This window comes from Ictalurus punctatus, chromosome 6, assembly GCF_001660625.3.
Source record: "Ictalurus punctatus breed USDA103 chromosome 6, Coco_2.0, whole genome shotgun sequence".
Taxonomy (NCBI): Eukaryota; Metazoa; Chordata; class Actinopteri; order Siluriformes; family Ictaluridae; genus Ictalurus; species Ictalurus punctatus.
In genome coordinates this window covers 7,098,413-7,675,128 of record NC_030421.2, presented here as the reverse complement: position 1 = coordinate 7,675,128, position 576,716 = coordinate 7,098,413, and the positions used below count along the sequence as shown (strand labels likewise).

At 39.2% G+C, this 576,716-nt stretch overlaps 6 protein-coding genes and 3 long non-coding RNA genes across 35 annotated transcripts in view; 7 read left to right on the top strand and 2 right to left on the bottom strand.

The window, feature by feature from the left end:
* The window catches only part of znf385b (zinc finger protein 385B), a 210,200-nt gene extending 143,131 nt beyond the window's left edge, over positions 1-67,069 (top strand). For 2 of the 3 annotated variants that reach the window (XM_047156209.2, XM_047156207.2), the window contains 6 exons: positions 15,218-15,328; positions 47,622-47,805; positions 56,227-56,490; positions 60,478-60,659; positions 61,819-61,920; positions 63,257-67,034. In XM_047156209.2, coding sequence (XP_047012165.1) covers positions 15,218-15,328; positions 47,622-47,805; positions 56,227-56,490; positions 60,478-60,659; positions 61,819-61,920; positions 63,257-63,469 — 1,056 coding nt within the window. In that variant the 3' untranslated portion in view covers positions 63,470-67,034. Of the gene's footprint in view, positions 1-15,217; positions 15,329-47,621; positions 47,806-56,226; positions 56,491-60,477; positions 60,660-61,818; positions 61,921-63,256 lie in introns of all 3 variants that reach the window. The other variant, XM_017469946.3, reaches the window with a different exon arrangement.
* Positions 67,070-111,581: 44,512 nt separating this feature from the next.
* On the top strand, positions 111,582-156,897 carry sestd1 (SEC14 and spectrin domains 1). Of its 4 annotated transcripts, XM_017470256.3 has the most exons (19): positions 111,582-111,722; positions 115,473-115,535; positions 116,434-116,517; positions 119,427-119,535; positions 122,169-122,259; positions 126,041-126,154; positions 135,160-135,273; positions 137,299-137,393; positions 138,616-138,671; positions 139,486-139,739; positions 143,500-143,622; positions 148,919-149,113; positions 150,951-151,065; positions 151,206-151,365; positions 152,594-152,675; positions 153,083-153,205; positions 153,740-153,931; positions 155,620-155,738; positions 156,548-156,897. In XM_017470256.3, exons 3-19 carry the CDS (start codon positions 116,463-116,465, stop codon positions 156,702-156,704), a joined length of 2,154 nt encoding a protein of 717 aa, XP_017325745.1. In that variant the 5' UTR covers positions 111,582-111,722; positions 115,473-115,535; positions 116,434-116,462; the 3' UTR covers positions 156,705-156,897. The 4 variants fall into 4 exon arrangements, with proteins under 4 accessions (XP_017325745.1, XP_047012167.1, XP_053536777.1 ...); XM_047156211.2 differs by lacking the exon at positions 115,473-115,535 and having other exon boundaries at positions 111,593-111,722; XM_053680802.1 differs by lacking the exons at positions 111,582-111,722; positions 115,473-115,535; positions 122,169-122,259 and having other exon boundaries at positions 116,431-116,517.
* A 5,868-nt stretch (positions 156,898-162,765) lies between these two features.
* ccdc141 (coiled-coil domain containing 141) lies at positions 162,766-210,942 on the top strand. Of its 5 annotated transcripts, none has more exons than XM_047156214.2 (26): positions 162,766-163,161; positions 168,470-168,592; positions 172,283-172,474; positions 174,043-174,151; positions 175,514-175,767; positions 177,174-177,293; positions 178,226-178,420; positions 181,309-181,481; positions 182,458-182,599; positions 184,197-184,316; positions 185,287-185,478; positions 185,741-185,914; positions 186,085-186,264; positions 186,390-186,515; positions 188,205-188,393; positions 189,518-189,736; positions 190,238-190,375; positions 197,923-198,063; positions 198,786-198,977; positions 200,161-200,344; positions 201,458-201,570; positions 202,291-202,350; positions 202,429-202,917; positions 203,982-204,781; positions 206,742-206,914; positions 210,341-210,942. In XM_047156214.2, exons 1-26 carry the CDS (start codon positions 163,060-163,062, stop codon positions 210,397-210,399), a joined length of 4,959 nt encoding a protein of 1,652 aa, XP_047012170.1. In that variant the 5' UTR covers positions 162,766-163,059; the 3' UTR covers positions 210,400-210,942. The 5 variants fall into 5 exon arrangements, with proteins under 5 accessions (XP_047012170.1, XP_047012173.1, XP_047012174.1 ...); XM_047156217.2 differs by lacking the exon at positions 210,341-210,942 and adding an exon at positions 205,284-205,332 and having other exon boundaries at positions 206,742-206,875; XM_047156218.2 differs by lacking the exon at positions 210,341-210,942 and having other exon boundaries at positions 203,982-204,103; positions 206,742-210,334.
* Positions 210,943-214,766: 3,824 nt separating this feature from the next.
* Positions 214,767-396,616, top strand: ttn.2 (titin, tandem duplicate 2). 17 transcript variants are annotated; one of them, XM_053680782.1, is made up of 232 exons: positions 214,767-214,996; positions 216,587-216,690; positions 216,956-217,159; positions 220,893-221,180; positions 221,401-221,489; positions 221,575-221,786; positions 222,254-222,515; positions 224,043-224,261; positions 224,355-224,468; positions 225,020-225,256; positions 225,613-225,678; positions 226,741-226,999; positions 227,152-227,197; positions 227,286-227,504; positions 227,587-227,729; positions 228,434-228,606; positions 228,684-228,914; positions 229,086-229,324; positions 229,916-230,157; positions 232,231-232,395; positions 232,474-232,642; positions 232,768-234,464; positions 234,560-234,841; positions 234,992-235,258; positions 235,374-235,646; positions 236,149-236,412; positions 236,580-236,840; positions 236,949-237,209; positions 237,302-237,565; positions 237,650-237,910; positions 237,987-238,247; positions 238,722-238,982; positions 239,077-239,218; positions 239,325-239,493; positions 239,626-239,857; positions 241,331-241,615; positions 241,834-241,959; positions 242,088-242,276; positions 247,524-247,571; positions 261,683-261,961; positions 262,128-262,691; positions 262,892-263,173; positions 263,272-263,550; positions 263,678-263,959; positions 264,070-264,348; positions 264,435-264,722; positions 264,862-265,140; positions 265,248-265,529; positions 265,614-265,892; positions 266,003-266,281; positions 266,387-266,665; positions 266,775-267,062; positions 267,185-267,463; positions 268,730-269,011; positions 269,124-269,405; positions 269,516-269,794; positions 269,885-270,163; positions 270,259-270,546; positions 270,670-270,948; positions 271,254-271,535; positions 271,741-272,019; positions 272,121-272,402; positions 272,491-272,769; positions 272,977-273,264; positions 273,429-273,707; positions 273,807-274,085; positions 274,198-274,476; positions 274,609-274,896; positions 275,009-275,296; positions 275,550-275,840; positions 276,021-276,308; positions 276,800-276,925; positions 277,081-277,354; positions 277,449-277,635; positions 277,857-277,943; positions 278,536-278,803; positions 279,017-279,277; positions 279,598-279,807; positions 279,925-280,002; positions 280,098-280,124; positions 280,256-280,312; positions 280,404-280,454; positions 280,716-280,766; positions 281,131-281,202; positions 281,426-281,497; positions 281,705-281,785; positions 282,044-282,094; positions 282,509-282,703; positions 282,851-282,967; positions 283,454-284,392; positions 284,584-284,694; positions 286,835-286,915; positions 290,824-290,898; positions 291,036-291,086; positions 291,400-291,465; positions 292,565-292,615; positions 292,914-294,521; positions 295,001-295,045; positions 299,327-299,725; positions 300,291-300,560; positions 300,666-300,941; positions 301,029-301,168; positions 301,254-301,380; positions 301,464-301,730; positions 301,823-302,089; positions 302,624-302,887; positions 303,520-303,659; positions 303,768-303,894; positions 304,002-304,268; positions 304,377-304,643; positions 304,727-304,993; positions 305,092-305,231; positions 305,848-305,974; positions 306,750-306,892; positions 308,049-308,172; positions 308,410-308,676; positions 308,764-308,861; positions 308,982-309,150; positions 309,244-309,510; positions 309,609-309,875; positions 309,966-310,244; positions 310,356-310,764; positions 310,856-310,980; positions 311,075-311,341; positions 311,462-311,731; positions 311,981-312,280; positions 312,410-312,712; positions 312,806-312,993; positions 313,076-313,190; positions 313,275-313,559; positions 313,646-313,797; positions 313,907-314,054; positions 314,136-314,313; positions 314,416-314,537; positions 314,638-314,925; positions 315,126-315,422; positions 315,518-315,704; positions 315,826-315,941; positions 321,836-322,135; positions 322,461-322,760; positions 322,861-322,966; positions 323,060-323,256; positions 323,371-323,682; positions 323,801-324,079; positions 324,177-324,476; positions 324,645-324,947; positions 325,043-325,534; positions 325,661-325,963; positions 326,055-326,354; positions 326,469-326,765; positions 326,870-327,154; positions 327,276-327,569; positions 327,647-327,946; positions 328,043-328,351; positions 328,432-328,631; positions 328,744-329,173; positions 329,298-329,606; positions 329,692-329,873; positions 330,182-330,311; positions 330,433-330,732; positions 330,842-331,159; positions 331,243-331,539; positions 331,687-331,986; positions 332,429-332,743; positions 332,875-333,023; positions 333,139-333,289; positions 334,208-334,489; positions 334,614-334,916; positions 335,034-335,339; positions 335,449-335,730; positions 335,842-336,141; positions 336,242-336,544; positions 336,629-336,937; positions 337,028-337,309; positions 337,642-337,941; positions 338,026-338,319; positions 338,419-341,373; positions 341,530-341,865; positions 341,967-342,251; positions 342,432-342,731; positions 342,824-343,126; positions 343,254-343,529; positions 343,628-343,927; positions 344,297-344,599; positions 344,712-345,011; positions 345,106-345,393; positions 347,220-347,522; positions 347,615-347,917; positions 348,014-348,319; positions 348,413-348,700; positions 348,907-349,197; positions 349,309-349,596; positions 349,712-350,299; positions 350,698-350,802; positions 350,893-351,090; positions 351,231-351,527; positions 351,643-352,230; positions 352,319-352,621; positions 352,717-369,819; positions 369,994-370,290; positions 370,398-370,985; positions 371,074-371,376; positions 371,472-372,056; positions 372,161-372,460; positions 372,559-372,861; positions 373,021-373,326; positions 373,422-375,188; positions 375,287-375,580; positions 376,090-376,368; positions 376,459-376,758; positions 376,846-378,912; positions 378,997-379,299; positions 379,388-379,693; positions 379,774-380,064; positions 380,158-380,457; positions 380,550-380,855; positions 380,978-381,280; positions 381,956-382,237; positions 383,473-384,066; positions 384,173-384,463; positions 384,568-384,867; positions 384,954-385,256; positions 385,347-385,649; positions 385,739-386,323; positions 386,428-386,733; positions 386,825-387,124; positions 387,236-387,811; positions 387,918-388,223; positions 388,318-388,911; positions 389,032-394,737; positions 394,875-395,168; positions 395,290-396,616. In XM_053680782.1, the coding sequence occupies exons 2-232, from the start codon at positions 216,600-216,602 to the stop codon at positions 395,586-395,588; spliced, it is 90,084 nt and encodes a 30,027-aa protein (XP_053536757.1). In that variant the 5' UTR covers positions 214,767-214,996; positions 216,587-216,599; the 3' UTR covers positions 395,589-396,616. The 17 variants fall into 17 exon arrangements, with proteins under 17 accessions (XP_053536757.1, XP_053536758.1, XP_053536767.1 ...); XM_053680783.1 differs by lacking the exon at positions 291,400-291,465; XM_053680792.1 differs by lacking the exon at positions 292,914-294,521.
* A 4,489-nt stretch (positions 396,617-401,105) lies between these two features.
* On the top strand, positions 401,106-408,255 carry LOC128632909 (uncharacterized). Its single transcript, XR_008396536.1, has 3 exons — positions 401,106-402,264; positions 405,015-405,089; positions 405,726-408,255. It is a non-coding gene; the product is annotated as an uncharacterized LOC128632909 (long non-coding RNA).
* Positions 408,256-411,744: 3,489 nt separating this feature from the next.
* Positions 411,745-560,302, top strand: ttn.1 (titin, tandem duplicate 1). Of its 2 annotated transcripts, XM_053680800.1 has the most exons (215): positions 411,745-411,960; positions 414,374-414,477; positions 414,606-414,809; positions 414,892-415,179; positions 415,287-415,366; positions 415,704-415,924; positions 416,062-416,320; positions 420,208-420,273; positions 420,357-420,615; positions 420,742-420,817; positions 422,057-422,275; positions 422,374-422,516; positions 422,635-422,825; positions 422,911-423,141; positions 423,238-423,479; positions 423,716-423,924; positions 424,030-424,194; positions 424,298-424,466; positions 424,595-426,291; positions 426,415-426,696; positions 426,853-427,119; positions 427,235-427,507; positions 427,604-427,867; positions 427,968-428,228; positions 428,376-428,636; positions 428,726-428,989; positions 429,066-429,326; positions 429,417-429,677; positions 429,772-430,032; positions 430,119-430,260; positions 430,374-430,542; positions 430,636-430,867; positions 431,160-431,444; positions 431,558-431,683; positions 432,126-432,314; positions 433,720-434,205; positions 434,459-434,971; positions 435,310-435,351; positions 437,632-441,372; positions 442,119-442,397; positions 444,955-445,221; positions 448,222-448,506; positions 453,978-454,268; positions 454,440-454,727; positions 455,393-455,503; positions 455,584-455,857; positions 456,029-456,212; positions 456,324-456,404; positions 456,496-456,763; positions 457,719-457,928; positions 458,014-458,091; positions 458,197-458,223; positions 458,341-458,397; positions 458,490-458,537; positions 458,897-458,956; positions 459,277-459,348; positions 459,842-459,919; positions 460,190-460,546; positions 460,777-460,878; positions 461,166-461,696; positions 461,919-462,005; positions 462,248-462,490; positions 463,020-463,226; positions 463,682-463,924; positions 464,257-464,754; positions 465,106-465,183; positions 465,404-465,487; positions 465,681-465,764; positions 465,972-466,055; positions 466,227-466,304; positions 466,450-466,536; positions 466,779-466,850; positions 466,948-467,031; positions 467,192-467,275; positions 467,524-467,562; positions 467,930-470,251; positions 470,854-470,904; positions 471,019-471,417; positions 471,532-471,801; positions 471,925-472,200; positions 472,306-472,445; positions 472,638-472,764; positions 472,879-473,145; positions 473,288-473,554; positions 473,781-474,044; positions 474,131-474,270; positions 474,396-474,522; positions 474,641-474,907; positions 475,016-475,282; positions 475,371-475,637; positions 475,735-475,874; positions 475,968-476,094; positions 476,998-477,140; positions 477,746-477,869; positions 478,038-478,304; positions 478,415-478,512; positions 478,615-478,783; positions 478,867-479,133; positions 479,259-479,525; positions 479,610-479,888; positions 480,026-480,434; positions 480,552-480,676; positions 480,801-481,067; positions 481,176-481,445; positions 481,580-481,879; positions 481,983-482,285; positions 482,408-482,595; positions 482,681-482,795; positions 482,900-483,184; positions 483,305-483,456; positions 483,660-483,807; positions 483,925-484,102; positions 484,188-484,309; positions 484,397-484,684; positions 485,950-486,246; positions 486,331-486,517; positions 486,608-486,723; positions 486,806-487,105; positions 487,195-487,494; positions 487,598-487,703; positions 487,878-488,074; positions 488,171-488,476; positions 488,573-488,851; positions 488,938-489,237; positions 489,411-489,713; positions 489,796-490,179; positions 490,279-490,581; positions 490,716-491,015; positions 491,170-491,466; positions 491,551-491,835; positions 491,933-492,226; positions 492,405-492,704; positions 492,820-493,128; positions 493,400-493,590; positions 493,698-494,127; positions 494,210-494,518; positions 494,677-494,858; positions 494,951-495,080; positions 495,178-495,477; positions 495,581-495,898; positions 496,156-496,452; positions 496,564-496,863; positions 496,955-497,269; positions 498,149-498,297; positions 498,419-498,569; positions 498,695-498,976; positions 499,083-499,385; positions 499,518-499,820; positions 499,923-500,204; positions 501,155-501,454; positions 501,542-501,844; positions 502,402-502,710; positions 502,801-503,082; positions 503,195-503,494; positions 503,759-504,052; positions 504,520-507,489; positions 507,595-507,915; positions 508,019-508,303; positions 508,392-508,691; positions 508,762-509,175; positions 509,263-509,538; positions 510,416-510,715; positions 510,809-511,111; positions 511,194-511,493; positions 511,580-511,867; positions 512,032-512,334; positions 512,494-512,796; positions 512,879-513,184; positions 513,319-513,606; positions 513,707-513,994; positions 514,114-514,401; positions 514,496-515,086; positions 515,170-515,274; positions 515,360-515,557; positions 515,646-515,942; positions 516,032-516,619; positions 516,697-516,999; positions 517,487-534,655; positions 534,744-535,040; positions 535,132-535,719; positions 535,809-536,111; positions 536,204-536,500; positions 536,602-536,889; positions 537,000-537,299; positions 537,502-537,804; positions 537,916-538,221; positions 538,315-540,081; positions 540,189-540,482; positions 540,568-540,852; positions 540,938-541,237; positions 541,337-543,403; positions 543,511-543,813; positions 543,903-544,208; positions 544,289-544,579; positions 544,719-545,015; positions 545,100-545,405; positions 545,505-545,807; positions 545,898-546,179; positions 546,318-546,911; positions 546,999-547,286; positions 547,367-547,666; positions 547,780-548,082; positions 548,173-548,475; positions 548,569-549,153; positions 549,241-549,543; positions 549,660-549,959; positions 550,060-550,629; positions 550,729-551,034; positions 551,126-551,719; positions 551,814-556,972; positions 557,087-557,243; positions 557,359-557,861; positions 558,007-558,160; positions 558,546-558,836; positions 558,950-560,302. In XM_053680800.1, the coding sequence occupies exons 2-215, from the start codon at positions 414,387-414,389 to the stop codon at positions 559,243-559,245; spliced, it is 88,338 nt and encodes a 29,445-aa protein (XP_053536775.1). In that variant the 5' UTR covers positions 411,745-411,960; positions 414,374-414,386; the 3' UTR covers positions 559,246-560,302. The 2 variants fall into 2 exon arrangements, with proteins under 2 accessions (XP_053536775.1, XP_053536776.1); XM_053680801.1 differs by lacking the exons at positions 472,879-473,145; positions 473,288-473,554.
* On the bottom strand, positions 485,628-489,965 carry LOC128632908 (uncharacterized). The gene is made up of 3 exons (XR_008396535.1): positions 489,842-489,965; positions 489,575-489,707; positions 485,628-487,081 (listed from the first exon to the last, which is right to left on the bottom strand). It is a non-coding gene; the product is annotated as an uncharacterized LOC128632908 (long non-coding RNA).
* On the bottom strand, positions 560,067-563,170 carry LOC128632910 (uncharacterized). The gene is made up of 2 exons (XR_008396537.1): positions 562,627-563,170; positions 560,067-561,792 (listed from the first exon to the last, which is right to left on the bottom strand). It is a non-coding gene; the product is annotated as an uncharacterized LOC128632910 (long non-coding RNA).
* Positions 563,171-564,940: 1,770 nt separating this feature from the next.
* fkbp7 (FKBP prolyl isomerase 7) lies at positions 564,941-567,615 on the top strand. Its single transcript, XM_017469166.3, has 4 exons — positions 564,941-565,200; positions 566,357-566,508; positions 567,116-567,243; positions 567,328-567,615. Exons 1-4 carry the CDS (start codon positions 564,980-564,982, stop codon positions 567,487-567,489), a joined length of 663 nt encoding a protein of 220 aa, XP_017324655.1. The 5' UTR covers positions 564,941-564,979; the 3' UTR covers positions 567,490-567,615.
* The last annotated feature ends 9,101 nt before the right edge of the window (positions 567,616-576,716 follow it).

Here is a 576,716-nt window from a genome sequence, read left to right as displayed (position 1 = left end):
AGATTGTTCATGTTGTTTACTCTGTCTGGACTGATTAGCGACCTGACAACGGCTTGTTTTAAAAAATAAAATAAATTAATGCAAAGAGAAGTGTGTTTATTCTGCCAGCTTCAAGTACAAAACAAGTGTATCTCATCTGTTCAGAGTCCACGACTCTAGTCAAAAGTTTTAATGTGTAACACCAGATGAAACAAAACCAAAGGAGTTCATATAGTTTAGTCATAAACATAACATTTAATAGTTTAACATTATAAGGTGACTGTTGCAACCATTCCGCTGTGTAGCTGTGACTATGAAAATGCTACAAACCTCCCTCACCATTTTGTCTGAGCAGAAACGATGAAATGTGTGCTTTTGCCTTTGCTGATAGCTAACAACCTCCTAATGTTGTGCAAAGCGTTGGAGTTTGGTTCAGATGGCTCTCGGAACCTCTTAACCTAAATAATATGTTAAAAATCTAAATATTAAATAAAAAATTTTCAAAAACACGGTCGGGTGACATGCCTGGAGATGGCTCCTGAGATTTGTAGGCTAGTGTTTGCCCGTTTAACACTTACCTTTTTTTCCCCCCACAAAGCCGACATATCTCTCATTAGGCATGAATCCTAAATGTTCCCAGATCACCGATGTGACATTTGGTTTCCCAACAAGGTCCGTCGCAGCGGCAGAACCCGAAGTGAAATTCACCCGGCTGGATTTTGCCGGGCTCAAACAAACTAACAGACAACACCATATAAGGCGTTTGTTTATGTAATTTGTGTATTAATATAAAATCTCCCACTATATGGTAGGTTATAAAAACAAATTAATATTGCAACCATTATTGTTGTTGTTATTATTATTATTATTATTATTATTATTATTATTATTATTATTATTATACTTGTATACAAACCTGTACTTGTCATAGTGCCCACTCAAGCAGAAACATTTAACGTAGCGTGTGATGTGACACCACCACGGTGGCAAACTACCACCGTGGTGGTGCGGTTGTCATGGCCACAGTCACAGCCCTATCCCCAACCCATGTGAAAGAAAGATTATCAGATGACTTTTGTTCAAAGACGCCTCACAATCGCGTTTCAGGAGAGATTTAATTGCTGGCGTGATTTCCAGCACATTTTGATAAATCTGCGGCGCTTTGGTGTCTGGCGTATTTTACCGAGCAGCTGATTTATCGCTTGGCTCCGAGTTTTAAGACGCACCGTTTACTCGGCTCGGGAATTTCTGGAACGCTGCGAAAGGGAACAGCGTGTAAAGAATGCCGTCTCTTTTGGAGACGAGTGCGGACGTGCCAGGATGGATTTTGGCATTTTGATGTAGTTGGTAATCGACTCGGCGTGTTAGTTGTTCCGTAACACTGCACAATCTCAGCAAATGAATAAAGGGCTTTTTGAAGCCTCGCTAACTCCCCGTCTTTTTCCGATTCCCTCTGTGTCCATTACTGTCTTTCCATCTCCCGTCTCGGTGCGTCAGTGTGACGATGACCCACTGTGACACTTCTTCGGCAGTTAGTGCTGTCAGCATCTCTTGCACTCTCTGCTGCTGTCCAGCTCCACTTCCCAAGCGCAAAAAAAATCAGAGAAACATCATAATTGCTGCATAACTGTCAGCTCAAATCAAGTGCAGCTCCAAGCTGCAATCACGCCGCTGCGAAACGAACATAATTACACGGCCTCCTGAAGTTAATCACCATCGTCTTTAACAAGGCTCTGAGGAACAGATGGGTTCGGCAGCGACGCGTCTCAATTGCAGGAATTTGCCGAGCGCCTCGACGGTAATCGCCGACGTCGATGTCTTTCGCTTCTAAACATCAGGCCGCAGCAGTGTTATTATGTTATTTTGTTATTTTGTTTTGATCCGGTTAAATCCGTGTTGTTCATTTTCAAATTTGATATTTTTAGTTCCGCTTTAATTTGCGCCTAGCTTTTCGTTTATTTTATTTCTGTCTTATTTTTCATTCCAGGGATGGATCTGAAATTTGTAGGTTTTTTTTTTTTTTTTTTTTTTCCCCCCCTCTGTAATCCTATGAAATGATTGCACTGCAAATTGTGTACTGTGCTTTTGACATGTTCAAGATGTGATTAAAGCACCTCTATCGGTCTGAGTGTAAGAGTGATACGTGGTATGTTTCAGCAACAGGGCGAATATTTCGATGTTTCTGTAACAAATGATCAGCTTGCGGTTGTGCATACAAAAACGCTACAATATAATATGATAATCTTAATAATAATAATAATAATAATCTTTAGCTAAAATATTAAATCTGCATACAGGCGTGAGCCAAGTCACTTTTTCAGATCGTCTATATTTCACACCCTGGTTTATAGCTTTAATGCAAGACTTTGATATCAATTTTAGCTTCATGTATTATTTTTTTATTTTGTCCAAAATACTGGCCAGTATAGTTTATCAAATAAACAAACCAACTAATGAATGAATCTGAGTCTTAGCATTATCAATGCTTTTGTTAATATATGGATGGATAAAACAACACATTTTACTAAACAGTTCTGCAAGTCTTACCATCACAGACAGACAGACAGACAGACAGATAGAATAAGCCAATCTTGATAAACTGTTATGCAATCTTACCATCATTGAATAAATAAATAATAGATGGATGGATGGATGGATAAAATAACATTTTGCCATACAGTTATGCAATCTTACAATCATTATTAAAGTAATACATTAATAAAGAGACAGACAGACAGGTAGGCAGACAGACAGATAGAGAAATAGAGAGAGAGAACATGATAGATAGATAGATAGATAGATGGATGGATAGATAAACTGGTATGCAATCTTACAATCATTATTAAAGTAATACATTAATAAAGAGACAGACAGACAGGTAGGCAGACAGACAGATAGAGAAATAGAGAGAGAGAACATTATAGATAGTTAGATAGATAGATAGATAGATACTGTTATGCAATCTTACAATAATTATTAAAGTAATAAATTAATAAACTGACAGACAAACAGGCAGAAATTTAGGTAGATAGACATATAGGCAGACAGGAAGACAGACAGGTAGACAGACAGACAGCTACATAGAGAGTGAGAAAGAAAGAATAATCCAATTTTGATAATCTATTATGTAATCTTACCATCATCATTGAATAAATAAATAATGGATGGATGGATGGATGGATAAAATAACATTTAGCCATACAGTTCTGCAAGTCTTACAATCAATATTAAAGTTGTACATTAATAAATAGACAGACAGAGAGAGAGACAGACAGACAGACAGGTAGATAATATGTTGATGTATGTATGGGTTTGCTAATGGTTTATTTTATTTTTTTAATGCCAGCACACATTTAGTGATTTTCCTCAACCCTCTTTTCATATTTTATTATATTTTTCAAAGCAGTGCTACAAAATTGAATGCAGCGGTGTACTTTTAGCAGGTTCTGGTTCATTCTTAAGGGAATAAATAAGCGTACTGGGATGTACCGCTTCACGTAGCACATACAAAGAGCCAAGAGACGGTACGAGGGGAAAAAAAGAAAAATATATAGGACTATGTAAATGTTGTGTGTTGATACGCTAGACAGGATTCGATTTCCATTTCGGGAGTCATTCCGTGTAGATAAAAGACAAACGAGACCAAAAAAGTTTGAATCTGCACCGTCTACTCTATGGAACAGTGTTAATGTTATGCATAAAAACACTGTTAGCAGATTGTGTTGCGTTTCAAACACAACTTACTGCAAACAAGTTCAGGACTTTCTCACGTCTACATGTTTGTTTTTTCGGAGCACAAAGTGGAGAGATTGTTATACAGCTATTGTATGTGACAGTCTAGGGAGGGGGAAAGAATATGTAGTGCTAAGATTAAAAACAAACAACAACAACAAAAAAACTCAGAATCATTAAAACAACTTTTATAAGTACAATATGTTCGAACTGGGTAAATTAAATGTAATGGTCCTGTCTCTGGCTTAAAGTTCTCAGGAATGATTAAATGCTAATTTAATCATTTAACACTTTCTATTTCCCTAATTATTTTTGCTTCAGTGTCAGAAGGTTGTAGGTTCAAATCCCAACCCTTTGAGTGTTGATCTGAACTCTGCTGGCCATCTGCTCGGAAATACGCCTAAACCGAGATATTAAGAGCACAGACGAATTTTTTTTTTTTTTTTTTTTAAAAACACCCTAGCTCTTTTTTCTTCTTCTTTTTTTCAATCTTCTAAGAAGCTATCGAGCGTATTTCTCCGAGTCAGGAGCGGGAAGGTGGAGAAGGGGTGCAGTAAGCGGTGACGTTCATCAGGTCGCTGATGATTTTGTGGATGAGCAGAGTGCTGTGAAGGGAGATGAAGTGAAGGTGATTGCAGTGGACTTGCAGTTTCTTTTTTTCTCCTCTCTCTCTGTCTGTCTCTCATTCTCCGTTCTTAGAATCAATACTATCAGGAAAAGAGCAGGCTCGACTTGGAGATCACTCATCACCAAGGTCACGGATCGCTCGCACCAGGTTACGCTGCTATCAAGGTAAAACGCCGAGACGGAGAGACAGCAGGTCTGACAGTCGTGTCGGGTATATAAATCAAATCACGGGTTTATAGTGACTCATACATGCGTAGTATACACGCTTATGCACATCAACGTTGTTGATACGTAATGGCTATTTTTACCAAAATCTAAGATGTAAATCACCTCCAAATCACTTGGGATCATCGCTGTAATTCAGCATCAATCATTATCCTGATTTCTGTAGACTGTTTGATTTTCAGTGCAGCATGGCTGTGGTATTTCTTTATAAACTTTCTTTTTAAACCTCCAAAGCGTTTTTTTTTTTTTTTTTTTCATTGTGCCAGACACAAAAACAAACATTTTTTAAATTGAAGATATTAAAATAATCCAAGTCTGTGTAAATCAAAGAATATTGCTAAGAATATTTTCTTCAAGTATTGTATCTTGGTCATCAACACCTAAGTTTTTCTTTATAAACACATCAGAATTTTTTTTTTCCCCAGTTAAAATGTTTTTTGTTGTTTGTTTACTCATAGCATTCCTACTCGTGGACAATTCATTTACTGTATAATATACTATATAATACTATTTAATACAAGTGATATTTTACAGAATGTCAAAATTTGAATGTATTTTTAAGTAATAGTAATTTTTTATTTTTTTTTTAAATGTAAAGAAAGTAGATATTTTATGCATGAGGGTTAACGCACGCGTTCTACTACATTATTGTTTCTATGGTAACGGCTTGTTCAGAGCGAGTTGTGTGCAGGACGCTGGACGCCATGTAATCTAATCCTAATAACAGACTAAAAACGAAAGAAAGAAAAAAGCGAGGGGAAAAAAAAAAGAAAGACGTCCGACGGTGGAATTGTTGACGCTTTCTGTGAAGAGATGTTTATTTAACGTGTGTGGAAGGAGTCTCCGGTGTCAGTGCTTTGTGAACATCACGGGTACAGCTGGATGTTTACGTTTTCCCCCACAAAAAAAGTCTTCAGGATGGAGAACTTCAAGAGAAAGCGAGTGAGAGAGTGACTGATTATATCTGCGATAACGTTAGTGATGACGGGAACGAACTTGGTTCTCTCTTTTAAATGTAACTGTAAATGGATAGAAAGTGTGACGCATGCATGACCTTATGTTTTTTATTTATTTAAAAAAAAATTTTTTTTTTAATCGTTATTGCCGGTATTGGAAAATAATCTTTGTTATTTTGACAGGGGTGTAATATTGGTATTTCACTGTTATAAGGTTCTATCTGGGTATAGACTGAATAAAGGTAGAACCTGAAAATACTAAGATGACGACATTCTTTCCTTTCAGATGTCTTTATAAATAGTGAACTTCTGCAAAGCATCAAGGCAGCTGCCTTCTGTGGAAAAGTGTGGCACCATGAAATTAATTAAATGAGGAATCTGTTCATTGTTGGCTATACAGCCCTTACTAACTCTGATCTGAAGCAAACATGAATATGAAAGACTGCTTAAATTTAATCATGGATACCTAGACATGGCTGCTGTCTACAGTCACAAAAGTGTGAGATTGGGTTGTGCACAGAGACTGGAAAGAAGTTTTTAATAAAAGAACATAGTAAGAACCGAGAACTAAGGCCCCATCCACACGTATATGGATAGTCTTGAAAATGTAGTTCTTACCCCGGTGGATTAGTGGTAGCACGTTTGCCTCGGACCTCTGGGATCGGGGGCTTGAGTCCCGCCTCCTCCTGTCAGTTGGCTGATTCTGTTTCCAAATTGTCCATAGTGTGTGAATGTGTGTGTGTGACTGTGCCCTGTGATGAGTTGGCACTCCGTCCATGGTGTCCCCCGCCTCATGCCCCGAGTCCCCTGGGAAAGGCTCCAGGCTCCCGCACGACCCTGTGTAGGAAGCGGTACAGAAAATGGATGGATGGGTGGATAGCTCTTACCCATGCGTTTCCAAAACCGTACCTGTCCACACCAAGACCGTTTTTTTGAAAATGTCTCCAAAACACAAGTACGATTTGAAGCCGCTCAGGTGGTGATAGTTTTAGTACAGCTTGTGAATACGTCTTGAGGAAAGACCTGCAAGTAAAAAAAAAAAAATTCATGTACTTCAGTGAACATGACACTAAAGATACAGGACTCATAAATAGCTAATAGCTGTGTATCGAGCAGTAGAAAAGGAGAAATGCAGAGAAGAAAAAAAATCGTCAACAGTGTCACGGTTGGCCAAGAGTACTAAAATGAACACAAGGAAACATCGTTTTTGCCGTTGTCCGGAAATATTTGTGGCCGGAAAGTCCAAGACAGCAAAACTTGTAATGCTGTCTGGGTGGGAGGGGCATACTCTGTCACCCCTGTCAATCACAGCGGCACTAGCCACCCACTATCGTGGGTGTCTGTGACTTCATGTATGTGGAAGAGGGCAGATTCCTCTGAGAGTTCTTACACTGCCCTTTGAGGCAGCATGAGCAGGAATCTGAAAGCATGTGGTACTCATTTTCCACCAGCATAAGGCTGTTCTGTTTCAGTTCTCCAACACCATGCACCACACTGATCATTAAGTTTCTCTAGACATATTTAACAATCTTAACTTATCTTGTTTTCCATCTCAGGGAATGGTGACTTAGTGGTTAGCTTGTTTGCCTCGCACCTCCAGGGTTGGGGGTTTGATTCCCGCCTTCATCCTGTGTGGGTGGTGCCTGCATGTTCTTCTCGTGCTTCGGCGATTTCTACCCCCAGTCCAAAGACATGCATTGTAGGCTGATCAGCATCTCTAAATTGTCCGTAGACTTTGACGAGTGAATATATTTGGCACCCTGTCCAAGGTGTCCCCTGCCTTGTGCTCCGAGTCCTTTCGGATAGGCTCTCGGTCCCCCCGCGACCCTGTGTAGGATAAACAGTACAGAAAACGGATGGATGGGTTTTCCATCTCACCTTTTCCTGAAAGATGTTTTTCCTCCTGACCTGTCTGTCTTCCTCTTGCGCAAGGGTCCTGGAAGTCGTCGATGACGTCAGCTGTGTTTTGTTCACCTGAACACACAGGATGTGGCTCTGTAATTGGAAAATCAGTGGACAATAGCACTCCTCCCCCTCTCTCTATCACTCTGGCTTTGAGTGACAGCTGAGGTCGATCACATATGGATGGGTTGTTTCCATTGAATTTTTGTTAAAAATCAGCCAAGTGAAGCAAAATCAGTCCTAGAGCAGATCTGAACTACTGAACCCATTTTAACACTATTGTGAGAACAAAAAAAAAAAGAAATGTGCCGGAAGGACTGGTTGTGGAGATGAAGGCTGCGAGGTTTGTCTGTTCTGCGAAGAGAATCGGAGGTACAGTGCAAAGAAATGTAGCCGTGTTTGTTTTTATTTTTGCAGTCCCTAACAAACATTTTGGTTTGACATGCCACATCGTTTCTTAGAGAAGCCTATTATCGTGCTTACATATTTGCCCTTGTTCTCCCAGTTGAATAGACGGATACTAAACCGGATTCAGGGATTTGCTGCGCGTGATAGCAGACGAGTTGGATTTCCTCTCAGGATACTCAGGCTGTTTCTGAGGGCTGTGCATGTTTGTAGTGACCTCGGGGACGGGGTTGGGATGTCGCAGATCCCAAAAATTTGTCTGTCGCAAGGAAATCAGAGCTAAAATTATATCTAAAATTGACCTAAACCTCGCCTTAAGTACATATGTTTTGACGTACTGTGGAAAGAATAAATAAAACCGACTTGACTATGCAAAACTGGTACACTAGCCTTATAGCTCCAGTCCAAAACTAAAGAAACCAACCTCATATACCAAATTCTGCTTGGTTGACAGGGAGAACTGTAAACTTTTTGTATTTTGACCTGACTGTTCTTTTAAGCGCTTCCTTTCAGCTGTCACACTCACCATGAAATGGTTTATTCTGGAGATCTGTCACCTTTTATCACACATTTTCTTTTATCCGTATGCCAACTTCAACACCTCAGAAAAGTGTAAAAACATTATAGGATCCTTTGCTGCTGGTTTTTTTTTTTTGTTCTGGTTCCTTTAAGATTTTCATGAGTTCACAGTTTGTATAAAGGCAGGAATGTTGGCTGAAGGCTCTGAGGACATTGCACAAGTGATTATTAAGTGATTAGTGATCACTGACTGAGATTTTGCTCAGTCCCTCAGTGAAGATCGGATTTTCACTTAACGCTAATCGGGTTCGAGCTACCCGTTTTGATAGCAGACTGCATTAGTGACCTCGTCAGGCCGCACAAGTCACTTACTCATGCACCTACACACATACACATGCACGATTCTTTATTGAGCGTCCGTCTCCAGACTAACTGCAGCGCCCAGTGTGCTCTAGTTTTACAACCTCTATTTGTTCAGACTTTATTAAAGCCACAGGGAATGTAGTGTACAATATTAAAGAGGTCTGTGACACCAAACATAAGTGAGTGCTCTATTAAGTATCCAGTAAAGTGAAAACAAAAAAAGAGAAAATAATAGAATGATGAAACACTGTTCAAATACCTGCTGAACCCACTTTTCAGACCAATCTGAGAACTCTCCTAATGGGCGTGGCTTAATAGTCCAATGAGCTTGCGTGATTGACGGCTCTCGTTTTCAGATTCCTAGTCTGGTTCATCATTTAAGTAAAAAAAAAAACATAACAGGACAAGCAGAGAGATTGCTTAACCCGCTGCTCGATTCCGATTGGTTACTAGGTGTTTATTCATTTTCTAAAACAGCAGCTCTTAATTCCGGCTACGCTCGTTCTAATACGTTGTGTTTCTATAGCAACAACTTCGACAGGGATTTGTACAATGGATGGATATTTTTTTGTGTGTGTAATCATTGATACAGTTGAGGTCAACCCCCCAACCCCCTGGCTCTTCATGTATCGTGTCGCCTTCTTGAGCACCAATGAATTTTTTTCAACTTTTGTAACAGTCGCGTACGAATCTCTCGGTCGTCTTCAGTGTGAAAAGATGGATCTCGACATCATATAGATGCTGTTGGAAAGGCGTCAAATATGCAGAAGATGCTGGAAAAGTGAAGAATGTGCAGGACCTGGAGGATTTTTCTGAAGAACAGTGGGCAGTTTAACTGCTCAGGACAAACAAGGGACACGTGAAGAACTCTCACAAAACATAAACACAGTCGTCGATCATCCAGGTAACGACACACAGTGTTACGAATCGAGCGTGTGTAAACTTTTCAACTGGTTCATTTGTGTAAATTCAGTTATTATTGTTTCTTGTGGACTATATGTGAACATCTCTCATGTGAAATAACTGATTCAGGACAGGACTAAATCAATTTTTGGAAGGAGTCTCAAGTGCTTTGTAAATCTCAGAGTGTACATTTTCCGACACTGTAAAGTCTTTAGGGTTGAGGATTTTGCTTTGAATCAAGCCAGACCATGTCACCCAGTTGTAGATTTATTTTCCTACAGTAAAGGGTGTCTCAGAAGTCAGGAGCCAACGAGAACGGTGTCGAGCAAATAACGTCGATCTGAATACGTTGCGTAAAAAATCCGCAAAAATATGTTCGAGAGACAGAGTAAATGCATAGAGTGTAAGGATGAACATGTAGTTCATATGTTGTAAATAATAAATAGAAAATGATGCATATGTATATGTGAACTAGCGCTCACTAGGTGTTTTTTGTTTTTTCTACCGTTCTGTGTAATCTCTAGACAGATTCTGTCGTGTGTGAAAATCCCAGGAGATTTCTGAAACAATCAAACCAGCCCGTCTCACACTTACAGACGTTCCACAGTCAGATTCTGGTGTTTGAGCGGAACATTAGCTCTTGACCTGTATCTGCATGATTAGCTGATTGAATAATTGCATGAATGAGCAGGTGTACAGGTGTTCTTATTAAAGTGATCCGTCAGTGTATTACATAATGATTCCGTTGTCTAATGTTACTTAATAGCTTGCTTAGTTAAATATGTAACAGCATAAAGTTTAAACAGTGCAACTTAATCACCGTATACACACATTAATCATTTAAAATCAGCTCATATTCCACACCCGGTGTATTCTCCAGTAACATCGCTGACGAAATTACAAACTTATTACAATTAGTTAAATCATAATTAATTAGCGTTCTTGCTGTAATAAGTCTCGTGTGCATAATTAATAAACACTGTCATAATGTATAGGACAGTGAATAAAGCCTAATTATTGTTTATTAATTTTGAAACAGTGTTTACGGTCAGTTTTTAATCAAGGTATGTGATGTCCTGTCCAGAGTTACTTTTAGTAACATACAAATGATTCCCATTTCAAAATGTAATCCCACCCCAAAACGCTCATTTTACATTTGCTACATGAACTTGAGGCCAACGAGATAAATAATTCAACACTACACTGCAAAAACATGACGTTAGCAAGGGGAAATATCTTGAACGTAGTTAGATTTCTCTAGTGTTAACTGTTATAAGATTACAGTAAACCAAATATAAGATTATTAGACTTATTTCTCTGCTTGAAATAGAAATTTTATATATATATATGTGTGTGTGTGTGTGTGTGTGTGTGTATGTGTATATATATATATATATATATATATATATATATATATATATATATATATATATATATATATAGATATAGATATATATATAGATATAGATAGATAGATAGATAGATAGATAGAGATAGCATGTATGTATGTTTGTGTATATGTATAAATTTCTACTTTATTTTAATTTTGTACACCTAGGCATGTGCTAGTCTGAATTTTACATCACTCATTTTTATCATTATCATGATTTCACCTCTGCGTACAAGAAAACAGTACAAGTGAATTTCCCTGTTTCTAGCTTTTCCCCCAAACTCTTCATTCCAGTAAAAGGAAACGAGCAAATGGTACATCTCTTTAATTCTTTCAAATTTTTCATTAAAAGCTTAATATTTTTCCTTTTTTTTAAAACAAAAACAAAACAATTTTGCCCAGTAGTGTACTATTCAGGATATAAGGGAAAACGAACGCTAGCTATTGTACACAAATTATTTCGAACTCATTCGGTTTCTAACTTTATTGAATCATTTTAATGAGTGATGTTCTCCAAGCTTCCCTGTTTTCTATGTGCTTATCTATATACTGTAGCTCTGAGCAATGAACGAGTACATTTTCAGCCCTATACACACCCCTCAGCCAACATTTACATGTGTGGAACCAGTCCAGCAGACCAATTAGCAAACAAACCAAAAAGTATCAATTCCACTCTGATTAAAACTTGGGCGATTACAGTCTAAATAGTACTACACGGGCCAGGCAGTAAACGCTGTGTGTTCTTGTGTTTCCTCTCCTTTCCTGTGATGTAGCTGCCAAGGGAACAAAGCTTATAAGATACCGGCGTTGATTAAAAATGAAAAGTAAAAGATGAGTTTAAGGAAGAAGAGCAGCTCTGAATGGATACGGTTCAGAACATCTCCTGTTTGCTGAAAACCTTTCAGCTATTCAGAGCTGATCAAGAGCCAGAGAGATAGAGATCAACTGTGTGTCTGTGTGTGAGTGTGTGTGTATCCACCTCTCTCTCTCTCTCTCTCTTCCTCGCTCCTCCATCACTCGCACCACGGCCATTTCTCCGATCGCTCCAGGTACGTCACTTCGTCATCTTGTGAGACACTTTCTCGCTTGTCTTTCCCTGTCGTTTCCTCGGTTTTTAAACGCTCCCGTGAGGCTCTACACACATTTTGCTCGAACTAACCTCCAGAAGTGATGGCCAGAGGGTGAAACATGATCACGAAGAGGTTTCTTGGAGAAGAGTAGAAAGGATCAGAATCGTGTGCTGTTCGGATTACTGATACTTCACCACTGTCAAGCTGCTTTGCTGAGTGTCGAGAGGATTTGCTAGTTTGCTTTGCTGCGCTTCCCAAGTAACGTTAGAATAAGCCCGAACACGTAGTGCTGAGTGCAAATGCAACCGTTTCTTATGCAAAGAAATGCAAATTGTACCCACAGGGTGTTTAGTATCATTTAGATTTCACCGATTCTCTGTTATTTTTTTGGGGGAAAAAAAAGATTAAATAGTGAATGTTAAGGGACCGTCAGCTCATAACATAAAATCATTAAGTTCAAAAGGTCCATCAGGGATTGTGTGTGTGTGTGTGTGTGTGTGTGTGTCAGATAGACAGTTCCAGGCTTGCATGTACTGTGCTGTCAGAGTGCTGCTCTCTCTCTCTGTTCATGTTCTCTGTCTCTCCATCTTCATATTCTCCCTGTCTCCTCTCTTGCTGTCTCCCTCTGTCTCTCTTTCCTCTCTCTGTGTTTCTCTCTCTCCTTTCTCATGTCTTTCTCTCACACTACTCTCTCTCTTTGACTTCAATTTTCCCTTTCTCTTTTCCTGTCCTTATCCCCTCTGTCTCTCTTTCTCTGTCTCTCCTCACTTTTTTGCATCTCTCTCTCTCTCTCTCTCTCTCTCTCTCTCACTGCTTTTCTCTCTTCTGTCAATTCAATTCAAAGTACTTTATTGGCATGAATGTTTACATACAATATTGCCAAAGCATCAATATAGATAAGAAAGGAGACTTTAAAAAACAATGTAATAATAATAGGAATAATAATAAAATGGAATAAAAAATAGTAAAAATGCGACAATGCAAGGTGCCAGTGTAGGACAAAAGTATAGAGGTTACAATAATGCCATATAATAAAATACAGTGAGGTAAATTAGAAATAGAGTTTTCTGTTAATAAGCAGTATGAGAGTGTACGATTGTCCAGTGAGACGTGATCAGAGAAGTAGCGGGTTTCTGAGCAGGTGCAGCTCAGATATGAATTTTTCTGCAACCTCTGTAATTAATGGGGTCACATCTGTCTCCTCTTTTGTATAATGGGTATATTAAACCCTTATTCCAGGTATCTGGAAAATAGCCACCTTGCAGGACTAGACTGAACAGTTTTAGTAAGGCCATCTGCAATAGGGCTGAGCTCTATATCCATGTGTCACGAACCTCGAAACGGCACGGAAGCAGGAGCGGGCGGCGGGTGTAGAGCGTAGAATCGGGAAGTTCAAGAAACGTAGTCGTAGGACAGGCAAGGGTCAAGCGATCGGGCGAACAACACAAACGGGGTCAGGCAGAGAGCGTAGTCGAAACCAAAAACAAGGGTTGAGGATCACGAGAAAACAAACAAACTAGAACGGCTTGGCAACGCAGAGAAACAAGCTATTGAGCGTATACTTCACGTAGAAACTGAGTGAATGACTTCCCTAAATACTAGCGGTGAGTGTGTGTGATTGGTGCCAGGTGTGTCTGATCAGAACTCCGGGGATGGTGAGCGCATGCGTGCATGAGAAGTGAGTGTTGCATCTTGGGAATTAGAGTTCTGATCGGACTGAGCTGTGACACCATGCTTCATTTTTTGCACAAAGAAGAAAGAAAAACAAATAAAATGTAAGTCATAATATGAAAAGTTTTATCAAATAGTATTTAAAAAAACGAAGCCCTGCAAGAATATCAAAAACGGTGGAAATATATTGAAAATATACAAATGAAGAGATTAGAATAAAGCAGCTACTGAGCCTATTTACAGACATTCCGCTAATGTCGGGCGTCAAACGGCCGTGTTTATGTCGGCAGAAAATTTCGCTTATTATAAGCATTTATTTAGAAAGAGGCAAACTTCTCTGCTCACAGAACTAGACAAATTTCAGTTTGAAATTTTCAAACAAGAAGAGGAACAAGAACAGCAACAATATGACGAGGAAAATTAGAACAGCATGATCATCAAGAAAGAAGAAGAGGAAAAAGCAGAACAAAAAGAACAACAAAAAGAGGAATCACAACAAGAAGAGGTAGAAAAGAACAGCAAGAAGAGGTAAAAAAAAAAAAAAGAAAGAAAGAAAGAACAATAAGAAGAGGTTGAAAAAGAACAACCTGAAGAGGAAAAAGAACGAAGAAGAAGAAGCAACAACAACAAGAAGAGGTAGAAAAAGAAGAGGAACAACAACAAGAAGAAAAAGAGAAAGAAGAAGAAGAAAAATGAAGAACAACAAGAAGAAGAGGAAAAATGAAGAAGAACAAAACGAAGAAAGGAAAAAGAATAATAATAAGAAAACCACAAGAAGAGGTAGAAAAAGAAGAGGAGCAACAACAATAATACGTTTTATTTACACTGTACTTTTCTTTTGAGGCAAGTCTCAGTGTGACAGTAAGAAAAAAGCAGACAGCTACAGATATATAGCAGATAAAAATGACCTAAAAACACAAAACTATACAAAATTATCATCTTATATTTGTTATAATCTCACAGATGAGCAATAAACCATCACAAGGCATGCTGTTACAGGAAAATCATCAACAACAACACATCCCAAAGTGTAGCGGGATTTTCATATTGTACATCCAGAATTTCAGAATGGAGAATTCAGCAGTCTTATGATGAGATATTACACTTTTTATTGATTTATATTCTAATAGTCTTGGCAGTTTAAAAAAAATCTTCTTCTTATTATTATGACTTCATGTAGCACTGTTTATTCTCCTATCAACTGTCTTCCTTTTCCTCTCTTTCATTTTCTCCCTTTCAACTCTGATTCGTTGTTCCGTCTCTCATTCCACTCTTTCCGTCATTCTGTTGTCTCTATCTCTGTTTTCTCCCACTCGTACGCTGTCACCTCCCTCTCCGTGTCTGTTCTCTCTCTCTTCTCTCTCTCTCTCTCTCTCTCTCTCTGTGTGTATGTTTTATCTTTCATTTCACGTGGGTGTATTCTTTCTAAAGAAAAAAATTAATAATCATAATAAAAATCCCCCCTTATCTTCCAGATGGATCCCGTCCAGAAAGCCGTAATCAACCACACGTTTGGGGTCTCCATCCCTCCGAAGAAGAAGCAAGTGATCTCGTGCAACATCTGCCAGCTCCGTTTTAACTCGGACGTGAGTGCTTCGATCAGACTCTAATTATACAGACTGCATGTGAGTGCATGTGGAAACGTGGGAGCTTTACACCATTTGTGTGTGTGTGTGTTGGGTTTGTTCTGCTCTCTTCTGTCAGCGTATAACATTTCATTAATATCACTGGAAGATCCTAGTCCTGATGCTTTAGTGTCATTGTCGTGCAGATTTGAGCGTTTCCTGCTCTGAAACACCTGATTCAACTCCTCAGCTCAGTAGCATATGCTTCATAAAGATAACATGCATGTGTGTCAGAGCTCTTTAGTTATAGGTGTGTTATGTAAGGCATAGAACAGTTGAGAGTGTGCTGTTACAGGAAAATAATCAACGAGCAAAGTAACGTGACGTGGTCTGACATAAAATTAAGTTACTTTTACCAACCTGCAGATTATTTTCCTCATAAACCACAGGAATTTGCTGATTATGCTAATGATAAAGAACCCATTGTAGTTTTTTTTTTCTCAAATCCATTTTTAGTTACTATTAAAGACAAAGAACGTCCTCGAAGCAAGTCCGATCCTGCTCTCACTTACATGATCTCGAATTTAGCACGACGAACCAGATCTCGTGATCAGAATTCCATCCTGAAGACTTTTCCCTGGCTGAAAACTCGCTGTTTAAAAAAAAAAAAAAAAAAAAAAGTGCTGACACTGGAGACTCCTTCCATAAATGTTGAATAAATATCTCGTTACAGAAATCTTTAGTATATCGGTGATGTCAGAACCGGGTGTGTGAATATAAACCTGATTTGAGTTACTGTTCGAAAATGAATCCGCAACTTCTGATCAATCTGAATCGAGAATTTTACGGAGCGATTTTGTAGCGATTGATTATATTCACAAAGTTTGTGAACCCTTTGGAATTTTCTAGATTTCTGCTTCAGTATGACCTAAAACATCAGATTTTCATGCAAGTCCTAAAAGTAGATCAAATTGAAGCCATGGTAAACAAATGAGACAAAAATATTATACTTAGTCATTTATTTATTGAGGAAAATGATCCAATATTACATATCTGTGAGTGGCAAAAGTATTTTCAATCTATGGGATTGAAAATACTATAGGTGTTTTCAATACAATCTATAGGTGTTTTCAATCTATGGGATGACCATAGATTGATCAGGTGTGAGCGAGTGAGCACCCTGATTTATTTAAAGAACAGGGATCTATCAGAGTCTGATCTTGACAGCATTTGTATGTGGAAGTGTATCATGGCATGAACAAAGGAGATTTGTGAGGACCTCAGAAAAAAGTGTTGTTAATGCTCATCAGGCTGGAAAAGGTTTTTTTTTTAAAAAAAAAAAACCATCTCTAAAGAGTTTGGACATCACCAATCCACAGTCAGACAGATTGTGTACACATGGAGGAAATTTAAGACCATTGTTCGCCTCCCCAGGGGTGGAGACCAACGAAGATCACTCCAAGAGCAAGACGTGTAATAGTGCACGAGGTCACAAAGGAACCCAGGGTAACTTCTAAGCAACTAAAGCCTTTCTCACATTGGCTAATGTTCATGAGGCCACCATCAAGAGAACACTGAACACCAATGGTGTGCATGGCAGAGTTGCAAGAAGAAAGTCACTGCTCTTCAAAAAGAACATTGCTGTACATCTGTAGATTGTTAAAGATCATGTAGACAGGCCAGAAGGCTAATGGAAAATGTTTTGCTGCATCTGGACCAGGACGACTTGCCATCATTGATGGAACAATGAATTCTGAATTATGCCAGTGAATTCTAAAGGAAAATGTCAGGACATCTGTCCATGAACTGAATCTCAAAGGAAAGTGGGTCATGCAGCAAGACAATGAGTTATGAGTTATAAGCACATGAGTTATTCTTAAAGGAGAATAAAGTTAATGATTTGGAATGGCCAAGTCAAAGTCCTGACCTTAATCCTATAGAGATGTTGTGGAAGAACCTGAAGCAAGCAGTTCATGTGAGGAAACCCACCAACATTCCAGAGCTGAAGCCGTTCTGTACTGAGGAACGGGATAAAATTCCTCCAAGCCGATGTGCAGGACTGATCAACAATTACCAGAAATGTTTAGCTGCAGTTATTGCTGAACAACAGGGTCACACCACATACTGAAAACAAAAGTTCACATACTTTTGCCCCCACATATGTAATATAGGATCATTTTCCTCAATAAATGAATGATCAAGCATAATATTTTTTGTCTCTTTTGTTTAATTGGGTTCTCTTTATCTCCTTTCAGGACTTGTATGAAAGGCTGATGTTGTTTTAGGACGTATTTATGCAGGAAATATAGAACATTCTAAAGGTTCACAAACTTTCAAACAGCACTGTATATCACATAAGGAAAAAATAATTAATGGGACTTGTATTCAACTACACAAAGTGCTTTACAAATGATTATTCTGATACTTTTGTCAGCTTCATAGACTCAGCAGTGCAGTGGTGTTAACTGTGCAGTGTTCGTAAGAATGGTACAGAGTGCTTGTTTACGGACGTTACTATATGGCACTGTATTAGAAAGCATGTTTGCGTTTATTAGCATTTGTGTGCGTTTATACAGAGCAGTGTTTCTCAATCCTATTTCTTTAGACCACCAGCACTGCACTGTTTGGTGTATCTCCTGTTCGAACATATCAGGTCAACATCATCAGCTCACTACCAAACACTTGTTTTAGAGAAATACTAAAATGTGCAGTGCAGGAAGGTCATGTGTGACATCAAGCTTTTTTTTTTTAAACCTTCTGACCAATCAAGTCGCAAGTTAGCGGAAAGCAGGAAAAACAAGCATATATATATATATATGTATATATATGGAAAAACAAGCATGGACAGAGTGATGGTGAACAATTAGACTTGTTGGAGAGCAAATAAGGAGATTTGGGACATGCAGAATTGAAAGTATTTCACTGCCAATATTCCAACATTGCAATGTAACTGAAAATAACACCCTGGTTCCCACTTCAAATGTGACTATACACACTCAAGTCTCACAGAGAAGAGTTCCTCTACTTTATTCTGCGTAAAGCCTACTGCCTCTTCAGTTCACCCCACAGGTTTTCTATGGGTTTCAGGTCAGGGGACTGGAATGGTCATGGCAGGACCTTGATTTTGTGGTCAGTAAACCATTTTTGTGTTGATTTTGATGTATATTTTGGATCACTGTCCTGCTGGAAGATCCAACCACGGCCCATTTTAAGCTTTCTGTCAGAGGCAGTCAGGTTTTCATTTAAAATCTGTTGATATTTGATAGAGTCCATGATGCCATGTATCCTAACAAAATGTCCAGGTCCTCTGGCAGAAAAACAGCCCCAAAACATTAAAGATCCTCCTCCATATTTAACCGTGGGCATGAGGTACTTTTCCATATGGCTACCTCTTTGTGTGTTCCAAAACCACCTCTGGTGTTTATTGCCAAAAAGCTCTACATTGGTTTCATCTGACCGTAGAACCTGATCCCATGTGAAGTTCCAGTAGTGTCTGGCAACCTGAAGACGCTCGGGTTTGTTTTTGGATGAGAGTAGAGGCGTTTTCTTGAAACCCTTCCAAACAACTTGTGGCGATGTAGGTGACTTCAGATTGTAGTTTTGGAGACTTTCTGACCCCAAGACACAACTAACTTCTGCAATTCTCCAGCTGTGATCCTTGGAGATTTTTTGGCCACATGAACCGTCCTCTTCACAGTGCGTTGAGACAGTATAGACACACGTCCAATTCCAGGTCGATTCATAACATTTCCAGTTGACTGGAATTTCTTAATTATTGCCCTGATGGTGGAAATGGGGATTTTCAATGCTTGTGCTATTTTCATATAGACACTTCCCATTTTGTGAAGCTCAACAACCTTTTGCTGCACATCACGGCTATATTCCTTGGTCTTACCCATTGTTATGACTGACTAAGAGAATTTGGCCCACGTGCTACCTCATACCTTTACACCCCAAGTCATATTGGAAAAATTTCCTAGTCACCGAGGTGTATTAAAAATATATAAACTATCAATGGGAATATACTTCAAATATATTTTTCTCATATGAATTCATAGGGGTGCCAATAATTGTTGCACACACATATGTAACAAAGATTTTTTTTTTTTTAAATAAACATTCATTTTTATTAACTTGATGCAATTTGTGGAATCTCTGGTTCAGGATCTTAATCATGAAAAACGTGTATTATACTTTGTTTTATTATACTTTACTAAAGCAATGTCTCTGGTTCTACCCGTGGCCTTTTCATCCTCTCTCTCTCTCTCTCTCTCTCTCACTCTCTCTCTCTCTCTCTCACTCTCTCTCTCTCTCTCTCTCTCTCTCTCTCTCTCTCTCTCTCTCTCTCTCTCTCTGGAGAGTTATTTTGCCAGTTAAGTCTGTTTTGTTATATTAAATTATTCCACTGTTTGTTTTCTTCCCCGGTTCTCCTACTCGGCTATTTGAGAGTCTGACTATTTTGCAGCATTTTATAGCTCCGTTGGCCTTCATAAATGTCACTCATTCAATAAATAAGACAAGGTAGCAGTGAGATACTGAGCCCCAGCTGAACACATGCTTATCTATCTTTATGATTTTAGTATCCAGGCTTCTGAAAGCTGTAAATAGGGCCGCATTATCTCAGCTCCAGAAACAAATTTGCAGTTGTCAGATCTCTGTAGTTTGCAGAAGCAGTGTGTTTATTGTGTATTAACTCACCAGTTGTGTAATTGGAGGTAATAATAGACTCGCAGATGTGTCTTCATTATTATTTTATTGCCTTCACTTACCCAATCCAATGTGTTTATCTGTGCTGTGAAGGCTAAATAAATCAGAACAGAGACAGATTTGGGACATTGCCGAGCCCAGGTGTGACACCATACTCATATAGCTTTTAAAGTGTGATTAAGAAATCAGGAATAGTTTATGCCATTACGGTTATTCTAGATCAGTTTACAAATGCCATACAGTCTTGGTTGAAATCAATCCAACTAATTACAACAATTAATGAATGAATGATTTATTACTTTAAATGGATATCCATACTTTCTATGGCTGTTCAAAAATGCAACCGGTATACACACTGAGAATATGAATATCCACATGGAGGATTATAATAGCACTATATTAAATGAACTTGAGGCTGGGAATCTAAAACAAAAATAGAAAAAAGAAAACGCAAATCGACTTTTCTGCCTTTTTTTATGGTCTTTTTTTATAGTAATAATCATTTCAGCACAGGATACGCTCGTTGATTTAAATAAATCTAGTGGTCCTTATCAAACCCTCCCGGCAACATAATGCCTCAAAGCGGTCAGATGTTTGTTTTTGAAGACGGCTGGTGATCTACAGAGGCCGGAGCAATTGTTAGTGATGAAAGAAATGTTGAGTGGAGTTATGCAAAGTTATGCATAAAGATAGCGGTGCAGTCGTCGTCGTACCCCCACCCCCAACTGTGAGTCATTATCCATGTTTTGCATTTCCGTATATTGGTTCCTTCTTTGCCGGTCAGGGATACTCAACTCAGTATCCCTCTATGAGCAAAAAGTACTTGATTTACTGAAAGTAGAAAAGCACCAGACTTTTTGCCATTTTATTTGATTTCAAACACTTGTAAGGGCGCACGGTGGCTTAGTGGGTAGTACATTCGCCTCACATCTCCAGGGGGTTCGATTCCTACCGTGGCCCTGTGTGTGTGGAGTTTGCATGTTCTCCCTGTGCTGAGGGGGTTTCCTCCGGGTACTCCGGTTTCCTCCCCCAGTCCAAAGACATGCATGGTAGGCTGATTGGTATGTCCAAAGTGTCCGTACTGTATGAATGGGTGTGTGAATGTGTATGTGATTGGCACCCTGTCCAGGGTGTACCCCGCCTTGTGCCCCATGCTCCCTGGGATAGGCTCCAGGTTCCCCCATGACCCTGAAGAGGATAAGCGGTATAGAAGATGGATTGGATTGGATGGACATACACTTGTAATCTGTTAAATAGGTATTCATTCTGACATTAGTAATCTGATGCACTGTGTGGATGCATTTGTACACAAGCAGTTCTGTCCAGCATTTAATGGAAGTATCATTGATTTGTTCAGAATTAGGAGGACGACATCTGATTTGTGGTCAAATGAGTGGTTTTGTATATGTTTTATAGCTAATATTTGTGTGGTTCCGGTGAAACCATGGCAACAGGCAGTCAATTATAGATCGCAAAGCCTTCTAGTCACCAGTGTGGAGCAAATCTGACCTCCACAATTCAGTTCATTTAAAACTTTCTGTATAGCACTCTTAACAAAATAGACATTGCAACAAAGCAGCTTTGCAGAAATCCCCCTGAAATGCCATAAGGAAGAAACCTTGATTGGAACCAGATTCAAAAAGGAACCCTCGAGTCCTCTTCTAGATGACATCATTAAAGTATACAGGTGTAGAAGAGTGAAGACAAACAGTACTAAGCGTGTTGAAAGGATTCAGTATGTGCACATTGTGAGTAAGAGTCCTGGGATGAGCGCAGATGATTACAGCAGCAGTTCTTAAGTACAAATCTACAGTATTCAGGTGAGATTATCCAGACAAGTGTGAGATTGCTGCTGGCGTGAACACAAGGTTTAAAAAAAACTAACATGGCAGAAGAAATTCGGGGGAAACTGTGTGCCTCGATTGTTTAAATAAACCCATTTAAACTCTAGCAGTTTCACTGAATGAATAATTGAATCCTCATCCTGAAGCAGCAGTGTTAAAAGTTGTTAAACGTTATCCTCATAAACTATGGCAGGTTGAAAACAGATGCCAAAAACCGAGATGCTGGGTTGTGTGATATTAAACTGTACACCCAGGGTTGTGTCTGGTTGAATGTTTGGATCAGATCTGTAGCCACAGAGCTACAGTACATTGTGGTGGTTGTTGTGTGGCTCTCTATGGGGGGAAAAATGAGTAATTACTTACTGTACAGCCATGTTGTTGCCTTTCATTGAGCCATTTATTTTAAGACGAATGGTGTCGGGTGGCATCGTGCCCAGGCTGATGGGGGAATCCTGCAGCGAGCCGTAATAGAGGAGCGGGAAACAGACGGGAAACATGATTGTGGCATCTGTTTTGTCTCATTTTGCATCTTTTTAATCCACATTGTGAAATGCAGCCAGAGATTCGGAACAGCTCTGCACGTGTGAGGAAAGCAGGAACGACTCCATTGTTCCTACTCATTAAACTTAATTAATCGATCATTATCGACGCTGGAACTGGATTTTCCCCAGCACACACTATGAATTGCAACAAGTCTGAGACTTGAAGTGCTGCTTGAGTGTTGGTCAAGGCTTACAACTTCACATGCTCACACATTCACATTTGAAATACACACAAATTTCACTCTTGTTACTAGTTGTGTGTGTATGTGTGAGGTAAACTCGTATTGGAATGTTTTGTGTGTGTATGTGTGAGGTAAACTAGTGTATTGGAGTGTTGTGTGTGTATGTGTGAGGTAAACTAGTGTATTGGAGTGTTGTGTGTGTGTGTGTGAGGTAAACTAGTGTATTGGAGTGTTTTGTATGTGTGAGGTAAACTAGTGCATTGGAGTGTTTTGTATGTGTGAGGTAAACTAGTGTATTGGAGTGTTCTGTATGTGTGAGGTAAACTAGTGCATTGGAGTGTTTTGTATGTGTGAGGTAAACTAGTGTATTGGAGTGTTTTGTATGTGTGAGGTAAACTAGTGTATTGGAGTGTTCTGTATGTGTGAGGTAAACTAGTGCATTGGAGTGTTTTGTATGTGTGAGGTAAACTAGTGCATTGGAGTGTTTTGTATGTGTGAGGTAAACTCGTGTATTGGAGTGTTGTGTGTATGTGTGAGGTAAACTAGTGTATTGGAGTGTTTTATGTGTGTATGTGTGAGGTAAACTCGTGTATTGGAGTGTTGTGTATGTGTGAGGTAAACTCGTGTATTGGAGTGTTGTGTATGTGTGAGGTAACTAGTGCATTGGGGTGTTTTGTATGTGTGAGGTAAACTAGTGTATTGGAGTGTTGTGTGTATGTGTGAGGTAAACTAGTGTATTGGAGTGTTGTGTGTGTATGTGTGAGGTAAGCTAGTGTATTGGGGTGTTGTGTTTGTGTGTGAGGTAAACTAGTGTATTGGAGTGTTTTGTATGTGTGAGGTAAACTAGTGCATTGGAGTGTTTTGTATGTGTGAGGTAAACTAGTGTATTGGAGTGTTCTGTATGTGTGAGGTAAACTAGTGCATTGGAGTGTTTTGTATGTGTGAGGTAAACTAGTGAATTGGAGTGTTTTGTATGTGTGAGGTAAACTAGTGTATTGGATTGTTCTGTACGTGTGAGGTAAACTAGTGTATTGGAGTGTTCTGTATGTGTGAGGTAAACTAGTGCATTGGGGTGTTTTGTATGTGTGAGGTAAACTAGTGTATTGGAGTGTTTTGTATGTGTGAGGTAAACTCGTGTATTGGAGTGTTGTGTGTTTGTCTGTGGTAAATGAGTGTACCAGACAGTGTTTACAATGATTTATAAGGCAATCTAGTGTATTGGACAGTATTTACTATTTATATGTGAGGTAAAGGTGTGAGGTTTGAATAACATCCTGATTAGCAGCTCCTGCATCCTTTTCTTATTTCTCTCGGCTTACTAACAAGAAACAGGACATGGCTTTGCAACTCTGTGTTAATCTAAAACAGATATTTCTCCACACAGCTTCTAAGATGAAATAAAGCAGCATCTGCGGGGTTCACGTAGGTCGAGAGCAAGTATCAAAGGGTGCGGTGCAGAACGAAGAGGTCTTTGATGCTAATTCTGGATGTGCTTGTTCACATGCTGTGATCTTTCTCTCTCTCTCTTTCTCTTTCTCTCGCTCTCTCATTCACTCACTCACTCTCTCCCTCTCTCAGACCTGTGGGATATTATTAACCTCCAGTTCTAAGAGAGAATGCAATGCTCTAGTTAGCATCTCGGAACAGATCATGCCGTTCTCTTAATTTTGAACACTCGATTTCAGTTTGTTAACACTAGCTGTTACGTTCTAATGAGAATATTCTCTAATGTATTGGCTTACGAGTCGAAAAATGGCCAAAAAAAGTAACTTTCTCCTTAGACAGTTACCAAACAATGAGTGGTACTAACAAGGTGTCTTCACCGTGTAAATCGTGATGCACAACTCTCAATCTGTTAATGCGATTTCTGATACGGTTTGCCTCTATGTTTTCTCTATAAAAATGGACGAAACCGTGGAAGCGGCCATCTTGAAGCCGGGTCACTTTCACAATGCAGTTAGCCGAACTTTTAAGACAGAATAGTACGCTAGGTCTGACTTGACCTTTTGATGATTTACAGATGGTATTACTGAGCTGAAACAATTTGTGATGATTTAAACATTCAAATAAACATACATGATGCTCAACGGCTGGCTGGAAGCTTCCTTTGTTTGTTAGCTACAGGGCAAAACTAAGAAGCAAACTCCAGACCCTAAACACGTCTTAGTTGATCGACCGCTTTTGAGAGAGAAAAAAATTGTGTTTAAAGTTTGTTTATTTAAAACCGTTACCGATGGAATGGTATTCGATGTCACTGCTGCTTTTCCTTTCACTTAAACTACATTCGATGTGTGTGACTTGCAGTCTGATTAGCTTGTTGGCCAGTAGCTGGTGAACATAAACAAGCGCTCTGTCTCTCTCTGTCGGTTGTTATTAGCCTCATGTTACAAGAGGAAGCATTACTTTGGTTAGCATGTCAGAATGGATCAGGCATGGGTCTTAACTCTGACACACTCAATTTCAGTTCACCTTTATTCTTCGTACATGCTGTGATGCTGCATTTTTGTTGTGCACGCAGCGTCATTTAACACACTTCGTCGACAGAAAAAGCGTTTTGCTAAACTAGCACTCCTTAGCATGTCATCACAGACGAGGGACTGAGAGACCGTGGAAAGGGAACTATTAGGCCATTTTAAGCTGATTTTAATCATCAAGGTTTTTTTTCCCACCCTCACGTGGCTGTTTTGCGTCAGGATTCTGGCTCAGCTATGAAGATTAGCTCATGCTCTCAGAAACTGACTGCCTCCGTCTCTGGCTTCATTAAAGCTACAACACTTCACTTCACGTTTCTGTGACAGGTGAAAAAGCCTCTATGATGAAATTTAATCCTATTCTTTAGAGCTTGTTGAGCCTACACTGTGTCATCCTATCCTTATAGCCTGAGGTGTGAAGGAAGAAAAAACAGGAGGCAACTGGAGGTCTTTGCTAACAGCGTTCTTGAAAACGACCTGTAATGAAGTAGCACTACGACTTTCTGTCGTAGTCTTTTGCTCTGATAATAGGATAGCAGGCAGCTGGGAAACGAAGACTTAAAAGGTCTTGCATGAAACTGTATTGCAAATGGAAAGAAGATACACAACACACAGTATCTGATACTGTGAATCCTCATATTAGCCTGGAAACATCTGTAAGACGAGTTACCATGGTTTCCTAATTCTCTGCCTAAAGCAAAGTGATAAGCGTTGGTTGTGAAATTGAACCTTATATCTTTAAGTCAGCTTTTATAGTCTTAGCTTTCAGCCTCACAGGTTGCTGTTAGTGATCAGCTAACAAATCCATACTACTTCTCATCCCAGACTTGGCGACCAGAGATCAAGTTTGGTTGCTAAGCAAACAGTTACATAATATAGTATATAATTATACTCTGTAGTTTATTAATGACTAGTAGAAACATTCATTCATCAGTAACCTCTTTATCCTGGTTAGCATTGTGGTGTATCCAGAGCCTTTTCTGTGAACACTGCATGTGAATATACACCCTGAATGGGATGCCAATCCATCACCAGGAACCATACACACTCATGCACATACTCATTCACCCATAAGGTACATTCTCACACACACACACACACACACACACACACACACACACACACACAGTGATTTTATTGCTACAAGTCACCAGTCGCTGTGCTATGAAGTCGCCAGTAGGCGTCATACCTACTACTGGTTGCCTTGGTAGCATTTATCAGTGGATGGCGCGACTAGCCTTCCACTTTTGACAACAAACCAGTTTTCTTGCTGCTAAAATTAACCATTCTGGAAGGAGAGTGTTTGTATATAAAATTTACCAGTGTACTTTATGTATTCTTCATATGCTACAAGATGAAGGAGAAGCAGTGTGTGTGAGCTCTTTGCCATTGTGGCCATCTATCTTGCGAAAGTGCAAACGCCGGACCGTCTGGGTCCAGGAAACAAGTTGGCAGGCGCCACTGCGGATCACGGTTCACGTGCGCTCTATTGACTTCACTCCCATTGGTAGTCGCTGCACCAAGTCGCTCCAAATTTGCGTAAAGTTCACCTTTCTAGTCGCCAACGGTCGCTGTCGCTCATGTCGCTGGAAGTCACCAGCTCTCGTTGAAAATGAATGGTCTCCAGTCGCTTTGTCGCTGCTAGTCACTGTGTGTGTGAACGTACCATTGAAGTCACGAGACAGGCTACTGGCATGTTTTTTGGACATGGGAGGAAACCTACGAACCCAGAGGAAACCCACGTGGACACAGAGAAACTCCATATAGACAGTAACCTGAGCTCAGGATAATACTGATTTTTTATAATATATATATATATATATATATATATATATATATATATATATATATATATATATGTATGTGTGTGTGTGTATATGTATGTGTGTGTGTATGTATGTATGTATGTATGCATGTGTATATATATATATATATAAGTATTATAAGTTTAAAACATTTATTGCCTAAACACAATGTTCTTTTTAGTTTGTCCTTATTTTAATAGTTAGTTTACAGCATCAGTGGTTCCTGGCTACTAAATCTCTAAGGTCATCCTCTTGTAAAGAGATTTTAATCATCCATCATGTTATTGATCAATGTGTTGAGTGAATTTTGATGGCCACATCATGCTACTTTGCTTCTTATCACCCAGTGACTTGCAAAGTTAGGGTTTAGCTTTATTGATTTACTTCATTTTCATTCACATTCACTGAGTCCTCGTGCCTTCATGGATGGGGCGGAGTTATCTCGGTAGAGATCACTCCCATTAGGATAGAAATGTTTCATCATAGGATAAAGGTGAGCACTCAGAAGAACAATTGGAGCAGAGAATTAAACATACTCACTGGACAGGAATTCTTAGGGGTTAACACGTTTGCCTCGTACCTCTAGGGCTGGGGGTTTGAATCCCACTTCTGTCCTGTGTGCCTGGAGTTTGCATGTTGGCTTCGGGGGTTTCCTCTGGGTACGCCGGTTTCCTCTCCCAGCCCAAAGACATGCCTTGTTACATACACTGATTGGCATTTCCAAATTGTCCATAGTGTGTGAATGTGTGTTTTATTGTGCCCTGTGATGGGTTTGCACCCTGTCCAGAGTGTCTTAACCCTTGTACCCTGAGTTCCCTGGGATAGTTCTCCAGGCCTATGTACGATAAGCGGTATGGCTCCAGCCCTGTGTAGGATAAGCGGTATGGAAAATGGATGGATGGATGGATAATATTTTGTGTACCATACCCAGCATTTATTATCTTCTTTGGTCCAGATATCCATCTATCCATTTTCTGTCCATTTTCTCTACCTACACAGGGTCATAAGGAAGCCTGGAGCCTATTCCAGGGAACTCGGGGTTATAAAGCGGGGGACACCCTGTACAGGGTGCCAACCCATCACAGGATTTGGTCCAGATATCTTGAATTGTATTTCTCTAGCACGACCACTTATTTTTATTTTAGTTTTTGCCTCACAAGTCAGTTGAGCAGCTCACACTTTAAAAAAAAAAAATGCCCATAATAAGCTGTATGTACATCGTGTACTTCCTGCAGTTGGGTTGGTTTATGGTTGAACTGCTTTCTCGCTGTAATTGTACCACAATAGACTTTGCTTGGAACTGGACTGAGACCTTAATTGCTCAGATAAAGTTCTCAGATTGTTTAATTTGGTCTGGAGTGAAATCGCTGTGTTCTCACCTTCCAACCCGTGATGTGAATTCCACTGCAGCTCATTTGAGTCATCAATAAGAGTGGCTCCCAAATGACTCATTGTGACTTTTTTTTTTTTTCCTAAACCGGACACAGTTTGGGATATTATGACCAGCGGTTAATTATGGCCATAAGTGTTTATTGAAACCGTACTTTTTCTAACTTCTAATTAAGAAAATAACATTGCATTTTATTAAGCGTATTTCAATAATCCTTAACCTAAATCAGCAAGGCCAGAGTTCTTCCAATTTCTCCGAATAAGTGACATCACTCAAGGACTATAAAGTAAATCTTAACTGTTATGTTCAGTCTGTTCCTGAAACATTCTGTACTTCACTGTTGTGCATTTGTGTTTTGCCCCACAGGGAGAATTTGCTAAGCCGAATATGAGACGTTTGTTTTGTAAAAAAAAAAATTTACGACTGCTGTGTAATGACCCGAAACAAGTTTCCAGCAGCACTCGTTCGGTCCATCATTATAGATTTTCTGCTACTTTTTGATTGATAGGCTCACTGTTCAGATCGATGGATGTAAAAGCTCACTTGCGGTCAGTGGTCTTGTCCATTAAGCAGTCAGGTTGAGTCGATGCCGTGTCGGCTGTGTGGAATAAGTTTTTTCCTGCCCAAACCCGCAACATTGTTTACTTACTGTAATAGGGCTTTTAACAACCTGGATTTAAGATATGACTCATATTAAGATTAATATGTGCAGCAGTGTTTTATGATCTCTCCATAAAACACACACGCTCCCATTTTCTCCTCTTCGTGGTGTTTTTCTGATCTTCCAAACCCAAGCAAAAGGCTCATAAAGTTTTGTGGGGGTTTTTTTGGTTGTTTTTTTTTTTTTTGGCTTTTTGTTTCTTTAAGTTTAATATTGATTTTATTTCATATTTCAGTCTCGCCACCTCTTGGCTCTGTGTGTCTTGCTGTAAATTTTAAATTCCTCCAGATGTAGCTTGAATGAGCTCATTAAATGTGTATTGGGAGAGATAAATAAATAATCTGACTTCAACCCACCCTGGCTAACGGTGTCTATTTGTGAGGCGACAGTGTGTGTGAGGCTGTGGCTTCTTTCCAATGTTAGCTAACTGACCATACAGCACTATGATCTGAAACTGAGCCAGTTTGGCCTGTAACCAGCACATCTCGTTAAAGCTTTAGAGTCTCATACAAACACACCATATTTAAGACGGGATTCCCCATCAAACATCATGGCTGTGTTCCAGTTAATCCTATATACTGCTATGTTAGCATGCTGGCAGTGGTGAAAGGAGAATTTTTTGATTGGCATGGCCCAATTGAGGCTAACAATCGAGCAAGGCAAGCATAACCCTTTCTCTAAATATACCAAAAGTCAACCTCTAACTTGAACTAGAATTCCTAAAACACTGTAAAAACCGACAGTGAATGTAACTTTAATGAGCAAAGATAAGGACAGGTGTCTTCACTGCACAAATCAAATGTTAGCTAGTAAAAAATAAGTGTCGAAAAAAAAAATCAGTAAATATATTTCCAATGAGGCTATTTACATGAAATTTTCACCAGGCTGAAAATTCAGTCTGTACAGGATTTCGCAGAGTTTATTTTTTTTGTAATTTTTTGTAACAGCCATAAGTGTTTGATGTTGCTACGGATTTTTTCTATATTTGCGATGCAATTTGCAGAGTTTTTTGTGCTTTTTTTGCGGAAAACTACTCGAATTGGCGAAATCGCAATCGCACGAAGTTTCACAGTGATGTTTGTTGGTAAATGAGACCTGGTAGCTGTACTCATGTTCGTTGTGATGACGTCACATGACTCGTCTTGACCCAAATCTGCTAAAAATCTGCGGTAATTTAGAAAAATTGCAAGCTCCTCCGAATATTGCGGAGTTTTCTTGAATGTGCGTTCATTTCTGCGATAATAAAATCCTGGAGGGACTGACTTTTTGTACAATGCTCAGGTGGTTTTTATGTGCAATTGGTGAAGTGATCCATGATTGTACTTCTGACCCATCACCGAAATAGTTTTGTGTATGCACTTAAAAGCCTTACACGGGTCTACGTGGCTTATTTTTTTTTTCGTTTAATTATGTAGAGCGAGAAAACAAAACAAATCAAACGGCAAAAGAGCGAAAAGTATCAATTTCACTCTGATTCGAATTCAAGAACCAGACTAATAGGTGTTCAAGCACCCTAAGAAACCATGTACATTTATTTATTTAATTTTTAATCTAAGATTAGCGTAGCTCATTCCGCTTCAACAAATCAGGTAGTTAAAGCATTGAGTCTGTGTACAGATGTATAAAACTTTGTTAGCTAAGTGTGATTTTCTCACACATGCCTCATTCACACCTGATATTAACATGCATCCTGGGCGATCGGATTACGTATGGACAGTCTAGATGCGTTCACACCTGGCACTATGAACGCATCTCCAGTGGCCACTTGTGATCAGATTTCATACATTTTTTCCACTGGAGGAAGGCCATCGTGTGTATTTAGTGCTGTTCACTTGTGATTCATTTACCCAGGACACATGTTAATGCCTGGTGTGAACAGGGCCACCGTGAATGCCATGCTTTGATAAAGTTCTTGGATAGTTAGTTAATTCAGTTCAGATATTGATTGTCAAAATGTTTGCCATGATCCTGTGCTGCAGCTGGAATTTCATTCAATTCAATTTTATTTGTATAGCGCGTTTAACAATGGACGTTGTCTCAAAGCAGCTTTACAGAAACATATAAACACAGCATAAAGATTTTAAGTGTGTGAATTTATCCCTATTGAGCGAGCCGGCGGTGACTGTGGTGAGGAAAAACCCTGAGATGATATGAGGAAGAAACCTTGAGAGGAACCAGACTCAGAAGGGAACCCGTCCTTATCTGGGTAACAACGGATAGTGTGAAAGTAAAAGAAAGTTCATTATGGTGTTTATATGAAGTCTGTTTGTTGAACTAGTCTACTGTTCACTAAAGGAGACCTGAGTGTAAAACGGCATGTGGTAATTGCAGTCCCAAGGCCATCGCAGCAACCGTAGTCCCAGCAACCACAGTGAGAATGTCCATGTGGAATTGAGGTCCAAAACCATTTCATGGTATTTCAAGCGGTACCATCCTAAATAATCTCCAGGCTGCACGGCTTGGGGTCGTCCTCAGTGGCAGAATGTAGCCTCCAGTTGATGAGAGCGCCATCTAGAGGTAGGGCATCAGGATGGATCAGGCAGGTCCGGAGAGCAGAAAGGGTCAGGATCACTGGCATCTCCATAAAATCATGTGTGGCTCGACAGAAGGAGAGAGGGAGGTAATGAGAGGGAGAGATTGTTAGAATGAAATCTTAAAAACCTTTTCACTTGTTGGGGTAACCAGAAAAATAGCACCCCTCAAATAGTACCCTTTTTAAAAAATATATATATTTTCCCATAAGCAAGGTGACTTAAGTACGAAACTAGGTAATTAAAGAAGCCGTATGGTTTGTATTCATGCACTTTACAATTTTCACTTGTCCTAAGCATGTGAAACAAATCATACTGTACTTTTGGTTGCATATTTAAAAACAAAAAAAAATAACACACTATCAAGTGGCCAGGACAGTTAGATGCTCTAGTTTAGAACACTTTGAGTTGTATCTCAATATTGTGCATCTAACTCCTTCATTTTCAACACCAACATTTATTTTCATAATGTTCAGTAACACAGTGCCCAGAGTTCTCTGCTCAACTTCCTCAATTCCACTTGATTAACTTTCACCGCTAAACAAAACCTTTTTGTACGTGCGTGTGCCTGTCTTTCTGATTCTTTCGCCTGGACAAGCATTAGCTAGGGTGCGCATTAGCGAAATCGAAAGGTAACGAGATAAGAGAGGGTCAGGAAGTAGTGCCGTTTCCCCGCATTAAGCTTTCCAGCACTTAATTAGCTATAATGAGCCGTGTTTAAATTAGAGCGCAGGGGCATTTCAGTGTGCGCTTGAAGAGCCCTAATCTTTTTGTCTCTGGAGAAGTTACTAAGGAAAGAGCAGAGAAGCCTGTGGCAGTCTGGATCAAAACAGGGCTTCTGCTGAAACCACAAAGTTATCTGTGGTGGACATGTTCAAAGGGCTTGCTGCGGTAGCTGTGCTTTTTAGTAGGGCATAGAAAAAAATATAAATAAATAAATAAAGTGTTGTTATGGAAAATGCATGTCGCTTGCTGGACATGTGAAAGAATCCAATATTACAGCTTTTTTTTATTTTATTTATTTATTTTTTTAATATAAAGTTGTGCCACTTGGGAACTGCTCTGTGGTTGATGGTGGACTACTGAAAATGGTTCTATACTAAACTGTTGCGCAGAGCATCATTTATTATCAATAATAAATTCATTATTGGTTTAGTTATATGAAAATACAGTAGATTATGTACAAAGAAGGATAATAATTCCATAAGCTTCATTTTTAAGTAGAGAAAATCTCGGATTTGGAGAGATTTTTCTGACAACGGAAATGTTTATACTGGTATTAATTCATAAATTAGCATGTATGAAGGTCATGGTTTGTTCATAGTGACTTATGCATTAATCAGTCCCTCCAGGATTTTCCGATCGTAGAAAAGGAGCTTGCAATTTGTCAATATTACCACGGATTTTCCGCAGCTTTGCAGATATGTGGATATAGATATAGATTTATCCCTAACGAGGAAGCCAGAGGCGATGATGGAAAAACTCCCTGGGACGATATGAGAAAGAAGAAACCTTGAGAGGAACCCGGACTCAAAATGGAAGCCATGTTCAACTTGGTAACAGCAGACAGCGAGATTATAAATCATTACTCTTGTACAACTGTATCCTACAGAGTCCAGCAGTGCTGTGTGTTGGAAAGATCTTCAGTATAAACATCAGGGTCGTTGTTGATTTTAGTAGAGTTTTAGCTTTAAGTCTGTAACATCCAGGTGAAGTACTATACCGTATATTGAATCAGACTTGAGCATACTTAGCCGTCTCAAACCTGAGCAAGGAACGAGCATAACGAAGTCCAAGATGACTGGGGATGAAATTAGCATGAAACTCGCATGAAATTTCCTGAAAAATATTTCTCGGTCGCTCCAGGATTTTGCGATCGCAGAAATGAATGCAAAAAAAAATTAAGCAAAGGAAGCAATATTCGGAGGAGCTTGCAAGTTTTCAAAATCGACACAGATTTTCCGCAGATTCGGGCCGAGACGCATCATGTGACATCGAACACGAGTACAGCTAAAAGGTCTTGTTTACCAACAAACATCACTGTGCAAAACCATTTCGTGCGACTGCAGTTTCGCCAATTCAAGTAGTTTTCCGCAAAAAATGTTAACAACGTCAACCATGTTTATTAAGGTGTTCGAGCATTGTGGGCCTTGTTTTAATCGTGTTTCTTTTGAACGATATGCTTGCTAAATGTGCAGTCGAAAACACAAGTTTCTTGCCTCTTGTTCTAAAATCGAAGGACTAGAGCAAGTCATATCGAGTTATTGAGTACCAGAAATCCGGCTCTGTACAATGGGACAGGATCAATGCTGATCTTATCAAGCAACGTGCATTCACGGTCCTTGGACTCACTGCAGACACAAAGCATTTAACAAGGTTGAGGATAGAGAGCCTAGAGAGCTATTGGAGACGGTACTTATCAAAGACATGCTTGCTCGTTCAGAGATAATCTCTGATGTTGCTTGTCGTGACCTTGTAACAGTTCGGGCAGTGACCAAACTGGATGTAAAAGTGTCCTACTGGCCTTGTGTCCTTATGTATAGTATGATGTCATCGGCTATGCAGGTGACAAATGTGTATGTCGTATAGAGAGAGATGCTTAACTACAGATTGACATAGAATTCTGCTTAATAGAGAGGAAATGAAAGCTGGGATTTCATGACGGAAGGCTAGACGGTTAATACGTACAAAACACATGTAGTATACAGGAGTTGGCGGATTCATTCGAGACCCAAGGTACAAACACAAACACTGTTACTCTTTAGTTCTTTAATGAATCAGTGATGAGGCGCAGAGCTTATGGTTGTAGTAAAACTTTATTGCTGCAAGATGTTACTGATTTCAGCCTTGGCCTCTTACTCTTATACAGGGTACACCATGAAACTCACACACACACACACACACACACACACACACACACTTCTTCTATTTTGTATGATCCTTTGACTGCATTGTACACCACATGGCCATATTAGATAATCATGAGCTAGACTGAGTGGAGTCAAACATAATGAGCAGATTAGGATGTTAATCAAAGAACAGCGCAAAGGAAAAACAGAAGAAAGGAAAAAAACATTTTCCTCCTACAACACACACAGAGGCACACTGTTATACCACACACATCATCATAACTCACAATGCATGCTGGAATTGAGATGCAGAAAGCACAATGAGCCATCTTCTTGAGGGAGCACAGGGAGCCAAGCGATAGGTGTGTACAAGTGAACAGAGGGCAGAGCTAAAGGCGAATTTGATTAGGCAGTCACAAACTTGAACACCCTATGTAACTACTAGCTTTCTTTCTTTCTTTCTTTCTTTCTTTCATTTTTTCAGCTTAACATCAGTTTAGCTAACATTTACATTACCTCCTCCTGTGTGTGCAGAGCTTGCATGTTCTCCCTGTGCTTCGGGGGTTTCCTCTCCCAGTCCAAAGACATGCGTTGTAGGCTGTCCAGGGTGTGCCCTGAGTACGCTGGGATAGACTCCAGGCTCCCCGCAACCCTGTGAAGGATAAGCAGTATGGAAGATGGATGGATGGATGGATGGAAGGGGTGGTGTTATGTGGCCCGAGTTACTGTTGCCACCCCAAAGTTGATTATTTTCCAAGCACAGCATGTCTTTTTAAGTGTGTTCTTCCTCTTTTACCACAACATTGCATGGCAATGTTAGAGTTTATTTTACCCTTAAGGTACCTGTGAGATTATATTATTATTACAAGCAAAGTAAAGGAAAAAAAAAACAAACTTGCAGCTCTTTCATGGTTCTCTTTCGGAGACTGCTGTGCACTCCAGGCATGATCACATTAGCATATCAAACGTACGTGTGTGTGTGTTAAGATGAAGAAGTAAACTGAAGTCTACTAAAGTAGACTTTATTCATCCTCAAGAAGGCAGTTGGTTGCTGACCATCTTGTCCGGCACAGTAGAAAAACAATGGCATACATAAGGATCTTGTTCAACAAATACAGCAGCAAGTCACACAGACATGAAAGTGTGTGGGTAAAACAGCTCAGTTCAGAAAGAGACCAAAGCAGCGGTGGATCTGAGATCTGAAAAACATTGCGGTGGTGTGTTTGTTAACACTGGGAGCCAGAGGCAGCTGAATATGAATGCATCATCTCCTTATTTGGGCTAATTCAATAATCACAGTCAGTGTTCATAGTGGAGGTCTGATTATAGATCACAGCCAGTCTGGGTAAGTAGAGATAAATCTAAAAAAAAAAAAAAAAAAAGGTCAAAACCAGAAGCTAGTAAAACACGATTCAGAAAACTGCAGAACTAGGGGGGAATAAACAACTGAACGAAAAATACAGGAAATCCAATGGACCAGGCAACTGGAAATATGGCTGAAGCCTGGTTTATGCTTCCTTCTGAACAGATTTGTTGCCTGTGGAGTGTTGAAAAGACACTTCAGAGTGCAGGAGATTCAGAAAAGTAGCTCTCCGAACCAAAATGTCCATCCTGCCTACCCACCTTTTCAGCAGCTGGCGGGTAAAGATGACAGGAATAAGGGGTGAAAACTGGCTGAGTGTTGCCAGCATAGTGACTTTGTCCCTAGATTTGGTGACTTTTGTACCATTTTTAGTATGTTTATTTAAAAAAAAGAGACTAGCGAATGAATCCCTGATCACCATTGTCCCAATTGACCAATCACCGTTGTTCCCAACAACCCAACGAGTGATTGAGCCACCAATTATTTATTGTTATTCTAAGTATCCCCAGAAAATAGCAAATCTCTGATCACTATTGTTACCAACAACCAATCACTGCCATCACTTTTCCCAACAACCAATCACTTGATCATAATTTTTTCCCAACAACCGAGTGAATGACTAAATGACCAATCACTGATTATTATTCTGGGGCCCCTGAAAACAACCAATCAATGAGCACCATTGTTCCCAACTACCAATCAAGGATCTCCACTTTTCCCAACAACCAATCAATGATCACCATTGTTCCCAACTACCAATCAAGGATCTCCACTTTTCCCAACAACCAATCAATGATCACCATTGTTCCCAACTAAAAATCAATGATCACCACTTTTCCCAACTACCAATCAACAATCCCCCTTGTTCTCAACTACCAATCAATGACCACCATTGTTCCCAACTATCAATCAATGATCACCATTGTTCCCAATGACCAATCACAGATTACTCTTGTTCCCAACAATTAATCACTGGTAACCATTGTTTCCATTGACTAATCACTGATCAGCATTGTACCCAATAACCTAGCGAGTGATCGAATGACCAATCACTATTCTATAATAAATGTCCCCACATTTTGTCTGTGTTCTTAATAGAAATGATAGGTTATTGTAAATACATAAATAGTTTGTGGTGCCATGTCCAAAGAGTCAAAGATTTTCTTTTCTATTCTAAGTGTGCAGTAAATCTTGTTACATTAGGCAGTTTGATATGCAAGTGATTATGATGATCCAGTGAATATGTACATTATTTGACGACATCATCTGGTGACTTCTAGCCACTTTTTAAGCATGCATGCAACTTTCGCTGAAAAGAGTTTGCAACGGTAGTTGTACACTCTCTCTCCTTTGTCAAATTTATTTCAAACAGTGCTTTGCAGTGAATGAGACTCTTAGTTTAAATTGTGTTTGTTTTAGTGAGGTAGAAGCATCGCTCCTGTTTGAATCAGCTGCACGTGCCTGGCTATTCTTCAAGACACAAGGAAGATACGCATCAAAACTCTTCTGTGTACTGGCACCCCTGTGGTGGGATGAACTTCCACTGACTGTGTGAAGAGCTCACTCACTGGCTGTGTTCAAACAAATATTGAATCCCACCTCTTCACTAAAAAAAAACTTCACTTGAAGCATCCACAAAACCTGAAAGAAAAAGAAAAACGAACTTATGCATGCCAGGGTTTAGCTTAATGGTATTGTGACCCTGGTTTGTACTACTAAGAGTATATATTTTATGTACACTAACTATGGATAATGGTATCTATCAAATCCTGCAAATAATGCATCTAGTAACTATTTTATTGACCAAGAATGAAAGATTTAGCATATTCCAGTTGTTTAAACTTTTATGTAACAGCATTTTATTTGAATAGACAGTAATAAATCCATGCTTTCACCTTTTACACTTTGCTGTTTGCTCTCCCCCCTGTTTAATGGAGACCTTCCTACTGTTCTGAAAAACTATATACAGGCCATATAAGGTTTGTCTTCTCAAAAGAATTTCTGACGAAGCATAAACCAGCTGTTAGTAAAAGACAATGGAGAATAAACACAGAATAAAGACAGAGTTTTCCAGAAGCAAGAATATGAAGAACAGACTTGGTTTCCTGGGAAATTTACCAGGTGAGGACAAACTCACAAGGAGATGAGAATGTGGAACTGTTTAATACAGGCTGCATTGATTGCCTTAATCTTTATTTTAATTTTTATTGATAGATACCTAGTTGTTACGACAGCACGTCTTTGGTAGCTAGTTAAACTTACATGAGATTATTGGTAGCAATCCAAAGTTACCACACAAGTTTATGGCTAGCTGTTTAAATTTACCACAGGAGTTTATAGCAACTGAGCTAAATTTACCACATGATATTATGGCTAGGTGTCTAAAGTTCCCACAGGAGGCTATTACTAGCTGCCTAAAGTTACCACAGGACATTATAGCTACCAAAAGTTACCACATAAGATTAGGGTTACCTGTCTACAGTTACCACAGGAGGATATTACTTTCTTCCAAAATTTACCACAAGAGTTTATAGCTACGTAACTAGTTAATGTTACCACAGGAGATTATGACCAGCTGTTTTAAATTACCACAGAAGTCTATTACTAGCTGCTTAAATTGACCACAGGAGTTTGTAGCTACCAAGCGTAATTTACCACAGGAGGCTATTACTAGCTTTCTAAATTTGCCACAGGAGCTTATACCTACCAAGCTAAATTTACCATATGAGATCATGATTAGCTGAATAATTTTACCACATGTGGCTATTGATAGCTGCCTAAATTTACCACAGAATTTTACAGATAACTAAATCAATTTACCACCGAAGGCGATGACCACAGGTGATTGCTAAATTTACCACAGTTGTGTATAGCTACCAAGCTAACTTTACCACAGGAGGCTATTACTAGCTACCTAAATTTACCACAGGGTTTATAACTACAAAGTTAAAGTTACCAAATGAGATCATGACTAGCTGTATAAATTCTACTACAGGAGGTTATTACTAGCTGCCTAAAGTTACCACAGGACACGATTGCTACCTAAAGTTACCACATAAGATTAGGGTTACCTGTCTAAAGTTACCACAGGAGGCTATTACTTACTGCCAAAATTTACCACAAGAGTTTATAGCTACGTAACTAGTTAAAGTTACCACAGGAGATTATTGCTAGCTGTTTTAAATGACCACAGAAGTCTATTATTAGTTGCTTAAATTGACAACAGGCGTTTGTAGCTACCAAGCGTAATTTAAAACAGGAGGCTATTACTAGCTTCCTAAATTTACCACAGGAGGCTATTACTAGCTGTATAAATTTACCACAGAATTTTACAGCTAAGTATATCAATTTACCAACATGAGATTATGACTAGCTGTATAAAGTTACCACAAGAGGTTGTTACTAGCTAGTTAACACACCTAACCAGAGCTTTCTCCCAAAATATTAGGCATGTGGGGTTGTATCCGATGAGCAAGTTACTAATTTCTTGATGCACATGTTTCTAAATCTGACACAAAAAAACACTACAGTTAGGAGTTACCTTGTTCCCACAATTAATTATGATTCATATCTTAGGTTCGCCTTACAGCCGATGCACCGAAATTTGGATAGGATCAAGAACACTTCTGTGTATTTAACTGTTTTCTGTACAAGCATTGTTTAATACTGCAGTGAAACCTAAAAGATGACGTGAACCTAAAAGACAGTAAAAGATGAAGTCAAAGGAGTACACAGGAATGTAAGAGTGCCAATTGGAAACCATATTGACAATCACCCATTGTTATGCCAGGATGCTGAAGGCTAAATGAAGGAATTTTCAAATGGTTCTAGGGGAAATGAAATGATATTTTTCACTGTTCCCAAATGCAAAAACCAGCAAAATAGGCTTAACTTGCCCTAAGCTGTTTTGTAGCTCTCTCTCTCTCTCTCTCTCTCTCTCTCTCTCTCTCTCTCTCTCTCTCTCTCTCTCTCTCTCTCTCGCTCTCTCTCTGCTTGCAAATCCCTTCTGAAAATGATCCGTTTAATACGGCGCATGTTAGCGCTACCCTGTCGACATATGAATCTCATTACCACTCAGAACTCAGATGAACGGTTCTGCAAAAATATCTTGACACGGGTTCACACACACACGCATACTCGGTTGAGATACAAGGTCAAAATTTACGTAAGTTCACTTGCCAGATTTTAATCTGAAGGGACTTAGAAATGCAGAAGTGTCCAGTCCGAGCAAAGCAGATGACATATTTATGTATGTCATGTTTATGTGCTATGTAAATGAGGTACCGGTGGGCGGGGACTTGTTTCTACACAGCCAAAGCTGATCCATCAGTAGCTCTCAAATTGCCTCTTATTTCAATGTCAAGCAACAGTTTCATAAATCAGGTGTAAACAAGGGCTGCTTTTGCAACGTGAACCGCTGGTGCGACTGATTATATTATGCATATTATTTGCTCCAGCTCACACTCTCCCTCTTTTTCTCTGCCATGCCTTTGTTTTCCACTCAGCTTTTGTCTCATCACATTGCTTATTTTATCATGGACCGCCACTTGTGCAAGTAAAAAGCTGTTGGTGCTTTTTATGAAGCAGACAGTTTATGCTTTATGAGGCTGAGTCAAAAGAAAAACTTTGATTTAAATTAGAGAAACAGTGCATTAAATTAAATTCATTTATTTAAATTAAGTAAAAATGTCCAAATAGGTTCAAGGTTCTTTATTTGTCTTTATTTGGGGGGTGACAATTTGGAAATGCCAATCATCCTACACCATAAGTCTTTGGACTGGAAGAGGAAACCAGAGTACCCGGAGGAAACCCCCGAAGCACGGGGTGAACATGCAAATTCCGCACACACGGAGTGGAGGCGAGATTCGAACCACCAACCCCAGAGGTGTGAGGCAAACGTGCAACTATGAAGTGAAAATTATTATTAATTTTTTTTTAAAAAAAGGAAACAATATTGCGTCAGTATTGGTAAAGGCTGATACTCACGTTTTCAGCAATTAGTATCAGTATCTGAAAAAAAAAAACTTGTATCGTGTCATCTCTACAAAATCAATCTAATCTGTCCTGAATACTTTCCTCCAGTGGCAGAGAACGAACTTACTGTTACAAAGCACTGACACTGGAGACTCCTTCCATAAATGCTAAATAATAAACTTCAGACCATACATGATCATATGAATTTCTTTATTAGATAAGGAAACTTTAGTCAATTTATTATTATATTGAGATTATGTGGCGCATCCAGCATGTCAAAGTTGTTACTATAGCAACGATAACATATTAAAATGAGCGAATTAATATACTTAACAACCTGAGATTTACGTTCCGGTGGTTAATATTTAATATTTGGCCAGGATAATGGGAAATCTTCAATATCTCACAAAACAAGTAGTGAACTACTGTGACCACTAGGATTTGGATGAAGGTATTAACAACACACACAGAGGGGTTTGATTATGATCTTTTTTGTGTTAGCACTGGATGAATTTCTAGCGCATTATGGTCACAATATGGTCCTCTGTTGGAAGCTGCAAGGCATATTCCATAATCCATTTTAATGCTATTACGGGGAAAGTAAAGCCAGTGTGTTATCATTATCTTACACTTCACAGAACATATCCTTCAGGTGGAACCTTTATTTTTAATGCAATGTTTGTCCCAGATTCTTGACTCATGGACCTACCGGTTTATTTCTGGCTGGTTCCGGTTTTCCACAGTGCGGTGAAAGTTTCAGCAAACTGTCGTCACACTAAAGAATAATGTCTCAGTTCATTAATTCAGTTAATTTACTGATGTTTTACTTTCTTTGTCATTAGGCTTCGAATGTCGTCGCTGCGTGAAATGATTGCAGCCAAAAATGTTTGGATTTTTTTTTGTGCTTTTTTTTTTGCTTGAATTGGCGAAACTGCAGTCGCACTAAATGGTTTTGCACATTGATGTTTGTTGGTAAACGAGACCTTTTCGCTGTACTCGTGTTCGACGTCACGTGACGCGTCTCAGCCCGAATCTGCGGAAAATCTGTGTCGATTTTGAAAACTTGCTTCGTTTGCTTGATTTTTTTGGCATTCGTTTCTGCGATCGCAAAATCCTGGAGCGACCGAGAAATATTTTTCAGGAAATTTCATGCGAGTTTCATGCTAATTTCATCCCCAGTCATCTTGGACTTCTTTACGCTCGTTCCTTGCTCAGGTTTGAGACGGCTAAGTATGCTCAAGTCTGATTCAATATACGGTATGTACTTCACCTGGATGTTACAGACTTAAAGCTAAAACTCTACTAAAATCAACAACGACCCTGATGCTTATACTGAAGATCTTTCCAATACACAGCACTGCTGGAGTCTATAGTATACAGCTGTACAAGAGTAATGATTTATAATCTCGCTGTCTGGTGTTACCAAGTTGAACATGGCTTCCATTTTGAGCCCGGGTTCCTCTCAAGGCTTCTTCCTCATGTCGTCTCAGAGAGTTTTTCCACTGTCGCCTCTGGCTTTCTAGTTAGGGATAAATCTATATCTATATCCACATATCTGCAAAGCTGCTTTGTGACAATGTCCATCGCTACAGTGCCCTCCACTAATATTGGCACCCTTGGTAAATATGAGCAAAGAAGGCTGTGAAAATTTGTCTTTATTGTTTAACCTTTTAATCTTTTGTTCAGGATCTGAAGAGATTCCGTATGGAGAAATGGTCTCAGCTCCCTTGCCATGTATTCTCCAATTTCACTGGGCATTATCTTGGCAAAGGGAGGTAGCACAAAGTATTGACTAAAAGGGTGCCAATAATTGTTGCACACCTATACTTAACGAAGATATTTTTGTTTTGATAAACCTGTGTTGTGTTTGCAATTGTTTGATATCCATGACAGCAGAGTATTTTTGTGAACCCTAACCCCTTTGTTCATATTTACCAAAGGTGCCAAAATTACAGTATATAAATAAAATGTAATTCAGTTGAATTATTTCTAGAATCCATCCATCCATTTTCTATACCGCTTATCCTACAGGGTCACGGGGAACACCCTGGACGGGGTGCCAATTCATCGCAGGGCACAATCACACACTCATTCATACACTACGGACACGTTGGCCATGCCAATCAGACTACCATGCATGTCTTTGGACTGGGGGAGGAAACCGGAGTACCCGGAGGAAACCCCCACAGCACGGGGAGAACATGCAAACTCCGCACACACAGGGCCACGGTAGGAATCGAACCCCCGACCCTGGAGGTGTGAGGCGACCGTGCTAACTTTTAAGCCACCTTGTGCCCAATTATTTCTAAAATGATTTATCTATTTAGGATGACATGGAGATGTATTATCAGTCATTTGAGAATAGTTTAAATCTGTTTTTCTTTTGAAACTATATAGGGGGGGAACTGGGTCTGTCACACAGAACCGTTTGCTGACAGCTCATACTTTTCCTCATGATTAAAGTGAAACAATAAAAGACTAAATCCGTATTAGACATTATTCATCAGGGATGATTTGAGCACCAGGAATAACATATCAACTGTTTCCTGTCTAATTCATTCAACTTTCATACAACATCAAAATGAGCTGGGATTTGAGCCTAACTGATGTCTCAGCGTTTTCCTTTGTCAAATCAAGCTACTGCCCAGCTCATTTACATACCATTTGCAAAAGGTACTTCCTGATTTCCTACATATGCCCATCTATATGAAACACACATGGAATATATAGAATTACAACTTGATTATGCTAAATTATACAAGAATAGAATTTTGATATGAGAAAAGGGTCTCGTGGATAAAAGTACAAATTCAAACAGAAAATAACGGGAAGATAGAAGGAAAGTAGAAGGAAATTTAGGCAATTACGGAAATAGAAGGTGCTGAAATGGAGACGAAGTGAACCACTTGTATGTTAATCTTAATCATTAACACGATCTTCATTTTGTGTTAAAAACCTGAGTCGACTTTTTCATTTCAATCTCTTTCATCCACGTGTTGGTCTATTTTCACGTTGGTTAACAGTTTCCTGTATTTCCCACAATGCCATTCAGCTACCTGCTGATCGTGGTGCTTCTGGGAATTAGCTCAGTGATGCAGTGGCACTTTAGTCTGTCAAGCTTTGTCACCTCCTCATCTGTACACTCTGTTCAAACAGATCAGCTTACCATGTTTCACCTTTCATGCTAATAACGCCATCAACACCATTGTGCTCCTGTCTCAGATCTGGTAGATCGCTAATTAGCTGTGAAAAAAAAAGTTTCCTTTACATCCTAAGCACAATACATCCACCAAGGAATGGCTCAAAAAGAAGAAATGGAGGTTTATGGAATGTTCTAGTCAAAGCCCGGATTTGAATCCCAGTGAAATGTTGTGGAGGGATTTGAAATGCGCAGTACATGCAAGAAAACCCTCAAACATCTAACAACTGAAAGAATATTGCATCAAAGAGTGGTCAAAAATTCCAGCAAACCAGGTGGACAACTATGCAAAACGCCTACAAGAAATGATTTCTTCTAATGGGGGAAATACTAGCTTCTGAGACCAAGGGTGTACTTACTTTTTCCACAGAAGCATATCACATCTATTGATATTTCCGTTGAATAAATGATTGAAAAAGCTAATGTTCAGCTAAATATTCAGCATTTGAATTTATTTGTGATGTCACAGTCCATAGTAGTGGTTAATGGGTCATATGAAAGAAGACACTCATGGCTATAAGAATTAGCATTTTTTCATAAGTATTTCATTTTTATCCATCAAAAAAGCTTTAGTTGTGCTGTCAGTTATATCTCTCTACCAGTGTTATTGTGGAGAGGTGTGAATTGTTTGCCCTGTAGGGGGCTCACACACCTCCTCTTTCCCATCGCCTGCTCAGCAGCAGCTAAAAACAGAGTCACGATACTCTACACACAGAAACCCAACAGTGTCCCGACTCATCTTATACCAGACTTAAATAAAATAATTCATTTGGTTGTACTGATTGAAAATGTCTAAGTCGCTTTACATTCAGCAGGCGGAATGGTGAGGGGAAATACCGGAAAGAAGAGGACTAATCCTGCATGCCATAGACCGCAATTCCCAGAACACTCTCACCTTCATTCTAATCACGTACACCTGCATCCAATCACAGCCACAGTATTCAAGGACTTTCCATTCACTCACTCTTTGCGAAGTAATTGCTCAGTTTCACGTTATCACAGTATCATTCTGTCATTTCCAAGCATTTTATCCTGTATTGCTGTTCTGGTTTTTTGAGTTTGTTCATTCCCTGGTTTTTGTACTATGGTTACTCTACTCTACGATATCCTGTTTGCTGATTGTTTGTCCTTTTTGCCTGCCTTGACTTTGAAACTGTCTTAAATGTTGGATTTGTTTGCTGGACTTTATATATTAAAACTGCGTTTGAATCCGTGTCCGCCTCTCTGTTATGACAGAACGTGACCAATTACTTCGCCCTGCACCATGGATGCAGCAGGAAGGCGCAAGTGGCATAGCACCAGGATAGCCATGCCAGCGCTTAATTCAGTCCTTTTTTCCCCAGTGGACTTTTATGTATCCCCTAGATCTGTATGCTGGCTTTTCAGTTTACCCGCAATGTTTTCTGTTACAAAGCCATATTTTGCTATCCTGTTGGACCCCAAACCCGACGAGAAGGGGTTCGCCAGCCCGCCAGTGGGCGGAGCTTCTTATCACCACTGGATATAGTGGACTAAGTACCAGAGGCCGATTGTTGTTCTGGTTTTTTGACTTTGTTCATTCCCTGGTTTTTGTACTTTGGTTATTCTACGATATCCTGTTCACTGATCGCCCGGCCCTTTTGCCCGCCTTGACTTTGAATCTGCCTTACATATTGGATTTGTTGCTGGACTTTATATATTAAAACTGCTTAAGTGCATTTGCATCAGTCTCCACCTCTCCGTTATAACAGAACGGGAAAAACAGAAACCCATTTAATCCTAATAATATGCATTTAATTGTTTTCAGATCCATCCATCCATCTTCTATACCACTTTATCCTTTTCAGGGTCATGGGGAAACCTGGAGTCTATCCCAGGCAGCATTGGGCACAAGGCGGGGTACATGCTGGACAGGGTGCCAATCCATCGCAGGGCACAATCACATACATACACTACGGACATGCCAATCAGCCTACTATGCATGTCTTTGGACTACCGGAGGAAACACGGGACGGGGAGAACATGCAAACTCCACACACACAGGGCCATGGTGGGAACGCGCTAACCACTAAGCCACCGTGTGCCCCTTGTTTTTCGATTTAGTTCTAAAATCAATTCTCAGAGTTCATTAATTAATCAATTGAATCTGTGAGACCAAAGCTACTTTAAATTCTGAATGCAAAAAGAGGAATTCTCTGTCAGTCACTGTGGGGTTTTTTTTTTTTGTTCACGGTTGCATCAGCAGCCCTCTCTGTCATCTTAAATGTTCGTCTTTACTCTTATAGACTCAGTGAGTGTGTGTATTGATTGTGAAAGTTATGCATCTTTCAACAGAAGCACATCCACGTCCTATCTGAAATAAACGCAGTTTTCTTTTTTATTACACTGCAGAATGTTGTAAATGTAGGGGAAAAGCAATGAAAGATAATGCGGGCCGAGTTGCTGCATTATTCTCATAACGGCCCCAATTTATCAGCTCTTGACAGGGGTTTCTCACAGTTTTGCAGCTTTGTAGCCTCTGACAGGTCGTAGAGCGAGAAATATGCTCGTTCCATCTCTTATACAGAAACCTGGGGATAAAATGCTGATTATGGCGGATTATAAAACTGCGGACTTGTATAACGCAGATAAGAATAGTCCGAGAATGACAAATTGTTAGGTAGGACTCTGAGGATGGCGAGGTTAATTACACAGAATCTTCAGATACTCCGTAAAGGAAACGAGAATCTCTCAGGGATTGTCTGAACACCGTGAGAAAGCTCCGAGCCGTGTAGTTAGAATAAGCTTCGGAGAGTGTCTGTATTTGAAGTCTTCAGAGACTTGGCGACTTTGATCTCGTGAAAACGAGAACGTGAGCCGTGTAAGTCCTAGCAGACTGCATCTCAAAAGGTTTCTAATCCTTTATAAATGCTCATTTTCCCTATAAATCCACAGCTGAAAGTGAACCAGACTCTAATATGAGCTCGTAAGACTGGCTTTCGGTGACTGTAGACTGTTCATGTCCGTTTAATCAGTTCTCATCGCTTTGTGACCATGTTCAGACGTCCACCCATATGTCTCCCAATTGTGCCGGATTGTAGAGATAAAAATCTCCATTTGTTTTTTTGACGAATTGAGATAGTTATGAAGGATTAGCATATTATTCAGATCTACACAGCAAAACAGCATATTATCCTCTGCTTATATTTATAGCACGTAAATACAGCCATTAAAACCAACTAATATGGTGGTAACTCTACGGTTAAGGTTCTGGGCTACTGGTTAGAAGGTCGTGAGTTCAAGCACCAGCAAGCTGCCACTGTTGGGCCCTGGAGCAAGACTTTTGACCCACCTGCTCAAGGGGAGCTGTATCATGACTGACCCTGAGCTCAGGCTACTGCTTCCTAACAAGCTGGGATATACAAAGAGAAGAATTTTCACAATCCTGTCCTTGTCAGGGTTGGCTCTATTGCTGTATTCGGTACATCCATCCATCCATTTTCCATACCGCTTATCCTACAGGGTCGCGGGGAACCTGGAGCCTATCCCAGGGAGCATGGGACACGAGGCAGGGTACACCCTGGACGGAGTGTATTCGGTTCACCTGTGTTCGATTATAATACACATACAAACACCTGTAATTTCCCAATTCTGATATTCATCTAGATATAATCACCATCACACTGTGTTTCAGTGGTTTTAGGATGAACCTCTGATCCTGGCATCTCATCCCAGATCGTGTGTGTCTGCGTGTGTGTGTGTGTGTGTGTGAGACATACGTGATGCCAGTTGTTGAAAATGAGCCTCATTTGCACGGTTCATTTGTTCTCCTTTGTAGAACCAAGCCGAGGCGCACTACAAAGGAAGTAAACATGCCAAGAAGCTCAAAGCACAAGAGTCCACCAAAACTAAACAGAAAGGCGGAGCTGGTTCGGACAACGGCGCCAAGCCAATCAGCACTGGTCCTTCCCCCGCCCCCGCCTCCTCTGCTATGGTCACTGACAGCACCTCTGACCAATCAGGTTAATCTCAACCTTTTGATCTCATCACCTGCTCTCTTCCTCTTCCTCTTTCTCACATTGGCCTGCACTGTGTGTGATCCTGCATGCTGAACATGTGTGTTGTTGGGTTGACTTGTTCTTCCCTTACTGTATATTTGTACACTATGTGTGTGTGTGTGTGTGTGTGTGTGTGTGTGTGTGTGTGTGTGTTTGTTTCCAATGTTGAAAATTTAGAGCTATTATTGAGCTTAGCAAATAACTGCTTCTTTGTCTAATGAGCAGCCCTTTAGCATGATTGTCTTTTCCATTGACGTTTCATGACGTTTAACGAAAGCATGAATTGTTGAGAATATTCTAAAGGACAAAAACCATTATGAGAAAAATAAATGATCATACACAATCCAAAATTCGCCAAATAATATAAAAGTCGTATAATTACCCAGCTGTTTTTGCTGGAAAAGTGCCACTTTCGGTAGTAAAGACAAAACTAAATGCATCCTCATCTTCATTCACTCACTCATCATGAAAAGGCGTTTTATCCCAGTCAGGGTGTCGATGGATCGCTGGAACACCAGGTACAAGACGGGAATAGACTCTGGATGGGACGTCAGTTTATCAAACACGTTCACGCACCCATAGGAACAGTAGCCGGTCCACCTACCAGCATGTTTTTTTAGGCGGGAGGTGGGACGAAACTGGAGAACCTGGAGGTCTTGTTTGCGTGTGAGCGTGAAGCATCACAGATGATGAACACACTTTCATCCTCTCTAGATACGGTTGGCTTTGCTTACTCTTCTTGTCCAATCAGAATATGCTGCTTCTTAAATGTGGATTTCTTTTCTCCTTACCTGTCTCGTCATTTAAGTCATTTGCACAGGAGTTCCTACATGAACTTGATTTGATTCACTGGCTTAAAGCAAACCCGGAACGACTATGATTATATAATGATGCTTGTTTCCTCCTATGGATGTCTCGATGCATTTCATCTCACGTTCACTACTTAAATAAACAAAAATAAGATGACTATTAAGAAAACATGTATAGTATAGACTTAAGTGTCGAGTTATAGACTAGCGCAGATATTCATCAGTAAATTGAAGGTGCTGTTGGAAACAAGAACATTTTATAATAGTACAACAGCTTCTGGGAGCAGACATATGGAAGAACGTGAAACATTCACACTTCATTTCCATGGTTGTGGGTGTAGCTAGTGGCTAAATTAAGCTTAAGGAGGTGGGGGGATCTCTCTCTGTGCCAGCAACATACTGTAGGAACAGTACTGTTCAATTTATGTTTTAGGTTCTCAACACTCTCAAATGATATTATAGAAAATGTGATTCCAACTAGATTCTGATCATCGGTTTCTGTCCTAAGGGCTTAATTTAGCTCTCGGGGCTTGTTGTTTTTCCGTTTTAGCACAAAATCATAGCAGAAGATCTTTTCATTCTTTTCTGGCAAAGATACACAATACACGAAAGTCCTTAAATGAACACGATTTCCTCTAACGAGCAAATGTCTATGCACAGCAGTTAGCATGAAATGAAATGAAAGCATTTCTCTGTTCTATAAAACAGCATGAAAGCTATATTAGCTCATTATTATTGTTATCATCTTGATTATACTGTGCTACGCTTAACATTTATCCAGGAAACTATAGTACTGGAGCTTAGCTACACTTGTACAGGTTCACGTGCTCCTCTCCGTTCCGTTGCGCACAACCCCCTGGGTATGACGTTAATGCCAGTGGAAATGTACCAGGTTTTATAGCATACTGTAAGAGCTTGCGCGTACACTCCTAGAATAAAGGAGTAATCCTGGAGTAATATTTCTCAGTGTAAAAAAGACAGCTAATATAATTAACCATGTTTGGAATCTGGGCCACAAATGGCTTAAATGCAACCAACCACATCGAATGTTAGTACAGATTTGGACAGATGTGACACAGCTGCAAGTTCTGTTCCATATGCCGGTTTGAGACCCGCATGAGTCGATTGCTGGCATTTGACGCCGGTATGTGGGCCAGATGAAGCTGTAAAATTTGGGGCATCAACAGTGTGTTTTCTGGGGCATAATAAATCTAACTTATAGTCTCGAATCTGATTGGTCAGATGGTGCGGCTATGTTTTCTAGAACGGCAGCTCTGACAGCCTCAAGCCGCTCATTGTAATACCTTATTGTTTCAATACTAGCAGCTCATTAGCTCTTAGGGAGACTCGGGCAGATTCTCTACATAATCTGAGGGTTTTCTGTAAGGAGATGTTGTAGTTACCATTTTTGGAAGGACTCTACCCAGTGTCAGGGTAACAGTCAGGGGTGTTCCTTTAAGCTTTCGGACACGGGAATATCTTTCGCGTCGGTTCTCCGTAACATCTTGTGTATTTCACCGAAAGGAACAGGGAGGCTGGTGATGGAGCAAGGTTTATAGCTGCTATAATGTAAATGATAACAATGACTAATGTAATATAAATGTAATAATAAATGGTTAGAAAGTAAGATGCATTGTTTAAAAAATAAATAAATAGTGACACAAATTGCTTCAGGACATTCTGGACCATGCTAAAATTAAAATCAACTTTGCAATGTTAATATTAACTCCACTATCACTCCATAGATTAGACATATGCACTATATACAAGGCAGGATGTTGCGGTGTATATATACATCTTCACTAAGAACAGTCACAGTAGGGTGCTCCAGGGATGAGGTATATCTGTAGGCCAACCCCCGGGTTGTCAGCATCACCCTGGTTCCCTCGACAAAAATTCAATAGGATTTTTTTCCATTGGCTTTCAGATTATTGCAGAAAATAAGCTCTGTGACCTACAATGGTTTATGATTCTTACACATTTTGTTCATCAAGATAGTCTTCACAAATGAACACAGCTGCGTTTTGAAGCCTAAATACATTCACCAGAAGTTAAAAAAAAAAGGTAAAGCTAGGCTATCAAGGAATTGAAAAATACTATAAATGGAAGTAAATCTACAATCTGGAACGTTTGAGTCGGAATAGTTTGCAAGAGCGCGAGTATAAATGCAACAACGCTGTCGTAGATGAGGTTTCCTGTTCGGCGTGACGATGTTTAATGTCTCTGAAGTCCCATTTAGCCACTTGTTAGCGATCGTCTTTTTCACGACGCGTAAAAGCTTGACAAAATCATGAGTTTGGTATTACTGATGAATTTTATGCCGTAGAATAAAACATGGAAAAAAATATCTTGAGCTTGTGTTAAACGCAGACCTTATTTCAGGCATTTAACCAAAAACCCGCTCACAAAAAAACCCAATTGACTTTGGGACGATGGAACCGGAAGTGCTCAAACTCATTTGATTTGGTGTTAGGTGTTGATTTGGTGTTAGGAATCATTCCTGCAGCACTTTATTTATTAGTCTCACAAGCTAGCTATAGTCTCATACGTTGCCATTTAACATGGCTAAGAACCACCTACCTCCACAGGACGAGGGTGTTTGGCTATCATTGCAACCAAATTACAATAGAGTTTTGTCAAAGCCTTTATTCATCTCTAGCTGCTTTAAACAGGACCTTCTAAAAATTGGATGCCATGATTTTTTATGAAGTCACTATATATTGGTCCGAATGACTAATTTGCTTCAAAAATTTGGTCTCCAAGTGCAATATTAGTGCACGTAAGTGTGACTAACCAGTCAGATTGTAGACTTCAAGATTCTGAAGCTTGTGGCCAGATAGGTGTACAAAAGGTAATCGACACTTTGTGTTCTGTAAGTGAAGTGTCTGAACTTGACTTCCACTAGTCCATCAGTTGTCATACATTGTATTTAGGAAGCTGTGTTTGCTAGCTAGCTAAGGATGTAGCAGCCAGAACAAAGTTTTCCAAGTTATTATCATCCCAAATCACATACTGCCAACGAAAATGATACCTTTCTATTGATTACCGTAGTTCCCATTGGTAATAAACCATTTTTGACATACCGTTTAAGCATGATGGCATGTGGTTGTCTGGAATTGATTCATAGCCTATTTCAAAGAATGCAAAAACGAGATCTCCGCCCCGTGCAGAGACACGCTCTTCAGAACTCCCACTTATTCATCCGCGGACAGATTGGGATGCTGTATGTTTATTACTCATTATTATGCAGCATCTCGGCACGAATCGAGCCAAATGAACGTCACGCTGGTCCACAGATGGCCCATGGGTCCTCGCTGTCATAGCAGCTTCTTAACACCAAGCTCCAGCTCTCTCCCAGAGGCCTGATGTTGTTGCTGTTCATCATCTCAGACCTTTAGGATACTGCACACAGGAAACCTTAGGGACAGAATCATGAAAATAGCTCCAGTTATTTACATAAGAGCTTTCTCCTTATGTAAGCTCTTAAAGCATGGCGTAGTGCTGTGCTGTCTGTAGACAAAGCTGTCAGAATGGTGCAACTTTTTTTCCCCCATCCTGATTCTGAGATGCACCATGACATTGTTACAGCTTACAGTATGTCTCATATAAACTGTGTATAGCAACAGATGGGATAATTGGATACCATATGACCTTCAGGCTTACGTAATAAACTGGTGACTTCCATAGAAAGGCTTTGGTTATTAAGTTCATTTCAAGTATTGTATCATATTAACACTTAATAGCCTCACTAGCAAGTTACAAAGCAACAGGTAACTCCATTCCTGTAGATATTTTCAATGGAGTTTGTCTCCAAGTAAAGACAAATAGAATAACAAATTACAAATGCAGCTTTGGTCAAAAAAAAAATTAAAAAATGAAGGCTAGCTAGCTTCACTGTCAATATGAAAGGGTATCACTTTATTATATGTTTTGTCCACTTTTGACCCTCTAGTCAACAAATAATCAACAAACCTTCTATCCATTATGAACAACCTGTCAGGTGACTGTCCAAATTGTCCATGGTGTGTGAATGTGGATGTGATTGTGCCCTGCTATAAGCTGGCCCCAATCAAGGGTACCCCCCCCCCCCCTCCTCCCCGTCTCATGTCCCGATTTCCCTGGGATAGGCTCCAGATTTCCCCGCATTCGTGCGTAGGATAAGTGCTACAGGAAATGACTGGATGGATGGAAAATGTTATACAGACAGTGGAGTCCAAAAGTCTAGTGAAAATGCTTCTATTTTGCATTCTTTTTTTGATTTAGAAAATGTAATAATTTGATCATTTAATTTATTACATTGTGTGCAATAACCATATTTACACGAATTCCATAGGTTCTTAGTATTTGGTATTTCCCCCTTTTGCTATAGTGACCGTGAATTTGAGCTGGCATGGAGTAGCTAGTGTAGTATTTACAGTAGTTTGTAAAACCTGATGATTATACACGTTATATCAAATCCATCAGCGTGTCTTCTAAACCTGTGCTTTAGTGGAATGGACTCAATAAGACTTAAGGAAACTTGACCATTAGTGCACAGCAGTTAACATGGTCAGTATCCCAAATTTGCTCAATAGAGACCTGGAAATAGTGCAGAATCTTAAATATTTCATATTCAAGATATTGAACATTTACTTTCTTTGTTTTAAATATTCAAAAAATTCTAAAACTTTGTTTATTTCCCAATTAAAAAAAAAAAACCCAGGTTTTCAGTGTGGTGTTAGACTTTTTTGTGGTGTTAGACAAAATGTATAAATCTGTATAGCCTAAACATTTGATCTAAGACCACTGTAGCCCATTAGTGACCAGAGTAACAGCTCCTATATATACCCCCCCCCCAACCCCGGAAAGCCTTGAAAGTTGCAATATATATATATATATATATATATATATATATATATATATATATATAAAACGAGTGAAAACCCTCTGTGTAGTCTTGGACAAAAATTTATTTATCAAGGTGTCTTTGGATGGTTTTCGCTTCCTAAAGAACTTCTAGTTGGAAGCTTTTGTGAAAAGGGGAAGGCTCCTTTTTTCTTTTTTTTTCTTTTTTTTTAAATTTTCTTCAAAGGCTAAGCGCCTGAATCTGAAGCTCACTTTTTAAAATAAAAAGAAAGAAAGAAAACATCATAGAAGTTCCCTATCAAGGATGGTTTCCATTTAGGAAGGGACGAATCATTAGCTGTCCAAAGGAACCCTTTTCTTTTCGGCAGAAAAGTAATTTTGCAATTTACTCTCTAATAGCACTGAAATAAGGGACAAATAAATAGGTGTTCTATCAAATTCCTAAGGACTGAAAATTAGGGTTTCATTATAGATGATTTCGCTGGTTTAGTGAAGCAGTTCCTGTAAGTTCCTGTAAGCTGAGATTTTCTCCTACAGTTGATATTATACACTGTTAGTATACACTGTAACACAAATACATGCCTTTATGTTTAAATAGAATGATCCGGATCAGCCTTTTCCAGTTTCAAAATAAAAAGTCAAGAACAGTTTCACAGTTCACACAGTATTCCCATTTTGTACGTACATTTTCTAGTTTTACAGCACTGCACTTGAACCCATTTCTCAAACTCCAGGGTGCTTCGACTGCCTGTCTAGGGCAAGCTGGCTTGCCTTATTTATTACAAGACAACGGCTAGAAACAGCTCTTTAGGAGATCTGAGTAATTAAAAGCACTTCGGACTCGGAGGTTCAGGGCCATGTTGCTATCTCGGATCAAGACGTACGCCCTGAACGATAAGAGAAGGTCCTGGCCCTCATGCTGTGCAGAATCTACCGCCATGAGAGTACTTTTTATGGGGTTTGTTATGGGGGCATTGTCACATCACTTTAGATGAATCCAGCCCTGAGAGCCATTTCATCATCAGGAAAGACTCAGAGCGAAAACCTCTAGCACTACTGCAGCGATAACTCTGATATAGAAACTGGAGCAACACCCCCAAGGAGCCTTACACAGCACCGTACAAGGCAATACGACACAGTACAACACAGCACCACACATCCCAGCTGACAAATACATAGTTGAGGAGTTAAGCATGAGTCAGTGCGATGTGCAATGTTCTGGGCACCTCTTGACTGTCTTATCTCTCTCTCTCTCTCTCTCGCTCTCTCACTCATATTCTCTCTCTCACACTTTGTCATTCCAACTAGCCATCGGTTAGACCAGCTGAAAATAAGTTTGATTGTGAGGCAGAGTCTAAAGTCGGTCCTAAAACGTATGTTGAGAGGAATTCAGTCGCACCACAGACCGCTAAGATACGTTGTAGTAAATAAAGTGATTGGAAATCAATTGTCGCACAAAATATCCATATTTCACCATCACCACCCAAATCATAAACACGATCCCACGTAAACAGGAAATATTACATCCATGATCAAGACATGTTGAGGCGCATAATGTTGGGCTTATTTCGGTTTACACCACCTAAGGTATAAATGGGTGAGTTCTCGAATCTGATTGGTCTGAAGGCGTGCATTATTTCTGTATACCAGCACTGCTCGGACTGCAGTTCAAGCTACACAAGTGTCAGGATATAATGGAATAATAATGATAATGAGTCTTTATCGATCACATGTACATTACAGCACAGTGAATTTTTTTTCTTCGCATACCCCGGCATGTCAGGAAGTTGGGGTCAGAGTGCAGGGTCAGCCATGATACAGCGCCCCTGGAGCTGAGAGGGTTAAGGGCCTTGCCCAAGGGCCCAACAGTGGCAGCTCAGCAGTCCTAGGATTTGAACTCAAGACCTTCCGATCAGTAATCCAACATCTTAACCACTGCCCTACCACTACCCTGGCCATGAGATTAGGATCTGCAGTCAGTGTTATAGATTTAACCAGCTTATGTGTCTGATTGATCTAAAGTAAATACTACAAACCTTTTAAAGTAGTGAAGTGATGCTTTATTTACTGTTCATGACTGACATGGCATCACGCGCTGAACTCAGGGATGAGAAGAACGTCCTGACTTTGAGTAGGAATTTCCAGATTTCCATTTTCTTTGTTTTTTCCTAGTCAGAGTTCGGAAAATCGGAGTTACGATCTTTAGTTGAATGAATAAGAATAATAATTAATAATAATGAGGGGAATAAGGGAAAAATACCAAAACAGTGATAATAATAGTATGGCAACAGGATAATAGCAGTAATAACAATAGCAACAGTGGAGATTAGCATGCATGATCGTGGATTGTGTGGGGGTCTAATTAAAATGTGAACATTTCTCTTCTCCTTTTTGTATTTTCCCAGAAAACTGGAATCTCTCGCTCTGTCTCTCTCTCTCTCTCTCTCTCTCTCTCTCTCTCTCTCTCTCTCTCTCTCTCTCTCTCTCTCTCTCTCATATTCTTGTTTTAATGGAATAAACCCCATGGCTTATTTACGTATTTCCAACACTCATAAGACTGTATGTTGGTTTGGTTTAATATAGCCAAATGACTCATGGCTCAGAAATATTTAATTTTTTAAAACTCTCTTGAGGGCGTTGTGTTGATTCTTAATTCTCTCTCTCTCTCTCTCTCTCTCTCTCTCTCTCTCTCTCTCTCTCTCTCTCTCCCTCTCTCTCTCTCCCTCCCCAGCAGAGAAAAGCCCAGAATCACCCAGCGCTCCCAAAGCCCCTGTCTCTCCACGTTTCTTGGTGCCTGCCTCTCCGTTAGCGTCTGGCACCTGTAAGCCGAATCCTGCACCCTCAAGCTCGCCGGCAGAGCACAAAGCCAGTCCCAAACCGAGCCAGGCTGAACCGAGCGCAGAATCCGAGGAGGAGAAAGCCAAGAAACTGCTCTACTGCTCGCTGTGTAAAGTGGCTGTCAACTCCCTGTCGCAGCTGGAGGCTCACAACACAGGTGCGCCAAACATTTGGCAACTTTCCCTCAAGACTGCCTTGTGTTCCTCACTCTCATTAGCACCAACTGCTTAGAACGGTCGGAGGTTTGTGAGTGTTCGGTCTCTCGCTCCCTGTTGTGTTCGTTCTGTCACAAGGACATGTCTCATCGAGCTCAAAAAAACCACCGAGGTGTTAATTGATATGTTTAGAATGTTTGATAAGATACGATTTAAACGTGAGCTAAATATAAACTTCAAGCTTGGAATCATGATCCAGCCTATTTCCATGACGTCGAAGTAACAGCTCAGACTTGCTGAGGAAAATTTTATATATTTGGGTGCCATAGTCGAAGCTGCTAATGAATTTGCATGTGCGATATTCATGGCGTTGAGTGTTAAATATTTCTACGTTTGAGTCAGTGATAGTATAGCTTCTTCTGAGCATCTGGCATTTTAAGCTGATAGATGGTTTTGCAGATCTGAAATGATGAGAGTACGTTGTTGCTTCTCAGTTGAGATTTTTCTTTCTGTTTTTTTGCTTGCGCATGTATGTTGGATGTTGTGGTCACACCTGGTTTCTGTTTTGGTGTTTACTGGTTGTGGAGGAGCTCCAGTCCCAGGCTTGGGCGGCGGATATCCTGGCCTTGGTCTTGCGTGCATGGTGTGTTTCTTCCCACTCGATAGGTTGTGGCATCTGGTCATGTTCGTTGTGACAGTTGTTTGCGTCTGTTGATGTTTGGGGCCATCGTTCTTTCGGGGTCTTGAGGCTGCTACACCTTGTTTAGCAATTTGTGTGTGGTCTCTTTGTGTGGTATTAGTGGTGGTGGTGTACTATGATGCTGCGGTCATGCTGGCTGTGTGGGCCTACAGTGATTCTGATTTCTCAGCTACATCTCTGAAATGAGTTCAAAGCAACTTATGAAGGACAGGAAAATCTGATGATGATAATAACACCAACATTTTACAACAATGCGCTTATCCAGAGCGACATACATATATCTCATTTATACAACTGAGCAGTTGATGGTTAATGGCCTTGCTCAAGGCCCCAACAGTGGCAGCTTGGTGGTGCTGGGATTTGAACTCAAGACCTTCTGACCCTCAGTATCCAATGCCTTAACCATTGAGCTACCACGGCCATAACAACAATAAAAATTATAATTCTTCTTCTGCTTCTGCTTCTTCTTCTTCTTCTTTTGCTTCTTCTTCTTACTTACAAATGGTCCAGTTAAATAACATAAAATGCATAACGGTCTGGATAAGTTACCAACAAGACTGAATAGTGACAACAGTTACCTTCTAAGGTTCATGGCTATTCGCATATACAGTACTTTTCTGTCCATTCAGTTTTAAACATTCTGTTTTCATTGTGAACAGTCCCCTCCCAAACTATTGGAACGGCAAGGCCAGTTCATTTGTTTGTTCTGTACACCAAAGACATTTGGGTTTGAAATCAAAAGATGGATATGAAACAAGTTTAGAATTTCAGCTTTTATTTCCTGGTCATTTTTTAATCTAGATGTGTTAAACACCATAGAACATAGCACATTTTGTACCAGACCATCCAAGTTTAGGTGAGCAAAAGTATAGGAACAGATAAGACTTGAAGTAAATGAAAGTAAGTAACACTTAATATTTGTTTGTGTATCCCTTGCTTGCAATAACAGCATCAAACCTGCGACTCACTGACATCACCAAATTGTTGGTTTCTTCTTTTGTGATGCTTTTTCCAGGTTTTTACCGCAGCCTTTTTCAGTTGCTGTTGTTGTTTATTTCATGTGGGTTTTCCCCTTCAGTGTCTTCTTCAGGAGATGAAATGCTGCTCAGTTGGGTTAAGATCTGGTGATTGACTTGGCCAGTCTAAAACCTTCCACTTTCCCCCCCTGATAAAGTCCTTTGTTGAGTTGGCAGTGTGTTTTGGATCGTTCTCGTGTTGCATGATGAAGTTCCTCTCGATTAATTTGGAGTAATTTCTTTGTAAATTTGCAGACAGAATGTTAATGCAAACTTCTGAATTCATTCTGCTGCTACCATCAAGAGTTACATCATCAATAAAGATTATTGAGAATGTTCCAGACACAGCCAAGCAAGCCCAAGCCAGTACATTACCTCCACCATGTTTCACAGATAAGCTTGTGTGTTTTGAATCATGAGCAGATCCTTTCTTTCTCCATCACGTTTGTGTGTTTTTGGGTTTTTCTAATGGGATATTGTTGTTTTGCTTGCCTGACCTATTCACTGTCCAATGTGTTCTTTCTTTTTCAGGACATTCCAAACTGCTGTATTGAATTTTCCCTCTTTTCTCAGCTTCAAAATGGCATGCTTTTCTCCCATAGACAGCTCCCTGGTCTACATATTGGCTTATCCTTTTTAACAACAAATGCAGTCTTCACAGGTGAAACTGAAGGCCAAAACCAAGAGTGGATGTTCAGAAGTATTTATTGTTTAAACAATCAGTCTAACAGCTCACACGTGGAACACTGGTCAGTCACACGTTCCAATATTTTTGCTCACCTACAAATTGGGTGGTCTGATACTAAATTTGCTATGTCGTGTAACACATCTACATATAAATACCAGGAAATAAAAGCCGAAATTCTCAACTCTCTTCTCATCTTCATTTTTTGAGCTCAAACCCAAATGTCTTCAGTCGACAGCAAAAAGAATTGAATTGGCCTTGCCGTTCCAGTAGTTTCCGAGGGGACTGTTTGTTTATTTGAGAAAACGTTCTCATGTCTGACGTAATGTCTCTAGCCCTATAGCTAGTCTCTTTTCCAATGCTGCCTTCAGCTAAATAATGAACATAAATGCATGTGATTGGATAAACTGCAATAGAGGATCTGCTACAGAAGCTGTAGTGGTTCATGTTTAGGGGAAAAACAAAACAAAACATGTCAAACAACAAAAAAGTCAGGCTTCTGAGTGCTGGAACAGAAGCACGTTAGCTCTGTAGTCCAGAGAGTCATGAGTTTGAATCCTGGTGTTATCAAAGCCAGAGTCCAAGAGAGCAAAATTGGCTGTGGTGTCTGGGTGGGAGGGGCCTACACTCTCTCAACCCTGTCAATCACAGCGGCACTAGCCAGTCTGGGCATCTGAGAGCTTATGCACATGCTAGCCTTCAGAACAGTGCGATAGGAGAGAGTTTGGCTAAGTCTAGATCATTTTATATTCTCATTTACTTGTCACTACAACTGCATTCTGCCAAATTGTGCTGCTTATTGACACTGTTTTTATTTCACAGGTGTTAACGAGGCCCTAAGGTAGCATAAGAAATATAAAAGTAATATCTTAAAAAAATATCTTACTACTGTAATCATAAAGACTGCCCTGTGCTCATCCCAGGACTCTTATTCACAATCTGCTCACACTCTAGATCCTTTCAGCACGCTTAGTACTGTTTGTGTTCACTCTTCTACACCTGTATACTACTTTAATGAGCGATATACTCACTGTCTTGTGTCAGCCAGAAGAGGACGGGTTTGCTGTCGAGTCTGGTCCCTCTCAAGATTCCTTCCTTTCTTGTCATCTTTTTCTTTGCCACAATCTCCACTGGTTTGCTAAATGGGTTTTTGCTAATCTGTGTTTCTGTAAAGCAGCTTCAATTAAATTAATGATTTCGTCTTATGTTGGAATAAATTTACATTAATGCTTATGAGAAAATCCTTATTTAAAATCTTTTACGTTTTAAAATGAGACACACTAGGAGATTTCCAGTTTGGCTTAATGGTGTAAAAAAAAAAAATTATTATATATATTCACAAGAATATGTATGTATATTTCCATAAATATATTTTATACTAATAACTTTAAAAGCCGTGTTTGTTATTGCTAGAATTTTTACAATGTATTTATGTGAAATGACTGAAAAATGGAACAAGAGATGATGTGCTGTCGGAGCACACGCTGCTCAGCAGTTGACCAGAATGTGAAGGTTAAACCTGGTTTAAATAATATTTTCTGACAGGAGTGAGATGTCATGTGATGTCGGCTCTGATCTGTCATGGCAGGTTCGAAGCACAAAACCATGCTGGAGGCGAGGAATGGAGCCGGCCCCATTAAAGCCTACCCTAGGCCTGGCTCCAAACTCAAAATGCAGGCCAATGTTCTGAAGGGTTCGGGATTACAGAACAAGACGTTCCACTGCGAGATCTGCGACGTCCACGTCAATTCAGAAATCCAGCTCAAACAGGTTTGTGTGTGTCTGTGTGTAAGTCTGAAACTGGAAGAAGCATTTCAACCAAAACTGCTAGTAATTCTAATTGTAAAAGAAAAGTTAAAGGATCCTCTTTAACTTTCATGAACTGCTTGACCTAGTACAATTCAGTACCATTCTATTTTTAATTCATTCTTCACTAAAAGAAAATCCTGACCGTGTATAACATAACCTGTTCTGCAGTAGACAGGTGCAAATATTTATTAGCATGTATTATATGATTAACTGCGTAATTAACTGCGTTATGAGACAGCATATCTTATATGAGACGTCCTGCCTTCATTATCAGTGTTGTGTTATTTTATGTAACTGTGGTATAACTACATTTCATTTCAATCCTTTAAAGGTGTAGTTCATACACTTATTATAAATGGAGCCGATCAGCCGAGATGTACGTTTCTGGTGTCTGAAGTTATGGTGTTTCATTTTGTCCTGGCACTACAAGGCTAACGTACTTAAATTGAAGAAGTAGGCAGCAAGTGAACAATGAGTTCTCAAAGTTGTAAGTGTAAAGGAGCTGAGAGACTTTGACGCGACAAGGGCCAAATTGTGACAGTTAGTTAGACGACTGGGTCAGAGCATCTCCCAAATGGCAGGTCTTGTAGGGTGTTCCCTACCATGTATGCGATGGTTACTACCTACCAAAATTGTTCCAAGGAAGGACAACCAGTGGACCAGTGATAGAGTCGTGGGCGCCCATGGCTCTCTGATGTTCCTGCTACTGAGATCGAGACGATTCCGAGTAGAATTTCACCCGAGTTTATCACAAGACTAGTACTGTTGATTCGTGGTCTCGGTAGACCTAGACCAGTCTTGTGTACCACAGTACTATATCTAGCTGTAGATAAAGCAAACATCTAGTGTAGCTGAGGCTTTAAGCATGCAGTTTGGTCAGTTGTTAGCTATAACACTCTCTTATTTGTTAGCCTTGTAGTCCGAGTAAAAACTGAAGAAAGGAACTTTAGACGTTACGCGTGTCTTGGCTGATTGACTACGTTTGCAGGGGAAACCGTGTAAATGCCATTTTTCTGTTAAATATTTTCATATTCAGCACATTAAATGAGTTGAATACAAAATGCTTGATTGTTGTTTTTAATCGTTGTCTTTTATTATTATTTTTTTATTTTTTCCTCAGCACATCTCCAGTAGAAGGCACAAAGACCGTGTGGCAGGAAAACCTCTGAAGCCCAAATACAGTCCTTACAACAAGCAGCAGCGCAGCTCCAACTCCCTTGCAGTAATGCATTATTTATCAACTTTGTAATCAAGCGCTTTCATCAAGAGATGCTCGTGTGTCAGGGATCAGCGGTGTGAGCCATCGCGCGCAGTAGTCTGCTCGCTAACAGATGCTAATCATACGTTCCAGGGTGGTTAATGCATCTAAATGTAAAAATCCGGCCCTGACCTGCATGACCCCTCCCACATTACAGGAGTTTTTATTACATATATAATGTGAAACATATTACCCCAAAGCCAGTTATGCTGCTTGGAAGTAAACTGGATGCAATGACGTCTGTAGAGTCCAGAGCAAATCTTTCTTAATTTTTTTTTATTTTTATTTACTTATTTATTTATTTATTTATTTATTTATTTACTTATTAATAGAAAACACAGGATTTCTAACACGTTATCGTCACAGATATGAACAACTAACTTGTTTATCGGACATCCAACGACATTACAAACTATAAAAAGATCAAATGTTTGACGTGTCATTAAAGGTTCGAGATTAAAAACTGTAGATATTAGGTTGAAAACCATTGGAGTCCTTTAATGCGTCGGAAAATGAACATTTAGGGGGCGTTTTCACACCTGTGGGTGTGTGCTTCGAGACTTTATATTGTTACAGTGTTGTATTTTCTCCACGGCTCGGATCACTTTCTCAAGGCAACATTTCAAAATGTGTTTATGCGAGTGACGTGTGAGTAAACTGTCCTCTCATCGGTCAGGGTGCTCCTGTTTATGTTCCGGGGTTCTGCTCATAGCGGTCATCCATCACGATGTACAGACAGCAGCTCCGTGAACTTATTGTAGTTTTCTTTTTTAGCTGTAGTTATTATAATGTATCTAATTTATTTGTTCCACGGAACGATTAAAGCCCATCTCCTTGAGACGCTCGCTAAACACCTTGTAAACCTCTGTGTTTTTATGCCGTATTGAAAGTTGTTCAGAAGTATGTTCGTCAGACCAGAGGTATTTTACCTCGTCTTCGGTCCAAGTTAAACCACGTTTCATGTTGCAAGCCATGAGCAAAACAAACACGCTTTTTTTACGCAACACGGTTCCTCTCACGCATTGCTATACATGTTGGTATATTGGGTCCGTTGCTTTCTCACCACAAGCGAACCGCTCCAGGCTTTGCAACCGGACCGAGACCACCTGAATGAGAGTGTTTTGGTGCGGATCCGTGCCGTGTCTATATATGTCTAATCAAACCGAACCAAGGGAGAAAATGCACCAGGGTCCGAAACAAACGCTCCAAAGGAGCCAGATGTGAAAATGCCCTGATTGTTCCAGTTTTTTTATTTATGTATCAGAATCCATATTTATTTGGTGTCTCTCTCTCTGTTCAGGCTAAGCTTGCACTCCGGAAAGACGTCGTGAAACCCATCTCTCCAGCCTTCATCTCCTCTCCATTCTCCTCCACCACGATTCCGTCCATCTCGCTCCACCCGCGCCCCAACACCTCCATCTTTCAGAGTCCGGCGCTGCCAGCCTCCTTCCTGCGAGGGGCACCGGGGCCCATCCGGCCCTCCAGCAGTTCCATCCTCTTTGCCCCCTACTGAAAAATGCTGAGGATGAGAGGCTGATGCTCTGACCTCGGACCTCTCAGGCATGGAATACTCAAGAGATGGCACAGCCTGAGAGAGGAAGGTGTGTTTGTTTAGAAACTATTTGATGGTCCAAGTCCTCATGTGCTACTGGAAGGAGGGTTTGGATTTTTGTACAAGGAAAAATAAAAATCCTCTTTCCATGGTCTTTCAATGGTCCAAGTTCTCGTGAGGTGCTCGGGGAGTGTTTGGATTCTCACAGAAGGAATAACTAAAAAAAAACTGCTTCCTGATTGACTTGAATGATCGTGGTCTTCCTCTTCGATGGAACAGACACTTCTGGATACACACATGGAAAGAAAAAAAAAAGTCTAACAATCACGAACCTATAACAATCAGATGCTCCGTGTTGCGTTCAGTGGCTCGATGTGGTCAGGGAATGTGTGCTGTCTCGTATCGTGTAGTCGATGATGCTTCATCGTCAGTGCTGGACTTTGTTCCTTGTTTGTTCTCTTCTTGTTTTTTTTTTGTTTTTGTTTTTTAATCTGATGTTGTTGTGTCGTTTCTTTATTGAGCCTCTGAACAAACTTTCATCACTTATTCGTTGGGTTACTGTCATCTACTTCACACATTTACACTAAATCCCTTTTTCATTTAAATTAAACACCGAGCCTGAGGCTAATTTCTTCATTTGGAATCCTCCTGATCACAGATTACGACATTTATGCTAGCGTTATGACCGATTCCTCATTTTAATTTCCACTTGAAAATGGATTTTTGATTTTTATTAAGAGTCTTTTTTTTAATTATTTAGACTTCTTTTATTAAGAAAAACCATAGGATTCCAATGTCTTATTCACTCACTCCTTGCACTCACAGACAAATGACACTATTACACCAGAGGTGATGCTGATTTCTGGCGTTAATTTTCATTGTGATTTTGAAAACCCAGGAACTCCACCGACCAATCATGTCCGTGTACCGTATTTTCCAGACAATAAAGTCACCTCTCGTTGTAAGACGCGGCCCAGTAAATTCTCTCTGCTTAAGCCTGTTTTACGTTGTACGATTCCTTGCCTGGGGTATTAGCACATTTGCTCTTGCACCTCCAGGTCTGGGGGTTCGAATCCCGCCTACACCCCATGTGTGCAAAGTTTGCATGTTCTCCCCGTGCTTCAGGGGTTTCCTCACGGTACTCCAGATTCCTCTCTCAGTCCAAAGACATGTGTTTTAGGCTAACTGGTATTTCCAGATTGTCCGTAGCGTGTGATTGTGCCTTGCGATGGTTTGGCCCCCTATCCAGGGTGTCCCCCACCTTGACCCCGAGTTCCCTGGGATAGCCTCCCGGCTCCCTGTGACCCTGCATAGTATATACAAATAAACCGATGGATGAATTTCTGGCGTGATCTTGCTGTCACAGACAAAAATCGCACATTGTAAAAGAATTCTTTGGTCGTGTGTTGAACGCATCACTCGACATGCTCATCGGTGGCCGCTGCTACTGTCTAAAAGCCACCAGTAGAAGGATGACATAGGATTACTATTGTATAGCTACAAATACGGTAGACAAAACATAAACATTGTTTGTTTAGTTGTTTATTATACGAACCCATTTCTCACAGGAGCCTGGATCAAACACAGCTCTATCGTTAGAGGACCTTCATTGTATAATCCGACACGAGGAACACTCTCTCACATGGTTTGATATAGGATTCGTAAATCTCGTATAATAGTAAGTAATAATCTTCAGAGTGCTGCAATCACACAGTCTAAATCCAGCGTTAGAGAAAGAATCAATCAATATGTGCATTGTCCTCCAAGTCACACTAATGTTCCAAACATTTTTAGTGTGGTAATGTTTGTACTTGCTTCAAAATGGCGCTTTAGAGCTCTCTATTTAGTTTTTTTGTCCTGGTAGTGTTGCAACAGTTCAGGGCTGTATTGTTTCCTGATCAGAAACCTTTTCTTTCTACTTAGCTCTTATCTGTCTGATCATATCACTGTCCTGCTGGAAAAGAAGAAAAAACAAAACAATAGAAACCCTCATCGAATGTGTAATGGTTTTAATGTTATAATGGGAATTGTATTGGTTTTAATGGAAACTGTAATGGTTCCTGTAATGGAGTCTCTACTGGTAATTTGTTGCCTTCTGCTGGTGGCATGTTAAAGTCTAGTGGATACCGTTAAGGACCAATAATTGTAATGGTTTTAATGGTTAGCTGATGGTTTGTAATGGTATTTGTAGTGGAAACCATTAGGATCTCTATGATGGTTTCTGGGGTTTTTTCAGCAGGGTGCCACTACACCAATGCTAATTTCTATGACAAAACATCTTATGCTAGCACCAAGCTAATGTTAATTTAGCACCAAGCTGTGGCAGTCCACCCTGATGCCATAGATGGTGTTCCATCATCTGAGGTCACATACACGGATTAAAAAAATGTTACAAACATTTTTACTGATTCAGAATCTGAGTAACTGTTTGAGAAATCTAACTAGCTTGCATTATCTAGCTGTGCTAGTCTTACAGCAGAGGGCACCCACTGGAGTATCTTAGCTAAACATAAAAGGTTAGCTAGCTAATAGCACTGTAAAATAATAGCTCTATGTCATATAACTAGCGGGCTACATCAAGACATGCCATTGAAATGAATGTAAATAATTAGCAAGCTAATAACATTATAAAATAATAGCTCTATATGATGTTATAAAACCGTTTACACCATGAGGGTGATCACTGGAGCAGCTAAAAATGAAAAGCTCCACTTACTCTATAAAACTAAGTGCTTTATGAGATAAAACATTATTATTACAGTAGCTAAACATTACCTACATAACCTAAAGAGCTAGCTAGCTCAACACTGTCGTTTGGAATGGGGTTCTCTGGTAAACAGAGTAGCATAATTGATATAGTATCACGCCGACCGTAAAAACTCCAGTAAATAGGATTAATAAAGTCAAATGCTGAACTGTTTTGCTGAACTATTTTGTTGCTTTTGGATGTATGTAATACTAGCACTTGGGCAACAAAAACGTCTCATCATCTGGAAAATGCGGTAATATCCTTATTTTGTACACACACACACACACACACACACACACAGTAAATATACATTTAAGTTTATCCCAGGTTTCCCATTTTTCATTACAAATTCGCCGTAATAAGACTAAACATGTCGTCTTTTCATTTCTGTGTAAAATCCGCTTTTGTAATTAAACTGCACTAACTCTGCAGCTCTTTGGCAATGCAATAATGTACAGAATGTTCGATATCGATATTCTCTGTAGTGTATTTAATGTTTACCTAAAAGGTTGCAATACTTGTTGTACTTTATGGATTGGAGGAGGTGCTAAGAGACATAGAAAAAAAAAAAACATTTTATTTGTATTTTTAAAAATTCTCAGAAAGAGAAAACCCTCGTTCACAGAGAATTCTTTATTTAGATCATGATCTGTATGTATGAGAGGATGTACATAACAATATTTCCTTTTCAATAAAATAATATATTTCAATGATTTTCTTCCCAGATGATACTGTACAGTACTTTTTGTCCATGAACATAAAAGATATTTGAAATTACTTCTTTTTTTTTTTTTTTTTTTTTTTTTTTTTTTTTTTTTTTAAATAGTTTCTAATAGCAAGCAGCTTTTAGAATAAATAGCATGCTTGATGGGGGAAAAAAAAGCAGTAATTAATATGATGTGAAATGTACAGTATTTATTTTCAGAAACTTTTTTTATGATCCCGAAATTTTAGCATTATTTTTTTTTCCTTTCCTTTATTCTGTGGAGTTTGATGTGTGGTGATGGTTTTGTGTGTTACCTTGTGTTTCTTTTATTAAAGCCTCCAGGTTATGTGGAATTATTGGATTGTGTTATAATATCCATGAGGTTAAATTCTCCGAGGCATGAATGATGAAAAATTAGCACCTGGTATCCAAGCACAGCAGCCGGTGGACGTGTAACAGCTGTGTAGGATAAAGAATCAAAAACTTTCACTTTTTAAACTTGAATGTTTCTTTTCTAATTCCCAAACACCTCAGAATGAAACTTTTAGGCTATAAAATATCATATTTTTCACTTACTAATTATAATTGACATTTTATGGCTTAATGATTCCACAAGGAAGACAATGATATAGCGCTACGTGATGGTATGAAACATTTAATAGGGCGTCGGATGTAAACTACAAGTGTGCTCATGAACCAATCCATGTCCCTATCTGCTACCCAAACCTTTCCCTTTCCTCCAACGACCCCGCCCGCTATACTGAAACTCCTGTATGTGTATGTATTTCTCATTAATGAGAGCAGCGATATTCTTGCTGGGGCTGGAGATATTTTTCCAAGAAATGTCACCCAAAAATTTTCCAGGACCACTCCGTGGCAAGATTTCAAATCATAGTTTGTCCAAAGTATCTTTTTGAAATTATGTCATTATTACAGCTGTGGAAAAACTTACCATTAATGTTGTGGCATGTTATTTTATCCTAAACACAAGAGGTATTTGTGCAGTTAAATAAAATTCCTTGTTTTTAAAGATCCAGATATTCAACTAACAGCTTACCTTTTAGTAAATGCATACTTCTTATCCGTTCACCTTTAACCATTCTGTATTCTTCCCAATTTAGTCGCCTGCCAATTTCCCACCCAGCTAACCTTGCCGCTAGCAACCATACGGTGAATACTAACTAACGTGTGGTTCCTCTGAGACACGTGAAACCAGCCAACTGCATCTTTCCGAACTGCTGCTCATGCTGCTTAACACACTCACTGGGGAAAGTGCTATCTGCTATCTTCCACATACATGAGCTCACAGTTGGCCTTAATTGGCTACTGTCGCTGTGATTGGCAGGATCCTTCCCATCCTTCCCACCCAGAGAGCATGGCCAGTTTTGGTCCCTTGGCTCCCGGCATCATCGGGATTCAGACTTCCACTCTCCTGACTCCTGACGGACAAACACTTTTCTGTTTCTCCAGTTGAGATCCTGTACTGTTGTCCCTTCACTAATTGGACCAGAGAAAGTGAGGTAAATCTTGATGAGGTAAGTGATCTCATACCTCTTACCAATGAGGTAAGTGATCTACATAATCTCATGCAACAAGCTGCAACGTAGGATCTGCTACAGAAGCCACAGTGGCTTGTGATAGGAAAAGCTGGAGTCATTAAACTAAAGCCAGATTTTTTTTCCCCAAAAAAATCGGGGGGTTGGGTTGAATCCCACCTCCGCCCTTTGTGCTTGGAATTTGCATGTTCTCCCCATGCTTTGTGGTTCTCTGGTTTCCTCCCCCAGTCCAAAGATGTGTGTTGTAGGCTGATTGGCATTTCCAAATTGTCCGTAGTGTGTGAAAGTGTGCGATTGTGCCCTGTGATGCGTTGGCACCCCGTCCAGGGTGTCCCCCGCCTTGTGTCCCCGAGTTCTCTGGGATAAGCTCCAGGCTCCCCGCAACCCTATGATGGATAAGTGGTATGGATGGGTGGGTGGATGGATGGATGGGTGGGTCGGTGGATGGGTCGGTGGGTGGGAGGATGGATGGGTGGGTGGTTGGTTGAATGGATGGGTCGGTGGATGGGTGGGTGGGTGGTTGAATGGATGGATGGGTGGATGGATGAATGGATGGGTGGGTGGGTGGGTGGGTGGATGGATGGATGGGTGGGTGGGTGGATGGATGGATGGGTGGGTGGGTGGGTGGATGGATGGATGGATGGATGGATGGGTGGGTGGATGGATGGGTGGGTGGGAGATTGATTGGATGGATGGATGGATGGATGGATGGGTCGGTGGGAGATTGATTGGATGGATGGATGGATGGATGGGTGGGTCGGTGGATGGATGGGTGGGTGGGTGGGTGGGTGGTTGAATGGATGGATGGGTGGGTGGGTGGGTGGGTTCTGCTACTATGTTTTTGTGAAATACTTTGCTAGGTCCCCAGATGTATATCTGTATATCCCCAGATGAAAATCTTAACCACTGACCCAGCACTGTCTATGGTGATAATGTTAACATTAGGGGCTGAGGAGAGAGTACATGTGGTATGTGGATGTACTCATTTCAGGCATCAGTTACAGCAGATGCTTTTCTAAGGATTGTTTTCCCTCAGTGTTTCATTTCAAGACACCATACGTTGAGATTTCTGACAACATAATATCTGATCCCGCCCATCGAGGTCTGATTCTGAGGTGAGCTTACTACGAAACGAAGTATCTGAAGTGTTACACCGTTCGCTCTGAAAATACCAGGTTGAATAGTTATAATGCTGTGGACTTTGCACGATTTCACACCCGAACAATAGAAATCTGTATTCTCGAAGGTGACAGATGTAGAAAAGCAAAACATTTTCTGCAGCGCTCCTACTGCAGTGGACCTTTTTATTTCCATCATCACAGTGTGTTTCATATATAGTGGTGTTTTATTCATTTCGTTACATAGGTGTGTGTCTGTAATGTGTGAAATGGAACTACGTGCTAAATTGCCTCCGCTCTAGCAGGAACAGAATGTTGATGAAAGTTAATGAAAGCTACTTTTACAATCTCAGATATGAGTTCTTTGAATTATAGCTATGTATAGTATCTGGTCAGTGAAATAAGGCAGAAGCCTGAAGTCGAGCTTAATAATGCGTGTTCCTAAAGCCCTATTCGGATTGGTAAATCTCTGAGATGTAGGTTCTGTCAGAACTCATCATGTGAGTCATTTTTTTATGGATTGCATGTTCCTACATTTGGACCTGTAATAATAACCCCAGCAAATATACCCTCACTGGACACTTTATGAGGAACACCTGTACACCTGCTCCTTCATGGAAGTATCCAATCAGCCAATTATGTGTCAGCAGCTCAGTGTATGAAATCATGCAGCTACAGGTCAAGAGCTTCAGCTAATGTTCACGTCAAACATCTCAGTGGCTTTGATCATGGCATGGTTGTTGGTTTGAGTAGTTCTCAATCAAGTTTGAGCAGTTCTCCGATCTGCTGGGATTTTCACACACGACAGTAGAGTAGACAGTAGAGTTTTCACAAACTCTCTAGAGTTTACACAGAATGGTGAGAAATGCAAAAAAAACATCCAGTTTTTGTGTTCAGAAATGCCTTGTTGAGGAGAGAGGTCCGAGGAGAACGGTCAGACTGGTTCTAGCAGTCTAACACTCTTTACAACCATGGTGAGAAGAAAAGCATCTCAGAACACACAGCACATCGAATCCCGAGGCAGATGGAGTACAACAGCAGATCATCACATCAGGTTGCACTCCTGCCAACCAAGAAAAAGAATCTGAGACTACAGTGTGCACTGATTCACCCAAACTGGACAGATTGGAAAAACATCAACCGATTCGAGATCATTAAATCACTGAGATCACATTCTCTGCACTCTGACGACCTGACGTTGGTGAAAGGAAAAGAGATTTTCTCGCAGTGTAAAGACACTCCAGGAAGCCGTCTTCTCTGTCGTCTCTCGCCTGAAACCAAACGAACAGCCAGTTTTGTCCAGGTTTAAGCCTTTAAGCTCTAAGTGACTTCTAAACAACTATTTGATATATATTTCTTAATGAATTTTACATGCACCTTTCTTGTATTGCTTTCAATCAGAATAGATGAAATGGGACAATACACCAAAAAAAAAATGGTTCTTCAATGGTTTCTTACAGGTTCTTTGATTGTCCCTCAGCCATTCTCTACTGAAGCCTACAGAGGAGAGTGGTTTCCTCTCCAAAAAGAAACTCTTTTTACAAAGCTTTCCTGGACACCTTAACTCCTCAAGGAACCACTGAAGAACATTAAAAACAGAAAGGTCAAAATGTAGAACAATAAAACATGAACATTAAAAGCATGCTTTTTTGTTTGTTTGTTTGTTTGTTTAAAAAAACGTCCTAGCATGGCTAGAGCTTACATTCATATTATGGTCATGTGATCTACTGATAATAAAGCGCACGTTGAGTGGCCAGACACACTACAAGAGCCTATCAGAAATTTAGGGATATTAGGGATTAGTAGAAAGCAACTTGTTTTTTTTTTCAGGCTGAGTGCAAGGTTTAGAAGCCATAACATGACACCAACACATCTTTAATACAAGGTCATTTCATTCACCTTTATTATGTTGATAGGATGTGGCATTAGTTTTGGTCACATGACCACGTACCTGTGCTAGGAACTCGATAACGTACCTGAAAGCACCAGAAGTGTCGCTTGTCTGACGAGTCTTTTCAACGTTTTGTATATCTTGGACAATACATGGAATACACACTCTTCTTTCTGTCTCTCTCTCGTTCTCACTCTCTTTTCTTTCTGTCTCGTTCTCACTCTCTTTTCTTTCTGTCTCTCTCTCATTCTCACTCACTTTTCTTTCTGTCTCTCTCTCGTTCTCACTCTCTTTTCTTTCTATCTCTCTCGTTCTCACTCACTTTTCTTTCTATCTCTCTCGTTCTCACTCTTTTCTTTCTGTCTCTCATTCTCACACTTTTCTTTCTGTCTCTCATTGTCCCTCTCTCTCTTTTCTGACCCTCTCTCTCTTTTCTGACCCTCTCTCTCTTTTCTGTCTCTCTCTCTCTCTCTCATTCTCACTCTCTTCATATATACTGTACATACTTTAAGATACTGTATATATTTCTTGGAGTTATTTCTACTTTTTACATTTTATAGAAGGTAAAATACAGCATATTTATATATTTTTTCCAGACATGTACATCTGCAGTCTGTAAACAATCATTTTATTATTATTTTTTATATACGGATTCAGATGAGGCAAAAATCGGAGATACTCCAGTAATAATTACATTACACCAATTCCGCCAATGTAAAACTGATCCATTCTTAATCCCGTCTGTGTGATTTCCACCGTCCGCGTTCGGATCACACTCGAGTACAGCTTTAGGATCTTTTTATTACTCCTCACTCGTAATTTCTCCAGCATATCATGCGTTTGCTTTAATCCTTTGTTGTGCAATTCAGACTTTCCCATTTTTCATCAGTTTTTATTCCTGTTTTATGTAGATGTGAGGCTGATTTGCACAGAGAGTGCCTTTTTTTTATGCAGCTCTATAAAATGTGTTATCTCATGTTCCTAAGTGAAATCCCACAGCACTGAGACTGCGTATAGACACGTGCTGGGGTTTAACACCATTTTCATTTTTACATACACACTGAGGAGCAAACCTTTAATTAATAAGAGAATTAAGAGAGTTAATTAATTCCTGCTTTTAAATCCCTGTACTTGTGTGTGTGTGTGTGTGTGTGTGTGTGTGTGTGTGTGTGTGTGTGTGTGTGTGTGTGTGTGTTTTAATAGCTCCGAGAGGAACTGAAGATCTTTTTGGTTTCCTTCTTAATTTGAACACGGTTTTTCACTTCAGTGCTGAAACTAAGGAAACACTTTTTCTGCAGGTTTTTTTTCCTGCTTTATATATAGTAATATTTCATGTAATTGTTTAGTGACAGCATTGGACAGCATCATGCGTGACACTTATGCTTCGAGCTAAATTACATCTGCCATGACTGGAATAAAAAATCTGACAGCTTGTCAAGTTAGCATGGAATTCTGCTTTATTATATCTCTATATAGATTTATAAATAGCAGCAAGTAAACTGTGAGTCACTGGAACTTTTGACTGGTTTGGTTACCGTTAGTGGTTTGATTACCGTTAGTGGTTTGGTTAGTGGTTTGATTACCATTACTGGTTTGGTTAGTGGTTTGATTACCATTAGTGGTTTGGTTAGTGGTTTGGTTACCGTTTGTGGTTTGGTTGCCGTTAGTGGTTTGGTTACCGTTTGTGGTTTGGTTGCAGTTAGTGGTTTGGTTAGTGGTTTGGTTAGTGGTTTGGTTACCATTAGTAGTTTGGTTACTGTTAGTGCTTTGGTTGCAGTTAGTGGTTTGGTTAGTGGTTTGGTTACCGTTAGTGGTTTGGTTAGTGGTTTGGTTGCCGTTAGTGGTTTGGTTACCGTTAGTGGTTTGCTTAGTGGTTTGGTTGCAGTTAGTGGTTTGGTTAGTGGTTTGATTACCGTTAGTGGTTTGGTTAGTGGTTTGGTTACCGTTAGTAGTTTGGTTACCATTAGTGCTTTGGTTGCAGTTAGTGGTTTGGTTAGGGGTTTGGTTGCCGTTAGTGGTTTGGTTCCCGTTATTGGTTTGGTTAGTGGTTTGGTTCCTGTCATTGGTTTGGTTAGTGGTTTGGTTGCCGTTAGTGGTTTGTTTACCATTAGTGGTTTGGTTAGGGGTTTGGTTGCCGTTAGTGGTTTGGTTCCCGTTATTGGTTTGGTTAGTGGTTTGGTTCCTGTCATTGGTTTGGTTAGTGGTTTGGTTGCCTTTAGTGGTTTGGTTAGTGGTTTGTTTACCGTTAGTGGTTTGGTTGCCGTTAGTGGTTTGGTTACCATTAGTGGTTTGGTTAGTGGTTTGGTTGCCTTTAGTGGTTTGGTTAGTGGTTTGGTTGCCGTTAATGGTTTGGTCAGGGGTTTGGTTGCCGTTAGTAGTTTGGTTAGGGGTTTGTTTACCGTTCGTAGTTTGGTTAGTGGTTTGGTTAGTAGTTTGGTTATTGTTAGTGGTTGGGTTAGTGGTTTGTTTACCGTTCGTGGTTTGGTTAGTGGTTTGGTTGCCATTAGTGGTTTGGTTAGTGGTTTGGTTACTGTTAGTGGTTTGGTTACCGTTAATGGTTTGGTTAATGGTTTGGTTATTGTTAGTGGTTTGGTTAAAGTTAATGGTTTGGTTAGTGGTTTGGTTACCATTAGTGGTTGGGTTAGTGGTTTGGTAAGGGTTTGTTTACTGTTAGTGGTTGGGTTAGTGGTTTGGTAAGGGTTTGGTTACTGTTAGTGGTTGGGTTAGTGGTTTGGTTACTGTTAGTGGTTTGGTTACCGTTAATGGTTTGGTTAGTGGTTTGGTTACCATTAGTGGTTGGGTTAGTGGTTTGGTAAGGGTTTGTTTACTGTTAGTGGTTGGGTTAGTGGTTTGGTTATTGTTAGTGGTTGGGTTAGTGGTTTGGTTAGTAGTTACGGTTCTGTGATGGTGAGAAGGAGAAGTTTGCGAGTTCAGATCTTAACACTGACAGAGTTCCACTTTAGAATAATGTACAGATCCTCACACCTCATTTATTCAGCTGAGGATTTCTCTAAAATATTACACACAGTCCATAGATTTATTGATGAACTTTCAACACAAATAGTAAATCTCTCTCTCTCTCTTCTTTCTCTCTCTCTTCTTTCTCTCTCATTCTCACTCTCTTTTCTGTCTCTCTCGTTCTCACTCTCTTTTCTTTCTCTCTGTCTCTCATTCTCACTCTTTTCTTTCTGTCTCTTTCTCATTCTCACCCTCTTTTCTTTGTCTCTCTGTCATTCTCAATCTGTCTTTCTCTCTATCTCTCTTTCTGCATCATTCTCATTCTGTTTTTCTGTCTCTCTGTTTCTCACTCTTTTCTATCTGTCTCACTCTCATTCTCACTCTCATTCTCACTCTTCTTTCTCGCTCTGTCATTCTCAATCTGTCTTTCTGTCTCTCTCTCTCTCTCTCTCTCTAACTCTCTCTCTCTCTCTCTTTTATTTCAATTCAATTTCGATTCAACAAGCTTTATTGGCTTGACCATACACGTATACCACGTATATTGCCAAAGCTTTACAGGAATGAAGAACTGTTATCAATAAACACATTAGTGTTTGAATAAACATATGATCAGAATATGAATTAACATGTTATATTAGCGTTCATATAGAAAAATGGAGATGAGAAAATAGAAACCATTAGAAATATTGTCTATACAACTATCTTAAAGAAGAACATGATGTGATGACAGTTCGGAGATCCGAGACACACCAACTCGCCGAACACTGATTAGCTCAGCCTTCACCTCAGTGTTTCGTTATCATTGCTAATGCTATCCGGCACGTTTTCACATTTCCCAACGAGCACAAGAGCAGATCCTGTTGATGCTTTTGATGCACATTGTTAGATCTAACGGTTGTAGCTTGGGCGAGGTCGTGCGATTTATTTTGAGATGACCTTTCTTTTACATGGAAATGAGACTAAGAGCTGTCTCTCTTCTCCTATCCTCTCCTCTTTAGTGTTTTTCCTGCTCTGAAACGCTTAATCACTTCTACAGCTCATTTATCAGTTTATTCATGAAGTGAAAAAACTTTATTTAAAAAAAAAAGCTTAAGGTAAATACGTTTCTATAGTAACAGCTCATTAACGGAAACTTGTATGATAGACGATGTACATAATCTCAGCCTAATAATAAACAGATTAAAAATGTATTTCCAACAGAAGAAAACGATTCTTGATGTCGTGGGTTGTTCCGTAAGCCATTGTTTATTTATATTTTATAGAAAGAGCCTTTTTTAGTACGTTTTTAGTTCATCAGTTACGTGACAAGTAACGGATTTCTTTTCTTTACTTTTTTTTTTTTGTCTTATTAACTTTGAGAAAGAAATAAATGTGGTGGATCAGGTTCCACTCCTGCCAGCCAAGAAGAGGAATCTGACACTATCATGGGAACAGACTCAAACGGGATAGTTTCCAAGACTGGGAAAAAACCAGGACATACACCTGGTTGTAAAACTGGGCTGGACATAAAATGTGCCTTTAAGTCATACATAGTTTTTTTTTTTCTTCTTCTTCTTCATCTTCAAATCTTCTGTGCCCGGGATAGACTCAGATTCCTGTTCCTGTTGGCTTACAGGAGTGGAACCCGACATGGTCTTCTGCTCTTGTAGCTTGTCCACCTCAAGATTTGATGGACATCTGAACATTTTCCTCTCACCTCTCTTCTCAACAAGGTGTTTCCACCCTCAGAACTGTCGCTCACTCACTGTTGTGCCCCCCCCATGATTCTGTGTAAAACTCTAAAGACTGTTGTGTGTGAAAATCCCAGAACATAGAACAGAAATTGGTAGACATACTAACCCAAAAGCACTTACAGTTATGTCATTTATCCAACTGAAGAGTTGAGGGTTAAGGGCTGTGTTTAAGGGCCCAGTGGTGGTAGCTTGGAGGTGCTGGGATTTGAGCTCATGGCCTTCTGATCAGAAGTCCACTGTCTTAAACACTGAGCTACCACCACCACCCACTCAATTACCAAACACTGCTCCTTTTATTCCCGCTAAACTGCACATTTGTTTCCAACCTTCACCACACCCAGATTAACTCCAGAAGGGCATGCTAATACTCTGATGAGTGCTATGACATTCACATTGACTCATTTTCCAGAGTCACTTATATAAAGTGCTCTGGAGCTAAAGGTACAAACTGCGTTGAAGGGATCTGTATGGTTTCATAACCTGAAAGACTTTTTTAAAGAAAAGAAAAAACTGTGGAAAAATATTGATACCTATAAATAATATGGCTTTTGAATTCTACAATCTGATTGGTCAGAAAGTGTTGATTAATTTTTTATAACAGTAACGCAGCTGCAAGACAAATCGCAGTCACTGAAATACGTTACGGCTTTTGTAATATCAACAACTAATTCCCGATAACAGATTTAATTGTTGATACAGTGAAATTGTCTTTAAGGAAATGTTTATTTAGCTTTTTTGTAAGGAGTCTCCAGTGTCAGCACTTTGTAACGTTACATGTTTTGACATGTCTTCAGGACGGATGGTTTTGTACATTCCAGTTTCTCAGTCACGTGACAAGCTGTGTGTGTGTGTGTGTGTGTGTGTGTGTGTGTGTGTGTGTGTTTAAACTTCTTATTAAATTAAAGAGGGGGGATTTGGGGCTGGTGAGGCAACAACTGTTTATAGCTTTGAACAGATAACTGGTCACAGGAAGTAACAACCCGAAACATAGCAATAAATGGCTAAAAAGTACATTGTGTCATTATTGAATGAATAAAAAATTGTTAGTATTGATCGTATTGAATAAAACACATCAAGACATGCTGTTATGGGAAAAGAAGCAACTCTAGTGTCATAACAGCAACTCTGTATTGTGTAGTGGATTTTTATTTTTCCTGTAACAGTACACCAGACTATATTTTTCCCCCCTTACTTAAAATAAGTGCAAGCACTCACTGTTAATCAATGCAATATATTCCACTGGAAAGTTGTTAAAGGAGAGAATTAGGGCGTTATCAGCGTCAAGAGATTTGCTAAATCAAGAACATTTGACTTGAAATGTCACCAGCATCATGGCCGAGTGGTCACGGGTCAGTTTGTTGCTAGCTAGCGTGAACACAGTAGTGTGTCTTAATTGCTAATGATGCTTTCGTGCTGGATTTGTTTACTGGATTGTTTATGGAAACTGTTTTCCAGCAGTATAATCTCTCTAGAAGCAGCCTTTGATCATGACTCATGAACTGCTGCTTACCTCTGGAGTCCTTCCAGTCTAATCGCCTGAGGGGATCGCTGATTTTTACTACCGAGTATTTTCTTTCTTTCTATTTTTTTCCTCTTTATTGTTATTAACTAGCTGATTATTTTTGAATTTCCTTTGAGTCAGCACACAGGCCATCACGGCTAATCGAGCTGATTGAAACTTCATTGCGCGGCCAATTTCTTAGCAAAACTTTTCATAGCAAAAAAAACAAAACAAACAAAACTGCTGAGTATGCTAGCCAAACTTTTCTGTTGTTTCTACAAAAAGAAGTTGATCATCTCAGCCACTGTTTTCTGTTTAGTTTCCATATGACGTATGAGGAGTGTGCACGTCTATGTACAGCTTCACGGCAGAAATATTTCAGAAGTATTACAGCGAAATGGTAGAGGTTTTCACAGTTATAGAGGTAGGGAGCAGATACATGGATGTGCTGGTGTGATTTACACTTCAGGTATGCGCTTGTGTTTCTCAGCAGGGATTCGAATGCATTCTGCTGCTCTACAGAGGAACAGTGGCTGCTTTGTTCTCTCTTTTTTTAATAGCATCAGCATAGGCTATTTTTACAAGAAAATAGACTGACTGCTAGTCAGTAACCTAAAGAAACACATATTGACATTTTTAATTGCTCTAATCAACTAAAGTGCCACTGATGTACAGCTGCTGCACAAGTATAATGTATATGATGCAGTGCGAAAGTTGCTTTAATGCCTCAGGTGCCAATATATTAGCACACATTTTTTTGTACTTCTTTTCCCACCTTTTTTCAGTGTCAGACTTGCGATAAATGAGGAAAAAAAAGGTAGACCTCTTACCAAAAATGGTGTCGGTCAGCCAACGTATGTCTGGTGTCCAACGTTTACTTCTTCAGTTTCGGAGTAAACACAAACGCTCAGAAAAGACTTTTCTGTAAATATCTGCTTCAAACCACATCCAGTTCTTCAGTGATGTTGTGCAGACTTGCTTAACATCATGTACTGTAATTTATGAACATGCTCACAAGAACATAGCGGCGGCCATCTTGGAAAACCAGGATCACTCTGTTTCCTAGGCCCCTTCTCCTAGAATTTGAAAGGTGATGAGGAGCAGAAAGCTGAAAGTGATCCCGATGTTAATTTGGGAAGTGATCATCAGTTACGTGGGTTAATAATGTTGAAATCAAAACTAAAGAAGTAAACCTCAGAGGACATGAACATATCCTGGCTGATTGATTACATTTGGGGTGAGGGAACAATTTTCCCAATTTCTCTTCAATTTGGTCATTTGACAAATCCCAACCAGCCAGCTCTCCCCTATCATGTGACGAACGAGGTAGGGTGAAGGCTAAAGTGGTGGTCACATGACTTTCAGCATGCGAAGTTTCTTCAAAGACAGCTGCGAATATGGGCGTCAACCCGGATATGACATCACACGCCAATGTTAAAATATACCACCTGTACCTGTATGCAGCGACACTGCAATCCAGGCAACTTCTCTTTTGATGTTTTGATTTTATATTCTTTTAAATATAAATCAAACAGGATGGTGTGACAGTGCTGTAATCGGTGCGGCCTCCATCTTGGTCCAGCTCCATCTCCTTCTGAAGCGTGTCGATCTTCTATTGGTCACATGTCTTCACGTGATATGAATTCACAGGTCACCAAACTTGAACTTGGAACTTTTTACAAAACTTCTTCACATGAAGAAGTCTCCAGACTTTCCATTGAATGGAAGTCAATGGAAATTTTGCATGTTTCCATTTACATTGATGTCGTTTGGCAGACGCCATTATCGTTCATCTCATTTATAGATTTTGAGAGGTTGAGGGCCTGGCTCAAGGGCCCAGCAGTGGCTGCACTGGGATTTGAACTCGTATCCTACTGGTCAGAAGTCCAACGTGAAACGCTCATTAGAAAGCACTATTTGCCCTCTTCAACACACAGTACATGAGCTCACAGAGCCCCACGATTGGCTAGTGTTGCTCTGATTGACAGCACAGAGAGAGTATACCATCTGTCCCTCCCAGAAAGCATTTCCAGTTTTTGCTCTCTTGGATTCCAGGCCATGGACAGCTGTCACATCACATCATCAGTATTCAAACTCTGACCCTCAGCACTTCAGCGCTTTATCCTGGCCAGGGTCATGGTAGATGGTTCTGATCTCCAACCTATCATTTTAAATGTGGACAAATCAGCATAATGTGGGGAAAATGTATGTAAGTTATATACAGTATCTCTCCATAAAAGTCCAAACTGTCTAAAAATCCGCTGCTCATCTCTTCATTGATGCTAAAGCTTAGCATCAAACGTACAAAATCTTTAATAATCTCGCGCTTTCCTTTTTGTCTGATCTCCTTCTTCCCTACCCTTCTCCACTGCTGGCTTGTTCATTATTCCTCTATTTAGACTTCAGAGCTATGAGCAACTACTCGACTCTCTGCAACTCCCTGCAACTTAAAGCGAATCAATCTTCCACACTCAGCTCTTCGACATTCCACTCAGACCTCTCAACTCTTTTAACCTTACCTTCTGACGTTAAACTTTATCTTCTCTGAAATGCTGAATGTCTTGTACGGCATGTTAAAATAACCATAAAGCATCTTATTTTACTGAAAATTCTATATAAGTACGATGTATAATTACTATTATTTTCAGAAGCTTTGGCAGTGACGCATATTCGCCTTTGGATATGTGCTGAGAAATAACGCACAAAATGTATTTCTCTATAAAAAGCCCAAGCAGCAGTTTGTTTAATGCAGTGCACTTACACGTTTCACTGTGTGTTAATTTTCAGACTCCTGGTGTGGAGCTTTGGGGAGTGGGTGGGTGGGTGGGTGTGGGGTAAGGAGGGCCGTTGGGGGTAGGTGGGAGGGGGGTTTGTGGGTGACTGTGCTCCTTGATTGTGAAATAAGCGGTGTCTGGAAGTCTCTCCAGCATTAAAGCTATTCATTTCAGTAAACACACAACTTAACATTAATGGATTCTTTTTTTTGGAGCACAATATTGAGGCCAGTCCTGGACAATAAAGACATTCTCTGTGGTGAATCTCGGCCCACAGTGTGCGCTCGTCCAAGAAAACTTTTCTCCTCTGTTCCTGCTCAGCTTCTGATTCTGATCATTTGCTCTGTACATTAGCAATCAATCTGCCTGAGTTAACATTCAAATATGTAGCATTTGGCGTGTCACATGAGGGTTTGGTTCTAATTCAAATGTGAAGTGCTCGCACCATGTGCCAGTGTTTCCTCAGGCACAATAATTTCTTATGGACACGCAAGTCCTCTGTTTAGCCTCATTTTGTGCCAAAATCCCCCTGGTCCTAAACTCTGTATGTGATCCAAAGCAACAGATGCTGAATAAATATGGCCTTATTAAAAAAAAAAAAAAAAAAAAAAAAAAAAAAAAAAAAAAGATTTTTTTTAAATGGTTATTTTTATGCAGTCTTCATACAAGTATCTCCTTGCAAATTATCCTAAGACTGTTAAATGGAAACTAATATTCGCTTTCCTTTTTGTGCATGGCCCGTTCATCTTACACACACTGAGAACTGGAAGGTTTTTTTTTTTTTTCCTGAATGTTTCACAGTTCTCTGTAATGTTTCCAGAGGGAATCTTTTGGCTGGCCTTGCAGTTCTAAACCAAAATATATGTAGTGAGCTTACCATTAAAGTGGCAAAACATGATACTTCGAGAACTACAATACAAGAAAATGATAAACCTGGGGATGATTGGTTTATTGGTGTAATAGAGTAATTCTTCAACTTATCGCTGCTCTCGAAGGGGTTGAAGTGGTTATGGCTTCATGCTTGAACTGCATTAGTTTTACAATCCAGGCTTCTAATAGCTGCTAGAGTCTGGTAGAGTCTGGTACATTTCATCCATAAATATGCCAAAGCAGCACCTAATTTTGCAGAAAGAAGCCATTTGAAAGACATGGCAGATGACCAATCACAGACATTTTCCCTGTTGCTAACGCCAAATACGCAATGCTATTAAATGTTCTTTAAACAAATCTCTGGAATAAGTTTGAAAGATGGGATTTCATTATTCTCTTTTTATTAAGCCAGTAACTGTATCTTAGTCTAAAAAGCTCACTGTGTGTGTTACGACCCGGTCTAGGTCTGGCCGCAACATACAATGAAATAACGGGCTGGCGAGACCAGGATTGCGTTTGCTTTGTGTTTATTTTTTCAGTGGTTTAAACTTCAGAAGCCGACCAGGCCAAAATAATAAACAAAATTTCCCTCTAACTATACAAAAAAAGAACTAATCAACCTAAAAAGAAAGAAAACAAATATATACTTCCTCCCTTCACTCCCTAGCTAACCCAAAACCAAAAGAAAACGAATGAACATAAATGGAGCTGACTTACTACTAACCATGATTAACAGTGTTCTGTTTACAAATGGTGACTATTAGTGTGTGTAATTTACAAGAAATATATATACGTACACGTACACGTGTGTGTACATATATATGTATATTTCTTGTAAATTATGTAATGTATGTAAATGTGTTTGTATATGTATGTGTGTGTGTATATATATTATATATATTAATATTTTATATGTGTATATATATATATATATATATATATATATATATATATATATATATATATATATATACACACACACACACACCGTGGGTGGTAAGTGCCACACTGGAGGTTTTCCGAGTGCCTGGAGTCGAGTTTTTGTGTGAGTTTTTTTACTTTTTGTGTGACAGCAGCCAGACTGTTGCCACAGTACACTGCCCCTGCACCCCCCAGCTCCAAGCCTACTGCCACTGTACGTCAGGCCCACAGTGCATCCCTTCGTGAGATTCCATCTGCGTTCCTGTGTTGGGCTCCAACCCGGTGCTGGACCTGGAAAGAGAAATCTTGTAATGCAAGGAACCATCTCCTTACTCTGGCGTTAGTGTCCTAGGTTTAACCATCCACTGCAATGGAGCATGGTCTGTCATGAGCGTGAAGTGCTGACCGGCCAGGTAGTAACGGAGCTCCTTGATGGCCCATTTTATCGCTAGTGCCTCTCTTTCCATGGCAGTATATCTCCTCTCAGCGGGTGATAGCTTCCTGCTGATGTAGAGGACCGGGTGTTCTTCTCCATTGAAGGTCTGCGAGAGGACAGCACCCAGCCCGGTCTCGGATGTATCAGTGTGCACGGAGAAGTGGAGGGTGAAGTCTGGGTTCTGCAGCACTGGGGCGCTGGTGAGAGCCTCCTTTAGGGCTTGGAATGCCTGCTCCGCCTCCACAGACCATTTTACCTGGTCCGGCTGGCCCACCTTCGTAAGGTCTGAGAGGGGGGAAGCCACAGAGGAGATGTTAGGCACGATCGTGCGGTAATACCCCGCCAACCCCAAGAAGGCACGTACCTGTTTCTTTCACGTGGGCCGGGGATAGTCCTTCACTGCCTTGACTTTCTTTGCCTGTGGCTTCAGCAAGCCCCGGCCAATACGGTAGCCCAGGTACTGTGCCTTGGTCAGCCCTAGGTGGCATTCCTTGAGGTTGGTTGTCAGCCTGCCCTTCCGGAGTTCCTTCAGAATCTCCCCCAGGTGGTATAGGTGGTCTGACCAAGTGAAGGAGTGGATGACCACATCATCCAGGTAGGCGGCCGCGAACATACGATGGGGTTGCAGGACAATGTCCATCAGCCGCTGGAATGTTGCGGGCGCTCCATGTAGCCCGAAGGGGAGTACCCAGTACTGCCAGCGACCGGTGGCCGTGATGAGGGCAGTCTTCGGTCTCATATCTGGTGCCAGCGCCACTTGCCAGTAGCCTTTCGTTAGGTTCAGAGTAGATATGAACCGGGCCTTCCCCAGTCACTCCACGAGGTTGTCTACTCAGGGGAGGGGATAGCTATCGAACTTGGAGACCTGGTTCAGCTTCCAGAAGTCTTGCAAAGCCACATACTTCCGTCCGGCTTCGGCACGACGACAATGGGGCTGGACCAGGGGCTGTTGGACTCCTCTATGATGTGGTCCCACAGCATTCGGCCAACCTCCTCCTCGGTAGCCTTGCAACAGGCCTTTGGGACATGGAAGGGCTGCAGTGTTACCACTACTCCCGGATGGGTCTTGATCTTGTGGTGGACTAGCTGCGTCATCCCTGGGGAGGTATAAAACACATCAGTGAATTGGTCCACTAACTCTGTTAGCTCCTGTCTTTGTGTGGGGGTAAGATCTTCCCCCAATTCTGTCAAGGTTCCCTTGCCATGATCTGTGCCTAGGGCCGTGAACGCCGACGCTACCGGTGAAGGTTCTATCCACTTCTTCAGCAGATTCACGCGGTAGAGCTTTGCCTCTGCTCGCTTACTGGGCTGCTGCAGGCAGTAGTTAATGGTGCCTTTCCGCTCAAAGACTGTGTACGGGCCCTGCCACTGGGCCAGGAACTTGTGGGAGCTAATAGGCACTAGTAGGAGTACCCGATCGCCAGGTTGGAACTCCCGAGCCTGCGTTGGACTGTTGTACACCCTTTTCTGTTCTTCCTGGGTAGCTCGCATATGCTCCTGAATGATTGGGGTTACCCGGTCAATCTTCTACTGCATCTCCTGCACGTAGTCAATGACCGAGTGGAATGGGAATGGTTGTTCCTCCCACGCTTCACGGGCCATATCCAGCAGTCCTCGAGGTCGCCGTCCGAAGAGGAGCTCGAAGGGGGTGAAGCCCGTGGATGCTTGGGGACACTCCCGAATGGTGAAGAGCACGTAGGGAAGGAGGGGGTCCCAGTTTCTTCCTTCCTCGCCTACCACCCGGTGTAACATCTGCTTTAGCGTCTGGTTGAAACTTTCAACATGTCTTTCAAACATCAGGTTGCGGGTGGTAAACAGATGTCTTGCGGTGTTTCACCTGCAACAGCCGACACAGATCAGACATTTGTTTGGACACAAAAGGTGTACCTTGTCAGTCAGAATGTCCTTTGGGATCCCCACACGACTGAACAGGAGTAGCAGTTCTCTGGTGATGTTGCAGGAGCTGACTTTGCGTAGTGACACCGCCTCGGGGTACCGGGTGGCGTAGTTCAAGATGACGAGTATGTACTCGTGGCCCCGGGCGGACTTGGGGTTGCGGCCCTATGAGGTCCATGCCAATCCTTTCGAAGAGGACGCTTATGATGGGAAGAGGGATCAAAGGCACAGGCGGGGGCTTCCTAGGGGCGGTACGTGGACACTGAGGGCACCGTTTACAGGAGTCCCGGACCTCTGCATCCACCTCCAGCCAGATAAAGCAGTTTTTCCCCAGTGTTTCTGTCCCCCAGGTGGCCCCCGAGCAGATGGGCATGGGCCAGGTGCATCAGCGTTTTGGTTCGGGTCTTGGGGACTACCAGGAGGTCCACATTTTCTCCTCTGTGCTGGGTCCAGTGGTATAGCAGGCCTCCCCTGACTAAAAAGTAGGAGGTGGGGAGCCTGTGTTCTGGGTTTTGGTTGACCCCCTCAATCTGATGCACCTGGGCCCAGCAATGCTTCAGGCGGTCGTCCTCTTTCTGCTCCTGACCGAAGTTCCCCTGCTGGTTCAACTTTTGAAATACAGACGAGAATCGGTTAGGGGGTGTGTGTGGCTCACCTTCGGCCCATGTAGGCCGGCCGGGCTGTGGCCTCCTTCCTTCGCTGGGCTGGTTTTGGATGACCTCTTTTCCTTCGTCAGCGCGCTGGCGGTCGGGCCGATGTGGCGGCCCCCTTCCGGGCGGGCTATTGGGTCACTGTCCATCCCTGCCAAACTTCATGAGGGGCAGGGCGAGTCCTAGGGAAGTTAGCAGCACCTTGGGGGTACTGACCATTTGTATTCCCACGGCTTTGCGTGCTGGGGGTGGCAGAGCTCTCAGGAACCGATCCATGGCTACTTTTTCTGCCACCTGGGTGGCGGTGGACTGGTCAGGGTGGAGCCACCATTTGGTGAGGCACAGGAGGGTGTCCATCTGTCCACAGGGCTTGGCCACTGGCTGGTAGCTCCACCGGTGGAACTCTGCCACTGCCTGGTGGGAAGTTTAGCCACACCATGCCAGGATCTCCTTCTTTACCTCTCCATAGTCTGTAGAGCAAAGGACCAAGGATGTGTGGCCAGGCTTCCATGCCCCAGCCTTCTTGGTGGGTGACCTGTTCGAAGGCCTCGGGGTCAGGCGGGGGAGAAGGTGCCAGGCTTCTCAGTGGGTAGTGACTTGCAGGCTTTGGGTGAGCTGCTGTGTTGTGGTCTGCTGTTGGAGGTTAGTCTCTATGAGATGCTGTAGCATGGGGTCCATGTTAACTATATCCATAAACACACACACACACACACATGTGGGGTTTTTTTTTTCCAGTGTGGGTTTCTTCTGTTGTTTTTTTTTCCAGTGTGGTTTCTTCTGGGGTTTTTAAAATGTATTTATATATTTATATTTTAAGTGGGTGTGTCTGTGCTCAATGCCTGCACCCTCCACCAGTGTACCAGTGTAGCGAGTTTAGCCAGCAGTGGGCAGAGCACAGACAGACACGAGGCCGTTTAAGTGGTAAACAAAGTGAATTTATTTACTGAGTGTGAAAGCCTGTGCATGCTGGAGTGGTCCCTAGGAAGGAAGTGCTCGAGTGCCAGGGTCGTCCGTGAGCGGTAAGTGCCGCGCTGGAGGTTTTCCGAGTGCCTGGAGTCGGGTTCGGTCCTTCAGCCTCATCGCGGAGACAGCCAAGGGGCAGAGCCTTCGGTCATGTTCAAGCTTCTCTGCAAAAACCACAACAAACATGACATTAGTCAGCGCCTCGGGAGAGTCCTCTCTCCCTTTTCTAGTGGAGGATCGCCCTTTTATACTCTCCCTTCGTCTGCTGGCTGGTGGAGAGTGGACGTGCTGCTTATCGGCCGGCGGTCGTGTGTATTTCAGTGGCACTGCCACACGCTCGCTGGCTGTCCAAAACATTGGGAAAGCTGAAGAGACAGCTCTGCTTCAGCACCCCCAGTGGCAGTCGCGGGAGGAGTACTCTTTCCTTTTTGTGCGACAACCGCTGGTCTGTTGCCACAGTACCGCGCCCCCCCCAGCTCCGAGCCTACTGCTGCTGTATGTCGGGCCCACAGTGCATCCCGTCATGAGACACCGTCTGCGTTCCTGTGTTGGGCTCCAGCCCGATGCTGGACCTCGAAAGAGAAATCTTGTAATGCAAGGAACCATCGCGTTACCCTATATATATGTATATATATGTATGTATGTATGTATATGTATGTATATATATATATATATATATATATATATATATATATATATATATATATATATATATATATATATATATAAGGAGCAGAGCAAAAACAAAGTCAAGAAGAAGCTGGAGGTCATACACAAGATGAATCAACACACGTAAAGAAATATCAGCGATACAAAGCAAAGGCTATGATTTGCCCGGGGATGGAGACTGACTAGGCTTAAGTACATGTCTGGAAATGTACAGTCAACCAATCCCAAAGCATGAGGAAGTGGCAGGCATGTACGTGTTGTGATCGTCCAATAGCAAGCCGGAAAAAGGCACCTTGCAGTGGATGGGGCCTAAAGGAGGAGGAGGAGACAAAAGACACCCAGCCCACCCCCGACAAAGACACACGAATGGCACATAGTACAAACAGAAGTACGATTGAGAATGTAACACCCCCTCCCACCCCCACACTTCAGAGTGAACCTCAGGTTCACAACTGTCACTAAAATGGCAACGAGCTAGTGAATCAGCCACTACATTTTCAGATCCTTTCTTATGCAGAATGGTTATGTTAAAAGTTTGCACAATCACGGACCACCGCATGAGCCATTGGTTGCTATTTGACATATGATGTAAAAACACTAGGGGGATTTGGTCTGTAAAAACAATAACAGGGTTAGAGCTAGAGCCAATATAAACTTCAATATGCTGGAGGGCAAGCAAAAGGGCAAAGGCCCCCTCCTCAATAGTGCTGTAGTTCAACTGATGACGGTCAAACTTAAAGAAAAGAAGCTAACAGGATGATCTATGCCATGAGCATCTTTTTGAATCAAGACTGCACTGCCACCAGTACCACTGGTGTCTACTTCAAGTTTGAAGGGCTTCTTAAAATCAGGAGCAGAAAGAACTTATCAGCCTCAAAAGCAGCCTTAAAGCTAGAAGACCACACAAAAGGAACCGAGTTACGGTGGAGATTTGTGAGAGGCAACACAACATTTCTGTAACTCAGTTCTTTTTTTTGTGTGTGTGTGATTTCAATATTCAACTGTTGTTGTTTTTTGAGACAGAAATGCAGAGAGCCAATCAAATTACAACCTTCAAGATCCTGAAGCTTGTGGCCAGAAAAGTGCACCAAAGATTTAAGACTAAATACTGCAAAAGTGAAAAATATCTTAAATAAGGGCAAGTGTATCCAATATGAAATGATTATATAACAAATATAAGGTGATTAAGCCAATTTCTAGACACTTTATGTGGCAGATTTCTGCTTCTTGCTAGAAATAATCACTTATTTCAAGTTCCACCTTGAAATTACTGTAGTAAAATATCTAGAAATAGGTTTATATTTGTTTTATAATAATCTTGTAATGATGAATTTGCCTATATTCAAGACATTTCCCCTTGCAACGATGCACTGTTTTGCAGTGAAAATATGAAGCTATTATCAAAAAATAAGGTCAGGTACTAACAGGCTTGGGGAGTAACGGAATACATGTAACGGCGTTACATAGTCAGGATACAAACAACTGGTAGCTGTAATCCGTTACAGTTGTGTCAAAAAGCAAAGTAATCAGATTACAGGTTAAAAAAAGAGGAATACAATCAGGATTAGAATTTTTTCATTGAAAACCAAAGAAATTAATTTTTTGATGTAACACAACATAGACAGCTGCTTGATTGTAGTTCCGGTTCTCGCTTGCCGATCGTGGCTCACGTGAGCAACCTCCTGGTGCATGTGCAAATAAATTTTGCACAAAGTTAATTTGGTAGAAATTAACACACATTGTTCTCTGAAATGCTTTTATTAGGGTGACCATACTTCCTCTTTTTCCCGGATATGTCCTCTTTTTCAGACCTTAAAAAAGCGTTCGGCCGGGGTTTCTAAATATGAGAAAACGTTTGGGATTCGGCTTTAGTTTCATTATGATGTGCTTATGGTCTTATACTACATCATTTGTGCGCATGTTTGCTTCGCTTTAACCCCTCTCTGTAATTCTTGCCTTCTCGCACACCAATTGGTCAATTCTAAAAGACTTGCAGCAACTATTAGCCAAATTCCTGCCTCTCAACCATTAGTCTCCTCTCAGCGAACGCGTGAAGGTGAAGCGATGTTGTGTATGGCGTCAAGCAGTTACTTGACAATAGCAGCAAATGACAGCTGTCCTGAGTTGAAACAATGCCCATAACCATATAAGGTCATTTTTATTTTCATGTTATCGCATGGCTTCATATTACACGGCCATTCAAATGTATAAATGATGGCAGAAGGTTCACTCATGGCATCTGATATTTTATTTTATTCCATGAACATTAAAAAGAATGTAGGAAAAATGTAAAACCTGGACAGAGTGAAAGCTATTTTATTTATATATATTTGTGTGATGCTAATAGTGTGTCTTTTCATAGTAACACTGTTTTGAACGCTAGTTAGTTTGCTCTGTTTAGTACCCTGGGTACTAAACTGTACCCTCTTGTATCCTGAATGGTACTTTTTTTGGTACATGTAGTATATAACTTAAGTGCCTTTAAAGCTTTATTCTAAAACCACCCATCATTAAGGTTGAATTATGTACTTTAAATACATTTTAAAGATATACCATATTTACTTTTCCACAATATGCATACTAAAGTATTAAAACGTGCGTTTGAGAGTACAAACCTGTTGACGAGGAAAGGTACACTTTGGTACTTTAGTTTTCTAGAAGTGTAACAAGGTGAATTAAATATACAGTATAGAGAGGAAAAAATTTATGTTGGTGGCTTCTTATAACCTCCATCTCATTTCTACTCCCACCAGCTCATACTCCAGCAGTCAAGTGGACTATGTGGGTCTTATTTTCATTTTAAAATAACTCTTACAACTCTTACAAATCAAACGATAAGACCTTCAAAGTTTCCCATACTAAACACCATCGTGAGAATCTTGGAAATATGTTCCACATCTCCAAACTGTGCTAAATCCTCCCACAGCCATCACATATGGATGACCCTTGTTGTTTGCTCTGAGATCAAACAGAAAAATAGAAATCATTGTTAAAGTACAGCAAGTATTAGTCATCCAAGACAGAACGCCTCTCAAGCATCTTTGTTCGTTTCTGTGCCTCTAGGTGCAAGCAACCAGCCTACACAACTTCAAACCACTCAGATCTGTTTCCAGGAGAGCACTCTCACGCACAAATGTGTTATCTAACCACTACATGAATCAGCATGAAGCACTTTTTAAGCACAGCAGGACTCCTAAGCAGCGGTTCAGTGGAATGATCTGGGCAATAAAAAGTATGTGAAAGTATTAAGCACATAAAGTTCACTATTTAAAAAAAAAATCCAATGGGAAAATTTACTCATATTGAAAGTTATAAATAATAAATCGTACAACAGCCTAAAACAAGACATGATACTGATTGTGATTTATTTATGTGTTTATTTATTTATTTATTTATTTATTTTTACATTTCTGGACATTTCCAGATCATTGTCCCTTTGTTATTATTACTACCATCTGACATGATCAATTTGTGCACATATATACATATTTAGAACCTAAACCCTGTCTAAATAAATGTTGTACTTATCACATATTAACTGGAATAATCATGTATGTTGTTACCCATAGTGCGCCTTAAATCCACTGTACAACCAACACACAATATTATACAGTATACTGTACAATAGATCCAACATCATCAATAAATGCAATAAATAAATGAACAAATAAATTAATAAATTCTTAAAATGTAAATGTATTTAACCGGTCTTTGAGGATTCGCAGTCAATGCCAAAGCCAACCTAAACAATTCCTGCAGCTTTGCCTAACACTAATATTCTTCGTATTCATATGCATATGTTGATAAATCAGCCATGACATACTATATCCACTGGAAGAAGGGAGACACAGGGAATGAGTTATGCTACACGTCTTTTATTTACAGGGGGTTGGGTATTTCTGGGAGTACATGCGACACCAGGTCACAGCTCAGTTTCTTTACATTTAGTCACGGATACAAAACTCCATAACAGACAAAGCTCACAGAGAGCTGATAATGACAAAATGATGACTTAACTGTGAAAGAATGCCTCCTAAGCCTGACATGTGTTAAATCATCCAGTAATGCAGCTCAGCCACTGCTGCACACACACACTTCTCTTCTTTATTTTATAGAGTGCCATTACGTTTTTCAGTCATATTTCATTTATATATATATATATATATATATATATATATATATATATATATATATATATATATATATTTATATATATATATATATATATATATATACATTACGTTTGTCAGTCTTGTGATTTAATCCATATGTAAAATTACAGTAACTCACCACCGTTTATACATTTTGAAGCAGATCAATTGAGGGGCGTGCTGACTTAGAGGTTAGCATGTTTGCCTTGCACCTTTGGGGTTGGCAGTTCGAGTCCCCCCTGTGCATGCAGCATTTTCATGTTCTCCCTGTGCTTCACAGGTTTCTTCTGCATACTCTGGTTTTCTCTCCGTCCAAAAACATGCATTGTAGGCTGATTAACATTTCTAAATTATTCATAGCGTGTGACTGTGTGTGTGATTGTGCCCTGCGATGGGTTGGCACCCCGTCCAGGGTGTCCCTCGCCTTGTGCCACGAGTTCCTTGGGATAGGCTCCAGGCTCCCTGTGACCCTGTGTAGGATAAGCGGTACATAATGGACAGATCCTTGAACAACCATACTTATTAGTTTACAAGCATAGATGGCTAATGCTAGCAGTGTTAGATAACTATGAATTAAAAAGTCCTCATTTAAATGAATGAAGAAAGCGTTGCAGTTACAATGTTTTTAAGAATGAATGGGGTTTTGACTTTTTTTTTTATCAACTAAATTGTGCTATTTTTTAGATGAAATTTACATATAAGGGGCTCAGCATATATTATCTATCATAATAATAACTACTAAAGGTAATAACTACCAATGAATATATTTCACCGAAGCAAACCTGAACATGTTTTTTATTTTTAATCTTCCCGTAGAGATTATACAGAGATGTTGTATACAGTACAGAGGCAGTTTAACAAACCCTGTGGTTAAAAACAGTCAGTCTCTCTACAATGTCTAAAAAACACAATTTTTCAAAATTGGAAGGTAGTTTTCTTCCTCTTCACTTTTTTGGGGTTGGCCAGGCTTTAATGCTAGAACTTCACTTCTGATTGAGATACGTACAAAAGAAAACTACGTTTCAGGCTTTTCTGAACTGAAACGTGTTTCTCTTTTGTGTGTTTCTAAAATTGTGTTACATTGTCACCACGTGATGGTTTTTCCAGGCTCCGACATGCATGTGATCAGTCACAGTGTTGATTCGTGTCCTTCATAAGTAAAGCGCACTCACTGGCTCGCTAACATTTGAACAAATTAAAAGTTTTGAGGAGCTGAAACGCAGAGCTGCACAATACTGTAGCTTTCATGTATGTAAGCCATCTGGGGGGGATTTTCCCTGGTCTGGAGACTCAGAGGCACATAGTGAAGAAATCAGTTGTCATAATTGGTTAGATCGAATTGTGGTTTCTGGGATTAACAAAGGGATCTTGATCCAAGAATAAATCCTACTTGAATAAATCACATTTACCAAACCGAGGCAGTTTCCATTATGCCCACAAATTCTGGTGTCCTTTTTTAATGTCATAGATTTCTGCCTTCAATGGAATTATTTGTGTGTAGGCATGTATGCCTGTAGGTGCACATATATATATATGCACATACACACTTTATATACTATTCGGTTTGTGTGATTCATGATTACTGAATTTCTAAACATGTAGATAAGTGTAGATAACTAAAAGGCTTTAAAACTACACCACTGTTTGCCTCTTGAATTATTGCTTCACGAAGTCACAATACGACCCTTGATCCTCTGTAGACCCTGCAGTCTCTCTATTTGCAAATGAGAACATGAATCATGCTGACTTGTTTGTGAAGCCGCTCCCATTAAATTTAGGAAATTAGATTTGCTGAAGAAATGCGTCTCATGAGAGCCTTAACGTCTCGTTGAAAAAGGTTTGGAAAACCGTTTACTTTGGCTCTTATAAAAGCAATGCATTTATGGATCAATCAGAAACATTAATTTACATATTGCTGACAGGTCATTATTAATTCCTTAAACTTACTCTGGGAATTAATTCATAAACTTTCTAACCATTTCATATTTGAATTAATGAATATTGCTTTCATATATACCTATATATATATATATATATATATATATATATATATATATATATATATATACCGCTTATCCTTCAGGGTCACAGGGAGCCTGGAGTCTATCCCAGGGAGCATGGGGCACAAGGCAGGGTACACCCTGGACAGGGTGCCAATCCATCGCAGGGTACAATCTCATACACACACCTATTCATACACAACGGACACTTTGGACATGCGGTGGGAATCAAACCCTCAACCCTGGCGGTGTGAGGTGAACGTGTTAGCTACTAAGCCATCGTGTGCAATACAGTGCCTTATGAGATATTACCATAGCAACAGTGATGCTTCAGACTTGTTAGCCTTGATAGAATTGTTAAAGCCTTGATAGAGTTGTACTTAAACAGTTTCAATGTAGCACCTGTTAATTGGCAATTTAGCATAAAAATCGTAAGCCTGTAGCCATATGGGGAAGTGGGCAGAGTGACGAGAATTTCAGGCTAAAAAAATTCTAATGTAATTCATTTATGAGCAGCGTTACAAGTAGGCTGCTTTCACACTTGCTCTTTATTCCTGAAACCCCAGCACATGTTTTACATGTAATCCTATGGAAAGTAATTTCATGTAAGGTGGGTGGAATATGGATTCTTTTTAAAAACAAACATACAAACAAACAAAAAAAAAAACAGCTGGTGTTGCTGGGTCACAGCAGAGCTTCCAACGTTGGAAAAAGTTCAATATTTTATGGATAATAAATCTAAACTAGAGAGCAAGCTAGGCTAGCTATTTAGCTAATACTAGCTAGAGACAAATATAAATTCCATTCTGTACTGGTTAGCTGGTCATGGCTACTTGACCAGCATAGTGAAGTTGTGATCAGCCATGCTGTTCTAAGTTGGTTTCTAACTACACTATAGGGACAAGTGTTTGTGAACATCTCACCATCACACCCATATGTGTTTCTTCCCTAAACTGTTTCCATAAAGTTGGAAGCACCGAATTGTATTGACTGTCTTTGTACGCTGTAGATTTACAATTTCCTTCACTGTAACTAATAGACACAAACCTGTTCGAGCATGACGATGCCCCTGTGCACAAAGCGAGTGCCATGAAGACATGGTTTTCCAAGGTCAGAGTGGAAGAACTTGTGTGTCCTGCACAGAGCCCTGACCTCAACCCCACTGAACACCTTTGGGATGAACTGGATGAACCCAAACCTCCTCACTTAACATCGCTGCCTGACCTCACTAACACACCTGTAATTGAATAAAAACACAAATCCCACAGCCACGCTCCAAAATCTAGTGGAAAGACTTCCCAGAAGAGTGAAGGTTATTATAACAGCAGAGGGGGAATAAATCTGGAATGCGATGTTCAACAAGCATACAGTATATGGGTGTGATTGTCAGATGTCCACATACTTTTGGCCATATAATGGTATCTATCTACATTATCTTTACATCCATCTATCTATTTATCTATCTTGACAACAGATGCTTGTAATGGGCTGGCATCACTGTAATATGGCAGGGGAGTGAGGATGGCCATACTCGCTTACAGAGCATGACAATTATATTTAACTATGAGGCATCATCCACTTCCCCTTTCGGATTAGCAGCTCTCGAGTCATCTCATTCTAACAAGTCAAGTCTGATTTTTATGTTAAACTACCAATTAGGTGAAAATACTGTCTGTTAGCTCAAGTATACAGAATTAGGAAGGTCTCTCTTTCTCTCTTGAAGTTAATACAACAAGAAAATGAAGCAGCCTGAGAAACCACAACTCGGTAAATGAACGTCACCCATATCAACAATTACGTATGTAAAAAAAAAAAAAAATCTGTTTAAAATCAGCCATACAAGTCCCAGTATAAGTTGTTACTTTAGAAACTATAACATATGAGAATGAGTGCATTGATATAACCATCTCCTGACAGAAACTGTCACCATATCATAAAGTATATATATATATATATATATATATATATATATATATATATATATATATATACACACACACACACACACACACACACACACACACACACACACACACACTGTAATTGGAGTGTCCACCATACAAGTCCCTGTGAATGAGCTGGTGGAAGATCACTACTGTTTTAGACCATTGCAGCTTCTCTGTTCTTTGAGCAAGAGACATGTGTTTTTGTTCTCTTGAAACCAGAAACATGGGCCTAACCAGCGGATGTCAGTCTGTCAGTGTGGACCATTTCTTTGTCAACAAACTACCATGTAATTTTCTTTAAAAAAAAAAACAACAACAACAAAACCACCAGATGGTTTGTCCTACTGTTTAGCGCACTGCTTGCACTGCTGTTTGATGTATAGATTTGTTTTGTCCGCCTTTGAAGGTAATATACAGAAAGATGATTTAGATACATTTCTAAGTCTTTAGACTATTGGAAGTCGCACTACACACAATCAGAGGGTCTGATGTGGAAACTTCCTTAGAAACTTACTCTGTCTGCAACTGTAACACATGGTATGTCAAATCATAATGATAGAACTGTAATTATACGTAGCATGTTTCCACATGGAAAAGAGCAATAAAACTGTCAAATCTGAGGCAAAAATTCAGTCGTCATGACTCCAGGACTCTAAAACTGCAACTGCCTTTCCATCATATCTTACATTTTACATTATTTATATTTTTCAGACATGTACTCTCTTAGACAAAAAAAAGTTGGTTCCTCGAGGGTTCTTTGCATAAATTCCTAAAGTAGCTCTATTTGTATATGTCTCTGAAAGAAAACCTTCTGCTGTAGGGTTTTCCCAGAGGGACAAACCAATTAGAGCACTAAATCACACCTTTTTCTAAGAGTAGAAAACTGTATAAAATACTGCTCATATCATCTCAGCAGATTTCTGATTACTCACCCATTCTGTTTGTTTGTTTGTTTGTTTGTTTTATTGTTTGATTGCCAACCCCCCTACCCCTCCAAAGCTTTAAGTAAGCTTTAAGTGAGCATGATGCCATCTGCAGCGTCTTCATTGGTCATGGTGTTGAAGAGAAGGAGCTGGGTAAGAGGGATGAATATTTCCCAGCAAGTTGTCATGCGTGTTGAATTTTTGTTTCTGCTGCATTCTGGTGCATGGTAGCCAATAAATAATCAAGGACCGGGGCCTCACACCTCCAGGATTGGAGGTGGATCTTGGGGGTTCGACTCCCACCATGGCCCTGTGTGTGTGGAGTTTGCACGTTGTCCCTGTGCTGCGGGGGATTCCTCCGGGTACTCCAGTTTCCTCCCCCAGTCCAAACACATGCATGGTAGGCTGAATGGCATGTCCAAAGTGTTCGTAGTGCAAGAATGGGTGTGTGAATGTGTATGTGATTGTGCCCTGTAATGGATTGGCACCCTGTCCAGGGTGTACCCCGCCTTGTGCCCCATGCTCTCCGGGATAGGCTCCAGGTTCTGTAGGGTAAGCGGTATAGAAAATAGATGGATGGATCAAAGACAAGGTGCTGTGATGAAGCAAAGTTACTCTTGCCACTCTATAATAGTTATTATTTTCCTATAACAGTATGCACAAGTGTTTAATTTCTCTTATACCACAGCAGTTTGCTTATTTATTAAAGTATGGCACTTTTTAAAAAATCAGTTTATAGTTACATTTAATGCTGTGAAACGTCCTGTTATCACTTGTGTTATAGCAGCTGTAAACAGCTGTCGCTTTACTAGCCTCTTTTTCCCCCCACTCCCTTTGAGGTTAATAACACACAATACAACCCTGCAGCTTATTATTTTAAAACAAAAATAATAATAGCATGTTACAAGAACCTAGGAAGTGGTACGTCCTCTGTCCTGAAGACTTTCCTGTGATGGAAAACTTCCTGTCTGTTACTGCTGAAACTCCTTCCGTAATTGCTAAATACATGTCTCCTAACAGAAACTTCAATATGTTAATAATTAAATTATTTATATATATATATATATATATATATATATATATATATATATATATATATATATATATATGTGTGTGTGTGTGTGTGTGTGTGTGTGTGTGTGTGTGTGTGTGTGTGTATAATTTGTATTATTGTTGTTGTTATTATTATACAGTGAGGGAAAAAAGTATTTGATCCCCTGCTGATTTTGTACGTTTGCCCACTGACAAAGAAACGATCAGTCTATAATTTTAATGGTAGATTTATTTGAACAGTGAGAGACAGAATAACAACAAAAAAATCCAGAAAAACGCACGTCAAAAATGTTATAAATTGATTAGCATTTTAATGAGGGAAATAAGTATTTGACCCCTCTGCAAAACATGACTTAGTACTTGGTTTAAAAACCCTTGTTGGCAATCACAGAGGTCAGACGTTTCTTGTAGTTGGCCACCAGGTTTGCACACATCTCAGGAGGGATTTTGTCCCACTCCTCTTTGCAGATCTTCTCCAAATCATTCAGGTTTCGAGGCTGACGTTTGGCAACTCGAACCTTCAGCTCCCTCCACAGATTTTCTATGGGATTTAGGTCTGGAGACTGCCTAGGTCACTCCAGGACCTTAATGTGCTTCTTCTTGAGCCACTCCTTTGTTGCCTTGGCCGTGTGTTTTGGGTCACTGTCATGCTGGAATACCCATCCACGACTCATTTTCAATGCCCTGTCTGAGGGAAGGAGGTTTTCACCCAAGATTTGACGGTACATGGCCCCGTCCATCGTCCCTTTGATGCGGTGAAGTTGTCCTGTCCCCTTAGCAGAAAAAAACCCCCAAAGCATAATGTTTCCACCTCCATGTTTGACGGTGGGGATGGTGTTCCAGGGGTCATAGGCAGCATTCCTCCTCCTCCAAACACGGCGAGTTGAGTTGATGCCAAAGAGCTCCATTTTGGTCTCATCTGACCTCAACACTTTCACCCAGTTGTCCTCTGAATCATTCAGATGTTCATTGGCAAACTTCAGACGGGCATGTATATGTGCTTTCTTGAGCAGCGGACCTTGCGCGCGCTGCAGGATTTCAGTCCTTCACGGCGTAGTGTGTTACCAATTGTTTTCTTGGTGACTATGGTCCCAGCTGCCTTGAGATCATTGACAAGATCCTCCTGTGTAGTTCTGGGCTGATTCCTCACTGTTCTCATGATCAATGCAACTCCACGAGGTGAGATCTTGCATGGAGCCCCAGGCCGAAGGAGATTGACAGTTCTTTTGTGCTACTTCCATTTGCGAATAATCGCACCAACTGTTGTCCCCTTCTCACCAAGCTGCTTGGCACTGGTCTTGTAGCCCATTCCAGACTTGTGTAGGTCTACAGTCTTGTCCCTGACATCCTTGGAGAGCTCTTTGGTCTTGGCCATGGTGGAGAGTTTGGAATCTGATTGATTGATTGCTTCAGTGGACAGGTGTCTTTTATACAGGTAACAAACTGATATTAGGAGCACTCCCTTTAAGAGTGTGCTCCTAATCTCAGCTCGTCACATGTATTAAAGACACCTGGGAGCCAGAAATCTTTCTGATTGAGAGGGGGTCAAATACTTTTTTCCCTCATTAAAATGCAAATCAATTTATAACATTTTTGACGTGCGTTTTTCTGGATTTTTTTGTTGTTATTCTGTCTCTCACTGTTCAAATAAATCTACCATTAAAATTATAGACTGATCATTTCTTTGTCAGTGGGCAAACGTACAAAATCAGCAGGGAATCAAATACTTTTTTCCCTCACTGTAGTTCTGTTTATTATTAGGGTTAGATAAAGTGGATCTTCCATCACACAAGCCCCTGTGAATGAGCTGTTACTATAGAAACAATAATGTATAGTTATACAGTTGATGTTTTAGTAAATTAATATAACACCAGGTTTAAAAAAAAAAAAAAAAAAAAACACTAATCAGATTTGGGAATTTGGAGATGTTATGGTATAAAAAAAAAACCCACATTATTCTAATTTATTTAAGTGCCTAGATTATTTCAATGGTACTTATTATGTGTAATGTTTTCAACATTACATTATTGATAACATCTTGAGTCACGTAATTTCCTTTATCTTTATCGCCATGGATTAGTTATAAACATAGTGAAGAAAATTATTGACAAATCTATTAGCTTGGCTTTTCCAAAAGCAATATAAAATGTATGGAAAGTACACACAGAGTGCACCCTATACCCTTATATAAAGGCCCCTTTGAGATTTTTTCCGCTCTTGTGGTTCACATGAAATGGACTCTGAGCAGTCTCCCTCTCTCTCCCCCGCCTCCCCCCCCCCCCCCTCCCCCCCCCCCCTCTCTCTCCATGCTCAGGAGGCTAGTATAAATCGCCATAAACACTCATATTGGGTGAACAGAGACACCAAGTGGACATCTTCGTATTTTCAGTTACTGCAATGAGCAAACATGATTACCATAGCAACGGAATTTATCTGTCTGCTTTTCTATTTTCTTTCTCAGTAAGAAGAGAGCACTGTTTCCTAATGTGTTTTTTTCTCTTTCCTTGAGATGAAATATAAATTCATACGGCGCATTTTTATATAGATTCATCTGAGGTGTTTATTAACAAAACACCAACAAGACAACTAAATTCCTGCTCAATAAAACCTTCAGTATTACAGTTAGTCAATTCTAATGATTAATGCTCTCTAGAAATGATTAACATTTAGTTCTCTATAAACACCTTTAAGTCATACAGAATTGCTAATCTTCAAATCCAGAGCAAAGAGCACCATGTGTGTTTAATCATCCCAAATGAATTGTAGCAAACTGAATCAAAATGACATCATATTTAGAAATGTTTCCAAGTGTAAATGAAAAACCTTTTACATGCACACCACAACTTATTGTGAAGGAATCCTTCAACCAAACACTGCTAATGATGCTAATGTGTGCACATGATCTCATTTGCATAATGCTAACAAGCCCCTCACATTAGCTTTTTTTGTTCGTTACTAGCAATAGGGGACAGATTAATTGACTTCCAGTAAGTCAGTGCAAATCATTTGGTAACCAAATGACGCTGCCTGATGAATGGGTTCATGTAAAATTAATATTAGCATACAGACTAGCGCTCAGTGATTGAGCATTATAGGGCAAGGATGAGTCTAGTCGTATATGTTAGGAGCTGTGTGTTAGGGGTGTGTGCACTGCGAACATGGACAATGAAGAAGTACGTAAACACACAAAGATTTCAGTCTCTAAAGGAGCAATTTTTTTTTGTGCCAAAAGTGGGTAAACTGAAAGAAAATGCTGGTGTAACTATGTCTATAGGTTTGAACATTTTGAACTGCTGTGGATGGATTGCCTGATTTGGGTCTTTTACATAAATATACATAGAGTAAGTAGTGTGTTTTTGATATCTTGAGTCACTGGAAGCATGTAATCTCTCAGTGGTATTGCTAAAGGGAAAAATATTGAACGCATTAAGCCAGGCGTCTTCAGTTTTATCCACAAAGGGATATTTGACTCCTATCTGGCTGGTATGAAAGCCTGCAGCCACACCGGCCCTTTGTAGATAAGACTGAAGACCTCTGCGTTAAACAATTGGAAAGTATGCAACAAATCAAATTTCTAAACATGACTTTGGCACGCCTATCTGTTGGAGATGTACGGTCCCCTCCAAAACTATTGGAACGGCAAGGCTGATTCCTTTGTTTGTGTTGTACACCAAAGACTTCTGGGTTTGAGATCAAAAGATGGATATGAGATGAGAGTGTAGGATTTCAGCGTTTATTTCCTGGTATTTACATCTAAATGTGTTAAACGACATAGAACATATAACCTTTTGTATCAGACCACCCCATTTTTAGCTGAGCAAAAGTATAGGAACAGACTTAAGACTTAAAGTAAATAACAGTTAATATTTGGTTGCCTAGCCCTTGCTTGCAATAACTGCATCTAGCCTCTGACTCAATGGCATCACCAAAATGTTGGTTTCTTCTTTTAACCCTAACCCTTTTCCAGGCGTTTACCACAGCGTCTTTCAGATGTTCGTTTCTGGGAGTTTCTCCCTTCAGTCTCCTCTTCGGGAGGTGAAATGCACTCGGCGCCTAACCAGGTGATTTTCAGATGATGGAAATAACCTTGCTTGTAGTTGACACCTCAGAGGTTTCCAGAGTTTCTTTGAGTAGAAATGTCGTCTTCAACAAGGTTTTCAAATAGTGTCTAGCTGCCCACATTTAAACACAAGCACTTGCCTTTAAGCCTGAACATATCATGAGTACTAAACTGTAAAATGTAATGTGATCAAATATAAAAGCAACAGACAAATTAATAATAAGAGACTAACTAATACAATGGTTATATGAATGAAAAGATGCCGCTTTCTCCACAGCTCTGCCTTTTAGTTACGGCATTATAGCTAGACCTGCCTATGTACACTCGGTTATCACCCCTACACTCCGATTGTGCTTCCCCCAAACAAACCAAACTCTTCCTCCTGTATGAGCTCACAGATGCCCATGATTTGGCTAGTCTTGCAGTGATTGACAGAGGACGCAGAGAACGCCTCTCCCACCCACAGAGCATAGGCAGTTTTGCTCTCTTGGCTCCCCTGGCATGAATGGCTGTGGCATTGTCAGGATACAAACTTGCAATCTCTAAATGATATGGTGAACATGTTTTATTGAGGCACACGGGAGCCCCCAAAGTGCACCCTTTTAAAGCACTTTACGATACGAGCATACTTAATAATCATTTCTCATTCCGTGTCAAGCTCTATTTTCACTCCTGTTCCCTGATGTGCCTGTTCCTGACACATTTCTACTTCTGTAGCTCCTCTCATACTCTGGATCTGCCTGATCCATTCTGATACGTCTTCTGCACATGTGATTCACCTTCCAATGCTGTGAATAATCTCACCTGAATACTCTCGAGACTTGGACCTCCAAAGTCCTGCCATGAACATATTCCTCGATTATGCGTTGTAAATCTAAATCCGTCTTATGCTCATTTAAGCTTCTTTTTCATAATACGTCGTATGAATACCAAACGTCCTGTAATACATTCACTATTGTTTGCTTGATTGTCTACTGTTCTGTAATGATCAGAATCCTTTCCAAATCCCACTATTTCACCTAGAAGAGGGTGTGTTTTCTTTTAAATCTGGTTGCTCTCGCACTTTTATTTGGCTCACCACTGACTCCTCTGGACTGCCATGAAGGATCAAGGTCTAAAAATAAATTCCATGTTGATTTCTCATTGTGTCTATTTCTATTGCTATTATTTAAAAAAAAAAAAGGTAATAACAACATAGTATTATTATTATTATTATTATTATTATTATTATTAACACATATTAATGTACCCATTATGGCCACATGTAATTGATAACCTTATCAGGTGCCACAAGTATACTTCTCAAACTGATTCACGGTTCCCATAGCAACAAGCACCGTGTGCCTTTGTTTAGGTTTGGTTTCCACACCAATGTTCAATAGTGGGCCTGGGTTACTGTGTGTGTGGAATTTCGCATGTTATTACCATCTATATACAGTATCTCAAAAAAATGAGTACACCCCTCACATTTTTGTAAATATTTGATTATATGTTTTTATGTGACAACACTGAAGAAATGACACTTTTCTACAATGGAAAGTAGTGAGTGTACAGCTTGTGTAACAGTGTGAATTTGCTGTCCCCTCAAAATAACTCAACACACAGCCATTAATGTCTAAACCGCTGGCAACAAAAGTGAGTACACCCCTAAGTGAAAATGTCCAAATTGGGCCCAATTAGTCATTTTCTCTCCCCAGTATCCTGTGACTTGCTAGTGTTACAAGGTCTCAGGCGTGAATGGGCTGCAGTTGTGTTAAATTTGGTGTCATCGCTCTCACACTCCCTCATACTGGTCACTGGAAGTTCAACATGGCACCTCATGGCAAAGAACTCTCTGAGGATCTGAAAAAAAGAATTGTTGCTCTACATAAAGATGGACTAGGCCATAAGAAGATCGCCAAGACCCTGACACTGAGCTGCAGCACGGTGGCCATACAGTGGTTTAACAGGACAGTTTCCACTCAGAACAGGCCTCGCCATGGTCGACCAAAGAAGTTGAGTGCACGTGCTCAGCATCATACCCAGAGGTTGTCTTTGGGAAATAGATATATGAGTGCTGCTAGCATTGCTGCAGAGGTTGAAGGGTGGGGGTGGGGGTTAGCCTGTCAGTGCTTAGACCATACGCCGCACACTGCATCAAATTGGTCTGCATGGCTGTCATCCCAGAAGGAGGCCTCTTCTAAAGATGATGCACAAGAAAGCCCACAAACAGTTTGCTGTAGACAAGCAGACTAATGACATGGATTACCATGTCCTGTGCTCTGATGAGACCAAGATAAACTTATTTGGTTCAGATGGTGTCAAGCGTGTTTGGTGGCAACCAGGTGAGGAGTACAAAGACAAGTGTGTCTTGCTTACAGTCAAGCATGGTGGTGGGAGTGTCATGGTCTGGGGCTGCATGAGTGCTGCCGGCACTGGGGAGCTACAGTTCATTGAGGGAACCATGAATGCCAACATGTACTGTGACATACTGAAGCAGAGCATGATCACCTCCCTTCGGAGACTGGGCTGCAGGGCAGTATTCCAGCATGATAACGATCCCAAACACACCTCCAAGACGACCACTGCCTTGCTAAAGAAGCTGAGGGAGAAGGTGATGGACTGGCCAAGTACGTCTCCAGACCTAAACCCTATTGAGCATCTGTGGGGCATCCTCAAACGGAAGGTGGAGGAGCACAAGGTCTCTAACATCCACCAGCTCCGTGATGTCGTCATGGAGGAGTGGAAGAGGACTCCAGTGGCAATCTGTGAAGCTCTGGTGAACTCCATGTCCAAGAGGGTTAAGGCAGTGCTGGAAAATAATGGTGGCCACACAAAATATTGACACTTTGGGCCCAATTTGGACATTTTCACTTAGGGGTGTACTCACTTTTGTTACCAGCGGTTTAGACATTAATGGCTGTGTGTTGAGTTATTTTGAGGGGACAGCAAATTTACACTGTTACACAAGCTGTACACTCACTACCTTACATTGTAGCAAAGTGTCATTTCTTCAGTGTTGTCACATGAAAATATATAATCAAATATTTACAAAAACGTGACGGGTGTACCCACTTTTGTGAGATACTGTGTGTGGGTGTATATATATATATATATATATATATATATATATATATATATATATATATATATATATATATATATATATATATAAATACAATACATAAATATGACCTAAAACTTCATCAGATTTTCACACAAGTCATAAAGGTAGATCAAGAGAACCTAATTAAATAAATAAGAAAAAATATTATACTTGGTCATTTATTTATTGAGGAAAATGGGACAATATTGCATGTCTGTGAGTAGCAAAAGTATGTGAACCTTTGTTTTCAGTATGTGGTGTGACCCCCTTGTGCAGCAAGAACTGCAACTAAACATTTGCGGTAATTGCTGATCAGTCCTGCACATCGGCTTGGAGGAATTTTATCCCGTTCCTCAGTACAGAACAGCCTCAACTCTGGGGTGTTGGTGGGTTTCTTCACACGAACTGCTTGCTTCAGGTTCTTCCACAACATTTCTATTGGATTAAGGTCAGGACTTTGACTTGGCCATTCCAAAACATTAACTTTATTCTTCTTTAACTATTTTTGGTAGAATACTTGGGGTCGACTATTACCCACTTTCTCTTCAGATTTAGTTCATGGACAGATGCACTAACATTTTCCTTTAGAATTCGCTAAATATAATTCAGAATTCATTCTTCCATCAATGCAAAACAGGCCAAAACATGATACTACCACCAGCATGTTTCACAGATGGGATAAGGTTCTTATGCTGGAATGCAGTGTTTTTCTTTCTCCAAACACAATGCTTCTCCTGTAAACCAAAAATTCTATTTTGGTCTCATCTGTCCAAAAAACATTTTCCATTAGCCTTCTGGCTTGTCTACATGATCTTTAGCAAACTGCAGATGTGCAGCAATGTACTTTTTGAAGAGCAGTGACTTTCTCCTTGCAACTCTCCTTGCAACTCTGCTCTCCTTGAAAACACCAGACTCTAATTTCACCTTTAAAGGAGACCTATTTTGAGCCTTTTTACAAGATATAATATAATTCTCAGGTGTCCCCAGAATGTGTCTGTGAAGTTTCAGTTCAAAGTACCCCACTGATCATTTATTATACCATGCTGTAAATGCCCCTTTTTGGGTGGAATCAAAAACACGCTGTTTTCGTGTGTGTCTCTGTATATGCAAATGAGCTGCTGCTCCCCACCCCCTTTCCAGAAGAGGGCTGTGCCTTTACAACTCGTGCTTCAAATACTACGGTGACAACAAATCAACATACCAAGAACACCCACAAGACCCACCCCACATCTGCTTCCAACACATCAACTTTGAGAACTGACTGTTCACTTGCTGCCTAATATATCCCACCCCTTCACAGGTGCCATTGTAACGAGATAATCAATGGCATTCATGCCTAATTCAGCCAAGGTTGAACCACGCCTACATCGATCAAAAAGTGCAGGGTATTTGTTGGTACCTTGAATAGCGAAGGCTACAGCAGGGGGGAGGTCCTCTATACAAAACCCCACAGTTATGGAACAGCCTCATAAATCAGGGAAACCAATATGACTGACACCGTAAATACGGTGTTCAGCCCTATATGTATGAACCAGAGTCGGACACTCATGAAGGAGAAACTCTGGCAGAAGTAACAACTGTGAGAATACACCAGGACGTTTCTGAATGGTTACTCTGTGAATACAGTCAGAGACAATGGTAACTTTAGCCACATTAGCCATGGAATCTGCTAACAAGCTCATTCACAAAGCAGTCTGGTGTAAAATGATTCGCACAAAATGTACACAGTTTTCAAAAAATCACCTTGACGTATTGTTCATAATAATGGAGCGGTTATGAATTATACAGACAGTAAAGCATTTTCGGGTTAAAAATAAAAAAGGAGGACATAGCTCTGGTCTCAGTGAATGCAATCAGGCACAATGGTAACTTTAACAGCATTAACTTTAGCTAATAGGGCAGAGTCCGTCACCACTCGTGGGCGGGGCCTGTTCCAATGTGACATCACGTTGGAGAGAAAATGTACACGACTCATTTTGACACACTGTTTATGATTTATGGGGAATATAAAAAAAAGGAATGGGTGGATTTTTTTTTTACCATTGTAACGTAGTTGTGTACACACTGCTGACACACATGTATGTTCAAACACCATGTAAAAGTGAATTTTGCATAATAGGTGCCCTTTAAATTAACTGCTAATCCTAGAGGTTCACATAATTTTGCTACTCACATGTATGTAATATTGGATCATCAAGTATAATATTTTGTCTCATTTGTTTAATTGGGCTCTCTACTGTCTACTTTTAAGATTTGTTTGAAAAGGTCATATGTATGCAGCTATATAGAAACTTTTTAAAGGGTTCACAAACTTCCAAGCACCACTGTGTGTGTATATATATACATATATATAATATATATAAAATAAAGACTCTGATCAGAAGATGAATCAATCAATCAATCAGTGACGTGTTATCTATGTCTTGAATCATGCAAGTTATTCTGCACAACAAATTGCTCTAGACAATTTCTTCCACCATTCTTGCTCATCTTCTACAAAGTTTCAACAACAGAAATTGAGAAATGGAGAACCAGAACAGAGATTATGGGAGTAAATCCAGACCTGGCAGGTAACTGGAGCGAAGATTAGCTCCATTGTTCTGCTTTGTTGAGGGGAGTTTTCCATTTTCCAAGCTTGTTCCTAGCTTCAGAACAGGTGTCTGTTCTTCTTACATCTATCTCATGCCTATTTCTGACTGTAAGTGAAGCTCATGAAAGTCATGCAGCACTTGGTCTCTCAGTTACTCTATAACACTTTAACATCACTTTACCTATACTGGATTCAGCTTCTCTCGCAAAGTCACTCAGGATAACAGCGCTGAGTAAACGATAATATAAATGTAAGACAAGTGATGCTCCTGCAGGACTCGAGGTTCCTGAATATAGTTGGAGCTGAAATGAAGCGTGAAGAACAAGAGGACGTGGTACAATAAGTAGAGTTGGCTGTTCTCACTGCACTCATCATGGAGTGTTTGTTTTAAAATACAATGAGTGCAAAGGGGTTGTCAGAGCTATCAAACTGATGCTACGTCACTCCCATGAGGTATTACAAGTAATAATTCTCTGGATTAAATTCTCTCCCACTTGTAAGGTGATTGGGATGAAAAGAAGAAATGAAATTTATACTTAAACGTGCTCCAATAAAGCAGGCTCATATGGTGTTTGATGAGGATCAGTAGCAAAGGAAAGACTTACAAAGCAATATTCATTTTCTCATTCGGTCAGGTTGCTGTGGATCCAGAGTCTGATTTTAAAATGTTAAAAAAACAACAACCATTCAACTGTAAAGCATGTAAAGTTTAAAAGGCTACAAGTTTATAATGTGTAAAGATTAAACGGTTAAAAATGTTGAAACATGTTTAAAAGTTAATGCGTTAAAGCATTAAAATGCTAAAATTCTGCTATGCTAACCCAGCTGCATGTTATTACTTACATTACACTGGAAAGTCCTTCCATAAATGTTAAATAAATGTCTTCTTACGGAAAATTCCGGTTTCACTATATAAACATTTACATATTTTTACATTTATACAATTTGCTTATGTGGAGCATCCTCGTCATATACCAATCAGTCATAAGATTAAAACCACCTGCCTAATGTTGTGTAGGTCCCCCTTGTGACATAAATTAACCGTTGAGGCATGGACTCTACAAGACCTCTGAAGGTGTGCTGTGGTATCTGGCACCAAGACGTTAGCAGCAAGACCTGTAAGTTGCGAGGTGGGGCCTCCATGGATCAGACTTGTTTGTCCAGCACGTCCCACAGATGGAATTGGGATCTGGGGAATTTGGAGGCCAGGTCAACACCTTGAACTCTTTGTCATGTTCCTCAAACCCTTCCTGAACAATTTTTACAGTGAGGCAGGGCGTATTATCCTGCTGAAAGATACCATTGTCATTATCAAAGTAACATCCACATGATTCCCCAGCAAACATTGCCCAGAGCATCACACTGCCTCTGCCAACTTGCCTTCTTCCCATAGTGCATCCTGGTCCCATCTCCAGGTAAACACCGGACATGCACATGACTGTCCACATGATGTAAAAGAAAACATGATTCATCAGATCAGGCCACCTGCTTCCATTGCTCCATGGTCCAGCTGTGATGCTCACATGCCCATTTTAGGCACCACTTTTTTGTAGGTACTAACCACTGCATACCAAGAACAGCCCACAAGCCATACCCCACATCTGCTTCCAACATGTCAACATTGAGAACTGACTGTTCACTTGCTACCTAATATATCCCACCCCTTAACAGGTGCCATTGTAACGAGATAATCAATGTCATTCACGGCTACTTCAGCCAGTGTTGAACAGCCGATGTCATCCACCATGCCTACATCGATCAAAAAGTGCAGGGTATTTGTTGGTACCTTGAAAGGTGAAGGCTACAGCAGGGGGAAGAGCTTTCTCTTACAAAGCCCCACAGTTATGGAACAGCCTTCCAATTAGTGTTTGGGACTCAGACAGTCTCAGTGTATAAGTCCAGGCTGAAAACATATTTGTTTAGTCAAGCTTTTTGTGAATAGTTTTCTTAGTTTCTTAGATTTTTCTTAGGTAAAGGAGCAGATCTAGAGGGCTCACAGGCATTTTGTGTGGTACAGTGAGATGTGTTGATTTGTATTGCGATCATAAATTGTCGGTTATAGGCTTGTATTATCCGAGTTGAAAAGTCCATTAACTCCACGAATCCATTAACTCAAAAGGCCAACATTTCATTACAGTGTCGGCTCTTATCTGGGATCAGCCGGAGAACATCATGGCCAATTTAAATTAAGAGCATTTCATTAGTATTCATTGTATTTGTGCAAATGGAGAGAAATACTATTATTCAAATCTTTTAATTCTCACAGGATTAGTGCAGATTGGTAATAAATACGTTATAGATTTAGATTGGAGGTCGTGCATACATTACTGACTGAAGGGGGGGGGGGGGTCATTATTTCTCAATTAGGAAACATTTCAGAGGCTCACTGTTCAAACACCAACCCGTGTTTGTGACTGTGTTAACCACCTGGAGTAAAAAGAGCCACAATAAGAGCTAAATTGTCAGGGCATCTGTGAATATAGATTAAACTAGACTAAACTAGATGACAGCCCTAAACAGCAAGTTTTAAATAATGTGATCAGAAACCATTCTCATCAGTTAACAAATGCTGAAGTGTAAAATACTGTAGGTTGTGGCTTTCTGTATACCCAGAAATGCATGATATACACTTAATGTCAACAGGTTGTTTGAGAGTCTTGGGGCGGTCACCTTTTATTGTTGTAAAGTGAGATAGAGGCAAAAAAGACCAATAAAATACCTGCTAGTTAAGCAGGTGTTAGTGTGAAGTGAAAATGTCCCAAAAGGAGGCACGTGACTGTGGTCCATGCAGAGTAAATGACAGCAAGCAGAGTGAGATATCACCTCTCAAGAAATGAGAGAGAGAGAAAAAACCATTAGAGAAAAAGAGTAAATATCTGTAAATATTTTAAAAGGCTGTGCAACATAACTGCATAACAAGCGTAAATGCAACCGAACGCTTCCGATAACTGGAGATCAGTCTTTCACTTACTTCTAGGACTAGGATTTACTCCTATGCTTTGGATCATTGTCTTGCTGCATAATCCAGTTGCGGCTGAGTTTCAATTTACGGACTGAAGACCGGACATTCTCCTTTAGGATCTTCTGGTAGAGATCAGAATTCACGTTTCCCTTAATTATTAAAGTTGCCCAGACACTGAAGCAGCAAAACATCCCCACACCATCACACTTCCTCCACCATGCTTGTCCGTAGGTATGATGCTTTTTTTTGTGGAATTCTGTGTTTGGTTTACAGGAGATGTAAGAGGACCCCTGTCTTCTAAATGGTTCCACTTTCGACTCATCAGTCCACAGAACATTCTCCCAAAAGGTTTAAGCATCATCAAGGTGTGTTTTGGCAAAATTCAGACGAGTCTTAATGTTCTTCTGGGTTAGCAGTGGTTTTCACCTTGTCACTCTTCCATGGATGCCATTTTTGCCCAGTGTCTTTCTGATAGTGGAGTCATGAACGGTGACCTTTATTGATGCAAGAGATCCCTGTAGTTGCTCTGATGTTGTCCTTGGCTCTTTTGTGACTTCCTGGATGGGTCGTTGCTGTGCCCTTGGAGGAATTTTGGAAGGTTCACTACTGTGCAGAGTTTATCAATTTCCTAACCCTAGCTTTGTAACCCTTCCCAGACTGATGTATTTCAATCAACTTCTTCCTCATCATTTTTTAAATTTCTTTCAATTTTGGCATAGTGTGTTACTGGATAAGACCTTTAAACCAACTTCATGCTGTTGAAAAAGTTCTATTTAAGAACTGACTTCATTGAACAGGGTTTGCAGTAATCAGATCTGGTTGCGTCTGGTCCAGCTGAACCCCATTATGAATGCAGTTTCATAGATTTTTGGAATTAGTAACTACGGGGGCAAATACATTTTCACACAAGCCCAGTTGGTATTGGATAACTTTTGTTGCTCCAATAAACAACTATAACTTAAAAACTGTATTTTGTGTTTACTCAGGTTGCCTTTGTTTTATCTTTTATTTTGTTTTAATTTCTGAAATAATTTAGTATTAGATGTACACAAAAACAGAAGAAATCAGGATGGGGGAAACTACTTTTCCAGAACACTGTACACCGTACACACAAATCTCAATGACTGTCTTTCCCCCCCTTTAATGATTATTAAGGGTTACATTCTTTTATTAAAGAATTATTATTCACATTAATTTAAATTAAATTTATTATTTCAATTATATTATTATTTCAATTAAATTTATTATTAAAAATAACATTGTGTTACTTTTCATGACTTTTTAAATCTTTTCAGCTGAAAGATTCTATAAAATACTATAGAATGAGCACAGTAGAAAAAAATGTGGAGAAAATATATTTAGAAAGGGAGCTGATCTTTATACAGACATATACAGTAAACAATGCAAACAAGGTGTGCAAGAGTCTAATCTATCTAATCCAAAGGTTCCACAAGGTAATAATAATAATAATAATAATAATAATAATAATAATAATAATAATAATAATAATAAATGTTCAAAAAGGTAAAAAAAAAAAGAATGTATGTAGTAGGTTTTATAACAATATTAATTGTTTTCATTATACATGAATTATATTATGCCCAATAATAGTAATAATAATAATAATAATAATAATAATAATAATAATAAAATGTATTATTATTTTTCATATGTACTTTTCTGTTCATAGTGTACTAGGAATGAGAACAAATGTAAAATAAATATCAAAACCTTACCTCGATGATAATAAAAACCATAAACTCTTTGACATCAAATAAACTATTTGTTTACTATAAAGTTGATTTATTTTCTTTAAATGACGCACCATCAAGTGAACATGCAGGCCGGGTCAGATTAAAACTTAACTCCGCCCATCATCTATAACAAATTCCATTGGTCGACGTGTTTTATGGACGTGGTTTGGTTGATACAACCCGCCCCTCTTCCACAAAACACAGCGGCTAAGCTTTTTAGCAGCTCTGTGTTCATTTAATAATAAACAGTGCTGTGGTTATAACTGCGTATGATATCAGCGCGTGAAGCAGAGAGCAAGGTAATGTGTGACCGAGAGCGTCATTTAAAATGCGAATTTGTCCGTTATGACCGGAGCGTTACAATGCGTCTTTTTAGTTATATATTTATTTATTTTAAAAGCTAAAGGAGGGTCAGCAGCCGTTAGTACTGGAATCATTTAACCCATTTCAGTGGGTGCTAAGCTAACACAGCTAAGGGCTAGTTCAATGAGATTCTCTTTGATGTTAATGATAAATACTGAATGCTAACAAATGTAGCATTTGACTGTATTAATCCTGTTGTATTCAACTATGCAGGTTTTGTCCACACACACACACGCATGCGGACTGAGGGGGGGATAACAATTATAACTAAAACTCAGGGAAAACGCCGTTTGACCGTTATTATTATTATTATTATTATTATTATTATTATTATTATTATTATTAAATGTTGAAATCGCGTGCACACATTCCAAACAGTTTAACGGTCATTCCAGGCTTCGTGCACAATCTGAACTGTGATAATAGAAGTGTATGGGAGAAGTACCCGGATGTAGCCGTGGCGTACTTGTTAAAACGCGAGTGTATAGGAGTCAAGGTGGTAGTTTCAAACCGGGCCGCATACTAATATACTAGTACACTAAACAGTATGTACAAATAGTACGCAATCTATTTCATGCACTGTAATGAGCTTCTTATGTAAATGACCGTTCAGTACTTCTGAGTGCTGTGTAGGCCAGGCAGATGGATTGGTTTTGCTAAAATAATTTTTCAAAATATATTATTTAATTCAGAAATATTTATTAGTTATTTAAAAAGTTTTTAAAAAATGGAAGATAATTGTTTTTGCTTCTGCTGACGAGTTTTTCAGACTCAGATTAACTGAAATATGACCCAGAACTTTAAAAAAAAAAAACTTAGTAAAATATATTTTGTAAGTAGTTTATGTAGTGTTATTATCCGTAAATATTCCTCTTTGAGTTGGTGAGAGTTGAATTACTGATGGTGGTGGTGTTGTTTTGTTTGTTTGTTTGTTTGTTTGTTGTTGTTAAATCTGAGGTCATGTTTTCCTCAGTTGCATAGTCCAAATCGGTGAGAAAATACATTTGTTTTCTGTTTAGTTTTTTTTGGTTGTGCATTATGTCAAATTAAAGGAAATCTCCACTCTGAAACATTAAATATGTTTATATGTAGTGCAGTTTTTTTTGTGGACTTTGAGTTTTCTTAACCCCAAGCCTTGACCACACTACGTTTTAAAAAACAAAAACAAAAAAGTTCCAGATTTATTTTATACGATTACTGTAACATTTGACAGCAAAAACCCCAAAAGGAATATTCCTTGCACTGACTTGCCAGTCTATTGGGAAGTGTCGCGTTGTTTTTGGAAAATAATCCATGTTGTAGGTTTGGAAGAGTTCAAATCGGCGTCCACTAGATGCCACGTCACAGCCAAAACATTACTCTACAACTGTAACACTTTAAATCTTGAACCTTTCCGCCGTCATCTTGATTGTTGTCAGTGACTACATTTACATGGACAGCAGTAATCTAATTATTGACCTTATTCTAAGTAAGACAATATCCTGATTAAGGTGTTTACATGAGCTGCTTTTAGAATATTCCTTTCATGTACACGTTTTATGTGTTATAGAATATAGATCGATTAACGTCACACGTCATTACGTCACCTCGTCACGCCGCCCCCGCCGGGATTTCATGTATCGACATTCTTCATTATGATAGTTTACAGTTTGGGGGTGTTTTTACTTTTAATTTTACGAAAGCTTCAAGTGTGCCTAATTATTTGTCGTGCTATATGTGCTAATAGACAACTGCTTGAAGTTGTGGGCTGCGTCCCAAACCACGTACTTACCGTCTATATAGCAGCTGAGATGCATGTATTTCACCTGCTATATATTGTAGTAGGTAAGTAATAGTGTGATTAAGGTGTGTGCATGTCTGTAACGTACGTTGATAATGCGACTAAAACAGGAACACTCCACACGTCTTAATTCCATTTGTGTTTACTTTGAGTATGACTTTAGTTGGAATAAGGTCATCAATAATCACTGTTTACATGATAGTTTCTTAATCAGAGTATCGTCTCAATCAGGTTAATATCGGATTATTGTTGTCCCTGTAAACGTCCTGATGGTCGTGTCTCGTATCGGAAACTCTGATTGATTCATTGATTGTTCAGCTGGTTTGAAGGTGACGAGAGGTGTTTAAAATCCAAACACTATTGAAAACGTGTACCGTATTCATTTAAACGCGGCTTGCCTAAATGTGTCTCCCAGTAACGTCTTAAAATATTAGCGCACATGATCTGTTTTTGATATTTCTGATTGATACGGAGAGGAGATTGTAAGTTTCTTTGTGGGGGGGTGTGACCCCTTGTTTTGGGAGCCCCTGGCGAACAGACAACACAAAATAACAGCAAAACAATGCGTAAAGGTTTTAGCTACAGATGTTAAAATGTGCTACTGGTCCGTTGTTTTCAGTAGCCCTTTCTCCTGATTACAATTTTGTGACGCCTACAAACTGAAATAACAGATCGTTAACACCGAGGCATTCTGACGCAAGGCAGAGTTGAAACAAAACTTCTCCACTGCAATCTGATTTGATCCGAGGTAGCTAATGATTAAAATCAACTCGCTTGCGTTATGAAGAATGAGCCTAGTAGCGTTCACGTGCTGTTTTATGGCTGCTGTGTGAACCGTGGAAACGTAGACAGACATGAATGAGGTTCCACGATTCCCCTGGTTGATTGATCGATTAATAAATAAGTAGGTTACTCATTCTGATGTTTAAAAATTGTCAATACTCTGCTAGTGAGTTTAGTCTCAATTTGTCAGTTATTGCTGTATTTACACGGCTCCTGTGAGACGCTGACGTCGTTATTGTTCGAACAATTACAACGGAGTTCAAGCGGAGGGGGAAAAAAACGTCATCTCAAACATAAGTCATGTTTTGAGATGTTCAGGACCTAAAGTCCCAGAATGCAATGCAGTTTTCAGCGTGGTCGATTCAGCTAGTTAGCGATCTACGCGAAGACCGGCGTGACTGCGTCGAAATCGACACGTCGGTCCGATTCAGATACGATGTTTGCCATACGTAGCGAATTGACCGCAAGACGTGTGCGCGTCTTCTTAAAGGGAAAATGCAAACGAAAGGGATGCGTCGTAAGACCACCGCTGAGCAGATGTAATTTCAGTGTTGGATCTTGGTACATGTTGTCCCTGACGTTGTAGTGTGTGTGTGTGTGTGTGTGTGTGTGTGTGTGTGTGTGGTGCTAGTACAGAATTTGCGGATCAGCAGTTAAGAGACTAAAAGCTCAGCGTTTTTCACTATTACTTTCTGGCTGCTGGAGATTTTTGTTTAACCCCGAGGTGTTTAAAATCCTAGTGACACTGCTATACCTGATCCACTCCTACCCACAGTCACGAGAAGAAGAAGAAGAAAAAGAATGTTTTCTGCTCAGTGATGCTCCCATGGAGTTCCCATTTTATCGATTCTGTTTATAACCGCTGCTTAATGAGCTGTTTAGATGTTCCATCGGATTTCAGAGAGTTGCAAAAGCTTTGACAGTTTTATGAATCCTGAATCTATTCTCTAAATTAATTATCACCCCCCCCCCCCCCCCCCCCCCCCCCGTGTTCTTGTGCTTCGCCTGCTCTCATCCACTCCTCCAGTGTTGCATGGATTTTTCCCAAAGTGGTGTAGTCCAGCCGGGAAAACCCGTTTCTTTTGTTCTTCTCACCCGTGTTCCGCTTTCCTCTCTGCTACAGGACATGGGCTGTGAAGGAAACGCATGAGGGAATGATCTGAACTGTTCCCGGCCACTTACTGAGGTGAGACACAGACAGATAAGCCAATCACGTTTTATATTAAATCAATGGATCGATATCGTGAGATACAGACGTGGAGGCGGTTTGGTCCGTGATGTCTTTCAGCTGCGCGAGCAAAGCAAAGCGCTTCGTCCCACGACTCTACAGATTTAAAAGCACTTTGCTTGCACAGCTGATGAAGGACTTCCACCTGAAGTCTTGAAACTTTATGCACCGCAGTGCAGTGTCAGCCCCCTCCCCCCCGACTGAAGTTGTTGATTCCTCTAAATCCTGTATAATAGCGTCGCAGTTCGTAGGTGAGTCGGACCCGACGTTGAATTTTTCAGCTGAACGGAATTACTCGGTTTTCACCGTGGCTGTTTTTATTAAGATCACCTTCAGTCAGTGTTTTTACACCATTATTAGTGTTGGAAAGCATCGTTCAGCGTTTCAGTGCACACCGACGTCTTTCCAATTTTCCAAACCCATAAATGTTTATTTTATTGAGTTTCTGTGTGCCAGTAACACGTTTAAACATTTCCACTGCACAGTGTATCGGATACTTTGGCACCAGGAAAAATAAACAATGCTGTTTCCACTGGCTGTACAGTTCAGTCCCAAAAGAACCAGCTGTGTGATTTATTTATTTATTTATTTATTTAGTTAGTTAGTTAGTTAGTTTGGGTACCTGATCACGATGTAGTGGTACGTGAGGATGTGGCCAGGGGTACAGGTCTGACCTAGGGATGGGCGATACAGACTTAAAACTCTCTCGTGATATTTTCTGCAGTAACGATATACATGACGATATGACACTAGTAACGTTCAACACTATCTTTTTGGAAACAAGACAGATTTAGATATGTTCCACTTGTGCTTCTGGATATCAAGGTGAAGATTTTGTGACTTCTGTCTCTTGCAGCTGTCTGATTCGAGGAGAGTCGTTCCGGTATGGAGGCCTCCGCAATTTTGCCTGTGCTGAAGAAGAAATTGGCGTTTTTGTCAGGTAATGAATGAAGACCTATAATACACGTAACACTTTAAAAAATTTATATATATGTACATAAAACAGCACTATTGACTTCTCGATTCTGATTGGTCGAAAGGTGCTGATTTAAAATTTTTCTGGCTGTAGTTCATATCACCGGTTTATATTAACGTGCTCGTTTTAACGCGTTATCGTTTCTATAGTAACAGCATTCACAGGGACTTGTGCGGAGGACACATAGTCTAAGACTACTAATAAAAGGGTTACACACACAGTTGTAATTTAACAATATAATATAATTGTTGATTCCTCTAGGTGTTCGTTTCTTTTATGGAAGGAGTCTCCGGTGTCAGTGCTTCGTAGCAGGCCGAGGTAAAGCTGTGACTTTAGGTTTTCTGAAACAGGAAAGTCTTCAGGACACAGGGAGGAGTTTACTGTACGCTTTCTGCTTCGTTAGTAATGTGACTAAGATTAACTCGATTAAGAGCGTGAAGAAAGAGAGGACGGCGAAGGAACGTCTGTTTATAGCCGCACTAAAGAATTAACAGGGACTTACTTGCGTCATGGACGTTAAATGTAGCTCTACTTGGGTAAAAAGTCTGCGGTACAATTTACCGTGTTTGTAGTTACCTTCAGCTTTGGTGAGTTCTCCTCGGTTTAACCCACTTCTTCTTCTTCTTCTTCATTAACGCTTTATTCATTTCTTTTTTGTCATAGAAGTCATTCACGATGAAGGTATCTGATTCAACTGAAAACAAGGTTCTAAAACGTGACTCAGATCTAATTATCATTCCACGCGGTCCTGGTTACCCGGGCGCACTCGGAGGAAGGGGATAATGACGTTCGCTTCATCCGATTCGTATCGCGTCTCTTTTTGGCTGATCAGTTCGTTTCATCTAAAGTTGCACTACTGGAATGTTTATCCAGAAGAGCAGAGTGATCTCTTGTAGAGGTTTGATTAATAACCGTGAACGTTCCTGTTAGAAGAACAGCTGACGTGCATCTTAGTAGATCCGCGTTCACTGCACTCGTGTTCTCTGGGAGTGAATTTTTATTATTTTTTTTTCTTTTTTTTTTTTCTTGAACGTTGCGTTTTTGGTTTCAGTCGTGCTCTTTTTCCATCTCTGAAATCCCGGGTTTTTCCAGCCATCGATTCTCTCCCACAGAGTGACATCTGGAAACAACTTTTGTCTTGTCTTTGCTTAGGAATCTAATGGAGTATAAGCTGATTGATTATGGGGTGCTGTAATTTGAATGACGGTTTAAACCACTAATGACATGTGCTTGTCGGTTTTAAAGTCACGCCTGTGCACTTCTGTGATTTTCTCAGGATCAAGTGATGTTGAAAGGTTGTTTAACATGCCTTTAAAAGTTTTTTTTTTTTTTAATGTTTATACATGTATATAATATATTTATACACACACTACTAGTTAAAATTTTAGACGTACTCATTCTTTATTTTATTTTTTTTCTGTATATTTTAGAATAATAATAAAGTCATCACAACTCTGGAGTAACACAAATGGAGCTATGGGAATTATGTTGTGATTAAAAAAAAATCCAAAATAATTTAGCATTTTCAAGTAGACCCCCTTTTCACCTAGACTTTCCAGAAATGTATCCTTGGTGTTTTCTCACCTGATTACTTGAGGAATTTCCCTGAGATGCTTTTTAAAAAGTATTAAAGGAGTTCACACCTACGCCGGACTCTTATCGGCTGCTTTTCAGAATATTCTGTAAGAGTCGTCTGTAAAAAAAATAAAATAACATTTTTTTATATATATATATATATATATATATATATATAGTGTGTGTGTGTATGTGTGTGTGTGTGTGTGTGTGTATGTATGTATATTTTTTGTAAATAAAATGTTCGTTTTCTAATGAAAGAAACGAATACGTCGGCACGGTTATATTTTTCTCTATGACACCGATTTCAAACGTTTAATCACACACCTTCAGAACGAAAGGTTTTTAAGATCATGAACATTTTAGTCGAGTGTCCACAAACTTTTGACCGCTAGAGTGTGTGTATACGGGTAAAGTTTGTCCGGTGGTCTCCTCGTTTCATTTCCAGTGGTGCTCTGAGTACAGTGGGGGGGGGGGGGGGGGGGTGTAAACATTACAATTCGTGTGTGTGTTATGGAAGAAATAAAAACACTTATGGACACGTTGTTCTAGGAAAACAATCAACCACGTGATGCAGATTTACTGGTACCACCCTGAATTTCACTATTTTCCGTTAATCGCACATCCCTGTGTTCTATTCCTCTTACACCACAGCAGTTTACAAACAAGAATGGCATGGCATACTTTTTACCCATTTATAGTTACTTTTATGAAGCGGTACTTCACGGTACTTAGTCGTTCCCTCACCAGCCTTTCATTTTCCCCCTCTCTCTCTGTCTGTGTCTCTCTAGAAGTTAATAATATGGAAAAAATAGTAACCTTCTTGTGGTGGAAAAACCTAAAGAAACCGCTTTAAATAGCGCTGACGACTCCTTCCACTAATAATGACCAACTCCTTACCGAAAGCTTCACCACACCAATAATTAGACATTTTTCTTTTGTCGAGTAAAACATGTTTGTGTAATTATAGTCTTAAAATGTAATAAATTAGTCTTCGATTACGCAGGGCGTCCACCATACGAGTCCGTGTGTATGAGCCGTTACTACGGATATGATAACGTATTAGAACGAGCGCGTTAGCGTAGCGGGTGTTATCGAAAACGAATCTGTACCTTCTGACCAATCAGAATTAGGCGAATCATTCTTTCGTGTTTGGCGACGAGCGATGGAGTCTTGCACGCCTGCTTTATCGGTCTCCTTTCGTAAAAATGTTTGTCCTTACGCCATCGCCATCCTGGTCCTTAATTGGTCATCGGTTGTCTCTCTTTTATTTATTATAATTTTTTTGTACACTTCAGGAGGTAAAGACCGGCGCAGCGGCCTGATCCTGACCATCCCGCTATGCACGGAGCAGACGAGCATGGAGGAGCTCAGCTCCACTCTGGACTACTTGCTCGGCATCCCCAGGTCAGCACGCTCCATTCTCTTTACCACAGCAGTACTGGGCTATATGCTGATCTATCAAGAAGTTAGCTGAAATGTTATCCATGTAGTATTAATAATAATAATAATAATAATAATATTATTATTATTATTATTATTATTATTATTATTATGATGATGGATTGGGCAGTAAAAGACAGTGATGTTTCAAATACTTTCAAATATTGTAATTATAGAAGGTCCTTATGGTGTAGCCGTAGTCCTGTCCTTGGTTAAATGATGCTAAGACGTGACCGAGCCTGCAACAACCGAATGTGTGTGTGTGTGTGTGTGTGTGTGTGTGTGTGTGTGTATATATATATATATATATATATATATATATATATATATATATATATATATATATATATATATATATATATATATATATATATATATATATATTTTCACATCTCATAGAAACTTTGAACGTTTATACTATACTACCCTCTTGATTCTAACATACAACTTGTATGTAAGCTGAATAAAGCTGGCTAAGCTAACCAGTGTATCACTTGTTACTGTACATCATCATCATCTTATTATTATTATTATTATTAGTATCATTTCCTTATTTGTAACAACTCCTGCTTCATTCCCCAGGCATCATCGAAGGCAGGTCACCTGTTTGTTTGATTTCTTATTAGTACGCAGCAATATAGCTGCTAGTAACGCGAGTCAAACCCCCCACCCCCCGTCTTATTTTTTGTCGGATTCACACCCCCGTCGAGATAATGAAGCAATTGTTTATTGCAGTTAATACCACTGTGCAGTTGAATGCTTGCATTAGATTGGTCAAAAGATGTCTGTGTATTTTCGTTCAACAGCACAAGTAGTTCTAACATGATATAACATCTATATATATATATATATATATATATATATATATATATATATATATACATATACACACACACACACACACACACATCTATCAGCTATGACATGAACGTTTATGGTAATGTGCTCATTCTGATGCATTGCTTCCATAATAATACTCAAACATGTGGATTTGTATGGTGGACATGTGACCTCATTTATGGCTGATGATAAACTGATTTAGAAACGTTTAACGAAGTAATCCTTAGAATTGTTGATTTTGTGAGGGTTGTCTTATGCTTTGTGGGTTTTTTTTTTTGTTTTTTTGGGGAGTAAAGTGTGTGTGTGTGTGTGTGTGAGAGAGGGGTGGTGGTGGTGGTGGTGGTGAAGGAATAACTGTTTATAGCTGCTATAATATAGGTGAGGACAGGAACTAACTTGTCTGTTGATTGTTCCACAAATCTAAAATTAAACCGTTAAAATGTGGAATAAAACGCAAAACGGAATAAAACCCTTCCAGACATGTTTTGCAGTGGGGAATAGCTGTGACTTAGAAATTAATATGATGAAAATCCCATGTCAGAACTTGTTTATTATTATTTATTTTTTTACCTTTGCCAGCTACAAAGCGCAGACACTGGAGACTCCTTCCTTAAACGTTACAGAAAGCTACACTGTATCAGTGATCACTGATTGTGTGTTTCTTTGTTTTAAAAAAACCACCACTGCTTCTTCAAACCATTTATTATTCATTAGTCTTGGATTACATTATGTGGAGTTTCCGCTGTACCAGTCCCTGCGAATGAGCGGTTACTATAGAAACCTATAGCGATTTGAAGTCGGGGGAAAAAACAAAATCACTCCTTGTGCAAACACAGGGTTAAAATCTGAGCAAGTTAAGGACACGGGGAAGATTTTACACTTCGTGTAATTACTTTGCTCTTGGCTGTATGGAAGTCCTTTTTCAAATCCTTTAATTTGACCCTCTTGAGTTTGCTATTCGTTTATTAAACGTGTCGCAAGTCGTGTTCCCACACTCGCTCCTCTCGGATTGCTCTCCGCTGATATTCTATAAGCGGTTTTAATGAGTCTGGCGCCTGATCACGAACCCTCCAGACTGATCCAGACTGTCGTTTAAATGCCAGCTGAGCCGTGCTACGGTCTGACGTGCCACTCCGTTTCAGATTTGGCTTGTTTTTTTTGGACTATTTGAGTCACTCTGAGAGCAGAGTGTGCTGAATATCACCTTACTGGTAAACAAATGAGTGTGTAGGACAGAAACGTAGCATGGTAGGTTCTAGCTTGTATCACTGAGTCGAGCTTTTTGGATTTGCCAGTCTCTCTGTTCATTTATTCTCTCTTTAACTACTTCTTTATTGATTATCTAGCCACCTCTGCATCAGCGCCTCTCTCTCTGTTTAGTCCACTCTGTTCATATTTCCCATTTGTCTGGCTTCTATAATGGCTGGGTGACGTAATGATGATGTACACCGATGAGCCATAACATTAAAACCACGTGCCTAATATGTAGGTGCTCCTAGCGTCGCCAAAACGGCTCTGACCCCATCGAGGCATGGACTCCACATGACCTCTAAAGGTGTGCTGTGGTATCTGGCACCAAGACGTCTGTCTTTTCCCTTTCCTTTCCTTTCTTTTTTGTTTTGTTTGTTTCCTTTTATTAACGTCTCTATGCTTCATTCTCTCCATATGACTCTCACTATCCATCTCCTATCTTTCAATTCATACAGCCATGTCTCATTCTCATCCTTTATCTCCGTCGTGTGTGTGTGTGCTCACAGTGAGAAGTGTAAAGCACGTGGTTTCACGGTCATCGTGGACGGACGGAGATCTCAGTGGAACGTGGTGAAGACGGTTGTTCTGATGCTGCAGGTAGGAAGTGACGAGCATGCTTGTGCTCTCACACACACGCGCGCACACACACCGTACAACGTCCACACGGCGACACACTTGCACTATAACATCAGAGGAAGCTTGTTTCCAAAGTTATCAGCTAACATATATTTCTTTTGCCGATTTGTGTCACAGGCTGAATTGAAATTTCCTTTACGTTTGTCTGCGACGTAATCCATGAAGAAAAGTGCACATATTAGGGTTTTTCAAATATTACCTTTCGTGTAGTGTGTGTGTGTGTGTGTGTGTGTGTGTGTGTGTGTGTGTGTGTGTGTGTGTGTGTGTTGGAGCTGCTTGTGAATGTCATTCACCGACTGCTCGCTGATGGATGGAGCTGAAACTCATTATGGTAGTGGGCCAATCACAACAGACTGGGACATCTGACCAATCAGAGCAGAGCATGCTCTCTGAAAGGAGGAGTTTAGAACGAATCCTTTAGAACGGATCATTTAACGAGTCGTTTGTGGAAAAAAGGTAACGCTGCAGTTTAAATTATGAGCGAATGAAAGTGTTTTTTGACCTCGGATGCTCGTAAATCTATAGTATGAGACCTTTAAAAAAAACTTAGGCACGTTTCAAATCCATAATAAGTGCGCTTTAAATCTGTTAGTTAATTTATGTGCTGTAGAGCCGAATAATGTGAGCATGTCTCTTATTTACTATATATCGCTATGGGTTATACCATTCATCACATGATCAGCAGGTTTAAAATGAAGCCCAGCTTCGAACGAGTTCATGGATTATTTGGAACATGAAGTACACTTTGTTCCATGACTGGGTTTTTTTTTTGGTTCTACAAGCATAGAGAAGTATTTTAATAAAACCCCGTGTGATCTGACCCACTTCAGTCGGGCCGCTGCCTCATGACCGTGTCGCTTCTGTATGAAAATTTATTGCTCAAAATTTCCCTTGCTGATACTCTCTGGGAATTTTGTTAACATGCAGTGTGTGTGTGGGGTGGGGGGAGACTCTAACCGGGTACGGATTGATCCGATCTGGGTTGTGTTACGAAGAGATCATCTTTCTTCCATGTGAAATGCAAACAAGTTTAACTCGCTAGTCACAAGGAGAGGAAGTCAGCCGGCTCTGAGCATTTTATGTTCACTATTTACACGCTGTACTCACTTTAACTCTTAGTATAGAACATAATGCCATGATGACCAGCCATGTTTCAGGGTCATGTTTTGTTTTGGGCAGGGATGCTTTTTCTGATGCGAACTCACACAGTGTTTGTCTGTTTTTTGTTTTGTTTTTTCACTTATATAGTGCTTTTTGTTTTAACCTTAGCGGCTATAAAAAGCTATACACCGTGTCTCATTCACCCATTCACACACACACACACCAGTGGTAGCAGAGCTGCCATGCAAGGCGCTAACTTGCCATCCGGCGCAACTTGGGGTTCAGTGTCTTGCCTAAGGACACTTTGGCATGTGGGGTCATGTGGGCCGGGAATCGAACCGCCAACACTACGATTAGTGGACAACCCGCTCTACCACCTGAGCCACAGCCACCTTACAGTTAGCCTGTATGAACCTGAATATGAACACATTCATTTCTGAGGTAATGGCAGCCTATAAAAGGAGGAAGAGTTAACGTGTGGCAATGCTCTGCGACGTCTGAGCTGTGTTACCGGAAGATTTGGTGCCTGCCGTGCTTCAGGCTGATTTTTACATGCGTACACAAGTTGGTCACCGTGTCTATTTAATCAGGTTCTCTTGATCCACCTTTACGGCTTGTGTGAAAATCTGATGTTCTAGGTCTGATATTTATCCAGAAATCTTGAAGATTTCTAAAAGGTTCACAAACTTTCAAGCGCCACTGTGTCTGTGTCTGTGTGTGTGTGTGTGTGTGTGTTTCTGAGGACGTCAACAAGCGACATATCCTTCGGTTGCCACGTCAAGTCTGGGATGTTGGTGGGTTTCCTCACATGAACTGCTTGCTTCAGGTTCTTCCACAACATTTCTATTGGATTAAGGTCAGGACTTTGACTTGGCCATTAAGGAATATGAACTTTATTCTTCTTTAACCATTCTGTGATAGAACGATTCGTGTGTTCCTTGTCTTGCCTCATGACCCAGTTCCTCTAGAGATTCAGTTCATGGATGGATATCCTGTCGTTTTCCTGTAGCATTCACTGGTATAATGGTGAATCCATTGCTGCGACCAAACCACGACACTACCACCACCATGTTTCACAGACAGGAACGCGTTCTTATGCTGTAGTCAAGTGTTTTCCTTTACACTATTACTCGTCTTGCTAGTGGCAGTACGTGCTGTCTTCCTTTACGCCTGTTATTTAAAATGTAGTCAAACGCTCTCCACTTAAGACTCCAATTAAAAGAGCTGTTAATGGAAGGTTTAATTTTGGTTAAACCAAGATGTAATTATAAACCGAAAAGCCTCACAGTGTGAACTATTCCAGGGAACGGGAAGGATCAAGTCTTCCTGTAGAGACGCGTTTCTCTTCTCCTGTTTCGCGTTGCACTCGGCTGATCTCGTAGCCCTTGACCTGGATTTTTCAGAGACACTCGAGTTGAGATATTCAGCTTGGCGGATCTCTCCTTTATTTCTGCACTCGGCACTGAATGACAGCGTCAAAGCATGCTTCTGCCCAAAATTGGTCATCTCCCTGTGCCTGAGGGGATCTGGCTGAAAACCGACCTCTCCATGTCTGCTTCTCATTCGGTGTCACAGTTCGCTTCAAGGTTTTTATCGTGTGGAGGAAAAGGAGGGGGGGGGGACTTTTCAGCCAATATATTTTATACGGAATTGATGATGAACTTCCAGAAAAATGATCTTGGGGACAGATTGATCTGCACAGTTTGATGCTTTATCACCCACAACTTTGCATGAGGGACTGATTTGTTGGACTGGCACATTCAGATAAAGCAGCTGTCAGACTGAACATGAATACATTTTGTCCTATAGGAAAGCCAAATCACTGATCGGACATGAACGACACGGGTTTTTTTTGTTTTTTTTTTTGGTCTGTGTGTGATGGTTAACACGTGCTTCCTCCAAGACACCAACCGCATCTTTTCAAACTGCTGTTCATGCTGCATCACAAGGCAGCGTAACCGTGCTTTCCTCAGCGTGTTCCTCACAGATGCCAGGGATTTGCTACTGTCGCTGTGACTGACAGGGGAGAGAGTGTATGCCCCTCCCACCCAGAGAGCACAGCTTAATTTGCTCTCGTTTCCTGCTCACAGGTGACCATCTTCGGGATTCGAACTCGCGATCTCCTGGTGATAAAGTGAACACTTTTTCTGAGTTTCTGCTTTGTTTTAGTTCATGCTGACATTAACTGCGTGGACTTCAGTCTGTAAATCATGAGCCGAAGCTTTGTGAGCCAATGAGGGAAAAATGGGCAGGACCATGATGGCCCTGGTCTACTGATGTGCCCTAGTGCTTTTGTGGTAAAATTTCAGGACTGGGTCGGACAAACCATGATCTGGGTCGAACGTGCTGACGTGACATGTGTCCAGACATGCACGCTGAAGAACGTCAGCGTTAGCTTTCCTGTGTGCTGTTATTGAAGAGCTTTACATCACTCTTGCATCCTCTTATGAACCAAATTCATGGCTTTGTTGCTGAATGCGTGTGGAGATGATTGTAGTGGTGTTTGTGGTTATCAGTGTAATAGCTTTATGTGGGGAATTTTAATGGTTGTACATCTGTAAGGTTTATCTTTATGTTGCTGCTTTTCCTAAGTGTGTGTGTGTGTGTGTGTGTGTGTGTGTGTGTGTGTGTGTGTGTATAGAACGTGATCCCAGCTGAGGTGTCCTTAGTGTGTGTGGTGAAGCCAGATGAATTCTGGGATAAGAAGGTCACCCATTTCTGCTTCTGGAAGGAGAAGGACAGGCTTGGCTTTGAGGTAAGTGCTTTTTTTTTTTCTCTCTCTCTCTCCCTCCCCCCTTCCTTTCCTCATTCTCTCCCTCTCTTCATTCATTCTCTCTCGCTCTCACTCTGTCCTTCTTTTGCACTTGTTTTTTTTTTTCCTCCCCTCCCCTTCCTCTCTCTGTTTCAGTCTCTCTCCCTGTCTCTCTCACTATCCTTCTTTCACTCTCTTGCACTCATTCTCTCCTTCCTTTGCTCTTTGTCTCTCTCTCCATCCTTTCTCTCTCCCCCCACTACTTTACAGAGGGCTTGTCCACTGTGCATTTCTTAGGATTTTTGTCTCAACTGAAGAGGATGGAATGAGACCCGGGTTATTTTTTTGATAATACTTATCTTTCAGAAAGTGCCCCAGTGTCAGTGCTGTTTGCCGAGCTATTTTAATAAATCACCCCCGAAACCATTCCATAATTAGCCGTGGGGTTTCATAATGCGCGTCGCACAAATGATGGTGTTGGATTTGATCTGTTTTAATGTGTGTTTGACGACATATTTCACAGTCCTGCGTCAAATCCTTCATGATCATCACGACTGATTGTGCAGGAAGGCTTTGAGCTAGTTAAAAACAGAGGATCAGCTCAAGAGTAATGATGACAGTAAATCTGTGTTCCCAGAAATGTCGTTTATTTTTCAGCGGCCTTTGCACTGTTTATCCATGTCTTAATGATGACAGTGTTTGTGCACTTCAGGAATAATGTGATTATCGCAGCTCTGAGTGCTGGCTAATGGATGTTTTTTCATTTATTTATTTACATTAATATTTGCTTAACATGTTTGAATGGTGTACATGTGAAAGAAGACATGCCTTTTTTTCATTTTTTGTTTTACCCGATGACGAGCAGCCTTTTTCAGTTTATCCAACACCAATCCAGCGTGTCAGGATTACCGCGTGAAGGATTCGTGTCTGAGTTTAGATTCGAACAGGTCACGTCTGCGTCAGAACGAGAACACCAATTAAACACGACGCCTTGTTCGTGACGCACCAGTCTCCTGGGTGCTGCTGATGAAGTTCACTTCTCCAGAATATAAGGAGTGCAGTTAAGGCTCTGCTCTCAACGAGTCGTTTTTTCTACACACACACGGCACTGAACGTGGTTGTATAATACCAGATTGTGCTGCAGGTACAGTCAGAGGCACCCTGGGGCTTCCTGCTTTATAACGAGGTAATTTCCTCCTCTGACTGACTGTAATGAACCGAATGAAGAAACAAAATCAGGCAAAGGGCCGAGACCCAATTATTCCTCGTTGCTATTCACAAACAAGTCGAGTAATTGCCTGCGGTCTAATGGCTGCTTTTAAAAGTTTTCATCGCACCGTCTAGTTGGATGCGTGTGTGTGGCCTTGTAATGCAGTGACCTGTGTAACTGAGCCGGGCTCAAGCACTCCGCTCATTAAGTGCTGTGATTGTGGTCAAGACACAGGTTATAAAGTTGGTTGTTATGCAGGATGTTATTAACCTTTTCCATTATTTTTTTTTTCCACCCGTAATGACCGTTTCATTCACGAATAGCTTGCTTTAATGTCTGACTCTCCTCTAAGTCGAATAACTTTGTATGCAGGCAGTGTTTTTTTTTTTTTTTTTTTTTTTTTCTCTTTCTTTTTTTCTTCTTCTTCAACTGCGGACCCCTAAAACGTTTACGTGCAAATCAGTTCACCGGCCTAGAGCTATAGAGGCTTCTTCAGTTCAGTCTTAAATACCAGTCCTTCAAAAATGTTTTAAATCTGTTTGTAGTGTTAGCTTTTTGTTTGGACACCACAGCATGCCGTGCGGTGAAAACTCCTCCAGCGAACGAGTCATGAAATGTGTGCATTTGTAATCAGGGGGTACGTGCTGAAAATTTGGCTGCTGAAAATGATCGGACGTGTCCTTTTTGTTTTTTCAGCCAAAAGAGGGAAAAACTGTCAATGTTTTGCCAAGGGGGAAATATTAAAGCTTTAATGAAGTGTCAGTTCTAACACGAATAATGATGAATGATAATGAAAACCAGTTTTATTAAAATGCAGGTTTTTTTTCCCTTTACCGCACCTGTTACTACTGAAAGCACTGACATCATCAAGAATAAAACTGTTCCCCCTTAATAACTTGCAGCCTGTTTGTTCAGGTGCCCTAGTGGAGTAGACGCCAACGTCTGCAGTCTGTCTGTTGTGCGAAAATGGCTATAAGGGAAATGAAAGGAAGGTATTTCAAAGTAATATGTTATGTATCTAAATATGAAATCTGCGCGTTCTGTTGTTGTAGAGTACTGAATAACTGAACAGACATATCGCCTTGGGACTTGTTTAAAGCCTGCTGCAACTCCCGGCTTAATGTGGCTGGGTATTCTGGACATCACATGCTTTTTGCAAACTTTTACCATCAAAAATTTGTGTTCCAACAAGGCAATAATAAAATAATGCAGCTGATGAGGAGAGCAACAGTTATATCATAGTTCATTTTGTTTATTTAGTACAATGAAACATGTATAGAGCAGGATCTATATTGGTATGCCTGTCCTTTTTGGTTTAAGTGAGTAGTGATTGGTGTGCAGTGCTTACACTTTGGGGCAGCAAGACTTCAATGGAATTAAAAAAACAAACAGGAAATTGCCATATTTTGCCCCCTGAACAAAGGGTTAAATAAGTCAAATTTAAAATCCCCTTAATAACTATAGCTGGGTCAGGTCTGACTCCACTCACTGGAATTTGGTTTCAACTCTTGCCCAGGTAGGAGGAGCTGCCTCAGGTCTGACTCCACCTAATGGAATTTGGTTTCAACTCTTGCTCTGGTAGGAGGAGCTGGGTCAGGTCTGACTCCACCCCCTGGAATTTTGTTTCAACTCTTGCTCTGGTAGGAGGAGCTGGGTCAGGTCTGACTCCATCTCTGGATTTTTGGTTCTACTGCAAGGAATTCTATTTTCGCTACATCGCTAATTTCTATTTGACTTTTCTAATTGAATTTTTTTCTACTTTAATTAAAACTACTTTGTCATAAGGTGCATACTGTTTTTGCCCAGATCATAACTTGGTTAGACATGTAAAACCTCTTTGAAATCAATGGAGACACTTTGGATGGATTTGCAACATTGATGATGGACTAATCCCCCCCCCAGCTGTCACCATCCCATCTCGGTTAACATCTTTCGGGGGAATTAGAAATATCTTAGTCTTGCTTTTTGTGTCAGATGTGAGGTGGTGACGGCAGCAGTCCCAATGCATTGTGCATCTTTATGCTTTGTTTACGCTCATAAAATTGATCGAGCATGGTGTGTGATTACTTTCATGATGGAAATCATGTTAGTTAGAACAGAGAAAAATCCCAACACGTCTATAGAGTTTTGGATCCGTCAGTCGTGACACACACAGCAAGCATCTAGGACCTTAAACGTGATGTACAGGTACATGGTGGACTAGGGGTTGAGCTCTCCTGTCAGTAATGCACATTGATGACTCATTTGCCATCTTGTATGACAGCTCTGCCTTCTGTCTGACCACTAAGAAATGATGAAATATGTCACATTGTCCTTCCAGAAGAGTCATGTCCTCATATCTGACACACAAACGGTTTTGTGTGTGTGTGTGTTGCAGTTGCCATTTAATTTGAGCTCCACCTGTTTCAGGATGTAATATGGGCCAGTGCTACCCTCTGGGCTGTTTTCCTCCCTTCCGGCCGTTCTGCCGAAGCAGATGGTGCCGTCTGGGCTGGAATGGAGGTCGCTGTACTGATTGCATTCAGCGAGGTGACCTGAATGGGGATAGTTGAGGGAACACTTAGTGCGTGACCTACGCGCAGAATGGAGAGGTTTAGTACAGCTGATGACAGACATACAGCACAAGGACCATCCTGTATTCAGCATGCCCCTTAAAAAAACGATAAATCCTCATTTGGCATCATTGTAGAAACATACGGAGATGAGAGGCTCTCTCTCTCTCTCTCTCTCTCTCTCTCTCTCTCTCTCTCTCTCTCTCTCTCTCTCTGCCAGCCACTCGGCTCCCAGAAGACCAGTTATTCTAGCTTTGCGCATTTTTGTGCTAATTGCATGTTCTTTTCTCCCCCACCAGCTTAAGAAGTAGCCCAGTGACTTCCACAACACCTGGCTCTTACCCAGAATACGGCACTGCTGCTGGCTGGTTAGTTTTATAGCAGGAGGTGGAGTGCTTTAAGTAGCTTATTTTACTGCCAAAAGTTAAGAGCCTATGATTTTCCAAAGCTTTCAGGCAGATTAGGTTTTCTCTCATGTAAATATAGATATTTGAATTTTTCCTGCTTGTGAGAAAAGTTGTTCTTTTCTCTTTTAAAGGATGTGCATCGATTTTTAGATATCAGATGGGATTAAGGAACCTCTAGATGCACTAAACAGCCAAATGTTTGTGGACATCTGACAATCAAAATCATGTGTTTTTGCGGAACATCGCGTTCCAGATTTATTCCCCCTTTGCTGTTATAATGAGCTCCACTCTTGTGCGAAGGCTCTCCGCTGTATTTTGGAGCGCAGCTGTGGGGATTTGTGTTCATTCAGTGACGAGAGCATTAGTGAGATCAGGCACCGATGTTGAGGAGTGAGGAGGTCTGGGGTGCAGTCGGAGTTCCAGCTCATGCCAGATATGTCCACTGGGGTTGAGGTCAGGGCTTCGTGTGGCGTTCTTCTAGTCCAACTTTGGAAACCGTGTCTTCATGGAGCTCGCTTTGTGCACTGGCATGTCGTCATGCTGGAACAAGTTTGGGTCCCTTAGTTCCAGTGAAGGGAAATTGTAAAGCTACAGCATATGAAGACGTTCTATACGGTTGGGTGATAACAGTGTGGAGGAGAATTGTTAGGGAAGAAATTAAGAAAGAAACCTTGAGGGGAACCTGACTCAAAATGCCAAACTTCATTCCAAGGGTGTTCAGTGGGGTTGAGGTCAGGACTTTATACAGACAGGAGGGAAATAATAGTACCCGTCATGTCGATACTAGAATCGCTGTCTAGCTGCACATCCCAGATTTCAGCACGGTCTGCAAACATGGCTGATGAAGACTACAGTACCCAGATTTTCTCACGTTCACACTCTCCTGATTACTGATTATACACACTTGGACTCCATCACCTGCACTGCCACACACACATGCTATACAAGGACTCTCCGTATTCACGGTCATTGCAAAGTATGCGCTCTGTGTCTCTTGTACCAGTCGATACCAAGCCATTTGATCCATTGTTTGTTTCTCTGGTTTTGACCTCGTTGTGGTATTGATGTCTTTGATCTTGTCTGCCTTTGTTTATGCTGTTTGTTCATTGCCTGACCCTTGCATGTTTATTGACCACGTTCTTGGATTTTGTCTTTGTACTGTTTGCCAAGATTATTAAAACCATTAAGTACCTGCACTTGTGTCCTTCACTGCTTCGTGAATCTACCCAGTTATGTCACGTTTCGTTTCACAAACTCTAGCTTCACCATTTGGCCAAAAGTATGTGGACATCTGACCATCACACCCATATCTGGTTCTTCAGTTCAATTCATTTTTATTTGTATAGCGCCTTTAACAATTGGACATTGTCTCAAAGGAGCTTTACAGAAACATATAAACACAGGATAGAGATTTTAAGTGTGTGAATTAATCCCTATTGAGTGACGGTGGTGATGGTTCTGAGGAAAAACTCCCTAAGATGATATGAGGAAGAAACCTTGAGAGGAACCAGACTTGGAAGGGAACCCGTCCTCATCCGGGTAACAGCGGATAGTGTGAAAGTAAAGGAAAGTTCATTATGGTTTAATATGAAGTCTGTTTTGTTGAACTGATCCACTGTTCACTAAAGGAAACTAAAGGAGTGCAAAATTGTATGTGGTAATAGCAGTCCTTCTCTGCGGCTCTTTTCTAACCCTTCCCACAAAGTTGGAAGCACACAGTTGTATAGAATGTCTCCGTATGCTGTGGTGTTACAGTTTTCCTTCACTGGAAATAAAAGGCCCCGAACAATGCCGACTGCACCCCAGACCTCTTCGGCTGACACCAGTGCCCGGCCTCACTAATGCACTTCTGGCTCAATGGACAAATCCTTACAGACTTGCTCAAATCTAGCAGAAAGCCTTCCCAGAAGGCTGCATGTTGTTATAACTGCAAAGCAGGACTAAATCTGGAATGAGACGTTCATCAAGTGTGTGTGTGTGTGTGTGTGTGTGTGTGTGTGTGTGTGTGTGAGAGAGGGAGCGAGAGAGCTGGTCAGGTGTCCATAAACTTTTGTCTATATAGTGTATGTTCTATTTGACCTTGTGTTCAATAGAATGGAGTATACTGGTGCCTTTTAATTTGCTTTACTAAACCGAAGATCTTTACAGTGTCTAACGTTGACCAACATTGCCGGTATTACCCATCTGTAATTACACACAAAAAGCCAGCCTAATGTTAACAGCTACATTTTAATAACACTGCACCCAAATACCAGCGGGTTTACGTTTCTGCTTAGCAGTGTGTACAGCGAAACCGCACATAGCAACAACTCCAAATCTGATGCTGCTGACTGCTCCAAAACCCAAAGGAACTCCCTGGTACTATTGAGACGAGAAGGTTTTTATTTTTTTTATTTATTTTTTAAAAATTGGTATATAGATAGGCCAGCACCCTTTTTTATTTTAAACCACATTGATTACTTGCATATGTGCAAAGTGAAGGCTTAATTGGTAGAGGATTCAAGAAATATATCTTCTGGTAAATCGTCAAGGTCGTTTCAAACACGGGCTGAAAAATGAAATGTCACAACTCAGCCGTCACTTGATTTAACGGGAATTTGCAGCAGTGCAGGGAGGAATCTGTTTGCCTTTAGTTGTTCGCTCAGTCTCTCAAGTTCCTCTGGAGCCAAACCGTGTACAGTCCAAACTAATTTTCCACTCCAGCAAAATGACTGCCTTCCAGTTAGTGGATTCCTGTAGTTTCTGGGCAACTAAAATAAAGCACGTTGGAGCGTTCAGTTGCACTAGTTAATGAGTTTATGATTTGTCTGACTCTGCTGTGTCGGCGTGGACCTTAATCACGGTGCACGGTTTTGGACGGGGCTAATTAAACATTAAAGTCGTGCTGCTTCACAGAGCGGTTACTTGACTAAAAGGGCATTGTGTCGTTCTTAAATGCCAGATCGATTATGTAAAAGAGGTTCGATAAGTGTCTACGAATCATACTAGCTCTTTTTTTGTGTGTGTGTGTGTGTGAATCACTGTCTATCAAATCTGTGCGTGGACGGATTATTCCCAAGGCTCCTTGGCCGGAGTCTTCCAGCTGTGTTCAGGGTCGGCGTATTTGTTGGTGTCCATTGGAAGAGGTAAAAAAAAAAAAAAAAAAAAAAAAACCCAGGATAGCCAAAGAACATTCTATTCATTCTGTTTTTCTCTCCCTGTTTCTCACTTGTTCAAGCCTAGTGCGGCATGACGCAGTGACCGAGGGAGACACGAGAGCTCACAACGGAGATCGATCTGTTTCTGAGCTACACACACACACACTACAATGTGTTTGTTTTATATATTAGATGCCATGCTTGTTTACAATTCTCGTTCTCCTCTTTGATGCCTTTTGATATAAATCTGTGAAATAAGATGTGCGGTGGTGTTCAAATGTCAGAACACTCTCAGACCCAACCAAAGTCTTTTGATGATTCTGCACAGCTAAATGAGGAATAAAACATTCCAGTGCATGCGGTCTCAGAAAAATAATCAAGGACGGGTTGGTGTGATGCGGCCAGACGCAAAGTGGAGGTACTTTTACACCAAGATAGTGATGTTCATTTTACTATTACAGCATTTTCTTATTATTATTACAACACCACCACATTTTGTGGTTCAAATTTTTCATTTATTAAACGACACTTTATTTATTTATAGTTGCATTTTAACCTTATGTACTGTCCATGAGACAAGTTAGCTTAGTTAGATTGTAATTAGCAGTTGTTTCCCTTCTTTCTCTCTTTAATGTGTAGTTAATAAGACACAGCAAAGCCAATCTGTCTCTTAAGATTTTACTGTGTTGGACAACCAGTTGTCGTCACCGGATACGCGTTCCTGTGTTGGAACTAGTGTCCAAGCTGCTGTTATAGAGAACGAATCGCCAATCAGAATTGAGAATTCAACATCCCAGCACCACCAAGCGGTCACTGCTGGGGTCTTCATCAAGGCCCTTAATCTCCGGCTGCTCAGTTGAAGTGTGAAATGAGAGAAATGTACGTTGCTCTGGATAAAGTGTGTCTACTAAATGCCATAAAGGTAATGTGGAGTTCTCATCAGATTAGTTTTCTAAATGAAGCCCTGCTTTTAGGTCACGGGTGTTGACTCGGCTGACCATCTGAAAAGCCTTCCAAGCATCCTCCACCTTATACACACACATGCACAGAGACAGCTGCACACAGTTTTTATACAGTTTTACACACATTACTTGCGTCACCATTGTGTTCGTTTTGATTGGATTGCACATAAGCGTGTGTTGATCAATAAATGTTCACCAGACCCATTCAGCTCCTCTGGCTCAAAGCGGCAACGTTTGTCCTCCTGGTTTGCCTTCAGTGCCTTTCGTATGCGAGTAACGAGTGTCTGTGATATTTACCACAGTCATCTGATTCCACCCCAGCAGACGCCCGTCTCACCTGCTGTCTCTGCCTCCTCTGCCTTTAAATACCAGCTCAATTATTCACGCACGATTAACCTTGGCTGGCATTTTTGTCAATGTCGTTATTATTTTTCTGCAACGACACTGTTCACCCACAGCAACCAGTTTTATATTTATTTATTTTATTTTTTTTAAATATTTTTTTATAACATCTCTGGCATTTTTTGAATGCAAACGAAGTTAATAACTGTCAATGATATTTCAGATATAATTACAGCTGAATTATTACTATTATTATTATTATTATTATTATTATTATTATTAATGTTGTGATATTTCTCAAAGACATCCAGTTTGCTCATATGTCAGAGATTCAATTTCTCTGAATCAGTTTTTGAGATGATCTGTCTGACCAGATTTGTGTGTGTGTGTGTTTGTAGGTAATCCTGGTCTCGGCTAATAAGCTCACACGGTACATCGAGCCTTGCCAGCTGACCGATGAGTTTGGAGGGAGTCTGCAGTATGACCACATGGACTGGCTCAACAAGAGGCTGGTCAGTAACTAACTCTGCTATAATTATTTTAAGCTCGTGCACAGATTGTGTTTCCGTGTGAATTCTTTGTGGGAAATGATTCATCTTGGATAGTACTGTGTGTGGGTGTTTTTTTGGTGAAACCCTGTCCGGGATCACGGCACTACAGAGTTTCTCATATTCCGACACGTTTTGTTCATCTCATTGTGCAATGGGAAACCGTGCGGTCAAGAGAACTTCAAGAGAACAAGAGTCTTGAACATGTCTATATTCTGTAGCGTTACTACATGTTCCAGTTTAGGCTGTAAGTGCAGCTGCAGCTCTTCTGGGATATGTCTTGATCAGCTTTGCACATCTGGATCCTCAATATTTCTCAGCCTGTACCAGACTGGATGTTGGATAAGAGCATGTCTTGCCACAGATGCGCAAATCCGATCGAGGCAATTCTAACATGTTCTTGGTTTTTGAAGCACTCCACTGCAGCTGTGGCGGTACGCTTAAGGTTGTTGTCCTGCTCGAAGGCGATTCTCGAACATGGCATAGTTTCAGATCTTTCCAGTCTGGAGTGGGTTTTCTCCTATGACTTCCATGTATTTGACTCCAACCCTGAGCCTAGTTTCCCAGACCCTGTTGATTAAATGCGTCCACGCAACATGAGGCTACCAGCATGCTTCACTGACTACTTTTACATGGACAGCAGTAATCTAATTATGGACCTTATTCTGAACAAGACAATATTGTGATTAAGGTGTTTACATGAGAGGCTTTGAGATTATTCCTTTCATGTTCCCGTTTTATGTGTTATAGAATATAGATCGATTAACAGCCCGTGTCATTACGTCCCCACGTCACGCTGTCCGACGTTCCCGCCTGAATTTCACGTATCGACATACAGTTGGTCTTCGTTATGGTACCGTTTACAGTTTTGGGTGTTTTTATTTTTAATTTTACGAAAGTTTCAAGTGCGGTTAATTATTTGTCATGCTATACGTGCAAATAGACGACTGCTTGAAGCCGTGGGCTGCGTCCCAAACCGTATACCTAGTATATAGTAGCCGAGATACATGTATTTCTCCTACTATATAGTAGGTAAGTACGTGGTTTCAGACGCAGCCGTGCTCTCTTGTTTGCCGTCAAACGGTTGAGCACTGCCGTGTGTGTATGTGTCCTGTCGCAAAATGCGGTGAAAACTCACACGTCGTTAATAGTGTGATTAAGGTGTTTACATGTCTGTAATGCGCTTTGATAATGCGACTAAAACACGTCCACACGTCTTAATTTCATTTGTGTTTACTTCGAGTATGACTTTAATCGGATTAAGGTCATCAATAATCGCTGTTTACATGCTAGTTTCTTAATCAGAGTCTCCTCTTAATCTTGTTAATATCAGATTATTGTTGTCCATGTAAACGTACTGACTGTGGGGATGGTGTTGTAAGGGTTGACTAGCTGTGCTGAGTTTTCAGCCAAATCTAGTGTTTTGTGCCAATGACAGAAATTTCCATTTTGGTCTCATCAGACTAGAGAGACCTTTTGTCACCAACAAGCGATTTCATATGTTTTTTTTTTTCATAAAGCCCAGCTTTGTGGAGTGTCCAGGCTATGACCCGTATGAACAGCTTATCTCGTCCGACTAATCTTCTCTGTATCCCATCAGTAACTATTGGTGGATGGCCTGATCCAGCAGAGCTGAGATTGTGCCATATTCCATCTATTTTGTAATAATAGATTTAATGGTGGTTGCTGGATTTATTTTTTAATACCAAAACCCAGATTGAACCCAGCCTCTGGGTTCTTTCAGGAAAAGGTGTATTTATATGAAAGTATTTCATGACCCTTTAATTGCATTCCGTTGGCAACGGGGGGTGAATACTTGTGCAAAACTTTGCAGTATTGATTTTCTCCATACTTCAATATTATGTGCTGTTTTGTTTCATGATATAGACTCTCAATTAAATTCTTTTCAGTACCAAGCTCCAACAATACAAAATGTGTTGTTTTTTTCCCCTGAATGTAAATTTTTTCATAATTCTGTGTTTTATGCAGGTGTTTGAAAAGTTCACCAAGGAGTCCACTTCCTTGTTGGACGAGCTCGCCATCATTAACGAAAACGAAAAGACCACTCAGCCGGATAAGTCCAGGTAATCTACGTCCCTGGTTCAGAGCGATACGCTGCTGTTTCAGTCTTTAGTGCTTTCTCGCTGGCTTTTATTAAACCGTATTAAGTATTCATGAAGTCCTCTGCTCTCAGATTACTCGAGTGATTTAGTGCTATCAGCTGGCCTCACAGCAGGCGCCGGGACTCGGGTTATATTCCGTGTAGTTCATAATGGACCAAGTATAATAATAATGCTGTTGCTTTAGCTATTCTACGTTTAGCTTGTATTAATATTAATACGCCTCTTTTGAACGCCAGGTTAAAACGATTGAACAGTCTATTTAATACGACACCGGTTAGAGTGGATAATGAATATTTTGCCACAGAGGAAAGTGCTATCCATCCTTTTTCAGATGCATGAGCTCACTTGTGATGCTGTGATTGAAAGGGGAGCGCGAGTATGTCCCTTCCAATCAGAGAACACGTGTAGTTTTATCAGGGACATGTTTTGTGCAAATCTCCTCGGTGTTGTAATCTCCTGCATCTGGATCGCATCAGCAGTACCGTGACAACAGGAGGAATGAGGTCCTAGCGGGTTATGTTATTTTCTGCAAACCTGGATGTTTGAATCACGTGGTCATGTGATCACGTTCCATTCGGTAACATGGTGTCCAAAGAGCCACCAGAGTAGAGAATGCTGGGTTTTATTTCGCTTTGGGGTGAACCAAAGTTTCAGTCTGAAAATACAGTCAGACAATACGTGCAGAAAGTAGCAGCAGTCTGCGTAGAAAATCACAATCCGGCTGATCTGGACAGACGAAAAGTCACATAGGAGCGCTTGTAAAACGGGAAATTTACCCCAGGACCCCATGTAAATGTAACCCTGTCCGAATAGGGTTTAAGAAATCCAAAGTTTAGGTAGTGGGTCTTACTGTGGAGTCTTACTGTGTGTTATTGTCTGGAAAAAATATAACTTTCATCAAAAAAAAAAAAAACCCTAAAGTTACATAGTAGTTCGTCTTTGTGGTTAGATGCATCAGAGTAGAATTATTGCCCCAGCCACAGGAGTCTCTATTTTGTGTTTATTTTTATGCACGTGAAGCCCTCATTATGTAAAAGCAGTGCTGTTTATCTGCTGGTCTTGTGAACCACACCAGAAATGTCAGGGCTCTGGTCAGACAAGGAGACATTCTGTTGCACTAAATGTTTAAAATAATAATAATAATAATATAACTATGCTTTTTTTCCCCCTCTCCCCACCACAGGCCTTCAGAGTGTAACGCCCTGCCATCATTCGACCCAGAAACTGTCCTGCAAACCGGTACGCCTAACTTTCTATTCACGAATGCACTGTGGAATGATTATAAAGAACTATCACTTCTGGGGGGGGTGGGCTGGAAGTCAGCCAGATAGCCATATGATGATATAATTTGGGGAAATATTAGATTTATAACGATCGTCCTGAATAGTAGGATTTTTTTTTCTTTCTTTTTTCCTTCTCCCCATGCATTTGGAAACTCGGTCAAGTCCTAATCCTGTCAGAGTCTGAACGGTAAGAACATTTCTGGTAAGCAGTTACCATGCCAGGATGTGACAAAAGCAGACTTTTCAGGGTGGAATTTTTAACCAGCGTGCGTTTTCCCGAGCCGCAGCACACACCCGAGGCTGTTTTCTCCCGTAAGTGCAGTGTAGAGGAGCGAATGGACGAGTGTTCATGCAGCTCTTTTCCTGTGCCCGAGCTCGTTGCTGAAAGAAACACTGTACTGTCACCGTTACAGTGCGACGGTTAAACAATGCCATTGTCGACTCCGATGACTCACACTGAGTGAGCAAAGGCCGAGTGCACAATTCAAGCCCTTCATTTTCAAGGATGTTTTTAGTCGGTCTGAAGGAACTGCTGATGGATTGTGACGTTTTCTGCGCGAACAAAGGAAAGCAGGTCTTACTCGTCTGGCTGAAGTGCTTCCTTTCCGGAACGTTTACTCATCCACGATCCATGACCTTTTCTCTTCTCTTTCTCGTTCCCCATCCCTTTCATTATTTCCTTTTATTTAATTTCCTGTTTTTCCAAATTTTTTCCTTTCTTTGTTTGCATCTTTGTTTATAAATTTTCACCATCTCCCCCTCGCTCTCAGGTCACGAGTTGCTGTCGGAGCTGCAGCAGAGGAGGTTTAACGGCTCCGAGGGTGGCGGCGGTGGTGGTGGCGGCGGCGGTGGAGGCGGAGGAGGAGGAACGGCCTGGTCCCCGATGGACGACGAGCTCCTGGCTCAGCCGCAGGTCATGAAGCTGCTCGACTCTCTGCGCGAGCAGTACACCAAGTACCAGGAAGTGTGTCGCCAGCGCAGCCGCCGCTCGCAGCTCGACCAGATCCACACCAAGGTCATGCAGGTAACGTTTAAATCGTATTCAATTCCAGACAAAGGGATGGAACGAACGTTTCTAGCTTCAGTTATGTCATCACTTGAGCAAACTTGTTTTGCAGATGTTTTTACAATAAACATAACTATAAATGGATTTTAAAAAAAAAAGTACACTCTGTGGTTCTTTCTAAATAAATGAAAAATTGTTAGAGCCCGTAAATTGCTGAGGTGTAAATCAACTTCCGATTCACTTTGGGCCACATCACACCACCCTGTCACTGATTATTTTCCTGCAATTGACCCCCCTCCCCTTCACATCAAAATCCTTAATTTATACACTACATATATGGATAGAACTTAGGCCGGGATTAGAGAAATGTTCCTTTTTAAGAGATCTGTCAAAGCTCTCTTGTCCTAATTAACGGAAACATCTGCTGCCATGCTGAGCAAGGCGTGTGTGTGTTTGTGTGTGTGTGTGTGTGTGTGTGTGTGGGGCAAGCTTTAAGAAATTAGCCCACTCCTTATCCTCTGTGAAGAATTGCCTCTCGAGCAGAAACAGCGCCACTCCTGAACCACTTGAACACAGATCCGTTAGTGTCTCCTCACTCAGCAGATTCACCGCAGCAGGCCGCTTCCTCTAGACATCGTAATTCACTTAACAGCAGGAGGGAATTAAATTTGTCTTACTCGACTGTAATTCTCTTATGAAATCACAGACGCGAGTTACCGCGCATACCCGAGAGTCTCACGAGAAACGGCTTTTAATTACCTCGCCCGTGCCGGCACTGAAAACCTGTTTATTTAAAGTCGATCCTGTTTTCTTGATTCTCTGGCTCAGACTACAGATCACATCCGGATTCTTCCGAGACCAGAAGCGCATTCGCATCTCGTTTAAATAGCGGTCGAGTTTGCCTGGTTAAAATCCCAAATCAGGTCAGTCAGAGCCAATCGTGTACATCTTTCACTACTTCTCGATTGAATTGCTTCCCGGTGGAGGTCTGTTCAGCAGTGACGCACCGCTTCTCTGAAAGCATCTCAGCAGCGTTACTTATGTATTCACGGCTGATACGCTTTTCGTTCCGAGAGGGCCACGATGGCTGTAATTATCCGCTCTCAGGAGAATGCACTCAAGTCTTGTGACTTCTTTTAACGTGTAATTTGAGTAGCACACGGTCTGCAGTGTGTGTGTGTGTGTGTGTGTGTGTGTGTGTGTGTGAGAAACTGGCTCGTTATTTATATGTAAATGAATATTCACATATAAAAATGAATAATATGTCAACTCATGTATGTTTATTTTCACCAAAAGCTTTTCAGCACGTGTTCTCATAAATTATATGCAAAAAACATCAAAGAAAACAATCAGTTATGGCTTCACCACGTCCAAGTTCATGTTTGGTGTGTATGTCTGTCTCTCTCTGTCTGATGACGGTTACTGATAATAACACACAGGTGAGAACGATCACTCGTTTACTCCTCTTGTTAAGCAAACAATTCTCCTTGTTTATCGAGTCGGATATGAATGCATTTATTCACAAGTCATATACTGGATAGTTTTCACAAGAAGTGGGGGGGGGAAAAGTTATTTCAGAAAAAAACACGTATCAGTTAAGCATTTTCTTCTTTTTTCTGACTTAAGTCTGATTATAACGCTATCGGACTGTCTAGCAAAGCTGTGTGTGAAGATCATTTTTTTTTTAAAAAATAGGCCAAACCGAAATAAATAAAAAAAAAATTCCCATTAGATTTACAAAAGTTTTGGATATTCTCTTGGTACTCGTGCACGTGTTTAATAAATGGCAATTAACAATTAAGTATGAATTCTAAAGAGCGTTCTCGGGTTTCATTTAGTGATGCCGACTAAACTCCATAAAAATCTCCAAGATCACAAAGAGATGAAGTAACGCCTGGAAAGAAGCACTTTTAACACGAATCCGTCTGTTTGCTCCCCGGGGGAAGCCTGAGCAGCACGACAAAGCTTTTTGGAAGTTGACGAGCATATCGGCGCCATAATTGGCGAAACCTCAATCTCGGAAACACCAGATGTTATCGGGAATAGTGACACGCCGCTACGAAGAGGCACAAAAAACGATTGTCAAACTCCATATGTCACGCAGAAGGTGTAAAGCTTTAACGCCCATCTGCTTTTATAAGCGAGCTGTTTAAACTTGACACTAGAAAGCTGATAATTCGAGGTTCGTAGTAAACTGAGACCGACTCAGGAGCTCTCGTAGGAAACAGAGGGGGTGTTTTTTGTTGTCCCCCCCCCCCCCCCCCCCCAAGTTTATATCGCGTTTCTTCGTAATTCGTATCCACCTCGATAACCCAGGCTTATTGTTTTTAAAGACGTTTCACCAGGTGTTTATGTGAATGATGAAAGAGCGTTCACTACACAATGACGCAATCCTGCCTTGAGCTTTTATAGCGCTCGTTCAAGATTGATGCGTTTAGAACCAGAGGGATGTAAGTGAGATTGGGCAAAAGATGTCATAGTGACGGGACAAACAAACAGATGTCTGAGGGGCGGAGTTATTCAAAGCCGCTTGAAAATTCATCTTTTATGTGGTCTGAAGCAGTACATCTTTTCGGGGGGCCCTTTCATCCATTATGTTATGGATCAAAATGACTTCCACAGTTTAAATACACACAAAAAACCAGCCAAAAGGAGCTTGTCCGAGACAAGCCATAAGAAGAAATATTTGCATACAAGTTCATGACCCTAAATGAGCAAAAGTCAAAGAATTTCAAAGGAAAAAAAGACGAACCCGTGTTTCAGACATCTCAAATGTGGAAATATTTTGGCAGTATTTTGGTGGCTAGGTGGTTAAGGCTCTGGGTTACTGATCAGAAGGTCGGGGGTTCGAGCCCCAGCACTGCCAAGCTGCCACTGTTGGGCCCTTGAGCAAGGCCCTTAACCCTCTCTGCTCCAGGGGTGCTGTATCATAGCTGACCCTGCACTCTGACCCCAACTTCCTGACATGCTGGAGTATGTGAAGAAAAGAATTTCACTGTGCTCTAATGTTACCATGACCAATAAAGACTGCTCATCATCATTATTATTTTTGCCTAATTGCACAGTCTGGAGAGTGTTATTCTGCTCGTTCCACAGTGATTTACCAGCGATTACCATGATTAATGTAATAACGAGCGATTCAGCACACATTTGAAAGCTATATAGTTTGATCTTATGACGTCGAGCGTCCGAGAGACAAGTTAACAAGAGACGAGAGAAACCGGAAAACAAAGCAGTGACCCTCGAGCCTACGACGATTCCTATTATTTTTATTGTATTATTAATATTACTCGACGATTATACGTGTACGTTGTTCTACTACATGAAATCTGTTTTAGTCTTACATTATGTGTAGGGTTCACTATACGAGCCCCTGTTTGTGGGCTGTTACTATAGAAACTTACATATTGGACATATTGGAATACGCATGTTAATATTTGTACAAAAATAAATCCAATCCTAGCACAGGTTTGAGAGATCTTAGGCTTATGGGAATCTTTAACAAGCCTCAACAGCATCTCTCGAACAGAGCTGGCATTTGAACACCATCTTCCCGTCACTAGTCCAGAAACTGACTGGCCGAGACGTCGCTGCTGCTGTCGTTGTTCGGTAGTTAGCTGGTGAAGTGTAGGGTTATTGTGTTGGCGCACATTATAGGAGTCACTGTGAGGTCCTCACTGTGAGGTATTATGACACTGTGCTTTTTTTTGTTGTCATTGTGTGTGTGTGTGTGTGTGTGTGTGTGTGTGTGTGTGTGTGTGTGTGTGTGTGTGTGTAGGTGGTGAACTGGCTGGAGGGTCCTGGCACCGAGCAGCTCCGCACTCAGTGGGGAATCGGAGACTCGATCCGGGCGTCACAGGCCCTACAGGTCAAACACGAGGAGATCGAGAGCCAGCACAGTGTAAGCACACACCTTACACTGATCTCTCTCACACACACACACACACACACACACACACACAAAAAGCCTGAGGTGTCTGCTCCAACACTAACAAGCCAAATTTCTCATTTGTAAGTCGCTTTGGATAAAAGAGTCTGCCAAATGAGTAAATGTAAATATCTGCTTATAAAACGTTTTCAGTTCTAAAATCTGATTGGCTGACCTCATCACAGTTTAATTCTGTATTAATGCTCTAGGTTTGAAACCAATAAAAACATTACCCATGATTGTCACTGTAATACACACCCTCTCCTGGCTTTCTGCTTTCAGCATACTACAATTACTCATTAAAAAAATAATCATAATAAAAGTTATTGCCACTTTGTTTAACTTCTATTTATTATTACGTTATTTATTTAAACCTGAGATCGTTTCTAGTTTGAGAAATTTGCTTACGAATCCAAAACATATCTTAATATATCCTCTTTATTTACTGTTTGTTTTTTTGGTTTTTCTCTTCAAAACGTGATGTGGCTGTACTTTAATAGAAACGCCAGCTCACGCGTACAATTATCCATTCAGCCAATCACATGGCAGCAGTGCGATGCATAAAATCATGCAGCTATACAGGTCAAGAGCTTCAGGTAATGTTCACATCAAACCTCAGATCGAGGGGGAGGGGCATGATCTCAGTGACTATGACCATGGTGTGGTTGTTTGTGCCAGATGGTCAGGTCTGGGTGTTTGACAGTTCACACACACAAACACATGCACACACAGCAGCCTCTAGAGCTTACGTAGAATGGTGTGAAATACATAAAGTGAGCGTCAGTTCTGTGGGTGGAAACACCTTGTTTACGAGAGAGCCAAGTTGAGTCGACTTTGTTTATAGAGCACAATGTTTTAAAACACCACAAGGGCTGTACAATAGAATGAATAACTTTAACAGATAATTATACAGGGATGAGCCCTAGCAAAATTACCTAACACAAGAAGACGAGATGAAAGCTAATAAACACACAAAACAAGAGAATGGGCTAGTAAAATAAGATAAAAAGAGATTAAAACACAAAACTAAAATAATAAGCAAGATAAGCAAAATAAGCAAGTTTGTTCTAAAACTGTATAAATAGAATAAAATAAAATACGAGAACTGAAACATAACCTCGCTGACACTATACAAGTGATTGGTTAAAAATGCTCAAAGTAGCTGACCAGAGAACCTTGGCATTCTGGAGGAGGACTGAGGGCAAACAAGGTCCAAGATCTAGCTCAGGGCCAGCCCGTGTAGAGCTTTAAAAACAAATGATGTACTGGATTATAAATTTGACAGGTAGCCGTTGGAGGGAAGCCAGGACTGAGGAAATGCTCTCCCTTTTCCTTGTACAGTCAAGAGCCTGGCGGCAGCTCCAAATGAGCAAGATAGGACTGACGTCCCTCCCTTCGTATGGGAGTTAAATAGTCGAGACATGAAGAAATACAAGTGTGCATTAGGGATGTCACAATACCAAAAATCTAGTAGTCAGTACCGATACCACCAAAAGTACATGATACTTAGTACCACAGTGTGGTTTAAAAAAAAATAAATAAAATTTTCAACTCCTGTAGGACATCCTTCTCTGGCTAATACTGGAAAAAGAGAGGGAGAGAGGGATATATTAGTTATCAAACACTGTCTGACATTGATTAATAAAAATTGCAATCCGGTAACTTCATTAATAAAGGTACCTATGCTATTGCAGAAAAACAAGTACAGTCACGTTTTAAGAGTCTTGGCACCGAAGTATCGGTTTTCGTGACATCCCTAGTGTACATCAGCACCTCCAGATCTTTAAAAGATCCCTTTGAGCTTCGCTGTCATTCTGAGCTGGAAGAAACTACTCTTTTCCACCAAGTTAATTTGCTTGTCAAAGTTTGCTTGTCAAAGACCCAAGAGCATATGCGGGCTGCTTCAGGACGGCCGATGTAACGCAACTTAGAAAATGTCAAACCTTGAGGTGGACTAGCTATAGGAGAAGACCCCATCAGGTTCCAATCCTGTCAGCTAAGACCAGGAACCTGGGACTGTAGTGGGCACAGGTTCACTGAAACTCGACTACTGGAAAACCATCACCTGGTCTTTTTTCCAGTCTTTTGGTAAGCCTGCGTCCATTGCTGCCTCCTGTTCCTGGTAAATCCTGTAGTTCCCGAACTACGCTTGTAACGCGTTCACTCCTAACATGCAGCGTTAACATTTGATGCATTTCATCGTTCGTGCTGTTTCAGTCAATACGAGTGGACTTGGTGGAATCGTACTGGTTTTCGACAACCAGTCAAAACATTTCTTGATTGCACCTGGACCTGAGCATATGAACACGACTACTCTAGGAGTAAATGGATTTGAAAAGACTGTTTAGGGCCCCAGAGTGTCCTGCATTCGACAGACTCACTAAGCTTTCATCACCTCATGAATAAAACGACTCGATGGATTTGTTTAGTTTGGACAGATTACGACGATGAAAGGTGCTCGGTATGTCGAACATGTTTTACGAAGATGTAAAATGCAGGTTAATTTTCACCATGCACCCATGCACAAGTAGCTACTGATGAATGAATTGCATCCAGTGAAAATGAATGCGTTTTGCATCTTCATAAAACGTCTGCGACATTAAAACAGTCCTGGCAGATAAGCACAGATAATGACTGCTGATGAATTACAGCATGGTGAGGCTGTAATGGTCATCAGTCAGACAGGCTTTTGTTGATCATTAGTTTGAGTGTGTTTAGAAATCCTGCATTTCCATGAGTGCTCTTGTAACGGGTTTATTATGGGATGGATATTTAAACACAGATTTTATTGTGACACTTTGAAACCTAAACGACGGTTGCTAACCCAGTTGAAACCCAGGTTTCCTCAGTCCAAAGACATGCATTGTAGGATGATTTGGCATATCCAAGATGTCCCTAATGTGCGAGTGTGCCCTGCGATAGGTTGGCACCCCGTCCAGGGTGTCCTCACCCCTGAGATAGTTCCCTCGGTTAGGCTCCAGGCTCCCCCGTGACCCTGAGTAGGATAAACGGTATAGAAAATAGATCGACAGATTGATAGTTCAATTCAATTCAATTTTATTTATATAGCGTTTTTAACAATAGACATCGTCACAAAGCAGCTTTACAGAAATCTGGATGTACATTTTTCAAATTTATTTTAATTTATCGCTGATGAGCAAGCCAGAAGCAAGGTTTTTCCACAGTGACAAGGAAAATCTCCCGGAGATGTCTTAAAGAAACCATTAGAGAGACCAGACTCAAAAGAGAACTCGTCCTCATCTAGGAGATACCGGATAGCGAGAATATTAATAATTTCCCTTCTGTACAAAGGATCTTCAGTATAAGCATCAGAGTCATTTCTGATTTCATTTGGAGTTTTAATTTAAGTCTGCCGTATCAAAGTGAAGTATCCAAGCATCCAACCTCTATAGCCATCTCTACAGTGTCCATGCGGTATCATCCACAGTAATCCTACGGTGCTTTACGACATCTGTGAGAAGCTGTTTTCAGCAATAGTGTAGTCTTGTTCTAGTCATGGACGCAGACATCCATCTGTTTTTGTTCTATGGCTTTGGAGGGAGCACTGAACTGTACTTGTTTGCGCTTTGAGTTTTAGAACCGTTATCTTCAACTAACCTCTAACAAAAATACTGCCTACCTTTTAAGGAAAAGCTTATTCGGAGTAAGTCCAAATAAGTATCTCTCTCTATCTTTTTTCTTCTAGTGAATAATATCTGAAACTTCATTTTCTGAGTGACTTATTTCCAAATGAGTCATGGTTTGTCAGGATTGTGGTTCAGTGTTTGTTTTTGAAGAACAGGAAATGAGTAAGCCTTCCTAGTTCATTTTCACAGCTGTTGGGCGTCACTGCTTTCACCACCAACACTTATAAAAAATTATTTAAACTCCAAACATGACTTCTGCATCATAGATACTGAACAGCACACCGTGATACCGCTGAATCCAGCCAAAAACTCACTGTACAAGACGTTATTTTCCATTTCGACTTTCATCTCCCTCTAAAGGTCATGAAAGACGTTTATCAGAGTATGGTTTGTGGTCACACACCACTTCACTGCTTCCAGCAGTCCTCCTGTGGTTCACGCCAGGTTGTTTACATCCTGGTTTGTGGGTTGTGGAGAGCCTGATGGATGATTTATGGGTCTTTGCATCTTGAATTGTTTGTCTGCGGTTAACCCGAAAGGTATTATGGGAATCATTTGGTCTGTACTGCTTGAGTGGTGGTTACAATGCTGATACTGTTTCACAGTGCTGAGCTGCTTTGTGGTTTTACAACTCGAGGCTTTTACAGCATAATAACTCTATTTGTCTGAGCGAACTGTTAGGCTGTGTATCGGTGCTGTTCTGGCCATGACTCATTGCATGGGGATGTGCCTGGCTTTAAGGTTTTGTGCTAAATTTACAAGCGTGATGATAAATCCTCGTGTCATTCTAAATAATTACAAGGACACAAAGCGTCATTGAGGGGAAAACATCACTGTTTAAGTAATGCAGCTGATACTTTATCTTATGGAGGGGTTTTGTGTTTTCGTTTGTGAAACTTTTTGTGGTCGAAAGTTAATTGCGTGTAAATGCTATACCTAACGTGATATTATGAATCGTAAATGTATAATTTGTTGATGAATCAGGAACTCTGATTGCAGGCAAAGGCTTTGTAATACAATTCTGAATCCAGATTTATGTCGTGTAAATATGGAATCTTTCACATGCGTTTACAAATCACAACCGAAACACACCATTATAAGCTGTAGGTTTTAAGGGTTTTAGCCAGGGGTCTACAGGGGGTCCATGGGACAGTTGCAGTTATTGCTGTTAAAGGTGGCACAACCCGATTTTATTTATTTGTTTATTTTATTTTTGTTTCAATAAAAAATTAAAATGGTATAGTGTGTTTACTCAGGTTGCCTTTGTTTTATGTTGTATTTCTTTTGAAGATCTAAAACTATTTAGTATGCGATGTACACAAAAACAGAAGAGATCTGGATAGGAGCATATACTTTTTCATAGCACTGTACTGTCAGAGCTGCTTTTGGGGGGAAAAAAAATTTTTTATTCAGCTTAATTATTCAAGACCAATCAGGAACTTGGCAATGATGTGATCGAAGTATTGTGTTTTACGTTTATTTACAAATGATGCATAACGTGAGGGTTTTTTTTGGGTTTGTTTCTAGTTTATTTATATATTTTTTTTTTTTTTTCTTTCAGTAGCTGAAAAGTTCTTAAGATTTGTTCTGTTAGTAAATGCTGTGATTGTGTGTGAGAGCAGGAGTGGTTTGCTGTGTACGTGGAGCTGAACCAGCAGATGGCGGCGCTGTTGAGCGCAGGCGACGAGGAGGACCTGTTGGAGCTGAAGAATCTGCAGCAGCAGCTGAGTGACGTGTGTTACAGGCAGGCCAGCCAGCTGGAGTTCAGACAGAACGTCCTACACTCAGCCCATGAGTTCCACAGCACAGCACAGGATGTACGTATTTCTCATAACACCTAGCAAGCATCAGTGCCTCATTTCCAGTTTGGAACTATAAACTCTCCTCTTATTTCTGCTAGCCAGTTAAGACTTCCAGACCTCATTCCTTCCTCTTCTACTTTCAGATAATCCCTTTAGCGTGAGAGTCATGTTAAAGAACTTTCATGTAGAAAAATATACTCTAGGGCAGTGTGACATAGAAATTACTATGGAGAAGTAGAGGAGTGTACTAATAGTAGAAGTAATTCAGGGAAAAAAAATCTACTTTGCACGTTTTTTCCTATTTTCTGACTCAACTTTTCCTACTCAGTTGCTTCAAAGCTAGTGTAGATAAGTCATTAAAATCCTATTTGTCTTACCCAAAATCTTTTAGATAAATATCCTCAGGCGATACGTCAGCTACCAACCTGCAACGGTGAGACGCGTGAAGACAGCCAACTGCATGTTTTCAAACTGCTGCTTATGCCAGTTCACAGGGCAGAGTAACACAATCTGAGGAAAGCACTATCCAGCGTCTTCCGCATACATGAACTCTCAGATGCCCACGGTTGGCTAGTGTCACTGTGATTGATAGGGGAGCGAGAGTAAACCTCTCCCATTCAGAGAGCATGGCCATGTGTCGGGATGTGCTGTGAGCTCCCTGTCGTGCACATTTCTAATAGCTGGACGGTGTCCTCATCTCTTCAGTGCTAAGTAATACAAATTACAAGTTTCAGCTGGTTAACAGATTTACTTCAGCGGTGGAGGATGATGTAGAACGAGTTCACAAGGATGACTATGGCACTAATGAAGCCCTTGATTAGTCACATCAGGTGTGCTTGAGACATCACCTGTTTTGTATATTTGTGCTGTTGTGAGGGATTCTATTCAGGGGGTTGAATAATTTTGAAACTAGAGAAATCCTTATAAGTCGCATGTTCAGTTGAATTTGAGGAAACCACTTGCATTCGTTGTGTTGAACTATTTCAGTTGCTTTTGTTTGATTTGTTCATCTCAAACAGCTGAAAGTCTGTATTTTTACACAATAAACCTGATTTGGAATGGGGGTTGAATCATTTTGATTGCAAGTGTATGATTGGAAATGTTAAATTCACTGTGATCAAAAGCATCATCCATATCAGTCTCTCTAGCATCATTTCCTGAGCTAAATGCCATCCATGATGGCATTTGATTAAACAGGAGCCTCATCCGGTGTCTCTTCACTCGACTTATCTCGGTCTGCTTTTACACCAGTGCTGAAATAATCACTGATTAATTCACTCTGTTCTTCTGTTGGCTAAATTTCCATATTTTCTTGATTGGCATGCAGACATTACAACTTTGTCCTCTGCAGGGTGTAAGCAGTGGTGTGTATGCATCACTGATAATTTGACAGGTGGCTTTCAGACCGTTTTAAAAAATGCCCGTATTTATGTCCATTTGGCACACAACCAACAGCTATTAAACAGCACCCCTGGAGAAGAGTGGGTTATGGATTAAAGGCTCAATGGTACCTAATAGCAGCCCAGTGCAGGAAATAAATAAAGACTCAGCCTGCTATTTACAGAATTGGAAAACAATATATGCAAAAAGAGTGTTGGAGGAGTTTTAATTGTGTTTATTATATCAGAATTAAGAAAGGCTCAAATCATGTGAACACAGGACTAGTGAAACATTTCCCGTGTGTTCCTACGATGGGGAAAAATACACTCTGGAGTGTTGCTGCGTTGTCAGTCGTGATCAGCTCTCGTCACTCGTCTGTAACGTGGGCTGTTGTGGGAGACCATGTCGTGATTTGACGAAGTAGATGAGATTATTAACGCAGGCTTCTGTCTCGTTTTCTTCATTGTTCCAGCTCTCTCAGCAACTGGACGGTCTGCTGGGCATGCTCTGCGCAGACGTCGCCCCCGCCGACGGAGCCGCCATTCAGCAAACGCTCAAACATCTGGAGGAGAAACTGAAGAGTGTCGGTGAGGACTTCATCATCCTCTTCCTCCTCCTTCTCCACCTCCTCTCTAACTGTGCACTTTCATTTGCCTGCAAATAAAGATAAATAACACTTTGGTTATATTGAATATCTTTGACTGCTGTAACTGTGTGTGTGTGTTAGAGGGAGCTCTGCAAGGCCTGAGGGAGAAGGGTCAGGTTCTGCTGGACCAGATTTCTAACCAGACATCCTGGTTCTATGGGAAAGACATGCAGATCGAGAACAAGGAGAACGTTGACCACATCCACAGCGTCATGGAGGACATGCAGCTGCGCAAGCAGAGGTTCAGATCTCGCTGAATTATAAATAAACATTTGCAATTCCTGTGATCGATTGATTGGCAAACAGGGCGGATTTAGCTACGAGCTGTATAAACCGTGACGTTTATTCCACGCCTTTATAGTTCATGCAAGAGCTTTTTGTGTTAAAAGAGTACTTTTGTCATTTTTAAAAGGCCTCTGTTACATAGGAAGTTCCTTCTCATTGTCATGAAAACAAGTCTTTTCTTTTTGTCCTGTTTAAGCCAGCTTATTGTTTGTAAGTTATACGTTTGCCTTGTAAGTGGCCTTATAAGGACAAGGAGCAAAACTGAGCAGCGCTGTTCTGGCTGGAGGGCCTGAAAAAATGTGAACAGGAGCCTGAAATGAAGAAAGCCAACCAGATCAGGAGGATCAGCATACGTGGAGCACCAAGTCTGTACACATCCCTGCGTATGAGCTGTTACTATAGAAACGATAACGCGTAGAACAAGCGCATTAACATGAACCTGTCGTACATATTACAGCCGGAAATACGAAAATAATCTGACCAATCAGATTTGCGCATTCAACCACGCTGTGATATAATGATTGTTATCCTATATTCACATTAACAAGTGAGATCAGACCACACACAGCACAGGATTGGTCCAAGGAATCGCTTGAAGTTCAGTTGTCATACCTAACGTGAATAGAATTGAGAGAATTTTTGAAAATCTTTTGAGAAAGTCACTTGTTGCTTGCCAATGTTGCTGGAATTGTCGCATACATAGTCCCCTCCAAAAGTATTGGAACTGCAAGACCAATTAATAGGGCGATTCTCCTCTTCAGGAGGTGAAATGCTGCTGTATTGGCTTAAGGTTTGGGGATTAACTTTTAAGATGCACTTTTAAGTCATATGTGATCGCGAACCCAAATGTCTTCAGTGTATAGCTAGTTTGAACGTCGTGAAAGGTTTCAGTCGTAGCAATAGCAAATCGCACCTTTTAAACCCTCACACCTTCCATTTCAGCAGTTCCAGCTTTTAGGATTTAATTGCTTAAGTCTCTTTAAATTTTAACTAAGTGTCTAATTGCCCCATTACATGTTTCTAGCAGTCATTAGTCTTCAGCCTACAGGATGGTTCAAGCCACTGAAGTGTTTGAGGTGCTCAGTTTTATGTCAGCATGGAGGAGAGCTTTTGGGGGGGGGGGGCAGATGCAGCTTTTTACAGCGTCCTTGACAGTTATTGATGTGCTGAACCGTGCGTTAAAGGTGTGAGGACATGGTGGACGTGAGGCGGCTGAAGATGCTGCAGATGGTCCAGCTTTTCAAATGTGAAGAGGATGCTTCACAGGTGAGCAAGCCTCAGTACGTTTCGAAGCCTGAGGCAGGCTTCTTGTCGCGGGTCTTCTTGCCAATAGTCTCGAATCTATTTTTTAAACTTGGCAAGAGAAATTGGTGTAAATATATTCGGCCTGATGGTTTAAAAAAAACTGCCTACTAGACAGGTACAGGGGAGGGGGGAAACAGTATGTTATGCCACTGCTGTGAAAACATCATGCTAAAAGGTTTGTCAAATCGAGCTTTTTGGATGATTATTATTATTATTATCATTAGCACGTGTGACAGACTTGCAGCCGTAAGCGAGAATGTTCTTCGATTCCATGTTTGTTCCGTTCCTGAGTAAAGAACATTTATTGATTTTATTGCGATGTTATGGCTGCAGTGTTGTGTGTAATATCGAGTTCCCGGCTCTCTCAGGCTGTAGAGTGGCTCACTGAGCTGCTGGATGCCCTGCTGAAGACCCACATCAGGCTGGGAGACGACACACAGGAAACTAAAGTCCTTCTGGAGAAACACAGGAAGTTTGTGGATGTTGCACAGGTAACCAGCCAAATCCCATTAAAAAAATACCCTATTAAATTGTATTAATCATTTGCAATGGGAGTTTTTTTCTTTTTTAATTTTGTAAATGACTAGATTTTTTATTTATATATTTCAACTTTGGGAAATAATTTGCTTATATTTTCCCCATTGCATTCAGATATTAAATAAGTAATTAAGTAATCCATTCTAAAAGGAATAGTCGTATTTAACCGAGGGTTTAAACATCTGCAATGCAAAATTTAGGTGCCCAGATAAACGCTAAATGAATATATTTGGTTTAATAACATGTGACGATCAGCAAGATTAGTTCCTGAATCTGCACGTAGGGTTAGAATGAATTCATCCTAGGAAGGAGTTTGTGTGTAATCCTGCCAGGGTTGCTTGTCGGGACACAGTCATTGCGGTTCGTTAACCTTCAGCCCAAATGGAGGGTTTATCAATTTATTTATTTTATTTTTTAATGCCAAAGTAAATAAAATACTTTCTCTGATATTTAGTTTTAAGCAGCGGGTGTTTAACTCTCGTCCACAGAGTACATACGACTACGGCAGGCAGCTGCTGCAGGCCACTGTGGTGCTTTGCCAGTCTCTGCGCTGTGCCACGCGCTCCTCAGGCGACACGCTACCCCGACTGAACCGCGTGTGGAAGCAGTTCACCATCACCGCCGACGAGCGCCAGCACCGCCTGGAGACAGCCAGAGACTTCCATGCTGCTGCTGAGAGGGTGGGTTTAGCCACAGTTGAAAGCCGGGCTCGCGCTGTGTGATGGGAGAAGTCTTGTCGTCTAACTATTTTCACAACACAATGAAAATCGTACAATACCTCAAGACCCTGGGAATTTAATTGCCGGTGATGGTGGTGATGAAAAACAGTCTGAAAGCAGGCAGAGTTCAGTTTACGCAGTTTGATGCGCTGAAACCTCTAAAGAAAAGGAGATTCTAAAGAATATGAAGACAGGATCTGGATTCAGGATCTGTAACACTGGTACTAAGTAGGCTTGATTTTCAGATTCGATTCTCAGAATATTTTGAACACAGTTTAAATGAAGAAAAACGATGACTGAGTGGGAAGACTCCTCATTTATTTCTGAATGAATGAACGTGCATTTTTCTCTGTTTAAAACTAAATCAATTAAAAGTTGTTTCGGACAGAGATGTAATATTGTAAACAAAAATGTCCCACAGCTTCATCAAGTCTTTAAAAATAAATTAATTGATTATGAATTTATTTATAAATTCTCCCCAAAATAAATGACTGGGCGAAAACGATCAATCGAAACATAACGAGCTCTGTAGCAGCACAAAAATGAGGCATCGTTTTTAACTGGAAATAGAGCTCCAAAGTCGGCTAAAACTCCCATCTCTCGTGCACGGCTGTTATCTCATGCACTGTAGATCACAGCAGTGTGGGGCTGGTGTCAATTGAAAGCTAACGAAGAGCTCTTTTTACCGATTATAACCTGACTGTGTAACTATGTAACGTGTAACACACGTGGGTCGGTCGTTGGCGTCCCGAGCGATCAATCATTTCACAAATGCAGGCTGTCCATGAAAGAACCCGTGTCACGTGGCCGTAATTCTTGTCTCCTCGGTCCAGCCATCTTGCTTTCTTTACCCACTGTGTCGTTGGTTTGCTGTAGAAGGGCGTGATAAATTTACTGTGAAAATTTCTCTGTAAAACTGTACTTTTTTTTTTCTTTTTCCTCAGCCGTTATTCATTAGTGTTAAACGGGGGGGGATTATTCATTAATATACAATTCGTACTTTCATCGCCTTAGTTAGCAAACGTTTCCAAGTGCATTTTCTACATAAATTCTCTGTCGAATGGAAAGCTGCGTAGTCCCAAACGTCCCAAAAGCTATTAAACCTCAGTCCAGGTTTTAGGTTTTATTACGATGTATTTATTGGGTGTGTTCTGGGTTTCAATATGAAACGCGTTACTAGTGCAGAAAGCGTGCGTTATGTTTTGTAAGAACTTCATCCTCTGTACCTGCTGCATTATATTCTCTGTCTTGTTTTTTTTTTTTTAAACCTGAAGGAAGAATGGATCTTGTCAAAAGGAGTGTTATATTTTTTATTATATGTTGTGTCCTTAGTTTCTTGGCTACGCTGCACCTTTATGTGCACTTCACTTTCTAAATGCAGGTTGCTGACATTTTGAAAGATGTGTTGGTGCGGTGGAGGAAGATGGTTTTAGTGATCTCACCCTCTGGACAGTTGTGTGTGTGTGTGTGTGTGTCTGTGTCTGTGTCTGTGTGTGAGTGAGTGAGTGAAAGTGAGAGAGAATAATAACTGATGCTCTGAGTACTCTGGCTTCAGGAGTAAAGCTGAAAGTCCCTGGCACGGCTGTCTGGAGCTCTGTAACGTTTCACACAATAAACGTTCTGTCTTTTCGCTCTCCCTCTCGCAACAGGTTCTGAGAGACAGCCCGGACCAGGCCGGATTGCTGGATCTGGAATCGTTTGATGAAGTGGAGACAGTGGGGAAGGCTCTGCTGGACCGCCTCACTGTGCCAGTCATCTTTCCTGATGGGTAAGAGTTCAGAGGTCAAATACTGGTCATAGGGCGGTTGTGGCTCAGGTGGTAGAGCGGATAGTCCACTATTCGCAGGGTTGGCAGTCCGATTCCCAGCCCACGTCGCCTCCACGTGCCGAAGTGTCCTTGGGCACTGAAGCCACTGAACCCCAAGTTGCTCCTGATGGCAGGCTAGCGTGTGTGTGTGTGTGTGTGTGTGAATTAGACATAGCGTAAAGCCCTTTGTAGAACCGTCCAGGTTAAAAGCCGCTGTATAAGTGCAGACCATTTACATGCGGTTGCACAAGTGCACTCAGACTTCTGCTGTGATCTTTACTGCAGTTTTTAACTCATCGATGATTTGCGATGTCACAGTATTGCGATTAAAAAAAAACAACTAATTCGCATTTGTATAATCAATGATATGGTGAATTTTCCTGTTAAAAGTGGTTCGTTTAAGTTTTCTTAGAAAGGAGAGTCTTCAAGACGGTGGAATTTGTGCTTTATGGTTTCTTAATAATGTAGCAAGTTGCTTTTTTGTCTTCTTTGCTTAAGACAAAAAAGTGATAACGAACTAACCGGTCCACGTTGTTAAATGTAGCTATAAATGGATAAGAAATATTGGCAGTGCTACAGCATAGAAAGACATCCTAGACGATTCTGTACTTCCAGCTTTGCGGCAACAGTTTGGAGAAGATCCACATTACGAGTGTGATGATCAGGGGTCCACATACTTTTGGCCATACGGTGCATGTTTTTATACGAAGCTTAAGGCAGAAAGGAATTTTCATGTATGCGAGCGTGATGTATAACGTTTTATTTCACAGGAGTGAGCAGTTTTTCGGCAGCCCCAGCGACATGGCGTCCTCAGCCGAGAACATCCGTGACAAGATGAAGCTCGTGGAGGACAAGAGGCTGCAGAAAGAATCGGCGAGACCCCTCGAGGAGGAAACCGCTCCGGAGGAATTCCCCGACGAGAGTTAATGTCGAGTCTAATCTAATCACCGCGCAGGCCACTATGTCCTAATATATGCCTTTCCAAGCCATGTTAACCTCCCAGGATCTGTTTAAGGTAGTACATATGTAGATTCCTGTTGCATTGCTTACATCCATATATAGCAGAACGAACACACACACACACACACACACGCACACACACACACAAAAAAAAAAACAAGCTTTATCTGACATGTCTCTTCTGTAGGGACGACCTGAGCTTTTATTGGTGCTACTAAAGTCTATAGAATGTACAGAAACCACCATCTCTCTGCTCCGTGCGCGTACATGGTGCTGTAGATGTTTAAGTAAGCAATGTATTTTTTACATCTCCATATCTAAAATATCATCATTTTATTTTACTTTCTATGCCATCATGATGATGATCATTGATTCAGGCATTTTCTGCCTAAGGTACAGTTTTATTATCTTATAACTGTGTGTGTGTGTGTGTGTGTGTGTGTGTGTGTGTGAGAAAGAGTGTGTGTGTGGGGGGGGCGGGGGGGGGGGGGGGGGGGGAAATGGGTGTGTTTGTACGATGTACAGTTATGCGAGAAAACATGCCTTTAATCATGGACATGGTGGCGATTGTACAGCATTTTGCTTTCTCCGTCAGAAGAAACACACACAAAAAAACAGGGCTTTGTCAAGAAATTAATAAAAATTTAAAAATGGTGGGTGGGTAAAATGTTTCCATGAATAAAATGTGAAACCAAAATAATGTTTCATCTCATATTTGTCTAACGTGTATGCTGCTTGCGTGTCGAGGCTTATCTTAAAGTCCATATTTATTTTATTGTTTTATTTTAAAAAAATTTTTTTTTTTTTTTTTAAACTTGCTATTTAAAACTGTATAATGCTTTTGACAGGGTTTTTTTTTTTTTATTTTTTTTTTTTTTTAAGACAAAAGTTTTTTTTTATGACTAGGAATTTTATGAAAATCTGGGTCATATGGAAATAAATGAAGAAAAAAAAAAGTACTGAGATTTGGGAGTGTTTTGTTTATGAAGTTGGGAGTCCAAGTCTCCCAAATTTACACCCCCCCACCCCCCCATTAGTTTCACTGTGGTTAATTTTAGCATACCATACTTTTACACGAAAAGTGTTTTGAAACCTAGTACTAATCGTACCGATTCATAATGTGTCCATAAGATGCATGTAAGCTTTCACGTCTCAGTTGACTAATCAGATATTTAAACAAACGTTATATATACTTTTAACATAAACTTCTTAACAACATCTTAAATTGGCCAGCCGATCTCTTTAGATTAGCACCCCGTCATCCCATAATACTGATTAAACTATGATTATCTGATCCATCTCAGCAATACGTTTCGAGATAAAGACTCTTCGTTGGTAATTTGTGCTGCATTTCTTTAGATGTTTTTCTTATTTATAGCAAACTATCTAATTTTGCATCTTATCCCATTTTCTCCCAGTTTACTCGTTAGGTTTTGGAGCATGGCTGTGGGGATTTGCCCATTCAGCCACGAGCATTAGTGAGCCAAAGTAGCTCTTCTGTGCGATCGGATCAGATGGGTTAACCTTCACTCCCCATGCGATCCCTATCAGTGAGCCTTGGGCACGCGCATGATCCTGTCGCCGGTTCACCGGTTGTCCTTCCTTGGACCACTTTTGGTAGGTACTAACCACTGCGTACTGGGAACACTCCACAAGACCTGCCGTTCTGGAGATACCCAGTTGTCTAGCAGTCACAGTTTCGCTCAGATCCTTACGCTTGCCCATTTTTCCTGCTTCGAACACATTAACGTCAAGAACGGACTGTTCACTCGCCGCCTAATATTTCCCACCCCTTTATTGTACCCCATCATTGTAACAAGATAATCAATGTTATTCACTTCACCTGTCTGTGGGTTTAATGTTATGGTGTATTAACTGCTCTAAAGCCAATACTTTTATAAACCTGTTTAAAAGCAGAGAAGGGGGACTTTACACCGTTCAGTGTTGATTTGACGTCCTCCGTAACTGGGTAAGGAACCGGTAGTTGAGAAGTCTTGCCCAAGGTGATGAGTTGAAATTTCAAGTTGTGGTGTGTTTTCGGTGGTTTTTACAGGTTGTAGTCTTGGAACTTGGAAGTTGTAAGTCCCTCTCAAATGTAGTATAAGGAAGGGGTTCCTTATACTTTTTGCTCAATGAAAAACGAATGAAAACAGTTTACTTTGGTTGTTGGTCTTTCACCTTTATTGATGAGCTGAAGTCACCGTCCTGGAGGGGAGTGAGATTTAAACCAAACATCTTCACGTGGCCTTGCTAGAAAAGTTTCATTAAGCTTAAGTTGTTTAAACTTCATCTACATTTGGCCTTAAAGAAGCGTGGGTGAACAATTATGCTGTATTTAAAATTCTTTTTTTTTTTTTTTTTTTAACTCACATTTCAGGAAAAGCTTAGTCATGGTGAGTGGAACACGAGTGATTGCTGTATCAGGGCCTGGAATTTGTGTTAGAAGCTTTGTGTGTGAGACTATTAATAACCTGCTGTGATTTTGCCTGGGACTCGTCAGCCTTTTAAAAAAACAACCTTTTTTATCTGGAAGCCATGACAGATGGCCAGGCTATCTGGAGTCGTGGTTCTGAAGACCTTAAGCTCTGACACTTTCTCAGCTGTCTCCTGAACCCCTCAGCTGCTGTCGCTGTTGGTCTTCATCAACAAGTCGCTGCTTCCCTGCTGGCTTTAACACCACTTCTTATACCAGCACATATTTTAGACATAGAAGGAAGTGCCACAAACATTTTAATTTATCAGTCGGATGTTAGCTTTTTTATTTTTATTTCTCCCTGACAGTCATCAACGTTTCCTCCCCAGAGACCTCCGTCAGTTCATATTTTTGCAGTCTCTTAGCTCCTAAAACTCTTTAAACATGTTTTTTTCAATGCTTTTGACTGCTTAATTCAGATATGTCAGGAGTTATCTGGACCATCAGGTGGGAAACACGGTAGATATTTTTAAAAGGAGTGAAACTTGTGTTCCTTCAAAAAAAAAAAAGATGGATCATTTTTCAGTCATATATATTTATTGTCGTAATACATGGGAGCTAGAGGCAACTCAATACACTACCTTTTGTATTTAGGACTCCACAATAATCAATCTTTTAAACCAACTCCATTTGCCTGTGCTTTCCTAATATGGCCAAATCTTCCTGTCCTTGTTTGGTCACTTTCTGTCCATAGGTTCAGTGTTTTCAGCCAGGCCTTTTTCACTTTCCTTGTGTACGTTATATTAATATCTGTATTATCGCCAATGAGCATGCTTTCAGTACACGCCTGCTTCCTGCATCTCGTTTCTTAAACAAATATATTAGTCCTGAATAGCACTTAATTCACAGTCAAACAAGATCATTGTGGGTAAATTTGTATTCATGAGCTCAAAAGCACAAGCCTATAACAGAAAAACGGGACTGTAGATAAGTCGTTCGTGTTCGACACTTGAAAATAAGCCTCGTGAATGAATGAAATCACAACCTATTCGATATATAGTGCACTGTTATAGTGTACTAAAGTTTTAGTACTTTTGATTGCTTAGTTCAGGTATGTCAGGAGATAGGAGTAAAATCTGTATGATAAAAGTAAGGTTATAAAGCAGGAAACTGGAGAATGTAGATGTTAAGAAACCACGTTTCAGACTGCAATAATGAAGCATGCAAGACTTTGACACCACAGAGACGTGCACAGCGAGGTGCCACTGATTTAACATCATAATGAGACTAATAGGGGTAATCAGGTGATAACTACGAACAGGATGTGGCGGTGAGGGAAAACGGGAAACTTTCAAACAGAAATTGTGCATGAAAATAGACTAGGGGTTTGGGATGAGTAAGTAGTAATGGACGTTTATTGCTGGAGTGTTGTCTTGGTCTGTACATTATACAGATGTGTGTGTTGTGGTGATGCAGCCTGCCATGAAGCTGAGTTACTGTTCCCACCCCACAGTTGATTATTTCCCTATAACGGCACATCCCACACTGTTTGATTCGTCTTTTACCACAGCAGTTTGCCAATGCTAACAGTTTTATTTATTCAGTAAACAGTGCATTGTATTTGTATCCATTTATAATTATATTTAATGTTGTTTAATGTTCACACAACGTCAGCTCCTATTATTGGTACCACAGACTTTTGAACCGTGCTGAATATGAATACATATTCATCAATATTACATAATAATAATAATAATAATAATAATAATACTAACAATAATACAACAAATCAAATGCGTTTGTTTGATTTGTTCACTGCAAGCAGCTGGAAGTCTGTACATTTTGACAATAAACCGGATTTGCAATCTGGGGTTGAATAATTTTGGTTGCAGCTGTAAGGCTGTACCTCTGTTTTTGTTTGCACTTTTATTATTCCTGTCATCTCATCGCATGATTTCCTCCAATGGGCACTGGTGATAAAAATCCCCAGAGAATAACAGCATCCTGAAATGCAGCCCAACACATGACTCGGTTTGATAATATACTGTAACTGAGTGTAAATATTTAACTAGGACTTGAATTCGTTTTCCTGTGCATTTGGGTTTATCTGTCGTCCCAATGATTCAAACTTCTTTTTTTTTTTAATTTTATTTTATTTTTTTCTTCTTCTTCTTTCTCTGGTCTAATCAGAGCATCCGGGAGCTTGTGATGGGTCTCCTTCAGCTAATCAGAGGAAGCTCAAGGTTCAGCTGTGTTTCCCTGAACTACTCCGTATCAGCAATTCTCACTGGTCTTATTTTCCTCCCATTGTGCTGTGTTTAGGGGATTAGAGCAGAAGTTTATTGAACTGCAGCCGTTCATGTGTCAGACTGAGCCCCATGAGGTGTTTATAAACCAGATTAATATTTTTATTGGATTATTTATTTATTTATTGGAGAGTGAGAGAGAATTCCTGTAATATATAATATTTTTTTATTATCCTGGAATAATATATTTTTTTTAAAAAAAAACACGGCGTTTTAAACGATTAAAACAATTATATATTAAAACATTCAATGATGGGATAGTGTCAAGCTCCCTGAGTTACTCTTATCACTCAAATTCTTTATGTTCCTATAACAGCCCCAAAGTGTTTCATCTTGTCTTAAGTGGCTTAGTGGTTAGCACGTTTGCCTCACACCTCCAGGGTCTGGGGTTCGATTCCCACCGCTGCTCTGTGTGTGCGGACTTTGCATGTTCTACGGACACTTTAGACATGCCAATCAGCCTACCATGCATGTCTAAAGTGTCCGTAGTGTGTGAGTGCGTATGTGATTGTGATGGATTGGCACCCTGTCCAGCGTGTACCCTGCCTTGTGCCTGATGCTCCAAGGGATAGGCTCCAGGTTCCCCATGACCCTGAAAAGGATAAGCAGTATAGAAGTTAGATGGATGGATCTGTAATACAGGTTAGTTCCTTAATGTTACCAAGACACCGAAGCTCTCTGTCCTGAAGACTTTCACTTGTCTGTCATCTTAAAGTTATAGCTTTACCTCGAGACTCCTTCCATAAATGCTAAATAGAATAAATGCTTACACGTAACCAAATCAAAAATTATATGCGTTTCTAATCCATTCATGTGGAGCGTCTACTGTACAAGTTGCTGTGGTGTTGTAACTATAGAAAAGATAACGGATTTGAACAAGCGCGTTAATATAAACCGGTGATATCAAAAATTAATCACCGCCTTCTGACCAATAAGAATTGAAAATTAAGCAGCGCTGTGGAATAACAATTGCCGATGAATTAATGTACATGTTCAGAAACGTGGCTGGTTTCCAAGCAAGTAGTGTTTATATGCACAGTTGGCCAGAGGTCCATTTTATGTCCTTCAGTGAATCCACTTTGTGTTTGAAGTTGACATAAAGAGACACATGATCTCTGCAACATCACATTAAGCCACAAGCAAAGTGGGATTAAAAAAGAATCCTGGCAGCAAACCAGACCTAAAAGACTTTATTTGGTGTAAATGGTAAGTAGACTGCATACAACAGGCAGACAGGGAGGGAGGGAGGGAGCATGGAGGGGCCCAAAGTCACCAAACTTAGGGGTGTGTCAAATTGCTTTCAGTGCAGCATGATAAAAGCCGGTGGATATTTCTATTTTTACCTCGCTGTGCCTTGGCCCCTTTAGCTCGCTCTGCTGGACTAAAAGCAGCTCCATAACTGCGTACTGGATGAGAACGGGACCGAGCGTGTGGGACGTGTGGGCGCTGTTGCTTTAATAGAGAGTTTCCTCCTCTCTGTGTTTGGATTTGGACATCTGTGGAATATTGCAGAGACAAACCGAGACTGAGAAAAGGGCAGAGTTGTGGATTACGGCGAGTTGACCCTCCTGGTTGCTGTTCCTGTGGACAAGGGAGGAGGAAAATGTCCAGCGAAGGTGACCCAGGAGGACAAGCGTCCACCACAGCACTGAGTACAGTGGCAGTTCAGGCAGGAGACACACAGATTATTGTTGCTGTACTAAAGGTACCAAAGTCTGCATGCTAAATGTTTGAAATCTATAGCCTACCCTTGATTATTGATTTGTATTCTTTTTAAATAGATTTAATAGATAATCAATTATAATAGTATAGATAATAATGAGTTTCTGAGACACCATGTGTCGTGACGCATCACTGTCAGGCTTTAATGGTCCTACCCAAGAGCTACATATGAAATGATTTTACAAATCTAAGATAATATAATGTGGTTAAATAATCATTTTCTTCATCATGACACTTTTAACTCCAGTCTCCCAAATTACAAGGCTATCAATTCTTGAATGCTGTCTTAATTGAACCTGTCAAAATGTGTAGCCTGACTGTAATAGTCTCATGTGTAGAATTGAGGGTTTTGAATAGCAAGTCTGAATAGCTGCACTACAAAAATACACCGTAATCTATACCAAATAGTCTTATAGTACATTTAAAATTACTCACATCATCACAATGTGACACATCATTATCAGCACAAGCTGAAACTGCTGCCTGTAATAGTCCTGTAATTAATTGGTATATTAACATAGACGGTGTCCTGAGGGATAAACAGTTTTAAAATATTCCTTTAACATAATCTATAATAATCTGGTCTGTGTTTTGTGCTGTACACAATTATGAAGGTTCTGGTTCTACATCTGCTTCTGCTGTAACAGCAGCTTAGTATTTCAGCTACAAGGAACATCACGGGTTTATATTAATCTGCTCGTTCTAATGCATCATCACTGTAGCATCTTACACAGGGGTACATGGTGTCTGGTGGACACTCATTGGAAATGGATCTAAAACCATCTAATCAATGATATGGTGAAGTTTTCTGTGACGAGCGATTTATTTAACATCTTTGAAAGGAGTCTCCAGTGTCAGAGCTTTGTAGACGTCAGACGTAAAGCTGTGGCCTAACTTTTTCTATTATGAGAAAGTCCTCAAGAATGACCATTTTATAGCTGTTATAATATAATATAAGTGATGTAAACTGTTTGATGGGCATTTCTATAACGTTTAACATAACTCTAAATGGATAAAAAAAGGATGATATGACTTTCTTTAATAAAGCAAAAAAATGTTATTAGTGTTAGCAAATTGCTAATAACAACTGGAATAAAATACTGGAGAAAGGTGTTGCAGGAGCATTGCACCACTCGGGCATTGATTATTTTCCTATAACAGCATGCCATGTTGTGTGTTATTCTTTACTTCAGGGCCACTATTGTACTTTTAAGGGTTTAAACTGTGTGTAAGTGTACCTGTACAGTGTCCTTTTCCATGATGATACCTTTATGATTCCTTTGAAGTCATTACTGCAGTGACTGATGTCTTTTTCACTCATATGTTCATATTGTTAACGTATTATTTAAATCTGCAGTAGATCCGGTATCTCTTGTCTTTCCCCATGGACTTTCATCACTAATCTGAAGTGACCTTGGTACTCCAGAGCTCTGATATGAGTGAGTGTGAAAAGCCGTTCAGATCCTTCAACATGTAGGAAGTGACAGCTTCTCTGTTACATCGACCATCTGCGAAGACGGATTTCGCTCACGTATTCAGGAGTGACCGAGGCTCAGTGTCCATCTGCTTCAACCCGACTTTAATTCTCCTGTAGGAAAAGCTCTGTAGCCTTAGATCCTGTACAAAACCTCATGTCTGACACACTGACTTAATGTTAGTGTTTATCAGCCCCTGTGGGAAGCAGGAACTACTCCGCTCGGTACACTGTGACAAATCCCGTCCCATACACAAGCTCTGAATTATTGATCAGGACTCTAGTTGTTCTTTTTTGTGCTTTGGGTGCTGTTTGTTGCTGTCAGGTCGGTTGTTGATGGAGAAAAGAGTGCACGTACATACTGTAGCGAAAGCTATTTTCCAGAGTACTGGCTGCAGTTAAAGGTATGCGCTTAGCGAAGAGTCACACATGCCGGCATAACGATTGCTGCCAACACTCTTAAAATATACAGTGCAGACCATTAAATAGCCATCTGTCCGTATATCTTTCCCGCATTTGTGTCACAATTTAGACCAACCACAGCAACTGTGAAAGGTCGCCAGTGTGCTCAAAATGGCCCTGAGATTTGGGTAATAGGATGATTAACAAGCCAAGGTTGGGTTAAAAGCTAACTAGCATGCCGTGTGTCGTAAGAGTTTAAGTCATAGATACTATATGCATGTATCAGCCATAACATTTAAAACCACTGACACGAGAAGTGAATAACATTTGATTATCTCGTTACAATGGAACCTGTGAAGTGGTGGGATATATTTATTAGGCATCAAGTGAACAGTCAGTTCTTGAAGTTGTTGTGTTGGAAGCAGGAAAAATGGGCACTTATAAGGATCTGAGAGACTTTTACAAGGGCCACATTGTATTGGCTAGACGACTGGGTCAGAGCATCTCCAAAATGTCAGGTCTTGTGGGGTGTTCCTGGCATGCAGTTGTTAGTACCTACCAAAATTGGTCCAAGGAAGGACAACCAGTGAACTGGTGAGTGGGTCATGGGTGCCCAAAGTTCATTGATGCACGGGGGAGTGAAGGCTAGTCCGTCTGGTCAGATCCCACAGATGAGAGCTGCTGTATCGTCTACAATGTGCATGTGAGCATCAGAACTGGATCATGGAGCAATGGAAGAAGGTGGCCTGGTCTGATGAATCATGTTTTCTTTTACATCATGTGGACAGCCTAGTGCGTGTACATCGCTTACCTGGGGAAGAGATGGCGACAGGATGCACTATGGGAAGAAGGCAAGCTGGCGGAGGAAGTGTGATGCTCTGGGTAATGTTCTGCTGGGAAACCTTGGGTCCCGGCATTCATGTGGTTGTTACTTTGACACGTACCACCTACCTAAACATTGTTGCAAACCAAGTACACCCCTTCATAACAACGGCTCTTTCTAACTGAAGTGTCCTCTTTCAGCAGGATAATGCGCCCTGCCACACTGCAGAAATTGTTTGAGGTTTTAAGGAATATGACAAAGAATTCAGGGTGTTGACTCGGCCTTCATATTGCCCAAATCTCAATCGGGGGAACTGAGCATCTGTGGGATGTGCTGGACAAACAACTTTTAAAGGATCCGCTGCTAAAGTCTTGGTGCCAGATACCACAGCACACCTTCAAAAATACATGAAAAATGTCCATTTTCTTTAGAGAACATCCATGTTTCTGTGTTTTTACCACCTTACATAATTTACTATGACCTGTATTCTCTTATACAGCGCTGTGAAAAAGTATATCTCATATTAAATAGTTTTAGATCTTCAAATAAAATATGAAGATCTAAAACAACATAAAACAAAGGCAACCTGAGTAAACACACAATACAGGTTTTTTATTTTTTATTTTTTTATTTTAGTTAATGGAAGCAAAAAAAAACCCAACACTTTTCACCCATGTGAAAAACTAATTGCCCCCTTAAACTTAAAATCTGGTTGTGCCACCTTTAGCAGCAAAAACTACTACCAAACTCTACTGTCTTTCACAGTGTGGTGGAATTTTTTGGCCCACTCTTCTTTGCAGAACTGCTTTAGTTCAACCATAGTGGAGGGTTTTCGAGCTTGAACTGCCCATTTAAGGTTCTGCCACAGCACCTCAGTTTGGTCAAATCAGGACTCTGAATAGGCCACTCAAAGACTTTAATTTAACTTTTTTTTGAGAAATTCAGATTTACTCTTATGCTTTGGATCGTTGTCTTGCTGCATAATCCAGTTGCGCTTGAGTTTCAACTTACGGACTGAAGACCGAACATTCTCCTTTATTATTTTCTGGTAGAGAGCAGAATTCATATTTCCCTCAGTTATTTCAAGTTGCCCAGGCTCTCAAGCAGCAAAGCATCCCCACACCATCACACTACCTCCACCATGCTTGACCGTAGTTATGATATTGTTTTTGTGGAATTCTGTGTTTGGTTTACGCTAGATGTAACGCGACCCCTGTCTTCCAAACGGTTCCACTTTCAGCTGATCAGTCCACAGAACATTCTCCCAAAAGGTTTGAGGATCATCATGGTGTGTTTTGGCAAAATTCAGACGAGTCTTAATCTTTTTCTGGGTTAGCAGTGGTTTTCACCTCAGAACACTTCCACGGACGCCATTTTTGCCCAATGTCTTTCTGATAGTGGAGTCATGAACGGTGACCTTCGCTGATGCAAGAGATGCCTGTCGTTCCTTTTGATGTTGTCCTTGGCTCTTTTGTGACTTGCTGTATGAGTCATCACTGTGCTCTTGGAGGAATTTTGGAAGGTCTGCCACTTCTAGGAAGGTTCACTTCTGTGCAGAATTTTTCCATGTGGAGATAACGGCTCTCACTGTGGTTCTTTGGAGTCCCAGAGCCTTTGAAATAGCTTTGTAACCCTTCCCAGACTGAAAAAGTTCTATTTAAGTGTTGATTTGATTGAACAGGGTTTGCAGTAATCAGGCCTGGTTACGTCTAGTCCAACTGAACCCCATTATGAATGCAGTTTCATAGATTTGTGGAATTAGTAATTACAGGGGCAAATACATTTTTACACAGGCCCAGTTGGTATTGGATAACTTTTTTGCTTCAATAAATAACTATCATTTAAAAACTGTATTTTGTGTTTACTCGGGTAGATTTTTTTTTTTTATTTCTGAAGCAATTTAGTATGAGATGTACACAAAAACAGAAGAAATCAGGGTGGGAGGTGCAGTAAAATCTGTACTTTATTTTATTTTTGTACTGTATTTTAGTATATATATATATACTTATTAAAGAATTTTCTTAGTTTCTTAGCTTTGTATCGTCATTACATGTTTTGTATTGTAACTTACATATCCCACCGAGATATGTAAATTGTGACCCTCAAAATGGACTAAACCAGTGAAGCACTGAAAGTTGTACCTGTGAAAATGTTAGTGTTCTTTAAATACTTTACGCATACACCCAGTGCACCACCTATTAAATTACATATGAAATATAACTTTTACACAAATACCTGCACTAGAAATGGCTAAATTGGAGGCACAGCTTAGACTTGTCTTTAGTTTGGCATTTTGTTGACGTTACACCCATAGCTGTCTTAATCTCTTTGATATGTGCTTCTAGTTTGAACAAAAACTGTCATAAATCATTTTAAATGCAAAAGTCTATATATCGGCACTTTTATATGTGCATAATTACCATAAATCGAGGCAGTGAATACACAAGTTGCATTGTAGTGATAATAGGGAAGTGTTTACAGTTCTTGGCATTCACAGGAAGTGCACCCGTAGGTTTTGTGTTTCATCTCTACGTAAACATGGCCTTGGTTTGTCGTCTCTGTGTCTATTCATGTGTGTGTGTGTTTTTGCAGTGTGGAGAGCTGGTTCAGCTGCAGCTGACTGAAGCCCATCCGGACCTCCTGGAGATCGGAAACAATCAGGACGAAACCAAGAAACTTCTAGAAGAGCATGATCAACTTCTATTCAAACTGAAGGTTCAGCATCTCCATCATTACATTTCCTGAGAGTAATATCCAGCTGCACATATCATTATCTCACTACCAAACAGGAAGACATCAAATAACATTAAAATAACCACGTAACACTGTAGCAGCAGCAAGAAAAACAACAACATTCTTTATATTCCCCACAATGTAGCCCATCGTTCATGTCCAGACATGCTGCACTGTATGCGCTTCTTAAAATATGCAACAATGCTATGTAGCTAACGTAGATAACATGTAATGGAAGTCTCATATCTCATATGGAAAATCTTTCCTGTAGCTATCTTCCTCAAACCAAATCCAGATACTGTCTTAAGGACGCGGTGTGACTTACTGTCGTCTATAAACATGAACAAATCTTCACTGTGTCGCTGAAAGCTGTGACATTATGGGGGGGGCCATCTGGGGCAACCAGAATTCTTGACTTTCTCTGTTCAATTTGGTTTTATTCCACTCCCTAGGCTTCGAATCCCAAAGTTTGAGGGTGGATGATGACATAGTTCCACTTCTAGTTACATTTTAAATGTGTAAACCGGAGCTATATATAATTGTGACAGAACTGATGGGCGTGAGGAGAACGAGGACGTTGAAGGCAGGCATAAGAGGACACGGTGACATCTTTATTTTGGGTTTCTCTCTCAAACAAACAAATCAATGTTTTGGAAGGAAAAATATCATGTTTGGGAAACTTTAATAGTTATTAAAACAGACTTCTCAAGAGAGTCAATATTGGCCTTCAGTAACTTATTATTATTATTTATTTTTTTAAAAATCTACAATGTGAATAATATTTTCATTTCTTTAAATGGTAGGATATGCTGCTTAAAAAATAGAGAAAGGTTTATGCACTTTATGACCTTTTTGTATTATATTATAATTCATTCTTAACCCAGATAGATCTCATGATATGTTAAGAGACGCACAAAATTCCACATCATGCCATTACCGTTAGCGTAGTACATAATGACCTTTCTGATATAACTTGTGAAGGTTTCCTCATTAGGCTATGTCCTAATATTGTTACATCACATCCCCCTCCCTCTCTGGATCATGTCCGACTTACAGGTTTGCCTTCATCACTGACCTTCTAGCCTTGTTTCGCTTGCTGCTCTCATTTATATTGCTTTTGCCTGCACAGAGCGTCCTCTTCCTCTTGCCAGCAAACGCTGATTTATATTATTTCCACAGAATGCACTTTCTTTCCAGGCCTCATTATAGCTCCTGCTCCCCAGTGCTTCTCATGCCAGCTGCTTCAGTCTCTGCTCTGTCATGTGTCCAAGTCAAAAATCCTCAATGTGTGTTGAACTAGAGCTGCTATTGTATTCCATATCTATTGCAGTTTGTCCATCACAGATGACGCCCTGCTTTGCATTTGCTTAAGACGCAGATTCAGTATGCAAGGTACATAGTAAACATCACAGTAAGAACTGACATCTTATAGATTGATGGACAATGTAAAGTCATTGCTAGTATGACTGGCTAACAGAGTAACAGACGCAGTACTTACACATTTACACGGTATTACGTAAATACTTTATGGTATGGAACTAAATACTATTAAATGGTATGAAATAGACAGGTTTGGATCAATGGGTAAATTAGTGAATCTATCACAATAGGATTTACAATAGCCTATGTAAGGAATAAAACATCTGGGGTCTGCTGTTCTAGAAAAATAATCAGTGGTGCAACCCGACCCAACGTGAAGTCACTTTTACTACCCAGAAATTGATTATTTTCCTATAACCACATGTCCTGAAGTGTTGTATAAAATACCATGGCATTTTGCCAACACTTACGTTCTTTCTTAATGAAAAAATACCGTCATACTTTTCTCTGTATAGTTACGTTTAATATCATGGAACGTCTTCTAAGCAAGTTAGGTCCTGCTATCGCTTATGTTGTAGCAGCAAGAAACAGTCTAAATGAATAAGCTTGTCATGTTACTGAGAAAGTGCAAAGCATAAACTCCTCCGTCTTGACTTTCTCCGTGCCGAAAAACATAAAATGTTAAAGCTCGGCCTGTTACAAAGCACTGACACTGGAGACTCCTTCCGTGAACGTTAAATAAACGTCTCCTGACAGAAAAGTTCCCCGTATCGACACGTATGTGGAGCGTCTACCGTACAAGTCAATGTGAATGAACTGTTGCGACTGAAACAATGGCGTATTAGGATGAGCGTGTTAATATAAACCCGGGATTTGCAGCTGCACTACTTTCTGGAAAATGTATCGACACGTTCTGACTAATTATAAATGATGTGGTTGAAGACTTTAGGATGTGCTGTAATGGGGAAAACAATCCATTTCGGGGTGGTAACAGTAACTCCGGGTCGCATCAGGATCAGGCCACATCACACCTTGAGCACTGATTATTTTCCTATAACAGCATGTCCGCAAGTGTTTTATTCAACTGTGTCATTAATGGCAAAAAAACAACAACAAAAGAAGAACTTTTTTTTAACGGCTTTGTCACTAGTGCTTTTATTTAGACCGAAAGTTTGACTTCACAGTGGTGTGTAAGTATATTAATGTTTATATCGTTTACGTTTGTTCGCTGGGGGCGCATGGTGGCTTCGTATTTAGCACGTTTGCCTCACACCTCCATGGTCGGGGGTTCGCTTCCCACCGTGGCCCTGTGTGTGCGAAGTTTGCATGTTCTCCCCGTGCTGTGGGGGTTTCCCCCGGGTACTCCGGTTTCCTCCCCCAGTCCAAAGACATGCATGGTTGACAGACATTGGCATGTCCAAAGTGTCCGTAGTGTATGAACGGGTGTGAGAGTGTGTATGTGATTGTGCCCTGCGATGGATTGGCACCCTGTCCAGGGTGTACCCCGCTTTGTGCCCGATGCTCCCTGGCTCCAATAGGCTCCAGGTTCCCCGTGACCCTGAAAAAGGAGTAAGCGGTAGAAGATGGATGGATGGATGGACGGACATTTGTTTGTTGATGTAAGGTCGGATATCGTAGGCCGTAAAAAGAGAAAAATAGGAGGACTGATATCCATTCTAACTTGTTTCTCAGTGCTGAAACTTTTTTGCCACTGCTTTTACATTTGCATTCACACATCCAGCAACACAATTCCAGCTCAGAAGACCGAGTGGCTTTTTGCTCATGGGGCTGAACGATGGCTTTTCTAGCAGTTTCGAGATTTGACGCCTCGGCTTGTTGGTTTGTTTACGCTCTGGCAGATCTGCACTAGCATGACGATTTGTTTTCCAGGTAGAGAACAAAGCCCTTATATAACTCCGTCTGCATGAGAACGTCTGCCAAAATGTCATAAATGTAAATGTGTAGTGGGACTTTGGACATTAACATTGACTTGTTTTGTTAGGTGCCATACACAGGGTTTTTGGTTTGTGGAAAAACTGTTTCAGTGTTGATGTGAATGCCCCATTGCGACTGTGAAATGCTTTCAGTTGTTCTGGATTAGCATAAACAGCGCTGTGTGCTTATCCAGTGAGGGGGGGTAAATTTAAAATCCAATCCTGCAAATTAAGCCTTTCATTAAAATCAAGCTTTAGCAGCAGTACACAAATCATTTACATTGCACGAATCGTCTGTATAGCTGGTAATTTTTCCACTTCATCTTTCATCAGTTGTTGGTGTTTCATCAAGTGAGCAGTGTGTTACGAGTAATCAGAGTTAAATTACTTACCAAGGTAATGTGAAACTGTGTGGCAGAGAAATGAAGGAGGCGTGCGGGTGCTGCTGGAGGAGGCGGATAAGACGGCGGAGGAGAACGAGGGCGAGGAGGACGTGTACAAGGCCATGGCTCTGTCTCTCAGTGAGGCCTGGAAAATGTTAGTGAGCCACCTGGAGAAACGCCGCTCACTCCTGCAGCTGGCCTGCCACTTCTACGACCACGCCCTGGAGGTGAGAGAGACGAGCGTGACATGATGTATTGTTCTTATTTTAATAGGTAAAGAATATCACCGTTTAATGTGGACAATTATCTTGATCGATACTGTAAAAGGCTGAAGAGATGAAACACATGGAGTGAAAAAAACAGGAGTGCATTAAACGACACTCTTACAAACACTTTACACAGGCCAGCTCACCGCGGGCACGTTAGAGACTCGTTTGTGTGACGCAATGCCATCGTGAAGCATCCGGTTTGACGTTCAGAATGTTTGCGTCTTTTGTTATCATGCAGTAAAGTGAGCGAGGTGATGGGGGGGATAAAGAGAAACAGAAGGGTGAAAAATACAAAGTGGGAGAGAGATATGGAAAACTAGAGAGAGAGAGAGAGAGAGAGAGAGGGGATGGTGTGAGTGAGTAAAAGAAGAGAGAGAGGATAAACAGAGAGGCATTGGGGAGAGAGAGGATGGTGTTAGTGAGTAAAAGAAGAGAGAGAGGATAAAAAGAATAAGAGGGAATGGGGAAAGAGGGGATGGTGTTAGTGAGTAAAAGGAGAGAGAGGATAAAAAAAGAGGGATTGGGGAGAGAGGATGGAGAGAGGGGGGATGTTGTGAGTGAGGAAAAGAAGAGAGAGGGTAAAAAGAATAAGAGGGAATGGAGAGAGAGAGAGGATGGTGTGAGTGAGTAAAAGAAGAGAGAGAGGGTAAAAAGAATAAGAGGGAATGGGGAGAGAGAGAGAGAGAGAGAGAGAGAGAGAGAGAGAGAGAGAGAGAGAGAATGCATATGCATGATTGATAAGACTGCAGTACAGCAGACTCTCATCATTCCTCTCTGCACTATTGTTCTGTTCTCTCTGTGTTTGTGTTTGTGTGTGTGTGTGTGTGTGTGTGTGTGAGTGAGTGCTTTGTTTATTTTCAAAGTAACAGCTGTTTCCTCTGTTTTTTTCTTCTTCTTCTTTTTCTTCTTCTTTTTTCAAATTTGATTTGTATTTTTTTTTTTCCCTCAAGCCATTGCTTTGAAATTAGTTTTGGGAATTCACACTGAGCTGAAATTAGACATAAAAGAACAGGGCAGAAATGAAAAGATACAAAGTCTTTCATGGATTGGACTGAAAAAGGAAATATTTGGGATTGTGTGTATTTATTTCCAATCAGTACTGAGTGTGCTCTGGGACAGAAGATTTCAACGAACCTCGACTTACTGTGGTGACGACTGTAATAAATGAAACTGTAATAAATGACGTTGTACCACAGCGGCATTTCATTCTCTGCTCAAATAGTGCTGATTAATTTATAATAGCAGCTTTGACGGTTTTGCAGGCTGTAATTCAAATCACAGGTTCAAAGGTGTTCTGGTTTCTATAGTTACGACACTATACGTGAATTTGATCAAACTGATTCTCGGTGCTTTTCTCAGTACAGAGGACACGTGTGAATCGAACACTACAGAGACATTAAATTGTTTGAGCGTTCCTTTAAAATTTCTAAATGCGGCACCTGTCATGCATGTGTCAATTAGACATGAATAGTGAAGGTTTTAATCAGCAGGTCATGTTTATTCATTTCCTGTCTGTGTGACTGTAGTTCGCCATTCAGATTGATGAAGCGGAGGAGCTGCAGTGTGCTGGACGCGAGCTGAACACTGACGTGTGTTTAACTGAGCTGAAGCACAAATACAGCAGGGTGAAGAGAGGTGAGTGATATGTTCACACACACACGTCTGTCTGTCTGTCTATCTGTGTAGGTGTCTTTTTTACATTACATTTCATTCTATATATATATATATATATCGGTCCGTCTGTCTGTATTACAGTACATTTATCATTCTATATATCTGTCCATTTGTCTGTGTGTTACATTATCATTTTATTTGTCCATCTATTTGTCTGTCTGTCTCATTTGTCCCTCTGTCTGTCTGTCTGTCTGTCTATGTCTCTGACTTTTTGCACAGTACGTTATCACTCTATTTATCTATTCATCTATTTGTCTGTCTGTTTATTTGTCCCTCTGTCTGTCTGTACATCTATCTATCTATTTGTCTATTTATCTGTTTTTCTTTTGATTGGTCTGTCTATATCTGTCCGTGTCTAGCTGTCTATTGATCTCATTCGTTCATTCATTTTGTCTTTCTCTGTATTGCACATTGTTTGTCCACTTTTCTATCTCTCTATCTGTTGTGCTATCATTGATTTTATTGTTCTACTAGTCTGTTTGTCATTCTATAAGTCCTTTCATTCTTCTGTCTATTCTACCTATAGTTGTATCTGCTTTTCTTGATCTTTTTTTCTTTTTGAAATGAATAATGAGGATATGGTTAGGGGGTCAGTGGCGGCTTGACAGGTAAGGCGTTGGGTTACTGATCGAAAGGTCGGGGTTCAAGCTGCCACTGTTGGGCCCTTGAGAAAGGCCCTTAACCCTCACTGCTCCAGAGGGCTGTATCATGGCTGACCCTGCGCTCTGACCCCAACTTCCTGACATGCTGGGGTATGCGAAGAAAAAATAATTTCACTGTACTGTAATGTATACGTGACCAATAAAGACTCATTATCGTTATAGAGAGGTACACTTGCACTGATCTCCTGAGTGAACATGACCTCTGACCTGCACTTCACTGTGATGTGTGTGTGTGTGTGTGTGTGTGTGTGTGTGTGTGTGTGTGTGTGTGTGAGAGATGAGACGAGACTCTTGGAGTCTCATTTCCGTGACACAGCAGTGTATTATCCACACCACTCTGACCGATCAGGCTGTAATGAAGAAGAATTACCACGCCACTAATGGTATATTTAGTTGTGAAGCTAAGGAATTGAGTGCTAGTGGAATAAATCTAAACGTGTCTGTGTGCTGTACACAGTAATAAAAACATAATAGTTTTAACCCTTATATACACACTTACCATGTGCAGGAGGCATGAAAAAGTCTTTTTACCACGAGTATTTATTTGTCTTGATAAATGAATATTGACATAACGATAACATTATTGGTGCTTTAATTATTCCCCTATCGTAAAGTTCAAAAGTGCGCCATATGGATTTAATCCCACTGTGTGAACCTTCAGGGCTGCTGCAGAAGTCCATGCTGGCGCTGAATAAAAGTTACGAGTTGTTGGATTTCCTGAAGCGCTTCGAGGCTGAGGAGGCTCTACGGTATGGAGGCGGAGCACGCGGTGCTCGTAACAGCTACAGGAAAGTGGATGGACTGATGGAGCTCCTGCAAGACCGACGCAGGGCAGTCGACCAGTGTATGGCTCGACAAATCCACCATCAGGACGTGAAGAACACGATCTCTGAGTGGGAGAAACAGGAACAGGAAGTAAGTGACTTGATGGAAGAGTATACTAGAACTAACAAAACAATTTATTTACTTATTTATTTATTTTTACAAAATGTCACTTTGAAACATGAAGGGGAATGTCAGATTTTTTTGCGCGGTTGAAGCCATATTTAATAGGTAGTGTAGTACTGTAATGGAATGAATAACATAATGCAATCCTGCTAGCTACTAGGCTAGTGAATTGATAAAACCTGATCAAGGACGCAGAGAAGTTACAGAGAGATAACGTAGCTTTAAACTGAATCCAATCCCACATTTAGAAACCAAACCAGTCTATTAGTATAGTGTATTCACCATAAGAAAGCAAAACCAATCATGAAGCTATACTGTATACTGCTCCTGAGAGTCCAGCCAATCTAAAAACCTTCAAAAATCTGCCAGCCTGCATTTCTTTCAAACCAACTTTGCATGTTCATTTGCCTCGCACCTCCAGGGTTGGGGGTTCGAATCCCGCCTCCACCCTGTGTGCCCTCAGAGTTCGCATGTTCTCCCCGTGCTTCAGGGGTTTCCTCTGGATAATCCAGTTTCCTCCCCCAGTCCAAGGACATGCGTAGGCTGATTGGCCTGTCCAAATTGTCCGTAGTTATGTTAATGTGTGTGACTGTGCCCTGCGATGGGTTGGCACCCTGTCCAGGATGTCCCCTGCCTTGTGCCCCGAGTTCTCTGTGATAGGCTCCAGGCTCTCGGCAGTACAGAAAATGGCTGGATGTAAAGAATTTGAATAATAAAGAATTTGCTATCAAACTGTTAATAGGCGTCTATGTTGTAGCGGACTAGTTAACTGTATTTGCTAGCTAACTAGCTTCCGACTGAACCAAACAGGAAGTGTTCGTGATGATCGGATTTGGCGACCAATTCCATTGCCAATTCCATGCCTAGCTCCCTCACTACTGCAGTGTTGGTTCAACGAGATATCTATGTGTCTTTCTGAGGAATCAAAATCGAGTTTTGCTACAATTTGGGCTGCGGTTCTGAAATGGTGAAGCCTACAGTACACAGGGCACCATGAAGAGACATGGTGGGCACGCAGCCATATGTAGGGTCATTGCGATGGAAATGAACAATTTGCTCTTTTATGCTACCAGTAATGCTGAAGACTTCAATTAATTATTTAAAGACTTTTACACATTACCGTATATTGCTTGGTTAAGATGGACATAAAAATAAATAAATAAATAATAATAATAATAATAAAAACAACTACAATATCGGGTTCTGTTCACAATTCCTTTTTTTGAATTGACATTTTTATTTAAATTCTGCCATCTCATGGAGATTCTCTCTCCCCTTGAGGATTTGTACCTCGATATCTCTAAAGCTGTTTGCAAGGCTTTGTTTATAAAAGTCCTGCAACTGTTTGCTCTCTTATCCACTTTGCCATGTAGGTAACGCGCTGGTTTAAGGAAAATGCCGACCCGTTCTTGGAGAGGAATCAGATGGGCTCATCCCTGTCTGAAAGTGAGGAGTTACTGCAGGAGCATAAAGAGTTTGAACTCAAAGCCAAGGTAGGGCTCGTTTTAGAAGGAATTTTACAAGCACTACAGAAATACAGATGAGGAATATAACTTTTCCTGGAATGGCTGGAACGCTTTACATCTTTACTGTTACGTCCTGGAACTGAAATGGACTTGATTTGAAGTTATATATATATGTTTATACATCACATCTCCATAAATTTATTCCATTTACTGAAGTAGGGGGGGGGGGAATAAAAATCAATAAAATGACTTACGATTTAGTAAAAGTTGTGACTGAATAAGTGTTCACCCCATTGCTGTGTCTGGTGCAATGTTCTGGATTACTTTATAAACGTTTTTAAACATATCCCAAACCTGGAATTATCCACAGAGATCCACTAAATCCTTTGTGTATGGAAAAAAATGGAGAGAAGAAGGCAGAACTGCAACTCTGCCTAAAGGAGACCGTCCACTAAATGTCAGTGACCAGATAAAAAGGGGATTAGTCAGAGAAGCAACCAAGGTATCATGGGTGACCTTTGAAGGAGCTGGAGAAATCCATAGCTCTGATGGGAGAAGCTGTTCACAGGACAACTCTCCACAAAGCCGGCCTTTATGAACGAGTGGAAAGCAAGGGAAATCCTTTTTGAAGTTTGCCAAAAGGCATGTTGCAGACATAAATAAATAAATGTGGATAATGTTCTGATGAAATCAAAATGTAATTTTTTGGCCTCGGAACAAATCGCTTAACTGCTCTTCACCCTGAGAACACCTGCAGTGAAGCATGATGGTGGTTGCGTCATGTTGAGTTACCCATGGCCTCTTGGTTGCTGACCGAATTCCAATTAAATATAAATCAATCGACTAGTGTATAGTAGATAGGAGATATTTTATTGCTGATTGTGCTGTAAATATTGAAACCAGTCTGCCTGTGATGACTCGCCGTACTAATATCTGATGTGCTTAAATGCTCTGTGCAGCAATGGACCCCTGTGGTTGAGCGACTTCTCCAGCAGGCATCTGAGCTCCTTTCCTTAAGCGATCATGCAAAGCTTGACTCCATCTCAGAGAAAAGTCAGAATCTGCGCACCACAAACGAGCAGTTCTGGGATCTAATGATGTGTCGACTGGGACATCTGCACGAGAGCAACAGCTTCTTCAACAGCGCTAATAAAGTGCGTGAGCGAGGCAGTAAAATGCAGCTGGAATTACCGTTAATGGCTCTGATGACTTGGCTATTCGACTTAGTGGTGCAGTACACTTGAATCATCACAGACAGTAAATTAAAGAGACTGTGAGTCTCATGATGAAGGAAAAAAAAACACCCTTGTTATGCTTCTTCAATTAATTAAGTGAATATATTCAATTAATAATAAATTCCTTTGATTTAGTCCTACATTAATTTAATTTAGCAATTAATTCCTTTAATTCAAGTGAATGTGTGGCTTCATGTTAAAAAGATGATGAACAGGATTAATAATTATTATGATAAATTTATCTCCTCTGTTGAGTCCAGCAAGATGAGAGTTTGGAGATGTTGTAAACATAAAAAATAGCTGGTTGTTCAAATTATTATAATTTTTTTTATTTTTTAGAGATGTAAAATAATATTACAGTCTTTTATAATTTAACCACACTCACTTTTTTTCTTTTTTTTTCCCTCCCCATTGTGTTGTTCATTCTCTCTATTGCTTTCTTTTCTTTGTCGCAAATAGTTTTTGATTTGTTGGTCAATTTTATTTGAGTTTTCTACTAGTTATATGTTTTCCTTTTTTTTTCCTTTCTCCTTCTCTTAGGAGTGGCTTTAATACCAAAAAAACCTCCCCAAAAACTTATTTTGCTAAGGACCTAATATGATAACTAAGTTATAATTTTAGCTGGATAAGAATTTTATGTAAATTTATTAAGCTAAAGGTTGATATTACTTTAATTTTAGGGAACGGATCACCGAGTGAATAAATGACCAGTTTAAAAGAGCATAATATTAATGTGCATTGTGGAATGAAAAATTGAGGAAACATGCTTTTAAATCACCATGAGGCATAGGAACTGTATAACTACTAAGCTGGAATGTTTTCTTTGACGGTCTAATGCATGTCGGTGGATACTGGAATTATTTCAGGTCTGAAGGTTAGTTAATGTGTGGAGTCCTGCAAAATTTGTTAATCTCCTTGCTCCAACACAACTGATCCAACTCACAGATCACATGACCAGTTTTAGGAGAGAAAATCTGCATATCCTAAATTTGCTGGACTCTTGCAAAAAGTTGATGTTTTAGTTTAATGTATTTTTGAAAATATACACTTATTTCAAATCTGATGACTGCAACACGCTCCAAGAAAAGTTGGGACGGTCGACCTTTTACCCCTGTGTAACATCACCTTTTCTTTTAATAACACTTATTAAACGTTTAGGCGCTGAGTGAAGACATGAGTTGGTTAAGTTTTGCAAGTGGAATTTTCCCCCATAAATCCATTATGTATTTTTCAGCTGTGCAACTGTACGAGTCCTTCGTTGCCTTATTTTGTGCTTCAAAATGTGCCACACATTCTCAATTGGAGACAGATCAGGACTGTAGTAGGCCAGGCTTAGCACCCACACTCTCCGTTTACGCAACCATGCACTTGTAATCCGGGCAGAATTTGGTTTGGCGTTGTCCTGCTCTGGATGGCAGCATATCTTGTTCCAAAATGTGTACATATCTTTCTGCATTAATGATTCCGTCATAGATGTGCAAGCTACCTATGCCATGGACACTGACATGCCCCCTATACCAAGACAGGCGCCGATAACAGCTTGGATTGTCCTTTTCCTCTTTGGCCTGGAGAACATGACGTTGGACCAAAAAACACGATTCCACTGTGCTACTGTCCATTTCAGATAAGACCAAGCCCAGAGAAATCAGCGCCTCTGGACAGTGTTGATGTACGGCTTCTACTTTGCATAGTAAAGCCTTAATTCGGGTTCCTCTCAAGGTTTCTTCCTCTTAAAACATCTTAGGGAGTTTTTCCTTGCCAACGTCGCCACTCAGTGGCTTGCTCAATTGGGATAAATTCGCACCTTTAATATCTGTATACCATGTTGATATTTCTGTAAAGCTGCTTTGAGATAATGTCTATTGTAAAAAGCGCTATACAAATAAAATTGAATTGAATTGAATTAACTTGCATCTGTGGATGCAGCGGCGAATAGTGTTGACTGACAAAGGTTTACCATGAGGGTTTTTATGACGGTGACGTCTGAGGGATCGGAGATCACACGCATTCGGAAGTGGTTGTCTGCCTCGCCCTTTATGCACAGAGATTTGACCGGATTCCTTGAATCTTTTCATTATACTGTGCACTGTAGAAGGTGAAATGCCCAAAATCCTACCGATTTGTCTTTGGGGAATGTTCTTCTCAAAGTGTTGGATTATTCGCTGACGTCTCTGTTGGCAGATTGGCGAGCCTCGACCCATCCTTGCTCTTGAAGGACTAGGCCTTTTTTGGAGACTCCTTATGTACTATGATTAGACGATTGCCTCACCTGTTTCACATCACCTTCTTATTTCAACTTGTCACATTGCTATTAGTCCTAAATTGCCCCTGTCCCAACTTTTTTGGAACATGTTGCATGCATCAATTTCAAAATAAACATTTTTCTTTAAAAAAAACCAACAACTATGAAGTTGATTAGTTAAAACATCAAATACCTTGTCTTTATACGTTTTTTGTTTAAATATAAGTCAAAGTACATTTACAAATCGCTCCTCTTTGTTTTTATTAGCATTTTCCATACTGTCCCAACTTTTTTGGAATTGGGATTGTATATACTAATTTGTGCTAGATGACAAGTTTGGGGGGAAAAACCATCAGATGCTATATACAAAAGATAAGATGGAACTGCTAAAAAAAAAAAAAAACCATTTAAAAAGAACCTCCAGTAGTTTTTCTCCTTAACGATACTTCTAAAGGTCTTCTGATACAGCACACTGTCACACTGCTTTATTCTTCTTCTTCAGCCACTGCAATATTCTTCAAGTACTAAGCATGTCCCATATTTGCTGCCTCTTTGTGGTTTTCAGGCATTTGAAATCTTGGGAACCATTGAGAGCACCATTAAGGGGTTGAGGACTTGGACTGTGCAGTTGACCGAGCTGGCTAAGAAGCACGAAGAGCTGCATCGTAGTATTAAAGATGCGGCTGCTGAACCTCTTCAACGAGGACAGCTCATACTTCAGAAGCTCAGTCCACAGAGGTGAGACATTCAAGAGCTGATACTTCAACAGCAGTGTAAGCATACGCTTACAGCACTGGTCACCAACCCTCTTCCTTGAGTTCTACCTTCTGCAGGTCTCATCTCCAACCAAAATCTAACACCTGTTTTAGCTGATCAAGAACTTCTTAAGGCAATGATTAGATGGTCAGGAGGGCACGATTATGGTTGGAGCTGAAGGTAGATCTTCCGGAACAGTGTTGGGGACCACTGGCTTGCAGTGTATGCTCATAAAAAAATAAAAATTAGGGTACCCCAAAAGGGGATTCTATAGAAGAACTTTTAGCTTCCTAAAAGTAAAGATACCAGAGAAGTTTCTTGAAAGTGACACCATTTTACACTGAATTTTGGTCCATGTTTCTTTGTTTCCACAGTAAACCGAATAATCATTTTCCACCACAAAGATCCTTCTATGTAAGGGGTACATTTAGGGTATTGCAGCCACACAGCTACACGCTCTGTCTCTGTGTGGGTTTCATCTGGATTCTCTGGTTTCCTTCCACTTCCCAAAAACATGCCAGTAGCTGCATTGGCTATGCAAAATTTCTGCTAGGTATGAATGTGTGAGCATGGTGCCTTGTGATGGACAGATGTCCTATCAGGGGTGTATTCCTGCCTCATGGCCATTTTCCCCTCATGGAATATTCCCTGGATCCACCACAACCCTGATCAGGGTAAAGATGATATCTTCAACTGTTTAAAGATGAATACATCTGTGCCTGTAACAGCTTCAAAGCACTGCACAAAACAAAAAGTAGAAAGTATCCACATTTGGTCCATCCACCTGTTAAACTCTTATTATCAATACAAATGAGCTTCTATTCATTATCTTTCATTAGATAGAAAACAGTCTAGATGGAAAAAAGGTCCTTACATTTTTGTGTATTTTTTAATTTTTCTCTAGTTACTACACCAATAAAAGTTACTGTTTTACTTAGCTTGGGTGTTTTTATGGCAGTGCCCAAGTTGGAGGTGTACAAAGGATGCTGGGATACATCAGAGAGCGGGTGGATGGGCTGAGCAAGCAGTGTCAGGCCTATAGGGAACTTGCTGGGAAGAAACAGCAGCTGCTGAGCTCCTTCGATGATCTGGAGGAAAAGGTAAAACGGAAAGAGATTTCACTCTCAATCAAAAAGCGTAACATTCACCTTACAACTCAAAAGTGCACATCACCTGATATATGACATGCAGTGCAAGGTGAGGTGTCGAGTGAACTTTTGAACATCTCTGAAAGCTTAATGTAGTCGTACTGGAAGGTTATGTCTAAGTGATAAATCGCCAAGCCAGATTTCCTTGGAATTGCGTGTTTTAATACTATGAATAGCAACGTTCTGACCACTGTGTGACGTCAGTCTTCTGTGCATTCTCATCAAGCCAAGTGACACTCTTAGACCTCCACTCTGTTGTAAAACCATGGTGTCACGACCCAGTCTAAGTTGAGCCACACAGAGTAAAGGGAAAGACCTCTAAATAAGGGAAGCCAGGAACAACAGACACAGAGATTTCAGTGAAGTTATGGTGTATTGTACAAATCAGCACGTGTATTTACACAACTATACGTAGAACACAAGACCAGGCTTATCTTCAGGGTGGGCCAAGGCCAAATAATAAAACAAAAGAACTCTTGGTTTAGAGAGCTTTTTTACCTAAAAGAAAAACAACAAAAATACAAATGTACTTCCGTAGTCCAAAGACAGAGACAAAAAGGACCCCACTCCCAAAAGAAATGGCAGCCACACTCCTACTACCGGTAAACCGAGTGAAACATATATACAGTTGTGAATATGTACACTTAAACAGGAACAGGGATAACCAAACTTGGTCTTAAACAGGCAAAAGTCAGAACCAGAACAAAGAATACTAGAACCACAAGGGCAAACAACACAAACCTAACACCACCAAATCACAGGTAACCATCTCCAACATCCTCCTCTCCTAACACCACCAAATCACAGGTAACCACCTCCAACACCCGCCTCTCCCAACACAACCAACTCACATGTAACCACCTCGGACCTGCACACAAAACATGGCACAATACACACACAACAAGATTTCCCACCTCAAAGGTTAGTGGGTTGTAACAATGGTAACATTCTGTTCTACTTCCTTTTGTTCTACACTGCTAGGTTGGTCTCAACTAGTAGAATCCAAACAATGACAGACAGCACTTATAAAAATGGTTGACGCCATAATTTAAGATTGAAAGTTACTCAAAGTGTTGATTCTTCTGTGCTACAGAATTTAGTTGTATCTTTCATATAATTTATTTATGTTTCGAAAATGAAAAAAGCAGTCAGAAAGAATAAACCAACCTACCTCTTTGCCTGGATTTGTAAAGGAATTCCAATTTTCATTTGGATTCGGAGCAAGCTCTTTGATTCATGAAGGAGTGCTGGAAGGAAATGATCTTTGTCAAAGGCTGTGCAGCTAACTGCAATTTGTTGCCACAATTTTTTGCCACAGGCAAGATTCTTGCCTTCTAAATGAAAGCAATTTACTTCATTCTGCTATTCTGTGCTGGAACTTGGTACCAAAAAAAAACATGAAGGCCAAAATGTTTTGTTCCATTCCAGATGGTAATTATTATAGCTGTCTGTAAATTGCCATTTTTTGAATATTAGGGAAGAAGCTGTGTGAAGCAGAGCTACACTTTTGATCACACTGGCTGCTTTTCTAACATGCTTCTCTCTCCAGATTTCCAGCTGGATTAAGAGTAGTAATGGTGTCTTATCCAGTAGTACAGAGCCTGGTTTCTCACTCTCTGAGGCTGAGGAAGTGCTCAATAAACACCTGGAGTTATCCACACATACACAGGTGAGCTTAATTTACACACATATATACAAGTGAGTACAAACTCTGGTAAGTGTTAATCAGTCCTACACATCGGCTTGGAGGAATTTCGTCCCATTCCTCAGTACAGAACGGCTTCAGCTCTGGGATGTTGGTGGGTTTGCTCATATGAACTGCTTGCTTCAGGTTCTTCCACAACATTTTATACTGGATTAAGGTCAGGACTTTGACTTGGCCATTCCAAAACATTAACTTTATTCTTCATTAACTGTTCTTTGGTAGAACAATTTGTGTGTATAGTGATGACTCATACCAGCACTTCACAAAAGAGCTGTGAAATGCCATGGCTTGCATGTTGACAAACACAACACCAGCTTATATACCATATATACATACAGTCCATACATACGCGCACACACACATAAAATGGAACAGCGACTTCTGCCTGCTTCTTTTGATGAAGTTCCTTTATTGACATTAGTACGGACACTTGTATCAAACATTACTTGTGCATGCTTATAAATAGTAGATACTCTAGAATCCAGTTGCAATAAACCATAGTCCTAATAATGTTGTCATTGGTGGCTTGACGGTTACTGATCGGAAGGTCAGGGGTTCAGGCAGGAGCACTGCCAAACTGCCACTGTTGGGCCCTTAAACAAGGCCCTTAACCCTCTCTGCTCCAGGGGTGCCGTATCATGGCTGACCCTGCACTCTGACACGAAACTCCTAACATGCTGGGATATGCGAAGAAAAAAGAATTTCACTGTGCTGTAATGTATATGTGACCAATAAAGACTCATCATCATAACTGATTAGGCATTGATTAAATGATACGATATAAATCTGGCACAATGTAATGCTTTCCTAACTTTCCACAGAAAGCATTTTATCCAAATCATAACCCCCATTTACTCAACACAATTCCCTGCTAGTTTTATTAACCCTTAATAAATTGTCAAATTTGAAGCTTAGGTGTGTTATTCTCTTGCAGTGTGTCATGGGAGAGTCAGATGCCTCTGATGGAATGATTAAGGGACTGAGGAAGGTGGAGGCCGCTGAGGCAGTGGAGCTCTCCAACCGGGCCTCTGTTCTGAGAGAGCAGCTAAAGACACTGCAGAGGAACATCTCCATACGCCTGGAGAGCCTCAGGAGCTACGTTAGCTTTTTATGTTCTGCCAAGGAGGTGCCTATTCACATTTAATCAGGTTGCTTCTGTTGGTGACACCATTTCTTAGAATACTGTATGTTTCTGGAGAAATGAAGTGATCAATATATAAAGTGTTTGTATGGAAGAAATTGTTATAGTTGTATGTAACTGCAGTGAAACATTTTCCTTAGTTTTCAATTCAATTATGTAAAATGTTATTTGCACTTTTATTTCCACATACAACAATGTTCATTTATTTTAATTTTGCCATGCTGTTAACATCCTTTCTATCATCCAGGTTGAAGATCTGGTTAAGACATTGTTGGATTGCTATAAGAAAAGGGCAGAGGAGGAAAATGAGGAAACAGTCGCTTCGATGAAAGAGGACATGGACGCAAGATGGCAGAAGTTCTTACAGAAGTTCCTTTCCATGCAGGATCAGGGCAACAACTTTATCAAGTCCTCTACCATGGTGAGTTACACTGAATACATTTCCATTTCTCTTTTTGGAAGATGCCATTAATCTGGATTAACCTTTACAACTTATCGTCAAAGCTACAAATAATACAGTTATCAGTCATCTGGCTTTGCTGCTAAAGTCTTAGCATTGTCATTTACTTTGTTGCTTGTCGCTGGTCACAGATGAGTGAGACTCTGAGTCTGAACGTCAAAGCAGCAGCTAATGTTGTGGAAAAGACCACAGACAACCTGAGCAGGAAGAAAGCCGAGCTCACTGACCTGTGGACGTCATGGCAGCTCCATTACAGTCAACTGAAGTCTGTGAAGAAGCAGTGGAAACAGTTCAAGGATCATCTTAAAAAGGTAACATGGGGGGGAAAAAACAAAACAAAACACTGGACGTATTCAGTGTAAACTATGATGTCAGGTGGAAATGTTTTGGCTTGAGAGGTACATTAGTAATGGAAGCTGTAATATTTTGCTTATAGGTTGTGAATGAACTGAAGTCTCTTGAGGGAATTCTGGCCCCAGCATCCAAACTTGACCTGGGCAGTGATCTTCAGAGTGTGTCTAAGCTGCAAGAGAGCTTCAGCTCCACCAAGCCACAGTTTATGGTATGTGCAGGATTGGAAATCTTTACACACACTCATGTGATTAGATTCAGGTCACAGTCAAAATATTCAATACCCTTTATGCCTAACTCTCAAAAACCAAAGTATTAATTTTACGCATGGGATGTTGTTGTTGTTGTTATTTTACACTCTTAGTATTAAGGTATGATGGCCTGAAAGTAGAAAACACATGAACAAACCAAAAACACAACAACAAATCAGAAAACACCCTAACATATACAAATCAGAAAGGGGACGTCCTTAGTAAACATCACGTACTCGTTGCTGATTGGCTGCAGTGTGTGTCAGTCTGGGAGATGGCAGAAACTGGAGAGTTGGACCAGGAAGATATTTACAGCAAGAGAACATATGAGTCTTTAACCTTTTATTCATGTTTATTTTTATCAAGAGCATTAGTATGATGCTATTTTAGATAGACTGTCAACATTGGACAGCATTAATATGAGTTTCCGCATGCTTAAACGCTCCCTAAATAAAGCCAGGCTCTTCAGAAGAACAAATTACTCCTCGCTGTAATGGCATAATGAACTTTGCAGGAAAAATGTTACTAGTCTAACTAGATAACAGACTGAAAAAAAGTGTAGTTCTTGCCCCGTTTTTTTTTTTTTTTTTTACCTAATTTGGTTTAAACACACACAAGAGTGTCAGTAAATTAGCCTGAGGCGAGACTCAGAATATCAGTACTTTTCGATCACAGTTGTGTGTAGGCCTGGGTAAACCCTTCACATGGTGTATTGTATTTAGTTCTGAAAACTACAGACTTTCTTAGAAAGTCGAAATATCTTGAATATGGGCGAATTCAGCGAGTATTTCTTTTTATTAGCTTATTGTATTTGTACATATTTTTATTCCAAGAAGAGGAAAAATTAGCTAGAAATTTGTGAACATGTCTTAATAACAGGCGTAACGCTCTTATATTTGTTATAATAATCTCATAATGAGAAATCAGATAACGTTTCCTTTGTTCAAGATATCTTCACTTGCATGTTTCCCTTTTGAGGCTATCTCAACCACAAGGAAAGATCTAGTATTTTAAAATCTGTTTATCCTCCAAAGTGATTTAATTCTGACTGTGGTGTAGGAGCACGACGGACATTTTTACAATCGATATCTGATTACAAACCGAATTGACTAGGCTTATGTCCAATTCACTATGACCTGTAACCCCTGTGTGTGAGGAAATCACACGTAGCTAGCGAGGATTTAGACTTCTGTAGAAAGATCAAGAAGATGGTTCACCAATCTGCGTTTACAATTTGTGGAACAATTTCAGAATAATCATTTGTGCTATTGTGAACAACATACAGGTTTATGAGAATTGCAAATCATTGCATTCTGTTTTTATTTACATTAATTTACATTTTACACCGTGTCCCAACTTTTTTGGAATTGGGGTTGTATATTTACTGGTTAAAAGTAATACAAGAAGAGATCTAGACCAGGGGTGTCCAATCTTATCCGGAAAAGGGCGGGGTGTGGTTGCAGGTTTTCATTCCAACCAAGATTGGATCCACCTGATCTAGATTTGTGTTACCAAAAAAATTATTTAAAATATTTTAACTGAAAGTTTGTGAGGCTTAATACAGAATTTATCTTATCATTATATTCCTGTTTATATTCTCTCCATTTATGCGAGATGGATTATTTTGTCTTGCTTAACTTTTATCCTAGCAACTGAACGCAGAAGTAGAATTCCTGGTTAAGACGTCGGAATTGCTGCCGCTGAAAGGAATCCCGATGAAGGAGAAAAACGAGAGGGTCAGCGAGCTTCTCCTGGTGCACCAACGTGTGAGGGATAAAATCCGCGAGTATGAGACCGTTCTCAGCATGGCCGTCAAATTCCATCGAGTTTATCAAGAGGTAATGTCACGGTTCATCGATCTCCTACAGTTTTCTATTAGTGTTAGCTAAACAGCAGCGCTAAACAGAAAATACTTACATGCCTTTAGTATTACAAAAGGCAGTGGGGGGAAAAAGAACACTATTACAGTGCCTTTCAGAGTCTCAGACAGGTTTATTGATTTCAGGAAAAATGTTTCGGAGAAAGAAAATACTCCATCGTGTCCGACATCACCGAGAGCTGATAAATCTATCCTAAACGGTATATTTGCTTTTTAAAGTCTGTTTTAATTCAATACTAAACGCAAGTGTTTATATGATGGTATTCTAAGAACATAAGCTATTCTCTAAATCTAGGTCCAAAGTTAGCCTAGTTTAAATCTAATGTAATGCAATTTTGTTTTCTAAACAAATATTTAGTGTTTTCTACTCAAACTCTTCAAGCTATGAACATAATATCTGCCGTACAACCTATATCTATTCTTTCTACTGTGGTGCTTGAAAGTTCCCCTTAGAATTTTCTATATTTCTGCATAAGTCTAACCTAAAACACCCACAGTTTTTCACACAAGAGAGCCCAAATAAACAAACGAGACAAAAATATTCAACTTGGTCATTTATTTAGTGCGGAAAATGATCCAATATTACATATATGTGTGTTTGTGGCAAAAGTATGTGAACGTCAAGGATTAGCAGTGAATTTGAAGGTGAAATTAGAGTCAGGTGTTTTCAATCAATGGGATGACAATCGGTTGTGTGAGTGAGCGTCCTGATTTATTTAAAGAACAGGAATCAGAGTCTGATCTTCACAACACACGTTTGTGGAAGTGGGAAACATGTGATGATGGTCTGTGTCATATTTATGCAGAAATTTTAAAGGGTTCAGAATCGTTCAAGCACCAATGTATGTCTAATGGTCTGCTGTGTCTAATGCACTTCTGGTGAAGCTTTTCAGTCATCTAAGGATGACTGAAAGCATCTAATGTTTTGAATCATGTTCTACAAAAATCGAATGTATTGTGTAATTGCTCAACTTGTTATATTGATTGATCTTAAATATTGTATTAATATGTGAAAAGGGCTATGCTGATAAACCTGTAATGGACTTTAGAAGTGAGAAAGCTCCTCCTATTTTGAATCAGTAGGTGAGCGAGTGTTCCGGTGTGTTCGGAGTTATAAAACCGGATTTTTCCGATCCTCAGCTGGACAACCTGTTAAATGCTGAGCCGTTGAAAGGATCGAGCGATCCAACTCAGGCTAGGATCCAGCTAAGCCAGCACCAGGAGCGACAGAACCACGTCCGGCACCTTTACAAGCTGGCCATCTCGCTGGCATCTGATATCACCAGCACTGTCCAGCAACCGGTGAGATGTGGAAATCAACTTGTTTGAGGACAGAATTTGAGTAATTTAATCAGTAGTCAAAGTGCAGCTCCGCCCTGTGTGCACGGAGTTTGCATGTTCTCCCTGTGCTTCGTGGGTTTCCTCCGGATACTCTGGTTTCCTCCTCCAGTCCAGCCACAGGAGTCCCAGCGTGTTACACCATTCATTACACTAACACCATTCAAATTTTATTGCTATTCGTTATAGAATTTTTAGGTTAACTTTTCTCGAGGTTTTATAATTCTGAGTTTTAAATTGAACATTGTGGTGTTGTGGAGTCCTCGATACCTCGATGGGTCCGAGCTGACCTACACAATATTATGCAGGTGGTTTTAATGTTCGGTGTACCTTTTTTTCATTTATTATTATTTTTTTCTTATAAACAAACCTTTCTGTTTAGTGGATATTTCCAGATGAATGTCTAAATGGTTGTTTATAGATGTATTTCTTTAATGTTCATTTTTACTGTCTCTCTGGCTTCAGCAAACAGTGTTCTCAGTTCAGGAGAAGATGGAGCACCTGTGTCAGGGCAGTGTGATCTGGGCTGCTCAGGCCAGCCAGTGTGAGGAGAACCTGATGAGCAACATGCACTACTGTGTGCTTAAAGAGGAGATCAGTGAGGTGAGGAGATCTGCGTTTATACAAGCCTGTCATTACTTAAGATCCTTTAACCCAGCTCACTTTCTAGATCAACTACTCATCTGTGGAGTAACGATCAACAACTAGAGGCAATCAAGTCAGTCACTGGTTTTATTCCAGGACCGACATCCTGGTTGGGTCGCAGATATTTCTAGATTTCTAGGCTTCCATTAACATATAACCGTTAATGAAGTGTCTAGTTTTTAAGTCGCTGATACTTCAGACTTTTGCCAAACTTCTTTTTATTTTCCTATATATAGACAAGTAAACCTGCTAGTCAGTAATAGAGCCACAGTTAGAAAACGGTGACTCTATGAACCTTTATCATTTGTTACCACTGGTTACTTCAAGAAAACGTCTCAGCAAGTGAAAATATTGTGAATATGTTAAAATGCGTGTAGTATGTAATATTATACGATTACAATATACCCGGGCGCACGGTGGCTTAGTGGTTAGCACGTTTGCCTCACACCTCCAGGGTCGGGGGTTCGATTCCCACCATGGCCCTGTGTGTGCGGAGTTTGCATGTTCTCCCCGTGCTGCAGGGGTTTCCTCCGGGTACTCCGGTTTCCCCCCGGTTTCCCCCCCCCAAAGACATGCATGGTAGACTGATTGGCATGTCCAAAGTGTCTGTAGTGTATGAATGTGTATGTGATTGTGCCCTGTGATGGATTGGCACCCTGTCCAGGGTGTACCCCGCCTTGTGCCCCAGGATAGGCTCCAGGTTTCCCTGTGACCCTGAAAAAGATTAAACGGTATAGAAGATCGACGGTATAAAACATGGATGGATACAATGTACCCAATATAAGATTATTAAACATATTTCTTGATATACTTAATCAATTCAAGCTGGACTCATTATTATTTGTGCTTCTTACTGGATTGTTTGCATTTAGCAAAATGATTTGCCAATAGAATAAGAAAAGCTTGTAATAAGTAAAAATGTCTAGAAATATGTTTTAGTAATCTTGGTTTTGGTTTCGGTAATCGTATAATAGGAAATACTTGATAAATTGACTATATTCAAGATATTTTCACTTGCTAAGATGTTATTTTTTGCAGTGTGTGTTTAGATGAAGCCACGTGTGCTTAAGAAACAGTTAGCTTTTGTTCACAGTCCTGCCTCCTTTTACCGGTCATACAGTATTTAACTCTTATCCAGTCTGACTTCTCCTTACTGTCCAAAAAAATTTCACTTTGGCATGAATCAATGAATTATAAATTAAATATCTCAGCTCTGGGCCTGTGCTGGAGATTCAGGGGTTTGTTCCAGTCTCTCGCTCAAGCCCCCGAGTTATTTATAGAGTGTTTCTGTTTAGTCTGTTGGCCGTGAGGTTTTTTTCTGTCACCGCACTGGTGGTGGGGATTCTGACATTTGTCCTTCAACACTCTGGAGTGCAGTGAGACCTTCCTCCTTATCAGTCACTTATCAGTCCTTTAAAAATAATCCAAAGCCTGAGGTTCTATTACTGAAGAAGTGAACACTTTCACCTTCCTTTCTCCTGCACTAAACTAGAGTTCCTCATTCTTGTGATAGATTATGTAGCTCATGATGAGATATCATATGATATATGACATGTATGTATGGAATGAAAATATATGAATGAAATGCAGTGTATTCACCCAGCTGATTTTTCAGCACCTTGTAGTTTAAGGCGCATTTCAATTCTCAAGTATGATTACAATCATACTACGTAATTGTATGTGGGTCATTCTGCTGTACATTGCAGAATGTGCTGCAGATTTCAGGGTTGGTAAGTTATATATTTTTAAAAATAATTTGACCTTTGTGTTGGGCAGCAATTAAAACGTATAAATCGATTATGTGTATACTAAACGCTTTTGATGCATTCTTGCAATTTCACATCATTTTGGTAGATAAATAATAAATAAAGATAAAGGGCTTTTACAGTTATAGTTTATTAGCCTATAAATAGTTCATTTTCTCTGTTTTGGGGGTCAGTTTTAGCTGTTATATCATTGCAAAATATTCTTTTTTTTTTTTTTTTTAATTCTAGATTCTAGTCACAACTTAAAACTTATAATGTTAATTTGTTTTATTTTCTTCTTTAAAATAAAGAAATAAATAAAATATTGCCTCAATTGTAGTCACATTGAAATATGTAAATTATTTTAATACATTTTATTTTAGTTTTAAAAAATGAAATGATTTTCTATTTGTTCATTATTTGTTTTAACAAATGGGGGAGAATATATATACATGCAACACTCAATAGAAAAGAGCATACAGTATACCTATACACCTTACTGTAATCAAATTGACAAATTCAGAATGACCCATAACACCCGTCACAGGTTCTCAATCTCACTCACAGCTACTAAATTTTTTATTTATCTTGTCTTCAGAGTCAACCCTTGTGAGCTCGGGATTTTCTCAGTAAGATCTGTTCAGAGTAAATAAAAGGACTGACTGAAGTGTATATGCTGTACACATTTTCAGCTTTTGCTGTACATTTATAAAATGTGTGTATTTGTCTCCCTCTTGTGGGGGACGTCTAAATTTTCTTTATGCACTTCATCAACGTTTGTGAGGAACGTTTGGTTCAGATGCGGAGATTCTTCTTTTGACCACGGCTCTTAAGCCTTTTGTTCTTACCCACTAATCCGCTGCAAGATGTTGATCAGACATGTTATTAGGGTTGTATCATATCTCGTGAGCTCTCTGTGAAGGTGAGAAGTGCTACACATATTATTCTAGGAACCTAGAAACCTTTAGCTGAATTTAATCTGTCCTGCTCAACATCATTCATATCAGATCATACCGGTCTCTGTTAAGACCATCAGTAACTTAACATAACCGTTCAAGCTGCAGAAAATGGTCTCAGCGGACAGACAACTATTTTTTTTTAACCATGTTGATGCCAGTTATTAAGTAGTTTAATCTCAAAAATCTAACTTTATTTTGCTCTAACACATCTGACCAAGGTTAGAACAAAAGAATTAACTGATGTGCAGAATAATAAAAACAAGCTAAACTAAAAAAACAATAATAAAATATATTGTAAAAAACAAATTAAAACATATATATATATATATATATATATATATATGTGTGTGTATGTATGTAGGTATGTATAGGTATACTTTAAAATAAATAAAATAAAGTATATAGGTATACTTTATTTTACGTCATTTTTTGTTTATAATAACTTTACAAATAACTCCTATATTAACTAATAATGCCACGGTCAGCGCAATATTTTGTGTGGTTAAATTATACACTTCATAAGAGATGCATTTCATTCATTTATTGATATAGAGTGGAAAATAAAGTAGTAGTTTTCGTACTATTAATCTACTACCTAGAGCCATGTTATTCTCATTATGCCCTGTAGAAGGCGGTGATGTCACAACGTGTACCCAGGCCACACAGGAATTTATATTACTCATACTCTGGATTAGAATTTCGATGTTATAATTAAGCTACGGTATAGAAGTGGGTCTGTTTTGCCTCTAGATCTATTTATATATCTGTATCCAGTGTGTATATAGTTGACATGCTGTTATATTTATAACAGAAGTTGGGCTTCATTGTACTAGAGTTAAATACTGAGTGTTTTAAACATGCACTGCTATTTTTTAACTAGAGTGAGTTCCTCTTTCTACACAAACTCATCCCATCTCTCCTGATTTACCCCTCGCATGCGAATCAGCAGTTGTTCATTATTTGGTGGAATGACGGGATGGTGTCGTGTCGTGTCTGTCATGCTAATGTCACTGACACGCGCTCATAAATATGCATGAGTAAACAAGCTGAAAATTGTTGGTGTACCAGATGATCGTGTCAGTCAATGCTCTCTCTCTCTCTCTCTCTCTCTCTCTCTCTCTCTCTCTCTCTCTCTCTCTCTCTCTCTCTCTCTCTCTCTCTCTGTGTGTGTGTCTTTCTCTCTTACATAAACATACACAGACTTATCATTAATATGTTTGCTGTGGTTATAAATGAGCCTGAAAGAATGGTTCCAATTTGTTCACCCTAAGACTAATTACATGCTGTTGTTTCATTTATATTTATATCACATTAAGGCTGATTATTGAATGTATGGATTATCTTTGTATAACAGCATGGCTCGGACATTAGTTCTGTCTGTCACATGAACGATGGGTTAAACATTGTTGTTTTGTCTTAATATTTATAAGTCATTGTAATATATCATACACAGGGACTTGTACAGAGGAAGCTTGACAATCTAAGACTAATAATAAATGGATTTTAAACAAAGAAAATCCTATAATCGTTGACGTGGACGATGCGAAGTTTTTGGTTAGGATTTTTTCGGGTCAGGTTACTGAGAAATCGTTAGGAGGATATTTATTTAATATTGATGGAAGGAGGCTCAGGTGTCTGTGCTTTTTAACAGTCACAGTGCTTTGTAACGTTTCCCAGCACAGGAACGTCTTCAGAACAGAGATGTTCATGCTGTCTGGCTCTGGTAAAATGACAAATCACATTTGAAGACGCTCGAGTTTGTTTTTAAATGAGAGTAGAGCCTTTTTTCTTGAAACCCTTCCAAACAACTTGTGGTGATGTAGGTGACTTCGGATTGTAGTTTTGGAGACTTTCTGACCCCAAGACACAACTAACTTCTGCAATTCTCCAGCTGTGATCCTTGGAGATTTTTTGGCCACTCGAACCGTCCTCTTCAGTGTGTTGAGACGATATAGACACACGTCCAATTCCAGGTCGATTCATAACATTTCCAGTTGACTGGAACTTCTTAATTATTGCCCTGATGATGGGAATGGATATTTTCAATGCTTGTGCTATTTTCATATAGACACTTCACATTTTTGTGAAGCTCAACAACCTTTTGCCGCACATCACAGCTACATTTGCATTCAAAATGATTCAACCCGCATTGCAAATCAGGTTTATGGTCAAAATTGACAGTCTTTCAACTGTTTGCATTGAACAAATCAAGCAAAGTTCAACACAATGAATGCTTCAAGTGGTTGGGGTATAACCCCACTGCTATAATTCCTATATTTGGTTACATTACCATACAACTAAACTAAATAACTATTGTCTGCTCTGTTCTGATATGCAGTTTCTTATACCTCATTTATGTCCTTACACAACAATCATTAAGAAACCCTTCTGTTTCTTCTGGAAATAGGTTTCTAGACAGTTCTGAGACCCCGGTAATCTGAACTCTGATTTATAGCCTTGGCCATTTGTTCATCACAGCAAGGTGTGTGTGTGTGTGTGTGTGTGTGTGTTGGTTGCCAGAGCATCAGCTGCTTTCATAAGGTGAAGAGAGACTTTAAGGAACATGACACTGTTGTTTACATTCAGCAGTCGCCCATCTCTCTCTCTCTCTCTCTCTCTCTCTCTCTCTCTCTCGCTAATTCTTTTCCTTGCCTTTTTCTCTTTCTCTTTCTTTAATTTCATCTCTCCCATGCTATTTTATTATAATAATCATTTATTTCTCCCTCTTCCCTGCGTCATGCTCACTCTCTGTCTCTCTCTTTTGTGCTATCAGTTTCTCTCTTTTTCTTTTTCACTCTCTTGCTGTTTCTTTTCTCTCTCACACTTTACTCTTCCAGCCTCATATTTTTCTCTCTCAGCTTCCTTTTATTTTCACTCTCATTTTGTCACCCTGACTCAGTTTCTCTTTTCGTCTCTCCGACTTTCTTTTGTCAATGTCCTTCTGCCTGACAAAATTTGGCAACAATATTAGACTTCTGATTATGTGAGCTAAAAGGATGAAATTGGTGGCTGTGTGTGGATTTTCTTTTTACTCCTTTGTCTATCTGTTCATTATTAATTTGCTTGCAAGTTAAACCTCATTATACCACAGCACTGTTCTTGATTTTGATTGGGCAGAAGGTGTTGATTCATTTTCTATAACAGCCTCTCTGACAGTAGTTCTAACTATAAGGCAAGTCATAGGTTTACGTTATCATATCTCTAGTAACATCTTACACAGGGACTTGTATGGTGGACTCTCCACATGATATTAGACTAATAATAAACATGTATGATAATTGATCCGGTGAAGCTTTCTATAAGGAGCAGTTTACATTAATGGAAGGAGTCTCCAGTGTCACCATTTTGTAACTCTCAGAGGTAAAGCTGTAAGTCTAACTGTTCCACCTCAGGAAAGTCTGTAAGCACAGAGGAATGTGTGGCTATTTGGTTATGTTGCATGACGAGCTTAATTTGCTGGTGAGGGAATGGCTGTTTATAGCTGTTATTACATAAGTAATAACAGGAGCTTCTTTTATGGATGGTCCACAACATTAAATATAAGTGGATAAATGGTCGTTCGTTAATTAAAGCAAATGCTGTTATAGGGAAATAATCAACTTCAAGGTGGTAACTTTGCACCCCCAAGTATTTTATTCCTTATTTAGTGTTAATCTTAATGACGGCAATTGTGCAACGCTAATACAGCAGATTCATTTTTTCGAGAACGGCATAGAAGTGGGAACCGGATGTCTGTTACTACTTTCAATCCCTATAGTAATGGACCATTCAGAGCTCTCGATGCGGAGGATGTGGCGTTCAGAGGAAGTAGAGAATAACCGAGACCACTTCAGAATTTACAGCAGCCTCCATCTTCTCTCTCTCTCTCTCTCTCTCTCTCTCTCTCTCTCTCTCTCTCTCTCTCTCTCTCTCTCTCTCTCTCTCTCTCTCTCTCTCTCTCTCTGCTTTTCTTTTACTGTCAAGTCAATCACATCCATTGAGGCCCAACACATACAGATGTAACGTTAGAAACTGAAATATAGTTCCCCCAGAATCATGGTGCTACAATTGACACGGCACGGCACGAGACATCAAATAAGTAGCTTTGACGACTTATTAAATATTATTAGGAAATATAATAAATACAGACAAAAGACGATACACTATAAAATATATGGTAAACGAGAAGCACTACAGGAAACTAAAAACTCTTCTGATGATGATGTGAACACTCTCGATAGTCCTGATCAGCAGTATGAGCATGTAAAATGACTCGCGCATGGATTATTAAAGATTATGTCTCTTGTTGAGTGACTGCGCAGAGGTATTAAGGGAATTATATGAAATGAGGTGTCAATCAGACCACGCTCTATCCCTCCCTCTGAGGACTGTAAATGCGAGACTCCTCCTCGAAGTTGGGAAGCTCCATGAAGGCTTCTCTTCTGGGCTGCAGCTGTCCTTGGATGACACATGAGACTCGAGACCATTGCTAACATCTGATGGGGCGAACGAAAATGGCTCTGCATTATAAATTTTCCCCAGCCCAAGCACTGAAATAATCTCCTCTGACAGAACACAACCCCCCACCTCCTTACTGACCTTCTGTTCTGCCAGAGGGAAGAGTCCCCCCCCCCCCCCCCCCCCCGCTACCCCATGTACACACACACAAAACCCTAATCATGTTGGCTTCAGTGGAGATGTTATCTTTGAGATTTCATTGTGCAGATATTTTCATGCCACAGCCAATCCTAGCCAAATGCCTTTTTCATTCATGCCAAGATTTTATATGGTTTGTTTGCTTCCTTTCCCTGTTTTGTTACAGCTCAGAGAGTCCTTTAAAGACATCAAGAAGAAATTCAACAATTTGAAATTCAACTACATGAAGAAAAATGAGAAGCTGAGAAACATGAAGGCTGTAAAAAATCAGATCCAACAAATTGACATATACTTAGAAAAGCTGCAGGTAAGGCCAGAGAGCGCACTTTTATAAGCATTTGAATGCCATATTAGAACGTATCAGTTGATTCGAGGAATAGTTTGGTCAAAAAACGACACACAGTTTCCACTCTTACACCAAATTTAGTTGACCAGGGCAGACGTGACTGGTGTCAGAAGTTTGCTGATGTAGCTCACAAGTAAGAAAAGTCTATAGCTACTATTTTAGCGCTGTGCAACTGAAAGCCTAAATCATTGCCTCAAAAGACATCATTTGGCCTGGGAACACCGTTTGTGTCGTAAAATAGCAGATATAAGTCGGTATTAAAATTAAATATACAAGTTAATTTGGATTTTATCGTTCTTCTAGTGGTCAGTTCTGCATTCAAACTCAGCCACACCTCCTATCCTCCTAGGAGTCTCATGCTTGAGGAAGAAAATGATTTCAAGATGGAGCATTTCAATGCCCTTTTGTCTGTTTTTATAGATAACTGTGTTGTACAATATCATAAACTACATACGCACTATATACGTCTGTTTAAAACACCGAACACTTCGACAAAGCTATTTGAAGCTAAATTAGTAGCGATGCACTTCTATTACTTTTTATTAATAGATTAGCTATTCATCTAGATTAGCTTCATAGCTCCCGTGTATAAAACTAAAGAAGCAAACTTCACACATTAACCTTGTCTTGGTTGATCAGTTACATGCAATGTGTGTGTGTGTGTGTGTGTGTGTGTGTGTCAGATTTTGAAGATGAAGCTGCAGGCCTTTACAGTATCAAGCAGCAGTGAGAAGCATCTAATTGGCAGCAGTCCCAGAGAGCTGGAGGATTCCATCAATGAGCTACAGAGACAGGTGGGAGATTTTGACAGGACAGTTGAGGACTACAAGCAGAACTTGGAACTCAGCATGAAGCTACAGCAAGCCATGGAAGAGGTGTGGAAAAACCCCTGAAGGTTTTGTAACTCTGCTTTCAACGCCATATAATCTCTAATCATTATCCACAGACAACTTTGAAGATGTCTGTGGTAATCATGTGTAAACCGATTCCAGTCAACTTGTATCCATTGGGGGCAAAGTGAATAACAGATCTACTGCCAAATCATCCTGACGAAACAGCTCTCCCTTATATAATAATGAGCACTTGGGAATTGGTTTGGGGGAAAGAAAAAAAACAACACATTAAGAAAACTAAAAAAAAAAAGAGAGATTGCTGTTGCTGCCAGTCTATTTTGAGCAACAAAAACAGTTTAAAAACTACTTCCAAACAAAACTAGACAAGCTTCGTGTTAGGGCCTTTTCACACTTATTTTTTTCCTGGACCAAAGTCTGTTTGCAGAGTTTACAATACAGCGCTGTGAAAAAATGATTTTTTGTGTTTTCTTCTGTTTTTGTGTATATTTTATATTAAATAGTTTTAGATCTTCAAAGGAAGTACAACATAAAACAAAAGCAACCCGAATGAACACACAATACAGTTCTTATTTATTTATATTTTTATTGAAGCAAAAAAGGTTATCCAACACCTATCACCAATGTGAAAAACGAATTTCCCCCTTAAACTTAAAATCTGGTTGTGCCACCTTTTATCAGCAATAACTGCAACCAAACACTTCTGATAACTGGAGATCAGTCTTTCACTTACTTCTAGGACTCTGATTTACTGGGTCCTTTGACGTTATCCTTGGATCTTTTGTGACTTCCTGGATGAGTAGTTGCTGTGCTTTTGGAGGAATTTTGGAATGTCGGCCATATATTTTTTAGTAACAGTAGCTACGCTTCACGTCAGGATGCATCACATCACCTCGTCGCTGATTATTTTCCTAAAACAGCATGCACACAAGAGTTTTATTTTGTATGTGAACACTTTCACATCAGCTTATTATATATGCAATACACCCATCAATAACATTATTTATATAATAATAATAATAATAATAATAATATATATATATATATATAAAAAAAAAATATGTGTATATATATGTGGCGCTAATATAAATCGTAATGCTGTGATATTTTACATTGATATTTCGCAAGAAAGGAAACTAGGTAAGAATTTTTTTTTTTTTTTTTTTTTTTTTTTTTGATCGTGTGCGCTCTTGGGTTTGGTCTGCAGTTTGAGTTTTGGTGTGAGGAAGCGAGCTCCACCATTGTGAGAGTGGGCAAATACTCATCCGAGTGCAAAACAAAGGAAGCCATCAGCTCTCTGCATAAGCAGTTTGAGAAGTTTGTCCTTCCCACAATCCCACAGCAGGAGGAGAGAATCAGGCAGGTCACAGAGCTGGCAGTGCGTCTTTATGGTGAGATGGATTTTACACACACACACACACACACACACACACACACACACACACACACATAAAAAAAAAACATAGAATGTTGTTGATTCATATCTGTCACTACTGAAATTCTTATTAATGAAAGAGAACCAATGCATCCAAATGCACAAATATCGTAATCTGCGTTAACACACACTGCAGTTCAATTATGAAACTTTAGCTAACAAGTCTAATGTAGCTAACAAGTAACTGAAGCTTAAATGTGCCAGTTTAGAATTGTGCTAAGTATAAATTATACAGTACATTCTCCTCAAGAGACATTGTTGGGCTCAATAACGCCATGTATACATAGACATTTTTAAAAAGAGTCCACATCAAATGGACAAAAGTGTACGTAATGAATCACTGAACATCTCCACAAAGCCAGTTTAGGAGACATTTACTCATACAGTTTGCATTATAGTAATGGTAATAGTTTAGTTATAAGCTAGACTTACTTTGTTAGTTACGTTAGCATTGTAAAGTTAGCATTACGTTCGCATTGTTTACACTTAGTGAAGACATTTTTGTTTCATAAAGAAGCAAACACCAAGCATCTTTTGACTGATCGAGTATATTTAGCGTAAAGGGGGACACGTTTAATAATAATGTGCATGTGTACATTTCATGGTTGGCACATTAGTCCATAAATTATTTTACTATCACTCGCTAATTTGATCAGTTTGTTTTACGCCGTAATGGATAATGGTAAATGGTCTGCACTTATATAGCGCTTTTATCCAAAGCGCTTTACACTGTTTTTCGTTCACCCATTCACACACACGCCACTGGTAGCAGAGCTGCCATGCAAGGCGCTAACTTGCCATCGGGAGCAACTTGGGGTTCAGTGTCTTGCCCAAGGACACTTCGACATGTGGAGTCATGTGGGCCACGAATCGAACTGCCAACCCTACGATTAGTGGACAACCCGCTCTACCAACTGATCCACAGCCACCCCATGCTGATCATAGATCCAAAATGTGGTTACTCAGTAAGGTTGTTGGGTGAAGTAGATCCACTAAGGTACAACTCAGAAGCCACTTCGAGAGCAGGAATGTCCTGAGTAATTAACACTGACTGATGTGTTTCATGCAGGTGCTGAGGAAGGGACGAGGTACATGGAGAAAACTGTTAACAAGCACAATGAAATAGTGGAATCAATAAAGGAGTTGTTAAGTGGACTCGTAGACCTGGAAGCTAAATTACAGGTTAGCAGCTGTTCATAAATACACCAACCTAGTTTTTTATTTGGATGTATTTATATACATTTAACATATCCCAAAACAGGGGGATATGGGGGCACGGTGTCCCGTATCCCCTGGAATAGTCTCCAGGCTCCCTGCGTAGGACAAGCTGTACAGAAGATTGACTGAAGTTATTCATCATTCACTGATATTAAAGATTTGAGTTAGTGATGTTCAGTCATCTCCATGGCTTTGGATCAGTCACATCTGATATATCGGTTATTAGAAAATTATGCTGTGCCCTCTGAAATTTTTAGCTACACAATCTGTGTGTTAAACTAGTTAGTTAATAGCACTGGTGAATAAAATTGTTGTTGCCATGGTAACATTATGCTGTATGTTGATATGTTTGGCTGCTGCAAAATCAAAACAAATTGATACTTCCTTCCTTAAGATCTTCCTTAAATTGACCCCCAACAATTACAGTCTAGCCTGTGACCAGCTGTTTCAGGTGGCAGGATGTCATGGAAGTGTCTCCAAATTCCGTATTCATACTTATTGATATACGCTGGTGTTTATTTATTTTTTATTTTTTTACAAGTTGTAGAGATGTTATTAGGCAATTTTTAGCCCCCCCCAGCATTAAAAACATATTAAACAATTTGTTATTTCAAATTGTTGTTTGCGGTACTTTAATTTAAAACATGCTATACTAAATGTGTTTCATTTTGCCCATTTCCTCAGGCTAAGTCTTTGAATGCTCAATTTGCTGAAGAAAACAAGACTTATGACACCATAGAAACTGTAAGCATTAATAACAGCAAATTACTGTTTTACAAATGCATATTTTCGTTGTCTAAATCAGTTATGTGTTGTAAACAGCCGGAGGCGAAGGAGACAGGCCACACTCCTGAGATAATGGGACAGGGTAGCACCAAAGACGACCTGGTCACCAAGAAATCAGAAAGAATGAAGCCACAGATGTGCAAATTACAAAGCCAAGACACACTGCTCTCAGAGACAAGCTGCTACATGCAGAAGGCTTATTCAAAGAGCACTGTGCAGACCATCACCAGCAAGTCCACAGTTGAGAGGAAGGAGCAAACACACACCTCCTTCTTGCACACACACACGTTCAACGTGTCCAGTTCTCCTGTGGAGAGAGACAGGAGCATCAGCGCACTCCAGCAGAACAAAAGGTCATCTCAGGATGATACTCCACCTGCGCAGGGGGAATGCCACACCGCATCCCACTGCTCAGAATTTCAGAAGGCGGAGAAACAGACAGCAGGCCTCCGAGGCCACCATGAGAAATTCCAGGGTGTTAGCGGCTCACACACTGCTGCACACACACTACACGCAGACGTAAAGGTGTTTGTGAATTTAATTTCACCCTTTATCCCATAAATGATATACTATATGGCCAAAATTATGTGACCACCTGAACATTACACCCAGATATCCTTGTTGAACAACTCATTACAAAGTTGGTCCCCCATCTGCTGTTATAATAACCTCCACTCTTCTGGGAAGGCTCTCCACTCGATTTTGGGGCGTGGCTGTGGGGATTTGTGTTCATTCAGCCACAAGAGTATTAGTGAGATCGGGTGAGGAGGTCTGGGGTGCAGTCGGTGTTCCAGTTCATCCCAAAGGTGTTCAATAGGGTTAAGGTTCAGGCGTCTGTGCAGGACACTAGAGATCCTGCGCTTCAACCTTGGCAGACCATGTCTTCATGAAGCTTGCTTTGTGCACAGGGGCATTGTCATGCTAGAACAGGTTTGGACCTCTTGGTTCCAGTGAAGGGAAATTGTAATGCGAGAGCATACAAAAACATTCTAGACAATTATGTGCTTCCAACATTGTGGCAACAGTTTGGGGAAAACTAACATGTGGTTGTGATCGTCAGATGTCCACATACGTTTGGCCATATAGTGTATTTTCCATCTTAAATTTAATCATAGATTTAGTGTCCTCCCCGGTAAATATACCCCCCACTTACCCTATAAATGATGGAGAAGGTGCATGTGAAAGCAATGAATCTCGATCAGTAATTTGTTTGAACAAAAAGCTGGCTAATGGTGAGCACAGCTCTTCAGTTAACCATGTGTGGTACTCAGAAGTGACAGGATATGATTATGTACTTAAAAACTTCATTTAAAAGAAAAACAAAAACGGAAACATGAATAGTGTTGCCTATATATTATATTATATATTGTAATATTAACCGCTACTGACTGGTAGAAGAATTATTTTGTTGTCCTCTTGAATGAACACCATGAAGTAAAGAACTAAAAAAAAAAACTAGCTTTAGACAGAAAACATGTCTTGGCTGATTAACTACATTTTAGGCTAAAATGGAAATCTTTCAGTTCTGTTTTATATGAACTATTGATTTAATATAGAACTGACTTCTAGCATGTTTGTGTTCCTCAAAGAGTGAAGTGCTGCTTCCAGGAGAAGAGGATCTTTTCTCCAGGTGTGCACCAGGCTCTGGTTTACCTCCAGATCGAGATTTCCATCCTGACCACCTGAGTGAAGAGTCACTATCTAACGATGAGTATGAGTGCACCTCACCGGATGACATCTCTCTCCCTCCTCTATCTGAAACCCCTGAGTCGAACATGGTCCAGTCTGAGAACGACCTAGATGATGGCTACTGTGTGAGCTCCCACAGCCTCCACAGGAGCCAGTATAGCCAGCAGTGTCACTCCAGACACAGCGATCCACTCCATTTCCGGACCGAGGAAAGCTTCCCGTCCCCTATGACGGGCCCGACTAGCCGATTCAAAGCAGAATCTTCCTCATTTGTTCATAGCCCGCTTAATGTTCCCACCCCCCCATTGGTCTCTAGCACCATCTCCAGCATCTTAAAGAGCAGCAATTCGAAAGGCCTTGCCGAGTGCCAGCAAACCGTTTACTCCATGCATGAGAGCCGGATCGAGATGCAGGAGTGTGTGCATGAACCTGCCTCGGCCCGACACTCTTCTGATGCTCGGGCTGGTAACATGCATGCTTCCCTTAAACCATTAACCTCAGAAAAGGAGCCAGAGCTGTGCAGGCCCACGGCCATCCGTGAGGAAATAAAGCGCTCGAGCAGCGCCAGGGCCATGGGGAACCTAGCAGCAGGGCAAAGCCCTAACTTCTCCAAACACTTGTGTAATACCATAGTAATGGAGGGCTCTCCGGTGACCTTGGAAGTGGAAGTCACTGGATTCCCTGAACCTGCTTTAACTTGGTGGGTAGCTTATAACAAACTCAACCCCTAGATTTTATCCTTCTTTGCCAGTATTTGGTGGAGAATCAGTTCATTTGTAACTCTTTTCTATTTCTTATATCGACATTAAAGCTAAAGAAAATGACTGAGAATCATTTTTTCAGATTTTTAGTTAAGTCTTTATGTGCTTCAGATTCTTCAGGCACTGTTCCCTAGTGGCTGCAGGAGCTGATACAGTCACATATTTTACAATACATTTTGTTGATATTTTACACTGCATGAGGGTTGTTGATATTGACAGAATGTAACCTAACTGAACATGTTTGTCATTACTACTGCACATTAAGTTGCGTTCCATTTTCAGCTCCGTTACTAATATTTTCTAATTTCTAATAGTAACTTTCCCTTACTTTATTAACTTTGTAAAAAAAAAAAAAAAAAATTGAGCTCTAAAATGACACCTTTCCTTGCTTTGTTTCCCAATTTTGTTTCCACACTACCTTCCAATACCATTTTAACTCAGCCTTGTCAACTTCTACTCATGACCGGTTGCAGCAAAGAGGAGGATGGAGGTGGGCCTTAATTTAGAATTCTTAGGCACATGTAAAAATTTCTAAGTAGTAAAAACTAAATCAATTGCATTGTTGGTGTGACCCTTTTCCTTGACAACTGCTGGTAAATGGTTCTTGTATAAATGCATGCTTGGAAATTTAAGATGCTCATTTCTACTGACATACTAATGCAGAAGACAACAAACATTAGGACTAGTGCACACTCACACGTGAAATTCTAAAATGCATCTCTTGCATTTTGCCTTTCCATCCACACTAAAACTGTGGCTTTTGCCAAAAGTGTAGCTTTTCAAAAATGCTGACATATGACTGTCATGTGAACGCCACAGTTTCAGTATGGTGGAACCCAATGCAAATTCTGTATTAGGTGTTTTAATTTCATGCACTATATGGCCAAAGTTTTGTGGACACCTGACCATCTGTCCATGAGCATCCCATTCCAAAACCATGGGCTCTGATGTTGGGCGAGAAGGCATCTGCATTCCAGTGCATCCCAAAGGTGTACAGTTTTGTTCATCCCAGAGGTCAGGGTTTTGTTCAGAACATGTTTTTTTTTTTTTAATGCACCGACCATGGTAAACCATATCTTTATTGAGCTTGCTTTCTGCACAGGGGAATTGTCATGATGGGGAACAGGTTTGGGCCCATTAGTTCCACTGAAAGGGAAATCTTAATGCTACAGCATTCAAAGACATTCTATGCAGTTGTGTGCTTCCAACTTTGTGGCAACATTTTGGGGCAGAACCACATACAGGTGTAATGGTCAGCTTTTCACATCCCTTTGGCCATATAGTGCATTTGACTTGTCTGACTGCACATTATTGCACTGAGTGGACAAAAATGAGAAGTACAATAAGCTCTAATAGAGGATTCTGCCCCATGCTTACTTCATGAACATTTTAAGTGGAGGAACAGCAGTAGGCAGGGAAGTTAATGGTAGGGTTGCCAGATTGCGCTATTGTACAAAAAAACAACAAAAAAACACCACTCTGTGCTCACGATCTTGTTTTACAGCAAATAATCGGAAAATAATTCTTAGAAACATCTAGAAAATTTCCGCAGAGTGAAAGTGCAGACAGTGTGTCTGTGATGTACAGAACAATTTCTACTGTAAGATCTATTGCAAAAATTGGGGGAGGTGAAGGGGGATTATGCAGTGAATAATGTCTGTACAGATAGCTTGACTCTTCGACCCACAACTTTTTAAAGAGTAACTGAACATCCCTTAATATAGCAACTGAAAGACAGAGATGCTGAGGTGAAGTCGACGAGGGCACACTTTCTAGCTTTAACACCACCACTTAACACCCCAAATGAGTGCACAAATTAACCTGTCTTTTTTTTTTTTGTTTTTTTTTTTTTTTGCTGTGCTGTGAGTGTGTGACGTGACAATTCACTCTGTGCTTCAGGTTCAAGAACGGACAGGAACTGCGCAGTGACGAGCGCATATCACTGTCCCATAAAGAAGGCAAGCATGTGTTGTTCATTGAGAGAGCGGCAGAAAGAGACTCGGGCCAGTATTTGGTTCGCGCCTCAAGCTCAGGCGGCACAGTTTCCTCCAGCTCCATGCTGCAGGTCAAAGGTAATAGCTGCTCAGACTTTGATACCCTCAAACTGGACTGGCAAACCTGCTTCGGCACCCTGTGTGTACTCCTGTGGCTCCTTTACTTGCTGGTGTTATAACACAGACACAGACCCTGAAAACATCACTCCCACTGCCTTCTGCTCATCACCTGCACTTGGTTTATGATTTCAGTTTTTTTTTTTTTTTTTTTTTAACAAAACTGACCTCTAGAGGTATATATTCAGCAGCATGAAGGTTTTTTTTTCTGTCACTTTAAAAGTCACTTGCTCACGATCACTGGTAATTAATCTGACACTTACTTAAACATTTAATTATTTTTTTTCTTTAGTATTCCTATATTATATTTGTTAATATTCTGTCAATTCTAATGAGTATCAATATATTTTCTTTCCCTAAGGATAAGGGGCTTCAAAGAGATTACATTATATTATATATGCATATATTATATGCCATATATATGATGTTTTTTTATTTTTTAGAATATGTTCTTTGTTTTGTTGCTCCCAGACTATTTTATTTATGTGATCACCTTGTTCTTTGGGGGGAAGGTAAACTTTTTTTTTAAATTAATGTTCTTCTGCCTCTACCATTAAAATAGTGCTGGTCATTAAATTTAAATAAAGTGTTCTGCAAGCTGTGTGGTAAACATCTCTCTAGTTCATGTGATGTGCTGTTTATGCATATAACCAGCATCAGATTTATCATAATATAGAATAGAATAGAATAAAACACACAGCCTCTTTTATAACCAATTTCCACTCTGACAAATGAAGGTAATGTGGTACTAGAACTTCAGCCTGAGCTTGCCTTGATTGTTATATTCCCCGTTTACCTGAAATATGAACAGTTGTGTTTTTATTATTAAAGTCCTTCACCAGCTGTGGAAGCAAACTACTATGTATATATTAAAGAATATACTGTATGTTGCTGCAAAAATGGGCCTGTTTGAGGAATTGACACAGGATGGTGAGAACGCTGCAGTTCTACATGTGGAAACACTATGGTGGTGAGAGAGGTCAGGCTAGAATGGACAGAATGGTTTGAGTTTATAGGAAGGCTATGGTAACTTAAATAAACACTCTTACAACAGAGGTGAGCAGAAAGTATCTCACAATGCACAAACCTCGAGGCAGATCCACTGCAACAGCAGAAGAACCTATCACGTTCCACTCCTGTCAGCCAAGAACAGAAACCTGATTCTACAGTGGGCACAGAATCACCCAAACTGGACAAACAGGATACAACGGTTTTTATTTAAAATCCATTATAACAAATATGGCACAACCCAAACACTACAAAGATCATCCAGGTAATAACATTCCTGTGATCAAGCATACTGGTGGTAGCACCATGCTCTACGGTTGCTTTTCGAGAGGACATGGAAATGTGGATTGAGCCAAATATAAGCAAATTGTTGGTGAGAACCTGTTCCTGTCAGCCAGACATCTGCAAAAATATATGTTCCAACAGAACAATGAGCCAAAGAAAAGGACAAAAACTATAAAGGAGTGGCCCAGATCTAAAATATATTGAAATATGTGAAACTATGTGGCATGACTTGAAAATTGAAATTGTAAACTTTCTGGAGGTACTGCATTACACATTTGGACCCCCCTAATGTCCATACCATGGTTACGTCCTTGCTTGGATTTATGAACTTAACATAATATAGTTTAGAAGTAAATCCAGCAAAAAATGCCCCTCCACCTAACCAAAAACTCCAACAACAAACAATTGCAAATAAAAATAAATGTCCTCTCACATTCAACTGCTTTTATTTCCAGCAAAATTCTTAACATGTGTAAATATTTGTACTAAAATAAAAACATTCAACAACTGAGACATTAACTGGAGAAGTTTCGCAGACATTTGAGGAACAGAAATGGAATAATGAGTCCCTGAACAAATGGGGGTCAATATTAAAAGTAACAGTCAGTATGTGGTGGCCTCCAGCTGCTTTAAGTAGTACAGTGCATCTCATCCTCATGGACTGCACCAGATTTGTCAGTTCTTTTTGTGAGATGTTACTCCACTCTTCCACCAAGGCATCTGCAAGTTCTCCATCACATCTGGGGGGGATACACGGTTACATGTCATTTTCCACTGCAAGGACGATCAGCTGTCCTTCCTGTCTCCCTGTAGCACCGTCTTAGACGTCTTACATTACAGACATTGCAGTTTATTGCTCTGGACACATCTGCAGTCCTCATGCCTCCCTACAGCAGGTCTATGGCATGTTCTCACAGGAGAACAGGAACCCTAGACATCTTTCTCATGGTGTTTTGCAGAGTCAGTAGAAAGGTCTCTTTAGTGTCCTAAGTTACTGACTGTAATCATCACCTGCCTGTAAATGGTTCGTGTCTAGGTTCATGTGCAATAATTGTTTATGGTTCATGGAACAAGCATGAAAAACATCGTTTAAACCCTTTCCAATAAATATCTGTAAAGCTTATTTGAATTTTACAAAATTATCTTTAAAATACAGTCTCCTGAAAAAAGGAAATTTCTATTTTAGTTTTGAATAAGTGTTTGAATGGTCATCTGGTGCCCCATCCAGGGTGTATTTCTGCCACACAGCCAGTGTTCCCAGAATAGGCTCCAGTTCCATCCAATAGGCTTCCTGACCAGTATAAAGCACTGAAGATGGATGGATGAATGAATGAATACTTTCTGTCTGTTGGGTAGCACTGAACAGACCCGTCACTGTTATCACATGGCTCCCCCACTGGGAGGATGTCTGGACCATCTGATAATGATAGTGTCATAGATAAGGACTTGGCAGTAGCAGGTGGGCTTCTTTATTAGAGAAAGCACTTTGTTACAATTGATAAATTTCAGAAGACAATTAGTGAAAAGCCATGCGTGCTTAAGAGGTACTTATAACCAGTAGTTAATAATGATACTTTAAAACTTAACTGAAGTATATAGAACGTTCCTCAAGCACCTTGTTTATGAAATTTATAACTGGGATATAAAAATGTACAAAATGTTCCAATTGCTCAGCCATGAGACTTGAAGTGTTCAAAGTCTACTTGTTTAATTTTGCTCTCAAGCTACGATGGCATCATTACGATGAACGAAAATCCATCTTGCTCAAATAGTTTTGTAAACAAACCATATTCAAGATGTACAATTCTGACTATACAGTACATCAGTAGCATGTAATATAACAAAACTGATCATTCTTTCAAGGAAAATATCCTTTTACTGGCAATGTGGATTCAAACGCGGATGTATTTGAATGCACTGGGACATGTTTTTAATATTCTACCGCTTCTAAAATATAATCGTTTAATATTTGTTAATGGAGTGTTATAATTTATCAATGTATCTATTTACAGCTAAACTTTTGAACTATACTATAAACTGCACTTCATTCCATTATACCAAACTGTCAGTAATAACGTAACCTGATTTCCTCAGTGTATGAAGGAGCCACTCCTCACTCCTTCTCTGGGCGAGAGAAGAAGACCTCCTCGTAGAACCCGTGAGTGAAGATTCCACATGCCTAAAGAAAACTCTGTAACAGGTCAAGAGGGCAAACCAGAGACACCATAAATAGGAAATGAACTGCCACTGCAATTTCTTGAATTGGGCAAAAATAACCTGGAGGTGTTTCAGAAAAAATTGGATATTTTTTTTTAAGAATTATCTACCACTGTATTATTTAATTTGAGTGAAAAACCAAAGTGGCTTTTATAAATTTCTAAAGAAATTGATGATGTCTGAAGCAATGAAATATGTACACTGTTTTTCTCATTACCATTTATCTTGTTTCTTGTGAGGTTTCTATGAACAGTGTGGATGTGTATAGACTTTCTTTTATGTTAAACTTTATGAAATGGGGTTTTAAGAAATAGGGATACCCTTGTGTATCTTTTTCCCTATTTAATTGACAAAACAAACTCAAAAACTTTTGACCGGCAGTGTATAATTTACGTTGTTCATTTGGGTCGTCTGAAATCAATCACATCAATCACTTTTCAACTTCTATTTGAAATAAATGATAAATAATACCAATGAAATCAGTCTGCTTGCTGCTTCTTTTCTTTAAAGCTGAGGGTAAAAGCAATTCACTGGGTCAGAGCTTGATTTGATTCAAGTCTCTTAAACCTTCCAATTTTATGCCATAATCCCAATCGTTTGATATTTTTCAAGTAAAAATGTAGAGACTGTTGTATTGCAATACAGTCAGTGATTTATAAGACAAGTTATACAGGCTACATAAAATCACAGCTGGGAGAAACACAAAAGGAAACTCTTAAAGAGATGAGCACATGCTTAGAAATGTACCTTATAAAGGGTTGTTTAAAAATGTCCACATGTGTACTGACGAATAGAAGATGCATCCATGCATACATATTGTCTATGCATATAGAGTTCAGTTTTAAAAGTCTGCATACTACTAAGATTAAATGAAGAAGAAGAATGTAATTTAGTGTGTTAGGTTTCGCAGATGATTCTAAATAAATTCTTCAAAAAGTTCACACAGTTTGAAGTGTATTTACCAGCAGGAAAAGTAATCATTGGAAAGTTTTCATCACCCTTTCTTAACGTGATATAAATATCTCTGATAACTCACACGCCAATGTTTTGCCTTTATAACAACCTCCAAACTCTTCTGTCTTCAGACCAGTGTTTGAACTCTTTACCATTTATATGCTTTCCTATGGGGAATGTAAAATTTTGTCCTTGATTATAAAACTCCAGCAATACACAGTATATGCAGCTCCAGCTGTCTTTTATGTCATGCACTGTATTAATTCTCTTGCGATTTAGAGTAGTTGGTATTGCCTATGCATTAAAATGAAGTGAGTGGTGTCTTAATGAATAGGTCTGAGTTTCTTAAAACCATCAAAAATCATAATTAAATGATAAAGCAAACATCACATTAAACATGAACACACTCTTGCTATCAGTTGAGATGTTCTTAATTTTACAATGCCTTTATGAATTGATGTACTGATGACTCAGTGAATAAGTTATATAAACTTACAGTATGTACGTGTGAGGTTCTCCGCTTTGGCTTAATTGTCTAATAATGCCTAACGATGCTAACTAATTACAGGACTCTATTAGTAGGTTCAAATCTCACACAGATGAGACGAAGGGCTTCTGCACTAGAGGTAGGAGTGTTGGGGGTGCAAATTGTTGTCCATTCTGTGTTAAGTGTTGAGAATGTTGGGGGGTTGCCGATTGTAAAACCAAATGGAAAGGAAGAGGCGGGACAGGCCAAATGGCATTTGCACAACGTCATAATCTAGTCAGAGTAAAGAGTGCTAGGCTCAAGTAAATAAATTACATTGATCCAAAATATTGTCAATATATCTTGCCGATAGTCCAATCAAAAATGCTATCAACTCATTTTTAGAACAATCCGGTTGTAGGTTTAGAGTAAGCCAAAGGTGATGGTGGTCGAGACAAAAACTCCACGACACCACATGAGGTAGAAATTCTGAGAGAAACCAGACTCAGACTGGAACTCAATCGCTTCTGTTTGATGCTAGATAGCAGGATTAGAAACCATTAGAGTATACAGGTGTAGAAGAGTAAAGATAGAGTAAAGATACTGTAAGTGTTTTGAAGTGTTATGTTCTTTATAAGACCTGGGATGAGCACATGATTATGTCTTCATGCATTTCTTATGTATGCTTTTAAAGTATCCAAGTGACATTATTGAAACAAGGGGGAGACTTGGACACAAACTTTTTTGGGAAATTTACATCTTTATGAAATCCACGTGGAACCATCCACAACAGCAGAAAGTCACAAGAAGCTCCAAGCAGAAGTCGGTATATATTTCATGAATAATTAGAATTGGAGAACGTCAGGAATTGTGCAATCTTTGCTACAATAAAGAGTGTTTGTTTACTTTTAAAAGCGAAACATTACCAGGTATAACTTAAAGCTAACGCAAGTTTATTTATATTACACAACTTCATAAGCAAGGTAATTCAGAGTTCTTTATAAAGATGAGATATTGTGAGGATTGGTAACACTAAATTGCCTCGAGATTTGAATGAGTGTGTGAATGTAGACTGGTGTCTCATTCTTATTCAGGGTATATTGTTGGGATTGGCTCCGGGTCCAGGATAAACTAGGATAAATCTGTGACAGAAGAATAAACGAATGAATAAAATTAAATATGTTTAATGATTCAATTATAAAAAGAAACGAGAAGTGTATGCTAAAGTACTCAAGGCTTGTTAGAGATTTGCTTAGGGATTTTAAAAGGCATAATGCACAGAAATAATTTTATGCTGCCTTTAGTCAGTCTGTGCACATCTTTCAATAATTTTTATAAAGTGCTTTTAACAAGAGACATCGCCATGAAGCAATGTTACACTTAAATATCTGACATCTGGGAGTTTGTTTCAGTTGGGTGCAGTATGTGAGAACTGCCTCAAACTAATAGCATAGTAAAGTTTCAATGCATGCTAACAAATTTTAAACTTTCCTTTTAATGGTTAAATCTCACCTTTGTTATCAGTTTGATATCAACTTTTGTCTTTTTGAATGAACATTAAAGACACCTACATCACTTTTTTATTTTTATTTTTAAATTTAATCTTTATATACAGTAATTTGTAACTTCAGTGAAAATATCTTGAATATAGTCAAATTGTTCTAATATTTCCTATTATGAGATTACATAAAACCAAATTTAAGATTATTAAACCTATTTTTAGACATTTTTTAGGACATTATTAAAAAAAAAAAAAAAGCTTGTTCTACTGGCAAATAATTAAAAAAATTTAAGTCAAGAATTAATCTTATATTTGGTTCAGTGTAAGAGGAAATAGATAAATCTGACTGTATGTTGTGTATGTGTCTTTGGAGATAGAATATCAGAGCTGGGAGATCGGGAATGAAGTGTCAGGGTGTGAATTTCACCTCAGGATCTCCATGAGGTCCAGCTTAATCATGTGTGTGACAGGCAAAATAACACAACAGTACATTTTGAAATGTTGTCTGACTTTTTAGTTGTGTGTATGTATAAGGCACGTTTGAATTAATAATAATAATAAAAAAAAACTACAAATAGATTTTATTTATTATTATTATTTTTTTTAGGATTTGCATGTTTTTTTTTTTTTTTTTTTTTTTTTTTTTTTGTTTTTTTTTTAAAAGATCACTGCTTGCCATACTTTGTGTTAGTTTTATGTTGTGAATATACAGTAGTACATTTGAATAACTTTGTGTTTCACAATATTAAGTATACCACGTGATGGTCAGAAATTCTTTCTCGATGGGTCACTAGCTATGTTTAACTTGCCTTACCGTCTCTATTTTAGCAATCTGAAAACCCATCTATCCCTCTACAGCCATATTCATTGCTCTTAGTATGATTTGGTGGGTTCTATAACCATTTCAAGTTTGAAAGGGTGAAGTGCTTTTGGGAAATTAGAGTAAATCAGACGAGTGTTGGTGTGTGTGTGTGTGGCATTTGTCTCCTATTAACAGTAAGTGTAAGCAAAGAGGAGAACCCTTAACCCTTATTGACAGGGACAGTCTCTGACTTTCATGTCTCATGTCAGTCTTTATTTTTTGTTAATTTAGTCAATGTACACTCTGAGGATTTTTTTAAAATGTAGGACACAGATATATACCGTGTGTGTGTGTGTGTGTGTGTGTGTGTGTGTGTGTGTGTGTGTGTGTGTGTTTGATAGGGGGTTGGTGAACATCCTGTATTACAGCCTGGCCAGTGTTAAGTGAGTGGCAGGTGTGAGTTTGCATAAAATGGCCTCTATCTCCCATGATGCCCTGGCTGTCCAATAGGCTGTTAAGATGAGGTGATGATGCCGTCATGTCTCAAGGTATATAAAGTAAAAGTAACGTATTAGCACTTCTGAGCAGTTGGAGCATTCCCAGCCTTGCCTCGGGTGTAGGGATTGCTTGGAGAAAAGCAAAACTACACGGATTCCAACCTGTGTAGTTTTGTTTTTTGGGAATATTCTCGAGGCTCAACCGTTCTCACATTGGATTTTGGAAAACATTTCTGGATAAGGAGTTTGTTTCAGAAGACTAACACCCCTTTGGGCTCCGTCCCCACAGTTCAAGGCACTCTTGTGGATACAAGTAAGTAAGCTTAATGCCCTTGTACCTACATCCTGGACACTTTCAAAATGTATGCTTTGCATTTTGCCGTTTTGTGATGTAAAGATTTTGCAACAATAATAGTAATAATTAGATGAAACCCTGGCTGAGACATGCTGTATGCACGTCAGTGGCCCTGCTGAGTTGTGGGATAAGGAGGAATAAAGTAGACCTGTTGTTTCACACAATAATTGATTTTAGATTGGAGTTTTTTTGTCCCCCTCAAGGTTATTATATGGTGCGATGATTTGAGAAAAGCCAAGAATAGCCTGTGATAGCATTAGAGTGGTGTCCCAGCTCAACCATGATGTCTTTTTAAGGGAATCAGCAGCAGGGCTATCAGTTGCACCTCCAGCTATGTGCCACATGGTGACTGTCAATCAAGCAAACTGACTGATTATTTTTAGATCCAGCCTTTTGTGATACTGGGGCTTCAATTACTTGGGAAGTTTTTAGCTTTTCCCCAAAAATGTTTCACTCCTGAAGTTATCATGAGACAACTGATCATGTGACTTTACCATGGTATTCTTTAAGAATTTTGGACAGATTGGGTGATCATTTATGTTCCATCATGACGGTCTCTTTCAAAACTTTGTGCTTGGTTTGGTTGCTAAAAGTAGTATAGTTACTAGCAGTTGATGATTTTTATGTGTAACTCCCTTGCTAAGTTTTATAGGACGTACTATTTAAAAGTCATTGCTGCTATGTTTATACAATGGAAAAAATACATTTAGACCTAAAAGTACATGCACAATAAATCGTACTGTGTGCTTTTAATGGTTTGAGCTCAGCATGAATGATAATTTTTTGCACATTTTTTGTTTAATTGGACTAGGTGAAGTTGAATTTAACATGTATCTACTTACTATTCAGAGCCACTTTATCTGAGCATCAACTCTATTGGCACAGATGCCTAAGCTATTTTAGGTAAAGGTCATGTGCAGCTGCCTGGCCATTTTACAAGTGCTCTTACAAAATCTCCTATACCTATTAGGAGCATTACCTCTATTGCTCATTTTTCATTTATTATTTTTTTTTGATTGATGGTGAAAATATTTTGTTAAAGATTCTTAATTTATATTAGAAACATTTAAATAATTCAGTGATCATGTCACACCAGTCACACTGGTCACTATGAATCAACTATTCAGTATCATTTATACGGACACATCATTATAATAGCTAAAATAAACCTCCCTGAATAAAACGTGTTAAGCCATTAAATTTGGATATGTGTGTGCTGGAGGAAGTTGACTGAAGAGAAAAGGCATTGTAAATGAAGTGACAGATAAACTAAAGGCACCAGTTGTTACTGTCATGTCTGTGAGCTGACAGTCGATGTTAGATGTGAAGGTTTGGCCTAACAGTCAGACCCCATGGAGCCACTGATCTCTCAAGTGACAAGCTGCTCTTCAGCCAGCTGCTGGGGAGTCACTGCAATGATTTATTCAGTTTAACTACAGCTAAAAATACCCAGCTCGTAACTCTCTTAATTTCTTTATAATTGCAGTTGGTTGACTCTTATGTGTAAATAAGCATTAATCAGTGTTTTTTGATTTGTCTTTCTTTAAGGGTGCCCACCATCATGACAACACAGGCGCCAACGTTTACACAACCGCTTCAGAGCGTTGTGGCACTTGAGGGTAGTGCCGCAACGTTCGAAGCCCAAGTTAGTGGTAAGTAGGCCTTTTGATGTCTTGTTTGCGATGAAAAATGAAAAGGTCCTGAAATGTACAGTAAGCACTCAAGAACATCAATTGTACATTATTATTACATTATTAAAAACTATTTGAGATTTCTGACAGAAAATAATTATAAAATTCACAAGATATTTTAAGCTGAACGTTTGGTTAATTTTTATATTATTTAAGTATTTTTTAAATGGATGTAATCACAACTAAAATATCTCTTGTTAATAAGACTCTCTTATTATTGGATCAGGTAATCCAGTTCCTGAGGTGAGCTGGTTTCGTGATGGCCAGGTTCTTTCTGCTGCCGCTCTGCCCGGCGCTCAGATCTCGTTCAGCGAAGGCCGCGCTGTTCTGAGGATCCCCGCCGTGACAGCCGCACACAGCGGAAGGTTTTCTGTGAGAGCCACCAATGGCGCTGGACAAGCCACTAGCACTGCTGAACTCCTGGTTACAGGTAGGAGAACATGTCCTAGACCAGTGGTCACCAACGCTCTTCCTTGAGATCTACAGGTTTCATCTGCAACCAAAATCTATCACACCTGTTTTCGTTGAACAAGAACTTCTTAAGGCAATGACTAGATGGTCAGGTGGGCATGATTATGTTTGGAGCTAAAGTCTTCAGGAAGGTAGATCTCCAGGAACAGGGCTGGTGACCACTGTCCTAGATCATTAGGTTGCCATTTTGTTACATTAGCTGTGTCACAAATTACTAAATGGTTGGTCATGTCACTGGACAGCTGCATGAAAACAAATTTTGATTTAAAATCCAAACAATCCAATTAAACATTTTGCTTTAAATTTACATACATGCCCTAGTAAAATTCTCCACTGACGCAATTGCATTTTAGTAAAATTTATACTGCAGTATAAATGTAATAAAGTTGGTATAAATGGAATTTATGTCAAAAGAAAAATATCTAAAATTAGACTTAGTATTGAGGCACTCTGGCTTTGTTAAAATGTAATTTTCCCATAAGACAAAGAAGTATCCAACGTTCCACACTTCTGGGTATTAAAAATTAACTACATTTCACTGAATTTCTCAGTGTGAACACACTATTCACACACAAAAATTATGTGAAGTATGCAATTTGAGCCTTTGCTAATGTGTTTTCTCGAGATCTTGAAAGTAATTAAAATTTGTACACTCAACACTGTTTTTCCACACGTCTTAATGTGTTTTAATATTTTTTTATCGTGCATATTAAAAAAAGATTGCATATGATTACTTACCAAAACTTTTCAAATGTCATGGCCAAATATGCCTCTTATCACAGTTCATCTGATCAAGTTTGGAGAATAGTCTAAATCAATTATCACTGCTGTTAACGTTTAAGCGCTATAATAGTACAAGTCAGGATTAAGTCTAAAAATCCAGAATTAAGTCTATAGGTTATGGTTTTGTTAAATGGAGGTCTCTGCCAAATCAAAATGGGATATGCTGTTAAAGACCCATATCCTATCCAGGGGAATTCAAGACATGTATTTATAGTACAGTGTAAGTAATCTCTAAGGTACAACAAGTGATGACGTGATTTATGTCATGGTTGAAAATATCTATCTGGAGCATATCTAGTTTGTGGTTATATATACTGTGTATATACTCAATATATATTCATCCCCAATTAGATGCTATGTTAAACTTTTTTGCTTTCGGTTTATTTCTCATGTTATTGTATCAATGTGAAGCAGTGGTTCTCAAAGCTTTAAAGCAGTTATTTAGTGATTGTTTTGTAACAGTGGTGAAAATTACAAAACAGCATTATTACAGATATTATATTTATTATGGAGTTCTTATAGTTAATAGCCTGTTTGACTAGCTATTTGATTTGAATGAGATTTGTTTAATCCAAATCTCAATAACCCCCCGCCCCCCAAAAAAACAAAACAAAACAAAAAAAACCCAAGTAGTCCTATAAATAATATCAACTTAATTAGATTTGTGTGTGGAATGTTCAGTAAGAGAAAGTGAATAAATAGACAATTGAACTCATCTAAATCTCATTAACCTGATATTTAACATCTCAGTTGGGTTATGTTAAAATAAATCTGTGCTGAGGGGTTGAATTTGAATTTGAATTTGATGGGTTGATTTTATTTCACAGTTCCTGGTCTGAATACCCACAAAAAGGAATCTGTTTTTATCAGTCCTTGTATTTAATATCTTTGATTTTTGGAGAGGGTCTAAAGGAAAGTGCTTGGTTAAAGGAGCTGGTCTAGACTCGGTCAAAAAGCTCATGTCCCAGCTAATACTCACGTAAATCCTGGTAAACTCTAGGCATAGTGGCTTAGATTGTGTTTCTGTATTGTTTTAAATTGTGTTTAGATTATATTTGGATTGTGTTTACATTGTGGGTTAAAATGAGATTGATGTGATTGCGTTTTATGTTGCGATTAGATTATGTCTATATTGCGCTTAAATTGGCTTTAGATTCTCTTTGGATGGTGTTTGGATTGTGTTCAGGATTTGATGAGAATGTGTTTAGACTGTGTTTGGATTGTTATTGGATAGTGTTTCTGATTATGTATTTTGTTTTGATTTTGTTTGGATTGTGTTTAGATCAAGTTTACAATGTGTTTGGATTGAGTTTGGATTGTGTCTAGATTGTGTCTAGATTGTATTTGGATTGTGTTTGGATTGTGGTTAGACTGAGTTTAGATTGTGTTCAAATGCCATTTAAATTGGGTTTGGATTGTGTGTGTGTTTTGATTGTTTTACATTTTGTTAAGAGGCTGTACTTAGATTGTGCTTGTTTTAAAATTGTGTTTGAATCGAGGGGTTTAGAGTGGATGCGTAAATGTGTAGCATTTTCCCCTTTCAGTTTCAGGCTCTGTTCTCACACTAGCCAGTTCAAACTAAAGCTAGGACAGTATTTTGTATCGAATCCAAGAGCTATTGCTAGCTAGTTTGTTTGCTAATAGCTAATGGTAGTTCAAAGGTATTCTAAAGCTATGTCTCTTTGTTTCATAAAGCTTAATGCTATAGTTTTTGATGTAGTTTTATTATTAATAGCTAGCACAACCTAGTTTTAGCTGCAAAGAGTTAAGGTTATATAGTTTTAATATTAAGAGCTAACAGTGGTGTGACAAGTTTGTTGCTAAAAGCTAATAGCTATACTTTGCTAAGAGCTAATGCTTAGTAGCTTTGATGATGAACGCTAAAGCTAAGAAGATTGCTTTTCCAAGGCTCAATACTAGATTTGTAATATTAAGAGCTGATGCTGGCTAATTTTTATAAGAGGGAATGCTAAGTAGTTTTGAAGCTACAAAATATATGAATCTTTGTCTTGTAAAGGTTAATTCTAGGTGGTTTAACAGAGATACTGTTTGATGGTTTAGATGATAGGTAAGGTAAAATAACATGAATTTATATATATATATATATATATATATATATATATATATATATATATATATATATATATATATATATATATATATATATATAAAACAGCTAACACTAAGTGACTTGGTTATAAGCAAAAATTCAAATTTTAAAACTAAATAAGTCAAAAGTAAGAATAACCAACACAGTTTACATAACCAAGAAATTTTTGTATTTTAATTGAAGGTTAGTGATTACATTATGTAATTTAGGCACTTTTTGTAGTAATCCTTTAAACCCTATATATGTATTTGTATGTATAGTTTTCATATGATTGCCAAAAATCATTCTTCTATATGTGTGTATATTTTGTGAATTACAGTCTAACAACATCACACATATATCATTAGATAAGCAATAGTACAAACAATTTTTTTTGTGCTAATCTGATGACTAATGTCATTGTAATTCAGGTAGTAGAGGAAATACTACCTGAATCTGTGATGCTTTACCTTGGGTCATTGCTTTAGTAATGATACCAACATGATCAGAATTACTTCTTCTTCTTCTTCTTCTTTTATTTATTTTATTTATTTATTTTTTTTTATATAAAACCTGTACTTGCTGACTGAAATGAAATGTCACCAGTGGTTGAGATTAGCGAAAGGTAGTCTATGTAAATGGCGCACTCGTAGTTAGTCTTCTTTTTTTGCCTTAGAAATCCATTGGTAGTTTAAACCATCATAATCTCCTGTATGAATATACCATACTTATAGTGTTAACAGTGATGCATTTTGAGAGACTGCTCTTGATCTAGGTGTTAGGTCTGGTCTGGTAACTCTATGTATGAATTGTCTTTCAGCGGAAACAGCGCCACCCAACTTTATTCAGAGACTCCAAAGCATGACAGTGAGACAAGGAAGCAAAGTGAGACTGGATGTCCGTGTGACAGGAATCCCTACACCTGTGGTGAAGTTTTACAGAGAGGGAGCTGAGATTCAGAGCTCCGCTGACTTTCAGATTATTCAAGATGGAGACCATTACAGTTTGTTGATTGCTGAGGCTTTTCCTGAAGACTCTGGTACATACTCAGTTAGTGCCTCTAACAGCAGCGGACGTGCCACTTCAACTGCAGAACTACTGGTTCAAGGTAAACTCACACAATATAACTGTGGATTGTATCTTAAAGCTTTTTAAGTAATGTGAATTCCAAATATGAAAGCAAGTATTAAATGGGTTATGCTTCAAAGGCTTACTTGATTTATCTCCTCAGCTAATTATAGAAATCTCTATGACTTGAATTTTGTTCCTTATATCAGAGTGAGTACCAAACTCTGCATTGCTAACTAAAGTTACAAACTGTTGTGCAGGTGAAGAGGAAGCTGTGCCTGCTAAGAAAATTAAGACAGTCATTTCAAGCTCTCAGATGTCAAAAACCCGCCAAACCAGAATAGAAAAGGTAATCAATATTCCTTAAGCAAGCCGAGGTTACTGTTAACACTCAGTGATGCTTTGTTAATATCTGGCTTTTGTTCGATCCACAGAAAATGGAAGCTCGCGTCGAGGCCGGGTCCATGCAGATGCAAGTGGAAGGCGGTGTTCTGATTCAACAGATGGCACACAAGACTCCACCACGTGTGCCACCCAAACCAACCTCCAAGTCTCCTCCATCCCTTGTGACTAGAGTTTCAGCTACTCGTCAACAGTCACCTTCTCCTGTGAGGCATGTGAAGGCACCCACGCCAACTCCTGTCAGGTAACGACTTACTGAATTTTTTACATCGTTCATTTATTTTAATGCGGCATGGTAGCACAGCAAGTAGCACTGCCACCTGACAGCTCCAGGGTCCTTGGTTCCATCCTCAACTTGGGTTTATTTTGGTATTGAGTTTCTTTCAGTGTTTGTGTGGGTTTCCTCTGGGTTCTCGGTGTTCCTCTGAAAAACATGCAGGTAGTTGGATTGGATACTTGTATTACTATCTGCAGCCAGACAAATGGCATTGTGGGTAATTTAGAAACCATTAACCAAAGTAGCCTAATCAGCCTAATCAGAATTTCCTTACAAAATAAATCTTGTGATGTGACCTGAAGATCACACGTTAATTACAAATATTAATATTCAAATCATTCAGGGTGGATTTTTACTTTAGGTTTAATCTGGAGGATACAAATAAAACTTTTTAGTCTAACTTATCCAAAATAATACTACTTTTTTATTTTCAGAACCGTGTCTCCCTCCACAAGACTGTCCGTATCACCCATCAGACCTGTCAAGTCCCCGGTGATGACCCGCAAACAGATTACAGTGAGCACAGAGGTCTTGCCTCCGTGGAAACAGGCGGGTTATGTGTCTGAGTCCAGCTATGTAGCCAGCATGGCAGCTAGAGCTACACAGGTTCAAACCACTACTCAGGTCCACATGGAGAAGCGTTGGGAAGGCTCCATCGCCATGCAGCAACAAGTCAGCGGTGTCGCTGTCAAAGAGGTGAGCAAAATACTCAACATTACTTTCTTGAAGTTTGAGCTGAATCGATTTGCATCCATATAAAGGAGTTTGTCCTGCCATATGTTGCACAATATAAAATCTACATATTGACCAGGTATAAATGAAAGGTGCCTGTGGCTTAAGTATCTGAAATGATGCATTAATATGTGTCTACCTGCAATGCTGAAGAAAACATGAGCATATATTTTGTTTTGCATCCTAATTTTACCTGCATGTGTGAAAGGATCAGCAAAGCATGGATGACAAATCTGTTGCTGTTGCCACTGTGGTGGCAGCAGTGGACCAGGCTCGTAGTCGCAAGACTTTTGCTGGCTCAGCAGAGCCTCACGGTGTAGACAGCACCATTGCTACTGTTCCTCCTGCACCTCCGACCGAGCAGGTAGTTTGGTCATTCAGTGATGTGGTCACCCATCCAACCCTTTAATTCACCTCCATCTTGGTGCCTCCATTGACTTCCATGAACTCAAATTTCATCTTGCCTTCCCAAGCTGTTATGTACATTTTCCTTCATTACCTTTTTCAAATTCATATTTCTTGTCCCACCACTGAGAAATATATATATATATATATATATATATATATATATATATATATATATATATATATATATATATATATATATATATATATATATATATAATTTTTACTATTTTTTCTGACATCTCTGGAATCCCAGAAACCCAAGAAGACTAATTTTAAGCTTTCTCCTCCACTGTAGAGTTAGAAAATATTTAATATGTGTAACCAATATCCACACTTGATATTAACTGCAAAGCATCGTTCACGTCATCTATGATGAAACTAAGACTACTATTATTTTCCTTGTTGGCAAAACAGATCAAGCACATTTCATCCATGACACTTCTTGAGCAGTCTAGTGAGAGAGAGGCCATTGGTACTCTCCCAGAACACACAACAACTATGGAAACAACCTCTAGCCATTACACATTTGCCTCTCAGGAGCAGGTACCTCAATTCAAGTCATCGTTTTTGTGTTCTGAGCGCATTCACTTGGTTGCACTGAGAGCACTTTTGTATGAAAAGTTGAAGTCCACCATTTCAACTAACACCACACGGAGCGATTACTTCATCTCTTCAAATACATTATACGCAGTATACTTGCATTTGAATGAGAGTAAACTCACTGCAAACAATATCATCTCGAAAAAGAAACATCTAGAAAATCCAGAATGTGTATTAAGGGCCATATTCATCATTGAATCTGAATATGACTGTAAGTTTATAGGATGCATTTTAATTTTTGCTTTCAATATTTATTACTCTCTGTGATTCATTATTGTGCACCCAACTTACTAACATCACTTTACAGCGAACCTATGACTCTTGACATGCTGGATTAAATCTTAAACAGAAAAACACTTCATTGTGTGCTACTGAAATGCTGTGTTTTGAATTTACCCACAGTGTATGGATTTGAGGGTGTCTTTGCCGAAGAACATCATTTTTGTCTATGTATTAGATTACAATTGATATTATTATCGCCAGGGTGTTGAGAAAAAGGCTGGAGCTGTGGCTACAGTGCTTGCTGCGGTGGATCAAGCACGTGTACGAAAACCTGTGCATGTTGAGAGTGCTTTGGCTGAAGAGGAAATCGACATAAAGCAGCTAAGTGCTAAGCAACAGGCTGCAAGTAAAATGGAGGTGTTGCAAATTCCCAGTGATATACTGAGCACTTCCACCGAGCAGACCGTTCATGTCAGCCAGGTTAGAAGTCTTCCGTGACAGGCTAATTGTGTTCAGTGAAAGCTGGTGGTGTGTTTCCAATTCATCAACCTGATTTCTGTTGATTTACATTAGATCCAAAGAACTACTGAGGTTAAGGCCCAGGTGGATACTGGCCTTGCCCCATCCCCAGTTCCTCATTTCACAGTTTCAAAAGTTACTGTTCCTAAACCTGAACATAGTTATGAGGTAAGAGCAAGTAATATCAGGCAAGCAGAAAATAACCTCATAGACAAATCAGAAACATTTATTCTTACGATTTTCAATCAGACATCAGTCAAATTAATATATAAAAATGATTTTCGTTCATTTCCATCTGACGAAACCTCAGTTTATCCTGCTTGCCTGACATGCAACTTTAAGAAAGTACTGCTGATGACAATAATCAAAAGCGAAACTTGTATTTGCCCTAACTCTGACATTGTACAAGCTAATACTAAGCCATATACTCATTCATTCTAAATATAAAAAGTAATCCATCATCCCAAAATAACTTCAGATAAAATTGTTTAATCATTAGAATTAACCATATCATTATAATTTGGAGTTATGATTCTTTCTCTGTTTATTTCTAACTTCTGTTATATTCTCCCCCCATAATCCATTCCATCCCATAATCCCGAAGGAATCACCCCTTTTATTCATGATTCACATTTGAAGTGGCTAATCAAAGAAACAGTAACCCATGTTGTTTTGAATTATGCCGTTTTGATTCATGCTGCTCTCCTTGGGTTGGTCAGGTCTCAATAGCTGGCTCTGCTATTGCCACACTACAGAAAGAGTTGTCTTCTACTCATACTGCTCAAAAGATCATCAAGCCTGTCAAGCCTCCAACTTATAAGATTGTGGAGACAAGACTGACTCCAGAACCCACCCCTCCTCCATTTAGAGATGCCACCGAGCAATATCAGTCGCATTTCGACACAGAGTTACAGAGACAGATAGGTGCTTCGTATACAGGGGAATGGGAGACACAGGTTTGTAATTTGGGTTGATGCTTGCCAGATGAGCTAATGTTTGTCATTAATCTCACCAGTAGCTTGTCATAGTTGTTTTGGTTGTATATTATTTGTGTAGTTACATATTAGTTCAAAGTTTACCTCCTTAACTGTGGATTACTCTACTCGCCTCTACCTGCCTCATCTACCTGCCTCTTCTAATTACAGTATTGCCAGAATATTTTATGCACTTTTCCTGCCTTTACCGGCCCGCCAACTTTTTTTTTTTTTTTTTTTTTTTTTTTAATTTTAACCCATTGCCCGACTGCTAACTCGGGTGCTATCACATGATCTTATTGCCAAAAGTATTCAAAATCATGTTTTGTATCATCCAGGTTCTTGAAATAGCTGCAGTTCCCTCAGCTGCCAAGGAGCCAAGTATTCCTCCAACTCTTGTTGCTGTAAGTATGTGCACTGGCTTGATTGGTATTTGTTTAATGCAGCTTTAGAACAGTTGATTACATGCTTTAAAAAATATTATAATACAATAAAAACATATTCTAGCACTAGGGGTTGCAGACCATTCATTTTAGTAGTTGACTGGTAATTAAAACAAAAAGTTGACTAGACATCTCCAAAGTTAAATCAGCAACTGGTTTCAGGGCATTACTGTTTGTAGGCTATTTTATTAATGTGGTTAAATGCTGATAAACAACAGCAAATAAGGCATCAAACTTCAATTAACAGCCATATACAGGCTACAAATGACATTTCCATCTTTAAAGCTTTTTTAGGCTACACACTGTTGACAACAAAAATGAAGGTCATTTCAAGAAATGTGCAAAATAATACATCTGTGTATTATATTAGAATATTTAAAGCCATACAAACTATGTATGTAATGCGTGCAACCCACGTCTCTGAATACTCTTCTTTGCAAGACTCTGGTTACGAAGTAACTCACAATGTCACAGTGGATTTAAATAAAATCTTAATAGTCTTTAAATGGCAACAAATATAACTCTGGGAGTGGGTGGAATTTGCGAGTATTCCTTTTGGGGGTAGACATGGGAGTTAAAAAACAGCCCTGTAGCCACCACTTTCCCAGTGTAGTCTTAAACAAAGTGCAGTAAAATTGGTAGAATTCTACTTCAAAGCAATCTCATTTTTAGTCTGAATTTCTTTGCCTCACCACTCATTTTTTCCCTACTGTCTTGACTAGTTGACAGCTTCCCACAGTGGAGACTAGTGTATGTATGGGTCTATGCAACTCCTATCAAGCACAAGCATGCAATACATTGCACAAAATAATAATAAAAAAAGAGCACATTTTCAGTAGCACATTTTATTAAACATTTCATTATTGAAAATAAGTCAAGTCAATACTTATTTAATTTTGATTCCGTCTTTCCTGAGATAAAATAACATATTTATTGGCAGCGTCTATGTATTGGTGTATATTATATGGTCTTAATCTTTAGGAGAGTTGGTTATGAAGATTTTCTTTGTGTTCTGTTATTTAGGGCTTGAAGAACCTGACTGTTACTGAGGGAGAGTCTGTGACTCTGGAGTGCCAGATCTCAGGCCACCCCACACCGGGCATTATATGGTTCAGAGAGGACTACAGGATTGAGAGCTCCATTGACTTCCAGATCACATATGAGCAAGGATATGCACGTTTAGTGATCCGTGAGGCTTTTGCTGAGGATAGTGGACGTTTCACTTGTACTGCTACAAATGAGGCTGGAACTATCAGCACCTCCTGCTACCTGCTTGTTAAAGGTTTCCTTCATTATATTTTAAATGAAACCTTTTTTTTTTTTTTTCCCCGCTATTTTCTTTATCACTGTAATCTAGTTAGACTCTAGGATTCAAATTAAATATTGTTCTTTTAGATCAAAAACATCTCATCTCACTACAATTTCCATTTTCAGTGTCCGAGGAGATCGAGACCCGAGCAGAGATTACTATGGAGAAACAGTAAGTAACAAAATCCTACTACACTTCATATAATGATTAATATAAACACTTCATGAACATTTAAAACCCGTAATGGCAATTATTTTAGGGCTGTTTTTCAAACGAAAGAAGTGGCTACGTCCGAAGTCAGAGTTGTCTCTGAGACCGTGGAAGCTGGACCAGCTGCAGCTCCGTTCTTTGTGAGGAAGCTAGTTTCACAGAAACTTGTGGAAGGTGGCAGTATTGTGTTTGTTTGCCAGATTGGAGGCAGCCCAAAACCTCACATCTACTGGAAGAAGAATGGTGTCCTGCTCACATCAGGATACAGGTATTTGCAAGTCACAACACCTAAAACAATCAGTTTATATAGAGTAGAAATGCAAATTTATAGCTATATTCCTAATCTTTAGATATCGCATAAGTTACAATAAGGACACAGGAGAATGCAAATTGGAAATCTCCATGACATTTGCTGATGATGCTGGAGAATATACTGTCTCTGCCAAGAACCAGCATGGAGAGGTATCTACCTCTGCAAGACTTCTTGAGGAAGGTCAGTAATTGACAAAAATTCATTATGTAAGAAATAAAACACCATGGGGGAGTACTGTTATAGAAAAATAATAAATGACAGGGTGGTGTGATGTATTGATTATTTTACAATAACAGCACATCCCACAGTCCTCTTATACCACAGCACATTGCCAATGATTACAATATATGTTTTTTAATCTGTTTATAGTTATAGCAGCCATAAATAGTCACTCCCATGCCAGCCTCTCTTTGTTTCCTCTCTCGTGAAGATAATAAAACAAAAACAAAACAATGCACCTTGTTACTGAGAAATCAACTGCAACGCTCTCTATCCTCAAGACTTTCCTGTATTGGAAAACTTAAACCTTGACCCTGAGACTCCTACTAATTTGTGACATACATATCTCTTTACAGAACACGCCACCATATCAGCAATTACACGAGTTTTGTTTGTTTGTTTGCTTGTTTTATATATCCATTTATGTTGAGTAGCTGCCCTAAATGTCTCTGTGTAAGTAGTTACTGTAGAACTTGTATTAGATGTCTTAGAATGATCACATTAATGTACATAAGCCTTATGCGCTAGAACTTTCTGACCAATCAGAATCGAGCATTCACCAGTGCTGTGGTATAAATCGTTATTAATTGTGTTAATAATATTGAAATGACAGAAACCCTTTGAAACAGATGAATACATTCTTACATGAATGTGTCATTTTACAGAGGAATATGAAGCTTATATGAAAACGCTGGATGTGACATACAAAACAGAAGTGACCACTACAGTGGTTCAAGAGCCCAAGGTGGCGGACGTGCCCCCTGTGTTCATAAGTGAACACGAAATGCAGAGAAGGATGGCTCAACAAGCACACATGATGACATTCATATCAGAGAGGGTAAAGATGATTTAAACATCATAATAATTCATGCATGTTTATAACAGCAAAAACTAATTAGTCTGTTTTATGATCAGGAATTCCAAATCTCTGCTATTGAGCAGAAAATCATTCAAGAGATTGAGGTCAGGATCCTAAAGATTACATATCGTGAACTGGTGATTGAGGATGGAGAAGAAATGCTGTTGAGTGCAGCTGAGCATGAGGCAATAGCATCCTCTTTCAGCACACCTGTCAAAAGCTACAGAATCATGGAGGGAATGGGTGTGACATTCCACTGCAAAATGGAAGGAAATCCCTTGCCAAAGGTACTGAATAATAAATAATAATGCTTAGCACCAACAACAATTACACAATCAGTCAAATGAGTAGATTTTAGCTTGCTTTCACTCTCTGTTAGCCATAATAGATTTGTGTGTGTAAGACATTGCCTTATATAATATATTATAAACACTGACATCCACTATCCCCTCTAATAGATTGCCTGGTATAAAGATGGCAAGCGCATCATGCATGGAGGCCGTTATCAGATGGAGGTTCTTCAGGATGGTAGAGCCACTCTGCGTCTTCCTGTGGTGCTGCCAGAAGATGAGGGAGTTTACACAGCATTAGCTAGTAACATGAAGGGTAATGCTGTCAGCTCTGGAAAACTCTATGTGGAATCCACAGCTGCTGCTCAGCCTTTTTATCCTCAGACAGAAGCAATGAGGAGAGTACAGTAAGTTGTTCTTCTTGTAACCTGGGAACTGATGGCATGATGTGCTTATTATAATACGTTACCATTTCTATAGTAACATCAATTTCACTAGGACTTACTGTATATGGCAGAAGATTAAAGCTGATGTTTAGAAAGAAAAATGTTTAAACATTGATATGGTCAGGTTTTCCATAAGGAGATTCATAAAGAGATCAACATTCATGGAAGGAGTCTCCAGTATCAGTATTTGCACAAATAAGTGATAACAAGAACGAAGTTCTTTTGTGGACATTTCAAAACATTAAATATAACTATAAATAGATAAAATGTATTATAAAAGAAGAATAAAATCTTTGGGACATTTTGGGACACTTAAATACATATGGTATATCAACTTTGTGGTAACAGTAACTCTACTTCACGTATGGCCACATGACACGACCCATTTGTTGATTAGTTTCCTATAACAGAATGCCCAACTGAATGCGTTTTATTCCTTACTTACATTGGCTGCCGCATGGTGAATTTAAATCAAATAAATAATATAATATGCATTTATAAATAGGCATCCACAACATTTTTTTTTCTGAATTTTGTTCATTCATATTGCAGGTCTGAATCCCCCATGTCTGCACGCTCCATTAGCCTCTCCCCTGGACGTTCCCCAGCACGTTCTGTTAGCCGTTCTCCTGCTCGCAGACTGGATGAGACAGATGAGACCCAGCTGGAAAGGCTTTACAAACCTGTGTTTGTCATGAAACCATCATCTTTCAGGTGTGCTGAAGGGCAGACTGCAAGATTTGATTTGAAAGTTGTTGGAAGGCCCATGCCCGACACTTTCTGGTTCCATAATGGTAAGTAAAGTGATATATGTTGCATATTTTATATATATTGTATGTGATTTTCCTGAAAACTGAGTCCACCATTCAGGGGATGCTACTCTGACACTAGTCATTTTTTTGTTTATACAAGCACATAGTGGGTCATAAGACTCATGCTTATTGTTCTTGTTTTTTAATCAACATTTTATACTATACCACATCTACTTGGAGATACAGTCGTGTGAAAAAATAAGTAACACCCCATAGAAATTGTTGTTTTTTTTGACACATTTGGACAAGCAAACATTTGATAATCTTTGAAACAGTGCCTATTATAATATTATACTTGAACACAACCACAAGGAAAATTAGCTTTTTCAATCATTTATTTAACGGAAATATCAATAGACATGATATTTTTCTGTGGAAAACGTAAGTACTCCCTTGGCCTCAGAAGCTAGTATTGCCCTCTTTAGCAGAAATAACTACTTCCAGGCATTTTACATAATTGTCCACCAGGCTTGCTGGAATGTTTGACCACTCTTCCATGCAATATTGTTTCAGTTGCAAGATGTTTGAGGGATTTCTTGCATGTATTGCCTGTTTCAAATCCTCCCACAGCATTTCAATGGGATTCTAATCCGGGCTTTGACTAGACCATTTCTATAACCCTCCATTTCTTCTTTCTGAGTCATTCCTTGGTCGATTTGCTCGTGTGCTTAGGATCATTATCTTGTTGAAAGGTTCACTTTCGATTCAACTTCAACTTTCAGACAGATGGCCTCACATATCTTCAAGCACTCTTTGATATGATGCAGATTTCATAGTTGAATCACTGAATGCAATCTGTCCAGTCCATGAGGCAGCAAAGCAACACCAGACCATAACATTTCCACCACCGTGCTTCACAGTTGGTATTAGGTGCTTCTCCTGAAAAGCAGTCTTTGGTCTGCACCAAACATGTCTGCTTTTACTGTGGCCAAACAACTCTATCTTTGATTCATCTGTCCAGAGCACATTATTCCAAAAGGCCTGTTCTTTCCCTATATGATCATTGGCAAACTGTAGTCTTGCAAAGGCTTTTTCCTGGCTCGCCTCCCATGCAGGTCAAATTTGTGCAGTCTCTTTCTGATTGTAGACACTTGACACCAACAGTTAAAAATCTTACTAGAAGATACCGTGATGAAATTTTGGGGTTCTTGGGGACTTCTTTTTGCATCAGATGGTCTGCTCTTGAATTTGTCGGGACAGTCCTGGGACAGTCCTTTTGAAATCTGTGCAGTTTATAGATTATTTTCCTTACAGTGGAATGATGCATTTCAAATCATTTAGAGATCTTTTTAAGTCTCTTTCCCGACTCATAGGCATCCACAACTTTTTTTTTTTCTGAAGGCCTTACAGAACTCTTTAGATCTTGGCATATTGACATCACACAACAGCAAAGGGAACACCAGATCCTAGATATGAGAGGGGTATACGTAAGGTTCCATTTGCCCTACCTTAGCAGGTTCTAATCCATGGATTTGAAGGTATGATGTAAATGTAGAGGTATACTTACTTTTTCCATGTGGCTGATCTGTTTTTTTTTTTGTTGTTGTTCATTTTAATTGTGAAACTGACTAAAAAATGTAAATTTTATGTCATTTGATAGTGTATCAAATTTATTAATAGGCACGGTTTCAAAGATGATAAAATGTTTGCTTGTCCAAATATGTTAAAAATGCCAACAATTTCCATAGGGGTGTACTCATTTTTTCACACGACTGTAGATGTTTGGCATTTTTGGCTTGATCATAATATCATTATCAGTTTTTTTTTAAAACATATTTTTAACCAACAGTGTATGAGAGTTACCTTATGTACACTAATGACTGTCAGTCACCTCCTCACCAGCCAGTCTTATTTTTTAGTAAGACAAATATGCACCTTGTCATATTCCCTACCTAAATGCTAAACCCTCAATGCTGAAGACTTTACCATGTTGGCAAACCAACTTGGGAAATTTAAATAAATATTTAAAATTGTGTAATTATGAGGAGCAGGGACAATATAAAACAAACATGATAATGTGGACTTCATTATGCTTCATTAATGTCTTTAATAAAGGCCAACAAGTGGTGAATGACTACACCCACAAGATTGTGGTAAAGGAGGATGGAACGCAGTCAATGATTGTGGTTCCTGCTATGCCTCATGACTCTGGAGAATGGACAGTTGTTGCTCAGAATAGGGCCGGAAAAACTACTGTTTCTATGACTCTAACTGTAGAAGGTAATTTTCCACCTTTTTCCCAAGCTAGCTTATACCATTAAATCATCATGCAGACTAACATTGATCTGTATTTAATAGCTAAGGAAAACTTGATTAGACCACAGTTCATCGAAAAGCTAAAGAATGTCAGTGTCAAGGAAGGAACCTTGGTTGAGTTGGCTGTCAAAGCCATTGGAAATCCACTCCCTGACATTGTCTGGTTGAAAAACAGTGACATCGTCTCTCCTCATAAGTACCCAAACATTAAGTGAGTATTCTGCATTAAAATGTTATGATGAAGAAAACTTATTCAGTATAGTTTATTATTATCTTTACAGTTTAAAAAAAGAATACTTACAAATATTGAGATGCTGAAATGCTATAATTTTTCAGGATTGAGGGAACCAAGGGGGAAGCACATTTCAAAATCCCCCAAACTACTGGTTCTGATAGTGCATGGTACACAGCTACTGCAATCAATAAAGCTGGACGGGATACCACGCGCTGCCGTGTCAACGTTGAGGTGGAGTTCACTGAACCTGTACCAGAAAGAAGACTCATTATTCCTAAGGGAACTTACAAAGCTAAGGAAATTGCTTCACCAGAGTTGGAGCCGCTGCATCTCCGCTATGGTCAGGAACAATGGGAGGAGGGTGACCTTTACGACAAGGAGAAGCAGCAGAAGCCTCACTTCAAAAAGAAATTGACCTCAGTAAGACTCAAGCGTTTTGGTCTTGTACATTTTGACTGCAGACTCACCCCTATTGGCGATCCCACAATGGTTGTTGAGTGGCTGCATGATGGCAAGCCCCTGGAAGCTGCTAACAGGTTACGCATGATTAATGAGTTTGGTTACTGCAGTCTGGACTATGAAGTTGCATATTCCAGAGACAGTGGTGTCATCACATGCAGAGCTACCAACAAATTTGGTGTTGACCAGACCTCAGCCACCCTGATTGTGAAAGATGAGAAGGGTCTTGTTGAGGAAAGTCAGTTGCCTGAGAGTAGGAGGGGACCGAGATTAGATGAATTAGAGCGCATTGCTCATGAGGGAGCTCCTGCTGGAGTTACTGCAGATGAAATCGCTGAAAAAACTAAGCCTGAGATTGTCCTCCTTCCAGAGCCCATTAGAGTACTGGAGGGGGAAACTGCTAAATTCCGTTGCAGAGTAACTGGATACCCAACCCCAAAAGTCAACTGGTACCTGAATGGACAGCTTATTCGCAAGAGCAAAAGATTCAGGTTACTGTTTGATGGCATTCACTACCTTGAGATTGTGGACTGCAAGTCTTATGATTCAGGAGATGTCAAAGTATTGGCAGAAAACCCTGAGGGCACTGCAGAAAACACTGTGAAGCTAGAGATCAAACAGAAGGAGGATTTCAGGTCAATCCTGCGACGTGCTCCTGAGATTAAGGCTCCAGAAGGTCCTGGTCCTGAGCATGGCAGAGTATCTTTTGATGTTGTGAAGGTGGATAAACCTGCTGAGACCACACAAGCCAAAGAGGTTGTCAAGCTAAGGAGGGCTGAGAGAGTTATTCATGAGAAGTCTACAGAAGAGACAGAGGAATTAAGAAGCAAATTCAAACGCAGAACTGAAGAAGGCTACTATGAGGCCATTTCCTCAGTGGAGTTTAAATCTCGCAAGAAAGATGAGTCCTATGAAGATATGCTGAGGAAAAGAAAGGAGGAGCTTCTGCACTGGACTAAGGAGATAACTGAAGCTGAGAAGAAGAAGATGGAAGAGGAAGGCAAACTTACCATTCCTACCATCAAGCCTGAGAAAATAACTCTTTCCCCCAGCATGGAGGCACCGAAGATCTTGGAACGTATTCAGAGCCAGACTGTCACCCTGGGTGATGAAGTACGCTTCCGTTGCAGAGTTATTGGTAAACCAGATCCAGAATGCCAATGGTTCAAGAATGGAATCTTGCTGGAAAAATCAGACCGAATTTATTGGTACTGGCCTGAGGACCATGTCTGTGAACTGGTTGTTAGAGATGTCTCAGCTGAAGACTCAGCTAGCATTATGGTAAAAGCCATTAACATTGCAGGAGAGACTTCAAGCCATGCCTTCTTGCTGGTGCAAGGTATGTATCACGATTAAGATTTCTACAGTATACTCTACTATATTGAAACTTTATTTGTAAAATAAAATAATATTCGTTTTTCTGTTGTTCTTTAGCCAAGCAAGTTATAACCTTCACACAACAAATAGAGGATTTATATGCCAAAGAAAAGGACAACATGGTAACCTTTGAATGTGAGACAAACGAGCCTTTTATCAAGGTGAAATGGATGAAAAACAATGCTGAGATATTCTCTGGGGATAAATACAGGATGCACTCTGACAGAAAAGTGCATTTCCTATCTGTCCTGGTTATCAACATGGATGATGATGCTGAATACACTTGTGCTGTTGTTGAGGATGACCACATAAGAACATCAGCCAGACTTCATGTTGAAGGTTTGCATAATGACTATGTATATGTTCCACTTTTTTGTTACTCTATCATATTCTTATTAACATTCACAGAGGGTGTAATGGCATGTGGAGTACCTTGTGTGTTGAATAGAAAATGTCTATTTGTTAACTTAATTATGGTGTATTGTGCAGGTGCACCACTTGAAATTGTGAAGAATTTGGAAAGTATTGAAGTACCAGAGTCATATTCAGGGGAGTTTGAGTGTGAACTGTCCCGTGAGGATTCTGAAGGCATCTGGTACTTTGAAAACAAAGAGATCACCCAAGGCACAAAGTATGTTATGTTTTCTCGCCGTGGAAGACACAGCCTGTGTGTCAAGGATGTCAAGAAAGAGGACCAAGGCAAATACACTTTCAAAGTGGGTGATCTAAAGACAAGTGCTTCTCTGAAGATGAAATGTAAGTTAATGTATATGATATACCTTATCATTTTATCTGTGCATACTCTGCATATCTGATATCTTGTGGAAATGTGATGTGTTATGGTCTTACATCATATCTCTTCTTCCTACAGTGCGCCCAATTACACTGATGCAAGGCCTTTCTGACTTAACCGTCTGTGAAGGTGATATTGCTCAGCTGGAGGTGCGATTCTCTCAGGAGAATGTGGAGGGAACTTGGGTAAAGAATGGTGTACCCATCTCTGCTACTGATAGGATTCATATTGTTATTGACAAACTGGTACACAAACTCCTTATTGAAAACGCCACCAAAGATGATGCTGGAATGTACACCTTCAATGTTTCTTCTCATCTCATTTCCACATCAGGAAAGCTAACTGTTCAAAGTAAGGTTCTGCCGGCACACTTTCCAGTTATTTTTTCTATTTGAATTTTATTTTTCTCACTGGGTGCTTCTCTTTAAAATTTTTTTTTTTTTTTTGCACTCCCTCATTTCCTTCAGTTGCTTCCTTTCCTTGTTCCTTAGTGCCTTCCTCTAAGGAAAAATGCAAGGAAAAGAAACATGGACAGGCGGGGTGTAGAACAAACATATTTGTCAAATGAGAAATGCTTACTCACTCAAGTGTCACTTTAAAGTGGCTTTTGTGAATTCCTTTAGCAAAATCCTCGCTCAGTCAAAAATTATTTCAAAGTGACTTCCAATTATTGACGACATTTCCCAGCTGTATTAACTGTTTAACAGATCTGCCTATACAGAAGTACTGAAGTGTGTACAACTTAGGAAACAAGGGGACATCATTTAGAGTTTGAGAAGCATCCATTTTGTAGGTTTAAATTTCCAGCTTAATTTTACATTCCTTAATGCTTAATCTCCTTTCTTAATTTCAGCTATTAGTATTGTAACACCTCTAAAGGATGTTAGCACAATTGAAGGCACGAAGGCTGTGCTAGAAGCCAAAATTTCAGCTTCTGATGTGAGCTCAGTGAAATGGTACCATAATGACAAGCTTGTGACTGCTAGTGACAGAATCCAGGTTGTGGCTAAGGGCTCCAAACAACGACTAGTACTGAACCGGGCATATGCTTCTGATGAAGGACGGTATAAACTGGTTGTTGGCAGAGTTGATTCATCATGCAAGCTAACTGTTGAGAGTAAGTATTTTCTTTCAGTATACGATGGATATGCTCATGAATAACCTAGTACAGAGCAATGCTCTATAAGCTTCAGTGCTTATAAAAAGTCTTCAAAATAGACAATTGCAATAACACCATTATGGAACTAGTTTTGTGGATTTAACTGTCCTTATTACTTCATTCAGAGATCAGTATCGTAAAGCACACGGAGGACCGTGTGTGCACTGAGACCCAGAATGTCACATTTGAGGTTGAGCTCTCTCACCCTGGCATTGATGCTCTCTGGACTTTTAAGAGTCAACTTCTGAAGGCTGGTCCCAAGTACAAAATTGAATCTAAGGGCACAAAGTATAGTCTCACTGTTCTCAATGCCATGAAAGATGAGGAAGGCCCTTATGTGTTTTCAGCTGGTGAAAAGACTTCAAGCGCCACACTTACAGTATCAGGTGAAACATTGTTATACTTCAGTTCAATCTGACCAACATCTATTTACTCAGAAATTTATATAGAGGTTTACTCATGCAATAAAGTCATGCTCTATTCCTCTCCACTAGGTGGTGCCATAAACAAACCGCTACAGGATGTAACTGTTGCAGAGTCCCAGACAGCTGTGTTGGAGTGCGAAGTTGCCAGCTCATCTGCTGAGGGAAAATGGCTTAAGGATGGACAACATGTTGACTTCAATGATAATGTCAGGAGTGAACATATCGGTGCTGTAAGACGACTTGTCATTGTCATCTCAAGACCTCAAGATATTGGAGAGTACACATACCAGGTGGCAAACTCTAAGACCTCAGCTAACCTGAGAGTTGAAGGTATATTCTTTTTATTTTATGAAGTCCCAACTTACAACATGATCATATATTAAACACATTGACTTACTAATTACATTCCTACGTTGTAACAGCTGTAAAGGTCAAGAAGACACTAAAGAACCAAACTGTCACTGAGACGCAAGAGGCCGTGTTCAGTATTGAACTCACTCATTTGGACGTGAAAGGGTCCCAATGGATCAAGAACGGAGTTGAAATTCTTCCGAGTGACAAATATGAAATCACAGTAGACGGCATGGTTCACACCCTGAAGATTAAGAATTGTAACACTCAGGATGAATCAGTTTATGGATTCAAACTCGGAAAACTCAATGCTAACGCAAGACTCATTGTTGAGAGTAAGTTCTAAAATGAATTTGACTTTATCATGAACACGATGGATAAGAACCTGTCGTTTTGATCACTCTTTAATTATTTTTCAGCAATTAAAATTGTGAAGAAGCCAAAAGATGTGACTTCCCTGCTAAATTCTACTGCTTCCTTTGAGTTAAGCATATCCCATGATAATGTTCCTGTTAAATGGATGTTCAAAAACCAAGAGCTTCAGCCAAGTGCAAATATCCAAATCCTTTCAGAGAGGAAAGCTCACAAGCTGGTCATTTCCAATGTTGAAGAAAACATGGAAGGAGAATACACAGCTATATTGGGACATGTGCAGTGCAGTGCATTTTTACATGTTGAGTGTAAGTATATTACCCGCATGTGTTTTTCATGCATTTAATCTAAGTACATGTCTAATTTGTCGCATTCTTTTTTCAGCCTTGAGGGTTACAAAGCCCATGAAGGATATTGAGATTCCAGAGACTCAGGTGGCCACATTCGAATGTGAAGTTTCGCATTTTAATGTCCCGTCCACCTGGCTGAAAAATGGAGTTGAGATTGAAATGAGTGAGAAGTTCAGAATAGTGGTGCAGGGCAAGCTCCACCAACTGAAGATCATGAACACCAGCAGAGATGATACTGCAGAGTACACATTTGTCTGTGGAAATGACCGAGTCTCAGCCACACTGACTGTTAGCCGTAAGTTTTCTCACATCTCCAAGCAGGTGTTCCTCTTCCCAGTGATATGGCAGAATTCAGTTCGATTCTGAGCTCAGGTTACTGTCTATGTGGAGTTTTGCATGTTCTCTCTGTTTGTGTGGGTTTCCTCAAGGTTTTAAGGTTTACTCCCACATCCTAAAAACCAGTAGGTGGATTGGCTACTCTAAATTAGCCCTAGGTGTGAATGTCCTGCTATGGACTGGCATCCCATGCAGGGTAAATTGCCACCTTACTCTCACCCTGACCAGGATAAAGTGAGAAGATGAATGAATGAATGAATGAATGAATGAGAGCATCCTCCATAAATCATAACATATTAAAATAAATGATAACATTATAAATTAGAGAAATCCAATTGTAAACAGGTTCCAGGAAGAATCAAGAGATAATCAAGAATACAAAATAACCCACAGAATTTATAAGTACAGTAAAAGTTTCCTTTTCCTTTTAAAGCTTTACTCATCACCTCCATGCTCAAAGACCTTAATGCTCAAGAGAAGGACACCATTACATTTGAAGTGACTGTTAATTATGAGGGCATCACCTACAAATGGCTGAAGAATGGTGTAGAGATTAGATCCACTGACAGATGCCAGACTCGTTCGAGACAGCTTACTCACTCTCTCACTATCCGCAATGTGCACTTTGGGGATAGTGCAGAGTACACGTTTGCGGCAGGATCTGCTCAGACATCAGCAAAGCTGTTCGTTGAGGGTTCGTCGAAGTTCATACTTAATCTTTACAGTGTTTTTATATGCAAGTCTGCATTGTAGACATCTAACTTGGTCATCTTTTTTCCGTTCTCTAGCTCGTGTGATTGAGTTTACAAAACACATAAAAGATATCAAGGTGACCGAGAAGAAAAAGGCCATCTTTGAATGTGAGCTCTCCGAGCCCAACGTTCAAGTCACATGGATGAAAAATGGGCAGGAACTTGAGATATCCGAAAGGTTCGTTTATAATAACTCTTACTAAGCAGAGTTTTAAGTAATTTGATATTACTGTTTATTTTATTGAGTCTAGTATTCTGATTCAGTTTTGTATTAATCCCTACAGGTTCAAGGTTTCAACAGAAAAATACATTCAGCGTTTAATGATACAGACTGTTCGCATGTCTGATGCTGGTGAATACTCAGTGGTTGCTGGGTCAAGCATATCCAAGGCTCAGCTCACAGTAGAGGGCAAAGATGTCCGCATTACTGAACCTGTTGAGAAAGAAATAACGGTATTTATTCATGCACAAATACTGATATTTTGTGACCAGAATTGTGATGTTGTCAAAAAACATGGTCACTGTCATAACTATTAGCTCACTATAAATGCTTTTTTTCTTTTCTTTTCTTTTCTTTTCTTTCAGGTGCTTGAGAAGCAGAGAGCTACATTGGAATTTGAAGTCAACGAGGATGACATCGATGGACGCTGGCTCAGAAATGGTGTTGAAATTCAGTTCACACTTGATAAGCGTTATAACTATGTGACCATTAGAAAAATTCATCGCTTGACAATCACTGAAACCTGGAGGAGTGATGCTGGAGAATACACTTTCATTGCTGGGAAGAACAGGAGTGTGGTGACACTACATGTCAACAGTAAGTGTTGTTTTTGTGTTCCAAACATTTAATTTAATGTATATAATCAGTTAACTGTACCCTACCCTGACTTAGCAAAAGAACCCCCAATATCATGATTTTTCTTTTTCTTTTTATAATTGTAATTTCCCATCTCTACATTAAGGGAAGTTTAAATACAAATTAATAACTACTTCATCCAAACTTTAATGTGTTTTGTCTGCAACCCAACTCCATATACTTTTAGCATTTGATTTACTGTACAGCGGATATTCAATAAAACATTTTTGATTGCGGTATTCACCCCACTGGGTCAGTACTTCATAGAACCACCTTTGTATGTCTTTTGGGTATATGTCTCTATCAGCTTGAGGTCTGAGGTTTGATTAAGCCATTCTGACACCTTCAGGTTCTTGGTTTTGAACCACTCCAGTTTAGCTTTGGCAGTATGCTAAATCCTGACCAGTTTCCTAGTCCCTGCTGATGAAAAGCATGCTCACAGAACGATGCTACAACCACCATGCTTCACTGTGGAGATGCTGTTGTCAGGGTGATGAGCAATATTGGGTTTCTTCTTTGGTCTCATTAGACCAGAGAAACAATTTCTGAATCTCCAACATGCATTTTTCCAAACTCCATATGGGATTTTATCTGACTTTTTTTTTTCTATAATGGTTTTCTTCTTGCTGCTCTTACCTAAATCCCAGCTCTGTGGCATATCCAGGTTATGGTTCTCCCATGTGAACTGTGGATCTGCCCAGATGGTTCTTTTTTAGAACCATTTCACAACTTTGTTCCAGACTTGTTTCGATAGCTCCTATTTCTTCATGATGTTGTTGGTTTAGGTATATCCTTTAGCAAACTCTGTTCCTTCCAGGAACAAGTGTAATCATATTGAGATGATTTGACACTATAATTTTATATGGGTGGACTACAGTTAGCTAGTTATGTGACTTTTTATAGCAACTGGCTGCACCAGAACTAGTTTCACATCAATTAGGGAATACAAATATAAACTTTTAAAGTTTTTTTGTAAATAATTTTGCAAACTATATTGATTTTTACCCTCAATTCAGAAATATGTGTTATGTGTAGATTCACGACATATAATTGCAATTAAGTCAATAGGTAGATAAATTTACATACCAGCTCTGTTGCATTTGAGTTGCATCTAAACCATAGCTATTTTTATTTGACCATATTTGAAGAAACCTCTGCACATATGGCTGTAGGGTTGCAGGAAGTGGACAAACCCAGAGTAAATATGAGCAAAGAAGGCTATGAACAATTGTCTTTATTGTTTAACCTTTTGATCTTTTGTTTAAAAAATTCACAAAAATACTCTGATCAAAATACTATATTCTGCATTCATATATACACACACACACACACACACACACACATATATATATATATATATAATGGACAAAGATGTTATATTTTACAATGTGTGAGTTTGCTCCTTCACCTTAAACTTTATTCTCTTTTTCTCAGTTCCCGAGCCTCCTCAGATCATCAGGCATATGGAGCCTTTGTCTGTTGAGGCTGGCAAACCTGCACGCTTCTCTGTGGAAGTGACTGGCATCCCTCAGCCCCAGGTCTCCTGGTATAAGAACTCTCAGGTATTATCTCCTGGATTCAAGTGCAAGTTACTGAGAGAGGCAAATGAACACACTCTGCTGCTCATTGAAGTCTTCCCAGAGGATGCAGCTCTGTACAAATGTGAGGCGAGAAATGACTATGGGGAGGCCACAAGCTCGGCTTCGCTGAACGTTGAAGGTAAATATTGAAATAAGTTTAAGATGTGCATCAAATGAATACTAAATCAATTTGGAAAATTCTTCATTAAAAAAAAAAAAATTCAGAAAATAAAAATGCAGTATGAAGATACATACAATATCCAGAAACAGGCTTAAAGCTTAATTGATATCCACAAAAACTCACATAGTTCTATTTTTCTCTTATTAATATTAATGCATTTCCACGTTTTCACATAGTTCCAGAGGTTGTGTCACCTGACACTGGTGCACCTTTATCCCCACCTGTGATTATATCTCCAATACAACACATCTCTGCCACTGAAGGAGGATCTGCCAGATTTCAGTGTCGGGTGTCTGGAGAAGGTAAGCATGTGTAACATGCCAACAGACTGTCCGACTACCTCGGCTCATGTACCATGTGCACACAAAAGATGATAAAGTCAATAAAGCAATTGTTTAATTTTTTTTCTGTTTGCTGATGTTCTCTTTAGATCTGACGATTACCTGGTTCTGCAAAGACAAAGAGATCAAACAGTCAAACTTCTTCAGAATGTCTCAGTTTGACGACAACTGTCAGCTGGAGATCGCCCGAGTTTATCCAGAGGATGAGGGAGAGTACACCTGTGTTGCACGCAATTCTGCTGGAATGGTTTCTTGCTCTGGAGTACTTAGACTGGAGGGTGAGTTTAACAATCTTCTTAATAGCAAGTTTATTTGATTGCAATCATTCATCTGCTATTGAATGTGATGGGAATTCTAACAAACAATTATTTGCATTTTGGAAATGTTACTGGTGCATTGGTTTACATTATTTACTTATGGTCATTTAGCTCTAGCACACATATTGGACCTGTATTGGACACATTTCTCAAGACCTGAGATATCTTAATTTTGTAAAATGTTTGGTATATATAATGCCTGAAGACACATCAATGCCTTCTCACAGGGAAAACACAAATTACTGACATAACATCTCAGGAATCTCAGTGGCATGCCTTGTCCAGTCTCTCTACAAGCATTAAGAGCATACAGAAGGAGCCAGTTGGTCAGAAGCCCGCTTTTACCCAACCTCTTGTAAGCTGCACTGTGCCTCATGGGGAAGTGGCCAGATTTTATGCTTGTGTCTCTGGCATCCCAAAACCAGAGATAAGTTGGTTTCACGGCCAGGAACCTGTAAAGTCAAACAAAAATACTGTCTTTCATTTTGATGAAATGACAAGCACTGCCACATTAATCATAGTTGATGCTTTCTCTGAACATGCTGGACAGTACACTTGCAAAGCAACCAATTCTGCTGGAGAGGCTGTTTGTACAGCAACCCTTACAGTAACCACAGAAGGTAATACCCTTAAGATTAGATTGTTATCTTCAAATAATGCACCATGATTAACTGTAAGTGCACATTTTTCCTCAACTGAAGCCTGTCACTGATTGTCCACGATGAGACTTTTCAGTCACTCTTACTAACTGCACAAAATTAAACATTTTAAATAGGATAAAGCTCGTGGTTGTCATTAGTAAAGGCTACTTGGCAAAATGATGTTTGTAAGGTGTGAGCCGCTCTTCTTATTTAGTACTGTTGCAAACTGTACTGTAGTTCCACCAGTTAGCATTACTTTAGCATTATTGTCTGCCTAACATATTCCTTTGTATTGCTCAGATGAAACCCCTAAGGATCACGCTAATGAGAATATATCAAGGTCTGAAAAAGCTCTTACAAAAACAGCCAGTCTTCAAACACAAAGGTTTGATGAATTAAAACCTACTCCACAAGAAGGGCCTGTGAATATCCAACAAGATCAGGTTCTGCCAGGTGATAGTTTGATTTGGGCTAAAACCATACCCGAGAGCTCTTCACCAAAATCTATTATCAGCAATGTGGAGATCCAGCAACTGTCCAGTCCATCTGGAAAGCCACATGAGAGAATGACTGATTCCTGTAAAATCAGTTTGCCAGACCCCACAGTACTTACTGAAGTTGGAAACATACTAGTAACAAGAAATCAATCACAAGATTTGGAAGTCCATGAAGATCAAAAGCTATCAAATAATTCCCTTCTCACTGGAACCCCACCTGAGAAATCTTCTTGGTCAGAAGATATAGATGTTCAGCAATCACCTTTTGGAAGGTTAAGCAAGAAGAATGCTACTAAAGTTCATAAAGATTTCACAATGCCAACCACCCCTACTTATAGTGATGTTACAGACATGACTTTATCAAGAGACCAACATGTATCTGTAGAACCAAACCAAAACCTCTCGGACAGTCCTCTTGTCTATAAAAAACAGTGTGAGACATCTTTATTTTCAAAAGCTGATGCACAAGGTGGTAGTGTTACAGAATCATCAGACTCTTTTAGAAAGTCAAGTAAGAGCATTATTTCTGGTAGTCATGAAGAATCTGATCTCACTACAGTTACTAAAACATTGGATATATATTTAAATCAGTCACAGATTTTACTTGACCAAGCACAAACACGGCAATCTCCCAAGTTTTCTACAAAAGTATCTACATCTGCTGCAGAACGTACTGAGAAACTTAAGCCATGTTTTGAAGAACCTGGTATATCCACAACCTGTATAGAGAGGATATCCGTACCAAAATGTACTGATGTCCCTGTGTTAACAGGAAGAATCAACCCTCAATTGGCCAAAGCTGAACTAGAAGCAGAAGGTAAAGACACTACCAAAAGTTCAAACGAATCTTTTATGAGGGCATTCACTCTTAAAGGAAAGGGTGAGTTTTGCAATGAAACCACGGAGAACCTTTTGATAAGCTTGGATGACAATAATCAAACACCACATGAAGATTCACTGGAGGCTCAACAAGATCAAGAACTACCAAGTAACACTTTGGCATTTGAATTCTCCTCTGAGAGAGTAGCAAAAGCAATTGTAAGAGGTGTTGATATTCAGCAAAAATCAATCTCTTCCAGAAAACCAAGTGAGAGAATTACTGACCCTCTTCAAATGACTTTACCTGACCCTACTCTATATACTAAGGACAAAGATACACTTTTAACAGTAGACCAACCTCAAGGTCTGGAGGTCCAGCAAGATCAAATGCTACCAAGTGATTCTTTAATCTTTGAAACACCATTTGAGAAATCGTCCATTGTAAGAGGTGTTGACATTCGGAAACCATTAACTCTGTCTCACAGGTCAAGTAAAAACATTGCTATTGACACTCATGAAGATGTCAGCTTCCCAAAGGTCACTGCTCTTACTCATGTTACAGGCATACTTTCAGCACAGGACCAAGCACAACTGGTTGAGGAGGTTAATCAAGATCAGAGCCTGCAACATTTTCTTATTGCAGATGTAAAAGGTGACAAAGCTCAAAGCATTATGATTGGTTCTCATGATGAAGACCCTTTATCTGGTCCCAGCACTACAAAATTTCCTACATTCTCAGCAGAAAGTACTGCAATTAAGCCAGTTTTGGACAAAACTGCCATAAGCATCTGTACAAGATCTAAAAAGATGGTATCCTTACCAACAAGTCCTGATAATGCCCTTGTACAAAGTGAAAATACCAAATGTCAAATGACAGAAGCTCAAATAGAAGCTGGAGATATTGATGGTACAAAAAGTTCAGATAATGTTGTCACAAAGACCAGTCTGCAAACTCAAGTCTTAATTGACCATAAACATATTTTACATGAATATCTACTGGAAGGCCAACATGATCAGAACCTGCCAAGTAATGCTGCCCGTTTTGAATTCACACCCGAGAGAACTTCAGTGACTAGTGTTGAACTCCAACGGCGATCAATCGTTTCTCATCAGCCAAGTGTGAGACTTACTTGCTCTCCTGAAATCACATTACCTGACTCACATATAGTTTCACATGTAGTTTCTGAGAGCTCAGAATTTACAAAAAAGCCCAGTCTGCAAACTCAAAGGTTTGGTTACCATAAACACACAGGGCATGACTATCCACTAAAGAATGAACAAGATCAGCAACAGCCAAGTAATGCTCCTTTTCTTGAACTCACAGATGAGATCCCTTCAGGCATCCAGTCAGAATCAGATGTAATAGGTGTTGATGTTCAGCAAAAATCAGCCCCATCTGGAAAGCCAAGTGAAAAAAATGAGGGTTATTTTGAAGTCACTTCACCAGACTCCACTGTACATACAATGGCCACAGGCATAACTCTTTCAAGAGACCAACACATTTTGGAAAAGCCACCAAGTGATTCTCTTCTCTTTGAAAAAACACTTGAGAAATCGTCTGTTATATGGACAAAATCAGATGTAAGTGAGTCTGAGATTCAGCAACCATCCATGTCTTCCCAAAAGCCAAATGAGAGCATTATTGACCATCATAAAGTCAGATTTCAAAACTCCATTCTACTCACAGAGGATTTATCCAGAGACCAATCACATGTACCTTTGGAAGACAAACAAGTTCAAATTCTGCCAAGTGATATCTTTGTCTCTGAAACAATGATGTATGATGGCTCTTCATTGATGGGGTCACAATCAGTTGAAGTGCAACAGCCATCAGCCCTCTCTGAAGGGACCAGCTCTCATAAAGAAGCCACTTTACCTGATTCCACAATATCACAAAACAAAAAGGAAAGTATGGAGTGTACTATTCTATCTCAAGATATGCAAATCAAGTACCCATATCCCGCAGTTACACTTTACCCTGGTACCTCCCCAGACTTCCCAGAAATATCCGATACATCTTCAAAGTCTTTACAATCTACAAACACTGTACAGTGCACAGTACAGTCTCCAACAATCCTTCTTACATCACCAAGTGCTGAGGGTGAAGAACCTGCTTCTGAGGAATCCTCTGTGAGCCAATGTCAACCTGTGACCCAGAGATTAAATAATTTCAATGTTAAAACAAATGAAGTGGCCAAATTAGTCTGCTGTATTAATCCTCAGACACTTTCCAATGCTGTGTGGTATCATAATGATAAAAGACTAGCCACTACAGAAAGAATCAAATTTGAACAAAGTGGAAGTATTTTATCACTCTTGATATGCGATATCCAACCAGAGGACCAGGGGATTTACAGCTGTGTGGTAATAAATAAAGATGGCAAGACCCAGAGAACATCTGCACATCTCAACATTGAAGGTGGATATTTACCATGTCATCTCCCCATCCCAAATCACCACTCAAAAAATATTCATATCATTCCATGCCATTTTGTAATTATGTCCAACCTTTCTTTGATGATCTTTCTGAGTTTGACTCTCACACCTCTGTGTATACATCTTGACTTTTATTCTAGATTTAAATGTGTTTATTCAAGACTTCAAAATCACAGATTGCCTTTCTTATCTTAGCCTCATTACTTCATTTCAACCTCCAACCCATTTCTCTTAATTCTTTTGCTAAACTGTCACCATCTTTGGATGATCTTATGAGGGTCCCTTAAAGGAAAATACTCTTTGTAAAACACCTGTTCAACACAAACTATTGACCACTCAAGAGGACTTCTTAAAAGGTTTAAGTGCAAAAGAAACAAGCCCAAATCATTACACTGTCCTCATTCGTATCAAAGAAGCTGAACATGCTATAGCACCACGTTGTTGAAGCCACCAAGGTCGTAAAATTGTCACAGAGTTTGTTACATTTGTAGTGTCACAAGGTGGTTTTGTAGGCTGCTTAAACCTGGAAAGTGTTTGTGCACAATTAGTGATGTTTTATACCTGCAAATTAGCAGGGCGAAGCTGTGTGCAGTACTTACCTTTTAGTGTCAGCTTGGCAGATGCATGCTGTTTGTCTCGTTCATTTTTTTTTTCTCATTTTTCATCAGTTTGTAGTCATTTGTTTCAGTCGTGCCAAACAGATATAGACTGTAGATTTACGTTGAGAATCTGCAATGGAATATCCCTTTCCAGATTCTTGTGTCTTGATGTTCTTAATTTCTAACATTTCTTTCCCCAAAATTATTGCTTTACAGTTACCAAACAGGAGGATATTGAAAGAAAAATTGAAGAAGTCGTCAAAGGTAAGATTTTGCTACATAATCATCTTTTAATTAATGTTGTTTTTCTCTTTTTTTGGGTAGAATACAGTGTTGAATGGAATATATTCAACAGTACTATTTGGTGATGATTGTAAACTGCATGGATCCTTTTGATTAGAACACTTTCATATCTTACTTTCCTGATCTCCATGTTTGACCTCATGATTTTTTAAGATAGCAAGCAGTTTGACTGATAAAATGCTTGCTGTACAGCATTTTGGGAAATGTAGGGTTTTGCATCTGTTTATGACTCTTAAACAGCATGAAGAAAAAAGAAAAAAAAAAGGATATGTGGGATATGTTTCTTCTAAGTATGCCAGACGACAGGAAATAATTCTTTTAAAAGATATGGAAGTAGCCACATCTTTTAATAGCTTCTTATGTTTCCTGCATCTGGAACTTTAAACTGAAATATTTCTTAGACTGGCTTGCAGATAGCGGTATGTGATTAATGTTGTTTGCTTCTTAAATAACATGGTTATACCTCTAAACTATATTAGTTCGAATAAACGCCTTCTAATACAAATATAGACCTGCCTTAACAATTTATTATCTTTTTATGTAATAGAGAACAATTTTTCTCTAAATGTTTTCATCCGTCATTCTAAGGATTAGAAAGGGCGTTTATTCATCTTTCTGCAAGTCAGGTAAGGAATATTTTAGGATATATTCAGGTCCATTTATGATATAAGCTTATTTCAGAAAATCAGTTATATTTGGATATTTTAATGCTTTGAAAAGAAATTTATGCCTTGAAGAAGGACACAGAAGAAGGAACAAAACACCAGGCCATTTTCGAGTCAGAATCTTTAATAAAGAATCGAGTCTTGCGTTTATTCGAACAAATATGGTGAGTGAATTTGTTTTTTATGTCTTTTATTTTTTTTGGCTTTGTGTTCTTGATGCATGTGTTTTAATATTTCCATTAATATTATATCACATTTAAAATACATTTCAGTTATTTTAGCAAGCTGGGTATTTCTGCTGAAATTTTTCTCCCTTCTCTTACAGAATTGTTTTATAATGAAGGAACCGAATGCTCCGAAAAAGAAAGACAGCCACATGGTGCTGTACCAGATCCTGAAGAAGTTTTAGATGTTGGTTTAATAACAGAGCATGGGACTGAAAATATTAAGCCCTCTATCATTAAAAAGCTAAAATATCGATCTGTTTTGGAGGGGGAGATCACTACTTTTAGATGCAAACTAGTTGCTAGACCACCTCCCACAATATTATGGTTTCATAATAACAAGCAAATTCAAAAGGAGCACCATCGTAAAATACAATCAGTGAGTAAAATGCATGTGCATTTAACAATCTTAACCATCAATAACATTAAAGATAAAGATTCAGGGAGCTATAAAGTAATGGCCTTTAACACAGAGGGATCTGCAGAGTCCACAGCATCACTGCTTGTGTCTTTAAGGGAGGAGCAAGAGGCAAACAGTTTCAGTCTTTCAAGACGTTCAGACAGGTCCTGTTCAAGCTTAGATTCTCTTGTTGATCAAACAAAAGAAAGAAAGTTTCGAGTGGATCTAAGATGTGTTGGATCACCATTTGATAAAACAACTAAAGCACAATCAAGGGGGCATCACAGACATAAGAGTTCTTTATTCCGCACAATGTATTTTAGGACTTCATCTCCATCAAGAGCCCCTGAAAAAGACAGCAAGCTTGAAACTGCTTCAGAACGTGCTCGTTCTCCACCCCCTATGTTTGAAAAACGTGAACGATTTAGTGATAGGTACAGTGACATTTACTGTGACAGATTTACTGGTCGTGACAGGTACAGCGACAGATTTAGTGATAAATTCAGTGATAGATGCAGTGATCGGTACAGTGATAGGTTTAGTGACACAGACAGTCTTCATGGAGAGGTTAGAGCAAAGCTTAATCTTTTACAAAAAGCTGTAAAAAAGAAAAAGAGGCTTTCGGTATCAACAATGTCCTCAACTGAGTTTGACTTGGAATCAGTCACAAGTGAGACTAGTTACACAGATTTTGCAGAAAGGCACAGGGTAAAGCCATCTTCATTGACAGACTACCAGCATGCTCGTCAAAGTGAACAGGTTGAGGGTGCATTGAGTAGACGTTCAGCAGATTTTCAAAGTAGGTTGGAGAGAATCACTGGTCTTGGGACACAGTCAGTAGAATCCACACAATCCAGGGTAAAACACTCCTTTGAACCGCAGTCCAGGTCCAGGACAATACAAATGATGAGAGGTGAGCTCCCTCTAGTGGAAATCAGAACTAAGGAACCTAACATGACAGACGTATCTGAAATAAAATTGGATGAGACAGCTAAGGCAAAAGAAGAGACAACAAAGGAGGTAGAATATAACATTTCGGTTGGTGCAGACAGTATTCTTGGACAATGGGAAGAAGAAACCAAGGCAAAAGAACCATTTGTGCTGCAATGGCTTGAGGCAGGTGAAGCTTCTCAAAACATTCCTAAACAGATAAAAACGTTATATGAGGAATCCACATTTAAAGAACCATCCAGTAGCAAATCTCTGACATCAGTGAAAGAAACATTTCTTAGCGGTAGTGTTCCACAAAAGGACAGTAAACTTGTTCCTATCCAGCAGTTACAACAAAGAGCAATGTCTATAGAGAATGTCCTTGAGAAAAACTTGGAAAGTGAATGCTTAGAGACTGAAGAGCAGTTCTTGGCTGAGCGCATTCGAAAATGGCAAGAGGGTGTACAGTCAGATAAAACAGTAGCAGGTGCATCGGAAAGGTCTGAAGCAAAAGGCTCCAGTGTTCATACATTTGAAGATAAAATGCTTAACAAACCACTAGCAGTAACTCAAAAAGTCTCTTCATTGACTGTGGCTTCTCCCAAAGATGAGGATCTAATTGAATGTGAAGCACAACAGAAAGCAGGTGAGTGTAGTGAAAGTGAGGTCTTAATAAGTGAAGACGTGATCTTGGCCCAACCGTTGGCATGGCAACAGGGGTATGCAGAGGTTGGTACATCTGAGTGGTCTAAAGCAAACACTAATTTGCATAAACCTGATGAGAAAATAAATCAAAAACAACCTGTATCACAAAGGGATTTGTCATTCACAAACACTTCAAGATCTTTGGCCAAAGAGCAACCCCCAGATGAGCATCACAGTCCAAATGAGTTGATATTGGATTCTTCATTCACGAACGTTGTAAAATCCTCAGTCAAAGAAAAGCTCAGACCTGAGCAAGCGACACAAAGTGAAAGGTATTCATCACAAGCGGACATGTCTGAGATAAAAAGTGGAAGGGTGTTCTTGATGGGTGAGGGACAGACTTTAACCCAAGAAGTAATGAAATGGCGCCATGGTGAGGCAGAGGGTGTTACACAACAGTGGTCTAAAGACAAAGAACCTCTTGTTGTTGCATCTGAATGTGAAATTCAGAGGACAGAACCTTCAACTTTAACTGAGAAAGTTTCGTCATTTTTAGGGCCTTCAGCCAAAGACAAGCCTTCAAGTGAGCATGAAACACATAGTGAGCTGTTTTTGATGCAAGACCAAATGAAATTTAAAAATAAGAGTGACCTCACAGTGAGTGGAGAGGAGACCATAGCTCAACCAGTAAGGAAATGGAATCAGACTCATGCAGACACAGAAAAAGCAACTCATTTTCACAGATCTGAAGGTGAAAAATACAAAAAAGGGCCTGCAGTTGTTCCTCAGAGAGATTCTTCATTCATACAAGGTTCAAGATCGGCAAAAGAAAAGTACGTGCAAGAACATGGGCCACGAAGAGAGTCACATTTATCGCGTGAGAGGATTAATGAGTTAAAAAGTAAGAGTGAGTGCTATGTTAGTGAGGAGGATGCCTTGACTCAAAGGATAATGAAATGGCAACATGATGTTTTGAGTGAACAAGAGCATGCAGGTCCCTTGGAGCCGGATTATGTGACTTTTGTGGGGAATGCCGAAGATACTGCTGCAAACAAAGAAGTTGAGCCATCCAAAAGCAGTCAATCATTGTCAAAAAGAACAACAAAGGAAATGTTCTATACTGACGATCCCACTGAAGACTATGGGCTGAACACGTCTAAAATGCAAATGCTATTTCAGAGTATTTCTCATGAGGATAGTGAAAAGTTACAAACCGAAAGTGACTATCTTGTCAGTGAAGAGGAGGCTCTAGCTACACGCATTAAAAAATGGCAGCAAGACATTCTGACTGAGCAGGAGCAGGAAGAAAATGTTGAGTTAGAATCTAACTGGACGATCACTGAGCATCTTCAACCTTTGACTCAGAAAACTGATGAGGGTTTAGAATCCACTAATATGCATATAGTAGATCCTGCTCATTGTGGAATGACATCAAAGGCTTTCTTCGATGTGGACAAAACCAGCACTCATTTTTATCATAAAAACTTGCCCCAGGATAACAGTGAGAAGTGGACTGAAAGCCAGAAAATGTATGAGAAAGTTTCAGGTTATCAAGGTGCTGCAAAACATATAGAGGTCTGTAGCATGACGGAGAGTCAAAAGTTGCTTTCACAGCAAGAACCTACCACCATTGTACATGAAACAGTGAAATCTGGTGCACCAGCCTTTCTTACAACTTTACTGCCAAATATGAAAGTAAGAAGAGGAGAAATGACTGATCTACAATGTCAGTTTCAGGGAGCCCCAAAGCCTGTGGTGTGTTGGCTTAAAGATGGACAGCCTATAATAAGAGATCCAGACTTTGATGTGCGAACAAGAGAAAAATCATCAACACTGACAATTTACTATCCAACCAAAGACCATCAAGGCACATTTACATGTAATATTTCAAACAAACATGGAGAAGCCAGTATCTCTTGCATGCTAGAAGTAACTGATGATGAACACAAGGACGGGCCTGAAAGTCCTCGAGAAGTGAAGGTGACAGAAGAATTAGTTTTGGCTGAAGAACAAATAATAAATGAAGAACTTGAATCATTTATGAACCTTGGTTTAGACAAAAAATTCTCTTTACAAGTACCTCACCCAGTCATCTTTGTTCCTTGCCCCTCTGATTCACATACACACTCTTCTCCTGTAGAAATCAGGATAACCGCCCCAACACCAGTGCTAGATACAAGTGAGGACATTTTTGAGCCCATTGCCAAGACCATTGAGGCTCCACCAGATGACGGCACTTCTCAAACTATGAAGCACAAGTTCACATTTTCTTTTTATGATGTTGGTGAGGCACCTCAGATTTTTAAACAGCTAGAGAACATTAGCTGTTCTGAGGGCCAGTCTGCCATGCTTGAATGCATAATATCTGCTGAACCAGCACCTCATGTCACATGGTGGCGTGATGACCTTTCTCTTGACCCCAGCACAGGCAAATACAAGTTTGATGAGCATGACAAAATTTATAGGCTTTACATCCATAATTTTACATATCTTGATGCAGGAACATATAGATGTACTGCCACTAACAAGTTTGGCCATGTACAAAGTGTAGCTGATGTGTTTTTTGACTCCACAACAATGGGCAACATTGGATCTCCTTCTAGATTGGTAATGACGGAGCAAAGATGTGTTGGATTCTCAAGTAACATTACTCCTGCAGTTAGGCCTAAAACATTAATAGGCACTTCCATAGCATCCAAAGAATTGCCTGCTAAAGGTGAGGAAAGTGCTTATGAAGTATATAAACCTGTGACAACTGAAGAAAATACACAATCTCCCATAAACCCTTTTATTCCAGTTACTGGTGCACCTTCTGTACTGCAGAAAGGTGCTTCAAAGGTTAAACAAGCTCCTCAGTTAGGTGGACCTGTTATAACTGGTTGTGGTTTGCAGTCATCAGGGGCAGAAGTAAGCGTGTCAAAATTAAAACAAGCATTTGAGACACCAAAATCTCTCATAGTAGAGCCGGATGATAACACAGTAGAATCGGGTGTAGAACCATATTACCCTGTGGAGGACATTCCAGAATTTGCACTTCAGATCCAACAGTATGGAGAAGGAATGACATCCTCAATTATGCCTGGAAATATGCTTTCTTCATTAGCTACATGCAAGACATCTCAGTTAAGAAGTACTCCAGATTTAACAGAAACCTTTATTACAAAAAGTATAGCACCATCCATTGAAGACATATCTACTGAGGGCAAGCCAGCTTCTAGTCATTTGCATCATTTTGTCTCCCTTGCACACGTCACTGAGGTCCAGCACTCTCCTACTTTAATCAGACCCCAGGCAATATTACCTGAGAAAATGGGAAATGTCAAAGATAGTCTTGGCAGTCCTGAAATAAAAACCAGTCAAGGAGAGAATGTGATCAAAAAGGAAACAATAGGGGCCTTTATTAGACCAGGTGGTAGTCATTTTGAGATAGATAGCAGAGCTTTTTCTACTCAAGAAATCCCCGTGTTAATCAAGCCAAATGAAGTTGAGCTGCCTGTACAATCAAAAACTGACACAATTAGTCAGGGTGAAAATCACTATAAACTGTCAAACATTGAAACAAGCCATTTTGGCATACAGGAAGGTGCCGGCACTCTGAGAAATGCACCAGAAATTGCTAAATCAGTTAGGGTAAAACAGAAATCAGAGGCTGGCAAAAAAGGATCGGTTCAAGACTTTGCAACCGAAAGTCTACAGCAGCAGCAACAAAAAGCTGTGAATCCTGGCACTGCTGGTATTAGACTTGAAGAGGAAGAAGTGACCTTTAGTGCTGTTTATGACTTTTATAACCCACCATCTGACTGGGGAAGACCCTTGTCACCAGAGTCAGAGATGTCCATTGAAGTAGGAAGCACATTCAGTGAGGAGATAGCAGAAATCGAGCGTTTCTACACACCCGCATCATCCACCGAGATTTCTCAATTTCCAAAATCACCTGAATCTTTCCACACCTCCACTGAGACTCCTAGTGGTGCCATGACACCCCCTGAGTATCCATTTTCTCCAGTAGAACATAAAAGACCACCTAGTAGCTCCAGTGAAGGACTGTACTCTCCGGCTAAGTTTCTTAGGTCCCCAGATGATGAGGGCATTGAAACAACACCCCTAGTATTTACTATTGATGAGAACATGATTCTTCCAGAGGGTCGTGATTTGTTAGGCTTAGGCAGCCTTCAAGAGAAGGTACAAGGAATTCCGCCAGCATTTCTTAAACCTCTTACCAAAAAAAGAGTTTTTGAAGGTGACACATTACGGTTCTGTGCAGAAGTTTTTGGACTACCATCTCCAGAGGTAAAATGGTTTCGAAACAAAACTAGGCTTGTCCCAGATGACAGAACTAGAATTGAAAGAGATGGTGATAATATATCATTGGAAATTCATAACATTGCAAGAACCGGTCAAGGTGAATATATCTGTGAGGCAATTAATTATGTTGGTGAAGCAAAAAGTGTCGCTCTGGTTGTTGTGAGATCTCAAGAGACAAGGATAATGCTAGCACCCCCTGCTGTTACCCATCAGCATGTAATTGAATTTGATGTCGAAGAAGATGAGGATCCATCGAGGTCTCCCTCCCCACAAGAGATTTTATTAGAGGTTGAATTGGATGAGAATGAGGTGAAAGAGTTTGAGAAACAGGTCAAAATTGTCACTATACCAGAATACACATCCGACAACAAAAGTATGATAATATCTCTTGATGTTCTGCCAAGTACATATGACGAGGGTGACATGGATTTTATAGCTCAAGAAAACGAAGACTACAAAATAGCATTTGAGGTCACAGAGATGCCACCACGTTTTATCAACCCGATATGTGACATAGAGACACCTGAAAATACAACTGTAATGTTTGAATGCTCTTTGATGGGAATCCCTACTCCTATAGTGTCATGGTTCAAAGGAAATATGAAGATCCCTCATGATAAGAAAAAGTACATTCATAGCTCTGATGGAGACAATCACTTCCTCAAGATCCTAAAAGTCAACACTCAGGACAGTGGCATTTACACATGTCGAGCTATTAATGTTGTGGGCGAGACACTTTGTAGGGCCTCGCTTATGGTTTTAAACCCACAAGCCTGTTCAGGGAAGGCTAGGGGAAGAGAACTCACCGCTGTGTCTCTAGGCAGTGCCAAGGTTCAGCCCCAGAAGTTTGACTTGGTTGTTGGAAATTCGTCATTTGATGGTGAACAACCATCAGAGATCGAGCTTGAGTTTGAGTTTCCTCAGGAAGCTGACGAGTCTCAGAAAGCTGTACGACTAGTAGCTATGACAGATAATGAAGTCAGTGAGCAGGGAGAGAAATACGTTAGCATCAGTTTTGATGTCTTTGCTGAACCCTCAAAAGAAGACAAAATAGAATTCAAAGGCAAATCGACCAAAATGTGTAGTTTTCAATTCCAAGTAATAGAAACACCCCCGAAATGTATAATACCACTGCAAAATGTCACTGCAGCAGTAGGAACACCTGTGATGCTTCAATGTTTAGTCAGTGGAAAACCAAAACCTACAGCAGAGTGGTTCAAAGATGGTGCCCCAGTGACAAACCCTAGATATATCATTCAGGAGAAAGCATCAGGGCACTTCAACTTACTTATAACAAATGCAGTTCAGAGTGATGCAGGTGAATTCAAATGCATTATCCTAAATGCAGCAGGCAGCACTGAAACAATGGCCTTGCTCAAGGTTATTTAAGTTATTTGCTTCTTTAGAGTTTTTTTAAATGGAAACATTACATTATCGTGCCAATTCAAATAGCATATTTTTAACAATATGTATTTACGCTTATTCTGTAGCTGCAGACTTTGTCTCTAAATTAAACACCTTTTATTTATTTGAGCTCTAGGTGCGAACATTTAATTTCAAAATCATGCAAAATACTGCAAATGTAGTGTAAAAGAGAGGGAGATGCTGAATGTGTCTTTGCATTGAATCCAATTTTATTTCAAGAAAGCATATCAAATATTACATTGTATTGCATGTATACAACTCAATATTAGATAAAAGGAAATAAGATTTAGGATATTTTTCAGTAAATGTCCTAATGTACTGAATTGCATGATTTCATTCACTTATTCTTCTTTTTTTTCTCTCTTTATTTTATTACTAATATGTTTGCAGGTTGTTATAAAATTAAGATGATAAATGTGAATAATATATAAATGTATTTAATATTTATTACTCTATATCCTAGAAAAATGTGCAAGGTTAATTTTGATTTAAAAGTGTCACATTTATCATGCAAAAACATATTTTAATGTATATTTAATTGTGTTGTATAGGTTGACCTTTTATAAATGTTACAGGCACATTCAAGCAATTGTAAATAACAAAAAAAAAATTGTTTCTAGGTGTAGTGTCAGTGGGACAAATTAAAATATTTGGGTGCAAATGTACATTACTCAGTAGGGTGAAGAAAGCAATTCAGGAACAAAGCAATTTGAAGTGTAAATTAATGAAATATAAAGTTATTGTTCTGTTGATTATATATCTGTGTGTTTGTGTGTGTATTGTAGGTGTGTACATTGGGGTAGATGAAAATAAAATTATGCCAAAACAACAACAAAAATAAAAGTGTGACATTTCTTTGAACATTTTCTTTTAATGTGGATTTATGTCCACTCTTTCCCATGAAATACTTAAGTTTTTAATGTGTGGATATTTTGTTGAATCTTTGCCTCCGTTATTTTTATACAGAGTATTCTAGTTTGACTTGGAAGACTGAGGAAGAAGAAGAAGAAACCTTCAGCACTTCTCTACAATTACCTGAAAAAGCTAAAACACTTGAACTCAAGCCAGAACAAAAACATTACTCCAGTTCTTTGGAAAAGAAAATACCTGATTTTGTAACCAAGCTAACACCATCTGTAGTCACAGTTGGCAGTTCAGCTAGGTTTACTGTCACTGTATCTGGTTTGCCAAAACCTAAAGTTCAGTGGTTTCACAATGGAAAATCCATTACTTCTTCATCTGTGTACAAGTTTGTGGAGGAAAGAAATGAATACAGTCTAATTATCAATGAGGTTAAAAAAGAATTTGAGGGCGAGTATTCTTGCATTGCCAGTAACAGATTTGGCCAGACTACCTGCACAACAACTTTGAAAGTAGAAGTTAGTGATTTATCTCTGGCAGAGAAGTGGGTTGAGCAAATGTTTAAAATTCCTGGAGAGCCACCCCGTTTTACAACACAAATCCAGTCAGTGCAGTGTGCTGAGGGATATGAAGCAAAATTTCAGTACAAAGTGACAGGGACACCTCATCCAGAGGTTCAGTGGTTTAAGGGTAGTTATCAAATTAAACCTAGCCCAAATTGTTGTGTAGTCACAGACCCTGATGGCACTGGTTTTCTTATCATGATTGATGCACAGCAGAAGGATAGTGGTCTCTACACTTGCAGGGCTTCCAATTGTTTTGGAGAGGCAACTTGCAGTGCTGAATTGGTTGTATTTCGCAAAAGTTTCTCGGTGTCTCATCAACAGCAGCTAGTTAAGGAACAAAAGGCTTATAAAGTGTCCAAAACTGAAGAAGCAACTGAATCTCGATTGTACAGTGTAAGTCTTCCTATTCAAGCCAGAACCCGAGTGCAGGAAGGACACCAGATGATTTATACCATTGGCACTGAAGATAAGCACACTATAGCCAGTGAGCAAGTAGGTACTTTCTGTGAGATAGATGTTTCAGCTGCAACCATGCATAAGGAGCAGGTAACTCGCCAAGCTGCAGTTCTGCAGTCTCACAAGACTCAGGAAAGAGTAACTACAACTCCCACTCAGCCAAAATCAGCTGTGGCAACACCTCTGAAACAGCTTCACATGGCTGCAATGACCACTGCTGTTCAAGAAAACCAAGGTTTCACAGAGCAGCATTTTGACCGTATTAAAAGTCCTGAAGTTACTGAGCTTGAAATTGCAGTGGAGCAGCCTTCAAAGAGTATGTCTGCTATAACAGAGCATGTGACTCCTCTAACAATAGTTAAAGCAGAGCCTCTAGATAGGCAAGAAGAAAAGCAGCTAAAAGCTACTCCTGAGCCCAAACACCAAATGTTAAGTCATCAGGTAGAGACAACCCTCGCAATTGTTAAAGAGCAATCACAGATTATACCACAGACCGAGGCAGAAAAGAGCTACCAAGTTAAAGAGGGTATTAAAATATTGTATTCAGCAGTTTCCACAGAAAAACAACAACTTACTGAAGGACATGCAACAGATATCTCTGTTTTAGATTCAGCCATTCAGTCATCAGTAAAGAAAGAATCCTCAAAACCAGTCCTTCTTTCAGTAAGCGAGACCAAGCAAATGCTATCAAAAGAGAGTAAATTATCTATGCAGCGACCAAATGAAGAGGTTGCATCTCTGGCTAAGGATAGTGTATTAAGGTCAGCTCTCGTTGCTGAGGAAACAAATGAACTCAAAGCTGATAAAACAAGTATAATTCCAGGTTTAGACAGTGCTGTTTCAGTTCAGGCACAGAGTGAAGAGGAACAGGTACTTAATTTACAGATATTTAACGATCAGGCAGTTCTTCCCTCTGAGGGTAGATTCAGTAGTGAGAGGCCAAGTCCTGAGCAAGCAGAAGTTAGAAAATCTCCTACTCTTATGCACACAGTTTCAGCAGATGAGCAGGGGACTGTTACATGTGAAGAGTCAACTCCGTTATCTGTTCAAGAGACAGTAATTTCCATAGTCCCTCAGAAAGAGGTTCCTGCCCCCTTGCATCTACAGGCAAATCAGCCAGACAGCATGCTACTGAAAGAGGGGATTCTCTCAGTAGAGCAGCCAGACCAGCAGATGGCAGTTCTGAGACAGGAAAAGGCCCGCAAACATGCAGTTACTACAGAGGAGAAAAGGGAGCTAACAGCCGACTATTCCAGTGCTCTTAATGTTTCTGTGGCAGGATTTCAATCTGAAATCAGGAAAGAACCAAAACCTCAAAACATTTTGCAAGTGTTCACAGAACCAATGCAACTACCAAAAGAAAACCCATTTGCCAGTGACATTAAGCAACAGCGTGCATTAGTGCAAAAAGAGGATCACTGGAATGTTTTACATGCCATGTCTGTATCAGACAGACAAGATCTGGAGGAAGGACATACAGAGAATTTGGGTGTAGTTGAGCAATACACATGCTCGACTAAGACGGAGCCTAAAATATCATCAGAATTTGTTCATGTTGAGGAGAAGGCAATCTCTACTGAGAGTACTATTTCTCTTGAGGCTGCAGAACAAGACTTTGCTGTTCAGATTCAAGAGGGACAGTCCATTAGACAGTCAATATTAATGGAAGAGAAGCATGTTATAAGAGGTGAAGTGTCTCAGCATATTACAAAATCGGAAACTACCACTGCAGTGACTAGTCAGCAGCAGATGGGTGCTCTACTAGTGTCAGAGTCCAGAGAAAGCCAGGTTCTTCCAAAGGAACTCACTTTTGTTATCTCGGCACCAAAAACACATATCTTAGACATAAAGCACCAGTTGAAAAACATGCTTGCATCTGCTGTAGCTAGAGATCAGCCATTAATCCTAGCAGATGTGGTTGAGCGTTTAGAAGTTGTTGAAGTGCAGGAAGTGAAAGTGCAGAAGGAGCCCAAGTATTTTATATTCACATATCTTATTACAACTGCAGATGCTCCCATTGAGATTACAATTGCTTTTGAGGGAGAGTATCCTCAGACTGCTGATCTCAAGAGTGAACTTCAGGCTGCATTTTATTCCATTGTATTTCGTGAGCATCAGGTTCTTACGTCTGAGCAGCCAGGAACAATGCAAATCGACAGGCCTCAGAGATTACAAGTTAGCAGGGCTACCTCCAAAGAAAGGCTCTCACCAATGGTAGAGACTGTGCGGTTAACTGAAAATGTGGAAGCACTTCTGCCACCTAAAACTCAATCAGCTGCTCTGAAAACTGAAGCCACAGCCACTTTCCAGTCTGTTAGTTTTCAGAAAGAAACTGTTGTAGAAGACTCTAGGAGTAAAATGATGCAGCTGTCCACAGAGTCAAATATGGAATTGAAGCAATCTGTTCATATTGAAAAAGAGGAAATCAGATCAGTGACAGTAAAAAGCCAAACGAGAGATGTAGGTGCAGGAGATATCACAACTAGTGTGTCTTTTGGGCAAGTACCAGTTGAACAACCTGATGTTCTCATTAAGAGGGAAGGAATGCAGAAATATCTAATGGAAGAGACACTCAAATCACAAGAAGAAACAGTTAGGGATGATTACTCAGTTTTTGAAAGTACTTTAGAGGACATTACGCTTGACGAACATTCTAAAGCAACCTTTTCTGTAACTATAAGACATGTTTCAAAGGTGAATTGGCTTTTTAATGGAAAACAAATCAAGTCTGGCCAAGAGTTCAAGTGTTCGAAAAACAGGGACACCTATACACTAGTAATAGACAAGGTTATCAAGAAAAAACATGAAGGCGAGTTCACGTGTGAGGCTGTGAGTGAAGCTGGCACAACAAGGACATCATCAAGGCTCACAGTAGTCACAAGAGGTTGGATTATGGGGATTATTTTACCATGTCATATCACCCATGACTAACCATTCATTTTGAGTTCTTCAGACCACCCTTAAAGATATATTAATATGCTCAACTAATAGAACAGAGCACAGTATTCGATGTGAAGACATCGCCTTGATATTTCCTCTTTACAAACCCACACTTCACACATCTGATCTGGTCATATTATTCACAAACATGTGCGCATGACTTCACCTTCTAGCCTTCATCACTTCTTAACAATTGGATCCCTTTCAAAATCATCTCATGCTTATCACCTTTTCATGGTGGCGGTCTTACTCATGGCTTATTTGGACTTGAACACCCAGGAAATATGCACAGTATCTCCTCCATGGTTCATTCTTCACTGCGCACTTCTCTTTGCATGCTCTCCAGGACATAAAGTCTTGGTTTTCTTCTTCATTGATCAGTTATTTCCCATAACCTGTTCACAAAGTTCCTTCCACAGTCACGCCTGGATTTTTACATCTCATCAATCATGGAATTTTTAATTGTCTTTGAAATGAATTAAGTTCTGTTGGCTTACATTTTGGTGTATAAGGAGATGGGGTAAAAAAAAATAAAATAAAATCTGCAGAACTAAGTTCATTTCAAATGCAGAGCTTATGTTTACATTTCAAAATTTAGTATACATTGCATTCATTCTACTAATTGTCTTTTTTTTCCTCCCTGTGCACAATTCAGTGCCACCTGTTTTCAGGCATAAAATCCATGCACTGGAGACAAATTTTGGCAGCCCTGCCAAATTTGAATGTGAGATTGAAGATGCTCCAAATGTGACCTTCAAGTGGTTCAAGTCTGGTTCTGAGATCAGACAGAGTGACAAGTACAGGATCATCAGTTACTCTACCACATCATCTCTGGAGCTTCTGAGTCCAACGAAAGTTGATAGTGGAGAGTATATCTGCAAAGCTTTGAACCAACATGGTAGTGACAGTTGCTCTGCTAACCTGACTGTGACAGGTAAGAGACCTTCACCTTTCTGTATTTTTTGGCATGGGTATTATTGAAATATGTAATAGTGGAATCTCTGTTTGAAAATGAAATTTAACATTATGTTTAATTTTGTACAAATCAATTCTTTTTCTTTTTTTTTTCTTTTTCTTTTTCTCAACTTTGTTTTTTATAGAGGTTTTCCCTCCAGAATTTGTGTCAAAGCCTGAACCGATGACATTATTTGTGGGCAAACAAGCAAAATTTCAGTGTGTTATCACTGGTTCTGCACCAATGAATGTTGTATGGTACAAGGACAACATTGATATTTTGCCCGATGAGCACTATAAAGTGTCTTTTGAGAAAAACAAGCATTGTCTTGAGATCACAAAGCTTGAGCAAAGTGATCAGGGATCTTACCTTTGCAAAGCTTCAAACAGTGTTGGCATGGCTACATGCTGCACTGAAATGAGAGTTATAGACAAACCCAGTTTTGTCAAGACCTTTGAATCAACTTCTATAGCTGTGGGTAACCCACTGCGGCTTGAGTGTCAGGTAAATGAAGATACAGGAGTGAGCATCACTTGGACAAGGGATGGCAAGAAACTCCATAACACTATGGATAGCAAAATGTCTTTTGATGAGAAAGTGGTCAGCCTTGATATCCCAAAGACCAAGATTAAAGATACAGGCACTTATGTCTGTACTGCTACAAATGATGCTGGAAGCAGCAGCTGCTCATCTGTGGTTACAGTGAAAGGTAAGACACTGTATTTGCGCTTAATTTGCTTTGCTTTGACCAAGAAAAGAAAGCTTAAACCAGCCCTTCTCATCTCTGGATGATGCAAAATGTTTCTCTTCCCCACTTTTCTTCTTTATCTTCTTCTGCATGTGTGTTCTTGAACTCTCTGAGCTCTCTTGCAATGTAGAGCTGATTTAATTTGAATTGAATTTTCTCAGAACCTCCGGTATTTGTTAAGAAACTGGAGCCTAAAATCCTGTGGAAACAAGGAATTTCTGCACGCTTACTGTGCACTGTTAAAGGATCTCCTGAGCTCCACGTCAGTTGGTTTTTAAATGACAAACAACTCAGTTCCAGTGAAAGACACAAAATCATGTTCAAGGATGGTCAAGCTACACTTGAGATTATTGATCTTACAGTGTCTGACAGTGGAAATTACACCTGTGAAGTAATGAACGAGGCTGGCTGTGAAAGCTGTAGCACCAACTTGACTGTTAAAGGTTTGTGATAATAGGAATTGCATTTGATTCAGAATGCAAACACTTTATTATTCACTGTTTAAAGCATTTTTATTACAATTTTATCTTATTACTCTTAGAACCCCCTGCTTTCAAAAAGGAGTTAGAAATGGTTGAAGTGGTCAAGGGGCATGCTGCAAAATTCCAGTGTGAAGTTACTGGCACTCCGCCATTTGATGTCACTTGGTTTAGGGATAGGAAACCAGTGACCACTGATAAAAAGCACAACATTGTTACAAAGGACACCATTTCATATTTGGAAATACAATCATTTGACAGTTCAGATGTTGGGGACTACCAATGTGTTGTTTCAAACGATGTTGGTAAAATAACTTCTAAATCACTAGCCAGACTGAAAGGTTTGTAAATGATCTTTTTTTTAAAAAAATAGTATATACTATAAGTATGTACTGTAAGTTTTCTGTTTCTTATCTCATACATTTTCTGTGTAACAGAATGAGTTTAAAATGTTCTTCTTTTATACAGACCCTCCATCTTTTGTAAAGAAGATTGAAAACACAACTGCAGTTTTGGGCAGTCCTGTGAAACTGCTGGGTACTCTTAAAGGCTCAGCCCCTATAACTGTTACATGGCTAAAGGATTCTGAGCTACTCAGACGCGATGATCCTAATATTACAATGACTTTTGAAAACAACATTGCCAGTTTGGCAATTGCAAAAATAGCCATGAACCATGATGGAAAGTACATATGCCAAGCTGAAAACGAGGCTGGCCAGCAAAAAAGTGAAGCCACGTTATCAGTTCAAGGTTAGAAAATACAAACAAGCAAAAGTGAAATATTAGCATGCACTTATCAACAACAGGCAACAATTAGAAGATTGAAAATATTAATTCTGTTCTTATTCTAAATATCTCAGAACCTGCTAGAATTGTTGATAAAGCGCCATCCATCAGTGTAACAGCAGGAGACTCTGCATCTTTGGAATGCACTGTGTCAGGAAGTCCAGATCTCAAAGTTAAATGGCTTCGTGATGGCAAGGAAGTGACAGGAGGCCGAAAATACAAAATCTCTTTTAAAGACAATGTAGCATGCTTAAAAATCCTCTCGGCAGAGAGGGGCGATAGCTGTGAATACACAATGGAAGTTTCTAATCGGGTTGGAAAAGACCACTGCTCTTGCTCAGTCACGGTTCTTGGTTAGTTTTTCTTTTTCTTTTTCAAACTTGTGTATATATGTTGTGCAGGTTTTTAATTTTTAATTGTGAAAACATTTTTTGAACAGATAAAATTATACCTCCAACCTTCACGAAAAGTCTTAAAAAGATTGATGGTAACCTTGGAGGACATATCCAGATGGAATGTAAGGTGTCAGGGTCGCAGCCCATGACAATATCTTGGTTCAAAGATGGAAAGGAGATCACAACTGGGATAAAGTACCAAACTGAAATGAAAGAAAGCACCGCTTTGTTAAAAATATCCCAGTTAGAGCCTGCTGATGCTGGGGTTTTCATGTGCCATGCAACTAATGCTGCAGGGCATAGCGAGACCAGTGGAACAGTATCTGTTAAAGGTTAGAAGAATTGCTCTAGTGATTTCTTTACCTTATAGTATTTAAAATAATTAAGGTACATTATTTTCAATACATGTACCATGCCTATATATTTATGTAGTGATTTACCTGTGATGTTTTTCTTGGCAACTGAAAACAGAGCCACCAGTCTTCACATTGAAACCTGAATCTCAAGATGCTATTCCAGGGTCTAATGTTGTTTTGAAAGCTGCTTTTACCGGAACACCAAGTTTTACTATTAAGTGGTTCAAGGAAGAGAACGAGATATTAACTGGAGGTAGTTGTTTCATCAAGAAAGATTCCTCTTCAAGTTCTTTGGCACTGCACTCTGTAAAGCCATCACATTCTGCCAAATATACTTGCCAAGTTGCCAATGATGCAGGAAGGGTTTCGTGCACCGCAGTCTTATTTGTGAAAGGTGCCTCTTCTTTGCTTCTTTATGTTTTTACTACTGTTATGTACTGTTATTGTTTTACCACTCTTATGCATGATTATCATAAATATGATGTTATTCTCTTTTTTTAGAGCCTCCGATGTTTGTGACGAAACTTGATTCAAGTAAATTAGCAGTGAATGGCAGTGTTGTGGTTTTGGAGTGTAAAGTAACTGGCAGTCCTGAAATTGCTATTACGTGGTACAAAAATAATACAGAAATCAGCCCAAGTAGTAAATATCAAATGACCTTCACTGACTCAGTTGCTACACTGCAGATATCCAGTTGTAGTCTTGAAGAGAGCGGGGATTATATTTGTGTAGCATCTAGCGATGCTGGCAGTGACAAATGCAGTTGCTTGGTTACCGTCAAAGGTATGTAAGAGAGGATCATCTGAAATATTTTACTAGCTATTTATCAGCTATAGTTTTGGCTTATTTTGTATTCTTTTACCCCAGAACCTCCTGCATTTGTTAAGTTATTTGAAGCCAGAGAAGTTGTCCAAGGCTCAGATGTTGTGCTTGAGGGATCTGTCTCAGGAACAACCCCATTTGAGGTTTCGTGCTTCAAAGACTCAAAGCAGATCAGAAATGACCGCCGGCATATCATTGGCATAAAGAATGATGTAGTTACTATTGAGATTCTCAAGTTTGAACCTGGAGATGCTGGCAAATATAAATGCGCAGTAGCAAATGAAGTGGGACAGACCTCGTGTGATTGTCAAATTATATTGAAAGGTTATTATGACTTTGAAACTATTTGAAACCACGGCAAACATGTTCATTAGCACAAGCTGTAGACTTACATTTTCAGATTCTAAGTATATGCCTTATTTTTCTTTTATTAGAGCCACCATCATTCACGCAGAAGCTAGAGAACATGGATGCCTTACTAGGCAGCGAGCTTACAATGCTATGCGTTCTGAAAGGCTCACTGCCTATGACCGTGTCATGGACAAAAGGTGACCATGAGGTCAAAGATTCTGAGGATGTCCAGATTTCTTTTGAGAACAGAACAGCAGTGCTGTATTTCTCTAATGTAAATTTAAAACACTCTGGAAAGTACACATGTCATGCTCAGAATGAGGCTGGAAGTCAGAACTGTACAGCAGCTTTGGTGGTCAAAGGTTTGATTTGATTATTATTTGAAGTAAACACATACTTAGATTTGATTACCTAGTGTCAACACATTGTTAATGCATTGGCACAACAATATTTCTTATACTTTACAGAGCCAGCAAATATTACAGAGCAGGCCAAGTCTATCAGTGTCACAGTAGGAGATCCAGTCACTCTGGAGTGCAGGTTCTCAGGCACTAAATCCCTGAAAGCCAAATGGTTGAAGAATGGAAAAGAACTGATATCTAGCAAAAAATACAAAATACAAAGCACTGATACAAGCTCCATATTAAAGATCCTTTCTGCAGAGAGGAATGACGATGGCGAATATAGGTTTGAGGTTTCAAATGATGTTGGCAGCAGCTCTTGTGAAGCCTGTGTAACAGTACTAGGTTAGTTTGTTAACAAAGGTGTTTTTTTTTTTTTTTTAATTAAAAAAATATACATTATGTCTCAGGACAATGTACTCATTCACATTCTATATTTTTGTTATTGTAACAGATCAAATAATTAAGCCATCGTTCACAAGAAAATTAAAACAATCAGAAGGTATTAAAGGATCCTTTGCACAGTTGGAATGTCTGGTTGCAGGATCTCTGCCTATAAAAATCACTTGGTTTAAGGAGAACAAGGAGATCGAGACAAATGAAAAACATAAATGTGTTTTCTTTGAGAACGCAGCATCTTTGGAAATCAGTCGTCTTGATAGTTTGGACAGTGGAAATTATACCTGCATTGCTGCAAACAAAGCAGGCAGTGCCCAGTGTTCTGGTGTCTTAAGAGTTAAAGGTTTGCATTTTCCCATCATTAATGTCTAAATCTTGCATTATAAACCTGTAAATCTGCCTACATTCTCATATCTTTAATTTTACTAAACCTAATGTACTATTTTTTTTTTTTTTTATAAACAGAACCTCCTGTTATCATTGAGAAACCTGAGTCACAGCAGGTCATAACTGGAACCAGAGTGAAATTCAGTGTACTTGTGTCTGGAACTCCCCCACTGACCATCAAGTGGTTCAGAAATAGAAAAGAGGTCTTATCTGGGGTTGATTGCTCCATTCAGAAAGATGACACTTCAGGCTCACTTGAGCTGTTCTTCACTAAGCCATCAGACTCTGGAGACTACATTTGTGAAATAAGCAATGACGTTGGCTCAGATTCCTGCCAAACAACACTCTTTGTCAAAGGTTTTTCACAGCAATTCAATTTTAAGTAGGGATGCATCGATACCATTCTTTGTTACTCATAGATACCTATAATGAAATGAGTAGCTTATTTATTATTAAGCAATCAGGGGCATCATGGGGCATTTTATTAGCTCAGTATTTGAGGGTTACTGGCATGTGCTGCTGGTAATGAATTCTTGATAAATTTAATGTTTATGGCCTTTAAACTTTATCTTTAACAGAGCACGTAAGGATGGCTGTCCTGGGCATACAGACTATTATCAAACTGAATGATTATTAAAAAACGAGCACAAGTTGCTGTGCATTGCACATCGAGTCCTCAAGCAAGACAGTTTCTCTGCATTTTCTTTGCACCTTGCAATCATTTTTAATGATTCCGCTCGATGATCAGGTTAATTTTATTTTATTTAGGGAGATGCTACAATACCACCTCTTGATATTTTTACAGAGCACAGTTTGTAGTCTGCTTTACTTTGATTGCCATCATTACTTGTACCAGTTCATGATGGTTGTCCACACTGTAAAACCAGATAGTTAATTTAACTAAAAAAATTTGAGGAAACTAATTACCTCAAAATTTTCAAGTTGGGGCACACGGTGGTTTAGGGGTTAGCACGTTTGTCTCACACCTCCAGGGTCGGGGGTTCGATTCCCACCGTGGCCCTGTGTGTGCGGAGTTTGCATGTTCTCCCCGTGCTGCAGGGGTTTCCTCCGGGTACTCCCCCAGTCCAAATGGTAGGCTGATTGGCATATCTAAAGTATCCGTAGTGTATGAATGGGTGTGTGAGTGTGTGTGTGATTGTGCCCTGCGATGGATTGGCACCCTGTCCAGGGTGTACCCCACCTCGTGCACGATGCTTCCTGGGATAGGCTCCAGGTTCCCCGCGACCCTGAAAAGGATAAGCGGTATAGAAGAATGGCTTAAAGAAATTGATTTATCAACTTGAAAATCCATCCATCCATCCATCTTCTATACCGCTTAGTCTTTTCAGGGTCACAGGGAACCTGGAGACTATCCCAGGAACTTAAAAATTTTGAGGTAATTAGTTTCCTCAGATTTTTTGAGTCAAACGAACTTATCCGGTTTTAAAGTGCATTAGCATGATTCCCTTTTACAAGTACAAGTAAATGAGTACCGTATTGAACTGATACCAGATTCGCTATCTATGCATCTCTAGTCTTAATACATCTTCTCATTTATATTTGTGATTGAGAACTCAAATAAATAAAATTAGTACATATGATCTCTTTCTTTTTTATATGCAGAACCCCCCAAATTCATCCGAAAGCCAGACAAAGTTTCAGTAGTGAAACCTGGTCAGTCTGCAATTTTCGAGTGTGAGGTTGCAGGCACACCGGAAATAGACACATACTGGTTTAAAGACGGTAATGACTTAAGTCCAGACGACAAGCATAAAATTAGTTTTGTCAACTCATTGGCACGACTTGAGATTACTGGTGCTGATCTTAAAGACAGTGGTGTGTATTACTGTGAGGCCCGCAATGAGGCGGGTAGTGAGAGCTGTAGCATGGATCTGAAAGTGAAAGGTTGGTGCATACTTTGACATTTACAGATGAATAGTTAATTTGAGTATTCAGAAATACAGGCATGTGCTGTACATAGATTTCATGTTGTGCATCTCTTTTATTCATATTACAGAGCCACCGGTTATTGTAAAGCCATTCACCCCTGTAGAGGTTGTGAAAGGTTCAAATGCCTCTTTTGAGTGTCAAATTCGAGGCACAGCTCCTTTTAAAATAACCTGGCAAAAAGATTCCAAGGAGATCATGCCAAGCACAAAACATGTGTTCTCTCAGAAAAATGGTTCACTAATGTTACTTGACATTCAGAAATGTGATGACTTGGATGTTGGCGAGTACGCTTGTATTATTTCAAATGAAGTTGGAAGTTGTTCATGCAGGACAACACTAAGCATAAAAGGTTGACTCTTTGTTGATTTTTTTTTTTACCTTTAGAATTTTACTGGCATTTTGAACAACACACTTGAACAACTCAACTAACATTTTTTTTTAAAAACTCCCCCCTACCAGAACCACCATCATTTGTAGAAAAGATCCAGAATATTACTACAGTGTTGGGAAATGTAGCAGAGTTTAAATGTGCTGTGAAGGGGTCACCTCCTCTGACCATACAATGGCAGAAAGATGAAACATGGATCTTGGAAGACGCTGAGATTGAGAGAACATTTGAGAATAATGTTGCTACATTAAGAATTCCCATGTGCCAGTCTAACCATAGTGGAAGATACACCTGCCAGGCTATGAATGAGGCAGGGCAGGATAAGTGTTTTGCCACTCTTTTGGTTCAAGGTTGGTTATTTATGACACGTATTTAAGTTTCGATGAGTTTTTAAAACTTTACTGCAGCTGATTACATTGATATATTCTTTTGAACTTCAGAGCCTCCCCAGATTATCGAAAAACCTGAAATGATAAATGTCACTGCTGGAGATCCAGTCAGTTTTGAGTGCAAGGTAACAGGCACTGCCGAACTGAAAGTGAAATGGAGTAAAGATGGCAAAGAGGTGGTCCCATCCAGACAACATAGCCTCAGTTTTGTCAATAACATCAGTAACCTTAAGATTCAGGCTGCACAGTTAGATGATGGAGGAACTTACCTCTTTGAGGTCTCCAACTACATCAGTACCTGCAAGTGTAAAGTGACTTTAAATGTCCTAGGTTAGTGTTTTATTCAATATGTTAAATTACTAAAAGCCTTTTTAAATCACAATACATATGCATTTATTTTTAACCTCTCTTTGTCTTGCAAATAGAACAAACAATTCCTCCTGCCTTCATCAAACCCCTGAGTGACATGGAGGTGATTCTAGGTTCCCCAGTAAAACTGTCATGCAATATATCTGGCTCACTACCAATCTCTGTGGAGTGGTTTAAAGATGGAACTAAACTTACAGGAAAAACCAAGTATAAACTGGTTCAGGACAACAACAGTGTCTTTTTGGAGACTGAGCATCTAGAGAAGGCAGACACTGGAACCTACTCTTGTAAACTTACAAATAAAGCAGGCAGTTGTGAATGCAGTGGAACACTGAGGGTGAAAGGTCAGATGAGATAATGCCATTCAGATTTTTATTTAGATTTCAAGCAAATTTACTCTAAAGTTCAATGATGACTGCCACTTCTTTAACACCACTGTCTGTATTTCTGTTCTGAAAAAAATTTAGAACTCCCAAGCTTTGTGGTGGTGCCTGAGCCACAGGCTGTCATACCAAATACCACTGTTCGTTTTAAAAGTACCTTTAAAGGAACACCTCCGTTCACAGTGAAATGGTTCAAAGAAGATACTGAACTGATTACTGGACCATCCTGCTTTATTGGCCTTGAGGGCCTTTCAAGCTTCATAGATCTTTATGCTGTGGGACTTTCGAACACTGGGCCATACTCTTGCCAAGTTAACAATGATGCTGGTACAGCGAAATGTACCACAAGCTTATTGGTGAAAGGTCTGACTTTTTTCTTGTTGCTGCACTGTCACCATCTTAATTTGTTTTTATAATCATCTCTTATTATTTTGCATTTTACAATGCTGTCCATTTTGCTTGTTTTGCTATCTTTTTTTGCTTTATTTGTCACTATATGTCTGCAGTCTGTTCATCATCTTGCTCATCTTGCATCTTTTTCATTCTTCATCAACATGCTTATTTCTGGCAGCCATCTTGTGCTTTTCATTTTTGAAACCTTCTTCTGCCCTCACTTACTGTAAGTAAATGTGTGATTAAGCTAACTTATGACATTTTTGCCTTTGCAGAACCACCTGAATTTGTGCAGAAACTACCAGCAACAAAGTTTCTAAAGATGGGATTGCCACTCCAGCTTGAATGCAAAGTTACTGGCACACCACCTTTGAAAATTAGCTGGTACAAAAATGACAACGCAGTCACTGAGACTAGAAACATGATGATTGCTTTTGATGGCTCGATGGCAGTGCTTGAGATTTTGAGCACCACCTGTGATGATGATGGAGTGTACACCTGTGAAGTTCAAAATGATGCAGGAACTAAGAGCTGCAGCACCACTCTCTCAGTCAAAGGTTAGCCAGTGGGTGAATTTTCTTACCCAGTGAGATAGACATATACTATGAGTAAATATCTAATACATTTATATAAGATCTGCTTAATGCCTTGTAAAGTTAACTGTTGCTCAACCAGTATCGGTTCAGAAGTAATCTTGGTTCAAACAACAATTATTGTATGCAGGTAAGCTCATCTTAAAATTAAATTTAAATATATTTCTAGAACCACCAAGTTTCCAGAAAGTGCCCTCACCTGTAGAGGGACTGAAAGGCAAAGATACCAGTCTTAGCTGTGAGCTGAAGGGACATGCGCCATTTGAGATAACCTGGTTTAAAGACAAAAAGCAACTGAAGGAAAGTAGAAAGTACAAATTTGTGTCTGAGGGACACTCTGCTACTCTTCACATTCTTGGACTGGAGGCATCAGATGCTGGTGAATATGAATGCAAAGCCTCAAATAATGTAGGAAGTGATACCTGCCAAGGAATGGTGAAACTCAGAGGTTAGTGAACTCAAAACAGTGAAAACTGTTAAATGAATAGAGCTTCCTCTGTTTAGGTTTCTTAGATGAATCTGTTGTTGATATCATTTTCTGCCATTTAGAACCACCAGTTTTTGTCAAGAAACTGACCAATATGACAGTCAAATTTGGTGAGGAAGTTACTCTCATGGCAACTGTCAAAGGCTCTGAGCCAATCAATGTGTCTTGGGTACAAGATAAGGACCATGTTCTTAGAGATGGTGACAACAGAAAAATTACATTTGAAAACAACCAGATAACTTTGAGGATCTTTAAAGCTGATTCAACCACTGCTGGGAAGTATACCTGTGAGATTAAAAATGATGCTGGTGTGGCACAATGCATGGCAAACCTAACTGTTCTAGGTTTGTAGAATTCCTTTATTCATCTTCTTTTGCTTTTCTTCTTAAAGTGAATCTTTCTGAGACCAGATGGTTGTTTTTGAATTTTCAGAGCCCGCTGCCATTTTGGATAAGACCGAGTCTGTAAATGTCACAGCCGGTGACCCAGCAGTTTTAGAATGCACTATATCTGGAACCCCAGAGCTTAAACCAAAATGGTATAAAGATGGAATGGAGCTGTCTTCTGGACAGAAATACAAAATCACCTTCTCCAAAAAGATATCCAGTCTTACGGTGTTGTCCACAGACATAGGTGATACTGGAGATTACACCTTTGAGGTCTCAAATGAAGTCGGAAGTGATAGTTGCAAGATGCACCTTGGTGTTTTAGGTTAGTAGCCTAATATGAATTTTCTTAATTGGCCACATACTGACATTTTAGGAATATTTTACCTGTCAGTGAATGTGGTTGTTAAACTTTATTTGCGCAATACTTAACAGTCCCCATTGAATTTCTTTAATGATTATCTCTTGGGTGAAGTATATCTTCAGGATATTTGCATCGCCGTCAAAACTAATAACTATGTTTTTTAAACAGATAAAATTATCCCTCCTGCATTCTCAAGAAAATTGAAGGATATGCACAGTATCATTGATAAGCCTATTGAACTGAATTGCAAAGTCTCAGGTTCTGCACCTCTTACCATTTCATGGTACCACAATGGTGAGGAGATTGAGAGTGGGCCAAACTATGAAATTAGTTTTGCTGAGAACACCTGTATGCTCAAGCTGCCCATTCAAAAGCTGTCTGATGCAGGTTCATACAAGTGTAAAGCAGTGAACAGTGCTGGAACTGCTGAAACTACTGCCTCACTTGATGTTAAAGGTCAGTATTTAGATTTGAGAGAACTCTTACCCCATGAAAATTTCTTCATGAAAAGTTATGTGATCACATTTTTTTTTTTTAAATTTATTTATTTGGCCTTGATCATGGGGTAACTTTCTCAGGTCCATAAACAATGTTCTTTTTTTCTCACATGATTATTGCAGAACCTCCATCTTTTGTGACGTTCCCTCAGCCAGTTGAGGCACTTCCGGGATCAAATGTCTCATTCACTGCAACTGTGAGAGGAAGTGCCCCATTAAAGCTGAAATGGTTCAGAGGCAGTAAAGAGATTGTATCTAGCAGAGCCTGTGAGATCGCACTGAAAGGAGACATAGCTACACTGGAACTCTTTCAAATTGACAAATCTCATGCAGGAGAATACACCTGTCAAATAATGAATGATGTTGGGAAGGAAAACTTCCCTGTGACTCTTTTTGTTAAAGGTTAGTTGACATAGTGACTGTCTGATCGAAACGTTGTACAGCTGTGCCCATGTTATAGTGAGCAACTTTATGTATAATTGTTTTAATTGTTTTAATCAGAAGCGGCACGCTTTGTCAAAAAGCTGAAAAACATCTCTGTTCAAGTGGGCAAGTCAATGATACTTGAATGCACATATGCTGGAAGCCCTAAGATTCTGGTGAAGTGGCACAAAGATGGCCAGGAGATCTTCTCATCTTATAGATACAATATTACAACCACTGAGACCTCCTGCATCCTGGAGTGTCTCAACAGTGATAAAGAGGCAGGAGGAAAATACTCCTGTGAAGTTTCCAATGAAGCTGGCTATGACACCTGTGATGCAACAGTGTCCATTTTAGGTTTTTAATATTAATGTTATTTAAAAATTATTATTATTATATTCTTTTTAGACTTGGAGGAACTATAATTTGCATGCTTTCTTATTATTCCTGGTGTATGTGTGATTTTTAGAGCCACCATTCTTTATTGAGAGTTTGGAACCTATGGAAGTGACTGCAGGTGATGCGGTCTCTCTAAAATGCCAGATTGGGGGCACTCCTGACATCAAAGTCTCCTGGTTCAAAGGGGATGGCAAAGTTCGATCTTCTCCAAGCTGTAGAATTGAGTACTCCAAAGGTGTTGCTTGTTTGAAATTAGCCAAATCCTCCAAAGCTGATATTGGAGAATACACTTGTAAGGCTGAAAACAGCATTGGATCTGCTTCTTCTAGCTGCCACTTAACTGTACAAGGTGAACGTTATGTCTGAAACCAATTTCTTCAGCTCTTAAATGTTTGTTTATTTCAGGTGTCATTTAATTGATGAATTAATTATGTAGTAACTTTTTAATTGTGTTTTGTTTAACTTATTTTTTTTTCTCCAGAGGCCAAGACACCACCATCTTTCCCCAAGAAAATTACTAGCATTCAACAAACTGTAGGACATAGTGTCCAGTTTGAGTGTCGTGTTGCAGGATCATCTCCACTGGAGATCTCTTGGCTTAAAGATGGTGAAGCTCTAAAGAGTAGCTCAGAGTACACTATGACTTTTGATGATAACTCTGCTATCCTAAGAATTGCAGTGGGAGAAATGAGACACTCTGGAGAATATACTTGCGTTGCAACAAATATTGTTGGAACTGCCTCTTGTCGAGCCAAGCTCACACTTCAAGGTCTGCTCATGTATATATTAATGATTTATCAATGTGTAGTTCTTAACCTAAAGTGTTAACCTCTCTTAATGTGTCTGAGGCTTTGAATTAATTGTATTGTTTTACATCTCAGAGCCAAGATACCCACCCGTGTTTGATAGAAAGCTTTCACCTGTGGATGTTTCAGTTGGAAATACTGTGCAATTGGAATGCCACATGACTGGATCATTACCTATAAAAGTCACTTGGTCAAAGGATCATAAAGATATCCGCACAGGGGGCAATTATAAGATATCATGTGTGGAAAACACCCCGCAATTGACTATTCTGAAAGCAGATAAGGCTGACTCTGGCCGTTATTCTTGCCATGCTAGTAATGATATGGGGAAGGACTCATGTTCAACAGAGGTCACTGTAAAAGGTATTTGGTGTCTGCTTATAAATGTGGTTGTCTGCTCTTAAATCAACTGTTTCTTTGTAAATTCAGTCTTTTCCTTCTTGTAAGATCATCATGCTTTTGTTGGCTGGCTCTTGTCCCTTCAAAATGGTCAACAGAAAAGTGATTCTGCAAACTACTAAACCCTTCATGTTTGGTGTCGTTTGTGCTAATTTGCAATACAATGTATTGTTATAATACATTAAATTAAATGTACATGATTGATTATTATTCCTAGAACAAAAGATTCCACCAAGCTTCACCAAAAAGCCTTCAGAAACCCTTGAGGATACTGAGGGCAAGTTGTTGAAGATTGAGGCTCGTGTTGCTGGATCACAGCCCATGATTGTCAACTGGTATAAAGATGACAAAGAAATCTTCAGCTCTGACAGATATGATATGACCTTCAAAAGCAGCATGGCTGTGATGGTGATAAAGAGTTCCTCCATCTCAGACAGTGGTACTTATACATGCAAAGTCACCAATGAGGCTGGTTCTGCTTCTTGCCAGGTTTTGGCTCATATTACAGGTGACTGCATGCATTTTTGCACCCTTTGCAAACACTTCACTCTCTCTAAAATGTTGCAAATCTAATTCCTGCATAAAGTCAAACTGTAAATTACTGCAGTTTATACTTTTAGAACATTCTATTAACACAACTTTTTTTATTCTTTCATTGTGGTTTGTGTTCTTCACTTTCGTAATGCAGAGCGGGCGGTACCTCCGAGCTTTGACTTGCCTCTTAAACCTGTGACACTGAATGAGGGTGAGACACTTTCACTTAGCTGCCATGTACGTGGCTCTCCACCCCTGAAAATTCAGTGGATGAAGGACAGAAGGGAGTTGATGTCCTCTGCCAGCACCAAGATCACCTTTGTAGATGGTACCGCTACACTACAAATGCTTAATGTGTCTAAGACAGATGCAGGAGATTACCTCTGTAAGGCAACCAATGAAGCTGGTAGTGAGTTCTGCAAGTCCAGAGTTACTATTAAAGGTATTTCTTTCCCAATCCATGGTTTTTCAACAACATGCACAGTATTTTTACGCACTGTTTTTACATACACAAGTTTTTATATATGCACTATCTGTAATAGTATATTCTAAAAGCTTTATCCTACCATTTAGGTCTTTTTTTGTGACACTAAATCTGAATTTTTCTTAATTACTAATGTTATATGTCATGATAAGTATGACTTAAATTTCAGTTCCTCACTCATGACAAAAGTAAGCAAAGGTATCCCTTATTTAGTAATACCAAATATGTCAAGTTACAGGTTTCTTGCAGTGGTTTTGTTGCCATTCTTGACTTATTTATCTCTCTGAGTTGTCTTGACTTAGTTGTCTCTCTGAGCCCTCTTATGTCCATCTAATAGCTACAGGTCTATTATTATTATTATTATTATTATTATATAATTATCATTATTATTAGGTCTATTATTATTATCTCTATCTATCATAATTTTGTTATGTAATCCTAATTAACAGAGAAGCCAAAAGCTCCTGCTACTGCGCCCACTCCAGCTCCTGCAGCACCTGCAGCTCCTGAACCAGCTAAGAAATTGGACAATTTATTCTTCATTGAGGAACCCAAGAGTGTCCATATCACTGAGAGTAAGTACTCCAATATTTTTTTATTTAATATCTTGATTAAATTGAATAGTCAGTCGCAGATTATTGGGCCTTGATGCAAAGCACCTACCAAGGGTGTTAAATTTGGAAAAATATACTTTCTTCTTTCTTCAAACATATCTTTAATGTATTTACAGAGGGCACTGCGACCTTCATTGCCAAGGTTGGCGGTGATCCCATTCCTAATGTGAAATGGATGAAGGGCAAATGGAGGCAGATGACTCATGGTGGTCGCATTGCCATTGTGCAGAAGGACCAAGATGCCAAGCTGGAGATCAAAGATGTGACCAAATCGGATGCTGGACAGTATAGATGTGTAGCATCAAATAAACATGGAGAAATTGAATCCAGCACTGATCTGACTGTTGTTGAGAAGAAAGAGATTACACCTGAAATGGTCACATTGAAGAAGTGAGCTGGGGTTTAATGTTGCTTTTATGATTTATTAAATAAGCATGCATTTAGTTATAAAATAGAACAACTAAACAATCATTTTCGCTTTTAGGACACCCTCAAAACAGAAAAGCCCCAAAGAGGACAAGGACATTAATATTGTTGAGCTGCTCAGAAATGTGGACCCCAAAGAGTATGAGAAATATGCACGTATGTACGGCATCACAGACTACCGTGGCCTTCTTCAAGCCATTGAATTTCTAAAGAAGGAGAAAGAAGAAGAACAAAGGGCAAGACCTGTGAGTCGTCTACTGTACATTTCATGACTTCGATTCAACTGTTGTTTTACAGAATGTTTGCACCTTATTCTGTTAAGATTTTATCAGAATGTATTTTCTTTTGAGTGCTGCCTGTAGACAGCTGATAATACAGGGAGTAAACCAGAGACACCACAGAAACTGGCGGTGCTTCATTCTGTTGCCTTGTCTTCCTTTTTGATGCTTTATTGTCTTGGTTTTAGGAACTGGAACATACGAGACGTGAGTCAGATGAACAGGATCTATCAAAACTTGTGGCTGATTTACAGAAAAGAATGGAGCAAACTGAGGTGTGACTATGTGTTTATTTATAAGCACAGTTTCATGAATGCCATATATGAGGCATACTGTTATAAAACAATCAGTGATAGGGTGGTGTGAAGCTACCCAGTTATGGTTACTACCCCTAAGTTGATCTCCTATAACATTATGTACAGACGTGTTTTATTCATTTTATACCACAGAAATTACAATTACATTCTTAAATTATTAACATTAAAAAAAACAACAACATCCTTTCATAAATGTTAAATAAATGTTTCCTTACAGAAAGCTTCAACATAATACATTTTTAACCTACGATTTTTTAATAATCTGTTTATTATTAGACATAAATTATGTGTAGTGTCTACCATACACACCCCGTGAATAAGTTACTATAGAAAAAAACATTTATTAAAACAACTACATTAATATAAACATATGATTTGGCTTGTAGCTACTGTCAGAGCTGCTGTAAGAAAATTAAACAACACAGTCTGACCAACAAGATTTGAGAATGTTCTGAACAGTTCTGTGGTGTATTGTGTGTCTGTGTATATGTGGTATATTTATTTCTTTTTACTCACGCATACCCATTCTTTTCTTGTCTTTTACACGCAGCCTATAACACTGATCAGAGACATCACTGACCAGACTACAGTTGCCAACAGAGACGCTGTGTTTGAATGTGAGATCAAAATCAACTACCCGGAGATAACGCTGTCCTGGTACAAAGGAACCCAGAAACTTGATACAAGTGACAAGTATGAGATTAAAGTTGTTGGTGACCGCCACATCTTAAAGCTCAAGAATTGCCAGCCCCGGGACGAGGGCAGTTATCGCATTGTATGTGGACCACATATCTCCGGTGCCAAATTGACAGTGTTGGGTATGTACTGTATTTCAGATATGGCTTATTTCTTGTAGAAATCCTTCAGATAAACAATGGTATATGGTTACCTCTGCAAATAAAAACTTGTATTTAGATTTAAAGAGCCATTAGCTAATTTCAATAAACTTTTAACATTGTTACTTTTTGAAACATTTCTCCATTCGATGCTAAGAGTGTGGGATTTTATTGTATTCTCCTTTTTTCTTACAGAAGGTGAAGTGGAACAGCACATGGAGGATGTTGCTGGTAAGGAAGGCCAAACCTGTACACTCGCATGCCAGTTCTCCATACCTAATGCAAAGGCCCAGTGGTTTAAAAATGGAAAGCTTTTAGAGCCTCATGGCAGGTATAAATATTCTGTGGCCAATTACACTCAGAAGCTATCAATTAAAGACGTTAGGCCTGAAGACCAAGGAGAATATACCTGCAAATATAAAAACCTTGAAACAACAGCAAATCTTTGGGTTGAAGGTGTGTATCGTGTCATCAAACTCACAATTTTATCATCTAAAAAAAATTAGACCATTTACTAACCTCTTCCATCTTCATCTTTGAAAGTCTTTGTTGGGCAAAGCACTCTTCTCTTGAATGTTTGAACCATCCTCATGTTCTTTTAAATTTTTTTTGTATGGATCCCATGGATAACTGAAAATGGAGAATTGAAGAGCATTTTGATCTTTTTTCTTTAAAGATGACTGAGAAACCTTAATGAAAAGTCTTCATGTTTGTGTATACCTTATGTCAAGCAAAGCAGGCTTCCTAACCAACAATCTTGCATCATCTCTCTTTAGCGGAGCAAATACATTTCACTAAACGCATCCAGAACATTGTGGTTCGGGAACGACAGTCTGCAACTTTTGAATGTGAAGTGTCCTTTGACAATGCCATTGTAACATGGTACAAGGACACATGGGAGCTTAAAGAAAGCCCAAAATATACATTCAGGAGCGAAGGCCGACGCCACTTTATGATCATCCGCAATGTAACGTCGGAGGATGAAGGTTTGTCCAGCTGAAATCCTGCTGGATTCCATTTTTTTTTTTTATCTCTCTGATTTTCATCGTAATATTCGTCTGGTTTCAAAACAGACCCAACTAATCTGATGAAAAATTCTTTAGGCGTATATTCAGTGATTGTCAGATTGGAGCCCAGAGGCGAAGCCAAAAGCACAGCAGAGCTTTACCTGTCAGGGAAAGGTCTGTACAATCCTGTTAGCACCTGTTAGTATTCAGGGAACGTGCATATTCCAGTGCATGTCTATAACACTATTTTACTTTACCTCCTTTCACAGACATTGATGTAGGAAGGGTGCCTTATGGTAAGTATTTTCATCCAAAGAGCCCATTATACCATTATATAGTAAACTTAACTATGCTACAGCTATCCTAAGAATCCAATATATTCCAATTATATTCTCTAGAAATTAAATTAATATTTAAAACCCTCCAGATATTCCTGATTCATCAATACAAGTCCCTGAAGCACCATCTGCATATACTATCGAAGGTAAGAAAGGGACTTGAATATAAATTTAGCTCTAAAAATCCTAAATTCTTATAAACACACCCTCACTAATTTGATCCTTTATTTCTGAAAGCTGAATCATCTGTTGAATATTATCATTACGAAGAAAAGATGGAAATTCAAGGTATACCATATACTTGAGCTCTCTTCATTATTTTACAAGATCATCCACTAAAATGGACCACATCAATATTAACAAAAATCACCCTCATCTGCTCGTCCACTATATTAATATTAATACAAATGATTAGTATGAGATTGTGAATAACAAATAACCAATTAACATCACCAGATTTAAAAACTAAAAATGCTTAAATGAACTTGACGATTTACTTGGTTCCTTTAGTATTTTAAACATTTTCAATGAACTGTCACTCTTCACCAGGGTATGAGTACAGTACGGAAGAAAGGATAGTAGAGGAAATCTCTATTACAGGTATCAGTGAGAGCTTTCCGTTCTCATCCTTTCATTTTAAATCAGAAGGACAGACTAACCCTCTTTGATTTTCACTAAAATCTCACCATTTGTCTTTGTTTGATTGTTCTCCGTGGTGCCTTCAAAAATTCCCACTGGGTCCTTTTCTAAATGTATGTTAGCCCTTGCGATGTGCCTCTTCAACAAAGTTCATGTAATGTGTTTCTTCTCATCTGTGTAACATCTTGATCTTACCTATGTGTCATTTGTGTTTCGTCGTCAAGTATGTGTGACTTATTCCATGTTATCCACCTCCTTATCTAAATGTCTTATCCAAAACATTTGTGATTTCCCATTATTCTAAGTACATTTTCTGTCCCAACAGCCCCAAGAATTCCTGTGGAAGAGATTGTTGAGAGGAAGGCACTTGGAGTGAGAGAAGTAGTACCAACCAAAGGTAAAAGATGAATGATAAAAGAATGTTGGCTGCTCTGTGTTGGCAAACATTAGGGATGTTTCAATACTTATTTCCCCCAAACTGAGCACAAGTATCTGTTTGTTTGTTTTTTATACCGATATCAATGTTTTATTTGAAATGAGTAACCAACTTGGTATTGAACAATCATGGATGTCACAGAATCTAATGTATTATTTATCTAATGTATTCATTGTTCTTCAAGTTCCTGAGATGATTGAGAAACCAGAGGAGAAACCTGTACCAGTTGAGGAAAGGATAGAAGCACCACTAAAAGGTATACAAAACTCTCCATGTTATGTATGGTACCATGGTGTAAACAAACAAATCACATGTTACAAGTTTTTGGGTCTGTTAGTCCAGTCTCTTGAGTGTATCTTTCTTTTTTTCAATGTTTTACCTCTTGCATTGTTTGTCTTTGGCTACCTTAAATGAATGATTCTTCATAACTAATAATAAAAATATATTGGAAAACATTTTCAAGTACCCGAAGCTAAGAAGCCTAAAGAAGAAAAAGTCATACCACTCAAAGTGGAAGAACCAAAAGTACTTCCCGCTAAAGAAGGTAATATTGTGAATGTCATTTATTCATGTTATATTTCTGGTGCTGTTTTGTCGAAGTTTTGTTGATTTGTCCTTTGTAAGATATCTGTGAAGTTATATGAAGTTTTATATTTGAACACTTTTAACTTCGTATTTCTTTAATCCAATGTTTGTCCTAAGATGTTTGTAAATTTGAAATACAAGTATAAAATATTTAGTTGTTTTGTTAAATTCAATAAAATGTTTTCTTTATGAATTTCTACTTTCGATATCTTAAAAGAACACGAAGAGGTACCTACTCCTCAGCCAACCAAGGTTGCTCCCAAGAAAGGTATTTGTCCAGTCTTTTAACTTCTACTAGTCAAATAGTATGTGTAGTTTTGTACTTGCATTTACATTTTTGTTGAATCTTTGACCGTTTCATATTTTTGTTCACAGTCTGCTTAGACATACACAGTGTGGTCTTTTTCTGTCTGTCAAAATAAAGTGGAATTATTTTATGTGTTGTGATGATACTTTTGTGTTTCTGTTTTTATTCTGCTCTGTATAGTTTTTAGTAGTCTGATATATAGTCTTTGATGTTGTGTCATGATCAAGTTTGTCAGATTTGTTGTCGAGTCTCTTATTTGTTGTATAGGACATGTATTTTTTTCTATATGGCTGTCAAAAAGCATTGTCCACCCTTGTTAAAATGATTCTTTCCAAAGTCTTACAGCTTCTTAACATTCTGTGTTCCATAAAAAAGTGCCAGAAGCTGTAGCACCTGTGGTTCCAGAGCCTAAACCCAAAGAACCTACACCTAAACCTTCATCAGTACCTGAAACTAAACCAAAGCCCAAACTGAAGGCCACACCTGAGCCTACACCTGAAAAGAAGCTAGAACCAAAGCCTGTACTGAAGCCTGTACCTCTGAAGGACACTGAGCCACCTCCAGCCAAAGGTAGTTTTTGTCACTCAAGCTGTGTTTTTTGTGGTTTAGGTGTGATGCTGTATGTTTGTCCTACTTCCACTTTGGAAGTGAATCTTCTTTGTCACAGTGTCTGCTTTTATGAAATGTGAATTAAAAGAAAAATGATCCTCTTTTAAGTTCCTTTGGAGTTAAAGAAACCAAAACCAACTGAACCAGAACCACCTAGGACAGTACCAACCAAACCAGAACCAGCACAAGTCACTGTGGTTCCTGAGGAAGTAGTCCCTCAAAAAGGTATTATTACATGATAATTGTATGTGAATGTCCTGCTGTAAATGTGCCTGTGTTGATTTGACTGTCATCAGCCACGCTCTTATGGAGAAAATGTTGTTTTGTTTTTTTTCAGTGGCTACTTGTTGACTTGTTGTCCTTGTCCTGTTTTCTTCTCACTAAGAATTCTTCTATGCAAATAATAAACTCATCAATTAAGTAAAAATCCAAGTGTTAAAACAATGTTAAAGTTATAAACTTTAAATTAAATTTGGGAATTAAATCAAATGAACAAACATTATATAGATGTGCAGTCATCATCTACTAACATAATTAGCTTAATTGTCATTCATGCAATATACTGAAATATTACACAAAGAAGTATTGTCTTGTATGTTAATCTTGTGACTCATGTTAAGATCTCCTTTATGATTTTATACTGATTGTGTCAATATTCTTAAAACAGTGCTTTCTTAAAGAATTGTGCTAAACTTCAATGCTCTTTCAAAGTACAAGAACCTTCCAAGAAGCCAGAGGTTCCCTCATATATACCTCCAGAGAAAGAGGAAGTGCAAGAAGAAATAGCACAGTTCATCACACCTGTCCCTAAAGTAGATGAATACAAAGCTGTTCCTGACCGCAAGGATGTAACACCTGTGCCTCAAATATCTAAACCCAAATTAACACCTGTCGCCATGTTAAAACCACAGTCCACGTTGGAGGCCAAGACTGAGCTTAAGACTGTACGTAAACCTGAGGTCAAACCCGAGCCTACACCTGAGGTTAAGCGAGAACCCAAACCTGAGGCTAAGCCTGAGCCTAAACATGAGATCAAACCTAAACCTGGGGTTAAGCCAGAGCCCAAACCTGAGGTCAAACCTGAACCTAAACCTGAGGTTAAGCCAGAGCCCAAATCTAAGGTTAAGCTTGAACCCAAACCTGAGGTCAAACCTGAACCTAAACCTGAGGTTAAGCCAGAGCCCAAACCTGAGGTCAAACCTGAACCTAAACCTGAGGTCAAACCTGAACCTAAACCTGAGGTTAAGCCAGAGCCCAAAGCTAAGGTTAAGCTTGAACCCAAACCTGAGGTCAAACCTGAACCTAAACCTGAGGTTAAGCCAGAGCCCAAACCTAAGGTTAAGCTTGAACCCAAACCTGAGGTCAAACCTGAACCTAAACCTGAGGTTAAGCCAGAGCCCAAACCTAAGGTTAAGCCTGAACCCAAACCTGAGTTCAAACCTGAACCTAAACCTGAGGTTAAGCCAGAGCCCAAACCCAAGGTTAAGCTTGAACCCAAACCTGAGGTCAAACCTAAACCTGAGGTCAAACCTGAACCTAAACCTGAGGTTAAGCCTGAACCCAAACCTGCAGTTAAGCCTCTGCCTAAACCTGAAGCCAAACCGGAGAAACCTGCACCAGAGAAGAAACCTGAGTCACTTCTACCAAAAGGTAGTTTTTGTTTCTTAGTGATATTTTCTTAGTTGGTTAATGTCTAATTTTGTCCCAAACACTTTGTGTCTTTACCTACTGTGTGGTGCTGTGCTTTTGTCTAGCTTCTGATTGGGAAGCCTATCTTCTGTCTCTCTGCCTATGTTTAATCTTTAAGTGTTACTTAAAACCACAATATGTGTCATTTTAAGTTCATGTGGAGGAAGAGAAACCAAAACCAACTCATCCAGAACCACCAAAAGCAGTGCCTACTAAACCAGAACTAGCCACTGTGGCTCCTAAGGAAGTATCTCTTCAAAAAGGTATTAGTTCATGACATTTATGTCAGTAGATCTTCTTCTGTGCATGCGTATGTGTCTGTGTTGTTTTGTCCTCTTATTAGCCACGCTCTTACGGGGAAAACAAGTGGCGCTTTGTTGAATTGAATTGTTTGACTTGTTTCTTGTTTTTGTGTTAAAAACTCTTTCAAAATCAGATTCAAAGGTTGCTTTACTGGCATGACAAATATTAACATTTGCACTGCCAAACTCTTATAGTACTGAAGCGTGTGGTGATTCATGGATGAATTCTCTTTAATTTATTGTTTTTTTAAAGTGCTAGAACCTTTCAAGAAGCCAGAGATTCCTTCATACATACCTGGACAGAAAGATAAAGAAGAAATGTCACAGTTTAGGACAGACATAGGGCCTGTCTCTAAACCAGAAGACACTCTCTTACCTAAAAAAGTTAGGCAACCTGAGGTTTCTCAGAAGAAAGCAAAAATAAAAGATGAAGTTTCTCCAAGGCATACACCAGAAGAAGAGGAAATAAGTGCCATTAAGCGAGATGTCATTTCAACTAAAAAAGAACAAATAGAAATAACAACCATGCCTAAGACAGAAGTCAAGCAACATATTCTACATGAAAAGAAGGGATTAGTTTTAACTACTGAAGAAGTAATGCTGTCTCAAGAATTGAAGGTAGCACCTGTGCTAAAAATAGAAGAAAAGACAGGTGTTCTACATAAGAAAGAATTTGTCTTGACTTCAGTCAAACAAATGGTCCCTCAAGAGCTTAAGGTAGAACTTATTTCTGAAGAAAAATTGGCACCTCAAGCACTGAAGGTAGCACCTGTGCTGAAATCAGAGAAAATGGAAGACATTCCCCCTACAAAGAAGGAATTTGTCGTAACATCTGAGAAAGAAATGGTCCCTCAAGAATCTAAGCTAGTACCTGTACCAAAAATAGAGAAAAAGGAAGGTATCCAACTTAAGAAAAAAGAATTTCTAACAGAAGTCCTAACTTCTGAAGAAAAAATTGTGCCTGAAGAGCTGAAGCTAGCACCTGTGCCAAAAATAGAACAAAAAGAAAGTATTTCACTTACGAAGAAGGAATTTTTCTTAACTTCTGAAGAAAAAACTTTGTCTCAAGAGCTGAAGCTAGCACCTGTGTCAAAAATAGACAAAAAGAGAGGTGCTCTACATAAAGAATTTATCTTAATTTCTGAGGAAGAAACTGAGCCTCAAGAATTTAAGGTAACACATGTGCCAAAAACAGTGGAAGAGGACATCATTCCACTTAAGAAGAAGGAACTTATCTTAACTTCTGAATACAAATTTACAACTCAAAAGTTGAAGGAATCTCTTGTGCCAAAAGTAGAAGAAAAGGAAGATATTCTCTTTAAAAAGAAGGAATTTGCTATAACTTTTAAAGAACAAGAATTATCTCATCAACTGCTAACTGTAACACGTGAGCCACAAATAAAGGAAAAGGAACAGGTTCTACTTAAAAAGAAAATTGATTTAACTTCTAAAGAAGCAGAATTAGCACCTCAAAAACGTGACATAACACTTGATATTGGAAAGGAAATAAAATATCTTATAACTCCAAAGAAAGAAGAACAAAAGACAGATATAATAACAACTGTCCCTGAAAAACTTCTACCTAAGAAGATGGAGGTTGTTACTTCTGAAAAAGAACCTCAGCTTAAAAAAACAATGATTCCTGGTGTTAAATCTGAAGTGGAGGAAGATGTTCCACCTCAGAAATCTGCTCCTTCTCTGAAGAAAAAAGAATTTGTGCCTCATAAGAAAGAGGATACTCTTATTCCTGCAAAGGATGACCGAGAAGTTTTCCAAAAAGGTGTTACTGCTTCAAAAGGTACAATGGCATTTAATGCCTTGTCTTTCTTATCTTTACATGTATTTCTTAAAATGAACTCTTTACATATAAATCTTTACTGTTTGTTCGAATTACATGTTGTCTTGCATGTACATACTCTTAATCAGGCATGCAAAAGCCTGCTCTTATAAGCCTGTGCCAATCTCCTACTTTTCCTTTCCCAAAATCTTAAAAACTTTTCATTCGCTAGAATGATACTATATATGTTACCCTCTGTATCTGTATTGGTTTCTTATGCATCTTTCTTGATCGTGCACCTAATAGCAATTTAAATCTTTTAAGTTATTTTGGAGCCAAAAGAAGCGCTGCCGAGAAAACTGGATTCAATTCTTGTCTCTCCAGAGAAGGTCAAACAAGCCCAAGGTAGAGCATGAGCTTTAAACATCTTTATCTTCTTCATTAACCTCTTAATTTCCATTCTTTGTTATTTTACTCTATGATTTCTTATGTACATTGCATGTGTGTGCTTTGGTTGTACTTTGTGTTTTAAGTGACCCATGCAAAAGTGAGAATACCCCAAACAAAGAGAGTCTATTAATGTACACAATCATTTAATCTTTTTATGGGATTTAATTTTTAGCACAGATATCATAGCACATGAAAGAAACAACTTTGTTTATCTATTTCTTTTTAAAATAACAGAAAAATGTCATCAGTAATACAGAAACAGTGTAAAAGAGTCTATGTAATAGTGCAAGTTGGATCATAGATTTCTGCACATGAGTCTTAGCTGATCCTTAAATAGTACAATAGTAAATAGAGACCAGAAGCAGTCTTACTCAAATCTATTCTTGTAGCTGAAATGACTTCTCAGAAAAAAGAGACACCAACAGAAAGAGGTATTTTGACCTATAGATCCTGTATAATGACTTATCTAAATTTGGCTTTGGTTTTAACCTAGTCTTATAAAGACTGTACAAAAATACATTATATATATATATATATATATATATATATATATATATATATATATATATATATATATATATATATATAGCCAATTTGTAGTATATGATATGTGCCTCTTAAAAACATCTTATTTTCTTCTGGATACACATCTCAGAACCCCAAGCATCTTCGTTGAATCTCCAGACAAAAGTTCAATCTCTGGTGTTTATAGAAAAAACACCACTCACATCACTTATGATGGAAAAAGCTTATTTTGAAGAAGAACCTCTACAGCCAGAAGAAGTGTCTTGTGAGAGAATAAGTGAAGATAACGACATTGAGGAGGAGGCTTCTCTTAATAAAAACAGGTCCATAAAGAGAGGCCTGATGGGTACAGTGGAAGAAGACATTTTCCATAGACATGTCAATGAAGATCATCAAATTCCTTTCCAAGCTCTTAGCAATGTAATCACATCAGATACTCAGAGTGATGCTAAGAAAGGAAAAATGGCAGAGGAAAAGATTTCAGTAATGCACACATCTTCCGAAGTAGAATCTATTGGCGATAAAATGAAAAATATTCAAGAAATTGGAAAAGAGCTTAACCAAAAAGATAAAGGTGTAAAGAAAGCCATGGGTATTTTAGAGAGAAAGATCAGCACTAATAAAAATAATTTAGAGGGCGATCAGATCCCCAAATTAGAGAACCTTCCAAGTATTAGTAGAAGTATGGAAAAAGTAGGGGAACAAGAAGCAGGGGAACATTGTATGGATGAAGATATTCAAAGGAATGTACCAGTGAAAGACCATGAAAGAAAGGGGGCTATGTCAAAAAGGATATTATACTCCTTGGTAGATAGTGACAAACTGGAAAATGTAGCCTGCAAAACTCAAGAGGTATCTGTCGATGAGGTTTACTCTGATTCTAATCTAAAGGATATTTTAGTAACATCAAAAAGAGACATGCCACTGGCAAAAAATATAGCTTCAGTAGAACTAACAGATCAAGCTTTAGTAACTGGAGATGTCCAGCCTGTAAGCAAGATCAAATCTACGGCTACCAAACCTGAAACAAATACTCAGAGAAGCGTGTCAGCAGATCTTAAAAAAAGTAAGCCCAATTTGACAGATGCAACTAAAGAGGAAAGACAAGATTTTCCTCAAAAAGACAGGTCCCCCATTCTCAAGGCAGAGAGTCAGGGAGATATTCAGTGCAGGATTATAGATGATGAAAAGCTGATGGACACAACAAAAACAGAAAGCCTTAGAAAGAATGAATTTTGGAATCCAAAAGAAATGGAAGAAACAGTACTACAAGAGTGTGTGTTATTCAGAGACGGTCTATCATCTATCTGTGATGACACTAAAATCAGTAAACCTGGAAGTACTTTTCAGCCATATTTACCAGCAGAAGAAAATAAAACATATCTGAAAGCAATTAGCCATCCTCAAATTTCTGATGAACAAATAGATGTTGTGTCCCCTGATAGGGTATTGTTGCCAAAACATGTACATGATAATCCTATTGAAGATACACCTGTTAAAAGTGAAGAAATCAAAAAAGGCAAAAAGGACGAAGCACATATAAAATTGACACATAATGCTCCTCTGAGAGAGAGTGATTCAGTAAAGGAGGAATCAGTATCTCCCAACAAGATCATTTTAACTAAAGCACACAAATCTTTCCATCTGGAGGAAGATGTCTATGAGGGACCAAAAAGTTCCACAGCAGAAACTTCTTTCTACAGGATTCATGTTAAAGAGGCAAAAAGTCAGCCTGAAATAGACGTCTTTGATAGCAATGTTGTCACAGGAGAATTAACCCTTCCTAAAGTGAGATATCAAATGAAGCCCTCACAGGACCACTCTGTGCAACTTACCAAACAAGCCATAAAGGAAATCAAAATGGCATCTGATTCTGCAGAAGACGTGAAAAAGAGAGATGTTCGAGGTGAAAAAGTACCAATACTTTCACAAGCAGACAGCAAAACCCCCAAATTTGAACAACCTAAAGACTATGAAATTTCCAAAGAGGGTATGCCTTTGAAAAAAGTGCCTTGTCCATTAATGAGTCAAACCTTCTCAAAAGATCATGGGTCATTAAGGGAGGAATCAGTATCTCCTAATAAAGATCTTGTATTTACTAAAGCGCACAAATCTTTCCATCTGGAAGAAGATGTACATGAAGGACCAGAAGGTTCCACAGCAGAAACTTCTTTCAACAGAATTCATTTTAAAGAGGCAAAAAGTCAGCCTCAAATAGACGTCTTTGATGGCAGTGTTGTCACAGAAGAATTAATCCTTCCTAAAGTAAAATATCAAATGAAGCCCTCACAGGACCACTCTGTGCAACTTACCAAACAAGCTGTAAAGGAAATCAAGTTGTTGTCATCTGCAGAACCAATACATTCTGAAGGAGACAGTGAGACCCACAAAGTTCCCAAAATTGTACAACCTAAAGACGACGAATCTTTGAAAGAAGCACCTTTACCAATTATGATTCCAGCTTTGTCAAACGATGAGGGGCTATTTATATTGAAAGTTTCTGTTCAGAGGACTGAACCCTTGACACATGATGAGAAGGATATTAGAAAACCAGAACACATTTCTAGTATTGGTGAAAACATGGAAATGACCAAGAAACAATTCAAAGCCATAAAACAAACGGAAAGGGAAATATCTTACTTAAATAAGAGACATATTCAGGGAGAGAAATCTCTTCACTCAGGGGATGTAATATCACCCTCATATGAAACCAGTGAACTGCCTAAAAGTCTTCTGAAATACCGAGATGATGTTAAGGAAGATGATTCTACTGAACCACTGAAAAACTTTGAGACATCAAAGGCCGATTCTGAAGATGCTACATTTCTTAAAACTGAACAGTTCCCATGCAGTGAAAAATTGACCCAAGACTATGAGGAACGCTCTTTGGATAAAGTGAAGCCTACCTCAAAGATGGATCTTATACAACAGCATGAATTTACTCTTCCAGTAGCAACAAATTTGAGAGGTATTCGAGATGTATGGTCTTGCGTGTTTATTGTATCAAGAACTCTTATAACCACTCTTGCGCACATTTAACACCACAAAGAGATTTTGTGTCATCAAAGAGTCTCACCGTGTCTTGTTAGCGTGATAGAATGACTGAAACATGGACCATGTGCACTTTTGAATGTGGTTGTATCACACTATCCTGTTATATTAGTTAAAAACAACCCCCTTTCCTCCAGAAAACAAACTTTTCCCATCACTGTCCATTTCATTGTCTGTATGCGTCACTTGTGTGAAATTCTCACTGCTGGATCACTCAGTGGATTCACACATGAATATTTTAAAGCAATGATGACTTCTAACATTATTTTCTATGTAATGTTCTTAAGTGCCTGAACCAAAGAAGATGGCTCCTTCAGAAAAACCAGCCATTCCTCTGAAAAAGGAGGAAGTTGCTCCCAAAGGTACAAAATTATTTTGTTCAGACACTATATGCTGTTATTTTGTGCTGGTCTCTCTTAATTTGTTGTCTTTTGTCTTGAAAATCTGAAAATCCTTTTTTTTTTATATGTCTTGACAATCTGGCCATACTTTTTAACAGTTGAAAAGAAACCAACTCCAGAGCCTGCAAAGAAAATTTCTCCAGTTGAAGGTACTTTTGCATTTTTCATCTTGTCTTAAATCTCACCTCTTGTTAATATTTTCAGTTAGTTATTAACATATCTTTCTGTGTGTGTCTTTTTTTACCTATTGATAACATCTTATATATGCGTACAGTCTGTAAGAAGCATTAACATGTTTTCTGTCAGTCTTTCTATGCATCTTTGTATACATGTGTTAATGACCTGAATACATGGTTTTGTGTAAATAGCTGACATGAACTTGATATGTAAATAGTGGCCATGCAAATTAATCTGTGTGTAGCTAGGGTCTTTAATTATCTTTCTGTATATTGAATGACACAGTTAAAAAAGAAGTACCAGCTGAGCCTGCAGTTGTGCTGCAAGCCAAGAAAGTTCCTCCTGTTGAAGGTAGTTGGACTTTTATTAGTTAATGCTGAATAATCATTCAGTCATCTTAAATGTATGTTTCTGTTTGTTATTAATGTGGTTTGCATTGATCTGGTAAAGGCCTCATTTGAGGTGCTAAATATATTGCATGGCTTGTATGTCTTTGTGTTCTTCATGTCACTTTTGTAGTTTTTAAAACACATTTTAATTGTGTTTTACGTAATAAATGTCAATATACCAACAGCTGAGAAGGCAAAACATCCACCCAACCCAGTAAATCAGACAACCTTTCCTGCTGAAATTCCATCCTTAAATAAAAGATGTAGAGATGTTTCATCTTCAAAATAAGAATCTTCTTAAATCAACTGAGTGGCACCTTTGTGGACTATTTTCATAGGTTTTTTATTTTTTCTTCTTCTTCTTTTTTTTTTTTTAATTACTTTATCCACTTCTTAGCCTCATCAGAGGTTTAAAATATTCTTACATACATGGATATTTATATCATTATAGCTATGCCTGAAGCATTCTTATACTTAGTCTACACTATGTCTTAAGTTCAAGAGAAGAGGAAGAAGGCTGAAGATCTTAAGACCATGGAAAAGAAGATAACAGACACACAAGGTAGCAGAACAAGCAGAAGATTAAATTCTCACTGGATCACTTGCTGAAGAATTATCTTAAATATGATAATCTTGTGACATTTAATTGACATTTCTTTTACATTATTTTGAACTACCCACACCACCAGAACCCAGTTTATCAAAACCAACTACAAAAGAAGAGCAGATACGTCTTGATCAACAGCCTAAAGGTATCAAAGGTGGATTATCTTGACAATTCAATTTACCCATACTTCTTTCACTCTCTTACATTACAAAATTCTTTGTTTTTTGGTGAAAGGTATTAAGTGAACATCACTTAACAATGTAAAGCACCACTGTTAACATGTTGGTGTGCAAAACCTCTGAAGATTTTACTGAACACTGACCATTTGTGCAGTGGCCATTAATATACAATTTAATGCCCCCCCCCCCCATGCAACTAACATGCATCCATCTCTTTTCTTTATCTTTATTGTAGTCATTGTATCTAAATATTTGTGGATATATTTTTAAATCAGATGGTGAAAAGGAACCAGTTTCTGCGCCTGCACCCACACCTGTGAAAAAAGGTAAGTGACGTTGCTCTCAGTGATATTTTTCTCATGCTAGAAGTTGCACTTTTTTGGTATTATGCACCTAAAAATAAGATACTTTTTGAGATGTTCTGGCACAATGTTTTTTGTATTGTATTGTCATCTATTAAATTATGTTCTGTTGGTCCTAATCTATGTGGTTTGTCATGTCCTTTTAAGTTTTATATGTCCAAATGATGTGGATTATATGTCACTGTGGTTGTCGTGTTGGGTTTTGCTTATATTTGTTTAGCTTTTGTTCGGTATGTAACGTGATAAATTTTCAAATCTAAAGGGAAAATTCTTATTACTGAGGAAGAAAAGCTAGAAATGCCAACTCTAAAGAAAGTTACAAGGATCTCCAAAGACAAGCATGAGGAACAAGAAACAGTGAAATTGAAGAAGGTTTATAAACCTTCACCAGAAGAACATGAAGAAATCAAGAAGGTCTGTGCTGAAGCCGCCACTGAGGTTTTAATTACTGAGAGTTATGAGGCTGAAAGGCATTTTGAAAAATATGAACATATCAAGAGAATTGAAATAACAAGACCGGAAAAAGACAAAATGACACCAGTGGAGCCTGATAAAGAACCAGAAAAGACAAAACCATTAGATGAAAAGGTGGAAAAGCCAGACCTGAAGAAAAAAGCAAAGGTTCCCAAAGAGGATGTGCCTGAGGAGCCTGGCTTGGCTTTGAAGAAAGTAAGGAAATTACCACCTGAAACAAAAGAACAAGAAACAGTCAAGTTAAAACCTTTTGAAAAACCTGGAAAACCAGTGCCTGAATCTGAAGCAAAAGACACTAAAAAGGAACCAATGGAAAAAGAACCTGTATCTTTCCAAAAAGACAGAGAACCTATCAGTTTTGAGAAAGGTGAAAAGCCCAAAAAAGCTGATGTGCAAAAAGAACCTGAGGTCACCGGGAAAACAGCAGAGCCTATTAAACCTGATGAGAAGAAGCCAGATGAGGCTGTACGTAAACCTGTTGATAGAGCTAAAAAAGATGAACAGGCAAAAGAGCCTGATACACCATTGTGGAAAGGCAAAAGAATCCCAAAACAAGATGAAGAACCTGAATCGGTTCAGCTAAAGCCTTTCACAAAGAAGCCTTCAGCTGGATCACCAGCAGAAAAAGAAGCTCCTGAACCCAAGGAACGACAGCCGCTTGAAATATCACCACCCAGTCGGACACCTAAAACAGAACTCTTAAAAGAACCAAAAACTCCACAAAAAGAAGTTGAAATTCCCGAAACAGAGGTTGAAAAGAAACCATCTGGGGTACCTAAAGAAGACGAAAAGAAGGAATTTCCTAAAAAAGTAACTCCTGTGAAAAAGGCGGTGACTCCAAAGGAGGAAGAGAAGAAGCCTCTAGTGATCAAAAAGGGCAGTTTGCCAAAGGAGTCTGAGAAAGAAGAGGTTATATTAAAACCCATTGACCTTGCAAAGAAAGGGTTGGAGCCTAAAAAGTCTCCTTCACCCAAGGTGACTCAAGCAGAACCAACTGAACTAGCTCCACTGGAAAAGAAATCAAGTGTAGGTGTGGCTAAGAAACCACTCCCTAAAAAGGTTTCCCCCAAAGAATCAATTGAAAGTGTTATCCTGAAAAAAGTGCCTAAAAAAATTTCACCCCAGGAGAAAAAGGTTGAAGAAATTCCTGCAGAAAAGAGAAGTGAAGAGATTCCGTTAATAAAAGAAATGTCCCCTGGAGCTGTGGAGGTAAGAAAAATCTCAACACAAATGGAAGAAGAAGTATTTGAAGAGGAGATGGCTGAGGTTGGAGATGAGGAGGAAGATAAGGCATGGGGATGGGAGCTTTCTCCTCAAGATAGTTATGCTTCTGAAGACACGGAGTATTTAGAAGATGATGCGCTTGAGGCCGCTGGGATACCAGGAGGTAGACGAGGTGAGAGGGTGACTGTGGCTCCTCACCAGTGAATGTCCTTTTATCCCAGTCTTTTATTCCATTCTCCAGAAACCACTCTTTTTTTGTACCCTAAATAATCATCATACCCATCTTCATATCCATAATGAAAAACATTCTAAATGTTGTCTGTCTTCATCTAAGTCAGTCTTTATTATGGAATGCATGTTGTCTTTTAACATCCTCTCATCTTGTTAAATGTGTGTTTGTCTATATTGTGAGTTAACCATTGGGGTATATCCACCGGTGCCATGTTTTGTTACATTAATGAAATTTATTATTTCATTCATTTATGGCATGAATATCATCCTCATGAGTCATACCCTATATTTATTTTCATTTCACCAAGATACCCATTTTGATGTTATTGTTACAATTACATATAAATGCTATGTATAATCACTAGTAATGCACATCTGCATATCCGTGAAATGAAATAAATTTTTGACAATTTTGTTCAGAGGGAAAACCAAAAGAAGAGGCCGGGAGGGGGCGAGGACTGAAACGTAAGTGTTTTAGAAGCTTTATTATCTATGTAGTTTACAGTGTTTTTTTTTTTAATTTTCCAATACATTTGAATCCAATATGTAGAGATGCTTCATTAAATGCATTTGTATAAAAAAAAAAAAATATGATGATAGCATGTGTGTAATTCATCTTCAATGGACAGTTGCAAAGGGGCTGCCAGGAGCACTTACTATGCAAACCTTTGAATTTGATCAAGGCTGCGGATGTGTTGTAAACTTCCAACGTAGATCGTGAGACGAGAAGTCATGTTAAAAATATGTGCAGGGAGTGAGTCATGAGCAGTTTTGCAGTTTATATCCCACCGTTACTTAGTAGTCATTCATATTAGTGTTACATATGTGTTATTAGTCAAACTGAGTAATGAGTTCTTAAGAATCTTGTGGTTGTGGTACACTAACTAGCTGGTGCAAATACACAACAGTTTGAGATGAGTGTATACACAGATCATGGTATGTAAACTGTAATTTATTGTGTAGTAGCAGAAGTATAGCAGCAAAATTGGCAGCAAAAACGAGTTCCATAATATAAAGTGACTGATGCCGCTATGTAAAGTTCGGTGTGCATTGGTGCTTTCTTACTGGTTAGGTGTTTGATTAACCCAGGTGAGTGTTGGGAACAGGCAGCAGGATGTTGATTAATCTAACTGCCTCAGGGAAGAAACTCTTGCAGAGTCTGCTGGTGGTGGCATGGATGGTCCTGTACCTTCTGCCAGATGGCAGGGGGGTGAAGAGTCTATGAAAGGGGTCATCCGCAATACTGATGGCTTTGCGGATGCAGCAGTTTTAAAATAAGATGTCTGGTGAGCAGCGAAACCCCGATGATCTTTTCAGCTGTCCTCACAATTTGCTGGAGAATCTTGTGGTAAGAGGCTATGCAGTTCCCATACCACACAGTGTGACAGCTGTTCAGGACTCTCTCTATCATCCCTCTGTAGAAGGAGGTGAGGATGGGAGGGGGGAGTTTGGCTCTCTTAAGCCTCCACAGGAAGTGGAGGCGATGCTGGACCTTCTTGGTAAGCAGGTGGTATTGAGAGTCCAGGAGAGGTCCTCTGTCATGGTCACACCAAGAAACTTGGAGCTTTTGACCTTCTCCACAATTGTTACATTGATGTGCAGTGGTGAGTGGTCCACTTGGGTTCCAAAGCCAACAACCATCTATTTAGTCTTATCAAGATTAAGAGATGGATTGTTGTCTCTATACCATTCTGTGAGCAGGTTCACCTCCTCCCCATATACTGACTATTCACTGTTGCTCAGCAAACCTGATTATGTGATTAGATCTGAAGTTAGCAGCACAGTCATGAGTCAGCAGGGTAAACAGCAATTGACTGACATGCACACAGCCCTGGGGGGGCACCAGTGTTCAGTGTGGTGGTGTTGGAGGTGGAATTGCCAATCCTGACGGACTGGGGTGTCCCGGTCAGAAAGTCCAGGATCCACTTGTAGAAGGAGGTGTTCAAGTCCAGCAAGCACAGCTTTGTCATCAGTTGTTGTGGGATGATTGCATTGAATGCTGAATTGAAGTCTATGAATAGCATCCTTACTTGGCTGTCCTTTTTGTCCTGATGGGTCAGAGACAGATGGATGGTAGCAGATATGACATCCTCTGTTGAGCAGTTTGGTTGGTAGGCATACTGAAATGGGTCCAGTGTGGTGGGAAGACTTCTCTTTAAGTGTTTCATGACAAGTCGCTTGAAGCACTTCATGATGATACGTGTGAGTGCAACAGGCCAGTAGTCATACAGGCAGGATGATGATTTCTTTGGCACAGTGAAGCACAGGACAATCTCTTGAAGCACAGAGGGACAACTGCTTGGCACAGGGAAATGTTGAAGATGTCTGTGAGGACATCTGCAAGCTGATCAGCAAATTCCCTGAGCACCCGGCCAGGTATGTTGTCAGGACCTGCAACTTTCCATGGGTTAACTCTACTGCAGACAGACAAAGTACTTGGTCAGTGGAAGTTGGCGTGGCCTTCCATTCTGACATGTTCTGTGCTTTGAACCATGCATAGAAATTGTTCAGTGCATCTAGGAGCAAGGTGTCATTATCACAGACAGTTGGTTTAGCTTTGTAGTGTGTGATGGCCTGAGTGCCTTTCCACATATGCCTTGTGTCCTTGGTGTTTATGAAGTGACTGTAGATTCTTTCTGCATAGTTGTGTTTTGCCTCTCTGATAGCCTTGAACGGATTGGCCATTGCTGTGCGGAGGGCTACCTTGTCGTTTGACCTCAAGGCAGAGTCTCGTGTTTTCAACAGCGAGCGCACTTCTGCAGTCATCCACGGTTCCTGGTTTATGTGTGTGGAGATGGTCTTGAAGGAAATAACATCATCTACGCACTTGCTGATGTAGCCAGTTACTGATGCTGTGTATTCATCCAAGTCCTGAAAAGAGAGAAAAGAGTCCTGGAGTGCTAAGATGGCTCCCTCAGACCAGGTCCTCACCTGTTTCAAAAACGGTTTGGCATGTTTCAGAAGTGGTCTGTATACTGGGATTAGCATAACAGAGATGTGGTCCGAGCCGCTGAGGTGGGGGTGGGATGCAACCTTGTAAGTACTGTGAATGTTGATGTAAACAAGGTCTAATGTGTTTGTACCATGGCTTGCAAAATCAACATGCTGGTGGAATTTTGGCAGCAATGATTTCAGATTTGTCTCCGGTAACAATGAAAAATCTGTCGGGGTGTGCTGTATGTAAGTTACTGATAGCTCCATAGAGTTCACTTAGGGAAATGCGCTTCCTTAGCAGTAGCACTGGGTGGAATGTACACCGCAAGAATGAGCACAGTGGTAAATTCTCTGGACATGCAATTTGGCTGGCATTTCACAGTCATAAACTCCACCAACCATAATGGCATTCCTGCACCATTCGTTGCTTAGGTAAACACACAGACCACTGCCGCGAGTCTTACCGGACAGTGCTGCTAATCTATTGGTGTGATGTGTGGTTAGCCCGGCTAGCTACATGGCTGCATTCGGAATGCTGTCGCTGAGCCATTTTTCCATAAAAATTCAAACACTGCAGTCCTTGATTTCACACTGGGTAGTTAGTTGTAGACTAAATCCAGTTTATTGTTGGGAGTGTGAACATTGGAGAGGAGAATGGATGGCTAGGGTTAGCCTTTAGTCTAGCACAGATGCCGGCTCACTTACACGGCCTTGCACAGCATTTCCTGTGCCCTCTCTTCCAGCCAGTGACATCGGCCAATACCGTAGTCCCAGGGCCTTGTTTGCATAGCAGCCTGAGGCCATGTAGCTCATCCCGCAGTCCATCGTTTATTCCTCCTGAAGTTTGTTCTCCAATGTTCAGCAGAATTTGCAATGATAGACATGTGCACCAGTGTACGGTACACATAACATGCACCATTTTAGTGGACCCGAAGTGGCCGCTGCGTGCTCCTGCGCCGCCATCTTGGATCAGCTATGACTGATGATCATAGATGATCCAAGTAATTCAAGTGTCAACATCTTAATATTTTAAATTCGTTTAATGTAGGCTAAAGATTTGGATACATTTGTAGCCTTTGTCAGAAATAGAATTTCATCTGTGACAGTATCTTGTTGTGAACAAAATATAAAAGCAGTACCACTGCCACTAGGTGCTGAAATCTGACCATCATATCCATAGGTCATGTGCAGGGAAAAGGTGGCCTAAGACATATTTATCTAAGATAATATTTTTTTTCACTGACATCCAGCACCCATAATTATCATTTTATTTTCCAACTGGAAATTCATCACAATTGATTTCTTACTAAGTTTAAAATACTGTGTGTGACCCAATTTTATAATGCTTTTTATGCCGCTCTCCCCTCATTCTGTATGCTTACTTCCTACATCTTTCAACATATTCTCATAACATGCCAGTTCTGACAGCTTTCATTTTACAATTATAAACATACTTTTACAAGCATGCCTACTTTTTATAATCCCCGAGTGATATAGCCAATTCTAAGCTCCAAATGTTGTATTCTGGCTTTGACACTTTGTCATGTTTCAGTACTCCTTGTTCTTGTTCTATTAGCGATTTTGTATTACATCACTTCCTAAAACTAAAATTAGGGTCACACTATATTGACTGTTTTTTATTTTTTTATTCATAGTTCATGTACCATTTCTGTTATTCTGTTTGCTATCTGTCTTATTATTGTATTTATTCTCTTTTTTAGTTCTTATTTTTGCTTATTCTCTTGAATGTATGCCTTTCTTTAACATCACTTGTATACGGATGTTTAACAATCCCCTCTATTTGCATTATAGCAAGACAAACTCCTTCACCTGGGGATGGTGGACGAGGAAGAGGATTGAAACGTGGTGCTGGTGGTGATAAACCTCCAGGAGAATCCCCATTTGAATACACGCTTAAGGCTGTTCCTCTGAAGTTTGTAAAGGAGCTTAAAGACATTGTGTTGCAGGAGGCTGAGTCTATTGGTTCCTCTGCTGTGTTTGAGTGCCAGATTTCTCCTTCTACTGCTATAACTACATGGATGAAAGATGGAAGTAACCTAAGGGAGAGTCCAAAGCACAAGATCACTTCTGATGGAAAAGACCGCAAACTGGCCATTATTGATGTCCAGCTGTCTGACACAGGGGAATACACATGTGTTGGCAAGCTTGGAAATAAAGAGAAGACCTCCACTGCCAAACTTATTGTTGAAGGTAATATATGCTAATGTGTTTTCATATATGCAGTGTTTAGTCCCTTTGAATAGAACACTGGTGTCTTCTCCCCTCAGTGTGGTTTTTGTGCAGGTATGTACACAGCAATAACACTAGGGTGTGGACCAAAACAACTGGTCTGAGAGTATCTGAGCAAGATGGTCTCAATCTTGCCTACAAATGAATTCTAGTGTGGTTTGATTTGATTCTGAATCATATTTGGAAGTAAACCTGCAGTTGCATTTTTTTTTTAATGAAAATGTGTGCTGATGAACTGAGCCAAAGGTCAGAGCTATAGAGGTGCATGAATGCAATGTTTTCTCAATATTATGACTGATGGACAAAAAGAAAGATTAAACACTGGATGCAAAAAAATAAATAAATACAAAATATATTTATTTTAGTTATTTATATAATCCGTGTTCTCTGTGCTCAGGTGATTTTGATTAATTCTACATTCACTATTTCACAAACATGAAAGCCATCCAAGGACACAATGCATTTGTTGGGGAAAAAGTGAATATAGCAAAGGGTGATCTTGTTTTTTTTTTTTTTTTTTTTGTAGAGTTGCCTGTGAGATTCACAAAGAACCTGGAAGAGGAAGTATCGGTAATTAAGGGGCAGCCCATGTACTTGACCTGTGAGTTAAGCAAAGACAGGGATGTGATTTGGAAGAAGAATGGAAAGCCACTTTCAGAAATTGCTGGCAAGGTTGCCATCAATGTTATTGGGCTACAACGTTCTGTAACAATCCAGGATGCAAATGATGATGATGCTGGTGTTTACACGTGTGAGTGTGAAAATCTCAAAACTCAGACCAATGTTAAAGTCATTGGTAAGTAAAAGTGAGCTTATTAATATTGTATATCCACTTAAGTTGGAAAATTCTCTGTTTAACTGATTTATTTATTTATTTATTTATTTATTTATTTATTTGCAGAGATAATCAGAGACTGGTTGGCGAAGCCACTGAGAGACCAGCATGTGAAACCAAAGGCCACTGCTACCTTCAAGTGCGAGCTCATCAAAGACACTCCCAACTGGAAGTGGTTCAAGGGAAATGAAGAGATCCCAAATGAACCAACTGATAAGACTGAAGTCAAGAAGGATGGGAAAGATATCACACTGACTGTTAAGAATGCTCAACTGAATGATGCTGATGAGTATGCCATTGAAGTGGAAGGTCGTAGATACCCAGCAAAACTGACACTTGGAGGTTTGTGATAGTATTACAATTGTCTCTTCGTTCATATATTTATGTATACATTCTAAATCTAATAATTTTAAAAAAAAAATGATACAGATCGTGAAGCTGAGATCCTAAAACCCCTTGCTAGCGTGGAAGTGGTTGAAAAAGAGGAGGCCAATTTTGATACTGAAATCTCAGAAGAGGATGTGCCTGGAGAATGGAAACTTAAAGGGCAGGTTCTAACCAGATCACCGGTAAGACATTCACAAAAGGGAGTTTGATAATTACACAGATAAACTGTTATATTGGACACACTTCAATTTGTGTTTCTTTTTTCAGACATGTGATATCAGGGCAGAGGGAAAGAAGCGATTCCTTACTTTGAAAAATGTTCAGCTTGATCAGGCAGGAGAAGTAACATACCAAGCTCTGAATGCCATCACAAGTGCAATGCTTATAGTAAAAGGTATGTTGATTAACAAAAGAGAAAGCCATTATTAATGTATATATGCAAGAAACATGTCTGGATAATCTTTGTTCAATTCTCAGAAATTGAAATGGACTTCATAGTACCACTGAAGGATATTACAGTGCCTGAAAAGAAACAAGCAAAGTTTGAGTGTACCATCACTAAAGATGTGTCTAAAGTGATGTGGTATAGAGGATCTGATATTATATCATCAGACCAGAAATATGATATCATTGATGATGGAAAGAAACACATGTTGGTTATAAACCACTGTGAATTTGATGATGAAGGAGATTATAGTATTGAAGTCTTAAGCAAAACATCAAGAGCTAAACTGACAGTCGAGGGTAAGTCATGTTGCAAAATGTCTCAGATGCCAGATCATGTAGGCCATATTTCATTCATGATATTACTTAACTCAGCTAATTGTGTGTTAAAGGTATTAGACTGAAATTTGTCTCACCAATGTCGGATCAAACTGTGAAGGAAGGTAAAACCGCTCGGTTTGAGATTGAACTCTCTCATGAGAATGTGCCAGTGACTTGGTACAAAAATGAAACAAAATTGCATCCAAGCAGAACAGTGCTTACCCATGTTGATGGAAAGAGATATATATTAGAAATCAAAGAAGTTACACTAGATGACACTTGCCAAATAAAGGCAGAGGCTAAAGGAATATCAACTACAGCAAACCTGACAGTACTAGGTAATTTTTTTTTTGGGGGGGGGGTGGGATTCTGCTATATTAATAATTGTAATTACTGACCTCCAATGCAGTGTACGGTGTACATATTAGGACATTCTCAGACCTCAGTCAGTTCACATTGCCTCGTGTTTTGCGGTTTGGAAGCAGTTCAGAACGGTAGAGCCAGACAGGTAGAGATGGAAAGTAAGTTGTATAATCTTTATTCTTATTTTTTTATTAACTGTTACACTGATTAAGTTGTATGCAGATATGAATATCCTTCCATCCATCTATCCATTTTGCCCGATGGCTAACTGTACGAGACCTGACCCCGACATATTTTTTTTCTGACTCCTGAATCCTTTTGGTCTGACGTGCGATGCCTTTTTTTTTTTTTTCTCGTGTGGCTGAGAACTGACGCTGAGGTTGTCCTAATATATACACTGTAGCAGTGAAATATATGATTTTTTTTGCTCTTGTGTGTGCAGAACTTGAAAATTATTGATGGAGATCGTGTTAAAAAGCATTTTAGCTCATTGATGTTTCTGTTTTCAGAGGGAGATGCCTACTTCACAGTTAAACTTCAAGACTACACTGCAGTTGAGAAAGATGAGGTCACTCTTGACTGTGAGCTGAGCAAAGATGTTCCAGTCAAGTGGTTCCATAATGAGATCGAAATTAAGGCCTCAAAGATGGTTTCCATGAAAGTTGAGGGTAACCGAAGAATTCTCCACATTAAGAAAGTGGAGAACAAAGACAAGGGCCAGTATGTTTGCGACTGTGGAACAGACAAAACAATGGCCACTGTGAACATTGAAGGTTTGTACTACAGTACATATCAATCAGTGGTTTTAGAAAATGTTAGTGTGTGTGTGTGTGTGTATATATATATATATATATATATATATATATATATATACACACACACATATAATTACTGTCCACTTTAATGTAGCAGGTTCACAGGAACACCTGTATACCAGCTCATTCATGCAGTTATCTAATCAGCCAATGTGTTATCTAAATATCTAAAGTGCATAAAATCATGCAGATGCAGGTCAAGAGCTTCAGTTAATGTTCACATCAAACAACATCAGAATGGGGAAAAAGTCTGATCTCTGTGATTTTAACCATGGCTTGGTTGATGGGTTGGTTTGAGTATTCCAGAAACTTAATTTCATCTCCTGGGATGTGTACACACAACAGTCTCTAGAGTTTACACAGAATGGTGGTCTTTGTTGAAATGGCCTTGCTGTTCCAGTAGTCTCTGAGGGGACTGTATACGTGTACACACCAGTTTAAATAAAAACAGATATCTACGATTAGCAAACTCTAAGAGCTCATCAGTATTGATGGTAGTCACTTCCAATCATTTATTATGTAATCGTTATTAAAACATAAAAAATTGTGCCGCCATATTGTAAGTATTTCACACAACTATTCTTTTCCAGCTCGTGACATTAAGGTTGTTCGTCCCATATATGGTGTTGAGCTGTATGATGGTGAAACTGCACGTTTTGAAGTGGAACTCTCAGAGGATGATGTCCATGGCCAGTGGAAATTGAAAGGAGAGGTTCTTTCACAGTCACCGGTATAAACATTTACAAAAAAAAGAATAACTAAAACTGTTTTTGATCACTGTATTCATCTACACTTATATCTTTTCTGTATATTATACACATTATGTTTATTTCTATAGGATGTTGAAATCATTGAGGATGGAGCTAAGCACACTTTAACTTTGTACAACTGCAAAGTTCCCCAGTCTGGTGAAGTTTCATTCCAGGGTGCCAATGCAAAATGTTCTGCAAACTTGAAAGTGAAAGGTATGCTTTTATTCTTTCTAGTAGTTTTTTGTTGTTGTAGTAATGTCACTGAGTGTGAATTAAAAATAATATAGCTACTGCATAGTTGATTTTTATTTCTTTTATAGAGCTTCCAATTACTTTCCTCACACCTTTGAGTGATGTGCAAGTATATGAGAAAGATGAAGCAAGGTTTGAGTGTGAAATATCACGAGAGCCAAAAGCCTTCAGGTGGCTGAAGGGAACCCAGGAGTTGAAGGCAGATGACAAATTTGACATTCTGACAGAGGGAAAAAGGCACACTCTTGTTGTAAAATCTGCTGCTTTTGAAGATGAGGCTAAATACATGTTTGAGGCTGAAGACAAGAGGACATCTGCCAAGCTCATTATTCAAGGTCATTATTCTCTTTTATAACTAAGCAAACTCATTTAGCAAATTTTATTTTGAGATGTATGTACTGTTAAAGAAAAGGATGACTTAGCATTTGCACATTATTTTACAGGCATTCGTCTTGAGTTCATTAAGCCAATCAAGGATGTTACGGTAAAAGAGCGTGAGACGGCGGAATTCAGCATTGAACTTTCACATGAGAAAGTTCAGGTCTCCTGGTACAAAAATGATGTGCGTTTGCACCCAAGTAAAGTGGTGCACATGTCTGATCATGGCAAGATCCACACGCTGTCCTTCAAGGAGGTGTCTATTGATGATACCTCTTTGATCAAAGCAGAGGCCCTTGGAAAAAGTTGTGAGGCAATGCTCACAGTACTTGGTATGTGCTTGCAAAATTTGTAGATGTTTGTCCACAGTGATGGTAAAACAAAGCAAATCTTATGCATTTGTTTTAATCAACAGAGGGAGAAGCTTATTTCACTACCAAGCTACAGGACTACACAGCAGTTGAGAAGGATGAGGTTGTGCTGATGTGCGAACTGAGCAAACCCTCTGCTGAAGTGAAATGGTTCAAGGATGGCAAGGAAATTACCCCCTCCAAAAATATCCTCATCAAGGCAGATGGCAAAAAACGTATTCTAACAGTTAAGAGGGCTGATAAGGGAAATATTGGTCAATATACTTGTGATTGTGGCACTGACAAAACAACAGCTAAGCTAAATATTGAGGGTATGTGGTTTTAACCTTGTATCTTCATAAAGATTTCCAAATAAAAAAACAGTGACCAAAAGAATGAACCAAAAGTATTTCCTCTTTCTTCTGTGTAGATCGGGATATTAAGGTTATCCGGCCACTGTACAGTGTGGAAGTTATAGAGACTGAGACTGCTCGCTTTGAGACCGAGATCTCAGAGGAAGATGTCCATGGACACTGGAAACTCAAAGGAGAGGCTTTGCACCAGTCACCAGTAAATTCTGATTTCTGTTTTTGTTCAATGTCCATTTCACCTTTTTTTTTTAATTTAAATTCTCTAAAATTTGAGAATCTAACCAAGGAATATGTGTCAGTGAACTGAGAAATGATAGAAAATTATTTTACTGGAATCAAGATCTAATGTAACTGGAAAATGCCAAAATCTTCATCACTCGATTTAGGCATTTTTAAGCACCACATACATGTATATGTTTTACAGTTAAGAATAGCACTGTCTGTGTCTTTTATCTATAGGCTTAAGATATTTGCCCAGTAAAATGCTCAAGTTTTTAATAAAGCATTCCTTTAGAGTCACATTAAAATCTCACAGCGAGCAGTTAATAAGTTCCCAAAGTTTTTTAGCTCTCTTTATTAAATTAATATTCTATGTCATCCTATTGCAGTCTGTGGAAATCAAAGCCATTAAACTGTATAATAAAATCTAAGATATTCAAACTTCACTTGTTGAAAAAGATTTGACTGTCATATACATTATCCTTTTACTACTATTTTAATGGATTTTGGTGGATTACACACTTGTGACCTAATGGGACAACCAGCTGGGCACTTCATTGTGAAATTATAATACATCTTTTTCCACAAATCCTTAGGACTGTGAGATTAAGGAAGAAGGCACCAAACACATGCTGATTCTCTTCAATGTACGCAAGGACATGGCTGGTGGTGTGGACTTCAGTGCTGCCAATGCTAAATCTAGTGCTCATCTCAGAGTTAAAGGTGAGAATGATGCAGAGAAGGTGTACATACACAGGGGACACTTTAAATAAGATCGAAGATATGTGTTCCAGACTGGATACTGTATCCCTGTATTAAGCATGAGCAGGAAATTCTACAGTCAAGTTACAAATAAGGGAAAAATTGGTGTAAATTACAGAAGAAAATGAAATATTTTACTGTGGATCTTAATGTGCTACATTAGCAGGTTACAAAATGACCATGCAATACTAAATATGCTAAAACAGCCAAATGGTTCATTTTAATTGTGAGGTTAAGGGTATATAACTCATAGAAATCATATTTTAAAAGCACTTCCCTATAAAATAAGTTGAATGTGGTAACATAGGGTAACATATACCTTGGCATTCTCCTTTTCCTGGAAAATTCCAAGGGGTTGATTGACAGTAACAGACTGGTCAGTTCTCTTAACAGAGGTGGGTGGTGGCCAATCAGATGGCATGGCTATTTTAAAAGTCACATACCATATGTAGAGTAGGCCCATCAGTGATTGGCAGAGATTCAACAGATCCACCTTCGACCCCCCCTTCTTGCCTTTTTGTTGTTGGCCATAAACATATTAAGGACACCCAATATTCTAATGAGGTAGCTCCCTCACTGACAAGGCCCACTCCAACCTAATCTCTACTTGTTCTGGAGTCTCCAGAGCAGTGGCCTGTTTTCAGCAGGAAAGCGCAATGTGGATTTGCGGTTAAGGGATTATCAGTGTCTCTTGGAACTTGGAGGTGACTAACAATGTCTTCTCCTCGATCCAAAGCACGAGTGATAGGCCTCATACGGCCTCTCAAGGATGTTACAGTTACGGCTGGGGAGACGGCAACCTTTGACTGCGAACTGTCATATGAGGGCATATCTGTGGAGTGGTTCCTTGGGGGTACAAAGCTGGAACCAAGCGACAGGGTAAGTGTGAATCTAGATCCAGTTATATATTGTGCGTGAATGGATAATGGCTTAAATATTAGATACAAAACCTTGTTCTGAAGTAGCCCTCTAATACATTAATTGTGAATGTGTCCAATCTGTATGCTGCTTTCAAACATGGTGGCATGGTGAATTGATGCTACTATACACACACACACACACACACACACACACACACACACACACACACACACTCACTCTGTGTGGTAAATTTGTCTTGCCATGTTTATTAAGAATTTTAATTTGCATCTACTGCAATATTCACATTTTATACAATATAATAAAGCATAATGCCACCTGCATGCTTTCTGCATATAAGGACCTGTGGGGATCAGGCTACACTTGACTACTTGATCTGGGTTTTGCGATAACACTTCAGGCTTTTCTGCCCTGCAAGCGTTCCTCTGGTTATTTTTAACTGCTTCAAAGCTACATGTTAATGGCAGGTGGCAAGAAGCCTATTTGGCAGTCGCAAATTAAAGTAAAACATTATTTTGTGAAGATGTAAACTTAGAGATTACATGTGCTTTGTATATTTCTCTGGCTAAAATCAGTGACTAATTTGATTAGTGATTTCATTTAGTTTAAATAAAGCATAATTGTTTGGTTATTTGTAATAGGCTGTAATAAGTTGGTATTGTACAGTGAAATCAGCCTATTTTGTGATTGTGACTTATCTCTCTTTGGTGGCATGAGTAGTAATTATATGGACTGAATTATACAATTCTGTTAAATAATTACTGTAAATGTTAATGTTAATTGAATATATTTGATTAAAAAAAGTTTATCAAACTGTGTTTATTGGTGTGTGTCTGAAATGTACTTTGAATATTTGCACCAAGGTCAAATTGATTAATTACTGTTTAATTGATGGTTATTTTATGTTTAACTGTGATATGGCTGTTATAGTGGTTAATATGATTATATACAAGCTCTGTGTAAGTTGGTGTATATTGCTGTCTTGGCTCACAGGCTTTAGAGTTATCTCTAGCCTAAAAAACAGAGGTGTGAAACTGAAACCAGTTCCTGCTTCTCAGCTGTTGATGTCTATTGCAGAGGTGCAGTAAATAGCTCTCTCTAGGCCTGTGATAGAGCAAAAGGAAACTTAAATGATCAATTTGTTTGATTTGCACAGGTGGTGACCCGAGCTGAAGGCAGAACCCACACGCTGACCCTAAGAGATGTAAAACTGACTGAAGCGGGTGAGGTAAAACTCACTGCAAAGGATTTCCATACCCAGGCTAACCTCATTGTAAAAGGTAGGTTCCATTTTGCATATTATTCATGACAGCCTCTCTCATGGCCTGCAGCAATAGTTATATTCTGAATTATTGTGTGCAATACTGTGATATAAGAGATCTATGACTTATTGCAGTGGTTTTCACAGTAGTGGGTGCCCGTCCCACATGCTAATGCTTAAAAAGTAAATCTGATTTTGCACGCCTTCGAATGCTGAAAGTTTTAGAACTAAATTTGTGCATGCATCTGTTCTACAGAGCCTCCAGTTGAGTTCACCAAGCCGCTCGAGGACCAGACTGTAGAGGAAGAAGCTACAGCTATACTAGAGTGTGAAGTCTCCAAAGAAAATGCAGAGGTCAGGTGGTTTAGAGGTGGCCAGGAAATTCGTAAAACTAAGAAGTATGAGATGGTTGCTGATGGCCGCAAGAGAAAGCTTATCATCCAAGACTGCACACTTGATGACTCAAAGACATATACCTGTGATGCCAAAGACTTTAAGACTTCTGCTTTTCTAAATGTTGAACGTAAGTGAATTGCAGTAAATGCCTAAAATTAAGACTTAACTTTTGAATTATTTTGGTGCCAGTTGAGAATCATGTTATTTGCTTTAGCTCCACATGTTGAGTTCACTAAACCACTCCATGATGTTGAGGTAATGGAGAAAGAAACTGCCAAGTTTGAGTGTGAGGTTTCCAGAGAAAATGCCAAGGTATTTTGTTTCTGAATTTTTTTCCTCAATATAAATCTATAAATCTCTAATTTGTCTAGACAGCATATGAAAATGGTTACAATTAAGACACTTTGATTCCATTTGTATTTCTTTTAAAAGGTTCGCTGGTTTAAGGATGGTAATGAAATCAGAAAAGGCAAGAAATATGATATCATTTCCAAAGGTGTTCAACGCATTCTCATTATTAGCAAGTCGGTGTTTGATGATGAAGCTGAATATGAATGTGATGCAAGGACCTCCAAGACCTCTGGCATACTTACTGTTGTTGGTCAGTTTTTGTTCTTCACTATGTTCAGTATCAGTATTTAACATCCAAACGCAGATAAACTTGGTTACATAAGCTTGGTCTCTCTTATTGCAGAGGAGGAGGCAAGATTCACAAAGAACCTGGCTAATGTTGAAGGCACTGAAACTGACAGTATTAAACTCATCTGTGAGGTCTCCAAGACCAGTGCAGAGGTTACATGGTATAAGGGTGACCAGGAATTGCCTGAGGGTGGTAGATACGAACATGTTGCTGATGGCAGAAAGAGAATCCTTATCATCCAGGCCCTTCATATGAATGATGCTGGAGAATACCACTGCAAATTGCCCAGCTCACAAACTACAGGAAACCTGAAAATCAACGGTTAGGGATTTGGCATTTATAGACTTTATATTATCTTTTTTAAAAATACTTTTGTGTAAGAAAAAAAATGACCAAAGACTACATTTTCTTTCTTTTAGAACTTGCTGCTGAGTTCATCTCCAGACCTCAAAGGCAGGAGGTGGTTGAAGGTGAAAAAGCTGAGTTTGTGTGCTCTGTGTCCAAAGACTCTTATGAAGTCAAATGGCTCAGTGGTGACAAAGAACTCCAAACAGATGACAAGTATGAAATTATTTCTGATGGCAATAGACGAGCCCTTGTAGTGAAGAAATGTGAGCTCAGTGATGAGGGCTCTTTTGTGGCGCTCATTGGTGCTACAAGAGCTTCTGCCGATTTGATCGTCCTTGGTGCGGATTCTGTATTCACTCCACATTAATTTAATTGCTGCGAATACTATGTACATTTTCAGCTTACTCTTTTTTTTCAATTCACTGCAGAGAAACTCAGAATTATTACACCCCTCAAGGACACAAAAGCAAGTGAAGGACAAGAGATTGTTCTCAACTGTGAGGTGAACACAGAAGAAGCCAAGGCCAAGTGGATGAAGAATGATGAAACAATATTTGATAGCAGCAAATTTATAATAACCCAGAAATACAATGTGTACTCTATGAGAATTAAAGATGCTGAAAGGTCAGATGCAGCTACTTACACTATAACACTGACCAATCAACGCAATGAATGCGTCAAGAGTTCTGCCAAGATTACTGTACAGGGTTTGTTGCATACATTGATTATTTTCTCTCAATTTCAATAAAAACAAATCATAAAATAATAATACATATTTTATATACGTATTATGTAGTTACTAATATTTCTGTCTACAGAGGAGGATCTGAAAATCATTGTTCCTCTGGAGGATGTCGAAACACAGGAGAAGAAAGCCATCAGCTTTTCATGCAAAGTAAACAGACTAAATGTGACATTGCAGTGGATGAAGGCAGGACAGGAGATTACTCTCAGCAAGCGCATTGTGTATCGCGTTGACAAAGACAAGCACACCTTGACCATTAAAGACTGTAGTCTGGTAGATGAAGGGGAGTACTCTGTCATTGCTGGTGCTGACAAGTCAACTGCTGAGTTGATTATCAGTGAAGCACCTACAGACTTTATTACCCAACTTCAGGACCAGACCATTACCGAATTCGAAGATGCTGAGTTTACCTGCCAACTCTCTAAAGAAAAGGCTGAAATCAAATGGTACAGAGATGGCAGAGAGATCAGAGAGGGTCCACGGTAATGAACTTCCTCTTCTGGTGTAAGCATTATGTTGTGCATGTTTTTCATTAAGGAAATAGCTAATGATTATTGTCAATTGCTTATTCAGATATCAGTTTGAGCGTGACGGAAGGACATGCACACTACGCATTAAGGAGTGCAGACCCGATGATGAATGTGAATATGCCTGTGGTGTAGATGACAAAAAATCAAGAGCTCGTCTTTTTGTTGAAGGTGCACTAAAATTTGCCGAATGTATTTTATTCCATTTACCTGCTATTAATGAATTAATATGTCTAAGGCTATTCCATTGTTGTTTTTAATCCAGAAACACCAGTGGAGATTGTCAGACCGCCCGTGGATATATTTGAGCCCCCTGGCTCTGATGTTGTGTATGAGGTCGAGCTCAACAAAGACAGAGTTGAAGTCAAATGGCTAAGGAACAATATGACTATTGTCCAGGGTGACAAATACCAAATGATGAGTGAAGGCAAGATTCACAGACTTCAAGTATGTGAGATTAGACCTCGTGACCAGGGAGAGTACAGAGTTATTGCTAAAGACAAGGATGCAAAAGCCAAGCTTGAGCTTGCAGGTAATTTGCATTACATTTGAATAAAATAAAGAATTCATAAATTAATATAAATTAAATGAAATGCATATAATTTTATTCAGCACAATCTCTAAAGTTTCCCATTAATTAACCCCTTTACAGCTGTGCCAAAGATTAAGACAATGGATCAGGACCTGGTGACAGATGCTGGAAAACCATTTGCCATGTCAGTTCCCTACAATGCCTACCCACATGCTGAGGCTGAATGGTTCTTTGACAACATTAGCCTGCCTAAAGAAAATCTTCATACCATGCCGGACAAAGCAGAGTACCGTTTGAAGGACCCTAAAAAGTCAGATGAGGGCCGTTACAAGATCATTATCAAGAACAAGCATGGACAGGGAGAGGCTTTTATTAATCTGAAAGTTATTGGTGAGTTTGTATTTGAGCTTTTTTCCACTTGAGATTTTCCCTATAAAATCATATTAATTAATTTATTCAAGTGATATAAACAGTTGCCTTAGCACATATGAGATTCCTAAACTTTGTTTATTGTTACAATAATTGGCACATTACAAAAAAAAGCAAAATCAGTACAATTTGCAAACATGCACTCAACAATCCTAATTTATCTGTAATCAAGAGATTTAGGCTTAACTAAATAACCCACTCTCTCTACAGATGTTCCTGGCCCTGTGAAGAACCTGCATGTGGTTGATACTGCTGATGGAGAGGTTAGCATTGCATGGGATGAGCCTGAGAGTGATGGCGGCAGCAAGATCTTAGCCTATGTGGTGGAGAGACGTGATATCAAGCGCAAAACCTGGACTCTGGTGACTGACCGTGCTGATACCGCAGAGTACACTGTCACTGGGCTACAGAAAGACTCCAAGTACTTTTTCCGTGTTTGCGCACGCAATAGAGTTGGAACCGGGCCAAATGTTGAAACAGATGAAGCAGTGCAAGCTAAGAATAAGTTTGGTAAGCCAAAATTTGTTGTTTTATTTTAGGCCAATGTCTTAATTGTGAGTGCAAAAATGACAGAGATTTAACTTTATATATATGTGTATATATACACACACACACACTTTTCAATTACCTGTATTCCAGATGTTCCTGATGCACCACAAAATGTCAGTGTTGGAAATGTAAACAAGTTTGGTGCCACAGTCTCCTGGGAACCACCTCTGTTTGACGGTGGATCTGAAATCACATCCTACATCATTGAACTCCGTGACAGAGCATCTGTAAAATGGTCTCCAGTCATGGTGACTAAACCACAAGATCGTTCAGCTATAATCAATGATGTTATTGAAAACAAGGAATACATCTTCCGTGTAAGGGCAGAGAACAAGGCTGGTCCTGGCAAGCCAAGTGCTGCCACTAACCCAGTTAAAATCATGGACCCAATAGGTTAGCAGTACATTCTTTCCCAAAAATCTCTCAATCAATCAAGGAGTATTTTGAGAACTCTTTTATAATTTTGTATTTGTTGCACTTTTTCAGAGAGACCAAGCCCACCCCTGAATCTCACACACTCTGAACAGACCAAGGATGCCTGTCTGCTGACATGGGAGACTCCTCTTAGAAACGGAGGCAGTATGATCACTGGCTACATTATTGAGCGATGTGAGGAAGATTCCGATAAGTGGCTCAGATGTAATGCCAGGCTTTGCCAGGACCTCTCATACAGGGTAAATTTCTGAATTCCCAAAGTTTTTGTTTGATTGTCTTGTTATATTGATTTAAATTATTTAAAAAAAAAATGTTTCCCAGATGTCTGGTCTTAAATTTGGAAAGAAATATAAGTACAGAGTCATTGCTGAGAATGCAGCTGGTCAGTCTGACCCATCTAATATTGTTGGACCTGTGCTGGCAGATGACCCACACTGTAAGTACTGAACTGTTTTGCAGATCTATTGTATTTTTTACAGTCACATATTATATATGCTGATGTTTATTCTTATTAATTTAGTTGCACCTACACTGGACTTGAGTGCCTTTAAGGATGGCCTGGAGGTCATTGTACCTCAGCCTCTTACTATTCGTGTTCCCATCACTGGATACCCGACACCCACTGCTAAGTGGACCTTTGGTGACAAGGAGCTCACTGCTGGTGATCGAGTGTCCATGGTCACAAAGAGCACGTTTACAGAGTTAGTCATTACTCCAAGTGTGCGGCCTGATAAAGGCACATATTCTCTGACACTGGAGAATGATGTAAGCAGTGTGTCTGGAGAGATTGACGTCAACGTAATTGGTATGTTCAGTACATTGTCTTAGTGTCATCACTTTGGGGTTTTTTTTAGCAAGTATACAATTGACTGTTTACCTCTATTGTTTCAGCATGTCCAAGTGCACCCAAGGACTTCAAGGTTGCAGAGGTAACCAGAAAACATGTGCATCTTATGTGGGAAGCACCAGACCATGATGGAGGCAGTCCACTGACTGGCTACCAGATTGAGAAGCGTGATGTGTCCAGAAAGACATGGGTCAAGGTATTTAACTCGCACCATATGCACAAACTTTTAAGTTGTCCTACGATGAATGACACTTTTCAACTGTACCAATTTTTTTTTATATATATTTTTTTAATTTACACTTTAGGTCATTAGTGGTGTGCAAGATCAAGAATACACTATCACAGATGTGATTGAGGGCAAGGAGTACCTGTTTAGAGTTATTGCCTGCAACAAGTGTGGCCCTGGAGAGCCTGCATACATTGACGAACCTGTAAATGTGTCTTCACCAGCCAGTAAGTGATCATGAGAAAAGTTCAGTAGTCAAATAGACTTGCAGGAAGTACAAAAAAATAAATTCGTACTTTTTTACACAGCTGTTCCAGATCCACCAGAGAATCTTAAATGGAGAGACAAGTCTTCCAGCAAAATATTCCTTTCTTGGGAACCTCCGAAATGGGATGGTGGTGCTCCAATAAAAGGCTACACTGTTGACAAATGCCAACGTGGCACTGACAAGTGGGAGCCATGTGGAGACGCACTACCTGAGCTCAAGTAAGTGAACAAAAAAATAGGTAAACACTTTGTTATTAGACATCTTGTTTTGATAACCTGACACAAAACATATTAATTCCAATCATTTTTATTCTGCCCTAGGCTTGAGGTTACTGGTCTGATAGAGGGACAGTGGTATGCGTATCGTGTGAGAGCCTTGAACAGATTGGGCTCAGGTAGACCTTGTAAGGCAACTGATGAGATCCTGGCTGTTGATCCTAAAGGTATGATAAAAGAACAGTGTTTCTTTTTTCATCATCTCTGTGTATTATATTTATGTGTAAGATCACCAGTGTCTTTACCTTTCCTTACCACTTGCTACAGAGCCTCCAGAAATTCACTTGGATGCAAAACTCCTGGCAGGCTTAACTGCAAAAGCTGGCACAAAGATTGAACTTCCTGCTGACATCACAGGCAAACCAGAACCTAAAGTCAAATGGACCAAGGCTGACCTTATCCTTAAGGAAGACGACAGAATATCTATTGATACCAAGCCTGGTCACTCCACAGTGTCAATTTCAAAGACAAAAAGGGATGACTCAGCAACATACATTGTTGAAGCAGTTAACAGCAGTGGCCGTGCAACTGCAACTGTCGACGTCAACATTCTAGGTACTGTAATTATTCTATATAATATAAGAGCTAATAATTTTCTAAAGCAGAGGATCATAACACTGCCCTTTGAAAAATCCACTCTTTGAAACAATTTAGATCCAGTTCTAATGAGTAAGGGTGTCTTCTAAAAGAAGCTGTTTCTTCTAAAAGAAAAAGAATCTGTCATGAATACAATATACTCATTTACCTTTATATAGATAAACCTGGCCCTCCAGCTGCCTTTGATATCTCTGAAATCACCAGTGAATCCTGTTTACTGGCCTGGAATCCACCCAGAGATGATGGTGGCTCAAAGGTGACAAATTACATTGTTGAAAGAAGGGCTACAGACAGTGAAATCTGGTACAAGCTGTCTTCTACGGTGAAGCAGACCAACTACAAATCCACCAAGCTTGTGACATTCAAAGAATATATCTTTAGAGTCTATGCTGAGAATCAATTTGGCATTGGTCCACCAGCTGAACATGCTCCGATTGTTGCCAGATATCCCTTTGGTATGTTAAATTAATCTTTACAGGAAATAAAAACTATAATTGCCTGCCACCCCAAATATATTATAATGAATATATGTTACTAATATTTGAACTAGATCCACCTGGACCTCCATACAAACTGGAGGCATCAGATATTGTTAAGGATGCTGTGACTCTGACCTGGTATGAGCCTGATGAAGATGGAGGAAGTCCCATCACTGGCTACTGGGTTGAGAGATTTGAGCCAGATGCTGATAAGTGGATAAGATGCAATAAAATACCAGTCGGAGACACTAACTTTAGGTGAGAATTTAGAATACACAAAATTGAGACATAACAGGTTTGAAATCAAATAATTAGCTAACAGGGTCATAGGAAAATGTACAGCTTTCATATTTATACTTTTTTTTTTTGGTGAATTTAGGGTAAAAGGATTGCCCACAAGGAAAAAGTACAAGTTCCGTGTCTTGGCTGAAAATCTTGCTGGACCAGGCAAACCAAGCAAAGAGACTGATCAAATCATGATCAAGGATCCTATAGGTAAAATACAGCATTTGATGGTTGATCTCTTTTCAACTCTTTGCACTACAAAATCATATACTATATACTGTATACTATACACACACTATATGGCCACAGTTTGTGGACACTTGACCATCACACCCATATCTGGGCCTTCCCTAAACTGTTGTTACAAAGTTGGAAGCACGCAATTGTATAGGATATCTTTGTATGCTGTAGCATTACAACTTCCCTTTAATGGAATTAAGGGAACCAAACATGTTCCAGCTTTACTGTGCCCCTGTGCACAAAGCAAGGTCCCTGAAGACATGGACTCCTTTGATCATAGAATTTTTATTGAAAATTTACATTTTACATAACACCCCACCCAACAACCCCAACAAACAACCTCAGCCAAAACCAAAAGAAAGGGGGAAACAAAAAAACAATAAACAAACAACCAAAGAAAAACAAAAAAAAAACAAAACAAACACACACACACAAAAAAAAAAAACCTAAAACATAAAAACCCAAAACAACAACCAAAAAAGGGGTAAGATGATCAGGAATTACAGTCCACCTCTCCTCAATCCACCACCAGGGTGCATACATCATTGAAGTAGGTAATAAATTGTGCCCATTTTCCCAAAAATGAGTCACCCCTGCCTCTGATATTGTACTTGATTTTTTCAAGTTTTAAAAAGAAGATTAAATCTTTAAGCCAGACTGATATAGAGGGGGTTATGGAGAGGTCCAAGACAACAGTATTCTGCGCCGAGCAAGTAACGATGCAAAGGCCACAACACTAGCTTGTTTATGGTTCAGAGGTTGACGCTGAAATGGAACACAAAAGATGGCAATTAAAGGACAGACATCTAATTTGATCTTAAGAACGTCGGACATAGTTTCGAAGAAAGAGTTCCAAAAGTTCTGCAATTTGGGACAGAGTGCAAACATATGACTGAGGTTACACGGCGAAAGTTTGCATTTTTCACACATGCCAGGAACATTGGGATATATTTTAGACAGTTTACTCCTAGAGAGGTGAGCTCTATGGACCACTTTAAACTGTATGAAACTAAGTCTAGCACAAGACGTGGCAGTACGTATATTATCTAACCCTCTGCCCCAGTAATCATCCTCAAGCTCCAGGCCCAATTCCTCCTCCCAAGCACCAGTGGTTTTGATATTGTAAGAATCGTCCTGTGACCAGATCGTCGCATATATCCGTGAAATAATGCCACCCTTATTAGGATTCAGCTTGAACACCTCTTCCCATGAACAAATCTTCCCATTTGTAGGTACGGAGGGAAAACCAGCGAATAGGGAGGAGACACAATGCCTAACTTGAAAGAAACAGAATAGGTGAGATGGAGGCAGGCTGAATGACGAGGATAATTCAGAAAAGTTTGCAAACACATTATTAATGAAAAGATCCTCAAAGCGTTTCAGACCCTTCTTTTCCCACAAAGAGAACGTGGAATCCATAAAGGAGGAGGGAAAGAGGTGGCCATTACATATAGGTGCATTGGTCGAGGCCGAGATGGATTTAAAATGACGGCGAAACTGATAGAAAATTTTTAGAGAGGTACATACTATTGGATTATCCGTGTATTGTGAAAGGGCTATAGGAAGGGAGGAGAACACCATAGCAGGGAGGGAGGTTGAAGTACAAGACTTCGCTTCTAAGTGGCACCATGGAAGAGAGGGGGCCTGCACCCAGAGCACCAGTTTCTGAATATTAGCCGCCCAATAATAATACATGAAATTGGGCAAGGAGAGGCCACCACTTAGTCGACTCCTCTGAAGTGAAAATTTGGAAACCCTAGTAGTTTTCCCTTCCCATACAAAAGAGGAGATTAATTGGTCTATATTTTTGAAGAAAGATTTGGGTAAAAACAAAGGGATGGACTGGAAAAGGTAGAGGAATTTTGGAAGAATGTTCATTTTTACTGTGTTTATTCTACCAAGAGGGGATATTGGTAGAGCTGCCCATCTTTGGAAGGCCGACTTCATGTATGAAATTAAGGGTGTAAAATTCGCCGCCATTAACACAGAATAAGAACGGGTGACATTAACTCCGAAATATTTGAATTTAGAGTCCTCCAAATGAAAAGGTATTTCAGTCTGTTTTATTTTTTGGCCAGATTGGTTTATGGGTAAGCATTCACTCTTCTGTAGGTTCAGTTTATACCCGGAAAATTTCCCAAAGTCATTTAATATGCGTATTATCTCAGGACTAGATGCAATCGGATCTGTGACATAAAGCAGTAAGTCGTCAGCATATAGGGCTAGTTTATGTTCAATTCCTTTGCGAATTATACCCTGAAATACAGGAAGAGTTCTAAGCGCCATCGAGAGAGGCTTAATTGCTATGGCAAAAAGTAAGGGAGACAGAGGACATCCCTGGCGCGTACCCCGTGACAGAGTAAAATAGTCAGACTTAGCATCGTTGGTATATATGGAAGCCTGCGGTTCCACATATAATAAACGGATCCATGATATCAGTCCATCCCCAAAGCCGAACCTCCTTAGCACAGTAAAAATATATTCCCATTCGATCCTATCAAATGCCTTTTGCATCCAAAGAGATGACCACTTCAGATGAGGCGCTGTTTTGTTTTGAATACAAAATGCTAAGTAGAGTACGAATATAAGAAAAGGAATGCCGTCCTTTTATAAACCCGGTTTGCTCCTCTGAAATAATGCTAGGGAGAACCCCATCCAAACGAGAGGCCAAAAGTTTGGCTAAAATCTTGACATCAACATTGAGGAGGCTAATAGGTCTGTACGAATTACATAAAGTCGGGTCCTTCCCATCTTTGAGCAATAGAGTAATAGACTCTTGTCTCAATGTTTGTGGCAGCGTCCCTAGTTCTAAGGATTCCTCGAATACAGCCAGAAGTAATGGGGCCAATACAACATGAAATTTCTTATAAAATTCTGCAGGAAACCCGTCCGGGCCAGGTGACTTCCTAGATTGGAATGAGTTGATTGAGTTAGTGATTTCATCTAAGGTGATGGGGCTGTCAAGCTCAGATGCCAATAGAGGGTCAACTCCGGGAAAATCAGTATTTCCAAGAAAATGGTCCATGTTACCTGAATTGTCAGGAGATCCAGCTGTGTATAAAGAGGAGTAAAAACTTTTAAAAGTTGAATTAATTTCTACAGGATCCGATTTTAATGCACCACTGGACTGCATAATCTGAGTTACAGAGCGCGAGCCAACAACCGACCGACCATCTCTTTTCCTTTTCATAATAATTGCCACGTGTATGTAACAACAGCCTCTCTGCCTCACCTGTTGATAACAACTCGAACTCAGCCTGCAAATTAAGCCTTTGTTTATGCAGCTCAGGGGTCGGGTTGAGAGCATATTGGTCATCAATGGCTCGAATATTATCCGATATCTCTTTTTTCTTATCCTTGCGTTGCTTATTGGCATGAGCAGAATAAGAGATTATCTGTCCCCTTAAGAAGGCCTTTAAAGTTTCCCAAAGTAAAGAGTAAGAGATTGAATCAGTTTGGTTAGTAAGAAGAAAATCATCTACTGAAGTATAAATATACTTGCAAAATGCTGAATCGGATAAAAGTATAGAGTTAAGCCTCCATGGTGGACGAAAGGCACGATGTGAAGGTAGAAGAATGTCAAGACTTAGAGGAGCATGGTCTGAAATAACAATTGGTAGATATTCAAAGTTTACAAGCCGAGAAATTAGAGAGTTGTTAATAAAAAAGTAATCAATGTGAGAAAAAGATTTATGTATGTGAGAAAAAAAAAGAATATTTTCTCACTGTGGGGTTAAAATACCTCCACGGATCAATGTAACCATTCTGAACCATAAATTCAGAGAACACCTTTGTCATTGCAGAGGGAGCCTTTGCAACAGCGCTAGATTTGTCCAAAACCGGGTCAATAACACAGTTTAAATCTCCCCCAAATATCAAGACATGCGTGTTCAAAGCAGGAATTTTTGATAACAAATTCTGAGCAAAAGGAGCACTATCAAAATTCGGGGCATATACATTCACCAAAACTACTGGGGTTTGTGAAATTTTCCCTTCCACAGTCACATATCTACCATTTACATCAGAAACAATGTTATCAAAAGAAAAGGGCACAGTCTTACTTATCAAAATAGAAACTCCCCTGGACCTGGAATCAAAATTGGAGTGGAACATATGTGATGTCCAGCGAGCTTGGAGTCTGCGTTGATCCCTGAGACGGAGATGAGTTTCCTGAAGAAATGCAATGTCAGGTTTTTGTAGTTTTAAATGTGTCGAAACCTTGGATCTTTTAATGGGACCATTCAGACCTTTCACATTCCAACTTAGAAATCTGAATGAACTTCGAGTATTTTCCATCAATTTAGATTAGTACAGAATGGAGTACAGAGAGGTTGATATCAATAAGGAAAAGGGGGGGGGGGGGGATAAAGTAAAAAATTAAGAAAAAAATAAAGAAAAAAATAAAGAAAGGGGGGGGGGGGGACAAAACAAAACAAAAAGGGAGAAAAACCCACAACAACAACACACCACCCCACCCTCCCCCACCATCAATTATCTTCTCTCCATTCTCAAACAATGGAGGCAGAACCCTACAACACTGGAACATCCGACACTTGTGAACCGTACCTATTCTTGTTGTGTGAACTCACTCCCGAGCAAAAAAAACCCAAACACAGTCATTATGTATCACAGGCAACCTGTAGATTTACATGGAAACTAATATAGTTGTCCACACCCGCGTAGTTTTACAGTCCCAGTACAGGTATTAATAAATCGGTTAACTGTTATGTAGACAGATTAAGATGGAGGATACCGTTCATTAAACCATCGTTGCGCTTTTTGGGGACAGTCGAATTGTAGCGTCTCATCACCTAGGTCTATCCGAAGGCGAGCAGGGTATCTGAGAGAAGACCGCACATTTCTCTCATGCAAGCTGTTTCTCAACGCAGCGAAAGCCGCTCTCCTCTTAGCGACGCTGGAGTTGAAATCAGGAAAGAAAGACCTTACGGCCCTGATGGGAAAGTTGATTCCAATTCCCGCGTCAAACAACTTTTTCTCTGTCGTGAAAGTAGTGAAACCGCACAATCATCACTCTAGACCTCTGATTCTTTAGCCGAAGTTAGCTTCAGCACCGTCTGTTCCAGTGCTTCAATGCGGTCACTGTAATTGTTCAGGTGCTGGTCAAGCTCGTCAATACGCCATCCTTGTGATTCAATGCCCGATTTAAAACTCTCAAACGACGCAACAACTGGGGCCAGAGCGGAGTCAATAGCCGCTTTCACCTTAACTGCGATAGCAGATGTTAGCTCCGCTATTAAAGTGTTGCGGAGATTTTCAAAATCCAGCGGTAGCTTGTCGCCATGACTCGTCGTGCTCGGTGAAGATTTAGGTTTCCGTAGTCTTTCAGAAGCCATAAATCCTTTCTGGTTATAGTCGTGGACCGAGTAATTGAAAAGGAGCGCACCGAATGTCTTAGAAAAGATTCAGGTTGCCTGAAAAGTACAATTAAAAGATAACTTACATGCTCAGCCGGAAGTCCCGAAAACATGGACTGCTAAGGTTAAAGTGAAAGAAGTCAAATAGCCTGCATAAAGCCGTAACCTCAACCCCAGTGAACACCTTTGGGATGAACTGGAACGCTGACTGTGCCCCAGATCTTCTCACCTGACATCAGTGCCTGAGCTCTATAATGCTTTTGTGGCTAAATGGGCACAAATCCCCACAAACATTATTCAAAATCTTCTGGAAAGCATTCCCTGAACAGTGGAGGTTATTATAACAGTAAAGGAAGGACACTATATCTGGAATAAGATGCTTAAAAAGCACATATAGGTGTGATGGCCAGGTGATCAAACTTTTGGCCATTTGGTGTATATATGTGGGACAAGGAGGCTGAAACCTGAATGCTTTTTTTTTTTTTTTAGATCCACCATGGCCTCCTGGCAAGCCAACTGTTAAGGATGTTGCAAAGACATCTGCTTTCCTGCAATGGACAAAGCCTGAGCATGATGGTGGTGCTAAGATTGAGTCCTACATTATTGAGCTTCTCAAAAGTGGAACTGATGAGTGGGTTCGTGTGGCAGATGGTATACCTTCTGTTGAATATTTTCTGAAGGGATTAATGGAGAAGCAGGAATACTCCTTCCGTGTCAGAGCGGTCAATGCAGCAGGAGAGAGTGAACCTAGTGAACCTAGCAATCCTGTTCTTTGCAAGGAGAGACTCAGTAAGTATGTTTTAATGAATTTTTCGTTTGTTTAATAATATGTTTGTAATCTTTGAATTACACTTCAATACTATGATACTTTTCACCCTTTTATTTGTATTAACTATAGTTTTATTGTTTGATTTCTTTGGCTATAACAAGGTGCTCTATGTGACTATTCAAACAAACAAATTAATATTATCATTACTACTACTACAACTTCTACTACTACTACTACGAATAATAATAATAATAATAATAATAATAATAATAATAATACACATTCATTCTTTGTTTCTTTTCAGTTTCTAGTACCAGTTTCTAACCCCTTTTTCTTTCTTATCAGATCCTCCATCACCACCAAGATGGCTAGAGGTGGTTAGTATCTCCCGTAACAATGCCGAACTAAAGTGGACAGCCCCAGAGAGAGATGGTGGTTCTCCAATTACCAATTATATTGTGGAAAAGAGAGATGTGAGACGCAAAGGCTGGCAGGCTGTGGATACCACAGTGAAGGAGCTGAAACATACTGTCACGCCACTGACTGATGGCTCTCTCTATGTATTCCGTGTGGCAGCTGAGAATGCTGTTGGACCTAGTGAATACTGTGAACTTGTAGACTCAGTTCTGGCAAAAGACACATTCAGTAAGCCCAAAAGCCTTGGCAATCTTTATGTTATATTCTTCAAAGGAAACCTGATGTTTTTGATGTCTACTGATATTATTTAATCATTCAACTCTTCTAGCTACTCCTGGACCTCCTTATGCTCTGACTGTCACTGACGTGTCAAAGACACATGTTGATCTTAAATGGGAGGCACCTAAGAATGATGGTGGCAGACCTATCTTACGGTATGCAAATACTAGAAAATGCCTTGAGTCGATTTGTGTTGATCATGTTGCCCCTACAGTGCCACTAAATTCTGTATATATTAAAACTTTTAGGTATGTCATTGAGAAGAAAGAGAAACTTGGAACACGCTGGGTAAAATCTGGAAAGACATCAGGTCCTGACTGCAAGTACAGGGTTACTGATGTCATTGAAGGCACTGAGGTACAGTTCCAGGTCCTTGCTGAGAATGAGGCTGGGGTTGGTCACCCAAGTGAACCTACAGACATTGTGGTAATTGAAGACCCAACAGGTATGTTGAGGATATTCTATAAAATTTCTGTGGAATTTCCAATAAGTGAATTAAATATACCAGTTCAAAATATATGCAATTTTTGGATCAAAAGTATATTCTACATTTTTCCAGGTCCACCATCTCCTCCTCAGGACCTCCATGTCACAGAGGCAGCCAGGGACCATGTCTCTATTGCATGGAAAGCTCCAGAAAGAAATGGAGGAAGTCCAGTCACTGGATACCACATTGAGCTCTGTGAGGCTGGAACAGAAAAGTGGATGAGAATTAACTCTCGTCCAGTTAAAGAGCTGAAATACAGGGCTGGGGAGGAGGAAGGCATTGTTCCTGAGAAGAAGTACATTTTCAGAGTCCGTGCTGTCAATTCCATTGGTGCTAGCGAGCCATCTGACATCTCTGAGAGTGTATATGCTAAAGACTCTGACTGTAAGCTGAATGCTTTTCATGTTTTTTATTAATTATTCATTATTGTTACTAATGTAATAGCTTAATTTGACCCTACTAAATGGAGAGTTAATTGACTGGTTTCTAACAATCCTTGTAGGCAAACCTACTATTGAGTTCCAGACCAAAGACCTAATTGTTGTGGAGGGTGAGAAGATGCATCTCCCAATTCCATTTAAGGCTGTTCCATCACCTAGGATCACATGGCACAAAGATGGCAAGGAGATGAAAGCTGATGAGAGACTTTCACTTAGATCAGATTACATTTCCTGCCATCTGGAAATACCAAGCTGTCTGCATGCTGATGCTGGCCAATACAAAGTTACCCTGGAGAACAGCCTTGGTGCAATTAGTGGGACAATTAATGTTAAAGTTATTGGTATGATTATGCACTCATACATAAGCACTACTTTACATGATATACTTCATACATTTTTCATTATGCACCATATTTATAATATTTATTTTATCACTAGGACTTCCTGGGCCATGCAAGGAAATTGTTGCTAGTGATATCACCAAGAACTCCTGCAAAGTGACATGGGAACCTCCAGACTATGATGGTGGCAGTCCTATCCTGCACTATGTCCTGCAGCGCAGGGAAGCAGGCAGGAGAACGTATGTCAATGTCATGTCTGGTGAGAATAAACTGAGCTGGCCTGTCAAGGACCTCATCCAAAATGGAGAGTATTATTTCCGTGTCGGAGCAGTGAATAAAATTGGTGGTGGCGAGTTTATTGAACTTCGCAATCCTGTAATTGCTGAGGATCAGAAGCGTGAGTAATTTCATAGAAGAATTGCATTTTATTTAATGATCAATATGGCACCATTATCGCTTACCTACTTCTTTGTATGTGTGTGTGTGTGTGTGTGTGTGTGTATATATATATATATATATATATATATATATATATATATATATATATATATATATATATATACAGATCCACCTGATCCACCTGTTGATGTTGAGACTCACAACCCTACTTCTGAATCTGTGACCCTTACTTGGAAGCCACCCATGTATGATGGTGGATGCAAGATCATGGGTTACATTTTAGAGATGATGATAAAAGGTGAAGAAAAATTTAAGAGATGCAATGACTTCCTTGTGCCAGTATTGTCGTACACAGTTAAGGGCTTGAGGCCAGGAAAAGAGTATCAGTTCCGTGTACGTGCAGAGAATGCAGCAGGCATTAGTGAGCCTTCTCGTAACACTCCTATGGTCAAAGCCACTGATGCAGTTGGTATGTATAAGAAATTATCTAATTGTTTTATACAAACAATAATTTGTCACCTATATTTTCATTATAACAGTTTGTTTAATTATTCTAAATTTTAGATCGTCCCAAAGTGTTCCTCAGTGGCAGTTTGCAATCAGGATTAAGTGTCAGGAAAGGTGAGGAGATCCGACTAACTGCCTACATTTCTGGTTTTCCTTACCCGGAAATAACATGGATGAGGAACAATTCAACCATCAGGCCAGAGGCACTGAAGAAGAGGCCAGAAAAGCCTATTAGAAAGAAGAAGGAAAAGAAGGCAGAGGAAGAAAAAATAGAAGTTGACAAGGAGAAAACGGAGGAGAAGACAAAGGAAGAGCTGGACAAGAAGGAGGAAGAGAAGACTGAGAAACTAGAGGAGGCAGAGGAACCAGAAGAGCCAGAGGAGGAATACCACCCATCTCTGAATGAGCGTCTTACCATTGATAACTCAAGGAAGGGTGAATCCTCCATTCTTGTGAAAGATGTTATCAGAGGCGATCATGGTGTTTTCACCATCAAGGTGGAGAATGATCATGGGGTTGCTTCTGCCACCTGTGAAGTTATTGTTCTTGGTAAATTAAATTCATGTGATTTCTATATAGTTTTACACTGAATTATATTGGATAAGTTTAATTTTATAATTAATAAGTTTAATTGTACTGGGATACAGACTCATGGGTTTTGTTTATATATTCCAGATACTCCTGGACCTCCAGTCAACTTCAGATTTGAGGAGGTCAGGAAGGATTCTATCCTCTGCAAGTGGGAACCTCCTCTAGATGATGGTGGCAGTGAGGTCCTAAATTATGTATTGGAGAAGAAAGACAACTCCAAGGCTGAGACTGGATGGGTCACTGTGACATCAACTCTCAGAGGTTGCAAGTACCCAGTGACAAAACTGATTGAAGGAAAGGAGTATCTTTTCAGAGTTACTGCTGAGAACAGATTTGGTCCTGGAAAACCATGCATATCCAAACCTGTCATTGCCAAGAATCCATTTGGTAGTCAACATTTTCACTACATTTTCTGTAATTCTTGATGCCTACTATTTTAAAGTTGTAAGTCGATATTTGACATTTTTCCATATTTCAGATCCCCCAGAGGCACCTGAGAAACCTGAAATTACAGATATTACAGCTAACAGCATGGTTGTTACTTGGAATGAACCCAATGACAATGGGAGCCCCATCCAAGGATACTGGGTGGAAAAACGAGAAATAAACAGCACACACTGGGCACGAGTTAATCGCAACATCATTGATGCACTAGAAGTAAAAGTAGAAGGTCTTTTGGAAGGATTGACATACATTTTCAGGGTCTGTGCAGAAAATGTAGCTGGATGTGGAAGGTTCAGTCCACCATCTGATCCAAAAACAGCCCAGGCTCCTATCTGTAAGTTGATTACATCACATTGCTCTAATACATATTAAAAGTACTGTTTTTAAATCATAGTTAATTTAACTGTTTGTTATTTAAAGCTAAATTCATTGGGGTTTTTTTTTTTAGTGCCACCGGGTCCACCAATTCCACGTGTTGTTGACACCACAGACCATTCAATAACAGTTGAATGGGATCCTCCAGTAGACAATGGTGGTGCAGACATTTTTGGTTACCATGTTGACAAGCTAATTGCTGGCACTAAGGACTGGTCACGAGCCACAGAGAGACCATGGAAGAACCACACATTTACTGTCTATGGTGTCAGAGAAGGAGCTAAGTACATTGTCCGTGTGGTGGCCGTAAACTGTGCTGGTGAAGGTGCTCCTGGTTTGACAGATGCTGTCATTGTGAGGAATCCAGCAGGTATAAAATCATAAACCAATGTTTAAAATGAAAAACATTTGAGACATTATGAGGTGAGAGTTTAAGGCTGGGTTTATGACTGTGTTGTTGACTTACCCAAACAGAGATGCCTGTAATTGAACTTGATATCTCTGTGAAGAATGGTCTTGTTGTAAGAGCTGGAGAGATGCTGAAGATCCCTGCACATGTAAAAGGTAAACCAAAACCATCACTTACATGGACAAAGGATGATGCGGCTCCTGACAAAGAGCGTGTGGAAATAGAAGAAGTAGGACAGGACAGCACTGTTATCATCAAGACCTCAAAAAGAAGTGACACTGGCAAATACCAGATCACAGCAGCAAACCCAAGTGGTATCAAGTCTGCATGGACCAGAGTTGAAGTAGTGGGTGAGAACTGCTGTTATATTCTTTTGAACTCTTAACTACCCAACTCTCCACTGTTTATTGTATATTGGTTTGTAATGATACCATACAAAACAAAGCCTTATTCTTAAAATTGTCTATTCAGATGTTCCTGGGCCTGTTCTTGACCTCAAGCCTGTAGTAGTAACCCGAAAGTTAATGATTCTGAACTGGTCCGATCCTGACGATGATGGTGGCAGTGATTTGACTGGCTTCATTATTGAAAGAAGAGAACCAAAGATGGTCACATGGAGACAGCCCATTGAAACACCCGCATCTAAATGTGAAATTGTGGGTATTATTGAAGGACAGGAGTACATCTTCCGAGTCGTGGCCAAGAACAAATATGGCTGTGGACCACCAGTTGATCTTGGACCTATTCTTGCAGCTGATCCACAAGGTAATGTGACTTTTATACAGACCAAACTGTAGCCGTTTAAACAAGACAACTACAATAATGCTTTTATTTACCATCAGGTCCACCAACCTCTCCAGAGAAGTTCCACTACACAGAAAGAACTAAGTCATCCGTTACCCTTACTTGGAGGCCACCTCGCAATGATGGTGGTAGTCCAATTATTGGCTACATCATTGAAAAGAGACGTCAAGATCAGCCTGCTTTCCAGCCTGTCTCCAAAGACTTGTGCACTGCTCTGACACTGACTGTTGAAAATCTGGATGAGCTGCACATGTATGAGTTCCGTGCAAAGGCTGTTAATAGCATTGGTGAAAGTGATCCTTCTATACTCTTGACTGTTGTGATTCAGGATGATGAAGGTTTGTCTGGTTGTGGACTGTCTACTCTTCCAAAACAAGACATTTTACCTACTCTTTGTGATGTACTTTACTGTATTCTGTGTCTTAATTTTACAGTTTCTCCAACTTTGCACATGATGAAGCACTTCAAAGGTGATTTGATTAGAGTGAGGAAGAATGAGCCAGTTGAGATTCCTGCTGAAATTACAGGTATCCCAATGCCAAAGGTTGAATGGTTGAAAGATGATGTTATTATTGAAAAGCCCACTGAGAGAGTCCTGTTTGAGACCAAAGTGATTGACAGAGTCACAGAACACACCAAACTCACTATCCCAGCTATTTCAAGGCTGGAAAAGGGAACATACACTGTGACTGCATCAAATCGCCTTGGGACAGCCAGCCATTCCATCACAGTGGAGGTGCTGGGTAAGTTTAGACAGAAACATCCCTTTAATGTTTTCATTTAAAGTGTGCAGTTGAATAATGGTTATTAATTGTTTTATTAGATCGGCCAACACCTCCAAGAAATGTTGCAGTTTCAAATATCCGAGCTGAGTCTTGCCAGCTGACCTGGGATGCACCACTGGATACTGGTGGGAGTGAGCTCACCAACTACATTGTTGAGAAGAAAGACCTTAATGTTGAGGATGTTGAGAAAGCGGAATGGGTTCAGGTTAATAACACCATCATAGAGAAAAAATATGGGGTAAGCAAATTAAGAATTTGAGATTTGAGAAATTGTCATAAATTACCTGAGATATTGTCATAAATTAATCAGAGTAACTATTAAATTAAGCCCATTACTTTATATCCTGTAGGCATGGGACCTTGTACGTGGTGGAAACTATATGTTCAGAGTTAAAGCTGAGAATAAGTATGGAATAAGTGATGGCTGTGAAACAGAGGAAGTGCACATAAAGGATCCATTTGCCCTACCTGGTCCCCCAGAAAAAGTTGCTATAGCAGAACATTCTAAAACCAATATGCTAGTAACATGGGAACCGCCGATGGATTCTGGTGGATCTACGATCACTGGTTATTGGCTGGAGAAGCGTCAAAAAGGCACCACCCATTGGGCTAAAGTAAATAAGACCCTGGTGTCAAAACGTGGCATGAAAGGCTGGGAATTTCAGGTCACACGTCTCATTGAGGGACTTGAGTATGAATTCCGAGTGATGGCTTGCAATGCTGCAGGAGTTGGTCCCCCAAGTGCTGTTTCTGAATCAGCCTTTGCTACTGATCCTCTCAGTAAGCTGAATTACAAAATAAATTAGTGTAACACATATTTCTTTATACATGCTTATTTATGTACTGTATGGTTCTGTTTATTTATGTAACGTATGTATGTTCTTTGTGTGTTTGTGCACTCTAGCTCCACCTGGCATGCCAGCAGCTCCTGTAATTGCTGACAAAACCAAGCGTAGTGTCACTCTGTCATGGACACCACCAGCCAAAGATGGTGGCAGCCCAATCAAAGGTTACATAATTGAGATCCAGCATGAGGGCACATCTGATTGGGCAAGGGTGAACGATGCAGACAATCTGCATCCTACTACTGAATTTACCATTCCCAATCTGCAGGAACTCAAGAAATACAGATTTAGAATTGTTGCAGTAAATGATATTGGCGAGTCTGAGCCAAGTCCTAGAACCACAGAGGTTCTCTTGGAGGACATTCACAGTAAGTTTCCATGTAAAACTGGTTTCAGAATGAATTCAAATGTTTCATTTCACTTTCTAACATGGTGGAATTTTTAACTACACAGCTGAGCCGAAGCTATTTATGGACATCAGTGCTGATGAGTTACTATCTATCCGTGCTGGAACTCCAATCAAAATCCCGGTAACTGTTACTGGACGTCCTGTTCCCAAGGTAACTTGGGAATTTGATGGCAAAGCAAAGACAGAAAAGAAAGACCGTCTTCATACCCTGCCAGCTGATTCACAGGTATCACAACTGATTGTTTGCAAATTGTTTTGCACCTTTACTGGAATTGTTTTTACAGTTTAACTAGGGTTTTATGGCAGTCATGACAGAGTTCTTAAAGCTCTGGCTACTCTTTAGAAGGCTGAGAGTTCAAAATGAGCACTGCTAAGCTATACCTACTTGGTCCTTAACCCTCTCTACTTCTGGGACACTGCATTATGGCTGACCCTGTGATCTGACCCCATCTCCCTTGCTTGTGTTTTACACATATGTATAAATATAATGATAATAAAGGTTTTCTTTTTTTTTTCTTTCTTTATTGTGATTAGGTGGAATCTACTGAAACTACCTCTGTTGTAACAATTCCTGTGAGCTTGAGAGCTCACTCTGGCAGATATACCGTCACAGCAAAGAACAAAACTGGACAGAAACATATTAATATCAGAGTCATTGTGCTTGGTGCGTTTGTTCTTTTTATCAAATCCTGAAAATGCCAACATTTTATTTGCATAAGGCAAGTTCATTTCTAAAATGTATGTGATCATTTATTTATTTATTTATTTATTTATTTATTTTACAGATGTTCCTGGAGCACCCAAGGATCTCAAAGTTACTGACATTACCAGATCTACAATGCGGCTTATCTGGAAACTCCCAGATACTGATGGTGGAGAGAGGATTAAGAGCTACTTTATTGAAAAGAAGGCTGTCAGTGGAAAGGCCTGGACAACAGTAAATGCAGCCTGTGCCAATATGGCCTTTGTGGTGCCTGGCCTTCTTGAGGGCCAGGAATACCTGTTCCGAGTTCGTGCTGAGAATCGTCTTGGAATGGGACCATTCACTGAGACCACAGAGCCAGCGAGGGCAAGGGATCCCATTTGTAAGTTAGAAATAAGAAAAATTCATATGGTCTCCCTGAATAAAAATATACTAAAAAGTATTCTAGCTTTACCATTGTAACACTGTACCTTCTGGGTTGTTTTTTTTAGATCCCCCTGATCCTCCAGTTAAGCTCAAGATAAACCTTGTCACTAAAAACACAGTGACTCTAACGTGGATGCCTCCCAAAAATAATGGTGGTGCACCAGTAACACATTACATTATTGAGAGGCTGAGCTGGGACACCAGTGGTCCACAAAAGGAGACCTGGAAACAGTGCAATAAAAGGGATGTTGAAGAGACAACCTTTATTGTTGAAGACCTCAAAGAGGGTGGTGAATACGAGTTCCGTGTCAAAGCAGTGAATGAAGCTGGTCCAAGCAGACCCTCTGTTACTGTTGGACCAGTAATTATCAAGGACCAGACATGTGAGCATTTGGTGTTAATTACATAACAGGATATTCAGCTATGTCTAAATCGAATGCATACTTCATTATGATTATTGTTTCAGGTGCTCCAACCATTGAGCTTAGAGAATCTCTGGAGAGTGCAGAAACATTTGATGTCAACATACTTGCCAGGATCCAGGGCTGTCCATTCCCATCACTTGTTTGGCAGAAAGCCACATTTGACAAGCCTGATGAAAAGTTTGATATACAATATGATCAGCATATCAATAAACTTGTCTCTGATGACAAATGCAGTCTGGTAATCCAGCAATCCAAGAGAGATGACAGTGGAATTTATACACTCACAGCTACTAACAGCCTTGGCAAGGCTTCCAAGGATATCAAACTTACCATTTTGGGTATGTGTATTTTGTTATTTTTAAAAAATCAGTTATAAAACATAGATAGATAGATATTACTTTATAGATCCATTTAACATACTAGTTTAAAAGAGATACTGAATTATGTAAATGATGTGACCAAAATACTATTGTGTTTATATGAAGGACGACCCGGGCCACCAGTTGGACCAGTCAAAATTGAGGAGGTCTTTGCTGAAAGGATTGGACTCTCCTGGAAGCCACCCACAGATGATGGTGGTTCCAAAATCACAAATTATGTCATTGAGAAGCGTGAGGACAACAGGAAGACATGGGTGCATGTATCTAGTGATCCTAAGGAATGTGCATATACAGTTCAGAGGCTAACAGAAGGGCATGAATATGAATTCCGTATTATGGCTCAGAACAAATACGGTGTTGGACCACCACTCTATAGCGAGCCTGAGAAAGCAAGAAACCTATTCAGTAAGTACTTCAGTTTTGTGCACTTTGATGACCTATTTTAGTTTAAACAGTCTTTTGTTAAATGGCCCCAAGTTCACAAATTGAGTGAATTAATTGAGTTTTTCCCTTGGTATGTAGCCAAAATATATAGCCTACACCACACAATACATTCTATACACATCACATTTGTTTGAAATGTTTTTAAGTTTGATTTGTATGTTACATGCTACACTTTGTACTAGATTTGTTAGCAGATTAGCAAAGCAAGCTAAATTGGGAAAATCTCAATTCACATGTTGCTTGTTGTGCTATTTTTTTGTTGTTTGCCACTGCCTCTGAAAATGTGGTTATACACTGAAAATGTATGGTCATCAGTTGGTTGCCAGTATGAATGTAGGGTTAAAGGCACTTTTTAAAGGCACTGTTTGATGTAATCAAATTTTAATGTACTCCTCTACGACAGCTGTCCCCGGTCAATGTAACAAGCCAACTGTCTCAGAAATCACTCTTGAATCCATGACTGTTGAATGGGAGGAGCCAGAATATGATGGTGGATCTCCAGTTACTGGCTATTGGCTGGAAAAGAAGGAAACTACATCAAAACGTTGGATTAAAGTGAACCGTGACCCCATTAGAATCAGGCCCCTTGGTGTTTCACATGTTGTGACTGGTCTTTTGGAAGGAGCTACTTACCAGTTCCGTGTTATTGCCATTAATGCTGCTGGATGTGGACTTCCAAGTTTGCCATCAGATCCTGCTGTTTCTAGAGATCCAATTGGTATGTTCAATATTCTGTATTAGTAACAGGTTCTGATAAATGACTAAAAAATATATTCTTATGAAATATATATATATATATATATATATATATATATATATATATATATATATATAAAAATATTTTTACAGCTCCTCCAGGACCCCCGATGCCAAAAGTAACAGACTGCACAAAGTCAACTGTAGATCTTGAATGGATTCCTCCACTGATTGATGGTGGATCTAAGATCACAGGATACTTTGTTGAATACAAAGAAGAAGGAAAGGAGGAATGGGAGAAGGTACTTAAATTCACATTTCAAGCATGTAATATGACTACAATTGTTACAAATAGTTATTGTAAGTATATAAACATTTATATTTCCTTTTAGTGAAATTCTGTTTGTTTCTTTGTAGGCTAAAGACAAGGAGATTAGAGGCACTAAATTTGTTGTTCCTGGACTTAAAGAGCTTGGACTTTACAGATTCAGAGTAAGAGCAGTGAATGTTGCAGGAGTTGGTGAACCTGGTGAAATCACAGAAGTGATTGAAGTCAAGGATAGAACAAGTAAGAACATTAGTTGCACAGGTAGATGTTGATCTGCTATGGCATTGCTGCCTGTCGCACCTCCGCCGGTGCCCATAGGATTACCCCACTCATCCTTGAGCCTTGCCAACATGCCTAACGCCACCAAAACCATACAGGCCTTCCCAGTTTCTAAGGCTATAGTGAGCCCCACTGACACCATTAATGCATGCTTGGAGCAACTGGTTCCATAAGGTTTCCTCCTGTTACACCTAATACCACTCTGGCACATTTTCCTAACACAACCAGAGCCATACAGACCTTCCCAGTGACTAAGGCTGTGACAAGCCCCACTGGCACCGTTAATGCATGCTCAGTGCCACTGGTTCTGTATGGCATGGGTCAGCGGCAAGGTCGTCAGCTGGGTACCACTGCTCAACAACGTTTTGCTCCTTTAACCTCCTGGTGGCAAAGCAGTGGCAGTGACCTCTCCCTACCACCCCCTGCAACTAGACTTTGGGTTCTTCTCCTTTCTCCTCACTCAGAGCCAAAAGCTGCTCTTCTCAGCCTCTTCAGCCAGGTCTGTCAGGGCCTTCCACTGTTTTGTGCCAGTTAGTCCTATATCCCTCAGGAGGCGAGCAAATTAATACTATTAATGAGTATTCCAGCCATGGAACAATATAATGACAGAAAAAAATTGTCATGTACTCTAGTACAGTAGCACCATGTGTCTGATTCTCTACTCCTGAACGAAAACCTACGGTTAGGGTTAAATGTTTTTTTTTTTGGTTTTTTTTTTATATACAGTGATGTTTCTGTTTTAGGCTTCTGTAATAGTTCTAATGTTTTTAAAATCTTATTTATCCACTAAATAGTTTAGTTGGGATCTCCTTTTATAACTAAAATGTGTGATGATAGTCTAACAGAAATTAAATTCCAGACATATATTTTTTTCTTTAGTTCCTCCTGAAGTAGACCTGGATGCAACTGTAAAAGAGAAGATCACTGTTCATGCTGGTGGTGTAATCCGTATTATTGCTTATGTATCTGGCAAACCTGCCCCAGTCATTATCTGGAACAAAGATGATGGTGATATGCCTAAAGAGGCTGTTGTTGAGACTACTGCTATCAGTTCTTCTCTGGTCATCAAAAACTGCAAAAGACATCAACAAGGTATTTACACCCTGACTGCCAAAAATGAAGGAGGAGAAAGGAAGAAAGCAGTAATTGTGGAAGTGCTGGGTGAGTATTCTGTTCATGATGAAAAGAACTCTGAACTTGATGAACAGAATGATGTGATTCTTAGCACAAAATAGTGCAAACCTTTTTTTTGTTGTTCTTTTTTTTTTTTTTTTTTTTTTTAAAGATGTTCCTGGACCCGTCAGTCAGCCTTTCTCTGGTATAAATCTAACAACGGACTCTTGCAAGCTGACATGGTGTTCACCTGAAGATGATGGTGGCTCAGCAATCACCAATTACATAATAGAAAAAAGAGAATCTGACCGCAGAGGCTGGACTTCAGTAACATACACTGTCACCAGACATAATGCTGTGGTTCAGGGTCTTATTGATGGCAAAGCTTACTTCTTCAGAATTGCTGCTGAAAATATCATTGGAAGGGGCCCATTTATTGAGACTGCATCAGAAGTTCTTATTAAGGATCCTATTTGTAAGACTTTTCTGTGGATAAATATGTATTGCATAAATAAAAATCCATAAATACTTTCTTGCTATTTCACACTTACATTTGCCATTTCACACAATTGCTTTATTTATTTTTCTACAGCTGTCCCTGAACGTCCAGAGGATCTGGAGGTAACAGCTGTCATGAAAGATTCAATTAGCTTAGCATGGAGACCACCAAAGTATGATGGTGGTGCCGAAGTGACCAGCTATGTTCTTGAAGTCCGTCAGATAGGAAAGGACAACTTTAACCGTGTTGCAACTGACAATAAGCTAATGGATCGTAAATTTGTTCATGAGGGTCTCAAAGAGGGCTCTATATATGAATTCCGTGTCAGTGCTGTCAATCAAGTTGGCCAAGGCAAGCCGTCATTCAGCACTAAACCTATTACATGCAAGGACGAGCTTGGTAAGTTACAAACAAATAATACGAATGTGAAATAATGTGACATTACAGTTGGGAAAATAATATGAGATCAACGTGATTTTTAAAATTATTTTTTAATATTTCATTTTAGAGCCACCTACCCTTGATCTGGACTTCCGTGACACGCTTTTAGTTCGTGTTGGGCAGACTTGCACTCTCCAAGGTCGATATACAGGGAAACCTACACCAACAATCAAATGGTTTAAAAATGATGAGGAACTTCAAGCAAATGATGACATTTTGCTCACCAGCACTAAGAAGACCTTGTGCTTGTCTATTGAAAAGGCTAAGCGTGATCACAGTGGTAAATATACTGTGGTTGTGGAGAACTCAACTGGTTTACAGAAGGGCATCTGCACTGTTACTGTTGTTGGTGAGTTTCAGATCTTTGGACTTAGTCAGATTTTTATTTTGCTGTTATAATGGTCAATCCTCCCTTGTTTTCTGAATTTTAAGTAATATATATGTGTATAAATATTTTCAGATCGACCACAGCCTCCAGAGGGCCCTGTTGTCTTTGAAGAAATCTTTAGGGATCACATGGTCATCTCTTGGAAACCACCACTGGATGATGGAGGATGTGCTGTATCTAATTACATTGTTGAAAAGAGAGATATCAACAGGGATCTCTGGATGCCTGTCACAGAGTCCTGCACTAGAACAACATGTAGAGTACCCAAGCTAATTGAGGGCAGAGAGTACATTATTAGAATCTGTGCTCAGAACATTCATGGCATAAGTGATCCATTGCTGTCTGCTGAGAAAAAAGCAAGGGATGTCTTTAGTAAGTAGATTTTTTTTCCACAACAGTTATCACATTCTTTGACTTGGTAATTTTACTAACATACATGTATACTCCACCCCACCGTGTTTGCCAAATACAGAGGTACCTGATGCTCCCAAGCAACCAGTGGTGAAAGAGGTCTACAAAGACACAGCTCTGATCTCCTGGGAACCACCAGCTGATGGTGGAAAACCAATCACAAACTACATTGTCGAGAAGAGAGAAACAATGTCAATCAGATGGATTCGTGCTGGAACTGACCGCATCTTCCCTAAAACAGAATACTGGGTTCCAGATCTTCTCAAAGGATGTGAATATGAGTTCCGTGTCATGGCAGAGAATGTCATTGGTGTTGGTGATCCCAGCCCACCCTCAAAGCCTGTCTTTGCTAAAGATCCCATTGGTACGTGGTTAGGATATTACTCTTACTCAAGGGGAAATATTTTGACCTATTAAACATAAAATTTTACTTTTCCTTTCCATACAGTGATTCCAAGCCCACCAGTAAATCCAATGGCAATTGACAAAACAAAGAACTCAGTTACTCTGTCTTGGCAGCCACCAAAGGACTGTGGCAGAGGCAAAATCTTGGGCTACCTGCTTGAGTACCAGAATGCTGGAGTTGACGAATGGATACAGGTTAATCAGACCCCTGAGTCCTGCCCAGAAACAACATTCAAAATAATAAACCTTGAAGATGGAATGTTGTACCGGTTTAGAGTGAAAGCAGTGAATGCAGCTGGGGAATCTGATCCTGAGAATGTTCCTGAGCCTGTTCGGGCACAGGACAGACTTGGTTAGTCTGAAAATCTTGTTAATAACTAAACGTAGAGTGAATTGTGTGAAATGTGACATGTGTAAAGCCATTTATTTTTTCCTAATCCAGAGCCTCCAGAGCTTCTGTTGGATATGGGCATGCCCCGTGAACTTAAAGCCATGGCAGGATCTCATATAAAAATTGTTGCTGGAATCAAAGGTATGCCTTTCCCCAAGGTCACATGGAAGAAAAATGATACAGAGGTACCTCCAAGAGCAGAAATTGAGACTTCTGGAGTAAGAAGCAAGCTTGAGATGCGTTACTGTAACCGAAGGGATTGTGGAGATTACACACTCACTGTAGAAAACCCAGCAGGATCCAAGACAGCAACTTGCACTGTTCTTGTTTTAGGTAAGTATTCCCTCAATAACAGAAAGGTGGAGCAAGCAGAACTTATTAACTTACAAAAACTATTTTTTTTTTTTGCATCTTCTTTATTTATATTTGTTTATTTCTCCTCACTTTGTATGTGAACATTGGAATGTAAAATGAATAAGAATAATAACTAGAATATACATATTCATCTTACGAATCTTAATGTATTATATACTTCTTACAAAAGAAACACTATGCAGATGATCTAAATCATGTTGATCAAAATTTATTCACTCCACAGTCCTTATCAATAAGAATAAATCTTATACTGTTTTGTTAAAATGACAACTCTTTTTGTGCTCTGCTAGACAAACCTGGCCCAATTCAAAATCTGAGAGTATCTGATGTTAGAAGTGACTCAGCACAACTCTCATGGAAAGATCCAGAAGATAGCGGTGGTGTACGCATCACCAACTTTGTGGTGGAGAAGAAGGATGTTGCTTCTGCACAGTGGGTGCCAGTCTGCGCAACATCCAAAAAACGAAGCATTATGGCCAAGCATTTGATGGAAGGCACATCATACATGTTCCGTGTAGCTGCCGAAAATCAGTTTGGCAGAAGTGAATATGTTGAGACAACTAAACCTGTGAAGGCAATGAATCCGCTGTGTAAGTATGAACAGAGGATGTGTGTTGCCTTGTCGTAAGTTAACGTGAACTGTGATTAAAAGTATAAATATGTGTGTCCTTTAGTCCCACCTGGTCCACCAAAAGACCTGCACCATGTAGATGTTGACAAAACAGAGGTGTGGCTTGAGTGGAACTGGCCTGATCGCACAGGAGGAAGTGACATCACTGGCTTCTTGGTTGAGTATCAGGAGGAAGGTGAGAGAGACTGGATCATCTTCAAGACTGTGAGCATCCCTGAATGTCATGTGACAGGGCTAGAGGAAGGAAAAACCTATAGATTCCGTGTGAAGGCGGAGAATGCAATTGGTCTTGGCCGACCAGACACCACTGTGCCAGTGCTCTGCCAAGAAAAACTTGGTAATTTTTTGCTCAATTTCCTTCTAATATTAATATTAATTTCACACATCTCCAAAAAAAAAAAAGGTTTTTAAATATATGTTTTTTTTCTATTTTCAGTGCCACCAATTGTTGAGGTTGATGCAAAACTGATTGATGGAATCATCGTGAAGGCTGGAAGCACTATCAGGCTGCCTGCAATAATGAGAGGCATTCCAGTTCCAACTGCAAAGTGGGTGATTGATGGCGAAGAAATTAAAAGCGAAGGAAATACCAAAATTGACACAGACAACTTTTCAACTGTTCTGAGCATTGCTGAATGCACAAGAAATCACACTGGAAATTATATTCTCACAGTATCTAACCCTGCAGGAAGTAAGACTGTTTCTCTGAATGTCACAGTACTTGATGTCCCTGCTGCACCCATAGGCCCAGTTAACATCCGTGAAGTAACTCCAGATTCCATGGTCATTGATTGGCGCCCTCCCAAAGATGATGGTGGAAGCCCTGTCATGAATTATATTGTCGAAAAGAAGGAATCTAATAAGGAAACCTGGGGAGGTGTTAGCTCTGGCAGTACTGCGACACATCTTAAGATTTCTCGTTTACAGAGTGGTGTTGAATATGTTGTAAGAATCCGTGCAGAAAACAAGATGGGAATTGGTGCACCTCTTGAAAGTGCACCAACTGTGGCAAAGCACCAGTTTGAGTCACCTGGCCATCCTGGAAAACCTGTTGCATCTGATATTTCTGAGGATGCGCTCACTCTTGGTTGGACAATGCCGTTATATGATGGTGGAAGTCCGATTACTGGTTACATTATTGAACGTAGACATAAAGGTGGCAAATGGATTAGAGTGAATAAGACACCATGCAAGGATCTCCGATTCAGAGTCCTTGGTCTTTTTGAGGGTAATGATTATGAGTTTAGAGTATTTGCTGAAAATATTGCTGGCTTTAGTGGACCCTCACCTATCTCAGACCCGGCCAAACCCTGTAGGCCAATTACAGTTCCTGGACCTCCAGTCAATCCTAAAGTTAAGGATTATACTTGCACTTATGCTGATTTAGTATGGATAAAGCCTACAAGAGATGGAGGTAGCCCAATCCTGGGATATGTTGTTGAATGGAAGAAAGCTGGTGGTGAATGGGATAAAGTTAACAAAGATGATTTGATTAAACAGTGTGCATATAGAGTCAAGGGACTATCTGAAGGCACAGAATATAGGTTCCGTATTCGAGCTGTCAACATGATTGGAGATGGCGAGACAAGAGAAATCCCAGAATCAGTTATTGCTCAAGATATCCTCATTCCCCCAGAGATTGAGATGGATGTCACATGCCGTAAACATGTGACTGTCCGTGTAGGACACAACATTAATATTACTGGATATGTGAAGGCAAGACCAGATCCTGAGATTACTTGGACCAAAGGAGAGACCGTTGTGGAAAGAGATAAACGTACTACTCTCACAAATAACTTCCCAGTAGTACATATGCGTATCAAGGAAGCAACCAGAACAGATCATGGAAAATATGTTCTTAAGGCAGTGAATGATGGTGGAGAAGCCTCAGCTACCATCACTGTGACTGTACTGGACAGACCTGGACCCTGCAGGAATCTTAAATTGACATATGTGACCAAAAATTCCTGCATGGTGAACTGGGATGCTCCTGAGGACAATGGAGGCACTGAGATTACAAACTACATTGTTGAGTGTCGCGAACCAAGCAGCAGAGCTTGGTCAATGATCTCTTCTGACTGCACCAACCGTAAGGTAAAGACAAAACTCCTGGAGAATCATGAATATTTGTTCCGTGTATCTGCAGAGAACAAGTGTGGTCCTGGACAAGCAACAGAAACCAAAACACCTATACTTGCAATTGATCCACTTCAGAAACCTGGTGAACCAGAGAATTTCCATGTAGCTGATGTTGGCAAGAACTTTGTTTTCCTGAGATGGCGAAGACCAGATTATGATGGTGGCAGTCCAAACTTAGGATACATTCTGGAAAAGAAAGCAAAGGATGCTGAGAAGTGGGAAAGCTTACATGATGGCATAATCAAAGATACATTCTTTATGGTGGACAAATGTGCTGAGAACCAAATATATCAATTTAGAGTCCAGGCATCTAATGATGGTGGGGAAAGCAACTGGGTGAAGACATCTGATGTTCTTGTCAAAGAGGAAATTCAAAAACCAGTTCTTGACCTCAAATTTGCTGGTACTATAGTGGTTAAAGCTGGTGAATCAGTCAGGCTTGAGGCAGCCCTCAGAGGAAAGCCACAACCTGAGGTAAAATGGGTGAAGGACAAGACTACAGAAGATAACCCAAGAGTTAGCATTGACACTGGAGCAGATTATTCAAAATTCCTTATGACTAAAGCCAAACGATCGGACACTGGAAAATATGTAATTACTGCCACAAACTCTGTTGGAACTTTCACTGCATATGCAAATATAAGTGTTTTGGACATACCAGGACCTGTCAGGGATGTCAGGGTCACTGGTGTGTCCACAGACAAATGCAGAGTTGTGTGGGATCCTCCAGAGGATGATGGTGGATGTGAAGTTGATAGCTATATTCTAGAAAAATGTGAAACTAGAAGAATGGTTTGGTCTACATATTCTGCTAATGTAGTCACTAACTACTGTAATGTTACTCGCCTTGTGGAAGGTAATGAGTACATCTTTAGGGTTAGAGCAGAAAACAAGATGGGAACAGGTCCTCCAATGGAGAGCAAGCCTGTTATTGCCAAAACACAATACAGCAGACCTGGTCCACCTGATCCACCAGAGGTCACCAAAATTGGCAAGGATGAGATGACTGTGATGTGGGCTCCTCCTGAGAATGATGGTGGAAAATCCATTACCGGCTACATCTTAGAAAGAAAGGAGAAGCGTGCTGTACGATGGGTACCGGTTACAAAAAGTCCCATTTCTGAGAGGCGCATGAAAGTAACCAACCTGATTCCTAACCATGAATATCAATATCGTGTTAAAGCTGAAAATGAAGTTGGATTGGGAGAACCAAGCAAACCTTCAAGACCAGTTTGTGCTAAGGATCCAATTGGTATATATATTTTATTTATGTGACTTTTTATAATTCTATGTGATAAAGGGCTAAATTACATATATATATATATATATATATATATATATATATATATATATATATATATATATATATATATATATATATATACATATGAATTTGTGACTATTTCAGAGCCTCCTGGTCCTCCTGGCAGTCTAAAAGTGGTAGACAGTACAAAGACTTCAATTACACTTGGCTGGTCCAAACCAGTGTATGACGGTGGAGCTCCAATCATTGGATATTTGGTTGACATGAGAGAGAAGATTGAAATGGAAGGTGAACAAGAGCGAGATCCTGAAGAAGGCTGGTCAAGATGCAACACTAGTGGGCAGCTCGTTCTCACTGAATTCACAATGCTCAATTTGGATGAGAGGAAGCAATATGAATTCCGTGTCGCTGCACAAAATCAAGTTGGAATCGGTCGCCCAGCAAAACTTAAAGATGCTGTGACACCAAAAGAGATTCATGGTGAGATGCATCTTCCTTGATATAAGCAAACACATATAATATATTTACAGTATACCTAAATTGTTTACTTTTTTATATTTATGTTTTTTTTAACACTACAGAATTGCCAGAGATTGATCTGGATGCCAGTTTGAGAAAAGGACTCAGTGTAAGAGCAGGTTGTCCCATTAGATTATTTGCTACAATCAGAGGAAGGCCATCACCTAAAGTGACCTGGAAACGCATTGGTATTGACAATGTTGTCAGGAGAGGTCATGTGGACCACATTGATACAATGACCTTTCTTGTTATACCTGAGAGCACACGTGAAGACTCTGGAAAATACTCTCTGACACTCTCAAATCCTGCAGGAGAGAAAGCTATATTTGTTCATGTTAAGGTCTTGGGTATGTTAAATAACACTTGATATTTAATATATAATTATTATGTAGCTCATTTATACATATGAAAACAATACAGGCTAAATCACATGATTTTTTCTTTCTTTATTTCATTTTATTCTTATTTTTGTAGGAACTTAAAAAAATAGGACAGACAATAACATGTTAACATATTACTTTAAACAGATACTCCTGGACCTGTTGGTGAACTGGAAGCAACCAATGTCACAAAGACATCTTGCCAACTCTCCTGGTCACCCCCAGAAAATGATGGTGGCAGTCCAATCCTTAACTACATTGTTGAAAAGCGTGAAGTAGATAGGAAGACGTGGACAAGTTGCACCAATGACTTAAAGAAAATAAGTTTTAAAGTCACAAACCTAACACCAGGAACTGAATACTGCTTCAGGGTCACGGCAGTCAACAAGTATGGTATTGGGGTGCCAAAAGACTCTCCAAAATCCTATTTGGCTGTAGATTCCATGAGTATGTGACCATATACTGCATACTGTATAAGAAATATTGGTCCTGTTTATATAATAATACATGTAATTAATTGTGTTTCATTCATTTTTTAGGTGAACCAGATCCACCCAAAAAGATGGATGTCTTGGAGATTTCAAAAAACAGTGCAACACTTGGATGGCTAAAACCACTAAGAGATGGAGGCTCTAAGATTAATGGCTACATAGTTGATTACCAGGAGGCTAGTCAGCCTGAGGACAAATGGACTTTATACTCAGTTGTAAAAGACTTGAGCATTGTTGTTGTTGGTCTAAAAGAAAACACAAAGTACAGATTCAGGGTTGCTGCAAGAAACTCTATAGGATGCAGTCTGCCAAGAGAGGCTGAAGGAATTTTTGAAGTCAAAGAGCAGCTGAGTATGCATTTTAATATTTTAATAGTTACATTTTGAATGTAACACTTTTAACTTTGCTTTTTTTTTTCAAATAAACATTACCTTCTATGAACACTATATATACATATATTTTACCATTCATGTTTCAGTGGGACCAAAGATCATCATGCCTGATGTGGTCACAGCAAAGGCAGGAACAAAGCTGAAGGTTGAAGCACTTGTATCTGGCAAACCTATTCCAGTCACTACGTGGAAAAGAGGAAGTGATGATGTGGTTACATCTGATCGTCTTTCTGTGCAAAAGACATTGTCCTCATCCACACTAATGATTAAGGATGTTTCAAGGAAGGACAGTGGTTATTATAGTCTTTCTGCTGAGAACAACATTTCTAAGGTCAACCAAATCCTCAGAATTATCATCATGGGTAAGTTACCAGTAAAGAAGAACAATGTATTCATAACAATATCCATTGTAAATGTCTTTGTCATGCATAAAATATATAAATATATATGTTTCCTTTAGATAAACCTGGTCCCCCAGAGGGGCCCCTGGAAATTCTTGAGGTGGACATTGATGCCTGTACTCTTGCATGGAACTCACCAACTGAGGATGGTGGTAGCAACATCACTAATTATGTTGTTGAAAAATGTGATGTGAGCAGAGGTGACTGGGTCCCTGCTGTAGCCTCTTGCACCAAGACCAGTTGCCGAGTGAATAAACTTACTCCTGGCAGGGAATATGGTTTCCGAGTGCGTGCTGAAAATCGCTTTGGAATTTCAGAGCCAATCTACTCTGAAAAAATGATTGCCAGATATCCATTTGGTAGGTAACGTAATACTAACAAACTGTTACAAAAGCTGTATTTTAGCACACTTTCGCTTATGTAATATTTAGTCTTTTTTAATCAAACTCTTGTCTGTACCCCATGGGGAGGTCCATTTCCGGTAGGTGTGTACAGTAGTTGCATTTAGGTGTGGACCAATGGGCTGTGGGCAGTCATTTTTAGAGGTGTTATAGTTACAAGTAGTACAATGTATACTGGATATCTAGGCAAAGGAACACTAAAATTCTTTAACCACATTAGATCAAAAATAAAAATGAACAAAATGTGGTGAGAACGTATGAGACCCACTAATGAATGAGTCTGATTTTCATAAAATTATTATTATTTTTTTAAATGTGTCATTTCAGATCCACCCAGTGAACCAAGGAACTGCTGTGTCAATAAAATCAACAAGGACTTTGCTGTTTTGTCTTGGGAGACACCAGTAAATGATGGTGGTAGTCCTATTCTAGGATACTCGATTGAACGTAAAGAGAGAAACAGCCTTTTATGGGTCAAGGCAAATGAGACACTTGTTCGTCCAACTGAATACTCCTGCTTTGGCCTTATTGATGGTCTGGAATATACATTCAGAGTATCTGCTGTGAATAAGGCAGGCCAAAGCAAACCAAGCAAACCTACTGAGATCATTACAGCAAGGACTCCAGTTGGTATGTGGTGGAGATAGTTTACTAAAATACCCTACTGTATTAAGATTTTAAATCTTTATTAATTTTTTAAAAACTTCATTCATTTTTTTTCTTTCTTTTTTTTCTTTACCAGATCCACCTGGTAAACCAGAGGTTCTTGACGTAACAAGAAATTCAGTTTCCCTTGTTTGGAGCCGTCCAAAACATGATGGTGGCAGCAAACTTATTGGTTATTATGTTGAGTCTTTGAAACTTCCAGGTGAGAAGTGGGTGCGTATAAATGCAAGCAGCAAAAATGTGCCTAAAGAGGACTACATTGTCACTGGACTTGAAGAGGGAGCCCAATACAAGTTCAGAATTATTGCAAAGACGGCAATTAACATCAGCGAGCCTTCAGAAGAGTCTGATGCAATCACAGTCATTGCAGAGCATGGTAACCCGGGTTTGACCTAAATAATTAACATTTAATAATTCTTGAGGCTATATTAAGATTTAAACTTTGGTTTTCTTTTTGTGTCACATTTCAGTTCCACCCCGGGTTGAGATCAGTCTTGAAATGAAGAACCTTATCACTGTCAAAGCTGGAGCAAATGTTTGCCTTTATGCTGAGGTCTATGGAAAACCATTACCGAAAGTTACATGGAAGAGAAATGGTGTGCCATTGTCACTTGTTGAGGGCATAAAGATGTCTCAGAAGAGACATCTCTTCCTCTTAGAATTGTTCTCTGTGACAAGAAAGGAGACTGGAGAGTATACTATCGTTGCTGAGAACCCTAGTGGCACTAAGTCTGGCAACATTAAGCTGAAAGTTCTGGGTATGTTGACATTAGCTATATTATAATTGTTCCACCAACACATCAGCCCATTTACACCTTGCATTAACATGCATTTTGTTGAATTGAATGTGTATATGTAATGGAACATTGACTTTATTTAACTGAAGTAGACTATTTAAATCTCAAATGTGTCTTCATTGTAGTTTGTAGTTTACAAATGGCTATGGGCACTAATGTACCATAAGTCCCATTTATGAGCAACACAAGTAAAATTATTACTATTATTATTTTTAAATCTTATGATAATCTCATAATTCAATAATGTCTGAATTTATATAAAAGTAATGTTAATTTACCAGCATTAGTTTTAAGTCAGGTAGTGTGACACCACCATAAACTAGGGAACTGCTTATTTATAATAATAAATAAAAATAAAATAAAATAAATACTAATAATAATTCCTTAGATTTATATAGCACTTTTCTAGGCACTCAAATCACTTTAAATTGTATGGTGGGGGGGGATCTCCTCAACCACCACTAGTGTGTAGCATCCACCTGGATGATGCGAAGGCAGACATAGCATGCCAGAACACCCAACACACACCAGCTATTGGTGGAGAGGAGAGGAGAGTGATGTAGATAATTCAGGGAGATTGGTATTTAATTGAAAATCTATAAGAATACTTTACTTATCTATTGGACACTAGTGCGCAATAGTGAGAAAGTAAAAAAATAGTAATCATGCCTTATATGTGAAATACAATATGCAAGTTGAAATAAGCCCGCAGTATTTCAAGTATTCCAGCCTTTCTTCCAGTGGCAAGTAAGCACTCTAATCTTTTGGTTGTCCTGCCCATAATCATGGCATGGGGCATGGTGGCCTTTGACACCAAAGGGGCGTGACAGCTGGAATTTAGGCCATTAGATGTGCTCTTTAAGTGAATGATAAAAGAGCTTTTGAACTGAAATGTGGAGTTACACAATGTTTTACATGTCAGGTAAACAGTGCATTTTGCACAGATTTTAAAGGGCTCAGCTGTAGTGATCCAGCTACACATACTAAACTAATAAAAGTGCTTATTTGCTTTAAATAGTTGATACATGTTTCAGTGTTTCCAACTAATGAAAGTTTTTTCCTTAATTTGATGACCTGTAGAGCTACAAAAATATCCTTCTTCCTTGCTAGAGGAATTTTTCAGCTGGCCTTAGAAAGGGAAGAACTGGAGGCTGATGACATTAGATATAAGTAAACAGTAAAAAGAAATGTACTTCCAGACAAAACAAAGTAATTTTGAACCATAAATATGGCACATGCAAGCACAAGGGCAAAACTGGATTATTGGATTATTTGTTTTTCACATATCTGCTAATAGATATACATCTCAAAGTACACTATAAATACTGTCATTCTTTCCTTCTCAGTATGTTTACTCTTTTTAAATTAGGTCAAAATTAACCCATTGTTCTTCGGTGCAGTGCTCTTCATATTCCTATAAAAATGTATAGCAAGTGTGTGCACATTCTTTTTACTCCTTGTGTACTGTTTCAACATGGGCCAAAATTAGCTACCGGTTATTGTTTGGTGAAGTGCTCATCTTATTCCTTTGAAAAACATATAGAGAATCTAGGTAGGTAGGTCGATCACTCCATTCATCCCAGAAGGAAATTCATCTATTACAGCAGCACAGAAAGTTAGAAGTATGCTAAAAGTAATTTAACATTTAAATAAAACAAGTATAAATGTATATAAAAAATAATACAGTGTAAGAGTATGGTGATGTTTTGCAGTGGGGTGTAAACATTGTAAATATAAGCAGCAAACTTGAGTGAAATTGAAATCACATTTTAATATTGTTTTCGCAGATAAACCTGGACCCCCAGCTTCAGTAAAGATCAGCCATGTTTTCGCTGACCGGGTCAAAATACGGTGGGAGCCACCTCTTTCAGATGGTGGTGCTGAAATAACCAACTACATTATTGACAAACGCGAAACAAGCAGAGCTAACTGGGCTCAGGTTACTTCCAACATTCATGGACAGATTACAAACTGCTCAGTGGAGAAACTGATTGAGGGTCATGAATATGAGTTCCGCGTCAGTGCCGAAAACAAGTATGGTGTTGGTGACCCAATTGTCACTACCTCTGTGATTGCTAAGAATCCATATGGTAAGTATCTTATAAGTAACGTTATACTAAAGGACCACAGCTCAAATGTATAAACTATCCATTCATGTTCACAATGTTATCGCCAAAACCAGATGTTCCTGGACCTTGTGACCCACCTGTTATTACCAATGTTACCAAAGACCACATGACTGTGAGCTGGAAGGCCCCTGCTGATGATGGCAAATCCCCAATCCTTGGATACATGGTTGAAAAACGCGAAACTCATGAACTCAGTTGGTCTAAAATAAACAGAAAACCTGTCATTGATAGAACCATTAAAGCTGGAGGTCTCACTGAGGGTACTGAGTATGAATTCAGAGTTATTGCTCTCAATAAGGCTGGTCTTGGCAAACCAAGTGATCCCTCTCAGGCTGCTCTTGCAGTGGACCCACTATGTAAGTGAAGCTTCCTATTTGTAATCCAGTTTTCCTTAAATTAAATTTTTATTATTTTGAGACACATTATTTTGCATTAATCTTCTGTTACTATAGATCCACCAGGGCCACCTGCGTTCCCCAAGGTTGTTGATACTACACACAGCTCAGTCAGTCTATCCTGGACCAAGCCTGCCTATGATGGTGGCTGTGAAATTTTGGGCTACCTGGTTGAGGTCAGGAGGGCAGATTCAGAGGACTGGTTAAAGTGCAATATGGCAAAAAATCTCCAGGACACAAAGTTCCTTGTCACTGGGCTCCTTGATAACACAGAGTATCAATTCCGTGTGATTGCTGTAAATAAGATTGGATTTAGTGAGCCAAGTGAAGTTCCTGGGAAGCATATGGCAAAAGACATTTTAAGTATGTTGAATGTCTGTTTTTGTGATAACAGTTTAAATATTCAATATTTAGCTACTTGACACTCTACATTTTCCTATTTTTATTTTCTTATAGTTGTCCCTGAGGCAGACCTTGATGCAGATCTAAGGAAAGCACTTGTATTGCGTGCTGGAGTCACATTGAGAATCTATGTGCCAATTAGAGGCCGTCCTGCACCAAAGGCTACATGGAGCAAGGTCAATGCCAACTTGAACGAGAGGCAAGGTCTTATGATCAACACAACTGAATGGGATACTTTTGTATATTGTGAAAACATCAACAGATATGATGCTGGCAAATATGTGCTAACCCTTGAAAACAGCAGTGGATCCAAGTCCTATACCATTGTTGTCAAAGTCTTAGGTATTTTTTTTATATATATATATATATATATATATATATATTTATTTATTTATTTATTTATTTTTTATTATTCAAAATATAAAGATATTAAGATATTAATTAAGATATTATTTTTGAGATACTATTTTAACCTTAAAATAGCTTTGTCATAAGTTACAAATTAGCTATGTAAGTTACACTATTCACTCCATTTTAATCTTACTTAGATACACCTGGACCACCACTCAACCTGACTGTAAAAGAAACATCAAAAAATCATGTGTCCATCACTTGGGATCCTCCACAAATTGATGGTGGAAGTCCAGTGAAGAGCTATGTTGTGGAAAAACGTCTGGCAGAACGGAAAGCATGGACCTGTGTTGCTTCTGAGTGCCCCAAAACATCTTTCAGAATTACTAACCTAGAAGCTGGAAACGCTTACTGCTTCAGAGTCTCCGCTGAAAATGTGTATGGTATTGGGGAAGGCTGTGAGACAGCTGGACCAGTTAAAGCCTCAGGTTAGAGTTGTTATATTTTTGTACTCACTTGATCTTTAAATAATGATTCAATGGGATTATGTTGAATAATGTGCCACAATTAAATAAAATCCTAATAATGTTCTATTGCAGAGCAACCTGGACCAGTTACAGACTTCAAACCTGCACTGGTCACCAAGGATTCTTGCACTCTTATTTGGAAGAAGCCCATCAGTGATGGTGGAAGCCATATTGTTGCATACGCATTAGAAATCAGTGAAGGTGAAGACAAATGGAAGCAGCTCATGAAGGCCAAACACCTGCAATACACAGTTAAGGACCTACAAGAAGGAAAAGAATACTCTTTCAGAGTTAAGGCTTTTAATGAGACCGCAGAAGGACCCACCACTGAACTGACTGCGGTGGCTAAGGATCAAATTGGTATGAGTTTGATTATATTTATCACATTAGAAAACACAAAAACATTGTTAATTTTTTTTTTAACATTGTTGTTGGGGTTGTCTAATATATTTATATTTGCACATTTACTCTGCAGTTCTTCCAGACTGTGACCTAAAGGGGTTGCCAGACTCTTGTTATGTGGCAAAGGAGGGAAGCACGGTTCGCCTCACAATCCCAATTACTGGCATTCCTGCTCCAACAGTCATGTGGAAGAAGGGTGGTATTGCTTTGGGAGATAGTGGACGAGTCTCTGTTGAATCCACAGCGACAAACACAACCTTGCTGATACGTGACTGTCAGAGAGGTGATGCAGAGAAGTACTGTCTCATTTTGAAAAACACTGCAGGAACCAAGGAATCCACTATATGCATCAAAGTAGTTGGAAAGCCTGGAATTTGCACAGCGCCCATCAAATTTGATGAAATTACAGCTGATGGAATTACTTTGGAATGGGGTCCACCCAAGGATGATGGTGGATCAGAAATTACCAACTATATCGTAGAGAAGAGGCAGGCAACAAATAACAAGTGGGTCACTGTTGCTTCAGCCATTCAGAAGAACATCATGAGAGTCACCAGACTCCATGATGGAACAGAGTACCTATTCAGAGTATGTGCTGAAAACAAATACGGTGTTGGAGACTTTCTGAGATCTGAACCAGTGGTGGCTAAACATCCATTCAGTGAGTGTTATTAAAGATGTTCATGACTATGCACAAAGTAAAATGTTACATAAATTAAAATATTGCTTTAACGTTTTTTCTATACGTCACCTGCCTCAAATAATAATAGGAACTTAAAAGCTGTTAAGATAAAAAAAAAAAAGAAAAGAAAAAAAGAAATCACTTGACATTTGGATTGCTGAGTAAAATCCTTTGCTTTAGGTGACTTCCCTTTTGCTTTGACTTTTAGTTTGAAATTACAATGGTATATAAAATTAATTGAATTAAATGCATGCAATTATAAAACTCATGTAATGAACAATTCAGCTTAAAAATATGGATTTAAAATAGTGTTGCAGGTAAGTGACCTGGAGATATGTATAAAATTATAAAAAAAAATTACATTTCTATTTCAAAAGATGCGCCAGAGGCTCCAGATCCACCACAGGTCTTGGCTATTCGCCATGAGTCTGCTATTGTGTCCTGGTCAGATCCAAAGGATACTGGAGGTTCTCCTATTACAGGTTAATTTTTCCTTCCTACAGTTTAGAATTTATTTATTGTGTCTTCTGATCATGTAAAAATATTTACTATGTTTCTAATTTTGATTTTAGGATACCATGTGGAATTCAAAGATAGGAACAGTTTATTATGGAAGAGAGCCAGCAAAACACCTCTGAGAGTGAAGGAGTATAGAGTGACTGGTTTAGTTGAGGGTCTCGAGTATGAATTCAGAGTTATGGCTATAAACATAGCTGGACTAGGAAAACCAAGCAAACCAACTGAAGCATTTATTGCTCTTGATCCAATTGGTAAATTTGTGGTCTTTAAGATTTATTTATTTATTTATTTATTTATTTATTTATTTATTTATTACATTTGCAATGAAATATTACATAATTAATTGATTATATTTGACTATTATATCTAATGTCCTATTGCTGTTCTTTAGATTCTCCTGGCAAACCTGATGTAATCAGCATTACAAGGAACAGTGTAACACTCATTTGGACTGCACCTAAATATGATGGTGGTCACAGACTGACTGGCTATATTGTTGAAAAGCTAGAGCACCCAGGAAAGGTCTGGATGAAGGCCAACCATGTCAATGTCCAGAGTTGTGCTTTCACAGTAACAGATTTGCAAGAAGGCTGCATGTATGATTTTAGAATTAGAGCAAAGAATGCAGCTGGTGCCATTAGTGCACCCTCAGAGCAAACTGACACCCTTGTCTGCAAAGATGAATATGGTAGGTTTTACTAACTGAGTTTGATTTATAGAACTTATATATGTTATAAAGAATTTATAGGACATTATGGAGGGGGGGGGGGGGGAACTATTATTTATATCTTATCTTTTTACAGAGCCACCAACTATTACAATTGACCCTGAAATGAAGGATGGTATCAGAGTCAGGGCTGGAGAAACAATTGTGATTTCTGCATCAAGTATTCTCGGTAAACCTCCACCTACATCTGCATGGTCTAAGGAAGGAAGAGAATTCAAGCCATCGGATGTTGTCCAGATTACAAGCACCCCCACATCTTCAACTCTGTCAATTAAATATGCCAGCAGAAAGAACACTGGGGAGTATACAATTACTGCCAGCAACCCATTTGGTATTAAGGAAGAAAGAGTAAAAGTAAAAGTCCTAGATGTGCCTGGTCCACCTGGTCCTATTGAGGTCAGCAGTGTCTCTGCTGAAAAATGCACACTGACATGGTTACCACCAGAAGAGGATGGAGGCAGTGCTATCAAATCATATATCCTTGAAAAGAGAGAAACTAGCCGCCTACTTTGGACAAAGCTTGCTGATAATGTAATGGATTGCCATCATGTGGCCTGCAAGTTGATTAAAGGCAATGAATATATCTTCCGTGTTTCAGCGATCAATCAGTATGGTACAGGCGATGCTATCCAGTCTGGTCCAGTCAAAATGGTTGACAGCTTTGGTAAGTTTAATGTCATATGTGCCTGTATTAATTTCTTTTCATGATATACTGTGATATGCTATTACATACATGATGTTGTTTTTGTCAGGACCCCCTGGGCCACCATCAAAACCAGAAATTGACAATGTCAGCAGAACCGCTGTAACTATTTCCTGGAAGAGACCAGTGGTGGATGGAGGAAGTGATATTAGAGGGTATAGTGTTGAGAGAAAGGAGAGGAGAGGTATGAGATGGGTTAGAGCTTCAAAGAAGTCCATCTCCGATCTACGTTATAAAGTATCAGGCCTTACGGAAGGAGTAGAGTATGAGTTCCGTGTAACTGCCGAGAACAAAGCTGGTTTTGGAGAACCCAGTGAGCCATCCCAACCAGTGCTGACAAAGGACATTACATGTAAGTAAACAAAACATTTCTAAAATAGAGTCCTGTAGTTTCAAATAAGTCTCACCTTTTCATTGACCTTTTAAACATACTTTTATCATATTCAGATCCACCTGGACCCCCATCCAACCCAAGAATAACTGATACCACTAAAACAACAGCAACATTTAACTGGGGAAGACCCTTTTATGATGGTGGCCTTGATGTAACAGGATATATTGTTGAGCACAAAAAGGAAGGAGTAGATGATTGGATTCAGGACACAACTTCTCCCTTGAGAATCACTGAGTTTGTTGTTCCAAACCTACAAGCAGGAGGCAAATATAATTTCAGAGTCAGTGCAATTAATTCAGAAGGATGTGGGGAACCTGCTGAAGTTGAGAAAATTGTGGAACTTGTTGACCGTGAAGAGATTCCTGACTTTGAACTTGATGCAGAACTGAGAAGAACACTTATTGTCCGATCAGGTGGCTCCATCCGCATATTTGTACCAATTAAGGGCCGTCCAACTCCCGAAGTTACATGGATGAAAGATGATGTTGCTCTCAAAGGTAGAGCTCACATCGATAGTACTGAGTCATACACTCTAGTGGTCGTCCCAGACTGTACAAGATATGATGCTGGAAAATACATTTTGACTTTAGAAAATGTTGCTGGAAAGAAGACAGGCTTTGTCAATGTCCGAGTCGTGGACACACCTGGGCCCCCAGTCAATTTGAAACCAAGGGAAATCACCAAAAACAGCATCACACTTCAGTGGGAGATTCCAATTATTGATGGCGGATCAAAGATAAAAAATTACATAATTGAGAAGCGTGATGCAACTAGAAAGGCCTTCACAATAATTACTACAAATTGGCAGAAATGTTCGTACAAGATTAAAGATTTGGAAGAGGGAGCTGAATATTACTTCAGAGTTTCAGCTGAAAATGAACAAGGTATTGGTGAGGCAGCAGAGACACCTGAACCTATCAGAGCTTCCCAGGCTCCATCTTCACCAGACAATTTAGTAGTTACAGATGTGACAAAGGATACAGCGACTCTTGCATGGACAAAACCAACTTATGATGGTGGTAGCAGAATCACTGGCTACGTGATTGAGGCTCAGAAGAAGGATTCTGATCAGTGGCTACATGTCACAACAATAAAGGCGTTGGACTATACTGTAACAGACTTAACAGAAAATGCAGAATATGTATTCCGTATCTTTGCTGTGAACAGCTCAGGTAGAAGCGAACCTCGTGAAAGCCGGCCAGTTGAAATCAAGGAGCAGACTACAGCACCAGGATTTGACCTCAGATCGGTTTATCAGAAGTTGGTAGTAGCCAAAGCAGGTGATAATGTGAAGGTTGAGATCCCTGTTTTTGGTCGTCCAAGACCATCTGTTACCTGGAAGAAAGAAGATCAGGAACTTAAACAGACACAAAGAATTAACACTGACAACACAACAACCTCAACAATCCTTAACATAAGAGAAATCAAGAGAAAAGATGGAGGACAGTATTCAATGACAGGGAAGAATATACTGGGAACAGTGACAGAAACCATTACTGTACAAGTACATGATATCCCAGGACCACCAACTGGACCGATTAAAGTGGATGAAGTGTCCTGTGACTATGTACTTATATCATGGGATTCACCAGAGAATGATGGAGGAGTTCCTATCAGTAATTATATTGTCGAGATGAGAGAGACAACTGGCACATCCTGGGTTGAGTTAGCAGCTACTGTCATCCGCACAACATTCAAAGCTGCACGTCTTACAACAGGAATTCAATATCAGTTCCGTGTAAAAGCTCAGAACAGATATGGTGTTGGTCCCTACATAACATCTGAGCCCATTGTTGCTGCTTATCCATTTGAGGTACCAGGCCAGCCAGGTATTCCACAAGTTGTTGCCTTCACAAAAGATTCTATTACAATTAGCTGGAATGAACCTTCCACAGATGGGGGTAGCCCAATTTTGGGATATCATATTGAGAGAAAAGAGAAAAACAGCATCTTGTGGCAGCGGATCAGCAAAGCCCTTATAGTTGGGAACATTTTTAAGTCATCTGGTCTGATGGATGCTATTGCATACGAATTCCGTGTTATTGCTGAAAACATGGCTGGTCTTAGCAAGCCAAGCAAGGCTTCTGAAATGACATTTGCACTGGACCCAGTGGACCCTCCCAGTCAACCAGTGGCACTTAATATAACTAGACATGAGGTTACCCTTCAATGGATGAAGCCACAGAGTGATGGTGGTTTTCCAATCACTGGATACACTGTGGAAAAGAGAGAACTGCCAAATGGTCGCTGGCTCAAAGCAAACTTTGGAAATATCCACGAGACAAGCTTCACTGTAAGTGGTCTGACAGAAAATTATTCATATGAATTCCGTGTCTTTGCAAGAAATTCAGCTGGATCTGTCAGCAAGCCCTCAAAACCCTCAGAAGTCATAATCTGCAGAGATGATATTGAGGAGCCAAAGCTTGATATTGATGCAAGCTTTAGCAGTATTGTGGTAGTTAAGGCAGGCGATGTCTTCAAACTAGATGCAAATGTTACTGGCAGACCAATCCCATCTTTGATATGGACAAAAGACGGGAAAGAACTTGAAGACACTGCAAAACTAGAGATCAAAACAGCAAATTTCCATACATGTTTAATCAACAAAGATTCATCACGAAGAGATGGTGGTGCATTCACTCTAACTGCGAGCAACCCTGGAGGATTTGCCAAGTTTGTTTTCAATGTTAAAGTCCTTGATAGGCCTGGGCCTCCTGAAGGACCCCTTCATGTTACAGACATGACAACAGAGAAATGTATTCTGTCTTGGCTACCACCACTTGAAGATGGAGGAGCAAAGATTGAATATTATATAATTCAGAGACGTGAAACAAGCAGACTTGCATGGACAAATGTAGCCACAGATTTGCAAGTCAACCGTTATAAAGTTACCAAATTGCTAAAAGGAAATGAATATGTCTTCAGAGTTATGGCTGTGAATAAATATGGAGTTGGTGAGCCCCTTGAGTCAGAACCTGCAGTTGCCAATAACCCATATGTACCCTCTGATCCACCACAAGCTCCTGAAGTAACAACAATAACAAAGGACTCTATGGTGGTTTGCTGGGGACATCCTGAAAACAATGGAGGAAGTGCCATAAATACCTATATAATTGAAAGAAGAGATAAAACTGGCCTCCGATGGGTAAAATGCAATAAGAGGTCAGTAACTGATTTGCGCTTTAAAGTGTCTGGACTTACACCAGAGCATGAATATGAATTCAGGATCCTGGCTGAAAATGCTGCTGGTTTAAGTGCTCCAAGCCCTTCAAGTCCATTTTATAAGGCATGTGACACAATATTCCAACCTGGACCACCAGGGAGTCCAAGAATTTTGGATACAACAAAGTCCTCCATTACTGTTGCTTGGAATAAACCAGTTTACGATGGTGGTTCAGACATTACAGGATATATTGTAGAAACCTGCCTACCAGAAGAAGATGAATGGACAGTTGTCACTCCAAAGGAGGGTCTTATAGGAACATCATTTACCATAATTAATTTAAGAGAAAACCAAGAATATAAGATCAACATTTCTGCCCTGAACTGTGAGGGAGTCGGAGAACCTGCATCAGTACCTGGTTCACCAAAAGCAGAGGACCGATATATTCCACCTGAAATTGAGCTTGATTCAGATCTTCGAAAAGTGGTGAACATTAGAGCTTGCTGCACACTTAGACTGTTTGTACCAATTAAAGGAAGACCTACACCAGAAGCTAAATGGTCAAGGGAGAATGGTGAACCTCTTGATAAAGCATCTATTGAGACCACAACATCATTCACATCGCTTGTTATTGAGAATGTTAACAGGTTTGACAGTGGAAAATATTTGCTAACAGTGGAAAACAGCTCTGGGAGTAAAACAGCATTTGTGAATGTCAGGGTGCTTGACACTCCAGGGGCACCACAAAATCTCACAATTAAGGAAATCACAAAAGATTCTGTCTCACTTATGTGGGATCCTCCAATTATTGATGGTGGATCAAGAGTCAGGCATTACCTTGTAGAAAAACGTGAATCCACAAGAAAGGCATATTCCATTGTAAATGCTTCCTGTCCCAAAACAAGCTGGAGAATTGGTGATCTGCAGGAGGGAAGTTTGTATTTCTTCAGAATATTAGCTGAAAATGAATATGGTGTTGGCCTCCCAGTGGAAATTGCTGAACCAGTCAAGATTTCTGAAAAGCCTTTACCTCCTGGTAAGGTGACTCTTAAAGAGGTAACAGGCAGCAGTGTAACACTGTCCTGGGAGAAGCCGGATCATGATGGAGGAAGCAGAATCACAGGCTATATTGTGGAAATGCAAGGAAAGGGCAGTGACAAATGGACTCAGGTGATGACTGTTAAGGTAACAGAGGCAGTTATTGCTGGTCTGACTCAAGGTGAAGAGTACTCATTCCGTATATTGGCAACAAACGAAAAAGGGACAAGTGATCCTCGGCTACTCGGTGTGCCTGTTGTGGCGAAGGATCTTATCATCACACCTGCTTTCAAGTTTTTATTTAATACATTCAGTGTGCTGGCAGGTGATGACCTCAAGATAGATGTACCATATGTTGCTCAGCCCAAGGCTGCAGTTACCTGGATTAAAGATGGCACTGTTCTTAAAGAGACAACACGGGTAAATTCTGAAGTTACTGACAGTCATCTATACCTTGTAATCAAGGAAGCAACACGTGATGATGTGGGTAAATATGCTATCAAGATTACAAACTCAGCTGGAGAAGCTACAGCTGAGATCACCGTAGTTGTACTTGATAAACCTGGCCCTCCTACTGGACCTATCAAAATAGATGAGGTAACTGCAGACAGTGCGACATTGTCATGGCAACCACCAGAGTATGAAGGTGGTTGTTCAATTAATAATTATATTGTGGAAAAGAGAGACACATCCACCACAAACTGGCAGATTGTGTCAGCTACAGTTGCTAGAACAACCACGAAAGCTGCAAGACTAAAAACTGGCTTTGAGTATCAATTCAGGATTGCAGCTGAAAATAGATATGGTAAGAGCTCATTTCTACTGTCTGACCCAGTCATTGCACAGTATCCATTTGAGGTGCCAAGTGCACCAGGGACTCCCACTGTTCAGTCTGCTACCAAAGAAACTATGGTCATTGTTTGGAACAGGCCTAGCAGTGATGGTGGAAGCAAGATTATTGGATATCATCTTGAGAGTAAGGAAAGAAATAGCCTCCTGTGGGTGAAACAAAATAAAACCATCATTCCAGACACAAGATTCAAGGTTAGTGGTCTCGAAGAAGGCATTGAATATGAGTTCAGAGTTTATGCTGAGAATATTGTTGGACTGAGCAAAGCCAGCAAAGTGTCAGAAATACAAGTAGCAAGAGATCCCTGTGATCCTCCAGGCAAACCAGAAGCAGTAATTGTCACTAGAAGCTCTATAACATTACGATGGACAGCACCAGAGTTTGATGGTGGCAGCCGAATAACTGGATATGTAGTTGAGAAGAAAGAGCTGCCTAATGGTCGCTGGATGAAGGCTAGTTTCACTAATATCATAGAAACTGAATTTGTTGTCAGTGGCTTGGTGGAAGAACAACAATATGAGTTCCGGGTCATTGCAAAAAATGCAGCTGGTGTATATAGTGTACCATCTGTCAGTACCGGTGCAATAACTGCAAAGGATGAAGTAGAGCCACCTATGATTGACTTGGATGCTAAATATTCTCAAATCATTATTGTTAATGCTGGAGAATCATTTAAGATTGACGCAGGAATATCTGGCAAGCCTATACCATCAGTCCATTGGATAAAAAATGGTGAGGAACTTGCTAATACAGCTAGACTTGAGATTAAAAATACAGACTTCACAGCCTCTTTGAGCGTAAAAGAAGCTATTCGTGTTGATGGAGGCCAGTACACACTGTTGTTGAAAAATGTCGGTGGTGAGAAATCCATAAACATCAATATCAAAGTTCTAGACAGGCCTGGACCACCAGATGGGCCTATTTCTATATATGGGGTTACAAGTGAGAAATGCTGCATAGCATGGAAAACGCCTTTACATGATGGAGGTGCTGAGGTATCTCATTATATTGTTGAAAGAAGGGAGACCAGCCGATTAGTTTGGACTGTTGTGGAATCTAAGGTTCAAACCCTTAATCTGAAGATTACCAAGCTCCTTCCTGGAAATGAATACATTTTCAGAGTGATCCCTGTTAACAAATATGGAATTGGTGAGCCTCTGGAATCTGATCCAGTTATTGCCACAAATCCATTTGTCACACCTGATCCACCAACTGGGGTGGATATATCCAATATAACAAAGGACTCCATGGTTGTTACTTGGGAAAGGCCCATTAATGATGGAGGTAATGCAATTACAGGATTTGTAATTGAAAAGAGGGACAAAGAAGGTGTCAGATGGACAAGATGCAATAAACGTTTAGTTAGTGAACTGCGCTTTAGAGTGACAGGTCTTCTTGAAAACCGCAGTTATGAATTCCGTGTCTCTGCTGAGAATGCAGCTGGAATTGGTAAACCAAGTGCCCCTACTGTATACTTCAAGGCTTTGGATCCAGTCTTCAGGCCAGGTCCACCAAACAACCCAAAGGTTGTTGATGTCTCAAGGTCATCTGTTGTACTACATTGGAGCAAACCTATTTATGATGGTGGATGCGAGATTCAAGGTTATATTGTTGAAGTCTGTGAAGGCATAACTGACGAGTGGACAATGTGCACACCTCCAACAGGAATCACTGAAACAAGATTTGAAGTTCAAAAACTGCTGGAAAAACATGAATACAAATTCAGAATTTGTGCGATAAATAAGGTTGGAGTTGGAGAACATGCAGATATAAAAGAATCCATTCTCATGGAGGACAAACTGGAGGCACCAGATATTGATCTTGATGCTGACCTAAGAAAGATGATTACTGTTAGAGCTGGAGGAGCCCTTAGATTATTTGTTCCAATCAGAGGCAGACCAGCTCCTGAGGTCAAATGGGGAAAAGCTGAAGGGGAAATTAATGAAACAGCACAGATTGACATCACAAGCAGTTATACTTCTCTTGTAATTGAAAACATGAATAGATTTGACAGTGGAAAATACACTTTGACTTTGGAAAATGCAAGTGGTACAAAATCTGCATTTATTAGTGTCAGAGTACTTGACACCCCTGATGCACCTGCAAACTTCCATGTAAAGGAAATAACAAAGAATTCAGTTACTCTCACATGGGAGCCACCTTTGCTGGATGGTGGAGCTAAAATAAAAAATTATATTGTAGAAAAGCGTGAGAGTACAAGGAAGGTATACTCTACTGTTACTTCCTGCAACAAGATGACATATAAGATAGAGCAGCTCCAAGAAGGCAACAACTACTTCTTCAGAGTTCTTGCTGAAAATGAATATGGAATTGGATTACCTGCTGAAACTCTAGAACCACTAAAAATCTCAGAAGTGCCACAACCTCCTGGAAAAGTCTCTGTAGTGGATGTTACACGAAAGAGCATCTCTCTGTCCTGGGAAAAACCAGAACATGATGGGGGTAGTAAAATCACTCACTATGAAGTTGAGATGCAAGCAAAAGACAGTGAAAAGTGGTCTCTGTGTGCACAAGTTAAATCACTTGACACCATTATTACCAATTTAGTCCAAGGTGCAGAGTACAATTTTAGGGTAACTGCAGTTAATGACAAAGGAAAGAGTGATCCCAGACATCTAGCACAGTCTGTTCTTGCAAAAGACCTTGTAATTGAGCCATCTGTAAGGGTGAAACTTAACACATATAGTGTACAAGTTGGCCACGACTTGAAAATTGAAGCACGTATCACTGGTCATCCAAAGCCAACCATTACATGGACTAAAGATGGTACAGAGCTGAAACAGACCACAAGAGTTAATGTTGCAGACACTGCCCACCATACAACATTATCAATTAAAGATGCAACAAGAGATGATGGTGGTATGTACAGCATTACTGTAGCTAATGTACTAGGACAAAAGGAGGCCACTGTTGAAATTATTATACTTGACAAACCTGGTCCACCAACAGGGCCAGTGAGGATAGATGAAATAAGTGCAGAAAGTATTACAGTGTCATGGGATCCTCCAAGTTATACAGGAGGATGCCAAATTTCAAATTACATTGTGCAAAAGAGAGATACTACCACAACTAACTGGGCAATTGTTTCAGCTACAGTAGCAAGAACTACACTCAAAGTTGGAAATTTGAAAACTGGAGCTGAGTACCAGTTCAGAATCTTTGCAGAAAATAGATATGGGAAAAGCTATGCCATTGACTCAGAGCCGGTTGTTGCTCAGTATCCTTTTAAAGAACCAGGCCCCCCTGGAACACCATATGTGTCTGTCTTTACCAAAGAATCTATGGTAGTTGAATGGCACAAACCAATTTCAGATGGTGGCAGTGCTATTCTTGGATATCATCTTGAAAGAAAAGAAAAGAACAGTATTCTCTGGACAAAAATAAATAAAATGCTTATTCAAGACACTCGATTTAAAACATCTCCTTTGGAGGAAGGCATAGAATATGAGTTCAGAGTTTCTGCTGAAAATATTGTTGGAATTGGTAAATGCAGCAAAGTTTCTGAAGGTTGCGTGGCCCGTGATCCATGTGATCCTCCTGGCACACCAGTGCCAGTAATTGTGACGAGACACTCAGTGATGCTGAGATGGACACCACCAGAATATGACGGAGGCAGTCTGGTTACTGGATATGTTGTGGAGAAACGGGACCTCCCAGATGGCCGTTGGATGAAAGCAAGCTTTACAAACATCCTTGAAACTGAATTTATTGTCACAGGTCTGACAGAAGACTCAAAATATGACTTCAGGGTCATTGCTAGAAATGGTGCTGGATCAGTCAGCAAGCCTTCTGCATGCACAGGGCCAATCACAGCTAAAGATGAGGTTGAGCCACCAACCTATGAGATTGACTCACAATACAGCCAAATAATGATTGTAAATGCTGGAGATACATTTGTACTGCAAGCATCTGTATTAGGGAAGCCAGTTCCAACAATGCAGTGGTTCAAAGGTGATGTGGAAGTTGAAAATTCTGCAAGAGCTGAGACCAGGAACACAGACTTCAAAGCAGTCCTTGTTATCAAAGATGCTATTAGAGTCGATGGAGGACAGTACACTTTGCAGCTTACGAATGTTGGGGGAACTAAATCTGTGCCCTTTAACATAAGAGTGCTTGATAGACCTGGGCCACCAGCAGGACCTATAACAGTTTCAAATGTAACAAGTGAGAAGTGCTCTTTGTCATGGCTTCCTCCTATGCATGATGGTGGTAGCAGTATTTCTCATTACATCATTGAAAAAAGGGAAACCAGCCGTCTTACTTGGACTGTAGTGTCTAGTGACTGTGGAGCAACTATGTTCAAGGTCACTAAGCTTCTAAAAGGAAATGAATACATCTTCCGTGTCATGGCTGTTAACAAATATGGTGTTGGTGAACCTTTAGAGTCTGTACCAGTAATAATGAGAAATCCATTTGTTCCTCCTGGACCACCTAGAGAACTAGAAATAACAAATATTTCAAGAGATTCTATGACTGTGTGTTGGACTCGCCCAGAGACTGATGGTGGAAGTGAGATTGCTGGGTACATTGTAGAAAAAAGAGACAGAACTGGAGTCAGATGGACAAAATGTAACAAACGTAGAATTACTGACCTTCGCTTCAGAGTTACAGGTCTCACAGAAGACCATGAATATGAATTCAGGTTATCTGCAGAAAATGCTGCAGGAATTGGTCAACCAAGTCCACCAACGCTGTATTACAAAGCATGTGACCCAACATTTAAACCTGCTCCACCAACTAATGCACACTTTACTGACACCACAAAGGACTCAGTGACTATTCAGTGGAGTAGACCAATCTATGATGGTGGCTTAGACATCCAGGGCTATGTTGTAGAGATCTGCAAAGCTGATGAAGAGGAATGGCTAACATGTACTCCACCTACTGGGTTGAATGATACTAAATTCACAATTACTAAACTCATAGAACATCAAGAATACAAGGTTCGAATATGTGCTCTTAATAAATTAGGTGTTGGTGAGCCAGTCACCATTCTTGGTACAGTAAAGCCTGTTGATAAAATGGAACCTCCTGAAATTGAACTTGATTCAGAGTTAAGAAAGGGCATTGTTGTCCGAGCTGGAGGAAGCATGAGAATTAGCATTCCCTTCAAAGGCCGTCCCACTCCAGAGATAAACTGGACTAAGGATGATGGTGATCTACCAAGTAAAACTCAAATTGAAAAGGGTCTAGATTATACCCAGCTCTCAACTGACATATGTGATCGGAATGACGCAGGAAAATATATTCTGACTCTCGAGAACAGCAGTGGTACCAAGTCAGCATTTGTTTCAGTGAAAGTACTGGATACACCAGGTGCTCCACTAAGCCTAACTGTTAAAGATATCACAAGAAATTATGTAACTCTTGTTTGGGAGCCTCCACTTATAGATGGTGGGGCAAAAATAACAAATTATATTGTGGACAAACGTGAATCAACTAGACCTGCCTTCTCTAATATTACTACAAAATGCACCAAGTCTAGCTTACGTATTGGTGATCTTAATGAAGGTGGCATTTATTACTTTAGAGTCATGGCTGAGAATGAGTTTGGAGTTGGTCTGCCTGTAGAAACAGAAGAATCCGTGAAGACAGCAGATCCTCCTCTGCCTGTGGGTAAGGTCACATTGACTGATGTGACTAAAACTTCTGCAACACTGTCATGGGAGAAACCAGACCATGATGGTGGTAGTAGGATTCTAGGATATTATATTGAAATGCAGCCAAAAGGATCAGAAGACTGGGTAGTAGCAACTACTACCAAAACCTGTGAGGGAACAGTCACAGGACTCAGCGCTGGCAGAGAGTACCTCTTCAGAGTGTTGGCCTACAATGATAAAGGAAAGAGTGATCCAAGGGCACTAGCAGCTCCAGTCATAGCCAATGATATGACAATTGAACCAGCCCTCAAATTGACTTTCAACACATACAGTGTGCAATGTGGTGGAGAGCTGAAAGTAGAAATTCCAGTAAAAGGTCGTCCAACACCAAAGGTCACATGGACTAAAGATGGCCACTCATTAAAGGAGACAACTAGACTAAATGTCTCAAGCACAGCAAGATCAACAGTTCTTAGCATCAAAGATGCCAATAGAGAGGATTCTGGTAAATATATAGTAACAGCTATAAACAATATAGGATCAGTCTCAGAGGAAATTGGTGTAATCATCTTAGACAAGCCTGGTCCACCTGTTGGCCCTGTTAAAATTGATGAAGTAAGTGCCAACTATGTAATAATTTCATGGGAACCACCTGTGTACACTGGTGGCTGTCAGATAAACAATTACATTGTGGAGAAACGAGATACAACTACCACAGCCTGGCAGATTGTATCAGCAACCATTGCACGTACAACAATCAAAATCTCCAAGCTGAAAACTGGCTCAGAATATCAGTTTAGAGTGTTTGCTGAAAACAGATATGGAAAGAGTTCATCTTTAGACTCAGTACCTGTTGTAGTTAGCTATCCTTTCAGTGAACCTGCAGCGCCTGGTACACCATTTGTGTCCTCAGTGACAAAAGATCACATGACAGTTGAATGGAAGCCACCTAATAATAATGGAGGTAGCCCTGTTCTTGGGTATCACATTGAGCGCAAAGAGAAGAACAGCATTCTCTGGACAAAACTTAACAATCTTCTTGTTACTGATACTCGATTCAAAACAAATGGTCTTGAGGAGGGCATTGAGTATGAATATAGGGTATTTGCTGAAAATATTGCAGGAATAAGTCCATCTAGCAAAGTTTCTCAAAGTGTTGTGGCACGTGATCCATGTGATCCACCTGGAACTCCTGAGGCTATTGTTATCACTCGAAACCTTGTCACACTTCAGTGGACCAGGTCTCAATACGATGGAGGGAGTGCAGTCACAGGTTATATTGTTGAGAAGAAAAAGCTACCTGATGGTCGTTGGATGAAGGCTAGCTTTACAAATATAATTGACACTCAGTTTACAATTACAGAATTGACAGAAGGAGACCGTTACGAATTCAGAGTAATTGCAAGAAATGCAGCAGGTATTTTAAGTGAGCCTTCTGAAAGCACCGGACCAATTACTGCACAGGATGAGATTGAAGCACCTTCAGTTTCCATGGACTCAAAATTCAAGGATGTCATTATTGTGAATGCTGGTGAGACATTTACTATTGATGCTGATATTGCAGGCAAACCACTCCCAGATATAAAGTGGCTAAAGGATGGAAAAGAAATTGACAGTGCTACTCCAAGAGTGGAAATTAAATCCACTATTACACATACGGCTTTAACCATTAAAGACTGCATAAGAGTAGATGGTGGACATTTTGTCCTAAGTCTCACCAATGTGGGTGGAACAAAACTCGTCCCTGTAAATGTCAAGGTTCTGGATAGACCTGGTCCACCGGATGGCCCTTTGAAGGTAACTGGTGTCAGAGCAGAAAAATGCTATCTACACTGGAGCCACCCAACACATGATGGTGGAGCTGGTGTTTCCCATTACATTATCGAAAAGAGGGAAACAAGCAGACTGTCTTGGACTATGATAGAACCCAAAATTCAAGCTATCAGTTATAAAGTCACCAAACTCTTGCCAGGTAATGAGTACATCTTTAGAGTCATGGCAGTAAACAAGTATGGTATTGGTGAACCTCTTGAATCTGAACCAGTTATTGCAAGAAATCCTTTTAAGACTCCTGGCCCACCTTCAACTCCAGAAGCAAGTGCAATCACTAGAGACTCAATGGTCCTTACATGGGACCGTCCGGAGGATGATGGTGGTTCACAAATTGAGAGTTATATCCTGGAGAAGCGTGATAAAGAAGGCATCCGATGGGCAAAGTGCAACAGGAAAAGACTCAGTGATCTGCGTTTCAGAGCCACTGGATTAACAGATGGACACTCTTATGAATTCCGAGTGTCTGCCGAAAATGCTGCAGGTGTTGGCACACCAAGTGAACCATCTGAATATTACAAAGCCTGTGATGCAACCTATCCCCCTGGCCCGCCAAACAATCCCAAAGTGACAGACCATTCAAGCACAACTGTTTCCCTTGCATGGAGTCGGCCTATTTATGATGGTGGTGCACCAATCTCTGGATATATTGTTGAGATGAAAGAAGCCATTGATGATGAATGGACACTATGCACACCAAACACTGGTGTACAAACAACTCACTTTACAGTGAAAAATCTGAAGGAAAATGCAGAATACAACTTCCGTATTTGTGCCGTTAATATTGAAGGTGCTGGAGATCATATTGATGTTCAAGGCTCTGTAATTGCTGCTGAGAAACTTGAAGCCCCAGAAGTAGAGTTAGGCGCTGATCTGAGGAAAATTGTGACTGTTCGTGCAAGTGCAACACTACGCTTATTTGTTACCATCAGGGGAAGGCCTGAGCCTGAAGTTAAATGGACAAAGGCAGAGGGTACCCTAACAGAACGTGCCCAAATTGAAGTAACAAGCTCTTACACCATGCTTGTTATTGACAATGTTGACAGATTTGATACCGGCAAATATGTTTTAACTCTTGAAAACAACAGTGGCACCAAATCTGCATTCATAAATGTCAGAGTCCTGGACTCCCCAAGTGCTCCTGTGAACTTTGTCATTAAAGATATCAAAAGAGACTCAGTCCAGCTGCAGTGGGACCCTCCACATATTGATGGTGGTGCCAAGATTACTCATTACATTGTCGAGAAGCGTGAAGCTAAGAGAATGGCATTTACATCTGTGACAAATAACTGTGTCAGGAATTCATTCAGGGTTGATGATCTGCAAGAGGGAGGTGTTTATCACTTCCGTGTACTTGCAGTGAATGAACTTGGTGTTGGCTTGCCAGCAACCACCACAGAGCCGGTCAAAGTGTCCCAAGCACCTCTACCACCAGGTAAGGTTACACTTGTTGATGTAACTCGGCACACTGTGAGTCTTTCTTGGGAAAAGCCAGACCATGATGGTGGTAGCAAAATAACAGGTTACATAGTAGAGATGTTGACTAAAGGATCAGATAAATGGACTGTATGCACAACAGTAAGAATGCCTGAAGCTACAATTGAAGGACTTACAACGGGGGAGGAATATTCATTCAGAATTTCTGCCATGAATGACAAAGGAAAGAGTGATCCTAAACCACTTGGAGCACCTGTGGTTGCCAAGGATATCACTATTGAACCCGTTATTGACTTGGTATTTAATACATACAGTGTTAAATCTGGGGAAGATCTCAAAATTGATGTTCCATTTAGAGGTAGACCTCACCCAGAAGTGACATGGAAGAAGGATGGCCATACCCTGAAGCAAACAACCAGAGTAAATGTTCTTGCATCCAAAATGTCTTCAAAGATTGTTATCAAAGATGCAACAAGGGAAGATGCTGGAAAATATGAAATCACACTGATTAATTCAGTCGGTGTGAAATCAGCTGAAATAACAGTTATCATTCTTGACAAACCAGGTCCACCAATTGCAATCAGAGTAGATGAAGTAAGTGCAGATTACATTTCATTATCATGGGATCCTCCAGTTTATGATGGTGGGTGTCAGATCAATAATTATGTTGTTGAGAAGAGAGACACGACCACTACAACATGGCAAATTGTTTCAGCTACAGTGGCAAGGACATCAATTAAAGTATCCCACTTGACAATGGGAACAGAATATCAATTCCGTATTGCTGCTGAAAATCGTTATGGCAAGAGCCATGCTGTTGACTCTGCACCAATTGTTGCACAATACTCCTTCACACCACCTGGCCCTCCAACTGACCTTCAAGTTGCTCATGCTACTAAGTCAGGCATGTTGGTTAAATGGAAAAAACCAGCCAGTGATGGTGGAAGTCCAGTCACTGGATATCACTTGGAATGCAAGGGACAAAGCAGCATTCTCTGGACTAAGATCACTAGGGGTCTTGTTTCTGATACACAATTTAAAGTAACTGGTCTTGAAGAGGGTCTTCTCTATCAGTACAGAGTATATGCAGAGAATATTGCAGGAATTGGACCTTGCACAAAAGCCTGTGAGCCTGTTGCTGCAAGAGATCCATGTGATCCTCCAGGTCAGCCAGTTGTTACTAACATTACAAGAACTTCTGTTTCTCTCTCCTGGGCAAAACCTGAAAATGATGGTGGTGCCAAGGTGACTGGTTACATTGTAGAGCGAAGAGAGCTACCAGATGGTCGTTGGTTGAAATGTAATTTCACCAATCTCCAAGAAACATTCTTCGATGTGACTGGCCTGATTGAAGATCAAAGATATGATTTCCATGTAATTGCAAAGAATGCAGCTGGGTTACTTAGTCAGCCGTCAGAGTGTACAGGCCCTGTTACAGTGAAAGATGATGTTGATCCTCCACGCATTACAATTGAGGAAAATCTCAGACAACTAGTTGTAGTCAAAGCAGGAGATATACTAAGAATTGATGCTGAAATTTCTGGCCGCCCGGCTCCAGTGATTTCATGGGCAAAGGATGGAAAAGAAATTGATTCTAAAGCAAGAATTGAAATTTCTTCAACATTCACAACCACAACACTAATTGTAAGAGACACCATCAGAAGAGACACTGGACAGTATGTTCTCACATTACAGAATGTTGCTGGTACCAGATCTTTAGCAGTGAACTGTAAAGTGCTTGATAGACCTGGTCCATCTTCTGGACCATTGGAAGTAACGGGTCTAACAGCAGAAAAATGTACATTAACTTGGGGACCACCCCAAGAAAATGGGGGTGCTGAAATTCAACACTACGTTGTTGAGAAGCGTGAAACAAGCCGTCTTGCCTGGACATTAGTCTATGGAGACATGAAGGCCACAACATGCAAAGTTACAAAACTGCTTAAGGGCAATGAATACATTTTCAGAGTCCGGGGAGTAAATAAATATGGAACTGGGGAAGCTCTTGAGAGTGATCCCGCTAAGGCCCTAGATCCATTTACAGTGCCTGCTGCCCCAACAAATGTTGAAGTCACAAGTGTTACAAGTGAAGCTATGACAATCTGCTGGGAAAGGCCCATTTCTGATGGTGGCAGTAGTATTAGTGGCTATGTCATAGAAAAACGTGAAAAATCAGGTCTTCGTTGGGTTCGTGTCAACAAAAAGCCTGTTTATGACTTGAGGGTCAAGGCCTCCAATCTTCGTGAAGGATGTGAATATGAATACCGTGTATATGCAGAGAATGCTGCAGGTTTGAGTACACCAAGCCTTCCCTGCCCATTGACGAAGGCAGAGGATCCATTATTTTTGCCATCTCCACCAGCGAAACCAAAGGTAATTGATTATACCAAGTCCACAATAACACTCTCTTGGAACAAGCCATTGTTTGATGGTGGTTCTCCAGTCACAGGATACTCAATTGAATATAGGAAAACCAATGATGAGGACTGGATTGTTGGGGTGCAGCACACTAATAACACAGAGTTTACAGTTGTAGGGCTGACATTAGGAGCAGAATATGTCTTTGTGGTTAGGTCAATTAATAAAATTGGTCCAAGTGAGCCAAGCCAGGAGACTGATCCACAAGTAGCAAAGGACAGAGAAGATGAACCCGTTTTCCTCATCAGTAATGAAATGCGAAAAACACTGATTGTCAAAGATGGCAGCTCATTCACCCTAAGAGTCCCTTTCAAGGGAAAGCCTGTGCCAAATGTAATATGGAACAAGCCTGATGTTGATCTCAGAGTTCGGGCAACAATTGATACCACATACACTTGCACATCTGTCACAATTGAGCAAGCTACAAGAAATGACTCAGGGAAGTACACTGTGACTCTACAAAATGTTGCTGGAACAGCCACACTAACACTGAATGTAAAAGTGCTCGATTCACCTGGACCACCTGCCAGTCTTTCAGTTAAGGAAGTGACCAAAAACTCTGCAACAATAACATGGGACACACCAGAAAATGAAGGTGGTGCTCCTGTCAAGAACTACCTTGTAGATCTGCGTGAGGCAAGCAAAAAAGGATGGACAAGAGTCACAGACAGTTGTCCCAGACTTACATTTAAAGTAACTGACCTTCAAGAGGGAGGCATTTATTATTTCAGAGTCACTGGTGAAAACGAATATGGAACTGGAGTACCACTTGAAACTAAAGAAGGAACTAAAATTACAGGTATGGTATTATAATTGCCTCTTGAATGATGACAAGCTAAAATAATTGTGTTGTATTTGGATTGTGATGTATTTATATACATATATATATATATATATATATATATATATATATATATATATATATATATGTAACGCTGATGTAAGTAACTCTTTCATAAACATTCATTTTCAGAAAAACCAAGTCCACCAGCAAAGCTTGGAGTAACTGATGTTACAAAAGATACTGTCTCATTAGCTTGGAGTAAACCTGAGCATGATGGAGGTAGTAGAATTACCAATTACCAGGTGGATGCGCTAGAGAAAGGACAACAGAACTGGATAAAATGTGGTGTCACCAAATCAACTCACTTTGTTGTCTATGGGTTAAGAGAAAATGCGGAATACTACTTTAGAGTTCGTGCTGAAAATCATGCTGGACTTAGTGACCCTAAAGACATGGTTCTGCCTGTTCTTGTTAAAGATCAACTCGGTAAGTAATTTGATCTGGTTGTAATTAATATGATGATGTAGCTTAAAATTTTGTATGGCAGTTCATTATGATAATTAACTTGATGTTTTTGCTCATTCTATCAACAGAGGCACCTGAAATTAACATGAAGAACTTTCAACACAATACAGTCTATGTAAAGGCAGGTTCAAATCTTAAAGTAGAGATCCCACTTACTGGTAAACCTTTACCAAAAGTATCACTCTCAAAGGATGATCAGGTTCTGAAATCAACAATGAGGTTTAATTCTGAAGTTACACCTGACTGCCTTATCATCACCCTGCGTGACAGTGTTGCTCATGATGCAGGCAGATATGACATTACAGCCTCAAACTCAAGTGGAACCACCAAGTCCTTTATTAATGTTGTTGTCCTGGACAGACCGAGTCCACCTGTTGGTCCCGTTGAGATGTGTGATATCACAGAGGACAGTGTAAGTCTGAAATGGCTCCCTCCTGCATATGATGGTGGCAGCCCAATCACCAACTATATTGTTCTAAAACGTGAAACAACAACAGCAAACTGGGTTGAAGTTTCATCTGCAGTCGCAAGATGCATGATCAAGATTATGAAACTAACTACTGGAGTTGAGTATCAGTTCAGAATTAGGGCTGAAAACCGCTTTGGCATCAGTGATCACATCGATTCTCCAACTGTCACAGTCAATCTGCCATATAGTAAGTAACTTTACTTTTGTGCTAGTATTGTTCATTTTGATTTGTCTAAATGACAAATATCAACAACAGTGCTTTTGTTTTTTTTCAGCAATTCCTGAGGCACCTTCAACACCATGGGTATCTGTTGTCACTAGAGAAAGTATTAGTGTCAACTGGAAAGAACCTTCTTCTGATGGAGGAAGTCTTATATTTGGATACCACCTTCAGATGAAAGACAAAAACAGTATTTTGTGGAAGAAAGTCAACAAAACTGTTATCCGTGCCACACATTTCAAAGTGACAAACATCAATCCAGGCCTTATCTACGAGTTCATGGTTGCAGCTGAAAATGCTGCTGGCATTGGTCCTGTCAGCAAAATTTCAGATGCTGTACTGGCAATTGATGCTTGTGGTAAGGATATTACAAAATCTTAATTGTTTTTTGGGTAAAAAAAAATTAAGCCTGCCTATAAGCAATTCTGATTGTAATATGGTACTGTTTTCCAGAACCACCAACTGATGTCTGTGTCACTGATATCACAAAGAGTTCAATAAGCCTTGCATGGAGTAAACCTTCCTATGATGGTGGAAGCAAAGTGACAGGGTATATGATTGAGAAGAAAGATGGTCCAAAAGGCAAATGGTTCAAAGTTAATTTATCAAAGGTTTCTGATACCAAGTTCACTGTATCAGGTCTCATTCAAGATGAATCTTATGAATTTAGAGTCTTAGCCAAGAATGCAGTTGGCTCTGTCAGTAACCCATCTGATACTGTTGGGCCAGTTACATGTGTGGATACCTTTGGTGCTCCTGAAATTGAACTTCCTCAGGAATACCTGGATGTTTTAAAATATAAAGCAGGAGAAACCGTTCAGCTTAGAACTGGTATTATTGCTAAACCTCAGCCAACAATTGAATGGTACAAAGATGGAAAAGAGCTGGAATCTGGAGCTCAGTATATTATTTCAAACACCACTGATTCTGCATGCATCTCAATAAAGGATGCTACACGTATAAATACTGGAACATATGAGCTCAAGATCAAGAATTCTTTGGGCTCAGCATATGCTGCTATCAGAGTACTTATTCAAGGTATGCTACCAATTATTGTTTCTTGGCTAAGTGTTAAAAAAAAAAAAGTTACATATATATTTATGCCTTATTTATTGTAATAATGACTTGCTTATCTCTGTTAGACAAACCTGGGCCCCCTTCGGGAGAGATTCAGTTCAAGAAGATCACAGCAGATAGCATAACCATCATGTGGGATCCTCCAGCTGATGAGGGTGGTGCAATGGTTACCCATTACATTGTGGAGAAACGTGAGAGTAGCAGAATCATGTGGTCCATAATATCTGAGAAACTGGAAGAGTGCATTGTCTCTGTTTCAAGGCTGATCAAAGGAAATGAGTACATCTTCCGTGTTCGTGGGGTGAACAAATATGGAGTTGGTGATCCTCTAGAATCTGAGCCTGTCATTGCACAGAACTCGTTTGGTAAAGATTTTTTTTTTTTCCAATCATTGTTTAACTGTGTTAATTTTTTTTGTCTCATGTTTGAAGTAAACCCACTGTTGCTATTTTGTTTTATGCAGTACCTCCAAGCCAACCTTCCAAACCTCAGGTCACCATGATTACCAAATCAACAATGACTGTCATATGGGAAAGACCAAGTCTAGATGGTGGCAGTGATATTGATGGATATTATCTGGAGAAGCGAGAAAAGAAGAGTCTACAGTGGTTCAAGGTCATCAAAGATCCAATTCGTGATACTAGGCAAAAAGTCAGCAATCTCACAGAGGGAAATGAGTATCAGTATCGTGTTTGTGCAATTAATAAAGCCGGTGCGGGTCAATACTCTGATGCATCCATCTTCTATAAAGCATATAATCCCATTGGTAAGATTATTTTTACTAGTTTTATGTTATTTATGATATTCTTAAATCTTGTGATCATGTGAAACGTCCATATTTGTGGCATGCTATAATGTTGTTCAAAATATTGTGTTTTATATATTTAAAAAAAAAATGTTTAAACGACATATATACATTTTTTAGATCCACCAAGTGAGCCGACAAAACTTAAAATTGTTGATTCAACCAAGACTTCAATTACACTTGGGTGGATGAAGCCTGTGTATGATGGTGGCAGTGAAATCACAAGCTACATAGTTCAACAGATGACAGCTGATGAAAAGGAATGGGTCACTATTAGCTCCAAGGGTGAAGTAAGAACCACAGAGTATGTGGTGTCACATTTAAAACCTGGATTGTACTATTACTTCCGCATCTCTGCTGTTAACTGTGCTGGAGTTGGACGTCCAATTGAAATGATTCAGCCAGTACAAGCTAAGGATATTCTGGGTTCGTCTTTTTTTTTTTTCCCATAGAGTATTTTCATGCTTTATTTTCATTGGTTTTAATCTAATCCAGGATACATTTCTCTTTTATACCAACAGAGGAGGCTGATGTTGATCTTGATATTTCAATGTCAACTCAATATACAGTAAAGGCTGGAAGAGATGTGGAAATCATGATTCCTCTAAAAGGCAGACCTACACCAAATGTCACATGGCGAAGAGGAGATAGGAATATTGGTGGAGATGCAAAATACATAATTAATAACACAGAGTATTCAACAACACTTATTATTCCGAAGGTCACTCGGGACGATTCAGGCAAATATCTACTTGAGATTGAAAATGGAGTTGGTGAACCAAAGAATATTACTATCTCTGTGAAGGTATTAGACTCACCATCTGCTTGTAGTAAGTTGGTTGTGAAAAATGTTACCCGTGGTAAACTCACTCTCAGCTGGGATCCTCCTCTTATTGATGGTGGATCTCAAATTACAAATTACATCGTCGAGAAGAAGGATGCTAAATTAAAGGCTTACTCCATAATTACAACAGAATGTACCAACACATCATGCAAGATTGAAGGCCTGTCAGAAGAGATTGCCTATTTCTTCCGTGTGTCTGCTGAAAATGAAAATGGCATTGGTGATACCTGTGAGACTATAGAACCTGTTAGAGCAACTGAGACTCCTGGTCCTGTAAAGAACCTTGTCATGGTTGACTCAACTAATACATCTGTAACTGTGGCATGGACAAAGCCTGATCATGATGGTGGCAGCCATATTTCTGAGTACATCATTGAAAAGAGGGAAGATGATGTTGTGACATGGAGCCATGCTGGTACTTGTAAATCTTGCAAGTATGAGGTAACAAATCTTAAAGAACTCTCAGACTTTTTCTTCAGAGTATATGCCAAGAATGAGAAGGGTTGCAGTGACTTCTCTCAAATTGGACCCATTACTGTGAAGGAATTAGTTATTCCACCTGAAGCGAACCTTATTGACTATCCTAATGGGGAAATATGCGTCAGAATTGGACAAAATGTGAACATTGAACTGCCATACAAGGGTAAACCCAAACCTGCAATTCAGTGGATGAAAGATGATTTTCCACTGAAGGAAAGTGAACAGGTTCGCTTCAGAAAAACAGAGAATAAAGCAAGCCTAATTGTGAGAAATGCAAGAAAGGAGAATGCAGGAAAATATACTCTGGTCCTTGACAATAGACTTGTCAAGAACTTCTTTGACATCAAGGTCATCACTCTTGGGCCACCCTCTGCACCAGTGGGCCCTGTCCGGTTTGATGAAATCAAAGCACAGAGCATTATTATCTCATGGAATGAGCCACAGGAAGATGGTGGTGGAGAAATCACCTGCTACAGTGTGGAAAAAAGAGAGACTTCTCAAACAACTTGGAAAATTGTTTGTTCAAGTGTAGTCAGGACCACATTCAAGATACCCAATCTGGTTAAGGGAACTGAATACCAATTCAGGGTGCGTGCAGAGAACAAATATGGAGTAAGTGATGCTCTCAACTCAGTGGATGTTGTTGCCCAACACCAGTATAAGCCACCAGGTCCACCAGGAAAACCTGTTGTATTTAATGTTACAAGTGATGGCATGACTGTTTCATGGGATGCACCCAGCTTTGATGGTGGATCTCCTATTACCGGCTACCATCTTGAGAAGAAAGACAGAAACAGCCTCCTGTGGATGAAAGTGAATTCCAATGTAATCTCTGGAAGAGAGTACAGAGTAATTGGTCTCATTGAAGGTCTGGAATATTCATTCAGAGTGTATGCTCAGAATAATGCTGGCACGAGTCCACTCAGTGAGCAAAGCAAACACAGACTAGCTATTTCTCCTGTTGGTGAGTTTCATTTTTCATGTGCACAATCAACTTCCATCAATACACATGAGGTTTTGTCAACCTTAAAAAACTATTTCTTATCTATTTCATGCATTTAGATCCTCCTGGCACCCCCAACTGTATTGATGTTACAAGAGATTCTGTCACACTTCAGTGGGAACCACCTAAACGTGATGGAGGCAGTAGGATTGTGGGATACAGTGTTGAGAGACGCCAAGGAAGAGCACGCTGGCTGAGATGCAATTTTACTGATATCAGTGAATGCCAGTTTACAGTGACAGGACTTGCTTGTGGTGACCGCTTTGAATTTAGAGTAATTGCCAGAAATGCTGTTGGAACAGTCAGTCCACCATCACAGTCATCTGGCTACATCATGACCAGGGATGAAAGTGGTATGTATATTATTTACAGGGCAACTGGAAAACTATTCCAAACTTCAGAAGCTTTTTCATTATGGTACTTTTAAATGCTTGTATATTCTTTGTCAATTGTCTGATTGGGAAGGTCAGCAAATCATCCTTCTCTTATGTGGTAAAAGCTCTTTGGTAATGGTAATGAACAACAAAAGGTTTTTACATCTGTGCATATGTCATATTTGGTCAGAAACAACAATATAATTGGGAAAAGCCAAAAACGGTTTCTAAGAACAATTACTTTAAAGATTGCTTTTTTAAATACATTGTGGAGAAAAAGCACATTTTTAAAGTTCTTTAATTAGTTCTTATATTTTTAGGAAAAGAAAGTATTTCAGCTGTTAGAGTGAAAAGATTAAAAATTGTATATAAATTTGTACATTATTGTTCATTCTCTAGAAAGAAGCCAATGTAGCTTTGAATATATTAGTCGATATGTTTTGCAATGTACTCAGATTGAGGATGCAATGTTTGGTATTATATTCCAGTTATCCCTGAGATTCAGTTTGGTGCTGAAAAGGCTCTGACAATCAAGGCTGGAGAAAACATCAAACTGAGCTGCACTATTAGTGGCCGTCCTGTGCCTCAGGTTACATGGTATAAGGATGGGAAACAGCTTGACAAAATGCTTGTGGATATCACAACCTGTATCGGATCAAGTTCACTGTTCATTAGAGACGCTGATCGTAATGATCGTGGAATCTACACTGTTGAAGCCAAAAATAGCTCTGGAACAACAAAGGAGGATGTTCTTGTCAGAGTACAAGGTTTGATAGAATTTTTTTTTTTTTTTTTTTTTACATGAGTAGACTGAGTTTTTAAATACTTTGAATTATAGCTATCTGTGTTTTATTCAGATACTCCTGGACCACCTGAGGGCCCACTACGCTTCACAAATATCTCTGCTGAGAAGGCCTCTCTTTGGTGGAGTCCCCCAGAAAATGATGGCTGTGCAGCGATCACTCATTATGTAATTGAAAAGCGTGAGACCTCCCGTATTACTTGGGCACTTGTTACATCTAAGTGTGAAGCCTGCTCTTTCAGTGCCACCAAGTTGATCAAGGGAAATGAGTATCAGTTCCGTGTTTCTGCTGTCAACAGTTTCGGTGTTGGCAAACCACTCGAATCAGATCCAATTGTCGCTAAAATGCAGTACAGTAAGTAATATTTAAACCTTTATCTAATCATGTCCAAAAATATTTCAGCAGAATTTTACTTTAAATTGTGTTTTTGTAATTTTATAGCTGTACCAGATGCTCCAGGAACACCTGACTGCACTCATGTGACAGGAAACAGTCTTACAATATGTTGGACAAGACCAAGACTTGATGGTGGAAATGAGATAAAGCACTATATCCTTGAAAGGAGAGAAAAGAAAAGTTTACAATGGGTAAAAGTTTCAGCAAAAAGACCGATCACAGAGCTTAGACAAAGAGTTACAAACTTGACTGAAGGAAATGAATATGAATTCCGTGTTATGGCTGAAAACGGGGCTGGTGTCGGACCACCAAGCGGAATATCAAGACTATTTAAGTGCAGAGAACCTACAAGTGCACCTAGCGCACCAACAGTGGTAAAAGTCAGTGACTCAACAAAGACCTCTGTGTCCCTGGAATGGACCAAACCAGTTTTTGATGGTGGTATGGAGATCATTGGTTACATTATTGAAATGTGCAAAGCAAGCCTTGAAGAATGGCACAGAGTCAATAGCCAGACTTGTATCCATACCTCATACACAGTTACAGATTTAGAACCAGGTGAAGAGTACAAATTCCGTGTGTGTGCTGTTAATGGTGTTGGAAAGGGAGAGGCATCTGAGATTCCAAATGCAGTGCAGGCAGTTGACAGACTGACATCACCAGAGATTGACATTGATGCAGATTTCAAACAGACACATATTGTGAAAAGTGGAGGAACAGTTACTCTTAATATCCCTTTCTGTGGAAAACCTACACCCCTGGCTACATGGTCAAAAGCAGGTGGAGAACTTGGTGTGATGGTAGATATTCATACTACAGACACCTTCAGCACATTAACAATTGAAAACTGTACCAGATTTGATGCTGGCAAATACACACTTTCTCTTGAGAACAACAGCGGTCGTAAATCCATTACATTAACAGTAAAAGTGCTGGACACACCTGGGCCACCAGGTCCTCTCTCATTCAAAGATGTGACAAGAGGGGCTTTGACGCTCATGTGGGATGCTCCATCTAATGATGGAGGTGCTCGTATTCATCATTACATTATTGAACAACGTGAGGCAAATCGCCTGAGCTGGCAAGAGGTCAATCCCAGGTGTACACGCCAAATTCTAAGAGTAACCAATCTTGCAGTTGGTGTAGCATACTGCTTCAGGGTCACAGCTGAAAATCAGTATGGTATAGGTGAGCCTTATGAAATGTCAGAACCTATTATTGCCACTGAGGAGCCTGCACCACCCAAGAGACTGGACATTATTGATACAACATCTTCAACAGCCACCTTAGTATGGATGAAACCTGAACATGATGGTGGAAGCCGCATCACAGGATACATTGTTGAGACCAGAAAAAAGGGTTCTGATCACTGGGTTGTTGGTGGTCAAACAAAATCTTTGAAGATGATCCTAGAGGGCTTGGTTGAGAACACAGAATATGAATTCCGGGTCAAAGCACAAAATGATACTGGAGTCAGTTATCCAAGAGATGCACTCACCTCTGTCATCATCAAAGAACCTCGCATTGAACCAACTGCAGACCTTAGTGGCATCAGCAAACAGCTTATTACCTGCAAGACTGGCAATTCCTTTACCATTGATATTCCCATTAGTGGCAGACCAGCTCCAAAAGTAACATGGAAGCTTGAGGAGATAAAACTAAAGGAAACAGAAAGAGTTTCTATGAAGACTTCTAATGTGAAAACTACCCTACTGGTTAAGGATGCCAAGAGAGGGGACAGTGGAAAATACTACCTTACTCTAGAGAATGTGGCTGGGGCAAAGACATTCAGTATTACTGTAGTTGTCTTTGGCAGACCAAGCCCACCCACTGGCCCAGTAGAAATCTCAGGAATCACATCAGAATCCTGTGTGTTGTCATGGGCTGAACCTACAGATGATGGTGGATCAGATATAACTAATTATATAGTTGAGAAACGTGAATCTGGTCAAACTTCATGGCAGGTTGTGAACTCAAGTGTGAAACGACCAACCATTAAAGTCACCCATTTGACAAAATACATGGAGTACACATTCCGTGTCTGTGCAGAGAACAAGTTTGGTGTTAGCAAACCAATTGAATCTCAAGCTATTGTAGCAGAACATCCATTTGGTTAGTACAATTACTTTTGTTGATTTCTTATTAAATATGCTCCTTTAGTATTCCATAAATTCTAATCATTGTTCCATCTTCCAGTACCACCAAGTCCACCTACACGTCCAGATGTGGTATTCGTATCTGCTAATGCTATTTCCATTAAATGGGATGCTCCATATCATGATGGTGGAAGCAAGGTGACTGGATATTGGATCGAGAAGAAAGAGCGCAACACCATTTTATGGACACGGGAAAATAAAATCCCATGCACTGAGTGTCATTATAAGGTCTCCAATCTTATTGAAGGCCTTGAATATCAATTCCGTGTATATGCCATGAACATTGCTGGTCTAAGCAAAGCCAGTGAAGCTTCAAGACCAGTGCTGGCTTTGAATCCAGTTGGTATGTATTAGGTTAACTTTTTTAATATCTTTCCTCAATGTTGTTTATTAGTGACATAGTACTTACAGGGTGATCATTTTTCTTTTAGATCCCCCTGGCAAACCAGAAGTATACGACATTACAAGATCTTCAGTTTCTATTAAATGGTCTGTACCATTTAATGATGGTGGCAGCAAATTGGTTGGATATGTAGTGGAACGTAAGGCATCCACTGATGAGGATGAAACTCGTTGGTTGAAGTGCAACTACACTACTATCACAGACAACTTCTTCACTGTTACATCACTAGAAGAGGGATCAGTTTATGAATTCCGTGTCATTGCTAAAAATTGTGCAGGAGTCCACAGTATGCCATCGGAATCAACAGGCCCTATCACATGCAAGGATGAATACAGTAAGATAATTTCCTGATGAATATTTAACTGTGTAAATCAAGTTGCTACAAATCTAATATTTGCTATTTATTTATTTCAGCACCACCAAAGGCCGAGTTAGACAGCAAACTTGTCGGTGAGACAATAACTATTAGGGCTGGATCAGACCTTGTTCTTGATGCTGCAATAGGTGGTAAACCTGAACCCAAAGTATGGTGGTCTAAGGGTGATAAGGAGTTGGAGATTGGTGATAAGTACTCATTGACATACACCAGCACAAGAGCTATGGCAATCATCAAGTCATGTAACAGGAATGATACTGGAAAATATATACTGGCTGTTAAGAATGCCAGTGGAACCAAAACTGCAGCTGTCAATGTTAAAGTTCTTGGTAAGAAAATGTTAAGTTAAAACACATCTCACTTAAATCAAAATATTAAATATCTGGCTGACATTTATATGTCGAACTCTATTTCCATTCCAGATACCCCTGGTCCTCCAGATGGTAAAGTCACAATCAGCAGGGTCACAGAAGAAAAATGCACAGTTTCTTGGAAGATACCGCTTGAGGATGGGGGAGATTCTGTCACTCACTACATTGTTGACAGACGTGAGACCAGTAGGCTCAACTGGGTTGTCATGGAAACTGAATGCAGGACCCTTTCTTGTGTCAGTACAAAACTGATCAAGAACAATGAATATATATTCCGTGTCAGAGGTGTTAACAAATATGGAGCTGGTGTACCACTGGAGTCTGAACCAATTATTGCAAGAAATGCATATAGTAAGTCCTCTTTTTTTAAGTCCTAATTTGCAGTAATTCACAGGAGCTTCAGAAACAAACATTATTAAGAATTCTTACCTTCTGTGTTACAGCTGTTCCAACACCTCCTGGAGCACCAGAAATTACAGCTGTCGGAAAGCAACATGTCATCATTGAGTGGCTGAAGCCAGAGAATGATGGTGGTAGTGAAATAAAAAATTTCCTTGTTGAGAAACGTGAGAAGAGCAGTGTAAGATGGACCAGAGTAAACAAGACATTCACCATCTATGACACAAGACTCAAGATAACAGGTCTATTAGAGGGAAGTGAATACCAATTCCGTGTTGCAGCTGTCAATTCTGCTGGTACAAGCTTACCAAGTGAAGCATCTGAATATGCTCTTTGCAAAGATCCAACCTGTGAGTAACTACAACTACTTTTTTGCCAAACCACACCATGATGCCACAAATATTTAATTATTAACATTCTCATCAGTTTTATTTATATGGTGAAGTAACTGTGTTTTTTTTTAATTATACAGATACCCCAGCTCCTCCATCAACTCCTCGCATAATAGATACTACCAAACACAGCATCACTATGACATGGACCAGACCTATGTATGATGGTGGTTCAGATGTCAGTGGCTATGTTGTTGAAATTCTAGAAGAGGGAACTGAACAGTGGTATAGAGCCACCCAGAAGATCCTGACTACTAATGAATATACTGCAGCTGGTTTAACAAGCAACAAGAAGTACAGTTTCAGAGTTGCTGCAGTGAATGCAATGGGCACTGGAGAGTTCAGTGAAGGCAGTGTGGAGACTGCACCTAAAGAAAGAGTTGGTAAGTTTTTCCTGGGTCTGCCACACATACCATTGAGAAGCAATGAGGAATGACTAGTGCAAAATGAGTCTTAGGGCTGTACTAAACTTGAGTTGTGCAATCACCTTATAACATCAGTATTCAATATATTGTATAAAGATTTAAGCAATATTCAGAAGCTATGTGAGAGTTATGCAGCTGGTGTGGAGATTGAATAAAAAGGGGCGCGTCTCAGTTACATGCGATTCTAACATTGGACTTAAATCGCTTAATGGATAGTTATGAGTTAACTTAAAGTGAGCTGTAAGTGTAGCAATGAATGCTCACTCAGCTTAACCTTGAAACTTCTATTACATTTTTTGTTAGAGCACATCACATTACCAAAAAAAAAAAAAATTCCCTCATTATTTTATTAATTCATTAAAAAAAAAATTATTTAGTATCTTGTGAATACATTAAGCACAATACAACAAATAATAATTTAATAATAATAATAATAATAAAGTACTATTCATGAGATAAGATTCTAGGAGTAGCTTTTTCTAAAAGAAATGACTTCTTCAATCTAAATGTTCTAACCTTGACATGGCCCACATAGACTATTCAGAGATTTTCTTTTTACAATAAGCATAAATTTGTGGAAACTGACCTTTGGTGTTTTTGATCTACAAATTCAATAAAATTTACTCTTCCCAGAAATTCCTGACATTGAACTACCTGAAGAACTGAGGAAAACAGTTTGTCTGAGAGCTGGTAGCACTTTACATCTAAATGCAACTATACTTGGTAGACCACTGCCAGTTGTTACCTGGAGAAAGTCTGGCATAGACCTTCAGTCACGGGGGTACATTGAGACAACAGAGAGCACTACAACTTTAATAGTGGAGAAGGTTCACCGTTATGATGCTGGAAAATACACAATCGAGGCTGAAAATCCATCTGGCAAGAAGACAATTACCATTCTTGTCAAGATATATGGTAAGAAGAAAAAAGTGTGTATATATATGCGTGTGTGTGTGTGTGTGTACAGCCCCAATTCCAAAAAGGTTGGGAAAGTATGGAAAATGCTAATAAAAACAAAGGAGTGATTTGTAAATGTACTTTGACCTGTGTATAAACATAAAATGTATAAGGACAAGGTATTTGTTGTTTTAACTAATCAACTGCATCGGTTTTTGAAGATGTTTATTTTGAAATTGATGCATGCAACACGTTCCAAAAAAGTTGGGATGGGGCAATTTAGGACTAATAGCGATGTGAAAAATTGAAATAAAATGATGACGTGAAAAAGGTGAGACAATCGTCTAATCCAAAAAAGGCCTAGTCCTTCAAGAGCAAGGATGAACAATCTGCCAATAGATGCCTCAGCGAATAATGCAACACTTTGAGAACAACGACAAAGACAAATCGGTAGGATTTTGGCCATTTTACCTTCTACAGTGCCCAAGTCTCAATGCGTAAAGGACAAGGCCGAAAACCACTTCTTAATAACAGTCATGAGTCTGTAATGGAGATCCTGACATGGGCTCGGGAATACTTTGGTAAACCTTTGTCAGTCAACACCATTTGCCGCTGCATCCACAGATGCAAATTAAGGCTTTATTATGCAAAGCAGGAGCCATCCAGAGCAGGACAACAACAAACCACATTCTGCCCGGATTACAAGCACTTGGTTGCGTAAGCAGAGAGTGTGGGTGCTAAGCATGGCCTGCCTGCAGTCCTGACCTGTCTCCGATTGAGAATGTGTGGTGCATTATGAAGCGCAAAATAAGGCAACGAAGGACTCGTACAGTTGCACAGCTGAAGAAATGCATAATGGATGGATGGGGAAAATTCAGCTTGCTAAACTTAACCAACTCGTGTCTTCACTCAGACCCCAAACGCTTAATAAGTGTTATTAAAAGAAAAGGTGATGTTACCCAGTGGTAAACAGTCGACTGTCCCAACTTTTTTGGAGTGCGTTAGTCATCAGATTTGAAATGAGTGTATGTTAAAAAAAAAAAAAAATTCACAAAGTAAAACATCAAATAACGTGTTAATAATGTGTTTTCAATATATTACAGGGTGAATAGAATTTTCAAATGACTTCTTTCTTTTTTTTTTTTTTTGCATTTTTCACACTATCCAAACTTTTTCGGAATTGGGGTTGTAATAAATAAATAAATTTAATATATATACTTACTTAAATTTTAAATTAATTATTTCAATTCCAGATTCTCCTGGTCCCTGTGGCGCAGTCAAGGTCAAGGATTACACTAAAGAATCAGTTGTCATTACATGGGATGTCCCTACTATTGATGGAGGGGCTCCTATCAACAACTACATTATTGAAAACCGTGAAGCATCAATGAAATCTTATAAAACCGTGACAATGGAATGCAAGAAGACATTGTACAGAATCAGTGGGTTAGAGGAAGGAACACGATACTTCTTCAGAGTACTGCCTGAAAACATATATGGCATTGGAGAACCTTGTGAAACCACTGAATCTGTGCTGGTATGTGAAATTCCATCTGTTCCTCAAGATTTGCAAGTCATTGACATTACAAAGTCCACCGTCACTCTTGGATGGGAGAAACCGCTTTTCGATGGTGGCAGCAGACTTACTGGTTATGTTATTGAAGCCTGTAAGAAAGGAACAGACCGATGGATGAATGTTGCAAATGTGAAAGCATCAGTGTTTCAGCACACCATAGATTCTCTGAATGAGAATGAGCAATACTTATTTAGAATCAAAGCTGAAAACAGCAGGGGGGTCAGTGAGCCCAGAGACCTGATGACACCTGTGACTATTCAAGAACAGAGAGGTATGCTATTAATAACTTTAAATATTTAAATATATATTTAAGGCAATAAATTAATAATTACACATTATAAATGCTATTATATATTGTATTTTGTTTTATTTTACAGTTATACCAAAGATTGATCTGGCTAGCATTCCTCAAAAGATGGTAAATGTGCATGCTGGCAAGCCAATTGTGCTCAACATTCCCATCATTGGAAGACCTGCACCATCTTGCTCGTGGTTCTTTGGTGGCATTAAGATGAAAGACAAGCTTGACCGTATTAAAATTGAGACAACTGCTAAGTACACTAAACTAACGGTTCGTGAAACTACTCTTGATGATACCGGTGACTATACTCTTGAAGTAAAAAATATCACAGGAGTCGCTACAGAAATCATCAAAGTCATCATTCTTGGTGAGAAAGATATTTTACCTCATCCTAAATTTAGTCCATCACTAAAGATTTTTTTTTAGTGTTTCCAGTGTAGCTGAAACTGACCTAATGCACCCCATTTGCAGATAAACCTGGCATTCCAGTTGGGCCTATGAGAATTGATGGAATTGATGCCACATCTATAACATGCGGCTGGGAGCCACCAGTGAAAGATGGAGGTGCCAATATCAGTGGCTATATAGTTGAGCAACGAGATGCTCATCGCCCTGGTTGGTTGACTATTTCTGAATCTGTCACTAGACCAACATTCAAATTCACTAGACTTACTGAGGGAACAGAATATGTGTTCCGTGTGGCTGCAACAAATCGTTTTGGTGTTGGTGCATTCCTTCAGTCTGAAGTTGTTGAATGCAAGAGTGCCAAGAGTAAGTTCATATCAGAAAACATACACACATATTTCAATTAATAGAGAAAATGGGCAAATAATATCCTGTTCTGTTAACTTCTACAGCTGTTCCTGGTGCACCAAGCATGCCTGAAATATTTGATGTGTCTCATGATGGTATGACACTCACCTGGAAACCACCAGAAGATGATGGTGGTTCCTCAGTGGCCGGCTACATCATTGAGCGTAAAGAAACTAGATCTGACAGATGGGTGCAAATCAACAAGAATCCAGTGACAATGACGAGATACAGATCAACTGGACTAATTGAAGGTCTCGAATATGAGTACAGAGTGACAGCTATGAACTCCAGAGGCACTGGCAAACCGAGTCTGAGCTCAAAGCCAGTGATTGCAATGGATCCTATTGGTATGTGCAAAAGAACAGTCATACATGGTACTTGTCTATGAGACAAACATTAGGAGAGAAAAAAAACATTTACTATTTCTTCTCACACAGAACCTCCAGGCATACCTTTGAACCCAAGAGTCACAGATACAACCAGGACATCTGTGTCATTGGCATGGTCTCCCCCAGAGGAAGAGGGAGGTGCCATCATCACTGGTTACCTGATAGAGATGCAGAAAGTTGACCAGATTGAATGGACCAAATGTAATACAACTCCAACAAAGATTTGTGAATACACACTGACGCATATGCCCCAAGGTGCTGAGTATAGGTTCCGTGTGATGGCATGTAATGCTGGTGGACCTGGAGAACCAGCTGAGATTCCAGGAGTAGTTAAAGTCACGGAAATGCTTGGTAAGAATTTAAAATAGCATTGTAAACTATGTCTGTTCTATGTGACTGTCAATGCATTCATGCTAAAACAACCTGCATTAATATTTCAGCATATCCTGATTATGAGCTGGATACAAAATACCAGGAGGGTTATATCGTCAGACAAGGTGGAGTTGTCAGACTCTCTGTGCCAATTAAGGGAAAACCATATCCAACCTGTAAATGGACAAAGGAAGGCCGCGATATTTCTCACCGAGCTATGATTGCCACCAGTGAAGAACGCACAGAGCTAGTGATCAAGGAAGCTCACAGGGATGACACTGGAACCTATGATCTTGTGTTGGAGAACAAATGTGGAAAGAAAGCGGTGTACATCAAAGTTAAAGTTATTGGACGCCCAGATCCACCTGAAGGCCCTCTGGAGTTTGATGATATTCAAGCTCGTTCTGTAAGAGTGAGCTGGAGACCACCTTCAGAGGATGGTGGCTCTGATATTCTTGGTTACATTGTGGAGAGACGTGAGGTACCAAAGGCAGCATGGTACACTGTGGACTCTCGAGTGGTTGACACTTCGCTAGTGGTCAAAGGACTGAAAGAAAATGTTGAGTACCACTTCAGAGTATCAGCAGAGAACCAGTTTGGAATTAGTAGATCTCTAAAATCAGATGAATCAGTTATACCAAAGACACCACTCTGTAAGTATTATTGACATCTAAATAACCTAATTACTCTTGTTACAGCTCATATTATATTACTAAACCAGGTAATTCATATTGCATTTGTGTTCTTTAAAAAAAAGGTCCACCTGAGCCTCCCAGCTTCCCTCCAGAAATTATGGATGTCACAAAAACCACTATTGGTCTGTCTTGGTCAAGACCAAAGGATGATGGTGGCTCTCGTGTCACTGGATATTATATTGAAAGAAGAGAGTTGTCGACTGAAAAATGGGTGCGTCACAACAAGACTCACATCACAACTACGATGTATACTCTCACCGGCCTTATCCCTGATGCACAGTATCAGTTCCGTGTGATTGCTCAGAATGACATTGGTCAAAGTGAGCCTGGACCTGTATCTGAAGCAGTTGTGTGCAAGGATCCATTTGGTGAGTAACATGCACCCCAACTTTGAAAGAAAATGTACCAATGTCTTGTTGGTGACTAAGTTCTAATTACTTAATTCTCTTACTTTTCTAGATAAACCAAGCCAACCAGGTGATATCGACATCATCTCAATTACCAAGGATTGCATTACCATTCATTGGCTGCGCCCAGAATCTGATGGTGGCAAAGAAATTCTTGGATATTGGATTGAGTTTAGACAAGCAGGTGAAAGTGCCTGGAAAAAATGCAACAAAGAGCGTTCAAAAGACAGGCAGTTTACCATGGGTGGTCTCATGGAGGCAACAGAATATGAATTTAGAGTTTTTGCTGAAAATAAAACTGGACTGAGCAGACCCCGTAGAACTGCCATGGGCATCAAAACCAAACTGAGTGGTAGGTTGGAAAGATGAGCCATGTATATTACTTTACTGTAGATTTGTAGTGCATAAATGTGATCATACATTTTTTAAAAATTATTATTTCTTTTGTTTCATTTTTGAACAGTTGGAGAAGCACCAAGTCTAAAGGAAGAGATTAAAGAGACTACCACTAAACTGGGAGAATCTGGAACACTGACTTGCCAGATTATTGGAAGACCTCTTCCAGAAATCAAGTGGTATAGATATGGAAAGGAACTGACTCAGAGTCGTAAATACAAAATAAGCTCTGATGGCAGAAGTCATTCTCTAACAGTTTTAACAGATGAACAAGAAGATGAAGGTCTTTACACTTGCCGAGCCATCAATGAAGCTGGTGAGATTGAAACCAGTGGCAAGCTTCTTTTGCAGGCTGCACCCCAATTCCATCCTGGATTCCCTCTGAAGGAGAAATACTATGCAGGCTGTGGAACAAGCCTACGTCTCCATGTTGTCTATATTGGACGTCCAATTCCACAAATCATGTGGTTTTATGGCAAGAAACCTCTAAATTCATCTGAGAATGTTATTATTGAAAACACAGAGAATTATACTCACTTGGTTGTCAGAAATGTTCAGCGCAAGACAAATGCTGGCAGGTACAAGGTGCAACTGAGCAACAAATTTGGCACAATTGATACAGTGCTACGTGTTGAAATCCAGGGTAAGTTAAAGACCAACTTGTATTGAGGGGTAAATTTTTTATTGAACAAAACTGAAATTGGACAGCTGACATATATGTTTGTTCAACACTATTACTCTCATTCCAGATAAGCCTCTGATTCCTGAAGGGCCAATTATTGTTGAAGCCCTCTTGAAGAACTCTGTAATCATAAGTTGGAAACCACCTAAGGATGATGGTGGTTCAATGATCACAAACTATATTGTAGAAAAATGTGAAGCAAAGGAGGGAGAGAAATGGCATCTAGTGTCATCATCTGTCTCAGGAACCACATGCCGCATTCCAAATCTAACTGAGAGTGCTGGATATTACTTCCGGGTTTCTGCCCAGAATCAGTATGGTATTAGTGAGTCATTAGAGATTCCTGCTGTTCTAATCATCAAGAGTCCATATGGTAAGTGATATCAATTGCGGCCGATTTCCATTGTATCCGCGTGCATACAGAATAATAAGTAATCTATATACTCTCAATTTTTTTTTTTTTGCAGAGAAACCTGGAATCCCACAACAGCCAATGGTTACTTCAGTCACAGAGGATTCATGTCTTGTGACATGGAAACCCCCATCCAGTGATGGAGGTGCCAAAATTAAGAATTACTATCTGGAAAAGAGAGAGAAGAAACAGAACAAATGGATTGCTGTTACAACTGAAGAAATACATGAGACATGCTATACTGTTAAAGGCCTTATTGAAGGCTTTGAGTATGAATTCCATGTCAAATGTGAGAACATTGGCGGAGAGAGTGACTGGAGTGAGATTTCAGAACCCATCATTCCAAAGTCAGACACAGCTCCTCGTGCTCCCTTCTTTAAAGAGGAACTGAGAAATATGTGTGTTAAATATAAAGCCAATGCAACCTTTGTTACTAAGGTCATTGGATATCCCAAGCCGATAGTAAAATGGTACAAGAATGGCAAAGAAATTTTACCAGATGGTGAGAAAATCAAGATCCAAGAATTCAAAGGAGGCTACTACCAACTTGTTATCAGTAATGCAGACGAGAATGATGTGGCTGTTTACCAAATTAGAGCCACAAATCAGGAAGGATCAATCTCTACAACTGTAACACTTGATGTTGAAGGTATGACTGCTCTGTGTTTTCATATGCGTCTTTATAATACAAATGGTCACGGTATTTTTCTGTATATGGCTAACACTATCAGCTAGTTACAGTATATTAACATTTTATTCTCTTTCCTAGTTCCTGCCAAGGTTCACTTGCCATTACATCTACAAGGTATGGGAGCTGTTCATGCTCTTCGTGGTGAGGTGGTCACCATCAAGATTCCAATCAGTGGTAAACCTGATCCTGCGATCACATGGCAGAAGGGACAAGAGATAATTAATAACACAGCATATCATCAAGTGATTGTAACAAGATCCTTCACATCCCTTGTGTTCCAAAAGGGAGTGCAAAAGAAAGATGCTGGTTACTATATAATTTGTGCCAAGAATAGATTTGGTGTTGATAAACAGACAGTTGAACTCGATGTTGCTGATGTACCTGATCCACCTAAGGATGTTAAAGTAAGTGATATTGGAAGAGATACCATCACACTCACATGGACTCCTCCAAATAATGGTGGAAGTGATATCATCAGCTACATAGTAGAGAAGTGCCCAGAATCTGGTGACCGGTGGATTCGTGTTGCCCAGACATCTGAATCACAATATACTGCAATGAGCCTATTTGGTAAGACCAAATACCAGTTCCGTGTTATTGCAGAAAACAGATTTGGTCTGAGTAACCCATCTGTGCCAACGGAACCTGTAACAGCAAGAGAAGACAAGTTAGCAATTAGAAATTATGATGAAGAAGTGGATGAAGAAAGAGAAATTACAAAAGAAGAAGCACCTCATTCCAAAGTTAAGAATTTGCCATCTCTTTACAAAATCTCGGAGGAACTAGCACGATATGGGCACTTTGGTATTGTTCATCGTTGTGTTGAAATTAGCTCCAAGAAGACTTTCCTAGCTAAACTCATTAAGGTGAAAGGAGCTGATAGAGAGCTAGTTGCCAGAGAGATTGAAACACTCAATATTGCAAGGCACAAGAACTTACTTTATCTTCATGAGTCCTTTGATAGCTTGGAAGAATATGTTCTAATCTATGAATTCATATCAGGGATGGACATCTTTGAACGTCTTGGAACAAATTTTGACCTCACTGAGCGGGAAATTGTTCTGTACCTGAGACAAGTTTGCCATGCTCTCAAGTTCCTTCATAGCCTCAACTATGGTCACTTTGACATAAGACCTGATAACATTGTCTACACTACAAGAAAGAGCAGTACAATCAAGATTATTGAAATGGGCCAAGCCAGGCTGCTGACACCTGGAGAAAATATCAGAATTCAGTTCACAGCACCTGAGTATTATGCACCTGAGATCCACAATAATGATTTTGTTACTACTGCTACAGACATGTGGTCAGTTGGAGTCATTGCATATGTGCTCCTTAGCGGCCTCAATCCTTTTGCTGCGGAATCAACTACAAAGATGATTGAACACATTTCCAATGCTGAATACATATTTGATAGTGAGGCCTTCAAATACACCAGTCTTGAAGGCATGGACTTTATTGACAGGCTTCTAACTAAAGAACGCAAACATCGTATGACTGCATGTGAGGCTCTAGAACATCCTTGGCTCAGGATGAAAATAGAAAACATTAGCTCTAAAGTCATAAAGACCTTAAGACACAGACGTTATTACCAGTCAATAATCAAGAAGGAATGGAGCACTGTTATTTCAGCAGCTCGTGTTGCCTATGGCGGTGGTTACAGAAACCAGAGGAATGTTTCATTTGGCAGAGTGAAAATTGCACATCCAGAACAAGGCTTGAGAGCAGGTCCCGTCATGCATGGCTCTGCTGAAGAAGGTGGCCATGTTCGTTTTATGTGCAACATTGAAAACTATGACAAGACTACAGAGGTGACATGGTACTTTGGCTCTCGTAAATTGACAGCAAGTCATAAGTATGAAATCAGCTATGCCAATGGAGTTGCAAGCATATATGTGAAAGACATTGAAGAATGTGATGATGGACTATACAGATGCAAAGTTGTTAGTGAAGAGAGGGAAGACAATGCCTACGCAGAGCTGTTTGTTGAGACTGTGAGGTCCTATCGAGAATACTTCCTGGGACGTTCACTCAAGAAACCCAAGCGCAGAATTGATAGAACCAAACTTCTGCAAAGGCCACCTGAGTTTACTCTGCCACTGTACAATTGTACAGCATATATTGGAGAGGATGTACGCTTTGGTGTAACAATAACCGTTCATCCAGAGCCACAGGTTACTTGGCTAAAGGCAGGACACAGAATCAAACCTGATCCTACAAAATACACGTTTACAACTGACAAGGGTCTTTATCAGCTAATGATTCACAATGTTGAGACTGCTGATGATGCTGAATATACCGTTGTGGCAAATAACAAGTTTGGTGAAGACAGCTGTACGGCACGCTTAACAGTAACACGTCACCCTCTTGTTGAAGACACAATGAGGCCAATGTTCAGACGCCTCTTAGCAAATATTGATTGTGTTGAGGGAGAAAGTGTCCATTTTTATTTGAGAGTGTCAGGAACACCGGCACCTACTCTGAAATGGGAAAAAGATGGCAAGCCTCTTGAATTTAGACCACAAGTTGAAGTTGTTCAAGAAGATGTGGGTTATTATGTCCTCCATATTAGAGAAACACTAATTGAGGATTCTGGCACCTACAGAGTTACTGCAACAAACTCTGCCGGTTCAGCAAGTTGCCAAGCCACACTAAAGGTTGAACGCCTAACATACATTAGGAGGGAGTTCAAGAGTGAGGAAGATAAGCAGACATACATACAAAACCAAATAAAGAAGACTCTAAAAATGGCAGAAGAATTCTCAACAGCAGAAGTTACTACATTTAATCCTGTAGCACAAGAGGCACTGAAAGAAGCTGCTGAACTGTACAAACCTGCAGTGAGTACCAAGAATGTGCAGGGTGAGTTTGATATCTCTGACAAAGAAGATAAGGACATTAAGAGAATTAAAGAAGAGGGTAGGAAGATCAGAATGCCTTATGAAATTCCAGAAGCTCGTGTACATGATCCAGTTGTTCTTGAGGAAAACATGACTATTAAACATTTTGTTCCTTTATCTGACATGAAGTGGTACAGGAAACTTCGTGATCAATATGAAATTTCTGAACGCATGGAGAGAGTTGTGCAGAAGAGACAGAAACGCATTCGACTTTCCAGATGGGAACAGTTCTATGTCATGCCACTTCCCAGAATCACTGATCAGTACAGGCCAAGATGGCGTATTCCAAAGCTTACGCTAGATGACCTGGAAACTGTAAGACCAGCTAGGCGCTCACCATCTCCTGAGTCAGACATCTTCAGACTGAGAAGGCGTTCCCTGGGTGATCTTTCAGAGGAAGATCTCCTCCAACCTGTAGAAGATTATGTGACAAAGAGGAGAACTGAAGAAGAAAAGCAACAGCTTGAGGAGGAACTTGAACTTGGATTCTCTGCCTCTCCTCCAAGTGCTAGCCCTGTTCGCTTTGAACTGTATGCACTACGCCGTGCATCACCTAGGATTGTGCACAAAGCTGAAGTGAAACATACAGAAGAAACGAAACTTGCAGTAACAACAAGGAAACCTAGTGGTTCTCCACCTCCCATTTCCCATTTCATGAGAAGGAGGAGATCTCTGTCGCCAACGTATATTGAACTGATGCGTCCCGTCTCTGAATTGATAAGACCATCCCGTGCACCAGTGGAATATGAAGGTGAGGCAATTGAAAGGAGATCACCCACTCCTGAGAGGACACGACCACGTTCCCCTAGTCCTGTGTCTCCTGAAAGAAGATCATCAAGATCTTCCTCTAGATTTGAAAGATCTGCAAGATTTGACATCATGTCTAGATATGAAGCAAGAAAAGCTGCTCTGAAATCTGAGCGCAAGTATCAAGTTGTAACACAACAACCATTTAGCCTTGACCATGCCCCACGAATCACCGTTAGAATGCGCTCACACCGTGTACCATGTGGTCAAGACACTAAATTCACATTGAATGTCCAATCGAGGCCAGAAGCTGAAATCCAGTGGTTCCACAATGGACAACAGATTCAAGAGAGCAGCAAATACCACTTTACAGACATGAGTGGTGTCCTAACCCTTCAGATTACTGATTGCCAAGCAGAGGATAGTGGCACATACCGTGCTTTCTGTACCAACTCAAAGGGAGAAGCATCTGACTATGCAACTCTTGATGTATCAGAAGGCGCATTTACTACATATTCCTCAAGACGCAAAGATGAAGAGGCTCCAGCAGCATTTGTACCTGAAGTGATAAAGACAGACTATTACCATACATCGTCAATTAGGGCATCTTCTGCGTCAAGGACACACATGGAGATCAAAGAAACCAAGATGAAGTTTACAGAAAGACATGAAGTTTCTGGTTTTGAAAAATATGAGTCTGAAAAACTTGCATCATCTCCGATCAGATATGCATCTACAGAATACCTGTCATCTGCTTCGTATTCATCCTCAGAACGACATACATCATCTGAATATAAGGCAAAAACTGTTGAGTCCTCAGCTACAGCAAGCATAACTGCTAAGAAAGTCAAAGCCACTCTGTCAGCAAAAATACTCACCAAACCACACTCTATAACAGTATCATTGGGTGAGTCTGCAAGATTTACCTGTGATATTGATGGCGAGCCAGCACCAAGTGTCACATGGATGCATGGGCAACATACTATTGTCACTTCCCATCGTGTACATGTGACAACAACACAATACAAGTCTGTGCTTGAAATATCTTCTGTAGAGTACTCCGATGAAGGCAGCTACACAGTAGTGGTAGAAAATTCAGAGGGAAGGCAAGAGGCAAAGTTTAACTTAAACATCTACAAGTCACCAGAAAAAGAGAAGGTTGTTGCACCATCCCCTCCAGTTAAATCACGTGAGCCAGCAGTGAAGTCACCTGAGCTTTTAGTAAAATCACCAGCAACTTCTGTAGAATCACCAGGACCTTCAGTGAAATCTCCTACACCACCCGTCACATCTCCATTGCCATCAGTAAAGTCTCCAGTGCCATCAGTAAAGCCTCCAGAGGCATCTGTTAAGTCTCCAGAGCCTTTAGTGAAATCACCAGAACCCACTGGAGTCAAGTCTCCTGAACCAAAAATTAAGTCACCTGAGGGTGTCAAAGCGCCACTACGAGTCAAGTCTCCTGAGCCTAGTACTGCTGCTCCAAGAGTTAAGTCACCTGTCCCTGCTAAGCCGTCAGAAGCAATTACGCCCCCTCTTAGGATTAAATCTCCCACAGCCCTAAAATCTCCTGAGCCAGTAACATCTCCTCCAAGAGTGAAATCACCACCTCCAATTACATCTCCAGACCAAATGACCTCACCACAGAGAGTTAAATCTCCCACAGGCCTGAAGTCACCAGAGCCAATCACCTCTCCTCAAAGAGTAAGATCCCCACCAGCAGCCAAGTCTCCTGAGCCGATAATGTCACCAAAAAGGGTTAAATCTCCACTCAGTGTGAAATCACCAACTCCTTCAAAGGAAGCACCCCCAAAGATCCTCCAACAACTTAAAGCTGAGGCTTCTGAAGACAAGGTGAAGATGACCTGTGTTGCTGAAAGCTCTGTAAGGGATGTTGTGTGGTACAAAGATAGCAGGAGACTTAGTCAGAGTAGCCATTATCAGATCCATACTTCTGCTGATGGTACTTGCTGTCTATATATATCGGATGTGTCTGAGAGGGATCAGGGTGAATATTCCTGTGAAATATTTGCAAAGAATGGAGCAGTCTCAAAAACATCATTCTCCTTCTTTGGTCAAGTGTTCCAGTCCATCTACACAAAAATAACAACTTTTGTGTCTGCACACATGGCTGTTAAAGGTAAATTGATGTATATGTTATAATGTTATAATTCATGTTATAATTCAGTATTTTCTTAACACATTTTAGAGACCCATGTTTAACAGCACTAACCTACACACACACACACACTAATTGAATGCTCATTCATCTTACAGAATCAGTGTCCTCCAAGGCCCATGTAGGGTTTGAAATGCTTAAGAAAGAGAGTGCCACGCTCAGCAGTATGCATGAGAGTTTCTCCTCAAAATCCATCCACATGGAGAGTGCAGTGCAAGAAACATCATTAAGCAGTTCCACCATGGCTGAAATGAAATTTGAAACAATGTCAATGTCCAGCCTGTCCTCCATGACTTCTGAATCAATGTATGCTACGAGCTCAAGCAGTATGATGTCAAGTCACTCACATGCTGAGGGATCCTCAATAAGAGCCACTCTACTCAGTGGTCAAGGTGAGCTAAAGCCACTTTTGTCAGTGGTCAGAAACATTTGTAAAATATTTATATAGCTTACTGATGCATATGACCTTCAATTGACAAACCTCTTCAAAATTTTTTTTTTTTACTTCAAAAGGTTCAGCACCAAAAATTGAAGCCCTTCCTGAAGATATCAGCATTGAACCTGGGAAGGTTTTGACCATAGCATGTGCATTCTCTGGAGAGCCTTCTCCAAACATTGAGTGGTCTTGTGGTGGAAAATCACTTGCAACATCAGAGGGGAGTGGAAGGTTCCACATTGAGACTACGGAGGACCTAACCACCCTCATAATCACTAGTGTAAAATCTAGTGATGCTGGGGTGTACACCCTCAAACTTTCCAATGAGTATGGGTCTGACATAGCATCTGTCACCATTAGCGTTCGTTCACTATAAATCTAATAATGATACTTTCTTCCCCTTCTCGCATTATCTGCCTTTTTATTTATTGAATGAGAAAAAAAAAAGAGAAGATATTTACTTAATGAATACCTGGATATCTGTTCCTGTAAATATGAAATATTTTTATATCAAACTTGACATTAATTTATGCAGAACTAGACTAAAGTCTAAAGTTGTTATAAAATGTGCCATTTTGGATAATTATGACTAGGATTTTTGGTCAATTTTTGTGACATGTACATAATGTATATAGCCGAATTTACCGGTTATGGGAACTGTATGAATTGTTATTTAAGACGATATTAACTAAAACAAATGGAACTAATTGTTTATCAGGAGAAAGTTTCTCATGGAACGAATACCCTGTTAAAGCTGGAACTAAACTTAGTGCCTCAACAAAAAGTTGAAGTCTTAAGATTGCCTCAACAGGTAGAGAGGCTCCCTGTTGAAGTTTTACGAAATTTACGAGACAAAGCTATACACTGTATGTGTACATGTGATATTACTATAATCACATCAATTTCATAACTTGACCATAAGACCTTGAATTCTGCGTGCATTTACCCTCATGTAAGCAGCATGACTAGGTCTTGTGTTCAAACTGATTATGTCATACCACCATTTTAAAGACATGCTCAAAGTGCGAGCGGCCTGCACTTCATGAGCTAAAATGTTTAATGTGCCCTGTTTCTGGTAAGGGATCGCTTGAATGGACTTTCAAAATTAACATCTCCTGGCCAATAGTAAAAGTCTATCTTGTACTTCCTTGCAGAAGCAGAGCCTTCTCTTGGAGGATTGCTTTGTTGCATTGTGTGTGTGTACTAGTTTTAGAATTTATCTTCACAGTTGCTGGGCAAACCAATGTACCACAGGGACAACATCTGTGGAAATAAACATCTCAAAACAGGAACTATATGCCCTATATTTTGGTTTGAGTTTATGTAGAATTATAGTATTACTAATGAATGCAACCTCCTTGAGCCTTATAATTGATTCAATAAAGCATGTTTTCAGCACTAAAACCCTTGTTGTTTGGTATCTGTAGATTTTCAATAATCTTTGGTATAACATAGCATATTTCTCCTGTGGATATATTCAGCTAATCTGAGGTCATTTTGACATTCTCAAAAGCACGTGAGATTAGTAAAATAATAGGATAACCTAAGAATTACTGAACAGGCATAGATAAATCACTATCTCAGAAGCCTGGGACAAGGAAATTTATTATCCTGACTATTATTATTATTTTTTTTTTTAATTCAGAGTTGCCTGACAGACAAGTAGGTTCAACAGCCAGAAAAAGAAAATTCCTACTCCTTATTTACTTTCAGAAAGCAAAAGGTTTAATTTGGAATGTAGTTATGTATAAACTATAGCAATAAATATAGCTATATAAATATAGAGCAAGCTACTCTTTCTGAATCCTGAAGCCTGCTACTCTACATGCTCCAGCTGAGACATGATATGGATGAAGGTGATTTTTCCTAGTTGGATTAATTATGGGTGAGAGACAATCTTTTCTAAATCAGGAACGCACAGGCATGTGGAAACATGGACCAACCAGAGCAAAACAAGTTTCACAATACACAATAATATAATAATATAATGCAAATAAAAAAAAAACAAACAAAAAAACCCCTTGATGACCCAGTGCTCTTCAGAAAAAACAGCCCCCCCCCCTTTTTGTATCATGGATTATGTATAGTACTTATGCAATCCGCCAATCACATAGCAGCAAACTATGCATAAAATCATATGCCGTGCATCCAGAAAGTATTCACAGCGCTTCACTTTTCCCATATTTTGTTATGTTACAGCCTTATTCCAAAATGGTTTAAATTAATTATTTTCCTCAAAATTCTACAAACAATAACCCATAATGACAACATGAAAGGAGTTTGTTTAAAATCTTTGCAAATTTATTTAAAAAAAAAAAAACATTTACATAAGTATTCACAGCCTTTGCTCAATACTTTGTTGAAGCACCTTTGGCACCAATTACAGCCTCAAGTGTTTTTGAGTATGATGCGACAAGCTTGGCACACCTATTTTTGGGCAGTTTCTCCCATTCTTCTTTGCAGGACCTCTCAAGCTCCATCAGGTTGGATGGGGAGCGTCGGTGCACAGCCATTTTCAGATCTCTCCAGAGATGTTCAATCGGGTTCAATTCTGGGCTCTGGTTGGGCCACTCAAGGACATTCACAGAGTTGTCCTGTAGCCACTCCTTTGTTATCTTGGTTGTGTGCTTAGGGTCGTTGTCCTGTTGGAAGATGAACCTTCGCCCCAGTCTGAGGTCCAGAGCGCTCTGGAGCAGGTTTTCATCAAGGATGTCTCTGTACATTGCTGCGTTCATCTTTTCCTCGATCCTGACTAGTCTCCCAAACCTGCCGCTGAAAAACATCCCCACAGCATGATGCTGCCACCACCATACTTCACTGTAGGGATGGTATTGGCCAGGTGATGAGTGGTACCTGGTTTCCTCCAGACATGACACTTGTTATTCAGGCCAAAGATTTAAATCTTTGTTCAATCTTTGGTCTGAGAGTCCTTCAGGTGCCTTTTGGCAAACTCCAGGCGGGCTGTCATGTGCCTTTTACTGGCAAGTGGCTTTCATCTGGCCACTCTACCATTCAGGCCTGATTGATGGAGTTCTGCATAGATGGTTGTTCTTCTGGAAGGTTCTCCTCTCTCCACAGAGACACACTGGCGCTCTGTCAGAGTGACCATCGGGTTTTTGGTCACCTCCCCACCTAAAGCCCTTTTCCACCGATCGCTCAGTTTGGCCTAGGAAGCGCTAGGAAGAGTCCTGGAAGAGTTCAATCCAGACTTCTTCCATTTACGGACGATGGAGGCCACTGTGCTCATTGGGACCTTCAATGCTGCAGTAATGTTTCTGTACCCTTTCCCAGATCTGTGCCTTGATACAATCCTGTCTCAGAGGTCTCCAGACAATTCCTTGGACTTCATGGTTTGGTTTGTGCTCTGACATGCATTGTTAACTGTGGGACCTTATATAAACAGGTGTGTGCCTTTCCAAATCATGTCCAATCAACTGAATTTACCACAAGTGAACTCCAATCAAGTTGTAGAAACATCTCAAGGATGATCAGTGGAAACAGGATGCAGCTGAGCTCAATTCTGAGTGTCATGGCAAAGGCTGTGAATACATATGTACATATGCTTTTATTGTTTTTTATTTTTAATAAATTTGCAAAGATTTCAAACAAACTTCTTTCACGTTGTCATTATGGGGTATTGTTTGTAGAAGTTTGAGGAAAATAATGAATTCAATGCATTTTGGAATAAGGCTGTAACATAACAAAATGTGGAAAAAGCGAAGCACTGTGAATACTTTCCGGATGCACTGTAGATCCTCAAGAGCTTCACATAATAATGCCTTGTTGATGAGAGTGGCCAGGCTAGGTAAAGCTGACAGGAAGGCTACAGTAGGTTACATACAATCGTTGTGAGCAGAAAAGCCTCTCAAAACAAACATCAATCCTTGAGGCAGATTAGATAAAACAGCAAAAGACTACATCAGGTTTTTCTCCTGTCAGAAAAGAACAGGAATCTGAGGCTACAATGGGCAATTGAGGCAGGTGATCTTCAGCTGACCAGTTTCTTTAAACCTGTGCCCACTGTAGCCTGTGTAGACTCCAGAAACTGCTGTCTGTGAAAATCCCAGGAGATCAGCAGTATCTGAAATACTCAAATCAGCCCCTCTGGCACCAACAGCCATGCCACGGTCCAAGTCACTGAGATCACATTTTCCCCATTCTGATATAAACATCAGTGGAACCTGTATCTGCATTGTGCAGCTGCCACATTATTGGTTGATTGGTGTACGTGTTCCTAATAAAGTGGACCGTGTTTTCTCGTTTGTACATGATATATGCACAGTACACATGTTCATTCAGAAGATACTTTTGAGATAAATGTTTGATACCCCTGACTTCAATATACTATTTCTAAATGAAATCAGAAGACCTTTAACTGCAGCCAGTAGCAAAGATGAAACAGGAGCATATGACAAAACCACAGTGTAAAGACAGAACATAGCTAGTGTACTATTTCAGCACAAAAAATTTGGAAATTTGATGCATTTATATTTATGGCATTTTGCAGACTCTCATAGAGACTTACATTTATCTATTATATATATATATATATATATATATATATATATAAAACTGAGCAGTTGAGGGTTAAGGGTTTTACTTACACTGTTTGCAGTGTACTGTGGTCTTCAAAGGGGAAAAAAAGCTACACCAATTGTACGTTTTGTCCATCTTACTTCACCACAAGGGGGCAGGGTCTGCAATCAGAAATGAAAGATTTCCTTACAAACGCTTCCTTACTTCCTTCCTCTTCCTAAGTAATTTGTCTGTAAGATGGTGCTCATACAAATCATGATAACATTTACCTAATTTAAGCATAAATATCTTTGAAAGTACTCCCATGGGTGTATGTATTATAACATTTCAGTGTAAATTTGTTAAATTATAATCAGAAACTTCAGTAGAATGTTGCATCTACATCTGTAGTCTCAACATTTTGCCAAAACTTCATCTACATCTCCACAGAAATATTCATTGATAACACATATGGAGAATGCATTCTTAATGTACAACCATGCTTTTATAGCTTGAGTTTTGCTGGATAAATACTGGGCAGTACGTGTATGGGCAGTACCTCTAGATCTTCCTTAATACTATAAGTCTGCTGAATTCTCAAATTTAATTGGTCAGAAAGTTTTTATTTTTATATAAATGTACTATAAACAGCAGTTCTAACAGTAGTGGTGGATTAAAATCGTGTTGTTATTTAACAAAGAAAAAGATGTAATTGTTGCTATGGTGAAGTTTTCTGTAAAGAGACGTTTAGTTAGCAATTATGGAAGGAGTCTCAACCAGTATCAGCCCTGCGTAACCATTTTCCCACACAGGAACTTTGTACTTTACGGGTTCCTGGTAACATGACAAGCTGCATTTTTCATTTCTTTTTTCAAAATAGATTAAAAAGAGAGAGAGAGAGAGAGAGAGAGAGAGAGAGAGAGAGAGAGAGAGAGAGAGAGAGGAAAGTGAGGGAATGACTGTTTATAGCTGCTGTAACAAAAGAGATAATAGGAACTAACGTCTTGCAGATGGTCCATAACATTAAATGCAACTAAAAATTGTAATCAATGGCAAATTGCTGTGGTATAAGAGGTGATGTAATAAAACACTTTGGGATTTGCGGTCATTTGAAAACAATCAACTTCAGAGTAGTAACAGGAACTTAGCTTCATGTCTAGCCACATCCCATGACTCTTAACTATGACTATTTTCCTATAACAGCACAAGCCAATGTGTTTTTATCCCTTACCGCTTATCTAATGTCTGTTCGAGTAATTTATTAACCCACATTGGTTAGTTCTGCTGGCTCTGGAGACACCATTCAAATATATGCATGTAAACATGCTGACATTTAAGGAGCTGCAGTTGCTGCTGCCTGTCAGGGGAAAAGCAATGCTGTTCTTGTATAAGGATATAATAGGAGAATGGTTGCAAAAGAGGTACAAAATTATTTTAAGCTCTGAGTGTTACTTAATTTATTTATTTACTATTCAATAGTTTGGTCATTTATATAAAACTTAGCCTACTTTGTTATATTACCCTATATTGTGTGATTATTGATAACATCAAGATGACCAGCTTATGCCAGGTGGTCCAGCACTACAAAGAACCGAATTTTACACAAGGAACTGGCATTTTTTTTGGCCTTCATGCTCTTCTTCCTATAAGCTAAACCTGCATGTGAAAGAAAGCCCTCAACCCCTTCCCTAGGAAGAAAGTCAGTGAGACAGTTATATGCTTTCCAAACTTGGAATGAGAAGGCTGCAGCTGTCCTCGAGTGACACATGAGATGTTACGCCAGTGCAGAACGCTGGTGAACCTAACTGAAATGGTTGCCGTGTAAATCACATCTGTGATCTCCAGCACCAAGATACTAAAATAACCCTCTCCATGTGCCTGTGCAAGAGAAAAAATAAATATGGCTTAGATCTTCCAGTACTTGTCTACTAAAAGCAACACAGAATCTTACTGATGATGTTTTTTTAAAAAATTTTATGTATTCTGTGGAACATGTTGATTTTTATCTGGGTAAAGTCTACAGCAGGGTGTTAAACAAAGTAAATTCTTAAAATATTATCAAGGGAGGACAAATCAGTACTCTGGGCATGCAGGACAAGGAGATTTGTCATATCTCAGCCCAGCCATGACTCGGTTTCCTGAGAAGAAACACCCACTTCTAACATGGCCGCTGAGGACTACACTTCCCACACACGCATCCGCTCACCTTCCCCGGAGTTCTGATCACACACACCTGCAGCCAATCACTTTGCCCTCTCACCACAGCTTTTAAGAGACTTTGGATGCAGACATACTTTGTGAAGTAAACGTTCGGCAGACTAGCTTCTCTGTCGTTATCCAAGCCTCATCTACAGTGTTTATTCGAAAAGTGACTTTGACCTTTGCTTACATTCTCGACCTCGATTTCTGCCTTGCCCCGTTTTGTTTGTTTGCATGATCACCTGACCCTTGCCTGTTTCACGACTACGAACTTTGATTACTCCTCTGGATTATACTGCCTGAACCTGCTGCCCGCTTCTGCTTCCGTATTCCCCATGGTACGTGACAGATTACTGTGTGGGCTTTTACATTTAGACTCAGTAGACTACCAATAAACCAGAGAAATCAAATGCTAGTTTCTACTGACTTTCACAAAAAAGCTTTTTCAACAACATAATGTAGCACTGCTAGCTGTTTTTCATCATCAACCCACACATTATTATTAGTTGTTGCTCACCCCTCTATTGTTAACTGTGCAATAATCCATTTTTTTTTTATCCATTTATGTATATAAACAAGGTGTTACTCATCTGTATATATTCAAATTTGTATTCATCTGTACATACATAGTGTCCATAGTGTACAAGCTCATACTGGACACCCCTCATTTAAACAAAGTGTGCTGTCAATGCTGTAACTATACTGTAGCACCCACAAGTCATTTTGAATCCCACTACACGTATCAGCTTTCTACTAATCAGAATAATTAGTGTGTAGAGATGATATACAACCTTTTCAGAATCTGAAACATGCAGTTATGTGGAAACACTGAGCAAAATAAAGTGCAAAGTAAAGCTAGCACAACACAATCACGTTACACTTAAACATGGCAAGAAAAAGTAAAGATGCTAGCCAAACATGATCTTGTCATGTGTGATATTAAGAGAGAACCCTAAAACTCAAAGCCCAGCACTGGCCAGCAACTTGCTGACTTTTTGTCAATGGCGCAAACATGATGTGCTACCTCAGGCACTTTCTACTTTTAGGACTTGTGTGAAAATCTGATGATGTTTTAGATCATGATGTTTTAGATCATTTTTTGTGCAGAAATGTAGAAAATTCTAAAGGCTTCGCAAACTTTCAAGCATCACTGTAAGTGATGTGTCCTAGCTTTCCGTCAAGGTAAATGGAGAAGGTTTTGAGCTCATTAATGTGAAATAAAATCTATCAGTGTATGCTTGACTTGACTACAGTGAGGAAAAAAAGTATTTGATCCCCTGCTGATTTTGTACGTTTGCCCACCGACAAAGAAATGATCAGTCTATAATTTTAATGGTAGTTGTATTTGAACACTGAGAGACAGAATAACAACAAAAAAATCCAGAAAAACGCATGTCAAAAATTTTATAAATTAATTTGCATTTTAATGAGGGAAAAAAGTATTTGACCCCCTCTCAATCAGAAAGATTTCTGGCTCCCAGGTGTCTTTTATACAGGTAACGAGCTGAGATTAGGAGCACACTCTTAAAGGGAGTGCTCCTAATATCAGTTTGTTACCTGTATAAAAGACACCTGTCCACAGAAGCAATCAATCAATCAGATTCCAAACTCTCCACCATGGCCAAGACCAAAGAGCTCTCCAAGGATGTCAGGGACAAGATTGTAGACCTACACAAGTCTGGAATGGGCTACAAGACCATTGCCAAGCAGCTTGGTGAGAAGGAGACAACAGTTGGTGCGATTATTCGCAAATGGAAGAAGCACAAAAGAACTGACAATCTCCCTCGGCCTGGGGCTCCATGCAAGATCTCACCTCGTGGAGTTGCATTGATCATGAGAACAGTGAGGAATCAGCCCAGAACTACACGGGAGGATCTTGTCAATGATCTCAAGGCAGCTGGGACCATAGTCACCAAGAAAACAATTGGTAACACACTACGCTGTGAAGGACGGAAATCCTGCAGCGCGCGCAAGGTCCGCTGCTCAAGAAAGCACATATACATGCCCGTCTGAAGTTTGCCAATGAACATCTGAATAATTCAGAGTACAACTGGGTGAAAGTGTTGTGGTCAGATGAGACCAAAATGGAGCTCTTTGGCATCAACTCAACTCGCCGTGTTTGGAGGAGGAGGAATGTTGCCTATGACCCCTGGAACACCATCCCCACCGTCAAACATGGAGGTGGAAACATTATGCTTTGGGGTTTTTTTTCTGCTAAGGGGACAGGACAACTTCACCGCATCAAAGGGACGATGGACGGGGCCATGTACCGTCAAATCTTGGGTGAAAACCTCCTTCCCTCAGACAGGGCATTGAAAATGGGTCGTGGATGGGTATTCCAGCATGACAATGACCCAAAACACACGGCCAAGGCAACAAAGGAGTATCTCAAGAAGAAGCACATTAAGGTCCTGGAGTGACCTAGGCAGTCTCCAGACCTTAATCCCATAGAAAATCTGTGGAGAGAGCTGAAGGTTCGAGTTGCGAAACGTCAGCCTCGAAACCTTAATGATTTGGAGAAGATCTGCAAAGAGGAGTGGGACAAAATCCCTCCTGAGATGTGTGCAAACCTGGTGGCCAACTACAAGAAACGTCTGACCTCTGTGATTGCCAACAAGGGTTTTTAAACCAAGTACTAAGTCATGTTTTGCAGAGGGGTCAAATACTTATTTCCATTTCATTAAAATGCAAATCAATTTATAACATTTTTGACCTGCGTTTTTCTGGACTTTTTTGTTGTTATTCTGTCTCTCACTGTTCAAATAAATCTACCATTAAAGTTATAGACGGGTCATTTCTTTGTCAGTGGGCAAACGTACAAAATCAGCAGGGGATCAAATACTTTTTTCCCTCACTGTATATATTGTCTAATGTTACCTAACAGTTAACTATGTTTATTAGTGTTGTCACTGAAATATCTTGGTTAAAAACAGGGCTTTCAGTTTTCAGCCAACAGAGAAAAAAGACCATTCACGTAAAACGTTCAAATAGGTCTACAGTGACTTGTCAAATCTAACACTTGTCAAATTATGTGAATGGTGATTGATTTTTATTTGTTTGTTTGTTTGTTTGTTTGTTTTTTGACCAGCACTCTCCTGCGCTCCTGGTCACTGCGGATGCGTTCAAACACTTTGAGTAGCAGCCGAATACAGAAAGAGAAAATGTAAGCCATGTGGACATTAGACAACTAATTATGTAAAAGGATTATATAAAAACGGTGCTGTTATTTTTCTGTTCATCGTGCATCACTGCAAAATCATGTAAAATTCAATATACTACACTTTTTTAAAAAATTTTTTTATTTATTTATTTTTTTTACTAAATTCAAAAACATAACATTTTCTTAATTTAGGTAATTTGCAGCAGTTTTAAAAAAATCAAACATTGTTAATCTATTATAAAAAAAAATAATAAAGTAATATTTTGGATCACTTAATTTTAATCATCAGTGAAAAAAGGTTTAATATATTAAAAAAAAAAACAGTAAACAAAAACGTTCAACAAGATAATTAGCCATCCAGATTATGAATAGTACATGCCGATTTGTAGAGTAATTATGGTAATTATCTCCATAATGTATGGAGATCTGTTGATTAGTCTTTTAACTCTAAGTGAAATTCAAAAATTGTTTCTATATTGTTATTTTAATGTTTGTCTTCTTTTACATAGCAACATAGCATGTCCCCTTATGAAAGTGAATAAAATGCTGTCAGAATAAAATGAACTAAAATACTTTGAATTTGTAATTTTAAAATAAGTTTATTCATCCATACTCTAATCCTCTGGTGCCTTTTTGCAGTTTCTGTCAAAGGATAAGATGGAGAAGTCAAAGAGGTTTCCATGAGAAAATTGGTTCTACACTTTGTTGTAAATGTTCACAGAGGATCCATCATTGGTAGTGTTAACTACAGCATGTCAATTCAGGGGGAACTGTTATGTGTGGTCAAGAATTAAAGTGTAATAGTTTTATCCCTGTCAGGGACACGGTTGGGAACACAGGGGGTGAGGTGAGAATACCCCCTGGGTAGTAAGGCAGTTTGTCGCATGGTACAGTGCACACACACATTCACACACACATTCACACCTAGGGGCAATACAGTGTAGACAGTTCACTTCCCGGAAGAAACCCATGAGGGACCCTGGATCTGTGACGCTCCAAATCTGCGCTGCTTGTGCCGTCTATTTGACGCCTATTATGATAATCATTCTATTTCCCGTTAAGCAGTTAGATATACTGACCTAATGCAATCAGAGTGGACAAATCATAAATCCATTAGCTAGCCCACTGCAAAAGTAAAAACTCTAATATGCTTGCTCAGTGCCTTGTTTGGGTTGTCCAGACCTCTGATTGTTTAATTAATTATCTCACATAATGTAATAAACTAGTTAGCTAGTGAAATGAGTAAATAAATTCCCATATTGGGGATGATAATCATCATCATCATCATCTTTTTCTAGGATAAATAGAGCCCATTTAAACAAAAAAATATACTTGGTCATTTATTTACTGAGGAAAATATCCTAATATTCACCCTTGGTAAATATGAGCAAAGAAGGATGTGAAAGATTGTCTTTAACCTTCTGATATTTTGTTTAAAAAAAAAAAAAAAAATCACAAAAATACTCTGCTCTCATGGATAAACAATTGCAAACAAAACAAGTTTATCAAAAAAAAAAAATTGTTAAATGTATGTGTGGCACAATTACTGGCACCCCTATGAATTCATATGAGAAAAATATATTTTAAGTATATTCCCACTGATATTTAAAAATTTTCAGTACACCTGGGTGACTACGAAATTGATCAATTATGACTTCCTATTTCACAGAGGTATAAATATGAGGTAAAACATAGGCCAAATTAACTTAGTCATTCATAACAATGGGTAAGACCAAGGAATATAGCTGCGATGTGAGGCAAAAGGTTGTTGAGCTTCACAAAATGGGAAGTGGCTATACACTTTGAAAATGCCCATTTCTACCATTAGAGCAATAATTAAGAAGTTCCAGTCAATTAAAAATGTTATAAATAAACCTGGAATTGGACGTGTGTCTATATTGTCTTAATGCACTGTGAAGAGGATGGTTCGACTGGCCAAAAAATCTCCAAGGATCACGTCTTGGGGTGAGAAAGTCTCCAAAACTATAATCCAAAGTCACCTACATCACCACAAGTTGTATGGAAGGGTTTCAAGAAAAAAGCCTCTACTCTCATCCAAAAACAAACTCGAGTGTATTCAGTTTGCCAGACATTACTGGAACTTCAAATGGGATAAGGTTCTATGGTCAGATAAAACCAAAATAGAGAGGTAGCCATATGGAAAAGTACCTCATGCCCACGGTTAAATATGGTGGTGGCTCTTTAATGTTTTGGAGGGTTGTTTCTGCCAAAGGACCTGGACATTTTGTTAGGATACATGGCATCATGGACACTATCAAATATCAATAGATCTTAAATGAAAACCTGACTGCCTCTGCCAGAAAGCTTAAAATGGGCCGTGGTCGGATCTTCCAGCAGGACAATGATCCAGAACATACATCAAAACCAACACAAAAATGGTTTACTGACCACAATCAAGGTTCTGCCATGACCTTCCCAGTCCCCTGACCTGAACCCCATAGAAAACCTGTTGGATGAACTGAAGAGGCGAGTCCACCAGCATGGACATCGAAATTTGAAAGATCTGGAGAGATTCTTCCATGCAGTATTCTTTCAGTTGTGATATGTTTGAGGGTTTTCTTGTATATTCTGCCCGTTTCAAATCCCCCCCCCAAAACATTGCAATGAGATTCAAATCCGGGCTTTGACTAGGCCATTCCAAAATGCTCCATTTCTTCTTTTTGAGCCATTCCTTGGTGGATTTGCTAGTGTGCTTAGGATCATTATCCTGTTGAAAGGTCCACTTTCAGTTCAACTTTAACTTTCAGACAGACAGCCTCACATTATCTTCAAGCACTCATTGATATGATGTAGAATTCATAGTTGAATCAATTAATGCAATCTGTCCGGTCTCTGAGGTAGCGAAGCAACCCCAAACCATAATATTTCACCCAAGCCATTCTTGATAGGCCTTTTTGTTTGTTATAAATGTCTAATTTAAGCAAATTCAGTTGTTATAGTATAATGTCCATTGGATGCAACCTCTGTAGCGGACCGTAAATTTATTGAAATTGAATGTTTACCCATGATTTCAGTTATTATGTGTTTGGTTTATGTAGCAAGTTATTGTTGGGCTTTTTTATTTACAATAAAACAAACTAATACAAAATGCACAAAATACGATAGCATTGTACAATTACGATATAATATGTAACAATAAAATTTTGGATTCATAAATTGATTACATTTGTTTTTTTAAAGCAAAACACAACTGATGCACATTCTTGGCTCCTCGTTTTCTAGTAGTAGAGTTAATTTAAAAAAAACAATAAAAAAACAACAAAAAAACATTGCTTTATTTTTTAGTTAATTATGCGAACGTACCGCCATTGTTACAAACAAGACTTGAAAGCACCTGATGTTGTAATTATGACTTCCCAGGAGGTTTGAACCACAGAAAGTACACTCCTAGCTAATGCTAGATTGTGTTTACTCAATATAGTTAGTGATAGTAATTAACTTTAACGGTGGCCTAGAAGTGCAAAACAAAACGCATTTGAAAACAAAACACAAATATGAAAACAAAATAACAAATTATAAACACGTTAACAAATCAAACAAAGCGGAAAAGGTAGGTATATTGTGTGAATTAATTACTTACCGCTGATTGGACCACACATCTGTCAATCAAGATTTACCGGAAGTATAGTACGCTGCGGTGCCGCGCCAGTAATGGAAAGTCAATTCGTGTGTGCATGTGTTAATATGTTTTGTCCGTACTGCGGTTAAAATAAACATTTAACAAATCTACTGTGTGTCCTCTGATCTGTCCCCTGTGGGTTAAGTTCTTGCAGCAGCCGCATAACATCAAAAACTTGTGTTTCCTCTGAAGCGCTAATCGCATTATCCGGTAGCCGAATAAATGTCCTGGTTCACACAGCTCTGATCTTATAGCATTCCTTACTTCATTTAATGTGGAATAGATTTTTTATCCTCTAAACAGACCTGCATCCTTTAGGTGTGTTTTTAAAGAGCGCAAGTTAATCTTTGTCATGGTATGTGAACAACATATCCAAAATCACGGTATGTGAATGAATCTATTTCCTTAAAGTAGCGCTTAATAAATTACATTTTCTCATTTCTTGACAGTATAAACTGTTATTTTCTAACATTTAAAGTTTCATTATGGTCAAAAAAGTGGTTTAAAGTAAACACAGAAGTCCACTAATGAACAAGAAACAAAAGTTGTTTACAATTTCTTACTTCCTTATATATTGATTGACAGATGTGTTGTCCAATCAGCGGTAAGTAATCCATTCGCCAATTCTATCTACCTTTTCTGTTTTGTCTGGTTTCTTAGTGTGTTTTCTGGTTTGTTAATGTGTTTTCCTATTTGTCATTGTGGGGCGCACAATGTGGTGGCTTAGTGGTTAGCACGTTCGCCTCACACCTCCAGGGTCCGGGGTTTGATTCCTGCCAGGGCTGTGTGTGTGTGTGTGTGTGTGCATGTTCTCCCCGTAGGCTGGTAGGCTGATTGGTGTTTCCATAGTGTATGAATGGGTACTGTGATGGACTGGGACCCTGTCCAGGGTGTACCCTGCCTTGTGCCTGATGCTCCCTGGGATTGGCTCCAGGTTCCGTAACTTGTAGTAATACTATAGTTAAATTCCAAATCAAATGGTTGGTGGACATATGTTTCAAATTTTTTTTACTTAAATCCAATTTCTAAACCTTAGAACTGACTAGTAGTGTAAAATATTTTGTTTTTTTATTTATTTAGTACAGGGACAATTCACGATATGTGTCTTGTAACTGTCTTTTCAACATTAGTCCCTGGGTAGCAGTTACAACAGTAGCCTAGAGAGCAGTGTCCATTCAGCATTATACAATCATATTAGATGCATGCAATATTATACATAAAATAAAAACAACTAAATGTCCATTAAGAATATCATATTTAAATGTACATGTCATTTTACAATTAAATCAACATATCCAACAATGTCCCTCTGCTTACACCTTTAACAACCACAAATTACAATAACTATCTAATGCTCACGTGATTGTTTTTCCTTCAGCCATTATTTGACACCTGATTTAAAGGTTTTTAAGGAGCCACATTCTCTAATGGCTGTCAGCAGTGAGTTCCAGTATTCTGCTTTAACTGAAAAAGCTGACCTGGCAAATGTTGTTGGACTGTATTTAACATAACACTCACCTCTAGTTGCTGACCTGGTCGTCATTGTAGCATGTATTATGCACTAAAGTTTTTTGAGGGGAGGTGGGGCAAGAACATGTAAACTTTTATATGGTAGTGTTACATTTGGCAATATTAAAATCAAAAGTTACAAGATAATTTTACAGGAGTGATAGAAATTCATTTTTTTAAAAAATCTAGTACCTTATGTGTCTGCTTATACAGTATATACAGAGGTTTCATAGCAGTACTACTAGATCAGGTCGCAACATAGTATGATAAATGTGACAAAGTTACATTTTTATTGATAATCACACCTCATTGACCTTTTGCTATAATAACCAGCAGAATAATATCATCCTTTTTAATAGAAAAATGCATACAAACTGTTTTAGAGACATTCGGTATCAGGCAGGAATGATTCAACCACTCTATTATATTGTCCATTGCTGCTTGAAGTAGAGATGCAGCTTGATGCTTGATATCCTAGTGAAATAAACTGACTAAGAAGTTATTAAATTTATTGTAATTATAATGGAAACAAACATCTGGATTAAAACCTAAAAGTTGTACCATCAGCTGGAGTAATTCGTTCGTTCTTTCTTTCTTTCTTTCTCTTTCTTTCTCTTTCTTTTGACCATTGGAAAAGAATAAAATTGGTCAAAAGACCAATGCTGCTTCACAGCAGTAAAGAAAAATAAATTAAACAAATGTGCAGTGCAAGGTGGCCTTAGAAACAGATTGGGAAGCTTGTACTAGTCTATCAACTCCAAAACCTGGATGATTAATCAAGTGCATAAAATTGAAGTCTTTTTAAGCTGTATTTTGGATAGTAGCAAGGCATTGCAACATCACTTTACTTCCCTAACCTGAATTAATTTAATAATTTTATTTTACTGCTAGACTAGTAATGTGATGCCATGGAACATCAACTAATAACTTAATAAAATGTATATTGCTTAGGTTTATATTGTGTATTGTGATTAGTGTAATATTATTTGTATGTATTTGTGTCATTAGTTAAGGATCACATCTTTGATATAAATAAACAAACAAACAGGATCTGAACAACAAAGCAAGTTAGGTATTCTGTACTCATTACAGCTGACCCTTCCTATGGGGGTTTGCCTTCTGTTTGAGTGACAGGGACAGCCACTTGCTCCTTTTGGTCATCGACAGGTTAATGCTTGCCATGAGGGCCTGGCTAAACAGCATGGTGTTTTTTTTTTTTTTTTTTTTTTTTAAAAGGGAGGCATAAACATAACATTTAACAGTTGCAAATCATCAAAATTTGTGTATTGAGTATTCTGAGCATGCCAGTGGAATATCATGTTATTATGCACCTCTGTAGACAAAGATTGGGGAAAACTGAGAGGCAAATATAAGGTTGTATAATATGCATCAATCTCCCATGATTCCTTGAGTGAAGGGGATGAATGGGGAGTGGCTGTGAAGTGACATTGCAGGCTAGGCTAGAGGTATATAAACTAAAAGTAGTGTATTAGCACTCCTGAGCAGTTGGAGCATTCCCAGCCTTGCCTCGGGTGTAGGGATTGCAAGGGAAAAGCAAAACTACACGGTCTTTACCCCTGTGTAGTTTTGTTTTTGGGGGTTGTTTTGAGGTTCAACTGTTCTCACCTTGGATATTCTGGAAACATACTGGATAAAAGGATTGTTGCTGAGGCAGTAGCCTTCTGGGCACAGTCCCATCAGTTATAGGCACCCTTTTAAATCCAAGTAAGTTGCATTTACTCCATGGACAGATATTTATTTACTGTCTTTTACTGTTTGATCATGCATGTTACCTTCACATTTATACTATATTACAGAATTGCCTTTAGTAGTTTTATATGGTGTTTCAGGGGCTCAACAGGATGCTGCAATTGTTTATATATATATATATATATATATATATATATATATATATATATATATATATATATATATATATATATATATATATATATATATATATAAATGTTTCAGCAAAGAATTACCTGATTTTAAAAGTTCAAGGTTATTATATGGTGCGATGATTTGAGAAAAGCCAAGAATAGCCTGTGATAGCATTAGAGTGGTGTCCCAGCTTGGCCGCGATGTCTTTTTAAGGGAATCGGCAGCAGGGCTATCAGTTGCACCTCCAGCTATGTGCCACATGGTGACTGTCAATCAAGCAAACCAACTGATTATTTTTGGAGATTGCCATTTCTGTCTAACAGGACATCAATCATTATATATAAGCTTACAGTTTAATGTGAACTTTAGGTTTGTGTTTTTTAAAATAATTTGTGCTTGTTTATCATGTACAATTTCAAACATATATGTTGGGAGATGAGCTTGGACTTCACCTGTTGACCCAAATGGTGACTGATAAATAGTGTACATTTTTTAAAGAAATAATTAGTTTCTTTTAAATAGTTGGAATGAAATTGTTGCTGTTTATTTCTGATGGTTGACAATAATATTTGATTGGAGTGCAGTGTTAGTGGTAGTGTATTAAGGGAGCTAAATAACTGTAATGATTTTTTTTTTTTAAAAAGAAGATGGCTTTGAGTATAATTTTGCATCCTCCATTCCAACTGAACTAATTGATTCATTCAGTTATTATTTTAAACTTAGTTATTTCCTGTTATTAAGAGAAAATGTAGGTTTTCAGATATTTCTGAGTAGTAAATAAAATTTTGGTGACCTAATAAGGTTTAATAGGCCCCTGCCATAAGAAATTGTGAACAGAACATGTAGTATAATTGTTAATTGTTCAACATAACAGCAACTCTTCTTACTAATTACTTAATTGTTTATAAGCAGAAATGCTTATAACTTATTTGGAATAAATAAATAGGTTTATTGTATGTTTTCCTCTGCTTTATCTTAACTATATCACCTACTATTAGGAACTCTGTTGATCTTATAGGTATTGTAGAAAATTGTTCTATAATGTTGAGAAACTGACTGATAAAGGAAATAGAGAAAATAAAATCCCATGTGTTTATATTAAATAGCTTTGTCTATTTGATCAGAAGTGTCTAGTTGAGCTGATAGTTAATAAATGTACATGTAGAGATATTGTATTACAGCTTAATATAGAACAGGGTATATTTGCAGCCTGGTGACCTTACTTAAATTTGGTGCTGGTCTTATTGGCTGGGAATTTAAAAAGTTGTTAGGGGGTGCTAATGAGCATTAATGGTTCTCTTTGTTTTCAAAAATTGGCATTTTAAATAATAAAATTTTATGTCAATAGTGTACTGAATCTTAAATAATTTTATTTTGTGTACAGTATTTGTATTTTAGCCCCAGGGGGAGCAAATATACATTGACCAGATTTGAGTAAAACAAGCTATTATGTTAAGAAAGGTTAACAGGGGTTCACACAACAGATGTCATTTTAAGATTGTACCCTGTTTACTTTAACAATGGCAACTGCTGACATTCTGTCTTGTAGTCTTGTAATAAGACTGTAACCAAAACTTAGAGCATTTGTACGGTATAGGTCATTGTTGTATAATCATTGGTGTATAATATATAATGATCACTGTATATCTCGCATTTTCTTTTGGGTAATTTGAGAGAAAGTTCAGCTCTTGGGTCACTACCATATTCTTAAAAAGCTGGATGCTTGAATTGTATACTATCTAACTTGTTAGCTGTTTTGGATAAAAGCATGTAAAAAAAATGCAATGTGATGTTTGTGGCCTAATCATGGAGAAGGCCATCTCATACTAGGCCGTTCCTGCTTGATTTCTCTGAGTGTGAATACTTTTTATGCTTTTCTTAATCATGAGCCCTTACGTATTTGCATCTGGATAGGTAATGTGTTTCAAAGGCTGAAATCACAGCTGGGAGTTGCGCTTAGATGTCTATATGCTGTCAGTTAGGTGTGTGAATTGTCACACAGACCTTTTGGAGCCACTAGTCTCTCAGATGACAGGCTGCTCAGAGCCAGGTGCAGCATGGTAGAAGGAACAACACCCAGTGATTAGTCAGTTAAATTTCTCAGCAGCTAAAAATAGCTCCTCTATAATTCATATTGTCATGTAGAAAAAATAAATATCAACACTGTTTTTTTTTGTGTTTTATGAAATAAATGTTTTGACTTTAAATGGATTGAAGTTTAAAGTTATTACTGCCTCATTCTTGTATTTTCCAGGGTGCCTACCATTATGACAACCCAGGCGCCAACGTTTACACAGCCGCTTCAGAGTGTTGTGGCACTTGAGGGTAGTGCCGCAACATTCGAAGTTCAAGTTAGTGGTAAGTATAAATGCCACATCCTGAACATCTTTCTTTCTTTCCTGATGGACTGTTTATAAGCTGAGCCATGACATAGTACATAGTTATCAATTCCCTTAGTGTTATATTACATTCTCTGTTCCTTTCAGGTAATCCAGTTCCTGAGGTGAGCTGGTTTCGTGATGGCCAGGTTCTTTCTGCTGCCGCTCTGCCCGGCGCTCAGATCTCGTTCAGCGAAGGCCGCGCTGTTCTGAGGATCCCCGCCGTGACAGCCGCACACAGCGGAAGGTTTTCTGTGAGAGCCACCAATGGTGCTGGACAAGCCACTAGCACTGCTGAACTCCTGGTTACAGGTTACTAATTTAATCTATGGATATTGATAAATAGCATGTCCTAAGTTAACAAGTAAGTACTGAACCTGCCTTTTCTCCACAGTGGAAACTGCGCCACCGACCTTTATTCAGAGACTACAAAGCATGACTGTGAGACAAGGAAGACAAGTGAGACTGGACGTACGTGTGACAGGAATCCCTACACCTGTGGTGAAGTTCTACAGAGAGGGAGCTGAGATTCAGAGCTCCGCTGACTTTCAGATTGTTCAAGATGGAGACCTTTACAGTTTTTTGATTACTGAGGCTTTTCCTGAAGACTCTGGTACATACTCAGTTATTGCCTCTAACAGCAGTGGACGTGCCACTTCAACTGCCGAACTACTGGTTCAAGGTAAATTCATCAACATGTTTTATTTAAATCCTTAAGCATTTATCTGCAATTTACTTGTTAATAGTAAATCAGTGTGGTACAGTATACTTTACAATGCGTTATTTCAGGCGAAGAAGTTGCAGTGCCTGCTAAGAAGACCAAAACAGTTGTTTCAACCTCTCACATTTCACAGACCAAGGTGGAAAAGGTAATTGTAATCCAAACATATGTTGTATTTGAATAATAATAATAATAATAATAATAATAATAATAATAATAATAATAATAAATTACATTTGATTTTATGCTCTGAATTTGCTTGAATATGCACTTGAATCACATTGTATTCTAACCAGGAGGCAGTACTAACCCAGTGCAAAATAATATGCTACTATATGATTATCCTCCAATAGCACTCACACTAGTTTCAATTCAATGGACATGACAAAAATTGTGAAATTAATTTACAGATCATCACTTCTAAATGTTATAGTCCTAAAAAAAAAAAGATTAGAGAATAATCCAGCCTTGTATTTAATTAATAGAAAGAGGAAGCTCATTTTGAGTCATCAGCCATGATAGAAATGCAAACGGAAGGAGGTGTTGAGATTCAGCATTTGGCTCACAAGACACCCCCTCGTGCTCCTGGAAAACCAACCTCAATATCCCCACCGCCAGCTACAGCGATTTCAAAGGTTACAGCTGCTCGCCACCAGTCACCTTCCCCTGTAAGACATGTTAAGGCTCCAACGCCCACACCTGTGAGGTAAAGTGCTTTTCTTTTTTCTAAAGGACCTTATCCAGCAAGATGGTCCTTAAAGTCTCATTAAAGTGTATAATTAAAAAAAAATAAAATCATTGTTTAGTTTCTGTTTGAAACATGCTTTGTTTTCTTTCTTTTAGACCTGGTTCTCCAACTTCAAGAGTGTCTGTGTCCCCTATCAGACCTGTGAAGTCTCCATTAACCACGCGCAAGTATGTCACACAGGCTGCTGATGTTTTGCCTCCATGGAAGCAGGAAGGATATGTAGCAGAGTCCAGCTACACTACCATGTCTACTGGACCCACATATGTCCAGTCCTTTTCCACACATGCCCAAAAGGAACAGTGGGAGGGCTCTTTTGCCATGCAGCAACAGATCAGTGGGGCTATTATCAAAGAGGTGAGATTGTTTTTCCTATAGTTGAACATTTGCAGCCCCTAGTGGTAAAACCCCTGATGTGCTGCTGGGTAGTACCTGTGTGGCTATAGAATGAGCTATCAAAGGCAAAGAAACAAACTACAGCTAACAGAATAGAAAACACACATATGCTGATGATATGATGTGGCTATGATGGCGCTTAGTCTCTGTAGGTTATATGGGAGTGTTTGTGTTTGTTTGAACTCGACTTTTTGCTGTTGATACTGCGGTAGCAACTGTGGACCAGGCTCAATGTTAGCAGCTGTGCTGTTAAAATATTGAATTGTCCATTGTAGAGGCAAACAGGTCTAATCAGCATTTTGCTTTTCAAGAGGAGACAGCGAAGTCGTTTCTGCTTCTGATCTTCTGATCATTCTGTGAACTTGTTTACTAAGCACAAATATACAAATAATTATCAGTTATCTACCTTCTAAAACTCTTTCTCATGAAGTCGGAAAGTCCAGTTTTTTAAAGAATTCAAAAACACAGAATTCTAATAAATCACTTACTGAAGACGAACGAACTGACAAAAACAGACCAATTGTTTTCAGCTGCAACATTTATTGTTAGGTGGTATCATGCCATTAATGGTCAGACCAAATAATAATGAAATAAAATTTATCATGAACAAAAGTTGCCTGGTGAAAAAGCAGTTAGTTAGTTGTTTTTTTGTTTGTTTGTTTTTTTTCTTTTCTTTTCACTGAATAAACATTTTGGAAACGTGAGCCAATAGAAAACAAGGAGGTAAGCTTTTGAAAAAGTAGAAATTATCAATGTGCTGCCACACTACCTATAAGCCTTTTTCCTTTATTCCCTGCTTAAATGTGTTTATTTTACTTTATACAAAATAAAAAAATATGTTACATCCCTCCTTTTATGTCCAGGGGTATAAGGGACATAACATCTATTTTTAAAGTTTAAAGTAAAATAAAATGAATAAATTTAAGCAATATAAAGGGAATAAAGGAAATCACCACTATTGAGTTATGAGGTATAGAAATGATGAATGAGAAAGCTTCCAGAATACGTTTTGGTTCTGTATTAATTTTTTTTTTAAAAAAAGAATGTTACAAGTATTTACAGGTAATAGTACAAAAACAAGTAACAAATATTTACAATAAACAGCGGAGCTATTATACAGCCCGTGTTTACATAGGAAAAGGTTCAGAACGCAGGAGGGAGGGACAATGTGCGGTGCTAAATCAAAGAAATCATCAAAACAATACAATCATGATCTCTGGATACCCGCAAAGATGTACGACTTTCGAGTCGTGACAAATACTGATCTGTCCTGCAATTATTTTGTCTGCATCAAATTACACCAGAACATCATTGTGGGAATCTAAATATGACTTTGAAACATGGTTTTTTTTTTTTTTTTTTTTTTTTTTTTAATGTTTGTTTGATACATTTAGCAAAGCACATAAAGGAGCCAAACAGAATATTAGGGTTGGTTGGAGTACTTCATGCTATCTGCCCACACGTTGACAGTGTGATGATCTGAGGCTTGCCATGAGCTGCACTTATATTTGAAATGCTGTTTTGTACAGTCTTCAATGTGGGCTGGAAAATTGTAAAAGGAGTCTTTATGTTTTTATACCCAAGACTCACGCCAAGTCTTTCTACAGTGCTTAATCTCACCTGGATACTGTAGACTTGTTCTTAAGAATTGCTGCTGTAATTATAAAGATGATGATGCTCACATCCTTTCAGCACACTTAGTATTGTTTGACTTTATCGCATACAATTGTGGAAGAAAAATGATCTCATTATCCGGTGTCATTCGTAAAAGGATGGGTTACTTTTTGCTTCTGGCTCCTTTCCTGGTTTCTTTATCATGTCGCCTCAGGAGGGTTTTTCTTTCCATTGTCGCCTCTGGCTTGTTCATTAAGGATCTAAATCTACATCTGGATTTCTCTAAAGCTGCTTTATGAAATTGGTTATTGTTAAGTGCTATACACATAAAACTAAATTGAACTGAATCTTAATGGTTCTATTAAATTTTGTCCCCCCCATATATATATATATATATATATATATGTGTGTGTATATATATATATATATATATATATATATATATATATATATATATATATATATATATATATATATATGTATATATATATATATATATATGTATGTATGTATATGTATTGTATGTATGTATGATGTATGTATGTATGTATGATTCTGCAAAAAATTACTTTAGGGACAACAGTGTTGAAAACATCTGTGAATATAATGACATTGTTGCTGATGAAGCTAGCAGTGAGAGTGAATTTGCAGACTCTGTTACTGGTACACCTGATACTGAATATTGAACAATGGGATGATACTGGAAGCAGTGTTGAAAGTATGGCCAATATTTTCAAAGAGTTGACCACTGTTAATTCTACTCTAACTGAGGATGACGTGGAGGTAAACTGCTTTGTGTTCAGTTTATATAATTTAATTCATATTAGAAGTTGAGTCATTTTAATACAATACAAATGTTTGGAAAATATAGATGATATTAGATGTTGAGGACAATCCGGCCTTAATGATTCCAGAAGAAGAGGTTGTTAATGAAAATGATCACAGTTATCCCAATGGTGCTCTAGCAGGACAAACGGCACAGGACACCAGCCCTATGTATGAAACTTGGGCTAGTCTGGAGGAGGTAGAGAGCTAATGTGTGGTACAAGCACCTTGCTCTCACTGTTACACTTGGAAATTTTGCCCAAAGTGCATCATAGTCATACACTGCTTTCACCTTGTTGGCTCCCTGTATTTTTACATATTGTCACTTTGCTTTGACATTAAGCATGGATTGGTTATTATGTTTTTTCTCAATTTTTTTTTTTTTTTTTTAATCATATCAGCAAACATTTGTACTTCGGACAGCATTGCACCAATATTTGAAAATGTACTTTTTTGCAAAATAACTAAAGATTTGTAATTCATGTAGAAAATCCTGATTTATCATGATTTTTCCAAAACTATACAGCCGAAAATCTCCTGTGGCTGTTATATAGTTATTAAATAGTATATTATTAGTGTGTTTTAGACCAGAACTTCTCAAACCTTTTGCATTCAAGGACCCATTTAGCTGTGAAATAAGTTCCATGGACCCGTTCAGTAAACTATTCAAATGTGTACAATAATATTTCGTCTATTTATTTTATTCCTTTATTATCCTTATTATTGTTTTATTTGTATTTATTATTATATACTATTATATACACATTAGAGTTGCTCAAGTTGACATTATTTAAAGCTTACTGTTTTTGAGTTATTGAGGTTTAGATTAAACCTATTTAATTTAAATGACCAGTCAAACAGCCAAATAACTATAAAACCTCAAAATTAATTATAAAAAACATTGATAATCACAGACCCCTAAGGCTGCACAGACATCATATTAAGAACCAGTATTAGGCAAATGCATTTTATCACTTTAATTCATAGTGGCAATCTGCTATTGGGATATTCTATAAAACAATATTCTCTACTGTTTCTGCTCAAAGCATCAAGTGTGTTCAGCTTTCAATGTGCAAGCTAATGAAAAGGAGAATAATTCCACAGTCCTCGCTTAGGTATGCTATGTGCAGATATTAGTCAATTTGTGACACCCAGTTTCAGAGGGGTGTAGACACATCATTTGCATTCATCGTGTGGACGTGGGTGTCAGCAAATCTTCATTTGAGTAATCAAGTGATCACTCTTGCCTCACAGCTCCATTATGCTCCACATCTGCATGTTTCAATAGCACTTTTCCTTTGTTTTCATTAAATTGTGATAAATAATACTTTGTTGCTTCCTTTTTTGTCATTCCATAATCTGTATCATGGGCTAAAAGAGAGTCTCTGATTGCACTAAATATTTTACAGGCTGTGGAAGCTGCAATGATCCCTTCACATACACAAGTGCAAGTGATGCCACCAACAGTTATGGCTGTAAGTATTTAATTTCAATGAATTTTTCAACAGGTTGACTTTCTACAGTGTTTTAAAACTAAAATCCCATTCCTGTTATTCAGGGCTTGAAGAACCTGACTGTTATTGAGGGAGAGTCTGTGACTCTGGAGTGCCAGATCTCAGGCCACCCCACACCGGGCATTATGTGGTTCAGAGAGGACTACAGGATTGAGAGCTCCATTGACTTCCAGATCACATATGAGCAAGGATATGCACGTTTAGTGATCCGTGAGGCTTTTGCCGAGGATAGTGGACATTTCACTTGCACTGCAACAAATGAGGCTGGAACTATCAGCACCTCCTGCTACCTGCTTGTGCAAGGTAAGAATAACATGCTTATGGGGTTACAGTGTACCGAATACATGCATCATGCACATGTAGGTACATGTATTCACAGTTTTTGTGAAAATAGATTTATTTATTTATTTTAATAATTTTTTTTCACAGTCTCTGAGGAAATTGAGAGTCGGGAGGATCTGACAGCTATTTCTGAACATGTTGAAGTGTCTATGCAAGAAAGACAGTGAGTGTGCCATGTCCTTGTCTAAGTTGCTCTTGTGATGTTTAATTCTTTTAACTGTTTTGTGCTTTATCAGTGATGGACAAATAAAAAATTCATTAGTTAGTCTACCAGGCAAGCCAAATGTAATCTAAATCAAAAGTACAATTATTGGTGACATGTCTTATGTCTCCATCCATTATCCATGTCTCTAGTGATGAAGCATCATGTTTGCATTCTTAATAAAAAGGCAGAAAGTCTTTGACTAACTTTTTTGCTATGAGCTGAGTAGGGCTGCAACTAACAACTAGGGTTGCAATTATTTTCATAATCGATTAATCGTCCAAATGTTTTTCGATTAAATTGGACAAACGACTGTTTGTCCAATTATACATGTTTATATTATATATGCTTATATTGTGTATAAGTATTTATGCCTTATTTTAATGGATGCACAAAAGAGTGCCGATAATTAAACTACAGCCCTAAATTAATAATAAAATCTCAGTTTCACTGCAAGTTGTGGTTTCTGTGACTGTGGCTTTAGACATATTATTTTACTTGTGTTTACTTTGATCATACTGTTTTAATTACACATTAAAGATCTTACTTGCGCTCCCACTGTGTATAACCACGTCTACACTGCGACTGAGGAGCAACACGGCTTCGTTAGTAATACATCACTTCTGCTATAATAAACGACAGAATTTACACTGCATGTGTGCAAATACAGTATATACTGTACTGACGGTAAACTGGTATTAAACTCAATCTTTTAAGCAACTCGCACCAGTTTCCCCAACCCCTTGCAGACAGTGCAGCATTTTGGATATCAACATAGGTTTGTGCTTGTGCATCACTCATGATACCGTGCTACACGAGCTCTGCTTTGTAAAGTTTACAGGTTACAGTCTTCTTCACTGCATTTAATATAAAATGCTCACCTGCCCATTTGAGCTAAATAGTATGCCTAGTAAAAACAGTTCCTACCACAGACCACATTTCAGACCACATCCTTGCTTTGATCAGTGATGGGATTTGGTAAATTGTAACATGTGCTATGGCATCAAGGTCAAAAATTACATGAACCAACTTAGACGTATTGAGTTTGAACAAAGATATCAAATGAAGAGTTTTCTTGTGCAAAACTCAATTGGAATTAGAGTGTTTCTTTCACTGGTTGTTGAGCTAGTGGTGTCCACCCATGCTGATGTACAAAAAACATGTAATGCATTCTAATTCATTATCAAAACATCTTCCCAGGATTGCAGCTGGAGCCAGACAAGAGACCAGGTCAGAAGTCAGTGCTGTATCTGAATCTGTGGACACTGGAGCAGCTAAGGCTCCGTTCTTTGTGACGAAGCCCGCAGTGCAGAAACTGGTGGAAGGTGGTAGTGTTATTTTTGAATGCCAGATTGGAGGCAGTCCCAAACCTCACATCTACTGGAAAAAGAGTGGCATTCCACTCACTACTGGATACAGGTATTTTTAAAAGCAATGATCTTGGTATGAAAATGGCAGTAACATGGAGTATTTGAAGAATGCATATTAACATTTAATTTATTCGTTTGATCTGTCAGATATAGAGTTGTTTACAATAAAGAAACAGGTCAATGCAAATTGGAGATTTCCATGGCATTTTCTGATGATGCTGGAGAATACACAGTGTTTGCCAGAAACAAGCTTGGAGAGGCATCTGCATCAGCTATACTGCTTAATGAAGGTTGGTCATACTGACCATTATGCTGCCACACACACACACACACACACACACACACAAATAAATAATCTTGAATATTATATTATTATATATATCATTATTTTTACAATGCCTTTTACAGAGGCATATGAAGCATACATAAAAGAACATGAAGTTGCATCTAAGACTGAAGTGACAACAGCAGTGAGACTGGAGCCCAAAGTCGGAGATGTTCCACCTGTATTTAGAAATGAACTTGAAAAACAGCAATTAATCATTCAGAGGAAGATGGCTAAGCAAACTCAAATGATGCAGTCCTTCACCTCTGAGCAGGTTTGTACAATGTTTTACAAAGAGCCATCCCATTTCAATTTTCTTGATTATTATATCCAGATCTAATGATGCTGTCATTTCACAGGAGTTCCAAATATCTTCTGTTGAGCAGAGGTTCATGTATGAGATTGAGTGTCATCTTCTTAAAATGACTTACCAAAAATTGTTGGCTGAAGATGGGGAGCAGATGGACATGACCATTTCTGAGCATGAGTGTGTATCCCCAGTTTTTAGCACTCCAGTGAAAAATTACAAGCTCAGGGAAGGAATGAGTGCTACATTGCACTTTAAAATGACAGGAACGCCACTTCCTAAGGTAAGAAACTCCACTGCCACTATCTGAAAATATATGCATCTCCTAATTAAAAAAACAAATCTTATTTATATACTAAGCATATATTCTAATTTGCAGATTGCGTGGTATAAAGATGGCAAACGCATAAGACATGGAGACCATTATCAAATCGAGGTTCTTAAAGATGGCAGAGCCAGTCTACGTCTACCTGTGGTTCTGCCAGAGGATGAGGGAATCTACACTGCTCTGATTAGCAACATGAAGGGTAATGCTGTCAGCTCTGGCAAGCTGCATGTGGAATTAGCTGATACAGTTGTACAGCCACGGTACCGTCAACCTGAAACAGCTCAGAGAATCAGGTATGGTCCATTGGGTGACTATAAAATGCTGCTGTTGTGCAAAAAACAGTTGTTTTAAAGCAAAAAAAAAAAAATGTTTTTAAATAATATTAAAATTCCAAAATTGTAACTGGAATAGATACAAAACTAGAAAAAAAATAAATGCAAAAATCCCAAATACATAGTATATAGACGGATATAGACTTATGCATGTCATTTCATTCTCAATGAGGAATTCTGGTTTTGATACAATTCAGATCCAAATCGCCACGCTCTAGCAGTCGTTCTCCTGGACGCTCACCTGCTCGCAGACTGGATGAGACTGATGAAGCCCAACTTGAAAGGCTTTATAAGCCTGTATTTGTCACAAAGCCATCTTCTTTTAAGTGCTCTGAGGGACAAACTGCAAGATTTGATCTGAAAGTTGTAGGAAGGCCCATGCCTGAAACTTACTGGTTCCACAATGGTATGTTGTATAAAGACCCTAAAGTTGCTGAACTGAGTTAGACACACTTGACACTCTAAATTTGTATTTTGAATAGAGAGCTAAATGTGTTTTTCTTTTAATCAGGACAACAAGTGGTGAATGACTACACCCACAAGATTGTGGTGAAGGAAGATGGAACTCAGTCATTGATTGTGGTTCCTGCTATGCCTCATGACTCTGGAGAATGGACAGTTGTTGCTCAAAACAGAGCTGGGAAAACCTCGGTTTCCATGACTCTCACTGTAGAAGGTCTGTTCTTTTTAATGTGTCTACCTTTAGAAATGTGTCTACCTTTTCAAACCTTTGAAAATATTAAAATACACCATTAATTTCTTTGTATAATTTTTTTTAGCTAAAGAAAACTTGGTGAGACCCCAGTTTGTTGAGAAGCTGAAAAACATTAGTGTTAAAGAAGGCAGCTTGGTTGAATTGGCTGTTAAAGCAATCGGCTCTCCCCTTCCTGACATTGTTTGGCTGAAGAACAGTGATATCATCAGCCCACAAAAGCATCCAACTATCAGGTGAGTATTTTCTGTAGCAATACATAGTACCACAAACAATAAAGAAATATATGGCAAAGTACTCCTTGGTTATGACCATTGCTTTGACCATTATCAATCTAAACATTTTAAATTGTGCTTGTTTCTAGAATTGAGGGCGGCAAGGGGGAGGCTTCTTTCAAGATCTCCCAGAGTTCTGGCTCTGATACTGCATGGTATACAGCTACAGCTATTAACAAAGCTGGCCGAGATACCACTCGCTGCAAAGTCAATGTTGAAGTGGAGGCAGTGGGACCTCAGCCAGAAAGAAGACTCATTATTCCTAAGGGAACTTACAAAGCTAAGGAAATTGCTGCACCAGAGCTAGAGCCACTGCATCTCCGCTATGGTCAGGAACAATGGGAGGAGGGTGACCTTTACGACAAGGAGAAGCAGCAGAAGCCTCAGTTCAAAAAGAAACTGACATCTGTTAGACTAAAGCAGTTTGGTCCTGTACATTTTGACTGCAGACTCACCCCTATTGGTGATCCCACAATGATTGTTGAGTGGCTGCATGATGGCAAGCCCCTGGAAGCTGCTAACAGACTACGTATGGTCAATGAGTTTGGTTACTGCAGTCTTGACTATGAAGCTGCTTATGCCAGAGACAGTGGTGTTGTCACATGCAGAGCTACCAACAAATTTGGTGTTGACCAGACCTCAGCCACACTGATTGTGAAAGATGAGAAGAGCCTTGTTGAGGAAAGTCAGTTGCCTGAGGGTAGGAGGGGGCTCAGAATAGATGAAATTGAGCGCATTGCTCATGAGGGAGGTCCTACTGGAGTTACTGGTGATGAAACAACAGAGAAAACTAAGCCTGAGATTGTCTTGCTTCCAGAGCCCATTAGAGTACTGGAGGGGGAAACTGCTAAATTCCGTTGCAGAGTAACTGGATACCCAACCCCAAAAGTCAACTGGTATATGAATGGACAGCTTATTCGCAAGAGCAAAAGATTCAGGCTACTGTATGATGGCATTCACTACCTTGAGATTGTGGACTGCAAGTCTTATGATTCAGGAGATGTCAAGGTATTGGCAGAAAACCCTGAAGGTGCAGTCGAACATGTTGTGAAGTTTGAGATTCAACAGCGGGAGGATTTCCGAGCAGTTCTGCGTCGGGCCCCAGAAATTAAGCCTCCTACAACTGTTCAAGAGCACGGCAGAGTGTCCTTTGAAGTTATTAAACCTGAGAAGTCCTCAGACACCTCCCAAGAGTCAAAAGAGGTGGTGAAGCTGAGAAAAGCAGAGAGGGTAATCCACGAGAAATTAACAGAGGAATCTGAAGAGCTGAGAAGCAAATTTAAACGCAGGACCCAGGAAGGCTACTATGAAGCAATTACTGCAGTTGAACTAAAGTCCCGTAAGAGAGATGAGTCCTATGAAGATATGCTCAGGAAGAGAAAAGATGAACTCCTTCATCATACCAAAGAACTAGCTGAGGCTGAAAAGAAAAGGGAAGAAGAGGAGCATAAACTCACCATTCCCAAAATCAAACCAGATAAAATAGTACTTTCACCCAGTATGGAAGCTCCAAAAATTCTGGAACGTATTCAGAGTCAGACAGTTGCCCAAGGCGATGAAGTCCACTTCCACTGCAGAGTTATTGGTAAACCAGATCCAGAATGTCAGTGGTTCAAGAATGGAGTTTTGCTGGAAAAATCAGACCGAATTTATTGGTACTGGCCTGAAGACCATGTCTGTGAACTGGTCATTAGAGATGTGTCCACTGAAGATTCTGCTAGTATCATGGTCAAAGCCATGAACATTGCAGGAGAGACCTCAAGCCATGCATTCTTACTGATTCATGGTAATTGTTTAGTAGTAAATCTAGAATGCCTGAAATATTTGGAATATTTCCTCCACTTTTTAAATTTATTTATTTTTATTTCTATGTTATCCCCTACATGATTGCCTCTTTTATTTATTTCAGCAAAACAAGTTGTATCATTTACTCAAATACTAGAAGATCAAAGTGCCAAAGAAAAGGACACCATGGTGACCTTTGAATGTGAGACCAATGAGCCTTTTGTGAAGGTCAAATGGCTGAAGAACAATGCAGAGATTTTCTCTGGAGACAAGTACAGGATGCACTCTGACAGAAAGGTGCATTTCATGTCTGTACTTACCATCAACATGAGTGATGAAGCAGAATACAGCTGTGTAATCACCGATGATGACCACATAAGAACAACTGCAAGACTTTATGTTGAAGGTAATGGTATTAATCAGAAATTAACTATATAAAGTTATATATGCAATCGCATTTCAGCATAGTAAACCCCATTTCCTTCACATCTAATGTTTTGGGCCATTAAATTGGTAGTTTTCTATATTGTTGTAATGCTGATTTATTTTAATTGTCACATAGGTGCACCACTTGATATTGTGAAGAACCTTGAGAATACAGAAGTACCAGAGTCATATGCAGGGGAGTTTGAGTGTGAAGTGTCCCGTGAAGATGCTGACGGCACTTGGTACTTTGAAAACAAAGAGATAACTCCTAGCCTTAAATATGTTGTGTCCTCTCGTCGTGGCCGACATGGCCTATCTGTTAAAGATGTGACAAAAGAGGACCAAGGCAAATACACTTTTAAAGTGGGTGATCTGAAGACAAGTGCGTCCCTGAAGATGAAATGTGAGTATTCTTGAAAGGGGACCAAGAGATTAATAACTATATTTCAATTTTTTTAAAAAAAAAGGGTTTCAGTCTCTGTATTTTTCATAACAGTCAAATTTTCCATTCACTTTAGTGCGTCCAGTTACACTGATGCAAGGCCTGTCTGACTTGACAATATGTGAGGGGGATATTGCCCAGCTGGAAGTACGATTCTCTCAGGAAAATGTGGAGGGAACTTGGATGAAGAATGGTCAGGCCATCTCTGCCACAGACAGAGTTCATATTGTAGTTGACAAACTAAACTATAAGCTTCTAATTGAAGATGCTAATAAAGATGATACTGGAATGTACTCCTTCATTGTCCCCAACCAAGACATTTCCACAACAGGAAAGCTTACTGTTCAAGGTAAATTACACAAGCAGTTCCTGGTGGTTCTACATAATTGTTTCATGTAATATGGGAATATTTGAGTGTATAAATATAATCTTTATTTCTTTACAGCTATTGACTTTTTGACACCATTAAAGGACTTTTCTTCAGTAGAGGGTACAAAGTCTGTTTTTGAGGCCAAGATTACCGCAGCTGATGTGAGCTCAGTAAAATGGTATCATAACGACAAACTGGTAATACCCAACGACAGAGTACAAATGGTCGCAAAAGGTTCAAAACAACGTCTAGTGTTGAACAGGACCTATGCTTCTGATGAAGGACAATATAAGATCGTTGTTGGTCGTGTTGATTCGACATGCAAACTGACAGTTCAAAGTATGTTCTGCATAGATGTAAAAAATTATAATAATAATAATGTTATGCCATCTATAAATAAATGAATAATAAAATCACATCATATTCTTGTGGTTTTCAGAGGTCAGCATTGTAAAGCACATGGAGGACTGTGTTTGTACAGAGACTCAGAATGTCACATTTGAGGTTGAAGTGTCTCATTCTGGAATTGATGCTCTCTGGACATTTAAGAATCAACCTCTAAAGGCTGGTCCCAAGTACAAAATTGAGAGCAAAGGTATCCACTATAGTCTCACTGTCCTTTATGCCATGAAGGATGAGGAGGGAGAGTACGTCTTTGCTGCTGGCGAGAAGACATCTAGTGCAAAGCTTATTGTTTCAGGTATACAAATATTCTTTTAATATTTGGTATTAAAGGCCATTTGTGAGCTATGGCTTTAGCTATGTTGCAACTGTTTACATTATATTCACATACAGTAATTTTAGTGGTAAAAATAATATGATTTCTTGGTGTTTTTTCCCCCTCTAGGTGGTGCCATAAGCAGGCCACTTTGTGATTTGACAGTAGCAGAGTCCCAGACAGCTGTGTTAGAGTGTGAAGTTGCCAGCACATCTGCCGAGGGAAAATGGCTTAAGAATGGACAACCTGTTGACTTCAGTTACAATGTCAGGAGTGAACAGAACGGTACTGTAAGAAGCCTTGTCATTGATATCACCAGACCACAGGATATTGGAGAGTATACATACCAAGTTGCAAATTCTAAGACTTCTGCCAACCTGAAGGTTGAAGGTACATGCAAGTGTTACTATATAGTTTATTCTGGTTGAATTAGTTTGTGTTTGTCTTCTGGTTATTAATAATTAACTGCCATTTTATAGCTGTTAAGATCAAAAAGACCATGAAGAACCAAACTGTCGTTGAGACACAAGAGGCCGTGTTCAGCCTTGAGCTCACTCATTTGGATGTGAAAGGATCCCAGTGGATCAAGAACGGAGTCGAAATCCTACCAAGTGATAAATATGAAATCACAGTAAACGGAATGGTTCACGCCTTGAAAATTAAAAATTGTAGCACCCAGGATGAAGCTGTTTATGGATTTAAACTCGGAAAGCTCTCTGCTAATTCAAGACTCAATGTTGAGAGTAAGTATTCGTCCATTGATGCTTTCATAGAAATGTGTCCATTGACTGTTCGTTTAATTTTTAATCTCTCTTGTAGCTATCAAAGTTGTGATGAAGCCTAAGGATATAAAATCACTGATGGGTGGCACTGCTTCATTTGAGCTGAGTCTATCACATGATGACATTCCAGTTAAGTGGATGTTCAAGAACCAAGAACTCAAGCCAAGCTCTAATATTAAGATACTCTCAGAAAGAAAAGCCCACAAGCTGGTTATTCAAGGTGTGGAAGAAAGCATGGCAGGAGAATACATTGCTGTCATTGGACATTTGCAGTGCAGTGCACACCTACATGTTGAATGTACGTAAACGTTTTACATTCTGTAAAATAGGCATCCCCAGGTATTAGTATACAAGTTGCATAACAATGTCCATTTTACCATTTATTTAGCTTTGAGGGTCACAAAGCCCTTGAAGAATGTTGAGATTCCAGAGACTCAGGTGGCCACATTTGAATGTGAAGTTTCGCATTATAATGTCCCGTCCACCTGGCTGAAAAATGGAGTTGAGATTGAAATGAGTGAGAAGTTCGGAATAGTGGTGCAGGGCAAGCTTCACCAACTGAAGATCATGAACGCTAGCACAGATGATGCTGCAGTGTACACATTTGTATGTGGAAACGATGGTGTCTCAGCCACCCTGACTGTTAGCCGTAAGTCAGTTTACAGTTTTCTGTATGCGTGTTTGTTGCTTTATGATGCGAATATAACATATAACATACCTGCATCTTTTTTTAAATCTTTCAGCCATTCAGATCACCTCCATCCTTAAAGACCTAAGCGCTCAAGAAAAGGACACCATTACATTTGAAGTGGCTGTTAATTATGAGGGCATCACCCACAAATGGCTGAAAAATGGTGTAGAGATTAGATCCACTGACAGATGCCAGACTCGTTCGAGACAGTTTACTCACTCTCTCACCATCCGCAATGTGCACTTTGGGGATAGTGCAGAGTACACGTTTGCGGCAGGATCTTCTCAGACATCTGCAAAGCTGTTCGTTGAGGGTAAGTTCTAAAATTATCATTGGCATAGCCAATTTTGGTTACCGTCCTTTTTTTCCGCATGATGATGCAGTTTTTATGCTTCTTAGCTCGTGTCATTGAGTTTATGAAACACATAAAAGATATCAAAGTCACTGAGAAGAAAAAGGCCGTCTTTGAATGTGAGCTCTCTGAGCCCAATGTTCAAGTCACATGGATAAAAGATGGACAGGAACTTGAATTATCTGACAGGTATTGTAACTGAAATGTATTTTATTTTCCATAATACCATACACCCATTAGGTAACATATGATACAGTTATATAATAAATGTTGCTTTCAATGGTACAATTTGAAATATTTAGGTTTAAAGCTACAACAGACAAATACCATCAGCATTTGATGATCCAGAGCATTCGCATGTCTGATGCTGGCGAATACTCTGTGGTTGCTGGGTCAAGCATATCCACGGCTCACCTCATAGTAGAGGGCAAGGATGTTCACATCTCTGAGCCGGCTGAGAAGGAAATAACGGTAAGTCTCACATTATTATTACTTACACCTAATGTAATAGCCAACGGATGAAAACTTGCATGCCCATTTGATAACTTTTTCTTCACAATATAGGTGGTTGAGAAGCAAAGAGCCACTTTAGAGTTTGAAGTCAGTGAGGATGAAATCGAAGGTCGCTGGCTGAGAAATGGTGTTGAGATCCAATTCTCTCAAGAGAAGCGTTTCAACTATGTGGCTATCAGAATGATTCATCGCTTGACGATTGCTGAAACTTACCAGAGTGATGCTGGGGAATACACTTTTATTGCTGGGAAGAACAGGAGCACAGTGAATCTACATGTCAACAGTGAGTGTTTTACCACCAGCTCATCCAATTATGGTTTAGTCATACATAGCATCCTAAATCTTTGCTTTCGTTTTGCCAATTATACTTATTCAAATGTTATAAAGTAATTACTAAAGCTGTTTAATTCCATATCGTGTGCTTGTCAATGGTGAAATATGCAGTTCTTTGCTGCACATTAGTTTAATATAGTCAATTGAAAGACTTTGCATTATTATAAAAATCATAATGAGTTGTGTTTAGATAGCATTATCTCTTCCTAGTTGTCTTAATTACCTTTTTAAATACAATTCAGTTCCTGAGCCTCCTCAGATTATCAGACATATGGAGCCTTTGTCTGTGGAGGCTGGCAAACCTGCACGCTTCTCTGTGGAAGTGACTGGTATCCCTCAGCCCCAGGTCTCCTGGTATAAGAACTCTCAGGCACTATCTTCTGGATTTAAGTGTAAGTTCCAGAGAGAAGGAAATGAACACACTCTGCTTCTCATTGAAGTCTTCCCAGAGGATGCAGCTCAGTACACTTGTGAAGCCAGAAATGGCTTTGGACAGGCCACCAGCTCAGCTGTACTCAATGTAGAAGGTATGCTTGAGGGGAAAAAATATGAAAGTCATTTTTATATGTCAATTGATAAAACGATAGCGTTGGCTCAGAGCTATACAAGTTTGCTAACACCTGTATTTCTCCTTAATCAGTTTCTGAAGTGGTTTCTCCAGATGTTGGAGTTCCACCATCTCCACCTGTGATAATATCTCCTATACATGATGTATCTGTTGAAGAGGGAGAGTCTGCAAGATTCCAGTGCCATGTCTCTGGAGAGGGTAAGGCATTTGTCTGAAACAGTAATAACCGCGTCATCATCAAGTTACACTATGCAAGATACAAAATATGCCAGAAGTACTGAATTTTTATTTAAATTTTTATATACTCTAAGTATTAGATAAAAAATGTCATATGTTCCATACAATATGTCAAGCCTTGTATTGTTGCTAAGGGTGCAACAGTGGCAGCAGTAGCTCAGTAACCCAATGCCTCTTCCACTAAGCCAAATTGTTGCTTCTAATTTAGCACAAATAAGTTAATGAAGCATTCCAACTCTTCTTATATATTAACATATTACTATCCATTATCTTTGTAAAAAAAAAAAAAAAAGCATCACATTTTTATGCTAATGTTTATTTTAGTCTTACTTCAAAACTTCTACTTGACCAATAGGGTAAATTGATTGCTGATCCGTTCCAAATTGTCTCTGTCTTTTTGTAGATCTGAATGTCACTTGGTACTGCAAAGATAAGGAGATTAAGCCATCAGACAACCTCAGAATGTCCCACTATGATGACAGCTGCCAGCTGGAGATTGTCAGAGTCTATGCTGAGAACGAGGGGCCATATTCCTGTGTTGCTCGCAATTCCTCAGGGATGGTTTCTTGTTCAGCAGTTCTGAGAGTCAATGGTCAGTTTGTCATTTTTACACGCAAAAACATGTAATATACCTTGCATTATTTAGGTAACTATTGTAATTGCATCTATATTTTTGATTTCTTATTCACCTTATGGAATAAGTAAGTATGTTGCATGCTCAATCAGATTATCAGATTGTTTGAACAAAACCCTTTTAGATGTGCCAGCCCAAATCTGGAGGACTAGGGTACAACACACTTTGAGTACATTCGCATTACAAGCTTTGTTGCTTTTTGCACAAATCTATTCTTCCTGCTTTGATGGTTCACTATTGTGTTTGTAAGTGAACCATAATTGTTATCAGAGTGAAAAGATCTCTCCTATGAACAAACCTGCATGTGCACATTTTCAAAAACAATAACATTCATAGAAGAGGCATGTTGAGCAACCATGGTCACTACATCTTTTGCCTCGTTGATCTTAGCTTTAAAGCTCTTTTCTTTGGCCTTGTAACCAAGTATGTTTGTGGGCCCTGCTCTACCATTTCACTTCATGATTTCAGTAGGGTCCTTACAGTTTTGCCTGGAGCAAGTATTTCACCATCCCTCTGCTGACTACAGTCGCAATTGCTCTTCAATTCTTTTATTTTTATTTTTTTAAACACTGGTAACATTGGATGCTGACTGGTAGTATGCGCATGTGCAGTGAAGTTTGATGTGCACTGTTGAAGACACGTGTGTATCACAGAAGTTGCACAATGGCTCACAGTAATGTCACACAGCAATTTTATCATCCCACACTGAATGTCTTGCTGACACCCGGAAACTGTCTTATGCCAAATCTTATAACTCTTACTACCATAAATGCACTGCTTTATCAACATCTTCAACTCCAGTAGAGAAAATGAGACCTGGCTAGTCTTGGATACCACCACATTCTTTATTTATTTAATTAATGTGAGTGTTGCAGGACAGTAGATGTGTGTCTCACAGTAGTGGCTTAGTATCAATGACTACCAGTGAAAGACCAGCAACAGGTTTTGCTCTTACTTCTGCTGCAATGCAATTGCATGGCCACATATCAGATATGTATCCTATCTGGGATCATATATGAAAGTGGCTCAAATCTGATTTTAACAGCTCAGATCTGTCTTATTTAAGCAAAGCATCAGATTAGTGCCACTTTAAACCTGTAATGGGAATGTAGCCTAAAGTTATTTACTTGCTCTTATGCAAGTGTAGTGGTTAAGTAATTATTTGAATTGGTGGGCAGGAAAGTCACCACACTGTGCTGGATTTGACCCTCCAGATGAAAAAAAAAACACTAAGTACACAGACTGCAACACATCATCTTTTGGACTCTACCAACCGCACACTGTTGTAATGACCTCTTCAGAATCAAGAATATAAAATTATAAGACTGACGTAATTGTTTGATCTTATTTTTTTATTGCTTAGATCACAATGTGAAAACCATAAGTAAGCAAAGTGTGTCAAGCAGTGAAGTATCTCTTATGGAGGGGATCACTTCTCACACCTTGACTGAGACCCATTCTTCTTCCACTGTTCAAACTTTTGAAACGGTGTCCACTGTGGAAACATGCACAACCTCTATGAAAAGCTTCAAGGTCCAGCAACACATGTCATCAGTGGAAGACTATTCCAGCAAACCTGCTTTAACTTTGAAAATGAATGATCTCATAGTCAGCCTGGGAGACATGGCTCAATTCGACTGCTCTTTCACTGGGGAGCCTCTTATTGAAATTGTATGGGACCATAATGGAAGGGCACTGACAAATACAGAGAGAGTGCAGTGTATGGATCAAGGAGGGGTCTTGTCTCTTATCATATTCAATGTGCAACTCACAGACGAGGGAAATTACCGCTGTACTGTTAAAAATGAAAATGGCGAGAATCGAACATCTGCACGGCTCACAGTAGAAGGTGCTTATAAGTTTTATTTTACCTTTGATGTCCATTTCATCATATTCTGCTTAAAGCTGGTGTTTAATTTAAACTTGCATTATCATTGACAGTGTAATATCTTGTATAATCCTGTGAATAGTCTAATCTTTGACAAGCTTGGCCTAACAATATTCTGCCATCAAACTAACATTTTTTTTTTTAATCAATTCTAAAATTTCCTCTTACTGATAAATAATCCCTAATAAATTTCCATAACTTTATTCTCACTCAGCTGAAGAAGCAATTCCCAAAGCAGAAACCCCCATCCCTTCTGACTCTCTCAGTAAATCTTCTAAAAGTGAAAATGAGTCCAGTACAAAGACATCTGAAAAAGAAAAACAGGAGTACTTCCAGGATATTGGGCCGCTAAATACCTCCTCCCTGAGAGCGAACTGGCAGATAAGCCAACATTACTACCCTGATGTGATACCCTTGGTGGATCATGTTATATATGAATCGATTCAGCCAGAGTTTCTTATGAAACTACCACCAGAAATCATTGCAAAGCAGCAAGACAATGTATCTCTTTATTGTGTAATCAAAGGAATCCCCTCTCCATATGTGATTTGGCTACACAACCAGTTGATGGTTGAAGATTCACGGTCGTACTCACTGAAGCATGATGGACCCTTGTGCTGCTTAAATTTAATGAATATTGGTCCCAGGCAAGGAGGCACTTATACATGCAAAATTATCAATGCTGCAGGAGACAATGAGTGCAGCACCCAACTCAGGGTGAAGACAGGTTGGCATTTGCATGCTTTGCTTCTTATCATTCTTTCTGGCTACACTACTATAGAAAATTCTACTCTTACTCTTATTCCATATAGGTAAAATGTGATATCTCTCCAAAAATCTGTAGAGATATGATTGTGCTGGATATCCTTCAAGGATGTTCTTCAAGGGAGATGTTGTCCATTATTTTTTGAATATAAAATGTATATACAGTTTAATGCATTTTTTCAGAAAAATAGCAATGCATTAAACTGTTCACGGCATTAAGCTGTTCATTTTTACAGAACTGTACTTTCCAGCCTTTTAAATTTATTTATTTATTTATTTATTTATTTTTGTATTTCACAGTGCCAAGAGTGGAAGAACCTACCTGTGTGAAAGAAGTCAAAGGTAAACTATGTTATCAAATATGTTCTTCTTCTTCTACTTATTATTATTATTATTATTATTATTATTATTAGTATTAGTAGTAGTAGTATAATAAGTAGGAGCAGCATTAGTAGTAGTAGTAGTAGTAGTAGTAGTAGTAGTAGTAATGACATACTGTGACATAAAATGTTTAGTATGTATAGAGGGTACAGTTGTGCTTGAAAGTTTGTGAATTTTCTATATATCTGCATAAATATGACCTAAAACATCATCAGATTTTCACAAAGTCCTAAAAGTGGACAAAGAAAATTAATTTAAACAAATGAAACAAAATACGGTGGCAAGAAAAAGTATGTGAACCTTTTGGAATTTCTTGGTTTTCTGAATAAATTTGTCATAAAATGTGATCTGATCTTCATCTAAGTCAAGGGTATTGACAAATATAATGTGTCTAAAATAATAACACAAAAAAATTCTGATCCCTCATGTCTTTATTGAGAACAACCAAAAAAAAAAAAAAAAAAAAAAACTCATAGTGCTTGTGGAAAAAGTATGTGAACCCTTGAGTTAATGACCTAAAAAACCTAATTGGAGTCTTGTTAAGAAAATTGAACAGTTCACATACTTTTTCTTGCCACTGTATTATACTTGGACATTTATTTATTGAGGTAAATGATCCAATATAACATATATGTGAGTGGCAAAAGTATGTGGACCTCTAAAATTAGCAGTTAATTTGAAGGTGAAATTAGATTCAGGTTTTGTTTTTTTTTGTTTTTTTATATCACTGGGATGACAATCAGGTGTGAGTGAGCACCCCGTTTTATTTAAAGAACAGGGATCTATCAGAGCCTGATCTTTACAACATGTTTGTGGAATGGTATCATGGCACAGACAAAGGAGATTTGTGAGGACCTCAGAAAAAGAGTTGTTGATGCTCATCAGGCTGGAAAACGTTAAAAAAAAGAAACATCGCTAAAGAGTTTGGACTCCACCAATCCACAGTCAGACAGATTGTGTTCAAATGGAGGAAAATTAAGACCATTGTTACTCTCCCCAGGAGTGGAGACCAACAAAGATCACTCCAAGAGCAAGCCATGTAATACTCCAACAAGGTCACAAAGGAACCCAGGGTAACTTCTAAGCAGTGAAAGGCCTCTCTCACATTGGCTAATGTTACTGTTCATGAGCCCACCATCAGGAGAACACCAATGTTGTGCGTGGCAGGGTCGCAAGGACAAAGCCACTGCTCAACAAAAAGAACATTGTTGCCCTTCTGCAGTTTGCTAAAGATCATGTAGACAAGCCAGAATGTTATTGGGAAAATGTTTTGTGGATGGATGAGACGAAAATAGAATTTTTGGTTTAAATGAGAAGTGTTATGTTTAGAGAAAGGAAAACACTGCATTGTTATCTCACCTTATGCCATCTATGAAACATGGTGGTGGTAGTATCATGGTTTGGGCCTGTTTTCCTACGTCTGGGCCAGGAAGACTTAACATCATTAATGGAACAATGAATTCTGAATTATATCAGCGAATTCTAAAGGATAATGTCATTTGTCCATGAACTGAATCTCAAGAGAAAGTGGGTCATGCAGCAAGTCAATGACCCTAAGCATGCAAGTTATTCAACCAGAGAATGGTTAAAGAAGAATAAAGTTAATGTTTTGGAATGGTCAAGTCAAAGTCCTGACCTTAATCCAATAGAAATGTTGTGGAAGAACCTGAAGCAAGCAGCTCATGTGAGGAAACCCACCAACATCCCAGAGTTGAAGCTGTTCTGTACTGAGGAACGGGATAAAATTCCTCCAAGCCGATGTGCAGGACTGATCAACAGTTACCCCAAATGTTTATCTGCAGTTATTGCTGCAAAACAGGGTCACACCACATACTGAAAGCAAAGGTTCACATACTTTTGCCATGTAAAATTATGAGATATGTAATATTGGATCATTTTCCAAAATAAATAAATGACCAAGTACAATATTTTTGTCTCATTTGTTTAATTAGGATCTCTCTGTCTACTTTTAGCACTTGTGTGAAAATCTGGTGATGTTTAAAGTCATATTTATGCAGAAATTTAGAAAATTCTAAAGGGTTCACAAACCTTCAAGCACTAGTGTATATACAGTAATTGTCCTGTGTCTTGTACTTGCACAAATTGTCTTTGTTTGATTGTATATATGTATACTTAAAGCACATTTGGTGTATAAATGACAAATCTCTCAATTACCTATAACCTAAATTAGGTTTCTTCAGTAAAATAATGTGATATATAAAATGTACCTTTTGTGCACAGATTTTTCTAGCATGGCTATATGTACTGAAGAGGACTCTTACACCACAATCAAAACCTTTGAACTTGTGCCAGAAACTAAATTCTATACAGAAACATTAGAGAAAAAAATAGAAAAGCCAGTTTTTGTAACCAAACTCTCCCCAGCAATTGTAACTGTTGGAAACACAGCTAAATTTACTGCAGTTGTAGCTGGATTTCCAAAACCTGTTGTTGAGTGGTATCACAACGGCCAAGTAATAACCACCTCATCTATTTATACATTTGTGCAAGAGAACGAAGAATACACTCTGGTTATAAGCAATGTTAAAAAGGAATTAGAGGGAGAGTATACTTGTACTGCAAGCAACAGGTTTGGCAACTCACGGTGTGCATCTTATCTTCATGTTAAAGTAAAAGATGCAAAAAATGTAGAGCAGACCATCTGTCAACCTCCATATTTTATTAAAGAAATTGAGTCTGTGCAATCCACAGTTGGAGGCCAGGCTGTTTTTGAATACAAAGTTACAGGTTCTCCATTTCCTGAAATTCAATGGTTCAGAGGCAGCAACCGTATTCAACCTAGTAAATATTGTATTATTATGAGTAATGTAGATGGATCTGGCTGCATAAAGATAATGGAAATTCAGCCAAGTGATGGTGGTCTCTACTCATGTAGGGCATCGAACCCACTGGGAGAGACATTTTGCAATGCAGAACTAATTGTCTTCTTTGATAGTGTTTCAACATCTCAACAGCAAGAACAAGTTGTTTCAATGAAGCAAAAAAAGTACAAAGTGTCACCGTCTGAACATGCCACTGAGACCCGTTTGTACAGTGTAAGTCTTTCCGGACATGCCAGAGCTAGTCTGCAGGAAGGACACCAGATGATTTATACCATTGGCACTGAAGATAGACAGGCAGTATCAAGTGAACAAGTAGATACTCTGTCTGACTTAGATGTTTCATCTGCAACTGTGCACAGAGAGCAGGTAACTCACCAAGCTGCAGTTCTGCAGTCTCATGAAATGCAAGAGAGAGTAGCTATTGCTTTAACAGAGCCACAACAAGCTGTGGCAGCACCTCAGAAACAGCTCCACATTGCTGCAATGACCTCTGCTGTTCAAGAAAGCCAAGGCTTCACAGAACAGCACGCTGATCGTATCAAAAGTCCTGTGGTAATAGAGCTGGAGCTTACAGAGGAACAGCCTTCACGGGTGATGTCTGCCATTTCTCAGAGTGTAATCCCTCTTACAATTGTGAAGGCTGACCCTATAACTTGCAAAGAAGGAGAAAGCATACCTACTATTCCAGAACCAAAACATGCTTTTAATAGTCAACAGGTTGAGACAAAGCTCACCATCTTAAATGAAGAATACAAAAATATTCCTTTCCCCGAAGAGGAGAAACCTTTCAGAATTGCAGAAGGGGTTAAGTTATTGTATTCTGCAATATCCTCAGAGAACCTGCAAGTTTCAGAGGCTCATTCTTCTATGTTACCATCTTTGGAGTCCAGTGAATCTTTAATTGGAAAGGAAAAACCCAAACCAGTACTTGCATCTCTAAGTGAAGTAAAGAACACTCTTTCAAAAGAAAGTAATTTAGAAATTGACAAACCAGTTGAGGAGGTTGCGCATTTGTCCAAAGACCAAATGTTAAAATCAGCCTTTATTGCTGAGGAAAAGCATACACTTCATGCTGACAAAACAACAGCAATTCCAGGTCTAGATAGTGCTGTTTCAGTGCGTTCCCAGAAAGAAGAGGACCAGGTGCTTCATTTACAGGTAATCTGTGATCAATATACTCTTCCACCTCAGGGTAAATTTACTAGTGAGAAACCAAGAACTGAGCAAGCTGATAGCAGGAAAAGCTCCACTCTTTTTCAAACAATGTCTGTGGATGAGCAGACCGTTGTTCAGTGTGAACATTCATCAGAGTTTTCTTCTGATAAGACAACAGAATGTATAAAACCAAAGAAAGAGGCTCCAGCCAAGATATATCTTCAGTCTATGCAGACAGAGACCACTTTATACAAAGAAGGATTACTTTCAGTAGAAGAACCAGATCAGCAAAACGCATTGCAGAGACAAGAAAAAAACCGTAAATATGCAGCTACTACTGAGGAGAAGTTAAAGCTGACCGCAGATTCCTCCAAAGATCTTGATGTTTCTGTGAAAGGGGTGAAACCTGAACACAGACAAGAACCCAAACCTTTGAACATTCTTCATGTGGTCTCAGAACCTATGCAGCTCCCAAAGGAAAGTCCTTTTGCTAGTTATGATAAAGAGTGTCATACACTTTTACAAAAGGAGGAACACTGGAATATTGTGCATGCAATGTCAGTGTTAGACAAATTTGCATTAGAGGAGGGTCACACAGATATTGTAAAGGCAATGGAGAAGTTTACTTGCAAGGTAGGTTTAGAACCTAAACAATCCATACAGTCTGTGTATATTGAGGAACAGGCCATATCCACTGAAAGCTGTTCCACTCTTGAGGCTGCTGAGCAGGATTATGCTGTTCATATTCAAGAGGGCCAATCAGTGAAGCAGTCTATATTAATTGAAGAGAAGCAAACTGTGACAGGAGAAATATCTAAGGATATTAAGAAATCAGAGGCAACAACAATAAATATTCTGACAGAGCCCTCTGAACCTCTTCTTGTGACAGAGTCTCAAGAAAGCAAAGTACTTCCCAAGGAACTCACATTTGTGATTCCTGCACCAAAACCACACATCTTGGGCATCAAACATCAATTAAAAAATGCATTACAGTGTGCTGTGGCCTGTGATCAGCCATTAATCTTGTCAGATGTTGTAGGTAGTTTAAGAGTTGTGGAAGTGAAGGAGGTTAAGATGCATAAGGAACCAAAGTACGCAATGTTCTCATATCTTATTACAACTACATCTGCCCCAGTGGAAATAACAATTGCTTTTGAAGGTGAATATCCTCAAATAGCTGATCTTAGGAGTGAACTTCAGTCTGCCTTAAACTCTATAATTTATCAGGAACATCAGGTCTTCACTTCTGAACAGCCTGAGACAATGGCAGTCCTTAGACCTCAGCGGGTTCAGTTTAGACCAGCTACTTCAAAAGAGATGCGCACACCAGTGGTAGAGTCTGTACGGTTAACTGAAAATGTGGAAGTGTTTGCACCACCAAAGGGTCAGACTGCGGCTTTGAAGACTGAAGCCAAAGAATCTTTCCAGTATATAACTGACCAGGAACAAATTATAGTACAAGAGTCAAAACACCAGATGGCCATCGAATCAAAATCTGATATCCTAGAATCAATTCAGACTAGAACACAAGAAAACAAGCAAAGAAAGAGAGCTGTAGGTTTTGAAGATATCACTACTAGCCTGCCAGTGACCCCATTTCCAGTGGAAAAGTCTACAGATGTCCTTTCTGAGAAACAGAAAAGTGTGGAATTTCTAAAAGAAGACGTAACACTGAACAGAACATCAGAACAGGTTTTGGCCAAGATGATAGCTTTTGAATTGCCATTGGAAGATATTGCTGTAGTGGAGAATACTGTGGTTACATTTACTGTCCGTATCAAAAATGTGAACCAAGTCAGCTGGTTTTTCAATGGCAAATTGATCGAATCTGGCAAAGAGTTCAAATGCTCTAAACACCACGATGCATATACCTTAGTAATCAACAAAGTTACAAAGGAAAAACATGAAGGAGAATACACATGTGAGGCTGTGAGTGAAGATGGCAAGGCCTTAACATCATCAAGACTCACGATTCTTTCAAGAGGTTTGATTATGGAGTTGTATTTCTCACAGTGAGCCATCTAATCCTTAACAGTTTTCATTTTAGGTGTAGAAACTTTGGATAATTACTAATTAAATGCCAGGCATCAACATCAGTCACATATTGCCATTTAATTTATTTCACATTCCACCATCAACTTTCCATCACATTTTATTTATTTTCATGTGTTACAACTGTCATCATTTCACACCCTTTTAATTTATAAAATAACATTCACTATTGTTGTGTCTTGGACTGTCATGGTTCCTGTGTTGATATCAGAAGTGGACGATATGGCAATGCGTTGGTTCAGTCAGTACTTCCAGAATATTGACCACTGATCGATATTGTAAAAAAAAAAAAGAAGAAGAAGAAAAAAAGAGCCTAGTAACAAGCAGTGGTATACTGATTTAAATATTAATTATTACCAATTTGATTTTTCCTTATCTTCCTTATACACTATGTTGCAATATGTATTGTGCAACAAATACATTTGAAATTATTACATTATAATAATATTTTTGCTATATCGACCACGCTTCTTCAACTCATGACTTCATCCACTTCCCATGAAAAATGGCTTCTTTCTTTCCATTGCACTTCTTTAATATTCATGGCATCTCTTTTTCACAGTCACTTGAGGACTACTGCTTTTTCCATCCTATCTATGCTTGACCCAGCTGAACACAATTTCTATATATAAAAAAGTCAGATATTTTATTGATATTTTTTTCTTTCCTTTATTTCAGTGCCACCAGTATTCAAGAAAAAAATCCATGACCTTGAAAGCAAAGTTGGCAGTGCTGTGAATTTCGAATGTGAAATACAAGATGCTCCAAACGTGACCTTCAAATGGCTCAAGTCTAACTCTGAACTCAGACACAGTGAGAAGTACAGGATCATCAACCACCATACCACATCGCGTCTAGAGCTTCTGAACTCAACCAAGGCAGACAGTGGGGTATATACCTGCCGTGCCTCCAACAAACATGGCACTGACAGCTGCTCTGCTAACCTGAACATCACTGGTAAGTGAAATTGTTTTGTATAATTAAAAGTTTTGAAATGCTTTAAAAGCTTTTAAAGCAATGAAATGAATGATAATTGGGATTCAATTCTGCGGAACACTGAGTTAATTAAGTTAATTATTCTCTACGGTGCAGGTGCAATAAAGCTTAAACTTCATATTTGTTTTCAGCAGCAATCTTGCTATCCCATTCTTATTAATGCATGTATCTTCTGATGGTAGTTTGACAAGATATGGGCTGGGTGAGAGACTTTTGATAAACAGCATTAGAGACAGTACCTTTCTGATGACTCTAGATTTTTCCTGTCGAATATAAAAGTTGGTGTGTCTTGTCTATAATCTTGTCTAATTGTTTATAAAGGAAAATATCTTATCTTCATTTTTTTTTTATCATACTCTTATCCTTGTAAGCAAGACTTGTAGAAGAATTTATTTCACTTGTATTTTCATCAAAGAACTTTGTGTGGAACAAAAGCAATGTCTTATATTCTTCAGGACGTGTATTAAGTATCTTTTGAGGATTTCTTGAAATAACAGAATCTAAATGTACTGATCTTAAATTCATGTTTTCACCTTAGATTAAATGCCCTTGGTACATCTTCTAGCAGTATAGATATTACTGTTGTAGATAAAGCTAAATTAGTAAAGACTGGTACATTTAGTATAACTGTGAATATTGAACAGTGTGTAGTGGATAACACAACCAACATTAATATCATTTGGCCAAGAGAAGGTAAAATGTATGTTCTTGGTTATTATAAGCTTAAACAAGATTGCATGTGTATACATACATAGATAACAAGTCTCTACATACATCTTACTAAGACTAATAATGGAAGTACAAATTTGTGACAAAGTAAATATTTGTCATATCCTGTGTATTCTGCATTTTTGTCGATGTACATATATGTATGGTGGTGTATAGTGTACCTTTGTGCATATTGTGATTTGATGACAGATATTGATATTGATTATATAAGGCTAGGTATCCAGTCACAATTTAAATGGGCCTTACTTTCATATAATCTTATTTTATTCTGAATACCATTATAGCATTCAAATTCAGTTTGATCCCCACCTATATTTGATGAGTCGTTGAGCAGAGTTGCCAACAATGCAGCAACTTCAAAGCTCTAATGCCAAATGATGGGAAAATGCAAGAAAGATGAGGGTCTTTGAATGTTATATTCTTTGTTCGTTTCAGACAGTGGCCAAGCAAAAATGCAGTATTTTTTGAGTTGCAGTACTGTGGCTACAAAAAGACTACTGTTGTTATTAAATAATTAAGGGCAACTATGGGCCATATTCAGAGTTGAGTTATGTGCAGTACTGTTTGCAAAACTCAGGCGTAACTACATACTTCAATACTACTCAAACAGTGGACTGACTTCACGGGACAGGGTTTTCCTTAAACAGTCTCAGTTACTCACAATTATGACTTCATTTGAATGTGATATCAGTTCGAGTAAGGATCCATTGTCTGACAGATGTATCCGCAATATATCATGCTGAAATTTAGTGTTTGGGCTGTAAACACACACATACCACACACACACACACACACACACACACACACACACACACACATACACACACACACAAGCACACAACAAAAACTATGAAATGTAATTTAAGGTCAGCATTAAATACATCAAAATGACACAGCTAATTACTTAACAATATTGTCCCTTTAAAGTCCACAAAAGGGTTAGTTTGAATCAGAGGAGTCCTTGCTTATTTTGAGGACCTACGTTTTTATAGATAAAATGATGAAAAGCACTTAAAGTGAGCTGTAAGCACTGCAGATGAGTGCTTGGTCAGCTTATCCTTCAAAATATGTTTTCTATAGGAGAGTGCTCGAATAAAATTTAAAAAACATTATTTAATTAAATGTTTTTGCTTATTAAAAGGATGAAAAATAGTCTACATATGTACATATTACAATTTCTTGTCTTTAATTTAGTATTTTGTGGCTATATTATGTTGAAAACAAGTGTCAGAATAATATTTTTTTTAAAATTAGTTAAAATAATAGGAGGTATTGAATCGAGTGCTAATTTATGTTACCAAATAATTAGACTATTAAAATAATGAAAACAAACTTTACAATATATTTACAGTGATTAATGTGGTAATTACAACTAGGACTATTCAAAGATATGTTGCAAATATGCTAGACACCTATTAGATGTCATGCCATTTTTTAAACATTTATTTTAAATTGTTGCTTCTTTGTTACCTCATATTACATTTCAGAGCAAAGTAAAAAAAAGCAAAAGATATTTTCAGGCTGAAAGGTATATGCTTGTCTTTAAAGGTAGTGGAAAACCCCAGGGCTGATGCTTCTACTCAATAAAATTCTTGCTACCACAGAGGTGTGAACTACATGCAGGTCATATGCATAATCTTAATCTGAAAAGCAGCTGGAGAATTTGAATCACCAACTTAAATAACCAACTCTGTATATGGTCCTATACGATTAGTACAATAACTATAAGGCTTTTAACATTTCACATTTTCACGATGAGACTTTTTTTTTTTTTCATTTTGATTCCCAGAACCTCCCTCCCTACAAATGCTGGATGTAGAAAAGGGACCAACTACGGTGTTTCAGTGTGAGGTTATTGGTACTGCCCCATTTGGAGTTAACTGGTTTAATAACATAAAGCCACTACCTTTGGACAAAAAGCATGCACTTGTTTTTGAAGATTCAGTTGAACATTTGAAGTTACATTCTTTTGAAAGATCAGATGTTGAGGAATACCAATATTGCTTATCAAATACAGTCGGAAAGATGTCTTCAGAATCAGTTGCTGGGTTGAGAGGTTAGTATGTCAGAGAAACAGCAGTCTATTCTGGTTTTCCTTGTACTAACCAGTGTGTCGTAACTAACTTGCAGTTAAGGCCATAGTTTCAAGCTATAATCTGCTAACAAGCATCTGGCAATTTAAAGATTTCGGATGGTGACATGATCAACGCGGATTTAATGGTGTGACGAGCCTGCCATATCAAAATGTTTCTGATTGCCGATTAGCACCAAGCGACTGCAGCACAAAGCAGAACAATTCAGAAAGGTATCAGTTTCATTCTGGATAAAGCTCTCCAGAATTTTTTGGAAAAAATGAGGAAAGTAATATCAGTTCATGTTCAGACAAAACCACAGGAAATAGTGAAACCAGTAATTTTATGTGATATAATGTATAAGCCATTTAAGTGATATGATTCAAGTATAACACAGTGGAAACCACTAATATCTTTGATAAATAATCATGCAAAATACATAAGGGAACGCCCATGAGAAATTGCCCATAAAAAATGGGAATGCCCATAAAAAATGTAAATGCATCTATTGCTCAGTGACACCTCCTAAAATTCTTGAAGTGAGATGTGCACCATGAAGCTATGAAGATGGCCTACATTTCCCAGTTCTGAAAAATACTGGAACAGCCACCTGAACTGTGACTATTACAACAAAATCTTAGGCAATCAACATTGGATCAAGTCAGCTTGAATGGATTGGAAAAATCTTGAAAGTCTTTATTTGGTCATACAATGATCCTACATGGATTTTGCATAGAGTATTTACAGACCACGTGAATTTGGGCATTCTTCATTGATTTTAAGCTGTCTATCAGTTGTGGGTCGGTGTGTCACCTTAAGATAAATTGAGTCTCTACTTGTTTCATGTTGTTTAAGTTTCTGATGAAGTAAACTTAATTTGTTCATTTCTTGCTGATGGTTTACCCCAAATCTTTGGACTTTCCAATCCTTTCAAAGCCAAGTACCTCATTGTGATCTGAGAAGAAACCACACATGTGCTCAGTGCCTGAGCATTACTGGCTTTCCCTTAAATTGAGGACCTTTTTTATATAATTTTTTTGGCATGCCTATTCATAGACAGCAACCAACACATGTAACTGAGTGTTTCTGAGGAATATAAGAAGAGATTGAAATGAACAAGAAGAACTTATACATTAGAAAGTATGCAAATCTTTTTTAAGATGGAATTTGGATGAAAGAAAAAAAAGTGTTCCAGATCTTGATGGACTATTCTGATGGATCTTGATGCATGGCCTTGGAAATTTTGATTACTAATGGATCTAACTTTTAGCCCAATTAATCACATTTAAAACTATATCTTCTGAAGTGATGCACTGATATTGGGTTAGTATTTCTCATATTTTTCTGTCAAGACATTACCATTGAGTCGTAAACTATCAGTGAAGTGCAGTGCAATTGGATCCAATAAATGCTTCTCACAGAAGCTTCACAGATTCACCTGTCTTACAGATGCAACACCAAAATAAGTACGTCTTCATGAATGTACAAAGAAAACTATTACAAAATTTCAAGCATTACACTCATCATGCTCAAGTGACTACAATCATGTATTTATATATTGTAACTTGTCCTCTTGAACGAGATCTTTCTCAAATTTTTTATTTTTTTAAATGGCTGAATCGTCTTTTGGTCACAAAACTTGGAGCCAGCTTATGGATTATGGTCCTGGATCAATTTCCTGGACATTCATGGAATCTCTTAACACTGCTTGATAACCAGACGTGTGATCCCCCCCCCCCGCCCCCCCGCCCAGTATCTGCACATTTTTTGGAAAAGCTGAAAATATTCTTAGTTTTTATATGTACATTATTGCATTTTCTTCTAAGAGCAAAAATGTATTGGAACCCATTTTGCTCAGATACCCCTTGCTTTGTGTAGACGCTAAAAGACATTTCCATACCAATGAGCAAAAAACTGAGGCTTGAGTGCACATTCACTGGACCCAAGAAAACGTATGTCACATGGTACAAAGATGGTAAACAGCTCTATGTCTCCTATAGATATAACACAAAGGTGACTAAGAACTCATGCATCTTGCAATGCCTACATGAGTGTACAAAGGACACTACTGGAAACTATTTTTGCAAAATCTCAAACTATTTGGAAAAGATATCTGCCATGCCAAAATGATCACAATTACAGGTTTTTAAACTTTGGAAGAAATTCTTGCCCATTTGGCCTTTTACCGATTAAAGCGATTAAAGTGTTCCCATCTTTCTCTCTCAGAACCAGCCCGTTTTGTGAAGAGGTTGACAGATCTTTATATACCAATGAACCAGTTATTAAAACTTGAATGTTCATTCACTGGCGCACCAAAGATTTTTGTGACTTGGTTCACGGATGCAAGCAACTCTATGCCTCTTACAGATACAATACCAAAGTCACACCAAACTCATGCATCTTGGAGTGCCTGCATAGTTCCAACAAAGAAACCTCAGGAAAATATTCTTGTGATATTTCAAACACATATATCTGCCAAGCTCAACTGAAAGTTGTAGGTTTGTAAATCATACATGACTCAAGAAGATGCTTGCCTGCATTTTTCTAAAGTCAACTTTGACATCTTATTTTTGTGAAGTCTTAAATCATGTAACTTCCCAAGAGAACAAGTTGATATTGCAGTGTAGGACACCATGGTGCCTGGAATGATGCTCTTGTCTGTGCTGCTGTACTACGAGTTGTGATATTGTGTCATGAAAGGTCTCAGTTTGACCAAGACAGGGCGCATGTGTTTTAAGAATCGGGTTTTTTAGTGCTTGTTTTTTGGGGGGTATGCTTGGATCAACTTCTCTCAACTTCAACTTCTGCACGCTTTCTGAAAAGCTTGAACGATGTTATTTCTCTTCCACATGGGTTTCCTATATGGAAGGCAACGAGGAATGATTTACTCTTTAGTTGCTAGCATGTTGATGAGGGTGCTGTGAAACCTTTACCTCTGGTGCTTGCTGTTTTGACAAAAATATTGATTCTGCTGCCTCTCTTAGAACCTCCATGCTTCCTGAAGAGGTTGACTGACACAGTCTTCCCAATTACCAGTAGATTGAGGCTTGAATGCACTTTCACTGGAGCTCCAAAGTTGTTTGTAACGTGGTACAAAGATGGAAAGCAGCTGTACGCCTCATACAGATATAGCACAAGAGTGACAGAAAATTCGTGTATCCTGGAGTGCCTGCATGAGTGTAACAAAGAAACACCAGGAAAATACTCTTGTGAAGTCTTAAATTCCTATGGAACTGACATATGTCATGCCAATGTGACAACAGTGACAGGTTCGTATAACTTTGGATTCTTTCTATTTTCTACTGCATCATATTTTACCAACCACTTGACACTTCCATCATGTTTAGTCAGCTACTTTGGATAAGCATAATTTGGATAAGGTTTCTGGTTTTAAACTTTTGGCTAACAGGGACTTTCATGGATAATATGCTCAAGATGTTCAGCATGTATATGCAACTTTGGTCAGAATATTCAGGCTGCTAGTTCTCCATTTTTATCCAGAATAATAACAATAATTTGCACACTGGAAAGTCTACACAAGTGCACTAAAGATACCTCAGGAAAATACTCTTGTGAAGTGTCAAATTCCTATGGATCTGGCATCTGTCATGTTCAAGTGACTGCAATGTCTGGTTTGTATTCTGGGCTTCAATTTACAATCTTTGATAGATGAGTTGTACATCTGCTAATGTAAAATTTATTGTGCTAATATAACACTGGGAATACTACCCAAGGAAGACAATGTATCTGTCATTAAGCAGTCATTTGACTGGTTTGATGTTACTCTCAGGACCTCAGAGTACCTCAAAGTATTTAATCAAATAATACCCATCTTAAACTAACTAGAAACTAGTATTCTAACCCATTTTAAAGCTTTATTCACCTCCTATATTACTAGGCTTCTAACTTCATAATGACAACTGGTGATTATAAGCACCAAAGAATATGTTTTAAGGACGAAAAGACACCATGATTTGTTAGCAATTCTGTTTACTTATTCAAGTATTATTTAAAAGTTTTGGTGACTTCTTTATTATTATTATTATGGAATGGGCAAAATAGTAAATTAGTAGATTTGACAAACATATGTCTGACACTATCAAATGTTGTGGTTTTAATAATGGTATTTATACAACTGTGTTAATTATTATAGCATATGTGGTGTGATAATACAAGATCTATGATAAGGGGACATTTATTCTATGACTTGTTGACATATGATTTGCCTATTAGTATATGAATCGTTTAAGACAGATTTTTTTTTTTTTTTTTTACTTGCTTTTGTCTGATTTCTTTGAAAGCCATCAAAGTCATAGTCATGTTCTGGGATTCGGGAGTAGTGAAGGTACAACTAGTCTGGGCACTTACACTCACCATCCACTTTATTAGAAACACCTGTATACAGTGAGGGAAAAAAGTATTTGATCCCCTGCTGATTTTGTACGTTTGCCCACTGACAAAGAAATGATCAGTCTATAATTTTAATGGTAGTTGTATTTGAACAGTGAGAGACAGAATAACAACAAAAAAATCCAGAAAAACGCATGTCAAAAATTTTATAAATTAATTTGCATTTTAATGAGGGAAAAAAGTATTTGACCCCCTCTCAATCAGAAAGATTTCTGGCTCCCAGGTGTCTTTTATACAGGTAACGAGCTGAGATTAGGAGCACACTCTTAAAGGGAGTGCTCCTAATCTCAGCTCGTTACCTGTATAAAAGACACCTGTCCACAGAAGCAATCAATCAATCAGATTCCAAACTCTCCACCATGGCCAAGACCAAAGAGCTCTCCAAGGATGTCAGGGACAAGACTGTAGACCTACACAAGTCTGGAATGGGCTACAAGACCATTGCCAAGCAGCTTGGTGAGAAGGTGACAACAGTTGGTGCGATTATTCGCAAATGGAAGAAGCACAACAGAACTGACAATCTCCCTCGGCCTGGGGCTTCATGCGAGATCTCATCTCGTGGAGTTGCAACGATCATGAGAACAGTGAGGAATCAGCCCAGAACTACACGGGAGGATCTTGTCAATGATCTCAAGGCAGCTGGGACCATAGTCACCAAGAAAACAATTGGTAACACACTGCGCCGTGAAGGACTGAAATCCTGCAGCGCCCGCAAGGTCCGCTGCTCAAGAAAGCACATATACATGCCCGTCTGAAGTCTGCCAATGAACATCTGAATGATTCAGAGGACAACTGGGTGAAAGTGTTGAGGTCAGATGAGACCAAAATGGAGATCTTTGGCATCAACTCAACTCGCCGTGTTTGGAGGAGGAGGAATGCTGCCTATGACCACTGGAACACCATCCCCACCGTCAAACATGGAGGTGGAAACATTATGCTTTGGGGTTTTTTTTCTGCTAAGGGGACAGGACAACTTCACCGCATCAAAGGGACAATGGACAGGGCCATGTACCGTCAAATCTTGGGTGAAAACCTCCTTCCCTCAGCCAGGGCATTGAAAATGGGTCGTGGATGGATATTCCAGCATGACAATGACCCAAAACACACGGCCAAGGCAACAAAGGAGTGGCTCAAGAAGAAGCACATTAAGGTCCTGGAGTGACCTAGACAGTCTCCAGACCTAAATCCCATAGAAAATCTGTGGAGGGAGCTGAAGGTTCGAATTGCCAAACGTCAGCCTCGAAACCTTAATGATTTGGAGAAGATCTGCAAAGAGGAGTGGGACAAAATCCCTCCTGAGATGTGTGCAAACCTGGTGGCCAACTACAAGAAACGTCTGACCTCTGTGATTGCCAACAAGGGTTTTTAAACCAAGTACTAAGTCATGTTTTGCAGAGGGGTCAAATACTTATTTCCCTCATTAAAATGCTAATCAATTTATAACATTTTTGACCTGCGTTTTTCTGGATTTTTTTGTTGTTATTCTGTCTCTCACTGTTCAAATAAATCCACCATTAAAATTATAGACTGATCATTTCTTTGTCAGTGGGCAAACGTACAAAATCAGCAGGGGATCAAATACTTTTTTCCCCCACTGTACCTGCACATCCATCCAGTTATTTAATCAACCAATCATGTGGCAGCAGCGCAATGCACAAAAATAATGCAAATACAGGTCAAGAGCTTCAGTTAATGTTCACATCAAACATCAGAATGGGGGAAAAAGTGTGATCTCTGTGACTTTGATCATGGCATGGATGTTGATACCAGAAGGGGTGGTTTGAGTATTTCAGAAACTGCTAATCCCCACAGATTTTCCAACACAACAGTCTCTAGAGTTTACACAGAATGTTGCAAAAAAAAAACCCAAAAAACATCCTTTGTGCAGAGGTTCTGCAGGTTGAAACACCATTTTGAAGAGAAAGGTCAGAGGAAAATGACCAGATTGGTTCGCATTGCCAGGAAGGTTGTAGTAACTCTTTACACCCGTTGCGAGCAGAAAAGCATCTGAGAATGCACAACACATCAAACCTTGGGGTGTATGAACTACAACAGCAGAAGAACACATCAGTTTCCACTCCTGTCAGCCAAGAACAAGAATCTGAGGCTATCATTGGCACAGACTCAGAAACTAGAAAGCTGAAGATTGGAAAAAGACCAGGTGATTTTTCGTGAGTCTGTTCCCATGATAGCTCAGATTCCTGTTCTTCGATGACAACAGTGTAACCCAGTGTGGTCTGTTGTAGCCCATCCACCTCAAGGTTTGATGTGAGAACCTTTCTGCTCACCATGGTTGTAAAGAGTGTTTATTTGAGTTACTATATCCTTCCTGGCAGCTCAAACAAATCTGACTATTTTCGTATGACCTCTCTTATCAACAATGTTTTTCCACCCTCAAAACTATCAGTCACTCAATGTTTTTTGCTTTTTGCACCATTGTGTAAGATCTAGAGACTGTTGTTTTTGAAAATTCCAGATCAGCAGTTTCTGAAATACTCAAACCAGCCCTTCTCGTACCAACATCCATGCCATGATCAAAGTCACAGTGATCAGACTTTTTCTTCACTCTGTTTGATGTGAACATTACCTGAAGCTCTTGACCTGCATGATTTTTTTTGCATTGCCACATGATTGGCTGATTAGATAACTACATGAATGTGCAGGTGTACATGTGTTCCTGATAAAGTGGATGGTGAGTGTATTTGTCATTGAAAGTACATTTAAACAGTGTATTTATTTAGTAACACATTTTGTGATAGTTTATAGGCTACATGCACTTCTGCTATCGTAATCTGAATTATCAAATTGTTCTTAATTATTTAATTATGTTAAGCAATAAAGCACAAGCAAGAATGCTGTTATACTGAATATCAGCATGGCTGTGATTCAGCTGTAGGCATGAGGCCAAAGATCGTGTAGAACAGCACTTTTGCACATTGATATTGATTTTAGATAACAGTTACATTACATTACATTACATTGCAGCATTTGGCAGACGCCCTTATCAACAGCGACTTACAATTTTCTCATTTTTATACAACTGAGCACTTGAGGGTTAAGGGCCTTGCTCAAGGGCCCAACAGTGGCAGCTTGGCAGCGCTGGGATTTGAACTCATGACCTTCCGACCTTCCTAACCCTTGCAGTTCTATAAACAATAAATTAATATTAAGGAACTGACATTTCAGACAAAATATGGCCAAATATTTTGGTTTTCCTTGCTCTGACCATGAAAATAGCTCAAGCCACAGCTGGATAGCATATTACATGTTGCCATACCAATGCACAGACAGACTGACAGTATTAAGTGTAGACCCATAGTAAGTGTAGTAACAGTTTTGATGTAATGAACTATTGCTAGAATTTGAATTTTACAGTTGTAGTGATTAGAGGGATACAAATAGTGAAATGTACGAGTGCTATTTTACTAAATATCAACACACTTAGAATGCCACTTGTCCAATCAAATTAGTGGACCAGAGTTAGCAGTTGTATAATTATCTATAATGATTAATTTTTCCTAATGGGATTCTAAATGAGTATTCTAAAGGAGTATGTAATCTAGCTGGTATGAAAATCTTTGTTAGTATTCTTTTATTCTTTTACTGGAGACTTGTGTATTTTTTGTCTTAAATACAAAGTGAGAGAGTAACAGGAACTGTGTGACAGGCATCCCGCAACATTAAATGCAACTGTAAACAGATAAAAAGTATTGTTGTTGATATATATATATATATATATATATATATATATATATATATATATATATATATATATATATATATATATATTTGTTTAAATATTTATTCTTTAATAAATAAAATATATTGTTGGGAAATTGCTGTGGGAATTCAACACTTCCACCAGATGGGTCGTTATAGGAAAATAATAAACTTTGGGATAGTAACAGTAACTCCACTTTGCCTTGGGCTGCATCACATGCTCTGTAATGTTTTTCCTGGATGTATTTTATACCATATACGATTGTTAATATTTGTGAAAAACACTTTTGCTTACAAATATTACATTAAGAGATAGTTTGGAGAACTAGTGCCATATAATTGGAACTTATAAGATATATGAACATATATACATTAAAATATATAACATTACATATTGTATAACATATAATTACCAATAAAATTCACATTCATATCCACTCAGAAGGGAAATGATTATGTCTTGTGCAGATAAGGTTGCTCTGCCCTGTACATTTGCTATGCTTGTAATGAGATCTGAAAATACTCACATTCCACCGAAATATCTGTGAAAGATATGCACGTCTGTGTATCTTGAGTGTTTTATAACTTAAACTGTATGTTTTGTTTTCAGAACGGAAAATTCCACCAACCTTCACTAAAAAGCCTCCAGAGCATTTTGAGGAGACTGAGGGTAAATTGGTGAAACTTGAGGGCCATGTATCTGGATCACAGCCACTGTCCATCAGCTGGTATAAAGACAACAAGCAAATTTTCAGTTCTGGGAACAGTGAAATGTCCTTTGAGGGCAACGTGGCCGTGTTATGTATTAAGAAATCCCAGACATCAGATAGTGGCACATATACTTGCAGTGCATCTAATGAAGCTGGTGCTGCATCCTACAGTGTGGAGATAAGCATTACAGGTACAGACATGTGTTTTACTCATTGTGTTGATCCTCTACATCTTTATTAGGGTTTTGTCCTCTTTGCATAGTTTGTTGTATTGAATACCTTTACTCTGTAATATCTTTGGTTTTCCAAATATTCAAAAATGCTCATAAAAAACTTAACATTTATTTGTTTTTCTTATTAAGGAAAACAAACACCACCAACCTTTGATCTGACCCTTAAGCCTATTACAGTGGACGAGGGTGAGAGACTTAGCCTTAGCTGCCATGTTTGTGGCTCTCCTCCATTGTCAATCAAATGGATGAAGGACAGAAGAGAGGTGATTTCCTCTGACAACTCCAAGATCACATTTATGGATGGCTCTGCCACACTGACAATTGCCAAGGCATCCAGAGCTGATGCGGGAGACTACCTGTGCAAAGCAACCAACAGTGCTGGTAGTGATTTCTCTAAAGCCAAGGTCACCATTAAAGGTATGATTTGAATCTTAAAATGTGGATGATGAATATGCATTTAACTTGAACTCATTTTTGATGAGTTCAAGTTAAGAATATGAGTGTAATGCATCAATATGTTCTGCAACAACCCCTCAATATGTTTTGCAACAAGGTTCTGAAGGTCTTGGGAGAGCTCTTTACTTTTACCCATCATGAAATGTTTCTTGTGTGACACCTTGGCAACGAAAATCCTTTTTAATAGACCATCAATTTACTAAACCAGCTGATATTCATTTGCACAGATAGAGGGTATAATTACTTATGGATTACAGCTGGTTCCTTGCCTTACCTTGCCTTGGAGAACTGCTTTTTCTTAGTGTTTTCAATACGTTTTTCCTGTGTCATTCCACTTTATTACACAATTTATTTATGGACTTTAATGTTGTGAATTCTTTGTATTTCCAGATTTCTTGAGTTAATACTGATGTCTGGTGAAAATTTCATGTGAATAGCCTCATTGGAAATATATTTACTGAAAAAAATGTTGATGTGTTCAATACTTATTTCCCCCACTGTAAACAGAATATAAGGGTTAGATCGATCGTATCAGTAATTTAATCAGCATTCTCCTTCGCCTATTTAAGTCTCTTTGTCCATTTATTGTCTTTGCACTTACATTGCTGGTGTTATTTAACAATTAGCAGGAGCAGCCCCTGCGGCAGCTCAAACAACACCTTCTGCACCTCAGCCTGCTCAGAAACTGGATGACTTGTTCTTCATTGATGAACCTAAGAGTGTCCGTATAGCAGAGAGTAAGTGGTTAGTTCAACAGAAACTTACTATTTTGAGGTTGCATATTTTATTTAAGGGTATGCCATGTTCTGCTTTACAGAGGGCACTGCAACCTTCATCGCCAAGGTTGGCGGTGATCCCATTCCTAATGTGAAATGGATGAAGGGCAAATGGAGGCAGATGACTCATGGTGGTCGCATTGCCATTGTGCAGAAAGGCGAAGATGCCAAGCTGGAAATCAGAGAAGTGACCAAATCGGATGCTGGACAGTATAGATGTGTAGCATCAAACAAACATGGAGAAATTGATTCCAGCACTGATCTGACTGTTGTTGAGAGGAAAGAGATTACACCTGAAACAGTGAAACTGAAGAAGTGAGTTTAAGATTTGATGTCCTCCATATTTCTAAGTATATATTGTAAATATACCATACTATACCTTTTAAAATATATGTAGTGATATATAGTAAGTGAATATATTTATATGAATTATAAATATAATATAATATTTATATGAACACTGGCTCTTATCCTTATAATTTTCAGGACACCATCAAAGCAGAAAAGTCCACAGGAGGACAAAGACATTGACATAGTTGAGCTGCTAAGAAATGTAGACCCAAAAGAGTACGAGAAGTATGCTCGCATGTACGGTATCACAGACTATCGTGGTCTTCTTCAGGCCATTGAACAGCTGAAGAAAGAGAAGGGTGAAGAAAGTGGAAGACCGGTATATTTTTCTCTTACAAGATTTTGTTTATTGTATAGCTGTTGTTTATTGTATCGATATCAATATAATCATATTTTCTAACTGTATTTATTTTTTATTTTATATTACAAGCAACATGAATATACCAGAGAATCCGATGAGGATTTGGTTAGGCTTGTGTCTGATTTGCAGAGAAGAATGGAACAAATTGAAGTAAGATTCTTTTTCAGCATTCAGTTCTAACTTACCATAATGAGATATTTATTAATAGATACAACCATGTGCATTAATTTACTTTTTACAGCCCATTACTCTGATTAATGACATCAAAGATCAAACTACCAAAGTTAACACAGAGGCTGTGTTTGAGTGTGAAATTAAGATCAACTACCCAGAAATCACACTGTCTTGGTACAAAGATTCAAAGAAGCTTGAGAACGGCAGTAAATATAATATTAAAGTAGTGGGTGATCGCCATTTGTTGAAGATCAAGAATGTCCAAACAAGTGACCAGGGAAATTACCGTGTCATCTGTGGCCCACACATCTCCAGCGCCACACTGTCAGTCGCAGGTAAGTCTTTTTTTTACCATTACCTTTTTTACCATTTTGTTGTCAGTTACCATGTATTAAAATGTGTTAAAGGTGGTTTTACCACCTGCAGAAGCCGTCTCTTGGTAAGAAGGCAACACTGCTAGTAGTGCAGTGATCATTTACATGATCACAGTTTTTTGTTTTATTTCACTCTTGAGTATTTGCATGCAAGTCTTAACTTCTTCACTTTGTCGACGCTACTAAACTGTTGGATTAGAGGATGACCGCAGAGATAAAGGAATCATTTGGGACAAGACAGGAGTCAGTTCCCTTCTCCTGATAACCTTGTATAATGCCCATGACTATAGCGACAGCCTCTGAGAAATATTAAAATATCTGATCTTCTATGACCAGTTATTGTCCACAACATTCTTGGGTTCTTTATTTTTAACAATTTAATTCTACTCTACTGGGCATTTCAACATCTTTGCTTTCATTCTTTCATATGTCAAAAATTCACTGGTTCTTCTGAAAACTGTTTATATTTCTGGTCGAAGGAGAATGATAGTGAATCTACTTTTACATTAACAGCAGTTACTACCACATTCTTAGTGCAAAGTATTCTAACCTAAAATAAGTTGAAAGTTAATATCTAAATATTAAATATGAAACTTTGATCATATGATGACATGAACAGTGTGCCCCTGCCCCCAAAGTTGAAATTAAATTTAAACAAATGAACATGGGTTTATGGTGTGAACAATCAGACCACAAAAAAAAAAAGTCTTTTGAACCCTAAACTAATCTCTTTGCCTTATTTTTGAGTTCTTTCCAATAAATACCGAAGGTTCTCTTGAGCTGCATGGCCATTGTGGCCTAACTCTTATTTGAAACAAAAACGATGGAGGAATTTAAAGGTTATTTATGGTGCATATTGGAACATGGGAAGATATGTGATACAAAGTTAATTATTCAAATCATATCTTATTTCCAGTTGATCAAATACAGTTCACTAAGCGCATTCAAAACATTGTGGTGAAGGAACGCCAGACTGCGACTTTTGAGTGTGAATTGGCATTTGACAATGCAGTCGTCACATGGTATAAAGACTCCTGGGAGCTTAAAGAGAGTCCAAAATATGCCTTCCAATGTGAGGGACGACGTCATTTTATGATCATCTGTAATGTAACATCTGAGGACGAAGGTGTGTGAAATTAAACGTCATTTAGTTTTAACGTTTATCTTAATTAAATGAGTTGAACTCAGTTATCTTTTTCATAATGTTTTAGGTGTATACTCAGTGATTGCACGACTGGAGCCCATTGGTGAAGCTAAAAGCTCAGCTGAGCTGTACCTGTCAGGCAAAGGTACTAATTAAATATTACTATAGCGTTAATGTGTTTAGTATAGCAATTAATCACTAGCGATATGGGTTCTGAATCCCAGTAATGATATTTTACATCCTTTCACAGAAATTGATCTAGGAACAATTTCTTACGGTGAGTATTTTTTATATTTCGAGACAGAGTTCCTTAGTTGCTCAATAATTCTGCAAATCTGAACCATTTAATACAGTCTAAACAATACAATAAGACAAAACTTCTCAATGCATTTAGATGTCTCAGAAACATTAATACAAGTGCCTGAGGTGTCATCTATGATTAGTTTTAAAGGTAGGATGGAATACTTTAAGTCATATATACATTTTCTATACAATGCAATTCAGTTTAATAATGCCTTCTTTCAAATTTTTCCTATTCAAAAGATGAGTCAACAGAATATTATCATTATGAAGAAAAGACTGAAGTGAAAGGTACTATTTCTAATGTTACTCCACCTGTAACCTGATTACTTATTTTAATTTTCGACCATCCTCATCCTAATAAGCTTTCCATCCCTCATTCAACAAATCACATCTTTTCAGAGTGTTAAACTAATAATTATAACCAAGAATGCAACATCTATTCATGTCATAACATATTAGCATGTGTTTCTCATTTTAATTATTCATTTTATCTGTGACTAGCTCAAGGAGAGTTATGTTACGGAATCTAAATAGCAGATTTGAACTTATATATGCTTTAAAAGAGCTAAGCTCGTTTCTTTCATTCATTCTTTCTTTCTTCTTTTCCACCCCTTGTGTTCTTGGCACACTTAATTTTGGTACGGTAGAGTTTGAGAGTTGGACAGTGCAAGAAGAAAGATTCATTCATGAAGTCACATCAACTCAAGGTATACCATGGCTACCATGTCATTAACTGAGAACTTAACGGTTAGCCTACTTCATCCATGCTGTGTGAACGCTGTCTTCCATCCCACTGATACTTTTTCATTTGTTTGTCTTCATCATCTATGTGTAATGTAAGCAGTGCTATTACTGCTGTTATACTGACTAATCCACTTGTTTTTTTCCCTTTCAACTATTGTATCTAATGCATCATTTATAACGTCATCAAAAACTCCACATGATGTCCTACACACCATGCCATTAAAGAATTCTGAGAAATGCACTAATTTCTTTGTCATATTGATGTTTATTTGTTTTCAATCAGAACTGAAGAAGCCAGCTGAAGAAACTGTAACCAGAATGGTGGCACAAAAGACAGAAGAAAAACCCCAAGAAGGTAAGAGAACACCACGTTTTTGTCCGGCTTAGATTTAGCTATCAAGTTGTTTCTGTTTTGTTTTTTGGTTTTCTTTTTTGGGGGGGTTGTTTTTGTTTTGTTTTGCTTCACTTCACACTGAATATTCACAATGTTCACATCTGTTAAATGTCCTCCTGTAAGTAATTATTGGGAATGTTTTGATGTAGTTCTGTTTATGAGAGAGAATGTGTATTACATATGTTCCCACTTAATCAGGTATTTCCTCACTCTGTATTGTAATTTTTCATGACTCATGGATGGTGCATAATAAAAAACTGACATAATTAGCTCAATTGTGCAATGAAGTATTAGCAAATAAACCAGATGTGAAGAGATATAAATGTGCAACTTGGGCATTATTTTAATCATAAAATAAAGCTTTTTATTTATCACAATTTATCATTATCAATGATGCAGTTTTGTGAATCGGCGAATGCATTTCTCCATTTTATTTTTACTGTATTTTTTTTAGAACCCAAAGTCATGCCTGTAGAGGAAACAGTCCCAGTAACAATTGTGCCTGAGTCAAAACAACAACCTACACCTAAAGGTATTCATAATAATTGTCCTTGTATTGTCATCATATGTTGCCATATAGATTCTTCATTGTTGCAGATTTTGCAAATGTGAAATGTACATATGTAGCATACCTAAAATTTTGCTAAGTAATACAACTTTTTTTCTAAATCTTCGTATAATGTGATTTGCATTTAAGTTAAATTCTTTACAAATCTTTAATAGGTTGGTATTATTCTTGTTACTATCTGTGCTACCTGTTAGTCCTATATTTTAGACTAATAGTTCTTTGTCTTATCTAAAGATGTCCTAAAATCTGCAGTTCCTGAGGCACCTAAGCCCAAACCTCAGCTGTCAACTGAACCTAAAATGGTACCAGTAGCTGTAGCCAAGCCAGAGCCTAAAACTGAGTCTAAACATGAAAGAAAATCTACACAGAAGCCAGAGCCTAAACCTGAGACTAAACCTGAACCAAAAGCTACACAGAAGCCAGAGCCTAAACCTGAGACTAAACCTGAACCAAAAGCTACACAGAAGCCAGAGCCTAAACCTGAGACTAAACCTGAACCAAAAGCTACACAGAAGCCAGAGTTAAAACCTGAAACTAAGTCAGAACCTAAGATTTCAGTTACAAAGAAACCTGCGTCAACACCAATAAGAGGTATTGTGTCAGCTGCCTGTATAGAACACGTCATTGTCTGTCTGTCTGTCCATCCATCTCTGTCTGTCCATTTCTGTGTGTCTGAATGTTTTTGTGTCATATTCATTGTGGTGTTATCTTTGTGTAAAAGCTCATTTCCCATTTCCTTAAACACTGGTCTTCAATAGAGAGCTTCTTATGTCATTCTAGTATTTTGTCAGTATTTTCTTACTTTAAATGTTTGTTAAAAGAACCAGGTCCTCCTAAGAAGCAAGAGGCAGTATTGCAACCAGAATTAACTACAAACCCCGAAGAGCTATTACCTCAAAAAACAGTCATTACACCATTAAAAGGTAACTGTCAGAAGGAAACAAATATAAAATTGAAACTAATCTACACATTTGGTTTATGGCATTTCATGTTAAAACTTGGCTTTTTCTGTTGTTTTTGTCTGACAAACCTTTATTGCTATAATGGGAACTCGTATATATTGTCTGTGTGTTGTGGCAACCAAAGTTGGCTGTCTAAATTCTTAATTTCTTAATCTTAACCACTTACTGGTCTTTGAGATATTATAGACTCGTAAGTGTTATTGTCTCCTTTATATGTATAAGTATAACCAATATATCTTCTTTCCAAGCTCATGAGGTGGAAACGACAACAGAAACACCAAAAATAGAACCAGATAAAAATTCAGACCTTGTAACATCAGTTGCCCCTGAACCACCAAGGATCACAAAACCTAAACAGGAACTGTCTGCAAAACTGAAGGCTGAGCCAAGTAAAGAACAAGAGCCTGCGATTGTGTCAACAAGAAAACAGGAGACTTCACCAGATCCACTTAAGGTGCAAAAGGCAGATGTTTTTGAGCCACCAGAACTTACACCTGAATCTAGAAAGCCGGTAGAAGTCCAACTGGCTAAAAAGCCAGAGCCTACACTTGTACCTCGAGACATCCGAAAACCAGAACCAATTAGAAAGACTGAGCTACCATCAATCTCTAAAGCAGAGCCAGTTATTAAAGAAGGGCCACAAGTTGTTCTCCCGGAAGCTCCAAAAGTAGAGCCAGAGTTAACCCAAAGTTCCCCAGAGCTACCTCTAGAAAAAACTGAAGTCATCCAGAAGAATGAAAAGACACCTGTTGCTAAAAAGAAGTCTCCCCCAAAGAGAGGTATCATTCCCAAAATATTGAACATTGTTTTCTGTTCTTAGACCTTTCTCATTAATAAACATATATGTTTTATGCACAACTGTCCCTTTAAACACCCTCGCAATTTCTTTCCTGATTTGAGTGCAAAAATTGCATTCTATTCTGGATATTATTGATCTTAAAATTTGTGTTGGGCATGTGTGCTCATTAACGTCTTTCAATATCATTTCTACTTTTACAAAGTGGTCGAACTTACATATCCAGAAGTTCCACCTGAGGAAGCACCTGTGTGTAAACCTCAAAAGGATATTGAAATGGCTCCTACCAGAGGTATGCTAGGTTGATCTTGGATGCTTGTCCTTAATATCGTGCCCAAAAGTACTTCTTGGATTATGTGTCATGTCTTTAACACTGTGTGTTCACATCAGCATGTAAAGTGGTACTGAGCGTTTCAACATAACACATTTTACATATATAACATTCAAATTTCTTATTGTTAATGTCTGCATTTTTGAACATGCTTCTGACACCAGCAGATGGTGGAATCTTAAAATTATTTCATGTATTTGCAGATTCAAAAAGAGTTGAACATAATCAATATGCAACAATGGAAATATCTAAGAGATTAGAGGAAATTTCTGTAACAAAGGAAATGATTTCAATACAAGAAATCTCATATGAAAGTGATAGTCTGTCATATCAGCCTATGGAAACTTCATTGAAGGTGGTTCAAAGTAAACCTGAAATTAAAGTGCCATCTGAGAGCGAGCTGGTGAGGAAACCTGAAATTGAAATGGAGGTTGCTCCTTCCAAAGGTATGCTTACTTGGTCTTGGGGGTTTCTTCAAATCAATAATTTCACCTTACACATACTTAAACATAGCATACATTTTGACAAAATGTCAGTCTGGGTTCGTGTTGGGAAACAATTAGAAAACAATTAAAAGTATTTTTAGCAGAGAAACTGAATGGGTAATCAGATGCAAAACCAAAAATGTATGAACAGAAAATTGACTAATATTTACTAAGTAAATGTCCAGTAATTAAAAAAAATCCTATTACATACATTGTGAAAGGCTGGCCCTCAAAGCAAAAAAGGTTTGTCACTGAAAATAAAAATGAGCACTGAGATAAAAAATATTCTGCCTGATAATAATAGCCTTATTTATCTGTCCAGGCATTTACATACATTTTACGATACATATAAATATTAAGAATAAAATCTATTTACTGTATAGAGAAGTAGTATCTTCATGTTCAGATGTCTGTTATTGTATTTTAATTTTTCCATTTCCCCATGGTGAAATCCTTTTTCTTTTCTTTTTTTTCATCTTAAACTCTTAAGCTCTAAAAGGAGTTGAACAAAGTCAACAAAAAGTGGAATTGTCTAAGAAAACATTGGAAAAGGAAATCTTTTATGAAACCGAGAACAAGTCTTATAAGTCCGAATACAGTATGTTGAAACCATCTGAAGTTAAAATTCAAGAAACACTACCTGAAGAAAAACCTGCAGCTAAACCTCAAAAGAGAACAGAACTGGCCCCGGCTAGAGGTATACTTGGTTGGTCTGAGAGGGTTTTTCCTCTGTAATCCTGAGTATTCTTAAAAATCTAAATTTGCACCTGAATCTGTAGCTGTTTTGAAATATAGCCCTATTCAATTTCTATTGTGTATCACATGCATATTCTGCCAAAAATGAGATTCGGAGCCCAAATTAGCTCAAATTATGTCTAGTATAATACCTTATGAGCTTTCATTTATAGGGTAATTTAGTTGTCAGTACTAACAAAAATGTTACATGAGCAAAGAAAAAAAAAGGTAGTTTCAAAGTTATCCCTATATCCCTTTTCAACTGATAACCATATTTATACATTACATAGAGAGACACAACATTACAAATTGGTCAATAAATGTTAGTACATTAATTTAGTCATTTTAAATGTTGTTGAATATACTTTGTCCATTGCCATATGGTACAATTACAGTTTCAATGTTTTATCTTTAAAGATGTTGCGCCTTCCAAGAGAGTTTTAGAAGAGTTTTCAAAGACTCACCTTACAGTGGACATATCTAAGAAAACTGATGAGATCTCATTGGTGGAGGCAGTGATTTCAAAAGAATACTCATATAAAAGTGACAGTCGTCCCAAAGAGACTCTAAAAGTAGCTAAATTTAATCTTGCAGAAGTGCCATCTGAGAAAAAGCCAATGGCAAAAACTCAAAAGCAGACAGAGATTGGTCCTACCCGAGGTATGTGTGATCTGGATGGCTTTCTGTTTAGGATTCTGTTTAGAATTTTTCAAGTACTCAAAATTGTAGAGCATTATCTATATTAAGAAATTGGCAGGAAAAAAAATCCCACAAATATATTTACATCAGTTTATATGTCTAAATGAAGAAAGTAAAATATCTTCATATTAAGTTTTAGTTTGACATGTATTTAAAGACTTATAGTAAGTACATTATTGGCTTGAATGTAATGAAATATAAGGGCACATATGGGGCTTTATTTTCTTCATATGCATGTGTGTGTTCTTCTCTTGCCACATTGTGCAATCTTACAACTTATTTCATCTTTAAAGTCTATACAGCTCCAAAGAGAGTTGAACAAACTTTACACACAGTGGACAGTTCTGCTGAAACTGAGAAGATTACAGAAGTGGAGCAAGTGGATTCAAGGGAACATCTTTCATACAAAGGTGTTGACATTCTGTGTCAACCTGAAGAGATTCAGGAGGTTTATGTGGAAAAGAAGGTGGCTCAGGATGAACAAGTATTTAAACCAGAGGACTCGTTAAGGAAACAGAGTTTGCCATCTACAGAAGCAGTAACCAAGGAAGAGATTCCTGAAATCAAGGCTAAACCAAATATACAAGTAATGCATTCAGAAACCAAGAAGTCGTCTGAGATGTCTGGTGTTGTGAAGGAAATTCCAGACTTGGTGCTCAAGAGTGATGTGTCACAAACTAAGCCAGAATTCGTTGATAAAGTGGTGGCACCAAAAGAGGCTGTGTCTGCGAAAGTAATACCCAAAGAAAATGACATTAAAATTAAGAAAGAGCTTAAAATGCCTGAAAGAGGTACTTTGACAAACACTTTGACATACATGTGCCTTCTTTGGAATATCTACACTCTTTATGCACTTTATATAAAGTGTTCTTTGTCTTATCTTGCAATGCTTGCCGAGTAGGCAAGCGAAATTATCTTATGTTCTTCTTTATTTGTGTAAAGTTATACTGATCAAATATTTAATTCTCTACTTTTGATTTCGTAAAACCCCAAATTAGACACAGTAACTGTCGAACAAAAGTATTACATTTTTATTTAATGAAGTATGTGGTCTGTTTTTTTTAATGCAGTACCTGATATCTTTGCATGTATGCATGCTATATATTTTTTGATTCGTGACAATGGCTTGCTTTTATTTAAAGTGCCAGTTGTTGAGAAGAAGCCAACATCTGAGGCACCAGAGCCAAAAGTGACAGCACAAAAAGTCTCTCCACCTCAAGGTACTGTTTTGGCTTCCATGTCTTCTGTTTTTTTTATTATTATTTTTTTTTTTTTTTATAAACTACTACTTCTGTGCTTGTAAGTACAATATGAGATGAGGTGGCTAGATGTTATTTTGTGATCCTCTTCATTTGCATCTTTAAAATTCTGTAATGCAGCACCTCTTTCCATGAATAATATCAATACTTGACCGTGACATTGACATGATTTTATTTAAAGAGCCAACTGTGGAGAAGAAGGCAACACTTGAGGCACCAAAGCCCACAGTGGTGCCAGTTGAGAAAAAAGTCTCTCCACCTCAAGGTACTGTGTTGGCTTTTATGTCTTCTGTTTTTTTTTCCCTTCCTGTTATTTTCTTCTGTGTACTTAATACAATATGAGATGGCTGTGCTAGGTGTTCCTCTTCTTGTGCAGCTTGAAAATTCTATCATTAAGCACCTCTTTCCATGCATAATATCAGTTCTTGACTGTGACATTGGCATGCTTTTATTTAAAGAGCCAACTGTGGTTAAGATGGCAACACCAGAGGCACCAAAGCCCACAGTGGAGCCAGTTGAGAAAAAAGTCTCTCCACCTCAAGGTACTGTCTTGGCTTCCATGTCTTCTGTTTGTTTGTTTGTTTGTTTGTTTGTTTGTTTGTTTGTTTTTGTCTCTGTTCTCTACTTCTGTGTCCTTAATACAGTATGAGATGGCTGTGTTAGGTGTTCCTCTTCATGTGTAGTTTGGAAATGTAATGCATCTACCAATGCATAATACAATTTCTTGACTGGCCTGCTTTGATCTAAAGAGCCAACTGTGGTGAAGAAGGCAACAGCTGAGGCACCAAAGCCCACAATGCTGCCAGTTGAACAAAAAGTCTCTCCTGGTCCAGGTAGAGATTCTTTAAATCTTGAATGTTATCTTCTTCTATGTCTGGAGTAGAGTTTGAGATCCTTTAGATTTATTCTTGTTTTTGTGTTGAAATGACAGTTCTGTAACAGTACCTTTTTTTACACATATAATAATTTCTTAATTGTAACAACATCGTGCTTTCATTTAAAAGAGCGGCCTGTTGAGAAGAAGCCCACACCTGAGGCACCAACAGTAGCACCACTTGGACAAAAAGTCACTCCTCTTCAAGGTAGAGTATTATGTCCATATCTTCTATTTTTATATCACTATTTCTTCTGTGTCTTTGGAAAACTGATTTTTTTCAGCACTATTACTATGTCTTTACAAGCACATCATATTTTTTCTCTGTTATAATGTCATGCATTTATTTAAAGAGCCAACTGTGGTAAAGAAGACAACACCTGAGACACCAAAGCCAACAGTGGTGCCAACTGAACAGAAAGTCTCACCTTCTCCTCGAGGTAGGCTGTCAATTTCCATGTTCTTTGTGTTTTTTTTTTTTTTTTTTGTCTGCCTCAACTGTTCTCTTTCTTTGCCTTCAGTAGAATGTGAGATCATTTTGTTTTGTTTACAGTTTGTCTTGCCTTTATAGGGACTTTGTCTGGTCTGTAACATATTAGGGTGTAATATATCTGTAACTTATTATGCGCTTTCATGCAAATGATCATTTCTTGACGTCACAATGGCACGCTTTTATTTAAAGAGCCGACTGTCGAACCAACACCAGACGCACCAAAGCCAGCAGTAACACCACGAGAAGTTCGTCCTCCTCAAGGTACAATATTTGTTTCAATATCTATTATTTAGTGCCACTATTATTTTCTCTTTTCATCATAAGTTCTTATGTTACAATGACATTATTTTATTTGAAGAGCCAACTGTGGTAAAGAAGGCAATACTTGAAACACCAAAGCCAATAGGAGTGCCACTTGAACAAAAAGTGTCTCCTCCTCTAGGTAGAGTCTCAGTCTCATCTGTCCTTTTCTTCTTGCTTTGTCAGTTGCATCTTATTTTGTGTTCTTTGAAATGTGCATTTCATCCAGTATGTAATTCAGCACTTATTTCCATGCATATGATTATTTCTTGACTGTGACAATGACATGCTTTCATTTCAAGAACCACCTGTGGAGAATAAGGCAACACATGAGGCACCAAAGGCAACAGAGACACCAGTCGAGAAAACAGTTTCTCCTCCTCAAGGTAGAGTGTCTGTTTCCAAGAATTTTGTATATTGTTTCCTGTTTCTATTTTGTGTTTATTATGTGTCAACACTTTACTTGTGTCAGACATTTTTGTACCTTCTGTTGTGTAATACTTCCAGTCACTATGTCTCTGCTGTTCTTGTCTTCCCTATATATATAATATATATTCTGGTTATTTATATATACCCTTCACCATTAATCATATTATATTATGTTTTCTCTTTTAAAATGTGCTAATCTCTGCAGATCATGGTCCTGTTCAAACTCCTGGACCAGTCCAGAAAGGTATGTTGCTACTTTATTACCTGTATGCCACAGATTTTAATATTGTATAACTGCACTAAACTGGCTTTGTTCTTTTTATTGGTGTTCTGTGTATCTTGTCATTTGTCAGCCTTGTTTCTTTAGTTTACAGTTATCACAACAAAATAAGTGTTATATGTGTGGAATGTAGACCTGTTCCACTTGTTGGCCATGAGTCAATTCTCATCATAGATACTGTATAAGGAAGTATATTAAAAGGTCATCGATACCCTGAATTGGATAAACTGAAATGTAAATGACATCAGTCATGTTGAGTGTTGTTTATTGTATTTGGCTGTCCTGTGTCTTGGATATTGTGCTGTTTGTGATGTGCCGTTTATTGCCTTAGAACAATATCTTAAACCCATTGATGAACAAGAGAAACAGGATATGCCAGTCTTAATAAAAGTTACTAGAAGATCTAAAGACCAGGAGGAACAGCATAAAGTTGTGGCAAAGGCTAAAATCAGCAACACACAACGTGAATGGCAATCTAAAGAGCCAGGGGTGACCATTCAGGAAACTGAAAAGGCTGAAATCTTTGAGAAGGATGAAATATACTCAAAGTCTTTGACTGAGGTTAAAATTCTTAGTAGCTATGAAGTAAAAGAGGATGTGTGGGAACTTAAGACTGATAATATAAAACATCAGGAAAAGAAACAGGAAAAATATATGAAAATAAAAGAGCAGAGGCATTCTGAACCTGATACTGAAGTTCCATGGGCAGACACCAAAGAGGATTTCAAGAAGGACAATATGCCAAAAGAAGAGAGTCCTCAGACTCCAAGCCAATCAATCAAAAAAATACCCAAGATACCATCAACTAAACAGGAAAATGAAAAAGTAGTGCTGAAACCAGTTGAGAGATCTGATAAATCAAAGGTTGTACCTATGAAGAAAAAAGAAATTACACCAACAGCTAAAATGATAGAAGAAGCAGTGGCACCAAAACCTGTGGTACTAGCAGCCAAAGGTGAACATAAAGAGCCTGAGGCTTTACTCACAAAAACAAAAAGAGTTCCAACAGAGAATGATGAGGTGGAGAAATGCTCTTATAGATCATCAAAGGATCAAGAGAGGTCAGAAAAAGATGAAAAGCCAGAAAAGGAAGATGAGGTCAGAATTCAAGTAAAGAAGACAGAAAAAAGTCCAAATGAAGAAGCAAAACCACTGATAATTAAAAAGGGTAGACACATTGTAAAGGAATATGAAGAAAAAGAGGACATATCTCTAAAACCTTTGGCACATATAAAAAAGGATGCCAAGCTTGAAAAGTTCTCACCAAAGGTTGAGAAACCTAAAGAAGAGACACCTTCTCTGACCACAGTAACCAAAGCAAAAGAAAGTCCAAAAGAAGAATATAAAACACCTGATCTCAAAAAGAGTGGTTCTCTGCCAGGAACAATAATGGAAGAAGACAAAATATCTCTAAAACCTGTGGCACATATAAAAAAGGATGCCAAGCTTGAAAAGATCTCACCAAAGGTTGAGAAACCTAAAGAAGAGACACCTTCTCTGACTACAGTAACCAAAGCAAAAGAAAGTCCAAAAGAAGAATGTAAAACACCTGATCTCAAAAAGAGTGGTTCTCTGCCAGGAACAATAATGGAAGAAGACAAAATATCTCTAAAACCTGTGGCACATATAAAAAAGGATGCCAAGCTTGAAAAGATCTCACCAAAGGTTGAGAAACCTAAAGAAGAGACACCTTCTCTGACTACAGTAACCAAAGCAAAAGAAAGTCCAAAAGAAGAATGTAAAACACCTGATCTCAAAAAGAGTGGTTCTCTGCCAGGAACAATAATGGAAGAAGACAAAATATCTCTAAAACCTGTGGCACATATAAAAAAGGATGCCAAGCTTGAAAAGATCTCACCAAAGGTTGAGAAACCTAAAGAAGAGACACCTTCTCTGACTACAGTAACCAAAGCAAAAGAAAGTCCAAAAGAAGAATGTAAAACACCTGATCTCAAAAAGAGTGGTTCTCTGCCAGGAACAATAATGGAAGAAGAGAAAATATCACAAAAACCTGTGGCACATATAAAAAAGGATGCCAAGCTTGAAAAGATCTCACCAAAGGTTGAGAAACCTAAAGAAGAGACACCTTCTCTGACCACAGTAACCAAAGCAAAAGAAAGTCTAAAAGAAGAATGTAAAACACCTGATCTCAAAAAGAGTGGTTCTCTGCCAGGAACAATAATGGAAGAAGAGAAAATATCTCTAAAACATGTTGAACTTCTCAAAAAGGGAGCAGAAGTGAAAAGGATTCTCTCACCCAAAGCCGAACCCATTCCACTGCAGAGAAAGTCCAGTGCAACCGTTCCTAAAAAAGCTTCACCTAAAGATTTAATAGCGTCTGTTACTCTGAACAAGGTCCCAATCTCTTCCCAACTGAAAAAAGCATCTCAGGAACATCCTGAAAAAGAAAAAATACCACTAATAAAAGAGTTATCTCCTGGAGCTGTGCAGCTACAAAAGATCCCAACTCAGCAAGAAGAAGAATTACTTGAAGAAGAATTTGAAGCTGAGAAAGAGGAAGAAGAAGAAGAAGAAGAAGAAGAAACATGGGGGTGGGAACTTGTTTCTTCTGAAAGTTATGAAGCAGAAGAGTTTGATACCACCTTAGAGGATGGAGCCATCGAAACTCCAGGAGGCACGGGTGACAAGATAGGTGAGAGGGAGACCAAAACCTCACCATTGGTATTTCATGCCTGCCCTGGCCCTCCAAAATCATCACAAATAATATACATCATCTATTTTAACCGCCGTAGTTTAGTTGTTTAACAAATTTGACTTCATATTCCTCATTGTTTCAAGTGTGTTCCTTATTAGTTTTCTGTCTTCCCATCATTCTTTTCATAAGCCCATCCACCCCTCTGATGCGATGCAAGTGTCCCCCATCCCTCCTTTAATTTTTTTATTTTTTTGGTTTCTTTTTAGTGTCAATAATTGTCTGTATGTGGATGTCAGTTTTGTGTATGTTTTTGTAAATGTCAGCTGGTGTCTGTCTTTTGTACATGTCAAATATTGTTTTCATCTGTTTTTTAAGTATGTATTTTCTTAATCTTCACTTCTAAATGTATGTCATTCATTTACATCAGCTATTTCAATAATATGCATGTCTTGTTGATTAAAAAAAATCTTTAATTTTTTTTTTTTTAAAACTTCTTGGCTTCCATCACAAATAAGTGTGAGTATAGGTTAAATGTAGTTTAATCGACAGCTGCAATTTTGTGTTATTATTTTTTTATTTTTTTACAATATTTCAAACAGATGGAAAACCCAAGGAAGAGGGAGCAGTAGGCAGAGGCAGAGGGCTTAAACGTAAGCACACTGTTCTGATTGTGCTAAAATATATAACATCACTAAGCATTAATCCGCCCACACCATGGTTCTGCCACTAATTTAACAATCTTCTTCCTAACACACACATTTCAGCACGCCAAACTCCATCTCCTGGTGATGCAGGACGTGGAAGAGGGCTCAGACCTGGTGGTGGAGGTGACAAACCTCCTGGAGAGTCACCATTTGCTTTCCAGCTTAAGGCTGTTCCTCTCAAGTTTGTGAAAGAGATTCAAGACATTGTGTTGCTGGAGGCTGAGTCTATCGGTTCCTCTGCTGTGTTTGAGTGCCAGATTTCTCCTTCTACTGCTATAACCTCATGGATGAAGGATGGAAGTAACCTGAGGGAGGGTCCAAAGCACAAGTTTACTTCTGATGGAAAAGATCGAAAATTGGCCATTATTGATGTTCAGCTCTCTGACAGAGGGGAATACACATGCGTTGCCAAACTTGGAAATAAAGAGAAGACCTCTACTGCCAGACTTATTGTTGAAGGTGAGCACAGTTTTGACTACAGTCTAACCTTATGTCATATTTAACCTTATGTCAAACTGTAGCAGTACTCCTGGGCAAATTCAGAATAACTACTTTACCTTTTATCTCAACTAGAGCTACCTGTTAAATTTATCAAGACCCTAGAGGAGGAGGTGTCTGTGCTCAAGGGACAGCCCATGTACTTAACCTGTGAGTTGAACAAAGACCGAAACGTGGTCTGGAAAAAGGACGGCAATGAGCTCAAATCAGTTGCTGGCAAGGTTGCCATTAATGTTATTGGACTGCAACATGCTGTGACAATCCAGGATGCAAATGACGATGATACTGGTGTTTACACATGCGAATGTGAAAATCTAAAAACTGAAACAACTGTGAAGGTTCTTGGTATGTATAAGACTTTTCTTTTTAAAAACAGTTACCACAAATGAAGTATCTTTGAAATGACTTATATATATATGATATATATATATATTGACAGCATATAAATTATGACTATATATTTTACAGAAATCATCAGAGACTGGTTGGTGAAGCCACTGAGAGACCAGCATGTGAAACCAAAGGCCACTGCTACCTTCAAGTGCGAGCTCTTCAAAGACACTCCCAACTGGAAATGGTTCAAGGGAAATGAAGAGATTCCAAATGAACCCACAGATAAGACTGAAGTCAAGAAGGATGGAAAAGATATTGTTCTGACCATTAAGAATGCGCAACCAAATGATGTTGGCGAGTATGCCATGGAAGTTGAGGGTAAACGTTACCCAGCAAAGCTCACACTTGGAGGTAAGTAGCATCGTGTTTAGACTTATAGTTTAAAAAAAAAATGTTTTAAGGAATTGATCATTTGTAATTTTCATGTCTCATGTTTTATGTTTGATACCAATATAGAGCGTGAAGCTGAGATCTTGAAACCCATTGCTAGTGTGGAAGTGGTTGAAAAAGAGGAGGCCAAGTTTGATACTGAAATCTCTGAAGATGATGTGCCCGGAGAATGGAAACTTAAGGGGCAGGTTCTAACCAGATCACCGGTAAGATCAGGTTATATTTTCATACAACCCTATACTGTATGCTTTGTGCCTCAAGACCCTCATATTTTCTTGCTATATTGCAATAATATTCAGAAAACTATTCAAATGACCAAATCCAAGATTTTAGGAATATATTACAAAATCTAACATTTTGAACTTGTACATCTGACTATTTATTTGTTTATTTTCAAGACATGTGATATCAAAGCTGAGGGAACGAAGCGCTTCCTTACTTTGAAAAATGTTCAGCTTGATCAGGCTGGTGAAGTTACATACCAAGCTTTGAATGCTGTGACAAGTGCTATGCTTACAGTGAAAGGTAAAGCAAACAGTAAAATGTTATCTTCCCAGATAAAAAAGAAATTAATATTTGTGTTACATATAATTTAAATATTGTATTACACTGAGCTCAATGTTATGTCGTACCTCCCAGAAATGGAAATGGAATTCACTGTCCCATTGAAAGATGTTTCTGTGCCTGAAAAGAAACAGGCCAAATTTGAGTGTGCAATCAATAAGGATGTGCCTAAAGTGATGTGGTTTAAGGGTTCTGATGTTATTACATCTGGAAATAATTATGAAATTATTGATGATGGAAAAAAACACATTTTGATAATAAATAATTGTGAATTTGATGATGAGGGAGAATACACCATTGAGGTGTTAGGCAAAACATCAACAGCAAAACTAACGGTAGAGGGTAAGTGGTTATCATTCCTCTTTGTGGTAATAATTTTGCACCAAATAGTACTTGATCTGTAGACTGTGAAACCATGGAATAACCCTGTGTAAGGAAATGTGTTATACACTGAAATAATATGATATGATGTATGACATCATAGGTATGAGGCTGAAGTTCATCTCAGAATTAAAGGATCAAACCGTAAAGGAAAGGAAAACAGCTCGGTTTGACATTGAGCTCTCTCATGAGAATGTGCCAGTGACTTGGTACAAAAATGAAATTAGATTGCATCCAAGCAGAACAGTGATAATACATGTTGAAGGGACAAAGCATATATTAGAAATCAAGGAAGTCACACTAGATGATACTTGTCAAATAAGGGCAGAGGCTAAAGGAATATCAACAAAGGCTAAGCTTCTGGTTATAGGTAACCGTTTTTCTTCCTTTATTATTATTCTTTATTATATTTAAGATGTAATTATTTACTATGAATGAAAGCTGGTAGGCATCTGTGATGTTTAGGAATCAGGCTAATTGGTAGCTACTTGCTTTCATTCTCTACTAGGCACATAAGGCACACTTTGGAAATGTAGTACAATCCTTTGTATGATTTTCTGTATATGAACTATGTCTAATTCAGCTTATTTTTGCAGAGGGTGATGCAAAATTCATTACCAAGTTGCAAGACTGCACTGTTGTCGAGAAAGAGGAGGTCACTCTAGACTGCGAGCTAAGCAAAGATGTTCCTGTCAAGTGGTTCCATAATGAGATCGAAATTAAGGCCTCAAAGATGGTTTCCATTAAGGTTGAGGGTAAACGAAGAATCCTCAGCATTAAAAAAACGCAGCAGAAAGACAAAGGAGTGTATGTATGTGACTGTGCAACGGACAAGACATCAGCCAATGTTAACATCGAAGGTGATCTTTTGAATTATTCATTATAAAGTGGGCAATCTGGCATCCTTTAACTTTACTACCTCTTAATACAAACTACTCAATTTCAGCTCGTGACGTGAAGGTGGTCCGGCCTATGTACGGAGTTGAAGTGTTCGATGGTGAGACTGCGCGTTTTGAAGTTGAAATCTCTGAGGATGATATACCTGGCCAATGGAAACTGAAGGATGAAGTCCTCACTCCTTCAGCTGTAAGCATGGAATTCTGTTATGTTAGACCCTGCAAGTTATTTTCTTATGCCATGTGTAATTAAATATTTTAATTTGTAAATAGCTATACTAAATTGTTCTTTTTTTCTTTTCTTTTTTTAAACAGGATGTTGAGATCATTGATGATGGTGCAAAACACATATTGACACTGTACAACTGCAAAGTTATCCAGACAGGAGAGGTCGTTTTCCAGGGAGCAAATGCTAAGTGTGCTGCAAACCTTAAAGTAAAAGGTAGTGTTCTCTTACAGTGGTTCCCTTCTTCTCTTCCTCAACAGCAACTAAAAAAAAATATTGCCAGCTATATTCTGAAATTAAATCAAAATGAAATTGCTTTTTTTTTTTGTTACAGAACTACCCATCACGTTCCTAACGCCTTTGAGTGATGTAAAAGTATATGAGAAAGATGAGGCAAGATTTGAATGTGAACTGTCAAGGGAAGCAAAGACCTTCCGATGGCTGAAGGGCTCTCAAGAGTTGAAGGCAGATGACAAATTTGACATTCTGACAGAGGGAAAAAGGCACACCCTTATTCTCAAATCGGCTGCCTATGAAGATGAGGCTAAATACATGTTGGAAGTTGAGGACAAGAGAACCTCTGCCAAACTGGTCATACAAGGTAAAATAAAGACATTTAATTACTTTGCGAGGGTTGGGATATACATTTAGCCAGCCACTTCTTCATATATAACTTTTCTCCCATCTATATTGTTTATTTCACATTTAGGTATTCGCCTTGAGTTTGTCAGACCCATCAAGGATGTTACTGTAAAGGAGCGTGAGACAGCAGAATTCAGTGTTGAACTTTCTCATGAGAAAATTCAAGTAAGCTGGTACAAAAATGATGTCCGTTTGCATCCAAGCAAAGTGGTGCATGTGTCTGAACATGGAAAGATCCACACGCTATCCTTCAAGGAGGTGTCTATTGATGATACCTCACTCATTAAAGTAGAGGCTCTTGGAAAGACTTCAGAGGCCATGCTTACAGTGCTTGGTAAATATTTTAATTTGCATATGGTGGTAAAGAGAATAAATATTTTTAGAAATATTCTAGTAAATTAGTATTTTTTTTCTATTTTCAGAGGGAGAAGCTTACTTCATTACCAAACTACAGGACTACACAGCAGTCGAGAAGGATGAGGTTGTGCTGAAGTGTGAACTGAGCAAATCCTCTGCTGAGGTGAAGTGGTTTAAAGATGGCACAGAGATTATCCCATCTAAGAATATCCTTATCAAAGCTGATGGAAAGAAACGCATTCTGATTTTGAGGAAAGCAGAGAAGGCCAACATTGGCGAATATGTCTGTGACTGTGGTTCTGACAAAACTACAGCTAAGCTGAACATTGAAGGTATATACAAATATAATTTTACAACACATCAATGAGAAAAATATATTGTCTATTAGTAATTAACTTTCTTATTACATTGTTTTCTTTTTCTCTGCAGAGCGGGATATTAAGGTTATCCGTCCACTGTACAGTGTAGAGGTTACAGAGACTAGTACCGCTCGATTTGAGGTAGAGATTTCAGAAGATGATGTCCATGGGAACTGGAAACTCAAAGGAGAGGCTTTGCACCAGTCTGCTGTAAGGACGTTATCACAAAATATCAACGCCTTTTAAATACTCATGGTTTTTAAATTGAAACTCAACATGAGGTTAAATTTGTGCTCTCATTAGGACTGTGAGATTAAAGAAGAAGGCACCAAACACATGCTGATTCTCTATAATGTACGTATGGACATGGCTGGTGCTGTGGACTTCAGTGCTGCCAATGCTAAATCAAGTGCTCATCTCAGAGTTAAAGGTGAGAGTTTTTTTTTTTGTGAGAACCACAGGCCAGGCATGTTATTTATTATTTATTTTTTTTCAAAAATCACCAAATACTCTAGATATTGATTTACATAATAGTATGACATAACTTTGGACTTGAAATGTAATATTTATTGATATAACAAAATGGAAGTAGTTAATATTAAATGGTTAATTAAATGGTTAACCTTAAATGGTGCGTCACAGTTGCAGAGGCAGAAAAATTTAAGGAAAAAGAGGGGAAAAAAACATATAGGAAGTGACATTTATATTTAGATCTATGGAAAAAACATAAGTAAATATGTTTGAAGATTCTGGTCTAAATAGGTGATGCCTGTGATTTAGTCAGATATGTAAGGGGGGAAAAGAAGGACAGCTGTTGCTCTTCTGGTGACTGAGAACATCAATGCAATGGTGTACAGACATCTGGGGAAAAAAGAGATATGGTCAGTGTCATCCTGCACCATATTCGCAACCAGTGGATGAGAGCATTTGTGCTGGTCCAGTGGCTCTATTATGTGCTGTGGGTTTTTTTTTTTAAATGTGTTTTTCCTTTAACTTGTCACCCATCTGTATCTGTCATTGGCAGTGCTTAGATTCAAGCCAATCAGAACATGTGGTTATTTTAGACTCTGCTAGCCTTATCTAGAGGGGGTGGTGGATGACTGTCAGCCCTTATCCTTTGTTTCTGCATGCTGACCAATCGCATTACATGAAATCATGTATGCCTAATGATAGGCGCCCCCATTGATAAAATGAGAGCCTGAGTTTGGGCTAGAAGCTTATAGGACATGGAAGCACGGCTTGCCTGTTGAGAACTTGAGCAGAATAATGATTTGAAGCTTAGAAAGGATTTATTTCCTGAGCTTACTAATAATGACTTCTTCTCAATCCCAAGCTCGGACAATAAGCCTTCTGCGGCCTCTTCGGGATATCACAGTTATTGCTGGAGAAACCGCAACTTTTGAGTGTGAGCTTTCATATGAGGGCATTGTAGCTGAATGGTTCATTGGAACAACGAAAGTGGAGACATGTGAAACAGTAAGTTTTAGAGATAAATACTTTTATATTTAGTTTAATATTTTACATTTTAACATCTTGGGTTGATTCTCTGCATTTATTCCTGCAAATTTACACAGCAATATCTTTCTGTGACTGCACATATAGACTCCTTCACAAACTTAGAACATATTAAATTAATGCTTTTATTTGATTTTTGCTTGAATTCAGATTTTTTCAAAATTAATTATGATTTGCCACAAAGATGTTGTCTTCGTGTATATGGACCTAGGGCCAATGGCCAACATACAGCGGAGGTTTTTGAGATAACAAAGTGAGCTGTTCTGCCCTCCAAGTGTTTCTCAATCTATTTTTACCAACATCATGAGTGTTTGTTAAACTGGAGGTCTTAATGATGTACCTTTGAGTAATAGTAATATTCTATAATTACTTTGAAAATATATTAGCATGTTATTCTCACAAATAATGAAAAAAAAAAACATACTGTGCCATATTGAACAGCTTTTTCTCCTATTAAATTTTGAAACATTGGATGAACATGTTCCTTAACTCAGTTTAACAAGAGTTTAAAACTATTAATTTTCAAATGAGCTTTGCTCAGACGTAGCTCTTACTGTAATATGCAGGTGGTAACCAGAGCAGAGGGAAGAGTGCACAGCTTGACTCTGAGAAACGTCGAGATGACACATGCTGGTGCTGTGAAGATAATGGCAAAGGACTTTCAGGCCCAGGCCATGCTTACAGTGAATGGTAAAAGCTTTAAAAATGACTAAATAAAGCTGTAACACTTTTCCAGATAAATGTTTTGTATTTTTCCAGATACATGTGCAATGTAATTTTCTGCTATGACATTTCACATTAGCAGGAATCTCATTATACTTTGTATATTCACTTCCTACAACTTATTATTTCCCACAGAGCCACCTGTTGAGTTTACCAAGCCCTTGGAGGACCAGACTGTTGAAGAGGAGGCAACTGCTATTCTTGAGTGTGAACTCTCCAGAGATAAAGCTGATGTCAAATGGTTCCGAGATGGACAGGAAATTCACAAAACAAAGAAATATGAAATGGTGGCTGAAGGCCGCATAAGGAAGCTGATAATCAAAGACTGTACTCTTGATGACTCCAAAATATATACATGTGATGCCGAACACTTTAAGACCTCAGCTTTCTTGAGTGTTGAGCGTAAGTGAGAAGACATCAGAATAAGATTGAAATCTGAATAATTTGTTTTGTTTCACTAGATAATCGATATTCATATCATGTTCATGTTTTGTTTTCAATTTGCTTATTAGCTCCACATATTGAGTTCACTAAGCCTCTTCATGATGTTGAGGTCAGGGAGAAGGAGTCTGCTAAGTTTGAATGTGAAGTTTCCCGTGAAAGTGCCAAGGTACTAAATTCACTTAAGGATTAGCTGTAACTAACTGCACCTCTATGATATACATGAGAATAAATGACGTTGGAAATAATTTCTGGGTATTTGTTTCAATAGGTCCGCTGGTACAAAGATGGCATTGAAATTAGAAAGGGCAAAAAGTATGAGATTATTTCCAAGGGAGTGCAGCGTATTCTCATCATTAGCAAGGCAGTCTTTGATGATGAAGCTGAATATGAATGCGATGCAAGAACATCCAAATCTTCTGGCATGCTTACTGTTGTTGGTGAGTTTAGTTTTAATTTCATTTCCATACATCATAAATTTATTCACAATATTCACAATGTTTATTTATTGTTTTGCTTACAGAGGAAGAGGCTAGATTCACAAAGAACATGGCTAATGTTGAAGGCACTGAAACTGAGAGTATTAAACTGATCTGTGAGGTCTCCAAGTCCAGTGCAGAGGTTACATGGTATAAAGGTGACCAGGAATTGCCTGAGGGTGGTAGATACGAACAAATTGCAGATGGCAAAAAGAGAATCCTTATTATCCAAGGCCTTCGTATGGAGGATGCTGGAGAATACAACTGCAGATTGGCCAATTCACAGACTACAGCGACACTAAAGATCAATGGTAAGCAACTCAAATTTTAGCACATTCCTACTGGCTGTTCTGCAGAAACTGAAAATTAAAAGAATTTGCTTGGACGATATCCCTTTACTTAGTTATGCAAAATTATTTTTTTATTGTTTCATTAGAATTGGCAGCTGAGTTTATTGCCAGGCCCCAGAGCCAGGAGGTGGTAGAGGGTGAAAAGGCACAATTTGTGTGCTCAGTATCCAAAGAGACCCATGAAGTTAAATGGTTCAGAGGTGACAATGAGCTACAGACTGGGGACAAGTATGAGATTGTTAGTGACGGCAAGAAGAGAGCTCTCATTGTTAAAAACTGTGAGTTGAAGGATGGAGGTGCCTTTATTGCCTGCATTGGCTCTGTCAAGGCTTCTGCAGACTTACATGTGATTGGTAAGTGTTTCTAAGTGATTCCCTCTTTGTGCTTTAAATGAAGATGAAACTAGGAATGTTTACTATTATTCCCCATCTTTGTAGAAAAACTGAGGATCATAACTCCTATAAAAGACACCCAAATGAAGGAAGGACAAGAAATTGTTCTTAATTGTGAAGTTAATTCAGAGGGAGCTAAGGCCAAGTGGCTGAAGGAGAATGAGACTATGTTTGAAAGCAGCAAGTTCGTCATGGTACAAAGAGACACTATTTTCTCACTGAGGATCAAAGCTGCAGACAAGTCTGATGAGGCTACCTACACCATTACACTGATCAACCAGCGTGGTGAACAAGCCAAATGCTCTGGAAAAGTCACTGTAATAGGTAATATATGTATATATATATATATATATATATATATATATATATATATATATATAAATATATATATATATATATATAAAATTATATAATTGTGTGTATTATTTTATTATTTTTTAACAATTGTGTCCTTTCTGCAGAGGAAGAGCTCCGTATCATAGACCCTCTTGAGGACTGTGAAACTGAGGAGAAGAAGACAATCAGCTTCACTTGCAAAGTGAACAGACCAAATGTGACTGTACAATGGATGAAGGGAGGACAGGAAATCACCTTCAGCAAACACATTGTTTACCGGGTGGACAATAATAAGCACACTTTGACCATCAAAGATTGCACCATGGATGATGAGGGTGAATACACTGCAGTTGCTGGCACTGACAAGTCTTCAGCTGAACTGATCATCAGTGAGGCACCAACTGACTTCACCACCCAACTCAGAGACCAGACTGTTACTGAATTTGAGGATGCAGAGTTTATTTGCAAGGTTTCTAAAGAGAAGGCCACTGCTAAATGGTACAAAAATGGCCGTGAAATCAGAGAAGGACCAAGGTCATTTATTCTTTTTTGTGCTATATGGCAAGCCATAATAAATTGGTTTTGAAATACAATAATAATTTTATATGATAATAATTATTTATAATAATCATTTTCCATTTTGTCTGCCAGATATCACATGGAAAAGGATGGAAAGACATGCACATTGTACATTAAGGAATGCAGACCTGATGATGAATGTGAATATGCCTGTGGAGTTGATGACAAAAGATCCAGGGCTCGTCTCTTTGTTGAAGGTTCATTTGCCACCAATACGTTGTTGAGAGAAATGCACATTTACTGCAACATTGTTCCCACTAGTTCTGTGCAGTTGTTCAGTAGGTTCTTTTTTCTTCTCTTCTCTGCTCTTCTCCTCTTCAGAGACCCCAGTGGAAATTGTCAGACCCCCAAAAGATATATTTGAGGCGCCAGGATCAGATATTGTATTTGAGGTTGAGCTGAACAAAGACAGGGTTGATGTTAAATGGATGAGGAACAACATGATCATTGTCCAAGGTGACAAATACCAGATGATCAGTGAGGGCAAAGTTCACCGACTTCAGATTTGTGAGATCAGGCCTCGCGATCAGGGGGAGTACAGAGTTGTCGCCAAGGATAAAGATGCAAGAGCCAAACTTGAGCTTGCAGGTACATAGTTTTAAAAAAAAAAAATACTTAGTTCTATACATTTATAGGAAAGATGTAGCTGCATATGTTTTATTCTACAATTCCTCCATGATTCCTTTCTTCTTACAGCTGTACCAAAAATCAAGACCACAGACCAGAATCTTGTAACAGATGCTGGAAAGCCCTTCATGATGACAGTTCCCTATGATGCTTACCCTCGTGCAGAGGTTGAATGGTTCTTCAATGACACCAGTCTTCCAATGCAAAACATAGACACATCCACTGACAAGACAGAGTACAGGTTAAAGGATCCTAAGAAGTCAGACCAGGGCCGTTATAAAATTGTCATCAAGAATAAGCATGGACAGGGAGAGGCTTTCATCAATCTGGATGTTATTGGTGAGTTAGCAATCGAGAAAACCTAAAAGTAGAGGATAACACATGTATTTCCGGTTCAAATTATGCAGTAAACATATAGAATGCTATTACCTTCACAGTGTGTTATAATTGCCTAAATAAACTCTAATGTTTAGATGTTCCTGGGCCTGTGAAGAATTTGAGAGTTGTTGACACTGCTGATGGTGAGGTCAGTTTGGCCTGGGATGAGCCTGAGAGTGATGGTGGCAGCAAGATTTTGGCCTACGTGGTTGAGAGACGTGATGTTAAGCGCAAGGCCTGGACATTGGCCACTGACCGTGCTGATATTCCAGAGTACTGTGTTGGTGGATTGCAGAAAGACAACTTGTACTTCTTCCGTGTGTGTGCTCGTAACAGAGTTGGCAATGGAGAACCTGTCTGTACGGATGAAGCTGTCCAAGCCAAGAATAAATTTGGTAAGCACCACGTTTCCTTTTATCTATGAATATCTATATGCTGTTTTATTATAAACTTTTACAAGGGGACAAACTTTGATTTCCTTTTTTCTCCTCATTACAGATGTTCCTGATGCACCGCAGAATGTCATGGTAGGAATTGTCAACAGATTTGGTGCCACAGTGACTTGGCAACCACCCCTGTTTGATGGTGGAGCTGAGATCACATCTTATATAATTGAGCTCCGTGATAGGACGTCTGTGAAATGGGAGCCTGCAATGGTGGTCCGGGCTGAGGATCGCACAGCCACACTGAATGATGTTGTTGAGAATAAGGAATACATCTTCCGTGTTAGAGCTGAGAATAAAGCTGGAATTGGCAAGCCAAGTGCTGCCACTGATCCTGTCAAGATCATGGATCCCATTGGTTAGTAATTTAATTCTCTCTGAAAGCAGTATTTATATTTGGGTTACATTTTACTTCAGTTGTCCTAAAATTTTAAACTTGCTTTAATGCAAATGTACTTCTGGTACTTATTCATGTTACAGAGAAACCAAGCCCACCATTGAATTTCAACTACACACATCCAAAAAGGGATTCTGTTCAGCTGGCATGGGACATTCCACTTAGCAATGGAGGTAGTATGATCACAGGATACATCATTGAGAAATGTGAAGATGGCACAAGCAATTGGCTAAGGTGCAATGCCAGGCTCTGCCCAGACCTTTATTATAGGGTATGTTGAGGAAGCAGGTATATAAAAACATGTTTGCACCTAATGTTGAATGGTTTAGTTGATTTTTTTTTTCTCACTATTCTAGGTATCTGGTTTGAAGTTTGGTCAGAAGTATCACTACAGAGTATCTGCAGAAAATGCAGCTGGAGTTTCTGATCCAGCTGAACAGATTGGCCCACTCTTGGCAGATGACCCACATGGTAATCATACATGCTTTTGATAGAAAAAAACAACATTGCATCAGATCAAACCCTTTTGTGCAGAATGCTTATGGGTTTATTGACATTGTTCTTGGTCTCTTTAGTTGGTCCCACAATGGATCTGAGTGGATTCAAAAATGGCCTAGAAGTTTTTGTCCCCAATGCTCTTACTATTCGTGTGCCCATCACTGGATACCCCACACCCAAGGCGAAGTGGATGTTTGGTGATAAGGAGCTTACTCCTGGAGATCGCATCTCTATGGTTACAAAACCTACCTACACTGAGCTAATCATTACCCCAAGTGTCCGTCCAGACAAGGGAACATACACCTTACAGCTAGAGAATGATGTGACTTTAATCTCTGGGGAGATTGAAGTAAATGTCATTGGTATGTCATACTGTAATTTCCAAAAAAAAAATCTAAATCATATTATATATATATATATTTGACTTTATTCTACACTTTAGGCTATGTACAATTATAATGGCAATCTATTTTCTAATTTAGCATCTCCAAGTGCACCCAAAGATTTCAAGGTTGTAGAGGTTTCCAGGCATCATGTCCACCTTTCGTGGGAAGCACCAGAGCATGATGGAGGAAGTCCTGTTACTGGTTATAATATTGAGAAGAGAGAGGTGTCTCGCAAGACATGGGTCAAGGTTAGCACATTAGAAATGTTCCGAGAGTATTTAATAATTTTGTGTTTTAGTGTGTTTATTATACATGAATTAGGTCACTGTATACAGTATATTATAAACTGGCATCTAAGAGTATATATGGAGATGTATGTTCACAGATTGGATACAGTTTAAGCAAAATCAGTGGGAGTGAAAATTACTCACAAGAATGATATCTCTTTCAGGTGATATCTGGTGTGCAGGACCTTGAGCACACTGTGACCGATGTGATTGAGGGCAAGGAGTACTTGTTCAGTGTAATAGCTTGCAACAAATGTGGTCCTGGGGAACCAGCATATATTGATGAGGCAGTGAATGTTTCCTCTCCAGCCAGTAAGTTATAACGCTATGAGTGGGAATAACCTTAACCATTCTTATATACATGACCATCCTTTCCTTAATTATTAAAAAATATAGTGGATAAGAGTGTTTTTCTGTTTTCAATTATAGCTGTGCCAGAACCACCAGAGAATCTGAAATGGAGAGACAAATCTGCAAAGGGTATCTTCCTGTACTGGGAGCCCCCTTCATATGATGGCGGCACTCCTATCAAGGGCTACATTGTTGATAAATGCCAGCGTGGCACTGACAAATGGGAAGCCTGTGGCGATCCAATGCCTGAACTGAAGTAAGTGGCAGATATTATCTACTATAAGTGAAGATTACATTATTCTAGAGGCATGTTTGATTCTATAGATCTTATCCTGATGTAGATTTCAGGTGAAAGGTCTTATTGAGGGACAGTGGTATGCCTATCGTGTGAGGGCAGTGAACAGACTTGGAGCTAGCAGACCATGTAAAGCAACAGATGAGATCCTTGCTGTTGATCCTAAAGGTAAGTTTTTATACAATAGTTAACAAGTAATTGCCTTAACAGTTAATGTTTATGCTTACAACTAAATGTTCAACCTCATTACCACAGAACCTCCAGTAATTCAGCTGGATGCCAAACTTCTGGCTGGCTTGACTGCCAAGGCTGGCACAAAGATCGACCTTCCAGCAGATGTGCTTGGAAAACCAGACCCCAGGGTGAAATGGACCAAAGCTGACCTTATCCTTAGGCCAGATGACAGAATCAACATTGACACAAAGCCTGGCCACTCTACACTCTCTATTGCTAAGACAACCAGGGCAGACACAGCTACTTATATCATTGAGGCAGTCAACACCTGTGGTCGTGCTACTGCAACAGTTGATGTCAACATTCTCGGTACAGTACTGTACAACACAATTCAGTATGATGTTATAAATAACATTTTAATTAAGATCACTCATAATAATAATAATAATAATGATAATAATAATAATAATAATAATAATAATAATAATAACTTCATTCATATAGCACCTTTCATACATAAAATGCAGTGCTTCACAATGGAAAACATATAATAAAATGATAAAATAATAATACCATAATTACCCAGATGAGGATGGGTTCCCTTCTGAGTCGGGTTCCTCTCAAGGTTTCTTCATCTTAAAACATCTTATGGAGTTTTTCCTTGCCACCGTCGCCACTCAGTGGCTTGCTCAGTTGGGATAAATTCACACCTTTAATATCTGTATACCATGTTGATATTTCTGTAAAGCTGCTTTGAGACAATGTCTATAGTAAAAAGTGCTATACAAATAAAATTGAATTGAATTGAATAATAAAACAGTAATCATGCAACATAATATTGAAAAAAAAATTAAAACCTGAACAGTTTAAGGAATAAAAATAAGTAATCAAACAGGAAATAAAATATTGAGAAGATCATTAAGAAATTAATAAGCAGTTTTAAGCATAAAATCAAAAAGACTAATTAAAAGCCAAGGTAAATTAAATGTTTTAAGCTGCTTTTTAAATACATTTAGTGAAGGTGTCTGACGGATATATGCTGGGAGTGAGTTCCACATCCTTGGAGCATGGACACTAAAAGCAGTTTCAGCAAAAGGAACCTTATGGAAGCCAGCATTTGTTGATCTTAAAAAACTAATTTCGGGTGTAATCCGTCAGCCTTCCTGTAACATACTCGGGGTCAGTGCAATTTAGAGTTTTTTTATATATATATATATATATATATATATATATATATATATATATATATATATATATATATATATATATATATATATATATATATATATAATAAGAGTTAATAAGTCTTTTCTTTTTGTTTATTTCCTACAATCAATATCTCCATTTTATCCTGGTTTAACTGTAGAAAGTTCTGTGACATCCAGTCAGATATTTCATTCAAGCATGTAGTCAATTTGTTAACTGGCTCTTGCTTACCCTATGACACTGATGTATAAAGTTGTGTTATCTGCCTAACTATGAAAACTGATTTCATGCTTTTGAATGAGTGTACCAAGAGGTAACACGTAGACGGAGAAAAGCAAGTGTCATAAAATTTGACGCTAAAATTTTATAATATTTATACTATGAATTCAAGCAATTTCCATTTGGTCTTTTTGCTGTGTTCTTAACAGATAAGCCTGGTCCCCCAGCTGCTTTTGATATTTCTGACATTACCAATGAGTCCTGTTGTCTGGCTTGGAATGCCCCCAGAGATGATGGTGGATCTCCTGTAACCAACTACATTGTGGAAATGAGACCTTTGGAAAAGGAGGAGTGGCAGAAGCTCTCTGCAACTGTCAAGCAGACCACTTTCAAGGCCTGCAAACTGGTGTCTTTGAAGGAGTATGTTTTCAGGGTATCTGCTGAGAACCAATATGGCATTGGTACCCCCACAGAGCATGCTCCGATTGTTGCCAAGTATCCATTTGGTAAGTATTTACCCCATTACAGCTTAATTGTGTTGGTCTTTTAAATAGGTGCAAATGCTACTATGTTTCCTTCCTATTATTTAGAGCCTCCTGGTTCCCCAAGCAGGGTGCAGCCCTCTGATATCTCAAAGGATGCTGTAACTTTGACCTGGTATGAGCCTGATGAGGATGGTGGAAGTCCAATCACTGGCTACTGGGTAGAGAGGTTTGATCCAGAAAGTGACAAATGGATCAAATGCAACAAGCTGCCAATCAGAGACACTACACTCAGGTAAGACCTTATACACAATCAGAATATGGACAAATATAACAAATGTATTTTAAAATGTTAATGCAAGAACACCATGGGTGTTTACTGCAGAGTAAAAGGTCTGGCCACAAAGAAAAAGTACAAATTCCGTATTCTGGCTGAGAACCTTGCAGGAGCAGGAAAACCAAGTATTGAAACAGATCCCATCTTGATTAAGGATCCAATTGGTATGTTGCAATAACACATAAGGTCAAGTTATTTGCTTTGATACAAAAAAGATCAGAAAAAAAAAAATTAATTCTTTTATAGATCCTCCATGGGCCCCTGGCAAACCATACATCAAAGACATCGCTAATACCTCTGCATTCCTGCAATGGACTAGACCAGAGCATGATGGTGGTGCTAAAATTGAGTCTTATATCATTGAGCTCCTCAAGAGTGGAACTGAAGAATGGGTTCGTGTTGCTGAGGATGTGCCTATGACAGAGCACTTGCTGAAGGGACTGATGGAGAAGCAGGAATACTCCTTCCGTGTCAAAGCTGTAAATGTTGCTGGAGAGAGTGAGCCAAGTGAGCCAACTGACCCTGTAGTGTGCAAAGACAGACACTGTGAGTACATAGCTTTGTATAGGCTACCAAATTGCATAGACAGATGCTAATATAAAAAAAAAATAACTTCATCATTTGCATTGAAACAGATCCTCCATCTCCACCACGGTGGCTTGAAGTGGTTAACATTTCAAAGATTGACTGTGAACTGAAATGGACTGAACCAGAAAATGATGGTGGTTCTCCTGTTACCAACTATGTTGTTGAGAAAAGAGATGTAAGACGCTGGACCTGGCAGACTGTGGACACTACGGTGAAAGACACAAAATATACTGTCACTCCACTCAATGAGGGCACTCTATATGTGTTCCGTGTGGCAGCTGAGAACGCTGTGGGCGTGAGTGAATTCCATGAGCTAGAGGATTCTGTTCTAGCAAAAGATACTTTTAGTAAGTGCAAATGCTCCTAATGGAAGTATAATGATTTCTATACTTCTTTAACTTTAATAGAGCAAAGTGCAGTTTAGTAACACATTATTGCTTCTCTCTTAAGCAACTCCTGGACCTCCTTATGCTTTGACTGTGGTTGGGGTATCCAAGAGGCATACTGACCTGAAATGGGAGCCTCCCAAAAGTGATGGTGGACGACCAATCACAAAGTATACAGCCATCTTGTGTATATATATATATATATATATATATATATATATATATATATATATATATATATATATATATATATATATATAATATGTAAATGAACTGGTTAATATAAATCAACCACATATTTCACATTGTACAGCATAATAACATGGACGTAACTACGCTTACAGATATGTTATTGAGAAGAAGGAGAAAGTGGGCACCCGCTGGATAAAGTCTGGAAAGACATCAGGGCCCGAAAGCAAGTATAGGGTGACTGATGTTGATGAGGGTACTGAGGTACAGTTCCAGGTCCGTGCTGAAAACGAAGCTGGAGTTGGCGAGCCAAGTGAACCCACAGACATTATTACAATTGAGGATCCTATAAGTATGTAAACACATTTTTGTACACATAATATGGCACAAATCATTTTTTTTCGCTACAAATACATTATTAATACATTATTCAATGGCTTCTTTTTAGGCCCACCATCTCCTCCAATTGAAGTTAAGATTGTTGATGCCAGCAGAGAGCACATCAACATCACATGGAGTGCACCAGAGAAAAATGGAGGAAGTCCCATTACTGGATATCATGTTGAGCTGACTGAGGCTGACACAGATAAATGGATGAGGATCAATGCTCGTCCCATAAAAGAGCTCAGATTCAAGGCTGAAGATGGCATTATTCCTGAGAAACAATATGTTCTCAGAGTTCGTGCTATCAATGCAGTTGGTGTCAGTGATCCATCTGAAATCTCAGACAAAGTCTTTGCTAAAGATCCAGACAGTAAGCATTGTGCTTTTTTTAATGAAACACTGATTGAATAGTGTTTCTGTAAAAGTCTTTATAATATATTCATATTAATGCATTTTTATTTCATAGGTGCACCAAAAATTGATTTGGAGACCCAAGATATTGTTATTATTGAGGGTGAGAAGATGTATCTAAAGATCCCATACAGGGCAATTCCCATGCCATCAATGGTTTGGAAGAAGGGTGAGGCAGAACTAAAGGCAGATGACAGGCTGACTATGAGATGTGAACTAAACACTATTCACCTTGAGCTTCTAAAATGCAAGCATGAAGATGCTGGTGTCTACACAGTCACTCTAGAAAACAGTCTGGGTTCAGTTACTGGAACAATTAATGTTAAAGTGATTGGTAAGTCAGCTGTGTTTTTTTTAATGTCTTCAGTCATATAGTTTGTTAAGAAAAACAACAATTAATTGAATGGCTTCCATCGATAGGTCTGCCAGGACAATGCAAGAGCATTTCTCCAAGTGAAGTCACCAAGAGCTCCTGTCAAATCTCATGGGAGCCCCCAGAAAGTGATGGTGGTAGCCCCATTTTGCACTATGTACTGGAGCGCAGAGAGTCTCAGAAGAAGACATTCATGCCGGTGATGCCTGGAGTCAATGTATTAACATTTGTGGTCAAAGACCTTATGTTGAATGGTGAATATTACTTCAGAGTTAAGGCTGTTAACAGAATTGGTAGTGGTGAATATCTTGAGCTTCGCAACCCTGTCATCACAGAGGAGCAGAAGCGTAAGTATAATTGTAATTTAAACAACTGCAATATTAACCATATCATTCCACACACACATATATATATATATATATATATATATATATATATATATATATATATATATATATATATATATAATTCTTTTGTTAATAAGTTTTTCCTTTGCATTTTGCTCTTTGAAATATTTCAGAGCGGCCTGACCCACCAGTTGATGTTGAGGGACATAACCCTACCGCTCAGTCTATTACAATCACTTGGAAAGCACCACAATATGATGGTGGCTGTCCAATTACTGGGTATATTCTGGAGAAAATTGAGAAGGATGGTGATAGATTTATGAGATGTGTTCCAAACCTGGTGCCTGGTTTCTCCTATACCATCACTGGCTTGACAGAAGGCAAGGAATATCAGTTCCGTGTTCGTGCAGAGAATGTGGCTGGAGAAAGTGAACCTTCCCGCAGCACTCCCCTAATTAAGGCTGCAGATCCTGTTGGTATGTATAATGACACAACAATAAATTAATATCACAATTGAAGTATAAGAAATACTTGTTAAATGAATGTTATTTCATTTAGATCCACCAAAGGTATCACTACATGCACACATTGTATCTGGCCTGACCATCAGGAAGGGTGAGGAGATTAGAGTGGATGCCCACATTTCTGGATCGCCATATCCCACTGTGACATGGTTCAGGAATGATGAGAATGTCCAGAAGATTGTCAAGAAGAAGCCAGAATTCACTGTGAAAAAGAAAAAGAAAACCAAGGCTATTTATCCTGAACCAGAGGAGGTGTTCCATCCTCCGCTTCTTGATCGTCTGTCATTTGACCAGAGCAAAAGAGGAGAGACTGCCTTGATGGTGCGTGATGCCATCAGAGATGATCATGGACTTTTCACCATCAGAGTTGAAAATACCCATGGTTTTGCAACTGCAGCTTGTGTTGTCAATGTTCTTGGTAGGTTCTTGTGTTTTATGTTGCTGCTTTTCCACATTTGTGAATCTGTAATCTGTGATTAGTAGATTGTTCTAAAATATGTTTTGCTATAATGTATAGATAAGCCTGGACCACCTGTAAACTTTGGATTTGATGAGCTCAGGAAAAACTCTGTCATTTGCACATGGGATGCACCACTTGATGATGGTGGCAGTGAAATCATCAACTATATCCTGGAGAAAAAAGACAACACCACAGATGAAATTGGTTGGGTTACTGTTACCTCAACCCATAAAGGATACAACTATCCTGTAACCAAACTCATTGAAGGAAAAGAGTATATTTTCAGAGTGACAGCTGAAAACAAATTTGGCTGTGGACCACCATGCTATTCTGAGCCACTTGTTGCAAAGAATCAGTTTGGTAAAACATGAGCATGATCCTCATTTGTAGACTTTAAAAGAAACATTACTGCATATTCTAAAAAATATCAGTTCTAAAAATGGCAGTTTGATAACCAGATGTTCTTTTTTTTTTTTTTTCATTTTGATTTTCAGATCCTCCTGATGCTCCTAACATGCCAAGAATTGGTGAAGTTACTGCCAGCAGTGTTGCTTTATCTTGGCATGAACCTAAGGACAATGGCAGTCCTATCTTGGGCTACTGGATTGAGAGACGTGAGGTCAATAGCAAGTACTGGACCAGAGTGAACCGCAATCTTCTCAACTCCCTGGCACTCAAGGTTGAGGGCCTTATGGAAGGCCTGGTTTATGTCTTCAGAGTTTGTGCTGAGAATCTTGCTGGCCCTGGAGAATTCAGTGCCCCAACTGATCCGGTAGTTGTAATGGATCCAATCTGTAAGCTTCATATTTACTTCATGTTACTATAACAATACAATAATTTTTTTTTTGCTAAACAAAATCTAAAGAGAGAATAATTATTGCACAAGTTTAACTAGATTATAAATACTCAAAATACGCCTGTTATTGACTACATTTCATATTTGTGCAGTGCCTCCGGGTCCTCCTGTGCCAAGAATTGTTGATACTACAAATACAACAGTTGAAATTGCCTGGATTCCTCCATTGTACAATGGTGGTGGAGATATTCTTGGATATCATGTTGAGCGTTGCCTTGTTGGGGAGAAAGAATGGATTCGCAGCACTGAGTTCAGATGCAAGGAGTGCAAGTACACCTTGACTGGACTGACCGAGGGAGCAGATTATTACATTCGTGTGTTTGCTGTAAATGAAGCTGGTCATGGAGTCCCAGGAATGACTGAACCAGTTCAAGTGAAAGAGCCTGAACGTAAGCTTATAAATAATGCAATTCATAATACGTTATAAATGAATAACAATAATGTGTCTAATGTAATGTTTTATTCTATAACAGAGGCTCCAGGAATTGAGTTTGATATCTCTGTAAGGAATGGAGTAATTATAAAAGCTGGAGAGACTCTGCGTATACCAGCTTATGTTGTTGGCAGACCCACACCAGAGGTGAAATGGACAAAAGATGATGCTGAACCTGACAAAGAACGTGTTACCATTGAAACCATTGGAAAATGCAGCACTGTAAACATCAAGAATGCTCTGAGAACTGACCATGGCAAATATGAGATCACAGGAACCAACTCTAGTGGAACAAAATCTGCTTTTATCAAGGTTGATGTTATGGGTAAGTCAGCATCTTTAGGGTCATCATAAGTTTCTAATTTTGCATTGCCGTAACAGATTTCAATTAACTGTCTTTCTTTTTTTTGTGTGTGTAAAAGATGTTCCTGGCCCAGTGGTTGATCTAAAAACAGTCCATGTCAGCAAGAAGATGATCTCAATTACTTGGTCTGATCCTGTTGATAATGGTGGAAGTGAGATCATGGGATATGTTGTTGAGAGAAAAGATGCCAAGAGGCACATATATAGGCAACCACTGGAAACTGCTTCATGCAAATGTGACATTGTTGGCCTCCTTGATGGTGAAGAATATATGTTCAGAGTGGTTGCGAGAAACAAGTTTGGCCTCGGTGTCCCTGTTGAACTTGGACCTGTCCTAGCTGTGGATCCTAAAGGTAACAGCAGTTCAGCTGATCTCTCATCCTTTTTTCTTGCTTAGGTTACGCACATTTACAGCAGTAATGAACATTGGCATCTTATCGTGAATATTTATATTTTTATGTTTATATAAATATATATTAATATTTATAATTATTTATATTTACATGTATAATATTTATATTGAAATTTCAGGTGTACCATCTGCACCAGAGAAGCTCCGCTACACTGAACGGACCAAGAACACTGTTACACTTACTTGGCAGCCTCCTCGCAGCGATGGTGGTTCTCCCATCAGAGGCTATTATGTTGAAAAGATGCGACAAGACAGTGATGAATTTGATGTTGCCAATCGTCAGATCAGCAAAGATCTTACAATTACACTAGACAATCTGAATGAGAACATGATGTATGACTTCAGAGTGAAGGCTGTCAATGAGGTTGGGGATGGTGAACCATCCAAACCAATAAATGTTCATATTCAAGATGATGAGTGTATGTATTAGTTTATGCTTGTACTAGTATGTATTAGTATTATATTTGCTGTTATAGCAATTATTTAACATTTTGTGTTTGTATTTACAATATTTGTGTTTTTCAACTCTTTTAGTTGCCCCAACTGTGAACTTGTTGAAGAGCATTAAGAGCAATACCATAACTGTCAAAAAAGGAGCAGCCATTGAAATCCCTGCTGAAATTGCTGGTCTGCCATTGCCCACCTTCGAGTGGACAAAGAATGGAGTTGTTCTTGAAAAAACAACTGAGACCATGACACTTGAATCTGAGGAGATTGACAGACAAACTATCAAAACCAATATTGCCATTCCAGAAACTGTAAGACAAGACACAGGCCTATACAAACTAGTTGCCACAAATATTCACGGGAAGGGCCAACAAACGATCAGAGTTGATATTTTAGGTATGACTCTATATTTCATAATATTCTTTATGACTACTTGATAGCAATTAATCACAGTTCTACCCCAGATAAGCGCACTTAATTTGACTTATCAGCTAATTTATAAGCTTATGTTTATGATTTATGTACATTAATTAAGCTCTTTATGTAACTATGTACAATGAGTAAAAAGAACAGTTCAGAAAAGCACCAGGATATATTTTAAATAATAATCTGTATGAAGGTTTGCTTTTTTAGTTCTTAATTGTCTCTTTGTCCCCCGTTTCTCCAGATCGCCCCTCACCACCACGAAATGTTGTGGTCTCTGATGTTAAGGCTGAGTCTTGCTACCTCACTTGGGATGCTCCAGAGGACAATGGAGGAAGTGACCTTACCAATTATATTATTGAAAAGAGGGATGCCAGCAAGAAGAAATCGGACTGGGAACAGTTGACATGTTGTATTATGGACAGACGTTATGGGGTTAGTGTGTTGTGAACATGATGTGTTTTTAAAAATAGCTCATAGAATCATATCTGTAATCATGTAACACTGGAACTAATTCTGCTCTTTGTAACACTTTCTTAAAGGTGTACAAGCTTGATACCTATGGCACTTACCAGTTCCAGATAAAAGCAGAGAACAAGTTTGGAGTCAGTGATGGGTGTGAATCAGAGAAAGTTGTCCTCAGGGATCCATATGGTCTTCCTGGTCCACCCCAGAGACCAAGAATCATTGAAAATACTCGTTCATCTATGCTTGTAGCTTGGGATCCTCCAAAGGACAATGGTGGCTCAACCATTCAGGGCTACTGGCTTGAAAAGAGAGAGAGAGGAGCTGTATACTGGAGTCGAGTCAATAGGGCTTCTATAACAAAGCCAGCTGTTAAAAGCTTAGAGTATAATGTTCTGCATCTCATTGAAGGTATTGAGTACCAGTTCCGTGTGATGGCACAAAATGCTGCTGGCATTGGACCCCCAAGTGAGGCAACAGAATGTGTGTTTGCCTTGGATCCAAGAAGTAAGTTGGATTCTGTTGCATTAATTTTCGAATAAAGTTGTGTGTTGGCTGCTTTAAAACAAATTGTACCTTTATTTTACAGATCCACCAAGCCAGCCACCTGCCCCGCAACTGAAAGACAAGACATCAAGCAGTGTATCTCTAGCCTGGGCTCCACCAGATAAGGATGGTGGAAGCCCCATTAAAGGTTATATTGTTGAGGTTCAAGATGAAGGCTCAGAAGAGTGGAGAAGAGTGAACCAACCTGATAAGCTCATTCTCAGTACGTCTTACACTGTGCCAGATCTAAAAGAGAACAAGAAATGTCGATTCAGGATTGTTGCCGTTAATGCTGCTGGTGAGTCAGAGCCAAGTCCCAGGACTTCTGACATCGTGGTACAAGATATCCTGGGTAAGATTTATCTGTACTTTACATTCCATGACAAAAATGTTGTTAAATGTTTGTCGTTTGTCCATACATTTGCTTAGCCTAATCAGTCTGGAAAACTGACCTTTTTGTTTTTGGCATTATTAGATTATTAACAAATTTGTTATTCTGAAATTTTACAGAGAAACCCATTATTACGATAGGCGTCTCAGCTCATGACCTGCTTTCTTGTCATGCTGGAACAACAATTAAAATCCCTGCCACCATATCAGGCAGACCTGTTCCAACAGTCAAATGGGAATTCGATGGAACTGCCCCAACAGAGAAGAAGAATGAACAGCACACTCTTCCAGTGGATTCAAAGGTAAGACATTGCTCATTCATAATGCTTCCAAATCAAAAACCCTAATAGAGTTCCCATGAAATTAATACTATTGTATTAAAATTATTCAACAGATCTCATTGACTGATACCACAACAGAAGTAACTATCCCTGAGTGTAAGATCAATCACTCTGGACAGTACATAATTACTGCTTCTAATCAAGCTGGTACTAAAGTGGTTAAAGTCCGTGTAACAGTACTTGGTAAGACAGATAATATTTGGTAACCAAAACTTTGACCATGCAAACAAAAAAATATTTATTAAACAAAATGTTTTTTTTTTTTTTTTTTTTTTTTTAGATTTGCCTGGGCCTCCAAAAGATCTCAAAATCACTGACATCACAAGAAGTACATGCAGACTTACATGGAAGCCTCCAGATAATGATGGTGGTGAGAAAATCAAGAGCTACTACATTGAGAAGAAGACAGTTGAAGGAAAAGCCTGGACAAAGGTCAACCCAGCCTGTGCTAGTCAGTCCTTGGTAGTCCCAGACCTTGTTGAGGGACAAGACTACTTGTTCCGTATTCGGGCTGAGAATCGCTTTGGTATAGGACCTGCTCTGGAAACCTTCCAAAGGACAAGAGCAAAGGATCCCATCCGTGAGTATAACATTTCAGTGGCCCTCATCAAAAGCAAATTTGCCCTGAAGTATGTAGAGACTGCTCAGTAAATTTATTATTATTACTTTTTAAATATTCGCAGATCCTCCTGATGCACCCACAAGAGTCAAAATTGTTGATGTATCCAAGGGGACAGTGACTTTGACGTGGAAGCCACCCAGAAATGATGGTGGATCCCCTGTAACTCACTACATTGTTGAAAGACTTTGGTGGGATTCTAGTGGAGAGCAGCGAGAGTCCTGGAGACAGTGCAATAGACGTGACATTGATACTACAACCTTCAAAGTGGAGGACCTCCATGACGGTGCTGAGTATGAATTCCGTGTCAAGGCTGTAAATGAGGCTGGTGCAAGTAGACCATCTTCTACTGCGGGACCTGTCATCGTTAAGGACCAGACAAGTGTGTAAAATAAACTAAGGTTTATTGATCTTGTATCAAAGCTTGACCAGAAAGGCTACTATTGTTTGTAATGAACGTATTTATAGTAGGTAAACCTCGGAATTATGCAAATTAACCTTGTTTGATTGCATATGCTTGTTGTTTTTTACATTAGCATTTCTAATTATTTTTTAAAATGACTTCGTATTGCTTAGTATGACTTTAAATCCACAGAAAACATGTTATTTAACATTTAACAAATGCTTTCTTTTCTCTAGGGGCACCTTCTATTGAGCTTGAAGAGTTCATGGAAGTTGAGCAGGCTACAGATATTAACATTGTCGCTAAGATCAAGGGATGTCCATTCCCCACCCTTACCTGGCAGAAGGCCCCACCCCACAAAAGTGATGCCAAAGTTGATATTGAATATGATGAACATATCAATAAGCTTGTGACTGATGATAGCTGCACTCTGCAGATTCAGCAGGGCAAGCGCTTAGACACTGGTCTCTATACACTCACTGCCAGCAACAGCTTAGGCAAGGTCTCCAAAGAGATGAGACTTAATGTTCTAGGTAGGTCTTCCAAATAGCAAATTATTTACTATTGGTATAACTACAAAAGTTTGGGACTTTAAATGAATACTTTGACATTTCTGTAATTGAACACCACATTTTCACTGTCAGGACTTCCGGGACCTCCTTCTGCACCAATCAAGTTTGAGGAGATTCATGCTCAAAATATTACTCTGTCATGGCTACCTCCTATAGATGATGGTGGCTCCAAAATCACTAACTACACCATAGAGAGACGTGTTGCCAATAGAAAAACATGGATTCCTGTCCCAGGTGCGCCCAAAGAGCGCATGTTCACAATTGAGGGTCTAATGCCCGGCCATGAGTATGTGTTCCGCATCAGGGCACAGAATAAATATGGAGTTGGTGAACCTCTTGACAGTGAACCAGAGATTGCTAGAGATATTTTCAGTAAGTAGTCATGATCAAACAGAAACATCATTAGAAATTCATTAGCTCAATTTTACCCTATTATGACAGTATATTGCATCCTTTTTTATAGCTATTCCTGGCCAGTGTGAGAAACCAACCCTATCAAGCATTACAATGGATACAATGACTATAAACTGGGAAGAGCCAGATACAGATGGTGGTAGTCCAATTACTGGGTACTGGCTTGAGCGAAAAGAGACTACATCAAAACGCTGGAACAGAGTCACCCGTGATCCAATCAGGCCAATGCCTTTTGGTGTTTCTTACAAAGTCACAGGACTCATTGAAGGCTCTCAGTACCTGTTCCGTGTGACTGCAATCAATGCAGCTGGATGTGGACCCCCAAGTTTACCGTCTGACCCGACATTTGCCAGAGATCCAATTGGTGAGCAGCTACATTTACATGTACTGTACATTTATCTATTGGGCAGATGCTTTTATCAAAAACACCTTACAACTGAGCTGAGCAGGTGAAAGATAAGGACATTGCTTGAGGGGCAACAGTCAGTATGCGAAATAAACACAAATCAAATTAAGACGTGTGGAGTATTCCTCTTTTAGTCGCATTATTGATGTGCGTTACAGACATGTACACACCTTAATCACATTATTAACGTCATGTGCGAGTTTTAGCCACAATTTGCGACAGGACACGTACACACACAGCAGTGCTCAACCGTTTGTTGACAAACAAGAGAGCACGGCAGCGTCCCACACCGCGTACTTACCTACTATATGGTAGGTGAGATATGTGTATTTCAGCTAATATATAGTAGGTAAGTGCATGGTTTCGGACGCAGCCCATGGCTTTTGCATGTATAGCATGACAAATAATTAACTGCACTTGAAGCTTTTGTAAAATTGAAACTGAAACACCCAAAACTGTATACAAACTGTATGATATGTCAAATTCTGGAGGGAACGTCGGACGGTGTTGCATGGGGACGTAATGACGTGTGCCGTTAATCGATCTATGTTCTATAACATATAAAATGGAAAAATGAATGGAATATTCTAAAAGCAACTCATGTAAATGCCTTAATCACAATATTGTCTTATTCAGAATAAGGTTAATAATTAGATTATTGTTGTCCATGTAAACAAAGTCAGTGATAGCTTGGTGTACCAGAATTTGAACTCAAAGCCTTCTGATCAGTAAGCCAGAGCTCTAACCATTAAGCCACCACTGCTATACAAGGATATTATAACAGTGATTCTTTATTTGTGATTATCAGAGTCTTATATTATTTCTGTTTTTGAATAGCTCCTCCTTCACCTCCAACCCCCAAAGTTACTGATTGGACAAAGACAACAGTTGACTTGGAATGGATTCCACCTCTAAAAGATGGAGGCTCAAAGATCATGGGTTACTATATTGAATACAAAGAGGAAGGCACAGAGGCATGGGTTAAGGTATGTTGTAAACTCAAATACTTTCTTGACTACATGAGATAGGCTACTGTCCCAATATGCTGCATTTTGTTTTTAATTATCACTGTTAATATTACTCATTATAATTAATTGTATTATTTAGGCCAAAGAAAAAGAAGTCAGAGGAACCAAATTTGTAATCACTGGGCTGAAAGAGAATGGGTTTTACAAGTTTAGGGTTTTGGCATTCAATGCTGCTGGGTTAAGTGAACCAGGAGAAGTTGCTGAAGTTCTTGAAATGAAGGAAAAATTAAGTAAGTCTTAGCAAAAATATCCTTTCATTAAAAAAAAAAAAATGGTATTGTACCTGTTCTTTGTAAAAGTTGGATACACTTTAGTTTTTCTTTAAATTTGTAACATATTTGTTTTCATATTCCAGTTGCCCCAGGACTTGAAATGGATGTGTCAATGAAAGAGAGGATTGTTATTCATGCAGGTGGTGTGATTCGTATCATAGCATATGTGTCAGGCCAGCCTGCACCTAACATCACATGGAACAGAGATGGTGGAGTTGTCCCACCAGAGGCAGTTGTTGAGACCACATCAATCAGCACTTCATTAGTAATTAAGAATTGCACTAGAAGTCAAAAAGGTGTTTATAGCTTAACAGCAAAAAATGCTGGAGGAGAGGTGAAGAGGACTGTCATTGTTGATGTTCTTGGTAAGGAGGAGTATTTAGACATCTATCTTGGTAAACAAGAGTATTTAGACATCTGTAAATAAATGAAAACACATTGTTACATATTTCCTTTCATTTCCTTCCCTAGATGTTCCTGGTCCAGTTGGTATACCTTTTACAGCAGATAATCTTAGTACTGACTCATGCAAATTGACATGGTTCTTCCCAGAGGATGACGGCGGTTCTCCTATATCTAACTACATAATAGAGAAACGTGAAGCTGAACGTAAAGCTTGGACAGCATGCTCATATAATGCCGCTAGGCAAAATGCTGTGGTTAATAATCTCGTTTTAGGAAAAGGATACTTCTTCAGAGTTGCAGCTGAAAATGCAGTTGGAGTTGGTCCATTCCGTGAAACTGCATGTGAAATTATCATCAGGGAGCGTTTAAGTAAGTTGTTCTAATTTTTCATATTATAGTAGCATATTATTCAGAGCACATAAGTAATACTGAAATATCTGAAATATTGAAGACAACTAAAATGATTAACCAAATATGATATCTGTTTTTTTTTTTAATTAGGTGCACCAGACCGTCCAGAGGAAGTTGAGGTCACTGCTGTCACTAAAGATTATATTAGTGTAACATGGAAGCCACCAAAAAATGATGGCGGTTGTGAGGTGACTTCCTACATTCTAGAGGCACGCATGATTGGCAAGGACAAGTTTATGAGATTGACTAAAGAGAAGTTGATGGACAGGAGATTCACCTTTGATTGTCTCCGGGAGGGTGACAGCTATGAATTCCGTGTGAGTGCAGTCAACGAGATTGGTCAGGGCAAGCCGTCCTTCTGCACCAAAGCAATCACATGCAGAGATGAGCTTGGTACGAGAAACTGGTTCTTACTAAAATAACAATTACATGTGTATGTCATCACAGACATTTTCCTTTGTGTGGAGCTGATTTATTACTTTTAATTTATTTCAGAACCCCCAACAATTGAAATAGACTTCCGTGACAAAGTTATTGCTCGTGTCGGAGAAAGTTTTGCTCTGCAAGGGCGGTACTCAGGCAAGCCATCCCCTTCTGTTACATGGTCAAGAGATGATGAGGAGCTGAAGGCAGATCAACATGTTCAGTTCATGAAAACACCAACCACCATGTGCCTTGGCATTATCAAGGCTCAGCGTGAACACAGCGGCAGATATTGTGTTACAGTTGAAAACTGTACTGGGGCCCGCAAAGGCATTTGCAATGTCACTATAGTTGGTACGGCTTCTTTTCCTGAAAAATTTATAAAATTTATATATATATATATAAATATATAAATATATATATACACACACACACACACAGGTGCTTGAAATCTTCCATATTTCTGCATAAATATGACCTAAAACATCAGATTTTCACACAAGAATGCAATTAGACAAATAACAAGAATATTATACTTGGTCATTTATTTATTGAGGAAAATTATCCAAGATTACATATTTGTGAGTGGCAAAAATATGTGAACCTTTTGAATTAGCAGTTAATTTGAAAGTGAAATTAGAATCAGCTGTTAAATCAAAGGGATGAAAATCAGGTGTGAGTGAACACCCTGATTTATTTACAGAACAGGGATCTATCAAAGTCTGATCTTCAAACCACATGTTTTTGGAAGTGTATCCTGAGAAACTCAGAAAAAGACTTGTTGATGCCCATGAGGCAGGCAAAGGTTATAAGACAATCTCTAATGAGTTTGGACTCCACCAATCCACAGTCAGACAGATTGTGTACAAATGGAGAAAATTCAAGACTACTGTTACCCTTCCCAGGAGTGGTCGACCAACAAAGATCACTCCAAGAGCAAGACATGTAATAGTCCACAAGGTCACGAAGGAACCCAGGGTAACTTGGTAACTAAAGCCTCTCTCACATTGGCTAATGTTAATGGTCATGAGTTCACCAGCAGGAGAACACTGAACAACAATGGTGTGCATGGCAGGGTTGCAAGGAGAAAGTCACTGCTCTTCAAAAAGACCATTGCTGCCTGTCTGCATTTGCTAAAGATTACATGAACAAGCCAGAAGGCTATTGGAAAAATGTTTTATTTAGGCAGAAATATAGAAAATACAAAGGGATCACAAACTTTCAAGTACCACTGTGTGTTTATATCCTCTTTTTTTATTGTAAACTATATTATTAATGATCTCTTATGTGGATACACATTTCAGACCGTCCATTGCCACCTGAAGGTCCAGTTATATTTGACGAAGTTCATAGAGATCATATGGTAATTTCTTGGAAGCCTCCTCTTGATGATGGTGGATGCGAAATTTCCAACTATGTAATTGAGAAGAGAGATATTAACAGGGACATGTGGACCACAGTAACATCTGCCACCACAAAAACCACCTGCAAAGTGCCCAAGCTTGTGGAAGGCCGTGTATATATCTTGAGAATCAGTGCTGAGAATATGTATGGCATCAGTGAGCCACTGGAGTCTGAAGAAATGAAGGCCAAGGATCTTTTCAGTATGAAATCTGTTTGTTTGTGGAAGTATATTTTAGACATTGTATTGTTCACCATTTTAATGAGCATTTTAATGGTTAAATTTTTAGGAGTACCTGAGGCACCTGACGAGCCTACAGTTAAAGAAGTGTACCATGACTCAGCCCTGGTTCTTTGGAACCGCCCTCGTGATGGTGGCAAACCCATTACTAACTACTACTTAGAAAAGAAGGAGCCTTCTGCTAAGAGATGGGCCAGGGCAACTAGAGATCCGCTCTACCCTGCTACCCAGTACAGGGTCCAAGATCTCACTGAAGGCTGTGAATATGAATTCCGTGTCACAGCAGAGAATGAAATTGGTACTGGAGATCCTAGCCCTCCTTCTAAGCCTATCCTAGCCAAGGATCCTATTGGTATGTGATTCTTATCCTTTAAACAACACTTTGTAAAAAAATAAATAAATAAACATAAACAGCTAATTTAATAGCAATGCAATTGCTAACCACCATTAGCTAACTTTTAAAATTAGTTAGATCTTTCAGAATTTTTTTTTTATCTACTATTAACAAAAGATCAGTGCAGCTTAAAAAGCTCTAGTTAAGTTGGTGGGAAGCATGTATGTTTTGCTAATTTGAAAATAACATTTATTTTGATCATTTGTCTGGATTGTCTACATGACTTATTTTTAAAACACTTAAACATCAATGTCCTTAAAAGTGAAACAAATAAACAAACATTGCCTTTATTTGGTAATGTGTAAAATCAAATATACTACTTCTATTCATTGCTATGCAGCTAAATGGGACACTGTTTGAATATGCAGTGGTATACACTATTCAGTATGGTTTCCATAGAGTGGGGATACTCCCTGACTTATTTTTGTATCGTATAAAAGATTTCTGTTAGTTTTGTAGCACACAAATCATTTGTGTAAAATTTTCCCTTTAAATTATCACATTTACTTTTGCAGTTCTGCCTAGCCCACCTGTTCTACCTGAGGTCACTGACAAAACAAAGGATTCTGTGAGTCTGTCATGGCGTGTTCCTCGCCATGATGGCAAAGGCAAAATCTTTGGATACCTTATTGAATATCAGAAGCCTGGCGCAATTGAATGGATGCAGGCTAATGAGACACCAGAGTCATGCCCTGATATCAAGTTTGTTGTGAAGAACCTACCAGAGGGTGAAGAATTCCGTTTCAGGATTATGGCTGTGAATGCAGCTGGAAAATCTGAGCCTGCTTATGTAAAGGAACCAGTTAAAGTGCATGACAGACTTGGTAATTGTTTTGTTTTATTGAGCTATTCCTAAAACTTAGTAGTCTCAAAATAATATTAATTATTCACATTTTGTTCTCTTTTATCTGCAGAGGAGCCAGAGTTACTGCTGGATGCAAATATGTCACGGGACCATCTTGCTATGATTGGAACAGATATAACACTAAGTGCTGTGATTAAGGGTATGCCAATTCCCACTGTGTCTTGGAAGAAAAATGGTGACGACGTTCCTGCTCATTGTGTTATTGAAGTCACAGCACGTGGAAGTAAACTGCATATAAAGAAATGTACCCGTGCTGACTGTGGAAACTATACTATAACCATTCAAAATGCTGCAGGCTCAAAGACAGCAACATGCACAGTGCTTGTACTTGGTATGCATAGTTCAATCATACATAAATACACACATACCTACATACATACATGCATACGTACATGTTTGTTTTCCTGTTAATTAATTTTCTTTTTACCTTTTGTGCAACATAGATAAACCTGGACCGCCAAGAAAGCTTACTATCTCAGATGTTACAAGTGAGTCAGCGTATCTAACCTGGCAAAAGCCAGAGGATGATGGTGGTGCTGTGATCTCTCACTATGTTGTGGAGAAAAAAGATGTCGCTGCTCAGAAGTGGGTACCTGTCTGTGCCTCGTCCAAGAAGCTTAGCCTCATGGCTTTATACCTAATGGAAGGTGTTCAGTATTTATTCCGTGTGGCAGCTGAAAATCAGTTTGGAAGAAGTGCATATGTTGAAACCAACAAGCCTATCAAAGCAGTTGATCCTCTCTGTAAGTATTAATTTAGAACATATGAGAATATCTTGATTCACATTGGTGAAATTATGATGAGGGTGTTATTACTATGAATGTCTCAAGGTTTGGATTCAGTTCCCTTTCAGTCAGAACTGAATTTATTCAATTCTGTTCCATTTTAGTTCAGCCAAGGTAGCAAACCTAATCATGTAAAACAACACCATACATTGAATTTAGCAAATTAGTTAGGCATAAAGTAATATAATTAACACAAAACTTAATATATTTTATTGTCTCCAGATCCTCCTGGCCCTCCTAAGAATTTGCACCATGTAGATGCAGAAAAAACTGAAGTATGGCTTGAATGGGAGTGGCCTGATCGCACTGGTGGAAGTGAAATTACTGGATTTATTGTTGAGCATCAAGTAGAAGGGGCCACTGATTGGGTCACCTTCAAAACTGTCAGCAATGCCAACTGCCATGTTACTGGACTTGAAGAAGGAAAAACCTACAGATTCCGTGTAAAATCTCAAAATGCAATTGGCATTAGTCGACCAGACACCACTGTACCAATTACTTGCCAGGAGAAAACTTGTAAGACTTATGTGATACTTTGTGATTATGATCTGATAAGATCTTGTATTACTTATGTATAATAGGTATTATATGTAATACCATATATACACAGTACTGTATAAGAGCCATAGCCTTTCGTTGTTCATCAACATGGTCAGAAGTAGAGATGTTTTATTTTTCATATATTTAAGGAGACATATTTAACACACATTTGCAAAAAAGCCTCTATAGCTATATCAAATATCAAATATTATGGTATCTAGTATTTACCACTAAGAACCTCAAGTCTCCACTGCTATGGTCTCTGTCCAACACTATATATGTAAATAAATAAATAAATAAATACATTAATATGGTCTGTAAGATATTAATTTATAAGTATATAATAAGATATTAATATATAAATATATACTTGTTTATTTATTTTTTATTATTATTATTACTACTATTTTTTTTTTTTATTATTATTATTTTTTTTTTTACAGTGGCACCATCTATTGAAGTTGATGTGAAGCTCATTGAGGGTCTTACTGTAAAGGCTGGAAGCACAATTGTACTCCCTGCAGTAATGAAGGGAATACCAATTCCAACACCCAAATGGCTAAGTGATGGCAATGAGCTGAAAACGGAGGGCAAATTCAAGATTGATATTGAAGGAACTTCAACAGTTCTAACCATTGCTGATTGTGCAAGGATAGACAGTGGAGAATATATACTTACTGTTTCAAATCCTGCAGGAAGCAAATCAGTTGCTCTCCATGTAACAGTACTTGATCTTCCTGGTCCTCCGCTTGGACCTGTCAACATCCTTACGGTTACTCCTGATCACATGGTTATCCAGTGGCGTCCACCTAAGGATGATGGCGGCACACCATTGATGAACTACATTGTTGAAAAGAAGGATGTCAAGAAGTCTTGGGAGCCATGGTCTGTTGTGAGTTCTGGAAGTAACAGCACCAAAGCTAAGGTGCCACGTTTAGAGAAGGGTCGTGAATATATCGTACGCATTCGTGCTGAGAACAAGATTGGCATTGGTGCTGCTCTTGAAAGTCCTCCCACTATTGCCAAGCATATGTTTGATCCACCAGGCCCTCCAGGGCCACCAACATGTTCTGATATCACAGAAAATGCTGTGACATTGTCATGGACTGAACCAGAAACCAATGGTGGAAGTCCAGTTAGTGGCTACATTGTAGAACGCAGGGAGATGACTGGTAAATGGATTCGTGTAAATAAAACACCAGTCTTGGATCTTCGCTACAGAGTCTCAGGTCTTTCTGAGGGCAACATCTATGAATTCAGAATTTTTGCTGAAAATGTTGCTGGTGTAAGTGAGCCTTCCTATCCTTCAGACCAAATAAAAGCCACACGCCCAATTGCTCCTCCTGGACCTCCAAGTAACATAAGATTGAAGGACTGGAGCAAGTCATATGCGGATTTGGTGTGGACCAAGCCTAACAGAGATGGTGGTAGCCCTATTTTAGGCTATGTTGTTGAATGCCAGAAATCTGGCTCTGCACAGTGGGACAGGATCAATAAGGACCTTATCAAGCAATGCGCTTTCAGAGTCCCTGGACTTATTGAAGGCACAGAGTACAGAATCCGTATTAGAGCATCTAACAAAGTTGGGGATGGAGAGCCACGAGAGTTGACAGAGACAGTACTTGCCAAAGACATCCTTGTTCCTCCAGAAATTACTGTTGATGTTGCTTGCCGTGACCTTGTAACAGTTCGGGCAGGACAGATCATCAGCCTTGTCACCAGAGTTAAAGGCAGACCCGATCCTGAAATCACATGGACTAAGGATGCTAGAGCCTTAGGCAGAGACAAGCGTACAGAGATGATTAACAACTTTCCACTTGCTGAACTAGTCATTCAGGATGCTTTACGAGGAGATTATGGAAAATATGCAATTCAAGCTAAAAATAGCAGTGGTCAAGCAAATGCTACAATCATTGTTAATGTGCTTGACATTCCTGGAGCTTGCCAGAACTTGAAGGTTGCATATGTGACCAAGGAATCCTGCATGGTGTCTTGGGAAAATCCAGAGGACAACGGTGGCACTGAAATTACAAATTACATAATTGAGTGTCGTCAACCTAGTCAAAGGGGATGGACAATTGTTTCATCCGATTGCACCAAACGTCTTGTGAAGGCTCCACTTGTTGAGAACTGTGAATATTTCTTCCGCGTTAGCGCAGAGAACAAAATTGGTGCAGGACCGCCAACAGAAACAAAAACAGCAGTCCTTGCTGTTGACCCAGTTGAGAAACCTGGTGATCCAGAGAATTTCCATATCTCTGAAATTGGAAAAACCTTTGTCTTCCTTAAATGGAAGAAGCCAGAATATGATGGTGGTAGCCGCAATCTTGCTTATCATGTGGAAAAGAAACCAAAAGAAGCTGAAGAATGGGAAAGACTCCACAAAGGTGCTATTAAAGAGACATATTTCATGGCTGACAGATGCATAGAAAACCAAATATATCAGTTTAGAGTACAAACAAAAAATGAAGGAGGAGAGAGCAACTGGGTGACTACAGCTGAAGTTCTTGTAAAGGAGGAACTTGTAGTTCCTGAGCTACATGTCAAGCTGGAAGGTGTTCTGGTAGTTAAAGCTGGGGATTCCATTCCAATTGAGGCAGAGGTTAAAGGCAAACCACAACCAGATGTCAAATGGGCTAAAGAAGGTGACTCTGTAGATATCAATCGAAGTCCTCGACTACAGGTTGAGTCTGGTGTTAACTTCTCTAAATTCCTGCTTACAAATGCAAAAAGAGCAGATGCTGGACAATATACTGTCACTGCAACAAATGCCGCTGGAACCTGTACTGCTGTGGCTAAAGTGAATGTTCTTGACAGGCCTGGGCCCATTAGAGATCTCAAGGTGTCAGGCATTTCAGTGGATAGATGCAAGTTGGAATGGGAAGAGCCCGAGGATGACGGTGGATGTGAAATTTATAACTACATCATTGAGAAATGTGAGACAAAGAGAGGTGTCTGGTCAATTCATTCTTCAGCTGTTATTAAAAAATCTGCTAATGTAACTCGTCTAATTGAAGGAAACGAGTACATCTTCAGAGTAAGGGCAGAGAACAAGATGGGGACTGGACCTGCTGTACAAACGGAGTCTATTATTGCAAGGACCCAGTTCAGTAGACCTGGTGCTCCAGATGCGCCTGAGGTGACCAAAGTTGCAAAAGATGAAATGACAGTTGCATGGTGCTCCCCTGATAATGATGGTGGAAAACCCATCACTGGTTATATTCTTGAAAAGAAAGAAGAACATGGCATTAGATGGGCACCAGTTAGTAAATCTCCTATTACCAGTACACATTTGACTGTAACAGGATTGTTGCCTAATCATGAATACCAATTCCGTGTAAAAGCTGAGAATGAGATTGGAGTTGGTGATGCAAGCAAGCCATCTAGAACATTCACTGCAAGGGATCCTGTTGGTATGTTTAGTTAAACTTAAGATTTACCTAAATATAAACTTGTCTACTTATTGTAAATGTTTTGTTATTTTTTTCTTGATTTAATAACTGTTTTTTTGTATGCAGGACCTCCTGGTCCTGTTGGAAACTTAAAGGTGACTGATAGTTCCAAGACATCAATCACTCTTGGATGGACAAAGCCTACACATGATGGTGGTGCTCCACTCATTGGATATGTAGTTGAGCTCAGAGTCAAGGGTACAGGAAAGAAGGGGGATGAAGGATGGAAGAGGTGCAACATTGCTGCACAGCTGATTGGAACAGAGTTCACAGTAACAAGTCTGGATGAGAAGCTTGAGTACGAATTCCGTGTTTCTGCACAAAACCAGATAGGTTTGAGCCAACCAACTAATCTTGAGGGAGCTGTTTCTCCACGAGAAATTTTTGGTGAGTTTGCCTGAACAAGTTCTACAAACCATCAGGAGTTCTCCAGTGCCATGGTTTTCAACTTTGTGTTTATTGTGTGTGTGTGTGGTTTTCTCTCAAACAGAGGCCCCTGAAGTTGTTTTAGATGCTGAGCTAAAGAAAGGTCTTACTGTTAGGGCTGGCTGCCCAATAAGAATAGTTGCAACTGTCAGGGGACGACCACCTCCCAAGGTGCAATGGAGAAGAATGGGAATTGATAATGTTGTCAAGAAGGGTCATGTGGATCTCATTGACACAATGACATTCCTTGTCATCCCTGATACCACCCGTGATGATTCAGGCAAATATTCACTGACTGTAACAAGCCCAGCAGGGGAAAAAGCTGTATTTATCAATGTAAAAGTACTAGGTAAGTAGACCAAATATTTTCTTCTATAATGTAAGCAACAGTTTTATTTACACTGAGATTTCACCGTTTTATTCAAATGTTTTGACAGACACACCTGGACCAGTTGTTGGTCTGGAGGCCACAGACATTACAACGGTATCTTGCAACCTCTCATGGTCCCCACCTGAAAATGATGGCGGCAGTGAAGTAACTCATTATATTGTTCAGAAGCGTGAAATAGATCGCAAGACTTGGGCAACAGTTAAAACTGATGTTGACAAAACAACATTTAAAGTCAGCAACCTTGCACCAGGAACAGAATATTGCTTCAGCGTTACTGCAGTGAATGCATATGGTCCAGGTGTTCCAAAAGCCACACAGAGATCATATCTGGCTTCGGATCCTATCAGTAAGTATCGTGTAACTTGAAAAGTTGTTAGGATGTCTAGAATCTTTTTGTAATTATTTGTTGGCCTTAGGTAAACCTGACCCACCACAGAAGGTTGATGTTTTGGAGATTACTAAGAACAGTGCTAAGGTGGGCTGGGTGAAACCAATGAGGGATGGTGGAGCTAAGATTGATGGCTACATAATTGACTACCTTATGCTTCCTGAGCCCAAAACAACCAAGAAACCAGTGGTGGGTGAAAGTGAGGTGGAGCCCGGTGCTGAACCTGTACCCCTACCACCACCACCACCAGTGGTGAAGGAGGAAGAAGTCCATGAGGAAAAGAAAGAATGGACACCATATACCGTTGTGAAAGATTTATGTATCTCTGTTGTTGGGCTGAAGGAGGGAAGGAAATATCGCTTCAGAGTAGCTGCAAGAAATGCCATGGGAGCTAGTCTTCCCACTGAAACCAAAGAAGCATATGAGATTAAAGAACAGATGTGTAAGTTACTGTATTCAAATTTTATGTAAAATAATTTGGCTCTTAAAGATATAATTCATTTGAAAATATTCAATGTTTGTTTTATAGTGGAACCCAAGGTGATCATGTCAGAGCTTGTCACTGCAAAAGCAGGAGCAAAAGTGAGAGTTGAAGCTCTTGTATCTGGGAAGCCAGCACCTGTGTGTCAATGGAAGCAAGGAGATGACAATGTGGTCCCCTCAAGCCGCCTTGCAGTACACAAATCCCAGAACATGTGTGTCCTTATCATCAAAGATGTCTCAAGAATAGATAGTGGTCAATATAGCCTTGTTGCCGAGAACAGCTCAGGAAAGGTGGAACAAGTTATGAAAATTGTCATTAAAGGTTAGTATTTTTAAGGAGATAAATCACATACACTCAGCTGCCAGTTTATTAGGTACACATCCATTGTACCTAAACTCACTGGCCATTTTTTATGTTCATTTAACATATACAGTACTATGCTAAAGTCAGTGCACATACAAAAATTGCTGTGAAAGCAAAGATGCCTTCAAAAATAATGAAATTAAACATTTCTACATAAAAAATACAATAAAGAGCAGTAAAATGTAATAACCTAAACAAACTCATTACTTGGTCAGACAACATTTTACTTTGTAAGACAACAACAATAACAACAAAACAGTAGTCTCAGGTGCAATTTGTGCAGTTTTATAGGGAACTTGGCTGGCAAGTTTTACTGAACATCTTAGAATCTTAGAACTGAGAATCTGCCATAGTTCTTATGGAGACTTTGACTGAAAACGAGCAGCCTTCATTACAAACAATATTCTGTAAAATTATTTTTTTTCGTTGGAAAAGTAATGTTTGGATATACAAAAAGTACTGGCTAAATAATGCAGAAGTCTTAAAATAAACATCTGTAACAAAATCTTTACTAAAAACAAGGTGCTCAAGACTTTTGCACAGTACTGTAGGTATACAATTGCTTTTCACTGATGGACAGAGTAGAGTGTGCCTAGGGTACTTTTTCATATTTCTGCAGCTATATGGATTCCACATACATATATACATACATCTATATACATATACATACATAAACACACACACACACACACACACACACACACACACACACACACATATATATATATATATATATATATATATATATATATATATATATATATGATTTTTTTTATGCATTGCTTTACAGCATTCTAAAAGTGAACTAAAACTAACACTGTAATACTTTTTGCAGATATTCCTGGACCACCTGAGCCCCCGTTTGAAATAAGTGACATTGACTCTGATGCCTGCACATTGTCTTGGAACAAGCCACTTCAAGATGGTGGTAGCAATATCACTAACTATGTGGTTGAGAAATGTAATGTGAGCAGAGGTGACTGGGTTACTGCCGTTTCCAGCTGTGGCAAGACCTGTTGCAGACTTGGGAAACTTATTCCTGGAACGGAGTATATATTCCGTGTTCGTGCAGAGAATCGTTATGGAATTTCTGACCCCATTACATCTGAGAGGATGATAGCTAAATTCCCATTTGGTAAGTTGAAAGCAAGATCGTTGTTAGTAATTATATAATTGTGAGTAAAATAAATGTTGTTTTTTGACATGATACATACTGTATTTTTTCCAGATGTTCCTGGTGAACCCTTGAACTGTCGCATTACAAAAATAAATAAGGACTGCATGTTTGTGGCTTGGGATAAGCCGGAGTCGGATGGTGGCAGTCCAATTACTGGATATTACATTGAGCGAAAAGAGAGGAATAGTCTCTTATGGGTTAAGGCTAATGATTCAGTTGTGCGAACAACTGAATATCCTTGTGCTGGTCTAATTGAAGGTCTGGAATACACTTTCAGAGTATCTGCTATTAACCGTGCAGGACAGGGCAAACCAAGTGCAAAGACAGATTTTGTCACAACAAGAACACCAGTGGGTAGGTCAATGTAAAATATTTGTTAATTTAAATTCACTTGTGTTACATTATTCTGAAAATACATTCATCTATGCCGTTACAGATGCTCCAGGTAAACCAGAGGTACTTGATGTGACCAAAAACAGAGTTACACTTGTTTGGTCCAAACCAAAGAATGATGGTGGAAGCAAGATCATTGGATACTATGTTGAAGCCTTGAAGATTCCTGGAGACAACTGGGTGCGATGCAACACAAGCAGTCAGAATGTACCTCGTGAAGAGTACACTGTTTCTGGATTGGATGAGGGCGCCCAGTATCAATTTAGGGTTATTGCAAAAACAGCCATTAACATTAGCAGGCCATCTGAAGTCAGTGACCCTATTCTGGTGTCTGCAGAAAATGGTGGGTTTTGTTTATGGACAGTTTACTTTTCAGCTTTGAGTACAGTGTTAAATTGTTTCATTCTTTATACATTTTATTGTTCACAGTTCCTCCCAGAATAGAACTGTCAATACAGATGAAGAAGATGGTGCCAAAGAAAGCTGGGTCAGATATCTGCCTTGAAGCTGAAGTTTTTGGCAAACCGATGCCAAAGGTTACATGGAGCAAGGATGGAAAAGTGTTGAGCATGGATAAAGACATGAAGATGTCACAAAAGAGACACCTATTTTCTCTAAACCTCACTGCAGTTACAAAACTCCATACAGGGGTGTACAGCATTCTTGCTGAGAACGCAAGTGGTTCTAAGACAGCAGACATCCAGCTCACAGTTTTGGGTCTGTATTATATATTAATACACTATAGCACCTTGCCATCTTACAAATGTATATGAAATATTTTCAGTGAATGAGTACATTGATTTCATTATAAAATATTTAACGAAATATTAGATAATACATTGCCACCATTTCATGTGACACATTTAATTTCCTTTATGCAGATATACCTGGTCCACCTGCCTCTATCAATTTAAAAGAGGTATTTTCTGATCATGTAAAATTGAGCTGGACAGCTCCACTTGCAGATGGTGGTTCACCAATTACAAACTATATTGTGGATAAGCGTGAGTCAAGTCGGGCTAATTGGGCCCAGGTTTCTGCTAAAATCAGCCGTGATACCACTGAATTTTTTGTGGAAAGGCTAATTATGGGTCATGAATACCAGTTCCGTGTACGTGCTGAAAACCGATTTGGAGCTGGCGATGCCATCCTCTCGGATCCTGTTGTTGCAAAAGACCCTTTCAGTAAGATAAAGTTTTAAGACAACCTTTTGTTGTGATAACACATGTCCTCTTGCATATTCATATATACTCAAATATAGTATATATGTATAAAATGGTTTATCTATATTATCTGTTATGATATGCAACAAAGATTTACACTGTTATGCTTGCTATTAACAGCTGTTCCTGGACAATGTGATCCACCAATCATTACAAACATCACAAAAGAGAAAATGACTGTAAGCTGGAAGGAACCCTCTGATGATGGCAACTCTACTATTCTTGGATATATTGTTGAGAAGCATGAAACCAAAGAATTAAACTGGACCAAAGTGAATAGGAAACCATTGCTTGCAAGATCGCTTGAAGTTGGAGGTCTCTCAGAAGGGGCTCAATATGAGTTTAGAGTTATTGCGGTTAACAAAGCTGGACTTGGAAAACCCAGTGAGCCATCAAATTATGCTGCTGCAGTTGATCCTATTTGTAAGTCAGTTTACAATGTTATTCACATCACATTTAAAAGTATTTAATTAGCGATTTTAATTTCTAATAATGTCATTGACAGATCCTCCTGGACCACCAATTTCCCCTAAGGTTACAGACACAAGTAACAGCACTATTAGCTTATCTTGGACTAAACCTGCAAATGATGGTGGAAGTGAAATTTTGGGATATCTAGTTGAATGCAGGAGAACAGATGCAACAGACTGGATCAGATGCAATGTCCCAAAGAACCTACAGGACACACACTATGTTGTCACTGGACTCTTGGAGAAATCAGAATATCAACTACGTGTCAGTGCTGTGAACAAAGTTGGCTTTAGTCAGCCATGTGAAGTCCCAGATAAACATGTTGCAAAGGATGTGTTTGGTATGAATTTAAGACTTGAAATTAATTTTTAAAAGCATGAAAGTTATTTATACAATAATTATTACATAACACAACATACACCGAACACATTTGGTACAATTATAACTTAAAAAATTATTTTAATTTAATTTCAGTTGCACCTGAGGCTGAACTTGATGCAGTGCTGAAGGATACATTGGTGCTTCATGCTGGTGCTCCAATGAAACTTCATGCCAAAATTAAAGGCCGTCCTGTTCCAAAGGTCACGTGGGCCAAGATGAACACCAACATAAAGAACAGACAGGGAATCGTCATTAAAGCCACAGACACTGACACAATGGTTTATGTTGAAAAAGCTAATAGAAATGATGCAGGAAAATACATTCTCAACCTTGATAGTATCAGTGGCATGAAGATGTACACCGTTGTTGTTAAAGTTATTGGTAAGTTCATGGATATCAGTAAAATATGTAGTATGAGTTTTGCTAAAAGAAAATACATTAAAAAAAATACTTCACTGCCATTTTGTTTACCACCAAACAGATACACCAGGCCCACCGCTAAACCTGATGGTGAAAGAAACAACAAAGGACAGTGCATCTATCATGTGGGATGAACCACTAATTGATGGTGGAAGTGAAATCACAGGTTACATAGTAGAAAAACGTGATGCAGAGAGAAAAGCATGGTCCACAGTTTCAACCTGTGACAAAACATCTTTCAGGATTGAGGGCCTGGAGCCTGGTAGATCCTACTACTTTAGAGTCATGGCTCAGAATAAGTATGGTACTGGTGAGCCTATTGAAACAGCAGATGCTGTCAGAGCCTCTGGTGAGTGAACAGCTTTTACAATTGTTTGTAAATGTTTTAATATAAGCATCTAAATTATACTGTCATATGTACCACAAGGACTATATAATCTATTAATTTTTTTATTTTATTTTTTTCAGAACAACCTGGACCAGTTTTGGACTTCAAGGCCTTGCTAGTAACCAGAGATTCATGCACCCTTTCATGGAAGAAACCAGTTAGTGATGGTGGTAGCCGAATAATTGCATATGTGCTTGAAGTTCTTAATGGTGAGGACAAATGGAAGGAGCTTTTAAGATCCAAGAACATGCAATATAGTGGTAAAGATCTTCATGAAGGAAGGGAATACAAATACAGAGTAATGGCAACCAACGATGCGGGCGATGGTCCAGTTAAGGAACTCTCAATTGTGGCAAAGGATGTTTTTGGTGAGATTATATAATGTATTGATAATATATAATAGAATATTAAATTACTTACCATATGTCTACTGTCTCTAACTTTTTCTATTTCTTTGTGCAGTTTATCCCAGCTGTGATTTACGGGATTTGCCAAACTTGAACTACATAGCAAAAGAGGGAAGCACTGTTCGACTCAAGATTCCTATCAGTGGTAAACCTGTCCCAACAGTCTCATGGAAGAAGGGTGAAGATGAAAATTTGACTGACACTGGAAGAGTTTGTGTGGAATCTACTGCTGTTAATACAACTCTCCTGATTCGGGACTGCCAGAGGAGTGATGCTGCAAAATATACTATCACTCTTCGTAATAGTGCTGGATCAAAAGAATCCTCTATCTTTGTAAGAGTCGTTGGCAAACCAGGTATTTGTACAGGACCTGTCAAGTTTAAGGAAGTAACAGCTGATGGAGCTACCTTAAAATGGGGTGTTCCTAAAGATGACGGAGGATCAGAAGTCACCAACTACATTCTAGAGAAACGTGATTCCATTACAAATATGTGGGTAACTGTTTCCTCAGCAGTGGACACAAACAGTTATAGAGTGTCCGGTCTCCATGAAGGAACGGAATATATCTTCAGAGTTTCTGCAGAAAACAAATATGGAGTTGGAGAAGGTCTCAAATCTGAACCTATGGTTGCCAAGCATCCATTCAGTAAGCGCACTTTAGGATTCTTCTCAATTACAACAATTGCATATTATAATAAACTCAATTTAACATTTATATATTTCCATCAGATGTACCTGATGCTCCGCCTGCACCACAAATCTTGAGCATGCGTCATGACTCAGCAACTTTGGCTTGGTCTGATCCACGAAAAACAGGCGGTTCACCAATTACGGGTGATAAAACATTTATAACTTTAAAAATTGATTTAAAAATCTGTATTTGATCATTCATAATTATATAAAATACATGTGTTTTCAGGATATCATGTGGAATTCAAGGAAAGAAACAGCATGTTATGGAAAAGAGCTAACCCAGCACCTTTAAAAATGAAAGACTTCAAAGTAAAAGGTTTAACTGAGGGCCTGGAATATGAGTTTAGAGTGATGGCTATAAATTTGGCTGGTGTTGGTAAGCCAAGTCCTCCAACTGAGCCAATGGTTGCATTGGATCCTATTGGTAAGTAAGGCCTATTACTAATTACAATATTTACTCTATTCAATTTCACAGTATACTATTATATTTTAAACTGTTTGTCCTATTTTAGATCCTCCTGGTAAACCTGATGTAATCAGCATCACAAGAAGTACTGTAACACTTCAATGGACCGAACCTCAGTATGATGGTGGACACAGACTTACAGGTTACATTGTTGAGAGACGTGACCTTCCTACCAAGGTCTGGGTGAAAGCCAACACTGTAAACGTTGTGGAATGTGCATATACTGTGGCTAACTTGCAGGAGGGTTGCAAGTTCGAATTCAGAATCAGAGCCAAGAATGCAGCTGGGGCAATAAGTCCACCATCTGAACAAACCGATACTCTTGTCTGCATGGATGAATATGGTAATGTTTTTTCTATGTTGCTTGACTAATGCTTATTTGTATTTGAATGGAGTACATATTTAAAATACTTTTCTTTCATTATCCCACAGCGGCACCAACCATTATTATTGACCCAACAGTAAAGGAAGGGCTTACGGTCAGAGCTGGAGACACAATAGTTATTACAGCAACAAGTATTTTAGGCAAGCCTGCACCAAGTTCTGTCTGGTCAAAAGGAGGAAAGTACTTCAAGCCATCAGATATATGCCAGATTGAAACAACTGCTACGTCCTCTACTCTATTTATCAAATATGCAAGCAGAAAGGATTCAGGGGAGTATACCATTACAGCAAGCAATCCATTTGGTGTCAAAGAAGAGAATGTCAAAGTAAAGGTGTTGGATGTTCCTGGGCCCCCGGGACCGATTGAAACAAGTGGCATATCATCTGAAAAGGTTACTTTGACCTGGGCACCACCTAGTGAAGATGGCGGATCTGCAATTGAGTATTACATTCTAGAAAAGAGGGAAACAAGCCGTCTTCTTTGGACAATTCTTGCAGAAAAGGTTATTGACTGCCATTTTGTTGCAAATAAACTAATCCAAGGGAATGAATACATATTCCGTGTATCAGCTGTCAACCATACTGGAGCTGGTGATTTTTCAAATTCAGAGCCTGTGAAAATGGTGGATAATTATGGTAAGCAGAACTAATTATGAACAGTGTACATTCCCTCTCTGCATAATCAGTCTAAGCAAAACATCTGTTTCTTATAGGCCCCCCAGGCCCCCCAGCAAGACCAGAGGTGGAAAATGTTGGAGGTAGAACCGCTACAATTACATGGAAGAGACCAGCTGATGATGGAGGCAGTGACATCACAGGTTACATGGTTGAGAAGAAGGAAAGAAAGGGCATAAGGTGGTCAAAAGCATCAAAGAAGACTGTACCTGTTCTTCAGTTTGAAGTACAGGGCCTCACAGAAGGAGAGGAGTATCAATTCAGAGTAACTGCTGAGAATAAGGCCGGCTTTGGGGAACCCAGTGAGCCATCACAACCTGTTAGAACAAAGGTCATGGCAGGTAAGTAAAACCTGTAGAAAACTAGCATTGGGAAACTATAGTTCCCGAGTCAGGAATGGCTCTTTTTGCAATTCCATATGGCCTTCCAGTAACAGTCTACAAACCAAGAGTAAATAATACACCTGATTATATATAATCTTACAAGACTGTAAGCTAATGTTGGTGGGGAACAAAAAAAATCACAATATGCTTAACTTACAACAAATACACTGGTATGAATATTTAGGATAATATGAAGTCAGCGAGGAGGTCAGGGTTTATGTCAATTTGCTCTAAAAACACAAATGATGTCTTTATCCAACAGTAAACTTAGTTTACCAAATATTGCAAAATAAAATCTATTCTTTTTACAGTAGACTTTTTATACAATACTTTGATATAGACTAATAGACTATGTTTTTGCTTTTCCACTGAAAAAAAATCCATTTTCTAAATTGCAAGATGTATACTTGCAATTTATTTTTCAAATATATTTTCTTTCATTTAGATGTACCCGGACCCCCAATCAACCCAAGAGTCACGGATACAACAAAAACCACAGCTGAACTGCATTGGGGCAAACCTGTTAATGATGGTGGCATGCCTGTTACAGGCTATACTGTTGAGCACAAAAAGGATGGAGAAGAGACATGGGTGAAGGATACAACTACACCATTAATGATCACAGAATTTGTTGTTCCAAACTTAGAGAATGGAGCAAAGTATCATTTTAGAATTAGTGCCATGAATGCAATGGGTGTTGGGGAACCAGCACAAACAGTAGATCTTATTGAAATTGTTGAACGTCAAGTAATCCCAGACCTAGAACTTGATATTGAATTGAGAAAAACACTAGTTGTCAAAGCCGGATGCTCTATTCGCATATTTGTTCCAATTAAAGGGCGTCCAACTCCATCTGTGACATGGACAAAGGAGGATACTGCTCTAAAAACCTATGCAAACATTGACAGTACAGAGTCTTACACTCTTTTAGTCATTCCTGATTGCAACAGACACGATGCAGGAAAATATGACTTGACATTAGAGAATTCTGCTGGAAAGAAGACTGCCTATGTGAATGTTAAGGTTTTAGACTCTCCCGGGCCTCCTATCAATCTTAAACCCAAAGCCATTGACAAGGAAAGCATTACACTTCAGTGGGAACCACCTCTTATTGATGGTGGTGCAAAGATTACTAATTATATCATTGAAAAAAGAGAATCTACTCGCAAAGCATATGCTACTGTAGTTACAAAATGTGCCATGCGTTCTTTAAAAATTCCAAATTTGTTAGAGGGGTCAGAATATTATTTCAGAGTATCTGCAGAAAATGAATTTGGAATTGGTGAAGCAGTAGAAACCCTAGATCCCATCAGAGCATCTCAAGCACCAAGTCCCCCTGAAACAGTCACAATTACTGATGTTGGCAAAAACTCAGCTAGTCTTGCATGGACCAAACCAAAACATGATGGTGGAAGCAGAATAACTGGGTATGTTATTGAGGCTCAAAAAAAAGGAACAGACCAGTGGGCTCATGTGACCACTGTAAAGTCTTTAGACTTTACTGTAAAGAATTTAAATGAAAATGAGGAGTATATATTCCGTGTCATGGCTGTTAATTTATCAGGCAGAAGCCATCCTCGTGAAAGCAAGCATATTGTTATAAGAGAACAAAACACAGAACCAGAATTTGACTTGCGGGGTATCTGCCAGAAGACAGTCATAGCAAAGGCTGGAGATGACATAAAGGTTGAGGTACCCGTAATTGGGCGTCCTAAACCAACTGTAACCTGGCAAAAAGACCATCAAGCTCTCAAGTTAACACAGAGGACAATGATTGAAAATACCTCTACTTCAACCATCTTGATTATAAACGAATGTTTAAGAAGTGACACTGGAGTGTACTCAATTACAGGGAAAAACATAGTTGGTTCAGTTACTGATAACATCATAATCAAAGTGCATGATGTCCCTGGACCACCTAGGGGACCAATCAAATTAGACAAAATATCTCGTGATTCCATTGAGTTCTCATGGGATTTGCCTGAAAATGATGGAGGTGTACCAATAAATAACTATGTAGTTGAAATAAGGGAAACCACCAATCAGAATTGGACAGAACTGTCTACATTGATTATTCGAACAACATTTAAAGTGACTCGTCTAACAACAGGAGTGGAATACCAATTTCGCGTAAAGGCCAAAAATAGATATGGTGTAGGACCTCCAATTACCTCAGAGGCTGTTGTTGCAGCTTACCCATTTAAGGTGCCTGGACCACCAGGCACTCCCAAGGTTGTCGAATTCACAAAGGACAAAATGACAGTTGGCTGGAATGAGCCAGTTAATGATGGGGGAAGTGACGTTATTGGATATCATATTGAAAGAAAAGAGAGGAACAGCATTGTCTGGCATAGAATTAGCAAAGCTCGTGTGGTGGGAAACCTTTTCAAAACAACTGGACTGGAGCCTGGCACTGCATACGAGTTCCGTGTGATGGCTGAAAATGTAGCTGGAATTGGGAAACCAAGCAAAGCATCTGAACCTATGCTTGCTCTTGATCCAGTGGATCCACCCGGTCAGCCTGTACCAATCTATGTGTCTAAAAATACAATCACAATTCAGTGGACAAAGCCTGAATATGATGGTGGGTTCAAGATTACGGGATATATTGTGGAAAAAAGAGATCTACCAGCTGGGCGCTGGATACGGGCCAACTTCACAAACATTATTGAAACCACATTTACTGTTAGTGGTCTAACCAAAGACGCATCCTATGAATTCCGTGTACTTGCAAGAAATTCAGCTGGTGCTGTTAGCAACCCATCAGATGCATCAGATCCAATAATTTGTAAAGATGACATCGAAGAACCAAAAATTATGGTTGATGCCAAATTTAAGGATGTTGTGCTTGTTAGGGCAGGAGAAGTCTTCAAACTTGATGCTGACGTTTCAGGCCAGCCACTGCCATCTATGGTTTGGACCAAAGATGGAAAGGACATTGAAAACACTTATAAACTACAGATAAAAATGACAGACCTCACTGCTTCTTTGGTTAACAAAGACTCTCTTAGAAAAGATGGAGGTCAGTTTGTTCTGACTGCTACTAATGTGGGTGGATTTGCTAAACATATATTCAATGTTAAAGTCCTTGATAGACCAGGACCACCTAGAGGACCTCTTATGGTTTCAGATATCACTGCAGAAAAATGTGTGCTTACATGGGCTCCACCTGAAGATGATGGTGGGGCAAACATTGAACACTACGTAATTGAAAAACGTGAGTCAAGCAGACTTGCTTGGACAAATGTGGCAACAGACATGCAGGTTACGCAGTACCAGGTAACAAAATTGCTTAAAGGAAATGAATACATTTTCAGAGTGATGGCTGTTAATAAGTATGGAGTTGGGGAAGCCCTTGAGTCTGACCCAACAATTGCAGATAACCCATATGTTCCACCCGATCCCCCACAAATGCCTGAGATTACAGCTGTCACAAAGGATTCAATGGTGCTTTGCTGGGGAGCTCCTGCAAACAATGGTGGAAGTGAAATTACTAACTATAGCATTGAGAGAAGAGACAGAATTGGTTTACGCTGGGTAAAATGCAACAAGAGGAAAGTAACTGACTTACATTTCAAGGTAACTGGACTTGTTCCAGGACATGAATATGAATTCAGAGTTTTTGCAGAGAATGTAGCTGGAGTCAGTGCACCAAGTCCCTCATGTCCCTACACAAAAGCCACAGACACACTGTTCAAACCAGGCCCACCTGGTAACCCAAGGATATTGGACACAAGTAGTTCCTCCATCACACTTGCATGGAACAAACCACTGTATGATGGTGGCTCTGAAATTACTGGATACATTGTTGAGACCTGTATACCTGGAACTGAAGAGGAGGAATGGACAATTGTCTCTCCTAAAGAGGGTGTGAAAGCAACATCATTTACTATAACAGCTCTTAAGGAGAATCAGGAATATAAAATAAATATCTCAGCTGTTAACAGTGAGGGTATTGGAGAAGCAGCATCTGTTCCCGGTTCACCAAAAGCTGAAGAGAGACTCTTACCACCAGAAATTGACCTTGATGCTGACCTCCGTAAAGTTGTGAACATTAGAGCATGTAACACCTTAAGGCTCTTTGTGCCAATTAGAGGAAGGCCAACTCCTGAAGCCAAATGGTCAAGAGAGAATGATGAACCTTTGGATAGAGCTACAATCGAGAGTACATCATCTTTCACATCCTTAGTAGTTGGAAATGTGAATAGATTTGACAGTGGTAAATATATTTTGACTGTGGAGAACAGCTCTGGAAGCAAATCAGTTTCTGTGGCTGTTAGAGTTTTAGATACACCTGGTGCACCACAAAACCTCCAAATCAGCAATGTTACCAAAGAATCTGTCTCACTTATATGGGATCCTCCACTAAATGATGGTGGCACAAAGATTAAGAACTTCATTGTTGAGAAACGTGAGGCAACAAGAAAGGCCTATGCTACAGTTAATGCTAACTGTCATAAAACAACATGGACTGTTGATCAGCTTCAAGAAGGATGCAATTACTACTTCAGAATACTGGCAGAGAATGAGTATGGCATTGGTCTCCCTATTGAAACCAGCGAATCAGTCAAAGTATCAGAAAAACCACTTCCTCCGAGAAAGATTACACTTCAAGATGTGACAAAGACAAGTGTCACACTGTCATGGGAAAAGCCTGAACATGATGGAGGAAGTAGAGTGGTTGCATATGTTGTAGAGATGCAGAGTAAAGGCAGTGAGAAATGGACACAGGCCATGATTGTCAAGGTACCAGAGGCAATTATTTCTGGGCTTACTCCTGGTGAAGAGTATATGTTCCGTGTTTCAGCTAGAAATGAAAAAGGTACCAGTGATCCTCGCCAAATTGGTGTTCCAGTGATTGCCAAAGATCTTGTAATTGCCCCATCTGCCAAATTGTTATTTACAACATTTAGTGTTCTTGCTGGAGAAGATCTGACAATAGATATTCCATATATTGCTCGTCCCAAAGCTGCAGTCTCTTGGATGAAGGATGCTACACCACTTAAGCAAACAAGCAGGGTTAACTTCTCTTCCACAGACAACCAGCTAAATCTTGTAATCAAAGAGGCATGTAGAGATGATGTTGGCCAGTATAGCATCAAACTTTCAAACACAGCTGGTGAGACATCAGTGAATATAGGAGTGGCTGTCCTTGGCAAACCTGGACCACCAGTTGGCCCAGTGAAAGTTGAAGCAGTAACAGCTGACAGTGTCACTATTTCATGGAAACCACCAGAGTATGATGGAGGATGCACCATTAAGAACTATCTCGTGGAGAAAAGAGACACATCCACAACAAACTGGGTAGTTGTAGCAGCAAATCTAGCCAGAACCAAGGTTAAAGCTGGAAGGCTAAAAACAGGAACTGAATATCAATTTAGAATCACTGCTGAGAACAGATATGGCAAAAGCCCTCTGCTTGTCTCAGAGTGTGTTATTGCACAGTACCCATATAAGCTTCCAGGACCGCCTGGAACACCGTTCATTCATTCTTCAACCAAAGACAGTATGATTGTGATGTGGAATGAGCCAGTTATTGATGGCGGAAGCACCATTTTGGGCTACCATCTTGAACGTAAAGAGAGAAACAGCATTCTCTGGGTCAAGCTTAATAAGAGTATAATCCAGGACACAACTTACAAGACCACAGGCCTTGAGGAAGGCCTTGAATATGAATTTAGAGTGTATGCTGAGAACATTGTTGGTACTGGAAAGGCAAGCAAAATATCACAGGGACATGTCGCTCGAGATCCTTGTGATCCTCCTGGTACACCTGAGGCAGTTAAAATGACAAAGGATTCCATAACTATCATGTGGACTAAACCCGAGTATGATGGTGGAAGCAAGGTCACAGGCTATATTGTTGAAAAGAAAGAATTACCTGAAGGACGCTGGCTGAAGGCAAACTTCACCAATGTTATTGAGACAGAGTATACTGCCACAGGTCTCACAGAAGACCAAAAATATGAGTTCCGGGTTATTGCAAGAAATGCAGCAGGAGTTTTTAGTGATCCTTCATATAGCACTGGGCCCATTACTGCAAAGGATGAGATTGAACCCCCTCGCATCAGCCTAGACCCACATTACACACAGGCAATTGTTGTAAATGCAGGAGAATCCTTTAAGATTGATGCAGATGTACATGGAAAACCACTACCAACAATTCATTGGATGAAGGGTGATCAAGAACTAGGAAACACCATTCATCGTGAAATTAAAAACACCACCAGCTTTGCATGCTTGTCTGTAAAAGAAGCCAAGCTTGCTGATGGTGGCCAGTACACTCTGCTGCTAAGGAATCCAGGTGGTGAGAAATCTGTCCAGGTCAATGTCAATGTTCTAGATAAGCCTGGAGCACCAGAGGGTCCCATATCCATTACAGGGGTTACCAGTCAACAGTGCTGCCTTGCATGGAAACGCCCAAAACAGGATGGTGGAAGCACAATCACTCATTACATTGTGGAAAGTAGAGAGACAAGCAGACTCATCTGGACTCTTGTTGAACCCAAAGTTCAAGCGGAAACTTTGAAAGTAGCAAAACTCCTTGAAGGCAGTGAATATATTTTTAGGGTTTTCCCAGTGAATAAGTTTGGAGTTGGTGAAGCACTTCAGTCTGACCCAGTTCTTATTAAGGATCCATTTATGCTTCCAGATGCTCCAAAGGGAATAGAGGTGTCTGATATCAAGAAAGACTCAATGCTATTAAGTTGGGAGGCACCTACAAGTGATGGTGGCACACCTGTCACTGGATATATCATTGAAAAACATGACAAGGAGGGTGTTAGATGGATCAGATGCAACAGGAAAACGGTCAGAGACCTAACCTTCAAAGTCACTGGGCTACTTGAGGCCCACCTCTATGAATTTAGAGTTGCAGCTGAAAATGCTGTTGGGGTTGGTGAGCCTAGCTCAGCAACAGTATTCTATAAAGCTCTGGATCCAGTGTTCAAGCCAGGTCCCCCACATAATCCTAAGGTGATAGACACAACCAAATCATCTGTGTCACTTGCATGGGGGAAACCTATTTATGATGGTGGATGTGAAATCCAGGGATTTATTGTTGAGTCATGTGAGGTAAAAGCAGCAGCAGAGGAGATAAAACCTGCTCAGGAAGTTGACGTTGCAGAGGCTGTCCGAGTGGCTGAAGAATGGACTATGTGCACCCCAGCAACTGGTGTTAAATTAACACATTTTACAGTACAAAATCTCAAAGAAAAACAGGAATACAAGTTCAGAGTATGTGCAGTTAACAAGGTTGGTGTTGGTGAGCATGCAGATGTTCCTGGTCACATTCAGCCAGAAGATAAAACAGAGGAGCCAGATCTGGATATTGATCCAGAGTTTAGAAAGCTTGTCAGTATTAAAGCTGGGGGATCTCTAAGAATTTTTGTTCCCATTAGAGGACGTCCTACACCACAAATTAAATGGGAGAAGGATGACTGCCCCATTAAAGAGACAGCACATGTTGAGGTCATGAGTGGTCACACTTCTCTTGTGATTGATAAATTAAATAGAAATGACAGTGGAAAGTACACTGTGATTGCAGAAAACTCATCTGGTATAAAGTCTGCAACCATCATTGTGAAAGTTCTTGATACTCCTAGTGCTCCAGTTAACCTTAAAGTTCAGGAAATTACAAGGGAGTCTGTCACTCTTTCATGGGAACCTCCTGCCTTGGATGGAAGTGCTAAGATAAAAAATTATATTGTTGAAAAGCGTGAAACTACAAGGAAAACCTTCTCTGCTGTTGTAACAAATTGCCATAAATTGTCTTGGAAAATTGAACCACTTCAAGAGGGCTGTTGTTACTATTTCAGAGTCCTTGCAGAGAATGAACATGGTATTGGAATACCTGCAGATATTACTGATCCTCTGAAAGTATCAGAAGTGCCACAATGCCCTGGAAAATTAAGCATTGTAGACATTACAAAAACAAGTGTCTCTCTTGCTTGGGAAAAACCACTGCATGATGGTGGCAGTAGAATTCTTCAGTACCTTGTTGAAATGCAAGTGAAAGGAAGTGAAAAATGGTCAGGTTGTGCAAATGTAAAAACACTAGAGGCTGTTATTAATAACTTGAACCCAGGTGAGGAGTACACTTTCAGAGTAATTGCTATTAATGAAAAAGGAAAGAGTGACCCAAGAACCCTTGCAGTCCCAGTACAAGCAAAGGATCTTGTTATTGAACCAGATGTTAGGCCTGCATTTAACAATTACAGTGTTCTTGTTGGAAAAGACCTGCAAGTTGAAATTCCAATATCTGGACGCCCTAAACCGAAGGTGACATGGATAAAGGATGGTACATCCCTAAAATTCACAACAAGAGTGAACATTTCACATACACCACATAGTACAATTCTTAGCATCAAAGAAGCTACCAGAGAGGATGGTGGCATGTATGGAATCAATGTGTCAAATGTTCTTGGGCAAAAAGATGCAACACTTGAAATAATCACACTTGACAAACCAGGACCACCATGTGGTCCTGTAAAATTTCTTGAGGTCACAGTATCAAGTGTTACTCTGTCATGGGAACCACCAAAGTACACTGGTGGTTGCCCAATTTCAAACTACATTGTACAAAAGAGAGACACAACTACCACTACATGGGAGAATGTTGCAGTTTCTCTGGCAAGAACAACACTGAAAGTCTCCAGACTAAAAACTGGGGCAGAGTATCAGTTCAGGATTATTGCTCAAAACAGATATGGCAAGAGCTATGGCTTAGATTCCCCAGCTGTTGTTGCACAGTACCCATATAGGGAACCAGGGCCACCTGGTACTCCATTTGTGTCCTCTCTGTCAAGAGATCACATGGTTGTTGAGTGGCATGAACCTGTTTCAGATGGAGGCAGCAGCATTATTGGATATCACCTTGAAAGAAAAGAGAGGAACAGTATCCTCTGGACAAAGATCAACAAGACCTTGATTCAAGAAACAAAATTCAAAACTAGTCCTTTGGAAGAGGGAATTGAATATGAGTTCAGGGTCTATGCTGAAAATATTGTTGGCATTGGTCGGTGCAGCAAAATCTCAGAGGGCTATGCGGCCCGTGATCCATGTGATCCACCTGGCACTCCAGAAGCTATTAATGTTAGCAAGGATTCAATAACAATCCAATGGACAAAGCCAGAATATGATGGAGGAAGTGTGATAACTGGTTATACTGTTGAGAAGCGTGATCTGCCAGAGGGACGTTGGGTGAAAGCTAGTTTTACAAATGTCATTGAAACCCAATTTACTATTAGTGGGCTTACAGAGGGAGCTAAATATGACTTTAGAGTAATTGCAAAAAATGCCGTTGGCACCATTAGCAAACCATCTTTCAACAGTGGACCTATTGCTGCACTGGATGAAGTAGAGCCGCCAAAGTTTTCAATTGATCCTGAATATACTCAGATTATTATTGTGAATGCTGGGGATACATTCAGACTTGATGCAGATGTACATGGCAAACCGATACCTACAATGCAGTGGTTCAAGGGTGATAAAAAACTTGAAAACACAATGAGATGTGAGATCAAAAACACTGAAACCCGGGCTATGATTGTCTTAAAGGATGTGCTCAGACATGATGGTGGGCAATATACCCTTCACCTCACCAATGTCGCTGGCTCACAAACTGTTGCATTCCAGGTAAAAGTACTGGACAAACCGAGTCCACCAGAAGAACCTCTTCGGGTCACAGGTGTATCAAGTGATAAATGTACACTGTCATGGCGTCCCCCACAACACGATGGGGGAAGCCCCATCACTCATTATATAATTGAAAGACGTGAAACAAGCCGCCTTGCTTGGACCATTGTCTCAACTGTTTGTAAAGCCACAATGTTCAAAGTGACAAACCTTCTTGAAGGCAATGAATATATCTTCCGTGTCATGGCTGTCAACAGTTATGGTGTTAGTGAGCCAATTAATACTCCATCTGTAATTATGAAGAATCCATTTATAGCCCCTGGATCACCACAAATTCTGGAGGTGACCAACATTGCCAGGGATTCTATGACTGTGTGCTGGAGTGCACCAGAGAATGATGGTGGAAGTGAAATTGTTGGCTATATCATTGAAAAGAAAGATCGTTCTGGAATCAAATGGACCCGATGCAACAGACAAAAAGTCACTGATGTATGTTTCAGAGTGCAAGGCCTTATAGAGGATCATGAGTATGAGTTCAGAGTGTCAGCTGAAAATGCAGCTGGAATTGGTGAACCCAGCTTACCTACATCATACTACAAAGCTTGTGATCCTAAATATAAACCTGGCCCTCCCACACATGCACATGTAATTGACACCACAAAAAGCTCCATTTCACTGGCATGGGGAAAGCCTCTTAATGATGGTGGAAGTGCTATTCAAGGATACATTGTTGAGATATGCAAAGCTGAGGAGGATGAATGGACTATGTGTACTCCACCAACTGGCCTGCGTATTAATAAATTTGAAATAACCAAACTAACAGAACAACAGGAGTATAGGATTCAGGTATGTGCTATCAATAAATTAGGTGTGGGTGAGCCTGCAGTTATTCCTGAGCCTGTGAAACCAGAGGACAAACTTGAAGTTCCTGAAATTCATCTTGATTCAGAGTTGAGGAAAGGTATAGTTGTTCGTGCTGGGGGATCATTTAGAATCAGTGTGCCTTTCAAGGGAAGACCAACACCAGAGATTAAATGGACTAAAGATGAAGGGGATTTGTCGGAGAAGGCCATTATTGAGAAGGATTTCAATTTCACACTGCTTTCAGTTGACTCATGTGACAGAAAAGATTCTGGAAAATATACTGTGTCCCTTAAAAATAGCAGTGGCACTGCATGTGAATTTGTGTCAGTAAAAGTTTTAGATACACCAGGAGCTCCACTTAACTTGGTGGTAAAAGATATTAAGAAAGACTCTATTACACTTGTTTGGGATCCACCACTTATTGACGGAGGTGCAAAAATCAAAAACTATGTTGTTGATAAGCGTGAATCTACAAGAAAAGCATATGCTAATGTCACAACAAAGTGTAGCAAGACAAGTTTCAAGGTAGAAAATCTTGCAGAGGGGGCTCTATACTACTTTAGAGTCATGGCTGAAAATGAATATGGAATTGGTCTACCAGTTGAAACCAAGACTGCATCCAAGGCTTCTGAAGTACCTCTATCAGTAGGAAAGATCATGTTGACTGATGTTACCAAAGTAAGTGCATCTCTGGCCTGGGAGAAACCAGAGCACGATGGTGGAAGCAGGATTGTAGGCTACTTGATTGAAATGCAGCCCAAGGGAACAGAAAAGTGGGGTGTAGCAACATCTGTCAAAACATGTGAAGGCACTGTCACTGGGCTAACAGCTGGTCAAGAATATTTGTTCCGGGTTCTTGCTTATAATGAGACAGGAAAGGGTGAGCCAAAGCTTCTTGCTGCTCCTGTCATTGCCAATGACTTAACTATTGAACCAAGCCTAAAAGTACAGTTTAGTACATACAGTGTCAAATCCGGTGATGATCTTAAATTGGAAATACCTGTATTTGGACGTCCCAAGCCAAAGGTTACTTGGATGAAGGATGGACAAGCTCTTAAAGTGACATCAAGAATCAATACTTCAAACACACCAACATCGGCCGTTCTACACATTACTGAAGCCAGTAAGGATGACTTTGGAAAGTATACAATTAGTGCAACAAACAGCACTGGTACTATTACAGAAGAAATTGGAATCATAATCCTTGATAAGCCTGGTCCACCAACTGGCCCTATTAAAGTGAATGAAGTAAGCAATAGCTTTGTAACAATCTCATGGGGACGTCCATCTTACACAGGAGGCTGCCAGGTGAAGCACTATATTGTTGAAAAGCGAGACACCACTACCACAACATGGGAAGTTGTAGCTGGATCAGTTGCCAGAACATCTCTTAAAATATCAAACTTGAAAACTGGTGCTGAGTACCAGTTTAGAGTCATTGCTGAAAACAGATATGGTAAGAGTTCTTCTTTGGAGTCAAAGGCAATTGTGGTTCAGTATCCATACAAATCTCCTGGGCCACCTGGAACTCCATATGTGAAATCTGCCACCAAGGATCAAATGATAATTGAGTGGAATGAGCCTGTCAATGATGGTGGAAGCTCAGTAATTGGCTACCACTTGGAAAGCAAAGAACGGACTAGTATCTTGTGGACAAAGTTGAACAAGACTCTCATTACAGACACCATGTTTAAGATATGTAATCTTGAGGAAGGAATTGGTTATGAATTCAGAGTATATGCTGAGAACATTGTTGGTATTGGCAGAGCGAGCAAGGTTTCAGACAGTTTTGTGGCTCGTGATCCATGTGATCCACCTGGTACTCCAGAAGCTATTTCTATTTCAAAAAACCATGTGGTAATACAATGGACAAAACCTCAATATGATGGTGGCAGCAAAGTAACAGGATACATTGTTGAAAAGAGAGACTTGCCTCAAGGCCACTGGATGAGGGTCAACTTTACCAATGTGATTGAGACTGAATTCACAATCAGTGGTTTAACAGCAGACCAACAGTATGAATTTAGAGTAATAGCAAGAAATGCTGCTGGTATTTTCAGCGAGCCATCTGAAAGCACCGGTCCAATTACCACAACAGATGAAATTGAACCTCCAAGTGTTTCAATGGATCCTAAATACCAAGATGTCATTGTTGTCAGTGCTGGAGAAAATTTAGTTCTTGATGCAGATATTCATGGAAAACCCATTCCTGATGTTCAGTGGCTGAAAGAAGGAAAGGAAATGGACAGGACACTACGCATTGAAAGAAAAACAACACAGAAATGTGCCGCTATTACTGTCAAAGACTGTACACGATTAGACAGTGGTCATTATGACCTTGTATTAAGAAACACTGGTGGAACAAAAACAATTCCCATTAAAGTAAGGGTCCTTGATAGGCCAGGCCCACCTACTGGACCACTAAATATAACTGGTATAATGTCTGATAGATGTAATCTGATTTGGACTGCGCCTTCTCAGGATGGTGGTGCTAATATTTCTCACTACATTCTTGAGAAGAGAGAAACTAGCAGGTTATCATGGACTCAGGTTGATTCAAATATTCACACTACCAGTTATAAGGTGACAAAGCTCCTGACAGGTGATGAATATATTTTCAGAGTTATGGCTGTCAATAAATATGGAATTGGTGACCCACTGGAGTCTGAAGCAATAATTGCCTGCAACCCATACAAGCCACCAAGTGCACCATCAACACCAGAAGCAAGTGAGATAACAAAAGATTCAATGGTTCTATCATGGAATGTTCCAGAGAGTGATGGTGGAACAGAAATTATTGGTTATCACCTGGAGAAACGTGACAAAGACGGTGTAAGATGGACCAAGTGCAACAGGCAGAAGCTTTCTGACTTGCATTTCAAAGTAACTGGTCTTTCAGAGGGGCATTTCTATGAATTCCGTGTGGCTGCAGAGAATGCTGCTGGTGTGGGTGTAGTAAGTGACTTATCTCTGTTCTATAGAGCAGTAAATGCAACAACTCCTCCTGGTCCACCACATCATCCTAAAGTAACAGATCATTCAACCTCATCTGTGTCTCTGATTTGGGGTAAGCCAGCTACAGATGGCGGGGCATATATCAAAGGTTATATTGTTGAGATGAAAGAGGCCAATGCAGAAGAATGGACCACATGTACACCTCCAACAGGTTTACAGGCAACATGCCTAACAGTGGAAAACATTAAAGAAAATGCTGAGTATAACTTCCGGGTATGTGCCTTTAATTCAGAAGGAGTTGGAGAACCTGCTGACGTTCATGGCTCTGTAACTGCTATTGAAAGAATTGAGACACCAGAGATTGAACTCGATGCGCATCTTAGAAAAACTGTCTCTGTTCGTGCAGGTGGATCACTTCGTCTGTTTGTTAAAATTAGAGGTAGACCTGAACCATCTGTGAAATGGGAAAGAGAAGAGGGGGCTTTAACTGAGAGAGCGGTGATTGAAACTACTAGTTCATACACCATGCTTGTAATTGACAATGTCAATAGATTTGATAGTGGGAAATATGTTCTATCACTTGAGAATAAGAGTGGCACAAAGTCAGCATTTGTGAATGTCAGGGTGCTTGACTCACCAAGTGCGCCACAGAATTTTGATGTCAAAGAAGTTAAGAAAGACTCAGTGACTCTCTACTGGGAACCTCCTCTTACTGATGGTGGAGCCAAAATAACCAATTACATTGTGGAAAAGCGAGAATCTACAAGGAAAGCTTACACAACTGTCACAAGCAACTGCATGCAAAATTTCTTCAAGATAGAAGAACTTCAAGAGGGAGGAATATTCTACTTCCGAGTGTGTGCTGTTAATGAGTATGGCTTTGGTTTGATGGCAGAAACAAAAAATCCAGTCAAAGTTGCCCAGGTCCCTATGTCACCAGGAAAGGTGACACTTGTGGATGTTACCAAGAACAGTGTGACTCTTGCATGGATGAAACCTGCCCACGATGGTGGTAGTAAAGTTATTTGCTACAATGTAGAGATGCAGTCAAAAGGCACAGACAAATGGGTTGCATGCGCTACAGTGAAAGTTCCAGAAGCTACTGTGTCTAACCTTACACCTGCTGAAACATACTCTTTTAGAGTAATTGCATTGAATGAGAAAGGCAAGAGTGAACCCCAAGAACTTGGTGTGCCTGTTCGTGCTACAGACATAGAGATAGAGCCTTCATTTAATCTGCTCTTCAACACTTACAGTGTTAAGGCAGGAGATGACCTTATTATTGAAGTTCCTGTAAGAGGCAGACCTAAGCCAGTGGTTTCATGGAAAAAGGATGACCTACCTCTTAAGCAAACAACTTCTCTCACAATAAAAAATACCACAGTATCAAGCAAGATTGTAATCAAAGAAGCTTCTATTGAGCATGTTGGGAAATATGAAATCACCCTAGCTAATACAGCTGGCACCATTTCCACAGATATCAATATTGTGGTTCTTGACAAGCCAAACCCACCAGCTGCAGTAAAGGTTGATGCTGTGACTGCTGACTCCATTACTCTTTCATGGTCTCCCCCTGAATATGATGGAGGGTGCTCCATTAATAACTATATGGTTGAGAAGAGGGATACCAACACAACAGTATGGCAGATCGTTTCATCAAACATTGCCAGAAATTCAGTCAAGGTATCTCGACTGACTCATGGTTCTGAATACCAATTCCGTATATATGCAGTGAACCGCTATGGAAAGAGTAAGCCTATTGACTCTCCTGGAATTACAGCAGAATATACATTCAAGCAACCTGGGCCACCTGCTACTCCCCGTGTGGCTCATGCTACCAAGTCCTTCATGCTTGTGACATGGAATGAACCAGTTAATGATGGAGGTAGCACAGTTCTTGGATATCATTTGGAACGCAAGGAGAGAAGCAGTATTCTATGGACAAAGGTGAATAGGATTCTCATCAAAGATACTGAATTTAAAGTAACTGGCCTTGAAGAGGGCATGTTCTATGAGTACCGAGTATATGCTGAAAACATTGCTGGCATTGGAAAGGTCAGCAAAGTTAGTGAGGCTATAGCTGCTAGAGATCCATGTGATCCTCCTGGTCAACCAGTGGTCACAAGCATTACTAGATCTTCTGTCTCTCTCTCTTGGACAAAGCCTGAATATGATGGAGGGGCCAAAGTTACAGGTTATATAATTGAACGTAGAGATCTTCCAGATGGTCGCTGGATGAGATGCAACTTTACCAATGTTCCTGAAACATACTTTGATGTTACTGGTCTTACTCAAGATCAGCAATATGATTTCCATGTCACTGCGAAGAATGCTGCTGGACAGTTTAGTGAGCCATCAGATAACACAGGCCCTATCACAGTCAAAGATGATGTAGACCCACCACGAATTATGATGGATGTCAAGTTTAGAGATGTTGTTGTTGTGAAAGCAGGAGACACCCTAAAGATCAGTGCTGACATTGCTGGACGCCCATTACCAGTGGCATCATGGACAAAGGAAGGAAAAGAGATTCAACTCAGTACAAGAATTCAGATAACTGCAACAGATACTAGCACTATGATAGTAGTGAAAGACTGCAAAAGGAGTGACTCTGGAAAGTATGCCTTAACATTACAGAATGTCGCTGGTACAGTAACTATGCCGGTGAAATGCGTGATCCTTGATAAACCTGGACCTGCAGCAGGACCTTTATCAGTAACTGAGCTCACTGCAGAGGACTGCACACTGTCATGGGGACCACCACAAGAAATTGGTGGTGCAGATGTCACACATTACGTTGTTGAGAAAAGAGAGACCAGCAGTTTGGCATGGATAATTGTTCAAGGAGAGGTAAAAACTAGAACATGCAAGGTCACAAAGCTCCTCAAAGGCAATGAATACATATTCAGAGTTTTGGCTGTAAATAAATTTGGACTTGGTGAACCTCTTGAAAGTGAACTTGTCAAAGTCACTGATCCATTCACCTTTGCAACAGCACCAACAAATGTTGAAGTAACAAATATGTCCAGTGAGGAGATGACTGTAACTTGGGCTAAGCCTGCTTCTGATGGAGGCAGTGAAATATGTGGCTATGTGATTGAACGACGTGAGAAATCAAGTCTTCGATGGGTCAGAGTCAATAGGGAGCTTGTAAAAGATGACAGAGCTATAGTATCCAAACTAAGAAAAGGAAGTGAATATGAATTTAGAGTATTTGCAGAGAATGCTGCAGGTTTAAGTCCTCCTAGCGAGCCATCTGCTCCAGCTACAGCAAAGGATGCTTTACTTCTGCCAGCCCCGCCATCTAAACCAAAGGTTCTTGATTACACAAAGAGTTCGATGACAATTACCTGGAACAAGCCATTGTCAGATGGTGGAACACCAGTCCTTGGATACAGAGTGGAATACAAGAAAACAGAGGATGAGGAATGGGCTGTTGCCATTCAGATGACAAAGAGCACTGAGTACACTGTTTCTGGTCTTACAGCTGATCTGGAATATGTCTTTGCAGTTAAATCAATAAACAAAATAGGCCTAAGTGAGCAATCCCCAGTTTCCGAACCACAGGCGGCAACAGACAGAAAGGAGGAACCAGTATTCGATGTTGATATTGAGATGAGGAAAACGCTGATTGTCAAGCATGGCAATTCATTCACAATGACAGCACCATTTAAAGGAATACCAGTGCCTTCTGTCACATGGTCTAAAGAAGGTGTTGACCTCAAATCCAGAGCTACAGTTGAAACAACTGGAAAATATACATCCCTAACTATTGAAAAGGCAACAAGAAATGACTCAGGACAATATACTGTTACACTGGACAATGGTGTTGGAACTGCAACTTTGCCTGTGGTTGTCAAAGTACTTGATTCCCCAGGACCACCAGTTAATGTGAAGATTAAAGATGTGACAAAAGATTCTGCCACAGTTACTTGGGAAGTCCCAGAAAATGATGGGGGTGATGCTGTAAAAGCCTACCATGTTGAAAAACGAGAAGCTAGCAAAAAGGCCTGGGTTTGTGTAACCAATAACTGCCACAATCTGGTCTACAAGGTAGAGGACTTGCAAGAGGGTGCAATCTACTATTTCAGAGTCATTGGAGAGAATGAATTTGGTATGGGTGTACCTGCTGAAACAAAAGATGCAACTAAAATAACTGGTAAGTTTTTGCTTTGACTTATGCCAGAATTAGTTATGTTCTTTTGTAATACTTAGACTCTGAACAAAAAAATGTTTTGTTCCAACAGAAATACCAAGCCCACCTGCCAGACTTGGAGTAGCTGGAGTAACAAAAGACAGTGTTACAATAGTATGGTCAAAACCAGAGCATGATGGTGGAAGCAGAATTACAAGCTACCTCATTGATGCTCTAGAGAAGGGACAGCAAAAGTGGGTGAAGTGTGCCACTGTAAAAAACAATACTCATACAATCAAAGGTTTGCGAGAAAATGCAGAGTATTTCTTCAGAGTTCGTGCTGAGAATCATGCAGGACTCAGTGATCCAAAGGAAATGATCATTCCTGTAATTGTAAAAGATCAACTCAGTGAGTGTCATTTCATTTCTTATATGTTTGCTTACCTTTTTCTGTTAAATCAAAATGTCAAATTCTGATTAAATATGTGCTTTCTTCACAGGTGCCCCTGAATTTGATATGAAGAACTTCCCACACAACACTGTTTATGTGAGGGCAGGATCAAATCTGAAATTTGAGCTTCCTCTCACTGGCAAGCCCATGCCAAAGGTGGCAATGACAAGAAACAATGTTCCAGTGAGGTGTGGAAAGAGATTTAGTTTTGAAGTAACACCTGATAGTCTTAATATCAGCCTCAAAGAAAGTATTGCAAGTGATGCTGGAAGATATGACATTGTTGCCTCCAATACCAGTGGAACAACCAAGATGTTCATTAACATACTGGTGTTAGATAGACCAGGTCCTCCAGTCGGTCCAGTTGAAATCAGTGATGTTGGAGAAACATCACTATGCCTAAAATGGTTACCACCTGTATATGATGGCGGTAGTCCAGTGACCAATTATGTTGTGGTCAGACGTGAAACAAGCACACCAGCTTGGGTAGAGGTGTCATCGACAGTTGCCAGGAATGCAATTAAAGTCACCAAATTAACAAAGGGTGAAGAATACCAATTCCGAATTAAAGCGGAGAATCGCCTTGGTATCAGTGATCACATTGACTCTCAAACTGTCATTGTGAAACTTCCATACAGTGAGTACTTATTTACTGTATTCTATAACTGTTACTACAGTTATAACATAAATGTAACATTTACATTTACTTTTGATTGTCAATTTTAGCGATTCCTGGGCCACCATCAACACCATGGGTGAGTTTTGCTTCAAGAGAAAGCATTACAGTTTGCTGGCATGAACCTGTAGTAGATGGAGGAAACCCAGTATTTGGATACCATGTCCAAATGAAAGAAAGAAGCAGCATTCTGTGGCAGAAAGTGAACAAGACAGCAATCCCTGCTAATCAAATAAGGGTGACAAACATATGCCCGAGTATGATTTATGAATTCAAGGTTGCTGCAGAAAATGCTGCTGGTATTGGTAAATTCAGCAAGACATCAGAGGAAGTACTTGCCATTGATGCTTGTGGTAAGTTCCTGAGATTATACAACCAATTTTTAGAAAATTTGTAAAATCAACAGAATCACTAGTACATGCTAAAATCTTTGTTTTATTTTTAGAACCTCCAGCAAATGTGAGAATCTCTGGGATTACAAAGAACTCAGTTAGCCTTGTCTGGCAGAAGCCTCCCTTTGATGGTGGATGTAAAATCACTGGCTACATGGTTGAGAGAAGAGATGCTCCAAATGGCAGATGGACAAAGGCTAACTTTACCAATGTTATTGAGACAAACTACACTGTGTCAGGCTTGACACAAGATCAGTCATATGAATTTAGAGTCTTTGCTAAAAATGCAGTTGGATCTGTAAGCAATCCATCTCTTATTGCTGGACCAGCAACTTGTGTGGACATTTCTGGTAGGTAACACACTTTTTTCATATTGACTGATTTTTATACCTACAAATAAAGTATTTAAAGGTAGTAGTTTTACATACTATTTCTAAACCTCCCCTTTTAGGTGTCCCGGTAATCGACCTGCCTCCCGAGTACCTAGATGTTGTGCAATATAAAGCTGGAGCTTCTGTTAAGATAAAAATAGGAATTATGGCTAAGCCACTTCCAACAATTGAATGGTTAAAGGATGGAAAGGAATTAGTGTCAAGTTCACAGCTATCAATTGAGAGTACCACTGATTCATCTGCCATTCTTATCAAGGATGCCACTCGTCTTAACACTGGGACATATGAAATAAAGACCAAGAATGTGTTTGGCACAACTTCTGCCTCCATCAGAATATTGATTCTAGGTGTGTTAAGTATTTCACATTGATAGCCTGAAAGATATGCCTTTTTGATGAATTTTGCATGCCCTGAGATATTAATACTTTTTTTGTCATTTATATTTTAAAATTACTAGACAAACCAGGCCCTCCAGCTGGAAATATTGAATTCAGATCAGTAACCGCTGACACCATAATAATTGCTTGGGAGCCAGTAGCAGATGATGGAGGTTCCACAGTCACCCATTATATTGTGGAAAAACGAGAGACAAGTAGAGTTGTATGGTCTACTGTTTCTGACCATATGCAGGAACGCATAGTCTCTGTCCAGAAGTTGGTCAGAGGAGGTGAATATGTCTTCCGTGTCAGAGGAGTGAACAAATTTGGAGCTGGAGATCCTCTGGAGTCTGAACCAGTTATTGCCAAGAATGCATTTGGTATAAAACTATAATCATGTCGCATTTATTTTATATAAAAATATGTAATATATAATAACATATAATGTAAAAATATGTTTTAAACATGTATTTTATATATCATTTTAAAAATATTTAAAATAAGTCAAATAAATTATCATTCTGATGAAGGTAAGTTAATAAAAGTTTTTTTTTTTTTTTTTTTTTTAATCTATTTTTCCAGTTACTCCTGGACAACCTACCACACCAGAGGCAACAGAAATCACTAGAACATCCATGAAAATTGTATGGGATAAACCAGGAGTGGATGGTGGTAGCATGGTTACAGGCTACTATTTACAGAGACGTGACAAGAAGAATCTGCGCTGGATTAAAATTTACAAAGACCCCATATGTGACACCACAGCAAAGGTCTATCACCTGACTGAAGGAAATGAATATCAGTATCGTGTGTGTGCAATCAACAAAGCCGGAGAAGGTCCATTTTCAGATGTTTCTGAATTATACAAAGCAGCTGACCCTGTTGGTAGGTATTTCTGTGTCAGTTGTTCTTTATTATCATGCTGACTTTATTTTTTTCATTGTTAGTGCTCAAATATGGAATAAGTCCTAACCTTGTTTTGTAAATCCCCTACAGATACACCTTCTGAGCCTACTAAACTCAAAGTTGTTGATTCAACTAAAACTTCAATTTCTCTTGGATGGTCCAGGCCAGAGTATGATGGAGGCAGTGAAATTACTAGCTACATTGTGGAGAAAAGAGACAGTGAGGAAGGAGAATGGGTAGTGATAAGTAAAAAAGGTGAAGTCAGAACTACTGAGTATGTTGCTTCAGGTCTTATGCCAGATGTTGACTACCACTTCCGTGTATCTGCTTTGAATTGTGCTGGTCGTGGAGACCCAATCGAGATGGAGGAACCAGTCCAGGCTAAAGATATTCTTGGTATGTGCATATTTGTAACTTTTTATGCTGGTTTTAACGTATTCTTTTTGTTACAAGTCTCATTTGTCATAATTTTTGTGGTTTCTTTTGCAGAGGAAGCTGAAGTTGACAAAGATGTTGCAATGAGAACTCATTACATTGTCAAAGCTGGAAAAGATGTTGAGATCATGGTTCCTTTAAAAGGCAGACCGGCTCCAAGTGTTTCTTGGAAGAAAGAAGACCAAAACATTGATAATGACCCTAAATATTATATACACAACACATATACTTCATCATGTCTCGTACTTTCACAAGTAACCCGTAATGATAGTGGCAAATACACTATTGAGATATCAAATGGAGTAGGACAACCAAAATCATTGACATTATCTGTAAAAGTACAGGACAGTCCTTCTGCCTGTAGAAATCTGGTCCTGAAAGATGTCACTCGTGGCAAAGTGATCTTATGCTGGGAACCTCCTCTGCTTGATGGCGGTGCAGAAATTACTAACTATATAGTTGAGAAAAGAGACTCTTCAAAGCGCATATACGCTGCTGTAACCAACAAATGCATGGAAACGACATATGAAATTGATGAGCTCTCTGAGAAGATATCATACTTTTTCCGTGTATCAGCAGAAAATGAAAATGGAGTTGGTGAGCCATGTGAGACAGCAGAGCCAATTAAAGCCACTGAGAAACCTGGTACTGTCAAAGATCTTGCTATGAAAGACTCCTCAAAAACATCAGTAACACTACAGTGGAACAAACCAGATTATGATGGTGGTAGCATTATTACCGATTATATAATTGAAAAGAAACTTCAGGGTCAGGAAGAATGGGCTCCTGCTGGAACAAACAAGCATTGTGAGCATGAGGTCACAAAACTTAAGGAACTCACAGACATGTTCTTCAGAGTCTGCTCAAGGAATGAGAAGGGCAACAGTGACTTTACAGAGATTGGTCCAATTAAAGTAAAGGACTATATCATTCCACCAGAGGCAAACCTTGAGGAGTATCCTGATGGACAGGTCAGTGTTCGCATTGGTCACAATGTACATATTGAGCTTCCATACAGAGGTAAACCAAGGCCATCAGTTACTTGGCTAAAGGACAATTTGCCACTGAAAGAGAGTGAAAAGGTTCGCTTCAAGAAGACAGAAAACAAGGCAACTCTTATGATAAAGAATGTAGAAAAAGAGAATGGTGGTAAATATACACTTACGCTTGACAACAAGATCTGCAGGAAATCGTTCCATATACAGGTCATTACCCTTGGAACACCATCCAGGCCCATTGGACCAATTCGTTTGGATGAAGTCAGAGCAGAAAGTATAAGGATATCTTGGGATGAACCAAATGATGATGGTGGTGGAGAAATAACCTGCTATAGTGTTGAAAAACGTGACACCTCTAAGCCAGATTGGAAGATGGCTTGTTCAAGTGTTATAGGTACTACATTCAATGTACCAAATTTAATCAAAGGAACACAGTATCAATTTAGAGTATGCGCAGAGAACAGGTACGGTGTGAGTGAGCCTCTAGTTTCACAAAATGTTATTGCAAAGCACGAGTTTAGACCTCCAGGTGCACCAGGCATGCCATTTGTCTACAATGTCACTAATGATGGCATGACTATTCAGTGGGACGCACCTATTTTTGATGGTGGTTGCCCAATACTTGGTTACAATGTTGAAAAGAAAGAGACAAACAGCATCATGTGGCAAAAGGTCAACACTGTCTTGGTGACCGCAAGGGAATATAGAATTATCGGCCTTATTGAAGGACTGCAATACCAATTCAGAGTCTATGCTCAAAATGATGCTGGATACAGTCGTATGAGTGATGAGAGCAAACCAAATATGGCTGTTTCTCCTGTTGGTGAGTTAATTTAATTAATTATTTTTAAAATCTGAAACAATAATATGTGAAAACCCTGATTCCCTCTGAAAACTTATCTTAATGTTTTAATGATATTTACATCATAGATCCTCCTGGAACTCCTGACTACATTGATGTAACAAGTGAATCTGTGAAACTGAAATGGGATGCACCTAAAAGAGATGGTGGAAGCAAAATTGTTGCCTACAACATTGAGAAACGTCAGGGCCAGGGTCGCTGGTTGAAGACGAACTTCACAGATGTAACTGAGACAGAGTTTATAGTGACTGGTCTAACTTGTGGTGAACGGTATGAATTCAGAGTTATAGCAAGGAATGCCATTGGCACCATCAGCCCACCTTCTCAGTCTTCTGGCTATGTTCTCATCAGAGACGAAAGCTGTAAGTTCATACAATACAATACTTTCATACTCTAACACCCCTTGTATTATAATTAATGGTAATTAATTCTTTCTATCCTTTACAGCTGCTCCAAATATTGAATTTGGACAGGAGTACTTTGAAGGGGTTGCCATCAAAGCAGGGGAAAACATCAAGCTTAAAGTCTCAATTATAGGAAGACCAACACCCAAGATCAAATGGTTCAGGGATGATGTTGAACTAACTAAGAAGATGGTAGATATCACAACAACTGCTGGCTCAAGCACCCTCTTTATTAGAGATGCTGACCGCTCTCACCGTGGGGTCTATTCTGTAGAAGCCAAGAATCACTGTGGAACCAAGAAAGAGCAAATTAAAGTTGAAGTCTTTGGTATGCATAATCACATATTTCCTTACACAACTTTTGACATTTGTGTATGTTTTATCCATTGCATCTAATTTTGTGATGCTTTTAGATACACCTGGAGAGCCTGTTGGACCAGTTGTCTTCACAAATATCTCAGAAGGCAAAGCTACATTTTCATGGAATCCACCAGAAAATGATGGCTGCTCTGAGGTCACTCATTATGTTATTGAGAAGCGCGAGACCTCCAAAATTTCCTGGACACTTGTTACAGATCACTGTGTGGAGTGTACATACAATGCTACCAAACTGATCAAGACCAATGAGTACCAGTTCCGTGTGTCTGCTGTAAACAGGTTTGGGGTCAGTAGACCACTGGATTCTGTTCCTGTCATTGCCCAAATGCAATATAGTAAGTGTGTCTGCAGATTATATTATAATTTCCATACAACATTGTTAGACAAAAAAACAACAGCAAGTTAATAAAATTGTATTATTTTCTTTCCTGCAGCCATTCCAGACTCTCCTGGTACTCCTGATGCGACTAATGTTGATGGAGAGAGTATTACAATCAACTGGACTGCACCGACAAATGATGGAGGAAATGCAATTAAACATTACATCGTTGAAAGGCGTGAGAAGAAAACTGGGCGCTGGGTGAAGGTTTTGACTAGGAAACCAATTACTGAGACTGCCCACAGAGTAACTCATCTCACTGAGAATGTGGAATATGAATTCCGTGTTTATGCTTTTAATGATGCTGGAGTTGGCGCTCCAAGTAATATTTCAATGCCTATTAAATGCGCAGAGCCAACTGAAGAACCAGATGGTCCTTCAATTGTAAATGTTACTGATACCACCAACACGTCTGTCAGTCTGGAATGGACCAGACCTGGTTATGATGGTGGCATGGAGGTCCAGGGATACATCATTGAGGTGTGCAAAGGAGCTGAAACAGAATGGCATAGGGTCAATGAAGATATTTGCATTGTCACAAAGTACACTGCCACTGGTTTGGAAACAGGTGCAGAATACAAGTTTCGTATTAGTGCAGTTAATGCAGTTGGAAAGGGTGACCCTAAAGAGATCCCTGAGCCAGTCCAAGCAGTGGACAGACTGTCTGCACCAGAGATTGATATTGATGCAAGCTTCCAACAGACACACATTGTGAAAAGTGGTGGCAGTGTATGTCTCTGTGTAGCTTTCAAAGGAAAACCAGCACCTACAGCTTCATGGATAAAGGTGGATGGTGAACTTGGGGTAATGGCTGATGTAACTACTACAGAGACTGTCACTCATTTGGCACTGGGAAATTGTACACGAAATGACAGTGGAAAATACACTCTCACTCTTGAGAACAGCATTGGTAGCAAATCCATCACTTTTACAGTTAAAGTGCTGGACACACCTGGAGCACCAGGTCCTCTCATGTTCAAGGATGTTACAAGAGGCGCCCTTACACTTATGTGGGAGCCTCCAGTCAGTGATGGTGGTGCACGTGTTCATCACTATGTTGTGGAGAAGCGTGAGGCTAGCCGACGTACATGGACAGAAGCAGCACCTAAGTGCACTCAAACATATTTGAGAATTTCTGAGCTCCTGGAAGGAGTACCCTACTTCTTTAAGGTAATGGCAGAAAATCAGTATGGCCTTGGTGAGGCTTATGAAATGCCTGATCCAATTATTGCCACAGCTGAACCAGCTCCACCAAAGAGACTGGACATTATTGATACCACTGATACAACAGTTACTCTTGCCTGGATGAAGCCTGAACATGATGGTGGCAGCCGTATAACAGCTTACTGTGTGGAGGCTAAACCAAAGGGAACAGATAAATGGGTTGTTGGAGGTTCTACAAAAAACCTAAGTCTTGTCGTTGAGGGCTTAACTGAAGGTACAGAGTATGAATTCCGTGTCAAAGCAAAGAATGATGCAGGTTACAGTGTACCTAGAGAGGCTCTTTCTTCTGTTGTTGTTAAAGAGCCCCGTATTGAGCCAACTGCAGATCTCAGTGGCATTACCAACCAGCTTATCACTTGCAAATCTGGCAGTTCATTTGAAATTGATGTTCCAATTAGTGGCAGACCAGCACCAAAAATCATTTGGAAGCTTGAGGAAATGAGACTAAAGGAAACTGACAGGGTCTCAATCAAGACCACCAAAAATAGGACCACACTGACAGTTAAAGAAAGTATGCGAGGTGATGGAGGAAGGTACTTCCTTACCCTTGAGAATGTGGCAGGGGCTAAAACTTTTATTGTCACTGTCAATGTGATTGGCAGACCCAGTCCTCCAGAGGGGCCTATTGAGATTTCTTCAGTTACAGCTGAGTCTTGTGATTTGTCATGGAATGAGCCTGAGGATGATGGTGGAACTGAAATAACAAACTACATTGTTGAGAAGCGTGAGTCTGGCTCAATTGCCTGGCAGCTTATCAACTCTAGCGTGAAACGAAAATCATTCCATGTTTCACATCTAACAAAATACATGCAGTACACATTCCGAGTCTCTGCAGAAAACAGATTTGGTGTGAGCAAACCAACTGAGTCTGAAACCATTGTTGCAGAGCATCCATTTGGTGAGCAATTAAATATGACAGTAGTAGGAGATACTTATTACAAAATTTTATGTTATTGCTGAAGAATAATTTGATTCTCTCATAATTTTACTATTTTTCTGCTACAGTTCCTCCAGGGCCTCCAACTAGACCAGAAGTGTTTGCTGTTACTTCTAACAGCATGAGCATTCGTTGGGAGGAACCGTACCATGATGGTGGTAGTAAGGTCACTGGGTACTGGATTGAGAAAAAGGAACGCAACACTATTCTCTGGGTCAGAGAAAACACCATTCCCTGTTTTGACTGTTACTACAAGGTGGACAGCCTTATTGAAGGTCTTGAATACCAGTTCAGAGTGTATGCTATGAATAGTGCTGGCCTCAGCAAAGCAAGTGAAGCCTCAAAGAGAGCTATGGCTCAAAATCCAGTTGGCAAGTTTTACTAAATTAATTTTCAGACACACATGTACACAAATAATTTTTCAAACATACTAATTTATTTAATATATTTACCCTTCAAGATCCTCCAGGCAAGCCAGAAGTAACTGATGTGTCAAGATCAACAGTGTCAATTAAATGGTCTGTGCCTCTGAATGATGGTGGACACCCAATTGTAGGTTACATTGTTGAGCGTAAGCCATATACTGTCTCTGGAGATGGAAGATGGCTGAAGTGTAATTACACTAATGTTACTGATACAAACTTCACCATTACTGCACTGGGAGAAGGAGAAGTATACGAGTTCCGTGTGATTGCGAAGAATGCTAATGGAGTGCTCAGCATGGCATCAGTTTCAACAGGAGCAGTGACTTGCAAAGCTGAATACAGTAAGACTCAAATTACATTTGCAAATTTTGTAGTGAAATAACTGTATTCAAAGATCTAAAACATTACTTATTTTTTATAGTACCTCCCAAAGCAGAACTGGATAGCAAACTTCTTGTGGACACAGTTACAGTCAGAGCAGGGTCAGACCTGGTTCTTGATGCTTCTGTTGGTGGCAAACCTGATCCAAAAGTCTCCTGGGCCAAAGGACAGAAGGAGCTAGATCTTTGTGAGAAATATTCTTTACAGTATTCTAGCACCCGTGCTCTGGCAATTATCAAGTTCTGTGACAGAGATGATACTGGAAGGTATGTTCTGACAGTGAAGAATGCAAGTGGAACCAAAACAGCTGAAGTCAATGTGAAGGTGCTTGGTAAGTAAAATAATTCTGCATTGCATATTTAAAAACATAATCATGTTTTAAAATTATATTTAAAAGGAGCTTAAATGAGGACATTCAGCTTAGCCCTAAATGTTCCATTGTTCTATTCTGAATTTGTTCTTTTTTCAAGATACACCGGGCCCATGCCAGGAGATAAACGTAAGAAATGTAACTAAAGAAAAATGCACTGTGTCCTGGAAAGAGCCACTAGAGGATGGTGGTGACCCCATCACACACTATATTGTGGAGAGAAGGGACACTAACAGACTCAACTGGGTCATCGTGGAGGCTGAATGCAAGGCCCTTGTCTGTGACATTACTAGACTTTTCAAGAATAATGAATATATTTTCCGTATCAGAGGTGTAAACAAGTATGGACCTGGTGTGGCACTGCAGTCTTCACCCATCATTGCAAGAAACTCATTCAGTAAGTAAAAAGGTTGAGTTACCTTGCATTGAATTTTATTTTAAAAGAAGGGATATGTTTATCTATTCTATTGTTCACCTGCAGCTATTCCATCACCTCCGGGAGCACCAGAGATCATTGCAGTTGGAAAAGACTTTGCAACAATTGAGTGGCTAAAACCTGAAAATGATGGTGGTAGTGAAATCGTAAACTACCTCATTGAGAAGAAAGAGAGAAAAAGCATCAGATGGATCAAGGTTAATAAAGACACTATACTCAAGGACACAACCTTCAAGGTTACCGATCTACAGGAGGGAAACATTTATCAGTTCCGTGTTACAGCCATTAATGCTGCTGGAGATAGTGAGCCTAGTGAAGTGTCCATGTATGCAGTATGCAGAGTACCAACAGGTACATTATTTACACTGTGAATTTGTGTAGCAAAATGAATATAGTGAGTAAAAATGTAATGTTTTTTATTATGCATGAATGTCACATTTTTGTCTGCAGGCAAACCAGATGCTCCTTCAATTCCACGTATAACAGACACCCACAAGGACAGCATTAGTCTGGCCTGGACAAGAGCAGTAGAAGATGGAGGTGCCGATGTTATCGGTTACATTCTTGAAATGCAAGAATTAGGCACAGAGGAATGGATCAAGACGCATGAGAAGAATCTTAGAGTCACAGAACATACTGTGATAGGTTTAACAACCAGCAAAAGGTACCGCTTCAGAGTTGCTGCAGTCAATGTCAATGGAGCAGGTGACTTTAGTGACCCATGTACTGAAGTAGAGCCTGTTGAAAGAATCGGTATGACTTAACAGTTAAAACATACTTAAAGTTATCTACCTGTGAAAGATAAGATTTGTTAGAATTACCAAAACTTATTACTTTTCTCAGAAATACCTGATCTTGAGCTTCCTGATGATTTAAAGAAAACAATATGCCTGAGAGCTGGAAGCTCAATGCGTCTTCATGTAGCTGTTACTGGAAGACCAGTTCCAGCTATTACCTGGAACAAGCCTGGTGTGGATCTCCAAAACCGTGGATTCATTGAAGTGACAGATACCGCCACAACTCTTATCATTGACAAGGTGCACCGCTATGATGCTGGAATATACACCCTCGAGGCCTCTAATTCAGCTGGCAAGAAGGATGCTAGCATTCTGGTCAAGATCTACGGTATGTTCATATATTGTTGTGTTTATATATTTATATATATATATATATATATATATATATATATAGAGAGAGAGAGAGAGAGAGAGACAGACAAACCCTGCTTAATTATTTGTTTAATTTTATGCTTTTCAATTTTAGATACTCCTGGTCCACCAGGCCCCATTAAAATAAAAGAGCTCACAACAGAGTTTGCTCACATTATATGGGATGCCCCTGAGGTTGATGGTGGAGCACCTGTTAACAATTATATCATTGAGAGAAGAGAAACATCAATGAGAGCCTACAAAACAGTTACTTCTAAATGCAGCAAGACATCATATAAAATTACAGGACTGTTAGAGGGAATGCTCTACTATTTCAGAGTGTTGCCAGAAAACATCTATGGTATAGGTGAACCTGTTGAGACACTAGATGCTGTGTTAGTGTGTGAAGTGCCACTGCCTCCAGCTAAACTTGACATTGTAGACATCACAAAGTCATCTGTTACTCTTGGATGGGAGAAACCTAAACATGATGGAGGCAGCAGAATCATTGGTTACATTGTTGAAGCTTGCAAGGCTGGTACAGACAAATGGATGAAGGTTGTTACTTTAAAATTAACAGACTTTGAATACACTATTGAAAAACTGAATGAAAATGAGCAGTACCTATTCAGGGTACGTGCTCTCAACAGCAGAGGTATTGGTGAAGCCAAAGAAATTGTTACACCTGTAATAGTGCAAGAACAAAGAGGTATGTACCATTCATAATTTTAGAATTCAAATAAATAAAATAGATCGGTGCCAAGATTTGTTTGACTCGCACATCTTTCTCTTTCAGTTATGCCAAAGGTTGATCTATCACGCATTCCACAAAAGATGATCAGTGTTTTGGCAGGCAAACCACTTGAACTTGATTTGCCAATCTTTGGAAGGCCACCTCCAGTTTCCACCTGGTATTTTAATGACAATAGATTGAAGACACAGGAACGTGTGAAGATTCAGTCTACTGCGAAATTCTCCAGGTTAACTATTCTTGACACCACAATTGATGATACTGGAGAATACATCCTTGAAGTAAAGAATATTACAGGAATTACTACAGAGCAAATTAAAGTAATCATTCTTGGTAAGTCAGCTGTCTGATATAACCTGTCAATCTGCCATATTCATTTTTTTTCTTCATATTTCTTATTATTTTATTTTCAGACAAACCTGATCCGCCTACAGGACCTATTCGTTTTGATGAGATAGATGCAACCTCAGTTCTAATAAGCTGGGACCCACCAGAGAGGGATGGAGGTGCTCCTGTAACTAACTATGTTGTTGAACAACGTGATGCTCATCGTCCAGGATGGGTACCTGTTTCTGAATCAGTTAGCAGGCCAACCTTTAAATTTGACAGATTGACAGAGGGAGACGAATATGTCTTCCGTGTTTCAGCAGTCAATCGCTACGGTGCTGGAGAGTTCTTGCAATCAGAAATTGTGGAATGCAGGAGTTCCAAATGTAAGAACAACAGCATAGTTCATGTTATATAGATATTATATTTATATAATGTATCTATTCCATATTACCTAACATGTGCAATCAAACTAACACAAACATTTTTTTGGTGACAGCCATTCCCGGACCACCAGGCCGCCCGATAGTATTTGATGTGTCTCGGGATGGCATGACCATTGCCTGGGAACCACCAGATGAGGACGGTGGTTTGGAGATATCTGGCTACATCATCGAGCGCAAGGAGGTCAGAGCTGACAGATGGGTCCGTGCTAATAAGAACCCTGTGACAATGACAAGATACAGATCCACTGGTCTTATTGAGGGCCTGGAATATGAGCACAGAGTCACAGCCATCAATGCTAGAGGTGTTGGTAAACCCAGTCTACTCTCGAAACCAGCTGTGGCAACTGATCCAGTTGGTAAGGGTATTTTTTTAATCGTGTGTATCTTTGTGTAGTGAAATTAGTAGTTGTTAAGCCAAATTTTATAACAATTACCAATCTTTATAGATCCACCTGGCTCACCTCAGAACCCGAGAATCACAGAGACTACAAAGACATCTGTGTCTTTAGCCTGGAATCCACCTGATGAGGAGGGTGGCTCTAAAGTAACTGGTTATCTAATTGAGATGCAGAAGGCTGGTTCTGTAGCCTGGATTAAGTGCAATACTACACCTACAATGATTTGTGAATACACCCTGACAAAAATGCCTCAGGGTGAGGAGTTCAGATTCAGAGTCTTGGCTTGTAATGCTGGTGGACCAGGCGAACCAGCTGAAGTGCCAAGAACGGTCACTGTGACAGAGATGCTTGGTATGATGTTACTCAGTGTTTATAACTATGAACATCACTATTTGCTGTTGGCTGAGTTATAGTTAACTATTTAATTTATTTGCTATATTTCAGAACCTCCAAGTCATGATCTTGAATCTAAGTACAAAGATATATTTGTTGTCCGACATGGAGCAGTCATCAAACTTTCAGTTCCAATCAAAGGCAAGCCAACGCCTGTTTGCAAATGGACAAAGGATGGTTCTGAGGTCTCTAACCGTGCAATGATTGTCTCCACTGAGGATATTACTGAGCTTGTTATCAAGGATGCTGAAAGGTCTGACTCTGGTTTATACATTCTCCATCTTGAAAATAAATGTGGCAAAAAGATGGTGCAAATCAAGGTCAAGGTTATTGGCCGTCCAGCAGCACCTGAAGGTCCTCTTGGATTTGAGGATATCCAAGCTCATTCTGTAAGAGTGAGCTGGAAGCCACCAAAAGATGATGGTGGCACAGAAATCCTTGGCTATATTGTGGAGCGACGTGTGGCAACAAAGGCAGCCTGGTATACTGTGGACTCCAGAGTGCTTGACACATCTTTTGTGGTTAAAGGACTACATGAAAATGTTGAGTACCACTTTAAGGTGACAGCAGAAAATAAGTTTGGCATCAGTGGCTCCCTTAAATCTGAACAGCCTGTTGTGCCAAAGACTCCAATTTGTAAGTATTTTTTCAACTGTCATTACCAAATGTACTCAGGTTTAATCAACTATAACATTACAAATGCCATGTGTATGTTTACAACAGGTATACCAGAAGCTTCAAGTACACCACCAGAGATCATGGATGTTACTAAGTCCTCTGCTGATTTGGCTTGGATTAAACCTAAAGATGATGGTGGATCACCGATCAATGGATACTTCATTGAATATAAAGAGGTGTCATCTGACAAGTGGGTTCGCCATGAGACGAGAGTTACTTCCACCATGTACACCCTTAGCGGACTCACTACTGATGCAGAATATCAGTTCCGTGTGATTGCTATAAATAACATTGGAGAGAGTGAACCTGGACCTGCATCAGATTCAGTCATATGCAAAGATCCATTTGGTAAGGAAATATGTCTTATTTAATTAACATTTTAGCCACATGTGATTTTAACAGAATGTTTGTTTGTTTTTTTAAAGTTATTTTGCATAACTCTTACTACTCTCTTTCTGCTTTAGACAAACCAAGTCAACCAGGGGAGGTAGACACATTGGCTGTAACTAAAGATTATATAACTATTCGCTGGGAAGCTCCTCAATGTGATGGTGGAAAGCCAGTTCTTGGTTACTGGGTTGAGTACAGAAAATCAGGGGAGAGCACTTGGAAAAAGTGTAACAGGGAGCTATCAAAGGAAAAACAATTTACTCAAGGTGGTTTGCAAGAGGCTACTGAATATGAATTTAGAGTGTTTGCTGAAAATGAAACTGGAATCAGCAGGCCTCGTAGGACTGAAGCAGGAATTAAAACCAAACTAGGTGGTAAGTATTTTTTTAAGTTCATATTTACAATATTGAACTTGGATGATTATTTCATTTTTAACAAAAAAACAATAAACATTTTTTTTTTCTTTTGGAACAGTTGTAACTAAACCAGCTCTCAGAAAAGAGATAGATGAAGTTACTGCCAAGCTTGGACAGACTGCCACCCTAAAATGTCAAATTATTGGAAGGCCTGTTCCAGAAATTAAATGGTACAAAGGTGGAAAGGAACTCAAAGAGGGCCACAAATATGCTGCAACCTCTGATGGCCGTAACCATACTTTAACCATCTCAACGGATCAACAAGAAGATGAAGGCTTGTACACATGCAAGGCTGTGAATGAAGCTGGAGATTGTGAGACCAGTGGAACCTTGGTTCTGGAAGCAGCACCTCAATTCCCTGTCCCATTGACAGACAAAATCTTTGCAGAATGTGGTACAACTGTACGTGTTCATGCTGTGTATATAGGTCGTCCTGAACCCAAAATTATGTGGCTTCATGGGGCCAAACCTGTGGTGCCCTCTGAGAATGTCATCATTGAGAACACAGAGCATTACACTCATTTGATTTTAAAGAATGTCCAACGCAGGGTGAATGGTGGAAAGTACAGAATCAGGATCAACAACCACTTTGGCTCTGCAGATACCGTAACTCAACTTGAAATTCTAGGTGAGGATTTTTAATAAAAATGATAATATATATTCTTATAGTAATTATACTAATTTGAGTATTTTAAAAACTGTAAATAATTTTTTTTTTTCCTTCCAGACAAACCTTGCATGCCAGAAGGGCCTATTGTTCTTGAGGCTTTATTGAAGAATTCTGTGATAATAAGTTGGAAGGCATCAAAAGATGATGGTGGATCAATGATAACAAACTATATTGTGGAGAAGCGTGAAGACAAAGAAGGTGCCGAGTGGCAACTTGTCTCATCGTCTATTACAGGCACCTCATGCCGCATTCCTAATCTTGTGGAAAATGAAGGTTACTTCTTCCGCATTTCGGCACAAAACCGTTATGGTATCAGTGAACCACTGGAGACTCCATCTGCTATTCTTATCAAGAGTCAATTAGGTAAGCTAAGAAATATTAAGAAATAAAAACAAGAATTCAAAATGGAAGAACATGTTGGGTAATTGCCTTTTCCATCTCAAATGTTTTACAGATAAGCCAGGTGCACCACTTAAACCTGTTGTGTCTGGCGTGACCAAGACCTCCTGCATTGTTTCTTGGAAACCACCTCTTAGTGATGGTGGATCCAAGGTCAAAAGTTACAGTCTTGAAAAGAAGGACAAAAAGAAAGGTGAATGGGTTGTGGTAACCTCTGATGAGATTCATCAGACAGTTTATTCAGTAAAGGGGCTTACAGAAGGCCTGGAGTACATTTTCCGTGTGAAATGTGAAAATATTGGTGGAGAGAGTGAATACAGTGAAGAGTCAGACCCTGTTGTTCCAAGAACTGATGCTGAAATACATGCTCCTGCCTTTAAGGAAGACCTCAGAAATATGAGTGTGAAATACAAGAGCAATGCAACATTTGTTTGCAAGATAACAGGACAACCCAAACCTGTGATCAAATGGTTCAAGCGTGGCAAAGAAATTCAGGCAGATGGAATCAAAATCAAGATCCAGGAATTCAAGGGAGGTTATCATCAACTTGTCATTGCTAATGCTGATGATGAAGATTCAACTGTCTATCAGATCAGAGCAACAAACCAGGGAGGCTCAATTTCCGCAACTGTTTCTCTTGATGTTGAAAGTAAGTTTAGAAAAACAGCGGATATTTATGTTACCGGTTTACTTTAGTGTTAAGACTTTGTTGTAAAAACACAATGTTCTTCTTTTTCTTTCAGTACCAGCAAAGATTAATTTACCTAAGAACCTACAAGATAAAGAGGCCATCTGTGCTCTTCGTGGTGAAGTGGTGAACATCAAGATTCCATTCAGCGGAAAACCAGATCCAGTTATCACATGGCAGAAGGGCCAAGATCTTATTGATAACAATGGGTATTATCAAGTCATCGTCACGAGATCATTTACATCTCTTTTGTTCCCCAATGGAGTGGATCTGAAGGATGCTGGTTTCTATATTGTCTGTGCAAAGAACAGATTTGGCATTGACCAACAAACAGTTGAACTTGATGTTGCAGATGTCCCTGATCCACCTCGCAGCATCAAAGCCAGTGATGTGTCTAGGGATTCTGTTACACTTAACTGGGTGGCACCTGCCAGTGATGGAGGAAGTAGAGTTAGAAACTACATTATTGAGAAGTGTGCCACTACAGCAGAGAGATGGATCCGTGTTGCCCAGTCACGTGACACTCATTACACTGTCACCAACCTGTTTGGGAAAACAAGCTACCAATTCCGTATAATAGCAGAGAACAAATTTGGCCAGAGTGCACCATCTGAACCAAGTGGACCAGTTGTGACAAAGGAAGATAAATCAAGAGTTCTTAACTATGATGAGGAAGTTGATGACAGCAGACCTGTCTTTACGGGTAAAGCTCGTCATTCAGAGGTTAAGAATTTGCACAACAAATATATGATCGCTGAGGAGCTTGGACATGGGCAGTTTGGCATTGTTCATCGCTGTGTTGAGATTAGTTCTGAGAAGACATTCTTTGCCAAATTTGTTAAAGTAAAAGGTGCAGATCAAGCAATAATAAAGAAAGAAATTGCCACTCTAAATGTGGCACGTCATAAGACCTTCCTGCAACTCCATGAATCATTTGACAGTCCTGAAGAACTAGTTATGATATACGAGTTTATATCAGGTGTTGACATATTTGAGCGTATTGGCACAGCTAACTTTGAGCTCAATGAACGTGTAATTGTTAATTACATCAGACAGGTATGTGAAGCTCTTGAGTTTCTACACAGCAAGAGTTATGGCCATTTTGATATCAAACCTGAGAATATAGTGTACACCACAAGAAGGGGAACTACTATCAAGATAATTGAATTGGGACAATCTAGACATCTCACCCCTGGAGAACAAATCAAGATTCAGTACACAACAGCTGAATATTCAGCACCTGAAATTCATCAAAATGAGTTGGTCAGCAGTGTCACAGACATGTGGTCTGTTGGTGTCCTAGTATATGTTCTCCTCAGTGGACTCAATCCTTTCATTGCTGAAACCAATCAACAAATGATTGACAACATCTCCAATGCTGAGTACAGTTTTGATGATGAGTCCTTTAAAGAGGCAAGTGTTGAGGCATTAGACTTTATAGATCGCCTTCTTACCAAAGACCGTAAACATCGTATGACAGCTGCTGAAGCTTTGAATCATCCTTGGCTGACAATGAACACAGAGGAGCTCAGCAGTAGGTCAATCAAGATCACAAGACACAAAAGATACTACCAAGCTATGGTGAGAAAAGAATGGAACACTGTTGTCTCATCTGCACGTATTGCTAGTGGTGGTGCTATTAGGAGTCAGAGAGGTGTAACAGTTGCCAAAGTAAAGATTGCACCATTTGAAAATGGTCCAGTTGCTGGGCTAATTAAACACAGTGTTGCTGATGAAGGTGACGATGTCAAATTTATTTGCAACATTGACAACTATGATAGCAGTACTGAGGTTACATGGTACTGTGGAGTTCGACAACTAGAGGAAAGTGCCAAGTGTGAAATTACCTACGAAGAGGGACTTGCTACAATAACTATCAAGGGTATCACTAGATCAGATGATGGAACATACAGATGCAAAGTTGTCAATGAATATGGTGAAGACAGTGCATATGCTGAGCTCTTTGTTAAAGGTGTCAGAGAATACCGTAGCTTCTTCACTGCACGTGTGGTAAGGAAAGTCAAACGCAGAATAGACACAGCCCGTCTTCTACAAAGACCTCCGGAATTCACCCTTCCACTGTGCAATCGCACTGCTTACTTTGGTGAAACTCTTCGCTTTGGTGTCACCATCACAGTACACCCTGAGCCTCGTGTTATGTGGCTGAAATCTGGGCAGAAGATTTCCCCAGGAGATGACGACAAGAAATATACATTTATAAGTGACAAAGGTCTGTATCAGTTAGTTATTCACAATCTTGACTCTGACGATGATGCTGAATACACTGTGGTGGCACGCAACAGGTATGGTGATGATAGCTGTAAGGCTCGTCTCACAGTGATTCCTCGCCCTGCGCCTGCTGATAATACACTGAGACCCATGTTCAAGCGCCTACTGGCAAACTTGGAGTGCAAAGAGGGCCAGAGTATACGCTTTGAGATAAGAGTGTCAGGATCACCGACACTGAAATGGGAGAAGGATGGTACACCTTTGGCATTTGGTCCACAGATTGAAGTTGTTCATGAGGGTTTGGATTACTATATGTTACACATCAGAGACACTCTTCCAGAAGATTCTGGTACATACAGAGTAACTGCCACTAATTCTGCTGGTTCTGCAAGTTGCCAAGCCACACTTAGGGTTGAACGTGTGACGCATGTCAAGAGGGACTTTGAGAGTGAGGAGGATAAGAGGAAGAAGCTAGACCAACAGCAAATTGACAAGAAAGTACGATTAACACAGATTCTGGCTGGTACAGACGTCATGGCACTTATTCCTGTAGCACAACAGGCATTGAGAGAGGCTGCAACTATGTTCAAGCCTGCAGTAACCACCAAAAAAGTAAAGACTGAAGCTGAAGAAGCAAAGGAAAAAGAAGAAAGAAGGAAAAGGGCAGAGGAAAAGAGATTGAGAATGCCATATGTTGTCCCTACACCTCGCCTTTATGGTCCTACTGCTCTTGAGGAAGACATGGTGATCAAGCACTTTAAACCATTATCTGACATGAAGTGGTACAAGAAACTACGAGATCAATATGAGTTCCCTGAGCCAATGGAAAAGATTCCTCAGAAAAGACTTAAGCGTATTCGACTTTCAAGGTGGGAACAATTTTATGAAGTGCCCTTGCCAAGGATTAAAGACCAATACAAGCCAAAATGGCGTATACCAACTGTTTCACAAGATGACTTGGAAACTGTCAGACCAGCAAGACAACGAACACCTTCCCCGGAAACGGAAGCTTACTACAGAATAAGAAGGCGATCACTTGGTGATCTTTCTGATGAGGAACTGCTTCTTCCTATTAAAGAATATCTGTCAATGAAGAGTACAGAGGAGGAAAGACTTAAACTTGAAGAGGAACTTAGATTAGGCTACTCTGCTTCTCCACCAAGTCTAAGTCCTGTACGCTTTGAACTCTCTGCTTTGCGTCCTTCGTCACCAAAGAGGACTGTATATGATGAGGAGAAAGAAGGAGAGGAAGTTCCTGCATATGACTCCTATCGCATCCCCTCAAAGTACGAGGCTGGCCCAAGCTACATTGATCTACGTCAGAGGCATGATAAAGCAACATATAGACCTCCTAGGCAGAAGCAAAGGATGTATGAAGAAAAAGAGGACCAAGAGCTCCTTAGACCAGTCACTACCACCACAAGAATAACGTCTTACAAGAGTCAGATGAAACACATGGAGTTTGAGGAAAAAACAAGAATCACAAGAAAAGAGAAAACAAAAATTTCAATACCTGCAGTGATTCAGGGAGACACAGCTGACATATATGATGTACCAGTGAGGTCATTTTCACCTGGTTATAGTAAGGTGACACACCCCAAGGCCGAGAAGCCTCCTAAAATAGATGAGGACAAAAAAGCAAGCATCAGACATCCAAGCCCAGAGGGGAAACATCCACACACCATGAGCCTTGTGTCAAGTGAGAAAGCAGTGTCTTCACAAGACCTGTCCATAAAGGTTGACTACATCCAACGTTATGAAGCAATGAAGAAAGCTCTGAAAACTGAGACAAAGTTTGAAACAGTTTCTCAGCAGCCATTTAGTCTTGACCATACGCCAAGGGTGACTGTAAGAATGCGCTCTCACCGCGTGGCAGTTGGTCAAAATACAAAATTCACATTGAACGTTCAATCTAAGCCAGAGGCACAAATTCAGTGGTATCACAACGGCCAGCCCATTCAAGAAAGCAATAAGTATAGGATGTATAACATGAGTGGGGTTCTTTCTCTCCAGATCATTGACTGCCAAGAAGAAGACAGCGGGACATACCGTGTCACCTGCACAAATGCAAAGGGAGAAGCCTCAGACTATGCCACTCTAGATGTTTCTGGAAGTGGATTTTCCGCATATACATCTCAGCGCAAAGATGAAGAACCTCCAACTCCTTTTATACCTGAAATGACAAGAACAGATGTTTATCATGTGTCATCATCTAAGGCAACATCCACCACCGAAACACATGTTTCAGAAGCAGTAACTGAAATCAAAACATCAGATATCAAAACAGAGGCAACAGAAACTGTTATTCATGAAGAATATGTATCATCTGAGATGAAGCTTCAAACCACAGAAATGGTAACAGTAGAGGAAGCTCCAGTTGAGACAAAGAAACCAACCATTTCTGCTAAAATTCTGACTAAGCCACAGTCACTCACAGTTTCTGAGGGGGAGTCAGCAAAATTTACATGTGATGTGGATGGTGAACCAGCACCCAGTGTAACTTGGTTAAGGAAGGGACAAGCTATTGTATCATCTCACCGTCATCATGTAACAACGACAGAATACAAATCTACATTTGAGATCTCACAAGTTGAAATTTCAGATGAAGGAAACTACACATTGGTTGTGGAGAACTCTGAGGGTAAACAAGAAGCAGAATTTACCCTGACTGTTCGCAAACCAACACCTGTACAGAAAGTTGTTGCTTCTCCTCCAAGAGTAAAGTCTCCAGAGTCTCCTCGTCTGAAGTCACCTGCAGGGATTAAATCCCCAGCAAGAATCAAGTCCCCTGAACCAATTAGGTCACCACAAAGAGTCAAGTCACCATTCACAGCAAAGTCACCAGTTCCAAAAGAGAAAACAACCAAGCCTACCTTTTCAGCTGGACTGAATGATATTTCTGCTTTGTCAGATACAATTATCAAGCTGACAGTAAAAATTATGGGTGTGCCTAAACCAGCGATTTCCTGGATGAAAGATGGGAAGGTAAATATACTTGTATGCTCACAGTGAATTGTTAATTGTTCAATATTAAATATCAAATATCATTAATTACAAACCAACCAGAAGAAAATAACAATGTGAATATTCTCATTTCAGAGTGTGTCACAGGGTGGAAAATATGAAATATTTGAGGAACACGGTTCTGCACATCTTGAAATCTATGATGCTGATGTATCTGATAGTGGTGTGTATGAATGCACTGCAAAAAATAGTGATGGATCAGTCACTACAAGATGCATTGTAACTGTTAAAGGTACGATTATCCCTCTGAACATAATACTGCGATGGCTGAAAATGATTAGTTTTGTATTAGTGCCACTCTTTTTTTAGTACCAATATTATAATAAAAAATTGTTTTGTTCTTTCAGAATCAAGAAAATCAACATCGTTTGCAGTAGAAACAAAAGCAGAACTAACAGAAGAACTTGCCAGACAGGAGATCATTCATGAGAAGGTCCAGTCATTTTCAGAAATTAAAGCTTTGCAAACTGAAATAACATTGACTGAGGGTCAGTCTGTCACACTGAAAGCAAATATCCCTGGGGCTTCTGATGTAAAATGGATTCTGAATGGAGTGGAACTGATTAATTCAGAGCAATATAGATATGGTATTTCTGGAAATTACCACACTTTGACCATTAAGAGTGTAAGCTCCCATGATAGAGGAATTGTCACATGTGAGGCACAAACTGAACAGGGAGTGGTCAAGTGCCAGTTTGGCACAACAGTCAGTGAAAAATTCTCAGATGCACCAAGCTTCCTAGTGCAACCACGCTCCCAGAACATAAATGAAGGCCAGGATGTCATATTCTCCTGTGAAATAATGGGTGAACCTACACCTGAAATTGAATGGCTCAAGGACAATGAAGTGGTGAGTAGCCTGAATCATCATTACACTAAATAAATTTCAGCTGGTTATTTTGAATTTAATGGATTCAATTTTTGAATTTAATGTGTTTAATGAAAGTAAATTAAAATAAAATTTAAAATTCTCTTGAACTCCTCCTATTCCATAGCTATCGGTCTCATCAAATATGAAACTGAGCCGCACTAAAAATATGTACAAACTGGAGATTCAGAATGCCACTGTTGAGGACAGTGGCAAATATACAGTAAAGGCCAAGAACCAATTTGGACAGTGTTCTGCAACAGCATCCCTCAATGTTCTCTGTAAGTTTTTTCTTCTTGTGACACTATTACTCACAGCACCGTGCACTGCACCTCCTTGTGAAATTTGTGTAAGAAAATTGTACAGTTAAGTCAGAACAAATTCTCTTCATGCAAAAACTGTAATACTGAACTGTATATTCAAGTATTACGGTCATTCAGTTAGCATAAAGTTAGCAAATTAAGCAAATATCTGGACAACTGTATTAAACTTTGCATGCATAATACTGTTATATATATATATTTTGTAAAATATATAAGACTAAATAATTGCAAAGGAGGTTTTTAACCAAGATCCACAGATCAAAGCATGTATTTCCGGTGAAACGCTCCTTTGGCCTGTGAAGCTGGGTGAATGACCCGGCCGTTATTTGCTATACTGTCACAGCTCTGGTTGAAGAACCTGTTAAAATGAGAGTATTGAAGAAAAGCTCAGATGCTACAAGTATACAAAGTAGCAGCTCTGCCTTGCACATGGCTTCAACAATGCAGGAAACGAGAAGCAGCAGCCCCAGCATGGCTCAGATTAAATTTCAAAGCATGTCAGCAACTAGCATGACCTCAATGACATCTGAAACAATGGTAGCCATGAGTTCGAGTTCACGCAGCATGATGGAAATGTCTAGTCATGCACATGTTGCAGGGTCCTCACTCAGATCCATTTCTTACAAGTGCAAAGGTGAGGAAACACATGGTGATTTAGATTGACACCACATACAGTGTTGTGGCAATTCTAATAATTAAGACATTAACAACCTTCACGTAATTTTTTGCTCATTTCCTTTTAAACAGGTGTACCACCTAAAATTGAAGCTGCCCCTGAGGATATAAGCATAGAATCAGGAAAGGTTCTGTCTGTGGCCTGTGCTTTCACTGGAGACCCAGTTCCAAATGTTGAGTGGTCCCGTTCAGGGAGGATACTGTCCAGTGAAGAGAGTGAAAGGTTCCAGATTGAGACCACTGAGGACACAACCACACTCATCATTAGTGGCATAAAAGAAAATGATGCTGGAGCATACACCCTCAAACTTTCAAATGAGCTTGGCTCTGATACTGCTACCGTCAATGTCCGCATTCGATCTATGTGAAAAATATATATTAATCCAGTCCATACCCCCTTTTCCTTTCTTCAATATATTTTATTTATTGAATGAGTAAAAAAAAATACTGTTCTAGATAAAGACCTGGATCTCTGTTCTGTAAATATGAACTATTTTTATACCAAACTTGACTTTAATTTATGCCAAACTAGACTAAAGTCTAAAGTTGTTAAAGATGTGCCAAATTGGGTAATTATGACTTTTTGAACCATTTTTCTGTGACATGTACATAATGTATATAGCCGAATTGAACGGTTATGGAAAATTTATGAATTGTTATTTATGACGATAATAACTTAAACAAATGGAACGAAATGTTTAACAGGAGAAAGTTTCTAATGGAACGAATACCCTGTGAAACCTGAAACAAAATTATGTGCCTCAACAATATGTTGAAGTCTTAAGATTGCCTCAACAGGTAGAGAGGCTCCCTGTTGAAGTTCTACTAAATCAAAGGGACAAAGCTATGCACTGTACATCTGTGCGTATAGTATTTCAGTACTCAAATTGAATTTATAACTTGACCATAAGACCTTGAATGCTGTTTGCGTCTCACCCTCACATAAGCAGCATGACTAGGTCTTGTGTTCAGACTGACAATTTCATATCACCATTTTAATGACATGCTCAAAGTGCAAGCGGCCTGCACCTTGAGCTGATGATGATATGCGCTCATGTTCTGCCAAAGGACTATTTGAATTTGATCTTATGAAAGCAACATCACCTGGCCATTAATTTCTTTATCAATTCAGATACTCCTTTGCAGAATCTGTGCCACCTCTTGGAGGAATGCTAGGTTATATTGTGTGTTGTTTTTTTTTTTTGTTAGTGTGTGTGTTAGTGTTAGGATCTCACTTTGTCAGGGTATTCAAGCAGTGTACCACAGTAACTACATCTGCTGTGCAAAGAAAACATAAAACACATGAATGCAATACCCTGCACTTTGATTCAATAGCAATTAATATATGTAGAATTACCTATATATTCTGCCTCCTTGAGTTTTATGAATTTTTGGTTTAATAAAGCATGATTTCAGCACCATAAATATTTAGTGTTATATTTCGTTATTGTTTTAATTGTTTATTTTACTGAAAAACTGCCTTTACAGCCATCCATCCATCCATCTTCTATACCGCTTAACTCCTTTCAGGGTCACGGGGAGACCTGGAGCCTATCCCAGGGAGCTGCCTTTACAGCCATGATATCTAAACCCAAATAATTGTCACTTTTAAAATAATTCTATCACTGCAATAAGTTGTCTTATGGTTACCCCAGAGTACTAGTTATTACAACGTGCACTACATTAACACAAGGTTGTAAAAGCAGTCATTGGTTGATATAGACATAGCTCAATCAGAGTAACAAATAAGTCATCATAAAACACAACGGGTGCTGTTATAGAAAAATAATCATCAACAGGGTGGTGTGATGTGGCCCGATGTAACCCGGAGTTACTGTTACCACCCCAAATTGGATTATTTTCCTATAACAACATGTTATAATCCATGCAAATGTCAACCTTACCTTTTAAAAATGAATTTCTTAACAAAAGAACAACCCCCTTTTTAAGTTGTCCATTTAGGTCTGTATTTTACTGCATTACAGTCATGGCCAAAAGTTTGCGATCACTATACATATATAATATGTAGTATAGTGATCGCAAACTTTTGGCCATGACTGTAATGTGCTGTAATAGAAATGTTAAGAAAATTGTCATGTTCATCCACCAGGTATGAGGTGTGCACCAATACTAAAACGACATTTTCAACCAGCCATATTTCATGTTTTCAAAAGAGGGTTCAAAACACTCCTTTTTAAAAACTTTATATTAACAATAAGCATTTTGCAGAACAATGGACAAATGTCTGAGAAATAAATACACTCACTTTGTCATAACAGCGATGCATTTTGAATTCATAAGGGCTATATTTAGGAAGTCATGATGCTTTAGTGCTGTGTCACGTCTGTAACATTTTCAAGATTAGGTTTATATCATATAATAATTACTAATACAAATAACTAAAAACTTTCTGTACAAAGCCTAACTCATAATTAGCCTAATGTCCATGCTAATTATGATCAACAACTCATCTCCCATCTTTGCGCTGAGCAACCATAATAATGCGTTACGAACATACACGTTACGGACACTTCATATTAAATCATATGCATATCACTGGCGCACATTTGTTTACCATGATGTTGCTGTTAGATGACTGATGTATATTACTATGAACTGTTTCTGGCTTACTGTATATCGGAACATTAAAAAAATTCTTTAATTGTTCTAGTAACATTTTAGAAATTAAATTCTAACAACAACGAGAACACCATGGGGATTTACAGATCGCTACATTATTATTGTTCTTACAGTAGAGAGAGAGAGAGAGAGAGATGAACAGGCATGCACATGTGTTCACTCAGCTGATGGCTTACATCCTACCTTAAAGGACACACCTCTCACGATGATGTTTTTCCAGCTCTCTTTTCCGCACTCGCCCTCACCTTTTTTTGTCGCTGATTCTTTTTCCTCCTCTTAATAGGTAGAATCACACATGACAGCCATTATTAGACATGGTAAAAGCATAACTACTGAAATCGTTAATACTTGCCAGGGGCGTTAGCTGGATTGTCAGTCAACCGGGACTGAGCCCAGCTTCTTCTCTATCAAAAAACTTCTAAATAGACTGTTTCCATGCATTTTTTTTCCCTAATTGCTTAAAAAATTTGACAAAAAGTTGGTTTTATCATAAAACTTACCTCGGCGTTATTACTGTTTGCAGGACTGATGTAATACAGTCTGTAATCTAACACGAGACTAGACTAGTTTTATGTCTCTAGCCAAGGGGAGGAACAGCTAAGCATTCACTATATGGGTTTAGCTGCTACACCGCCATGCAGAGTACATTATCTGTATAATGTACATTATCTATATGGCTTGGAATTCATATAGACATTTACACACCTTGTTTTCCTGCTCAACATGAAAGGATATTAATGTTTCAGTTTCAACCCCTTTACTGGTTTAAAACAACAACAACAACAACAACAACAACAAAGGCTTATATTATGGTGACTCTATTCTGATTTTCCAAAAAGATGACACTATTTGCATCACATCATTGAGATTGAAGAGGATGGTACCACTTAAAAACCATAAGATGGCTTTGGACCGCAGTTCATATGAACATTTATGCTGTGATAGCTTTAGGACTTTTGCTCTCAAGTCTATCAATGAACAGTGGAGAAGTTCAACAAAACAGACTTCATGTGAAAACTCTAATGAATTTTTCCTGGTTACACAACTGCATTATTTGAGCACGTAGTATTAGCATATTTAGGCTATAAAAGGAACTTATTTATAAGTACACTATCCGGTGTCACCCAGATGAGGACAGGTTCCCTTTTGAGTTCTGGTTCCTCTCAAGGTTTCTTCTTCCTATCATCTCAGGGGGGTTTTCCTCACTACCGTCGCCTCTGGCTTTGCTCATTAGGGACAAATTCATACAATAATTTAACAGCGTTGTTTCGACTTTCAGGCGTTTGGAAGATTTCTTAACGTGTGACTAGTCCTAGTAACGAGACTAATATTTACTGTTTAAGAAAGAAAGAGGTCAAGCTGAGGTTTGAGGATCAGAGAAGAAGTTCTCGAAGGGCGGCAACTCGCTGCTGAGGTTGACATCCGGGTAAGATTTAAGTTGCCAGATTGAATTTTTTTCCGTTTTACATTGAATGAGGTACCATTATAAGTCGTGTTGTAACTGAATTCACAATTTCATTTGTAATAGTAATTTATATAAAAAATGTTTTTATAAAAATAATAAATTCAATTCAGTTTTATTCGTATAGCGCATTTAACGATGGACATTGTCCCAATGAAGCTTTACAGAAATATATTAATTCAGGATATAGAATTTAAAGGTATGAATTTATTCCAAATGAACAAGGCAGAGGTGACGATGGCGAAGAAAAACTCCCAGAGATGATATAAGGAGGAAACATTGAGAGGAACCAGACTCAAAAGGGAACCCATCCTCATCTGGGTGATGCCGAATAGTGCGATTATAAATAAATTAAACCCTTCTATAATTGTGTTAATACCATATGGTCAAAGAGTGCAGGTCTGTAACCAGGAAAATTCATTACAGTTTTTAGATGAAGTCTGCTTTGTTGAACTTCTCCACTGTTCACCGATGGAGACTTGAGTGCAAAGGTGTTTGTGGCAATTGCAGTCCTAAAGCAATCATAGCATAACTGTTCATGTGAATTGAGGTCCAAAGACATCTTTATGGTTTTTAAGTGGTACCATTGTCAGTAATCTCAATGAGCTTTAGGCTGCAGCATGTGGGGCCATCCTCAGCAGCAGCATGTGACTTCCAATTGTTGAGAACTCGAACCAGAAGTAGGGCATCAGGATGGATCGGGCAGGTCTGGAGAGCAGAAGGGGTCAGGATCACTGGTATCTCAGGAGTAACGTGTAACTTGATAGAGAGGGAGAGAGATGGACTGGTGTATTCCTGCCTCACACCCAGTGTTCCAGGATAGTCTCTGGCTCCACAGAGACCCTGACCAAGATTAAACGGGTTACTGAAGAGTAATACATTAATAATAATAATAATAATAATAATAATAATAATAATAATAATAATAATGGTCACAGTATTGAGTCTATCCCAAGAACACTGGCCAAGAACAGGGAATTCCCCTGAAATAGGATGCCAGTCCATCTCAGGGCGCCATCTAATTCATACCTAGTGGCAATTTAGAGTAGCAAATCTACCCACTGGCATGTTTTTGGTGGGTCGAAGGAAACCGGAGAACCCAGAGGAAGAAACTCCATACAGAGAATGACTAAGGAACCAGGGACTCTTGAGCTGTGAGACCTACTCGCTGCACCACCTTTAAATAAAATATTATTATTATTATTATTATTATTATTGGGGGAACAGTGGCTTAGCGGTTAGCACATTTGCCTCACACCTCCGGGGGTTGGGGGTTCTAATACCTGTGTGCACAGAGTTTGCATGTTCTCCCTGTGCTCCCTGGGGTTTCCCATGGGTCTCAGGTTGCCTTCCCCCGTCCAAAGACATGCATTGTAGGCTGATTGGCATCTCTAAATTGTCTGTATTGTGTGTACAATAGTGCCCTGCGATTGGTTGGCACCCCATCCAGGGTGTCCTTGTGCCTTGTGCCCTTGTGCCCTGTGTACCCTGGGATAGGCTCCAGACTCCTCAAACCCAAGTGATACTGAAAATGGATTGATTATTATTATTATTATTATTATTATTATTACTACTACTACTACTACTACTACTACTACTAGTAGTAGTATTAGTAGTGTTTAATATCAATGCTGAATATTATAGGTAGGTATGAAAATGAGTTTGCTTATTTATTGATTGTTTTTTTCTTATTAAAAATATTGTCAGAATTTCTAAGAAAACATTTTATTTTTAGGAATTAGCAAAAGTAATGTTTACTTCTACCAGGAACTAGTAAGGACATTACTGTCTAGAATTTGCATTCTTATAGTTAAATATTTTATTAGTTACTCCCTACCTGATGAACTCTCTATTCTTGTTTAGTTAACTGTAAAGTTTGAAGATGGTTTACTTACACATCTTATTATACTTTATTATAATTCAGTAGCCTTAGCTTGCTAAGAGAATTCGGTCAATCTGGCAACCCAATACAGATTCCGGCGTTTTTGCCACGCAGACAGATGTGCAAGATGTCTGAGCGCTCTTTTCTTCACTTTATTCTCTGTCTTCAAGTTCTCGTTGCCTTTCTCAATTTGATTTGTGCAAGCGAATCAACTGATGAGATTAAAATAGAGGTTTTGTTCTTGCCGGAAAACTGCACCCAGAAAGCGAGGAAGGGGGATTTGTTACACGCACATTATGATGGATTTCTGGCCAAGGACGGAGCTCAGTTCTACTGCAGGTAAAAGTTCTGAGCAAATACACAGTCATCACGCTGAGTCAGTTAACATCACTGAGGATAAACACATTAAATTATCTTCAGATCCATGTGCTCTTTCTTATCAAGAGTCATACAAATGCGATCTGAGTAACATAAGTCTTCAGGCTGCCTGCTGGGAAAAACAACCAAATAAAAAAAAAAAAGAAAAACAATAGAAACGCTCACAGAATTTGTAAGGGTTTTAATGGTTATAATGGGAAATATATTGGTTTTAATGGAACCTGTAATGGTCTCTGTGGGTCTCTATTGGTAATTTGTTTCCTTCTACTGGTGGCATGATATGTCTAATGGATACCATTAAGGACCAGTAATGGTAATGGTTTTAATGGTTACAATGGGAAATGTATTGGTTGCAATGGGTCTCTATTTGTTGCCTTCTACTGGTGGCATGTTACCACCAGTAGATTTTAATGGTTAGCTGATGGTATGTAATGGTATTTGTAGAGGAAACTGTAATGGTAATGGTTTTAATGGTTACAATGGGAAATGTATTGGTTGCAATGGGTCTCTATTTGTTGCCTTCTACTGGTGGCATGTTACCACCAGTAGATTTTAATGGTTAGCTGATGGTATGTAATGGTATTTGTAGAGGAAACCATTGAATTTTCTGTGATGTTTTAGCTCTGCAACCCCCCCCCCCCCCCTGTGGAAATACATATTTTTCATAATCTTTCCATTTAATGACAGTCCAGAAGATTATTTTAATTCCAACCACAGATTCTAAATTCACTTCATGGGCCAGATTAGAACCTTCATCAGATAAGAACCTCTATCTTTGTTATCTATATTTATTTAATCTTTATCTATATAATACATTGATTTATTTATCTATTATTTGTCTATTTATGAATGAAACTCTTTCAGATCTGCTTATTGACAAATCAAATGAAAGAAATTAAAGAAAAGCACTCAAATGAAATTAAACATACATAAATTGTCCAAAAAATGGTTTTGAAAATGTTGTTTCATGAATTCAAAGAACATTTCACAGCCCAGCATTTAAGAGATTATTTCATTACTTTCATTATAATTTAGAGTCATGCAGATGTGAATGTATTACTTGGGACATTTTTGACACACCTCAAGTGCACTGTTTTACTCCCTTTCCCTCTGCCAGTCGCTCAGCTAAAGATGGACAGCCTCACTGGTTTGTTCATGGGGTTGGGGAGATCATCAAGGGCCTGGACATGGGCCTGAAAGACATGTGTCCTGGCGAGAAGCGAAAGATCACAGTTCCTCCTTCATTAGCATTCGGAGAGAAAGGGAAAGGTAAGAGACTCCACTGCCAAAGCATACTCTACTAAAGGAATCACAGCTCCAGGTTTGATCCTGAGCTTAGGTAACTGTCTGTGAGGAGTTTCACATGTTCTCCTTGGGCACATGTGGAGTTCCTTCAGGTTTTCCCATTTCTTCCCAACTTCTCACAACAGACATGGTTCTGGGTATAAAGATACCAGATTTTAAAGAAGAAGCTGCATGGCACAAAAGGATGTAGGTGGGATGTAAAGGATGTAGGTGGGATGTAAATGGTAGAGGCCTTGAAAAAGCATCATGGAGCATTGGTGTGGGCTTGAGTGCGTGAGGTGGGAATACAATGTGAATGGGCCATCACAGGCACCATGCACATACACATTCACACACTCATTCACCCCTAGAGGCAATTTAGAGTCACCAATGCACCTACCTGCATGTTTTTAGAAGGTGGGAGAAAGCCATAGAACCCAGCTGAGAGCTTCACTACTCGCAGACAAGGGATAGAACTTTACAACAAAACTATACTTCAAAGATACATTCAATTAAATGTAATAGTTCCACTTTTAGTGGTTCTATCTTTTTTTCCTAATTAACTTGTACACTTTTCTGTTTTATGCCATAGATCCTGTGCCACCCAATGCAACTGTGATCTTCGAGGTGGAGCTTTTGCATGTGCGACGAGGACCACGCAGCATGGAAGCCTTTAAGGAAATGGATCGCAACAATGACCGGACTCTTACAAAAGAAGAAGTGGGTGATTTGGATCACCCTGCACTGTTTTATATCCTCATTTTACATTCAATCCTGCATAACTCCCTTTCTTTTTATTATTAGGTGAAAGAACACTTGAAAATGGAAGCAGAGAAGTTAAATGTGCAGAAAGAAGAGTCCTATTTCAATGATGTTGTGACTGATGTCTTCCGCCGGCATGACCAGGATGCTGATGGAACTTTGTCCATAAAAGAGTACAATGTCTACGAGCACGATGAGCTTTAGCTGCCAGTAGACATTGCTGTTCCTCAGAGACATTTTTATGTAAGTGGGGTGTGTGATATTTTTGAGGAGGAGTGTAATAAAATACCACTGGGACTATGCAAACTTTTAATAAAAATGATAATTGTCTGTGTCTGTGTTGTGCTGTTAACACACATACATTATACATTGTTTTTTTTTTTATATAAATAATTATTAAGCAATGCATTAAACAAATCAAGCTTTAAAAGGTGGTGTTAGTGATACTCAAGAGCCACAACACTGATACTGTTATACAGTAGTAGTTAATAATGTATTAGTACACAGCACTGACACTGTTATAGTAGTTAATTAGATATTAATGTTATTAAGGTATTGGCATTATAAACTATAAAGGAGTGACTTTCACCATATTGTGATTTCTAGATAAAAGAGCTGACTGGAGAAAAAAAGTCAGTATCTGATGACAAAATTTCATTTGACTAGGATCTTTTTTAGGTTTTTGAAAAAAAAAAAAACCACAAAACATGAATACATTCATTGCAATAATAAATTCCTGAAAAAAAGAAAAGAAATCAGAAACATGACCTCAAGATAAATATATGATATATAAACATAAACATGCTAGTAAATAACGGCCAACTACAAAAAACAAACAAACCCTAAAACGTTAGAAAATATGATCGTGTGAATATGAGAGTGTGATTTTTTAGTGTGTTCTACATTTTAGTGGGCCATAATAGCAAAAGCACCCCCCAGAATAAAATTTATGTAAGTGTTCTAGAATATATAGGAAATCAAGCCTACAATCTATCATAAAATGAAAAGAAAAGAAAAGAAAAAAGAAAGTATATAATATGATCCTGTTATATTAATTACATCTCAGATAATTATAGAAAATTAAAGACTTAAGGGAAATTCAACTTACAACTAATCTAATCTAAATAATTAATGAATTACTGCCAAAAGACATTGGTTAAGAGCAACTTAAAAAAAAAAGTTTTAAATGAAATATTAGAAAGTCTCATTGATTTCTGAATTACAATTGGCAAAAATAGTAAAAGCACTGGAACCTGTAGGGTTCTCCAATTTCATTTCCAGGACTTAATACTATAGTTATATAGTATATTATGTAGTACATTTTATTAAAATGTATTTTGTTTCATTGAGCACATTGTAATAGATACAGATTTCACCAGGGGGCTCTCTAACACAACAGATGCAATTAGATTAGAAGAACACAAGTCCATCTGAAGGACTACACTATACATTTTAGTGGCTTCCAGCTGCTTCTGCAGTGGGTGTGTATCTGAGAGAGAGAGAGAGAGAGAGAGAGAGAGAGAGAGAGAGAGAGAGAGAGAGAGAGAGAGAGAGAAAGGCTAAGAAAGCCAATAGGGGAGAATTACAGATAAATCATATACTGGCTAATTTACAAGACATTACAATGAGTTTCTGAAAATCTATTTACATTTTGGCTATCTATTTATGAGGAGGGAAAGCTGGAAATGCAAATGAAAAGTTGTGCCTGTGTAAAAGATAAGGGGAAAATGTGGGGGTGGCAGAGGCAGTTGTGTTCAGCAAACACACACATTTCCTCTCAATATGTGTTCAGCAAGCTCCACTAAAAAGAAGTCGAAGCAGAAAGCTGAACTGAAAACCTTTTTTACTGTATAGCCTATAAGTTACAATCAGTCAGCTCCTGCCCTTCTCCTCCCTCCCCTTCAATTCCCTTTCACCCACCACAAGCAGCAGAGATATGACATAAGCTATGTACGAGCCAACAGATCCAGAGCAGATCCAGATGAGTGGGGGAGGGTTTGGTCAAAAAAGAGGAGAAAAAAAAACGCACCAAAAGCAGTGAGCATACTTTACTTTGAATGCAAATCCAAAAATCTATGACATTCCTTAGCAGACAGCTCTTTTTTTCTGCTTTACAAACAAGAGGTTTATTACAATGGAACTGGCAGTCTGTAGCCCAAAGAAAAGTGACTTTACAAAATATTTAAAAATGTAATTTCAATATATCAACTATCTCAAGAAACTTAAGATTCTCCCCTTCCCCCATTAAGCTGTGGTGCCGGTCATTTAGCGTACAGTTAGTCGTTCTGTGGGACGTGTGGATGTCCAGCGGTTGCCTTGATTACAGGTCTCACGAAGTAAATGCTGCTTAAGAGGTCTGGGTTAAAGACGGTAATTTGTTTCACACCACATCTCAGCCACCTCATGTTCCCATGACCTTACTTCTCCTGTGGAGTACATTTCTACATTTATGTAATGCCACTGTCATGAAATTTTGGCTGATTGTTAAATGCCATCCAAATAATAACAAATTACACTTTCAATTCAACTGAAATTGTTTTGAATGGCATGGTGTACATTGTTGCCAAAGCAGCACGAAAATAAGTGGGACAACAAGAACAAGGGAAACATAACAACAATATCAATAAAAATAGAAGTACACATGAATAATAATAATAATAATAATAATAATAATAATAATAATAATAATAATAATAATAGAAGTATCAATAATTTTTAAATAACAGTAAAGCAATAGGAGTACTCTGCTGTCCTTATGGCACTAATACAGACGTTACAGAAGTATACTAATGCTAATGTGAGTACACAGCTATTTATTTCTGAATTCATTTCTGTCTGCCTAAAAACATGGCACAAATATATATTAACTAGAAATATCTATCTATCTATCTATCTATCTATCTATCTATCTATCTATCTATCTATCTATCTATAAACACACACACACACACACACACACACACACACACACACACACACACACACTCAGCAAAAAAAGAAACGCCCCTTTTTCAAGAATTTGTATTTTAAATAAAATTTTGAAAATCTAAATAAGCTTTACGGATGTTTATTGGAAAGGGTTTAAACGATGTTTTTCATGATTGTTCAATGAACCATAAACAATTATTTCAAATGAATTTGTGGAACAGTCCTTAAGACACAAACACTAAAGAGACCTTTCTACTGACTCTAAAAAACACCAGAAGAAAGATGTTTAGGGTTCCTGCTCACCTGCGTCAACATGCCATAGACCTGCTACAGGGAGGCATGAGGACTGCAGATGTGGCCAGAGCAATAAACTGCAATGTCTGTATTGTAAGACGTCTAAGACGGTGCCACAGGGAGACAGGAAGGACAGATTATCGTCCTTGAAGTGAAAAATTACGTGTAACCATGTGTCCCCCCAGACGTGATCGAGAGCTTGGAAATGCCTTGGTAGAAGAGTGAGGGAACATCTCACAGCAAGAACTGACAAATCTGGTGCAGTCCATGAGGATGAGATGCACTGTAGTACTTAAAGCAGCTGGAGGCCACCACATACTGACTGTTACTTTTAATATTGACACCCCCCCCCCCCCCCCCCCCCCCCCCGGTTCAGGGACTCATTATAACATTTCTGTTCCTCAAATGTCTGTGAAACTTCTCCAGTTAATGTCCCAATTGTTGAATGTTTTTATGTTCATACAAATATTTACACATTTTAAGAAATTTGCTGAGTATATATGTTGCTATAGCAAAATAATCAACAAAGGGATTGTGTGACACTACCCCGAAGTTGATTATTTTCCTGTAACAGCACATTCCAAGGTGTTTTATTGCTCTTATACCAATTTTTATGCATTGTATATACAAATGAAATGTTGTGGGTTTTTTATTATTATTATCTATTTATAGGTACAGTTGCTGTGGACCATCCACAAAATAAGTTAGTTCTTGTTATTAGGTTACTCATGTTATAGCAGCTACAAACTCGCCAGCGTCTCTTGTTTCTCTCTTGAAGTTTTTCTCTGTCTTGAAGACTCTCTGTCCTGAAAAAAGTGCTGACACTAGAGACTCCTTCCATGAATGTTAAATAAACATCAGATAGGTACACTATATCAACAGTTATAGGTATTTATTCGTTATATAACATTTTTAATCCATTTATGATAATCCTTAGATTATGTGCCGACAGAGCTGCCATTTTACCAATCAGATTCGAGAGCTCAACAGCACTGTGGAATAAAAATTATTGGTACATGACAAAGCATAATAGTTCATACTGTAGCTCAAAGGCTGGAATAAAATTCTGATTATTCTGGTAATTCAAGAATAATGATTAGAATAAGATTATGCAGCTGTTTGATTCTTTTAAATGTAGTGTGTATATAGCTTAAATATCACAATATAGGGTCTATAGATGTTTTTTAGCCTGCGCATGCAATTAGTCTATGTACATTTGCAAAAAACTACTGCAGAATTTATTAAAGGTTTATTAAAGGCCCATAGCATATGAAAATTCCCAGAAACCCTTGTGCTTTATCACAGAGTGCCTTTGTGTGAGAATGAACACTTCCATTGTACAGTACACTTCAACACATCAGCATCAGGCTCAAATGTAGCCACTCAATCTTCACTCTCATTATACAAAAAAGATGTGAAGAATGATATACTTCTGTCATAAAGAAGAAAGACACAATGTTGGAAAGAAAGAGGAAGAGTTACAACTCCAAGTAAGAACCATACTCTATAGGTGATATAGATGATGAAATATGTATACATGGGGCATCAAGAATTTTCCAGAAAACATTGTAAAGCAGTAAACTGCAAAGCAGTGGCTGTGGTACAAGAGCATTCTTTGGGTGAAAAGTGGAAAACAAGAAAACGGACAATTTCTTTTGTGGAATGTTGGCAAGATTGCCTGCAAATGTGCAGTTGCTGGAAAATGTGCCCCTCAAAATCTCATGCTTGAAAAAGAAAAAAATTCTGAGACTTGCAGCTTCAATGAGTTGCGTTGTGGATGAAAGCTATTCCTCTTCAATGAAGTAGTGATGTGTTGTTTGCAACCAAATCAACTCTTTGAGTCAGCTCTTTTAGGTGACTGTTGGGAGCTGAATCTCTGAAGAGCTGTGATGTATTTGCTAAGATGTGTTTTTATTCTGTGTTAATGATTCTGCAACACTTTTAATGGCATACCATACAAAGCATCCAGTGAATTGAAAAAAAATCAGTGAGTTTGTTTGCACATCATAACATTTTAAAGCCAATGCTAGTAAGTGTGTATTAGACTGTTATCTGTGTGTGCGAAATAGCATAACGGTCTGGCTCATTATACCCTAATCTTGTATATAATGATATGATATAGATGCAGTATAATCGTCTGAATCAATACTTTTATGAACGATAAACACAGACAATATGATATCAGTGCAGAAATGCTGTAATAACAGCAACAGATTTTATTATTACTATAAGGCAATGTAAAGTATAATGTTTTTTTGTTCAAACTCAAATGGTGGAGAAGGATTTTAATGAAACATTTAACCGATATCTGGCAAAAGAACAATAACTTTGGCCGATTACAAAAAAATTTGCTAAGGAGTCTTCTAGGAATTAGTGCTTATTTGACTCACTGAAAAAACACGGAATTCCCAACACTAGCATGAGATATAAACAGCTAAAATTTTCCAACAGGGGGTTGGAGGAAACTAAGACATTACGTCACAGAAATTGTGCAACAGAGACAAATCTTAACAACAAAAGGAAACAGCATCTGCAAAGAGTTAGAAAGTCATATATTGTTATTTTAGACACACATTTGACTTTTGGATTTTAAAAATATTAGCTCTCTGCCATCAGCAGTGACATGACTGAGTTCCTCTTATAGAAAAAAAAAATCATGCATCTCACATCTGATTATATTTTGTTCATATGAGATGATGTCATCTGTAATCACATGAACATCACGTGAAGGTGAATTTTAATATAATTTTCACTGAAATTGCACATTTATGTAAATACGTGTGACATCATGTGATTTACTGAACACATGAAAAAATTATAATAATGTGAGATAATAACATGTACAATATAAAACCACATGTCATGCATGTGAAATAATATCAAACAGTCAAACAATGTCAAACAACATGCAGAAATAAAGTAATAATATGAGAAAATGTGAAAACGTGAACAGTAAATGCATAATGCGCAACATGTGAAGAGTTAACACTTGAAAACAAAATAATGTGAAAATAAAGTAATAATGTTTGAAAATCCATCCATCCATCTTCTATACCGCTTATCCTTCTTCAGGGTCACAGGGAAACCTGGAGCCTATCCCAGGAAGCATCAGGCACAAGGCGGGGTACACCCTGGACAGGGTGCCAATCCATCGCAGGGCACAATTAAAATATATATATATATATATGTATATATATATATATATATATATATATATATATATATATATATATATATATATAAGCTAAAACATTTCTCAAAACTGGACTTTCAATCAAAACTGGATTGAAAAGACTGTGGTACACTTGAAAACACTGGCTGTGTGGTTGTGCTACGAGAAACCGCCTTTTCTGCTTTCCCTGCCTTTTGTTCTCAACAAGTGACAATGTCTGGACTACAACAGGATTTTGTGACTTGAAAAATATACCAAGAAGCCTCAGCAGACATGAACTTCAACTACTCACATTCTGAACAGCGGAGACTAAATATTAGCGTCCACAATGATAAGGTAAAGGAAAACCGAGAGATTTTAAAAGACCTCTTTAATGCAACTTTCTTCATAGTCAAACAGCAATTAGCATTTCGTGCTAACGATGGGAGTACGACCTCTCCTAATCGTGGCAGCTATGTAAGAACTATTACAAGCTTTTGCTGAGAAAGATGACAGGTTAGCTAGACATTTAGGGACATTCACTGTGTTTTCTGGTTCATCAAACAGAATTCAGAACGATTTTATTGAAGCAATAAGTGATGTGATTAGAAATGATATAAAAAAGGAGATTAATGCAGCCCTATTTGTTGCTGTAGAAGTAGACGAGACAACGGATGTCACAAACAAAGCCCAGATCTCTGTCATTTTACGTTATGTGGCTGAAAGTGAGGTGGCCGGTGAAGTGAGGGAGGCGTTTTTGGGATTTGATGATGTGAGTAATGACAGACGAGTAAAGGTAAGACCATGCATACACTGCTGTTCAGTCCACGACAAAAATAAAAGACCAGCCCTTTTTTTTAATAATAACTTTTTAAATTGCAAAAAAACTGCATTTGTCTTTTTGTTGTGGACTGTATATACTTTCATTTGTATTGAATGAGTATGAATTGTGGAATTGTGATGGCAAATTAAGAACACACGGAGGGCGCAGAGCAAATGCGCTCTCTCTCTGAGCTGCTATAAATTTAACGTTCTTCTTTGGCCAAATACGTACCTTACCTACATGTGTGTAAAGAATGGTGATATGGGATATGAAACATAACCAGTAGTCAATGTGCAAGCAGCCAGTTGAATGGTGAATTTATGCCTCTCTGTTGAATTCATATATTTGTAAATCTGACTTTGAAAGAGAATCTCCCGGCACGTCACTGACGGCCTGCATGTTCATCTGGGAGGGGGTGAGACTCAAGTAAAGTGTCATGGACCTGTGTAAATACTGTGGTTTGCACTACAGTAAAATCTTTGTTTTTTCTTTCATCATCTCTATTTGTTTCGGGGTATTTGTAAGAGGAGACCACATCTAAAACAGTAAATGACACTGTTGGATTCTTAATTATGGTTAAAGGCAAGACGTGGCACTATAATATTTACTTCATTTATCTTATGTAAAGACAATCTGCAAGAGCAAACGGTGTTTACAATAGACACACACAATTAACACGAATATTGCACTAGAAAACAGTGTTTTGTGCTTGTGCTCCTGCCAATCAATAAACACCATTAATTGCATGCAACTAGTAAAGAAGTGCTTTCTGCCTCAACGTATATGTTCACTTTCAGGCAGTGTAATGTCATTCCATCAGTTACACTGTGCAGTGCTGAAAATTTTAAATGAGACTGTTTATTTGAAAAATGGCTGTGAACTCATTGCAGAAGCGAAAATAGTGGTCAAAAATTGAAAGTTGGCCAGGATCTTTGTCACGGATTTCTATATTTTGGTTTGTGCCTTAAAATATTTTACATTTCTTTCAATCAGTAAATACTACTGAAATGTAGTGAGACACATTCGCAAAATCTCTCTTTGGTGATAGAGGAATTCATTGCCATTTATAGTACAATATCCCTGTCACAGTCAATGCCTTCCTTAGTAGGTATTAACTGAAATTAACAACTAATGTAGAGTCAGTAGAATTTGTTTTCACAAAGGCAATAGCCAATATATTTTTTCTTATATATTTATTATATTGTTATATATATATATATATATATATATATATATATATATATATATATATATATATATATATATATATATATATACCCAACCTTGGGATATTTGTAACATCAAACACCAGTAAATTACTGTTGGTTTCTTCATTTTGGATAAATGTGGAGTGTGGTGCTGTAATGCTTGCTTCATTAACCCTTTCTATGAGAAAAATTGTACATGAAGAAGTCTGTCATGTTTCAAAGATGGTTATGGAAGCAATCACAGATTTTCAACGTTTTATTATATTACCAACCAAAACACAAAGGATACTTAGACTGATGCAAAACACTGTAGTACAGACTACACATAAACTAACTACACCAAAACACAGTAACATGGAACACGGTAGTCTAAGACAAACGTAAGACAGGGGAGCAGGGTAAAAAATATATATATAAGTGTGCTCGTTAACAGAGACATGATTCAGGTGCAGGTGGTCATGTGACATATTGTAGTACAGTGCAGTGACTGGTGGGAACTGAAGTCCAGAGTTACTTCCTTGATATATGACAAAGTCTATGGGTGAGTCTACAACTGTGGCACCATTTAGCTCTTGTAACTCTTAAAAATTTAACTTTTTGTTTTTTTTAAAATATATATTTTTTCAATATTGAATTTAAGAAAAGGCACATTTAACTATTAAAATGTCTCCATGATTTCTTTGCTTACAGGCTGAGTAACTGCAAAGTAACAGGGTGGAAGTTTTTTCTTTTTTTTTTTCTTTTTCTTTTTTAAAGTATAGAATTAGCAAATACACAAAATGTAGTTAACTATCATCCAGGTTGTCATGAGGACATTAAGGACATTCTACTGACTGTTTTTGCTATTAATAATTTACTTTCAGTCTATAATTTACGTAAGAGGGCTGTACATTCAAATCACCTCATGATGCAACCTGAACCTGCAAATATTCCAAATATTTTATAGGGGTACTTGTGTTCAGGTAGGCTTGAATAAATGTTGTGGGATACTAAAATGTACATCTTTCATATAATGTAATAGAAGATT

What these genes read in the sequence shown, in the direction of transcription:
- sestd1 (XM_017470256.3), top strand. Translation starts at nt 116,463, where the DNA reads ATGGAGGCCTCCGCAATTTTGCCTGTGCTGAAGAAGAAATTGGCGTTT. An exon ending in CGGTTGTTCTGATGCTGCAG is followed by an intron (nt 122,260 to 126,040) that starts GTAGGAAGTGAC and finishes GTGTGTGTATAG; the next exon opens with AACGTGATCCCAGCTGAGGT. An exon ending in ACTGGCTCAACAAGAGGCTG is followed by an intron (nt 135,274 to 137,298) that starts GTCAGTAACTAA and finishes TGTTTTATGCAG; the next exon opens with GTGTTTGAAAAGTTCACCAA.
- ccdc141 (XM_047156213.2), top strand. Translation starts at nt 163,060, where the DNA reads ATGTCCAGCGAAGGTGACCCAGGAGGACAAGCGTCCACCACAGCACTG. An exon ending in TCTACGACCACGCCCTGGAG is followed by an intron (nt 172,475 to 174,042) that starts GTGAGAGAGACG and finishes GTGTGACTGTAG; the next exon opens with TTCGCCATTCAGATTGATGA. An exon ending in TTATCAAGTCCTCTACCATG is followed by an intron (nt 185,915 to 186,084) that starts GTGAGTTACACT and finishes CGCTGGTCACAG; the next exon opens with ATGAGTGAGACTCTGAGTCT.
- ttn.2 (XM_053680782.1), top strand. Translation starts at nt 216,600, where the DNA reads ATGACAACACAGGCGCCAACGTTTACACAACCGCTTCAGAGCGTTGTG. An exon ending in TATCAAACTTACCATTTTGG is followed by an intron (nt 331,540 to 331,686) that starts GTATGTGTATTT and finishes GTTTATATGAAG; the next exon opens with GACGACCCGGGCCACCAGTT. An exon ending in GAAAGCAAGAAACCTATTCA is followed by an intron (nt 331,987 to 332,428) that starts GTAAGTACTTCA and finishes CCTCTACGACAG; the next exon opens with CTGTCCCCGGTCAATGTAAC.
- ttn.1 (XM_053680800.1), top strand. Translation starts at nt 414,387, where the DNA reads ATGACAACCCAGGCGCCAACGTTTACACAGCCGCTTCAGAGTGTTGTG. An exon ending in AAAAGTCTCTCCACCTCAAG is followed by an intron (nt 465,765 to 465,971) that starts GTACTGTCTTGG and finishes TTTGATCTAAAG; the next exon opens with AGCCAACTGTGGTGAAGAAG. An exon ending in CTCGCAAGACATGGGTCAAG is followed by an intron (nt 483,457 to 483,659) that starts GTTAGCACATTA and finishes TATCTCTTTCAG; the next exon opens with GTGATATCTGGTGTGCAGGA.
- fkbp7 (XM_017469166.3), top strand. Translation starts at nt 564,980, where the DNA reads ATGTGCAAGATGTCTGAGCGCTCTTTTCTTCACTTTATTCTCTGTCTT. An exon ending in ATTCGGAGAGAAAGGGAAAG is followed by an intron (nt 566,509 to 567,115) that starts GTAAGAGACTCC and finishes TTTATGCCATAG; the next exon opens with ATCCTGTGCCACCCAATGCA. An exon ending in GGACTCTTACAAAAGAAGAA is followed by an intron (nt 567,244 to 567,327) that starts GTGGGTGATTTG and finishes TTTTATTATTAG; the next exon opens with GTGAAAGAACACTTGAAAAT.